Source organism: Eleutherodactylus coqui, chromosome 1 (genome assembly GCF_035609145.1).
Source record: "Eleutherodactylus coqui strain aEleCoq1 chromosome 1, aEleCoq1.hap1, whole genome shotgun sequence".
Taxonomy (NCBI): Eukaryota; Metazoa; Chordata; class Amphibia; order Anura; family Eleutherodactylidae; genus Eleutherodactylus; species Eleutherodactylus coqui.
The window spans coordinates 227,881,489-228,329,124 of record NC_089837.1 but is presented as its reverse complement, the minus strand read 5'-3'; the positions used below and the strand labels follow the sequence as shown (position 1 = coordinate 228,329,124).

At 42.8% G+C, this 447,636-nt stretch overlaps 2 protein-coding genes across 2 annotated transcripts; both read right to left on the bottom strand.

Moving 5' to 3' along the window:
• Positions 1–22,029: 22,029 nt before the first annotated feature.
• On the bottom strand, positions 22,030–59,828 carry LOC136579055 (uncharacterized). The gene is made up of 8 exons (XM_066579376.1): positions 59,616–59,828; positions 49,875–50,148; positions 47,645–47,773; positions 44,220–44,477; positions 25,354–25,445; positions 24,995–25,176; positions 23,639–23,808; positions 22,030–22,205 (listed from the first exon to the last, which is right to left on the bottom strand). Exons 1-8 carry the CDS (start codon positions 59,826–59,828, stop codon positions 22,030–22,032), a joined length of 1,494 nt encoding a protein of 497 aa, XP_066435473.1.
• A 21,363-nt stretch (positions 59,829–81,191) lies between these two features.
• On the bottom strand, positions 81,192–438,692 carry SLC35F1 (solute carrier family 35 member F1). The gene is made up of 8 exons (XM_066591135.1): positions 438,334–438,692; positions 246,156–246,331; positions 150,821–150,948; positions 132,288–132,447; positions 131,670–131,838; positions 119,714–119,766; positions 100,073–100,227; positions 81,192–82,370 (listed from the first exon to the last, which is right to left on the bottom strand). Exons 1-8 carry the CDS (start codon positions 438,441–438,443, stop codon positions 82,146–82,148), a joined length of 1,176 nt encoding a protein of 391 aa, XP_066447232.1. The 5' UTR covers positions 438,444–438,692; the 3' UTR covers positions 81,192–82,145.
• Positions 438,693–447,636: the final 8,944 nt, after the last annotated feature.

Genomic DNA, 447,636 nt, shown 5'->3' with positions numbered 1-447,636 from the left:
CTTTTCCAAGCTTTGCAGCTGATTAGTCTACTTAAGCTTTTATAAACATTTTATGTTAATTACCAGACTTAGCAAATCAGAGAGCAGGTCTCTCCAGAGCACAGCATTCCCTTATCTGGCCTCAACACTGCTTCTATTAAGAGAGCGTGATGTATTGCCAGCTGGACAAAAAAACATCAAGGCTCAAAGAAAGCAAATGTAGAACATTAATGTTGTTTGCTCTGTCTGTGTGCTATTTCCAAAGTTGTAGAAAGTTGCCTTGGCCATTCTGGTCCATGTTCCCACCCGTGTAGCTGTCTCTTAACAAAACATTTGTGTCCAATTTAAAACAAGCTATCAGTGAAACATACTTATAGAGTATATAGAAAGTGGATTATTATAGTGAAACAACCTTTCTTAGAGGTGATTCCAGTGGGGGTGTCCATTTACCCTATGTACAAAAATAGAGAGCTGCAGTATTATTGTACGTTGACGCTACCAGAACTGGTTGGTGTCCATCAGGGTAAGGCTGTTTGGCAGCCAGGTGATGTCCCCTGCTTGTGATTGGCTGCAGGGCGTGCTCCACCTGCAGGTCCTGGCAGTGAAAAGTGTAAGGTCCAGCCACTGAGTAGTGGGGTTCAGTGCCTCCAGGAGCTGGTAAGGGGAGATGGGAGGCCACCGTCGCCCATAGTCACAGCGCAGCTGGCAGAGTGGCGACTACACTGACAGCAGGGGCAGGGGCGCTGCAGCACGCCACATCGAACCTGGAGCGGGGGCAATGTCCAGCACCAGCTACAATGAGAGCAGGGCAGGAGCATGGCTGGCGCAGCACATGGAAGCTGTAGCCGGCTACAGTGACAGCGGGGGCAGCAGCACGGGCACCTCAGCTGAAGAATGCATGTTGACGTGGTATTGTCGTCTGATAATTGGACAAGAATAGTGTGATGTGATGATACCGGTAGATCGTCGCACATCTTTCTTTGTAAATCATTTATCATGTTCTGGACACAAGGTTTATAGCAGTATTACATTCAGGGAGCACATTGTGTAGTTTTTACATTCAGGATCTTAATGTTTGAAGTTATTATATTCAGGGGGCATAATGTATGGCACTTTGCTTTTGTAGCATATTTTAATACTCTATACTAATACAAGTTACAAAGACCAAAAACATCAATAGTAAACTCTGAAGAAAAGTTATGTCCAGAAAATGTCTAGTGGTCTGGGCTAGATGAAAGAGAAAAGGAAGGATACCAATCAGGGAAGAGGTCACCTGTGAGGCAGTGAATGTGATGAAAAGGTTATAGTCTTTGGTGCAGTAGCATATTTTGGGGCCATATGCTGTCCATGTAATGCCACAGAGCACACAACCTCATTATGGCCTACGAGGCTATACACATGGATGTTTCTTCTTGCAGACCAAACTCCTGTCATTCACTATTGTTGTCCGTTTCATGAATAAGAAGTGGGACATGCTAATGTGCTATGTCCTTGTATGTTGGAGAGCACACGTGCCAGAGTCTCTCAGATGCAACTTGCAGTCACAGGTAATGTGCACTTAGCATCTCTGCAGACCATACAGTGAATCCAGTAATGGTGCGACATAGGCTATGTGGTGTTAGTTTGTTTCATCGTACCTTACTATTGTTCAGACTATATGGAAAGCTGTAGTTACACTTGATAAAAACTTAAATAGAAGAGTTAACCTGACTTTATAATCAATCTTTGTATTGTGCTTGACTATGCTACTAGATACACAAGTAATGAGCTTAGTTCTGGTGCTTTATTTATGTAAAAACCCTGGCTCTGGCACTGAATATATGTACTGACCTTTGTTCTGACACTGTGCTTATGCAGTAATCATGGTTATATATATATATATATATATATATATAATAAGCTTAGTTCTGGTACTGTGTTTATGTGCTGAGCTTGGTTCTGGTGCTGTATATATGTATTGATCTTGGTTCTGGCATTGTGCCTATCCGTTACACTTTAATCTGATACTCTGTTTGCACACTTATTAAACTGTTGGGAGGTGTGCTGTGTGCACTCGTTCCTCTTTTCTGGCAGTCTAACTGTATGGGCTGTGCACATATAAGTAAAAGTATCAGTATAATGTAGTGAAGGTTGATAGATAGGTAGTTTTGTACATGTTGGTATGGTGTGTGTTACCCTGTAAATTACAACTGGTATACCACGAGGCAGTGAATGAGTCTTACTAAATGTCTCACAGTATGTGATGGAAGAAAGGCGGGGGAGCTTTCAGTAGTTGAGGGAGCCTCCAAAAAATGGACTGCTTCATAGAGTAGGAACCTTTTAATGCGGGCCTGGATGTAAAACACTTACTAGAAGCTGCAGCCACATCTGTGTTTCTGTGCCTCTGTCTCCAGCCAGCATATCCTTCTTCCTCCCTGCTTCCCCTTAGTTTCTATAGACTAAGTGTCACCTGATCTCTCCCTTTATAGACATCTTGTGTAGATTTCAGCAGTACATTCAGAATGAGTGATCAGTACATTAAGTGTGGGTGGGAGAGGAGAATGACAACACCTTGGGAACAGGTTGTTACTGTTGAATTCTGCACTGCACCCATCTTGCTAACTGCTGATTGAACTGCATTTTATCTGTCATGAACTCCATTTCAATAATTAGATTTATACACTAGCTGGCATCCTGTCTAATTTAAGATACCAATTATTTTTCTTTTCTAAGGAAACTGGATAATTAAACATCAGGTCGGTATAGGTCATATCTTCAGCTTGTGATCAAAAGAGAGTGTGCTCTGTAGCACATATATAGTGCCGCATTGGAAATACAAAGGTTCAAAAGTACTAAGTAATTGATTCCAGCTGCCAGAGGATAAAAAAAAGATAAAATGGGTCTCATCATCTTTTTAATCCTCCATTGAATGGATATCATGTTTGATGGACCAACACACTGTAGTGTCATCTGATAAGGCAAAGAATTATATTCATTGTTTAACCTTGAGGTGAATAAAACAAATAACAAAAGAGATTGGTGACAGAAAGTCATCTTCTGATGGAGGCTGTGAAGAATGGAAGCACAGGCAGGTTGTTACAACGTAACATGATGAAGGGGGAGAAAACCACGTAGTTAAGAGAGGTTTGTGAAACTGAAAAAAAGAGCAAAAATCAATTCACAAAAGGTAGAGAGAAAGTAAGATAGAATAACAGTGATATGGCGCAAGATGGTGAATAGGTAACATAATACAACTCTGCCTTGCCATTGCAGCACAAAATATGCTTAAGGATCATTGAATGTCTGATTCATCAAATCACAGTGCAAATAAAGGTTGATGAATATTTGTGCCTAATCTTCCATAATATTACTACTGCTGCCAGCTGCCAGAGTGAATACCAACCACAAGTGTGTCGCTAAAAAAATACAAGGCTCAGTGGTTAGTAATAATGGAAGTAAGTGTGGTCTGCACTGCTGCCATGTAGCATCAGGGTTCGGGAACCCGTATCTGCATGACGTTTGTACTTCTGGCTGTACATGCTTATGTTTTCCTTCTTGAGAGGACTATGGCATTGGCTTATATTCCCAGTTATTATTACAAGGCTTGTTAAAAAGATCAGACGGCGTTGTAGAGGCGCTGTTCCATCCTTCATTTGCATATTTCCCAGAAGAGTATGGATGGCTTATAAGTCTTCTCTCACATACTACATAGGTGCTCTCCCTAAGGAGAAAACTTTACCCGTTTCAACCCACATCATAGGCCTATCTCCCAGCAACCTACTGCACACTGATGGGGTGCAAAGTCCCCAAAACAGTCTGTATGCGGCGATTCTTTCACTCTGGAAGCAATGCTGACTGTCTTAGATTCCCAGTCGTAAGGCCTGTTAAAAGGTCTGACATTAACTTGCAGGAATGCTGCCTTCTAATCCTTCCACTATACATTGTTCTAACTTGGCATTTGCATAAATCTTTCCATAGTTCTGAAGCATACAAGGTCGATACTCTTGACAATTCTCCCAACCCCCTCCCCTCTCTCCCCTCCCATTCCTTCATCCAGGATTTATGTACATTGGTTGGAATTCTAAGTGGGTGGTAGGCGTCAGACTAGGTTTTGCTACGGGGCCCTATGAGTTGTGTTTGCCTATAACCATATTGGTTATATGAGAAAGGGGAAATTAACCCCCTAATGTCACAGCCCCTTTTTTCCCTCCCATTTTCATCTCCCCCCCCCCTTTACAAAATACCTAAAGGCTCGCTGCAAGTGTTGCCCAGTAATAACGCAGGGCAAGAAAGATATATTTTTAAATCGGGAGAAAAACCGGTTAGCATTTGACCAATTTTTGAACTGTGGTTCATCTTTTCTTTTGGAATGCCCGTGCGGCCTACAATATATTGGACGCACTACCAAAACACTCAGAACTAGAATAAATCAACACAGGTATAATATTGTAAAGGGTTTCCAAAAACATAGCGTCTCACGACACTTTTTAGAGAAGCATCAAAAAAATGCTTCACTATTAAGAGTCACTCCTGTAGAATGCATTACTTCTAGGTCATTTTCACACCTCAAAACGAGAGAAATGTTCTGGATATTCCGTATGGACACCCTCTATCCAAGAGGTCTGAATGAATCTTTGGAAAAGATTTTTTGATAACTAGATAAATCGGTATCTTCTGTGAAGGATAGAGTCACTTTTTTGTCATTTTTCTTAAAAGTAATAGTTCTAGACGAGTATTTATTGGTAATTATGAATTCATATTTTGGTACATACTTGGTCAGTAATGAATTTTATATTCATATGTATTTATATTTTTATAGTGCTATATTTGTTTATGAGAATAATCTTAAAAGAACTCCTTTTTTTTTTCTCTTCCCCTCCCCCATTTAATTTTCTTCCCCTTCCCTCCCCATTATCCCTATTATCATGCCCAATATAGCCGTAATTATTGCACTAAGTAAAATATTTATTCAAATCAATTTATTAATACAACGGTAGAATTAATAGCTATTTACATGTAAAACATCTGTTATAGCGTTCCTTTTTATATATCTTTAATAGTTCTGCAACACATTGGTTTATTTAAAGTAGCCGTTTGTTACATATTGAGGTTAGCACCCTAATCGGTAGATAAAGGAAGTCTTCTTTCACACAGTAGGCTTCCGTATATGAGTCACGTGACACGGCTTTAATTTAATAGAGAGCGGTCACGTGGTACGGCTCTTGGATGCCGCCCCCGGCCAATCACCTCTATATGGAACGCAGCGCTGCGTGTCACCTATACAGCGCAGCTTCGTATGAGGAGTCATGTGACGTGGTACGACTCCTAGATGCCGCCCCCGGCAAATCATCTGTGTATGGAACGCAGCGCTGCGTGTCATCCATACAGCGTAGCTCCACATTAGGAGTCATGTGACGAAACCCCGTACGTCGGCTCCCAGAGAGGAGCCCCATAGATTAGTAGGAGATAACGTCATCATTCATGGCCCAAGATGGCGCCGCACACCGGAACGATGCACAACGCCGGTGACCTTTCAGGGAAAGGTATGTAATTAATCATTGTGCTATATATACCCGGCTTGATTGGTATTCATGTATGCTTGAGAAACACGTCTAGCACGTCAAAACGCGTCGCATATTTCGCATTGCAAGTATCTATATACTTTTTATATAAGGCTGTGACCTTAAATTGTTATGTTTAATAAATGTTTTTATTATTAATCATTACTGACCGCTGCAATTCTTTTTAAAAAAAAGAATCGGTCCCTGTTCCATATAAAGTAGCGCAGGAGCCCTATTTTTTCCTTTTCTTTATCTCTGTGTGATCCGACCTCTTAGGAGGTTCGGATTTTTCTGGGTGACACCTGCAGCTCTCCATTGTAATACAACTCGGTGGATTTTTTGTGAAAGAAAAATGCTATATGCCTGCCTGGATACTAGGTGCTGACATGCTCACCCTAGGGTGTCATGTCTGGCACCAGGTGAGTTGATATAAGTTACCAACTAACATCTGGAAAAGTGTTTGGCGCTCTCCTTGACCTCCTTTCTTTACAAAATACCGTAACTCTTATTTATCCATAGATGTCGCTGTAAGAAGGCTTGTTTTTTGTTGGAAGAGTTGTATTTTTCGATATAACTATTTAATGTACCATATCATGTACTGAAAAAGTTTTAAAAAAAATTCTATGTGAAGTAAAATGAAAAAAAAACAAAAAAAACAAAAACCACATTCCACCATCTTCTGCGCTCAATGACTATTTTTGCGTCGACGTGGCTGTATGAGGAATCGTTTTTTGCAGGATGTCCTGTAGTTTACGTTCGTATCAATTTGGAATACATACGACTTTTTGATCGCTTTTTATTGCGTTTTTTCTGGGAAACAGGGTAACTGAAAAAAGGCATTTCTGGCATTCTTTATTATTATTTTTTCTGTCTTTGGACGACGTTCATGCGCGGGGTAAATATTGTGCTACTTTGATAGATCGGACTTTTACAGACACGATACCAAATATGTATTTTTCATTTAGGATTTAGATTTTTTATAGATATGGCAAGGGGGGTGGGGTGATTTAAACTTTAAACTTTATTAAGCGTGTAAAAAAAACCAAACCTTTATTGCTCTTTTCACTTTTTTCCTTAAGCCCCTCTGTGGCACTACAACTAGCGATGCTTTGATCGCTCCTGCAGTATGACGTAATTCTATAGCATTAGATCATAGTTGACAGTGGCATCTAAAGTGGTTAAACAATGAGGCCCAAACTGCTGCAGGAATGCAACTGTCCTTCCATAAATGGTACCCACCCCATCATTTTACAACATAGTGAATTAAATTGCTGGTGTTTGAGATATATGACATAGTGCAGGAACATGATAGGGGTAGTTAATTGCAGTGGTTCTCAACCTTTTTTAGCCCAGCATCCCCCTTAGGTATTGGGATGGTGGCCAGCCCCCCCCCCCCCATCCCTTACTAATAAGCTTTATTTGTATAGCGCAAACTTATTCCGCAGCACTTACTAGTTTAAACCCAGTCAAAGCTTACCTCGTTTACAAAAATGGATTCAGTACCCACGTTGGTATTTCAAGGGTACATAGATCATGAAAGATATGGATTACTTACCGGTAGTCCCTTTTCCGGGAGTCATCATGACGGCCCCATTATAATGGAGGTTGCCCTCTGACCTCGGTAGGGACAGGAAGAGTCCTTAAAAGCACCTCCCTTTCCACCATGCTTCAGTGACTTTCAAATTACTACAGTGGACAATGTTTACTGAACCAAAATTTACCTTTATTCGGTCATATGTACATTGAAAAGAACCTAATTATTCTAAAGGGGAGGGAACTATGGGCCGTCGTGATGACTCCTGGAAGGGACTACCAGTAAGTAATCCATATCTTTCCAGGTCGTCATCCCGACGGCCCCATTACAATGGAGAGATACCAAATTATAGGTGAGTTTTAGGGTGGGACTACTGCCTGGAGGACTTTTCGGCCAAATCCCAAGTCTTTGTCTGACTGGACGTTAACCCTGTAGTGTTTGATAAAGGTGTGTAGACTAGACCAGGTGGCTGCTTTGCAAATTTGTTCGGCAGACGCCTGGCCCTTCTCTGCCCATGAGGAGGAGAGAGAGCGCATGTGGAGTGGGCTCCGATTTCCCCCGGGGGATCGAGACCCCTGGCTTTGTACGCCTCCTGGATGGCACTCTTGATCCACCTTGCAATAGTGCTTTTAGATGCCATCTTTCCTTTGCCCGGCCCCTGAAATTGGACAAAGAGGTTGTTATTTTTCCAGAAAGAGTGGGTAGCCTCTAAATACGTTAGGACAGCCCTTCTGACATCGAAGCTATGAAACTCTCGTTCTCTGTCATTATGGGGGTTTTGGCAAAAAGAGGGCAGAGGGTAATTGTCTGCTCTCTATGAAATTTGGACACCACCTTTGGTAGAAAGGCTGGGTCTAATTTAAACGTAATTCTGTCATTCTATACTAGCATATGTGGTTCGACACAGCATAAGGCTTGTAGTTCTCCTAGTCTCCTGGCCGAAGTTATGGCAACTAAAAGAGCAACTTTTAGCGTAAGTAGTCTTAGGAGGAGTTGGGAGAGGAGTTCAAAGGGGGGTTGACAAAAACTATTTAGGACTAGGTTTAGGTCCCAAGTAGGGAACGTTTCCCTAATAAAGGGCCGAAGCCTGTCTGCCCCTTTGAGGAACCTGCAAACCCCGTGGTGTTCCGCCAAGGAGAAATCTAGGTATGAGCCTAATGCCGCTGTCTGAACCCTAAGAGTTCTTGGACTAAGGCCTTTTTTCTAGGCCTGCCAGCAGGAATTCCAGGATTTTGGTATGTCACTCTCTGGAATTTTGCCTGGATCTAATTTACAGAAATCTGAGAACTTTCTCCATATCCTGTCATACATGGCTGTAGTTACAGGTTTACAACTTAGGAAGTCGGCAATGACGTTTGTGGACCCTTTTAGATGAATTGCTGAAAGGGACAGCACGGTGGATTCCACCCAGCAAAGTATCTTTGCCATCAGTTGTTGGAGGTGTGGGTGTCGCGTTCCCCATGGTGACGAACAAACGACAGGGCTGTCATGTTATCGGTTAAGATTTTTACATGCCTTCCTCTTAAGTGGGGGTCTGCCGCACGAAGGGTCTCCCATATTGCTCTTAATACTCTATAATTAGACGAGCATGTTGCTACTTGGGAGTCCCAAATTCCCTGTAGGGTTAGGTCGGCTACTTGCGCTCCCCATCCTGTTTTGCTGGCATCTGTTGTGACAGATATGGCGGGTTCCCGTGACCAGGAGGTGCCCTTACTCAGGTTCCTCTGCAAGGTCCACCAGCGTAGGGATTCTTTGACTTGGACGGACAGGCTCACCTTCTTGTCTAGGGAGGTCTGCAATTTGTCCCACCTGGCACGGAAAAACCTTTGTAGTTGTCGAGTATGGGCTTGTGCTCATGGAATTATCTGTATGCAGACTGTCAGAAGACCAAGCACTTTCATTGCTTCTCTGATGGATACCGTAGTAGCCCGGCACAGAGAGGTTATGGCTTGAATAAGGTCTTCCCTCCTGGATAGTGGAAGCAAAGATTTCTGGATGTGGGAGTCTAGTAGTATGCCCAGGTATACCTTCCATGTACCTGGGGTCAAATCAGACTCCTGTTCATTAATTATCCACCCTAAATCATTCAGGGTAGACAGGACTACGGACAGGTCTGCGCATATAGCCTCTGTTGTTCTTGACACCAACAAAAAGTCATCCAAATATGGAAAAATAAGAATCTGGTTTCGCCTGAAATAAGCTACCATCTCTATCACGATCTTTGTGAAGACTTGAGGGGCAGTCGAGATCCCGAAGGGTAGAGCCGTAAACTGATCGGGATGGTGACAAAATCCATCACTCAGGGGCGAACCTCAGGTATTTGTGGTGAACTGCGGCTATTGGGACATGATAGTATGCGTCTTTGAGATCTATAGTACACATGATGCTATCGGGGTCTATTAGTGATATGATGCACTTCACGGTTTCCATCTTGAATTTCTTGTAGGAAATGAATTTATTTAGGGCTTTGAGATTGAAGATGGTTCTGATAGAGCCGTTCGGTTTTTTAAATCAGAAAAAGGGGGGATTAAAATCCCTCACCCCTCTCGTGATCGGGAACCTACGTAATGACCCCTAGGTCCTTGAGTTCTTGGATGCCCTTAGCAGGTTCCCCTGTTCTTGCGGGGACCCATGGGAGGTTAGGAGGAATCTCCTAGGAGGTAGAGAGTGAAATTCAATTCGGCACCCTGCTTCAATGATCTAAAAGGGCCCAGGGGTTAGGTGTTATCCCCTGCCACTGGCTCAGGTAACGTGCTAGTCTACCCCCTGTTGAATCAGAAGTGGGTTGAGCTTCCTTACCCCGACCTCCCTTGTGGTACGACCATCTTCCAGTCTTCCCTTTTCCTTTAATTTCAGGAGGTGGCTGCCGTGTCCTTCTTGGAAAGCATGGTTTCCTGTAGAGCTTTCTGTCTGGTAGGGTCTTGCTCGTCTCCGACCTTTTCAAGTATTTTGTCCAAGACAGGCCCGAACATGTATTCCCCTTGGAACGGAATGGCGCAGAGTTTGTTCTTGGATCTTTCATCAGCTGCCCATGTTTTTAGCCATAACGCCCTTCTTGCGGTGTTTCTGAGGACTCCGGTCTTTGCGCCATATCTAATTGTCTCTGCCAATGCGTCAGCTAGAAAGGCGGTGGTCATTTTTAGAAGGGGGAGACAGCTGGGTAAGTCTTCCCTAGGAGCCCGGTCTTTGATAGATGTTTCCAGCCTGTTCAGCCATAAGACCATGGACCTGGCTACGGCTGTTGCCGCCACGTTGGCTTTGACGGTAAAAGACGTCGCTTCCCAGGCCTTCCTCATCAGACCGTCAATTTTCTTATCCATTGGGTCCGAGAGTTGCGATGCGTCCCCAAAGGGTAGGAGGGTTTTTTGGCCACCTTCACAATCTGTATATCGACCGTTGGGGTCTCTCTATATAGGCGGACGTCTTCGGGAGCAAACGCGAGCCGGTTCCCGATTTCTCTTGAGACCGATAGCCTCTTCTCAGGTTCCTGCCACTCGTCTGCAATAACTTGTTGCAGTGTCTGATTGACCGGAAACACGGTCTTCCGTCTTGACCGGAGGCCCTCAAACATCTCGTCCTGGACTGTCCTAGGTGGGTGATCCTCCTCAATTTGCATGGTTTCCCTCACCGCCTTGATGAGGTGCCCAATGTTGTCCGAGGAAAAATAATATTTTTTCTCGGCCTCAACCAATAATGGCGGATCTTCTAGTTCTCCCTCTGACAGGAGCTCCAGGGATTACCAAAAATTAAGCTCGCCGACTCTATTTGTCTTGGCCTTTTAGGGACCCATGAAGGACCTGGCTGAGGATGGGAGAGGGATGCCATGGAGGCCTGCAATTCCTCTCTAATCATACAGCGGATGTCGGTTTTAAATGCCGCTCTTTCCTCCGCTAGTATCTTCCCCGTGCACTCCTCACATAGGGTTTTTTTTATAAATTTTCCTAAAGCCTCTTACTACAGAGGACACATTTTTTTGGATTTAGCCTTCAGACCTCCTTCATCCATCTAACCCATACAAAAAAATGGGGGAGAGGGGAGAGAAAAAGGGAAGATAGATGCATCCAATACGGCATAAATGGGAATTTTGCATGTTCCATTTTTGGCATATAGCCTACTCAGGTTTTGTAGGGTCTCTGTTTCTCCCTCTCGTGCTGAGCTGTCACGTGTAGACATGCTTTTGGTACTTCTGGCAGTCAGCAGAACAACTTCTGTGGAGTAGAGCCTGCTTTTATGGGAAAAAAAAGGTTCAAATTTGGCGCCATTTCTGGGTTTTTGCTGGTAAACACGCCCCCTACGTCGAGCGCGCAACGTCACCACGCCGGATGACGTCACCGTATGCGTGCTGAGGAACCTGGAAGCACAGGGAGGCCGCCGCTGCCGTTCCCCTGCCAGGAGGAACTATCCCATTGCGGCAGGGGCAGCCTAAGGTGAGAACCCGCACAAGACCAGCGCTACTGCAGCAGCTTACAGCTTCTAGGCAGCGCAGGTCGGGGATGCAGGGACTGCTAGGGTACCCTCCAGGGGATCTTCGCACAGCGTGCCGGTGAGTACTTCTGCTGTTCTTCCCTGGAGCTTGCTTCATCTGGCCACCGTAGGGACAGGAAGACACTGAAGCATGGTGGAAAGGGAGGTGCTTTTAAGGACTCTTCCTGTCCCTACCGAGGCCAGAGGGCATTGTAATGGGTCCATTGGGATGATGATCTGGAAACTTAGTTTTCAGTCTTTGCATGCAATTTCTTGAAGACTCTGAAACTTACAAAGCTCGCGTCAACTCAGGTTATTGGTACGAAAAAGGTAAGTTTGCCAATGAAGGAAGAGATTATATCAGTGCTTCCCAACCCTTTCAGCCTTAGGGCACCCCTGGGAAAAAAATTTACGGCGCTGCACCCCTACCAAAAGCGGATGTGACTTATTACAACATATGATTTTTATCTCCATCGTTCTAAAAAGGACAGGGCTGTTTATAAAAAAAAAAACAAAAACAAAAACACACAAAAGGAAGAGCATTGGCTGGGCTATTGATATACAGTACATTATATTTAAAATTAACATCCCACACCACGTGTCAATATTCACATGGGTTTTGTGCAGATTGTGAAAATCATCCACACGGTGTGGAAACAATCTCATCCACTTTGCTGCTATAGCTACTATAGATTCCATAACTAATCTGCCCAGTTTAGTAATAGTGTCCCCCCCCCCCCCCATGGTAGTGGCCCGTGTAGTAATAGCAATCCCCCATATTGGTGGGCCAGGTATATCATATTTTAAATGGGCTATAAATCCGCAATATCAACCAGTCAAGGATGCAGCTCCATCGGTTGCACAAGCAAGTACATTTGTTAAAGAGGTGTTTTTCTTCCACTCTTGTATATAGTGGAGCCTTTTGTGTTGGTAAAATTTCTGGTAAACCGTTCCTTACGCTACCTCCTAATTCCGATTAATGAAACAAACAAACTAGCAGCAATGCTTCATTGATTCGTCAATTTGCATCAAATTCTGTGTCCTTTAACACGTTCAAAAGCATTTCTTCCACAGCAGCCATCTCATCAATTCTTCCTAAAACAGTGTTTTTACTCAAAGGAATAGATTTCTCAATGGCACACAGGTTAGGCCCTAGCATAGTACTGATAAAAGCAAATAAGCAGCACCTCTGATATGGCAACAGAGACTTCTCATTTATAAATGTAAATGAAAGGGACTTGCCTGGTCCCAAGCGGGAGCCACTATGGTAAGGGCAGCACGCTGACACCTTATTCTAGTTTGCCTTATATAAAATGTTGGCCAATCCAGTCATAATCCAGGGGGTCTGAAGAGTCATCCAAGAAAAAGCCCACTATGGATGGTGGGCCTTTTTGTGCAAATCCAAACAGGTTTAAAGAGTAAAGAAAAATCTCTGCACATAGTAGATCGGAAGAGATCAGGACGCTAAATTGTAGGCTCCAATAGCCGTAGTTTACTAAAAAATGAAAATTGCAACGTTTCTCGGTGCTGTAATGCGCATTTCTCGAGCATATATTGATATATGCTTGAAAAAGGCGTATTACAGCGCTGAAACGCATCATAGTTTTCCTTTTTTATTAAACTACGGCTATTGGAGCCTGCAATTCAGGGTCCTGATCTCTTCCCGATCTACTGAGCGCAGAGCTTTTTCTTTTAACCCAGCATAGTACTGAAATCTCTAACTGCAGGTAACACAAGTGTTTTCCCAATAGTATGTAATTTGCCATTAAGAAAAAGACTTTATAGGAAGCAAAGAGGCATTTGTCAGCATTGACAGAAGATTTTCCAAATAGCTTGCCAACAGTGAAGCAGTTCTCAAACTTTGACTTTAACCCCTTAGTGAAGGCCCCATCGGGAAACTACATCCTCAGTAAGTGGGCTTTAATCCTAGAGGACGTAGTTTTATGCATTTTCTTTGGATTAATGCCCACTTGCCTGAGGACGTGACAGCTCCATGCTGTAGGTGCCCACAGGTACCCGACAGCATGGAGCTGTCATCCCAGGCTGCGGGCAGTCCCCCCCTGCATTGCGATCGGCGCTATCCAATGGATAGCGGCGATTGCAATAAAGTTTAAAAAAAGTCAATAAAAGTTAAAGATTCAGCTGCCCTGATGGATCGGATCCATCAGGGCAGCTGAAAATACTCACCTGGCTTGTTCGTGGTGTCCCCCGGAGATCTGGTCCTCCCAGACCCGCCGCCGGTCTTCTGCGCATGCGCGCCAGACGATGACGTCACGCGCATGCGCAGAAGCCTGGGAGCCCCGGCAAATTTAAAAGCTCCTGGCTCCTGAAGGTAGCCGGGAACCAGGAGATGTTACCGGGGACCGCAGTGAGTGGTCCCCGGGCCCGCGATCGCCGCTATCCACTGGATAGCGGCGATCGCGAAAAAGTTTTTAAAAAGTTTTTTAAAAAGTTCCAGTTTCACCTCCCCTCATGGATCCGATCCATGAGAGGAGGTAAAAATACTCACCTCAGGTCCGCCAATGTCCCAGGACCCGAAGTCCCCGTCTGCGCATGTGCGCCCGATGTCAATCATTGGGCGTGCGCACAGAGGGGCTCGAGCCCCGGGAAATTTAAAATCCCTCTGCTCCTGGCTGCCATCTGTAGCCAGGAGCAGAGAGATTTCACCGGGGACATGATTACTGCTATCCAATGGATAGCAGTGATCATTTCAAGTAAAAAAAAGTGTAAAAAGTAAAAAAAAAGTTAAAAAAAGCTTACGTTTCACCCCCCCCCCCCCAGATCATATCCGAGAGGGAGGATGAAATGACGTACATAAGGCCCACGGATTTATCTGCTGACCTTACCCCGGCTTCTGCGCACGCGCCCGTCGTCAAAATGGCAGGCGCAGCACAAAAGCCGTGGATTGCCAGGGTAATTTTAAATCTCCCTGCTCCTGGCTACAAAATGTAGCTGAGAGCCTGGAGATTTCATGGTGGGCCGCGGTGAGCGGTTTCTGATCACGTGTTCATCGTTATCCAATGGATAATGGCGATCACGTAAAATTAAAAAAAAAAAAGTGAAGGTTCATCTCCCCTCACCGATGCGATCGGTGAGAGGAGATGAAACTTTTTACCGGAGGCCTCCGTATTTGCACCCCGACGCGATCTTCCTCCGTGAATTTTCCTGGATTCTGCACATGCGACTGCCAGCAAAACACCGGACACATGCGCAGGAGTAGGGGAGCCCAGGAAACTTAAAATCTCCTTATTCCCAGTGACCAATGGTCGCCAAGAGCCTGGAGCAGTGACCTTGTTGAGCGGCCGCCAGTCACGTGATAAAAAAAAGGTAGTGATCTACCTGTGGCCGATCTCACATGACCGGATAGGAATTACAGATTCCACATGCGTCTGATTAGTGGATCGGATTTGCGTAATCCACTCGCAGAAAAGAGAACGCAGCAGGTTCTATTTTACCGCGGATATCCGCAACATAGGGCCTATTGTGCTCCATGGTCGTGGATATACCCGCAGCCCATACGCAACTACATTGTATACGGGCTGCGGGTACCAGCGTCATCGCTAAGTGATGGTGCGGGAAATACAAACAAAAAAAAGGTACTGCGCATGACCGCCTGTGTGAGTAAGCAGTTATGCGCAGTACATTATGCGGCTGTACGCAGGGTCACGGCAGGCTCACAGCTGGGATCCGCTGCGGGCAGATTCCACCTACGGCTGCGTGAGCCCAGCCTTATTCAGACCGCTACCTGTAATACGCCATTTACAAGAAGCCCTGGGAACGCTTGCCTTCCTGCAGTTCCAGGAGCAGCTTGTTGAGAGTCTGTGTGAGACCACCGCACCTCATTAAGCTTACGGAGACTCACAGAGCGCCACTTTTTACATCCCATACCCGCTAATGAGGTCACGAAATACCCCCAAAAAGCATGAGGGGGGGGGGGGGGAATACACGGTTTTATTGCCCCATGTACCCATCCCAATCAGCCTCCGTAAATAGCCCTGTCTTTGGAAATACCACACAGTTCACCTTATTACTTTTATCTAAGACTTGGGGAACGCCGAAAAGGGCGCGGAGTGGTGGTGTTCCCTCCATTACAGGCCTTGCCATGTGTCCTTTAAGTAGATTAGGGCCACAAGCGGTATGTTTTTGAACATGGGACAAACGGGGGTATCCATTTTGGGGTGAACGTCTTCATTCCTATGTACACTGTACAAAAAAAGCCCCCCGTTTTTAAATTGACAAAATTGCCAAAAAAATGAAAATTGTAATTTTTCCTTCTGCTTTGCTTAGATTCATTCAAATACTGTGGGGTCAAAATACGCAATACACCCCTAGATGAATTCGTTAAGGGGTCTAGTTTTTAAAATGGGGTCAATTGTGGGGGTTCTTTATTGTTTTGGATGCTCAATGGCTATACAAGTGGGCAATGGGGCCAGGAATTTGTTCCATTGCACCCTGAAATCCAACGGGTGCTCCTTCCATTATAGGCCTAGCCATGTGTCCTTTAAGTAGATTAGGGCCACAAGGGGTATGGTTCTGAAGACGGGACAAACAGGGGTATCCATTTTGGTGTGAGTCTTTATTCCTATGTGTGCTGTATCAAACTTTTTAATTGATACAACTGCCAAAAAAAATGAAAATTGTAATTTTTTCCTACTGTTTTGCTTAGATTTATTCAAAAATTGTAGGGTCAAAATACACAGTACACCCCTAGATAAATTTGTTAAGGGGACTAGTTTTTAAAATGGGGTCATTTGTGGGGGTTCTCTGTCGATTTGGCCGCTCAAGGGCTCTACAAGTGGGCAATGGGGCCTAAAACACCTTCATGCTAAATTTCCGTTCTGAAAGCCACCGACTACTCCTTTCATTTTGGGCCCTGTTTTGCATCCAGACAAAAGATTAGGGCCACAATGGGTATGTCTCTACACGGGACAAACAGGGGTATCCATTTTGGGGTGCAAGGCTTCATTCATGTGTGTGCTGTACAAAAAAAAAAAAAAAGCAGTTCTTAAAATGACAGAGTTGCCAAAAAACGAAAATCACATTTATTTCCTTTTGCTTTGCTTGAATTCATTCAAAAACTGTGGGGTCAAGATGGGCAGTACACCCCTAGATAAATTCGTTAAGGGGTCTTGTTTTCAAAATGAGGTCACTTGTGGGGGTTCTCTATGGTTTTGGCCGCTCAAGAGCTCTACAAATGTGCTATGGGGCCTAAAACGCCTTCAAGCTCAATTTCTGTTCTGAAAGACACTGACTACTCCTTTCATTTTGGGCCCCGTTGTGCATCCAGACATAAGATTAGGGCCACAATGGTTATATTTCAGAACACGGGAGAAACAGGGGTATACATTTTGGGGTGTAAATTCTCATTTTCATGGGCACTATAGGAAAAACATATGTCTTTAAAATGACATTTGCAAAAATATGAAATTTAATTTCTCCTCTAAATTGAATTATTCCTGAAAAAAAAAAAACCCAAAACGGTGGGGTCAAAATACTCCTGACACCCCTCAGTGAATAAATTAAGGGTGTGTAGGTTTTAAAATGGGGTCATTGGGGGGGGGGGGGAATCTATTATTCTGACACTCATGAGCCTTTGCAAACTTGGCTTGGTGCAAGAAAATAACGTGTTCCTCAAAATGCTGAAAAGTAATGTTAAATTTGTACGTCATCTAAATGGTTAAAAAAAAAAGTTTTCAAATGTGCATTCAGAATAAAGTAAACAGATGTATATATCTCATCAAAAATTTGTACAGCATGTTTGGACATATGAGATATTACAGTTGAAAATGTGAGACAATTTTCTCAATTTTTCCAAAATTGGTACTTTTAATAAATACACAAATTATATCGGCCTCTTTTTACAACCAAAATGAAGTACAACATGTGGCGAAAAAAAATAATGTCAGAATCATTTGAATATGCAAAACCTTTACGGAGTTATGCTATGTTGAACGACGCATGTCAGATTTCCAAAATTTGGCTCCGTCACTAAGGTGCAAACAGGCTTCGTCACTAAGGGGTTAAACCTTGAAAAAAATGAAATAAGCTTACCCACTTTGAATGCATTTTTTGCAAGGTGATCTCTGTCTCGAAGGCTTCATAGCTTCATTTGAAAAGGTCTTTTCACAAACGAGGCACAAGGGAAGCTGTCTGTCTGTAGAAGGGATGAATCGGTATTTCAAGTATTTCAAGTATTCAAGTATTTATGAAGTATGCACTGCTAATGTCGCTCTATCATATAATGACGTATGATTTTTAGAACTCCATGACTATGCTACAGATCAATCACACTGGATAACTAAACAACCACCTAACCGGCTGTATTCCATATTGCCAGTGATTGGCTGGAACTTTAAATTGTGTGGGTCTCTGGGAGTTGTATTTAGATTAGTGTTCTGAAAAGACACCTTGCGCCCACTAAAGACTATAACTCCCAGCGACCCACACAAGTACAAAGTTTGAAGCAGTTCCAGCTAATCAGTGGCATTATGGCATACAGGAAAATATGGATTGATCTGTAGCAGAGTCATGGAATTATAAAAGTCATACATTATATGATAGAGGCATGCAGGCTGCACACAACTCCCATTACAAGTAAGTGATTCATATGGAAATAATTCCCTTGGTTTTCGTCAGTTTCGGATTTCACCGATTGTTTTCATTGATAATCCATCCGAAAACAGAGGTATTACTACTAATTTTTAGAAAAATGTAACGAGACAAAAAAACAAAAAAACAAAGCAAACACAGAACACCCCCTGCCGTCAGTTTTCATTCTACCGCCCCCTTGAGAAGTAAAAATGCCCCTTAAGGGGCAATAACACCCACTGCTTCATTGTATTAGACGTATGCCATTTTTTTTTCCTGTAGGAAAAGTTACCAATTTAGCAAATATTTAGTATAAATATGTGCCTTCTTTTCTCTGTACTGGCCCTTTTTAAAAAAAGTGTGTTTTTGCAGGAGGCATATGGACAATAGTTTAACAAGTGTATTAAAGTTTAACACAAGAAAATGCTGCAAAACCAACTTGTTTTTCTGGCTTCAAGAGAGACCAAAACATATCAAATCAAAGAGGCACGTGCCTTTTAATAAAACTAAATTGACACGATGTTCACTATGCGAACACAAGAGGTTTGGTAAAATGGCTCGACAGTTTTTAAGACATTTAAAACAGAGAATTGGGCCTGAACTGTTCGCAGTCCACGGATTGGTCTTCCATGTTTTGAGGACATGGCAACACTCAGTGTATATTACAGGCTGGTATATTACACCACTTAGTATAGTATATGTTACTGTGAAGCTCCCAATATATTTGGTGTATACTGCGGCAATATCTTCTATCTCTGGTATGCTCTCCAGTTTGTATTCTCTCTCTGTAGTAGATCCAGTCACTGAGCTGTAGACTACTGCGTGCAGCAGAGCCAAGTCTATACACCTGCATGTAGCAGAGCTGTAGACCACTTTACACTTGCGTGCAGCCACTAAGCTGTACACCACTATATACACCTCTTCTAGAGGCCTTTGTCCTGCAACCATGGGAACCCATTGGTACTCTGCAATCACATTGCAGGCTTCCAATGGATGAAAAAGGTCCCTACTGCCTGCACCATGAAAGCAGATATTGATTGTGGCATGTTCGGAATGGAGAAGCCTCCGGTTCTGACTGTTTAACCACTGGCAGTTATAGCAGATGTCTGGCTGTAAAGTAGTCAGCCAGGCCACCACAATAAAGAAAAAAAAATTTGCAGCGTTATAGCCAATTAGTAACTGTTGTAAAAAGGCAAATTGGTGGGCACCACTGTAAAGAGGCAAATGGGCAGGCACCAAGGTCTTAAGCTGAAAGACGCATGTTCCATATTTCTTTTAATAGCATCAAAATTTATTGGACACTTGGAAAATTTACACAAAAAATTGTTAAACACCTCACAAAAACCTATTCCTTACAGTCCCATATTTTATCTGAAACCTAATTATGGTTTGTGCATAAATACAATAAGGTAAAGTCCCCTTGTGCAAGCACTGAGTCACGACTGACTCCTTGACTTTCTAGGCAGACTTTTGTGGGGTGGTTTGCCATTGCCTTCCCCAGTCATATTTTTCCAGTCTAAATAGGAAAGGACTGGCTAGTGGAAGCCCCTGGCCAATTACACTTCTGAGGCTTTTCCTGCAACATAGGACACCTGCTGCTGTCTCTTATGAAGGTCTGTCATCTAACATGTCACAAGGCTGGAATGGGAAGGGTATGACTTATAAGCCAAGTCTCTCCAATCACCTTCTAGGTGCTCTCCTTGAGAAACAATACCCTTCCTAACCCAAGTCATAGGCCTCTCACTAAGCAAGCCAGAAACCTACTGCATAAAAGGCAATCACCCCAAAACAGCTCTGTTTATAGTATTCTGGCTTGGTTTTAAATTCCCAGTCATTGTTATGAGGCTTGTATAAAGAGTCTGACATTGAGATCTTTCACACGTGTAATAGGGATATCGCCGCAAGAAAGTTATAGCAATATCGCTGTGTTTTCTCATGGTGATTGTGGCACTGAAAAGTTGCATGATTTGTAGTCTTCAGCCAGCGCTTCCTGGTCAGGGGGGGTGGGGTGCTTAAAAATCTTTCCTCCAGGAAGCGCTGGCTCTACCAATCAGACAGCTGGCATCGGAGGCAGGATTTTTGAACCCCCTGACCAGGAAGCACTGGCTGAAGACTGCAGACAAGTGCTGCAGAACTGCTGGAGGTGAAGTACGGTGGAGCGAACAGCACCCATTAGGTAATGCATTTGTTTACTTTTGATAATGTAGCTAGGGCTTATTTTAGAGACAAACAGTAGGACTTCCTACTGTAAAAGTTATAGCAACACAATCTCGTACGATGTGACACACAGGAAGGCTCCATAGCGAAACATGGGCTACAAAACACGGCAAACCACCGCTAATTTTTTTTCTCACAATGTAGCAGCCTACAAAACATTGCTAATGTGAAGGAACCAATACATGTGATTTATAGCGCAGTCGCATTGTGAGAAAGTAGTGTGATTTTCTCACGCATGTGAAAGCGGCCTGACTTGCAGGAATGCTACCTTGCAATAGGTGGTGTTGCAGAGGTTTTGCTCCACAAAGCTGGAAGGGACATTTAAAACAAACAAAAAAAACAAAACAAGGAAGTGTGCCTTGTTTCTACCCAGGATATAGAAGGGACATTCCATATGGCTAAACAGGTTGCAGGAAGCCCTTTCCCTCCCATAAGAAATTCAGTAGAAGTGTAAGTTATGTAAATTAGAGAAACAAAAACCAAGGCTCACAATGTAGTTTAGTTTTGTATGACTTCTCTTGGCAAGAGAGAATAGTGCTCATATTTTTTCCAAGCAAAAAAAAAAAAAATTCCTCTGCAATCCATGATACCAATCACTTTATGGCTCATTTTCACATGACTTATGGCCTCCTGTCATTTCATAAGCCTCATTGTAGAGATTGCTTTGATATCACCTAGTATGTGAAGACCTTATGATCATAACACAATAGAGAAACAAAATTGAGATCTCCTGAAGAAAGTGAACACTTAAAAATAGAAGAGGCAAAGAATCAAAGGATTTACAGCATGAGCCCCAGTAGTGTTAAATGGACTAAGGTTCTTTTGCCATTTCAGAAGCTCAGAGTGTATGGAGACTTAAAAAAATTTAGAGTCAAAAGTAATAATCAAGTAACACAAAAAGGGAGACTATAAGTGTCTAAGAAAAGTTAGATTTGAATACAGGAGAGCATTTCTGAAGTCTGAGTTATAGGATTCATAAAGAAATAACACAATTTATAACTAGGCGTTTATTGCCACAAAATTTACAGTTGGTATCTTGATATTTTCTAATAAAAAAAGTTTTTCTAACAGCAGGAATTCTACGAATATAAATAAGTAATACTCACCTGTTAAATCCCTCTCTAATCCTCGATTGTTGCAATGCTTTTGGGGTTTGCAGACAGTCTTGCTGCAGCACAGTAAGCAAGGACTAAATAGGAATTTTACAGGAGTGTCACTTTAAAATTTTAATCAAAGTATTCTTACACAACCATTAAAAAAACTGCATATCTATTACAGTAAGTGTGAAGAGGACTAAAGTTTTAGGCCACCTACAGCAAGCAGTATATCAGTAGGTGCAGTGTCAAAAGGTTATGTAGGAAAAGTAGGCAGACACTGCATGCAGATAGCAGCCCCAGATACGCACCATAGTCAGGTGATCAATGAATTAAAACCTTTTAAAAATGGTCATCTGAATGCAAATTGCTTGGGGAGAGGGACAGAAACTGCTATCGAACCCCAACATTTCCATCTTAACCAGGTTTAAAAAAAAAAAAAAAAAAAGTAGTATTTAGTACATTTAGGATTTAAAATCCAGATAAAATCTAAAATTGATAATATCAGAAGTGTACAATATTTATATTCGTTTTTTCCTTAAGTATCCAAGTGTGTTTTTTCTTTACGTCTTAACAGTAAAATTGTATTAAAAAAAATTGTAAAAATAAAGTCTCAAATGCCCACATAGGGCAAGGGGATCCCTTCATAGATGTGAAATACATAGCTTGCATTAGCGCATTCATAAACAAGACCCTTCATGGCATCCATGTAGAACTGATGACCAGTGTGAAGATAGAGCCAGATTAATCTGCTTAAGTGGGCTGGCACCGTATCTCCATGTAGGCTCTCTGAAAAGACAAAGCACTTTATTAATGGACAGAACTTTAGTGTTCTACACATGGTCCTTAACATCTTAGAAATGGTACTAAAGAACAAGCATATATTTATGTTCTATAGTCATAAATCTAGCAAGTGTAGTTAAAAAAGGTACTGTTTTGCAGGGCCATAGCTAAAGTCTCATGGGCCCATAAGACCTCTCCTCTCCATATAAGGATCCTACTACTATGACTAAAGCATTATAGTTGGGGGCCCAGTTACAGGTTATGCATAGGGAACCAGGAGCTTCAAGTTACGCCTCAGATCGATCTATTACACAAAAGTAAGTAGTGGGTACTCATTGACACAGATATCCAACACAAGTGAGCAACTGTACACTGAAGGCTTTGATAGCAGTGCATTCATTGATCCTGCCATCAAAGCCTTCCGATGTATAGATGGATACCTAATGTCCATAAATTTGTGGTACTGGAGAGAAGAGAAAAGAAAAAAAAGGGTAATTCTAAGGCAGTGTTCACATCTCATTTTTGGACTACACTGCTGGGTTCTGCCTGAAATCGCCAAAAATTGTATCCAGATGGAAGGATGGAGCCATAGGTCGATATTGCTCAGACACTAATATGGTCTCCAATTGAACAGATTTTTTGCATTTCTAGAATTTGTGCCGAAGAGAATAAAGTGAGGTTCACACCTGCATTGAAGTTTGTTTGAAGCCTCAGGCACTGATCTGGCATAAAATATCAGAAGAACTAGCACACAAGGTCCTCCATGTTGCTGTCCAGCAAAAACCTGCCTTCTCTGCTCCCAGTGTCTCTATCACAGATGTAATATTTATTACAGCCATATGGACAGGACAGCAAGTTTAAACCTTACCCTGCCCCCCTTCTACTACAAGAGGCAGGGTGAGGGTTGAACCTGCAGTTTTGTCTGTATGGTTGTAATAAACACAAGTGCCTCGTATGGGAAGACAGAGCTTGATAAGTCAAAGTTTAAAGTGGTCCAACACTGTTACTCACATGGGGTCTACAACAGTCTTGCAGTACAGGAAGGATACAAAGGAAAAGTCTAAGTCAATATAAGCACTTCATCCAGTGAGAGCGCCTCCTCAGACTCCTTATCCTGTAAAGGTCCTGTGCTCACTCTCCCCAAGGTGGTTTGCAAGTACTGACAAGCCCAGCTGTAGAGGCGAAGTCCTTCAACTGCTACTGTAGGGATTTCTGGGCCCGCCTGACTTGGGGCAAGGTCACAATTGCGACCTCCTATAGCTACACCACTGTTTTGAACTACAGTTGGCCCATTAACAATTTCAAGAGTACACCGACGAATACATTTGAAATACTTTGATTCAAAATGTATATGCGTAGTACAAGTGAGTTATGAACAGACATCTAGGCCACCCAATTACAACTGGTACTTGGTCTGGAAGACAGCTATGTAACATTACCTTCAGAGATCTTTGTGTCATATTCCAGTAGCCGGAAAAGGCTCCTTGGGAGAAGACTTCTCACCCAGTAGTTCTCTTCCTGAAGGATCCAGTAGTTTATCGCTTGTTTTCTACCAAGAAAGTTTCTGATTTGTTCTAGATAGAGAGGATTTCCAGTGGCCATGAACATCCTAGAGAAAGAATTGAAGTGCAGTTAGAGCAGCCAGTAGTACTTCATGTGTATTGGTGGGGTCATCTTCATATTGACAGATACCCCTGCCATTCAGCAGTATGTACTACATGATCCCACACCTCAGTTTTAGAACACCGTTTTAGGACATTTAATCTTTATCCAGCATATGAATGCTTACTTACAACCAAATGACATGCATAAAGTCTAGTGGCCCAGAGTTAGTGGGGCCCCTCCATAGTGTTTAGGGTCTCATGTCAGCATCTTATGTGTAGTATGCATTGCACTTCTGCAGTACTGAATTGGTTAATGTCTCGTTTACGTCTGGAAACTGTATTGTTGTGTATGTATGTATGTATGTATGTATGTATCTGCTGCTCTGTACTTCCTCTCATCCTTGCATGAGTCTGGAAGGAGAAGTCTTATATCCAGACACTGGTCTGTGTGTGGTGCATGGAGGAGGCCGAGCGATGGTCTGATGCTCAGCCTGGGCCCAGCCTGGCCAGGAAACCTCAGTACCACTGTTGAGTACTGAGTGAGACAAGTCGCTTCAAAATGAGGAGAGCACAACTAAAGTGAGTGATTCGGTAGAGCGTGAAAGTCGCTGGGAGTGGGATTGCACAGATAACTTGGACTATGGATGATCGCTCCGAGTTGTTGCATCTGTGCCAAGACTGTTAATGTGGTTTGGACTTTGAACAAATCTGGGAACGGTCTGAAATGCCAGTTTACTGTAACTTGACAGAGGTTCCCTGTGAGTAGACTACATTATTTCGACAAGTCTCACCACAGAGGACAGAACGATGGCGTCACATGTGACAAATTGACTCAAGGTAACCCCTGGTTAGTTTTCCCCTGTGATTTCCCCCCCAGCAGTAACTTGGGTCAGGTCCCGAGCTACCCCCAAGGAAGGAGATGGTAGAGCCCTGTGACAAGGTCTCTTTACTCCACTATCTCCTTGGCTGTGGGCCGGCTCCTTGGACACTGCAAAAGTAGCAAGCTTCAAAGATATGAGCAATCATCCTATAGGGATTACATGCAGACAGCAATATTAATCTGATAAAGACACTTTATGCTGGAAGACAAAGCCCTTTAATGCAGACAAGATACATACAACCAGTTCATGATACCTCAGACTGCTAATCACCAGTAGTGTAGAGGCTAGAAGATTAGAGGAGTTCTTGTACCTGTAACATGGCAACACATCAATTATCTTCCAGTTCACATAGTTGCCAGCAATCATCTCAAGGCTGCAGATTCTGGACATCTGGAGCTTAGCTGCCATCCAAAACTGATCACGATTAACCAAGGAAACTTTTAGCTCATGTTTCAGCACACGGTATACTCCATCTAGTGCATCTTTGTAGACCTTGAAGAGTTTAGAATATAGTTTACAGTTATGGGTTAAGTTATAAGAGTTTCATCCTTTTAGAGGTTATCGTGGAGGGGGTGGGAGTCCCGGACATTCAGTTTAAAGACTAGGAGAAAAATCCCCAGAGCATTAATGTACAAGTTAAACAAAATCCATTCAAGAAATAAGATGTACCTTCCTTTGTTTAAATCTTCCCCATTGACAGCCAAGAATCCAAGCCAAAAGAGACCTGCACATTGAGAAGTAGTTCTCCACCGACTGAATACCTAAACAAATAGAGCACAGCAGTAATTCCCATTTTTTTTATCTGAAAGGTCTGACCAACAATTTGTAGGATGCATTACTACCCCCAACATCTTGTCATAATGTCCATCTAAACTTTATAAGCAATAATTTAGCATTTAGAATTGTTGCAGAAATATGTGCAACTGTGCAATTCATGTGGCTGGGATGTGTAGAAATCAATGCATACAGTATGCATGCTGCAAAAACCACCCAATTCACTTGTATTGTATGAAGTGGATTTTCAGCTACATAAGATTCTGTAACATTCTGAGTGTTAATATGAGGGATTAAATGCCTATCTGTATGTATGATTATGTTGTACCTGGTTTTATGACCCTACCAGGACCTTGAGAGGTCACATGACTATTCTGATTTTAGTTGCTGTGGACTGACAGGACCTGAGCTGCACTCCGGGTATAAAAGACATGGCTTGTCCCTGGGCTCTGGTGTGACAGCAGTTTTATAGAGTACAGAGAGACCTGCAGCTGGACTGTGTATATGAGTCAGGGAGCCTCTGGTGATTGAAGCTGCAGCTTCTGACTAAGCAAGAGGGAGCAGTACTGAGTTGGCAGCACACTGCAGGCGCACTGCGCATGGTCAAGCTGATTCTGCTGGCCAAACAGTGAAGAAAGACCTCGAGTAGTATTCTGGATCGGAGCCAGCATAAAGACCAAAGTGACAGGCAATAAGCCAAGCCATAGAAACATCTGCATACTTCGTTTCAGCTGTGCCTGGTCATGAGACTGTGCGGCAATACCCCAACCTCTTTGGTAGAGGGCAACCCATGGAGGACAGTGTACAGTTAGAGCCAGTGTGTTTGCATGTTAGGATCTTCTTTGCATAGTCTCCATCTACACTATATACAACTACTGAGATAGGAAGCTCCTGTACAGACAGCAGCTACCAGAAATGGCTTAAGGCCTTTTTCACATGGGTGACAGCAATATCGACATGAGTAAAGGAAAAAAAAAAAAAAAAAGCTGTGGCGCTCGAGTACCCATCAGAACCAACACTTCTTAGGAGGCAGGTTTTTTGAACCTCCAATCCAGGAAGAAATAACAGAATACGTCAAACAAGTGCTGAGGGGCTGCGAGGAGAAGCGCAGCGGAGCTGACAGCAGCCGTTAGGCGATGCATTGTTTTTTTTTTTTTAATACAGCTAAGGCTTAGTTTAGGGACAACCCATAGGACTTCCTACCAAAAAAGTTGCATCGCACAAAATGGTTTTCGTGCGATGCAACAGAAAGGAAGGCTCCATAGGGAAACATGGGCTACAAAACAGAGCAAATCACAGGAATATTCAGCAACCTGTGATTTTTTTCTCCCGCAATGTAGCAACCTACAAAGTGTCGCTAATGTGAAGGAACCCATTGGAAAGCATGAGCTTCACATACATGCGATTTGTAGCACTGTCACATCGTGAAAAAAAATTGTGTGATTTTGTTGCCCGTGTGAAACTGGGCTAAAAAGTTAGGCCACTCATAGGTGTTCATTCTAAAAACACTGTCAGCCACATTTAAAAACCCCATTCTAAAAAAAACATGGCGTTTAGTGTTTAAGTGTGGCTGACAGCATTAATGCATCCAATCATTGCAATGGGTGATGTGGGGTTTATAAAGCACTGCAATGCCGAAAAGCGGAATTATTCTTACCGATCGTTCTTTTTCCATGAGTATCATGACAGCACACAGAGGTTGCCCTTTGACCTTGTTGGGACAGGATGAGGAGATCTTAAAAGGCCGCCTGCCACCACTATTCTCCAGTGACTTTCCAATCACCACAACGGTTATGCAGCCAAATCCTTTATTACTGCAAAGTAGGTGTATGGAAACGTTGCATTTACAGTCATCGGGTGGGAAAGTATGTGCTGTCATGATGGACTCATGGAAAAGAAACTATCGGTAAGAATAATTCCCCTTTCCCCCCCCCACTACTTCCATCCTGAGAGCATACATGGAGGCAATACCAGATTATGATGGAGCAGCTCCTTCTCATCCAACAGCGAATGCTTAGTAAAAGTGTGGATGCTAGACCAAGTAGCACCCTTACATATCTGCTTGGTCGAGGCCTGCGCTTGGCCCAAGAAGCGAGGGCCCTTGTCCCTTCTGTAACCGCCACATTTTTAGATTTATAAGCTTCCTGTATGGCTAATCTTAGCCATCTAGCACTAGTATTTTCGTAGCTGCCTTTCCTTTGTTTCCACCCCGAAACTGGAGAAATATTTTTTCTGAATTTCTGAAGGTTTGTGAAACTTGGAGAAGTCAATACTGCTCACCTGACATGTAGGCTATGCATGTGTTCTCTAGCATTTTTGAAGTTTTGACAAGAGGGCAGGACAATATCCTGCTCCACGTGAACACTAGTCACTACTTTTAGAAAAAAACCTGAGTCGTTTTAAAACTATCCTGTCACCTAAGGCTCTTAGATAAAGTTCTCTACACGTTCTCTTCTAGCAGTTATGGCCATCAAAAAGGCCACTTTAATTGACAGATTTCTAAGAGAAATAGACTCAATTGGTTCGAATGGATGTTGGCATAAACTATCCAGAACTAAATTAAGGTCCAAGGCCGTAATGGAGTTCCTGATGAAAGGTTTAAGTCTGTCGGCCCCCTGCAAAAACCTACGTATCTATTTTTACTGAACTGGCGATCAAACATCGAGCTAAGAGCCGCGACCTGAACTCTAAGAGTTTTGGGACTAAGACACATGTTCTGATCGTCCTGCAAAAATTCTAAAATTCAAGTCAAGTCAGGTTTATCCGTGTCAGGAATATGAGGTCTAAACCACCTGGAAATTTTTTTCCAGACTTTAGAATATATTTTTTAAGTGGATACTTTTAAGAAGCATTTTGATTACCTTGTCTGGCAATCCCTGCTTCCTCAGCCTACAGTGCTCAGGAGCCAAGCAGTCAACTTGAACTGGTGAATCTCCAATTAAAAGACTGGACCTTGGGACAGAGGTCCTGCCTCAGGGGAAGTGCAATTAGAGCATCAACGAGCAGGGATTTTAACAGCAGTTATGAGGGTCTTTTTGGCTATGCTAGTGCTGTCAGAATAACTTTGGTTTGACTGTTGCAGATTTTTTCAGGACTCGAGCTATCAGAGGAAGGTGGTGGTGGTGGTGGTGGGGGGGTGAGCCTAAACCAGTTCCATCTCCTAATTCTGGACAGAGCGTCTAGTGCCAATGGTCTGTCCCTGGTGTTTAGGGAATAGAATTTTTTGGCACTTTGCATGGTTTTTGTCTGCAAGCAAGTCCACTTGCGGGGAGCCCCACCGGGCTGTTAGAGATCAGAATACATCCATATTCAGGGACCAATTTCCCGGATTTATTTCCTCCCGGCTTAGATAATCCACGACCACATTCAGAGAGCCTTCTAAATGCACCGCTGACAGGGATTTTACATTCTCTTCTTCCCAAGCAAATATACTTTTCAACAGGTGTTGCAGGGTGGGTGCCTGGTTCTGCCCTGGTGGCAAATGAAGAGACTGCTGGTATGTTATTGGATAGAATTTTGACATGCTGTCCCTGCATTGCACCTCCTGCCAAATAGTTCCAAGTTCTCTATAATTTGAAGATAGTATCTCACAAGGTTCCTGGTCACCCTATCAGTGACTGTTGCCCCCCATCCTGATCTAGTGTTGGTAGTTACCCCCATTAGTGGAGAAAAATTCCACGAAACTCCTTTCCTAAGATTCTGCGGTGATAGCCACCAATTTAAGGAGGTTTTGACCGCTACTAATAATCTAAGTCTATGTCTAGGAAAGACTGACTTCTATACCATACTGACATTTCTTGTTGTAAAGTTCTGCAATGAATCCTGGCCCTGCAGACCATGGAAAAACAGGCTGACATTTGGCACAGAATCCCCAGGGTCTCTCTAATAGAGACCCAATTTTTCCTCCATTTCTTGATGGAATGAATTAAAGGGGTTGTCCTGCGGCAGCAAGTGGGTCTATACACTTCTGTATGGCCATATTAATGCACTTTGTAATGTACATTGTGCATTAATTATGAGCCATACAGAAGTTATCAAAAGTTTTATACTTACCTGCTCCGTTGCTGGCGTCCTCGTCTCCATGGTGCCGACTAATTTTCGGCCTCCGATGGCCAAATTAGCCGCGCTTGCGCAGTCCGGGTCTTCTCCTGTCTTCAATGGGGCCGCTCGTGCAGAATGCCGGCTCCGTGTAGCTCCGCCCCGTCACGTGCTGATTCCAGCCAATCAGGAGGCTGGAATCGGCAATGGACCGCACAGAAGAGCTGCGGTCCACGGAGGAAGAGGATCCCGGCGGCCATCTTCACCGGTAAGTATAGAAGTCACCGGAGCGCGGGGATTAAGGTAAGCGCTGAGCGGGTTTTTTTTTACGTCCCTGCATCGGGGTTGTCTCGCGCCGAACGGGGGGGGGGGGTTGAAAAAAAACAAAAAAAACCCCGTTTCGGCGCGGGACAACCCCTTTAAGTCTGTCCGCTTGCTAAAGAGAACACACGCACACGCCGGGGCTCAGCCGCAACTTCTGCCGCTGTCCCCGGCTGTGTAGTTCTAAGCTATCAGCAGCCGGGGATTTAAAATCCCTGCCTGCTGGTAGCTCTGATTGCGATTGGCTGGCTCTGTAGTTCTGAGTCATCTCTGAATTTGGCGCCTCCAGGCGTGTTCAACATCTGGAAAGGCTCCACACACACTTCGACATCTGACACCACAGAATGTGGCCAGGTCACTCTGTTAGCGGCTGCATTATTACCAGCTGACCACACCACCCTGGCCAGCACAGCCACATCAGCCCGTAAATCAGTGCAGCCGCGGCGCCCAGCACAGCCTGGTCCCTATGGAGCGCAACACGCGCACGCACACACACACGCGCACACGCACGCACGCCATCACCTGGAAACACGCCCAGCTTATGAAGAGCTGTCTGCCTCCTCCACAGGGACGTACCAAATCCCGGTAATCCTCGGCAGACACACAGAACTCTCCCTGTGTCCCATTGGGACAGGAAGAACACTGAAGAATAGCGGTGGGAGGTGGCCCTTTTAAACTCTCCTCATCCTGTCCCAACATGGTCAAAGGGCAGCCTCCATGTGTGCTGTCAGGGTGGACATAGTGGGAAAAAAAAATGGATTATACCTACCTGATAATTAGGTTTACAGTAGTCTCCACGCCAGCACCAATTGAGATTGCCTCCTCCTGGTAGGACAGGAACATACTGAGAGGTTAAAAGCTCCCCCTCTTCCCCACTTTCCTCAGTGGATTCTAACGAATTGCCGGGGCAGGAGCTCAACTTAAAATTCTCCCCTTAACCGGGGTTTTTTTTTTGGAAATTATATACTATACTACTTTCTTAGGGGGGGGGGGGGGTAAGGTACGGGTGCTGTCGTGGAGACTACTGGAAACCTGATCAGGTAGGTATAATCCATTTTTTCCCCAGTCGTCTCCACGCCAGCACCAATTGAGACGTACCAACTAAAGTTTTCTTAGGGTGGGATTGCTGCCGAGAGGACCTTGCGGCCGAAGGCCATGTCCTCGTCCTTCTGCACTTTTACCCTATAGTGTTTCACGAACATATGGGGTTTCTTCCAGACTGCGGCCTTGCATATCTGTTCGACCGAGGCTGAGCTGTGTTCGGCCCATGAGGATGCTACTGCTCTTGTGGAATGGGCTTTAAGAGCTAACGGGATTTCCTTCCCGAGGGCCTTATAGGATTCTATGATGGCCAGGCGGATCCACCTGGCTATGGAGTTTTTTGCTGCTTTGCTACCTTTATTTGGGCCACTGAACTGGATGAACAAGTTGTCGTCCCGTCTCCAGTGGCTTGTTGCATCTATGTAGCCTAGGACTGCTCTCCTAACGTCCAGGCAGCTTAGGGTTTTTTCTTCCTCGTTCTTTGGATTACTGAAAAATGAGGGGATTATTATATCCTGGGACCTATGAAAGTCTGATACTACCTTTAGCAAAAAAGCAGGGTCCGTTTTAAATACTAGTTTGGTGTCTGCGATTCTCATGAACGGGTGGCGGATGGACAAGGCCTGTAGCTCGCTAACCTGTCTTGCGGAGGTGATGGCTACTAAAAAGATGGTTTTGATTGTAAGCATTTTTATGGGTAGTGCCTCGATTGGTTTGAACGGTGCCGCTGTCATGGCCCTTAGAGCCCAATTAAGGTTCCAGTCTGGAAAAAGGTTTATGGGCCTAGGTCGCAATCTAGTTGCTGCTGCTAGGAACCTGTTGACCCATCTGTTGTCTGCGAACTTTGTGTCACATATGGCGCTAAGGGCTGAGACCTGGACCTTTAGGGTGCTTGGAGAGAGGCCCATCTCTAGGCCCTCCTGCAAGAACTCTAAGATTAGCGGAGTGTCAGGGATAGACTCCCCGCGATCCCTTCCCTGTCTCCATGAGGAAAACCTTCTCCCAACCTTCTGGTAGATCCGGTGGGTCGTCTTTTCTACTGGACATTAAGGTTTCTACTACTCTGAGAATCCCTTCTCTTAGTGAGGATTCCTCAAGAGCCATGCCGTTAAATGGAGTTTGTCTAGGCCTGGGTGGTTCAGTGGCCCCTGCGATAGGAGATCTGTCCAGGTAGGCAAGGTGACTGGGTCCTGGACGCTCAATGTTGCTAGAGGACTGAACCAGCTTCTTTTCGGCCAGAAGGGGGTCACCAGGACTAGTGTGCATACCTGGGTTCTGAAATGCTGTAGAACCCTGGGGATCAGTGGTATAGGAGGGAAGGCGTACACCAGCCCTTGTCCCCAGTCCTGGCCTAGGGCATCTACTGCTGTCGGACGATCCCCTGGCCGGAGGGAGAAGTTGCCTACTTTGGCGTTCTCCCTGGTTGCGAAGAGGTCCAACTGTGGGGTCCCCCACCGGTTGGTCAGGATTCTGAATGCCTCTAGGGAGAGGGACCAATTCTCCTGGGTCTATTTGCCTCCTGCTGAGGAAGTCCGCTTTTTGGTTTAACGTCCCCTTCAGGTGGGTTGCCGTGATCGAGAGGATCCGGCCTTCTGCCCAGTGAAAAATTTTCTGTGTGATGCTTTGCAGGGCGGGAGATCTTGTGCCCCCTTGGTGTCGTATATAGGTGACCGCGGTGATATTGTCTGACAGTATCTTTATATGTCGGTTCTGCAACGAGTTCCCCAACTGCTGTAGAACCTGCCATACTGCCTGTAGTTCTCTGTAATTTGAGGACTGTTCTTTTGTCCTGAGGCCAGGGGCCCTGAAAGAGCTGGTTCCCTACATGCGCTCCCCATCCCAAGGCGCTTGTGTCCGTTGTGATGTGGGTGGCTGGGTTTTGTAGCCAGTGAACCCCTTTCCGCAGGTTCTCTGGGGATGCCCACCAACGCAGGGATGTTTTCACCCAGCCTGGGATGTACATTCTTGCTCCTAGGGAGGACTGCCTTTTGTCCCACGAGGCTAGGACTAAGGCCTGCAGGGCTCTGGTGTGGGCCTGGGCCCATGCCACTCCTGGAATGCATGATGTCAAGCTTCCCAGGAGAGACATTGCTTCCCGAATTGTGCAAAATCGTCTTCGTAAGAAGGTTTTGACTATTCTTCGGATTTTTTGTATTTTCTCCCCGGGCAGGTAGGAGCATTGCGATTCTGAGTTGAGCGTTATTCCCAGAAACGTCTTTTGCTTGTCGGGATCTAGGCTGGATTTTTCCCAGTTTATGATCCATCCTAACGATTGGAGAAGCTCTAGCACTATCTCCAGGTGTTTTGTTAGGAGATCCCTGGACTCTGCTATTATCAAAATATCATCCAGGTAGGGTACTATTAGGACCGATTTTTTCCTCAGGTAGGCGGCTACCTCTGCCATAATTTTGGTAAAGATTCTGGGTGCTGAGGATATTCCGAAGGGCAGGCATCTGAATTGGTGGTGCTCTATTCCTTTGCCCATGTCCAATGCGAACCTTAGGTATTTCTGGGACCCCTTGTGGATCGGTACGTGGAAATAAGCGTCCTTTAAAGCGATGGATGCCATGTAGGCTCCTCTGGGAATCAACTTTATCATTGAGGAGATGGTTTCCATTTTGAATTTTCTGTATCGGACGCAGGTATTCAGGGGTTTCAGATTTACTATCAACCGATGTTTTCCGCAGGGTTTTCTTACTAGGAAGAGCCTGGAATAATGGCCCTGGGTTTCCTCGTTTTGTGGTACGGGGGATATTGCATTTAGTTGTTGCAAGTCGCGCACGCTTCGTCTTAGTAGGTGTAACTGTTTTTGAGCCTCCCGTGATAACAAATTTTCTTCTGGGGAGGGACACCAGCTCTATCTGGTATCCCTGCTGTAAGATCTTTGGGATCCATGGGCCCTCGCAGATTGCGGCCCATTGATCCACAAAGTTCCCCAGCCTTGCCCCTATGGGGATGGCGTCAGGGTCTCTGCTTCGGCTCTCCCTGGTGGGGGTTGAAGAGGATATTCCTTCCTCTGCCCCCCTTGGGGTAACTCCAGCGGCCTGTCTTGCCCTTGCCTCGGTAGGCCTCGGGCTGTTGCATTGGAGCCCGGAAGAAGGTCTTCCCTCTCTGTGGTTTTTCTTCGGGGAACCCCTTCTTCCTGTCGGCTGCTTTCTCTAAAATTTTGTCTAGGTCCGGTCCGAACAAGAACTGGCCGTAGAACGGGAGGGCGCATAGCTTATTTTTTGAGGCCAGGTCGCCTGACCATGATTTCAGCCATAACACCCTTCTGGCTGAGTTAGAGCGGACTGAGGCCTTCGCCGAAAGTTTAACAGTTTCGGCCGCGGCGTCCGCTAGGAAGTTAGTTGCCATGCGCAGGATCGGAAGGGAATCTAGGATCTGCTCCCTCGGCGTCTTATTGGTTAGGTGAAGCTCTAGCTGTTCTAACCATACCCCCAGGGTCCGCGCCACACAAGTGGCTGCGATCCCTGGCCTAAGTATGTTTGCCACTGCCTCCCATGATTTCTTTAGAAGGCCCTCCGCCTTGCGATCCATGGGGTCTTTTAACTGTGCGGCGTCTTCAAAGGGAAGAGTCGTCCTCTTGGCTACTTTGGCCACCGGGACGTCTACCTTAGGTACCTCTTCCCAGCTTGCGCAAACTTCCTCTTCGAGTGGGTATCTTCTTTTTACGCCTCTAGCGGAGAAGGAGCCTGTGTCTGGTTTCCTCCACTCTTTCTGAATTATTTTAGTGATATTCTTGTGGACAGGGAAGGTATGCTTGCGCCTCTCCCCTAGTCCACCGAATATCTCATCTTGCAGGGTGCGTGGTTCTCTGGGCTGTTCCATTTTTAGTGTAGCCCTGACCAACTTAATTCCGTTAAATCGTCCTGACGGAATAAAAGAGGATTTTTTACTCACCGTAAAATCTCTTTCTCGTCTCGTCATTGGGGGACACAGCAAAGACCGTGGGATATAGCTTCTGCCACTAGGAGGCGACACTAAGCACAAAAAGTTAGCCCCGCCCTCCGGCTATATCCCTCCTGCCGACAGCAGGCTAATTAGTTTGTCATGCCAGCAGTTGGAATAGCCATGCAGGAACAGAGAGACAACAATAGTTAGTCATATGACACATCAACAAAAAATTTAACTAATGAAAAACACGCAGCACCATGTGCGACTTACAGAATCCGGAGTCCGTCCAGGAACACCACTGTGTCATATAAAGAAAGAGGGGTGGGTGCTGTGTCCCCCAATGACGAGACGAGAAAGAGATTTTACGGTGAGTAAAAAATCCTCTTTTCTCGCTCGTGTCATTGGGGTAGACAGCAAAGACCGTGGGACGTCCCACAGCCGTCCCCGAGGGTGGGTACAAATAAATCATAAGCGCATGCGGTCAGTTTACAGCCGTCTGTAAAACCTTTCGACCCAGCGAAGCGTTGGCTGACGCAAACGTATGTAAATGATAAAACTTAGAAAAGGTGTGCAGGGATGCCCAGGTAGCTGCCTTACACACCTGTGATACTGAGGCACCGTGATTTTCCGCCCATGACGCCCCCACTGCTCTGGCGGAATGTGCCGTCACCTGGAATGGCGGTGCCTCACCCTTGGCCCGGTAGGCTTCCACCACTGCTGAACGGATCCAGCGAGCAATAGTCACCTTTGATGCCGCAAGGCCCCATCTCGGACCATTCGGTATCACGAACAGGGAATCCGAGCGCCGGAAGGACGCTGTCTGGTCCAAATATGTCCTTAGAGCGCGGACTAGGTCTAAGGTGTGCAGAGCCCGTTCCCTAGTGTGAACCGCCTTTGGACAAAATGATGGCAGTACAATGTCCTCATTAATGTGAATGGTAGACACCACCTTTGGGAGAAAAGATTGCACCGGTCGCAACACCACCTTATCCTGGTGAAAAACCGTAAAGGGTGGTTTTGCCGATAGTGCCGCAATCTCCGAAACCCTACGAAGGGAGGTAACTGCCACAAGGAAAGCGACCTTCCAGGATAGCAAGCGCCACGGTACCTCCGCTAATGGTTCAAATGGATGGGCCTGCAAGGCATCCAGAACCAGGTTAAGGTCCCAAGGTGGCACCGGAGACCGGAAAGGGGGTGCCGTATGAGCAACTCCCTGTAAAAAGGTGCGCACCGCCGACCTTGAAGCCAAAGGTCGCTGAAACAAAACTGAAAGCCGAAAACCTGTCCCTTAAGGGAGCTGAGGCTCAGGCCCAAGCCCAACCCGTCTTGGAGAAACGACAGGAGACGGGCCAACGAAAAAATGCATCGGGTGCGCCCCTTTCTGCTTGCACCAGCGAAAGAATGTTCTCCACACCCGGTGATATACCTTCAATGACGACGGCTTCCTAGCCCTAATCATAGTCTGGATAACTGGGTCTGAGAAGCCCCTTGCTCTCAGTACCGCGGTCTCAACTGCCACGCCGTCAAACGCAGTGTAGCTAAATTCTGGTGGTAGAGGGGACCCTAAGAGAGAAGATCCTTTCGCAGGGGTAATCGCCAGGGCGCGTCTGCTACCATGTCCATGAGCTCCGCGTACCACGTTCTTCGCGGCCAATCGGGGGCTATGAGAATCACAGGTAGCCCTTCCTTCCTGATTCTCCTGAGCAACCGTGGAATGAGAGGAATTGGTGGGAAGACATAGGGGTAATGAAACCCCGTCCATGGAGCAGTTAGCGCATCTGCTGCTAGAGCTCTGGGGTCCCTTGACCTGGCCAGATAGGCTGGAAGCTTCTGATTGAAGCGAGACGCCATCAGGTCCACATCTGGCTGACCCCATCTTAGGCATACTTCCTGAAATACCTCGGGATGTAGCCCCCATTCTCCTGGGTCGACCTCCTTCCTGCTGAGGAAGTCGGCCGCCCAATTTTCGACCCCGGGAATGAAGACTGCCGATATCGCTGGAAGATGTTTCTCGGCCCATGACAGAATTCCCTCTACTTCCTTCATGGCTCCCCTGCTGCGGGTCCCGCCTTGATGGTTTATGTAAGCCACCGCGGTCGCATTGTCTGACTGGATTCGCACTGGAGTTCCCTCCAGCCGGTGCATGAAATGCTGCAAGGCCCGGAGTATTGCTCGCAGCTCCAGGACGTTTATCTGGAGACAGGACTCCTGCGTGGACCAGGTTCCCTGTGCTACCAGATCCCCCAGCGTGCACCCCCAGCCTGTCATGCTGGCATCTGTAGCCAGCACCTGCCACTGCAGGGGCAGGAACGACCTGCCCTGCTGGATACGTGGCGAGTCCAACCACCACTGGAGCGACTGCTGAACACCTGGCGGAATCCTTATCTTCCGCTCGAGGGATCGCGCTAACCTGTCCCACCTTGACAGTATCGCCCACTGCAGGGGGCGGGAGTGGAACTGGGAAAATGGAATCGCCTCGAAAGACGATACCATCAGTCCCAAAACCCTCATCGCATGGCGGATCGCCACCGGTCGCTGCGATAGAAGGGACCGCACCTGCCTCTGAAGCAGCTGACATTTTGCTTCCGGGAGAATCACTTGACCTCGTGCCGTGTCGAAGCACATCCCCAGGTACTGCATGCGTTGAGCTGGCACAAGAGACGATTTCTTGAAATTGATCAGCCAACCGAACCTGGTAAGCATGTCCAGGGCAATCTGCAGGCTCTCCAGGTTGTCCCGCTGGGTCGGGGCTTTCACCAGAATGTCGTCTAGATACGGCATGGCAACAACCCCCCTGGAATGCAAGATTGCCATCACTGCCGCTAAGACTCTTGTAAACACCCTGGGAGCTGTCGCCAGCCCGAATGGCAATGCCGCAAATTGGAAGTGCTCTTCCTGTACTGCGAACCGGAGGAAGCGCTGGTGCGCCTGACAAATGGGGATATGTAAATATGCATCCTGGATGTCTATCGAAGACAGGAATTCCCCTGCCTCCAAGGATGCGATGACCGCTCGTACCGACTCCATGCGGAAATGACGGACCGCTACGAACCTGTTCAGCTTCTTTAGGTCCAGAACCGGACGGACGGAGCCGTCCTTTTTGGGGACCACAAAAAGATTTGAGTAGAACCCCGTGAAGTATTGTTCGGGGGGCACTCGCACCACCACCCCCTGTAAATAGAGAGAGCGGACCGCTCCGAGAAAAGCTGCTGCCTTCCCTGGGTCCCCCAGGGTTCTGGACCGAAAGAAGCGGTCGTGCTGTTGTGAAAGGAACTCTATCGCATAGCCCTTGGACACGACCTCCTGTACCCAAGTGTCGGAGATCTGAGATGACCAGACCTGGCTGAATTGGAGAAGCCGTCCCCCCACCTTGTCCGAAACAGGTGGGGGCAGTCCCTCATGCGGAGGGCTTGCTTTTGGTACCCTTTGCGGGCTGGGGCCCCCGCCAAGAGGACTTTGGTTTAAAGGAAGGAACCTTCCTTTGTTCCCGCTCCTGTGGACCCTTCCTCTCCACCCTACGAGGACTCGTTCGGCGATAGGAACGAAAACGTCTGTGCTGCGGAGATGACCGCTTTGGACAGTTCTGCGGCAAAAGCGAGCTCTTTCCCCCCGTAGCCTCTGAGATTAGCTCGTCTAGCTTGGCGCCGAACAGACGAGATCCTACAAAGGGCATACTGATTAACGACCCCTTGGAGGAAGCGTCCGCATCCCACGATTTTAACCATAGGGTCCGGCGAGTCGCCACCGATGCCGCGGAGGCTCGGGCCGCCAGCCTGGCTGTATCCATAGAGGCCTCACAGAGAAACATGCCCGCTTGTTCAATCTGGTGTGTAATGCCCACCAGATCCTCGGACGCTGCCCCTTCGAGGATTCCTTCTCGTAACCGCTTTGCCCAGTCAGTAACAGCCTTACTGACCCAGGACGAGGCAAACACAGGCCTAAGAGCTGACCCTGCCGCCTCAAAAACAGTCTTTGCTAAGGCCTCGACTCCTCGATCCTTGGGATCCCTGAGGGAGGAGGACTCTGCCGTGGGTAGCACCATGTGCTTAGCCAGGCGCGAAATGGGTGGATCCACTAGCGGTGGGACAGACCACTTCTCCACTAAGTCCTGCGGGAAGGGATATTTCCCGTCCAAGTAACCTATCTTGGAAAAACGCTTATTCGGTGCCTTCCACTCCTTAGATAGGACCTTGTCAAAGTCCTCATGAGGAGGAAAGCTTTTTGGAGAGCGTCTAGGCTGCCTGAAAGAAAACGATATTCCAGATGCCTGTGGTTCCTGTTCAGTAAGCTGAAAAGTGTCACGCACCGCAACCACTAAGCTCTCCACCATCGCAGAACATTTTGGGACCTGATCCTCCTCCACAACAGAGTCTGAGGAAGATTCAGACCATTCCTCGTCCGAAACATCCTCTTCTGCCGACGAGCGCCGCGATCTAGTGCCAGAAGAGCGCAAAAGCGACGAGGAGGATGGTGATCGGGAGGGCCGCCGTGAGTCCGAAGGCCTGACCCGTTTACGTCTACGGCCACACTCCTCACGTGAGGCGGTGGCGTCCTGCGCTAACCTTTCCAAAATTGCGCCAGATGCCCGAGTGAGGTCAGACACCGCCATTGACAAGGAGCGGGCCCATTCCGGCTCGGCCACAGCTGGGGGCTGAACTGCGGGGGGGGGGGATGCCCTGCCCAGCCGCCTGTTTCGCAGGGGAACAATCTCTACAAAAGGGCTCAGCCTGTCCGCATGCGAACTTTAGGTTACAGCGTGAGCAAGCAAAGTGCGTTACTCTTGCTCTCAGTGGTCCAGCTTCCAGGGCTCTGGGGTCAGACATGGTGCTGGGGTTTCACCGGGCAAAGAAAACTGCGAGCTATCCTCTGCTATGCCAACCGCCGGCAGAAGGGATACGCAGCGAAAGAGGGGAGCTAGCCGCCAGGCAGAGCTTACCCAGGTCCTTGCTGAGGTCCGAAGAGGTCCGGGGAGCCGCTGGGTTGGGAGACTGCAGGTGCTGAAGGGCTTTCTTTCCTGAACTTTGAGCTGTGCAGCGTATAAGCTGAGCAGAAAAGGCAGCAAGGAGTGGAGCAGCAGGGAGGTTTTTAAGTCCTGGCGCGCTGTCCCCAATAGGCTGCTTCTCTGATGTCATCCCCCTTCACCTGTGCTAAGGGAGGAAGGGGGAGGGGGCAGGGGGGCGTGCATTGCCAATAAGGCCACGCCCCCTATATGGAGTCAATGAAGGCAGCATTCTGCCGCACCCACGCCGCCACGCCCCCAGCATCACACGGGCGTGGCCACGCCCCACGGAGGAATCCCCGTGAAGCCACGCCCCACACGGCATGTGGGCGTGGCCACGCCCCATTCGCTCCCGGCATTGCCTCGCCCGGGGCTGCACTGCAGCCCCTACATTGTAGGAACTCCTGCCGGGAGCCCATGCAGGGAGCCGGAAGACCAGGGCATCCTGAAGTTGTTGCTGCCGCCGCCTGAGGTGCCATGCCTACGAGGCCACGCCCCCCCGCCGGCTTGTGCCTAAAACCAGTGCCCTGAATATCCGCAGCCATACATAGCGGATACAACCCCCGCGAAAAGGAGCCTGTCCGCCTGCGCCTATCCCTGCGCCTCGCTGCAGCCCACAAGGTACGCATGCAAAAGCGACATACTGGGAGAGCCAGGGAGGGGAGAGGAGAGGGGAGGGGAGGGGTCGCCAGCGCATTCTTACCTCCTGCGTTCTTGCTGGAAGATAAGGCGGCTCCCCAGTTCCAGCAGCCTACCCCTGTAACATCGCCTGCCCATGGGAAGGGGATGCGGACCTCTGCACCAAACATAGGGGGGCTCACGCTGGCGGGCCACATGCGGATATATACAACCCGGATGTGCCACCTTTCCTTCTGAGGCGGGCCGGGTAAGAAGCAACCTGGACAAACCTGAGGTTGTTCGCCCTCCTCTCCGTTCGGGTTTGATGGGGAGCGTCCTGCCTCTCCATCTAACCCTGGCCCTTAAAGCAGCCCTAACAGGCACGACCGTCCTCCTACGAGACACTAAGCTAAAAACTAATTAGCCTGCTGTTGGCAGGAGGGATATAGCCAGAGGGCGGGGCTAACTTTTTGTGCTTAGTGTCGCCTCCTAGTGGCAGAAGCTATATCCCACGGTCTTTGCTGTGTACCCCAATGACATAAGCGAGAAATATCTTTTTTGGCCCTCCTCGTCTGAGGACTCCTCGGCCGCCTGTTCCTCTTGCTCCGATCCGATAGAACTCTCGGAATCGGAAAGCTCGTCGGGAACATACGCCTTTTTCTGGCGTTTAGCTGGCGGCGCCGACTGACGTTAGGGCTGATCGAACCTCTTCTTTCACCAGCTTCCTAACGTCCTCCAGGAATCCCCCCCGATTCCTCTGACTAGCCTAGCCACGCATGCCTTGCATAGAGGCCTCTGGTAAGTGGCTGGCAGTCTCGTCCCGCATTCCACGCATTTTCGCAATTTTGTTCTGGGGGTGATGTCTTTTTTATCCCCCTGACAAAGCATTTTTGCGTGTAAATATGCAATTTTTCCATACACAACATACTGGATATTTGCATTGTGTTTTTGCCGCACTGGCTACTTACGGCCGCTGAGGTTGAAGTTTCAGCTATCTCTGGGGCTGGAGCACTCATTTCTGTACCGGTGCTGCAGACATCCTGCGACCTGTAATGCTGGTTTGTTCTGGCTTCTCTCAGGTTCCTTATTTTTTAAATTTTCGCGCTCCTGCGCTAAGCCCCGCCCCCTCCGCTCCTGATGCAGGCGCGATGACGTCATCGCGCTGGACGCGTGACGCAGCGCCTCGCCCCCTGCCGTCAAAGGGCTTCCTGGAGCGCCGTGCTGTAACTTCTGCCTGGAGGACGAGGGGGACTGAGGCTCCCGCTTTGTACCCCCCATGGGCCGCCGCGGGAGGAACCTGGCCCGGGGGTTACCACCCCATGTGGCGTCCCGGGAGTCGTCTGGCTTGGAAGGGAGGACAGGCTGAGCCACTGCCCTCCGATCCGCCGGTAAGTAGTTTGGGCTGGCTTCTCCACCAGCTCCTCTCAGCGATCCTGCCTCCTGGCAGGACAGGAAGACACTGAGGAAAGTGGGGAAGGGGAAGGGGAAGGGGGGGGGGGGGGGGGGGGGGGGAGCTTTTAACCTCTCAGTATGTTCCTGTCCTACCAGGAGGAGGCAATCTCAATTGGTGCTGGCATGGAGACGACTGGGGAAATAGGTGTTTTTACAGCATTCAGCAGGCATTTCTAATGCATGCTAAATCGAACACTATGTCCCAAGAGTGACCTTACCAGAGACTTTAGGGCATACGGACAATTTAAAGGAGACAACCTTTAGGGCTGCCTCGCACAGGCGTATTTCTGACAACAAAAATTGCAGAGAATAGGGCCCAGTTGATTTCAGTGGATTTGTTATTTTGTTTCTTTTGCTTATGCATTTCTCATGCGCGTACCCCCCCGCCCCCAAAAAAACCCAAAAACAAATATTGTGCACATTTGTGTGTAAACGTCTATAGGGAGGTGCACACAATATGCAATCGAAGGTGAGCTACAGCAGAAGACTGGGAAAAAGAACACATCTAAACCTTATTACGCTAAATAGCCTTCAAAAAATTGGGGCTGGGAAGTATCCTGCACCCATGTGAACATGCCCTGCATATGCAAAAAAAAAAAAAAAAAAAAAATTAAAAAAAAAGAAGGACATTAAAATGCAGATACGTGCACAAAAGCACCTCGTTCATGGCACCCGTAGGACAGAGCCGTTAGTGCGAGTTTGGATTCAGTACATGTTACTACTTGTAACCAGGATGGACTTTATATAGAACATCATCACTTGAGGGTGTGCACCTATTAACCCCTTAATGACACGGCCCCCCCCCCCCCCTTCCTTCAAAAACAAAATTGTAACTCCTTTATTTATCCACCGACATCACTGTATGAGGGCTTGTTTTTTGCGGGACGACTTGTTTTTTTAAATGAGGCGATTTAGTGTACTATATAATGTACTGAAAAACTTTAAAAATTCTAAGTGGAGTAAAATAAAAAAAACAATTCGTCATCTTTCAGTGCGTCTTGTTTCTACGGCACGCAAACTGCAACAAAAGCGACATAACTTTATTCTACGGATCAGTACGATTACTACAATACCAAAACTTGTATAGGTTTTTTTTTCCTTTTTCAAGAGGCATGTAACTTTCTACAATTATTTTCTGCGGTCATTTTGTGCACGCAATAACTATTTTTTTTGCCAACGTAGTTGAGCGAGGGGCAGTATGGGCCCCCCCCCCGAATACAGTTTAGGGGATTTAAATGCCGCTGTCAGAATAGACAGCTCACTTAAAGAGTTAATAGCCGCGAACGGACGATAACGGCTATTGCCCATGGGTGTCAGCTGTAATAAACAGCTGACGCCCACGCTGTATAAAGAGAGGTCGCCCTGCGACCTCTATACATACCCCGACACTCCATGACGTACCCTTATGTCCTGGAGTGGGAAGGAGTTAAAGGGAATGTTAGATATTCCATAGATACCTACATGGTAATTTCAGCTATAGAAAACTATTTACATTATGTATAACTAAGAAAACGTGACAGTTTAACTGCTGGGAACAAAGTAATCTTGTAGATATGATACCTTTTAATGTCTAACAAAAATACATGATCTCAATGCAAGGGTTCTTCAGGCTTAAATGGACTAGATCCGAAGAGGCATGCATATTTATACACTTACTTCTCACAAGACATGAGAATAATTTGCACTTAAAAGAATACTGCAACAGAAACAAACAACTTTAAAAAGGTCAGTGATAAAGGAGTGAATCTTTTATGGTCCCTAAATTAGTGTTGGGGGTGGGTTACCAGGCCAGCAGTGTTATCTGTGCTATAGATTTCTCATCTTTCTGTAACTTCAGTAGGTGAAAGTCAGAGGAAGGAAAACTCATTTCTAAACCATCTAGAATATTCTACAGCCCAAATATATGCATATTGTGCAACTCTAAATAGCTTACTCCATCCATTCAGTAAAACCTTTGTCAGGGGATTACTGGTGTGTGTACGGACCTTGTATGTTTGGTGCATTAGTCTCCAGTGTCCTGTAATACAATAATATGCTAAAGAAACCCTCATGTTGGGAAAAAAAATAATCCAAGCAGTTTTATTATGTGTAATGCTATGCAGGAAACAAAATCACAGCAGGCTCTACCTAGCTGTAAAATCTCAAGATCTCAGCCCCATTGTTTTCAATGGGGCTGGCAGCAGTGTCAGCCACATTGAAAGCAATGGGAGAACTCTGATACTCTGCTGTGGCAGCTGCAGCTAGGGTTTCCATTCATCCCTGCAGTGATACGAGTCTGTTTTCACATGAACACCTCGCATCCACGGGGATTTCACATGATGGGGAGTGAAATATAGGGCCGTGAATATTGCCCCCATATCACGCTAGCCAGTGTGGCTGCTTTCTAAATTGCACTCACCTATATTTTCATCTCCATTCGCTAGCTTTCCATTCCAGAAGTCAATGGTTATGTAATGAAGAGATGCAAGATACAGGATATCAGTTTTATTAGAACCCCAAGGAAATACTCTCCTCTTATCAAACTTTTGCCACCACAAGTAAATTCTTTGCAGCTGTTTGGCATCCGGCTTAGAAAGTCCAAAGAGCCAATAGGAGAATAGCCATTGGAAACGGTTTATTTTGTATTGGCAATAAAGCCACTCCAGATCTTCATGACCTGATCAAACAGACAAGAGTTCTGGTGAATAGAAGGAAAACGTTTCAATACACCTTTAAAAATATGTGTAGGTTAGTTCAAAAATTGCAAGGTGGTGATAAGACCAAGGAAGGACGAGGGGGGGGGGGGGTATTTTAATCTAAGGTCGCAACAGCTGTGCATAGTCTGTTAGTTTGAAAAGAGCTGTATGGATTTGTTGAAGAATAGTTTGTAAGTTTTGGAAAAAATTTGGGCAATTCAATTAATCTTGGTTGAGGCAGCACGAAGGGTAGAAGAGCTTTCATGGCCTTGTGAAGGCTTTAGGTCTAAAGCATGGCCTACAAACACTCCATGTTGTCTTTTTGCTTATGCTTGCCTGCATGCACATAATATATATTTGAGCATATGACATAAACCAGAATGCATGTGTGTGTGTCCTCCTGATCGGTCAGTCATGTCACTTTAATTCGGAGCCCGGCAGCGTACCAGGAATCTATTGAATTTCCCTAACAGCCTTTAATAGAACTACTTAGACTGTCACCATCTTTGTACATGTTTCTTCCACACAGACATAAGTCTGACAGGTGCTACCTTTTGGCGCTCAGTAAGTGCTGAAAAAAAAAGGATTCCTTTAAAGCCACCACACAAACATAGTTGGTGCTGTGTGTAGTCCACATTGATGCATGGTCTGCACACAGCCCTATGAGGAAATGCACATTGGTCTGTGTGGAGAAAAAAAAAAACCCAAAAAACACACAACTCATTGCATGACCTATTCCCATCCGGACTGGAGCTAGGATATGTCAATGTGCTGCCTCAGACAGCATGTGGACTGCTGTTAGTTGCAAGTTTCATCTGAGCTTCTCAGACACAGCTCGCATTCAAAGCTGTGTTAGACAAATGTACAGCCTCTACTGTGTGCATGGAATCCAATACAGAGCCTGCATTAGTTGCAATATGTATGGAGATCCTCATCCCTATATTTGACATACACAGATCATACAAACTTTCTCCCAGATTAGTGCAGAATCTGTCAGAAAAACCTCCATAAGAAATCAGCATAAGCAAATACAATGGGGGCCCACTGCTCTTGGATTGAAGCCCTACTTAAGCATTGCACTAAAAAACAAAAAAAAAAACAAAAAAAAAAAAACAGCTGTATTATGCCCGTGTACTTGGGGCCTTACATGAGTATGTTGTGGAATATTAGGTCAAGACGACAAGCTTGTTGTAATCATTTGGGAACCTGGAATTCTTGCCATTTCCTGGGCCCTGCCATTTTTCATTTTCCTTTCCAAGTAGAATGTCTGATCTGGGCGATTAGAGTAATCTAGGAGCTCAATGAAGTGCTCCATAGTAATAGTATAGAAGCTTGCCAGTTTAACAGCAGTCACTATGAAGATCAGCCACGTTAAAGCCTCTTTAACACTAGTGTTGCGATTTTCGGCTGCATGCATCATGGTTGAAAATTGCATGAGAGAAAGCTGCGAACAAATAGTGGCCAAATCTCACATTTTCTTGCCCATCCAGATGGCCAGGTGCAGTGTATATACTCCACAGCTCGTAATTCAATCGGCTGGGGGTAGAAAGTTTAGCAATGCTAAAAACTCTCCTCTCCTTGCTGGCTGATTGTGGAAATAGAAGCTCCCATAGAAGCCAGTGGGAGCTACCGGCAAAGGGAGGGAGGTGGGAGTTAGTTTAGCAGCCCGAGCTGCTGTTAAAGTCCCTCCCACTCCTTTTGCCAGCAGATGCCAAAGGTTTTGGCCGGCAGCTCTCATAGAATCCTATCTTTTCCGGCCGTGTGTAAAACGGCCTACCATAATCTGCAGTTTGTGTTATATTTTTTCCCCGACGACCAATTTTATGCGCAAAAGAACAAAAAAACCAAAACAACCCACCAATTTGAATGAATGCATTGGAATCCAATGCTTCAGGTGGTCACAATTTGTGGACAATGTTTTATTACAGCAAAGTAGCCTTAACTGAATGGTGTTCCCTGAATTGGATAGTTTGACTAGTAGGAAAGCACATTATTGCCTTAAGGCCCCAGTCAGACTGATCCAATGAGGCCACTCACACCGGGATTTTTTTTTTTTTTACTGTGATTAGCACAGCGCCCAGAGTGCTGTGCCAATTGAGCTATGACACACCCATTGATTTCAATGGGGCCTCACAGAACTGTACTTGAAAGCAGCGTTTCTAATGCTGTGATTTGTGATGCTGCCTGTTTTTTTCTTCTGCACTTTTCACGTTTAATGCACCTCGCCCCTCACAATATAGGGTGCATTAAAAAGTGTTATCAAACACTGACATGCGTTCAAGAACATCGCTTGAATTTCGAGTGGTGTTTATTTGAATGCATGCGAGTCATATTTTATCATCTTTATTATGGCCACAAACCATGACCCTACGGCAGGTCTAGTGACCCCAACGGCAGCATAGATCTAACATTTGCTTTAAATGGATGATTGATGCCAATTAGTTTGACCACAAGAAGGCTGTTACGTTTTGGGGATTGTGAATGCAAGCCTCAGGTGTGGGACAGGCTGCACGGAACCCTGAATAGGTTTATTATAATAACATTTTTCTAATATGGCAAGACATTGGCTTTTGGAAACTAGTGATGGGAGTAGCCGAAAGTTCGACCTGGATTTTCTTGACATCTGTCCTACAAACTGATTTCCACATGAGCTTTCAGCTAGTTGTGCTATAGAGCCACAGCCAACTACTCACTGATAGCAAGCAGATAATCTGCAAGCATGGTTTGCCAGGTACAAAAGCTCCTGGGCTCAGGTTCAAAGCCTTTAACAAGTAACCCCCCTCCCCAAACACATGGAATTGCTACAGAATTCCAATTGCAAGTTTCAGGTCAAAATTTGGCAGCAAAGTAAAAGTGGTTTTAAATCCAAGTCCACCGCACAATAGAATGACAGATTTTGAAACCTGCAGCATGTGCCATTTGTTGCAGATATGTCAGATTTTTACCAGTTAGGTTTTGACTGCAGAATTCACTTGCTGCATTTCAGTGAACTGAGTGCGGATTTTCATGGAGTTCTTCCTGTGAGGTGTGAACATAGCATAATAGTTCTGTACAGCACCCTTACTCTGCCAGACTCTAATTCAACTGTGCATCAGTCCTACTCCAAATAGTAACAGCCTGTTATTATCAGCTCTACTTTAACACTTACATTCAGAGTTCATCTTTTTAAGCACGTGAGCTTGTACATTCGAGTATCCCTTGTGCTGCAAAATCATCAATTCATGTAGTTCCTTCCAGTCATATTTGAACATGGAGTCAGGCACTTCTAAAGACTCAACTGTAATGAAAAACAAACCAAACAAGGGAGACTTTACAATATTTGTGAAACATGGTTCAACACATAAGTATCTTCAGTTTAAGGTTAACACATCGCTAAAGGTTCTTTTACACTGCACAGTTATAGTGCAAACACTACCAGGAATCAGATCCAGCAGTTTGAACGATAAACTGGGGCTGACACTGCATGCTTGCCCTGTGGTCTGTCACCGATGTGTGGACAGTGAGATCTGCAGCAGAGTCTGCAGTAAGTGTAGCCTGTGCTGAAGGGTTAGGGTGAGGGGTGGTTTATGCTGTTAGCCTTACATTATTACCTCTAAATGCTTCCATGGTACAGGTGTAACATGAAAACATGTAGAGCTAATGTAAGCCCCCCCCCCCCCCCTACACCCCGTTACCCACCCCCCCCGAGCCTGCTCGGACCAGTAAGCAGTTACTCGAGAAGAGAGATGCTCGCTCAAGTAACTGCTTTATCCGAGTGTGCTCGCTCATCTCTAGTAGTGAGTAGCTCATCTCGCTGTTGATCGGCTGCAGGCTGGCTCAGATACATGCTGGCTGCATATAAACTCAGAGTTTGTGATACCAATACCCTTTAACGTAATCAAATTAATGACAATTTAAGACAGTGCAGACATCAGAAGTTATGGTAAATCAAGGGTATAAAGTTTACTCAACTCTTGAATACAGCGCATTAACAGTTGCTATGATAAGCTTAAACATTGGTTACTCGCTAGACATTGGAATAAGGCAGATTTTGCTCAGTCCCTCTATACTTAAGTGACGCTGAGGTAACGTTATTTGTGGAGGAATCTTAACCTGGCATCCCGTGGTTCCTATCCTGTTGCTCTTCAGTGGTAACTCTACTCACGGTTGACAATGGCCGCTTCACTGTTTCCCCCAGGACTCGTGAGGTCTCGTCCGCACTGGGCATGATCCTTACAGTGGGACGGAAATACTCTGTTACTGAGGCTCTCCTCGGTCCACCATTTTTAGTCTAGGCTCAACACTTTGTTACTGCTCTTACTCTTATTCTGACTTCTCTTGACAGCTTCCTTTTTTTCTCCTCTACCCCTGTGCTGCTATTTATAAACTCCCCTCCCGCTAACCCTGGGGGAAGCCCTCTACCCAATCCCAGGACTGCTTTTAGGAAGGCAGGGGTGGGTGACACATCAGGGTAGGGTGTCTCGCATACAGACATCTACAAGTTACAGTAGATGAACACAACACCAGACATTTGGCTTGACAATGACTCTTTACAATACACAAAACAACCTCCTATTTCCTCCATTACACAAGACAGACACTCACAAATACAATTACACACACCACAGGAGGTAATTAAAGTGATGAGTGGCTCCAAAGTCTGGGCCACTACAGATTCAGCAAGCGGCCTTACTTTAAGTTTGCCCTTATGCCGTGTAGAAGGACAGAAGAGTTGATTCAAGGAAGAAAATGCAGCACAAGACTGCTGTGAAGGGTGACCATCTCTGGACAGCACAAACAGATTGTGTTGGTGCTACGCAAGCAAAGAAAAAAAAAAAGTTATGACCTTAAAGAGCTGCCACATTAAGATAATTTAAAGAGACACCACACCATCTTTTTGTAGCCCTCACTGAGAGCAGCATAAGGTAGTGCCTCTCACCCTGATATACCTGCTGTGTGCATCTGAGCAGTATTTTTGGAGAAACTTGTATTTAATTAGTAGCAGACAGACACAGAACTGATCCTCATTATTCATGAGCTGCAGGCTGGCCACACCCACCCTGCCCTCCAGCCAATAACCATCAGCTCTCTTTCTAAGCACAGTAATAAGCAGACAGCAGTCAATCATTGGCTGGAGAGCGGTGTGGTGTAACTAGTCTGCAGATAATGAATATCACACTGCCACTACTGATAAAAGCAGGTTTCTCAAAAACAGATCCACACAGTAGACCCTTATCAGTGTGACTCACTATGTTATGGTGCTCAAAGAGGGGTTTAAAAAGATGACAGCCTCTTTAAATAAGCTCTTTAGCGCATGAGCTCTTAACCAACTACAGAATGTATCTTCATTAAAAAAATAAAATAAAATTTGAAATATACCATAAGTTTATGAGACCAACCTTTATACTTTTTGTCAAGGACATCTTTAGTTATTCCCCAGATTTCTGCAATTTCGTAATCAGGGAGCTGGATAGGAGGAAGAGGAACCACTTCTTGTAGTGTGAGCCATTGTATCCAGTATTTTCGGAGTGGAAATCCAGAAAAAAGCAAGTCCTGTAGCTGTCTGTTATAAGGCAGAGTCCTATACAACTTCATCCACATGTACATAAGCTTAAAGGCTTGTTTAGGGGTGCAGTCAGCGCAACCAGTTCTAAAACCAGATCCAAAAGCAATCTAAAAAGAGTAAAAACAAATGTTGCAGCCACCAGCAACATTCTCACTATATGCATGCATAACATTTAAAAAGTACTAGTGTAGGTGTGTTTTATGGCTGCCTGGCAGATCCATTCTTGCAACATACTCTTAAGACCCATTTAGACAATTATCGCTCAAAAGATGTCGCTCAAGTGACTTAAGTGATAATCGGTCATGTACAGCGCAAGATGATCGCTCAAGATGAGCGATTGTCTTCTGCATCCAGCTGTTTCTAACTCCCAGCTGTTATACAGCTGAGCACTCTGAGCAGAGGATGCATTAGACAAGTGAGGTGTCCCGCTTGCCTTCTGCATCCAGATGTTTTCTGCACGGAGCACCCAGCTGTTATACAGCCGAGCGCTCCATGGCGGGTATGGAGAACAGAACTGGACTGCTCTGTTCTTCATACCCAGCCTGTCATCAGGGAGCGGGATACAGCTGAAACAATAGTATCAGCTGTATCCCGCTGTGAATCCCTGATAAGGCTCATTGTCGCCTTTCAGCATGCTGAAAGATTATGATGAGCGACAGCTTAACGAAAACGGCATGATGCAAGTACAGTTACACACAACGATTATTGGTCAAAAGACAGCTTTTGAGCGACAAACGTGTCTAAATGGGCCCTTAGGCAGGTTTCACATGCAAGGGATTTTTCTGTTGGTAATCTGCAGCAAAATTTGCAAGTGTAAGGACTCCTCACACTTGGCATATTCACTGCAGGCTTTCTGCAGCAAAAACCCGAAGCAAATATGCATCTAATGGGTGAGATTTGGCCACGTTTTTTCATTACAGATCTACAAAGGGATTTAAGTTTTGTATTTCAAGAATTGAATTCTGCAGCGCAAGTAAACATACTGCAGAGTTAGAATCCACAGTGTTTTTTAAAACGCGGCCAAATTTGTTGTGGAAAATTTCTATACCATATGAAGACTTCTGAAATCTTTCACATGGCTTGTACTGTAAATGCTAGAGTATTTCCACAGCAAAATCCGCGGCCAGCGTTTATGGCCTGTGTGAAGGTAGCCTTACGTGCAGATTTCATCATGCTACATTGAAGGAGGTAAAATCCATAGCAGAAGCGTATGAGTATATGGTGGGGTTTAAAGATTCCACACCACCAATTTCTATGCAGAACTATCCTACAGCTTGTGGAGAGTTAAACTCCGCCACATGCCTGGTACTGGAATCTGTTATGGAGTTTGATCACGGTAATAACACATTGAATCAACTTTTCCCTGTCCATTATACCAGTTTGCAGCCACTATTCTGTCTAGAAAAATGTAGATCCAGCAATACTATATTACAAGCATGATGTGGCAGTATTACTTGCTCATCATTACTCAACTATACCATTCATGTGCCGTCATGGGGTGTATAGTGCAAGCTACATACCAATATGGCATAGCAGGGAAGTATTAGACCAGTAAGGAAGTGTACCCGTTTTATTTACTCATCCTTTTCAACATCCTTATTTGTAGTCTAAATAGAAACATAGTATACAAATATGTACTTTTACTACATGCTTGCATAGTTTTCTTTTGAATAATTTTTATTGGGTTTTAGAATAAAGAAAAACAGAAAGTTGACATATTTGTTGCATTAGAATACAATTTTTTACTTGGACATAAATATTTTAAACATGCATTGCATTGTTAAGTAGTAATGAGACTAATGTTCCTTCTTACAGAAGAAAATAAAATAGTTGCCAGGTTAATGCCGTTTGTCACTTGAGTACTAGATATCAACTATGACCCAGAAACGTGTGGGTACCACTTGAAGGCTTTAACTTCAGAGCTTTTTGTGGTGCACATAATTGGCCATTTGTAGCCCTCCATTTTGTATCTTATTGTAATGCAAGCCTATATAAATGGCTATTTATGTTCCTTTATCCTCCATTTTGTATCTTAATGTGAAATGCTATGAACACTCATGTAGACTTTAAACCTGTTTGGTGTAGGCTTAGTTATCCAAAATGGTGTAAATTGAATTAAGTATAGTTACAATGTTAATTGAATGAACTACAATTACCAGAACAAGGTTAATTGTATTAACTACAATTCCATTTGTATAGGTTTGTTTAAACTCTGTCCATATGCATTGTAGCACTATGAATCTGTTGAGTGTTGTTAAAGGCCTTATTTAGATGACCGTATATTGGCCAGGGTTTGCACATTCGTCCGATATACGGCGCCCCTCTCTGCAGGGGAAGAAGGCTGGAAGAGCTGGGAGCAGTGCTCTGAGCTCCCACCCCCTCTCCACCCCTCAGCACTATTTGCAAGGGAGGGGGTAGGACAGGGGCGGGAGCTCAGTGCACTTCTCCCGGCTCTTCCAGCATCCTCCCCCTGCAGAGTGGGACACCGTATATCGTCCGGGCGTGAAAACTCGGCTGATGCAACGTCGTCTGAAGCCGCCCTAATTCTGTGATACCATCATCATTGTCTACAGAATTGAGTTTTGTTGATTCTGAACCTATGCATTAAGCTAGCTACTTCAGATTGTGGGGGTGGGGGATTGATAACATCTTTGTTGCAAAGCTTGGAGCATATGGCATATGACTAAGCAAGTTATAGTGCATAAAACAGGAGACAAATTGTAATGCATCAGAAGCTTTTTGGACCTGTGATGGGGAATGCCTTTTCAGTGTCATTCCCAAGAGGCCCCTGGTTCTGTACTTTTAGCCGTTGCGTCTCAGGCTGATGCTCAAAGCAGATAAGTATACTTAAGGCTCTTGGTGATGCAAGTAGTGATGTAACCATTGTTCAAGAATGGTTTACAAATGTTTGTGCAATATCACCTATTTTTATGCAAGTTTGTTTTATTTAATCGTTTATATTAAGTTTTGTTGTATCAACCCACTTGTCCTTTAAAGCAGTGTCTGAACTTTTTGTTTTACAGTTGGCAAGACACTTTTCCAGTTGCATACTATTGTAAGATGGGTGGGGGTGGTTCATGGTGGGATGCGCATGCTGTAGATTTTACTGCCCATTTTAGGGTGGTTTGCCATTCTTGTAGAGAGAATTGACTTGAGAGATCTGTTTCCCATTTTAGGAACTGTACAGTTTTCTTTAAAAATGTCAGAAAAAAAATGCATAGATTTGTTTAGTACGATTCTTGTATTGGTTTAAGGGTAATAGATAGTTGGTCTTTTAAGATCATTGGAATATTGATTTGTGTGTCTGGGTGCATGCTAAGAGGTTTTCTTATTTGGAGGACTATATAAAACTTAGAAGAGGCATTTTCTATTTTTCGAATTGAAGAGAATGGTAGCAGTTGTCCGTTATAGTAGAAGTCTGCTACTGATTTAAGCTCAGTGTTTGAACAAATCTCAAGGGAGATTTCAGGGATAAAAAAAATGTTAATGTTAACAGAGGGATTGGAGTGATCTGACCATCTTCGAAAAGGAAGTCTTTTTTGAAACATGTTCTCCACCACAGTATGGTTGCCTGTAGTGGGAGATTGTATGAGCACGACAAGTCAGTGAAGTGGCTAGAGAGGGCCAGAAAATATGATTTCCAGTCTGAGATTTGTGCAAAGTGAGATTCTAGTTATGGCCATGTTTTGTCAGGATGAGTAGCTCATAGGTTCAAAGAGGAGTTATGATAGTTTTGGAGGTTAGGTAGGCTTAGGCCGCTGTGTTTATGTTTGCATAGTTTTCAAGTTTATTAACACCAGGACAATCTTGCAGGTAAACAGTAGATGGTGCTACTATAGTGTGCAATCTACCCATTATCCGTAGTGTATGGCTCAATCACTATTGGAGCAGCTCAACGCAACTGCATTCAGTCCACAGATCCAAAGTCTAGAGTACATTGTGTCCTGGTTTGCTGAGTATGAAGACTATTGTATCAGGGAGATTGAGAACTATATAGCTAAATAACCCGATAACACCAGTAGACAATAGGCACTCCAGGATCCTATTCTGGTGCAATGACAGTTATAATTCAATACCCATCATAGCAACATGGTTATAATGCCAAAAGGGCCAAGTGTGCATCAGTGTAACAGATATGACCATCTATAAAGGCCCTTTTAGACAAGGATTTTCGCTTTAAAAAAAAATAAAATAAAATATATATTCTAATATCACTCAAAGCCGTCTTTTGAGAGATAATCGTTGTGTCTAACTGCACTGATATTGTGCAGTTTTTATTAAGCCGTTGCATGCCGAAAGATCAGTCATCAGGAATTCAGTGGGATACAGCTGATACTATTGTTTCAGCTGTATCCCACTCCCTGATGACAGGCTGGGTATGAAGAACAAAGCAGTCCAGTTGTGTTCTCCATACCACGTTCAGAGCGCTCAGCTATATAACAACTAGGCGCTGCAAGTAAGGAATAGCTGGATGCAGAAGACAACCAGGGACACCATGCTTCTCTTCTGCCTCCTCCGCTCGGAGCACCCGGCTGTATATAAAAGATTTTTTGAGCAATAATCGTTGTGTCTAAACCAGCCTTAATGCTGTTAAGAGATTTCTACAGAAATGTTATGAAAATAGAAGCAATCACATCTTTGATCGCAGTAGACTGCATACAATTATGGAAATTAGTGAGTTACAGATTCTTTGCTAAATGTACCAGTGTATGTAAAGAGTAGCTATACAAGACTGTCTGGAGTAAAGATGATCTACACCTCTTAGCAGGACCTAAGCCCCAATTACACGCAAAGATGATTGCTCAAAATTCACTCAAAAGATAGGGAGAATGACAGTTTGAGCGATTTTGCATAAGCTGCTAATGGGCACTAATGCCCATTAGTAGCTCATTAGCTTCATTTGTATGTAAATAAGCCTCCCTTCACTGTATGCAGATAACAGCAAGTGGTCTGTTATATGCATAGAGCCCCTTTGTTCTGCCAGGGGACTGCAGCTGAAAACAATGTTATCAGCGCTCCCATGGAGAATCACAGCATGCGGTCCCTACTATCAGCTGGCTGGACGAATGATGGATTTTAAACTCGACCTAAAATCATCGTTTGGCCCAAAAAGCAAAGGATGGTAGCATTTACAAGCAACGATTGTCACTCAAAAGACATTGTTTGAGGGGATTTTTGAGTGATACTAGTCCCATGTAAATTGATCGAGAACGATTGGTGTTCAATAGAGATGAGCGAACGTACTCGGCCACGCCCCTTTTCCGCTCAAATACCGCGGTTTCGAGTACTTCCGTACTCGGGCGAAAAAATTCGGGGGGCGCCGTGGGTGAGTGGGGGGTTGCAGCGGGGAGTGAGAGAGAGAGAGGGCTCCCCCCTGTTCCCCGCTGCTACCCCCGCACCGCCACACCTCCCCCGAATCTTTTCACCCGAGTACTGAAGTACTCGAAAATCGCGGTGCTCGATCGAGTAATTACTCGAAACGAGTACTTTCGCTCATCTCTAGTGTTCAACCCAAACGAGCCAATGATGATTTTTATGCCTGCATAACATGAAGTGAATTAAGTATTGTTCAATAGTTAGCCATGTTTACACTGAACGATTGATTAGCAATGACATTGGAAGAAATCCTGCATTTTTTATGATAATTGTTCTGTTTAAAAGCACCCCAAGTCTGTAATATGAAAGCTATTTCCATTCCCAACAGCAAGCAGACAAAAAAATAGAGATGAATTGAGATGCTAGAATAAGTGTATGAGAATAATATCTCACTATTAGTTGGCGACAGGGGAAGGGGGTCAGCTTCCTGCAGTGTCCCATTTGTCCCTATGTGACCTGACTGTATGGTGGCAATGACTTGCCACAAAGGCTCCCAGTCCTGCCCTAGTTTTCAGCCAGTCGTAAGTACAATATACTACAATACTGAAATGTTCCAGTATATTTTGCAAGCAATCAGCAAACACAAGTTCAATTCAAAGAATAAGACTAAAGAAGTTTAAAGACTACCTGCACTTTTATGCTGCAGTACTCAATTGACAGGTTTCGGCTTCTTCCAGCAGCTGAAGACAGCCCCATATAGCACTAGCTGGGGTCATCTTCAGCTGTCGAGAAGCAGAAAACAGCCAACAGTGTAAGCAATCCAGTGTAAAAGTGCAGTTAGTTATCTCGCTTGAACGACGAGGGTCCATAGCGCCGATCTAGAATGACCATGACTGAGCGCATTGTTCCATTAAGTGTTGATGTTGGAGGAAGTACCGTTGCCCATCTGTTGCACCCACAAGCCACAAGGGGGGTGCTTTCAGGAGGCAGGGATTTTTCAATCCCTGGCCACCAGAAAAACAGAAGACGAGAAGTACTTTTTAAAGTCTCCCGCTGTAAAGCAGTGGGAAAGCCTTTAGCAGCGCAGGAGTTTCCATTAACTCCCACTCCCATAGGAGTCAATGGAAACTCCTGCAAAACGCACAGCAAAGATACTGCATGTCCTATTTTTTTTTAGGTGCATGCTGTTTGGTGCTTCATATTTAACATATGAACGCTTCTATAGGAACTCATTAGTTCTTTTAGACGCATGCATTATGCACACACAAAACACATGCTCGTCTGACCGAGGCCTAAGGGTGCTTTCACATGGGACAAAGTATTCCACAACATATCAAGTGAAAGTCCTGAAACAATCTAGCATGTAACAGTCCCATTTATTCGACTGAGACATGCAGAAATCCATGTGCTTGCTGTGAAAGCCACCCCACTCCGGTAATTACCACCCCATGAAGAAATTCTTGAAATAAGTTGAAACTAAGATCAGGAATTAACCCTTTTCCCCCCATGCAGTCAGTTTTAGCCTTGCTGACCAGCCCCAGCCTGCCCCCTCCCCCGTTTTTCAAGTCCACAACACGCTTACCTACAGAAGAACGCCACTTTTTTGGAATCTGTTCTATCAAATTTTTTTGTACACTTATGTAGTACCTCACATTGTCAGTTCATCAAAACAGTAAAAGGCTGTACTGCCAATCACAGGCCATCATAAATTGCAGACCTGGAGGTCATGATCTGACTTCCAGGTGCCATGGCAACCATTGATCACTGCAGAAGTGACAGTGTGGAAAAGGAGGAAGCCTTTTCCTTCTTCAAACCCTCTAGATACCGCTGTCCATGCAGACCGTGGCATCTAAAGCATTAAGTCACCAGGATCAGAGTCAAGCTCCAACCTAGTGGCTGCAGCAGGACCATGGCTGCTACAGCTGCGATCCCACTTTGGTTACTGTGGCTCAGCTTCTTAGGCCCCTGGTAATCAATACTGTAGATGTACAGTGAGTGTTGGGAAGAGGTAAAGTCCTGAAGAAATTATTTTAACTCCAAAAACAACAACATGTCTCCTGTGCCCCCCACCCAAAAATAGCATGAACAGTTAGTATTGGGGCTACCATGTTCTACTTAGCCCTCCACAACCACCAGGATCTAGCATGCCAGCCCTGCTCTGGTGTTTGTTGTGACAGATAAGGTCATAGGAAACCGTGAGAACTGAACTCGGCACTCAGGATGTAAGCGCTGATGCCAGGAAGATAAGCAGTGACAATGCAGCCTCTCATTGGCTGCAGCGGTAGAGTTAGGGTCCCTCCATGACCTGTAACCCTCTTTGTCTTTATGTGAGTGATGGCAACCTTGGGTAAGCCTGTTTGTCTCCCTATCCTGCTGCTGTGATGTGATTGGTAGTTTAGGGGAGTTTTGAGAGGCGATGAGAGAGAAGTTGGTGGTCGGTGAAGTAGGTGCACATGACAGACGGGCTGATACTTCTGCTGAGGCTGAGAGACGTTCAGGTCTCTTCTGCTAGGAGGTTTGTCCCCTCCGGGAACTGGGGTGCAGGAGATACTCTCCCACACCATCTCCTAGGAAGTAACTGCACACTCTCCCGCTGAACCGTATTTAAAGAGCAAGCGCAAAAAACCTGCTACAGCCAGCATCAGATGTAAGAGCGATTGAAAGGCCGTGTAAACACAAGAGTGTATCCCGCTGCCTCCTCAGCTGAAGGCCTGGTTCTCGACCTGTGATGTCATGGGCACAGAAAATGCTAGGACCACGGCAGAGCTGGATACATATAGTGCAGTTTATTATTTTCATAGAGGCACCCCTATTGAATTGGAGTTGTCTGGTCACCAAACATACCCTTTAATTGATCCCTCTGAATACCATGAAAGTGCTGGTAGTATTGTACTGGATGACAAAGTTAAATTAGTGGTTGACCATGTAATATATAGCACTGGCCCCATTGAAAGCCATGCGAGACCTCTGCGACCCTGTGCTGTGGTTGTGACAGCCACAGTGGGGATTCCCTTTATCCCTGCAGGCCACCAACGTAGGGAAACGCTATTACTACGGGGGCCACCAATATAAAGTGGTCACTTACTTCTGGGGCCAATATAGGGAATGTTGTTGCTACTGGGGCCACCATTATTAAACGGGGTGGATTTGCTGCAAAATTCACAGTAGCTGTAGCAAAGTGGAAAGAAAAAAAAATCTGCACAAAGCTGTGTGGATATTGACGGTAGTGCAGGACTTAATTCCACAGCATGTGAATTTTAACTATACATTTATAGCAATAGCCCATCCAATGCTGCTGTGGACTGCCATCTATCTATCCTTTTTATAATGGCAGATGTAAAAATCATAAGTCGTGATAAGCCACACCTCTAGTTTGGAAACCACTGGTCTAAAAGGTTAGCAAACAGAATCATGAACAGTTGTGTGAAATTTTTCCATCTTCTGTAGCAATCTGTACATGCAACATAAAAACGTGTTTTGTAGCAATCTCAGTAACAATCAGAAAGTAACTTCTCAGCTGTAGGATTCAATTTTCAAATTTGTTTGGCTTCGTTCACACATGGCATTTTTATTGCATTTCTGAATTGCAGCAAAAAAAAAAAAAAATATATAAATTTTATATGAAGACACATGCACTTCTAAAAACACACTTTAAAAATTACATGAGTTTGTGAAGATTTAGGTTTTTTTTCTGCGGATCTCAAATGCAGCAAGAGACATGCATGAATAAAGTCTTGGGCAGGTAATGAGATATTGCCATTGCATTTACTGGCAACCTACAACACATGAACGAACATGCTTGGCTTAAAGGGAACTTATTCTCTCCCTACAGCACCATAAACTGGTGTTAGCAGAGGTGACAGGAAGATGGATGAGGTTTTTTCTTCATATATAAATATATACTCACCCACTGCCTTATTCCAGCACGGTCATAAGGTTCTATGGGAGAGCGCACACACACAGCAATCTGAGAAGAGCCAGATTTCCATGGGACATGCAATCACAGCACAGGAACCAGGGGAGTATTTTAAAAAAATATGCATCAACCACCTCCCCTAACACTAGACCTTAGTTTATTCTGCTGTAGGGAGGGGCAGGTTCCCTTTAAACAGTATTTACAAAGGCTAGTACATCTGCTCCATATAGGTTCCCTTTACCAAGATTAGTTTAGGAATAATGGGAATGCTCTTAATTTGCCACAAAAGCCAACAATATTTGCATCACTGTATTAAGTGGGTCTTGACACTACTGTACCCACCATGCAGTGTTTAGCCCACAGGCTGTCTGTGCCACCAACACGATACAACGTGGTGCAGACCGCACTGGCACGAAGCAGCCAGAAAGGGCCAAGATGATCCAAAATCAGCAGCAGGACTTCATCACTCAAGTCAAGCATCTGCCGGCAGGGGGTGCTCACCATCCCTTCTTCCCCATTGACCTCAGAGGACTGTTCACCAGGCTGCAGCGCCATGAGGTTGACTGGCCACATTTTACATCAACAGAATTTGATCTCCCCACTAATGAGCTGCTAGCTCGCTACTCAGCACTTATATATTCCAGGACTGCACCAACATTACCTGGGGGAGGGGTTACTGGTCAATTAGATCTGTGACCTGGACCCCCCACCTCAGGATGTGAAGGCACCCTAACTTATGTGTCTTTTAGAGGATGCATTGAAATGTAAGGGCTCATTCACACGACTGTGATTTCACTGCATATTATGCATGCAATGCAGGGCCCCATGACATGCGGTGCATAGAGTCAATGAAAGCACATGCATTTTATTTAATTCATTCACATTAGCTGTATACATTGCATCCAGATACGCACATGAGAAAGATCGCAGCATGCTCTATTTCATCGCCTATCATGCACTGACAGCCCTATTTTTTTCTATGAAAAGCGTATGCAATGCTGTCCATGCACTATACATTGCCCATGGGTGACGATACGCATGCAACGCCACTATGAGGGCTTATTCAGACGACCGTATATCGGCCGGGATCTCCTGCCCGACCGATCTACGTTGTCCCTTTCTGCAGGGGGAGGAGGCTGGAAGAGCTGGGAGCAGTGCACTGAGCTCCCACCCCCTCTCCGCCCCTCGCCACTAGTTTCTATTAAGGGGGCGGAGCTAAGTTTCAGAACTTAGCTCTGCCCCCATCCCACCCCCTCCCATTGCAAATACTGGCGAAGGGGCGGAGGGGGCAGGAGCTCAGTGCATTGCTCCCAGCTCTTCAAGCCTCCTCCCCCTGCAGAGAGGGACGCTGTATATCGGTTGGGCGTGAAAACCTGGCCGATATACGGTCATCTGAAGGTGACCTGAGATAGAGCGGGGAATTAAAAAAAACAAGAAAACAATTCACTGTGTGCATGACCGCATATGTTAGATATGCTGTCATGCGCATTGCACTATTGCAGCCATATGATAGTGATCGCCGGTTTCACAGGCCACGAAAATGTGATCCACACAGCATTTTACACATACGGCCGAGGGATGAGGTCTCAAGATTTACATTTCAGTATGTTTAATGTTTTCAAAACATGCAAAACACATGTATGTGAAGCCCGTGGTTTCCAATGGGTTCTTTCAGGCTACAAAACAAAAGACCCGATTGGAAACCATGAGCTTCACATACATGAGACATCGCTGCAAAGTCGTGCAATTTTGTAGCCCGTGTGAAGCAGGCCTTAGGTGATAATCAACTTTTTACTGGTCACTCAATATTCCCCTCCAATCACGTTGGCCCCAGTTGAGCAGGAAAGAGGAAGCACAGGCGAGCAGGAAAGAGGAAGCACAGGCGAGCAGGAAAGAGGAAGCACAGGCGAGCAGGAAAGAGGAAGCACAGGAAAGCATAAAGCTGTATGCCTTTCTGCTGCAGCATCAACTCCACACAGAAGAGGTTAGTGCATGTGTGTTTGCTTGTTTCCATGTTTTTGCATGTCAGTATTTGAGTGTTTGGCCGCCTGCACACGACCGAGTCGGATCCCGCAGCAAAATCCGACCCTGTGCCTTGATGGTTACCCCATGGTAACCAGTCTGGATTCTACTGTGGATGTGCCGTCCGTTGCATCGGCGCACATGTGCAGTATGGATTATGCCACTCCGTCGCTAGGCGATGTCGCGGATCCAATGGCCTTTCCGCAATGATGATTGAGGAAGGGCCACGGGTCAGATGGCTTCCATTGATTTCAATGACAGCTGTCTGCATGGATCCGCCTAGAAATAGAGCATGCTGCGATTCTTCTTTTCTTTTCTCCCAGCGGGCGGAAAATCGCAAATTGATTTCTGCCAGTGGGTAGGAAAAACCGCTTTTCCATAGCATGCTATGGAAGGTATGTGCTGCGGAATCCAGAGGCAGATGCAAATCTGACCGTGTGCAGGCCGCCTTTTTGTGTGTGATTTTGTGTCTGGCAGCGAATGTTTGTCCATCTGTGCATGTGTGAGTGATTGTATGTGATTCTGCACGCATCAATGATTGTGTGTTTGTGTTGGTGACTGTTCATGTTCTTCTGCATGCATCAGTAATTTAGCGTTTGTGTGTGATTTTACATATATCAGCGCCACTGTTTGTTTGTTACTGCTCCTGTCTGTTTTTTATAGTTAGCTTGTTTTTATACCTTGTATTCAGAAATGTTTATTTTTTTGATAGATGTCATCTACAGCTTCGCAGGAATCCAGGCAGAGCGGAGACATGTCTTTAAGCCATTTCCAAGGAATTGTAAGTACATGCCTGTATATATTTGTTATTTAAATGTACTAATTAAGCAGTAACTTTTATATTTCTGCATTGACAGATATATCTGGTTGACTACTCATCCTCAGAAGATAGCACTGCTGCAGAGAGTGTAAGCTAGATGCAAATCCTATCTAGGCATCAACAGCTGTGAAGAAACAGGAACTGGCATTGGACAAAGGCATAGTGGCTACTTCTATTGATCGGAAGCCAACGCTTCACTTAGTATATCCACATGATTGCTTATTCTTTGTGGTGTTGTTATCCAGTGCCGTGCCGTGCCGTTGCTCCTTTTTAATGTGCAACCTTGGACTTGCTAGACATTAATTATACAATAATTGCTTGTTAAAGCCCCACTAACTTAATCCTATGCAAGTTCCTCTTAAGGTTTTTCTCACTCAAAGATTTTAACTAATATCCCTAACATTATTATTGGTCAGATTGGTGGCATTGCATGCAGTTTAAACACAGCAAGATTGGCCAGTCCAATGGAGAGTACTAGAAGATGTTGATCATGCGAGAACAAGGCTCCATTCATTTGGGAGTCTTTGGTTGTGGTCCACCCCAATCAAGTAGGTATCCACAATCATGTGAATATTGAACTTCTCTCGCTGGGACACCAACCTAGGGCTGCATTCCCACGAACGCATATCGGCTCGGTTTTCACGCCGAGCCGATGTACGTCCTCCTCATCTGCAGGGGGGGAAGGGGTGGAAGAGCCAGGAGCAGGAACTGAGCTCCCGCCCCCTCTCTGCCTCCTCTCCGCCCCTCTGCACTATTTGCAATGGGGAGAGGCGGAACAGGGGCGTGGCTAATTCTTGAAACTTAGCCCCGCCCCCACCTCCTTTCATTGCAAATAGTGCAGAGGGGCGGAGAGGAGGCAAAGAGGGGGCAGGAGCTCAGTTCCTGCTCCTGGCTCTTCCATCCTCCCCCCCCCCCCCGCAGATGAGGACGACGTATATGGGCTCAGCGTGAAAACCGAGCCGATATACGTTCGTGGGAATGCAGCCCACGGGCTTATTTAGATGACCGTATATCGGCTCGGTTTTCACGCCGAGCCGCTATACAGTGTCCTTGTCTGCAGGGGGGGGAGGGAGGATGCAAGAGCCAGGAACTGAGCTCCCGCCCCCTCTCCACCCCTTGCCACTATTTGCAATGGGAGGGACCCCGACGCCGCAGACCAGGTGAGTATAAGTCCCCCCCTGAAAATAAGAAAATTAATATAAAACAGTATCTTATTTTCGGGTAAACACGGTATAGTGGTGGAACGTTTTTGTGGTCTGTTCTGAGGCCCACATATTGTAGTTATCAGCATGTGTCTAAAGTTGCAGACCCACCTTTGTCTGGTCTGTATGATCTGTCTCCGTGCTGGTAGTGATAAATGTACTGTAGTGATAAGGGCACTATATGACTGATAAGTGAACTAAATTATGTCCCATTTACACGGGTTGTTAGCACTCGTGCAGTGCATTTATACAGAAAGACTTCCTGCTGGATTGCAGGATTCTTGTCCGCTTCTCGCTCAGTGCTTCACTTCCTAGATGAAGCGCTGAGCAGGGAGCGTTTATGCAGAATGACAAGCCCGCGATCCAGCAATGCGTTTTTAGCTGACTGAAAAGTCAGCTTAACGAAAAGTGATTACTATTTTTTCTTATTCACACTGAACGATTATTGCTCAAATCCGTTTGTTTGAATGTGTAAATAGTCTATTAATCTCCTTGCATCCGTTTGTTCACAGGTCAACTGATAACATGAAGACTGTTGAGGAGGGGCAGGAATCAGCAGAAATACAGTCAGAGGGGGCTGACAAGGGCCCAACTACCAGCCAGATGCTTCTGTAGGGCCAGCCAGCAACATCTCCAGCACTTCCCTGTCCCCAGAAACTGGGCAGGCCAACAGCTTGAACCCAGGAACAACCAACAGACATGCAGTGGTGAGTCCTGGACCTGCTACAGCAGTAGAACCAGCCGCAGGACATGGCTGGAAGCTTTGCACAGCATGTAGCAAGGGTTCTCCAGCATTCTGTATTTGTCATTAGCACCAAATTCCCCTTATGAACTGCATTTTTGACTGACCTGTACAGGTGCCAACAGTCCCAGTGCCAATTTGGCACATCACTGCCACCCCTTCCCCACCCCCAACACCAAGGTAGTCATGGCTATTTGCCTTTCGGCCATAGCTACCCGGAATACCCAACTGCTGGGTACACTCATGTAACGGCCCAGCAGTTCCCTCGGCCCATAACTCGGATACCGAGCTCTACTGATCACAGCACTGACATTCCAGTACATGCACAAACACAAGCTGGCATGCAGTTTGGGCCTTTTGGCTCACCCAGCAGTGATCCTGGGACCCGGTATTGGGTTTTTAAGAAGCCGCACCTTACAAATGTATTATTTATTTACATTATGGTTATTTATTTTTTGCAAAATAGTTTTATTTTTATACATTTTGTGCTGTTAATAAAAATGTTTAATGTTCATGGATTGCATGTTTGGTGTAATTCTTATGTTTTTATCTTAGTACTTGTCATATGTTAAGTCATGCTAAGATAAGGTATTGAGTGCCAAATGTAACTTTGCTAGATTAGCCTTCTGGTGTACTTTTAACTACTCACTCAGCCTGAATCCACCACCGCTGGTGTATCACAGAGTCCTAATTCCACACTAACTTTTGCTGCCATGCGCTGGGATCTGCTGATACTGTCCCCAGCAAAAGGCACATGTGAATGCTGCTGCTAATCAAAAGGTTACCTTCAGCTGGTGAATAACAGCAGTGTTCTTGTGCGACCCCTTTGTTATGTCATCGATTGTCTCCAAGAGGTCAGCTGTTTCCACCCCCCCTTCCCTAAAACCCTATACAGTATCTGTGCTGCTACACACTACTTTGCATGCTTACTGACTAAAATTTGTTTCAGTGTTGTTCAGAAGACAATGCATATAGATTTTTTTAAAAATATGAAACATTACTAGAGATGAGCGAGCGTACTCGGAAAAGCACTACTCGCTCGAGTAATTTGCTTTATCCGAGTATCGCTGTGCTCGTCCCTGAAGATTCGGGTGCCGCTGCGGCTGACAGGTGAGTCGCAGCGGGGAGCAGGGGAGAGCGGGCGGGAGAGAGGGAGAGAAAGATGTCCCCTCCGTTCCTCCCCGCTCTCCCCTGCAGCTCCCCGCTCCGTGCCGGCACCCGAATCTTCAGGGACGAGCACAGCGATACTCGGATAAAGCAAATTACTCGAGCGAGTAGTGCTTTTCCGAGTACGCTCGCTCATCTCTAAACATTACATTTTTTTTATTTTTGGAGTGACCAAGCAAAGGGTAAAATGAGGTATTAGTTTATAATGTGGCCAAATTATGCAAATACAAAAATACTGTTAAAATAAAAGTTTGTGACATGCCTTTTTAAGAAAACCTCAAGCTAATTAGGCCATATTTTGTAGACTTGCAACCCATGTCAATGGTCTTCATTGTCTTGCGAGTCCCCACCTAAAAAAATACAAAAAGCGTTGCTGAAAAAGTAATTCGGAAGCCGGTATAAAAAACCAACAACACATTTTAGAGAGTCCAGATCCTCAGGCTTCATGGATAGAGTCTATCTGCCACAGAACTTCTCCCTGAGGAGCCAGGAAGCAGTCCACAATCCGTTTTCTAACATATAGTCCAGATAATGCTGGCCTGTGCTGTGGGTTCTAATCCATGTCAACAACTAGTGAGGTTTATGGAACTGGATCATCTGCCACAGTCCAACCCGCATCATTGATCTGACAAAAATTATGCAGAACCACGGTGGCTTTAATTACCGTGCATTGTTGCAGAACGTGGGTTGACAGGCCAAAGCCCTCATCTGCAACAAGGAAAGAAGGATCTCTAAACCACAAAACACACATGGAAACTTGTTTGCGCTTACCTCAGGGTTACCAGCAGATGCTCCTCAGAGGAGATATACCGCCGCTTGTTAGTGTCGACGTAGCTCAATCCGGACCGCACCTCCTCCAGCAGCTTGTCGAATGATGACACAGACATGCGACAGAAGGCTGAGAACTTTTCCTGATACATGCGCAAGTCTCAGTAAAAGCTGTTGGAAGTTGCCCTTACTGGGTCGTGGCAAAACCAGAGAGTAAACCTGCTTTTTTCTTCTGATTTTTCACAGAGGCAAAAGCAGTCTATAGTAATTTTTGAATCCTTCGCAGAATAGACGTAACTAAAAAATTAAACTTTTATTAAATAGAATATTAAAATTTTTTGCCACACCACAACAAAAATTGTGAGGCTAAAGGTGTGGAATATTGCCACAAATTACCCTAAAATAGAGTACAAAAAAATACCCTAAAAATTCATCCATAACAGTTGCTTAAAATATCCACAATTGTAGATAAAAATAGATATTTGGTTAGTGGAGATCAGCAATAAAGCATACCGCACAGGCCCCATATACCCCAAGGCCAGCCGTGGTTTGGGAGCAATAGGGCTCTAGACCTTGAGGAGCACAGAGTGGCTTTATTACTTTATAGCAGCACAGGGGGAGCTCTGCATTAATTTGTGGCAGCAGGGAGGCAGTTCTGTGTCGCTTTGTCAGAGTACTATTACTTTTTGGGGCACAGGATACCATACGGAATCTGCATGCCTGTATGCCTGCCCGTATTACATCTAGAGGTGGCCTGACAGGGTTCTAGAACCTCTATGCAAGTGTTCAGTTTTCTGCAATAAGTTTATCATTTTGCACTGATATTGTTATCCCTGACTGTTGTAGTGATAGGGAGTAGTTGTCTGCTTTGTAGTTGCTGCAGATGGGTCAGCATATAAAGATAGTGATTGGTATGGAGCACATAGTGGGCCTGTTTTCCTAACAAACTCCATCAGTTTTTCTTTTACATGAAAACAATGGATACCTGTTAAAACATCTCTTAGGTAAAATGAAAAAAAGTTTGGTAGCCAGTAGAGCAAAATGTGGTTGTTCTCAGCAGGAGAAACCAAGTAATCTTGTAGATATGATGTCTTTTTGTTAGCCATGATTACTTGGTTTCTCTTGCTAGAAACAACCACATTGAACATCTCTTAGTGCATGTTCCACGAAGTGCTTTGGGCGAGGAAGTCTATGCGCTCTATCTATTATAAATTCCTGGGAGAGCACACTGTTAGCAATGCTGCATCAGTACAGAACCAGACACAATTTCTAAAATTCCTCGAAATGTAATACTATAAGGCCGTAACCTATCTACTAAATCAGCTACTTTAACTTTAAGACGGTCTAGCGTTGATTCCGGGATACAATGTGCATCAATGGAATTATGTAAAGTAGCAAATTCTGCCATTTTGGTTTCTACATAGTTAATTCTATTTTCTGCCTCATTGATGGCCGAGTTTTTAGGCTAAATGAGTTGGGCAGAATTAGATTGTAAAGAGATCTGCAAAGCTTTTAGCATGGATTGCATAGAAGTGTCAGTAACACATGTATCAGTCACAGAAATGTCATCAAAAATATTTGTTTGTCATCCCTACAGGAGAGTCCAGCTTCTGCTTCTGTTTGGCTGGGCTGGTGGAGGGGAGAAGAGGCTGCAATTGCTGTGGGACTATATTGTTGATGATGATGATGGTGTTGTGGAGGTGCCCTCATATCATCCATGGAACTCTTCTCTTGTCCACAGGGCGTTGCTGTAGGCGATGGTGAACAAGGTGGAGAAGAGGCCTGCTATCCGGAGGAATAGAGCTGCACCTCCGCTACCGCGCTAAGAGAGCCATGTGTACAGGAGAACCTCCCGCCGATGCAGGAGGGCTCGTCTGTGAGTTTCCAGCAGCACCACTTTGGTCTTGCTCCAGGAATGGAGAAAAGTAGAAGTTGATTAGTTTTTCTGGCTTGGTGGCCGACCGATTCCTTCTCCGTAGTATCCTGAATGCAAGGACTGCAGGTAAGGACTGTGTAGTTGGGGACTATAGTAGTGGAGTCACTGTAGGGCCCTGGTGGTGTAGGAGCTCACCTTTCAGGTGGCCATCTGCCTCGGCAGCCAGACCATTTCCTCCCACAAGTTATATTTTTCAATGGTAATGTTTAATATACCATATAATGTACAGAAAAACAAGGAGTGAAATAGAAAGAAAAAAACGCAATTCCGACATCTTTGGGGGGAGGGGTCTTTTTTATGGCATACACTGCAGCAAAAAATGACTTGATAACTTAACTCTGTGGGTCCGTAAGATTATGAGAAAACTGAATTTTTATATAGTTTTATTTCTGTACTTCTTTTAAAAAATAACTTTTTTATTTTTCTGTCTACATAGATGTGTGAGGGCATGTTTTTTGCAGGACGTCCTGTAGAGTACGTACAGCTTTTTGACCACTGTTCCTTAAACTTTTTCTTGGAGACAGGGTGACAACGTTCACCGTACTGGATAAAAAATGCATTAGTTTGATAGATTGGACTTTTTTTTTACAAATGCAGCAATACCAAATATGTTTGTTTGCATTATAAATATTGGAAAAGGGGTGGTTTTAAACATTTTATTACCTCTTATTTATTTTAATAATTAATAAAACTTTTTTTTTATAAATTAAAATAATTTTTTTTTATAGTCTACAAAAGGGACTTGAACTTGCATTTCTTTGATTGCTCATGGAGTATAATGCAATACCATATTCTGACAGGCAGCTACGCAATAAACAATTTAAGGCAATCAACCATGGTAGCCCTGGGGGCCTTCAGAAGTCCCCAGGTTGCCATGTCAACTGAATGGCACCAGATAAACTCATCATGGGTAGAGGGCCGTTTAGGACTCCCAAATACTGATTGGGGCATTTAAAGGGTTAACAGCTGCGATCAGTGATCACGCTGATCGTGGCTGTTGCTGGTGGGTGTTAGCTGCCAAAGACACCTGGCACCCACTGTGTATGGAGTGGGATCAGCTCCAGATCCTGCTTCATATGAACCCCGCAATCCCATGATGTAAATGTACATTCTGGGGCACCAGGGAGTTAACCCCTTAGAACAGCCCCATAGTCTTTTTACGTCCTGCAATTGCGCCGCTATCTCCCTCCATACAATGCGGGCGTCAGCTGTTTATTACAGCTGACACCTACGGGCAATAGCTGCAATCGTTTGCACGGCCAATCGCGGCTATTAACCCTTTAAATGCCACTGTCAATTCTTACAGCGGCATTTAAATCCCCCGACCGATGTTCGGGGGTCCTGTACGGCCTCCCCGCGGTGAGATCGGGGGAGCCGTGTGGGTGTCATGGCATCCGGGGGCCTTCTGAAAGGCCCCATGGCTGTCTTGGCAGACTGTCCATCAAGCCGTCCCCGTGGGGTTGATTGGTAGGCTGCCTGTCAGAATGCAGTATGATGTAATGCACTATACCCCTTAATGCATTCAATGAGGGGGGGGGGGGGGGTAAAAAAAATTTCTTTTTGTAAATTAGAAAATTTTAAAGGTAGGTTTTTTTTCTATAGTGTACATGAAAATGTGAATTTATACCCCAAAATGGATACCCCTGTTTGTCCTGTATTCAGAAACATACCCATTTTGGCCCTAATCTAACCACAGGACACATGGTTAGGCCTATAATTGAGGGAACACCCATTGGATTTCAGGGCACAACTGAATAAATTCCAGGCCCCCATTGCTGACTTGTGCAAAAAAAATTGACTTCCTAAATATAACCCCTCCCCCCCACACACACACACTCCGCACCCTTTTTGGCATTTCCCAATCTGGTCGTGTGAGACTGGGCTAAGGTAGATTGCTACCTTTTTATCACGTAACCAGGGACTGCTAAACGAGGCTACCGGTCAGTGCTCCAGGCTCTCGGCGACCGTTGGTAGCCGGGAGCAAGGAGATTTAAAATTTCCTGGGTTTCCCGGCTCCTGCGTAGGTGTCAGGCATTTTGCCGGCCAGCGCATGCGCAGGAGCCGGTTAAGGTCCACGGAGGATCGTGTCGAGGTTCAAATAAGAAGGCTTCTGGTAAGAAGTTACATCTCCTCTCATTGATCGCATCGGTGAGGGGAGATGAAACCTCAACTTTTTAAAAAGAACTTTTACGTGATCACCATTATCCATTGGATAACGGCAACCACGTGACCAGCAACCACATACTGCGACACCCCGTGACATCTCTAGGCTCTCGGAGCCGGGAGATTTCAAATTTCTCGGGCAATCCTTGACTCTTGCACATGCGTCCGCCATTATGCTGATGGGCCGAAGGTCCGCGGATAAAGATCCCATCGGGAGACAAATCCGGGGACCTTAGTTGTGTAATTCCATCTCCCCTCACGGATACCGTCCATAAGGGTAGATGGAACTTTAACTTTTTAAACTTTTTTTTACACTTTTTTTTAACTTAACATGATCACTGTAATCTGACGGATAACAGTGATCATGTGACCTGAAACTGCATACAGCAGTCTCTGGTGACATCTCCCTGCACTCGGCTATCTTTGACTGCCGAGTGCAGGGGAATTTTAAATTTGCCGGGCTCTCCTGCCTTCTGTGCATGTGCGCCACATCAGCGCTTACGCAGAAGCCCGCGGCAGGTGCAGATTGCCGTGGCACATCTGACCGGAGTGAGTATTTTCACCTCCCCTCAGAGATCTGATCCATGAGGGGAGGTGAAACTTTAACTTTTTTTCACTTTTCCGTGATCGCTGTTATTCATTGGCTAACGCCGATCACAGGCCCGGAGACCGGTCACTGTGGTCCCCGATGACATCTCCTGCCATCCAGCTATCTTAAGGAGTTGTGAGCCCCAGAGATTTCAAATTTGCTGGGGCTCCCGGTCTTCTGAGCATGTGACTGACGAAATGCCACCTGGCACGCATGCGCAGAAGACCAGCATCAGGTCCTTAAGGACCAATATCACCCTTGTAGTGCTTCTGAAAAGCCCTGGAAGGGCAAGAGATAGCGATCTTCTCCCATTGAAAACATGTGGAAACCTCTGAATGCAAGGTGTTTTCATTTGAAAACAACCTTGCATCCATGTGGGGGTTCCCCTCATCCCCGCCACAGCTGTCACAGCGGCAGCAGGGGATTGTGATGTTCTCCCATTGGTTTCAATGGGGCAGGCGCTAATGCTGCTGGCCTCATTTAAATCAATGGGTGATATCGCCAAAAGAAAGAACATGCTGCAATTTGTTTTCTGCATCGCATTCTAACGCTGTGCTATGTAGGAAAACATTGCAATTGTGAAGGAACCCATTCAAAAGAATGGGTTTCAGATTTGTGCGTCTCGCAACACACAAATCTCACACGATTTTATCGCCAGTGTGAAAGAGCTCTGATCAAGTCTCCTGCTGTCCTCCAGCACTTGCTTGCTCCTTCCTTTACATCACTGCTCCTCTCTGTCTTCCTGTGCTCTCCTTCTGCTGACTCATTCCATTTCCCCCCACCAGCTCACTTTCCCGGGTTGCACTTGACTCCTCCCACTCCACCAATCAATGTAGCTCTCTCCTGAGTCCCATGGCCAGTTCCCCCTAAGAATATAAATTCTCTCAGGAGAGGAGGCAGACCAACTAGAAAATTCCACTGTTGCTAGGCAGATCACATTTAATCTATTATGCAGGAAAAAAGTGTGTTTTTCTTCTAAAGGGTGCCTCCTATATTCCCCTAAGGCCGTGATGGCAAACCTATGACACGCGTAGCCATAGTTGCTGACAAGCGGCCGCTGTCGGCCGTTCACCCCGTTAGTTAATACTGGCAGGGGCCGCGGTCCCCTTGCTGGCATTCACTAACCAGCGCTACTAGCAGCGCTGATCCCCCGACGTCTCCTACCACTTGGCTGAATAAGGTCGAAGTGCTGATGAAGATGTTAATATGCTTCCGCTAGAGCGTCCGGGGAAGGAGGCGTCACAGTGTGTGCCAGAGATCATCGCTGCTAGCGGCGCGGAGGGCAGAGGAGGAGTGGAGCTTCCAGGAGGTGGAGGGTGTAAGTATATGGATCTCGGGGGGCCAATGTCACTGCTGGGGGCTGCTGTGGGGGGCACTGTTGCTGCTGGGGGGCTGCTGTGGGGGGCGCTGTTGCTGCTTGGGGCTGCTGTGGGGGGTGCTGTTGCTGCTGAGGGCCGCTGTGGGGGGTGCTGTCGCTGCTTGGGGCTGCTGTAAGGGGCCAATGTCACTGCTGGGGGCTGCTGTGGGGGGCCAATGTCACTGTTGGGGGCCACTGTGGGGTTGTGCTGTCACTGCTGGAAGCCGCTGTGGGGGGCACTGTCGCTGCTGTGGGGCTGCTGTGGGGGGCGCTGTTGCTGCTGGGGGCCGCTGTGGGGGGCGCTGTCACTGCTGGGGTCAGCTGTGGGGGCACTGTCACTGCTGGGGGCTTATCATACTGACATAAGTGAGGGGGAGGCAAGGTCCTGTGCTATGGGTGTTTTGGGTTTATTAAATACAGTTATATATTACAATTATACATTTTTGTTATTTAAACTATAAATATTGTGAATTTATGTTTTTTTTCTCGAGGTGACACACCACCTGAGTTATTCTCGGTTTTTTGGTGAATTTTGACACACCAAGCTCAAAAGGTTGCCCATCACTGCCCTAAGGCCTCATGTCCACTAGCAAAATTGAATTGCAGATTCCACGGGTGAAATTTTGCCCATTGGAATATCATTGGCCATCTGCAGTCAATTAAATAGAATTTTGCACCAGCAAATGGCATTTTAATCGACTTGCGTTTATCACGCGCGGAAAAAAACGCAGCATGCTTCATTTAAGTGTGGATTCTGCGCAAATCGGCAACATTGCTATCTATAGGTGGGGATATCCGCATGCAAGAAAAAAATACTATTTAAAGCAAATCCGCGCGGAATCTGCTGCAGAAATCTGCGAGGATTGTATTTTTCTAGTGGACATGAGGCCTAAGGGCTCATAGCGAGGTCCCTGAGACTTATTAATCTGAAGCCTGCTCTGTAGGACCCTCCGGGTCACTACATATGGCATATTGGATTTTCATTTTTTGGCAGTGCCACCATACCTCCCAACTTTTGAAAAGAGGAAAACCTTTTGTGCCACACACTGCACAGTAATTTTTTTAGGCCATGCACCTTTTCTGCTAAGCCACATCCTTCTTGTGCCCTCAGTTACCCTCTTACTGCACTAATATATCTCTAAATAAGGCACCCTGAACACGAGCGTAAATTCCACGGCGGGATTTCCCGCGGAATTTCTGCCCGTGCCCGCCTGCATAGGATTGCATTAGATAACACAATCCTAGGCAGATGGCCATGATTTGTCTGCGTGAAAACACACGCGGAAAAGAAATCGCGGCATGTTCTATTTCTATGCGCGTCTCGCAGAGGCCCGCCCAGAAATGTCAGTAGTGATGGGCCGGCTCCTCTCTTCGCACGCGCCGGCTGGGCAACAGCCGGCACACAGCGCAGAGAGGAGACGCCGGGAGCAGGTAAGTCGCAGGGCTGTGCAGGGTTCCGCATCCCGCTGCGAGAATTCCGTCTGCAGGCGGCCTAATATAGATACCAGTTTTTCACAGTTATAGTAATTACAGTGAATTTGCCTCCAGTGATCACAGGTGATATTGTCCCTGATCGAAGGCATTCATTTTTGTTTCTTCTGCTTAGGTTCAAATCACTATGAAGATTGCTTTCAGCCATGACTTGTCTCTGCACTCTCCCTAATCTGCCGATACATTCAGTGCCCCTCTTAGTAACCTCCACAGTAATGGTGCCTTATTTACAAGTGACCCTGTGGTGCCTTATTTACAAGTGTCTTCCTTTGTGACCCCTTTTTGTTATAATGACCCCCTCTGTGATCACTCCTTGATTTTGTAATGAGTGCACTCTGTCTGACTCTCTACTCCGACATTAGCTAATAGTGTAAATGGAGCATTGGCTGTGTTAGGCCACGTTCACATAGGAAGATTTTCAAGAAACTCTTCTGCAGAAATCTATAGCTGAAACTTGGATTGCTGCTCCAAATCTGTATGCATATTTACACTCAAATTGATGGTTATCCTTTCGGTCGCATCAGACCCTCGGTCACTCCATGGATCATTGTTCTCCACGCATTTCTGTCTTCCACGGCTTCTTTCAATTCTGCTATTGACAGGTTCGTGTTGGCTTTGATTGTATCTAGCCATCTTATTCTTTGTCGTCTTGATCTTTCCACTGACCTTGCCAAGAATCAGTACTGTTCCCAATGAGTTAGCGCAGATCACGTGTCTACACTCAGATTAGCTCTTTTGAAGCTCCTTATAGTGTAACATTATAGATGAAAGAATGCAGCGTTCACTGCATGTACTCTACCTTCTTCCAGATCTTTGAAAACTGGGTGGTATGGTGATAAATATGTGGTTACTATGATTTTATATTGTGAGAGTTATTTTCCTGTAATTGGGCTGTTAACTGTGTTCTTTTGCCTACTAAACATATTCTCTTTGCATCTGTTTACATGAAGAAATTTATACCCGCTGCTGACCGCAGTAAAAATTAAAAGACTATTTATAAGACTGTTTTACGTGGTCATTAGTCCAGCAGCAACACTTATAAAGATTTGCAATAACTTCTTCACTCAAATATAAAGTGCATTTCCCTGGGCTTTCACTAATGAACAAAAACGATCCAATCTTCATAAAGTGTTTATTATACTTTTATAACAATTTACAGGCGTTACATTGCCACAGTCAGTCCATTTAGGTGCATGCAAATATCAAAAACAGAGAAGGGTTTGTTTTATTAATGCAGGACCTGCATGGTTGTCACTTTTGGTTTAGATTTCCACATTACAACAAAAGGCGTGTGCTTTTTTGTCTCAAGGCTGTCCTAGTGGCGAAAATTGGGTAGTTTTATATAGCTGAAGACTTTGCAAAAATTATTTTTCATAGGAATAAAAAAAGAGAAAACAACATTGAACAGCACTTCAAACATTCCATGACGTGGGAACATGTCCCAAAATTCCATTTGCAATTGTAATAAATTGTATTATTGACTTAAAAAGCAGGTTCTCTCGTGTTTCACCAAAATGTTATTGCCTGGTTCAAACAGTGTTGATGATAATGTTGATGATGTTCATAACATTCTTTGAATGTTTGTGATTTTAAATAGTAGTGTTGAGTGAATTGAACCAATAGAACCGTGTTTCAGGTCAACTAAAAGTTTGGCTTAGCATGAACCTGAACCAAGCTTTAATTAAAGTTCTACCCAAAACAGGGTTCTACTGGTTCAGGTCGCTCAACACTAGTCCTGAACTCCAGTGTATAACACTGTCTAAGAGCAATAAAAGCCTATCAGAGTATTATACAGTACTTTTATGGCTCTTTAGACAGTGTTATACACCAGTTGTAGGGTTTTTTGTGAACTTCTGGTTTGATTAGAACTAATTTGGACCAAATCAAACTTTTTGCAAAGTTCTGGCAAACTGGACAGACTGAACTTTTCAAAAGTTTGCTTATCTCTATTGAATAGCTGAGGCTAAACTCACACAGCATTTAATGCTTACATACAGCGGATCCATTTGAAATGATCCCGCCAAAAGTATTAGACTGTATGCCTATTGTAACTTGTCTGCCACTGACTAAAGAGATCATTTTTATGTACAGTTGTACCAAAAAGGGAATTCAACAGCCTTTTTAATACAGCTGGGGCTGCAGGATCCCAACATATTCCAGGCAAACATACAACATGCCAAAGGGACACCCTTTTGACAATCATCTGCCAACAGTATTCCCCAAACCAGGTATGAATCATGCCACTATACTATCACTGAAGGAAAAAGACTTAAAACATATCTTTTAATGTAAACTTATAGTAAAAAAGATAGAAACGCATTTTGGTCCAAACTACCCTACCAGATGAATACACAATCCGAAGAGTAATGCAAATAGGAGGGAACAATACAAAGGGAACTAGATTACACTCTCCCTTAATGAGGTTTTTGAAGGCCCTGAAGGACCACAAGCACCTGACCTAATAAGGGCAACCCCTGCCTGGATGCCTTATCCTAGTGCACTTTCACAAATCCTTTGTCTGATAGTCCCATACAAATCATGTAACACTTTCCCCTTCAAACCAGTGTTTTTCTGCAGATTTTTGTGTGAATTTTCTGCTGTAGAAAAAAAGCACAGTTTCTACTACATATGAATGTTCCCTAATGAAGGTTCATCACATTCTCCAAATAGACAAGACTGACAAAGTATAAGTAATCCCCAAATCACTTTGAATGTGACATAATCAACCATGGGGGTTAAATCCCAATCAAGATCCAATGAGTCCAGTTAGAACATATACTTAGGGAAAAATTACCCACACCAACTTTGGCTGCATCTATCTACATGATTCGCATGAACATGTGGTCACAGGGAGCTGCCCTATATTGGGCATAGGTAATGTTTCTATATTTCTTTACTATATATTTACATTAAAAGTTATGTTTTAAGTTTTTCCGCTTCACTGATAGTATGGTTATTTGCATTTGACCAATAGATATTATATCATATTAAGAGCAGTGGTATGTGCTATGAATAATGGTATGAGTCATGAGAAACCTAAACAATAAAATTCATAGCAGGGGTATGAACCGAGAAGGCAAAACTAAAAGAACAAAATTATTGTGTCATATTGAACTAAAACTGTATTTTCCATTGTGAAAACAATCTAATAGAATAGTAATCATGTATTAATTCATCAACAAGGGGATCATAACTTTTAAATTAATCTTTAAAACATAGTGTGCTCTAATACATGTACCATATACATAAACCTAGTGGGTAATAAAAAAGAAAAGTTACAGTACTTTAGTATTCCTTTCTCTCTGACCCGGGGTTGTACATTTACAGGCATGTCACACTAACTGCTAATATCTTTACATCAAATGGAATGTGTCATCAGAAAATTGCCTGTTATATATGTATCCCATTTTTGTGTTAAACATTTTTAAAATAATTTTTGGTGATTTTTAAATTCTGCACAGGCCGTAGAGCATGCCTAAAACAGTCTCCCATACAAATCAATATGTCCCCACTGGTCCGTTTTGTGAAGCTGCCTATGAAGCTGCTCTAATAAGCATCTCTGTAAATACTGCTAGGCCTCCCTCACACAGGGCGTTTGCAAAATGCTGTGTTTTCAGCTGCATTTTCAGCTGTGTTTTCAGTTGCGTTTTCAGCTATGTTTTCAGCTGCCTTTTCAGCCCAGCTGAAGAGGCTGCCCATTCATTTCAATGGGAGACTCAGCTGAAAATGCCCAAAGATAGAACATGCAGCGCTTTCAAAACGCAGCGTTTTTGAGAGCAGCGTTTTCGGCTTGTGTGAGCAGCCCCATTGAAATGAATGGGAGCCTTGTACAGCGTTTAGAACAAGGGTGAAAACGCTGCTGAAAACGCCCTGTGAGAGGGAGGCCTTAAAGTAGCTCAGGAAGGCTGGAGACCCCTGTAGTCATGTGTAGATAATAGAATAACAAAAATCTACAATCAGAAAAATGTTTCTCTGTCTGGTTTTAATTATTAAAAACAAATTAATGATATAGTCCCTTTAAAGGCACATTATTTCCTATATCATCAATGTCCAGCATCATTAACCAATGGCTAAATGTACTGCCATTCTGCATTTTCCTCTCTGATTACTAATATTGAAGTCTCAGGGTGTATTCACACAACAGAATTGTTGCAGACGTTTCTGAAACTCTCAAATTCATCTGGATGAAACTAGTAGAAATCCAAGTGCTTGCAGCCAAAATACCCCCATTCAGATGAGTGGAACAGATTTTCATTTACAGGCAGCTCTGAAAAAAATCTGCTGCACCATGAATACACCCTACATTTTCGGCAGCCATTAAGTGAGTGTTACATTGTTTTGAAGACTGTATTTTTTCTTCTTCTTGCAGCTCCTCTTAAAAGGGTTTTCTGGGACTTAAGGCCCATTTAGACACAACGACTATCACTCAAAATTCGCTCAAAAACCGTCTTTTGAGCTATAATCGTTGTGTGTAACGGCACTGACATTGTGCAGTTTTCATTATCCCGTCTCTCGACGGGATAAGTGAAAGTGCTGAAAGACTACAATGAGCCTTATCAGGGATTCACAGCGGGATGCAGCTGATACTATTGTTTCAGCTGTATCCCGCTCCCTGCTTACAGGCTGGGTATGAAGAACACAGCAGTCCAGCTCTGTTCTTCATACCCAGCACAGAGCGCTGGGCTGTATAACAGCTGGGAGCTCTGTGCAGAAAACAGCTGGATGCAGAAGGCAAGCGTGGGCACCCCGCTTGTCTTCTGCATCCTCTACTCTGAGCACTTGGCTGTATAACAGCCGGGCGCTGGTGTGGGGGAACAGCTGTATGCCGAAGACAAGCAGGGACACCCTGCTTGTCTTTTGCATCCTCCGCTCCGAGCGCTCAGCTGTATAACAGCCGGGTGCTCGGAGCGGGAAACAGCTGTATGCAGAAGAAAAGCGGGGACACCCTGCTTGTCTTTTGCATCCTCCGCTCCGAGCTCTCAGCTGTATAACAGCCGGGCGCTCGAAGCGGGAAACAGCTGGATGCAGAAGACAAGCGGGGACACCCCGCTTGTCTTCAACATCCTCCGCTGGCAGCACAAGGTGATTGCTCATCTTGAGCGATCATCTTGCGCTGCAAATGACACAATATTTATCGCTCAAAAGTTGCTTGAGCGACATCTTTTGAGCGATAATCGTTGTGTCTAAATGGGCCTTTAACTATCCTAAGGATAGGTCATCAATAGTTCATTGGTGGAGCTCTGCTGGTCAGGATCACCTGTTATCAGACCATTGGCATTGTGCACAGATGCAGTAGTTGACAGCTCTGTCCACATTGCAGCAACTCTCATTGAATTCAATGGGTCCTATCCTAAGGTCACCAGTAGCTAAGTCCTGGAAAACACCTGTAATGTATTCTGCAAGCAATGATAACCATCTCTCCACGTTGGTGGATGTCCTGCTGTTTATTCTAGCTGATTTGTATGGGGCAGTAGTGTGAATGCTCAACTGGTATTGTATATAAATTTCACCTCATCAGGGTGGAATGGGGGACTTTGGTCCCCTGTTCTAGCAATCGGCACGTAGTTGGATTCCCACTGATCTCACTTATATTAATGATCTGGTGGATAGATGACAAATGTTACATGCTGATATGTTTCTTCCACTCAGGCAACAGAAGGCACAAAGATGACTACAGAAAGGGCATGTTACTTTAGGATAAGGAACGTCAGTCTCAAAAGGTTTCCAGAACAGATGCAACTAGTGATATATGTATAATTATGTAGTCAATGAAGAAAGGTGCATACCGTATACACTCGCTTGATTGTTTAGCTCTTTGTTTACCTTTCATGGTTTCTTAGTGAAATGTTAAATTAGATTTTGCAATAAATTTTAATATGATGGAACAGAACAGAAAATATCATTTTAGTTCAAATCATAAACTGATTATGTATCTGACACCTATTTATGATTATACTGTATTGTTCACCTATTTCCACACCACTCTATATTTTTCATTACAAATAGCTGTTAAATGATTGTAATATATAAAGATGAATACAAATTCTGATGCAGTTTTGCCATATGCACGCTATACAGTAAGGGTTGGGGATCTTTAATTATTCATGCATCGTCAGGTGTACAGGAGCCTGGAAGGCAATTTTCAACATATATGGGCCAATATATTGCTAGCATAAATTTTTCAATTTTAGTCTCTAGATTTCCATAAGAACTGTAACAACATCCATTCACATTGATTGGCACATATCATGTACTTTATTGTGGTATATTTGCATGGTCATATCATTTACTATGGTCAATTTGAAACATCTGGAGATATGCCAACTTCATATTACTACTGAGTTTTGATTGAATTTATCAGGTTGCAAACTCCTGGCACAGGGCCTATAGCCAAAGGGCATACATTGTTGTACAGAACAACATTAATATTATACTCAGTACAGAATGTTTGAGAAATCTGGTGATGGGCACTGCTCTGTGCCCTGAAAAGAGCTAGTAAACACAACTTCAAGCATATGCACTACATATTGATACAAGTAGACTTTAAAATAGAAATAAAAAAGAAACACAACTTACATGAGTTGTTGCAACTGAATAGCTACTTCTACGTATAATAAGCAATTTGGCATAACAAAAATAAATAGCGATACTGTAGTAGATAGAAAGAGTTCTCTCCTATATGAAAGGATATAACAGTCTTGGTGTGATCTCTGGTATGAAAGGATCCTTGGTAAAACACTGCAGCCTTGGCGACATGTGAAGTGGTTTATATTTCGAGGTGCATGGGCTAGAATGAGAACTAGGAGTCATGCAATCAATGAGAGCCTGGTATCCATAAATTTGTGAAATCTATTGTACTAGCAAGCAGAGAACTCTAATCAAATCTCATATCTTCTGCTCTACAATATTGCAGACTGATCAGGTATTCTATTTGTCCCCTCTACCATCAGGTACATTTTGAGCACAATGTAATGCAATGGGAAGTCTAGTGGAATAGCACTGCCAGAGGTTGAAACTTAATAAACCCATTTGTATCCCTGAGTGTGGCCTGCTACACTTCAGTATTGCTCATTGCTTCTTAAATAAGTTGATAACTGAGCTGCAGTGCAAGAGTAAGCACAGTGTCCCCAATCTTAACATATGGGGACTGTCTGGATTGACTTTAATCTTATTCATTTCAGTCATATGCTACAAAATCTCCTCTATGCTGTGGTGGCTATTCCTAGACACTATGTTGAGAAGTGATGAGCAGAGTTTCAGATGCCAGTTTTTGTTTCCTACAGTTGCTATTATCCCCTTTTTTAATATCATTTTTTTATCCTGTGTTTTATGTCAATCAATAGCATCTTCAAACTTGATTTATTGCTAATACAAGATAAAAGAACATTCTGTGGCTTCTGGGGCAAGTATCCACTAAGCTGTACAGCCGGATTGGTGGCCAGTAATGGTTAAAGGCTATAGACACTTGACAACCAATTTTTATTGTCCCACTGTATTCAAAATGAAGCCACTTTACACTATATATATAAAAAATTACAATTGCTCACATTTTGTACCTACAGCTGCCTATGCATTTCAATGGTAACGAAGCATGTAGCCTGATCCTGTAGTCAATACTCTCTTTTGCCTGTCCCCTCCCACCCCACCCCACTTACTTCTTGCTAACCTACTAAATGTATGTAGGGGACAGATGCATGGGGATATTTAATAAAGGGTATTAATGCAAATATTGCGATGAGAAGGGTATGCTACATATTGATCCTTGTATTATGTTTAATTCTCACATGTCCATAGCCATCTGTACTGTTTAACTAAAATCATGTGCTTGAAATACAATTGTTTGCAAGTTTGGCACACAGAGATTTGATCTATTTTATAGTCACACTATAATGTCACGATATGAGAATATTAGAATGTGCTGGTTTAGGTTATTTATGATTATTTATGGCACTAACGGAGTTGTAACACAGTTATACATATCTGTAACACTTAAGTTCTGCTGGACAAAGCCATTAGCTGCTTTAGGACAATAAGTTAAAGCATGAAAAATTAGATTATTATTTACCTGGCAAATGGACGGTACAAAAAGACGTACAAACCTAATGTATTATAAAAGTTGTGTCGGGAATTTATTTTGCTACCAACAGTCTGGGTGATTGCCTGGGCTAAAGAGCGAAGGCAGCTGGCAGTGCACCAGTAGGAATGTCATTTGTTATACTCAAGTCGCTTTTAATTAAGCAACCACTTGGTTGTGTAAGAAAAGGGAACTTTCTGTGAAAACTACATAATGTAAATCTTACTAAAATAAAAATCTTGGCAATATATCACATGATGACATGTGCAAAAGTAAACATTGAGGTAATATCACCTTTCACAACATTTTTCTACCCCCTAAGAGATTACACACTCATGAATAAATAGTGCTGTCATATCTATGACTCCAGGTGTTCCTGCGCCTGTTGGTGTTGGACATTTCTTGCTTTCTTTCATAACCTTTTTTCATGCTCCTGCTTTCAAGTCCCTTCATCTGGCAAATGCCTTTTCTCTATGCACAATACAGAGATAATGGACAAACAGACGTCACTGAGACCTCAGCTGGTAAAAAAATGCTTGATTTAGGCAACTCTAACGTGTGGTTCCTCTTCTGTCTCTTGGCCTAAGCTTGTGTATGTTACTGAAGGCTCCAACTGTGCACTAGAAGGCAGTTCTACTACAGGTCCTGATGGGTTGCGGAATTGCTTGTACACTCTAGGATCCTGGGCTACATAAGTTGTCGTGGAGAAATATAGCACCAGTCCAACCAGAATCGTGCCGAAGGACAGCAGGTAAAGTCCTGAAAACTGAGCAGGAGAAGAAGAAGAGACCGTTATTCAAGGGACATGCTAGGAAGTTCAAAAAATGACATTTATAGTAACTAACTGAAATTTTATTGAAAGAAATATAGATGTCAAGAGCGGCAAATTACTTCTTTAAAGAGCTTTTTCCATCCTTAATATATGCCATTACTTTATGATTGTGGATATGCAACCTCTGGGACCCCTGAGAATGAAGGTGCCACAGCCTTGATGTAGTGTTATGTTTCCTTTTCCTTCTAATGTTTTTCGGCACGCTCCCAACCGCTCAACTGTGCGAAGAACTGCAGCTCCATTAACTTGTAGGGGAAGAACAGTGAAGGGGACACAGCGCTACATCAGCACTGCAACCTCTTCGTTATCTGGATTCGTAGGTGGCTCAGAGGTCAGACCCCACTGATCATAAGGGGAATGGTATATCCTAGCGACGTGTCATCACTTTGGGACAAGGGAAAACCCCTTTAGTTTTCTATTTTCTTACATTACAAAATCGGATATTTTGCTTTGCCAACTCTCTACCACTACATTGAAATCTCATCAAGATGCATTAGTATTAAATCCCTATAATTTTTGTTGCAATACAGCTATAGAAACCTTAGGCGTATGTTCACGTGGCGGAATTCACAGTGGTCATTTCACTTCTTGATGCGTAAATGCACAGAAACGAGATCTTTCATATTAAAATTCACATGCGGATTTTGCCCGTTGACACGGAACTTCTGCACATGGACCCACGCAAAGAAATGCATCAAAAAGATTTTGATGTGGTTTTTAGAGGTGGAATCACATGTGAACATATCTTTGTATGTAGTAGTTTACCACGTGGCAAAATCACTGCCATGTGGCCTGTGCTAATGATACAGATTTGTTTCAGCTGTGTTGCACCCGTATAAGCCATGCAGTTACATGCATGGCTTATGGCAAAACTGTGGCAAAAAAATAAACCAAAATCACAGTAAAACCACTAATACAATTAATCAAAATAGCAAATTGCTTGGAGCCATCCCAAATTATGGTATTTTCACACTTGGCAGATTTGTTACTGATAATTGTGCAAGTCACATGCATTTAAATTGAGCTTTCAGAAAACCATGTGTCAAAACAACCCCATACAGATGAATGCAACTGGTTTTTAGTCTCCGTTGCAAGTCCAGGTGCAGTATGCCAATTAGCAGTAAAACGCCAGCATTACTTTTCATTCCCATGAGCTTGATTTTCATTGAGCCATTCACATTTGCATATATATATTGCGTGTAATACGCGCATGTAAAAGATCGCAGCATGCTCTATTTCGCAGCGTATTACATGCATACGGCTCAATTGTTCTTTATGGGTGGCGTATTCAATGCTGTCCATACACAATACATTGCGTATGGGTGGTGTTACATATGCAATGCCACTATGAGACAGAGCAGGTATATAAAAAAACTGCGCATGACAGTATGCATGAGATATATGGTCATACACAGTGCATGATAGCTGTCATATGCACCGATAGCCGTCTCACACCGTGGTAAGGTGCTGCGTGATCTACCCAGCGTTTTAGGCATATGCCTATGGGAAAGAACCCTAACTCATGTTTGCTAACACTCATGAACTTACACCTTGGAAAGTGTTGTAGCCGATGATATTAAAATGAATGCAACTGTCTTTGAGATGTAAGATATTGGTAACTATCCATTCATGGTACTGGACTCCCTATATGGAGAAGAGAGGCCTTATAGGCCCCCTAAGGGACCTGGGCTGGGTGCAACCGCATCCCCTATAGTTACACCCCTGGATGTGATCATGGCACAACTACAGCTTTGCTAGAACAGGTTCTTCAAATTGATTGTACTTAAAGAAAACATATGTTGTACGGAGGAAATGAAAAGGTCTTTGAAAGTGACACCCAAAGGAAATGATGCTTAGTGGAAGTATATCTGGGCACATAACAAATCCGTTCTTAATGTTGACTTGAAGGCAGGGGCGTAACTATAGGGGATGCAGTAGATGTGGTTGCACCTGGGCCTAGGAGCCCCATAAGGACTCTCCTCTCCATATAGGGAGCCCGGTATTATGTGTAAAGCATTATAGTTGGGGGCCCTGTTACAGAGTTTGCATTGGGGCCCAGAAGCTTCAAATTACACCTCTGCTTGAAAGTATTATTTAAGCAACTGCATATGTAAAACACTTATTAAGTTTGCCAGAAAGCTACATGGGATACTTATAAACTGGGCACATACACTTGTTAATGCTGGTCATACACTTAGATAGCTGTTCACTCATTTGGGTGTCAGCTACCTTGCCCGATACCTATAGACACTCGGCTCGGCCAAGCATATGTGTCCTGGATGTAGAGAGAGGAGAAAGCCGCTGCCAGAAACCTATGGTAGTGGCTTATGTCCCAGAGAACAACAGAATGGGGCAGCTGAGATCCAACTGACTAATCCTTTTCTGCTCCATCATTGGCAACTGGAAGAAAGTCCAAAGACGCCTATACAGATTAGATGACCAGCGGGTTCCGACTATATACATTTAATGTGTGTGGCCACCTTAAAACCATCCAAAGACTTGGACTGGTGAAGAGACTATGTCACTAAATGTCTGATATTACATTATCAAACACAAATAATCCACTGATAAGAAAATGTTCTGCTCATGGCCTGCGATGCTTGCATAGGATGTAAAGGATGTGATACTTAGATCTTTGGGTCTGACCACCCAGCAATGCATAAAGTTGCAATTCCTACTAGAGGTTGAGAAAAAAAATAAAAGAAATGGAAAATAATGAAGTACGTCTAAAATGTTAACAATGGCAGGGCAAAAGAGCATCCTCATGGGGAAAATAAAATATGATTTGATCCTAAGAAATATCTTTCTACATCATAAAGCGGCCTTTTTCTAAAGAATCTAGCTCCCAGAAACTAGTGCACTAAACATTCCTCCAAGCTATTATAGCATGAGAATTAATTTGTTACAAAGGAGCTCTGTTAATCAAAAGCTTTTTAAACTTAATTTTAGCTGACCAGATTTGTGACTCCTACTGAGCATTTTTCTATCTTTTCTTCGTGAAATTAGGGTACAATAAAGAGTGCTTTTATTCGACAGTGTTGTGTGTTTGAATGGTTTTTCTCCTTGCTTTGTGTTTGGCAGCAGACAGTGCTGTGAGAGAACATGCTTGAGTTGTGTTTTTATACCTCAGCTTCCCCCCATGTTACTAGCAGACTAATGTAACTTTCCATGTGGGAATGTAGTATGGGATTAGCAATCAGGCATATTGTACTGCAACACAGCTTCACAGGGAAGCCATGGACATTATCTTACTTTGTTAAAAAAATAAATTGCAAGTAGGAACTAAATGACGTTGAAGTTTAATACCCTCAAACATTCCTTAACACAGTTTATAGGAAGCTAAACTACAACAATCAATGCCAAGCAGCAGCTGCAAAAGGAGGTCAAATCTCTGTCTGTATAAAAAGATAAAAGCCCCAAAATCAAATATAATATTGTCCCTCTGTAGATCACTCCTAAAGGCCTTTTTTACAAAGAACGGTTAGTGTTCAAAAAAATGTATGCTAACTTTCAGTGTAAACACAGCCAACGATCGAGCGATGAACGATAATTTGTTTGCTTACCGTTCATTGTTCATTTCATGCAAGCATGAAAATCATCGTTGGCTCGTTCGCTAATCATCTGGTTTAAATACGGATCGCTCAGGCGTTCTCATTTGCTTGAATGATTGAACGATTTAGTGAGTGAATGAGCAAACGATTTATCTGCTTGTATAAACAGGTTGCCAAGCGAACTCTGACATCATTGGTTTTATTCGAACAATAAAAGCACCTTTAACCCTTTCCAATCCAATTTGTATCCTGGTTTTCCTAGGGGGCTTACTCTTTTCTGCTATTATACAATGGCGCTATATGCTGGCTAAAGCCAGTACTGCATGAGGTGACACGTTGGACAGGCACCGACAGCAGAGAGGCCGGCAATATACAGTACGAGAACCCCGACGGATGTCTTCCAACATCGGAGCTGTACAGCCTTGAATCATAATGTCTTCAGAGGTCAGACAGTGGATTGGAAAGGTTTAATCCACATCTTGAACGTGGGGTACAGTTTTGAGCAGCACAAAATTGGAAGTAAAAAAAAGTGTCTGTGCTCAAAGGATTGTACCTATACTGATAAAACAATACATTCTATTATAACTAAAGATGGGAACATTTAGCTTTTCACATTAAAAATGTGCTTTAGAGGGCAAATATAAAGAAAGCATCTTTATTCTATAAAATGTGGAATAGATTATAGATGATGTTCATTTGAAGGAAAGCCTTCGTTTGATCCACAGTATGATAAGGAAGTCTTTATAGTAAGGCCCAACGCACAAGGGTGTAATCGCATTGCGAAATTCGGAGCGGGTGCCCGCCTACGAATTCTGCAGCAAATACTGCCCATAAACATGCTATGGAAAATCACTTTTCCATGTCCAAGAGCAAAAATCACGGAGGGAAAATCACAGCATTTTCTATTTCAGTAAGGATTCCGCATTGAAGTCAATGAAAGCTGTCCGATCCGTGGTCCTTCCTCAATCATCATCGCAAAGGGTCGCAGAATTTGCGCCATCGCCAACGTGGCATAATCAGTACTGCACATGTACCGCTTTACAGATTATAGAAGAATCCAGAGAGGTACGCAGGCCGGGCCCAGAGTCGGATTCCACTGCGGGATCCGACCCGACCGTGTGCATTCAGCCTTGAAGTGTCATCCAAAACATCAAATCATGGGAAAATCTGTTGCAGAACTTAAACATGTATTGACTATCTCTATTGACTGATGTAATTGATGTAAGGCTAGCTTAACAACATGTTTTGTGTTGGACATTTTCTGTAGGTTAGGAAATTGGCCACTATTGCCCTTTTTTGCCTTCTCCCTCTGAACCAATGGCTATGCCTAAGAAAGGTTGAACTGGGTAATGATTGTAACCTATCAATGCACATATATATATAGTTGTTAATTGCCATCCAAACAAATATAGGTCTATTAGTCAGGTACAGATTCCATTTACAGCCCACATTAGATAAGTGACAGATGTATTATGACTAGATGCCATCGGCATCACATCTGCCTTCTTCTACAATCCGTTTCGGAAAAAGGGTGAATACATCTAGGAGAAGATAAAAAAGGTAACACAAATCTATACTGTAGATTTACAGGGGCTACATCTGAAGATTACAGACCATTTCCATTGCTGTCTGGGTATTTTTTAGAATTTTTGGTATAGTATATAACTTTTCTTAAAGCACATCTGTCAGCTGATTATACTGCCCTAGTTAAGGTCAGCACATTCAGATAACAAGTCAGCTTTAGAAGGTAACGCCGCCTAAACTGCATAGTATCCAAATTGTATCATTCCTTCTCACAGCAATTACATAAGATCCATGAATTGCAGTTACTGATGTATTTGCCTCTATGCACAATGCTCATTATAACTGAGTCTGCAGTATTTTTTGTCAGCTAGAAAAAATTGTTTTTTTTGTGCCATTTAGTATAATAACTAGAGATGAGCGAACGCGTTCGTCCGAGCTTGATATTCGTGCGAATATTAGGGTGTTCGGGATGTTCGTTATTCGTGACGAACACCATGCGGTGTTCTGGTTACTTTCACTTCCTTCCCTGAGACGTTAGCGCGCTTTTCTGGCCAATTGAAAGACAGGGAAGGCATTACAACTTCCCCCTGCAACGTTTAAGCCCTATACCACCCCCCTGCTGTGAGTGGCTGGCGAGATCAGGTGTTCGCCTAATATAAAAGTCGGCCCCTCCCGCGGCTCGCCTCAGATGCGGTGTGAGTTAGATGAGGGACAGTGCTGTTTATACCGGAGCTGCTGTAGGGAAAGAATTGGTAGTTAGTGTAGGCTTCAAGACCCCCCAAAGGTCCTTATTAGGGCCACTGATAGCTGTGTGTTGGCTGCTGTTAGCAGTGGGATTTTTTTTTTTCTCAAAGTCGCCTCTGCAGACCGTTGCACCTGGCATTAGGGACAGAAGTGCTGCATAGGCAGGGAGAGTGTTAGGAGTGAGTGTAGCCTTCAAGAACCTCAACGGTCCTTTCTAGGGCCATATTTATCCGTGTGCAGTACTGTCCAGGCTGCTGTTGGCTGTGCTGCATTTTTTTTGGGCTTCTCAAAATCGCCTCTGCAGAGCATTCCACCCTCCATTGATACTGCAGGGAAAGAATTGTATAGGCAGGGCCACAACACAGTTATTATTCATAGAATATACGCAGTGCTGCCTGTTGGTGGGAAAAAACTGAAAACAAATCTATTTGTCCAGCCTCTGTCCGTCCTAACGCCTGTGGACACGTGTGAGCTGCGTGAAAAACATTGCTAAATCATACGCACCCAGCTACGCTTTACTGCTGGCTTCGCCATTTGCTTTCCTTAATTGGGAAAAAAAATACCTGCTCTGCCACAGTTAATAACTCTGCTACCCTCACGTTCTGTGACACATAAGCAGGGACACAGCGCAGTTATTAAACTTCTCAGGTTCATTGAATATACGCAGTGCTGCCTGTTGGTGGGAAAAAACTGAAAAGAAATCTATTTGTCCAGCCTGTGTCCGTCCTTACGCCTGTGGAGACGTGTGAGCTGCGTGAAAAACATTGCTAAATCATACGCAGCCAGCTACGGTTTACTGCTGGGTTCGCCATTTGCTTTCCTTAATTGGGAAAAAAAATACCTGCTCTCCAAGAGTTATAATAACTCTGCTACCCTCACGTTCTGTGACACATAAGCAGGGACACAGCGCAGTTATTAAACTTCGCAGGTTCATTGAATATACGCAGTGCTGCCTGTTGGTGGGAAAAAACTGAAAAGAAATCTATTTGTCCAGCCTGTGTCCGTCCTTACGCCTGTGGAGACGTGTGAGCTGCGTGAAAAACATTGCTAAATCATACGCAGCCAGCTACGGTTTACTGCTGGGTTCGCCATTTGCTTTCCTTAATTGGGAAAAAAAATACCTGCTCTCCAAGAGTTATAATAACTCTGCTACCCTCACGTTCTGTGACACATAAGCAGGGACACAGCGCAGTTATTAAACTTCGCAGGTTCATTGAATATACGCAGTGCTGCCTGTTGGTGGGAAAAAACTGAAAAGAAATCTATTTGTCCAGCCTGTGTCCGTCCTTACGCCTGTGGAGACGTGTGAGCTGCGTGAAAAACATTGCTAAATCATACGCAGCCAGCTACGCTTTACTGCTGGCTTCGCCATTTGCTTTCCTTAATTGGGAAAAAAAATACCTGCTCTGCCACAGTTAATAACTCTGCTACCCTCACGTTCTGTGACACATAAGCAGGGACACAGCGCAGTTATTAAACTTCGCAGGTTCATTGAATATACGCAGTGCTGCCTGTTGGTGGGAAAAAACTGAAAAGAAATCTATTTGTCCAGCCTGTGTCCGTCCTTACGCCTGTGGAGACGTGTGAGCTGCGTGAAAACCATTGCTAAATCATACGCAGCCAGCTACGGTTTACTGCTGGGTTCGCCATTTGCTTTCCTTAATTGGGAAAAAAAATACCTGCTCTCCAAGAGTTATAATAACTCTGCTACCCTCACGTTCTGTGACACATAAGCAGGGACACAGCGCAGTTATTAAACTTCGCAGGTTCATTGAATATACGCAGTGCTGCCTGTTGGTGGGAAAAAACTGAAAAGAAATCTATTTGTCCAGCCTGTGTCCGTCCTTACGCCTGTGGAGACGTGTGAGCTGCGTGAAAAACATTGCTAAATCATACGCAGCCAGCTACGCTTTACTGCTGGCTTCGCCATTTGCTTTCCTTAATTGGGAAAAAAAATACCTGCTCTCCAAGAGTTATAATAACTCTGCTACCCTCACGTTCTGTGACACATAAGCAGGGACACAGCGCAGTTATTAAACTTCGCAGGTTCATTGAATATACGCAGTGCTGCCTGTTGGTGGGAAAAAACTGAAAAGAAATCTATTTGTCCAGCCTGTGTCCGTCCTTACGCCTGTGGAGACGTGTGAGCTGCGTGAAAAACATTGCTAAATCATACGCAGCCAGCTACGCTTTACTGCTGGCTTCGCCATTTGCTTTCCTTAATTGGGAAAAAAAATACCTGCTCTGCCACAGTTAATAACTCTGCTACCCTCACGTTCTGTGACACATAAGCAGGGACACAGCGCAGTTATTAAACTTCGCAGGTTCATTGAATATACGCAGTGCTGCCTGTTGGTGGGAAAAAACTGAAAAGAAATCTATTTGTCCAGCCTGTGTCCGTCCTTACGCCTGTGGAGACGTGTGAGCTGCGTGAAAAACATTGCTAAATCATACGCAGCCAGCTACGCTTTACTGCTGGCTTCGCCATTTGCTTTCCTTAATTGGGAAAAAAAATACCTGCTCTGCCACAGTTAATAACTCTGCTACCCTCACGTTCTGTGACACATAAGCAGGGACACAGCGCAGTTATTAAACTTCGCAGGTTCATTGAATATACGCAGTGCTGCCTGTTGGTGGGAAAAAACTGAAAAGAAATCTATTTGTCCAGCCTGTGTCCGTCCTTACGCCTGTGGAGACGTGTGAGCTGCGTGAAAAACATTGCTAAATCATACGCAGCCAGCTACGCTTTACTGCTGGCTTCGCCATTTGCTTTCCTTAATTGGGAAAAAAAATACCTGCTCTGCCACAGTTAATAACTCTGCTACCCTCACGTTCTGTGACACATAAGCAGGGACACAGCGCAGTTATTAAACTTAGATAATTCATTCACTAGAGGCAGTGGGGCCTTTCGTTTTCCAAAAAGGGCAAAAATTATATTTGGCCTGCAGTCTTGCGCCAATTTATTTCCTGCCTGGGAAATCTAATCACTGGTAATACAGCATGCTGAGGGGTAGGGGTAAGCCTAGAGGACGTGGACGTGGACGTGGCCGAGGACGCGGAGGGCCAAGTGAGGGTGTGGGCACAGGCCAAGCTCCTGATCCAGGTGTGTCGCAGCTGTCTGCTGCGCGATTAGGAGAGAGGCACGTTTCTGGCGTCCCCACATTCATCGCCCAATTAATGGGTCCACGCGGGAGACGGTTATTAGAAAATGAGCAGTGTGAGCAGGTCCTGTCCTGGATGGCAGAAAGTGCTTCGAGCAACCTATCGTCTACCCGCAGTTCTGCGCCGTCCACTGCTGCCAATCCGAATCCTCTGTCTGCTGCTCCTCCTTCCTCCCAGCCTCCTCACTCCACTACAATGACACCTGCTCAGGAGCGGGAACACTCCCAGGAACTGTTCTCGGGCCCCTGCTTAGATTGGGCAGCAGCGGTTCCTCTCCCACCAGAGGAGTTTATCGTCACTGATGCCCAACCATTCGAAAGTTCCCGGGGTCCGGGGGAAGAGGCTGGGGACTTCCGCCAACTGTCTCAACAACTTTCTGTGGGTGAGGAGGACGATGACGATCAGACACAGTTGTCTTGCAGTGAGGTAGTAGTAAGGGCAGTAAGTCCCAGGGAGCAGCGCACAGAGGATTCGGAGGAAGAGCAGCAGGACGATGAGGTGACTGACCCCACCTGGTGTGCAACGCTTACTCAGGAGGACAGGTCTTCAGAGGGGGAGTCAAGGGCATCAGCAGGGCAGGTTGCAAGAGGCAGTGCGGTGGCCAGGGCCAGGGGTAGAGGCAGGGCCAGACCGAATAATCCACCAAGTGTTTCCCAAAGCGCCCCCCCGTGCCATGCCACCCTGCAGAGGCCGAGGTGCTCTAAGGTCTGGCAGTTTTTCACAGAGACGCCTGACGACCGACGAACAGTGGTGTGCAACCTTTGTTGCGCAAAGCTCAGCCGGGGAGCCAACACCAACAGCCTCACCACCACCACCATGCGCAGACATATGATGGCCAAGCACCCCACAAGGTGGGACGAAGGCCGTTCACCGCCTCCGGTTTGCACCCCTGCCTCTCCCCCTGTGCCCCAACCTGCCACTGAGATGCAACCCCCCTCTCAGGACACAGGCACTACCGCCTCATGGCCTGCACCCACACCCTCATCTCCGCTGTCCTCGGCCCCATCCAGCAGTGTAGTTCAGCGCACCGTTCAGCCGTCGCTTGCGCAAGTGTTCGAGCGCAAGCGCAAGTAGGCCGCCACGCACCCGCACGCTCAAACGTTAACCGTCCGCATCGCAAAATTCATCAGCCTTGAGATGCTGCCGTATAGGGTTGTGGAAACGGAGTCCTTCAAAAGTATCATGGAGGCGGCGGCCCCGCGCTACTCAGTTCCCAGTCGCCACTACTTTTCCCGATGTGCCGTCCCAGCCCTGCACGACCACGTCTCCCGCAACATTGTGCGCGCCCTCACCAACGCGGTTACTGCCACGGTCCACTTAACTACGGACACGTGGACAAGCACAGGCGGGCAGGGCCACTACATCTCCCTGACGGCACATTGGGTGAATTTAGTGGAGGCTGGGACAGAGTCAGAGCCTGGGACCGCTCACGTCCTACCCACCCCCAGAATTGCGGGCCCCAGCTCGGTGGTGGTATCTGCGGAGGTGTATGCTTCCTCCACTAAAGCACCCTCCTCCTCCTCCTCCTCCTCTGTCTCACAATCAAGATGTGTTAGCAGCAGCATGTCGCCAGCAGTCGGTGTCGCGCGGTGTGGCAGCACAGCGGTGGGCAAGCGTCAGCAGGCCGTGCTGAAACTACTCAGCTTAGGCGATAAGAGGCACACGGCCCACGAACTGCTGCAGGGTCTGACACAGCAGACCGACCGCTGGCTTGCGCCGCTGAGCCTCCAACCGGGCATGGTCGTGTGTGACAACGGCCGTAACCTGGTGGCGGCTCTGCAGCTCGGCAGCCTCACGCACGTGCCATGCCTGGCCCACGTCTTTAATTTGGTGGTTCAGCGGTTTCTGAAAAGCTACCCACGCTTGTCAGACCTGCTCGTAAAGGCGCGCCGGCTCTGCGCACATTTCCGCAAGTCCCACACGGACGCTGCCACCCTGCGCACCCTGCAACATCACTTTAAGCTGCCAGTGCACCGACTGCTGTGCGACGTGCCCACACGGTGGAACTCTACGCTCCACATGTTGGCCAGGCTCTATGAACAGCGTAGAGCTATAGTCGAATACCAACTCCAACATGGGCGGCGCAGTGGGAGTCAGCCTCCTCAATTCCTTTCAGAAGAGTGGGCCTGGTTGGCAGACATCTGCCATGTCCTTGGTAATTTTGAGGAGTCTACCCAGGTGGTGAGCGGCGATGCTACAATCATTAGCGTCACCATTCCTCTGCTATGCATCTTGAGAAATTCCCTGCAAACCATAAAGGCAGCTGCTTTGCGCTCGGAAACGGGGGCGGGGGAAGACAGTATGCCGCTGGATAGTCAGGGCACCCTCCTGTCTATTTCACAGCGTGTACAGGAGGAGGAGGAGGATGAGGAGGAGGGGGAAGAGACAGCTTGGCCCGCTGCTGACGGTACACCGGCTGATTGCCTGTCATCCTTTCAGCGTGTATGGCCTGAGGAGGAGGAGGAGGAGGAGGATCCTGAAAGTGATCTTCCTAGTGAAGACAGCCATGTGTTGCGTACAGGTACCCTGGCACACATGGCTGACTTCATGTTAGGATGCCTTTCTCGTGACCCTCGCGTTGCACGCATTCTGGCCACTACGGATTACTGGGTGTACACACTGCTCGATCCACGGTATAAGGAGAACCTGCCCACTCTGATTCCCGAAGAGGAAAGGGGTTCGAGAGTGTTGCTATACCACAGGACCCTTGCGGACAAGCTGATGGTAAAATTCCCAGCCGACAGCGCTAGTGGCAGAAGGCGCAGTTCCGAGGGCCATGTTGCAGGGGATGTGCGTAGATCGAGCAGCATGTACATCCCAGGCAGTGCAACAGTCTTTAAGGGCCTGGCCAGCTTTATGGCTCCCCACCAAGACTGTGTCACCGCTCCCCAGTCACGGCTGAGTCGGCGGGAGCACTGCAAAAGGATGGTGAGGGAGTACGTAGCGGATCGCACGACCATCCTTGGTGACGCCTCTGCCCCCTACAACTACTGGGTGTCGAAGCTGGACACGTGGCCTGAACTAGCCCTGTATGCCCTTGAGGTGCTTGCTTGTCCTGCGGCTAGCGTGTTGTCGGAGAGGGTGTTTAGTGCGGCTGGGGGAATCATCACCGATAAGCGTAGCCGCTTGTCAACCGACAGTGCCGACAGGCTAACACTCATCAAGATGAACAAAGGCTGGATTTCGCCAGACTTCTGTTCTCCACCAGCGGACAGCAGCGATACGTAAGCAATACGTAGGCTGCACCCGCGGATGGAAGCTACGTTCTCTCTCACCATCCAAAACGGGGACATTTGTGCTTCATCAATCTGTGTCTAATATTCCTCCTCCTCCTCCTCCTGCTCCTCCTCCTGAAACCTCACGTAATCACGCTGAACGGGCAATTTTTCTTAGGGCCACAAGGCTCACTCAAATAATTTTTCAGAACAATTTTTATAAGTTTCAATTAGCTTAAAAGCGTTGGAACTTTAACTTGAACCAATTTTTCGTTACACTGGGCTGCCTCCAGGCCTAGTTACCACTTAAGCCACATTAACCAAAGCGATTAATGGGTTTCACCTGCCCTCTTGGCTGGCCATGGCCAATTTTTGGGATGTACATTAGTACTGTTGATACAGCAATTTTTGTGGGCCCTCGCCTACAGTGTAATCAAATTAATTTTTAGCCCACCTGCATTACAGCTGACGTTACCTCAGCTGTGTTGGGCAATGCAATGGGATATTTCTATGTACCGCCGGTGGCTTCCTGGCACCCACCCAGGCAGTGGGTCCACAGGGAGTTAAACCTACATGTGTCCACTTGTAAAGAACCCCAGTCTGACTGGGGCATGCAGTGTGGGCCGAAGCCCACCTGTATTACGCACGACATTACTACCTCAGCTGTGTTGGGCAATGCAATGGGATATTTTTGTGTACCGCCGGTGGGTTCCAGGGAGCCACCCATGCTGTAGGTGCACACTGAGTTTTTAATACATCTGTACACTTCTAAAGAACCCGTCTGACTGGGGCATGCAGTGTGGGCCGAAGCCCACCTGTATTACGCACGACATTACTACCTCAGCTGTGTTGGGCAATGCAATGGGATATTTTTGTGTACCGCCGGTGGGTTCCAGGGAGCCACCCATGCTGTAGGTGCACACTGAGTTTTTAATACATCTGTACACTTCTAAAGAACCCGTCTGACTGGGGCATGCAGTGTGGGCCGAAGCCCACCTGTATTACGCACGACATTACTACCTCAGCTGTGTTGGGCAATGCAATGGGATATTTCTATGTACCGCCGGTGGCTTCCTGGCACCCACCCAGGCAGTGGGTCCACAGGGAGTTAAACCTACATGTGTCCACTTGTAAAGAACCCCAGTCTGACTGGGGCATGCAGTGTGGGCCGAAGCCCACCTGCATTAAGCACGACATTACTACCTCAGCTGTGTTGGGCAATGCAATGGGATATTTCTGTGTACCGCCGGTGGGTTCCAGGGAGCCACCCATGCTGTGGGTCGACAGGGACTTCACAATAGGGAGTTGTACCTGCCTGTGTCTATGAATTAAAAAGCCCGGTCTGACTGGGGCATGCAGACACCTTGACAGAATGAATAGTGTGTGGCACATAGGTTCCCCATTGCTATGCCCACGTGTGCAGCTCCTGATGGCGGTGGCACAGGATTCTATTTCTCATTGCTTCTGTACAGCATTGTGGGCTATCGCTCCGCCACTTTTAAAGAGGGTCGCTGCCTAGCCGTGCCAACCTCTGCAGTGTATGCCTGAGGTCCCTCGTCATGGCAGACGCAATTCTAAATAGACATGAGCGTGGTGTGGCATGAGGGCAGCTGAAGGCTGCGCAGGGACACTTTGGTGTGCGCTGTGGGGGGGAGGGGGTGCGGTTGGGCAGCATGTAACTCAGGAGAAGTGGCAGTGGAGTGTCATGCAGGCAGTGATTGTGCTTTGTTGGAGGTAGTGTGGTGCTTAGCAAAGGTATGCCATGCTAATGAGGGCTTTTCAGAAGTAAAAGTTGTTGGGAGGGGGGGGGGCCCACTCTTGCCGCTATTGTGGCTTAATAGTGGGACCTGTGAACTTAGGATGCAGCCCAACATGTTGCCCCTCGCCTGCCCTATCCGTCACTGTGTCATTCCCATCACTTTCCTGAATTGCCCAGATTTTCACACATGAAAACCTTAGCGAGCATCGGCGAAATACAAAAATGTTCTGGTCGCCCATTGACTTCAATGGGGTTCGTTGTTCGAAACGAACCCTCGAGCATCACGGGAAGTTCGTTACGAATAACGAACACCCGAACATTTTGGTGTTCGCTCATCTCTAATAATAACCCATCAGACATGACATGCATCTATTATGGGGCCCTTGAATAGGGCAGAATATACTCATGACGTACCCACTTTGAAGGTTTGCTCTATCCTATTCTCAATGAGCAGTTATTGCCATTAGATATACTATTAGCAGAAAGGCAAGAACCAGGCACAGTGCATTTCCTTGTACGGTAGAGGGTGACCTCATGTTAAGGCCTCATTTACACGGGTAATGCATTTTTATGCTGGCCACGCATGAACGGGTAAAAGCCGCAATCATGTCTCGGCTAAAATAAGTGCTTTCTCATCCACTCAGACAGCTGGATGCGGTATATATGCCGCGACCTGGAACTCCTTTGGTTGGCATAAATACTCAGAATTACTTCCAATGGCTCAATAGAGCCGGCTGTAAGCTTTTCATTTCATTGGACGCTGCTAAACTCTCCTTCCCTTTTTAGCAGCTTCCACAGGAGTCTATGGGAGCTGCCAGCGCATACCAGTCAAAAGATAGGGCAAGACCTATCTTTTCCAGCCGCGTAGAAAATTGGCCGCTGTATTCGGTCACGAATGTTCTATCTTTTTGACTGCAACGTTTATACACAGCTACAAATTGGTCATCTGAATGAATACATTGGAGTCCAATGCTTCAGATGGTCAATGTTTTTTATCGTGGCTAAAATGGCTGCATAAAAACGCTCCGCCTTACATGTGCAATCTTACCATGTTGGCCCCATTTGCTTTATGTGCACCCTGTTATATACATAGTGTGAATGGTGCCAACGAGACTACATTTATTCCTTGATTTGAAATAACACAAGTAGACCGTACCGTTCAACCCTTTTTTATTACTCAAATGCATATAAAGTGAAAGCATGAAACAACTTTGCAAATAATCTTTATTACAAAGTTTCTGTTTCAGGACTACAGCCCCTATGTAGACTTAAGTCTCATTCACACGACCGTGTACGTAAAACGCTGCGTGGGTCATGCTGCGTTTTACTGATCACTGTAAGCCGGCATGTATGACAATGAGTGCACTGCACATGACAGCATATCTCACGCACGTGGTCTTACACAGTGTGACGTTATCTGTTTTAAAGAATTCCCTGCACTGTTTTATAGCGGGGCTACATATGTATTGCCGCCCATACGCAATGTATGGGCGGCAATACCTCATACAAAATGTTGCCCATAGAAAAATAAAGTGTCTCACGCTGCATGGTTGCACTTTCATTGACTCCATTCACTACGTATCATGTGGCTATGCATTGCGGGTAATATGCGCCAAAGTCATGATCGTGTGAATTAGCCCTTATGGGTCTCCATGGTAACAGACTACAGACAGTCCCTGTGTAGTCTGGTCCTGCAGTCGCAATGTCCTCTATCTGTTCCCTGTTTCTAGCTTACCTGTTGCATGTAAGTTAGCAGAAAGAAGGGGAGAGATGGAGGGAAGTATGGCTGCAAGATTAGACTAACAATTTTTGTTTCTAGTCTTTTACCATGCAGACACATAAAGCTGTGTAGGAGCCACATTCACAAAATAGTAGTGCATTTTAATGAAGTTATTTTGTAAAGTAACATTTTTAATTTTACCTGCAGTGTGACAATATAAAAAAGGTTACCAAGGTAGACATAGCCTTAAAGAGGTTATTCGGTTGTAAACTATTGATGGCCTATACTCAGGTTAAGTAATCAATAGTGGATTGGTGGGGTTCCCCTGCCAATCAGCTTTTCCTCCGATCGGTGCACTTGTGTACTGAATTGAAATGAATGGGAACTTTGCCTGCAATACCAAGCCTGACCCCCCCCCCCCCCAATAAGAATGGAGCTGTCTGCTTCCTGCAGAAATCAAGCTCAGTGCACAAGTACACCAGCCTGGCAAACATCTGATCAGCAAGGGTCTCAGGCAATGGACCCCCACCAACCTACTATTGATGTCTTATCCTGATGATAGGACATCAATAGTTTATAGTTGGACATGATCTTTAAAAATTTCAAAAAGCTGCAGCCAGTTCAAATATTAGTAAATGGGAACAAAAAATGTAGTATCACACTACCAAAAAATTCAATGACCCTTTATTAGACAAATAAAACCATCTATTTAAAGACATGAATACAAAAGATAGAAGGATCCAGATAAAGTAAGCATACACTCACTCTGGGTATCAGGGAACACCAGTAGAAGCTAATAGTAAACATCTCAAAAATATTGCACAATGCTAATACAAATACATAGAATGTATATAAAAGTTCACAACCCACTAATACAAATATGTAAGATATATACCAAAGGTCACAAACTAGCCATATCAGTGATGCATGTAACTCCAATGCACGTTTCCTGAATCTTTCTTAAGAGGGGTGTGCCTTCCTGAGGAAGATTGGCAAAATGCGCATCACTGCTATTGGTAGGTTGTGACCCCTTGGTATACATTCTATAAATTTGTATTAGCATGGGAATTGTGCAATATTTTTTAGATATTTACCATTAGTTTCTATTGGTGTTCCCAATACCCAAAGTGAGTGTATCTGGATCCTTCTCTCTTCTGTATTCATGTCTTTACATTGGTGGTTTTATATGCCTAGTAAAGGCTTATTGAATTCTTTGATAGTGTGATACTCCTTTTCTTTGTTCGCATATTGATATTATGGAGTAACTATCGATTTATTATTATGTATTATGGGGGTGACTATGGACCATGCTGGAAGCACTGCTTTATCTTTTGGTCTCAGATATCCGTACATGTAGACTCATCATTATTGAGAAAAAACCAGAACAAATAAAATGAATATTGTGTGCCATATGAGTATGGCTGTTATAGTGCAGCATGAGAAGGAAGGTAGAAGCATTGCCTCAAAGAAATGTGTTTGCCAGCCGATTTAGTGGTTTGTAAATGACCTTTTGCATTGTCATTGTGAGCCTTACAAAGCGAAAATACAGCTGCAGGGAAACTATACATTGGTGTATCAGAATAACCTTATATCTCGCCTCCAGTAGGATAGGTATTAAATGAAATTCACCTACAAGAAATTGTTACTGTAAAATGCATGATGTCGGGAATATTTTAACAATACGAAAGGACAAGAATATACTTTGTATTCTTCCAGGAATGTGAGGGGCATACAGAATCATTTGTCATGACGCTAAGGTTTCAAAGACAAGCGTTACTAGCATATTGCACTGGATATGGTGCTATTTTCTGTATTTTCATAGGTTCTAACTTATCATTTATGCTCTAAGAATATATTCCATTTCCAGAAACGTGTAATCCTGTTACAATTTATTTATAATCTGTTTCTATTGTAAGTACATGTTGAACATTGCATGAAACAGAGACTCCACTTTAACTCACCTTGTAGTGAAATAAGAAGAGACCGCAGAAAAAGGTGTACAGTTCTGCTGTTAATGTAGAGAGGTTGATCGCAGTGGCACTTGTTTTTTTTATAACCACAGGGAGGAAGCTATAGAGGCCAAACATGCAGGCGGTGAATCCCACATACAATAGACCTGTGGAAATAAGACATTACAATTAGCAAAGATTCAAAAGTGGATAGGTATTTTCGCTTTTTCTTAGTATCTGAGAAACAGTGTCACTCTCATCTATGGGCTGTGCTTGGTATTGCAGCTCGTGCCCATTTACTTGATTTTTTTTATTCCTTTGGGGAATTCTAAATGCCAGTTGGATTGAACCAGATGTATAAGATTCAGATAAAATGAGAATCCCACTCAAGAATAAGTATTCTGCTTGTAATGAGATACTCATATTGACAGTAGTTCAAGTGCATTACCCCAGGAAGTACTGAATTTTTGTTTTGATCTTTCCATTTTCAACCAACCAATGTTTTCACTTTAACATTACAAATTCAATGATAGTGATGAGCGATTAGTGGAATAATCGATTTGTGTTGGTATCAGGCTGATTTCACAAAAATCATTGTGAACTGGGATGGCCAATTTGTTTTAAAAGCAGTGTCATCAATTTTACGAGAACAAATTCTGTAAGATGAACACAGCACTCAAGAATGGACCTACTGCATGAACAGCTATAGAGCTTCAAAAAAATGTTGTTATACAAGAAAGCAGGTGTGGTGCTTGTTTTAAAGGCAATATCAGAAAGTATGCAAAGTACAAAATCTACCAGGTGAACAGAACAGCCAAGCATGAGCCTTCTCCAAGGAACAGTTATAGAGCTACAGCTGTTTGTTGTGCTTTACAAAATTTTCGTTTTGGGAGAAGAAAACATGGCAGGCTGCAATAGACTGAAAAAACATTTCCACACCACTCCTCCTTGGTGCTGCTGCGGCTGCTCCCTGCTCATCCACCATGAGCTGCAGACCTGCGATCAATTGCGGATGCATCCCCATGGTCATAGGGAAATGCTATGTTCAAGCTGTTTAACAGTCTGTCCTAATAGTGCTGCATTTTGTGGTCTCTGCCCACTGCCGTAATTAAATTTGTCATTTTGGCCTTGTAGTGGGGATCAAGGAGGAAGGCCACCCAGTAATTATCTGATGTTTTAATGTGGGCTATGTGGCAGTCCTTCTGCAAGCAATGCAGCATAAAAGCACTTATATGCCTCAAAGTATCTGAGGCTGATGGCCCATATTCCTCAGGGTTAGGCCTTAGAGTATCCTCTGGTTGGTCCCACCATCCATGTAGAATAGCTGGGGTTAGTGATGGATGGAAGGAACATTGTGTAGCGCCTTTCCCTGCCACTGGACCTGTGTTGTCTCCTTCCTCTTCTTCCTCTATACTTCCCAATGGGCAGAGAAACGTGTTGAAGAAGACACCCCTCTATCTTGCCCAAAGACACCCCATTTTCTTGCCTGAAGCCACCCTTCCTGCGATATTAAGTAATGCCAGATTGGCCAGACACATGGGATTATTGGTATCTCTTCCTTCTCCTCTTGTGGCATCAACACATCATTGTATCTGAGGCCATGAAGCATCTGTTCCAGCAGGCAGACAGCAGGGCTGGTCATACTGCTCAATGCATAATCACAACTGACTATTTTGGTTGCTTCATCAAAGCAGGCTAAAATGGCACACACGTCTTTTATCTGCAGCCACTCCATGGGCATAGAGTGACCAACCTCCATACAGTGTCTGCTAATAGTATATACCCCCTGGTACTCTGTAATTGCTGCTGCCTTAGCCTCTGCAACATATACAATGCGTAATACCACCATGTAGGCAAGTCAAAAATTAGCCTGTTGGGTAGTAGCCTGAACTGTAGCTGCACCTCTCCCAGATGAGAGGTAGCTGGGTGTGAACGCTGAGTGTGACTACACTTTCCTAGCCTCTCCAGCAATGGATATAAAACCTTGGTAATTGTTTAAGAAGCACTGCACTACCAGGTTCATCACATGGGCCAGGCAAAATATATGTGTAAGATTGCTAAGGCGGAAGGCAGCCAGCAGGTTGTCCCCCTTGTCACACTTGATCTTGTTTGGCTTCAGATTGTGCAAGGTCAGCCATGTGTCAGCCTGGACCCACAGAGCCGTCAACAGCTCTTTGGCCATGTGGCTGCAATTCCCCAGACATACTATGTTATATGAGTTTTAGGACAGGATTTTGGCATTTACCCCATGCACCGCTGTATGGAGGTTGGGTTTTGTCACATAAGTATATCTGTGCCATTGTGGATGGTGTTGAAAGGTGGTACGAAGAGGTAAAGTAAGAAAAAGAAGGAGGGGGTGAGGAGGGGACAGGCATGGATGAATGTCCCACAACTCTTGGGGCTATCATGAAATGTGGACCACTGCTTTTGGCTAAATGCCCCACCTGCAGGACAATGACCCAGTGTGCTGTTAAGGATATGTAACACCCCCATGTTTTCTGGACCACGTGACCACCCTGCCACTGATAATGTTCTTCTATGCCAAGGACACGTTATTGATGACATAGCAGTGCAGCGCAGGGAAAGATTTTTGGGCAAAGAAATGGTAGCTGGGTGTGGGAGATGGCTGAAAGGTTTGCCATTTTGTCTGTATATTCTGTACTTTTATCAAGTGTGAAGATGCTATATTGTGTCTCTAATCTAATCCTCTGGGGGAAGGGAACATCGCCCCCCACCTCCACAAGAATTGAAGGAGCAGTGCTTTGTGTCCATAAACTGGTCAAACTGGTTCTAACCAGTAGAGAACTTATCCAGGAATGTCTTTGTGTAAAGGGACAGGAAATGGCTGGAGAGAAACACATGAAGTATTCTCTTTGGACAACACTTCAAGAATGAATAGAGCATGCTCAAGGGAAGTTCCTCCCGGGTGAATGATCTCATAGCTACCTCACAAATACCTCCCTATGAGAATGACCTATCAGCACACAAAATAATGTAACTGTATCCTAAATTACCTAACTTCCTGTGTTTAAACCTTATTTAAACTTTTACCCGCCTAAATAAAGACGGACTCTTTTGGGACACATGATGTAGACGTGTGGTCTTTAAAAGGCTCTCCAGGCCTGTACATTATTCTTATCAAATATGGCACCCACAGTATATCGAAAAGCGAAAATTGTGCTAACATGGGCATCTGTTGCGGAAGGCATCTGTATCCACTAGCCTGAAGGAAAACATTTCCATTGCATGCAGCTGTGCAATACTTGCATTCAGACTCTGTGCTCGTAGACGGTTGGGGTAGTATTTATTTTTGCGAATCCATTATGAAATTGCCCTAGGAATACTCCGGATTATATAAACACAATTTTAATTGCCAAAGGCAAAAAATACCCATAGGTAATATCTAGAGATGAACGAGCACCAAAATGCTCGGGTGCTCGTTACTCGGGACGAAATTATCGCGATGCTCGAGGGTTTGTTTCGAATAACGAACCCCATTGAAGTCAATGGGCGACCCGAGCATTTTTGTATTTCGCCGATGCTCGCTAAGGTTTTCATGTGTGAAAATCTGGGCAATTCAAGAAAGTGATGGGAACGACACAGCAACGGATAGGGCAGGCGAGGGGCTACATGTTGGGCTGCATCTCAAGTTCACAGGTCCCACTATTAAGCCACAATACCGGCAAGAGTGGGCCCCCCCCCAACAACTTTTACTTCTGAAAAGCCCTCATTAGCAATGCATACCTTAGCTAAGCACCACACTACCTCCAACAAAGCACAATCACTGCCTGCATGACACTCCGCTGCTTCTCCTGGGTTACATGCTGCCCAACCCCCCCGCATGACCCAGTGTCCACAGGGCACACCAAAGTGTCCCTGCACAGCCTTCAGCTGCCCTCATGCCACGCCACCCTCATGTCTATTTATAAGTGCGTCTGCCATGAGGAGGAACCGCAGGCACACACTGCAGAGGGTTGGCACGGCTAGGCAGTGACCCTCTTTAAAAGGGGCGGGGCGATAGCCCACAATGCTGTACAGAAGCAATGAGAAATATAATCCTGTGCCACCGCCATCAGGAGCTGCACACGTGGGCATAGCAATGGGGAACCTATGTGCCACACACTATTCATTCTGTCAAGGTGTCTGCATGCCCCAGTCAGACCGCGGTTTTTAATTCATAGACACAGGCAGGTACAACTCCCTATTGTGAAGTCCCTGTGGACCGACAGCATGGGTGGCTCCCTGGAACCCACCGGCGGTACATAAAAATATCCCATTGCATTGCCCAACACAGCTGAGGTAGTAATGTCGTGCTTAATGCAGGTGGGCTTCGGCCCACACTGCATGCCCCAGTCTGACTGGGGTTCTTTAGAAGTGGAAACAGATGCATTTATAATTCCCTGTGGACCCACAGCATGGGTGGGTGCCAGGAAGCCACCGGCGGTACATAAAAATATCCCATTGCATTGCCCAACACAGCTGAGGTAGTAATGTCGTGCTTAATGCAGGTGGGCTTCGGCCCACACTGCATGCCCCAGTCTGACTGGGGTTCTTTAGAAGTGGAAACAGATGCATTTATAATTCCCTGTGGACCCACAGCATGGGTGGCTCCCTGGAACCCACCGGCGGTACATAAAAATATCCCATTGCAGTGCCCATCACAGCTGAGGTAGTAATGTCATGCTTAATGCAGGTGGGCTTCGGCCCACACTGCATGCCCCAGTCAGACTGGGGTTCTTTACAAGTGGAAACAGATGCATTTATAATTCCCTGTGGACCCACAGCATGGGTGGGTGCCAGAAAGCCACCGGCGGTACATAAAAATATCCCATTGCATTGCCCAACACAGCTGAGGTAGTAATGTTGTGCTTAATACAGGTGGGCTTCAGCCCACACTGCATGCCCCAGTCTGACTGGTAATATGTACCTTAACAGTAACCTCGTTGGTGGTAATGTGGTGGTGACTGCGGACCTGGTAGCGCGGTTTAATGTAGTTGGTTCTCGGAATGTGGCCAGGATTAAGTGGGCCGTGGCGGGGGGATGGTGGTGGTGCTCTCTTGTTGTGTCGTTAAAGGTGAAATTCTTGGACTGCCACCAGACGGACCAATGCAAAGGTATTTGCCAAGAATGTTTTCATTGTTGGAGGAGGAGGGGGATGTTTTGGAGGCACTATGTGTCCTCTACACGTGTCCGTTGTTATATGCACCTTAACAGTAACAGCGTTGGTGGGAAATGGCCTCGCCGCCATCATGTCTTTGTGAAGCCTCTGTTTCCACACCCCAGTGACATACCATTAGCAGCGGTATAGGCAGAGCCCAGAATTATTAACATTTCAGCGGTAGCATTAGGGACAGGCCCCACTAACATATCACTAGCAGCAGTATAGGGGGAGCGCAGTCTTAGTTCCATTGCAGTAATAGTAGCACTCAAGACAGGCCCCAGTAACATTCCCATTGCAGCAGTTTAGGGAGATAACAGTCTCTTTCACATTTCAGTAGTTGCAGTATAGACAAGGCCCCAGTTACATTTATGTAGCTAAAGTGTAGGCCAACCACACACACCTTTCTGTACGATGAGTGCAGGCGAAGAACATAGAAATTACTATGATTACACTGTAGGTGAGGGCCCAAAAAAATTGGTGTACCAACAGTACTAATGTACCTCAGAAAAAATTGTCCATGCCCAACCAAGATGGCAGGTGAAACCCATTAATCGCTTTGGTTAATGTGGCTTAAGTGGTAACTAGGCCTGGAGGCAGCCCAGTTTAACGAAAAATTGGTTCAAGTTAAAGTTTCAACGCTTTTAAGAGCATTGAAACGTATAAAAATTTTTAAGAAAAATTATATGAGTGAGCCTTGTGGCCCTAAGAAAAATTGCCCGTTCGGCATGATTACGTGAGGTTTCAGGAGGAGGAGCAGGAGGAGGAGGAGGAGGAATATTATACACAGATTGATGAAGCAGAAATGTCCCCGTTTTGGATGGTGAGAGAGAACGATGCTTCCATCCGCGGGTGCAGCCTACATATTGTTTAGGTATCGCTGCTGTCTGCTGGTGGAGAAGAAAAGTCTGGGGAAATCCAGGCTTTGTTCATCTTTATGAGTGTAAGCCTATCGGCACTGTCGGTTGACAGGCGGGTACGCTTATCTGTGATGATTCCCCCAGCTGCACTAAACACCCTCTCTGACAAGACGCTAGCCGCAGGACAAGCAAGCACCTCCAGGGCATACAGCGCGAGTTCAGGCCACGTGTCCAGCTTCGACACCCAGTAGTTGTAGGTGGCAGAGGCGTCAGGGAGGACGGTCGTGCGATCGGCTACGTACTCCCTCACCATCCTTTTACAGTGCTCCCGCCGACTCAGCCTTGACTGGGGAGCGGTGACACAGTCTTGCTGGGGAGCCATAAAGCTGTCCAGGGCCTTAAAGACTGTTGTACTGCCTGTGCTGTACATGCTGCTCGATCTCCGCACCTCCCCTGCTACCTGACCCTCGGAACTGCGCCTTCTGCCACTAGCGCTGTCGGATGGGAATTTTACCATCAGCTTGTCCGCCAGGGTCCTGTGGTATAGCAACACTCTCGAACCCCTTTCCTCTTCGGAAATGAGAGTGGAAAGGTTCTCCTTATACCGTGGGTCGAGCAGTGTGTACACCCAGTAATCCGTAGTGGCCAGAATGCGTGTAACGCGAGGGTCACGAGAAAGGCATCCTAACATGAAGTCAGCCATGTGTGCCAGGGTACCTGTACGCAACACATGGCTGTCTTCACTAGGAAGATGACTTTCAGGATCCTCCTCCTCCTCAGGCCATACACGCTGAAAGGATGACAGGCAAGCAGCATGGGTACCGTCAGCAGTGGGCCAAGCTGTCTCTTCCCCCTCCTCCTCATCCTGCTCATGCTCCTCCTCCTCAACGCGCTGAGATATAGACAGGAGGGTGCTCTGACTATCCAGCGACATACTGTCTTCCCAAGCCTCTGTTTCCGAGCGCAAAGCGTCTGCGTTTATGCTTTGCAGGGAACTTCTGAAGATGCATAGCAGAGGAATGGTGACGCTAATGATTGCAGCATCACCGCTCACCACCTGGGTAGACTGCTCAAAGTTTCGAAGGACCTGGCAGATGTCTGCCAACCAGGCCCACTCTTCTGAAAAGAATTGAGGAGGCTGACTCCCACTGCGCCGCCCATGTTGGAGTTGGTATTCCACTATAGCTCTACGCTGCTCATAGAGCCTGGCCAACATGTGGAGCGTAGAGTTCCACCGTGTGGGCACGTCGCACAGCAGTCGGTGCACTGGCAGAGTAAACCGATGTTGCAGGGTCCGCAGGGTGGCAGCGTGCGTGTGGGACTTGCGGAAATGTGCGCAGAGCCGGCGCACCTTTACGAGCAGGTCTGACAAGCGTGGGTAGCTTTTCAGAAAGCGCTGAACCACCAAATTAAAGACGTGGGCCAGGCATGGCACGTGCGTGAGGCTGCCGAGCTGCAGAGCCGCCACCAGGTTACGGCCGTTGTCACACACGACCAGGCCCGGTTGGAGGCTCAGCGGCGCAAGCCAGCGGTCGGTCTGCTCTGTCAGACCCTGCAGCAGTTCGTGGGCCGTGTGCCTCTTATCTCCTAAGCTGAGTAGTTTCAGCACGGCCTGCTGACACTTGCCCACCGCTGTGCTGCCACGACGCACGACACCGACTGCTGGCGACGCGCTGCTGCTGCTGACACATCTTGATTGCGAGACAGAGGTTGCGTTGGAGGAGGAGGAGGGTGCTTTAGTGGAGGAAGCATACACCGCCGCAGATACCACCACCGAGCTGGGGCCCGCAATTCTGGGGGTGGGTAGGACGTGAGCGGTCCCAGGCTCTGACTCTGCCCCAGCCTCCACTAAATTCACCCAATGTGCCGTCAGGGAGATGTAGTGGCCCTGCCCGCCTGTGCTTGTCCACGTGTCCGTTGTTAAGTGGACCTTGCAGGAACCACGTTGGTGAGGGCGCGTACAATGTTGCGGGAGACGTGGTCGTGCAGGGCTGGGACGGCACATCGGGAAAAGTAGTGGCGACTGGGAACTGAGTAGCGCGGGGCCGCCGCCGCCATCATACTTTTGAAGGACTCCGTTTCCACAACCCTATATGGCAGCATCTCAAGGCTGATAAATTTGGCTATGTGGACGGTTAACGCTTGAGCGTGCGGGTGCGTGGCGGCGTACTTGCGCTTGCGCTCAAACACTTGCGCTAGCGACGGCTAGACGGTGCGGTGCGAGACATTGCTGGATTGGGCCGAGGACAGCGGAGGTGAGGGTGTGGGTGCAGGCCAGGAGACGGTAGTGCCTGTGTCCTCAGAGCGGGGTTGGATCTCAGTGGCAGGTTGGGGCACAGGGGGAGAGGCAGCGGTGCAAAACGGAGGCGGTGAACGGCCTTCGTCCCACCTTGTGGGGTGCTTGGCCATCATATGTCTGCGCATGCTGGTGGTGGTGAGGCTGTTGGTGGTGGCTCCCCGGCTGATCTTGGCGCGACAAAGGTTGCACACCACTGTTCGTCGGTCGTCAGGCGTCTCTGTGAAAAACTGCCAGACCTTTGAGCACCTTGGCCTCTGCAGGGTGGCATGGCGCGAGGGTGCGCTTTGGGAAACAGTTGGTGGATTATTCGGTCTGGCCCTGCCTCTACCCCTGGCCACCGCACTGCCTCTTGCAACCTGCCCTGCTGCTGCCCTTGCCTCCCCCTCTGAAGACCTGTCCTGAGTAGGCGTTGCAAACCAGGTGGGGTCAGTCACCTCATTGTCCTGCTGCTCTTCCTCAGAATCCTCTGTGCGCTCCTCCCTCGGACTTACTGCCCTTACTACTACCTCACCGATAGACAACTGTGTCTCATCGTCATCGTCCTCCTCACCCACTGAAAGGTCTTGAGACAGTTGCCAGAAGTCCCCAGCCTCATCCCCCGGACCCCGGGAACTTTCCAATGGTTGGGCATCAGTGACGATAAACTCCTCTGGTGGGAGAGGAACCACTGCTGCCCAATCTGAGCAGGGGCCCGAGAACAGTTCCTGGGAGTGTTCCCGCTCCTGAGCATGTGTCATTGTAGTGGAGTGAGGAGGCTGGGAGGAAGGAGGAGCAGCAGACAGAGGATTCGGATTTGGAGCAGTGGACGGTGCAGAACTGTGGGTGGACGATAGGTTGCTCGAAGCACTTTCTGCCATCCACGACAGGACCTGCTCACACTGCTCATTTTCTAATAAAGGTCTCCCGCGTGGACCCATTAATTGTGCGATGAATGTGGGGACGCCAGAAACGTGCCTCTCTCGTAATCGCGCAGCAGTCGGCTGCGATACACCTGGATCAGGAGTTCGGCCTGTGCCCACACCCTCACTTGGCCCTCCGCGTCCTCGGCCGCGTCCACGTCCTCTAGGCCTACCCCTACCCCTCAGCATGCTGTATTACCAGTGATTTGATTTCCCAGGCAGGAAATAAATTGGCGCAAGCCTGCTGTTAAACATAGCTGGCTGCATATGATTTATTTACGTTCTGCACCCACCACACACGTACCCAGAACGCTGAGGACTGTCCGAGGCAGGCCAAATAGAATGTTTCCCTTTTTTTTTTTAAAGGGAAGGCCCACTGACTATATTCAATCAGATAAGAAATGTGTTCCACAGAACTGCAGTGTTATATGAAGTGCAGCAGAGCGGTGATTTTTCCCAGGCAGGAAATAAATTGGCGCAAGCCTGCTGTTAAACGTAGCTGGCTGCGTATGATTTATTTACGTTCTGCACCCACCACACACGTACCCCGAACGCTGAGGACTGTCAGAGGCAGGCCAAATAGAATGTTTCCCTTTTTTTTTTAAAGGGAAGGCCCACTGACTATATTCAATCAGATAAGAAATGTGTTCCACAGAACTGCAGTGTTATATGAAGTGCAGCAGAACGGTGATTTTTCCCAGGCAGGAAATAAATTGGCACAAGCCTGCTGTTAAACGTAGCTGGCTGCGTATGATTTATTTACGTTCTGCACCCACCACACACGTACCCAGAACGCTGAGGACTGTCAGAGGCAGGCCAAATAGAATGTTTCCCTTTTTTTTTAAAGGGAAGGCCCACTGACTATATTCAATCAGATAAGAAATGTGTTCCACAGAACTGCAGTGTTATATGAATTGCAGCAGAGCGGTGATTTTTCCCAGGCAGGAAATAAATTGGCGCAAGCCTGCTGTTAAACGTAGCTGGCTGCGTATGATTTATTTACGTTCTGCACCCACCACACACGTACCCAGAACGCTGAGGACTGTCAGAGGCAGGCCAAATAGAATGTTTCCCTTTTTTTTTTAAAGGGAAGGCCCACTGACTATATTCAATCAGATAAGAAATGTGTTCCACAGAACTACAGTGTTATATGAAGTGCAGCAGAGCGGTGATTTTTCCCAGGCAGGAAATAAATTGGCGCAAGCCTGCTGTTAAACGTAGCTGGCTGCGTATGATTTATTTACGTTCTGCACCCACCACACACGTACCCAGAACGCTGAGGACTGTCAGAGGCAGGCCAAATAGAATGTTTCCCTTTTTTTTTTAAAGGGAAGGCCCACTGACTATATTCAATCAGATAAGAAATGTGTTCCACAGAACTGCAGTGTTATATGAAGTGCAGCAGAGCGGTGATTTTTCCCAGGCAGGAAATAAATTGGCGCAAGCCTGCTGTTAAACGTAGCTGGCTGCGTATGATTTATTTACGTTCTGCACCCACCACACACGTACCCAGAACGCTGAGGACTGTCAGAGGCAGGCCAAATAGAATGTTTCCCTTTTTTTTTTAAAGAAAAGGCCCACTGACTATATTCAATCAATAATATATGTCTTCTGGCCCTGCCTACACAATTCTGTCCCTGTAGTATTACTGCAGGGCGCAATGCTCTGCACAGCCGATTTTGAAAAAAAAAAAAAAATGCAACACTGCTAACAGCAGCCTGCACAGTACTGCACATGGTTAAATGTGGCCCTAAGAAGGACCGTTGGGGTTCTTGAAGCCTACACTCACTCCTAACACTCTCCCTGCCTAACCACCACTTCTGTCCCTGTAGTATTACTGCAGGGCGCAATGCTCTGCACAGCCGATTTTGAAAAAAAAAGGTGCAACACTCCTAACAGAAGCCTCCACACTACTGCACACGGATAGATGTGGCCCTAAGAAGGACCGTTGGGGTTCTTGAAGCCTACACTCACTTCTAACACTCTCCCTACAGCAGCTCCAACACAACAGCACTTTCCCTCAGCTATCTCACAAGGCATCTGAGGCGAGCCGTGGGAGGGGCCGACTTTTATACTCCGGTGACATCTGATCTCCCCAGCCACTCACAGCAGGGGGGTGGTATAGGGCTGGAACATCACAGGGGGAAGTTGTAATGCCTTCCCTGTCTTTCAATTGGCCAGAAAAGCGCGCTAACGTCTCAGACAGGAAACTGAAAGTAACCCGAACATCGTGTGGTACTCGTTACGAGTAACGAGCATCCTGAACACGCTAATATTCGCCCGAGCATCAAGCTCGGACGAGTACGTTCGCTCATCTCTAGTAATATCCCCTAGAATATAATCTAAATATTTTATTATTCAAAAGACAAATACAACATTGAATGATCTTAAAACTAAAGGGGCAAATGGTGGTAGCAATGAGATGTGACCAGCAGTCATCAATGAATATCATGTGTGTAGTTGTGCATATACGTACTAAAACATAGGCCTGAATGGCCAATTTACAAAAGCCTATGTGGAAATTAATAAGTCAGCACCACTAAAAACCCGATTAAAATCTAATCTATAGCCATCCCGCTATATGTTTTGCCTTGCGAGAAGAACAAGGGAGTAAAACAACCAGAGCTATAGTAAATTGGGGTGGTATTTATTTTTTACATTTCCACAACCTGGGAGATGGAGGTCTGGCTGCTGACCTAGGACATGCTTTAATATGGGGTAGATGCCAATGTTTGTGAAGGTGGCGTTGATGGTGGCAGCTCAACGTCTGCTCTCCGTTTCCCACTACTGGCTCTGTATCCTGCAGCCCCATCATCAAATGCAGAGGAGAGGCCTGAAGTAGGTGTGCTACTACCCCTACACAAAGCTGGCTTTCTGTGCTCAGAGGCTACTGCATGAACATGGAAGGAGATGCAGGAAAAAAGCAGTGGAAGAGGGAGCAAGATGAGGCTGACTCTTTGCCCTCTGGTCAAGTAGTCACTCCAAGACAGCGGGTATTAGGAAATCATGTGACTGTTCATTTCATACAAGTTGTGTTGAGGTTGTTTACGTAGTTGTCATGTTTTAAACGTTTACCACAGATCTTATTCATGACCTCTCTTCTGTGATCACATGTGCTTTCAAAGAATTCCCAGGCTGCATAAGTCCTGCACCTAGCTGTGGGCCTGATGTTGTTGTTGCTGCAACTAGTATTGCCTGCGGGTGGTGACACTACGCTTTTGTTTTTCTGCGACATCGTACGCACAGTCTTGGCAGAGTTCTTCCCCGCACCATCGGCCTCTTCCTCCACCCCGTGAGCACCTCTCATGACTCTTCCTGTCTGTCCATGTTGAGTCAAGAACCTCATCATCTTTTATCTCCTCTTCATTGTCCTTCTCCTCCTGAGTGGACTCTGTCACACTGAGCACTGGGAGCTGGCACTTCCATGCATGCTATGACCTGTTTTGTGTGCTGCAGATATAACACATAGGCAGAACCACATCTAAGGAATGGCAGTGGGCTTGCATCTTGCACAACATGGTGCTGTTGTTTCAGTGGGAGCTGCTTGAAGTGTCAACTTGGCCCGTCCTTTACAACATTTACCACCACCATTTGCATAAACCACTGTTAGCTGTGTAAGGCCTGCAAATAATTCATAGTGGCTGGGAAGGCGACTTTGAAAGATGTTTTGAGGCCACTGACATGCACTGTTTATATTTGCTGTTTCCCTGTTTTTTGTTTTTTTTCTGTATTAACAAAAAAGCACCACCAACTAAATAAGCCACAATCCCTGGGAGGCACGATATGTGAGAACAGAAGGTCACAGAGTATAGCTTGCATCTTTGTGAGCTGTCCCTGTTAGGTGCTTCATAATTGAATTCCCCAAACCTCACTGCTAGCTGCATAAGGTCTGCAAATAATTCGGAGTGATCAGGCTGATGACTTTGAACGACATATGAGGCTGTTGACAAGCACTGTGTGTATTTGCTGTTTTCCTGTTTGGTTTTCTCTTTATTTTATATTAACAAAAAAGCACTACTAAGTAAATAAGCTGCAATCCCTGGGTAGCACGATATGTGAGAACAGAAGGCCACACAGTATAGCTTGTATCTTCGTGAGCTGTCCCTGTTTGGGACAGTATAATTAAAAATCCTCAAACCTCATTGCTAGCTGCGTAAGGTGTGCAAATAATCTGAAGTGGCTGGATTGGCGACTTTGAATGATGTCTGGGGTCTCAAACAGGGGACTGCAATATTTTCCACTCCAAAGCATATTTGGCCTGTCTGCTTTGCTGCTATATACATTAACAGCAGCAGAAATATACCTTCTTTCAATGTATAGACACCGTTTTGTTTAGGCACATATAAACGTGATGCAGCTTCTTTCTTTACTCTCTTCAATTGAACCCCATTTAAGTTCTCTGTTAGTATACAAGCTTTCATATCAGCTGCAATGTATCCTTTGTAAAATATCTATCCTTATTAACAACAGACGACATCTTATATAGGCAAATAAATGTGATGCAGCTTCTCTGTTCTTGTGCTCACGTGTAAAATAGCCATTGGTTACACTGTGCCTATGTTATGTTTGTTTTGCTAGATCATGTAATGCAGGTGTCCAATGAAAATGCTGCCCCCATGCAAGATGAAGGACACATTTGATTACCTCAGCAAGGCACCCTGACTGCTTTTTGCCTGCATGCTGACCTCTGCAGCAGGCATTATGGGAAATTCAATTTTTCCATGATTTGCACTATAAATTGATTCAGACTAACCTGATTTGATTTTGCGAAAATAAGGACAATGTTATCACCTCGGCTGATCAAGATGAGCAACACTATTCAATAATCTATAATTATAAGGGGCAAGGAATTTCTGCTGTACTGGCAGATAAGCTTAAAGGGAAGGTGTCATCAGAAAATTATCTATTACATAAATTACATTTTGGTGATGATTTTTATTTTTAATTTTTTTTAAAATTTTTTTTAATTTTTAGTCACAAATTATTCAAAAAAAATCCTAAAATCTTGCATTTTACCTGCTGACCACAGAGCCTAGTAATAGGCATATGCTTCCTGATCTGTAAGGAAAGCTTTACAGCAATCATCTCACTAAGGCCTTAGTCAGACGGGCGTTTTTTGCCGCGATTTGCGCATGCGCATGCGTCCGGCGATTTTATAAAACCATTGCTTTGCAATGGTATCGGACACATGAGCGCTTTTTATGCGCTCGTCCGATAAATTATAGAACAGAAATTGCAGATCGCACCTATCTGCGATCTGCGATTCCTGTTCTCTTCTCTATATGCGCTCAATGGGGCCGGCGGCAGCAGCGCCGACCCCATTGAGAACATATAGAAGACAAATCATTCTTCTCTGCCACAGCTGTAACAGCTGTGACAGAGAAGAACGATGTTTGCCCATTGAATTCAATGGAGCCGGCAATACAGCCGCTCCATTGAAAGCAATGGGCTGCCGATGTGCGCGGGGTGAATTGTCAGGAAGGGCTTAAATATATAAGCCCTTCCCTGCAATTCATCCAGAAATGTGTTAAAATAAAAAAAAATTGTATACTCACCTTTCCGCTGTAGCCGGAGTCCAGCCGCGGCCGCTGTCAGTTCTCCTGAACTGCTTCTCGGCACTATTCAGCCGGCGGGGCTTTAAAATCCCTGTCTGCTGAATGATCTGCCTCTGATTGGTCACAGCCCTGACCAATCAGAGGCAGGTTTCACTCAAACACCCATTCATGAATTCATGAATGGGTGAGTGACTGCTGCCTCTCAGCGCTGAGCCAATCAGGGGCAGGTCTGACTCACATCCATTCATGAATTCATGAATGGGTGTGAGTGAGACATGCCTCTGATTGGCTCAGCGCTGAGCCAATCAGGGGGCAGGTCTGACTCACACCCCCTTCACACCCACTGCAGGACGGCCGCGCGGAGCTCCGGCTGCCGGGAGAAGGTGAGTACATATATATTTTTTATTTTTACACATTTTAGGATGAATTGCAGGGAAGGGCTTATATATTTAAGCCCTTCCCGACAATTCATCCCGGGCTCGCCCGCAGCGCATTGCTTTAAATGGAGCCGGCTCTATTGCCGTCTCCATTGAATGCAATGCGCTGGACAGCTCCGGCCCGTTTCTAATGAAACGCGGCTAGGAGCAGATTTTCGGGCGATTTGCGGGCGACTTGCGCGCACCGGTCACGCGATTTGCGGATGCGCATCCGTCATGCGATCCGCAAATCGCGTGAAAAAACGCCCGTGTGACTAAGGCCTAAGGCCTGTTTCACACGAGCGCTAATTTCATGTGAGTTTTGTGCGTTGCGAGATTCACAAAAGTACAACGAATATGAACTCCATTCTTTTGTATGGAATCATAGACAATGTTTCCCTCACAGCGACGCTGCAAGGAAAAAAATCATGGCGTGTCCTATTTATTCGTGTTCCTCGAAAAGCATTGCCCATTAATTTTAATAAGACCTTAAATACAACGCATGACTCTCACATGCCGTGAGATGTGCATGTGAGTGCGATGTGAGGTTTTCCATTGAAATCAATGGCAAACACTTCCGAAGTGCTTTTACACAGGATGCTTGTCAAGTACAGATACCCAACAGGTCGTCCCAGCAATGATCATTCCTGCACTTTTACACATGAACGATCATTACTCGTTCTGGCCCACCTCCATTCACACTAACCCCTTCATGACGCGTCTTCTACGGCGCACAAACTGCAACAAAAACGACATGATAACTTTATTCAATGGGTCAGTACAATTGCTATGATACCAAACTTGTATACCGTATTTTCCGGACTATAAGGCGCACATAAAATGCTGAGAATTTCTCAGAAATAGAAAGTGCGCCTTATAATCCGGTGCGCCTTATATATGAACCCGACAGTAAAGAAAGGGGTTCATACAGGATCCTTTACCTCTATCGTGGGCGGCATACCACAGCACACACCATGCTCCTCCCCCCCCCCCCCCCCCCGTGCGCCTATGAATTTATTCTTCACTTGGGTTTTTACAGTACAGGTGCTCCCCGACTTGCGAACAGGTTCCGTTCCGGGAGCCCGTTCGCAAGTCCGTTTTGTTCGCAAGTCAAACAAGTAGTAGTATGGAGCGGGATCGCGGGTGGATCCTGCTCCATACAACGTCGGGTGCCGGCTGTTCTTACAGCGGGCACCCGGCGGCAGCAGTTCCGACGAGCCGCGCCGCTTGTCAGAACTGTTAACACTTTAAATATCGCTCTGACAGCGGTATTTAAAGTGTTAACAGTTCTAACGAGCGGCGCAGCTCATCAGAACTGCTGCCGCCGGGTGCCCGCTGTAAGAACAGCCTGCAACCGATGTTCAGGGGGCCCGTACAGCGTCCCACGATGAGATCGCGGGACGCTGTGCGGTTGCTAGGCAGCAGGGGACCTCCTGAAAGGCCCCAGGGCTGTCTATGCAGAGTGCCCATCTAGCGCACGACTTGCTAGGCGCTCTGCATAGACAGCCCTAGGGCCTTTCAGAAGGCCCCTGGCTGCCTAGCAACCGCGATCTGACCGGACAGGCTTCTCTCAGGCTTGATAGAAGCCTCTCCGGCCCCTGCACAGCACTAATGTGCTGCGCCTTATAATCCAGTGTGCCTTATATATGAAACAAGATTGCTTATAATGCGCTCATAGAAAGTGCGCCTTATAATCCGGTGCGCCTTATAGTCCGGAAAATACGGTAGTTTTTTTTTTACTATACTACTCTTTTTTTTCAAAGACATTTAATTTTTTTCAATTATTTTCTGCCGTCATCTTGTGCGCGCAATAACTTTTTATATTTTCCGACGACGTAGTTGAGCGAGGGCTCATTTTTTGTGGGATGTCCTGTAGTTTCCGTTAATACTAATTTGGAATACATACGACTCTTTGATCGCTTTTTATTGCGTTTTTTCTGGGAGACAGGTAACTGAAAAAGTTCATTTCTGGCGTTCTTTATTTTTTTTTCGGACGACGTTCACCGTGCGGGGTAAATAATGTGCTATTTTGATAGAGCTGAGTTTTACGGATGCGGCGATACCAGATATGTATTTTTATTTTATTATTTAGATTTTTTAATTATAGATATGGCAAAGGGGGGGTGATTTAAACTTTTATTATTCTTTTTTTTACAACTAAAAAAACTTTACTGATTTTTTTTTTTTTTTACTGTACATTCAAGTCCCCATGGGGGACTACAATATGTGATGCTTTGATCGCTCCTGCAGTATGACGTAATGCTACAGCATTACGTCATACTGCAATTTCACAGGCAGCCTAGCAAGCCACCCCACGGGAATGGCTTGATAGTCAGTCTCTCAAGGCAGCCCTGGGGCCTTTCAGAAGGCCCCCGGCCGCCATGACACCTGCACAGCTCCCCTGATCTTACCGTGGGGGGGGGGGACCCTGGGGGATTTAAATGCCGCTGTCAGAACTGACAGTGGCATTTAAAGGGTTAATATTGCCCACGGGTGTCAGCTGTAATAGACGCCCCGCGACCTCTCTTCATACCTACCCCAACGCTCCAGGACCTAAATGTATGTCCAGGAGCGGGAGGGGGTTAAACAAGCAGTCGCTCATAGATGAGCAACTGCCTGCATAGACGGGCTGATCCGTCATTCAGTTTTTACGTGTGCAGAAACTGAATGGCAAATGATTTTATCGTTCATCATTCAGTCATACATGCATTTAGGCTGATAGATAATTGTTCAAAATCTCATTGATTGTGGAAATCTTGACAATTCCTCAACCCATGTAATACAGGCTAGTAGCTCAGATTAGGCTGACACCCAACACACTCTGCCAGTGACTCAGTGCTTGGGGTGTGTGTCTCAGTATTACACCTAATGCACTAAGACAGGGTGCGTTGGGGCTCACTGGGGAGCAGACACGATTTTAGGAGGAGATGCCGTATACAGTACAGAATAGCTTCTGCCCATTCAATGTGTGCGGCCAGGCAGCAGTATTGGAAGATCACCTGTTGGGATAAATAGATTATCTAGACAAATATCAGCAGCAGTTATTACTATAATATATACAGTGCTGTAATACAGATGAGAGTGCCGGCACAGTAGAACAGAAGTCCCCGTGTTTACTTGCCCTATTCAGCTATGCAGCTAGCTGAAGATGGATTTTGCTTAGCAATGCTTCTCAGGTGCATAGCTGAATATGAATAGAAGCAGCTCTTCAAGATTTTTTTCTACAAAAATGTATAGAACAGGCTGATTAACTCCTTCACGACAACCAAACGTATATTAAAAGTTTAAAAAACCCTTTCCCCATTTTTATTCTATGTGCACTATACGCATCACTAGTCTAAGACCCTACACCGCCTTTGATTGACCAGTGCCCTTCACATGAGCAGCATTGACCAGTCAGAGCAGCATGTATTGTCTTGGACTACGGATGCATGCTATGCACAGTGTACATCAGGTAGTCAGAGAAGTAGTTTAACCATCAATGTTTTTCTACACCCAGAGGGTCGCTTTAAAAGGAAAAAATGTTTTTTTGACTTTTTTAAAAAGCAGTAAAACATAAAAAACTCTATACATTTGGTATTTCTGTAATTGTACTGACCAACAAATAAAGTGAACACGTCATTTTACCACTCTAAAAGCCGTGAAGACAAAACTCCCCAAAAATGTCACAGTTGCATTTATTTTCATTTTACCCGGCTTGATCTTTTGAAAGCTTTTAGTACGTGCCATGGTACATTAAATTGTACAATTAAACAACTCGTTCCACAAAAAACTAAATCTCATACAGCTATGTCGATAAAATAAAACTATAGAGAGTATGGGGGCTAAGAACACAAAAATCAAAAAACCTCTGATCTTGAATGAGTTAAACATATTGCAAAAATGCTTCGAATTGCCAATTATGTACATTACAAAAATGTAAATGACTCTTACACTTTAATGTATTCACCGAAGACTCAACTACCTTGCTGAATTTCCAGTACTTTATTTCAGTGCTTTCCTGAGACTTGTTTAATAAAACAAATAGAAGTTCCTGTACTATTAACTAGCAGATCAGGCGGGCATAGATATACGACGTTCCTCCACATTACGAATGTAGGCCTAATTTACTGCAATCTCATTTCTAGGTTTTATGCACAGTTTGCTTCGAGCAATTTTATTTTATGAGAATTCTGCATTTGAATTTTCTTAAGTATTTGTTTTTTATGGTCATTACTGTTAACAGTCTTCATATTCTTATAGTTCACATAGAGTAGAAGTGTCATCCTCCGTGATTTTATTTCCACATTGATCTCCTGTTGGTACTGTTCCTCACCCAAGATAATGGCGCAGTAAATGTTCTTTAAGTCAGTAGGTGGAGAGCTCATTTAGGAAATGTTATGAAGCAGCTCGGGTTTTGATAGATTGTAAGGCCGTTATTCATTGTTTAGTGAAGCATTATTTATGAGCCGATTTAAATGGCTTACCTATTTGCCAGTCCCAGGGTACTTTTAGCAACTCTTTATGTTCCATTATTGCTCTGAAAGACAATACAGATTTCAATTCAGACACAGTCTAATATGTCAATCTAAAAAATAGTACATTATACAAATAACGAATGAAAAGAAATCAATTTACTAGCATAGCGGAACTTCTTAGGTTTAATCAAAAAATATTTCTCAATATACATGAAACATGAATCCTGTTTTATCTTTGTTAGATTGAAGGGCATTTATGAAAGTTAGGGATTGTAACAATGCAGTTGGGTAACCTAAGAGCAACTCATTTCTCTTTTAGAATGTAATGTAAAAGAGTAACTGCACTATCATTTTTTTAAATCTAAAGACGAAGCAATTTTAAGCATTTTTTCCCCATTTTAATTAACCAATTCTGGGATTTTAATAGAAAATTGTTCAAGAATGGCTGTCCCCTATCCAGCTATAGGTGAATCCATCTTCAGCTGCATAGCTGAATCTAGCTAATGATGTTGGGGATCGCTGCTCCTCAGCATGCCTGCACTGTGCTACATTATGTTTGGCATGATTGTGTAAGGTTTGTATTAATGCTGGTTTATCAACCTATAATTATTTTATTTGCTCCTGTAGTCTTATTTTGTGTCCTGGCTGTCACAAACACTGTCCTTCCTTGGAAGAAACTGCCTTCAGCTTCTCATCACATCTCACTGTCTCCACTCCCCAAGTAGTCGGTGCACTGTTTCTCAGTGTCAGTGTATTGGGTTTAATACTGACACATACAGTATTCTACCAAAAGCAATTGGACACCTGAGCAAGAATCAAAAGTAGTATTTATTTACTTATGTTGATACGTAGTTGCCTCCTTTGGCCCTAATGACATCGGATACTCTCCGTGGTATAGTTTCTACTAACATCTGACACACTTCAGCTGGCATTTCCCTCCATCCATCCATTTGAGTTCTCAGCCAATCTTCAATGTTGCAAGGAACGTTGTCATTAGACGGCGAGCAATGGAAGAACATTCTACCGAGTGATGAATCACGCTACGCCATCCTCAAATCAGATGAACGTACCTGGGTGTGGAGAAGGTGTGGAGAATACCTTTTGCCTGAGTGTTTTGTGCCAACAGTTAAAGTACAACAGAGGTTTTGTTATGATCTGGGAATGTTTTACATGGAATGGTCTTGGTCCATTGGTTGTAATAGCAAGAACCATGATCAAAAAGGTGTACAGTTAGTCCCCGACTTGCGAACAGGTTCCGTTCCGGGAGCCCGTTCGCAAGTCCGTTTTGTTCGCAAGTCGAACAAATGGTTGTATGGAGGGGATCACGGGTGGATCCCGCTCCATACAACGTCGGGTGCAGGCTGTTCTTACAGCGGGCACCCGGCGGCAGCAGTTCCGACGAGCCGTGGCGCTTGTCGGAACTGTTAACACTTTAAATACCGCTCTGACAGCGGTATTTAAAGTGTTAACAGTTCTGACGAGCGGCGCGGCTCGTCGGAACTGCTGCCGCCGGTTGCCCGCTGTAAGAAACAGCCTGCACCCGACGTTCAGAGGGCCCGTACAGCGTCCCACGATGAGATCGTGGGACGCTGTACGGTTGCTAGGCAGCCGGGGACCTCCTGAAAGGTCCCAGGGCTGCCTATGCAGAGTGCCTATCAAGCGCACGGCTTGTTAGGCGCTCTGCATAGACAGCCCTAGGGCCTTTCAGAAGGCCCCCGGCTGCCCAGCAACCGCGATGTGACCGGACAGGCTTCTATCAGGCTTGATAGAAGCCTGTCCGGTCCCTGCACAGCATGATGTAATGCCATAGCATTACATCATACTGTGCTGTACAGATAGTTCGTATCTAGCAAAATTCGTAAGTCGAATGTTCGCAAGTAGGGGACTATCTGTACATAGAAATTCTAGATAATAATGTGCTGCCGACAATGTGGAAATACTCTAAAGAATTGTTGCCCATTTCCAAACAAGACAACGCGCCTTGTCACAAATCCTTTTTTTATATTGGTCTGCAGATATGGATGTTTCACGCTTGGACTGGTCTGTACAGAATCCCAACCTGAACCTTACCGAACAGCTTTGCATTGAACTAGAACATCAGATCAGGAAATATGAACAGCATCCATTTTCTTTGATACAACTAGCCAGACATTTGCAGGATGAATGGAGGGAAATACCACCTGATGTGTATCAGATGTTAGAAAGTATGCCACAGAGACTATTCAATGTCATTAGGGCCAAAGGAAGCCCCATTATGTATTAACATATTATATAAATGCTACTTTTGCTTTTTGCTCAGTTGTCATATTACTTTTGATAGGATAGCATCTGATACACTGAGAAACTGAGAAAATGCATCAGGTACTCAAGAAGTAGAGATGACACACACTGAAGAAAAGCTCAGAAGCATCTCCTGTCAACAGTAGCTATATTCAGCTACGCAGGGGCAGCCATTATAGAGGAATTTTCTATTAAAAATAGGTTAATTGAAGATAGAGAAAAAAATGCCTAAATCGCCTTTTCGTTCCATTCTTTAAATTGAAAGTGCAGTTACTCTTGAAGAATGAAGTCTAGAAGTGTTGACTTGTATAGAAAACCCATTTTTAAAGACTGTATTTCAGAATTTTAAAACAATGGCGGGGAGAGGACATTCAGGATTCTTATCAATTAGCGAGATTGGAGAGTAGAATCTCTTGACTTTTGTTTCAATGGCAAAAGTGTAAGATTGGATTCCCATGAGACATAATTTTATACCTCAGACAAATCAGCTCTGAAATCCACATGTTCTGATGCCAATTTGGAAATGGGGAAATCTGTAAAATTACGCCATGTGTGAATCACCCCTAATACTTTATCTCTCCTTCAGTGGCAATACAGGGGGATTAGGCACTTGCTGAATGGATTCCTATGCAGATTACAATTGGGTGTTAGGAGTTCTAGGAGTGAAAGGGACACCACAAGAAGGGATTGGCCAAAACTGAAAGCCCTATAAGGCTAGGGCTACTTAGTTACTATGGCTGTGACACATGTTGCAAGCTGCCGTGACCCAACACCTGCAAGAAATCTAAACCTGCTGTATTTCTGCAGTTGTTGGGTCATGCTCATGTTAACTTGCCAGTTGCAATCTGACTGCTTTCACTTACATTAGTTTATAATCAAGCATGGCAATATGGCAATCCCTGGCCATGCAATGTGTTTCGTGTTAAAGTTGCCATGCAGCAGTAGCCTAACAGGTAGAAAATAGTTACATGAAAAAGAGAATAAATGCAATAAAATCTACTAGACTAGAAACGAAACCAACAGATAGAAGTGCCTGTTATCTGTTAAAAAGCAAGTGTTTATACATGGATACAATTGAAAAAAGTATATTACCCCTCAATTGAATTAGGGGCCATGATGCTTTGTGGTAAAATTATGTATTCCAATAGTTACTAGACTAGGTAAGTCATCTGCCTTTTGGTAGGAGAACTATGTCCCCTTTCATAGGTAGAGAGATTACAAGTGCTTCTACAGTAAAGGGTACACTGCTTGACACTTTCTATAGAATAGGGGTTCCAAGCCCATTTAGCAGATGAGTTTCAATGGAGTGTTGGTCATTCCATCCAAAGTCTATGGAGATAGGTTCTTTTGAAAAATACACAGAAGTAAAGGGTAAGGGCTTTCAATTTGTAAAGATACAGTAAATGTAAAGGCTCATGTACATGGCAAAGCTCTGTGCATTGAACCTGGCAGGCAAGCTGTGAGCTGGTACACAGCATCCATGTGTTGCTGTGTGTAATCTCCACGAGAAGCAATGGAGCATGCAACATTTCATTTTTCTGCCAGATTCCATATCAATTCAATAAAAAGAAACTGGAGGCATATGGATATACGATAAGAGCATTTTCATAGCATATGACATGAAAAATTGATAGATGTGGGTCTCACCTCTGTAACCCATACCTATTTCTAGTTCTGGTCCGTACTGCACTGAATCTGAACATGGTGGCTGGGGGGTTGTTGTGACTTATGGAAACAACCAAGTGAGTTCCGCTATACTGTCACCAAATAAGTCAATGGGAGTTACGGAAACAGCACAGCGAGCTACGCTTTTCCCATAAATCACAAGCTGCAGAAGGAACATACAGATGTAGCATCACTATCGTTGAAGGATAGCGTGCTACCTTTGTATTCAGACTGCCAGGTGCTGCTAAGCTATTTGCATAGCATGGCCACTGCTATTCAGTTTGAGCGGTAGCTGCGCCTCATTAATTCAGTAGGGCGCGAACACGAAAGTTATTAGCGCTGCTACATCTGTAGCTCACTGAACTGCACTGTTTGAGTCACTCCCATTTACTGTTATGGGAGTTATGGAATGCAGCGTAGTGAAGCCTGTTCAACTATTTCCATAAGTTCCTACCACTCATGAGCTTATATTAGACTCTTTAGTTTCTGAGATTTGCAATCACCTTTTAATACCAACATTTTCATGTGTGATGTTGTGGTCAGGTCTACAAAAATGCTTTGTCACGGGTGGGTCTGGTCTTTCCTTGTTTATTGTGTCACGATTGTAAATTATTCTAAGTTTCTGCCCTGCCTCATCTACATAGAGATCCCCAGTAGAACATTTGGTGTATGCAATGTAGTAGCCCACATTTGGTGCGGGTGAAGATACTTGGGATCTCGTAGTCCTTTTATGTATTGGGAATCTTTACCCAGTCCATGGTTGTTATGTATCAACACATCTTTTTTACATCTTTTTCTGGTCACTCACTTTATCTTTATTATTTACAGGCTAGCACGGTACACATATATATTTTTTACTTTGGTAAGGGCTAATGCACTTGTAGTAGTGCTGCATTATGGCTGCATACAACTCAGAGGTCGCACTGAACTGTAACATTATCTAAAATCTTCTCATAGTTTATACAATGTGTACCAGAGCTAATGCCATTAGATTCCATTGTGTTGATCTAGGAACTCTTAAGCCCTATTTACACGGGATGACTGTCAGGCAAATGATGCCCAACACTCATCCCCGCATGTACTCACACCCTTGCTATTGGACAATAGCGAGTATCGCTGGCTCACAGTGAGGTGGCTGGAGAAGATTTCACTCCTCACTCTCCACCGCCCCTCTCCATTCACTTAACATAGTGGCAGTTCAGTATTGAACAGTTGCTATTTACACTCATCGTTCAGGATCATCGTTCATTGTTAAAGCTGCATAAAATCCTGAACGATGATCTTCAGTGTAAACAGCAGCCGTTCAGTACTGAACAGCCGCTGTGTTAAGTGAATGGAGAGGGGTGGGGGAAGCAAAGAGTGAAATCTCCTCCTGCCGTCCCAGCCCCTTCTGGCCGCTCTGTCAGAGAGCCAGTGATACTCGCTCCGGTGTAACAGCACGGGAGCGAGTACATGCAGGGAGGAGTGTCGGGCATCGTTTGCATGACATTCGTCCCGTGTAAATGGGGCTTTAACACATTGTCTTACAAACCACATTACTTTATCTAGGTTGTCTGGCTAGCTATGAAATTTCTTACATAATCATTTGCCTATTTCTTCTTTATAGTGATGAGAAGTCTATACTCCCTATGGTATAGTGCTGGTCATCCCAAGATAAGTGCTCGATTTTCCAAATAGCAAACATTTAAAACAATTTAATAAAGTGATTAAAAAAAGCTTTTGCAAAACTGGGAACCACATAATTTAAACAGTAAACTCAAAATTAATGCAAGAAATGAAGTGTTTTCATTGGAGTCATGTTATTTTGTCTTATATATCACCCACCAATGCATCGTAATTGTGTGCTAATGCTAAAATGTGACAGAGTTAAATGGATGAGACCTTACATACGACCAAAATCTATCCATCAAAGCCAAACCCAATGTCAGAAAAATACCTGTTACTATTGTAAATGGCTGTCACTTTGACAGTATAATCAATACAACTTTTCAGTGCTGTAGAATGGCCAATTAAGAAGCATAAAATTACTAGAATAACCAGAGTAGATCTCAACTGCGTCAGAATTAAATGTCCACTATGATACACAAAGCAACTAGGACAAATCTACAATACAATACATGCAAGTCATTATTATGGCTCTGTTCCCATGTATACTATGCAGAAACTAATTCTAGTTTGAAAAAGTCACAGAAGATTACATTTCACATTGGAAATGGTCTGTCTCCAGGTGAATGTGATAATAAATGTATTGTGTTGCAATGATATTTTGTTTATCTATTTTAGTACCATTTCTATGTTTCCATCACAGGATCCAATATTCTAGACAGTCATTTAAAAATGGATCTGGCATGGAACCAATGAAGGCTATATTAATAATGTGATCAGAACCTTATTCATGTGCCAAGCAGATAATTTGTCAAAGGTGCAAAGCCTTTTCTAGTCCAAGGGCCACAATGTCAGATTGCAGCACTTCTAAGGGCCAGAATAAAATTTAAAATGCCCATCTGAGACACTTACAGTATCAGCCACAGTGCCTGTATGCCTGTATCATAATGGTTGAGGGAATGGAAAAATGAGCCACAGGTTCTGCATTCCTGGTGTACTGTAGCCCATTACACCACTGGAGGACACCGATGAGACAGCCACTCGTGTAATTGGCTCCCTTATTTGACAGTATGGCTGCCTGCATGTTGAGGTGGTGCACATTTGCCCTCCTGTGTCAGTAAGTATGTGTCCGTTTTCAGTGATTCACTTTTTAAGGTACAGGGCAGCCCGCCGAAATATTATGGTGTCACTAATAGGTTGCTTGTTTGCATGATGCACTACATGTATCAGGATGTTCTGACACTTTGTATCTACTACGTGTAGGAGTATACACTAAGCAGCCATGCCCCTCTGTATCAGGAGATTGTGTGAGTGGCTGTCTCATCAGTGTCCTCCACAGGAGTAATTGGCTCCCTCATTTGGCATTTGGCTGCCTGCATGTTGAGGTGGTGCACGTTTGCCTTCCTGTGTCAGTAAGTATATGGCCGTTTTTAGTGATTCACTTTTTGAGGTGCAGGGCAACCCGCCGAACTGATATGGCATCACTAATAGGTTGCTAGCCTGCATGGTGCACTACATGTATCAGAAGGTCTAGAAACCTGTATCTACTCCATGTAGGAGCATACACTAAGCAGCCACCCCCCTCTATATTAGTAGGTTGTGCGAGTGGCTGGCTGGAGCCAGCACTGCAGTATGGGATATGCTGGAGAGACCCCCGACAACAGAGCGGCCAGTAATACACAGTAAGAATACCCTACCGGACGTCTTCCGACATCAGAGCTGTACAGTCTTCAATCAGAATGTCTTCAGACGTCAGGCAATGGATTGGAAAGGGTAAAAGAGTTTGCTGACTGTCACAGTTCCCAGTTAAATGAATGCAACTCTGAGACCAAATTCACACGGACGTATTTGCGCACACAAAATTTGCGTGCGGTATACATAGTGACAAGAATCCATTGATTTCAATGGGTTCGTATACATGTGTGTATTTTTTTTCCTGTGCATTTCGGTTGCGCAAAAAAATAAACCACAGCATGCTCTATTTGTCTGCACATTTGCACACCCAAATTCCCCATAGGAGTCGGTCACCAAATCTTCTATGATGTACTGCGTAATGAATGTAGAATATGCAAATGCAGTGAATTAGTTCCAAGACAAACTGCATATTAACCTATGGTCTTATTTGAAAGTCTTCTTCCTACATAATTTTGTACTTGCCTCATGAGATATTTTGAAGCCAATGCTGAATGTGCGTTTTTCTTCAGAGCACATAATTGAGAGATTCAGCAATTAATTACTAAATGAAAACATATCTACATGTATTACTTTACCAGACTGAAAAATGACACTTTTTAAAACATACTTTCTAAAAAGGAAACTATCACAACCTGTTTACTTCTGAAGTGATTGCGGTCAAAACATTTACATTACTACAGTTTAAAGACAACACCTTCCCCTATAAATACTAAATAATATACTATTCTCTTCCTCCGCTCTTATATTTGATTCCTCCTAGATCGTGTACCAAGGAACCTTGAAATGTAACAATAGTAGAAATATTTTATGAGAATACATGTACAGTACAACATATGCAAGAGATTACTAAGGATTATTAGAAACACGGAGAGTGTTCATCCATTTTTATTAAAAAATATAGTTTGTCAATATTTAAAATTAAATATAAATTATATGGAAGAACAGGAAAAGTAGGGATAAATCAACAAAGTAATATGTGGAATATGTTGGAAGTGTGCATGCAACGGAAAAAAAAATGAGTAAGGGCTCATGTCCACGGGCAAAATATGATTTAGGATCCGCAGCGGATCTCCCGCACGCGGATCCGCATCCCATAGGGATGCATTGACCACCCGCGGGTAGATAAATACCCGCGGATCGTCAATAAAAGGGATTTAAAAAAAAATGGAGCATGAAAAAATCTGGACCATGCTCCATTTTCGTGCGGGTCTCCCGCGGGGTCGGCTCCCGCGGGCTTCTATTGAAGCCTATGGAAGCCGTCCGGATCCGCGGGAGACCTAAAATAGGAATTTCAAGGATTTACTCACCCGCAGCGGGCCGGGAAGCTCTTCTCTTCCTCACGGCCGCATCTCCCTTGCTTCGGCTCGGCAGATGTGCCCGGCGCATGCTCGCGGCACGTCGACGACGTGCCGGCGACGTGCCGCCGGCGTGTGGAATTCATCCGCCGGCCGTGAGGAAGAGCAGAGCTTCGCCGCCCGCTACGGATAGGTAAATTCTTATTTATTTGTATTTTCAGCGCTCATGTCCGCGGGGCAGGAGGGACCCGCTGCAGATTCTACATGTAGAATCCGTAGCGGGCCCGATTTTCCCCGTGGACATGAGGCCTAAGAGTAATGTCATCTATATTAGATAGAATTACTATTGATGCTTTGAATCTTCTATCCTAGAAGATATAAGACTCCAGGAATAGGAACAATGAACTGTAGTAACAATGATAAACAGGGAGAAAGATGAAGGATGTAGTATCACTGTGGAAAATCCACATGCGCATGTAACCTAGATGTACACATGGTGATTTTCCACAGTGAAATTGGCTGGAGAAAATCGGCAGTTACAGTTGCCGCAAAGTGAATGGGATTTTGAAAAAATTTCATTTATATGTTGCTGAAAAAATTCAAGCCAATGATTGTGAGGTCTTATCAGAACGCATGCTGAGTTCTCCGTGGGTAGTGCTGATAGCATTGTTTCAGCTATTTAACCCGTCAGAGAACAGAGGGGCTGAAAGCAGATAAGAGACCTCCAGCTAACAACTGCATTCAGATAAAGGCTTCATTTGCACACTAATAAGCTATTAAGTAGCTGAGTAGCTATTTATTAATAGTTTATATAAAATGATCCCTCAAAGCTGTCACTCAAACTGTCGTTTGAGTAATTTTTCAGCGATCATCGCTCCATGTAAATGGGCCTTCAGATGGATTCACAACTGGTTGAGTGATTGTACGCAAAGAGTGATCATAAATAGCTGCACATCCAAGTGGAAGATTGTATCAAGTTGGGTACCACAAGGCTCTGTCCTGGGACCAATGTTCAACATTTATATAAATGATCTAGATGAGGGAATTGAGGGTAAACTGAGAGGATTCAAAAAGATCTAGACAAGCTTAAACAGTGGATGGCGACTAACAGAATGGTATTTACATGGAGAAATGCAAAGTCCTACATCTGGGGAAGAAAAATGAAAAAAGCACATACAGAATGGAACGAATGGAGCTAAGCAGAAGCGCATGTGAAAAAGACTTGGGTATACTAATAGATCAAAGACTGAACATGAGCCAAGATTGTGGTGCAGCAGCAAAAAAAGCAAACACAATCTTTGTATGTATTAAAAGAAGCATAGAGTCTAGATCTTATGAGGTAATTAATCCCCTTTACTCTTCCTTAGACAGACCTCATCTGGAATACTAAAGAATATTGTATGGAGCAGCATTCAGATGTTTTCAGTAAAACATATTCAGCATCCAATGACGCCTTTATTGCATCTCCATAAAAAGTTACGACGTTTTAGCCATGTCCCGGCCTTTGTTAAGCTCGTCTGGAATACTGTGGCCAGTTCTGGGGACCCCAAATTAAAAAAAAAGACATAGACAAAGTGGAACAAGTTCAGAGAAGAGTTACCAGGATGGTGAGCGATCTGCAAACCATATCCTATGAGGAACGGTTAAAGGATCTGGGAATGCATAGCTAGCAAAAAAAGGCAGAGAGAAGACAGTAGCTGTCTACAAATATCTGAAGGGCTGTCACAGTGCAGAGGGATCAGCCCTATTCTCATTTGCACAAGGAAAGACTAGAAGCAATGGGATTAAACTGAAAGGGAGGAAACACGAATTAGATATTAGAAAAAGCTTTTTCATAGTGAGGGTAATCAATGAGTGCAACGGGTTGCCACGGGAGGTGGTGAGTTCTCCTTCAATGGAAGTTTTCAGACAGAGGCTGGACAAATATCTGTCTGGGATGATTTAGTGAATCCAGCATTGAGCAGAGGTTGGACAGGATGACCTTAGAAGTCTCTTCCAACGCTACGGTTCTATGATATACCAATCATTCAGTTATTCTCATTCACATATACAGTGAATGAGAATGATTGAACAATTTGAATGAGCCAATTATATATCTGCCTGTATAAACAGGCTGCCCGAGTTCAAACGAGAAATCAGCAGGTCTATTTGAAATGCCCTTATGAAATCTTCACAGATCAAGATGCAGAACACTTGGGACAAACTTGCAAATTATCTTGTTCTGAAGAGTGACATCTTTTATATACAAAAGGCAAGATATACCAAATGACTCACCATTTAAAAATGTACGTGCCTCCCCATGAAAAGTATGTGTCCCCAAAAAGCACATCGCTCCGAAAAGTGTGTGCCCTGGCCAAAAAGTATGTGTCCCCTACAGAAAAGTATGTACGTCTAAAAAATATGTGCTCTTTTTCCCTGAAAAGATGTGAAAGTTCATTTTGTCCATGGAATATAGCATGGCAAATTACTTTCCGATTCTGAAAAATGTTTGCAAAGAAACAGATTTGCTTAAAATTCTGGTTTTGAGTCAAAGTGAAGTGATGATCTGTTTGTTTACCTGAACCACTGCATTAACAATTTTGTAATTGAAAGAGGTTGTCCACTCGTAAACTGCTGATGGCCTGTCCAAGGTCATCCCTAGTAGATTGGTGGGAGTTCCAGAAGGTAGACCCTAGCCAAACATTTGTTCGTCAGGCCGATGTTGATTTTTGCAGGAAGCAAACAGTTCCATTCTCACTGCAGTAGCAAGGCTTGTTGTTACAAAGTTCCCACTAATGTGAATGGGCCACTCAAATGGGATCAAAGCCGTCTGCTCCCTGCAGAAGCCAGCTCAGTGTACAAACACAATGGTCTGCCAAACAGCTGATCAGAAGCCAATCTACTATTCACGACCTATCCTGAGGATTCCTTTATTCTTCATACTTGGATCATCCACATTACTGTCCTCTAATTGATGCTCTCTTGCTTGATTATGCGGAATTACAGACTACTGGTTGCTGGATTACAGTGAATTTCCAAAGTATGGAACCAGTCAAAAGAATGTAGGAACCAACTGTACAATATACACAACATTTTTATAATATAATGTTACTGAAGTAATCCTGGAATGTTCAGCAATATTCACGGTTGTATGGAATTTCAAGTTGCCCATCAACAAGCCTATACTATAACTAATTCCTATGGTAACATGTTAGCTTTGGAGATAAGCAGAACAAGTGTTCATCGATCACTTTGGAAAAGCTTGAATTTAAGTCTTTGTTTAAGGAATACAGTACATGTAATTATAAAGACATGCATTTTTATTTATTGTAACTTCTTCTGTCCACTATAAATAATAATATCTAGGAAGTTGAAGCCATATACGGTATGTGTCTGTCCAACCATCAAGAGAGTAGAGGTTAAATCTTATCATGTCAAATACTTACAGCTGTATTCCACTGAAGAAGGATCCAAAAAGTCCAATCATTCCTAGTAACTCAATTCGGCTAAGATTTCGAACAATGTACTCTTGGCACACACTAGAAATCCCATACAATGTGGCACCACCAAGAACCAAGACATCCCCAATTAGTTTGCTATCTCCTGGAAAGAAATCTGTGGACAAAATAGAAAACGGAATACTTAAAATATTTATACTCAACATGTGACATATATTTGCCTTTATGTAGCGGCTGTATACTTTTATAAGACTATACCACTTGTGGAACACTGCTATATATCTCCAAGCAGTAATAACAGCAACAATAGATTCTGCTAACAGATTGATTCATGAGAGGTATTAAAATGAAATTAGGTTTACAACGGCCTGACAACTGCCTTTCACATCAGTGCTGAAAATATTATGTTCATAAGCTTTGACATTCATATGTCCTGGAATTGTGCAAAACTAACAAAGCGTATTGAGGTGCCTCTAATAGAATGGCTATTTCTTATGGTTTTGTGATGATTGTATCAAGTAAGTCAGACATTGCCATTTTGTTGACTTGTAATTCTGTCTTGTGCTGTTATGTTACAGCATTAATAAGTGTAAGAACATGATTTACCTTCCCTTTGTTGTCTTCCCATAAGTACATCGGCTCCAGCCATGCAGCCTATTCCTAAGATACAGGCAACTGCTCCAATGAAGTGTAAAACCTTATATCGCACCAGCAAGAAAAACCAGGACAGTAGTATGACCACAGGAATCACAAAACAATTAAGTAACTGCAAAAACAGAAAGCAAAAATAGCAATTAAATTATGTGCAACAAATAATCTAAATGCTTAGTTTAGTAAAGCTATAGGGCAACTGATGAGAAGAGTAACACCATACCTGCATACTTCACCTAAGCACTATTTCTTCATGTGAAGTTTATAGGATATACATTATATCGTATAAGAAATTAATACAGAATAAAATGGAATTTATTCATTAGCATAGTGGGATATCACTGTGTAGAATGAATACATCATTGTACAGACAGCACAAAAAGTCACCCAAATTGCTGTAAATCAAGGACATTGTGAAGTTAAGACCTCTTAAGTTGGAAATAGATTTTTACCATAACCCAAAAAATTAAACATATAGTAGCATAGACTATGCATTATACAGGCTGTACTGCTCTGGAAACAGGGAACCTATGTATATCAAATTCTATTAATTAAAAAAACTATTTACTGGAACCATCTTTCCCAACTTTTGATTTATGAGGAAACAACCAGAGGAAGCCTTACTAATGTGCACACATCGAACATTATTGCAAGGATGACATAGACACTTCTCATATTCTCCTACTGTGTAAAATAACATTAGGCAAAATTGACTGCAGCGTGCATTGCATTTATCAGAGCGCTGTCAGAGACAGCCCATGTAAGAGAATGCCCCTTCCACCGTCTGACAGAAAAGTGATATATATATATGTGTGTGTGTGTAAAAAGGATAACAGGTTCATGGGACGGGTCAGTGGGAGTGGAGTTAGAGGTTTTACTCACATCCAACCTTGGCTGAGCTAGTGAGCTTACATAAGAGAATCAGATTCTGCATGTGGATATCCACAGCAGAAGACGTGTAAATGATCGTGGAAACGAATTGCACATGTATGCATGTTTCTGCGCGAATGTACGCATATGGACAGCGTATCATCCGCATGGAACAAAGATCGCAAGCAGGGAATGACATCAGAAAGTTGCCCAACCCCCTGGAAACACCCTTCTATCACTCAGATGGCCACCCAAGTGCTGTTGTGGTGAGAGCTGTTCTGAGAGCCTTCAGAATGGGATGCTGCTCTCTGGGCTTTACTGGTTTTATCCAACTTTTTTTTGGAAGTAGTATAAACCATTAAAAAAAACATTTATTCTTGTGGATGAAAAGCCCAGAAGAGTAAGCAGAGGGTGCAGACAGCAGTCTAGATGGGGGTGTTGCTCCCCAGACTCTGTCCTGCGTTGTCTGCCCACAAATTCCTGCTTTTTGTTTATACCATTTTTATCTGGTCTCTTAGCAATGTATGTACGAATCTGTGCCTATATACAATGTTAATTGTCTATGCACTGCGGATTAAATGCATTCATAGAGATCAATGGAGATCATACGCCTGAAATCCATGGTAAAATAGAGCATGCTGCGATTATTCTTCCGCAATTCCTAGCCAGAAGTGTGAGCGAAACTTCAAAAGTCAATGCCTTTCAATGCCAGCGTATTACTGCGTATCATCTGCTTGGATGGCAATCGTGGAATCCACAATTCAAATACGGTCCTCTGAGACCGGCCTTATCCAGGTCTTCTGTGAGGGTTGCATACTGTGCAAAAACATGTCAATTGCAGTGGTTGACTGAGGCGGTATGGCTTACAAGACCTTCAAAGCCACATGAGTATTTGAACTTTACTTTACTTTGGCAATAATAATAACAGCAGGCAATGATAGTCCTCGATAACAGTACAGCGCACTGACAGTCTGGCTGGCGACAGCGTATGGTAAGCGGTTTCTCTGACTCAACGTTCCAATTGTGAACTCTCTGATAGATGTCTTGACACTTTGCAGTGATGATGACTGCAATGTCGGCTGCACTTTCTTTCTGCTACCAGACTTTATATGGGAGCGTTTATACACCGTTATTTAATACACGGTGTGATTACATCTGCGAGAATAGTAACAGCTGCCAAAAACAGCATTGTGACGGAACCCCGAAAGGAAAAACGGAATCATTCACTTGCATTAATCAAATGAACACCACTTTGATGTCCGTTTTACAAGGGCTCTGTTGATTTCTGTTAAATTTGGAGTATAGAATGGCGTAGCTATTCTATACTCCGAATATAACAGAAACTACAAAATGCTGGTGCATCATCTGCAGAAGCAAAACAAAAAAGTTATCTCTCAAATAACTCAGTGATTTATCAGACTTCTGTTCACTCTGTGGGGAAAACTCACTATTTAGGAGTGTCTATTAACATAGTGACACACCTACTCACATGCTCAGCTTATCATACCACATGCTACTGCATGGCATTGCAGTTAATTTAGGGTTCATTTACATTAAGCCCCATTTACATGCAAAGATGATCACTCATAATTTGTTCAAAAGATAAGGTGATTCACAATTTGAGAGATCATTTTCCATAAGCTGCTAACGAGCACTAATGCCCATTGGTAGCTTATTAGCTTCATTTGCACTTAAATGACCCTCCCTTTGTTGTATACAGATAACAGCAGGTAGTCTGTTATCTGCATACAGCCCCTTTATTCTCCCAAGGGACTGCAGCTGAATACAATGTTATCAGTGCTCCCGTGGAGAATCGCAGTGTGCGGGCCCTTCTTATCAGCTGTCTGGCAAACAATGGATTTTATACTCAACTAAAAATCATTGTTCGGCCGAAAAGCAAATGATGATAGCATTTACACACAAGGATTTTTGCTCAAAGTACATCGCTTGAGCGAATTTTGACTGATAATCGATGCGTGTAAATGGGATGTTAGTGTCTGAGGTTCCATTTGGAAACCTTTGTCACAGATTTCCATTAAACACATGACAAAATAGTTTAGTATACAGGCTTGTAATAGGCTTAACATGAAATAAAACAGAATACTCACCTATCATGGCCGCTCCCTGTCGAATTATGAAGCCTGGAACCCCGGATAAAGCAGCGGTTCATTATGTGCCATTCATTGTGCCTATGACCATTCATCTACCCAAAGGCTTTGGCAGCCATGGATGAATCATTAGTGAAGCTTGTGAGTGGCTGAGTGTCCATGTGTACAATGAAGGGCATGTGACCGCCTGCCACGTCCGTGTGGCAGGCACTAGGGCTACAGCGCTAGACAGAGGGCGTCTGGGATAGGTGAGTATACAATTTTTCTTTATTAAAAGCCCATTTAACCTCTTTTTTATGTCCCAGAAAACACCTTTAAGATATTTTATTCGGATATTTAGTATTAAGCATTTAATTAGTGAAAAGTTACATAAGCTCAGCCTGTTGGTAAAGCTTTTCATGGAATGTTTTTGATAAGTTGACTGCATAATTAATTCATCATGACACTGTTTCCATGGCGACAAGTAGAAAGAATAAGGGGAAAAGGCATAATTTCTACCTGTTTTGTTTGAAACTTCGGAGTCTAGCTAATAGATGTAACAAAGTAGATCCATTGTCAGGAAGCATCAAATAAAAATCCAAAGCTACTGCTCTGACATCAAAAGCTTCTTAATAAGTCCAGAGCTGTTCTCTAGTGACAGGTGCTAAAAGTGGAGAACACGCCACAGGTAATTGGAGTGATGATATACTGCACATCCAGAGCTCCTGCTGTGTTGAGGCTGGCATAATATCATACAGCCAGCTTTATTAGTCTGTCTGCTATTATATATTTTTCACCCTTTCCTCTTTAGATCTGCTAGCCAAGCAATCAGCAGGTACAGAAACTTTACTGATTTGTGGATCATATACCCATTCAGATGAAGTTATATAAAAATGTTACCCAGCCTCAGTTAGAATAATCTACCAAGAGTGTCTACCCACTCGTTATAAATTGGGCTTCCCAAAACATGAGTGACAGAGAAATAGTGTAAAGGGTACTTACAGTCGTAATAAAGTGAAATATTTGGAATTATCTGGAATTCTGCATTGATTACTAATAAAATAAGGTCTGATTACTCTCTAGGTCACAATTATAAACAAACACAATCTAACTAAACTAATAACATAAATGTAAGGGAATAATCCTGCAGCATTCCCCCTTACAGAGTAGTGACATTCAACATCCTGGTTTGGGATGTGTTTGGAAGAGGAGGATCGGGAGCAGAGAGCTGCGGTGCCCCTCCACGGGCTCACTGCTACGGCCAGGAGGGTAATAGAGGCACCTGTTCAAACCCCGCTCCAGAGACCTGGCCATACAGAAGGCTGTGACGTGGCTAGCCATAAGATCTGGCTCCTATTAGGAAAGTAAATGCAGCTAGGTCCCATCTGCCACCCCCTCTCCAATCCTCAATGTTCAGGACTTTTTTGGTGCCCTGCAGGGGTATATAAAAGGAATTATAGTTGTGTCACTGGTTAGACGAGGGGTACAGGAGCAGCAGAGAGGGACTATGAGACCCAACTTCAGAGAGGGAGTGAGGCTAGAGGCCTGAGACTGATGTGATAGTTGCTGTGAAGACAGAGAATGGTGTTAGCACTGTCCCCATAATGGGGTAGCAGTGCTAAGGAAACAAACCACTGAAGGCCATGATGACCTGGCCAAATATGGACAATAAAGTGCCCTAATGTCCCGGAGGCCAAAGATTGAAGCCGTGTGGAAGGAGAGGGTGTCTCCCTTGCCACAAGAGACTCGGTCCGTGAAAAAGACGCTCACAGTGCCATGGATCTGGAACAACAACAACTGCAGGATATGTAAGACTGGACAAACAATGTTAGTGTGAGCACACTATTAGGCAATATGATGGATGAGTACAGCCTGAGGGAATATCTCCCCATGAGGGACTGTGATGGAAATCTAGGAAATGTGACAACACAGTTTTAGGTTTAGCAGTAGTACAAATAGATATGTTATATGATGGCATGTATCTAAGTGATGTGTAAGTTATTAGGCACTTTGACTACCAGCACTATGTCCCAGAATCAGATGATGTGATGCAAAAGTATACGTGAGGTGTTGCTTCGCACCTACGAGTTTTCAGTGATACAAACCTCCTAAATTTATGATGTATTCTGGCACTTATGGTGTGTGAGGCCACGATGTTAGTCATGCCGCAGACCTTCGAGGAAATAGTTTAGGGTACGATGATGAATATGCAGTACTACGCGGAGAGAGTTTAGTAATGTGAGTTTGAAGTGTCTTGTCCAACTAAAGCGATCCCTGGATATAGACATGTAGTGTTACATCTTATGTGTAACTTTTGGTTAAATTCACGTAACGTTCAAGTACGAAAAACTCTCTTATGGAGCATAACTAGTTGATCTTTTTAATCATTCAATAAGGTTGTTTCTTATAAGGAAGAAATGCTGTCTCTGTGTTTGTCTATCAGCTGCTGTGCCATCCTGAACCTTCATCGCATCACCACCTGCGCCATAAACCATTGCACGGTTCGCATCTTTTATAGAGCACATTGAGTAAACATCCACAGTGCATGGAGATAAAGTAAGTGAACCTCTGTACTAATGATTTCTCCAAGGGCTACTTTGTAAAACGTGTTTTAATTAAGGACCTGAGACTGGAAGTATCCCAGGCAAAGCTGAAAGAAGGTACAAAAGCTAAAGACCTTGATATACATCAATCCATTGTTAGAGAAATTAGCTACTAATAAAGAAAACTCAGGACTGTTTTTACTCTCCCTTTAATTGGGCGTCATGTTAAAATCCTTACAGAGATATAAAAACAATCCTGAAAGAGCTAAGAAAGAACCCAAGGATAAGAACAAAAGATCTACAAAAGACTCCACAAGCTGCAAATACCTATCTTCATATGTCTAAGAAAAACACTGAACAAGAATAGTGATCATGGCAGGACACAACGAAGGAGGCTTCTGTTGGCCAAAAAAGATCGTGGTTCACCTCAAGTTTGCCTGAGACCACCTGGATGTTCCAAAACGCTGTTGGGAAAATGTTCTATGAACGGATGAAGCAAGAATGGAACTTTTTAGCTCGAATGCATAGCACTATGTGTGACAGAAAGAGAACACTACACATCCACACCAAAAAGTCATCCCAACTGTGAAGTGTGGTGGAGGGAGCACTATGTCTGGGGCTACTTTGCTGCCTCTGGGTCTGGACACCCTGTGATCACTGAGGGAATAATGAATTCTAAAATGGGCATATTGAACTGCGGATCATCCGCGCGGGTGACCCACGCGGATTCCGCAATTCAATTATGCCCGTGGACATGAGAACTGAGAGTGTTCAATAAAGCTGTGAATGGTACAAGTGTTTGTGTGTTGTTGGATTGTGTTTGCATCAACATCTGAAAGGCGGTTCAGAGTCCATTGGCTGAAACTATCTAGATGGATGTTGTTAATGAAGCCATGTAACAGTCCAGATTCAATACACAGATAGATAGCAACAATTTGTAGAATAAGGCAGGGAAGTAGTTAGAAACAATTGGAGTTTAGCACACCGATGGGCAACAAAATTAGCAACAATGTAGAGAGGAAGCACAGTAATCTGGCTAGGAGGAAGTGCCAGGGTTATATAGGAAGTTCAGAGGTGAGGGCGAATTCAACATGAGAGAGGTCCAACATCACCAGTAGCTCAATGAGAAAAGCTACTGCATGGACTATGGACTATAGGAGTCTCTGGGTTCGAATCCTGAGAGCTGTTCTATAATTATGATGTAGATAATTAGAATCAGTGCGTTTTGACTATAATCATGTTTAAATTAGAATCAATGCAGAAATCCAGCTAATTCCAAAGGGTTCACTTACTTTTTTTTGTATTTCTAGCTCTCTCTTCAATCCAGTGTCATCAGAGACGAACACAGACGTGTCCTTCCTAACTTTTGTCGCCTGTTTTCAATTATTCTGAGATACTAGTACAAGATGACCGGCTTTGAAAAATAAAGAATTGTGGAACTCAGTGAGATGTTGTGAGCCATGCAGGATTTTTTTTCTCAAAGCTGGTTTATGACCAATTCAAAGTTCAACTACAGTTTGATCATAAATCAGCTTTGAAGTTCGTTCCAGAGAGGAGACTGAGGGTCTGGAGTCCTCAGATGAACTCACTGACGGATTTGCTTGTGGACAGCATTCTGCTGCTTGTTTTATACTGTGATGACTAGAAGCTGCAGAAGCCAAACAGCGCAACATTTTTAATAAAACTCTATTGCCAGTTCCAAGTACATGTATTTAAAGGGACTATATCACTATTTTTTTCTTTTATTAACTAAAACCAGATAGTCAGGCATTACTCATTTTTCTTCTCTGTTTTTATTTTCTAATTGTAGATTTTGTTATTCTGTTGTCTGCATAAGACTATGGAGATGGCCATCTATCCTGAGCTGCATTTAACAGCAGTAAGAGAATTTAGTGAGATGCTTTATGGCTGCTTCATGGGCCATTCATACAATGGGCAAGAGCAGCCATGGATTTGCATGGGAGACTGTTCTACACATGATGGGTCATTGTGCAGGAAAAAGAGTAGAAAGTCACCAATGATACCTTTTGTGAAAGGTGGATCCTGAGTTATCTACATATGGGTGTTACTCTTCAGTGTAATGCTGCCTGTGATGTTAGTGAGATGACTGCTTTCTCTACATATCAGGAAGTGATAGACTAGTACTAGGTTCTATGGTCAGTGTGAAAAAGGATTTAATTTTTTTTTGAATTTTAAGATTGTGTTTTAAATACAGATTGTGACTGAAGATTAATTAGAAAATCACCAAAAATTCTTAAAAAATATTTTTAACACAAAAATTTATATAATAGATCTTATTCTGATGACAATTCCCTGTAAGTAAAAAAATGGCCCCAAAGGTGTCCACAGCCAGAAGTGCGTTTGAAAGGTAAATAAATGCATTAATGTATAAATACTAGGAAATAACTTGCCTAGGTGAGCATATAAAGAAAGAGACAAACTGCTTCAGTGCGAATATACATTTTAACATAAAAATGTTCAAAAATGAAAGCATATGAAACTTTGAGACTTCATATACTATTAATATGTCATTGTTATGTAATTTGTGATCTACCTTTTCACATTGAAGAGTGAGCATTGCAGAGATGTTTTATCTTTCTACCATTTCACATTTCACCCTATAAATTCTATTATAAAGCACTGACATATTGAGCAAGCAGATCTTATAAATAGAACAGCATATGGAAGGCAATAAATATACAGCAGAAGAATCCTTGCTTAGTGGAGCCTACTACCTAAGTGCAGCCATTCTTCCATGTATTTGGAAACGACTGATTTATTGTCTTGGGTGAAGCATCTGAAAGGTTTCACCCAGGAATGCTTGGCCTAAGCTGACATTCAACTATTTCTGCCTTGTTTAAACCAATCAATACAAGCTAGTTCTAATCATTTAGCTGAAATAAATCCCTAAAAAGATACCAAATCATAGTTACATTGAAAAATAATAATGAATTAGAAAGTAATGTTTTAATCCACACTTGTCAAACACAAGGCCTGCCCGCCAGCCATGCAACAACCTAAGGGCTCTTTCACATGGGCGCACCGATTTTCGGTTGGCAGTAATAGTGTCCCCCATAGTAGCCCCAGTAGTATGTCACCCCAGTAAAAACATCATTGTTATTACTGGGGCCATTATGGGGGTCACTCTTATTACTGGAGTCTGTTACTACTGGTGTCACTATTATTACTGCTGTCACTATGGTGGTCACTGTTATTACAGGGGTCACTTACTACTGGGGCTACTATGGGGGACACTATTACTTCTGGGACCACTATGGGGGGCCCTTTTACTACTGGGGCCACTATGGGGACCATTCTTATTATTGAAGCCACTCTGATTACTGGAGTCGCTTACTACTGGGATCACTATTATTACAGGGGTCACTATGAGGATCACTGTTACCACTAGGGCCCCTATGGAGGTCACTATCACTACTGGTTCCACTATTGGGGTCATTGTTATTACTGGGGCCACTATGGGGGTGACTCTTATTACTGGAGTCACTACTGGGGCTACTATTATGACTAGCGTAACTATGGGGGTCACTGTTACTACTGTGGCCACTATGGGATCACTATTACTACTGCGGCCACTATGGGGGTCACTATTACTATACTGTTTACAATTACAATCGGCCCTTTGAAGGCACCTATAAGGCTGATGTGGCCCTCAGTGAAAATGAGTTTGATGCCCCTGTTTTAACCCTTTTTGTCTTTGGATCATTCGCCTGTTGACATTTATTTTATAGGTAAGCTGTTATCACATTATAGTGCTCATTTCTGGGGGCTGTGTTTGATACTCATTGGGTGCCCTATTCCTGCGCAGTGCACACTCAGCATGACTCTTTTCAGCCAGCTGTGTGTGCATGCTGTCCCATAAAGATGAATGGTAGAGCGCATGCACACAGCTAGCTGAAAAGTGACATTATGTAGGCACGACAGTACAGCGAAGGAATGGGAACCCAGTGAGTATCAAACACAGCTCTCTGGGATCCCTGTTTCAATACATTTGAGCCTCATAACACAGTTTATGGATATCAAATGTGATGGCAGGTTCCCTTTAACATTGTATAGGCTAGTCTCATCCATGTCAATGATCCAGAGCAGCGCATGATTTTTTTCACATTGATCATAGGTAGATAACACGTGTGAGTAGCCTAATTGAATATTATGGGTCCATGTGCTGTTAGTGGGGAGTCCATTGGACACACGGACAAGCACATGGATGTGATTCACGCGCAGTTGAATAAGCCCTGAGACAAACTTCTCTGTTTCTACATCCAAATATATTTTGCATCTAATCTTCCTAAATTTCATTATGATATAAGCCGAATATACAAAACAATTTGGAGGGATTATAGATTGTCCTATTATGCTACTTTGTAATTAAACAAATAATGTATGTAGTATATTTTTTATAGTGCAAGATCATAGGAAAAGCAGGAGATTAAAAAATATCTGTACTGCGCATGTCTGTAGGTGAGTCATGCGAACCATCCACAGTACAGAAAATGTGCGGTATGCGTGGACGCCACTGCCGGCAGGGTTGGATTCTGCTGCGGGCTCCTGCATGCGGAATCCGACCCGCCTGTGGACATGAGGTCTTATTCTTACACTTAAGATGCTTTTATACGGAACGATTATGGTTAATAAAAAAAATTTGCTGGATCAGTTGAATGATAATTGTTCAGTGTAAACACGGCCCATGCAAGCATAAAAATCAGTGTTCCGTTTAAACGCTGATTGTTCAGTGATTGTCATTGTCATTCACTGGCGCAGTGAACTGAACGACTGAACGATCCTGTAGAAAGAAAAAGGATTTATATGAGTGTTTAAACTGAATGCCAGAGCGAACAGAAGGAGCAAACTGTGTCATTGGTTGCTTGTTCGCTCAGGCGAGTGATTTCTTGTTCGGTGTAACAGTACCTCATTTAACACTGGGATGCTGTCACTCACAATCACTCAACCAGTTTTCAAAAGGATTCTACTGGAATGTTTGTCTATGCAGAAGAAATACTTGGCTGTGTCCAAAATTGAAAAGCATCATGCGAATTCATCCCCTTGAACACATAAGTGTTTTGGTCTTAAATGAGCAGACACCTTCTAGCAATTTTCAGCGCATGTGGTGGTGAATGGTATAGCTATATGTGGGTTATTAAGTTACATCAGACCCCATTTTATTGGTAATCAATGCAGAAATACAGGTAGTTCAAGATCGTTCACTTAGTTTTTCTTGCAACTGTATACATACAGGCAAGAAGGACACATTTGTGTGTATAGATAGATATGATATTCTTACACAATATGCTCCACAAGAGGTCATTAAAGATCTCTCATGGATGGTCAAACCTTATGTATTTGTTTTTACTCTGTACTTTTCCACTAAAGCTGAAGCATCCATAGTGTTGGGAGGGGTAAAGTTGGAACAATGCCTCTACAGCGCTACCTATTGGAAGGCAATATCCCTGCAAGTCAATGTCAGACCTTTTAACAAGCCTTGTAACAATGACTGGGCATATAAGCTAAAGCCAGAATCTTCTCCTGAAGGAAAAGATCACCATGTACTAACAGACCGTTTTGGTTTTTTTGCCCCCCCATCAGTGCACAGTAGGTTGTTGCCTGGCTAAATGAGAGGCTAATGAAATTTTACCTCTTTCGACGCACATAATAGGCCCCTCACCAAGCCAGCAACCTACTGTACACTGATGAGGAACAAACACCAAGAAACAATCTGTCTGTTCATGGCAATCTTTTCCTTCAGGAGACGATTTTGGCTTTGGCTTATATTCTCATTCATTGTTACAAGGCTTGTTAAAAGTTCTGACTGAGACTTCCAATAGGTGGCACTGTAGAAGCATTGTTCCATCCTTCATTTGCATAAAACAGCACTCTGTAACACTTGTCACAGGCAAAACTGATTCTGACATCTCCCCAGGTCCCCAGCTGTCTTTAGCAACCTACAATTACAGTACATGGTCCGTATCAGGTTAATCGCTGAATGTACTGTAAATAAAAATGAAAAAAAACTAAGTCAATCAACACCTTCTTGTTAGGAGGCGGTGACTAACTTTCTCTTTTGCATTGTGCTTTTAGGAATAGTGACTGCCTCCATGGTTGTCATACACTGTTACGCCAGGTAACGGGCACCAGAAGCAGGAGCGGAGGAGCTAACCGGGAGCAGGGGACACCGGAGCGGCGCAGGAGCCGGTGCCCTCAGGAGTGCGAGGAAGCGGCCGATCAGCGTGTAGAAGCGGAGGAGTGGGTCTCGGAGTGACAGGAGGACAGATAGCGAGGCCGTCGGGAGAGAGGTCCTGCCGGTGAGACTGCAGGAGCTGCGGAGGAGCTGCCGACAGGGCCGATAAGTATAATCTGTGTGTCTTAGTGTGTGTCTTAGTGTGTGTGTACCTGTGGGTCTAAGTGTGTGTCTGTGACTAATGGAGGGGGTATTAGAGTAGGCATGTGTAAGTGTCTGTGTGCAAGGTGTAAGTGCAGCAAGATTAGAGGATTGAGTAAGAGTGTGAACGTTTAATAAAAAAGAAAAAAAAAGCGCGTGAGCGGTTGCGCATAGGCGGAAGTGCGTGAGCGGTTGCGCAGAGGCGGAAGCATGTGAGCAGTTGCGCATAGGCGGAAGCGTGTGAGCGGTTGCGCATAGGCGGCAGCGTGTGAGCGGTTGCGCATAGACGGCAGTGTGTGAGCTGAGTGTGAGCAAGTCTATCTTCACTACTTCTGTAATTCAATTGTAGATCCCCATTAGGATGAGCTCCATGCCTGGCAATGCTATCCAGTGTGCTACTTGTGCAATGTATGCGGTCCTTGATCAGCCGATCGAGAGTGCATACTGTTGCGCAAGATGCGTGCACGTCGCGCATTTAGAAGCCCAATCCTGGATCTAAATGGGTAACTGGCAACACTGAGAACCATTGACATCATGGAAAGGAGTTTGGTGCTCACTGAGCAGGCACTCGCTGGGGTAGAGGCGGGGGCGGATGGTAGTACGGAAGAGCAGGGGGAGCAGGCAGCAAGCTGGGTGACAGATAGAAGGAGGGGTAGAGGGAAGAGAACAAGGGAGGCTAGTCCTGAACTGGCACAACCCAACAAGTTTGCAAAGTTGGCAGATGAGGGAGATGCCATTACAGAGCCAGCACCGCTGCAGCACGACACGCCCTCTGAAGGCCAGGGAGATGACTGCTCCAGTGAGAAGGGGACGGGGAGCGCAGGGCAGGCTAGACAGGTCCTAATGGTGGGGGGCTCAATTATAAGAAGGACAGATAGAACAATCTGCCATAAAGACCGGGATCGTCGAACAGTGTGTTGTCTTCCTGACGCTCGAGTTCGACACATCGCAGATCGGATTGACAGGTTACTGGGAGGGGCTGGTGAGGATCCAGCTGTCATGGTGCACGTTATCACCAATGAACAAATTAGAGGTCAATGGAGGGCCCTCAAAAATGATTCTAGGGACCTGGGATCCAAGCTTTGGGCGAGGACCTCCAGGGTAGTTTTCTCGGAAATACTACCTGCACCTAAAGCTACACTAGAAAGGCAGCAGGATCTTCGGGAGGTAAACAAATGGATCTGGAGTTGGTGTAAGAAGGGGGGATTTGGGTTCTTGGAGAACTGGGCTGACTTTGCTGTCGGCTACAGGCTCTACTGTAGGGACGAGCTGCATCTTAATGGGGAGGGTGCAGCTGTGCTGGGGGAGAAGATGGCTAGAAGGCTGGAGGAGTGTTTAAACTAGGGACTGGGGGGAGGGCAAAAAGAGAAATAAGGGGGTAGTCAGCGTAGCTAGCGACCTGGGTCTAAGCAATGATAATGGGGGTCGAGCAGGAAGAGGGGTTAGTACAGTTAGAACTGTCAGATCAGCTAATAGTACCATTAGTAGCACAATGAATTTAAAGAACAAAAAAAACTGTATAAATTGTATGACCATGAATGCAAGAAGTCTTATTGGTAAAGTGGGTGAGCTTGAAGTGAGAATGACTGATGAAAACTATAGTTGGAATAACGGAAACATGGCTTGATGATAAGTGCGATTGGGCGGTGAATTTACAAGGTTACAACCTCTTCAGAAGAGACCTTGGAAACCAGAAAGGGGGAGGGGTATGTCTGTATGTCAAATCGTACTTATTGCCGAGGCTACGGGAAGATATAGGTGCAGGAGATGAACACGTGGAATCTTTGTGGGTGAAATACAGGGAGAAAAAAATAACTAAATCCTGATAAGGGTTTTCTATAGACCACCAAAAGCAACAGAAGAAACTGAAATCTTACTATTAAGGCAGATAGAAGAGGTGTCAAAGTGCAACGAGGTAATTATCATGGGGGACTTTAATTATCTGGATATAACATGGGAGAACGAAACCTGCAAATCTCATAGGGGTGATAAATTCTTAAGAACAATTAAAGATAACTACCTTATTCACCTTGTGCAGGAACCAACTAGAGCGAGGGCCACTCTGGACTTAGTACTAACTAACAAACCAGACCGAATAAAGGGGGTACTGGTAGAGGGGCACTTGGGGAACAGTGACCACAATATAATCAACTTCCAGCTGTCATTCAATAAGAAGCCTTGTCAGGGAGCGACAAATAAACTAAACTTTAGTAAAGCAAAATTTGATCAGCTTAGAACTACTATCGGTAACATTAATTGGGACAATACCCTCAAAAATATCAGGATTAGAGATGAGCGAGCGTACTCGGAAAAGCACTACTCGCTCGAGTAATTTGCTTTATCCGAGTATCGCTGTGCTCGTCCCTGAAGATTTGGGTGCCGCTGCGGCTGACAGGTGAGTCGCAGCAGGGAGCAGGGGAGAGCGGGCGGGAGAGAGGGAGAGAAAGATCTCCCCTCTGTTCCTCCCCGCTCTCCCCTGCAGCTCCCCGCTCCATGCCGGCACCCGAATCTTCAGGGACGAGCACAGCGATACTCGGATAAAGCAAATTACTCGAGCGAGTAGTGCTTTTCCGAGTACGCTCGCTCATCTCTAATCAGGATCCTAATCACCTCATGTGAGCAGTTTATTCCCTTTAAAAATAAAAGAACTTCAAGTAAAAAGAAACCAATGTGGCTCGACAAGACTGTAAGGGGGGCAATAAACAAAGAAAAAAAGCGTTCAAACTACTAAAGCAAGAAGGTAGCGAAGAAGCGCTAAAATTGTACAGGAAAAAAAACAAAATATGCAAAGAAAAGATCAAAATTGCCAAGGAGGAGGCAGAAAGACTGATTGCCAAATAGAGCAAAAACAACCTGAAACTATTTTTTAACTATATTAACAGCAAAAGGATTTGCACTGAGAGCACTGTCCCTTTAACATATAATGCAGTAGAAATCATTGAAGGTGATGGAGGGAAGGCAAACCTATTAAATAGTTTCTTTTCAAGCGTATTCACAAATGAAAAGGAAATGCCATATGAGATGCAGGGGACAAAAATTAACCCCTCATAAAATATCTCATACCTAACGCAGGAAGAAGTACGGAACCGGTTAAAGAAAATTAAAATCGATAAATCGCCAGGCCCAAATGGAATACACCCAAGGGTACTAAGGGAACTAAGTGATGAGATAGCTAGGCCGCTATATCTCATATTTATGGATACTATCAGAACTGGGGTTCTACCACTGGATTGGCGCATTGTCAATGTGGTTCCACTTTACAAAAAGGGGTCCAAAAGTGAGCCTGGTAACTACAGGCTGGTAAGTCTCACTTCAGTAACTGGAAAAATATTCTAGGGGTTTCTGAGAGACGCCATCGAAGAATACCTCAAGGAGAACAACGGAATAACTCCTCACCAGCATGGATTCATGAAGGGTCGATCATGTCAGACCAATCTGATCAGCTTCTACGATGAAGTAAGCTCTAGGCTCGACCTGGGAGAGTCTATTGATCTCGTATATCTGGACTTCTCTAAAGCATTTGACACCGTGCCGCATAATAGGCTGATATATAAAATGAGGCAGCTTGGACTGGGTGAAAACGTGTGTATCTGGGTAAAGAACTGGCTCAGAGATAGAAAGCAGAGGGTGGTAATAAATGGTTTATACTCTGATTGGGCCACCGTCGCTAGTGGGGTTCAGTATTGGGCCCCATTCTGTTCAATATATTTATCAACCACCTGATAGAGGGGCTGCACAGTAAAATATCAATATTTGCAGATGACACAATATAATCAATGCAACGGTGGACAATGTACGGCTACAAATGGACCTAGATAAGCTGGGGGTTTGGGCAGGAAAATGGCAAATGAAGTTCAATATTGATAAATGTAAGGTTATGCACATGGGCAGGAGAAACGGATGTCACCAATACACACTAAATGGGGTACTGCTACGGAAAAGTGATATGGAAAAATACCTGGGGCTACTAGTGGATTGTAGGTTAAACTGGAGTAACCAATGCCAGTCAGCTGCTGCAAAAGCTAATAAAGTCTTGGGATGCATTAAAAGAGGTATAGGGGCGAGGGACGAGAACATTATTTGACTGCTATATAAGGCAATTGTTAGGTCCCACATGGAATACTGCGTACAGTTCTGGTTACCGGTGCTCAGGAAAGATGTTACAGTGCTTCAGGGGGTTCAAAAAAGGGCAACTAAACTAATAAATGGAATGAAGGGACTGGAATACCCAGAGAGGCTATCCAAATTGGGATTATTTACCCTGGAAAAAAGACGGCTAAGGAGTGATCAAATAACTATGTATAAATACATGAGGGGACAATACAAGGATCTCTCCCATGATCTGTTTATACCCAGGACTGCGACGGTAACAAGAGAGCATCTGCTACATCTAGAAGAAAGCAGGTTTCAGCGCCAACACAGAAAAGGGTTTTTTACTGTAAGAGCAGTTAGACTGTGGAGCTCTCTGCCTGAGGATGTGGTGATGGCAAAATCCATAGAGGAGTTTAAAGGGAACTTGATGTCTTTCTAGAGAGGAGAGATATTACAGGATATAAATCTTAGGTCAATTGTAAATCCGGGTATACAGGCAGGTAGGAACTATTAGAAGTTGATCTAGGGATTAGCCTGACTGCCATTAGGGAGTCGGGAAGGAATTTTCCACCACATGGGCTAATTGGCTCCTGCCTCTTGGGGTTTTTGCCTTCCTCTGGATCAAAAACATAGGAGGATAAACAGGCTGAACTAGATGGACATTGTCTTCATTGGCCTTACATACTATGTTACTATGTTACTGTTCTCAATTATGGCTGTTTTAGGAACCATATAATTGAGGTTACCTCGTTGCAGAGCACTTTGTGTTTGCTGGCATTCACTGCAAATTGCCCACCTGGGTTGAGAAGGATTCTTATTGAAATTGAAGTGAAGGGATGCAGGCCACTGATATATGCAAAGAGATAGAAAGGCGGTGGAGAACACCCGGTGTAAATGAGGGTCTGGGCCCCGGTAGGATGTTCAGGGTCCAGAGGCCTCAAGGAGCTGAAGAGAAAAAAGAGTGGATGTGTGTGAAACTAATTTCACTAGGAGGTGCTGCTGACCAGATAGAGCCACCAAATGTTTTTTTTTTTTTTTTAACTCGTTTTATTGAAAATTGAGTAGCATAAAGAACATACAGTCATAGACAGGTGCAGCACATAAATAATACACATCACTGTATAATTCGATTGGTAGGGAGGTTCAGTCACCCTGATGCAGAAATAACACATTTATTCTTTAACATCTAAACAGATAAGCAAGCCAAGTCCTATAGACCTCAGGTCCTGTTCCAGAACGTGTATCCACTAGGGAGTACGCCTAAGCTCCAGAATATGTGAAAACATTAATTGTGGTGAATATAACGGGGGTGGGGGGGGGGTGGAGGGGAATCACACCACAGTCCCCACACTTTATCAAATTTTCCAGGACACTTACGTCTCTTGTAGACTATATGATTATATGGCACCACCGAATTGACCAGCTTTCTCCACATTGAGAGTGAGGGGTTCTTACGACACTAAATGGTTTTTATTTGAACTGACTGATTGAAATCACCCAAATGATGCACCAGCTATTATGCGTAGATAAAAGCAAATTGGAAAAAAAAACTAAAACTTTAAATGAGATACAGTATATAACAGAGATGCACAATTTTACAATTTATGGATACATTGCTTTATTTTAAGATTAAAGAGCATACCTGAGGCCAAGTACAAGCTGTGTTCCTGTTGACTACTCAGTAGTTGTCTGATATTGGGGTTGTGACCTCCGGCTTATATTCTGGTAACTACCTCTTCCACACATAATGTAGCATACTGTAATTTTCTAGGAAAATTACCTCCCATCTTCTTGTATTTACTTTCATAACACTGTGGTATCTTTAGTAAGCTAGTTGACTAATTAATCCCACAATTATCTGTACCCATTCCCTCCGCAGTCATCAGCGATACCTATTCTTGATGCAAATTACAAACAAGTAAATTAAAGGCCCATTTAGACCAGACAATTCTGCCTCAAAAATGGCTCAAAGCCGTCTTTTGAACGAGAATCATTGGGTCTAAGTGCACTGACATCGTGCAGTTTTTGTCAATGAATCATTGATCGTTCTTTTTCAGCATGCTGAAAGAGAACGATCAGCCTTATCAGGAGTTCACAGCAGGATACAGCTGATACTATTGTTTCAGCTGTATCCCACTTCATACTCCGCAGGAAGTGCACAGCTGTATTCCAGCTGAGTGCTCCATGAACAGCCGGGGTATGAAGAACACAGTGGTCCAGCTGTGTTCTGCATACCCCGCCCAGAGCGCTCGGCTGTTATACAGCCGAGCGCTTCGAGAAGAGAACAGCTTGATGCAGAAGACAAGCAGCCCCACTTGTCTTCTGCATACCCTGCTCGGAGCGCAAAGTGATCGCTCAGAACTTGAGCGATCACCTTGCTAAATGCACACAACGATTATCACTCAAAGGTCGTTTAAAAGACATATTTTGAGCGATAATCGTTGTGTCTAAACCAGGCATAACACATATTAAATCCAGCAATGAAAGTAACAAATGACTTACCTGTATGCTAATGAAAGTTGTATACTGATGTGCTTTCACCACTAAATATGTTGCTTCTATGTCTATAATGCCCAAGAACATATACTTCCACCATCTCCTTTTCAAAATTGCCAGTAAATTTTCTTCCCCTAGGATTAAGCAGAAAAATACATATAAAACAACAATCTTTAGAAATAACCTAAATCAAATCTGTGGATTTATAACTTAAATACATTATAATAAAGCCATAATCTTAATGGACTACTATTTTTAATGAGGACATCTGATTTCGACAATCATCTTTGCTGGAAGAGTCCTCTGAAAATAAGCTGATCACAAAGTATATTCCTTCTAGGACTCACAGGATCAGTTGTCCTCTGTGGGGCAACCTGGCACCAAGTACTGGTATTCAATTCACCAGGAGCACCACTACAAGGGAAATGATGCATTACATGGTGCCCATTATAATCAATGGGCTGTCCATATAATCAAAGTATGTGCTGCGTCCTCCAGATTCAGAAAGCTCTTTGTAGCCAGGTTCCACTTCATGAATTGATTAAACATACAAATGAGGGACTTCCTTCTATTAACTCAGAATAAGTCCGTAAGGGATTTGAAAATAATTTTCTAGACCAGACAAGTTATTTAAGAATAGACTCTAGCACTACAGTTAAAGGAATTGAACATCTTGATATACTTACCTTTAGAATTCTTCACCACCTCTTCACTGACACTGTTCAGGACCCCGGTCACATCTCTGTTTACTCTCCCGCATGATGACATATTAGTCATAAGGATGACACAGATTGGCTGACTCACTCAAGTGACCTGTCAGCTTGCAAGAATGTAAGCAGATGTGTTGCAGGTCTACAATAGCACTAGTGGAGGAATTCTAATTATATTAACAAATTTGTTATTTTTACATCTGGGACAATTTTTTATATTACTCTTCCGTTAGAAACCCCCTTTAGAGTAGTCTCATATACGGCATTTATATGGAAAACTGCAGGGTTTTTTTGTCAAAACCAGAAGTGAATCCAGTAGGAGAAGTAGAAATCTTACCTTTATATTCCCCATTGCTTCTGAATCCACTTCTGACTTTGGCTCAAAAAGTTGCATCAAAAACTAGCACACAAATGGCATTTCTTTCCAAAAAAAAGCCTTGTGTGAAATCACCCTTAATGTAATGTGGAATATTCATATGGCCAGAACATATTTTAGCAGATAAAACAATGTATATGCTTCTAAAAAACCTGTTTCCATGGCTGAAACCTCACCTTCTAAGTCAACTACAGGATAGTTTGAGATACCAAAATTTACTTTTAACCGCTTAAGGACCAAGCATAGTAAATATACAGCACTTGCTCCTGGGCTTTAATCCCGGTGGATAGTAGAAGTATGGCATGGGATTTCAGCCTCTGCTCTTGCAATCAAGCAGGAGCAAGCCAGGTTCTCAGCTGTCAGACACAACTAAGGACCCAGAGGAGAAGGCGGCTTCTGCCTTCTACTTTCCAGACTACACAGCGCTGAGCGCTATGTGCTGAAGAATGAACGCGAAAATGTTTGTTCCAATATGCGACCTGGCGATCACATGACTGCAGGGTGCCCTCTGTCACAGCAGAGCTGCAGGGTAACTATTGTCACTGCAAGGGGATGTTTTTCCCTGTATCTTGAGCTCCTATGGATGCTCCAGCTATAATGGAAAAGTGTAAAATGAAAAAAAAGAAATACAATGTGAATGCCCCCTAGAAGTCTTATATGATCTCATGGGGGACATAGATGTTAAAAAAATTGTTACAAGTATAAAAAAAAAATAACAGAATAAAAAAAAAAACATACATAAAAAGGTAAATGACCGACCCTGTAATCCAAAACTATACAACTTATATATCAAAACATCTGAAACAAAAATAAAAAACATTCCTGTACTTCAATTTAGCGTAAATATACTAATTCTAAAAATAAACAACTATTAATGAAAATAAATTTTTTTTTAAAGCTTTTTATCTAGAGATGAGCGAACGTACTCGGATAGGCACTACTCGTCCGAGTAATGTGCTTTATCCGAGTACCGCTGTACTCGTCTTGAAAGATTCGGGGCGCTCCGCTGCTGACAGGTGAGTCGCAGCGGGGAGCGGGGCAGAGCGGGCGGGAGAGAAGGTGAGAAAGATCTCCCCTCCGTTCCTCCCCGCTCTCCCCTGCAGCTCCCCGCTCCGCGGCGCTCCCCGAATCTTTCAGGACGAGTACAGCGGTACTCGGATAAAGCACATTACTCGGACGAGTAGTGCTTATCCGAGTACGTTCGCTCATCTCTATTTTTATCCCTAAGAGCTCAGTCAGAAGGGTGTTTTTATGTGCGTATGTTACCTGCGCTTGTGATCCGCATGTATTAAGAACCAATGCTTTTCAATGACAACGATCATATGCCCGATATTTACCTGTGCACAAAAATGCACAGTGGTAAATATAGGGCAGCAGATTTTAAAACTCAGGTAACTGCGGCATCCGTCGTTTTTGGATGTGAAACCCCTGAATGCTGTCCCATTCAGGGGTTTCAGCTTGTGCTCAATGGGGCCGGCAGCAGCAGTGCCGACCCCATTGAGAACATACCATTAAGATTGCGATCCTCTGGCACAGTTGTGACAGCTGTGGCAGAGGAGCACGATGTTCCCCCATTGAATTCAATGGAGCCGGTGCTACAGCCGGCTCCATTGAAAGCAATGGGCTTCTGGCAAGCTCTGCAGTGATTTTCGGGAAAGGGCTTTAAATATAAGCCCTTCCCTGAAAATCATCTCTAAAATGTGTTAAAAAAAATAAAATAAATATATATATATATATATACTCACCTCTCTGCAGCTGCCGGGGCTCAGGCGCATCCAGCCGGGTCTTCTCCCTGCACTACTCTGAAGTGCTTTTAGCAAGTGGGCATTTAAAATCCCCGCCTGCTGAAAGGGCTGTCTCTGATTGGCTGTAACCAATCAGAGGCAGCCCTCAGCTATTGAATGACAGCTGAGATGACAGATGTCCCCCCACAACTAATAGAAGGAGTTTAAAGCGGATGAGCAGATAAGTGTGGAATTTGTGAGACCCATGTTTGTGGTGGACAGTAGAATTAGATGGTTTGAGGACAGTAAAGGTGGTGAATAGTGCATGTGAGCTATACATGGGTGAGGGAAGAAGTTAGGTACTGATATGGATAGGCACACAGAAGGTGGAGATTAGTTGTTAGATTTGCAGCAGAAGAGTTAGAAATAAAACACAGGCAATGGAGATAAAAATGGTGATAAAATTAGGCTTACTTAGGCACTTGCTGCTGTCACAGTGTTCAGTGACAAGGGGACTCCCCGCAGAGATGAAGACTGTGACAGCTGTGGCAGAGAAGCGTGATGTTCTCTGTATGTCCATAGGGCCACCGCTGCTGCCGACGGCCCCATGGCTAAAGATGAATGCCCTGGATGTGACAGCATCCATGGGTATCACATCCAAGGAATCCCCTGCTGCAGCTGTCGCAGCCGCAGCAGGGGATAGCTGGCAGCCTAGCTTATGTGCGCAAAAACACGGTCAAGCACTTTTTTTTTTTTGTGTGACGCCTGCTTCGGTCACACAATTTTTTTTAGGCATGTGTTTTTGCGCACATATATTCGCACATAAAAACGCCCTTCTGACTGAGCCCTAATAAAACTGAAAACGGAAGTCAGTGAAAAGAAGATATAAAAAATAGCCCTATAAGTCGCAAAAATAATTTTGGTAGCTGAAGAAAAAGAATAGGGCAGTTAAACCAACACATGGGTAAAATCCCTAAAAAGTGTCTGGTCCTTTAGGACCGAAACACCCTGGTCCTTAAGGGGTTAAATCCAATCACAGATCATGTCCAGGATTCACATTTTCTCCCTTCACCCTGCAAAATTCAGAATTGCTGGGTGATAGGGAGCTATTTCTAGTGAATACTGAAGCACCAGGAAATGAGATGAGACATTTTACTGTAAACTGATAGAAGTTGTTCCTGCATGTTTGCTTTCGATGTGTGAAGAATACTGGTGTCCTGAAGAATGGGGACTCTTAATGACGACTCATTTGTACAATGGAATATCTGTTATTCCAGCAAATCTGCATTTCAAAGGAAATCTGAAGTGAAAAAAGTTACTGTATAATAAAGAGGGTGAATTTACTTCTATAATAGTAGATACAAAACACATGCGGTGCTTCATTATACGCTGTTTCTCAATATAGTAAAACATTAATGAAACCCTGAAATGGCCCAATTTTCATGTTATAGGTCTCCTAACTCTTTACACTCTGTGTTCAAGAACGACACATGCTAAACCTTATGAAAAAGGGCTAAAAGCTGCAAAAAAAGATGACATCAGTTTGATGCAGACAGAAACAGTTTAACACATTATATGGCATTGCTTCTGTTCCATTTACATAACATTATTGCTATATTTTGGATGCTAACAGCCTGAACAATGCTGTTTTACAATTATATACATTGCAGGCTAGCCATCTAAAATTTATTACACTAATATTTTTAGACAGACATGGTAAAAATAGTCAAATTTATGTGTTTTATACATATTTCGTAATAGGACGTTCAAAATTTGCACATCATACAGCAAACACTTTATATCTGAAATTAACTTTAGGAAATGTGTGAGTGATAAGGAAATTAGATTGTGAGCCCCACTGAGTGATGACAATTACTGTACAAAATTGCAGAATATGTGAATGCTAAATGAACTAAGGGAAATAATAGAATTGTAGTCAACATAAAAGAAACCTTCCTGACAAGACCTCTTCTCTACCTTTTACCCAAACACAGCATTAACTCTTTAGTGACCAAACATCTTAAATACATGGCACTTGGTCCTGGGCTTTAAATTTATTGTATAGGTTTAAAACTGAAGATCTGGTGGAAGGGGGCTCCCCATGTCACCCATCAGCACTCTGCAATGTAATCACGAGGTGCCAATGAGTTGCCATGGCAGTAGGATGCCTAACGAAGGCCTTCATTAGTATCAAATCACAGCTCTGGTAGAGTCTAATAGGCTGACGGCATATGCATATGTATCACATCTTTACATCTTCGACTAAAAAATGGCGTCCATAAAAGTTCAATGAGGTTTAGTAAAAAAAAATTCACTGTAAAAGTTTTTAAAAATTCCCCACAAAATAATTTTAAAATAAAAAAAACATGTAAGTATTGCCACAATGATAATGACCTAAACAATGAAAATATTTAGTTACTCATCCAATATATTCCAGAACTACTGTGTTTTGTTACTTCTACCTCCCGAAAAACAGAATAAATAGTGATCAAAAATCATCTGTAGCCCAAAATGGTACCAATTTAAATTACAGGTTGTCTTACAAATAAAAAAAAGTTCCTGTATGGTTCTGCCGATAAAAAAAGAAAAATGTTCTGGGTCTTCAAATGAGGCGAATGCTACACTTTACTGCTGAAAAAGTACAATAGAAAAGTCCGGTTTTCTGAGGTGTTTCCCATTTAGGGTGCGTTCACACGAGCGCATAAACGGCACGTTTTTGCGCCCAATCGTATAAATGTGACCATCTGAGGCACTGTTTTCCAATGTATTCGTTCGCACGGGCGATTTTATGGTGCGTAAAAACGGCAACCCGAAAAAAAACGGAACATACGCGACCGAAATACGCGCCAACGCATATTCAATGGCCGAAAAGATAGTTTGCAAAGTAGGAACAAACGATAATACGCTTTCTAGCTCTGGTCATGATTGCCGAAAAACGTTCTTTCCGGCGATTATACGCTGCGCACGTGCGAACGTAAATACGCCTAAGCTCGTGTGACCGCACTCTTACTGTAATGTTTACTGCGTTAACACCAATAGAAATAAAACTGATCTATTTCAATTATGTAGCATAACAGTTGTTACTACCGTATATTTAATTATAAATACGGTAAATGTAATATTTGATTATAAAGTAGCGTATAAACATGACTACAACTTGTGGATTTACGCAGTCTTGCCCCATCTTTATAACTGTAATCTCAGTGACATAAATGTGTCCAACACCTTTTATTGAGGCGCTTATTGATTATTATATGCTGGTATGCCAGGTTTTATCGTAATAACTGACTGTTCGGCTGATGCATCATTTAAAAAGCATCTCCTAAGTGTTCAGCAGAATTAAAACCAGAATTGAACCAGAAGCGACCAGAAGAAATTATCTTCATTTCCAACACAACTTCTACAACTTCCCTCTGGCAGTTTATTATGGCAGTCCGATAGGTCATGAAACAGTTATACTACAAGAAGTACCTAAGTAAGCCTAATTTTATCTCCATTGCCTGTGTTTTATTTCTAGCTCTTCTGCTGCAAATCCAACTAATATCCACCTTCTGTGTGCACTATCCATATCGGTACCTAATTTCTTTCCTCACCCATGTATAGCTCACATGCACTATTCACCACCTTTACTGTCCTCAAACCATCTGATTCTACTGTCCACTCGCTGTCCACACGCTCTCACAAATTGCACTCTTATCTGCTCATTCTCTTTAATCTCTTTCTATTAGCTGTGGGGGACATCTGTTCTAACCCTGGACAACCGTCTATTTCTACCAACTTCAAATTCTAATTGGCTACACAAAGAAACCCCTCTAAACTAGTTAATATGCACTATTTACCTACTCTTGTCTCTTTAAGTATGTGCTCAGGAACTGTCAATCAGCATGCAACAAACTTGCTATCATTGACACCTTCCTCACTACAAAATCTCTCAATCAGCTGGCCCTTACAGAAACCCGAATTCAACAGTATGAACCCTAAAACCCCTCAAACCCCTAAAATCAATGTCCAAGACAGGACTGCAGGAATTATGCTTAAAAAATTGTTTATTTTAAATTACATATATAATAAAAACATTTAAAAAACAGAACATGAAGGAAATGCAGCACCAATACATAGGGAAATACATCACCAAGGTCACACATTTTAGAAGTTCCTAAAGAAAATCATGCTCATATCAACCTACAATAGGCACAACCAAGCTCAATGTCATGCACATAATAAAGTGTTACCACATCATTGAGGGGCGGGAAATCCCTGCGCCCTGATGCACGCATTTCGCCAATAACTTCGTCCTGGTGGAAGATGTCTTCGGGCTCCTCTCTTTTTCTCGCCCTACTACTTGGATAAGTGACCCTATTCTCTCATCCAGTCTCTCTTCCCCGGCTGTCATCGGTTATCTCATTACAATATTTAACCTCTCTCTTTACTTTGCTGTCTTTCCCTCGACCTTCAAAGATGTAGTTATTTCCCCATTACTAAAAAAAAGCCAACCCTTGACCTGTCCTGTGCTGCTACTACTGACCTGTCTCCAATCCCCTCATCTCCAAACTCCTGAAATATCTGGACTACTCTTGTCTAATCACCTACCCGTTTGTAAATTCTCTTCTTGACCCCTTACAATCTGTTTTTCACACCCTACATTTGCAGACCGAGCAGAGGGGCAGCAAAAATGATGGTAGTCACGGTGTCACAGCTACTCCTCTCTAATGGAAAAACACAGTCTGGCTCGGCACTGCACAGTGGTAAATTGGCAGTTCTTATTGTGTGCTGCCCGCAGAGTCAGCCAGGGTAAGGTGGTGATACCCCAATGAGACGCTACCTGCAGAGTCGGGTAGGTAAGGTGTTGTTTTGTCATGATGCCAATCAATGTACAGGTAGGGACCTGTTCTGAACAAAATAATTCAAAAAGTGGAGAAATAAATATAATTGGGATAGAACCTCTATTCCCATGGAGCATGTAGTGTGGAAAGGTTGATGGAAAGGGACTCCAGGAGTCAGGTTGTAAAGTAAACCAAAAAACAGATTTCACAAGAGCAGATGAGAGTTCAGATTAACGTACTTCATACAGTTTACATGGAGACTTTGAATAGAACAGTTAAATTTGCAGGCATTAATCATTCCTGCAATTTCCTCAGGGGATTGGTACAAGAAACTACATTTGTACAATTTGCTTTTCCTTCCAGCTTTTCTCCCTGGCTGTGCCTATGACTGGCTGACTCAGTTTTCTTACTCCTGTTAGCTTCTCCTTCTTGCTATTTAGATCTCCTTCTTTCCATTGCCCTCTGATGCTCTCAACTGACCAGTTCTTGCTCTTCAGTGCTCACACTTTAAAGGTATCTCCTTCCCACCACACTGGCTGCTCTGCGATGACTTCTCCCCGGTCTCTATCTCAGGCTTCTCTGGACTAGACTCCTGGACTAGACTGACTTGGCTTCTCCCACTCCTCCTTTTATACTGTCACACTAGCTCCACTCATAAAGGGATTCTATTCTACCAACCACAGGCCCTACTTTCTTGCTACGCCTGGCTAACCACTTCTCCGGCTGTTGCTAGGTGACCTGAACTCACTATGGGCTAGAGAACATTGACAGAAAACAATCATACAGTGAGACATGAAACAATACCATAAAAGCATGAAACTCCACATTTATAATGCATGACAAGAAACCTAATTTAACCTTTTGCTCACTACAGAAGTGTGGTAGTACCCAACTCTGGGGTACTACACATTCTACATCAACCACCCTTACATCACCAACTCCTCCTCAGTATGATCTGCTCAATAGGACTTAGAGATACCGCTCTCTCTTGGTTTTCCTCCTGCCTCTCTGACCTCATTCAGTGTTTCATTCTATGGCTCTACCTCCTCTCCTCTTCCTCTTGCTGTTGGGGTTCCTCCTCCTTTTTTCCATTTACATGGCCCCTATTAGACAAACTATCAGTAGATTTGGCTTTCAGTCACATCTCTATGCTGATGACACCTAATTATATACCTCTTCCCGGGGACATCACCCCTTTACTACTACAAAACACCAGTGAGTGTCTGTTTGCTGTCTCTAACACCATGTCCTCTTTATCTAACTAAAACTGAATCTTTCTAAGACTGAACTTCTTGTGCTTCTGCCTTCTAACTTACTTAATGCTGATATCTCCATCTCTGTGTGTGACCCCACAATTACTCCTTGGCAGCATGCCTGTTGTCTGGGGGTCATATTCAACTCTAACCTTTCCTTTGAACCCTATATTCAATCACGTACATGCTAATGTCACCGGCACCTCAAAAACATCTCCAGCATCCGTCCCCATCTCACATTAGAAACAGCTAAAACTCTTATTGTTACCCTGATCCATTCTCAGTTTGATTAATACAACTCGCTAATAATTAGCATTCCCCTCACTAAACTCTTACTTCTCCAATCCATCCTGAACACAGCAGTCAGGTTCATTCTTTTGTCCAACTGCTTTACTGTTGCCTCTACACAGTGCCAATCATTGCACTGGTTGCTCATGTTTTATAGAATTTAATTTAAACTTATCACACACTTCCATAAAACTCTCCACAGTGCTGCAGTACCCTATACCTCCTCCATCATCTTGGTCTACTGCCCTACCCATATTCTCCGTTCATCCAATGACTTTCAACTACATTCTGCTGTAGCCCAAACTTCAAACTCTCGTCTCCAATACTTTTCCTAAGCTGCTCTAGTTCTCTGGAATGCACTACCACAGAGTATCAGATTAATCCCCAACAGCCACAATTTTAAGCATGTTCAAAAAACACATCTCTTTAGGGAGGCCCCATCACATCCCCTATTCTCTATGCCACCCATCCTGTTTCTACGCACTCCATCTCAATCTGATCACAGGATCCCACTCTCCCCATACAGATGAATGCATTTATGTACACATGTAGATATTGCCTGGTGACCGGCTCACATAGTATAATGTATATAAGGTGACCAGACCATTGTACAGAACAAGTACTTGTTCCCCATGTGTCACCCACTTTCCTCATAGACTGCAAGCTCTTGTGGGTGGGCTCTCACCTCTACTGATCTGTTAATTAATTTTATAGTGTATATAAAGTCTGACATCATCATTATGTAAATCCTCTGACATGTAAAGTGCTGCAGAAAATGTTGGCACTATAGACATTAAAAATATTATTATTATGTCTTAAAACATCCATCCATAAGTTTAGTTCTGGAAACCACACACTGCTTTCACCCATTTAAGAAATTGGTAAGTAGGTAAGTACAAAAAATCTTCCTGCACTCGGCAATTGAGCCTTAACATCAGCCCTCATGGTACTGATAACTAAGTAGCAGTAAGGAGAAAATGCAGCATTGAGTAATCAATTAGGTGTACTTAAATTCTAAATGATGTTGAGCTATTTCACAGGTACACTGTATGGATATTGTTTTATTTCTTTAATGTTTACTTTCGTGAGGCTATGTTTTTTTTGAGAGATGCAGTTTAAAGTATAAGTTCAGCACACAAAATGATATTAAGGTTTCTGTATAAATATATAAAGTTGAGTAATTTAGAAATTAAATTGCCTTATATGTATAATATTGAATATTACATTTCATTATATGGACAAAAGTATTTGGACACTGCCTGTTTTTCAGAAAAAGTGCTTTATTCTATTTAGTAACGTGTCGACCCTCCTTTTGCTTGTATTACAGCGACAACACGTCAAGGCATACTTTCCTGTAAGTCTGGGCAGGAATAGCTTGCCATTGCTCCTGCAAGGCTGCGAGAAGAGACTGTTGTGAAGATGGGCGTGGGTGGCGGTGTCGTACCCGGCACTCCAGTTCATCTCACAAGTGCTCAATCGTATGAGTGAATAGTTATTACAAAATGAGCAGCTTTTTATTTTACCCATGCCCTTCCCAGCATACCATTCGGCAAACTCAGTATTTGCATATTTGCTGATTTTCTGCAGTGTCCAATATAGTGTATATTTACCTGAATTCAAGTCAGTTTTATAACTCATTCTTATCTAATACTGGATTTACAATTCTGCATGCACCTCAGGTCAAATACCTCAGCATAACCTGTTGTTCAGTTTCTCTAGGCTCTGATGTTTTCTATTCTACAAAGAATATACAAGGCACCGTACAATAAACTAAGTTTAATTGCTGAAAACTAAAAGCATTTAGTTATAGGAACTTACACTGCATACCTCCCAAATTTTCAACAATGAAATTCCCTCTCAGTATTAGTAATGCATGTTAGGGACCATCTCAAAGTAATAGTGCCCCTCAGAGAAACTTCATAGCACTAGTATTACTCTAAATAATGGTCAGATGCCAGTTTCACAAAGTGATAGTGATTGCAGTACAGTTACCCCCAGTATTTACAGGTGAAATGAGTTGAGTCATCTGTCTTTCTCTTCTATCTAGGTCCAAAACACTATCAGGATTTCTTCCAACCACAACTTGTCTCTGCACACTCTGCCTATCCTTCCACTACCCCAGTGAATCTCTCAGTAACCACAGTAGTACTAGTGCTCCCTTGTAGTCCAACAAGTAGTAATATCCCCTCTATTGCTGCATTTATAAGTAGTGTGCCTTCTGTAGCCCCACTAAGTTATAATGCTCTCTCTGTAGCTTCACTTAGTTATAATGACCATTATGTGTCCCTGCTTAGGTACAGTGCCCACTCAGTAGGTCCACTAAGTTACAGTGCCTCCTTTATGACCCCATTAAGTTACTGTACCCCCTAATAAGAGCCATAGAAGGGGCATTGTAACTTAGTGGAGCCACAGAAGAGGCACTATTACTTAGTGGTGCCACAAAATTATAGTGCCTCCTCTGTGGCCCCACTCAGTGCCCTCCTCCATATTGCTGCTGCTAGCAGTAAGTTTTAGCTTACTAGCAGTAGGTAGCCGCAGTAACCAGTGTGCTTTTTGCACAGCATCACCTGACTTCTCCTTACAGCTCTTGACACACGGTGCTCATAGCTGGATGTAAAGAAGGAGTCAGGTGATGCTGTGCATGGACCATGCTTTGTGGCAGCTGAGTTGTGCATGAGGGATGAAGAGAGAAGATTCCAAGTTTAAAGCGCTGCGTAATAGGTTGGCACTATACAAATAAAGATTACTATTGTTCATTATTATTATTAGTAGTAGTAGAAGATGGTTACTGCTACTAAAGGAAAGAGGTAGGTACCCGGTGGTGATTTGGGGGGAATCCCCAGGGTCAAAGTTCGATCAGCTCAAAGGAACCTTCAACCTTATCAGCTGGGACAATGTCCCCCGAAATAAGAGTAAAGACAATAAATGGAAAATGTTTTAAAAACATCTTAAATACTTACAGTGAGTAGTTCGTACCTTACAGGCATAAAAGGGTTAGGGGTAGGAGAAAACTAATGTGGCTTAATAAAGATGTAATGGGAGCAATAAACAACAACAAAAAATCATTTAAACTACTAAAACAAGAAGGCAACAAAGAAGCACTAGAAACTTATTAGGAAACAAAATATGTAAAAAGCAGATAAAATCAGCAAAGGTGGAGACAGAAAGACCTATTGCCAAAAAGAGTAAAACTAACCATAAACTGTTCTTCAATTGTATAAATAGTCACAAGATTAATACTGAAAGTGTTGGCCCTTTAAAAAATATTGTTGAAAAAATTGTAGAGGGTGATGAGGAGACAGCAAAACTATAAAATAACTTTTTCTCTAGTGTATTCACAAAGGAAAATGAAATGTCAGATTAGATGCAGTGATGAAATAAACTCTGCAATAAATGTCACCAGTTTAATCCAGGAAGAAGCACAGACCTGCCTTAAAAAGAATAGAATAGACAAATCACCATGTCTCGATGGCATACACCCCTGGGTTCTAAGGAAATTAAGTAACCTGATAGACAGACTAATGTTTCTTAGAATTAATGATCCTATAGTGACGGGATCTGTTCCACTGGACTCGAGCATTGCAAATGTGGTGCCAGTATTCAAAGGGGTCAAAAAGTGAACCTGGAAACTACAGGCCGGTAAGTGTTACTTCTATTGTGGGTAAAACATTTGAAGGGTTTCTAAGAGATGCTATCCTGGAGTACCTCAAAGAAAATAGCTGTATAACTCCATATCAGCATAGGTTTGTGAGAGGGGAAAAGGAGTTAGAGGGGGGGGGGGGGGGATCTGTCAAACCAATCTGATCAGCTTCTTTGAGGAGGTAAATTCAAAACTGGATCAGGAGGAGTCATCAGATTTTCCGTTTGATACTGGCATATAAAATGAGAATACTTGGTTTGGGTGAGAATGTATGTAAGTGTGTAAGTAACTAGTCAGTGAGAAAATGCAGAGGGGGGGGGGTTATTAATGGTACATATTATTTATATATTTATTAATGACCTGGTAAAAGGATTGCACTGTGAAATATCAATATTTGCAGATGATACAAAACTATGTAAAGAAATTAACACGAGAGGACAGAATGTGGTTGCAAGAGGATCTGGATAAGTTGGGATCTTGGGACGAGAAGTGGCAAATGAGATTTAACACTGATAAATGTAAGGCTATGCACATGAATAGGGAAATATATGCTACTGTTATACAATAAATGGGAAACCACTGGGTTGGCACTCCAATGACATGGAAAAGGATTTTAGTTAACTGTAAGCTTAACTGGAGCAACCAGTGTCAGGTGCAATAAAAGAGGTCTAGGGGCACATGGCAAGAACATTGTTCTCTCTCTTTACAAGTCACTGATCAGACCACACATGGAATAATGTGTATAGTTTTGGGCACCGGTACTCAAGAAAGACATATCAGAACCTGAGTGGGTGCAAAGGCGGGCAACTAAATTAATTAATGGAATGGGGGGACTAGAATACCCAGAGAAGTTATCAAAATTAGGATTATTTAGTTTTTTTTAAAAAGGCTGAGGGGCGACATAATAACTATCTATAAATATATCAGAGAGACAATACAGAGATCTCTCCCATCATGTATTTATACCCAGGACTGTGACTGTAACAAGGGGGTATTCTCTACATCTAGAGGAAAGAAGGTTTCTACACCAACATAGAAGGGGGTTCTTTACTGTAAGAGCAGTGAGACTATGGGACTCTGTGCCTGAGGACGTGGTGATGATGAATTTGATAAAAAAGTTTTAAAACAGCATGGATACCTTTTTTTGAATGCTACAATATCACATGTTATGGTTACTAATTACTTCAGAAGGGTTGATGATCCGCAGATTATTCCGACAGCCAGATTGAAGTCGGGAAGGAATTTTTTTCCCTTAAATGAGGAAAGTTGTCTTCTACTTCATTGGGGATTTTTACCTTCCTCTGGATCAACATTGGGGTGTGGGGTGCGGCAATAGACTGAACTCGATACACATATGTGTTTTTTAGGCCTAACATACTATGTTACTATGGTCTTCAAAGGTCTTTAGGTTGCCCTTATTGCTCAGTCAATGATGAGAAATGTGACCCCTCACTAGGCCACAGGTGCATCCTGCAGCTTTCCTAATGCAGTATATCTATGTTTTGTTGTATTACAGATCATCCTTTGAAAATAGACTTGCAAATTAGCTTTTTATCACTACACATATCAAACAAATCTATGAGTTTATATTGGTTTATATAAGTCGTTAAAATGAGAAATAACTATTGACTTATAACATTGACAACTCTGGCTAATATGCTGCATTTATGACTGTTTGTAAAGGCTGCGTACACATCTGCGGCAGGGGTTCTGTTTTCCTGCCTCTTTTGGGGAGCAGGAAAAAGGATCCATTGGCCGAACAGATCCATCTTATGAAGGAACCGAGCAGTGCCAAATGTACCCCATTGAATATAATGGGGCCTGTTCGACTACATAATATTTCAACGGAAGATAAAGTGTTGCATGCATGTATTCTGCGCCAGACCTGCAACAGAACCTCTGACTGGAGGGTCCAACGCAGATGTGAAGGCGGCCTTACCTGGACAACCCTCACTGACTCCATAAAGCTGTCTTTGATGCATCTTGGAGCATTATATACCACTTCTCACTGGTTTAATAAAAAGCAAGCCCAGGTTCACTGCACAGACAAGAGCTACATCCTTGAACAAATTGTTACTAAAAAGGTATAAATAATGCCGCTAATATGAAGGGAAATCAAAGCAGATTTATGACAATGAATATTGCTCTCCAAATTCCTGTTTTTTTACAGTCTTTCTCATTATTCCATTTTCTCATTATTCCACATATTTGCTTTGCTGGAAAGTTCAGCCATTGTCAGATGCCAGAAATACCATGAGACAATATATGCTGGCACCTTCTGTTGTGCCTTTCTACTGCAGTCATGTAGAAGTGCCACAAGTCCTCAGGCATACCCACTCTCCACAATCCTTTCTTCCATCTCATTGACCATTGGACTATTCTCAATTTAAAACTTAACTAGACTGACAGCATCATCTGCAGAAGCCACAATGCATAACATGCCAACTTTCTTGTATCAAACAGGTTGAACTTGGTCATGACACAATAAGAAGTCCTGGCATGTTGTAAATTAGACTGAATGAGACATAATAACTTATTTGTGTTGAATTTAAGAAAAGTTTACTTCTGCAGGTATTTTAAAATGATTAAGCTTCAGTGCTAAAATAAAATGATTCCACAATAGCTTGCACTCGTTTCTCTCACTTTAATAGGAAACTGCTTCTAATTGACTGTCGCTACTCATCTATTTGCTACATCCTTCAGCAGTTTGGATTGTCATAGAGTACCTGCCTGAAACAAGTCCCATGTGGATTACTTGAGTCAAAAAATGTGTAGCAGAATATTTAACGTAGAGAAAGATTTTGAAGAAATACCCAAGTAACTGGCACTGAACTGCAATACCAAGCACAGCCACTGCAAAGTGTATGGTGCTGTACCTGATAAAAAAAAGGAAAGGGATTAGAAACATCACTTGCAGAATAAGATATTGCTGGTCTATCCTAATGACTTGTCAATAATACTAAAGATTAACGATATAAGTACTCAATAATATAGAACCAGTCTGTGTTTCTGGTGAAATATGCTATAATTTTATTTCTCACGGGTTTACACAGAATCCAAGTAAACTTGGAGGCACCTGGAGTTACATTATGAGCACACGGCAGGCTAAATAACTGTTCAGTTTGGATCATATGCAAATTAGCTCTTCTCCAGAAAGGAGGAAACCAGCCAAACCAGAGACTGCCCAAAAAGGAAGAGAAACCCATCTATAGATGGCAGTTTCGGGGTTCTTACTCGTCATAAGTATAGGGTAGGTACTGGTTGTTTGGATGAAAGACTAAAATGCTGCACGGGTCTACAAAGTAAAACAACATATTTAAGTGTGCTCCAAAAGCTAAAAGAGTTCAATACAACCCAAAGATAGCAAAGATATCTCCACCTACAGCGGTTATTGTCCCAGCGTGCCAGCGCAATACTAGAAATCAAATAAAATGTACTTTGGCAGCACAGACCTAAACATGTTTAATACAAGACAGGCTAGAATGCTTAATGACTATGGGACATTTCCACTAGACTATCTAACATCAGAATTGCCAGATGGCCATTTTAGACCTGAATTTCATGTAATACCATTTTTACAATATTAAATCTGAATCCAGTTCTGTGAACATTAGCAATGAACTGTATGGATACCGTAACACCTGACAGACAACTGAATATGATTGTATGCATTCATGCTTAAAAAATGTTTAACTAATGATTAGGGGTTACTGCACTGAGGATTTTTTTTAAATGGAAAAAGAAAACTAAAACTGTCTTGTCGATGCACGCAAGCTTGAAGTGGGCCACAGATGACCACAAAAGCTTGCATGAAATTCCAGACAAAGTCACATAACAGTGAAACTAGTATTTCAGTCATGTGAACCCCACAATACTAAAGAATAGCCCTTCAGGTTTTTAAGGGCCAAGATTTTTTTAAATCCTACATTCTTTGCTCTCCAAGTAACCGTGCTTCTAAATAAGCTTTTTCTTTTCACTTTAGCCATTGTTCTTTTGACCAAACATGTCAATTGTGGAAGGTCATTATTAAAAATTTCTTGACTGCCTTGGCTATGTTGACCAGTATCTTCTGAGTTGTAGTCTGCCTCAGTGAGATCTGTAGATGTGTGCTAGTATTGTCCATTCATGTCATATATGGACTTGAATTTTCTGTTTTTTGATCTGATGTATTGCATGGCCACAGTCATGTTCATTGGTATATCAACCTATGTTTGCCCTAACGTATGATATGTTAGCACTTTTACTGTGGATCCAATTATAAATGGACCTAAATCAGTGCAATTAACAGGAAAAATCACAGATGTGTGATTAAAATAAATTATGGGTTTCTGAGTAACAGTGAAAATCTTAATTGAACAACTCACTCTTAATGGGGTTGTCTTTGTGAGACAAACTTTTAAAAACATTTTCCATCTAAATATTTTTGAAAAAATCTGATTAATAACATAGCCTGAGAAGTGCAAACAGCATTCTATAACTGCTACCAAGCTACACTTCCACTTCTGAGTTGAGGACACTGTGCAAACCCGCTTGGAACAGAATAACTGAGTAATAGCTGATACTCTGGTTCCTAGTGATGCATTGCCTGGTGGCCAGTCTTTTCAATTGGGTTGTCAAGAAGTAGCATTTCTCAGATTACTCAGATTCTCAACCCAAGACCAAATCGTCACTTAACTGAGGACAGAAAAGTGACAAAGAGGTTTGGCACGACTGAAAGACTTCTCTAGATCTCTTTCTGCTATATTAACCAAAGTAAAAAACTGAAATAGTTGCCAATTTTTAACTTATGGTACGTTTCAACTATATAGAACGAACCATGAAGGGAGCAGTACAAAATATTTCATGTTTTAGCTATGTATTTGCTGATTGGGCTAATCAGGATAATATAGTAATGGTATTAGGCAATGCGGCATATCTGTGTGCATATAATTGGCAGCCATTTACACTGCTCCAGTTGACTGAACGTTTAAAAGGTTAGACAACAGTCAGCACATATAGTATTGTTTCAACTTCCAGTGGAACGCACAGCAATGATTTGCATAAATGCATATTTATCCCACTTAACATTTTCTTAAATGTTCTAATGTTTTATTAGACTTTCAATTTTCTAATGTTTTATTAGACTTTCAAAATGAAAGTGGGAAGGATAGGAAGATTTAAGTATTGAAGATTTCAGAGGAGGCTGTTGACGTCAGGGGTATTCTCATCGGTATTAGGCTCATATTACCATGATCATTGCCAATTGTCCAGGATCATAGCCAATGACCAAGGTATTCAGACTTTACTCCAGTTATTGTAAACCTGTGAAGAGCATCTGGGACTGGGACTGGGACTTTGGTGGATGAAACATGTAGATTGAGTTGACATACTTTCAAATAATTTCGTAGCCACTACTGTGAAATAGACTGTGACGGACTGAGGTACCAGAGAAAATGATTCTGAGGTTTCCCCTCCAGCTATACAGAACTAGCTCATGTTCAGTCTGGTGCTGCCCCTGGGACCTCATGGTGGAACTAGAAACCTGTTGGTTGGTGTGTGTGCAGAATGCACAACCCACTGGACAATTCTGTATTATGTTTTCCTGTGTGTGTATCCCTTTAATTCTGAGCTGACTGTTTCATGTATCTTTAACCCCTTGAGTGGCACGCCCGGAAATTTTCCGGGACGAGCTCCACTGCTCATAGCAACATAGCCCGAAAGATTTCCGGGCTATGTATCACTATGGGAGCTGCAGAGCACAATGCCACAAGCTGTGACAGTGTGCTCTGCCTGCACTGCCCCACAGAGAACAAAGCAAGGGCTTTGAAAAACCAGCAGAAGATATTGCCGATATGCCGGCAATCTCATGCACTGGTTTGTTTACAGGTTGCCATAGAGACCATCGGCTTGTCAGAAGCAAGCGGATGGTCTCTGTGGCAGGGAGAGCTGGTTGTTAGCTGTCAGAGGACAGCTAGGTACTAGCTCTTACAGCAGAGATCAGAGAAAATCTCCGATCTCTGCTGTGTTAACCCTTTACATGCTGCAGTCTATGTGACTGCAGCATGTAAAGGGCTGTCACTGCAGCATGTAAAGGGCTGTCACCATCGGACCCCCGGAATGTGATCAGGGGGTCCTGATGGGTCCCTGTGGAAGTCCCCTAAAGGAACAAAAGTAAAAAAATTATAAAAAAAATAATAAAAACACTTGTCTCCCTTTACTTTGTAAAAAATCAAAAATATAATCACACATGTGGTATCCATGCGTCGTAATGACCCAGAGAAGGAAGTTAATACATTATTTAACCCCTTAATGACATGGCCCCTTTTTTTCTTTTTTCCCCATTTCTTTTTTTCCTCCCCCCTGTTTAAAAAATCACAACTTGTCCCGCAAAAAACAAGCCCTCATATGGCCATGTCAATGGAAAAATGAAAAAGTTATGGCTCTTGAGACGCAACTGCAAAATTAGTTGAAATTCAATAATTAGACCATTTTAAAAAACCTGCCCTGGTGGGCACGACAGGGTGGTAGGAAACCCGCCACTCAAGGGGTTAAAGGAGTTTTCCCACTATTTAAAGTCGCCTTACAGTCACTCCATCCTTCCTGACCTACTATATCCAGCGATTGGCTGTAGCAGTCACAAGTCCTGGTCAGCAGCAACCAGGAAGGACAGAGTGTTGTGAAGCAATTTTTAGTTGTGGGAAAAGCCCTTTAACTGTTAATCAGTCTGTCCCAGCAAACTAGTGTGTCTACCTTTCCACTAGCCAACGTATGGGCTTGGTGTTTTATTTTAACTTATGCTTACCACTCAGCCCAGGCCAGGTATTGTGAAGTGTTCTGGTATGTACATGTTCCACATTCTTGTATGATTATTCTAACCCTGTTCTGACACTGATTTTTGATCCTATACTTGATCTAATTTCCTTGCTGTTTTTTTCTATGCCCCTGACCTGTTCTAATACCTGGTTTGGACTCTTCTTTGTTCTTGATCCTGATTTTGTATTACCCTTGGCTTTGACATTCTAAATGACTTCCCAATACTGACCACTGGTTTGTTTGACTTTCTTAGCTGTGTGATCCACCAATTAGCAGCTGCTCTAGTGACACATCTTCAGCAGCAAAGGCCAGATCCCTTAACATGGGGTTAAAGGGTTGTTAGCACAATGGAACACTATAGGTATATACTTATGTCCCAAATCAAAGTTACTATGAGCTGCTCGAAGAATCACAGTTCACATAGTGTTTGTGTAAATTATTCTGTTCATTTGTAAATCTGCCCAAGGAATTTAGAGTCCTTTAACACAAATACATTTAAAGGGGTTGTCTCGCGGCAGCAAGTGGGGTTAAGCACTTCTGTATGGCCATATTAATGCACTTTGTAATGTACATCGTGCATTAAATATGAGCCATACAGAAGTTATTCACTTACCTGCTCCGTTGCTAGCGTCCCCGTCGCCATGGATCCGTCTAATTTAGCTTTCTTCTGGCGTTTTTAGACGCGCTTGCGCTGTGCGGTCTTCTGCCTGGTGAATGGGGCCACTCGTGCCGGAGAGCTGGTCATCGTAGCTCCGCCCCGTCACGTGTGCCGATTCCAGCCAATTAGGAGGCTGGAATCGGCAATGGACCGCACAGAGCCCACAGTGCACCATGGAAGAAGACCCGCGGTGCATCGTGGGTGAAGATCCCGGCGGCCATCTTGGTGAAGGAAGAAGTAGGAAGAAGGAAGACGTCGCAGAGCGGGGATTCGGGTAAGTAATATATATATATATTTTTTTAACACATCCCTTGGGGTTGTCCTGCGCCGAACGGGGGGCCTATGGAAAAAAAAAACCCGTTTCGGCGCGAGACAACCCCTTTAAAGGTCACCTGACTTAGCATATTTATAACTTGTTTTGCCTCTTTATTATTGATTAGTAAACTTAGCATGTGTAGTGACGTAGGTCTCTGGGCAAACCTCTTCTCTCTAGTCATGCGCTATCTGAGATCATTAACTGGTAATCTATAAGTATTCCTACACTTAGTCAAGGTTTATATATGTATAGAACATCAAATAAAGTAAAACATAATAAAGAGTACTATTTACTAATGCATTTCTAAGATAAAGTCCATATTAGCTGTCTGGCTACTTATTTGTGTGAGTAAAGGTCAATTGAAGCTTTTCTTCTTCTTTAAGGCCTTGCAATCTTCTTTACAAGAATATCTGAATATGTGTCAAGTAAGGTAGTCAAAATGGAAGGGAAACAAGATGGTATTCAACAGACACTATGGTTTCTCTCACAGGGTGAAGGCCTGCAGTTCTTGGGAACTGTTAACCAGAGTAGCTAGTACTAAGCCTAACTGCAGAAGCACTGTTGCTGGACAAGTGATTTCCCGTATATAGCAATGTCACACTGAACTCATTGGTTCCACTATGGCTGTATTAGAAGCAAGACTCAGTAAATGATCCTCTGTTCGTCTAGTGGGCCATTCTGACCATGGAAATATATATTTTTAGTCCTTTGGCTCTGGATATAATCAAGGCTTTATTTTTAGTAAAATGTTATCCTTTTTTACCTATCATATATACTCAAGTATTAGCCAACCCGAGTATAAGCCAAGTCAATAAGTTTCACCACAAACAACTGGTAAAAATTATTGACTCAAGTATAAGCCGAGCTATACTTGAGTATATACTAGATGAAAGAAATCTCCATACTCACCTCCCAGCTGGCGTCTGTGTCCTCGGTGGCGGTGCGGAAAGCTGCTTCAATTTCTGTGTTCCTGGTGGCGGTGGGGCGAGCTGCTTGAATTCTCTCCGCTGTCATTCCCCACTGTCCTCTCTGCATGGCTCTGTCATCCCTCGCAGTAAACGCTGTGATTGAATCGAGCGCCGGCTGTGATTGGACAGTGCTCGATCCGATTACAGCGATTACTTACACAGCGCTGACAGCGGGGGATTTGAAAGCCGAGCAGGGAGATGACAGCAGGGAGAATTCTAAAACAGCTTGCGCATGCAAGTTGATTTAGAATTCTCTCCACTGTCATCTCCCTGCTCGGCTTTTAAATCCCCCACCGTCAGCGCTGTGTAAGTAATCGCTGTGATCGGATCGAGCACTGTCCAATCACAGCCGGCGCTCGATCATTCACAGCCAATCACAGCCTGACAGCAGGGGATGACAGCGCCGAGCAGAGAGGATGGTGGGGGATGACAGCAGGGAGAATTGAAGCAGCTTGCCGCACCGCTACCGGGAACACAGAAATTGAAGCAGCTTTCCACACCGCAGCCAGGGACACAGACGCCGTCTGGGAGGTGAGTTTGAAGGTTTTTTTTTAACCCTTCTCTGACTCAAGTATAAGCCGAGGGGGGCTTCATCAGCACAAAAAAATGTGCTGAAAAACTCGGCTTATACTCAAGTATATACAGTAATTTACATTTAGATTGAATAACTTTTAAAAACTGACAGTATTTTATACATTAGGCTAACAAACTAAAGACTTATTCACATTAGCTTTATGCCTATGTTAGGGATTAAAATGGAAATAAACCTTTTCAATGGGTTTAAAAAACAAAAACTGAAAAGTTTCCGTTTGTTTCCTCTCCGTTTGATTCCTGTTTTTTAAACAGAACAGATAGCGCAGTCTGCAGTCCTTTTTGTTTTGTTTAAAAAAACAAACCAAACACTACAGAATAGAGATGAGCGAGCACTAGAGATGAGCGAGCACCAAAATGCTCGGGTGCTCGTTACTCGGGACGAAATTTTCGCAATGTTCGAGGGTTCGTTTCGAGTAACGAACCCCATTGAAGTCAATGGGCGACCCGAGCATTTTTGTATATCGCCGATGCTCGCTAAGGTTTTCGTTTGTGAAAATCTGGGCAATTCTACAAAGTGATGGGAACGACACAGCAACGGATAGGGCAGGCGAGGGGCTACATGGTGGGCTGCATCTCAAGTTCCCAGGTCCCACTATTAAGCCACAATAGCGGCAAGAGTGCCCCCCCCCCCGCACTGTCAGCGTAAAGATCGTTCTCCTCTGCCATAGCTGTAACAGCTGTGGCAGAGAAGAACGATGTTTGCCCATTGAATTCAATGGAGCCAGCAATACAGCAGGTTCCACTGAAAGCAATGGGCTGCCGGCGATCGCAGGATGAATTGTCGGGAAGGGGTTAAATATATAACCCCTTCCCTGCAATTCATCCAGAAATGTGTTACAATAAAAATATATACCGGCGTATAAGACAACCCCCCAACTGTCACCTTATACGCTGGCAATACAGTGGAGCAAAGAATAAAAATCATTACTTACTTCTTCAGACGTTCTGCGGCGCTCCTGCAGGCTGTTGCTCCCTCCTGGTCCACGGCAGAGTATTGCTTTCTGGACGCAGGGCTTGAAATCCCCGCCTCCAGAAACACAGCCAATCACAGCCATTCAATGACATCATTGTCATTGGCTGTGATTGGCTGAAGGCACGTGTGTTTCTGGAGGCGGGGATTTAAAGCCCTCCGTAGAGAAATCAATGCTCTGCCGGGAACCAGGAGGGAGCAACAGCCTGCAGGAGCACCGCAGAACACCAGGAGGGAGCGACAGCCTGCAGCAGCACCGCAGAACGTCAGAAGAAGTAAGTAATGATTTTTATTCTTTGCTCCACTGTATTGCCGGCGTATAAGGTGACAGTTGGGGGGTCGTCTTATACGCCCCGTCGCCTTATACGCCGGTATATATTTTTATTGTAACACATTTCTGGATGAATTGCAGGGAAGGGGTTATATATTTAATCCCTTCCCGACAATTCATCCTGCAATCGCCGGCAGCCCATTGCTTTCAGTGGAACCTGCTGTATTGCTGGCTCCATTGAATTCAATGGGCAAACATCGTTCTTCTCTGCCACAGCTGTTACAGCTGTGGCAGAGAAGAAGGATTTGTCTTCTATATGTTCTCAATGGGGTCGGCGCTGCTGCCGCCAGCCCCATTGAGCGCATATAGAGAAGATTTATGGCCTTAAGAAGGACCGTTGGGGTTCTTGAAACCTAAAATACTCCTAACACTCTCCCTATAGCAGCTCCAACACGATAGCACTTTCCCTGAACTAATGTCAGAATGCATCTGAGGCGAGCCGCGGGAGGGGCAGATTTCAATACTCGGGTGACACCTAATCTCGCCAGCCAGTCACTGCAGGGGGGTGGTATAGGGCTTGAATGTTGCAGGGGGAAGTTGTAATGCCTTCCCTGTCTTTCTATTGGCCAGAAAAGCGCGCAAATTTCTCAGGGAAGAAAGTGAAAGTAACTCGAACATCACGTGGTACTCATTACGAATAACGAGCATCTCGAACACCCTAATACTCGAACGAGTATCAAGCTCGGACGAGTATGCTCGCTCATCTCTAGCGAGCACCCAAATGCTCGGGTCCGCGTTATTCGAGTCGAGCTTTTCGTAAAATTCAAGAGCTCTACTCGAGTAACGAACCCCATTGACTACAATGGGAGACTCAAGCATTTTTGTATGTGGAATGCCGGGTGCCGAGCTTTTTTTTTCTTGGTTCGTGTTCTCTTTCTCTCTCTCTCCCCCTGCCTGCCTGCCAAAAATTTTGCCATTGACGTGCGCGCTGTGTCATGACGGGGCCAAAAACTGGTGTGGGGTCGAACACGGCATGATGCTTGTTCAAGTAACAAGCACCATCGAGTACGCTAATACTCGAACGAGCATCAAGCTCGGCAGAGTACATTCGCTCAACTCTACTACAGAAGCATAGGGAAACTTTTTAGTTATTTTGAAAATCCATTGAAATCAACAGGAAAAAAAAGCTAAATGTTTCATTCCATTTTAAATCCGCTTCTCAGCTCCAAAAATGGAGCACAGAAATGGAAATCCCTAATGGAGGTGTAACGCTGGGGGAAAGAGCCCTACGATTATTGTTAAATACTTTAATTGCTGTTGTACTGGATGAATAATCTATAGTTCTAAACCAAACTTTAGAGTTTTACACTGTTGGAAAAGTAGACTAGTATTGACATATTGTGGAAATATAACCCACTGTATACACAGATTGTTTAGTCGAGAAATTAGATGTCAGCATTAAAATGCAAAACAAGGAAAACAAACATGGCTTATTATTGAAGTGAGTGCCCCAGGACAAAGCTTTTATTCCCAATTAGCACTTGGTGATCGCTGCTCTAATTTATAGTGGTAATGTGCAGGCAATATCCTGATGTATGGGGATTACGGCATAAACGTTTCAGCAGTATTGACTTTCCATTCACTCCTGAAGGATGAGACAGGTTCCAAACGTTCAATCAGTCAGCGCTCTCCTGTGGCTTTATACACAACCCCCTCGTAAATGACCATACTATATGCATGTAACGTGTTAGACTGCAGATGGCCATCTTCCTATTCTGGCAGGAGTGAGAGCTGTTTAGCCTAGTGGTGCAGAGTTAAATCTAATGAGATTCAGCTGTAGAAATAACAAGCACCTGCTCGGAGTCTGACATAATGGATGCCGTCCAAGACAATGTTTACTGCAGCACTTGGTGCATGTTAAAACAACAGCAGACTGTTACTGTCCAGTGCTAGTGCAATATTAGCAGCTCTCACCGTTCATCTATAAGAAGGCTTTTAAAGGTCGCAGCCTTACAGGAGGTATTTAAAATGGCATGACAGATGCAATGCTGCAGCGCAGATCAATGGATGCAGGAACCATTCGAGAAGGCTCCTATACTGCAGCTCACAATCATAAATGCAGCGATTTTTACTGCTTATCTGTTAAAAATGTGAACATTATACTATAACAGTTCAATATTCTCCATGTCTTCCTATAATACCTGCACAACTCTACATGGGAGTCATTTGTCCTTAGGGAACAAGCACACATGATGCAGCCAAAACTGCAATGGCATGCGGCCGCTGGCTGTTAAATGGCCTCACAACTTTTGTAACTCAAAAAACTTTCACACAAGTGTCGTTTTGATGCCGAGTAGGTGCGTAAAAAAAAAAAATCGCACTTGAAAGAACCCATGGTTTCCAATGGCTCTTTCAGATGAACGTTTTTTGACGCGCCAAAATGTATCTCCATCAAAAGACAGGACATGTCCTATCTTTTGACAGCACAGGGGTAGGGAGGGAGGCTGCTTGCGGCTGCTATTCCTTCACCCGATTTAACCTCAGATAGCCGCTCTGTTTTAGTGCAACTTTAGCACGGCTATCTGATCATTAAAACGACGCTCATGTGAAAGAGCCCTTACCCTTAAGGGCGCCCACCCACTGGCGTTTTTTTTCCCTGCGAAATTCGCAGCATTTTTTTCTCTGCAGGGGTCTATGGGACTTGTAATGTTAAAATCGCGATCGCGCAAAATCGCGATTTCGCGGTAAATTGCGATTTTGCGCGATCGCGATTTTAACATTACAAGTCCCATAGACCCCTGCAGAGAAAAAAATGCTGCGAATTTCGCAGGGAAAAAAAACGCCAGTGGGTGGGCGCCCTAAAACTGCATCACTATTAACACTGATTGCTAATGGCTGAGCAGTTTTGTGGGTAATGTTCATATTTCGGCCTCATTCAACTCGACCGTATCAGTTTTTTCATTCGCCCATACGCACTGTGTTATCACATGAATGAATAATTACCGAAATCGAGTCCCGAACTTTAGCTGTATATTTTCTGCCATTCATATGGGCCAACGCTGCGTATTGGCAAAAAAAATACGCAGAAGTGCAATGGTCACTGAAAAATGCTGGAAATGACCAATAATGCTTAAATCAGGCCACCTGTCTTGTACAACGGGTAACTCCCTCCCTCTCCTTTTTTTCCCCTTCCACTGAAGTCTATTGCATATCTCGGCAAAAGAGAGGGCAAGACCTATCTTTTGATGCAGCCTATAAAATTGGCAACTGAAAACGGTCGCGTATTTGCTATTTTTCTCATTGTGATTTTATTACACGCCCAAAAATCATTCATTTGAATGAATACATTCCAATTCTTCAGATGGTCGCGATTTTTGGGTGATTTTTTAACGCGGCTAAATACCCGCTTAAATACAGTTGTGTGAATATGGCCTTAACTGCCTTAAAATTGGGCAGCCATTCAGCAATGGGATTAACAACTGTAGCAGCCGCATGCCTTTCGGCCATGCCAATGCTGCCCTGTGAGGCCCTACCCTAAAATTACTGGATTGGGTGGAACTAATCCCGTCTTCAGTGGAAAATGAGAACTCTATATGATCTATGCATGTCCTAGTAGATAATGAACAAGGAGAGTAATAACAGATGTATATACCATAGAGGGTGTATTGACAGTCTAGTGACAGCCACTATGGGCACCACTGCAACTAGTAATTAGCTGCCACCTTTTTGGGATCCCCTAGTAGTCATAAAAGAAAACTATTTCCTATTAGTTTTGTTTAAGAGAAAATGTTTTAGGACAGGGATTGGAGTATTAGTATGCTGATAAAAGTGCTGAAGAATAATAAGTTTGGGGATGTATGTACTCACACACATACATGCCTATAGGATGACATTTATAGCTTCCACATTTTGAGCTCCCCCATCCCTTGATTTCCTTTCTTAGCCCTTCCTCCCCAAAAAAATACCTTTTATCTCCAGTTCATTGTCCATTTATTCTTTGATTTTCAGTAAACAAGCCTGTTCTCTGGGTGATATTTCGGGTGACCCAGGAAAAAGGACTCAGGGAGCTGAAGGCAAAGCTTTGGGCTTTCTTCACTTAATGAAGAGTATGACGTGAAACAGCTCCAGGCTTAACCAACCAGACATATGAATTGACAGGAACACATATATAATCTAAGACTATAACTCCCTAATTCCCTATGCAGTCACTGTTCTTGCATGGTAACTAAGTTTGAAAGTCTCTCAAGCGAATTAAACATAACAGAATACTTCTTTAGCAATTTAAAGGTGAGAGATAAAAAGTGCTAAAATAAAATGAGACTGTATTTGCAGATCAAGCATATTATATGCAGAACCACAGCAGACCAATAGAAGGCTGCACCGTTAGTATGAAGTTCTTAAACCTGGTCTATCTATAGGGATGTGTGGAATCAGCATGTTTGTACCTGACATATGAGGTTTAGGGAGTTGGAGTGTTGCAGTGTTTCTGAAATTGATTCCTTTCTAATAAACTGGTACAGGTTTCATATGTGTTTCTCCATCGTCTGGCTCTGGTGGGAGTGGTATTAGGCGAGACGGGCTTAGCCTCACCTGTGGGTAATTTGTCAGGTCTATTTAGCCTAGCCTGGTGCTTAGCTCAAAGCTGTTTAATCTCAACCTCTCTCTGGCTTTGGGTGAAGTCAGAGCTTGGAGCTGGATGTCTGGTTTGCCAGAGTCATTGGTTATTATGTTTTCACCTAGTTTGCTGTGGTTTTTCTCCTATCCCTTGTAGGGTCAACTAATGGCCTAAGTACGTGGTCAGGTTCGCCCTTCTAAAGGCGGGTTACTGTATATAGGCAGGTCCCTTCTCTGGTAAGTGACAGTGTTTTCCTTGTTGCAGTAGTCTGTATTGTTTACCACTGTTTGGTGTGAGCATTTCAGGTTACGTATCCAACACGTCCTGGTTGGACATAATATGGAAAAAGCACAATCCTTGGTAATAGCTCCATAACATTGATGTCAAACAAAATCACAAAAGTCCAAAAGAGGACAGCACCCCCAGAATAAAATTCTCAAATCTGATTTATTGGTAAGGACATTTGCTGACTTGAGTACTTGAGTATCACTTTTCTAGCCCCATGAAAGTTACCCCAGTCTTAGGTAACCTTCACATGTGGCGTATTCAAATATGCATTCCCTGATACTTTGCAGGACAGGCTCAATCATCATGCTACTTGTGTCATATGAATATTGGACTCCTTTTCTGTGAGTTTTGTCTTTGTACATTTTTTCTCTCACCTCTGTGATTTTAATCTAGTTAATAGTGAAATACTGTAGGTTCTGACATACGCGTGGTGGCCTTGCCACATCAGTTTATGTGTCTTGGCCAAAATGCTAACACCCGCATTTATCAGTATTTTTTTGCGTGCAGTCTGCTATAGACTGCTACAATTGCTGCCTCTTATTGCAATCTGGCTCTCTGCATGCTATCAAGGAACATGGTGATTGAGCCTGTTCTGCAAAATATCAGGGGATGCATATTTGGCCTCCTTTTCTGTGAGTTATGTCTTTGTACACTTTTTCTTTCACCCCTACGATTTAGATCTGCTGTGAGATTTACATTTCGTACTTTAAGGCCTCCCTCACACAGGTGTTGCTGAAAGTGCCGCGATTTAAATAGCAGCGCTTTGTTGCGTTTTACCTTTGTTTTTGACCACAGCGATGTTGCAGCCGACGCCGGCATTTAGCACTCTTCATCAGTGATAAGGAGCATTAAATGGCCAAAAATAGAACATGCACTGCTCGATAATTTGCAGCACTGAAAAGCGTTGCAATCGAGCGGCTGTGTAAGCGGTGCAATTGAAAACAAATGGAGCGTTGTACTGCGATTAGTGTGGTGCTGAAAGCGCCATGCTAATTGCGGTAAAAGTGCTTGCGTGGGAGGGCCTTAGGCTGGGTTCTCACACGCCAGATTCCCGGCGGAAATCTCGCGGTTTGGCCACAGCGAAAAACTGCAAGATTTCCGCTGGGAGAAGCACTGCTTCAAAACCCACAGCACTTAGCCGCGGGTTTTGAAGCGGCCTGGCCGCTCGCTCGTCCGCTGTGGCCGGCGCTCCCATAGAGGAGAGCGCGGCCGCAGCCGAAGAAAAAAAAAATGCTTTGCGGTGGATTTGCTGTCCTGTGTCGACGAGATTTCTGAGAAATCTCGTCCACATGGCTGGCTAATCCCGGGATTAGCGACTGCAGGTGGATTTGCCGCAGCGAAATTCCGGATGGAATTTCCACGGCAAATCTGCCCCATGTGAACCCAGCCTTAGGGTTGAATTCTGCAGCAATTTAGAATTCTTTTTAAAAAAAACACTGCAGATTTGTTGCAGAAATTTGTTACACTATGTAAAAAGAGATTTTTTAAACATGCTCCCCATGGCTTATACTGTACATGCTGCAGAATTTCAGCAGCAAGTTAGGCCGATTCCACATCTGCGTCAGAAACTTCGTCTGTAGGTTCTGTCGCAGATACGGCTGAAAATACCGGAAGAAAAAGCACTTTTATTTTTGTCCAAAACCCGGCCAGCTGGCTGTAATCATTGACTATAATCAGGTCCACCTGGCGCTGTCCAATTCAGACCAGAGATGAATGGATCAGGAAAGCGTCATCCTCAGCGCAGATGTGTAACCATCCTTATATACTTATGTGCATGTTGATATTCTTGTGGTTTGTGTTTTTATTTTAGTTTACTTGGAGAATTTATGTTGTTTCATACTGATGCAATCATTCAAATGCACAGTGCTGTATTTCTTGGTAGTGGGGTTTGTAATGGACACTCTTCTATACTACATTGCATATTATGAATCAGTCCAGAAGAAGGCATTATTAGTGCTTCTCAGCCGTGTATATTTACATTAGAAAATGTACATGTTGTACAAAGAGTCAGATATATATTGAAAACTAGTAACCATACAGTATTTATAGGTCAGGTGTCTGAGAATTTATATGGTTAATTGGAAGAATTTACCCATTGTCACATATAGTATGCAATGCAAATGATACAATAAACAGTATTCTATATGAACAACTTAAGGGGTTTTGTCATAGAAAAAAATATTCTAAACTCACCTATTACTTCCCCGTCAAAATCCTTACCACATCTTCTCATGACTGAGCTTCTCCAGTGTCCTGGGTCACCTCACTGAACGTTAGCCATCTTGTTATGAAGCTGGCATTCCTCACATTCCTTCCTGCCGGGTCAGTGAAGGTCACATTCCTGTGCTGTAGCGTTCACTGCCTAGGAAAGCTGATCTATTTCAGAGACAGTTCGCAGGAGCAATCTCTGAAGAAGATTGTCAATCCTTGTGCTGACCTGTGAGCTGTGATGTAACGCACATTGGCTTGCAGGCAGAAGACTGGCAACCAATGTATGTAATCTCACAGGAAGGAGAAAAATCAGACAGCTGGAGGTGAGGTGACCTCCCCGGACTGCAGGAGACAGGAGAAGATAGGGTAGGTGAAGATCATGTAAGTAGACTGACAGGGGAGGAATATGTAAGTATAGATTATTTTTTTATGAAAGAACACCTTTAAGGGCTTCTTCACATAACCGTGTTTATTCAGGTATTTGCAAGTGCAAAATCTGTGCATGCTAAACACAGATTTCAATGCGTTCGTTCTCATGACAGCGCAGAAAAAAGTAGGACCTGCTCTATTGTCCTGTACAGAAAAGGCCCCATAGGAGTTTATGGGAGGTGCACAAATACACAGGGAGAAGAGTGAAACTTTGCACAAAACGCAGGGGAAAGAACACATCTAGACCTCATTAGGCTAATTAGCCTTTTATTCCACGGAAAGGGTGTGCTGCACGTGCGTGTGATGTACAAAAAGTACAGCACTATGCGCAGAGACGCACGCACTTATACCTCACTAAAGCTTGATCATGCGCAAATACACTGCGGTGAGCCATTTTTGTGCATACGCTCGTGTGAAGCCGCCCTAATATTGTAATGAGCACTTTTCATAGCTAGATAACATCTAAATATGAATGTTGAGCTTTATCTTTAAATATGTGCCCTAATGGCAGCATTTATATTATTACATAAACCTAGCACTAGACCTGTTATGTTTGAAACACACTAAATAAAGTGTAAATAGGCATGGAGTTGATCATGGGTGCAGTGAGTATGGCTGACCCTGGTGGTTAAGGAGTACTTGCCATGGCTGATACTACAAAACTTGAAACAAACTACAGGCTTTGAGATGTTAACCTCAAAAGTGACCGGACAGCCGCCAGCTGTCTCTTCAGCAATGTGACCACCTTTCAATGCCAGTGTTTTATTTTCAGAAGTGTCACAGATGTTCAGGAGATATGTCAGATCTATCAACAGGATCAGTTTGTCCTAAAGCTGCTACTTGGTGGGAAAAAGATTTATTAGGTAGAAATATTTCCAGGCAATATTCGCTTTTATATATAGAATTCTCAGCAGTAACACATTTAAAGTGGTGCTACTGCTTAGTTCACAGTGAGTTTATACAAGGTCAGGCTTACTGAAAAGTATAGGCACACTTACTTTATATTGTTAACTACATGCTGCTCTCAACATTCATATTTAGATGTTATCTAGCTATGGAAAGTGCTCATTACAATATTATGGCGGCTTCACACGAGCGTATACACAAAAATGGCTCACCGCAGTGTATTTGCGCATGATCAAGCTTTAGGCCTCATGTCCACGGCTAAAATAAAATCCGCAGCGTTTCACCTGACACGCGTGATGCGCACCCCATAGGGATGCATTGGACACCCGCAGGTAGTTAAATACCTGCGGATGTCATTTTCCCCTGAGATGCGGATTGCGTGTGCGGGAAAACACCCGCAGCATGCTCCATTGTAGTGCGGGTCTTCCGCGCGGATGGCTCCTGCAGGCTTCTATTGAAGCCTATGGAAGCCGTCCGGATCCGCGGCACACCCGCAGCTGAATTTCTGCTCTCCGGCGCGGGAGCGTGGAAGAGCAGGAGTTAAAAAAAAAATAGAGTGCACGGCGCATGTGCGCGGCACGCTGCTGGCGTGCCGAGCACATCCGCCGGGCCGAAGAAAGAAGATCCGGCTGTGACGGAAGGAAGATCCACAGCGTCCGGACAGGTAAGTAATTCTTTTTAGGTCTCCTGTCCGCGGGAAAGGAGGGGCCCGCTGCGGGATTCTGCATGAAGAATCCGCGGCGGGCCTGATTTTCCCCGTGGACATGAGGGCTTAGTGAGGTATAATTGCATGCGTGTCTGCGCATAGTGCTGTACTTTTTACACATCACACGTTGGCTGGATGCATTCAAGGCGGATACAAACATGCACATGGACGAACTGAAAGAAGTGGTCAAGAATAGGAGAGCATGCAGGACAATGATGCATAAAGTGACCATAAGTTGGCCTCGACCGAATGGATAATAATCATCATAAACATACTGGATAAATTCAGATACTCAATTGATACTTCAACAGACAGTTCTAATGCCTGGCAAAAAGGGAACATGCACCAGAATACTTTTCCTGACCAGGGTTATTGAGCTTGGAATGAGAAAGAGGAGGATAAGTTAGAATCAGAGACTGATCTGAGGCTGTCGGATTATACAAATAAACTATACAGTAATGTCCCAAAATGTCCCAACACTCCCACCAGGTATGCAGAGGGATGTTAAGGAGGAAAATGGTCTATAAGAAGTGCAGACATCTGTATAACAGGTATAGTTTGATATACAGTATATCTGACTCTAAGTAAGCAAAGCATACATTATTTAAAGACAGTCACCAACAAGGCTGTACCTACACTACTGAGTACCTTGCAGTGGGGACGCTGTCACAGCCATACTTTTGCATGTACAAGCAGCAATTGATGACTAACTTTTACCATTATTGTACTGTATATGGGATATGGATCATGGACCACTACTTTCTTCCAAAGTGAATGATTTCCAGTACAATATTTTTTTCCTTACAATGTGTAAAAAATGTACTATTATATTGACAGTTGTGTAACAATATATTTGGCGCCTCCTTTTTAAGTTGACAAAGCACAAAATTACACTCGAAATGGGGCCAATATATGTAAAATATAAAGGAAATGTAAAATTTGTCACAAACAAATCTGGTCTAGGCCAGGGGTGGTCTTCAATTAAAGGTGGACTTTTGGAGAGGTCCTGCTGCATATATGTGATTTAGATCACTACTGTATGTAAACAGGCATCTGTAAAGCTGAGAGAGAAGCAAGCTGTCTTAAGACCTATGCACCGTACCATGCATTCATTTTTGTTATTTTTCAGCTAGTGCCTTCTCCTCGGTAGCTTAATGTCTTTATACTGTTCTAATGTGTTGGTAGTTTCATAATAACTAGCACCCAAGTACATATAATCAGCAACATCTATGGTCTGAGCCAAGATCCTGCAGGCAGTAGAAATATATACCACAGCAGCATCCACAGTCTGTAGCAGGCTATACCCAGCATGCACTAATTGTATTCTCAGTGCCAAAGACTGACCTCCTACATTGTTTGTAAAGTAATCAGTCAGCAGGCACTGAAACTAGATTTGCAGATATTCATAGCAGCTTTTCTACATCATTTTTTTGACACATTTGGATGAATTATTATCCACTGCCTGTTGTATGTTATTCATTTTGATAATTGCAAACATTTAATTCAAACCTATATTTATTTTCTGTTTATTAAATTTAACCCCTTAATGACGCAGCCCTTTTTTTTTCCATTTTCGTTTTTTCCTCCCCCCCCTTAAAAAATCGTAACTCCTTTATTTATCCATCTACGTCGCTGTATGAGGGTTTGTTCTTTGCGGAATGAGTTGTATTTTTCAATGGTGCCATTTACCGGTAATGTACCATATAATGTACTTAAAATTTTTTTACAACTTTCTAAGTGGAGTAAAATGAAATAAAAACAACATTCTGCCATCTTTCAGTACGTCCTGTTTCTACGGCGCACAAACTGCAACAAAAATGGCATGATAGCTTTATTCTATGGGTCAGTACGATTGCTATGATATCAAATTTGTATTTTTTTTTTGCTGTACTACTTTTATTTATTTTCAAAGGCATTTAATTTTCTAAAATTATTTTCTGCCGCCATCTTCTGCACACAATAACTTTTTAATTTTTCCATCAACAAAATTGTACGAGGGCTTATTTTTTGCGAGATGTCCTGTAGTTTACGTTGGTACTATAATGATATAGCATTACATCATACTACGATTTGACAGGCAGTCTGTCAAGCCACCCCAAGAGGATGGCTTGATAGGCAGTTTGCTAAGACTGCCCTGGGGCCTTTCAGAAAGCCCCCGGTCGCCAAGATAACCACATGTTTCCCTGCTATGTCAACACGAGGGGGGAGCATACGGGATGTTCGGGGGTTTAAATGCCGATCTCAGAATTGACAGCTGCATTTAAAGGGTTAATAGCCACAATTGGCCATGCAGCCACGATTAATAGCCACAATCAGCCACGATTTCAGCTATTGCCTGTGGGTGTGAGCTGTAATAAACAGCTGATGCCTCCGCTGTATGAAGAGAGGTCGCCCCATGATCTCTCTTCATACATAACCCGCATTTGCATGACGTAAATGTGCATCACAGACTTTTTTGAGCTCCTATCCTTATAATAGCCTTCTAGGTTGACATATTTTATTTTGTCTTTTTATAGAATTTCAAGCTACAACATCATTTTTGTAGCAAGCGTCCCGCATGAAATGATGGCTGTCAGGATGACCTCTTGTATTAATAACTTATTTAAAACATAAATGAGTCTTCAAAGAGCAGAATTTAAGAAGAAAAATGGAACCGTTGTAAGGCGTGTGTCATTATTGATAACAAACAGGACTTTGAAATGACTATTTTTTACTGTTTCTGACAAGCACACTCCCATTTGGGACCATCATTTTGCAAGTGGCTGTGGAGAGCCTTTTCAACAAGTTGTAAAAAAGGAAAGAATGTGCCCAGTCAAATCAGAAGCATCAGGCTGCAGTCACACTTGCTGTTTTTGTGGTCACTTTTTTGAGCCAAAGCCAGCATTGGATTCAAAAACATTATGTGCCAGCAGTTTTCCTGGGGTTGTTGGAATTCTGTATAGAAAATATAAAAGCATGCTGTGATTTGAAAAATAAAAACACCAAAGACCCCAGAAACACTATAAAAATAGCACAAACCAAAGTAAACCTTTCATAGGCTTCTGCTATAATTTACCCAGTTTGTGGGACTTACACAAAAATTCTAGTGTAAAGTGTTCTATCAATTCCACACTGTATATGCAGGCTTGTTAACATTTGCTATAGATTCTAAAGGAAACCTAAAAGATGCAGTCCAGTCCATGGGCAGCATATTATGGAGCAGGAGAACAATGGGAGAAGCTCTGCACCCCTCAGCCGCGGCAGAGGTTCCCTGCATCCCCAAAGTGATGCAAAGCTGTTTTCACTTGAAAATACTTTGCATCCTCTGGGATTTCACATGGATGGCGAGGGCGATATCGGGCCGAGATTCACAGTCCGATATATCCCTCACCCGTGTGAAGTTAGCTTATGACTGTATTCCTAAATCAAGAATTTAAATGTAAAAAATACAAGTTTTTGTATTGGTGTTTTTGTAAATGGCTAACATGAAATGTATATCCTTTAACATTCAAAGAAAAACAAAATCTCAGCGCCTCACGTATAAACGAAGGAGTCAAGTATAGTAAATGGCGAGTGTCCACTCACCTGGTGCGCAGTGGACCCCTCTGTATAAAGGAGCCACCTGCACCTAAATTCCACGATCACTCTCAAAAAGAAGCCTGGTCCACAATCCTAGATCCTAGGAGAGACGTCCCGGGGTGGAAAGCCCTCACATGGGCTTCAGACAATCCAAATAGCAAATAAGAAAAAGATACCCCTGCGCTCCGGAACCAAGAAAAAGACGGTTATGTTCCATCGAAACGCGTCGCATAATAAAGTGGATTATTAATATAGACTGTTGTCCTGGTTCCGGAGCGCGGGGGTATCTTTTTCTTATTTGCTATTTGGATTATCCTTTAACATTCGAGGATTAAACAGCCCTCAAAAAAGAAACCAAGTGTTTACCTTATTAAAAAAAATCTCAGATATAGTGTTTCTTCAAGGAATTCACTTCAGTCATGACCACATACCAAAATCCCCTCACTCTCCATGTCAGACATGGAAGGTCAATATTTATTTCTAAAAGGATCCATTGCTCACACAAAAATTTATTTTGCGAACCTCTATGCCCCGAACTAAAAAAAGGTGTCTTGGCTGCGCAAAACGATCCTAAAATTCATGGTACTAGCCGAGGGCTTAATTGTAACAGGAGGTGACTGGAATCTGGCACCTGTGTCCACAGTTCCCAGAGGCAGCTCAATAAAATAGAAAAACAGAATACCATCTTAAAGATACACAGAGGGTACTCAATCCTGAAACCAAAGATTATACCTACTTCTCACATATTCACTCCTCACTTCACAGCATTGACTACCTGTTCATCCCTGAAAGATTTATACATGCAGTCACTGGTGCAGATGTGGGCTCAATTACAATATCAGACCATGCTCCAATTTCACTGAAAATTTCAATTCGAAACCTTCCTGCTAGGGATCACTCATTGAAGATGAAAAACACTATACCCTTCTCTCAAAAAAACTAGAGGAATTATTTAAATTAAAAGACAGACCAGAAAGCTCCACTCCAATAATCTGGGAAATGCATACAGCATACATTAGGGGTGAGTTAATTGCTTTATCGAGAATTAAAAAACAAAGAAAACTAGAAATTAATCCCATTTTATCTCAGATCTCTAGTGCAGAGAACCTATACAAAAGATCCATGAATTCTGATTTACCACCCAACCTTAAGAAACTTAGAAACAAACTAAGGGACCTATTAAATGTAAAGGCAGCTAAAACATTTCAAATCTCCAAATTCAAAATATATGTGTATGGAGACAAAGGCGCTAAAGTTATGATCAGACTGATCAAAAAGCAAAGAGAAAAGACTTTCATCCGCAAAATACAGTCCCCCATAATACAGTTATAAAAACGACAGAGATTGACAAAGAATTCTAAACCTACTACGAGGCTTTGTATAATTTAACAAATAACTCTGTCCCCAACTTCCTACTGCGCACTTCCCCTAACAACCACTTCTTAGATTCAGTTACCATTCCTGAACTTACAGAAGAGAACAAATCACAATTACTTTAACCATTTACAGCTCCAGAGATCCTAAAGGTCCGCTCTTCAATTCCAAATGGAAAAAGCCCAGGACCAGATGGATTCCCCCTAAGTTATAAAAAATTCTCTAAAATCCTTCTCCCACCATTTATCAAACTTTGTAACTCCCTAATAACTGGCGCATCCCTTCCCAAACCATCCCGAAGAAGGCAAAAACCCTAAATTATGTAGTAACTATAGACCAATCTCCCTACTAAACACTGACCTTTAACTGTGGGCAAAGCATATCTCACATAGAATTTCACCCTTTCTCTATAAACTCATACACTCCGACCAAGTGGGGTTTGTCCCAAATGGAGAGTTTAAAACTTTTCACATTATACACGCAATATACTATGCAAGGATCAACAAGACCCCTCTTGTTCTACTTGGTACAGATGCTGAAAAAAAGCCTTCGATAGAGTCAATTGGAATTACATGAGGAAAGCCTTGTATAAGTTTGGATTTCCAATGCAACTAATTTTTGCCATCTTTTCCCTATATTCACAACCCACAGCCAGACTACGGGTCAATGACAGTTTGTCGAAACCCTTCACAATCAAAAACGGTGCTCGACAGGGAAGCCAGCTTTCCCCCACCCTTTTTGTGCTGGTGATGAAAACACCACTTTAAAAAATAAGACAGTGCGACACATAATTGGCTTTAAAGTCGGAGGGATTATCCACACTACAGCAGCCTTTGCAGATGATCTCCTAATACTGCTGACAAACCCAAAAACGGCACTCCCAGCAATCCTTGAAATTTTAGAATTTTTTCGGGAAATAATCATACTTCAAAATAAACTATGATAAATCCAAAGCCTTAAATATTTCTGTCCCTAATGATTCGATTAAATTTATAAAACGACAGTCTCCTTTCACATGGCCCACTTCAGGTATTAAGTATCTGGGTATCACACTTATACCGGACCCATCCATACTATATAAACTTAATTATGCTCCACTTTTAACCAAAATACAAAACTAACTGCAGAATTTAAATGTACCTTTACTATCATGAATGGGTCCGAAAAACCTGATATCCACATATATCTATCCTTTACATAATTTATACAGTACCAATCGCAGTCCCCAAACACTTTTTCAATAAGCTTAAAACCTTCATTAACCAATACATCTAGAATCACCACAAACCGAGAATAGCCCACTCCTACCTAATTCAAAAGAAACCACAAGGAGGATTTGGCCTTCCAAGCATTCACCACTACTACCAAGCAAATCACCTTGCTAGATAGTTCTCGCTAATAGACACCTCAATATATTACCCCACATTAAATCTAGAAAAGTCGCTTCTGAAACCAGGGCCAGTATTTACTCTGGTTTAATTCCTTGGTTAAAATTTATAAATGCTTCCTTAGCCCTATTACCTGTGGCACAATAATGACTCTACAGGGAATTCGCAAGGCAATACCAAACCCACACAAGCTTTTTCCTATGACCCTGGCCTCCCTGGTACCCTCAATCTTAGCTAAAAAAAACCCCTTGAAACTACTTACAATTTGGAATAATTTAAAATCCTTGACAGTTTATAATATGCTTAAAGATATGAAACTATACGCCCCTAACCAAGTTGACACTCATACAAAAATGCCCGCTCACTTTTCTGGAGAAGCTGGATATTTTTCAATCCACAAAACAATTTCCAGCACAGTATAGTGACAAACTTAGAGACCCACTCTGGTTTGAAACATACTTTTCCCTCCCATCCCACTCACATAAACTGACATCGAGACTTTATAAAGGCTTGTCACTAAATTCCGCTCCCAATAAACCATGGTACATTAGGGAATGGGAGAGAGCCTTGAAGACTACCTTCTCCAGAGAGGACAACGTCAAAATACCTACCAGCTCCCACGGATTTAGTAGATGTGTTCGAATCCAGGAAAATTCCTATAAACCTTTTACGAGATGGTTTAAGATGCCCGCTAGCCTAGCTAAATTAAAACCTACGATCTCAGACTGCTGTTGGCATTGTGGCCTTAATAGCTGGTGGGAATGTCCTATGATTACACCTTATTGGTCACAAATAGGAGAACATATCAGCAAAATATGCTCAACTCACATCAAATTATCCCCAGTAAATATCCTCCGGTGGAAACTCTCCACCTATTTTCAACCCTCTAACAAAAACCTACCAACTTTCCAGATTTCTATGGCTAAACTCCTAATCCCGCTTATGTGTCGCAGATCTGAGGCACCTTCTTTGTCCCAATGGGCCGAAAGGGTATTTATAACTGTGCCACTTTGAAGAAATTGCAAACTGGGAAAATGGTACAAGACACTAATTTTTAAGCATTTGGAAACCTTGGTACGAAGACAGCACTTCAAACAATTTCAGTTTAAGTCCATGAACTGCACCCCATGAGCTCTACTACGTCATAAATTCCCCACATACTCTACTCCCCAATGCTTCCAAAAAAATCCGTCCTCAGGTGAAACCTCGAACCTGTTTGAAAAACTCAGATAATTTTCTAATTTACCACATCACAGAATCTTTTAGACATGACTGCCTTAATTGGTTACCTTATTACCTTATTTGTTTTCTGTTTTAGTTTTCTTTGTTTTAAATCCAAAATATTATTATGGCAGCAAAGTAATGACCTTCTGTTTACTTAAATAATACAAATCGAAATACAACTTTATGTTAACACAAGTAATTAAACTTAGAATTTCTGTTAGGGACCTGCGTGTTCCTGCCTCTTCCAGGTCTTTCAACCCGAATTAATGTAACCTGCATTTTAATTCTGTGATATACTCAATAAAATAAGATTTTCTTTTTATTTTGTATATCATTCAGCTCAGCTCCTCTTGCCCTGTAAGGCCAGGGATACACGGCAACTTTGGCTGCATCAAGACTGTGGTGTAGCCCTGCGCTTGTGAACTCTCATTGAAGTCAATAGAATCACAGTGCAACTCACAATTTGCCATGACTGCAACCCATAGATCACAAAAAATCCAATGTTAGTGTATTTTCTTCAGGTAGTTCTTCATGTCATGGCCATGGGAACTTGCAAGTCATACCACAACTCCATTGGCTTTGATTACAGTGTGAGTTCACAGGGCTACACAGTGAACTATGGTTGCGTGACCCATTCTGCAGCCCTTTCATCTTGTAACCCTATCCTTACCTGCTGCTCACGGATTATATCTATAGAATCCGAGAAAATCAATACAGCATAGCAATCGCAACACGTCCTATCTTTGGGTGTGCCCTCACATCACATAATGTTTTAAATGAGCGGGCAGTAGCATCGCACCACATGCTAGGTGCCTGTAAGTGCAGTGCGAGGCCTCTTCATTGAAAAAAATTGAAGACACTCCAAGCTGGAGAATTGCCACTTCCTCAAACACCTTACATCTGCGGTGAAATCGCATGTTGGCGAATGAGACATTGGGCCGTGATTCTCCTGTGTGAAATTAGCCTAAAGGGACAATACACGACACCAAAATGCAACCAATAAAAACTACAGCTCATCATGCCAAAAACAAGCGCTCACACAGCTCTGTGCTTGGAAAAATAGTTATAGGTCTTTGAACGCAGCGATGCAAGAAAAATAAATATTTTCTAAGAAAGGGTTTTTATTGTAACCGTAGTGACCTGCGGAAAAAAGTTATCATGTCATTTTTACCACATAGAGAACACTGTAGAAAAACAATAGCAGAATTTATGTGTTTTTTCACCTGCTTTTTTTATCCCCCCCAAATTTAAAGCTATACAGTACATTTTATGTACCACAAAATGCTACGGTACCAATAAAAACTACATTTTTCTATTCAGTGAACCAGCACTTGTATGTCAAATGAAAAATAAAAAAGTTACAGCTTTTGAAAAGTAGAGATGAAAATTCCTCAAAATCATTGCAGCCTAAGGCCTCCTTCCCACTGGTGGGAAATCAGTGATTTTCTCGCAATGCAGTGAGTAAAGACGTGTGACTATGAAACCAATGATTTTCAATGGTTTTATGTTCATTTGCGATGTTTTCATTCCTGCGATGTTGTGTGGAAAAAAAATCGCAGCATATCAATTTTTATTTGTAATATCACCCATTGTTTACAATGGGGCCGGTGGCAGCAGCAGCGCCAGCCCCATTGAAAGTAATGGGAGAAAATCGCGATCTTCTGCCTCTGCTGTGACAGCAGCGGAAGCGGATTTCTTCATTCCCGCAGGTAGTCCCCTTATCTCTGAGCACTGTGAGAGTAGTGGTAGGGGATTTCTTCATCTCCACGGGGAGTCCCCTCATCACTGAACACTGTGACAGCAGCGGCAAGGTGTTCAGTGATGACGGGACTCCCAGCGGGAATGAAGGAATCCTCTGCTGCAGGTGTCACAGCAGCAGCAGGAAATCGCAATGTGCTCCCATTGCTTTCAATAGGGCTGGCGCTGCTGCCACCACATTGAAGGCAATGGGATGAAGGGAAATCCCGCAGTGATGCAAGGCTGTTGTCACATGAAAACACCTAGCATCCAGGGGTTTTTAGGTTTGCAAGAGTGTTATTGGGCTGTGAATCACAACCCGATATTGCTCTCGCCAGTGTGCAGATTCAAAATAAGCCATGTCCTTAAGGGGTCCCTAGGCCACCTCTACACTGGTCGTATCTGCTGGAAGATTTCCACAGCAGAAATCACACAGGAAAATGCAGAGATAAAATCCGCACCTAAATATTGGCAGATTTGGCTGCGATTTTTTAGTGGATTTGCTGTGGAGTTTAACCCTGAAGAATTAAATTCCACAACAGAAATCAGCAAAATAAATAGACATATCCTGAATTTAGAATTTACAGCGCTTTTTAAAAACACTACAGTTTTGTTGTGGAAAACATCATAATAATATAATGGGTATGGATGAATTAACATGGATGTCGGAAAATCAACAAATATAAAACACATGGAGGAGGATTCTTTGCATATATGCAGAGAATCCTTCTTCATACATATATATCTATATATCTATATATATATCTATATATATATACATATATATATATATATATATATAGATATATATATATATATATATATATATCTATATATATATATATATATATATATGTATCCATACCCATCATATTAATATTTTTCTGTATAAAAGTTCTTATGGCCACTCCTATCCATGTATAACCCACAGCTTTTATAGGCTGTGATCACTATTTTTCATTAGTGCAATCACTGGAAGCAACAATTTGCATCTCAACATACATTCCGAATCATTATTTTGTATGCCCTTATCATTATGCTTAGGCCTCCCTCACACAGGCTCCTTTTACAGCGATGATTGTGGCATTTTCAGCACCGCGCTAATCGCGATATAACACTCACATTATTTCCAATGAAGCCTCTCAGACAGCCGCTCAATTGTAGCGCTTTCCAGCTACGTTATTTTCGATTGGAGTCTGTTCTATTTTGGACCTTTAGAACACCTCATCAATGCTGAGGTATGCTAAACTCCAGTGTCAGCTGCAGGGAGCTGCAGCCAAAAGTGAAAGTTAATCCTTTGCAATCCAATTTTGGATTCAGGGTTTCCTAGGGGGCTTTCTCTTTCTGCCATTATACAATGGCACCATCTGCTGGCTAGAGCCAGTACTGCGGTATGGAACATGCTGGAGAGGCCCCCGACAACCGAGTGGCCAGTAATATACAGTAAGAATACCCTGCCTGACGTCTTCTGACATCGGAGCTGTACAGCCTTCAATCAGAATGTCTTCAAACATCAGACAGTGAATTGGAAAGGGTTAAATCATGGCAGAGTGTTGCGGTTGAACTCGCGGTGCTTTGCTCAACACCTGTGTGAGGGAGGCCTTAGCAATGTACTTGTATTTATTTTGTTTATATAGTGATTACCGATATCATAATTATCATTACTTTGTCTTTTTATTATGTCTTTTTTATAAATATTTCACTAGTATTTTATATCATAATGTTGTCGTTTATCATATAGCCACTTATTAACCCTTTCCAATCCACTGTCTGATGTCTAAAGACATTATGATTGAAGGCTGTACAGCTCCGATATCAGAAGACATCCGGCAGGGTATTCTTACTGTAGATTACTGGCCGCTCTGTTTCCAGGAGGCCTCTCCAGAGTGTCACATACAGTAGTACTTGCTCTAGCCAGCAGATGGCGCCATTGTATAATGGTAGAAAGAGAAAGCCCCCTAGGAAACCCTGAATCCAAAATTGGATTGCAAAGGGTTAATATTATTACTGGTATTACTCTACCATAATCTACTCCATAATCTACCTTAGTTTCATCTATATCCCCCCCACTATGTACGCTTTTATATCATATCTCCCCACACTTTTATGTTTAATATATATTGTATACGGTGTGCTCCTAGCAATACTCAAGAAGCATTGCGTTGCTTTGAAACGCGTTCTGTAATTTCAGCTGGTTTTACCAAATAAAAACTGAGATTTTTTATGACAAACACCTGTATGTGCATGTCAACTTAAGGATTGCGCCTTATTCATAGTTTTTTTTTATTTTTATTACTTCATTTGCTACACATCAACCCACAGGTTGTACGAATTCTGGGTTGGCTGTACCCAACATTCCATGCATACACCTCTCTTGGTACTTCACCATCAGGATACCTAATTAGGACAAGGAGTCCCTTTTCACCACTACCGCACTGGATCTTCACTGGAGTAGCTCCATTCCTCTTTTCTACACTATAACTTCCAGTAAAAATTGAAACTTTTTTTCCAGTGTCTGTGAAAAAAAATAGATGGAATTGTGATATTTTGTGAGTCCAGTGGAACTTCAGCAGGTTATTATGGCTGTAATTATTGGCATTTTACAGCTCACAATAAAAAATCATCATTCAGCCGAAGAGTGAAAGATGGGAGCATTTACACACAATGAATATTGCTCAAACGATGGCTTTTAAGTGAATTTAGAGCAATAATCGTTGCGTGTAAATGGGCCTTTAGACAGTCTTGATAATTGAAGAGCAGTAGTATATTTACTGGTGATTCTCTGACTTTATGAGGTGATGTTCTCATTATCATTGCATTGCATTTCTATAAGATAAATGTGAAAATGAAAATGAACTCCAGATGCTTAGGTCCATTATGTGCATGCTATCATTTTTAATAGGCCTGAGCTCTTGGAATCCCTATGTTATAAGGTTTCCATAATTTAGAATAATAAGTGACCTTTGCTGAACTGCTGCCATATGTTCTTACTAATTACCTGCCATGATATGAATCTGTTTAACCTAAAACCGAACCATTAATTATATCGTTTTCAATACAGCCATATACTGTATTTGCCTCTAACAAAATTGCTCCCTTACAAAGGCACTTCTCTAGAAGAAGCATGGGACAATTTATCTAATTTCGCAGAGGTTGCCTGCTTCAGTCTTTTATGACCTCATTACAGAGGTTCTTCCTGTCAAATCTTTGAAAGCGAGGGCAACCTGTAAGAGATACCAGAATGTAATGGATGTGAATTTTAAAATATATGGCCCAACAATGCTGAATCTGCAATTACTAATAAAGCATCCAGCTTTATGAAGGTTTCTTGTTAGGAAGCCATCTCAAAATAAACTATATAGACTGAAGTCCAAAGTTGTGTGGCAGGGGCCTTGCCAACATTTGACTCTGGGAAGGGGAAGAGGAGTGTGATGAATGGTGCTATGGTCAGAGATATATTTCATATTAAGTATACAACATGATGTCCTTTTATTGACAAATTCAGAGAGAGCAACTTACCTAATATTTACTTAACATTACTTACTATATAGTTACTGTATTTAAGTGCTCATGGCCATATGATGAGAGATATACTGACTACGCTGACTTCTGTTCGCTGTCAAAAGTACCTACAATTGACACTTAAAGGGGTTGTCCCGCGCCGAAACGTTTTTTTTTTTTTCAATAGCCCCCACGTTCGGCGCGAGACAAACCCGATGCAGGGGTAAAAAAAAAAAAATGTCCAGTACTTACCCGAATCCCCGCGCTCCCGCGACTTCTTACTTACCTTAGTAAGATGGCCGCCGGGATCTTCACCCACGATGCACCGCGGGTCTTCTCCCATGGTGCACCGTGGGCTCTGTGCGCTCCATTGCCGATTCCAGCCTCCTGATTGGCTGGAATCGGCACACGTGACGGGGCGGAGCTACAAGGAGCAGCTCTCCGGCACGAGCGGCCCCATTCACCAGGGAGAAGACCGGACTGCGCAAGCGCGTCTAATCGGGCAATTAGACGCTGAAATTAGACGGCACCATGGAGACAAGGACGCTAGCAACGGAGCAGGTAAGTGAATAACTTCTGTATGGCTTATAATTAATGCACAATGTACATTACAAAGTGCATTAATATGGCCATACAGAAGTGTATAACCCCACTTGCTTTCGCGGGACAACCCCTTTAAGCATAAGAACTGAACCAAGGAACAATTGAAGAAGATAACCTGTTCTGAGGAATCCATATCAAGTGGACAACTCGATGTGTATGTGTTGCCTACATAGGAAAGAAACGGCACTAGTAAGCACTATATGAGAAAGCCAAACAAGGGAAGTAGTCTGATGCTCTTTCATAGGGGTTCCAAGAACTAATATATCGCTGAAGGCCAAAATGACCAGGCACACGTATTTTGGCCATGTAATGCGAGCAGAATTGCTAGAAAAATCTGTTTGGACAGATCAGTGCCAAAAGTCCTGGTTGCCAAAGAACATGATGGCTGATACTGTCAAAGTTGATACTGGCATGGATATCACACAACTGAAAGAAGCAGTGCAAAACTGAAAAACATGGAGGGAGCTCGCCTTTAGGGTCACAGAGGGTTGTGAACGATTAAACGGCTAACAACAGTGTGTTGTGCTGATTAATGTTTTCTTGAAAAACCTTGATTTCTGGCATTCATGTGAATATTATTTTGACAGGTACCACATCTCTAAACATTGTTACAGTCCAAGTACACATCTTGGCAGTGGCCACTTTCAATAGGAAAATGCACTCTGCCACACTGCAGGGAACATAACAAAATTCATATTGTTTATCTGGCCTCCAAATTCCCCAGATCTCAATCTGATCAAGCGTCAGTGGAATGTGCTAGAAAAGCAAGTCTAATACATGGAGATTCCACTTCTCAACTTACCGGACTTAAAGGATCTGCTGCTATAAGCCATTACATCCATGTCATGGGACCTATATTTTCCTCTCTTGCTCTTCACATTGCTCCAGTTGTTACTTGACTGCTATTAATTGCCAACAAAAACAGTCATTGATTTTTATGGACTACTGGAAGCTCGTCCTGCCTTTCATCTCAAAAAGTCCAGTGTCATCTTTTTTATGAGTTTTAACGTAAAACTAATTTGAAGGATATAGCTCAATCTGGATTTTTAGCTGTGAAGAAAACTTGTATCAACTGACATGTTGAAAATAAGTAACTACTTCGAATAGCTAGTCTATACAGATATTTCGTGAAAGACTATTTCTCAGGTTTCAGTATAAGTACACAGACAGTTAAAAAACATACCCAATATGTTCATTCATACTCTATAACAGAAGATAAAAGCAACCAGAACAATTCCTTAATTAATGAGGACTTGCTCATTTCTAAATCATTCACCAGCAGGACTCTAACTAAGGCACTAGACTCAGTCATCTAAGATCTACCAGATATTAAACAAGAGGTCAAAGAGATTGGCAAGTGGAGAACCTAGCTGATAATAACTAATACCGAGCTGTCTTCTACACTTTTTCTGTCAAAATCACATCAAACCTAGTAAAAATTGTTTAAAGGACCAAGACAACAGGGGAAGAGAAATAACTTATATTTTAAAGACATCCTTGAAGGCACTCATAGTGGTGAGTGATGTCAACTTAGCCTTTAATTCTCTTAGAAACATATCTAGGCAAAATCTTTTATCTCTCTGCTTTGAGTAGCAGATCCCATGCCCACACTGCTTACACTCCATCTATCTAAACCTAGGCCTAGCTTCAGAACAAGTCGTTACCAGACCACCCTCACCACCTAAAAACACTTCAGACTTCATTCACAGTATTTTTTAACAAGAATGGCAACCCTGACATCCCCTCTCCAAAAATTTGGGAAACACACAAGGTATTCATTAGCGGGATCACCAAAAGCTACTCTGTAGTGCTAAATTTGCTTCTGACACAAAACTCCACATCAGGAAACATAGAAATACATTTCTTGGTGGTTAACGTCCAAACTGACCTTGCGGTCCTCACAAAAAGGGTGAAATATCTGCTAATTATTAGGTATGCAATTTTATATCAAGCCAATGTATTCAAGTTTTATGCCCACAAGGGTAGAGAATTCAACATTAATTTAACAAATTTCAACTTTTATTCATAAAATCATGGTTCATTCTGGGACTACAGTCTCCAATATTAATGATGTAAGAAAATAATTTTAGCATTCTATTATTTGCTCTTCAGTTTAGCTATAAAACCCAATTGCTCAAGAATTCATGTCAAATGCTCTATAGTCAAAAGAGATACAAATACAGCTCTTACACAACTCAAGAATTAGAGAACTTTCTCTCTTCTATTCCTAATAGTAAGAGCCCAAATTGCCTCCATTTCTCTTACTACAAGAAAGGTAAGCATCTCTTACTCTCTAAATTCATAGAAATATGTAATGATCTGCTAGGGGTCTTCTGCTTCCAGCTGAAACCCCAGAAGCTGTCATGAACTTGACAGGATATAGTGGATTCATTCTTGCCAGTCTAGGATGAGCACTGGCAGTGTCAAGGGGCAAAGTCTCTCCAGTATTCTCTAGGGTCTATAGCAAGGCAATATGAACTTAGCTGATGGAGACTTGCAGGTTGTAGCCCTCTATCTTCCCTTATAACATAGCTAGTTAGTGATTTAGGGAACAAGCATTTCCAAATTACGATCCAAGAATGTAGTCCGACAGGACAACAACCTCAATCTAGGTTAGTGCCACAATCTCAAATCTAAAGTCAGTAAACAACACACTGGCCAAGATCAAAGACATATATCCAGAAACAAAGTCACAAGTCAAAGTGAAGTTTATGAATAGACAATCACAGCAAAGACTACAAACAGGCTGGAGTCAGGATGAGACCTAATACTATGGTGCCTGTAGGTGCTCAGAACAAGATTCATATAGGAAGTACTATTGGATTTAAGTGTTGTGATGTCAAAGTGAAGTCTTTCAAATTAGAGGTACTACCATACGCCAGCAAATAGATGGAAGTATCATACAGGGGCCACCAGGGGGAGCTGCTGGTCATCAATAGTTTAGAACTATACAACCCCTTTAAGTTTATGGGCTTGTGGCGGCAATAGCCACTAGAGGGAAAGCTAGGTGTAACCAGCGAATGATGTCATATGACGGAGGAATAAAATAACAGAGCCCACACAGATACAGCTTCAGTAGAATATTCCTACCTGACCAGAATCGGACAGCTTTATTTATATTTATTGGGGTGTCACAATATCATTGGACGGCTTTCAATCCAACATATGATTTGCTACTTAAGGCATTAAATTGGCATTCATTGGATACATTCTGATTTTCTTGACAGAGTACCAAGTGATGCAGTAAATGTTCTGAAAGTTCTTTTATATATATATATACAGTATATATATATATATATATATATATATATATAGACAAAAGCCCTCACTGACTCACTCACTGACTCACTGACTCACTCACTGACTGACTCGCCACTAATTCTCCAACTTCCCAATGTTGTAGAAACATGAAATTTGGCACGAGCATTGATTATGTCCAAAATAGGAAAAGTAAAGGGGTCCCAACTTGATTATTCAATTCTAGCGCAAAAGAATTAGCGTCCAAATTTTACGTACGTAATCTAATTCTATCACTTCCCGATGTCATAGAAACTTGAAATTTGGCAGAAGCATTGATTATGTCATAAATAGGAAAACCTAATGGGTCCCAACTCGATTATTCAATTCTAAGCGCAAAAGAATTAGCGTCCAAATTTTACATACAGAATCTAATTCTCTCACTTCCCAATGCCATAGAAACTTGAAATTTTTTTCACGAGCATTGATTAGGTCATAAATAGGAAAACCTAATGGGTCCCAACTCGATTATTCAATTCTAAGCACAAAAGAATTAGCATCCAAATTTTACGTACGTCATCTAATTCTCTCACTTCCCGATGTCATAGAAACTTGAAATTTTGCAGGAGCATTGATTATGTCAAAAATAGGAAAAGGTAATGGGTCCCAACTCGATTATTCAATTCTAAGCGCAATAGAATTAGCGTCCAAATTTTACATATGTAATCTAATTCTCTCACTTCCTGATGTCATTTTACATAAAGGAAACATCGCACGGTTACCTCCATGTGGTGTTTCCTGGGTAACGCAAAGAACCATGCAAAATGGTGAACATAGTTTTTTCCTCGGTATCTCTAAAGTAACCACGACTTCATAAGATTTTCCGTGTGAACACCAGATAAACAGTAGTACCATATCAGCTAGTCTTAACATACATGTCTCTGTGCCTAGTGAAAACTGCACAGTCATGTTGTTTATCTAGTATATTTGATGGCTTCAGTTGTCTACTGAAAAACTTCTACGATCTTTCACCTAGATTCTTACTCTGTGGCGTAGTTTAAATTCAAACATCACTTAAATATACATATTACTCAGTTCATGATTGTCCATAGTTCTCCATATGGCTTCAAATGGCATCCTTTACAGGCTCATAGGACAGGACACGTGGAGTCTTGGAGTGACATTTTCATACTCACCGGCCTCACTGTTCCCTTACTATTTAACCTGGAAATTGGCACCCAATTTGTACATCAGACTCTTTTGTGCAGTCAGTGTGCACACATAGAGAACAGTCTGGCTTATTTAATAATACTGTCTAAATGTTATACACTGCAAACTTAGACTAGACAGTCTTAAAATGCACCAGCTTTATCAGTGAATAATGAATCTCTTGAATTTTAAGACTGTTTACTTCAAGTTTAGACCATCTATTAGTTGGCTCAGTTTCTGGCAAAAATTGTGCCGAAATTTTGGTGCACATGTCAATTTGTCACAATTTTTGGTGCAAATTAGGCCACGCATTCTATCCAGACTAATCGGAAAAACTGTCCATAGGTAACTAAAAACATAGTGAAGTAAAACAGTTTTATGACATAATTTGCACCAAAAAAACTTGTATTTTGAATAGATTTTATCATTGAGGAAAGAGTGAGTGATCAGTGTAGGAGGCGAGGTGGGGAGGAAAAGAGACTTTTTTCTGTAATAAGATATGTTACAAAGTATCTCTTCTTTATCTGTACTATTGATTTAAAATTGTAAAAAAATTGAAGGACATTTTTATAGCACTGTAAACTATTTCAGGAGGCCTCTTAACTTCATGTTAGCTCAGTGAAACCCTTTTTTAATGTACTCTTACTTCAACTGAAGTGCATCCATATGGGCTTCATGTTCTATAAGATGCTCCATTTCCTTCTTGAGAGCATCACTGGTGTCATCCATTTTGCTCTCCAAATGTGCAGCTCACTGCCCTTGCTCCTGAAGCTGTTTTGCAAAGGTAGAAACAGCTCAATAATAGCTGAATGAGGATCTGAGAAAGAACCAAGGATCCAGGCATGGAGAGAAAAAGGGAGGAAGAAGGCACCTAAAATGGTACCATATTAGATTCCCACTGAGTCTGAGCCTGGGAGAAAAGCAACAGCAACATGTGTAGTCGCAGGAGTGTGAAGGCTTGAAATCAATTGTAGGACATTTTCCCCACTATTTATAAGCTACAAGCTGATTACCCGGTGTTGCCCGTGTATTTTTTTTTTTAACTCACCGACTTCCCCTGTAATTTTTGTTGCCAATTTGCTATTTCTTATACTGCTGAGGTAAAATGAAAACTGCGCTGTGATTGGTTGCTATGGGCAATACAGATTTCCTTTTGGACAGCTTTCATAAGAGTGGGTGCTGGGCTCATTTCTGTGTTGTCCATAGTGGCTTAGTGCTGGTGGGAAGCTGTGTGATAGTTGGAGCAGAGGAGGAGGTTGTTTGTGTAAGATATTATTATCTGAGGAGCAGGAGGTCTGTGTAATATATTAGTATTTGAGGAGGAGGAGGAGGAGGCCGTCTGTGTAATAGATTAGTGTATAATGAGGAGGAGGTCCTCTGCGTAATATAAGACTGTGAAATAAAAACCACCTGGTCAAGTGCAATTCCGGCATTCCCCCCTTCCCCCCAGGGGTAGTGGGGCTGTGTTATCCCCCTCAAATTTGTCCCCATGGGATGTGTTATATGTCTACCAGGTTTGGTTGAAATTGCTCCAGGCGTTCATGAGTTATGGTGGCACATACAGACATACATACATCCAAGGGGTAGTGGGCTGTGTTATTCCCACCAAATTTGTCCCCCTGGGATGAGTTATATATGTGCCAATTTTGGTTGAAATTGCTCTGACAAGGCCTGATTTAAAATTGCAGCCGTGCTCTGGTAGTAGTGGTTCTGAGCTGCTTGATGTCATAATAGAATCGTGCTGGTGGGAAACTGTGTGGTAGATGACGGCTCAGTGCTGGTGGGAGCAAACACACATATTCCCCCGCTAACCCCCAGGGGTAGTGGGGCTGTATTACCCCCACCAAATTTGTCCCCATGGGATGAGTTGTCTATGTACCAATTTTCGTTGAAATTCGTTGAAATACACACATACATACATACATCCTATTTTATATATATATATAGGTGCAGCACTGGTTGCAGCTTATGAGAGCATGTTGGAGGCTCAGGATGTTATATGAGTGGAATGTAACAGCACATGTTTGCTTAACCAGCCCAATACATGTGCCCTCCGATCAAGATATCATAAGTTTCTAAAATTCCAGATTGAGGCCTTGCAATACCTAAAAGTGGCACAGGGTCCCCACAATATGGTAATTATTCACAGCTATGCAAAGGGGAGTGGATGCTAGGCTGTGGCCCAGTTAGTAGTTGATGTGTTGTTTGTTTTCTATGTGCACAGAGAGGAGAGTGGGGTGGTTTCACTTAAGAGTGTTCATGTCAGAAGCTATACACCATCAGGAGCACTGGCACAGTCAGCGGGTATGCTTGAACCACTGCTAATGAAGTCCAGGGTTGGTAAAACTCAAGGCCACAGCTGCGGAGGGCTGTTAGGCCATGGTATTGGCACAGCTGAAATTAGTTTTTGGGCTCCAATATAAGTTTGGGCCGCATATGGAAAGCGATCAGGATCCACTGGGCTAAAGTCTGAGGCTGTCAACAGAATGGACTGGAACTGTGGGAAAGCTAAATCAAGGTATGGGGAATACTGTGAATGGGATCCTGTTGTGGCTTACAAGAGAGAAAACAGCAAATAGTTGTGGAATCTAAACACTCTGTCAAGGCCCATACAAAACACACTCAGCATGTTCAGCAGTCAGGACCCGCCCCTAAGGTTATCTTTTTAAAATGCAGGTTCAGCCTTACATTGTAAGAAGTAATGTCCTCTGGAATGCTAAAAATTAAAATGGCCACTATTGTGCCGCACATCCATCTGCCAGACAAGAGTACAAATCCATCTTCTGCCGATATCGTAGCTAATGAGGTGCAGACACTTCATATTATCTGGGTGATATGCAAATTCTATTTGTTGCAATGTACTCATTCTTCTATAATTTGCGGGACAATCAAACTACTAATGACCACTTGTCCGTTCAGTTACATGCAGAGCCTGACAGCACCTGTGATGTCAGTTATTACTGGCTTAGCTTCACCCCCTGATCACATTACAGTGACGTCATCAAAGGTCCTTTAGCCTCCTTCTGCAGTGAATGAGGAATTCTGCAAAGACTACATCCTCCACAAATCCCTGCAGCCTCAGTTTCAATGGATACAGCAGTACTCAGTCTGCCACTTTGTACCTGGTTGTCAGACTGCTGCACACCTCCAATAAATGACACCTCACAAATTTACACATACCGGCTCTAAGCTCTGCCACCTCATCACATGACGGTGATGTCATCACAGCTCCTCTACACATACATACCTGGCAGTGCATATTGACCAACAACATTGACGCATACTCCTTCACCACTATCTTCACATCTCCTGAATGTGATATCATGTCATCTCAAGTGCTAATGCCTCCAACACCAGTCCAGCCTTCATCTAATTGTCAACAACGGTTCAATGTTGAAACAAACCGACACTATCATGCAAATATGTCACCACAGAGGGTTCAAAGCAACCATGAAGCTAATGCAGCTTACCTGACACAGCGACAAGCCACGATTTCATCTCAGCAAACAGCTGATGTTTGTAAATCACATACAGCTCATATACAAAAGCAAGGTAGCAGAGCCATGTGTGTGTGACGTGCATGTAGCAGAGCTGTGTGTGTGAGATGTGCATGTAGCAGAGTTGTGTGGTGCATGGCGCCACCAGGAACACTGGTACTATAATTTCCTAATAAGTACTAGTATATACTGAATGGCCACTTTATTAATGACACCTCCTCTCTCACAATTGGAGCTTCACTGTATGGGAATTAGATGTGTGACCCCCAAAGTGCAGCATAAAATCAAATGAGCAGGTTTTCCTTAGATCAGGTTCAGTGCAAATCCTCATTAGAATGGAAAAATTGAGCAATCTGATTAATTTTTAATGAGGCATGATCATTGGTGCTAGACTAGATTGTGCCAACATTTCGAAAACTGCCAACCTTGTGGAGTTTTTTCATCCAACATTGTTGAGAATATACCAAGAACGGCTTAATTGAGGAAAAACATCCGACAAAAGGGGATCCTGAGGACGTAAACAACTCATAAAAGAAAGCGATCAGAAGATGTCAAGAATCGATCTGAGGAGCAGGTGGTGCACAGTCAAGCAAATACTATGTTGATTCTTCAGTGACATGTACGAATACACAACTTGTCCTTTGTCAGCAGGGATAGGCTACAACTGCAGACAATCAATGCCGTCTAATAGCAACATAGAAGACGAGACTCCCGTAGGCAAAGGAGCGCAAACATTGGAGCTGTTGAATAACAGTGCCTACACCAAGCAGATGAGGGGTCAGAATTTGGCTCAAGCAGCATGAATCAATGAACTCTTTCTGTCAGCTGTTCACAGCATGCGAGTACCATCTACCGTATATACCGGCGTATAAGACGACTTTTGAACCCCGAAAAATCTGCTCTGCAGTCGGGGGTCGTCTTATGCGCCGGTAATACAAAAAAAAAAAAAGTGTAAAAAAAAAAAATTCATTACTCACCTGCCCCGGTGTTCTGTCGCGCTCCGGCAGGATGTCGCTCGCTCCAGCAGGCTGTCGCTCGCTCCTCGTCCCCGGCGCAGCATAGCTTTCTGAATGCGGGGCTTGAAATCCCCGCTTCCAGAAAGCTAATACACACGCCGGCAGCCATGACAGCATTGAATGGCTGTGATTGGCTGAAGGCGCACGTGTTAGCAATCACACCCATTCAATGATGTCATTGAATAGTGTGATTGGCTGAAGCCACGTGCGCTTTAGCCAATCACAGCCATTCAATGATGTCATGGCTGCCGGCGTGTGTATTAGCTTTCTGGAAGCGGGGATTTCAAGCCCCGCATTCAGAAAGCTATGCTGCGCCGGGGACGAGGAGCGAGCGACAGCCTGCCGGAGCGAGCGACATCCTGCCGGAGCGCGACAGAACACCGGGGCAGGTGAGTAATGAATTTTTTTTTTTTCTCCACTGTATACCGGCGTATAAGGTGACAGTTGGGGGGTCGTCTTATACGCCCCGTCGCCTTATACGCCGGTATATACGGTAACTTGCAGCAACTACAAGTAGCGATCCTGTCCGCATGGGCCAATAATCCTGAAGATCAATTTCAACACCGAATCTATACCAAAACGAATTGCTGCAGTTGTGAAGGACAAAAGAGGACCAATGGGCTACTAGATTGGGTCCTCTTACTAATGTCACCATTCAGTGTATAGTATAAGCATTATCCGTAGTCATAAAATGTAGATCTACTAGCTATTCTCTTACAGTGGAGCTGAGTATTCCAGCACAGTAATTTGAACATACAATGCAATTTTAATGTGTCTTTCTTCCAAAGACAAATTCGCCGTCTCCTGTGTGCACTGAGGTACAGTATTTGATTAATATCATTTCGGCTTTTCAGCAGTGAAAGACATTCTTATTCTTTTCATTTTCTATATTCTTATTTTTCACTTTAGTCTTCAGAGGACTTGCTTCATGTAAAAAAAGATTTTCAATCTTGATATTTTACAAATATTTCCTCTATTCTATGGCTGGAGTCTGGCATTCATTTGTGAGTTGCCTGGGAAATAGGACAACCGTGCAATGGCTGGAAGATTTTATAATGTCTTATACATTTTGATTGAATCAGATATGGTACAACTGACATTAATGCAGTGAACATGATTTTTTGTGCCTCAGTGTAAGCAGAAGATAATATAAAAATATGAAGGCCATTCAATGTAAAAATAGATGGTGCTGAGAGCTAGGCATTATGCACAAGGCAGTAGTCGGGAGGAATAGGGAGGCTTTTCTTATAGTTTCTATATGAATCTTCAAGAAAATGAATGATAAAATATATTTTTCCGTAGCAGTATTGCTTCTAGGAGAGACTACGTTGCTTCATAAAGTCACCATACTTTGGCAAACGAAGGGATTCTGTGTGGTTCTACAGGGTCATTGAACTTAGCATTGCCACATGTATGAGCCCTAGCATCGTTTTCAGTCTACAACACTACATATTCATTTATAATATGAGTCCTTCTTTCTCCATAGGTTATACTTCCTTCATACCCATATATTACTAAATACTATAGCTACATAGTAGTAGGTTTAGTATAGTAAGCTACATAGTGTAGTGTAATACTTCATATTGTCCTTCTGCAGAAAGATAAAAACATTGAGTTGATCCATTTGGCTTACTTGGTATCATAGTTGGAGAGTCAATGGAGGTTGTATAATCTGCTCTTGCAACAGTAACTTTTTGAGTAGACTTAAGCCTCCTGTCCACGGCGATATGTCACTGCATTATCCGCGACGATAATACCTGGCCGTGGGTAACACAGTGAACGCTTCCCATAGACTTAGCTATGGAAAACGCAGCCCAACGTCCATGAGCGGAGAATCAGCGATTCTCCGCTCGCAGGATTCAAATCGCAGCATGCGATTCTCCGCTGTGAGCCTATCTATCAGATAGGCTCATCACAGAGACCTGTCAGTTCTCCCCCCTGCTCCCCCGCAGTGGAATATCGCTAGCAATATTCTGTCATGGCCGTAGACAGGCAGCCTTAACCTAGTAGAAACATAAACTTCATACAGAAAATGCCCTGACTTGGGTCACCTGCCCCTTTCTTACTGTGGAAACAGCAAAGAATTCTTATTGTTACCCATAATTCATCCTCATCTTGACTACTGCAACTCAATACTATATCAGTCATTCCCCTTATTAAACTCTCCCATCTCCAATCAATGCTGAAAAACGAGCAAGGCTCAGCTTTCTTTACAATCACTACATTGATGCCCTAACCCTGGGCCAGTCACTGCATTGGTTTCTACAATTTAATGTGGTACCCCCAACAATCAGGTTAATCACCACAGTTTTAAGCATGCCCTAAAAAATACAACTCTTACGCATGCCTATCACATTCCCTACTTAAACTCTTCACCATTTACCCTTCTACATTCTTCTGCACTCAAAGGCATTTCATAAAGCATTTCATATCTGTGCATGCACAGATACTGTCTGGTGACTGTTTCAGGCTGCGTTATGTGTAATAATAACTTATTAAGTAAAAGATGGCTGCACCAATGTGCAGAACAAGCACTTTAACTTATTATGTCACCCCAATTTCCTCATAGACCATTAGCTTTTATGAGCAGAGCCCTCAAACCTATTGTCTGAATTGTTTTTTTATGTACTACTGTATATAATGTCTTTTTTTCCCGTCCATGTAGCCTCTGATGCATAGAGTGCTATGGAATATGTTGGTGCTCAATAAAGATTATTATTTTTATTATTAGCCAAAGTAGAGAACTGCTGAGTAAAAGTTTCTCTCACAGGCTCTGCTGGGTTTTAGAATTGCTGAATTAAACTGTATCTATAAAATTTATGATACAAGTGTCTAAAGTGTAGGTAAGAAATATTGGTAAACATAAGACAATATATTACATAAGATCAGCAACGGGATTCAAGTTTTTAACAACAGTTTCCCTAGTTGAATACCTAAAACATGCATGTGAGGTGTCCACAGAAAGTTATCCTTGAACTAATAGACATATAAAACAATCAGAATACTCCAAATATATATTAATGTAATTATTAATGCCAGAAACAAGCTTGGTACATAAATACAGCACTAGAACCAAGCTCCTAAAATAAATAGAGCAAGAAAACAAAGCTTAGAAAATAGACACAGCACCAGAACCAAGCTCATAACATAAATCCAGTACCAGAACTAAGTTCAGTACATATATACAGCATAGAACCAAACTCATAGCATAAATACAGCATCACAACCATGCTCATAATATAAATATGACATCAGGACCAAGTTCAATACATATATACAGCACAGAACCAACCTCAGTGCATACATACAGCAGCAAAACCAAGTTTATAATATAAATACAGCCCCACAACCGAGCACATAACATAAATTACAGCACCAAAACCAATCTCTGTACATAAATGCAGCAACAAAACCAAGCTTATAATATAAATACAGCACCAGAACTAACCTCAGAACTAAGAGCAATAAAGTAATAAATTGCAAAGTTAGGTTAACTTATTCTATATATGTTTGTACCAGATAACACCTGTCGTGATGAACTGAACAATGGTAAATAAATATAGGGAGTTGTTAGTTCACAAACAAGAATCCTATCACCCACCATCAATCTGCAGACCATGCAGTATCCACGGGACTGATCAAATGAGGTCAGTGGCAGAATAAACAATGACATTCAGTCACTCACTGTTGATGTCATCTCTGTTTGGAGTTATTCTTCCTTTATCTCCATCTAGCCCAGACCATCATGACATCTTCTTCCAGATGCAACTCATGTTTTGAGAGGTTGCCACACAGATATCTTTGGCTCTTTGCATTTTCATATCATTAACCCGTATACCAAAGCAAAATCTTAATGCTGTCGCACACTGTGGTCCCTGAATATATTAGTGCTACACACTGTGCAGTTGAATGTTTAATAAACCACACTGTGTCTCCTGAATATTTAACAAGCCACACTGTCCCTCAAATAATCAATAAGTCACATTATGATTTGAATAATCAATAATCCACTGAATAATTATTAAGGCACACTCCTTAAAATAATTATGCTGACCCCCATGTAATTCATAAACTGTGCGGTCCCTCGGAGTAATTAAAAAATCACACTGTGCCCCGGTAATAAAATACTAAACCACACTGTGGCTCGGTAATAATTTAATAAAGCACACTGTGCCCCAGTAATAATATAATAAAGCACACTGTGCCCCGGTAATAATATAATAAAGCACACTGTGTGTGAAAATAATGTCACTAACAAGCTTTTCACGGCATCTTCCATTTACTACCAGGCCTCTTCTGGGCGGGATTCTGTGATATGACGAAGGCGATATGAAGATATCATCACACTGCCTGCATCACAAAAAGTGAGGTAAAGAAGAGGAACTGGGCAGACAGCACTCTTAGGGAATAGAACTCAAGGCAGGTGTGGTGTACAATTATGCTGTAACTGAAGGTGGCAAAGAATAAGGTGCTATTGGCCTAGTACGCTGATTGACCAAAGGTCATCTTAGCATTGTGAATAGTCTTAAGATGGGGTAAAAAAAAAGACTAAGATTCCGATGCAACCTGTTGGTGGGTAGCTGCTCAAAGATTAGAGACATTGGAATTGACGTCTCTAAAAAAGATCCTAGTCTTTTTTACCTTATCTTACCCCTATGTGCATTACGAAGAAGGCAGCAGAGCAGGAAGCTAAGCATGGCTTATTCCAGTGTCATTGCAATAGTCAATTATATCTCTGTCTCAGAGGTGTAACATGAAGCTCCCGGGCCCCGATGCAAAACTTGTAACAGGGCCCCCAACTATAATGCGTTACTCATAGTACTGGGTTCCCTATATGGAGAAGAGAGGCCTTATGGGCCCCCTAAGGCTCCTGGGCCCGGGTGCAACCGCATCCCCTGCATCCTCTATAGTTACGCCCCTGCTCTGTCTTAAAGACAGACTGGATGTCAACTCTTCACTGTTCTGGAAACCAGCTGTCATTTTAACAACTAGTTCAAGAAAACTGGGGAGAACCATCTGAATCCTCCCTCTGTATAAGACAATGCCACTGTAGCCCCCCCCCCCCATCAAAAATAAGGATTGCCTTGGTCCTGTACTGATGATGATAATTTGAAGAGTCGTAAATATAGCAACTCATCGCATCACTTTACCCATATTCAGAGTAAAAAGTGAGCATCTAATCAAAATCACCTACAATGTGTTGTACTAACTAAACCGGACGGTGAATATTGTGAATCTCGGCATACTTTGGTATTTCTATACAATGACCTCATTGTTTCAAATCTGCATAATCTGTGGAATATCAAATGTAATGCAAAGATTTATCTGTAGTCCATCATTTTACAGATCTTTAATAACAATGTTCTCAAAAATACTAGCATAATGCAAAAGTTGCTGAAGTTGTCCCCCGCCGAAACGGGTTTTTTTTTAATATTCAATAGGCCCCCCGTTCGGCGCGAGACAAACCCAAGCGATGGGTTAAAAAAAAAAAAGGTTTAGTACTTACCCGAATCCCCGCGCTGCGGCGACTTCTTACTTACCTTACCAAGATGGCCGCCGGGATCTTCACCCACGATGCACCGCGGGTCTTCTCCCATGGTGCACCGTGGGCTCTGTGCGGTCCATTGCCGATTCCAGCCTCCTGATTGGCTGGAATCGGCACACGTGACGGGGCGGAGCTACGAGGACCAGCTCTCCGGCACGAGCGGCCCCATTCACCAGGGAGAAGACCGGACTGCGCAAGCGCGTCTAATCGGGCGATTAGACGCTGAAATTAGACGGCACCATGGCGACGGGGACGCTAGCAACGGAGCAGGTAAGTGAATAACTTCTGTATGGCTCATATTTAATGCACGATGCATATTACAAAGTGCATTAATATGGCCATACAGAAGTGTATAACCCCACTTGCTATCGCGGGACAACCCCTTTAAGTTTTATTGAGTGTTACATTTCACATTAGAGCATTTACATTAGCAAACAAGTAGAACTCTAGTCAACTTTTTCTAAAATATATAATTTTGTATAGTAACAGGGATTTAAAAATGATGGGTAGAATAGTCAAAAAATTGTTGTTTATCCTACAGTAGAATACTGTACTTCAGTATTGTTCATAGTGAAAGTGAAGATCGGAGATGTAAAAACTACTTAGGATATACATCATTATATTCATAAGTATAGAAAGGCTATTATTACTAGAACTAATAGTAGAAAAGGAGGTGTCTCAGTCCCATATTCAACAAACTAATAAAGAACCGCACAAATTGCACACAACTAAGAAATGGTGAGGAATTTCATAGTCTTCAACATTAAATAATTCTTTAAAGTGCTTTTCTGGGCAAAAAGCTCATCAATAGAGATGAGCGAGCACCAAAATGCTCAGGTGCTCGTTACTCGAGACAAACTTTTCGCGATGCTCGAGGGTTCGTTTCGAGTAACGAACCCCATTGAAGTCAATGGGCGACCCGAGCATTTTTGTATATCGCCGATGCTCGCTAAGGTTTTCATTTGTGAAAATCTGGGCAATTCAAGAAAGTGATGGGAACGACACAGAAACGGATAGGGCAGGCGAGGGGCTACATGTTGGGTTGCATCTCAAGTTCCCAGGTCCCACTATTAAGCCACAATAGCGGCAAGAGTGGCCCCCCCTCCCAACAATTTTTACTTCTAAAAAACCCTCATTAGCAAGGCATACCTTAGCTAAGCACCACACTACCTCCAAAAACGCACAATCACTGCCTGCATGACACTCCGCTGCCACTTCTCCTGGGTAACATGCTGCCCAACCCCCCCGCACGACCCAGTGTCCACAGCGCACACCAAAGTGTCCCTGCGCAGCCTTCAGCTGCACTCATGCCACACACTGGCCTCATAGCCACACCACCCTCATGTCTATTTATAAGTGCGTCTGCCATGAGGAGGAACCGCAGGCACACACTGCAGAGGGTTGGCACAGCCTGACAGCGACCCTCTTTAAAAGGGGCGGGGCAATAGCCCACAATGCTGTACCGAAGCAATGAGAACTCCAACCCTGTGCCACCTCCATCAGGAGCTGCACATGTGGGCATAGTAATGGGGAACCCATGTGCCACACACTATTCATTCTGTCAAGGTGTCTGCATGCCCCAGTCAGACCGGGGTTTTTTATAAATAGTCAGAGGCAGGTACAACTCCGCAATGGGAATTCCGTGTGCACCCACAGCATGGGTGGCTCCCTGGAACCCACCGGCGGTACATAAATATATCCCATTGCATTGCCCATCACAGCTGAGGTAAAGTCAGGTTTAATGCAGGTGGGCTAGGCCCACACTGCATGTCCCAGTCAGATTGGGGTTCTTTAGAAGTGGACACATGCAGTTACAACTCCGTGTGGACCGACAGCATGGGTGGGTCCCAGGAAGCCACCGGCGGTACATAAATATATCCCATTGCAGTGCCATCACAACTGAGGTAACGTCCGATTAAATGCAGGTGGTCTTCGGCCCACACTGCATGCCCCAGTCTGACCGGGGTTTTTAATACATAGACACTGGCAGGTACAACTCCCTAATGTGAAGTCCCTGTGGACCCACGGCATGGGTGGCTCCCTGGAACCCACCGGCGGTACATAAATATATCCCATTGCATTGCCCATCAGAGCTGAGGTAACGTCAGGCTTAATGCAGGTGGGCTTCGGCCCACACTGCATGCCCCAGTCAGACTGGGGTTCTTTATAAGTAGACACATGCAATTACAACTCCGTGTGGACCGACAGCATGGGTGAGTCCCAGGAAGCCACCGGCGGTACATAAATATATCCCATTGCATTGCCCATCAGAGCTGAGGTAACGTCCGATTAAATGCAGGTGGTCTTCGGCCCACACTGCATGCCCTAGTCTGACCGGGGTTTTTAATACATAGACACTGGCAGGTACAAATCCATAATGTGAAGTCCCTGTGGACCCACAGCATGGGTGGCTCCCTGGAACCCACCGGCGGTACATAAATAAATCCCATTGCAGTGCCCAGCACAGCTGAGGTAACATCAGGTTTAATGCAGGTGGGCTTCGGCCCACACTGCATGCCCCAGTCAGACTGGGGTTTTTTATAAGTAGACACAGGCAGGTACAACTCCCTATTGTGAAGTCCGTGTGGACCGACAGCATGGGTGGGTCCCAGGAAGCCACCGGCGGTACATAAATATATCCCATTGCAGTGCCCTGGACAGCAAAGCTAACGTCAGATTAAATGCAGGTGGGCTTCGGCGGTACATTAATGTATCCCATTGCAGTGCCCTGCTCAGCAGAGCTAACGTCACATACAATGCAGGTGTGCTTCGGCTCACAGTGCATGCCCCAGTCAGAGTGGTAATATGTACCTTAACAGTAACCGTGTTGGTGGGAATGTGGTGGCGACTGCGGACCTAGTAGCGCGGTTTTATTTAGTTGGTTTTCGGAATGTGGCCAGGATTAAGTGGGCCGTGGCGGGGGGATGGTGGGGGGGCTCTCTTGTTGTGTCTGTAAAGGTGAAATTCTTGGACTGCCACCAGACAGACCTATGCAAAGGTATTTGCCAAGAATGTTTTCATTGTTGGAGGAGGAGGGGGATGCTTTTGAGGCACTACGTGTCCTCTCCACGTGTCCGTGGTTATATGCACCTTAACAGTAACCGCGTTGGTGGGAAATGGCCTCGCCACCATCATGTCTTTGGGAAGCCTCCGTTTCCACACCCCAGTGACATAGCATTAGCAGCAGTATAGGTAGAGCCCAAAATTAGTAACATTTCAGCGGTAGCATTAGGGACAGGCCCCAGTAACATATCACTAGCAGCAGTATAGGGGGAGCACAGTATTAGTTCCATTTCAGTAGTAGTAGCAGTCAAGACAGGCCACAGTAACATTCCCGTTGCAGCAGTTTAGGGAGATAACAGTCTCTTTCACATTTCAGTAGTTGCAGTATAGACAAGGCCCCAGTTACATTTATGTAGCAAAAGTGTAGGCCAACCCCACACACCTTGCTGTACCATGAGTGCAGGCGAAGCCCATAAAAATTACTAGGATTACACTGTAGGCGAGGGCCCAAAAAAATTGGTGTACCAACAGTACTAATGTACCTCAGAAAAATTGCCCATGCCCAACCAAGAGGGCAGGTGAAACCCATTAATCGCTTTGGTTAATGTGGCTTAATTTGTACCTAGGCCTGGAGGCAGCCCAGTTAAAATAAAAATTGGTTCAGGTGCAAGTTTCAACGCTTTAATGAGCATTGAAACGTATAAACATTGTTTACAAAAGTAATATGACTGAGCCTTGTGGGCCTAAGAAAAATTGCCCGTTCGGCGTGATTACGTGAGGTTTCAGGAGGAGGAGCAGGAGGAGGATGAATATAATACACAAATTGATGAAGCTAAAAGGTCCCCGTTTTGGATGGTGAGAGAGAACGATGCTTCCATCCGCGGGTGCAGCCTACGCATTGTTTAGGTACCGCTGCTGTCCGCTGGTGAAGAAGAGAAGTCTGGGGAAATCCAGTCTTTGTTCATCTTTATGAGTGTAAGCCTGTCGGCACTGTCGGTTGACAGGCGGGTACGCTTATCCGTGATGATTCCCCCAACCGCACTAAACACCCTCTCTGACAAGACGCTAGCCGCAGGACAAGCAAGCACCTCCAGGGCATAAAGCGTGAGTTCAGGCCACGTGTCCAGCTTCGACACCCAGTAGTTGTAGGGGGCAGAGGCGTCACGGAGGACGGTCGTGCGATCGGCTACGTACTCCCTCACCATCCCTTTACAGTGCTCCCGCCGACTCAGCCTTGACTGGGGAGCGGTGACACAGTCTTGCTGGGGAGCCATAAAGCTGTCAAAGACGTTGGAGAGTGTTCCCCTGCCTGCGCTGTACATGCTGCCTGATCTCTGCGCCTCCCCTGCTACCTGGCCCTCGGAACTGCGCCTTCTGCCACTAGCACTGTCGGATGCGAATTTTACCATCAGCTTGTCCGCCAGGGTCCTGTGGTATAGCATCACTCTCGGACCCCTTTCCTCTTCGGGTATGAGAGTGGAAAGGTTCTCCTTATACCGTGGGTCGAGCAGTGTGTACACCCAGTAATCCGTAGTGGCCAGAATGCGTGTAACGCGAGGGTCACGAGAAAGGCATCCTAACATAAAGTCCGCCATGTGTGCCAGGGTACCTGTATGCAACACATGGCTGTCCTCACTAGGAAGATCACTTTCAGGATCCTCTTCCTCCTCCTCCTCCTCAGGCCATACACGCTGAAAGGATGACAGGCAAGCAGCATGGGTACCCTCAGCAGTGGGCCAAGCTGTCTCTTCCCCCTCCTCCTCATGCTCCTCCTCCTCCTCAATGCGCTGAGATATAGACATGAGGGTGCTCTGACTATCCAGCGACATACTGTCTTCCCCCGCCTCCGTTTCTGAGGGCAAAGCTTCTGCCTTTATGCTTTGCAGGAAACTTCTCAAGAGGCATAGCAGAGGAATGGTGACGCTAATGATTGCAGCATCCCCACTCACCATCTGGGTAGACTCCTCAAAGTTTCCAAGGACCTGGCAGATGTCTGCCAACCAGGCCCACTCTTCTGTAAAAAATTGAGGAGGCAGACTCCCACTACGCCGTCCATGTTGGAGTTGGTATTCCACTATAGCTCTACGCTGCTCATAGAGCTTGGCCAACATGTGGAGCGTAGAGTTCCACCATGTGGGCACGTCGCACAGCAGTCGGTGCACTGGCAGATTAAACCGATGTTGCAGGGTCCGCAGGGTGGCAGCGTCCGTCTTGGACTTGCGGAAATGTGCGCTCAGCCGGCGCACCTTTCCGAGCAGGTCTAACAAGCGTGAGTAGCTTTTCAGAAACCGCTGAACCACCAAATTAAAGACGTGGGCCAGGCATGGCACGTGCGTGAGGCTGCCGAGCTGCAGAGCCGCCACCAGGTTACGGCCGTTGTCACACACGACCATGCCCGGTTGGAGGCTCAGCGGCGAAAGCCAGCGGTCGGTCTGCTCTGTCAGACCCTGCAGCAGTTCGTGGGCCGTGTGCCTCTTCTCTCCTAAGCTGAGTAGTTTCAGCACGGCCTGCTGGCGCTTGCCCACCGCTGTGCTGCCACCCCGCGCGACAACGACTGGTGGCGACGTGCTGCTGCTGACACATCTTGATTGCAAGACAGAGGTTGCGTAGGAGGAGGAGGAGGGTGGTTTAGTGGAGGAAGCATACACCGCCGCAGATACCAGCACCGAGCTGGGGCCCGCAATTCTGGGGGTGGGTAGGACGTGAGCAGTCCCAGGCTCTGACTCGGTCCCAGCCTCCACTAAATTCACCCAATGTGCCGTCAGGGAGATATAGTGGCCCTGCCCGCCTGTGCTTGTCTACGTGTCCGTTGTTAAGTGGACCTTGGCAGTAACCGCGTTGGTGAGGGCGCGTACAATGTTGCGGGAGACGTGGTCGTGCAGGGCTGGGACGGCACATCGGGAAAAGTAGTGGCGACTGGGAACCGAGTAGCGCGGGGCCGCCGCCGCATCATGTTTTTGAAAGCCTCCGTTTCCACAAGCCTATACGGCAGCATCTCCAGGCTGATCAATTTGGCTATGTGCACGTTTAACGCTTGAGCATGCGGGTGCGTGGCGGCGTACTTGCGCTTGCGCTCAAACAGTTGCGCTAGCGACGGCTGGACGCTGCGCTGAGAGACATTGCTGGATGGGGCCGAGGACAGCGGAGGAGAGGGTGTGGGTGCAGGCCGGGAGACGGTAGTGCCTGTGTCCTGAGAGGGGGGTTGGATCTCAGTGGCAGGTTGGGGCACAGGGGGAGAGGCAGTGGTGCAAACCGGAGGCGGTGAACAGCCTTCGTCCCACCTTGTGGGGTGCTTGGTCATCATATGTCTGCGCATGCTGGTGGTGGTGGCTCCACGGCTGATCTTGGTGCGACAAACCTTGCACACCACAGTTCGTCGGTCATCTGCACTCTCAGTGAAAAACTGCCACACCTTTGAGCACCATGGCGCGAGGGGGCGCTTTGGGAAACAGTTGGTGGATTATTCGGTCTGGCCCTGCCTCTACCCCTGGCCACCGCACTGCCTCTTCCAACCTGCCCTGTTGCTGCACTTGCCTCCCCCTCTGAAGACCTGTCCTCAGTAGGCTTAGCAAACCATGTGGGGTCAGTCACCTCATCGTCCAGCTGCTCTTCCTCCGAATCCTCTGTGTGCTCCTCCCTCGGACTTACTGCCCTTACTAGTACCTCACTGATAGACAACTGTGTCTCATCGTCTTCGTCCTCCTCACCCACTGAAAGCTCTTGAGACAGTTGCCGGAAGTCCCCAGCCTCATCCCCCGGACCCCGGGAACTTTCCAAAGGTTGGGCATCGGTCACAACAAACTCCTCCGGTGGGAGAGGAACCATTGCTGCCCATTCTGGGCAGGGGCCCGAGAACAGTTCCTGGGAGTCTGCCTGCTCCTCAGAATGTGTCATTGTAATGGAGTGACGAGGCTGGGAGGAAGGAGGAGCAGCAGCCAGAGGATTCAGAGTTGCAGTAGTGGACAGCGTAGAAGTCTGTGTGGTCGATAGATTGCGGGATGCACTTTCTGCCATCCACGACAGGACCTGCTCACACTGCTCATTTTCCCCTGAAATTTGCCTCTCTCCTAATCCCGCAGCAGTCGGCTGCGATACACCTGGATCAGGAGCTCGGCCTGTGCCCACACCCTGACTTGGGCCTCCGTGTCCTCGCCCGCGTCCACATCCTCTAGGCCTACCCCTACCCCTCAGCATGGTGTATTACGAGTAGAGCAGAAACAGAACGCTGTAATTAAATGTGCCGCTTATTGGCCTGTGGTTGGAGGCTGACTTCACTTACGGAACGCACAGCAGAGCCAGGAAACAATTTTGCGCACGCCTGCACTGAGACGTAGGTGCGTATGACTGAGCTAGTGGAATTCACAGCACAGAAGCAGTCAAGTGGCCAAAGGCCACTAGTAGGCCTTAAGTATTTTGCTTCTATTTTTTTAAATGCTGAGCTGATACAGCAGACAGATACTGTAGGCAGCGTATATTATGTATACTGTTTCCCTCTGGCGGGATGACGGCGGTGATGTAACGGAGACAGCAGAGCCAGGAAACAATTTTGCGCAAGCCTGCTGTAACGCTTAGCTGCGTATTAATTAGGACTACTACCCCCAGCAGACACGTAGTACACTGAAGACGGTCACAGGCAGCCCAAATATAGTATTTTTCCCCAATTTTTTTGAAAAAGCCCACTGCCTATATAGCCTGTATATCTCTTTCCCTGTACCACTGTCACCAGTACTGGCCCTATACTCTGTACAATGACTGCAGACTGAGGACGCAATGCTCTGCACGCCCGATATACAAAAAAAAAAAAAAAGTGCAACACTGCTAAAAGCAGCCTCAATAGTACTGCACACGGTCAGATGTGGCCCTAAGAAGGACCGTTGGGGTTCTTGAAGCCTAATATAACTCCTAACGCTCTCCCTATAGCAGCAGCAGCATCAGCAGCACTTTCCCTGATCTCTGTCAGAATGCATCTGTGGCGAGCCGCGGGCAGGGCAGATTTTAATACTCGGGTGTCACCTGATCTCCCCAGCCACTCACTGCAGGGGGGTGGTATAGGGCTGGAACATCACAGGAGGAAGTTGTAATGCCTTCCCTGTCTTTCTATTGGCCAGAAAAGCTCGCAAATGTCTCAGAGATGAAAGTGAAAGTAACTCGAACATCGCGTGGTGCTTGTCTCGAGTAACGAGCATCTCGAACACCCTAATACTCGAACGAGTATCAAGCTCGGACGAGTACGCTCGCTCATCTCTACTCATCAATAGTTAATTCCCCAGATCTGCCCTTGGGGATCCCTGACAATCAGCTGATTGTACAGCTCAGTGCATCGGGGCTGAACACTTACATTGGAGTCAGAAGCGGATGTGTCATAGGTGCCTTCACTCACATTGAAATCAGTGGGAGTTGAGGCGTTCTATTGCACTTGCAGCACTCCTGGTTCCAACACCAGGATTGGACATGGAAATGTAATAAGAGGCAGCGTTCCCATTGAGTTTAATAGGAATTAAGCCCTCTATGAAACTTCCACTTTCAACCCTGATGACAACGTCTGGCCTCCTGACAGCAGGTCGGGTAATCAGCTGATTGCTGGGGATCCTGAGCAGCAGATTCTGAACATAGATCATCAATAGCATTTGCCTGAAAATCCCCTCATGAAAGCATGTGGGGTTATATACTTCTGTATGGCCATATTAATGCACTTTGTAATATACATTGAGCATTAATTATGAGCCATACAGAAGTTATTCACTTACCTGCTCCGTTGCTGGCGTCCTCGTCTCCATGGATCCGTCTAAAATCGCCTCTTCTGGCGATTTTAGACGCGCTTGCGCTGTGCGGTCTTCTGTCTTCTGAATGGGGCCGCTCGTGCCGGAGAGCGGCTCCTTGTAGCTCCGCCCCATCACGTGTGCCGATTCCAGCCAATCAGGAGGCTGGAATCGGCAATGGACTGCACAGTGAAGATCCCGGCGGCCATCTTACTAAGGTAGGTAAGAAGAAGGAAGAAGTCGCCGCAGCGCGGGGATTCGGGTAAGTACTACCCGTTTTTTTTTTTTAACACATGCATCGGGTTTGTCTCGCGCCGAACGGGGGGCCTATTGAATAAAAAAAAAACCCGTTTCGGCGTGAGACAACCCCTTTAAGCATTTCTGTAGAAGTGAGTAAAAAACTGAAATTTAAGACACCTACTTGTTATAACTCAATGTTTGAGCCAGGCTTAGACAGTAGTAGTCTTATGCAAAGGAAGAGGAAAGATTATAGGAGTTAAATAATTTTTAAAGAATGGTAAATTAGGTGGTGCATGTAGACAACTGCAAAAAATGGACAGATTCACATCAAAATTGACAAAGAAGTCATAGAATGCGTGTGAGACTTCATCTTCCTTGGCTCAAAAATTGACCAGGTTGGAGAATCTGTGCCAGAGATAAAACGTAGGATAGCAAAGCGCAGTGCTAAACATGGCTAAAATCCGCAAAAGTAGGGATATCGGTATAGCAACTAAACGCAGGATAGTGCAAATCACCGTTTTCCCCATAGCCATGTATGGATGTGAAAGCAGGACTGCGAAAAGAGCTGATAGAAGGAGGACTGATGCGTTTGAGCTATGGTGCTGGCGAAAGCTTCTGCATTACCCTGGATGGCGAGAGCAACAAACAGAGGAGTCCGGAATCATGTAGGACCGGATATATCACTGGAGGGCAATATGGCCCGGCTCAGGCTCACTAATTTGGGCCATGTAATGTGAGCAGAGTCACTAGAAAAATCTATAATGCTTGAACAGATCAGTGACAAAAGAAGACCCGGTCGCCAAAGAGCACGATGGCTGATACTGTCAAAGCTGATACTGGCATGGATATCACACAACTGAAAGAAGCAGTGCAAAACCGAAAAACATGGCGGGAGCTCGCCTTTAGGGTCAGCGAGGGTTGTGAACAACTAAACGTCTAACCATAATAATAATAAATGTGGTTATATTGAAAATTGGGAAAATACCTAAAAAAAACCTTTAGATTTACACAAATCTAAGAACTATACACAAAGAACTATATTAAACTGTATATTAACTGTATATTTCTTACACAAAGAACTATATTAAAAATGAGACTTGCAAACAATCATGGTTTGAAAGGATATATTTGAATGACCCTTTAAAAAAAAAAAGGTATGATATATTATTAATAGACCCCCATTGGTAAAATATTTTGATATCAGATGGGGAAGAGATTTACAACTCGACTTCCTAATAAAATAGTATAAATTGAGTGAAGAACCTAATAAGGGGAGTAGACAAGTGTAGTTTGTTGTGGCAGCTAAAAAAATATTCCATACAGCATATTTAGCTCCTAGTAGATTAAATAAAAGGAAACCAGAAAGTAATCCAGCATGCTTTATGGAGTGCGGAGAAAGGGCTCTATGAAGCATATCTGGGGGAGGGTAGGATTGTCAAGAAGCTATAGCAGTAATTAGCTGAACTATTGGCAAAGATATTTCCGTTGGGTGACAAATATGATGAGATGCCTATTAAAAAACAAATATTGGTAAACCATATCTTGTCAGGTGGAAAGGTTTATCTGGCTCAAACTGGAAAAATGGTCATTTAGGCACTGAGCAAGAGGTTAATAACTAGAGATGAGCGAACGTACTCGGATAGGCACTACTCGTCCGAGTAATGTGCCTTATCCGAGTACCTCCCCACTCGTGCTGAAAGGTTCGGGTGCCGGCACGGAGCGGGGAGCTGCAGGGGAGAGCGGGGAGGAACGGAGGGGAGATCTTTCTCTCCTTCTCTCCCGCCCGCTCTGCCCTGCTCCACGCTGCGACTCACCTGTCAGCAGCGGCAGCTCCCGAACCTTGCTGCACGAGCGGGGAGGTACTCGGATAAGGCACATTACTCGGACAAGTAGTGCCTATCCGAGTACGTTCACTCATCTCTATTAATAACATAAATTAGATTATGTATAGTAAAAAGTTAGGTGGAATAAGGTTTGTTAATAGAGTGAAATATGAAAAGTATGGAACCCTTGGATTAATCTTTAGAAGCGGTGCGATTATAAATAATGATGATACAGAGAGAAGAGCACTATAGGGTCTGCATGTTTTTTTTCAGTAAAATGTTTTTTCAAAATAAAGTATTTCATATTTAAAACATTTTCAAAGAGCTGATTCTTGTCTCTCCCTGTTCATTCCCCCCATTGCCGGCTCTGGGTCTTCAAACAGATGTACGTAGGCTGACTTCAGCCTAAGCCATGTCTGCTGCAGCCAATGACAGAGCTCAGTGATCATCATTGAGCTCTGTCATTGGCTGCAGTGTCAGGTTACGGGAGGTAACTGGCTGACTACAGCTTGTAAACAAGACAGCAACAGCAGAGACTTAGAGCGGCAGCAGACAACCTATTTAATTTATTTTCTTTCAGGGTACCATCTAACCTAATGCTGGCACTGCCCCCTCTCTCACAATATGAAGTCAGACATAGGATAAAAGGAACTTCTAGAGCCTCCCCTTCATCCCTGTCTAACATTTACTGGTACCATTTTATGCTAAATGGATTTATTGGTGACTAAGGGTGGCTTCACACGAGCGTGTTTTGGTGCATGCATATGCACGCACAAAAACACGCGTCTATTAGCCCCAATGCATTCCCTATGGCGTGTGCACATGTCCGTGCATTACAGGCATGTGCCTGCAAATATAGGACATGCATGCACCATAGGGAATGCACGCATTGTTTTCAACGGAGCCACAGTTGCTGCCGGCGGCTCCATTGAAAACAATGCTCTGCCGGCACCCCTGCATTCTTTTTCAGGGAAGGCAGATGTATCCTTCACCCCCGCTAGTTAAAAGAATTCCCTGCTGCTACATCTGCTACATCATACATGACAGCTGCGGTAGAGAATCCTGCTGCCGGCATCAGCCACTCACAATCAGCTCTTTCAGCGGGCGGGGATTTTAAATCCGTGCCTGCTGATAGATCAGGACTGCAGATCCGGGGACAGCGCAGAGAAGACGCGGGTGAGCCCCGGCAGCTGAAGGGAGGTGAGGTTTTTTTTTTAAACTTTTTTTCATGGTTTTTCAGGGAAGGGCTTATATTAAAGCCCTTCCCTGAAATCCATTTACGGGTGCCAGCAGCAGGATCCTGTACCACAGCTGTCATGTGTGACAGCTGTGGTAGGTAATAGAAGAATTCCTCTGCTGCATCTGTCACAGATGTGGCAGATGTAGCAGCAGGGAATTCTTTTTACTATCGGGGATGAAGGAAACATCTGCCGCATGTGGCAGATGTGTTCTTCCTCCCTGCGGGGGGCACAGCAGCGGCGGAGGGTAATTTATTTTTTTTTACACTAAAATGATTATTTTTCAGGGAAGGGCTTCTATGTAAAGCCCTTCCCTGAAAAGGAATGCAGGGAGCCAGCAGAGCATTGTTGAAAACAATGGACGCAGCTGCATACATGCGTGTTTTTGCTCGTACCTATGTACGCACCTATGTACGCGCAAAAACACGCTCGTGTGAAGCCACCCTAAGAAGGTTTCTTAACACTTACAAAGATCCTACAAACTGCCTGTTGGAAGATGAAAAATATAACACTTTCCCATATAACATATATTACAGGGTTCATTTATTGACATATATGCAAAGCAGCTATAAAGCATGGTATGTTTTAGGCTTTATTTACATAAAACTGGAAAATGCCATTTAACAGCTGCACCCTAAATAACATTACAATTACTAATTCCTTCAAACAACACTCAGCCTGTTCACCGCCATAAGGTTAGAATCCATTAGGTATAATTATACAACTAGTTTGATATCTCACATCTGGCTCAAACCCATTGTAAAAGCTTAAAACATAACGTACTGGCTGCCTGCAGTCACCACTAGGGGGAGCTTAGAATTTATAGCGCACTGTTTTATTATTGACTTCAACGTATAACAGAATAATGGCGGCAACAGGCAGCCTTTTTTATGCTTTTGCTTTGTATCATAAAAATGGAAAGCAAAGAGTGCTATGAAAATTTAATAAGAGACTATGAAGTACATCATTTTCAACCTTTTAGTTAAAAAAATGGTACATCCTAAAGGCTGGATACTCACTTTAAGGATTGTTATTTCATGAGGCTGATGTCAAGGGTGACTTTACATATGTTCCAAGGTAACTCTTACATGCTACAATATCTTTGCTGGTAAACACATTTGTGCTAAACAAACGATACAAGTATTCTAGGAGTGATACTTTATTGGCAAGCGTCAGTCTGATGGAGGTGGGGAGTGTGTAAATCAGATTGATTGCAGATCTCTGAACTCCTAAGTCATTACTTCTCTTGCCCTTCCATCTGTAACAAAAGCCTCTGTTTTATTGCTCTGGCTTATCTATGATGTATCACCCCATGTACAAATGTCTTGATGTAACATCTCTTAAATGTTGTGCTTTTTTCTTTCACTCCTTCATTTGTTAACTTGACTGATGAAGGAGCTTCTGTGCTCGACAGCTTGCAAATATATAATTTTTCTGGTCAGCCAATAAAGGTATCACTCTGATAGCACTTTTGTCACTTTTTACCCAAAAGTATTTACCAACACATATATGTCACCAAATGTATATAAACTTTGATTTGGAAGCAAAAATGAAATAAACCGTCATTAGTAAATGTAACTATGCATATACTAAACTCTTCATCTACACATCTCTCCATACCTGTGGAGAAAGCTTACGCTTTGATTGAAGATATGTATGTACTGTCTATCTACATTTTTAATTATCACAAAGTAAAATAATTTTAATGATTTAATGCAAAATATTGTTCCCACATATTTCAATTTGCAACGCAAGACCTACCGACCAAGGTAAGCTATATCCATCTGAATTGCACACTAATTATATCTAAAATGCAATTATTTTTGAAATGGGAATTATCTTCCTCCGGCAATACAGTTATCATCTTGCAAGCACCTTTCAAATCACGAGCATAAGCTCAGACAATACGTGCAAAGAATGTATGGATACCCTTGGGTGTCAGGAGTTTAGATGATATGTATTTCAAAGCATTCAATAGAAGAGACAGAGGCTTCAAAACATGGTGGATGAAAATTCCTTACATCCTTCAGAATAACCTTCAAGGAAAAAATAAATAAATATATACATTCACATATACCTACATACAAGATGTATATACCGGTCATAGCATTAAAACCACTGAGGTGAAATCTTCTGTCTGTTACGATGGCAGCTGTCAAGGGGTAATATATATTAAGCGGCAAGCAGGCAAGTAGCAGTGGCGGATTATAATAGGAACAGTATGCTCCCAAACTCCCATATTATAATTCGCTATTGGCTGCTGTCCCACCATCCTACAGAGCAGCTCTCAATTAGATTCAGGCCCCTGTCATCCTGAAGCATCATCCTTTGAGCTACAGGTGATAGGAAGCCCATCTTTCTATAGGCCCCTCCTCTTTGACGATATGGTACTGCCCTCCGGAAAACTTACTAGGCTTCTGACAAAGAGGCAGTGCAACCCCTCTCTCCTTCCACGATCACACAATGCAACTGACAGGGAGATAGGCCAACCCCTGTTCTGAGAATGCACAACTGACAAGGAGGCCCTGCAGAACGTCTGTTATCTTCAAGATGCTGCATATGCCATACACAGTGTGTGAGAAAATGTGTGACAGTATGCCTATATACCTGCCTGGAATGTATGTATGCATGCATGTAAAAGTAAGCCTGTGTGCGTGCATGTATATGTGAAAATGTGCCTATGTATTGGTAAAGCTAGATTCACACTGCATTTCAGTGTGCGCTCAGTTTTTCCAACCTGGGGCTTTGTCTGAATCACCAAAAGCTGCATTCAGACAGCACCATAGATAAAACCATATGCTGTCATTAGTGAAGCGGAGACCATGTTGGTTTCTGTTTTAGCAGGATTCCACTTCTTTCTTGCATTTTTGCATTACTGTAGTTGACTATGCTATTCTGTTCAGCAAAAATAATGTTTTCTGTTCATTTGCACCATTCTGTGCTGGCATGAAAAGCGTGGTGGACTGTGCTTTTCATTCCAGCATAGAATGGCATAAATTAAAGGAAATATTGCTTTAATACTGTGGCCTATTGGAGGCTAATCAGAGGTGGTTCTGGCATCTGCGCTCATATCCTGGCTGCCACGATGCCAGGAGTTTGGGGACATGATGCTGCGGCCAATCAGAGGTCACATGCTCTCACCCAGCCTGTCTACCTGGAAGTGCCAGCTGTCAGCTGCGAACTAGGGCCCTAGGAGAGTAAGCTCTTGTTTGTTACTTTAAAAAGGGTCCAGGTTGGGGACAGGGTTTTGTTTTAATGACAAAACTCCTTTAACCCCTTAATGACGCTTCCCTTTTTTTTTTCATTTTCGTTTTTTCCTCCACCCTTTAAAAAAAATCATAACCCCTTTATTTATCCATCAACGTCGCTGTATGAGGGCTTGTTTTTTGCGGGACGAGTTGTAGTTTTTAATGGTGCTATTTAATGTACCATACAATGTACTGAAAAACTTTAAAAAGTGGAGTAAAATGAAAAAAAAAAGACATTACGCCATCTTTCAATGCATCTTGTTTCTACAGCGCACAAACTGCAACAAAAAGAACATAACTTTATTCTATGGGTCGGTACGATTGCTGCGATACCAAACTTGTATAGGTTTTTTTTTTACTATGCTACTTTTTTTTTCCAAAGACATTTAATTTTTTTCAATTATTTTCTGCCATCATCTTTTTTATTTTTTTGTCAATGTAGTTGAGCGAGGGCTCATTTTTTGCGGGATGTCCTGTAGTTTCCGATAGTACCAATTTGGAATACGTACCACTTTTTGATCACTTTTTTTCTGGGAGACAGGGTAACTGAAAAAGTCCATTTTTGGACGCGGTGATATATGTATTTTTATTTTATGATTTAGATTTTTTTATAATAGATATGGCAAAAGGGGGATGATTTAAAGTTTTATAACTTTTTTTTTTTACAATTAATAAAACTTTACTGATTTTTTAACTTTACTTTAAAGTCCCTCTGGGGTATTACAGTGTGACGTAATGCTATAGCATTACGTCATTCTGCCATTTGACAGGCAGTCTATCAAGCCACCCCACGGGTATGGCTTGATAGGCAGTCTGCTAAGGCAGCCCTGGGGCCTTTCAAAAGGCCCCCGGCTGCCGTGACACCTGCACGGCTCCCCCGATCTCACCGGATTTAAATGCCGCTGTCAGAATTGACAGCGACACCTAAAGGGTTAATAGCCGCGATCGGCCGTTCGGCCGATCGCAGCTATTGCCCGTGGGTGTCAGCTGTAGGAAACAGCTGACGCCCGCGCTGTATGCAGAGAGGCCGCCCCACGACCTCTTTGCATACATAACCCCGTCCTGGAGCAGGAAGGGGTTAAACATTGCTGCAGACCAAGTACCACCTTCATGGCAACAGTATTCCCAAATGTCAGAGCCTTTCATCAGCAGGATAATGCACCCTGCCACACAAATTGTTCAGGAATGGTTTGAGGAACACAACATTTTCAAGGTGTTGACTTGATCTCCAAATTCTATTGGTCCTGACTCCTAATCTGATTAATCATCTGTGGGATATCCTAGGAAAGCAAATCCTCTAATGCAGGCCCCACTTTACAAATTACAGGACTTGCTGTTTATAATCTGGTTCCACAGACCTACTTAAGAGGCTTTGTGAGGTCTACACATTGATATTACAGAACTGTTTTGAAGGCAGGAGGGGATCTATTAGTCAGGTAGCTTTCATGCTGTGGCCGATGAATGCATTATATGTGTGCTGTGACAACTTGGGGGTTAGTTAACTCATGCATACCCATGTTTGGGACAAGATAGTTGGCACGCACCTTTAGGCCTTAGTCACATGGGCGTTTTTTGCCGCGATTTGCGGATCGCATGACGGATGCGCATCCGCAAATCGCGTGACCGGGGCCGAAAAATTGCCCAAAAAAACTGCTCCTAGCCGCGTTTCAATAGAAACGGGCCGGAGCTGTCCAGCGCATTGAATTCAATGGAGCCGGCAATACAGCCGGCTTCATTGAAAGCAATGCGCTGCGGTCGATCTCACGATGAATTGTCGGGAAGGGCTTAAATATATAAGCCCTTCCCTGCAATTCATCCAGAAATGTGTAAAAATTAAAAAAAATATATACTCACCTTGTCCCGGCAGCCGGAGTTCAGCACGGCCGTCCGGCAGTTCTCTGAACTGCTCTCTGTAGTATTCAGCAGCCGGGGAATTAAAATCCCCGCCTGCTGAATGAGCTGCCTCTGATTGGTCACAGCCTGACCAATCAGAGGCAGCTCTCACTCACACCCATTCATGAATTCATGAATGGGTGTGAGTGAGAGCTGCCCCTGATTGGTCCCTGCGCTGAGCCAATCAGAGGCAGCTCTCACTCCCTGCAGACGATTGGGAGCAACTCCCTGCAGCTATTGAATGCCAGCTGAGAGCTGCCGCTGATTGGTCCCTGCGCTCAGCCAATCAGAGGCAGCACTCACTCACCCATTCATGAATTCATGAATGGGTGAGTGAGAGCTGCCTCTAATTGGTGAGGGCTGTGACCATTCAGAGGCAGCCCATTCAGCAGGTGGGGATTTTAAATCCCCGCCTGCTGAATACTACACAGAGCAGTTCAGGAGAACTGCCGGCTGGCCGCGGCTGAACTCCGGCTGCAGGGACAAGGTGAGTATATATATTTTTTTTATTTTTACACATTTTAGGATGGTTTTCTGGGAAGGGCTTATATGTTTAAGCCCTTCCTGAAAATTCATCCTGCACTCGCCGGCATCCCATTGCTTTCAATGGAGCCGGCTGTATTGCCGGCTCCATTGAATTTCAATAGGCAGACAGCGCTCCTTTGATCGGGCCCGTTTCGACGAAAACACTGCTAGCTGCAGATTTTTCGGCGAATCGTCGGCCTCGGTCACGCAATTTGCGGATGCGCATCCGTCATGCCATTCGCAAATCGTGGCAAAAAACGGTCGTCTGACCGAGGCCTCAGTATGAATAGCAGCCATTCAGTACTAAAGGGCTGCTATGTTAAATAAATGGAGAGGGGCGGGGGAGAGCGAGAAGTAAAATCTTCTCCAGCCTCCCTGCTGTGAGCCAGCGATACTAGCTCCTATGCAGCAGCATGAGAACAAGTATATGCGGGGACAAGTGTCGGGCATCGTTTACCCGACATTTGTCCAGTCTAAATGGGCATTAACAGATGATATCTTTCTTCTCTGATTGAAGTAGTTCATTTTTCCTTTTCTTCTTTAACTACCCAGAACATCTATGACAACATCTCCTGATTATCACCTATCTCCGCAGTTTGCTTCCTAAACATCTTTGAATTCTCCATTTTTTGTGCCTTATCTACCTATACTCCACCTTCTATACAAAGTTGTCCTCCTACTAATACATAGTAAGACAGTAACTAAGGCTGAAAAAAGACACATATCCATCCAGTTCAGCCTATTACCTTCCCCCCAATGTTGATCCAGAGGAAGGCAAAAAAAAGCAGCAATGCAGTAGGAAACAATTTTTCCCATTTAAGGGAAACAATTCCTTCCTGACTCCAATCTGGTAATCGGAATGATCCCTGGATCACTGACTTTTCTGAAGTTATTAATGATTATAACATATAATATTGTATCACTCAAGAAATACATCCAAGCATCTCTTGAACTCTCTTATCGAATTCACCATCACCACTTCCTCAGGCAGAGAGTTCCATAGTCTCACTGCTCTTACAGTACAGAAGTAATAATAGGCAATAATAATACTAGGAACAGTAATAATCATAAATAATAGTGCCACATTGTTCCACACAGTAAAATTACTCTGAAAATGTGCCTCTCGCCCTCCTTTTAGGAACTATTCGCATGATGGTGATCCACTACGGCACATAAGCGCTGGGCTCAGAATGAGCCCCTGTTGACGCTGTGCTCCTCCCTCAGCCCTAGCTGCCAGCAAACATAGGTACCTGGTAACTAGGGATGCCCTGATGCAGGAGACCAAAGTGCATCTCAATAGCAGGAGCCCTGAGGCTGCTAAGGCTACCTACATACAGGCGAGAGTTCAAGAGACGCGTGGACATCTTTCTTGAGTGATACAACATTACATGTTATAATCATTAATAATAGCGGGGCTGCTCTGCTTGTCATGGAGATCAGGACACTAGTCATATGGTAGGGAGGTTATGTTTTCCTGCTCTGCCATTGTATTCAACTGTGTATGCATGTCTGAGGATGAAAATTCAGTTGAATGGGGTGGAAGGAGGTTCGTTTTATCAGTGTAATCCTCCCTTATGTACACCCTTGTTCCTTAGGGGAAGAAGAGCATCGCTCTTCTCCATATAATTGGCTAATTTTAATGTCAGGATAATGGAATTCAATTAAAAGAATATAATTTCCATACATATATGGTAAAAGCCCATTTACTGTTTCCCTGTGCTGCTGGTTGGGAAATCACTGCACATAACCATCGGCCTTTTGAAGCATCATTTTTAGAAATACTCTCATAAAGGTCTTTAGAATAAATCTTGCTACTATGGCCTAAACTAAAGATGCTCATAAACTATTTTCCAATCTGTACCTGACAAAATAGTTGTATTTCTAGTGCAAACAGTAAGTAATTACATCATGGATAAAATGCTCTATAAAGATCTATTAAAAGGCATTGGGCTCGTTTGTGATGAGTATAGATTTTCTATTACACTCTGGTCCCTGCAAATTGATAGGATGGACGTCTTTATCACCATGCCACAGCGTAATCTTTTGCTGATGTTTGTTTTGTCATTTTCTGCAGGTGGAGGTCAGTAAACAAAAAGAAATGAAGAATTGTTATGCATCCGACGACTACAGGAATATGTGATTTATCAGGAGACAGGTGAGAATTAATTCTGTATCCATCCCTTATGAAATGTACTGTGCAATTGAATACGTTAGCTGAATTAGTCAAAACCGTTGTACAAAACAGAAAGAACAGAACCAAAACTGATAGTTGACAGATGCATCTGTAACAAGGATGCAAGCTGCACCCACGTGTTAAACACAGTCGAGGGATCTACTTACATCAGAGTCAAATTTTATCAGACTTCTAGATTATAGCTGGGCTGCATTTACTTTCTTGATGTTATAATATCTGGATAATAAAACTTATGCTTCAGACTTAGAGAGGGGTGGATGAAGGAAAATAGCTCAGGGCTATTCAAAAAATAGGCAAGAGATCTCTAAGATCCATAATTACCCGAAGGAATAATTAGGATGGTGAGAAACACATTTTAAACTAATCCATGGGGCAATATACGAGTTCGATAAGCCTCAGAACCCCAACGGTCTAGATAGGCTACAAGCTTATTCTAGATGCTCCAGATCGAATTCTGACTAGGGCTATGCCCTAAGATAAAAAAATACTGGGTCGGAGTCCAAAAATTGATACACAACATGGGGGGACAAGTCTTACAGTTGACACCACTAATTTTTATACTTGACCAACTACCAGATCTAACGAAAATTGCCAAAATGATCCACACTATTTTATTGATTAGCAAGAGGTGCTTTTTGAATAGCTGGTTGTTAGCTAAACCCCTGGGGATAAATGAAATTGCTCAACAATTAAAACATTTTTTGAAAATGGAGAGAGTAAAGATGGAGAGATGCGCCCCAAAATTTTTCAAAAAGTGGAGGGAATTTATAGAAACATGTCTTGGTCCTAATGAAATAAAAGAGTGTATGAATCAATTTGTTGGCACAACGTGGTATTATAGACAAAATCACTTGAACCAGTTGCGAATTTTAAAGATTACATGACAAAGCATGGAGGGAAGATGATCGCGGGAGGACGAACTGCGGGGTTAGTTGATTTAGTTAGTAGTTAGGTGTTTTATTCTTATTTCTGTTTCCATAACAGGGTATTAACCCTTTCCAATCCACTGTCTGATGTCTGAAGACATTATGATTTAAGGCTGTACAGCATGTTGGAAGATGTCCGTCGGGGTTCTCTTACTGTATATTGCCAGCCTCTCTGCTGTCGGAGCCTATCCAATGTGTCACCTCATGCAGTACTGGCGTTAGCCTGCAGATAGCACCGTTTGATAACGGCAGAAAAAGAGTAAGCCCCCTAGGAAAACCAGGATACAAATTGTATTGGAAAGGGTTAAAGTTTTTGGAAGTTTTGGGGAAGGGGGATGAAGGAAAATAAAGAATGGGAAATGCATATTTTATATGAGTTTGACATTGATTTGTATACAGAAAATATTAAAATAGATAACTTATGATGGCAACTAAAGACGAAGATACTTCTGTAACAGAAACGTATGTTATATGCTGGAAATTTCGTGCTGAAATCACAGTCTACTCATATATATTTTCCTTGAAATGCCAATAAAAATTAGATTAAAAAAACAAAAACGTATGCTTCAGTTCTGTACAGAAATTGAAACTATTCAAACCAATCCTAGTTCATTGAATGGACGCCTTATTAGAAAGACTTATCTAGTTGCGTTGGACTTCCTTTGAACTTTAAGGGCTTATGTCCACAGATGGGTTTGAATTCTGGGATCAGTGTGGGGTACCAGCGCGGATGATCCGAAATTCAAGCCGCCCATAGACAATCATGGGTGCCTGCAGCCTAATTAAAGCATGTGGATTTGTTTTCCGGACCTTCCGGTCTGGAAAAACAGATCGCAGCATGCTCCTTTTTGCCACGGATCCTAGAGGGACGGCTTCCATTGAAGTCAATGGAAGCTGTCGGATCTGCAGCACACCGGGTGTGCTGCGGGTCCCATAGGAAAGCAAGACACAGGGCTTTATTTTTTATATCTTTTTAACTGATGTTTTTTTGTTTTATTGTGGGTAAAAAGCTAAAAAAAAGAGATTTTTTTAACATATAAAGTTGTTTTTTTTAATTAGTATATTTATGCCAAAATAAAGTATTGGAACAGGTCCTCATTTTGTTTCGGACATTTTGATATATAATATGTATGGTTTTGGATTACAGGGCGCATACGGCGACGGTTTTGGTTGGTGTTGGCTTTGGGTTATTTTCCTTATTAGGTATATATTTTTATTTTATTCTGTAATTTTTTTAAACTTATTTATGTAATTATGTTTTTTACCATCTATGTCCCCCATGATGTCATATAAAACCTCTGGGGATCATTCACATGTTTTTTGCTTTTTTTTATTTATTTGACACTTTTCCACTGTAGCTGGGGCATCCATAGATGAAGATGGGCTCAGTAGAAAGTTTATAGGCCTGTCTTCAGCTAGCAAGCAGATGAGCATTTCAGATATTTAAAACTAGCATCAAGACTTTTGACATATCTCCAAAACATGTCAAAGGTTTTTGAAAACCAATGCTACACTGTAAGCACTGTGCAGTATACTATTGACGTTTAAGGCACTGTAATGTTGTTTTTCTAACTCTATGGTAGTGTTATGTGACCAATTTATGGCACTGTTATTTGGGACTATTTGGGATTATTTTACGAAAAGCTCGACTTGAATAACGCGGACTCGAGCATTTGGGTGCTCGCTCATCTCTAAACAGGATCTTTCTTTGGACTCGACTTCCCCTTTAAGTATTATTTACAAAATTACTGCAGTCATTTAAAAAAATGAGCAATCCGATAGATATGTTATCAAGATTTAGAATATTTTATGATGAACAGATGTGACCTTGGGCCTCAATATTGATGTGCACTTTGCATCAAAAAAACTCTGCATTCAGTGGAAGAATCTATCCCAGCTGCCTGGAGCAGTATGAGAAGTGGTGATGAGAGAGATTCTACATTTCACAATAAGGTTAATAACAGCCTGTATGCGCATCTGTTAGAAAACTCCATAGTGGCAGCTAATGAATCTGGCACCATGTTATTCAGCTTCACACAAAACATGTTGAGTCAAGATATCAAATATAAATACTTGTCTAGAGTTAGCTGCCATTAAAGTTATTGCCTCCAGGTCTTATTCGATTGCCATTTTATAATAGCTTATTTCTAGCTCTTTGTGTTCCTCCTGTTCTTCATATGCTTTTCGATATGTATTTAAATCACTAAAGGTATGCTTACATGGCAGAATCCGATGCAGATTTTTTGGTGCCAATTAAGCCTCTAAAATCGCTGCAGAAATCTGCGGATGAAGTGCATATTTCTGCTGTGTATTTTGCCATGGATTCGCACAAAGATTTAGTCCTGTCAATGGTCGAATTTGTGATTGTTCTCTGTAAGAGAAACCAAGTAATCTTGTAGATATGATACCATTTAATGGCTAACAAAAATACATGATGTTATAGCAGGTTTTTGAATCTTCTATAGGCCTTTCCTCAGGCTAAATGCATCTGATTTGGATGGGGTGTATATATATATATACTAGCTGATATACCCGGCTTCGCCCGAGTTAATTTGGTACTGGTATTTATCTGGTGTTCACACGGAAAATCTTATGAAGTCGTGGTTACTTTAGCGATACCGGGAAAAACATATGTTCACCATTTTGCATAGTTCTCTGCGTTACGCAGGAAACACCACGGGAGGTAACCATGCGACGTTTCCTTTATATAAAATGACATCAGGAAGTGAGAGAATAAGATTCCATACGTAAAATTTGGACACTAATTCTTTTGCACTTAGAATTGAATAATTGAGTTGGGACCCATTAACTTTTCCTATTTATGACATAATCAATGCCTGTGCCAAATTTCACGTTTCTATGACACCGTAAAGTGAGAAAATTACATTCCATACGTAAAATTTGGACGCTAATTCTTTTGCACATAGAATTGAATAATCGAGTTGGGACCCATTAGCTTTTCCTATGTATGACATAATCAATGCTCCTGCCAAATTTCGAGTTTCTATCACACCGGGAAGTGAGAGAATTAGATTCCGTACGTAAAATTTGGTCGCCAATTCTTTTGAATAATCAAGTTGGGACCCATTAGCTTTTCCTATTTATGACACAATCAATGCCCGTGCCAAATTTTAAGTTTCTATGACATTGGGAAGTGAGAGATTTAGATTATGTACGTTAAATTTCGACGCTAATTCTTTTGTGCTATAATTGAATAATCGAGTTGGGACCCAATTACTTTTCCTATTTTGGAGATAATCTATGCTTGTGCCAAAATTCATGTTTCTACGACATCGGGAAGTTGGAGAACTTTTGGCCAGTCAGTCAGTGAGTCAGTGAGGGCTTTCGTCTTTATATATATCAGGGGGCAGGTCTGACTCACACCCCCTTCACACCCACTGCAGGCCAGCCGCGCGGAATTCCGGCTGCCGGGAGCAGGTAAGTATATATATATTCTTTATTTTAACACTTTTCTGGATGAATTGCAGGGAAGGGCTTATATATTTAAGCCCTTCCCGACAATTCATCCCACACTTGCCCGCAGCGCATTGCTTTCAATGGAGCGGGCTGTATTGCCACTCCATTGAATGCAATGCGCTGGACAGCTCCGGCCCGTTTCTAATGAAATGTGGCTAGGAGCAGATTTTCGGGCGATTTTCGGGCACCGGTCACGCGATTTGCGGATGCGCATCCATCATGCGATCCGCAAATCGCACGAAAAAACGCCCGTCTGACTAAGGCCTAACAGTGAATTGTAGGTCACTACTAGAGGTACACGTCCATTTTTTTCTTTTTTTGTGTTTTGGAGTAGTTGATTTCTGGGTATCCTGGTGTCTCTGGGGATTTGGTCATCAATTGAGGTGGGATGGTAGCCCTGATTTAAAAAGTCTGTTTGAGAATGTTCAAATTTCACATGCAGAATTTCTGACACAGAGCTCAGTGAAGTGACATGCTACTTCTTCACATAGATTGGCATGGAATTGCGCTGGAAGTTCTGCATACGTATTCTGCCCATTTGACAGGCCGTTTTCTTATTGTGGTTGATTGATGAGGAGGAACGGGGACCCTCCTTCTAGCGATCATCAGGGAACCAGCAGTGGGGCCACTTGCTCTCACACATTTATCATTTATCCTGTGGATAGGTGATAAATATCCTCTGTGAGTCAACAACTCACTGTTAAGTTTTGGTGAAAATTAATTTTTAAGTTCAGCCCCCAAAGATATAACTAGGATTCTGGAGATTCTCATCTAGTATTTGCTAGATTTTCGAAACAAAAGAAAGGAATTTCAAGGATCTTATGTTTGTAAGGCAATTTAGCAGTAATGTTTAGGTAAAACCATCTTCATAAGTGAAAGGGCTCATAAAATTCCAATATACAATATTAGAAAGAAAGCAAATCTGTGCATCTTGCTGATGTTAAAACATTGCGAATGTATATAAAAGTAATTCTACAAAGTTGTATCTACATTTATGTACATTGTGCCTCTACAATCTATGATATAATTCCTTCATAACTAGTTGTCATTACAATTTATAGTCACTAACAGATTTCTGAACTATTGTTGATCCAGGGTATTATTCTGATACTAGATTTGGAAAAGAATTTTTTCCTTCAAAATGAGGAAAATTGGCTACCACTGAAAATATTTTCTTCCACTGCAAGATAATAGGCTGAATTGCATGGACGTATGTTTTGTTTAGCCTTAGAAACCACAGGGTGTCTCAAAAGTGCAGAAACATCCATATAGAATGAAAAAGATTTGACAGATAGTGATCCAGTATTGTATACGAACTGCAGGGGAACACTAGTTAAGCCATGTGACCAACATGCTGGCAATTTTGAATGGCGCCATCTTGGTTTTAATTCTATTTTTTCCAATGGGAAGGTAGGTGTGTGAAGTTTGAAGCTGGCAGAGAATTTCACCAGAAAAAACAATGGTGAGCTATAATTTGACATAATTTTATTTATGTCTCCTGCTTTAAACTGTTGGTTATATATTCCAAGTACTATAGTACCCTAATCTCTGGTTTAGATTACTGGTCATGTTTGATGTGGCATTCATCCACAATTTATTAGGGCAGCTACCACTGATCTCCATAATGGGAACAAAATGAAAAAAAGGTCTCTCTTAGATTCTGCACCCCAGTTTAACCACCTTCAATCAGATTATGGTTACTGAGGTTCCACTACCTGTAACAATTGTAACACTTATTTTTATATAGCTGCTTCTGAGAATAGGTAACTTTTAAAAAGAGGCTACAGCAATGACATAATATAATAGATATCTGCAGTATATATGCAGTACATTTTGTGTTTATTAACAAAAACTATTTACTGCCCTTTTAGTTCCGTTTAGTTCACACTCCATTGCTAAAGTTTAATGAAAAAAAAATCTGTTGCTAAGGAGAGTTCAAATTTGTAGTATGTGCATTCTCAGACAGTACAAGAGCTCTTGTTAGCTTGTACTAGTACATTTCTATCTATTCTTGTTCTCTTCTGACTGCAAACAAAAGTGCGAGATGAAAAGGGGAATACAAAAGTCAGATATTGAGCAATATTTTAGTAAAGTAAGCTTATAGGTGACAACTCCATAGAGAACTTCCTGTCATTATAACCAGGAGATATTTATCCACAATACAGGTCACAGTTTATAAGTCACAAAAAGACACAGGTCCTTAATTAAGAAACTTTTTAACCACTACTTCTTACGTACAGTATACATCTAGCTTTCCGTGTATCTGCTCCATTTTTGGAGGAGAACAACTGTAATAAAATGGAAAAAAAATTGATCTGTTTTTTCTCTGTTGAATTCAAGGGGCTTCAAAAAAATGGAAAGTCTTCAGTTTGCTTAAATTCCCTGAATCCAAAGTCACTAATCCCAAGTCACACACTTAAGACACAATAAACTGAGAATACAGACACTCATGCCCACTTAGGTTTGTTTTATTTAGCACTTATCTGTAATACATCCGCTCCTCATGTGTTTGGAAATTAATTCTGAACATGGTTTTCTACCAACTTATGAGTAAACCAGAGAAAAATCCAAATTTGTTTATTATTGACATGTCATGCGGAAGAATGTGGCACGGGCTAGAGAGAAATAAAATCATGTTATCAGTTTATAAGCGGATGCGGTCCTCCATAGATCAGAATAGGAATGGCACTGCCTGATTGTCAATTATATTATGTAGCATGTCAAATATGACACATAAAACATTGGGTATCAGGCGGACTTTTACCAAACACTGAACACCACCTAATGTACTACTACTCTTCGATTTCTTGTAGACGGTTTTGGAAAACCACAGCAAATATTCAAAATATTTATTACCAATTCATAAATTAGCCATCTGAATATGGGATCTGCGAAGCAAGTGACAGGGTATAGGTATTTCCCTTCTGAGATTCCTTTGTGGGATAATAGAGGACTCTCACATCTTTATAGGTTTTCGGATTCTAGATGTTGGATAGAGCATGGAATAATATCATAATAACATCTATCTATCTATCTATCTATCTATTTATCTATCTATCTCATATCTATCTATATATTTATCTATCTCATATCTATCTATCTATATATCTATCTCATATCTATCTATCTATCTATCTATCTTGGTAGTTTTCGAGCAACTACAACAGGCATATAATATACCCCAATCAAGCTTCTAATGGTTTCTTCAGCTATGTCACACACTATATGCCCAGTATCCTGACCTTTGTCCAACCCCATCAACCTATCCTTTGATTGTGATACTATGTATTCAAGGGCCTAAAGGATGAATTTCCTCTGTATATACTCATCATATTCAGTCTAAATTTTCAGCTATACACCTAAAAGCAGAGGATAAATGGAGATCCCTTGTTCTATCACTGACTAACGAGGATTGGTTTAATGCTATGAAATCTCATTTATCTCAATGTGGTTAGTGATATCATTCCCTATGAAAAATGTATCTTTAAAAATAGAAAATTGTGTCAAAATGTATTCAAACAGTTTCAGAATTAATATTTTGCTTCAAACATTAAATAAAATAAATATTTATAAAAAAAGAGAACTTATGTTGTCATTATTTACTGTTGACAATCAAAGAGTTTCTACCACACATGCTGATAAATCATAGGGGAGTAAGAATACACAGGAGGGTGATGAGAAAACATAAAGATCCGTATCGCTATAATAATCACAGTTTTTACCTAACATAACTGTGTGGTTGGTCTGTTAGGAATTGAAAAGCTTTTTGTGTAAAAATTGAACTACAAGAATTACACCATATTTCCCAAACCTTAAACCCCATCAGCTCTTTGTCAGGGGTTAGGAACAAGGCAAGTTGCCACAGGACCTTCAAGATGTAGTCATCACCTTATATAAGAATAATGGTAAAAAGTCAGACTACTCAAACTATTCGGGGATAATTTTGCTTTCCATCATGGGAATAATCCTTGCAAGGGTTCTCTTGAAGAGATTTGCCCTGACCATTGCTGAAAATATCATCCCAGACAGCTAGTGTGGCTTCAGAGCTAACAGGAGTATTACTAACATGATATTTGTTCTCTTATAGCTTCAAGAGAAATGTTGGGAACAAAACAAGGGACTGTAGGTGGCTTTTGTCAACACCGTGAGTAGGAAAGGCCTCTGCCAAATTTTGGCACAGCTGGAATGCCTTTCAAAATTTCTCAAGATGATCATCCAACTGCATGAAGACCAGCGAGGTTGTGTTCCACTCAGGGGCAGCGCTGCAATGTGCAACTGTTTGCTTTGCAGAAGCTGCCAGACAATTTAAGTCAGAGGTTAAAGAAAACAAAAGTTCTCTATCAGCCTGCAGTAAAACTACTGTCCTCCCTGTATCAGCATTAGGGAGTCAGAACTGAAGGCTGTCCAACAGTTCAGTTACCTAGGATGTATTATCTCCTCAGATGCCAAGATTTATAAAGAGATTGACAACAGACTAGCAAAAGCAAGAACAGCATTTGGCAGACTATATAAAAGATTATGGTTCAAGAAACACCTGAAGAAAGCACAAAGATCAATGTGTATAGAGCTCTCGAATCAACAGCCTTTTTTTATGGCTCTGAGTCATGGGTCATCTATCGTCATCATCTACAACTCCTCGAACTTCCATCAGCATTGTCTCCATACCATTCTTAAAATTCATTAGTACAACTTCACAACCAACATAAAGGCCTAAAACATGCGGAAATCGCCGATATTCAAGCTATGCTGTTGAAGAAACAATTACACTGTGTAGGACATATTTCCGGGATGGAGAATCCTTGTCTGCCCAAGAAAATACTGTATGGGGAGCTCAGAACTGGTCACCGAAACTGAGGGGCACTGCAGAAGAGGTATAAGGAAGAAATCTCTTGAAACCTGTAATATTGATCACAAGTGGTCTATTATAGCATCTGATAGCAGAGTTTAAAGGCACACCATGTACCAAGCTGCCTTCTCTTTTAAAAAAACCTTCGCCAGGTTGCTCTTGAGGACAAGAGAAAACGGGGAGAGAGCCAAGACATTTCAGCACCAAATTCAGGGCAAACTTTCATCTGCAATTGTTGTGGCCAGATTTCCTATCCCACATTGGATTAATCAGCCACTAGCAAGCCTGTAGTAGACATGGACACCCCTTACTTAAATCTTTATTTGCGAAGCCAAGCCATATTACTATACTACTACTTAGTGTACTTTCTTAATTTGTAACGTTAAATAATGTCATGCATTATTATTGATTCATTTACCTTCTTACATTTTATGTGTTGCACATAGCTTGAGAAAATGGCTTAGATAGATAGATAGATACATAGATAATGGATAGATGGATAGATAGATAGATAGATAATGGATAGATGGATAGATAGATAGATAGATAATGGATAGATGGATAGATAATGGATAGATAGATAGATAGATAGATAGGAGATAGATAGATATGAGATAGATAGATAGATAGATAGATAATGGATAGATGGATAGATAGATAGATAGATAGATAGAGAGATAGATAATGGATAGTTGGATAGATAGATGGATGGATGGATAGATAGATAGATAGATAATGGATAGATGGATAGATAGATGGATGGATGGATAGCAATTTAACGCAAGTCTAGTGAATGTAATAAAACAACAAATTAACTTTTTGGTATCACTCCCAAATAGTCTGACAACAAAAAAATGATTATGTTTAGTAGAAACATCCTGGAGTATAAAATCCAAAAGAAGAAAGTTTTCTTTAAAACCAAGGCCAGCAAAGAACTGAAAGTATACGATGACACAATTCATTTGCTTTTGTGTTCTGGAGTGGAAGTGAAGCCCATCTGCATGAAACAGGGGGACATTTCCTCATTGTGAAAAGCTCACGCTGAGTTAATTGAGGAACAGTGTTCTATCAACTAGTATTGCTTAGAACAGATGCCCGGCCTCACATTACTATGGAGTTGGCATTTCATTCTCGCGTTTTATGAGGTTTGATTAGTGAAATTCTCAATTGCTGCATCCCATTATCCCAGCTTAATCTTCAGTGTGAGACCATAATGCGGAAATGCATTGGCCGTTGGGTCTGCAAGTATACCAGAAAGATGTGGGGGATCATGAATATCACATTACTTTATTTACTAATGAAATTGCTCAGAAGAACAAATAGTGCACCGGTCTTATGGATTTTTCCCACTGTGAGGATAAAGCGCTATAAAGTCACAAAAACACCTAGGCGTTTTATAGCTAGAGGACAATAGGGACTATAAATCTGAAATACTGCGCTCTGGTTGTCTGCTTAACTTTTCTTTGTTATTATAAATCAACTTCACAGTGAAATTCAGCTGACAGCAGCCGTCACATAGTAATTTCATTTATATATTGATCTATAAGTCTGTACAATAAGGTTGATGTAATTATGATCTATAACTAGGGACTTCTTCATGAATTAGTGCAGATAGCATTATTGAAATCACTACATAGAAATAGCCATTAATTACACTTGATTTATTGAATAACCTGTTCCAATCTCTGGTAATAACACAATTTGCTTCTACTGACTGAATATACTGACAAAATTACAATTTGTTATCAGTTGCCAAACGCTAATTCAAGGTTGACAACCAATATGACTACTGTTCCTATAGTCACTCGAAAAAATGAGCTGTCCCAACTAAAAAGGAAAAAACCAACATTTTCATAAGAAAAGACATTATCAAAGTTTATCTACTCGGCAGCTTCTAATTTTCTAATGCCCATTTAAATGCTTTAAGTATATTGTAAACTGAGATGGGGATAATATTTAGGACAGATGTTTCTTTGCCCCACGGCGGCCATTGTGAAATATGTGCTGATGGTAAAGGGCTGGTTTCTGCTCCCTCGTATGGAGGCACAGTACATTGCAAACTCCAATAAAAGAAAGAGTTCAGAGAATCAGGTTGTGGAAAACAGTTACATACAGTTAGTCCCCTACTTGCGAACAGGTTCCGTTCCAGGAACCTGTTCGCACGTCCATTTGTTCGCAAGTCCGAACAAATGGTTGTATGGAGGGGATCGCGCGTGGATCCCGCTCCATACAATGTCGGGTACAGGCTGTTCTTACAGCGGACACCCGGCGGCAGCAGTTCGGACGAGCCGCGCCGCTTGTCGGAACTGTTACCACTTTAAATACCGCTGTCAGAGCGGTATTTAAAGTGTTAACATTTCTGCCGAGCGGCGCGGCTCGTCGGAACTGCTGCCGCCGGGTGCCCACTGTAAGAAACAGCCGGCACCTGGCGTTCAGGGGGCCTGTATAGTGTCCCGCGATGAGATCGCGGGACGCTGTGCGGTTGCTAGGCAGCTGGGGGCCTCCTGAAAGGCCTCAGGGCTGCCTATGCAGAGTGCCCATCAAGCACACAGTGCCCCGCGATCTGACCAGACAGGCTTCTATCAGGCTTGATAGAAGCCTGTCCTGTCCCTGCACAGTATGATGTAATGCCATAGCATTACATCATACAGTGCAGAACAGATTGTTTGCATCTTGCGAAGTTCGTAAATCGAACGTTCGCAAGTCGGGGACTATCTGTAGTATGTTAAGCCAAAAAAGACATGTTCATCCAGTTCAGCCTATTACCTACTATCCCTCTTGATGCAGCCCATTATCCTATTTGCCTGGGCAGCAGCTGCCTGACGCTGGTTGCTCCAGTTAAGTTTACAGTTAACTAAAAAAGCCCAAGTTATTTTCCATGTCAGTTTTGCCCAGTGGTTTCCCACTTAGTGTGTAATGGTGACATGTATTTCGCCTGACCATGTACATAACCCCAACTCATCCAGATCCATGTCAACTGCATTCTGTTCTTTCTTGTGTTAATTACTTTAGTTTTGTATCATCTGAAAGTATTTTGATATTTTACTATGCAATCCTTCTACCACATCATTAACAAATATATTAAAAAGAATAGGCCCCAATAATGACCCCCTGTAGTACCCCACTAGTAATGGTGACCCAATCAGAGTATGTACCATTATTATCCACCCTCTGCTTTCTATCCTTGAGCCAGTTGCTTATTAACTTACACACATTCTCACCCAGACCAAGCATTCTCACTTTATATACCAACCTTTTATGCAGCACAGTATCAAACGCTTTGGAAATTTCCAGACATACAAGATCCAGTGACTATCCCTGTTCAGTCTGGAAGTTACCCCCTCGTAGAAGCTATTGGTTTGACAGGAGTGACCACTCATAAACCCAGAAAGTCAATGAGGGCACAGCAGCACTCCTAAACAGACGCCACTGCTTAGTGGGGGTGCGAAAAGTAAATCACAGTGCACGCTTCAGCTGAGTCCAGACTTCAATGGGCTCAAACAATGCAGTCCATAGATGAGTGTGAAGCAGCACAGAAAAATAAGTAGAGGAAGTAAAAAGTTGTTCACCGCATTCTTCTTAGAGTATAAAACATACTTAGCTTTATTGAAACATCCAGGTAAAAAGGTGGCAGAACAGCAACGTTTCGACTGATATAACAGCCTTTTTCAAGCTTAATGCCAAAGACAACAAACTCCATATTCATAAAACATACAAACCAATCAAAGACCCACATAGAAACACCCCCTCAATTACATACATGTGATAGGGTCGCTGGAGAGAGCGTCACGTGAGTGAACAGCTGAGGACAACAAGTGCAGGAGCCTTGTAACTATAGAAGTCATACCGGAGGCGTCCCCGACGCGTCATCAATGGGAGTCCGGCCATACTCCACTGCGGCACATATTGCGAGATCCACCGGTCTCGCGCATGCACAGAGCGCTGCCGCCGGGGAGAGCCCAGACTGGATGTGTCATGGGTGGGAGGAGCCTTCATACCGGCATATGGATTGTATGCAATAAAGAATAATGCGCGGAATGGGACATCCCCGCTATTCACAAAGACTATCTAATCTAAATGGCCATAGAAATATTAATATAATACAAACAGAGACCAGGCATAATGTCTGTAAGGAAAGAAAATATAGAGAGAAATATATGAAAAAACTGTGGGAAAGAAAATGATGCATAACAGGATACGAAATAAGGGAATAATTGATAAATAACCAGAGAGAAGGGGGGAATTAGTGGGGCAATATAAAGTGCACCAAAACCTTGTGCACTATAGCCCTACATATAAACCCCATAATGTCCATATCAATATATATATATATATATATGACTATAATTGATGGAGAGGACTTGTTGTGTCGCAGACATAAGTCACGACAACCCTTAGCAAACAGTTTAAACAAAGGAAAATCATTATTCCATGAAGCATCCTTATTAACAAAAATATGGAAAATAATCATAAAACAAACTTGCAAACATAATGAATAATGCACTAGTCAAACGTGTGGCCAAAAGAATATATAGAGTCTCCGCACTGTATGGTTCTCAGCTTTACCGCTGTGAGCATCTCATAAACCCATGCTGATATGGAGTTATACGGCTATTTTCCTTGATGTACTACAGGATAGCATACAGTATCTTAGAAACCTTTCAAATATTTACCCACAATAGAAGTAAGACTTACCAGCCTGTAATTTACAGATTCACATTTTGCCCCTTTTTGAATATTGGCTCCCCTTTGAAGGCACCCATAATGGTGATGTGGCCCGATGTGAAAATGAGTTTGACAACCTGTATTAGGTCTACAGGCATGAATGAACTACCCATACTCTGGATACGCCATAAAGTATTTGGACCCAGAACCTTCTCATTATGCAGCTTCCCCATATTACCTGGGCCAATCAGAGAAATGTTGTCCTTGGAACACATTTAAGACAAGACGCAAAGCACACCTGTTCAGCTTAGAGTTTGAGGGCAAATAATACACTTACCCTCTACACGGGACATTAGAACAAATTGATCAGTTTACTCTTGGACTGTGCTTTGAGTCCTTTGTCACAAGAGCACATTACAAATTATTGTAGAAGCTGTTTAGGGTACTTGGATAGCTAGCACTAAGATGTGACCTCAGCGCCTAGTCAACATGTTCTGATTGTTCCCTAGCCAATCACTAAAAGTGGCAGCAGGAAAATGTCTACAACCTGAGAGTTTGTGCCTAGAACCATTGTTTGTGGTCAGTTAGACCACACATAGGTCTGGAACAGTAGATCAGCTGGGGAGCCCGAGCAATCAGCTGATCTGTCACCCACTGTCAGCACTGGGATACACAGGGGTCAGAATGGAAGCTGCTGCTCTGCCCACTGTGTAGTAATTAACACAGGCAGCCACTTCCGCTCAGACCCCTACATATCCTGGCGCTGACAGTGGGCTCCTGATCAACTGATTGGCTATGATCTGGAGTGGTGGACCCCAGCCAATCAACTATTGATGACCTATGCAGTATTTTGCATGGAAAACCCCTTTATTCATTTCACATCAACAGTGATCCCTCACTCTGTATATGGATAATTCATGAAGTCATCTCTGTGCTGCAATTTTCAACTGTAATTCTTTATCTTTTTAAGATTTTTTGCTCTGGTGAAAGCATTACATTATGACTGTAATAAAGTGAAAATAGCACATTTCTGTTGGCATTTGAAAAATTCATTGAGAATGTATAGCTAGCACTTACCTTGTCTTACAGCCAAAGTGGTTGTATAAACCAAGAATAGTAGGATGTAGTTAAGAAAACTCTGAAAGAGTGGTGTGTTGGCATGGAAATCCTCTGATAGGTATTTACTTGTAAGTCTGATGCCACATAGAAGCAGAGCTAACACCTGGCCCAGGGCTATAGACAACAGCATTTCCCTGTGAAAACATATACAAAATCATTTAGAAATGCTTACTGCTAGAGCAGTTTAGGTAGATGTATACTTTTATCAATACTGACAAAACAAAACAGGGCAAGATTGCAAAACATTCTAAATTAAAATTTTGAAATGTGAATAGCTTCGACAATTATAACTGGTATTATAACATAAGCCAAGAGATGAGTCCATCTTATAGAGAGTTGGTTGCTACATGGTTTCTAATACAATCTGATATTGCCATGTGCTGCTTTGGTGGATGCAGGGGAAATGCCTTTTTATATGCCTGCACTGAAATGAATGGGAGATCATGTAATAGACGTTCAAGCCGAGTCCGACACAACTTTGACCAACAGAGTAAATTCCTCAGCATATTATTTTACTGCACAGTATACGCCTGAACACAAAACCCTCAAAGCAATGCTGGAATTGTGTTTTTCTCATTGCATCCCAAGTCAACATTTCTGGTACGACGGTATTAACCCCTTTAGTGGTATGCCCGGAAAATCTCCGGGGTTTGCTGCACTGACCATGCAGTTAAAATTGTTATAATGTATTCTTTCATTACAAAAAAATGTTGCAATGTGATTGTTGCATTCCTTAATAAATACTTGTGAGATTAAATTGCATTGTTGACTTATTTGAAAAACCTGCCCTGTGAGACATGACATGGTAATAATATACCTGCCACTGAAGGGGTCAATAGTAAGAGTGGCCCCTTAGTGGCACCCACAGTAATATTTACTCTTTGTGGCCTCATAGTAGTAGAACTCCCTACAATAATAGTGCTACCTTTTGTAGTCAGCGCAGTAATAATTCTCTGTTTATGGCCCCCACTATAATAGTGCTCACTTTATGGCCCCCACAGTAACGTTTCCCCCTTTGGCAACCCACAGTAATAGTACTCCCTTTGCGGACCTCACAGTAATGGTGCTCCGTGGTAATAATGCTCCCTTTGTAGTACCCAAAATAATAGTGCTCCCTTAGCAGCACTCATAGTAATAGTGCTTTTTTCTTGCCCCCACAGTAATAGTGCTCCCTTTGGTCTCCAGAATAGAATTGCCACTCTCCTTGTGACCCCACCGTAATAGTACTCCCCTTGTGGTGCCACAGTGATAGTGTTCTCTTTGTGCTCCTGCCTTCCCTGTTATTCTCTGCCCCCACTGTGAATAATTAATGATGCTTTTTCACACAGCTCCTGGTAACATAGTATGCAAGGCTGAAAAAAGATACATGTCCATCCAGTTCGGCCTATTAGCCTCTCAATGTTGATCCAGCGGAAGGCATACAAAACTCTGAGGTAGAAGCCAATTTTTCTAATTTTAGGGGGAAAATCTTCCTTCCCGGCTCCAAATATGTCAATCAGAATAATTCCTGGATCACCTACCCTTCTGTAGTAATTAGTGACTATAACACGTAATACTGTAATGCTCAAGAAAGGCGTCCAGTCCCATAGTCTCACTGCTCTTACAGTAAAGAACCCCTTTCTATGTTGGTGTAGAAACCTTTTTTTTCTCGAGACGTAGAGAATGCCCCCTTGTTACAGTCACAGTCCAGGGTATAAACAAATCATGGGAGAGATCTTTGTATTGTCCCCTGATATACATAGCTATGCGGTCACCCATTAGCAGTCTTATTTTTGAAACTAAATAACCCCAATTTTGATAAACTCTGGGTATTTTAGTCCCGCCATTCCACTTATTAATTTAGTTTCCTGCCTTTGAACCTGCTCAAGCTCTCATATATCTTTCTTGAGTACCGTTGCCCAAAGCTGTTTAGAATTTTCCCATATGTGATCTGACCAGAGATTTGTGAAGAAGAAAAACAATGTTTTCGTCATGTGCCCACAGACCTCTTTTGATGTACCCCATGATCCTATTTGCCTTGACAGTAGCCGCCTGACTCTGGTTGCTTAAGTTTAAGTCAGTTAAGTTTACAGTAAAAAAAATTCACAAGTCCTTTTCCATGTTAGTGTTACCCAGTGGTTTCTCATTTAACATGTAATGGTGACATGTATTTCCTTTGCCCATGTGCATAACCTTACGTCTATCAGTACCAAACCTCATTTGCTACTTTGCTGTCCAAATTATCTATATCAATTTTCAACCTTATACTGTCCTCTGTTGTGTTAATTACTTTACATAGTTTTGTATCAAATGCTTTATTGATATTTTACTGTGCAATCCCTCCACTACATTGTTAATAAATATATATAAAAAAAGAATAGAGCCCAGTACTGCCCCCTGTGGTACCCCACTAGTAATGGTGACCCGATAAAAGTATGCACCATTTATAACCACTCTCTGCTTTCTATCACTGACCAGTTACTTACCCACTTACACACATTCTCGCTCAGACCAAGCATTCTCATTTTATATACCAACCTTTTATGTGGCACAATATCAAACGCTTTGGAAAAAACAAGATCCTATGACTCTTCATAATCCAGTCTAGAACTTACCTACTCCAAGCTGATCAGATTAGTTTGACAGGAGCAACCCCTCATAAATCCATGTTGATACTGAATTATACAGCTATGAGGGTACTCCAGGATAGAATCTCTTCGAAACCCACAATAGACTTAAGACTTACCAGCCCAGGTTCGCTTTTTGACTCGTATTTGAACACCTGCAACATATTTGCTATGCGCCAAACAAGTCAATCAAATCCCACTGCTATAGAGGCTGTTAATATAAGAAACAAAAGTCCATCTATCACATTAATTAATTTCCTTAGAACCCAGGGGTGTATGTCATTGAGACCCTGCGCCTTGCCTATTTTACTCTTTTTAAGATGGCTCTGCACTTCTTTCTTTAATGGAGGATTTAATTTTTCATTCTGCAGTTTACCTGACATTTCCTGAGTGAATATACTGGCGAAAAAAACTAACAGATTTGCTTTCTCTTTTTCACTCCTACATTCTTCCCTCATTACTTTTTAAAGGGCCAACACCTTCAGTTTTAATCTTTTTACTATTCATAGTTGAAGAACAGTTTAGGGTTAGTTTTACTCTCTTTGGCAATATGATTTTCTTTTTCCACCTTTGCTGCTTTTATTTGCTTTTTACATTATTTTTTTGCCTTATAGCTTCTTAGTGCCTCTTCGCTGCCTTCTTGTTTTAGTGGCCTAAATGCTTTATTTTTGTTGTTTACTGCCCCCTTTACATCTATATTGACCACATTGTTTTTCTCCTATTCCTAACTTTTTTATTTTCTGTAAGGTATGAACCGCTCACAGACAGTTTTTAAGATGGTCTTAAAAACCTCTTGTTTGTACTTATTTTTGAGGACATTGTCCCAGTCAACAAGGTTATGAACATCTCTAAACTGGCCGATCTTTACCTTCCTAAAGTTTAGTATTTTTGTAGCCCCCTGATAAAAATTTTTATTGAAAGTGGCAAGTGGAAATTGATAATATTATGGTCTATTTTTTCCAGGTGCCCCCCAACTTGCACCTCTGTTATTCTGCCAGATCTGTTTGTTAATATTAAGTCCAAAATGGCCCTCCCTCTAGTTGGGTCCTGTACAAGTTGGGTAAGGTAATTATTTTTAGTTATCAACAGAATTTTGTTTTCCTTTATGAGATCCACAGGTTTCGATTTCCTAGCGTATATCCGAATAGTTTAAGTCGCACATAATAATTACTTGATTGTGATTTGCTGCTTTATCTATAGGACTTATTAATAGATTTTCAATAGCTTCTGTTATATTTGGTGGTCTATAGAGAACCCCTTTGAAGATTTAGGTTTTTTTTCCCTCCATGTATTTCTACTCATAGAGACTCCACGTGTTCATTTCTCTTACATATATCATCCCGCCTTTGTCCAACCATGTCTCCATTATTCCTGTCATCATAGTTTTTCTCGGTCATTATTATAAGTTAATATACTTCTATCATTAATCAATATACAATTTTAAAGGTTTTTAGTTACCTTTTATTTAAGGATATTGCTATTAACTGCTCTGCCAGTTCCAGCTGTACTAACCCCCCCCCCCCCCCCCGCCCCACTGCTACACACCCATTTTTAATATTTAGTCTGAGATCACTGTTTATAGCACACATGTCAAACACAAGATCCATGGTCACCTCATTTTATGCAGCCTGCCAGGCTGTGCAGCAGCCTAATAGGCATTCTACGCACCCAGCTAGCAGCTCCAGCCCATAGGGCTGATGAGGCCCTCAGTGAAAAGGAGTTTCACACCTCTGGTCTATACTATCCTCCCCTCTATCTCTCTGGCTGCCCTCACATTCTCCTACCCTATCTCTGCTGCCTGAGAGCAGGAAATACTAGGGAACAGAAGAAAAAAAACAGAAACCTGATGGAATGGAAGCAAATGGAAGTTTTTCTATTTGCTTTCTGTTTTTTGAAACCCAATTGAAATCAATGGGGTAAAAATTGGATCTTTTTTTTTTTAGTTTTATTTCAGTTTTTCTCCTCCAAAAATGAAGCAGAGAGATGTATACCCTAAACTGAGCCCTAAAGCAGGTGTTAGATCATCTTAATTATTTTCATTTTACGGTGGTTGTGGATGGGGTGGAGGGTGCCAAAAAATCCTGCATAGGGTGCCAACTAACGAAAGGCCAGTCTTGCATGAGGCATTGTAAAATGCAATAAAACCGTGGGCAATTTAAAAGTTTGAATGGTTACTTGGTAGCTTTATATGCCATAAGGAAACCATGAAAGCACAGTACATTTACAATAAAACTGTGATTTTATCACAACTCACTGGGAAAGCCAATAGCTTAGCTGTCATTCCTTTCTCCACTTTGGCAGTTCATACATTCAGGAGATTTTACAATGAAGAAAGCACTTTCTATGATAAAAAGAATTAGAAATCTGTGGTCCATGAAAGGAATGGCATTTAGAGAAAAAAAGATATTCAACAAAGCCTATACTATTTAATGTCCAAGATAACAAGTTATCCCCATCCACAGTAGGGGATAACTTGGTGAAACTTCCACCGATCAGCTAGGAGATAACTAGCTGTTCGGTGGAAGTTTCACCACTGAGACCCCCACTGATCTTGAGAACAGAGGTCTTGGGTTCCCCCTGCAGTGACGTGAGAATGAATGTAGCACTGGACAAGTTTGGCTCCATTAATTTCAATTTTGTTGACTGTAACGACTGCCTGCTTGCTGCTCAGCTATCTCTTGCAGTCCTACTGAATGTGAATGGCGTGTCACCATGTTTGTACGACCAGTAAGCTTGCAGTGAGGAGGATGGGGGACATGGAGTATGGGATAACTTGTGATCCTGGTCCAGCCCCTTTAATTTACTTACAGTACCTGATGTTACGAATACTAGTTAAGCCCCTTTCACATCTTTGCTGGGGTTTCAAGTGATTTCCATTGTTTCGCTCTGTCCTTGGAGCTGAACTACGATAATTCCAGAACCGCTGGATCTGGTAGATGTCAGTGCTCCCAAACGGACCCAATTGATTATGATAGGGTTCATCCAGTTTATGGCATTCTGATTGGCAATTTGCTAGATGAATTAGTGCAGCATGCTACGCTGGTTTATCTGGGATTTGCTCTGCCTGAGACTCCAAACGGAACCTCCGATGCAGATGTGAATGGGCCCTTACTGTAACAAACCTATTATAATTCACAATCCCAATTTACTGAGACATATAACAGAGTGGTATGTGGAATAACAATGTTTGGCAGCGTTTCACTGTCAGATGAATACAAATGATATTTTATGCCCATATTCACAATCTGTAATTTTCTCATAAGTGTTTTGCTTTCTTGTCAGACTGCTATTTTCTGTTATTGAAACAAACACGTTTTGCTACAATTAAAACGTCTGTATCATTAGAGAAATAAAAATGTAACAACTTCTGTGCTAACAAGCTGGATATGTCTCATGTTGTGTGCACCCCTGTATGATGTGCAGTGAGCTTCAGTGAAGTATTCCGGGCAACAGAGTTCTTTTTACTGGATGAACCATATCTAAAAGTGCACCTGAAAGATGATCTGCAAAACTTTACTAAATTAAAGTCACAGAACAACATCAAAGTGAGTTTTTAGTTTTAAAGATATTTTAGAGCATTCTACATTATGCCACAAGCAACAAATTACATGCAGCATTAAATCTAAGTTAAGTCTAAAACAACTGAAACTTCATATACACTGTGGTTTTGTGTGTGTATGTATATGCCATTGGTACATAACTTACAGTCCAGAACTCCTACTAATTTCAATAACTGGTGATAACAAATTCGCAGGCCGTTCTCCACTAGGATCCAGGACTTTAGCCATTTTTTAGGATTTAATTGGTATCAATGGCAGTTTCCCCACATATCGAGGTTTTATGACTTATCTTAGTGACATGTCATGAGACACTTGTAGGCTTTCTTGTTATACAGGGTGATTCTCTTGCTAAGAAACTCAAACATTCCTGAATAACTTTTTAATTTTGTATAGAACGCTATGAAAATTGACATAGCGGAAGATAGGAGCAGATTTCTGATAACTGTCTAAAAGAGAAACTGCTTTTGTTTCTTATAGCAACCAATCACAGATCAGCTTTCATTTTTCAAGAGCGCAGATTTTGTTGTAAACAGTCTCATAAATCTGTCCCTATATCTATCGAACCATCAGACTACTCAACTAAGTAGACTATACCCATGACATTGTAACGTAACCATCAGCCTGGGTTCACACAGGGCGGATTTGCCGCGGTTTTTCTGTTGCGGTTTTGCCGCAGAAGAACTGCTTCTGCGGCAAAACCGCTTCAAAGGTTAATTTGGGCTTGCGGATTTTGCTGCGAATTTTCGCAAGCGTTTTTTTCCGCAGCGCTTTTCTCCTTTTGTCATGTATTTGGTGCGGTTTTGGCTGCGTCCATAGAGGTCTATGGACAAAAAAGCGCTGCGGAAAAGACCAAAGAATGAACATGCTGCATCTTTTAAAACCGCGACGCAGCTGCATTTCCGCACTGCGGCTGTGCGGAAAAAATCCGTCCTGTGAGAACAGCTTTTTGGCAAATCTCATTTGTGCTGCATTGCACTGCAAACGCAGTGGTTTTGCTGCAGTGCGGATATGCAACGGCAATCCGCGGCAAAACCGCGGCAAATCCTCCCCTGTGTGAACCCAGCCTCAAACAGCTGGTTTGGAAAAATTTGTGGCTGCCCAGATCACCAAACCTGACGCCACCTAGTTTCTTCTTTTGTGGTTTTCTGAAGGGTAGCGTATACAGCAATAAGACGTGAAGAACTAACACCTTCAATGACACAATATGGTGGTAGGTCACTGCCATTATCAATGTAACTTTATCAGATGTCTTCACTAATATGGAGGCTCACATACAAAAATGCTTGGATGTTGGATGGGCCATTTTCAGCATATACTCTGGACAGACCTTGTGTTGCAACATACTAGGCAAATACGTGCCAGTTTTCATAGGGAACCAGGCAAGAATTAAAATGGTATTGAAAAATGTTTGCGTTTCCTAAAGAGAAAATCACCCTGTATAATTATTGGCCAAACCACTGTCAGCCTCACAGCTGTCAATAGTAGGTATGTTTGGGAACTCTGTGGCACATATAATTTTAATGCACTAGAGATGATCATCTTCTAGATACTCTTGACAGCACTTATCTTCTGTGAAAATAAAGGGATCTCACATAAGATTCAACCTATCTGATGTCACGTTACAGCCAGCACATGGTCAAGTCTTTGCCAGCACACCTTTGTTTCTATGTATTCTATTCTGACTAGTTAGAGTTAACATCTCCTGTGTTCAGGTAATTAGTCTTGCAGCTGTCAGCAAGGTGTGGCTGGTGATTGACAATTCTGTCAACCAGTCAGCTTCTCCCTCTTCCCTATATAATCCAGCTTTGCCTGGCTGGAGCTGCTGATGATCTTCAGTGTTCCCTGTGCAGTCAGCCTGCTCAGAGCTCCTGTGTGTCTGGCTCTTATTTTCTGGTTTGTTCTCTGTTTGTCTGGTATTCTTTTGTTCTTGTCTTTTAGTTTTTGTTAGTCTTTGTTTGTGCCTTGGTTATCAGTACTCTGGTTCCCCTTGGACCATCGTCCAGTCCTCGTGGAAAAAAGTGGGGTCATCCCTTGCGGGACGCTAGCTCCGCTGCAAAATCTGTTCAGTCTGGGGGGTTCAGAGTGCCCCACTCTGTTCATTTCCCCACTTTTCTGTTCATTCTGCATCTAGCCACCCATATAGCAAGGTTGTAGTCCATCCTAATTGCTCCTGTACCACATTTTTCCAGGGTCCTGTTGGCAGTCCAGGACGAACGTAACATCTGATCTTTTGTTTCTTAATATCAGACTTTGGGACAAGTGTGATCAGGCTAATAAACATCTGCTTGGATATGGAATATATTGTGCTCCAAAGGAATGTTTTAATTTTTGTTATGGAACTTAAATATGAAATATGTTTTATTATAGTAGAAATGCATAATTTAATTAAAATAGAATACCAGATAGCTTATAATGTAACTCCTAAAACGGACTATGATGGCCTTAAATTTTATGTAAAAAAAACAGCTTATTAAGTATTGCAACTATCCTAATGCTTTGCTTCACTTTCTCACCATTTTCAACTTATCATTTGTTACTGAATACGAACCTTCATTATTTACTTCTAGGAGATGAAAATGTATACATGTATAAGAGCTCACTGGTCACCACAGGACCAGGACAAATGTGCATCCCCTGGAAATAATCATATGTTTCTTAGAAAGTTGCAGAACATTTCATTATGCAGTGGATAAGCTTTATTTACATACAACAAAAACATCTTCAAGCATTTGGACCAAATTTGCATTGTTTTGAGATATGTGGCAGCTCTTCACAGTATGGTGTCTGCGTAAATGTAGATTCCGAGAAACTGCGCTTGAAACTATGCTGTGCTAGGCTAAAGAGTAAGCAGAAAAGAATGAACAACAACTACAAAGATCCAGTATATCAGGTCACATCTATACATAGATATTCACCGGGGACACAAAGCACTGAAGTTAGCTTTACAATAAATTATAAATGAGAGGTTCCTAGGAACACAGACTTTTAGCAAAGTGAGGGGAGAGCACTTTTACAGTGAATCTGTCATATTGTGACAGCAGTATTGCAGCTTCAAACAATCCTGGATTTTTTTATATCCTGCCAGCTCCTGTGTATTTCATAGAAGAGACAATGAGAGATGTTCTCACTGCAATATGGAGAGAGCAGCACTAGGAAAGAAGAATTTATAATCGCACTTCCAGAAGGAGAAAAACGGATCTCTTCACTTCTTATTGTAGTCCGCTACAATTACCAATGCTCTAATTTACAATACCCATGTATTCAGCTATGATATCAAATTCACTTTTTTGCTGCAATCAATAAATCGCTATCTCATCGCAAAAGAAGCAATTTGGTGAACACTCTCATATGCTGTTTGGGTTCCCTGTACATGGCTCTGGAAACTATTCTGCACTAGCAGCACCAGAGATGCGATATATTTAAAGTAAAGGCCCATTTACATGGGACGAATGTCAGGCAAGCGATGCCCGACACTAGTCCCTGCATATACTTGCTCCCGTGCTCTTACACAGGAGTAAATATTGCTGGATCGCTCACAGCACGGCCAGCAGGAAGGCGGGGTGGCTAAAGGAGAGGTCCTTTCCTCACGCCCCCCACCCTGCCCCTCTCTATTCACTTTAAGCAGCAGCCATTCAGTACTGAACAGCGGCTATTTACACTGAACAGTCATCATTCAGGATTTTAAGCAGCTTAAATAGCACAGGAGCAAGTATAAGCGGGGACGACTGTCCGGCATCGTTTGTATCACTAGTTGTATACTTTTAAAAGGATTCTTCACTTTCACTATTCAGTGTGGCTCACACCATTTATCATATTTGAAAGTTGCTTGCAAGCTACAGTCTTCCTGTTGTTGAGTGCTCGTTATCCTAACAATATGTCTCTTTATGATGTGATACTCGCTAAGGCTAACTATCTGCCCGCTCATGTCTAAAGATTCGGGTGCCGGCGGCAGACGAGGAGCGGCGGGGAGGAATGGAGGGGAGATCTCTCTCTCACTCTCTTCCCCCTGCTCACCGCCGCAACTCACTGCTCACCCGCACCGGCAGCCGAATCTTTAGACACGAGCGGGCAGATACTCAACTAAGGCACTACTCACTCAAGTAGTTAGCCTTAGCGAGTATACTCGCTCATCTCTAGTTACAGTCATGTTTTAATGTAAAAATGTATAATTTAAAAAAAACTACATTTTATGATATCTACACTGTTGCTTCAAATCAATGAAAGAAAATGTAGTAGTGTTATATTTGTATGACATTAAAGATTGATTGTGCAGAACATCCGACATGCAAACAAAATTATTAACACATTGTGAGAAATAAATCTGGTGAATTTGCAAGCAAAATGCCTTGCAGCATGTCCTACCTCCTATAATGTAGTCCTGCTAATACCATTCTAAGAAACGAATTAGGCATTTGATAACTTCACAGTAACTCATAGTAGAGTTGTGATGAAAGCACATCATTGCCTGGCTTCCACAAAGTGATCTATGTAAAATTCAATAGATGCACCCTAGACATATGACTGCTCAAACATTCACTAAGTCACTAAGTTGGTGCTGCCAGGCAATGTGTAACTAACTAAGGCCTTCTTGGCAAATATTACCAGGATTACTGTATATAATAGATGAAGGTGAATTCAAAAAGTACAATTATAGTAGGAATCATATCCTTGTGTATTTTTGGCAAATTGGCAGGAAAAAGCAATTAACCTTTGAAAGGCAACCTGGCAGTGTTCGCATAATGCAATGCTCATTCCGCGATTAGTTCTAAAATAAAGAATTTGCAGTACAGTGAATAGTCAGACGGAATATAGTTCTCTTGAACTTGTAAAATATTATTTTGCATGAGGCTTTTGACACCAAATGTAGAGCGATCTCTACAAATATTGTAAAATTATACCATTCCCAAGCAAAAAAATAAGTCCAAAAGATGTCATATTAGGGACTGCAATGATCATTCAGATTGCACCTGCATAATGCAAGCTCATGAAATATATATATATACCACTCGCTCCAATTTTATTTTATGTATTTTCATTTTTCTCTTATGACAATAGATGTTAGCTTGCACAATACCGCATTGTAGTTTTTCAGATTTTAAGAGCTCTAGTAGTTATATTTGTGAAAGAACATATTCATACCCACACACTAGAGCAATGTCCCCACCAGTGCTCCGGAGCTCTATGTGGATCATGGATTCCCTTCTTGTGGCTTCCAAGTTCTAAATGCTATTGTGCACTAGCAGCAGAGATTTGTCAGTGTCGATTAAACTTAGCACTAGGTACAAAGTCACTTAAAGGGGTTGTCCCGCGCCGAAACGGTTTTTTTTTTTTTTCAATACCCCCCCCGTTTGGCGCGAGACAAACCCGATGCAGGGGTTTAAAAAAAACAAACCGGATAGTACTTACCCGAATCCCCGCGCTCCGGTGACGACTTACTTACCTTGCGAAGATGGCCGCCGGGATCTTCACCCACGGTGGACCGCAGGTCTTCTCCCATGGTGCACCGTGGGCTCTGTGCGTTCCATTGCCGATTCCAGCCTCCTGATTGGCTGGAATCGGCACACGTGACGGGGCGGAGCTACGAGGAGCAGCTCTCCGGCACGAGCGGCCCCATTCAGAAGGGAGAAGACCGGATTGCGCAAGCGCGTCTAATCGGGAGATTAGACGCTGAAATTAGACGGCACCATGGAAACGAAGACGCTAGCAACAGAGCAGGTAAGTGAATAACTTCTGTTTGGCTCATATTTAATGCACGATGTATATTACAAAGTGCATTAATATGGCCATACAGAAGTGTATACCCCCACTTGCTTTCGCGGGACAACCCCTTTAAAGGGAGCTTGTCACTATTGTTGCTCCTCGTGATAAGCCAGGCAATAAAATAAGTCAGATGTTTGCTAAATTGGATCGGATCATCCCAATCCCAATGTTAGCAAAAATCACAAAGATACTGCCTGTCTCCATTTTTAATAGAAAGGACTGGTGGGTTGGCTTAGAACTGCTGCCTTGCAGTGCTGGAGTTCTAGGTTTGAATTTGACTTTGATGGGAGTTTGAACCTTGGACCCCACCACTGCAAGGCAGCAGTGTTAACCACCACCACTTATGTGTGCTATGTACACAATTTTGTAGCGTCAATGGGAAAAATGTAGCATTGTGTTGCTGCTACCCGCGATTTTCTCACAAGAGAGTTGGGGGACTTATTAATGTTAAAATCGCATTGCACAATAATTGCATGTTTGTGCTATGTGATGCGATAAACAAGAAGGCTGCATAGGGAAACATGGGCTACAAAACAACGTCTGGCCTCGTTCACACAGTCTACAAAATAGAGTATGCCGTGAGTCTCGCAATGTAGCAGGCTACAAAATATCGCTCATGTGAAAGAACCAATTGGAAGCCATGAGCTTCACATACATGCGCTTTGTGGCAATGATTTTTGCAGCGAGATTTTGTACCCCGAGTGAAAGAGGCTAGGGCTACCACACACTTGCGTTTTTTTTTAACGCTGCCTTATGGCTGCATTTTTTTACGCGAATGTCAATGGGACTTTCTAATGTTAAAAACGCATCAGAAGTTTGTGTTTTGCGATTTTTGTGCGATGCATTTTTAACATTAGAAAGTCCCGTTGACATTTGCATTAAAAAAAAAGGTGTGTGGGAGCCCTTACAGACATCTATATAATGATAATATGACCTAAAGCCTCTTTCACACATACTGGAATTTAAAGCAGAATTGCAAGTAGAATTAAGCCATTTTCAATTCTATATCAAAATCCACATATTAGATATAGAGATTTTGGTGCGGAGTTTTCTGCTTGGCACTAAAATTATGTCACGTGTAAAAGAACCCTTATAGGGCACTTGGAAGGTGGTTGTCACTTTGAGATAAAAACTGCATGTGAGAGCAAGTGATAGATGGAGCTTTCCATGAAATATTGATCCCTTTGTGCTTCAAACGTTCCAAATGCTTACCTGATATGTGACAAATACTAGATTGTGCGTGCCCTACCTCTGGGACCCTTATGGATGTCAAGAATGTGGAACCTTAGGAAAAGTCAAATTTTGAGGAAACTCTTAAAGACCACATTGAGTTGCTGAAAAAGATAACTTGTGCGTAGTTGGTGCACACATATCAAACTCACACAAAATGTACAAGTTTGTCTTTAGAAATCTTCCCGAACTGTTCTTTATACATCAGCGAGAGTTTGATAAATATCCACAGCATCTATACTGCTCACATTATGAAAACAGGAATTAGAGGATAGAAATCCTATTTATCTACTAATGGCTTGTAGCATTTGTTTAGTAGCTGGAAGTTGCTTTGAAATTAGTTACAGGAAAGACCTTGATGAGGATTATGGTGTTAGAATGCTGATTCTTTTTTATCACTGTAATTAATAAAGAATTCTGTGTACCGTAGTTGTGATTTTCTTTGATCTGCTTTGGCTTAAATGCTCATTTTTAAACTTCATTTCACTTTACATTCTAGAAGAGTCTACGGAAATTATGAAATGAATAAATGTATTTAACAATTTATTTTAGTTGGTTCTTCATTCTGCTGTGTGGCTATTTTAGGATAACATACTGGTTTAAGGAACTTGTCAACAGGCAGCATGTTATAGAGCAGAAGGAGCTGAGCAGACTGATGCATAGTTGTAGGAAAAGATTCAGTATAACTATGATTAAAGGGATATTTTCTATGAGACTTTGAATGCCTATCCACAAGATATGCCACGAAAGTCTGATAGATGCAGGTCCCATGTGTGGAACCCTAACCCATCTTTTGTTCTGGGCTAGAGCACCAGTGCCGCCCCTAAATGTAGTGGCTGGATGTGGTCAGGACTTAGACAAACAGCCAAGCAGACTTAATTTTTACCCAAAAATTCAGCATGAGTTACAGAAACAGTATAGCACAATGAGCTATGTTGTTTCCACAGTACCTACGTTATGGAAGCATCATACCTTGTGACATGCCGTTTTCATAATTTACTTTGACCTGTATAGAAGTTACAGAAAACAATGTGTGTTGAAACCTTCTCAGCTGTTTCTGTAAGTTCTCATCACTGCATTCAGCCAGGTCAGGTGAGCTAGGGGCCACAACTAGAGATAAATGCAATCTATTTCCACAAAATATATATCAACCTACTCAACTTCTGCTCTATACTATGCCACCCATGGATAGGACTGCATGTACAACATGACAGATTCCTTTTAATATTTTAATTATTGTAGTAAATGGGAAGATGGCACAATGCCTCTACAGAGCCACTTATTGGAAGGCAGCATTCTGTTCTCTAACATCATAAATGAGAGTTTATGTTAGGTCCAGCAGACCAAGGCGTCGTCCTGTCTCCTGAGTCTGTTTCTGTTTCTTTCAGCGCTCACAGGTTCGCTGTGTTTAACTTCTCCTAGCCTGTGGGGCTTTGCAATCAGATTCCTATTTAAACCCACCCAGACCTTACCCACAATGCTTGGTGTTGTTGTTCTTTTCCTGTATGACTGCGTACAAGCTGCTGGTGCAGCTATCCTGTCTGTACTCTGTTCTCTGTGTATCCTTTACTAGTTTATTCTTTGTTCTGGTGTGTTCCCAGCTCCTGTGTGTTTCACTGCTGGGTTCTTGTTTGTCTTCCTATTCCCTGTGTCTATAGTCCCTGCACTGGACTGTCTTCACTTTCCACCTTACGTCTACTCCAGCATATCTGCATGCCCTGGTGCATCTGACTCTGTTTTTTTCCCTTCACCAGGTAGGTAGGGAAGTCTATGAGTCAGGGTTTGTAAGGTGGCCTGGACCTCTCCACCTTCAGGAGTATCTCCAGGAGAGGGATATCTAGCCCATCTCATTTCAGGGTAAGACCCATTCTCATCATTTGCACCAGATCCCCGCATTTACTCAGCCCTCGCCTCGGTGTCAGCTGTTATACAGAGAAGATTGCGATCCTCTGCCACAGTGGTCCTCTGTGGTGGAGGATTTCTTCATCTCCGCAGGGAGTCTCCTCATCACTGAACACTGTGACAGCGCTGTCACAGTGTACAGTGACAAGGGGACTCCACACAGGGCTGAAGAATTTCCCTGCCACAGCTGTGGCACAGGAGCGTGATCTTCTCTGTATGTTTTCGATGGGGCCCGCGTTGCTGCCGCCGGCCCCATTGACCACAAGGTGAAACCACTGGATGTTACAGCATCCAGGGGTTTCACATCCAAGGAATCCCCTTGAATGTAGCTGTCACAGCTGCAGCAGCGGATAGTGATCCGCTCCCATTGCTTTCAATGAGGCCGCACTATATGTGCGAATTTTAGGTGCATTTCCGAATCAATGTCCTATTTTTTACAGGTGCTAATTTTTTTTGCATGTAAAAAAAACGCACATGTGACCGCTTTCATTGACAAACCTTGGTTCTAATAGATGCGAATTGCAAAAGCGACTAACGTGTTTAAAAGAACGCTCGGGTGACTGAGCCTTTAGCGTGCCTTCACACTGATGATAAAATCACGCAATTTTCGCCTGATGCGAGACTGCGTGAAAACGCAGAGTTATGAAACCAATGATATTCAATGGTTTCCTTCACATTTGCGATGTTTTCACTCATGCAATGTTGCATGAAAAAAAATCGTTGCATGGTCTATCTTTCTGCATTTTGCTTTTTTTTACTCTCCCATATTTCCCTATGGTGCCTCCTTTTTATCATATTGCAAAGCACAAACTTGCAACTTGTGCACGATGCGATGCGTTTTTAATAGAGATGAGCGAGTATACTCACTAAGGGCAATTGCTCGAGCGAGCATTGCCTTTAGCGAGTACCTGCCTGCTCGAGACAAAAGGTTCGGATACCGTCGCGGGGGAGCGGTGATTTGCGGCAGTCAGCAGGGGGAAACGGGGGGGAGAGAGAGATCTCTCCTCCGTTCCTCCCCGCTCCCCCGCGCCGGCACCCGAACCTTTTGTCTCGAGCAGGCAGGTACTCGCTAAAGGCAATGCTCGCTGGAGCAATTGCCCTTAGCCAGTATGCTCGCTCATCACTAGTTTTTAACATTAGAAAGTCTTATTGAATTTCGTGCTAAAAACGTGTGCAAGAAAATCACAAACAGCAGCGATGGTTTTGTGCGGAAAGACGCTCAAATCATGGGAAAAAAATGCGATTTTGACACTATTTTCTCTTAGCAAAAACGTGATCGCCAGTGTGAAGGAGCCCTTATTAGTATAAAATAACACTACCTATTGTATAAGTTTACAAGTACCTGACAAGTACACTTCAAGTAGAAATATATAATAAATAGTATTAGAAAAAATGTATGTCACCGCGCTGCAAGGTACTTAGTATTATACAAAGAACACTTTTCCTTTAGTATTGCACATAAAGGCTAGTGATGGTATAAGAAAGACACTTACTGGGGAGGAGGGGGGTGTGTATGGAAACAGAAGCCCCCTCCTTGAAGTGTAGACTCCAATCACAGATGATGGTACACACCGGTGTACTGGATAAATCCAAAGTTTTTATTAATAGTTAATCCACCGATTGTGGATAACGTATTATACAGGTATACAGGCAACGCGTTTCGGTGTCCCAATGACACCTTTCTCAAGCCATATAATATATAAATTACATAAAACATGTACTCACATTTATAGTAGAATCAAAAATGAAAGTGCTTGTTGCATCTGTGGGTAGCGCCATTTTGTGGGCGGGGTCAAGGAGGGGGCTTCTGTTTCCATACACACCCCCCTCCTCCCCAGTAAGTGTCTTTCTTATACCATCACTAGCCTTTATGTGCAATACTAAAGGAAAAGTGTTCTTTGTATAATACTAAGTACCTTGCAGCGCGGTGACATACATTTTTTCTAATACTATTTATTATATATTTCTATATGAGGGTACCCTATACCAGGGAACCCTTATTAATGTCCTGCAGCTCTCCAACTAATACGTGGATTGGGTACTTTTGGATCCCCAGTGAAGTGGAGTGGTTTGAAACCTTGTGGCGCAGTCCTATCTTATACACTTCAAGTAGGAAAACACTCTGGTGAACAACAAGATGGGTGTAAGCTCTAGGCACACTTGCTTAAAAACAAAATCTTAATTATTCCGGCTCAGATTATAAGATATGCACAAGGTGTTTTGCCATGGAGCTCTCGCTCATGTCTATCAATCATTTCCACGTACTCTATATTTTACAGAAGTCTAATATAAATCATCTTCTTGCCAATCTCTCTGTATCAGAAATAATACAACAGAACTAAATCATCTGAGTTACTGGCATCAGAAAATCAATCTTACTGGGTGAAAAAATGCTGTTTGTTGAATAACATCTTATCTGACCACAATGTTATGTCTAGATCAGAGTTTGATTTATTCTTTTCCTGTTCTGATTATATTGTTATAACTCAAAAGTCTCAATTTTGATTTATTTTTAGACCCTTTGAAAATTGTATTGCTACTAGCTTACAATACACACTAAATTCTAGAGGCTAAGGCCTCATGTCCCCGGGATATTTTTTATTTAAAATCCGCAGGGTTTTTCCCGCCCGCGTGATCCGAACCCCATAGGGATGCATTGGACACCCGCAGGTACTTAAATACCTGCGGATGTCATTTTTCCCTTCAGCCGCGGATCCGCGTGCGGGAAAAAAACTGCAACATGCTCCATTTTCGTGCGGGTGTCCCACGGGGACGGCTCCCACAGGCTTCTATTGAAGCCTGTGGAAGCCGTCCGGATCCGCGGAACACTCGTACCAGAATTAAAACTCACCTGTCCTGGACGCTGCGGGTCTCCCCTCCGTCATGGCCGGATCTTCTTTCTTCGGCTAGGCAGATGTGCCCGGCGCATGCGTGCGGCACGCTGCCGGCGTGCCGAACACATCTGCTGGGCCGAAGAAAGAAGATCCAGCCGCGACGGAGGGGAGACACGCTCCCATAGGAGCCTATAGAAATTGTGCAGCAAAGATAGGACATTTCCTATCTTTGCCCGCACCTCGGAGTGCAAGTTTGTCGGAGCTGACACTCGTATGTCTTATCTTTTGTTATCTGCACAGAGTTTCGCAGACCTAACAACCTCCATGTGAATGCTTCGATGGGAGCCTATTGGTTCCTATTAGAAACGTGTTCTCTACGCTGCTACCAATGCAGAAAACTACGTTCATGTGAACGAGCCCTTAATTTTGAGAAATTATGGGCTAATTTAACCCCTTAGTGACCAAGCCTGTTTGCGCCTTAATGACCAGGCCAAGGTTTGGAAATCTGACATGTGTCCCTTTACCATAGAATAACTCCGTAAAGGTTTTGCATATCCAAGTAATTCTAACGTTGTTTTGTCGCCACATGTTGTACTTCATTTACGTGGTAAAAATAGACCAATAGAATTCGTGTATATTTATTAAAAGTGCCAAAATCGGTCGCACTTTTAAAAAATTTGCATTTTTTCACATTTTGAACTGCAATGTCAAATATGTGCAAACATACAGTACAAATGTTTGATAAGATATATACTTCCATCTGTTCACCTTATTTTTATCTTTTTTTTAACCATTCAGGAGACGTACACATTTAACACTAATTATTAACATTTTGAGGAACATTTGGTTTTCCTACACCAAGGCAAGATTGCAAAGGCTCATAGCTGTCAGAAAGATAAATACCCCAACAAATGACCCAATATTAAGAAATATACATATTAATGTATTCACTGAGGGGGGTCATGAGTATTTTGACCCCAACACATTTTCTTTTTTAGGAGTTAATGCAATTTAGAGGAGAAAAAATAAAATGTCATATTTTTGCAAATATGTCATTTTAAAGACAATTTTCTTTCTATAGTGGACATGAAAGTGAGGATTTGCACCCCAAAATGGATACCCCTGTTTGTCCTGTATTCAGAGACATACCCATTGTGGCCCTAATCTTATGTCTGTATGCACAACGGGGCCCAAAATGAAAGGAGCAGACAGTGGCTTTCAGAACAGAAACTTTGCATGAAGGTGATTTAGGCCCCATTGCCCACTTGTAGAGCTCTTGGCCTGTCAAAACTATAGAGAACCCCCACAAATGACCCCATTTTGAAAACTAGACCCCTTAAGGAATTCATCTAGCGGTGTACTGCATATTTTGACCCCACAGTTCTTGAATTAATCGAAGCAAAGCAGAAGGAAAAATTATTTTCATTTTTTTCGCAACTGTGTCATTTTAAAAACAGTTTTTGTACAGCACTTATATGAATGAAGACTTGCACCCCAAAATGGATCCCCCTGTTTGTCCTGTGCTCAGAGACATGCCCATTGTGGCCTCAATCTATTTCAAAAACATAGTGTCTAGAGATGAGCGAGCGTACTCGGAAAAGCACTACTCGCTCGAGTAATTTGCTTTATCCGAGTATCGCTGTGCTCGTCCCTGAAGATTCGGGTGCCGCTGCGGCTGACAGGTGAGTCGCAGCGGGGAGCGGGGGAGAGCGGGCGGGAGAGAGGGAGAGAAAGATCTCCCCTCCGTTCCTCCCCGCTCTCCCCTGCAGCTCCCCGCTCCGTGCCGGCACCCGAATCTTCAGGGACGAGCACAGCGATACTCGGATAAAGCAAATTACTCGAGCGAGTAGTGCTTTTCCAAGTACGCTCGCTCATCTCTAATAGTGTCATAAAATCAGTACGTTTTTGAAATAACGCAGCACACAATATCCCTTGAGTCTATCAAAATAATTTATTTTTTTCCTTGGACTGCTTTGCTGTTGACCGCCAGGAGTGGGCGGGTTGATTAGACTCGGGAGGTGTTGCTGCGGCGGTGGTGAAGTGCAGTTTCCCTGACAGGCGAGCATCTCTTTATATATTTTTCTATGTGATTTCAGGGCACAACTGAAAAAATTCCAGGCCCCATTGCTCACTTGTGCAGAAAAAAAAATTGACTCCCTAAAAATAATCCTCCCAGCCCCTGAACCTCGATGAGTAATTATGGAGACCTGGTTGGAATGGGCACATGGGGCAATAAAACCGGCTATCCCGCTTCCTCCTATGCTTGCGGCAAATGCAACACTTTTTGGGGGGATATTTCTTGACCTCAGCGGCAAGGTTTGGGGTGTAAAAAGTGGCGCTCTGCGAGGCTTTGTAAGCTTGCTGAGGTGCGGCGTTCTGAAATGGAAGGCGATCAACAAGCTACTCCTGGAACTGCAGGAAGGCGAACATTCCAAGTGACTTCTTATAAACTACGCAATACAGGTAGCGGTCTGAATAATGCCAGGCTCACACAGATGTGTGTGGAATCGCTTGCGGAGGCCTACAGAGGATGCCTGATGTTCGCCCATCCGTAGTGCTGCGTAGGCCGTGTAATGTACTGCACATAACTGCATACTCGCACTGGTGGTCATGCGCAGAACACTTTTTTTTTTGTTTAGATTTCCTGCACCATCACTTAACAATCACGTGGGTAATCGCAGCCTGTTCACAATGGAGTTGCGGGTATATCCACAACCATGGAGCACAATGGGCTCTATGTTGCGGATATCTGCGGTAAAATAGAACTTGCTGCGTTCTGTTTTTTGCGAGCGATTTACGTAATTCAGACTTTAATTGATCAGCGTATTACCGTGGATCAAACGCATGCAGAATCCGCAGCTTCTATCCAGTCGTGTGAGACTGGCCTAAGATAGATCGCTTCCCTTTTTATCATGAGATTGCAGTCATTTTGCCGGCAATTGCATGCGCAGAATATGGGGGAAGGTTCGTGGAGAAGGATCGCGTTGGGGTTTAAATGTGGAGGCCTCTGGTAGGAAGTTATATCTCCTCTCACCGATTACATCGGAGAGGTTAAACTTCAACTTTTTAAAAACTTTTAAGTGATAATGGCGATCACGTGAACGGGCCCACGTACTGTGGCCCTCGGTCACCGCTCCAGGTTCTCAGCTACCTTTAGTAGCCAGGAGCAAGAAGATTTTAAATTTTTCAGGCCCTCCCCAGCTTCTGCGCTTGCGTCTCCCATTCTGCTGAGGGGCACATGTGCCAAAGCTGGGGAAAGGTCCGTGGATAAAGATCCCGTCGGGAGACATTGCCGGAGGTCCTAGGTAAATAATTTCACCTCTCCTCACGGATCGGATCTGTGAAGGGAGGTGAAACTTTAACGTTTTTTTTACTTTTACATCATTGCCAATAGGAAACGGAGATCACATGACTATGGACTGTGTACTGCAGCCCCATGTGAAATCTCCAGGCTCTAGGTATGTTTCGTATCTAGGAGCAAAGAAATTTTAAATTACCCCGGCAATCCTCGGCTTTTGCGCATACGTCCATCATTTTGGCAACAGGCACATGTGTAGAAGCTGGGGTAAGGTCTGTAAATAAATCTGGGGGTCTTAGGTACGTAATCTCATCTCCGTGAGGGAAAATGAAACTTAAACTTTTGAAACTTTTTTTTTACTTTACATGATCGCCGTTATCCAATGCTTAACCGGTTCCCAGTGACATCCCAGTGACATCCCCTTGCTCTTGGCTACTCATACTAGCCAGCAGCAGGGTGATTTTAAATTTTCCAGGCCTCCAGACCCTCTGCGCACGCGTTTCACATGCGCAGAAGGCGGCCTCAGGTCCTGGAAGGGCCAGAATGCCACAGGACAGCATGGAGGACAGGGATGAGTACTCTCAGCTCACCCCAAGTGTCTTCTCTCTGCCCTCCTCTGCCTTTGGTAGCCAAAAGCAGAGAAATTTCAAATTTCCTGGGTCTCTACCTGCTACTGTGCCATTTTGGTCGATAGGTGTGGGCGCAGCTCAGAGAGACCAGACCCCGGGAAATCAGAAGGCGGTGGGGGACTGCGAGCAGATATGTGCTTTGGTAGGTGAGAGCCTGGAGCTGTGACAACCCTGGGCCCATGGTCTTATTCCACAGTGAATCCGTTTTTTGACGTCCATGTGGAATAAGGCCCAGCTTGGGAGGCCGTCAAAAGGCGTATAGACAGTCACAAAGGGGTTAATATTATAAATAATTTTATAGCTTTGGGGTTAGCATTACAACAACGAGGGTGGTCTTTTAAATTTTTTTAATTTGTTTTTTCTTATTCCATTTATTAATTTTTTTCATTTTTAATCTCATGGTTTATACCTCCAAAGTCAGAGATAAGCTGTACTATAATTTACAGGGGAAATCATCACTGGTTTAGTGCCTGTTGTGAACTAATTTTGACTATTGCAGATAAAACTGCTGTTTACCAGCAAAACCATACAACTATTAACAATCACTTTGAAAACCACGCTAAAACATAGCCGCTGCTATGTGTGTCTGCATCTTAGACTTCACATATGGAAACTACAAATTAGAAATCAGGACAATGGTAAAAAATTGGCAAATATTTTGATCAAATCTAGCCCAGTTTACCCAGATTACTCATGTTTCTGGATTCTTTGCCCTTACTATGAGATAAAGATCTGTAGTTGGAGGATGGGGTTTCTTTTTCATATTAGCTGGGAAAATTGCAGTTTTCTTCTTCTTCTTCTAAAAATACCCAACAATATAAAAAGATCTAAGCCACATATAAAAAACACATTGTTACGTTTGTATGCCTCTGGCCTGCACAAATGAACTAAGAAAGGGGTCACACCAAGGCAAAATGGTCAAAAAAGGAGCACAGAAGATGGGTGGTGGTCATAAAATAGTAGTATCAGATTAAATTCTAAAATTTAAAAGGGAGGTCACATCTGTACAAGCTATTCTTAGATTCAAGCCACCCCTGAAAGATGATTGCTGTGGGTATATCTTTGATAGCCACAGTTCTGAGTTCTCTTTGGAAAAGCTGTTTGCTTTCCTTGCAGATATACAGTAGTATGCAAATGTCAAAGTGCTAACAACCACTTGTCTGTCCATCCGTGTGTGCTGTGTGACTTACATGCAGAGCCTGACAGCACCTGTGATGTCAGTTACTGGCTCTTAGCTCGCCCCCTGATCACATGACGGTGACATCATCACAGGTCCTTTATCCTCCTTGTGCACTGAATGAGGGATTATGGGCGGACTACATCCCCCACAAACCCATGTAGACTCAGTTACTATGGATACAGCAGTACTCAGTCTGGAAGTTTGTACCTAGTTGTTGCACACCTGTGTGGAGACTCCAATAAATGACACCTCAGAAATGTACACATATATAGCTGGCCGTGCATATTGACCAACAACATTAAAGCATAGTCCTTCCCCACTATCTTCACATCTCCTGAACATGATAGCATGTCATCTTAAGAGCTAGTGCTGCCAACACCAGTCCAGCCTTCATCTAATCCACCGTTTTCCAATGTTATAACAAGCCGTCGCTGCAAACATGTCACCGCAGAGGGTTCAACGCCACCATGAAGCTAATGCAGCTTACATGACACAGAAACAAGCCACGATTTCACCTTAGTGAGCAGCTGAAGTTTGTAAATCTCGTTCAGCAGATATGTGAAAGCTACGAGAGAACATGTCTCCTCATAAAGCTGCTGAAGTTCGTAAATCATGTGTAGCTCATATGCGAAAGCAATGTAGTAGAGCTGTGTGTGCATGACGTGCATATAGCAGAGCTGTGAGGCGTATTGCGCCACCAGAAACACTGGTACTATAATTTCCTAATAATTACTAGTAGTATCATATGCTGTACATTTGAATGAGCAACTAATTCATTGTCCTGTTGAGTCTGCCAGAGCACAGCTGAATGCATGCTCTTTGCCTTTGCCTTTTGTTTGCTTTGACTTTTTGTATTCTACACTGTACATCCATATACATTTGCAATTATGTTCATTATCTTGAGTTTTTGATGATGATGATTATTTGTTGAGTTGAGGCCGACTTTCGGTCAAATTATGGATCATCGTTCTCCATGCTTTTGTTATCCTTGACTGCTTCTTTCAGTTGTTCCATGTGCATGGAAGAACATTATGTTATTAGGACACTGTAAATTTGAGTTTGCTTAATATGTGCCTATTCTAGGTTGATATTTGGCACTGTAGCTTCATTTGGCTTGTCCTATAGTGGTTACGCACCCTGGGGCTGTATGTGTGGACTTTTGTTTGTATTTGTCTCTTTTCTGTGTCAGGTCTTGTTCAGACAAGCATTTTTTTCGCGCTGCTTGCAGCACATAGAACGCGCTTCTAATGGCAACCAATAGGTTCACATGGAAGCATTCACCTGAGAAACTGTTAGGCACGCGAAATAGCGCACACCATACAATGATAGGACATGCGAGTGCAGATCGCATATAGCTCCATGGTGTGCAGAAAAGATAGGACATGTCCTATGTTTGCTGCGAGCTGCACAGGAGTTTCCATTGACTCCTATGGGAGAAGGAGTTTATGGAAACTCCTGTGCAGGAAAAGAAGATCCCCTGCTTTTTACAACAGGACATTTAAAATGTCCCTCTGTGAATTCCTGTAAGTCCCCGCGGGGATGATGGGACTCCCCGAAGGTTCTGTTAATCCCGGCAGGGACTAACAGGAAATTACAGCAAGACATTTAAAATGTGCTTCTGGGCAGCATGTTTTAAATGCCCTGCTGTAAGCTGTGGGGTATTTCTGCTGCCCCCCTGCTGGGTAATTCCCTCCACCTCTCTCCCCAAGGGATTTTCCTAGAGTGGGAGAGAGAGGGGGTGGGTTTACAGAGCTTCCCTGAGAGCGTGGGAGGAGGGTGCTGGACTAGAGGGATCCGCCCTCTGGCAAAGCCCCTCTAGCTCCGCCCCCTTTATATTGCCCTGGGGAATATCTGTGAGAAATCCTATAGCTCCACCCCCTCTATCTAGCCACACTCCCGTTCTCTGCACTATGGGGATATTCCCAGAGTAGGGAGAGAGAGAACGGGCTATTAACCCATAGCCCACTCTGTCTCCCCCCCTTTTAAAGCGCAGCTGCTCCAGTGAATGGTCGATTTTCATGCAGATGAGGTTTGGGTCTTCTGTGCATGAAACATTGGCCGGTCACGGGTTTTTTTTTCCACACGCGAGTGGCCATCTTTTTGCGTGGCTATTTGTGCACCGAAAAGACGCTTGTCTGAACAAGGCCTCAGAGAGATTTTTAGTCTGGTTTGATGTTTGAGGTTTTATTTGTATTATGCGGTTAAAACGGCTTTATTCACAGAAGTAACAGTAATCTATTCTAAAGCTAGCTTCGCACAGGCGTAAGCACATTTGCGCATGCCTGAGTGCTGCATTTTTGCAGAGTGAATAATACTTTTTTTGTGCACACATTGACATATTTTACTGTATTTTGTGGCCCTAAAAGGTACGTTCATTTGTTTGCAAATAAACGCACTGATTGAAATGGCTAATTAGTTCCAGATGTTTTATTTTTCTAGTGGAATCACACAGTATTTCACACATCTCCTTGCATATTAGGCGCACATTTCTGCACCTCCCTTGAATTCTATGAAGGCATTTGGTATGCAAATATGCAGAAAGATGGAGCACGTTCTATTTTTTTTTCTTACAACCAAAATGCGTGTGAAAAATACAGAAAGGTGTATGAACCCATTGAATGAATAGATTCTATTCTCTTGGTGGTAGCTTACATAAAATATTAGAGAAAATAAGAATATTATCTTGAAATATCAATATGAACTCTTTGCCATTGGCCTGGATGAGGAAAGCTGTTTTGAAGAACCATTTTATTATGAGCAAACTATTGCATTTACAAATGCCTCTTAGGTAAATCTCCAATTTAAAGAAATCAAGCATTCTGGCTAAAAAGCAGCTAGCCAGGGATGCCCCTCGTGATGCAATTGTGGAGTGCCTATGGGTTGCCATGGCAGTCAGAAAACTACTAAAGGCTCCCGGGACTGCCATTATGTATGTCTATTAAGCCAGGCTTAATAACTATCAATTAAAAGGCAGCTTTTATAAGAGCGTGGTGCCAGGCTACTTTTTCATGATCCACCATATACTGCAATACAGAACTATTGCAGTACATGGAGCAAGTGATCAGATTTTTGAAAAATCAAATCCCATTGTGGGACTAAAATAAATGTTAAAAAAGTTTCAATAAATTTCCTAAATATAGTTAAAAAAAAACAAAAAAAACACTAAATGTTCCGAAAAAGCCCCTTTTCCAATTTTTCACATAAAAAGATCCAAACTATTAAAATAACACACTATTTATTTCTCCTGATGAACATTATAAAAGAAAAAAGTGCTTCTTAAAATAAATTGAATAAAAAGTGATCAAAAAGTCTTATGTCCCTAAAATTGTACTAATAAATACTACAGCTCACCCCACAAGAAACAAGCCCCCAAACAGCCAAATCAATGGAAAAATAAAAAGTTATGGGTCTCAGAATATGGTGACAAAAAGTAATTTTTTAAAGAAATGCTTTTTTTTTTAAAAGTAAAACAAAAAAACTCAATTTTGTTCACCGTAATCGTACTGATTCACAGGATAAAGTGAACAGGTAATTTTTGCCACACAGTGAATGCTGTGAAAAGTACTTCCAGAACCCCCCAGAAAAAGGGGGCAGTTGCTTTTTTTTATCATCTCACCCAGCCTAAAGTTTTCCAGAACATTAAATAGTATATTAAATGGCGCCCTTAAAAAAATCCAGAAAAAACAAGCTATGTTAATGGAAAAATTTGTTAAAAGTTGTGGCGGTGACAAAAAAAACCCAAAGATCAAAAACAAAAAAATCTCTGGTCTTGAAAGAGTGTAGTAAAAAGACTAGAATGCTTCTGGTCGGCACAAACCATTTGCTGGCACTTTGAAAGTAAAATCTCTGAGTGGTTCTTTAAATGTTTTATCTAGTATTTATGTAACAAATTCTAGTTCTCTTTCTGTAATAGGGATTCAAAAGAACAAAATAGAAAAAGCTGAAAACTATTAAAAAATGTAATCCATCTGTTAAATCCAATAATATAATGCTCTGCATATCACAGATAAGCAAATGCTACTTTGGATGGTATATTCGAGGCACGATATAGGCAGGAGAAGCAACATTATGGTGCATAATGATGAACCCTTGTCTGTGTGATTGACAGGAAATCACTGAGTGCTTTTGCCAATCACAGGAAGCAGTGCCTGTCAAATGCTAACGTTGCTCCATTGATTTAAAGTAGACATCCATGCAGTAGTTGACCGGAGATCTTTTCACAGTAACCAAATTAGTAAGCATACTATACTGGCCATTTATAATGTTCCTCCAGAATAGCCACACAATCATGGTCCTGTTACACCTTCCTATGTGCTTTCAGGAGGTGTTTCCCCCTTCTTCCTAAGCTTAGAGCTTGGCAACAGCTGGCTGCTTATTGGCTATATGTCATGCCCCCACTGATTGGTCAAGGGGAGTGGTTGGAGTTCAGAGCGGTAAACAAGACAGTTAGCCTCTATGCTGAGGGAGAGAAGAGAAAGTGCGGGAACAAGACAGGAAGTGAAGGAGGAGTTAGGGGAGAGTCGAAGGAGGAGGTCGTGCAGGCAGGAGGTCTACAGAGTGAGCAGCTAACACACATGTTTTCTTCAGGGAAGCCAGAATTCACCAGCTCCCTAGTCTTAACGGAAGTGAGGAGGAGTAAAGCCGAAGCCGTTTCACTAAAACAGTGAGTTACACAAAACCTGGTGAAGTCAAAGCCAGGGATAGTAAAGCGGCCATCTTAACTCTTACTCCAACATCTGCATAGTCTACTTCCAGTAAGTCCAAAAGATAACTAAGCCTGTGGGAATTTATACTGGGTAACCATTAAAGTCGAAATAGAGAAAGAGAGAGCATTGAAGAGAAAACTGTGTTTACAAGTAAATCAACTGTACTGCATAACCATTTGCTCTGTTATTATTCCGCAAGACTGCCACTGTTAATTGTACCATGTGTCAACTACGTTAAAAGCTAAAGTAAACTGTGCACTTCTGGTTTGCTAACCAAAACAGCTACCAGGACTCGTGTCAAATTATTTCCGCCATTGACTACCATAGTCCCGGATGAAGTGCTGGCATCACGTGACAAACCACCATTCATCTTAAATTTATGTGTATTTTGTGCCACTGTGCTGCAACCGAGTAGGACACATTTGCCGTCATTGTCAGGAGAGATTGCAAAGCCACCCGTGACATCCATCTTGCCATCCCCGTTGTCTCCCCCACTTTGGTGCTTCTCCCTCGGATGCTGCATATTTAGAATTCTAATAATCATGTTAACTAAGGTTGTTGTTGTATTCTCTATATGTAGTTTTTCCATTCAGTATACATATGCCTTTGTTGTATGGTGATTACTCTTTAGTGGTTGTCACACTTTAATCACCCTGTAATACTTCCTTGGTATTTATATGCTATTCTAGTAATCCCATGGTTGCTGCAGATTCACAGCTGTAATAATTCTAAAGCTGCTTGTATTTATAGCACTGCCATCCCCATATGAGATACACATGCTTCAGCCAGTTGGTCTTTACAAGTGGAATTCTCATTTACATCTTTATTTCACTGATAAATGCTTCTTGGAAGTGGTGTAGGATCTCAGACTGGGGATTATTGGACTATAAGTGACTCCCATGGAAAGAAAAAATTGAGGTGGACACATAATGTATACAGAATAAAAAATTCTATGCACATGGCCATGATTTATCAGTAGTGTCATAAATTCCAAGCATTCAAGTGTCAGTCAGCAAAGAAATAATGCAAACGGCGCCAAATTGGTGCAGGTGGCATAATAAATTTGACAAAGCTTGCAAGCCAAGCTATATATATTTCTTTTCTTTATGCATTCTCCTGGCTGACTTACATGTACAGTAATAATTTGAGGCATAACATGATGTCTTTAATAAGATGAGTATAAAGTGTTAGAAAAAATCCCTTTATAATTGTGGTGCTCAACATATTCTATCTTCATCTTTTGCACAAATTGCAATATAAGTCTCGCACATTTTGCATTGTAAATCTCCATTATATTATCTTATGTTTCCTTTATTTGGTTTTGAGGAATGATGATGCGCTTTGTTATTTTGATAGGACATAAAAATAACAAAACAGATCAATGCATAGTTACAGTGATAATACCACATTTACTATGCAGATTCCGAAGCAGATCAGGGATTACAGCATAGACATAGTAAAAAAAAGCAAAGTTTACTAAATCAATATGGTAAAACACTAGAGCCTAAATTACTAACATGGTTGCAATAACAAAAACAAGCTTACTGCATAGATAGGGTAACAGAACCAATCTTACTACATGGATACAGTAACAGCATCCAGATAATTGCACACATATCAAAAGGTCTGTTTAATGTATAACCTATCACTGAGATGCAAACTTCATTAAAATATAACTTTTAGTATAGCCTCTTAAAGTAAATCATCAAACTGGTCCAATAGGAAAAAAAAGCAAAAAGTAAAAAAACAAAGAGAAATGAAAGATAACAAAATTGGCTTTGCCTTTTTATGCACTGGCAAGAAAGGCAAACACAATTCTGGGATGTATTAAGAGTGACCCAAATCAATTAAGGATTACGCAAATCAAATCCGCCCGTGGACATTGGGCCTAAGAGAAGCAAAGAGTCTAGATCCCTCTACTCTTCCTTAGTCAGACCTCATCTGGAATACTGTATCCAGTTCTGGGCACCCCACTTTAAAGAAGACATAGACAAACTGGAGCAAGTTCAGAGAAGAGTTACCAAGATGGTGAGCGGTCTGCAAATCATGTCCTATGAGGAACGGTTAAAGGATCGGGGAATGTTTAGCTTGCAAAAAAGAAGGCTGAGAGGAGATTTAATACTGTCTACAAATATCTGAAGGGCTGTCACAGTGCAGAGGGATCAGCCCTATTCTCATTTGCATAAGGATAAACTAGAAGCAAAGGCATGAAACTGAAATTGAGGAGACACATTAAATATTAGAAAAAACTTTCTGACAGTGAGGGTGATCAATGAGTGGAACAGGTTACCATGGGAGGTGGTGAGTTCTCCTTCAATGAAAGTCCTCAAACAGAGGCTGGACAGACATCTGTCTAGGATGGTTTAGAGAATCCTGCATTGAGAGGGGGGCAGGGCCAGCTGACCTTGTCTTTATAAAAGAGACAAATTAGGACTGCTCACCATAAAGTCGTCCGGTGTCTGAAACCTTTACAATTTCAGAGTAGTTGCCCCACAATAAAGCATCTCTACACTGGAAATCTTTCCTGCAGTACCCTGCAATGCCTCCAGATGTAAACAATTAATGGAGCATCAATTTTTCAGACAATGCATACTCATGTAATAGCCTGTGTTAATCTCATCAATCTTGTAATATACTTCTATTAAAAATGTTGTTACTTTACCACTGTAAATCAAGTTTGAAATGACTACCAGTCCCTCTGTAATAAAAGAGGCATACAGTACTCAAGGACAATCCTCCATAGAATAGAATGATCAAAGGGTGAAAATACTAAAAGAGGGGTTACTTACATCACCAGAGAGGTGCATAAGTCCCTGGGAACCTTCGTCAACCCCCTTTGTCCTGAACTGCAGTGATCTAAGTAAGGTCGTTGGAAGAAACAGGAACCAACACTTCAACTGGTGAAGTACTAACAGCACGTTTATTGGAGGTTAGGACCAAAAAAACACAATAAAATAACATACTGACAAAAAAATTACATGTGATAAAAACTAATAAATAATAAAATAAATCCTAAATTATAAATAATTGAAAAAAGAGTAAATTAAAATCAAGGTGAATTGTGCAACGCATTTCGGAGATAAAAGCTAAGCCATCACCCGTTTTTCAAGCAGCAACTGTGGATTTCCAAACAACAGGTTTATAGCAAAAGCAATTTGGCCTTTATTGGAACTTTTGGCGGGAGAAAAGAGGCGCTAAAATGTCCGGAAGTGATGTGTACTGTGTCTGTGCGGTAGGGGGTGAGCGTGCAAAATCAGAACTCCTTTTCTGTGATCACAGTTCACTGTGCAATCCACAAATGCAAGCTAAAGCTGTATCATGCAAAGAAGAAGCAATATGTCAACACAATCCATAAACGCTGGCGTCTTCTCTGGGCCAAAGCTCATTTAAAATAGACCAGGGCAAAATGGAAAGTGTTCTGTGGTCAGATGAATCTAAATTTGAAATTATTTTCAGAAACCACAGTAACCGTGCCCTGTGGACTCAGAAGGGGAGGCCTTACATATTTAAGCAAGACAATGCTAAACCACATATTGCAGCCATCACAACAACATGGCTACACAGAAGAAGAGTCCAGGTACTGAACTGGCCGCCTGCAGTCCTGATCTTCCACCGATATTTGGAGCATTATGAAACTAAAAATCCGGCTAAGAAGGCCCAACATTCTTCTGCCAAAACTCCAGCAATTGTTCTCCTCACTTCCCAGACTTTACAGACTGTTGTAAAAAGAAGAGGGGATTCTACACAATGGTAGACATGGCCCTGGCCCAACTTTTGTGAGATGTGTTGCAGCCATCAATTTCTAAGGGCTCCCACCCACTGGCGTTTTTTTCTCCACTGCGATGCGATTCTAAAGTTAAAGTCTCGCATCGCAGTGCGATAAAAACGCAGGCAGATATCCCAAAATCGCTGGGATATCGCTGCGACATCGCCAGTCTTTTCAATGGGGCCAGCGGCAGCAGCGCTAGCCCCATTGAAAAGATATGGAGAATGCTGCGGACTTCTGCCACAGCTGTGACAGCTGTCACAGCTGTGGCAGGAGTTTCCTTCATCCCCGCGGGGACCGCGGGGATGAAGGAATCCTCTGTGACAGCCGTCACAGCTGTGGCAGAAGTCCGCGGCATGCTATCCCATTGCTTTCAATGGGATCGGCACTGCTGCCGATCCTATTGAAAGCAGTGGTTTCTGACAAGCCCTGCAGAATGATTATCGGAGAAGGGCTTGAAATATAAGCTCTTCCCCGATAATCATAAAAAAGTGGTTAAAAAAAATAATAAAAAAGTTACTCACCTCACTGCTGTCCAGCACTTTCAGCAGACGGGGATTTAAAAATCCCCGCCTACTGAAAGGGCTGTGCAGATTGGCTGAGGGCTCAGCCAATAGCAGCTACTGCCAATGACAGATGGCTCTTAGCTATTCATTCATGAATAGCTAAGATATTGCTATTCATGAATGAATAGCTAAGAACTATCTGCCATTGGCTGAGCGCTCAGCCAATAGCTAAGCAGTAGCTGCTTTTGGCTGAGCCCTCAGCCAATCCGCACAGCCCTTTTAGGAGGCGGGGATTTTTAAATCCCCGTCCACTGAAAGAGCTCAGTAGCAGTGCCGGGGAGCCAACCGGAGGACGCGGCTGACAGCAGGAGAGGTGAGTAACTATTTTATTATTTTTTTAACCACTTTTTTATGATTATCGGGGAAGGGCTTATATTTCAAGTCCTTCTCCGATAATCATTCTGCGGGGCTTGTCAGAAACCACTGCTTTCAATGGGATCGGCAGCAGTGCCGATCCCATTGAAAGCAATGGGATAGCATGCCGCTGACTTCTGCCACAGCTGTGACAGAGGCTTCCTTCATCCCCGCGGGGATGAAGGAAACTCCTACCAGCTGTCACAGCTGTGGCAGAAGTCCGTGGCATTCTCCATATCTTTTCAATGGGGCTAGCGCTGCTGCCGCTGGCCCCATTGAAAAGACTGTCGCGGAGATATTGCAGCGATTTTCTCGCACTGCTCTGCGAGAGTTTTCACTTACTCTCGCAGCGCAGTGGAGAAAAAAACGCTAGTGGGTGGGAGCCCTTAATCAGTTAATTTTTAAAAATGAAATAGAATGCCTCACTTTCACCTTCTGCTATGTGTTCTGTGTTCTATTGTGAATGAAACATAGTTATATGAGATCTCCAAAACTTTGCTTTCTTTTTTTCTTAACATTTATTTACATTTTACACAACATCCCAAATTTTGCAATGAGAACTATTTGTATAGAGGGTGATCAATGCAATATGATATCAAGCCTTCAATACAAGGTTGGTTTCAGAAAAATCAGGTTCCTGTCTATAAAATGATGTGGGGCATATGGAAGAATCATTGGACCACTTGTAGTAAAACCATTGCTCCCTTACAGATGAGGCACCCAGTAACATGTTTCGTACTAGAGGCCCTGTATAAGTTTTTCTGCATATTACATGTCCCCCGTAAATTAGCACAGTAAATACAGCGCTGGTATTGTTAGTATGCAGGTACAAAAACTTTAAATTGCCATTCATCTTCCACATTTATTTTCTTCTTATTTTCCTGTATTCACTCATATAAGAGCCATGACTTCTTTACTTATTTGTACTCTATTTGTCTTGTGCTCAATATAAATCAACAATGATGCATTAGCAAAATCCAGGTAAATGGGAATTCACTTCTACAAAGGTTATAATGGTTCTATAGGTTACAATGGCTTTAGCTATTAGTGCTCCTTGTCCTGAACTGAATATATGACTATAAACCCTAATCCACTGCATATAATGCATCAATTATCTACAGAGTACTTCCAGTTTTTTCATTGTAAAGTCTTCTAAGGGAATCGTCATCTAAATGTTGGTCATGAGCCGAGCTTACAGCAAATAAAGTGTGTACATAAGTGTGGTAATGTGGGCTGTCATGTCCCCAATTCATAACCAACATCACTTTCAGTAATGACAGTCGTGAGAGAGGTTATTCACAGCCAAATTAGCTCTATAGATGAATAGGAGTTTTAGTGATGTTAAAGCGAACCTCCAGCTTCGGGACAAAATCCTGTCTCAAAATCACAGGGAGTATATTTCCTGCAGTTGTGCCTTTCCACTGTCCCTCCAATCTGCCAGTTCCAGGTCCCAGTTTTTGCTATCCTAGATGGGCGCCATAATTTTTAACTACCTAGTACACTGAACTGTTCTCTGATTGTCCAGCACTTGTCATGGGAGCAGCCCTGGCCAATCAAAGAGCAGGTATTATGCATTGGTAGTCTAACAATACCAATGCACTGTGGGGATGAGGTATTCTGAAGATTATATTGGCCATCTTGGATGGCCAAAAACAGGACCCAGAACTGGTAGATTGGAGGGCTGGCAGAGAACAAATGCAGGCAATATACCCCCTCCCTCCTCAGTTCTGGGACAGAATTTTGTCCCGAAGCCAGAAGTTAATGTAACTTTTGTAAGGGTTCAACTGATATAGAGGATTCCGAGAATAGCATGCACAACCGTGCTCAAAAGTGGACCGTGGAAAATCACAAGATTATGAAAACTGTCCCCATGTGAGGTGTTTCCCATTACATTTCTCTAGAATGCATTCATAGAGGAATGACTGCATGTTTACACAGGTCAATCATGATTTGATTTTTTTTGCACAAGTTATCATTTGTTGTTCAATTGTTGGCAGTATTTACAGTGAACAATTACCATTCAGATTCTCATAATCCAGCGAGAATCTGAACAATAATCGTGGTTCAGTATTAAACAGGCCTTACCAGCAATTAGCAAGCTGAGACCAATCACCTCCATAAGGTGACTATAGTCTGACACTTAAAGGGCTATCAAACAAAAACATTTGACAGGTCAATAACAAATGTCATAAAAGTTAGGTCTTTGGCGTCTGACAGCTAGGCCCTCAACAATCTCAAGCAAAAAGGAGGTCTCTTATTGAATTTTTTTGGAGGTGCCCATTGATCAGATCAGAGGACGTTCCACTTGCTAAAACTCAACAGTTCTAACTTTTGCAGTGCATTATATAAAAGTCTTTTGTTGCAAAATGTCTTTGATTTTAAAGTAATTGTTCTAAATGAGTTTGCCCACTTTGGTCAATCGCTTCTTATTAGAAGGATCTTCAATGAAAATAGTCTTATGCTGATGCAATCAGCTGTAAATTGTGTGGAAAATTGGCAATAAATGTTCAACTCCACTACTACGCCATCCTAAGGGAACAGAAGCATTACATAGTTTCCATTAAAATGAATGGACTTTCTATGTAATGCAAAGATATGCTAGGTCCTCTAGAATGAGTGACACCTCATGTAGACAGTTTCTAATGAGGCTTATATATATAAAGTTCCAGAACTTGGAATTACCTCCATTCATTCAAAACCTTTTAACATTGCATCTGAAAATGGGTTTTTAAACTGGACAAACCCAGCAGTTATTCAGCTAGAAATCATATGAAATGATACTGACTATGTACACATTCCAACATGTCTGTGCCCTCTTACCCGTTGTCTCTGGTATTTATCTAGTGCAAATTAAGTTTACCATGTTCATGCCCTCCCATGTGATTAAGTGTATTTATTAAATAAGTGAAGATCTGTTTCACTATGCCTGAGGAAGGACCGTGAAGAGGTTAGAAAGCTTGCAATAACATCATGTATTTTTGTTAGCCATTAAAAGGTATCATATCTACAAGATTACTTGGTTTCCCTTACTGAGAACAATCACATTTTTCATTAATCTACATGAACACTGTGCACTTTGAATCAAAAATTCACAAAGTAAGCTAGAAAAGGCAACAAGAAATGATTAAACTAGACTATAATATAGATGAAAAAAAGCAGATAATAATGTCAGTTGTGACTGTCTGAGCCTGCATAAAAATTGAATACTTTATGTACTTCTCATTTTCCTTTACAGGTACAAAATACCAATAGGCAACGTGCATGCTGTACAACTAGCATTAATCCATCATGTCAATGTGTGCTAAGAATGAATGCTAAGCAAACAAAGCACTTGAAACACCACTAGTTTAATTGATTTCCATTATGTTAGACGTCTATAACGGATGTAAATGATGTTGTAGCGGCAATATTTTTAAATGCAATTTGCGGCTATAAAGAAATGTAGATTACATTAATCTGCTGCTTGTTGAATTTATTCTCTGCAACCAACTCTAGTCTTCGGCTTACATTTTCAGCTCACAAATTTTAGAAGAGAGATCAGTAAAACACATCTGGATTACCAAGTGGTAAATAACTGATAGTTCAGAAAAGTCTCAGGAAATAAATTAAAGTTGCCTAAAATTGAGAAATTTATTTTGAAGTTTGAAATGAATTTGTATAAAATGATATTCCAACAGTCCACTGACTCTTGGAATATCTTAGTTCTTTCTGTGTAGCCTTCACAGAACAGCTGCTCTAGTGATGCCTTTTCCTTCTGAGCAGATTGAATTACAGGTTCCAAAAAGAGCCCTGCTTGATGCACGAGGGGTAGTGCTTAAATATTAGCGCACAATTATATAAAGGCTATTTTCTATTAAGTAAATGACCTTCTCTTCCATGATAGAGAATTTATAACCTACATTCATTTTTTAAATAGAAGTAGTAGAAAAATTCTTCTTATTTTAGCTGAATTGTTAAAGGAGACGTGCATGGCTGAGGTTTCATTATAGAGCATTTGCACTCAAAACAGTTGTTGCCCATATTTGTAAAATAGAGTTTAACTGAGTGCTGTTTCTACTAAGGCTAATTGTATTATGTATTTATATAATTTGTTATTATGAGTTGGAAGTGATCATATTTATAATGGTATAGTTTATGCTCTAGTTTAGAGCACCTTGCCATGTGAACTGTGATCATGTGAGTGGCGCCTGGTCTGGGACAAGATGCCCATCGCTGTTTTCCATATTGGCCTTGTGTATCACTCTCTGACGCTGCCCAAGTCATCTTGTGAATCTGGTCATGTGTGCCAGGTCTTAGGCTGAGACACAGTGCTGGGTTGTCCAGCTGGCTACGTTCCACCCCGGAATGCAGTACACATCAATTCCTCTTCTTGGACTGTTACAGCCCCTACCCTTAACATGACATGTACACTGCAGAGTGTTGAAAGTTTATCGGTTATGTAAGTTTATAAATATTGTGACATTTGTAGCGTATGTTGTATCATTCCTTGAGAAACAGAGCTGGTGGACAGATGCTCACAAAACATATTAGATCATATTAAACCATCTGACTAAGGCTGCTTGCAAACGCGCGGGTCGGATTCCATATGCGGAATCCGGCAGCAGAATCCGGCCTTGGCGTCCGCGTATACCTGCTTTTCTTTTTCTTCATCTGCACTACAGATGGTCTGCATGGCTCGCCATCAGACATGCGCTGTACAGATTTTTTTTTCATAAAACTCCTGGCTTTTCTGCATCATCGCCTAGCGCTGCCGCGGAATCCAGACCTTCCCGCATTGTCAATTGCGGGAGGACTGCGGATCGGCTTTAATTGACTTAAAAAATGGAACATGCTGTGATTTTTTTCCTAACATGCTATGGAAAGTATTTGCTGCAAAACCCAGAGGAGGACGCCTGCTCTGGATTCCGCAATGCAAATCCGTCCTTGTGCAGGCGGCCTAATGGTTCTTTGGTAGTCCTTTTTTGGCAATTAGGGGGTAGAGGGGTTCCCTCATTCCATGTATGTAAATAAACATTTTTTTTACTTACTAAATCCTAACACTGCCATTGCTAACTGAGCCCCTGATCCTTTTGCTGTCTGTTTTTATGTATTAAGTTTTCTATTGCAACTTTTTTATGTATTGATGTTGTTTGCTGTTACATTTTTGTTCCCTCTCAAGTGCATTTACTGTTGGAGCATGAGTAATCTCACTCTGTTGCAACCATTAATGTAAAGGGGTGAAATCACAGATCCTTTACACACTTCATAAGCAAAAAGCACAGAAATCCCACTTACATGACACCTACTTTAAAGCCTCATGTCCACAGGCGGGTCGTATTCCGCATGATGACGCCCACAACGGAATCTAACCCTGACGCGCGTACCTGTTCGGGTCTTCTTTTTTCTTTACTGTGAATGTGTGCAGAAGTGCCAGCTGGGGCGCCGCTGCACATCAGCGTTGTTTGTTTTTTTTCAAACTCCTGCTTTCCCGCGGAATAAGCGGCCCGTCTGCAATGCAGATGGGCCGTGGATCAGCCGATTTCCATTGACAATTCGCCTGTGAACATTGGGCCTAAGATAGGGCACATCCCAAATTTCAAAAAATGCTATTTCCCTGCCTGTTGCCATTGCAGCGATCTCCTTAACAAAAATAAGGGAAAGTCTATTTTCTTTACAAGTCCTTCCCTGACAATCCCTTAAACATGTACTGATGGCAACGCTCACTATCTTTTCATCAAATGCAATATTCAGGGTCAAAGTGCCTCTAAAGCAAATATTTACACACCTACAGATTCAGCAAATCTTATCCTAATTGTGACAGCATAGCACAGAAAGTGATCTTATCTTAACCTTCTAAAAAGCCATTGTAAGAGAGAGAGAGAGAATTGAAAAATGCTCGAGTCTCCCATTGACTTCAATGGGGTCCGTTACTCGAACAGAGCTCTCGAGCATTACAAAAAGCTCAGCTCGAGTAACGAGCACCCGAGAATTTGGATGCTCGCTCATCTCTAGTAACAATGCATTAGGGTCAAGCTAAAGAAAAGTGCATCTGTAACCAAAATCAGTCTCCCTTTCTCCACAGGGTACTGAATAAGCTCTCTCAGTTTATATGGGGCTGTCTAATTCTCAGTGGAGACTTTACTTAATCAATTTAATAACTTCAGGACACCTCAACCGGGTGCACATTGATGGCTTATAACAATCTAAATAACCTAGGGAAATGACTTCCCAACATGCGACTGTGTGGTGCTTAGCGATTATCCCACCCAAATGACCAGGATTTTAATTTTTCCCCCATGTTCATAACACATACAATATAGTAGAATCAACTACATTTACATACAGCATAATCTTCATACTAGCTCCTCTCTGCCTCCATCAGGATTACCCTGCTCTTAGAACATGCCCCGCTTTCTTGTTCTCTTACACTTACCCTCTAATCTTGTCAAAACTGTACAAGGTGTCTTAATGAATCTGTTTGTTAGATTCGGAATGCCTGATCTACCTGAAGGACTCTATCTCTCGTGATCATGCAAATTATATATCCTCCTCCCCTATTCAATGTGAGGCATTGAAATGTGTATTATGAGGTGTTCTGAATAAACTTGTCTCTCACCAAAAACAGGAAGCCGGTTTAAATTTTAAAACTTCCTTAGCACTTTGAAATCTCTAGAAAAATGTCCTAAGTACACATTGCATGCAGTCCCCCTAACAGAGCTTCTGCAGCTCCACTACAGAATACGCAGGCTCCTAACAGCACAAAACAAAAAATACTTTTAAATTTGCACCCAATCTTTTTATGAATGGGACAATAAATAACAACGTTTGCACTGCGTGATAAGAGAGCTGCACCTTTCATTCCCTCCATTAAAATACCTTTGGGACGTTTAACTTATCTGACCATTGAAATTCTATAGGCATTTTATGAATATTATACTTTTCTTTATAATTCCCTCCCCCCAGCACCTCCAATAAACCCCATATCCTCTCCCATATCTCATTTGCCAGAGTTTGTATTACCTACCCTGTAGTTACCATTTACTAAAGAAGAAGCAGCATTTGCCATCCTGTCTCTTCCTACACTGAAAAGCCCTGGTGCAGATGGGTATCCAGATAAGTTCTATAAAACTCGTCAAGAGAACCTATTGCCCTCCCTTTTCTCCACATTCAACACCTTTTCCAACACCACTTCCTTCCCTTCTTCATTCCTCCAGGCCCACATCACCGTTATATGAAAAGATGGCAAAGATCCCCAGTTGTATTCTAGTTATAGGCCCATCTCACTGATAAATATAGACACAAGTATTATGCCAAGCACATATACCATCTAAACTACCTCCCTATGCTGAGTATTATCATATCAGACCTCACTAAGTAAGAATGTAAAGCGGATAACCATATTAAAAATTAAACATTTTTCTCTCCTTGTTATATCTTTTTCAAACTATCCCGGATTCCAGCTGTGAGCCCAGCTGTGACGCTGTGTATGGCCGAGTAATACTGCAAACACTGCACATAACTGTGTACTCACAGTTTGTTTATATTTTCCACGCATTGCAATTGCATATGGGCTGCAGGTATATCCGCAACCATGGAGCACAATGGGCTCTATGTAGCAGATATACATGGTAAAATGCTGCGTTCTATTTTCTGCACGTGGATTACGCAATTCTGACCCGCTGATGTGAGTGGAATTGTGTAATTCAATGCATTTGATCGATCCATGCATTACCACAGATCAAATGGTTGCAGAATCCACATTTCCTATCTAGTCATGTCAGACCGGCCTAATGGTATATTGCTACCTTTTTATACCACTGGATATAACATGGCGATCACACGACAGCAGACTGCTCAACAGGGCTTCTGGTCACTGCTCCAGGCTCTCAGCTACCTTTGGCTTTCCCGGGTACTTTGTGGGTTCTGTGCATGCTTCTGCCATTTTGCTGATGGGTGCATGCACAGAAGCTGGGGAAGGTTGAAGGATGATCACATTGCAGGACAAATGCAGAGGCCTCCAGTAGGAAGTTTCATCTCCCTTTACCGACCGCATTGTAATTGTGGCCCCCAGTGACATATCCAGGCTCTTGGTTACCTTTGGTAGCCAGGAGCAGGGAAAGTAAAATTTTGTGGGCAATCCCTGGCTTTTGCGCATGTGTCCGCTATTTTGCCAACAAGCACATTTGTAGAATCTAGGGAACAGTCCGTGGATAAAGATCCCATCAGGACTGTTAATAAGTAATTTCATCTCCTCTTATAGATCCGATCTGTGACAGGAGATGAAACTTTAACTTTTTTAACTTTAATGGCGATCACTTGACTGAAGACCACACCCCATAAAATCTACAGGCTCTCCAGAAGCCAGAGTTGGGAGATTTTAAATTTGCCAGGCAAGTCCCGGCTTCTGCGCATGTGTCCGACATTTTGCTGGCTGGCGATTTGTCACAAATCCGCTGTCTTCTGTAAAGTTCAGGAAACTAATTACAGAATTTAAACTTGATGGTATAGGATCCCCAGTGTTTTACATGAACACCTGCCTAGAGTCTTACATTGTTGTTGGCTTTGTGGATGGGCATTGGGCACAATGGCTCATGCATGGTGGGAATATCCTCGCCTTCACATTTCCTGGGTCAAACTAATAGATTTGATTGTTAAAATTATAGGGACACTTATTTCAAGCAAACCATCTATTGCTTTCCTAGTCCAGGATCCTAGAAAGGTTCCTTCTGATAGCCGTTCGAACAATAATCTCTCATCTCTGGAAAATATTAACACCTCCCTATCTATATTGGAAGGGTTCCAGGAGCTACTTCCTTTTTTGAAGATGGAGAAACTCGTAGCTCACTCTAAAGCAATATTTGACACATATCTAGACATTTGAAGACCCAGTATTAATTTAGTCTCCACCTCAGCCTATAGAATGTCATGGAAGATAGTGCTCGGTATTATGAGCGTGACTCCTTTCTTCACTGCTTTAGCGTGTCGGATAATGCGTATGCGCAATGTCTTGCCATGAATGTTCATATACTATTCATATACAATAAAAACACTAGCGTCGAGACCCCATGCCTGCGTGCTAAAGGAAGCAGATTTCCGAGAAGGTACGCTACATCACAGGAAAAAGAAGATCTGTCCGGCTTGAGGTTTATGTGACACTGGAGACTGGATGAGCCAAAAGAAGATGCCGTAAGAAGACTGCTGAATAGGTAAGCATAGAAATTTTTTTTTGTAATGGCAAAACCCTTTTAAGAGGGGCCTGTAAGCCTTTCTTGAGCATTGCAATATTAAATGTTATAATCACTAATTACTTCAGAAGGGTTGTTCTGATTGTCAGATTGCAGTCTGGGGAAAATAGGTTTCTACCTCAGTGTTTTTTTCCCATCTGATCAACACTGGAGGGAAATAGGCTCAACTGGATGGGTATATGTCTTTTTTTAGTCTTACATACTATGTTCTCATTTTTTCTTGTAGTTACTAAAAATAAAATAAATCTTGTTATTCGTATAGCAAAAGGATGAGTCAACCTGAACCACATGGGGATTGAACTTGCAACCTTCAGATTGTGAGCAGGATCTTGGGACTACATTTCTGCTGATTTAACACTATGTGCCACACAAGGCTCTAATATCAACAGAGTATTTTTAGAAAGAGGCAAGATAACTCTAACTAGCTAACCCTACTAAGCTGGTTTCGCTAGTTGTTACTTTCCTTTATTTTCATCTTTCAATTTGCTATTTTACAAAAGGCCTTATTACAGGGCCCTAATTTCAGCTGCTCCGAATTGATTGCCACAAGTTATGTACTGGCAATATCTCCTCCCTTAACCCTTTACCCATTTTATTTTTGTATCCTGCCTAGCTTCGGCCCATTTTTCTTTTTCATTATATTGGAGGTCATCTTCTGTGTATATCCTGAAAATGTTAATAAAAAAGTGAATATTAAATATACACTCACAGACATGTTTAATATATACTTTTTTTTACTGGACTCCATGGGATGGAACAGCACAGCCTTCTACAATATGTGGTGGCCCAAAGAACATTCTTTTGGCCTCTACTGACAAATAGAGCCTAAGGCCACCTGCAGACGGCTGGGTCAGATCCCGCTGCGAGAATTCTCACAGCGGGATGCGGACCCGTGCCCCTGCACAGTCCTGCAGCTCACACGCTCCTGCCTCTCCCAGCTCTTCTATGTGCTGGCTGCCGCCTAGCTGGCACATGTGCTGAGCAGACCCGCCACGTTACTAGTGACGTTTCTGACGGGCCTCTGCAAGACTCGCACAGAAAAAGAACGTGCCGCAATTTGCTTATCGCGCGTTTTCACGCAGACAGATCGTGGCTGTGTGCATAGGATTGCATTATCTAAAAGTCTACGGGAATTCCCTCCGCAGAATTTCTGCCCGTGTTCAGGGGGCCTTATGTAACATAAATATTGGAAGCTTTCCTGGAGTACTGCTACAAGTAAACAAAAAATGTGATGTGAATTGAGCCTAAAGTTTACAATTCATTTCAAACTATAATTCATGTGTGGCTTTTTAATGCATTACAAATAAGGTTTACTTATTCTCTATTCCCCGACCATGTTATTTTCAAATCTGAGCCTCCTTACCTAGGTGCTGAAGCAGTAATTTGAGTTTTATTTTTAATTATGTTTGGTCTGAATAACAAAATTAGAATCTAAATTTTTTAATAAAACAAATGTGATTTGTTGTCACATTTCAGCAGTCGAATGTGTTCTAGATTTCTTTTAGGTATCTAAATTAATTTAAATTACAAATCTCATTTAGGGAATTATTCGGTTGGAATAAGAAGCTAATAGCAGCAAAAGTGTGTAATTCTTCACAGCAATTAGAATAATACAGCTAATCCATAAGTAAATAATCACAACATAGCAAGGCATTGACAGTCCAAAGCATGCCTAGCATTATCTCATTGCACAGAATTTACTAGCATTACATGAACTTACACTAAATGGTCAAAAGTATGTAAAAAAAACCTGACCATCAGTTATAATCTGCAGAAGAAAGTCTGCTGCATCATTATCTCCTGATTTCTACCTTGTTGTTGGGCAAGCTGCTATGTAACTGCTCTGATAGCTGATCTGCTGGAGGAGATTGGCTGACCACACTGCTCAGCCTAGCCTTGTTACAAAGAGGACTGTCTGATTGGTTAGCCTCTCTTTAAATATTTCTACTTTCTGCAAAGTAGTGCAGTTTATAGTTGAGAGGATACACTTCATCCAGTATTCCTTGTTCTGTTTTCGAGTACCTAATATGGTGATGACCAGGGATGGGGCCGACTGTGAGGAGCTAGTGGAGCTAGACAATGTCATGGTGTGTCGCTCCCCAATGTGGTCAGTTACACAGTGTAAAGTTATGGTGATGTTATGGTGCACTGGACTGATTACTGCTCCCTGTGTAGAGGGCATGTGATGCAATGCGTGACCCCAAATCAAGTCCAAAGAGTCACTGAGCCAAGTTAACTCAAGTTCACTTATCCAAAAAGCGTAATGGTCAACATCCATAACGATGAAGGTACATTTCTTGATAAACAGCATGAACACGTATTTTGGTACTGATAGTAGCTGTATTCTCTCTTGATCTGTACTCGATCTCCATACTGAACTAATTGAGATAGTCTCACGAAGTCTCCAGCCTCTTCTAGAGAGCTATAATCATCTGTATTGCATGTGTAGTAATAACAGGTATCTGCATTTAGAAAGCCTTATCTTCTACTCAAAAGCCTCCATGTCTGCCTCTCCCAGGCTCAGAGAATAGCAGGATGTTACTTGAAGTGAGCTAAACAAACCTCTAACCAGTAAAGACCCATGGGAGCTAGTATCGCTGGCTTACAGTGGGGCGGCGGGAGGAGATTTCTCTCATCGCATTCCCCCGCCTCTCTCCATTGACTTAACATAGCGGATGTTCAATACTGAACAGCTGCTATTTACACTGAACGATCATCATTCAGCTCATCGTCCATTGTTTATGCTGCATAAATGATAGATGATGAGCTGAACGATGATCGTTCAGTGTAAAAAGCAGTCATTTAGCATTGAACGGCCGCTATGTTAAGTCAATGGAGAGGGGCGGAGGAAAGCGAGGATTGAAATCTCCTGCAGCCTCCCTGCCCCCTGCTGGCTACTCTGTGAGCGATCCAGTGATACTAGCTCCCGTGCAAAAGCACGGGAGCAAGTGTATGCGGGGACGAGTGTCTGGCATCATTTGCCCGGCATTCGTCCCATCTAAATGGGCCTTATCTCCTACATCTAGATGTGCATCTGATGCTATATAAACTAAGCTACTCTCACTAGTCTAGCTGTGATTGGCTATATGTATGTAACTATAGCTGAGCTGATTAACTAGATACAAGATGGATCAATGCAAGCCACAACCTGTAAATACATTATACAGTGGGTAATACATATTACAATACAAAAATATTATAAAACATTGATCATAAAGGCGGAATCTTTTGTAGTACCCTAGTCTGGCTCCTAGGTAACACTAATTCTAAATCAGTCATTGTGGTCTTGTTCCTTGTTTTTTAGTCAAGTTTGAGTTATCCTAGTTTATCTACTCTTACCTTGATTGTTACTATCTGCCTTGAGTCACTCAAGAATTTACTTCTTTAGCCTCCTGTCGAGACCCTAGTACCTTCTTGTTCTCAAGGATAATGTTTTAGACAAGATCCAAGCATTTTCATTTCATTTACCAACATTTTATATGATGTAGCATCAGACACTTAAGAAAAATCAAACATCTTGATTTTTCCAAAGCATTTGACATAGAGTTGCATAAAAGGTTGGTATATAAAATAAGAATGCTTGGTCTTGGTGAGAATATGGGTTAGTGGGTAAGTAACCGGCTCAATTATAAAAAGCAGAGGGTGGTTATAACATTCTCTGATTGGGTCATCATTGCTAGTGAATACTACAGGGGTCAGTATTGGAGCCCTATTCTTTTTAATATATGTATTAAGGACTTTGTAGAAGGATTGTACAGGGAAATATTAATATTTGCAGATTAAGCAAAACTGTGTAAAGTACAGTATTTAGCACTAGAGAGGACAGTTTCCTGCCACAAATGGATGTGGATAAGCTGGAAGTGTCAATTGAGGTTTAATACTGATAAATGTAAGGTTATGCACAAGGGCAGGGAAAATACATGTCACCATTACATGCTAAATTGGAAATCATTGGGGCACACTGACGTGGAAAAGGACTTAGGGATTTTAGTTAATTGTAAACTTAACTGGAGCAACCAGTGTCAGGCAGCTGCTGCCAAGGCAAATAAGATAATGAGGTGCATCAAAAGAGGTCCAGGGGCACATGACAAGAACATTCTCCTTCCTCTTTACAAGTCCCTGGTCAAACCACACTTGGAATATTGTGTACAGTGTTGGGCACCGATGCTCAAAGGCATATAAGAGATTTAAAGATGAGCAACTGAATTAATAAATGGAATGGGTGGACTACAATACCCAGGCAAGTTATCAAAATTGGGGTTATTTAGCTTAGAAAACAGATGGCTTACGGGTCACCTAATAAATATCAGAGGTCAATAACGAGATGCCTCTAAATGTAACAAGGGGGCACCTGCTACACATAGAAGAAAAAAGTATCTACATTAAAGGGGTTGTCCCGCGAAAGCAAGTGGGGTTAAACACTTCTGTATGGCCATATTAATGCACTTTGTAATATACATCGTGCATTAAATATTGGCCATACAGAAGTTATTTACTTACCTACAGGGGGTCCCCCCCCTGTGCTGGCGTCCCCGTTTCCATGACGCCGACCAAACTTCTCCTCTGGTCGCAGGAACAGTCGCGCTTGCGCAGAGACGATTCCTCTTCTGGATGGTCCGGGCTCACGAGCTGCGTCCTGGCTCCTCCCTCTTCTCCACATCATCGAGTAGCTCCGCATCCGTCATGTGGTGCCGATCAGCCAATGGGGTGTCTGTAATCGGCAGTGGAACGCAGACTGCAGAAGAACATCCACGGTGCACGACGGGAGAAGACCCGCGGTGCACCGTGGGAGAAGACCAGCGGCGCCATCTTGGACAGAAGACTTTTTAAAGATGCTGAACGGGGATTCAGGTAAGAGAATTTTTTTTTTTTTTAACTAACACATGTAAGCGGTATTCCTTTGGAGTACCTGGGGGACTGGGCAAAAATTTTTTTTTACTGTTTAGGCGCGGGACAACCCCTTTAATATAGAGGGGGTTCTTTACTGTAAGAGCAGTTAGACTATGTAACTCTCTGCCTGAGAAAGTGCTGATTGTGAAATCACTAAAAGAGTTCAAGAGGGGCCTGGACGCTATTCTTGAGTGTTTTTCTGGCTATTTTTTTGCAGGATGAGTTGTATTTTTCAGTGGTTCAATTTAATAGACTATTTAATGTATTGGGGAAACATTTTAAGATTTCTAAGTGGGGTGAAATGTAAAACAATGCAATTTCGCCTCTTTTTTTCGCGGGGATGGTTTACAGTGTTCAAGGTGCAGTAAAAAAAACATGTTATCTTTGTTCTCTGGCTCAGTTCAATTACGGCAATACCAAATGTATATAGTTTTTATGGTGTACTACTTGAATAAAATAAATCACCCTTTTAAAAAAAATAGCTTTCTGTCTCCATCTTTGGACCCCCTTAACTTTTTTAGTTTTCCCACAATTGCAGTGTTTGAGGATTTTTTTTTTTGCAGGTCGACTTGTAGTTTTCGTTCCTACCATTTTGGGGTATGTAAGACTATTTGATCATCTTTTATTTAATTCTTCTTTAAGGGTCCAGTCACGCGACCGATTATTAATCCGCGTGTATATGCGCAATTTAAAATCGCAACTACATAGAACCAATGCTTTCCAAGGGAAGTGGACACATGTGCGATTTTTACATGCGCAAAAAATTTGCACATGCAAAAGATAGAACATATGGGTTGCAATGGACCCGGTCACGCGAGTTTTCTACACGCGCCTATACACGTGCTTAAAAATTGTTTGTGTGACTGCACCTTTAGAAAGTGTATCAAAAAAAGTGCAGTTCTGCAACAGCATATTTTTTTCTGACAGCATATCATATTTAAAGAATGTTATATTTTAATAAATTGCACTTTTATGAATGCAACATTACTAGAGATGAGCGAGCACCAAAATGCTCGGGTGCTCGTTACTCGGGACGAAATTATCGCGATGCTCGAACCCCATTGAAGTCAATGGGCGACCCGAGCATTTTTGTATATCGCCGATGCTCGCTAAGGTTTTCATTTGTGAAAATCTGGGCAATTCAAGAAAGTGATGGGAACGACACAGCAACGGATAGGGCAGGCGAGGGGCTACATGTTGGGCTGCATCTCAAGTTCCCAGGTCCCACTATTAAGCCACAATACTGGCAAGAGTGGGCCCCCCCCCCTCCCAACAACTTTTACTTCTGAAAAGCCCTCATTAGCAATGCATACCTTAGCTAAGCACCACACTACCTCCAACAAAGCACAATCACTGCCTGCATGACACTCCGCTGCCACTTCTCCTGGGTTACATGCTGCCCAACCCCCCCCCCCCCCCCCCCCGCACGACCCAGTGTCCACAGCGCACACCAAACTGTCCCTGCGCAGCCTTCAGCTGCACTCATAGCCACACCACCCTCATGTCTATTTATAAGTGCGTCTGCCATGAGGAGGAACCGCAGGCACACACTGCAGAGGGTTGGCACGGCTAGGCAGCGATCCTCTTTAAAAGGGGCGAGCGATAGCCCACAATGCTGTACAGGAGCAATGAGAAATATATGCATCAGGAGCTGCACACGTTGGCATAGCAATGGGGAACCTATTTGCCACACACTATTCATTCTGTCAAGGTGTCTGCATGCCCCAGTCAGACTGCGTTTTTTTAAAAATAGTCACCGGCAGGTACAACTCCGCAATGGGAATTCCGTGTGCACCCACAGCATGGGTGGCTCCCTGGAACCCACCGGCTGCACATTAATGTATCCCATTGCAGTGCCCATCACAGCTGAGGTAATGTCATGTTTAATGCAAGTGGGCTTTGGCCCACACTGCATGCCCCAGTCAGACTGGGGTTCTTTAGAAGTTGACACATGCAGTAACAACTCCGTGTGGACCCACGGCATGGGTGGCTCCCTGGAACCCACCGGCGGTACATAAATATATCCCATTGCAGTGCCCAGCACAGCTGATGTAACGTCAGCTGTAATGCAGGTGGGCTAAAAATTAATTGGATTACACTGTAGGCGAGGGCCCCCAAAAATTGGTGTACCAACAGTACTAATGTACCTGAGAAAAATTGCCCATGCCCAACCAAGAGGGCAGGTGAAACCCATTAATCGCTTTGGTTAATGTGGCTTAATTGGTAACTAGGCCTGGAGGCAGCCCAGTTAAAATAAAAATTGGTTCAGGTGAAAGTTTCAACGCTTTAATGAGCATTGAAACGTATAAAAATTGTTTACAAAAATTATATGACTGAGCCTTGTGGGCCTAAGAAAAATTGCCCGTTCGGCGTGATTATGTGAGGTTTCAGGAGGAGGAGCAGGAGGAGGAGGAGGAATATTATACACAGATTGATGAAGCAAAAATGTCCCCGTTTTTGATGGTGATAGAGAACGATGCTTCCATCCGCGAGTACAGCCTACGTATTGCTTAGGTATCGCTGCTGTCCGCTGATGAAGAAGAGAAGTCTGGGGAAATCCAGGCTTTGTTCATCTTGATGAGTGTAAGCCTGTCGGCACTGTCGGTTGACAGGTGGGTACGCTTATCCGTGATGATTCCCCCAGCCGCACTAAACACCCTCTCTGACAAGACGCTAGCCGCAGGACAAGCAAGCACCTCCAGGGCATACAGCGCGAGTTCAGGCCAAGTGTCCAGCTTCGACACCCAGTAGTTGTAGGGGGCAGAGGCGTCACCGAGGACGGTCGTGCGATCGCCTACGTACTCCCTCACCATCCTTTTACAGTGCTCCCGCCAACTCAGCCTTGACTGGGGAGCGGTGACACAGTCTTGCTGGGGAGCCATAAAGCTGGCAAAGGCCTTGGAGAATGTTCCCCTGCCTGCGCTGTACATGCTGCCTGATCTCTGCGCCTCCCCTGCTACCTGGCCCTCGGAACTGCGCCTTCTGCCACTAGCACTGTCGGATGGGAAGTTTACCATCAGTTTGTCCACCAGTGCCCTGTGGTATAGCATCATTCTCGAACCCCTTTCCTCTTCAGGAATGAGAGTGGAAAGGTTCTCCTTATACCGTGGGTCGAGCAGTGTGTACACCCAGTAATTCGTAGTGGCCAGAATGCGTGTAACGCGAGGGTCACGAGAAAGGCATCCTAACATGAAGTCAGCCATGTGTGCCAGGGTACCTGTATGCAACACATGACTGTCCTCACTAGGAAGATCACTTTCAGGATCCTCCTCCTCCTCCTCCTCCTCCTCTGGCCATACACGCTGAAAGGATGACAGGCAAGCAGCATGTGTACCCTCAGCAGTGGGCCAAGCTGTCTCTTCCCCCTCCTCCTCATGCTCCTCTCCCTCCTCCTCCTCCTCAATGCGCTGAGATATAGACATGAGGGTGCTCTGACTATCCAGCGACATACTGTCTTCCCACGCCTCCGTTTCCGAGTGCAAAGCGTCTGCCTTTATGCTTTGCAGGGAACTTTTCAAGAGGCATAGCAGAGGAATGGTGATGCTAATGATTGCAGCATCCCCGCTCACCATCTGGGTAGACTCCTTAAAGTTTCCAAGGACCTGGCAGATGTCTGCCAACCAGGCCCACTCTTCTGTAAAGAATTGAGGAGGCTGACTCCCACTACGCCGCCCATGTTGGAGTTAGTATTCCACAATAGCTCTACGCTGCTCATAGAGCCTGGCCAACATGTGGAGCGTAGAGTTCCACCGTGTGGGCACGTCGCACAGCAATCGGTGAACTGGCAGATTAAACCGATGTTGCAGGGTCCGCAGGGTGGCAGCGTCCGTCTTCGAGTTGCGGAAATGTGCGCTGACCCGGCGCACCTTTCCGAGCAGGTATGACAAGTGTGGGTAGCTTTTCAGAAAGAGCTGAACCACCAAATTAAAGACATGGGCCAGGCATGGCACGTGCGTGAGGCTGCCGAGCTGCAGAGCCTCCACCAGGTTACGGCCGTTGTCACACACGACCATTCCCGGTTGGAGGCTCAGCGGCGCAAGCCAGCGGTCGGTCTGCTCTGTCAGACCCTGCAGCAGTTCGTGGGCCGTGTGCCTCTTCTCTCCTAAGCTGAGTAGTTTCAGCACGGCCTGCTGACGCTTGCCCACCGCTGTGCTGCCGTGCCGCGCGACACCGACTGCTGGCGACGTGCTGCTGCTGACACATCTTGATTGCGAGACAGAGGTTGCATAGGAGGAGGAGGAGGGTGGTTTAGTGGAGGAAGCATACACCGCCGCAGATACCAGCACCGAGCTGGGGCCCGCAATTCTGGGGGTGGGTAGGACGTGAGCGGTCCCAGGCTCTGACTCTGTCCCAGCCTCCACTAAATTCACCCAATGTGCCGTCAGGGAGATATAGTGGCCCTGCCCGCCTGTGCTTGTCCATGTGTCTGTTGTTAAGTGGACCTTGGCAGTAACCGCTTTGGTGAGGGCGCGTACAATGTTGCGGGAGATGTGGTCATGCAGGGCTGGGACGGCACATCGGGAAAAGTAGTGGCAACTGGGAACCGAGTAGCGCGGGGCCGCCGCCGCCATCATGCTTTTGAAAGCCTCCGTTTCCACAAGCCTATACGGCAGCATCTCCAGGCTGATCAATTTGGCAATGTGCACGTTTAACGCTTGAGTGTGCGGGTGCGTGGCGGCGTACCTGCGCTTGCGCTCAAACAGTGGCGCTAGCGATGTCTGGACACTGCGCTGAGAGACATTGCTGGATGGGGCCGAGGACAGCTGAGGTGAGGGTGTGGGTGCAGGCCAGGAGACAGTAGAGCCTGTGTCCTCAGAGGGGGGGTGGATCTCAGTGGCAGGTTGGGGCACAGGCGGAGAGGCAGTGGTGCAAACCGGAGGCGGTGAACGGCCTTCGTCCCACCTTGTGGGGTGCTTGGCCATCATATGCCTGTGCATGCTGGTGGTGGCGGCTCCCCAGCTGATCTTGGCGCGACAAAGGTTGCACACCACTGTTCGTCGGTCGTCAGGCGTCTCTGTGAAAAACTGCCACACCGTAGAGCACCTTGGCCTCTGCCGGGTGGCATGGCGCGAGGGGGCGCTTTGGGAAACAGTTGGTGGATTATTCGGTCTGGCCCTGCCTCTACCCCTGGCCACCGCACTGGCTCAGCCTGTGCTCACACCCCGACTTGGGCCTCCGCGTCCTCGCCCGCGTCCACGTCCTCTAGGCCTACCCCTCAGCATGCTGTATTACCAGTAGTGCAGAAACAGAACACTGTAATTAAATGTGCCGCTTATTGGCCTGTGGTTGGAGGCTGACTTCGCTTACGGAACGCCAGGAAATAATTTTGCGTAAGCCTGCTGTAACACTTAGCTGGCTGCGTATGAATTAGGAGGACAACTACCCCCAGCAGAGACCCAGTACACTGAGGACAGTCACAGGCAGCCCAAATAGATTTTTTTCCACAAATGTTTTTGGAAAGGCCTACTGCCTATATGCACTGTATATGTCTTCTGTCCCTGCGTCACCACTACTGGCCCTGGAGTATGTAAAATAACTGCACACTGTTGCACTGTGGACTGGAATACAGCGGTGATTTAACAGCCAACACAGAGCCAGGAAATAATTTTGCGCAAGCCTGCTGTAACACTTAGCTGGCTGCGTATGAATTAGGAGGACAACTACCCCCAGCAGAGACCCAGTACACTGAGGACAGTCACAGGCAGCCCAAATAGATTTTTTTCCACAAATGTTTTTGGAAAGGCCCACTGCCTATATTCAATAAATATGTCTTCTGTCCCTGCCTCACAATATATGTCTTCTGTCCCTGCCTCACAATATATGTCTTCTGTCCCTGCCTCACCACCACTACTGGCCCTGGAGTATGTATAATTACTGCAGGGCGCAATGCTCTGCACGGCCGATATAAAAATAAAAAAAAATGTGCAACACTGCAAAAAGCAGCCTCCACAGTACTGCACACGGTTAGATGTGGCCCTAAGAAGGACCGTTGGGGTTCTTGAAGCCAAAAATACTCCTAACACTCTCCCTATAGTAGCTCCGGCACCAACAGCACTCCTCTATGTCAGAACAAATCTGTGGCGAGCCGCGGGAGGGGCCGATTTTTATACTCGGGTGACACCTGATCTCGCCAGCCACTCACTGCAGGGGGGTGGTATAGGGCTTGAACGTCGCAGGGGGAAGTTGTAATGCCTTCCCTGTCTTTCTATTGGCCAGAAAAGCGCGCTAACGTCTCAGAGATGAAAGTGAAAGTAACTCGAACATCGCGTGGTACTCGTCACGAGTAACGAGCATCTCGAACACGCTAATACTCAAACGAGTATCAAGCTCGGACGAGTACGTTCGCTCATCTCTAAACATTACCTTTTTTTTATTTTTTGAATGCAGGATTTAAATTCTTATTATTTTTTAAATTTAGTACTAATTTAAAAAAAAAGTCCTAAAAGAAAAGTTAGCTTGTGCTAATTCTGTGCTGCTCTTCAGAACCAGAAGGTTGCATAATGTACCTGTTTTTCTCAGCCTATCCTATAGTTCATAGTAACTAAATGGCAGCCCACAATTTTGGTATGGGTGGGCCGGTCAGGTGACAGAATGAGCCTGCTCCCATTGTCTGGCCTTTTAAAAGCTGCTATGAAAGCTGACAACAGCATCTAAAAGATCAATTGCGACAAATGGAGTTATGTCCAATCCTGGGAACTGCGCCTGTCAAAGACGGCCAACATACACCAATTATTAGTAGGCTTGGCTAATATATGATTTGTATATAAAATAATAGCATAATTAATACAAGATGATTTAGGATTAATTAAAAATGGACGAGCATGTCCTGTAGAGATATACGGTATGACCTCACAACTATCTCCCTTGAATGGCCCAATTAATCCAGTCCAACGCTAGTAAAAACTGTGGTGCTGTGGAAAGTACTTTTCACCCCAGTCCTTTTGCAGAACTTATATCTGTACTGGAAGGCATTTTTCAACTGGATTAATGCACATCTATTTTTAGATAAAACAATGAAGTGAATGCAGTAGGGACTTGGATACAACTATTCTCTTCCATTAAAAAAACAATTTAGTGGTTATATATTTATACCCTGCCTTAATTTTTAAAAAGGTGTCAGTGCACATCAAGTAACGTAGCTGTAAAATGCATTTTCACATTATACTCACTATCTTCACACTGATAAAATTATCAGTGTCTTGCTTGATATAAAACATAGTCTCTCAAAGGACTATTAAATATGGAACATATCACCAGGGATTAGCAACCACAGAAACAATTTGAAAGACATCTGAGCACCCCATAGTGTGTTTGAGTAGGGACTAGGTACTGGTAAAATATGACTTTAAAAGAGGTCTCTAATATCAATATATTACAGGCACTTTTATTGGTCGATTCCCAGATCTGGGACCAGGTCTCATCAGAGAAAGTAGATCTTAGGCCCGCCTCCCATCTAGAAACGTAGGGGAAATGAATATAATAGAATGAGTGAACCAATCTGGAATATATTTAAGATATAAGGCCCCTAGTGTGTAGGTATTTAAGGCAAAATATCTCAAATGAAGTAAGAGTGAGGAGAGAGTTACAATGCTTAAAGAGTGATTGTTCTCAGTAAGAGAAACCAAGTAATCTTGTAGATATGATAAATTGTAATGGCTAACAAAAATGCATGATGTTACAGCAAGGTTTCGGGTTCTTCTATTGACCCTTCATCGGGCGTAGGAAACTAGTTTGGATAGGGCACAAATATATTGGGAAGAGGACACCTCTTTCTTGATCTTTTTTATATTCTCCACTTATGCAAGTATCCCGGGCTGAGGTTCATTCCATTCTTGAGGGTATCAAACATGGCCATAAATTTACACTCCCAAATTCTTTTATGATGCTGTGACTTGAAGTTGCCCTTCAGTATGATAACTCTCATCTGCTCTATGCTATGTCCATGATCACAAAAATATTTTGCCAAAGGTAATTCTGTCTTTTTCTCTCCAATTGAGTGGCAATGAGATCTCATCCTGGCTCTCAGTTTTTGTCCTGCTTTTCCTGATATAAAGTCCCCCAACAGGACATTTACTGCACTGGATTAGGTACACAACATTGGACATGGAGCATGTGAATGTCCCACGGATCTTATAGTCCTGCTGTGTATTGGGGATCTGTATCCTACCCTCAGTCAGTACATGTGAGCAGATCTTGCAGCTCCTTACATTACAAGGATAAATTCCCTTTTGTGTGTCCGAGGGCAATGCACTCCTGATTATAAAATACCTCAAATTAGAAGGTTGCTTGTAACATAGGAGGGGAGGGTCTAAGAATCTGATTTTCAGACAGTCCATAGGGTATGGTAGAGTTTCTTCGCAGTCTTCCTTGGTACCTCTAGCTGTGCATTGTAGGTCACTACTAGAGGCACATGGCAATTTTTTCTTTCTCCTTGTATTGGAGTAGTTGATTTCTGGGTATCCTGGTGATTTGGTTATCAATTGGGGTGGGATGGTAGCCCTGATTTAAAAATGTCTTTTTGAGACTGTATAAATGTTCCACTCCGTCTTTTGAGTTGGAGCAGATCCAGTTGTATCTGATAACCTGGCTATAGACAATAGACTTTTTGATGTGTTCAGGATGGTAAATGTCCCATCTGAGGTATGTGGGTCAATCAATTGGTTTGTGGTACAGGGATGTCTGTATTGAGTTGTTTGAAATTTTTATGGGGGTGTCTAAAAAGTTGATTTCTGTATACGAGTAGCTTAATGTCAGGTTTATGCTGGGGTGAAATGCATTGAATCGCTCATGAAATTTTATTAGTTCTTGTTCAGCATTGATCCAAATGATATTATGTCATCAATATAGCGGAAGTAGGCCAATGGTTTGTTGGGGCAGGAGGCCAGAAAGTAACTATCCAGTTTTGCCATGAAAAGGTTGGCATATTGCGGTGCCATTTTACTGCCCATGGTGGATACGGTGAGTTGCAGGAATATTTTTTTGCCAAAGGAGAAATGTGAGGATGAATCTTGTGAGTTGTAATATGGATTCAGAGGCAACTCCACTGGCCTCAAGGTGCGCCTGGCAGGCGGTCAGTCCATCCTCGTGTGGGATGTTGGAGTATAAGGACTCCACATCCATGGTGGTCAGGATTGCATCATTTGGGAGGGGACCTATGGTTGATAGTTTGTTCAGTAGGTCCGTGTTGTCCTGAAAGTAGCTAGTTGTGTTCTTCACCAGTGGTTTGAGGACACCTTTCACCCATCCTGAGATTGTTTCAGTGAGGGTTCCCACATCTGGGATAATTGGCCTCCCTGGGTTGCCAGCTTTGTGTAGTTTGGAAGCTATTGGCCTACTTCCACTACATTGATGACATCATAATCATTTGCCTTCAGAAATTGATTTGTAAGAATGTAGCCATCCAATAGGTGGTACTGCAGAGGTAGTGTTTCCATGTCCTTCTATGTGCAGTTTTTAAAGGAGAGATAACAGACATAAAACTGTCGCACTCCTCAGCTCAGTGGACTGATTACGTATTTATCTCTTTGCTCAGATTGTCTGGTGTTAAGTCTCAAATTTCTGTGTGTGAACATTTATTTAGATCAAGAGGGGTCTGCATTTGTAAGTTATATTTGTGCCCCATCCAAACCAGTTTAATTAGCTTGATGAAGGGTCGATTAAAGCGCCTCCTAAGGGTGCACTTTAACCGCCACCTCCAACTGCAAAACCTTCTGTTTGAATTCCAACTGCTGTGCTAAGCATTCTCATTTTCACCGAGCAGCTAACTGGATAAAAATGCCCTGAAGCACCACCTTATGTGCCCCCTACAATGAGATGAGGAGGGAAATAGAAAAGCTGTTCACTGCAAAGTAATCATCTAGTTGGAATCTCAGAAAGGATAGAACATTTGGAATGGCCAGGAGATAATCATAAAGGAACCAAGATGTGGTAGTAGGTTTAGACATGAGAAAAGAACAGGTGATTGAAACTGGGCTATGATCAGACCAGGGGACAGAAAGAATTTTCTGCATGTCATTTGCATTAGAATGGAGGCAGGCACTAAAATATGATCAATTCTCAAGAGAATGAGGCACTGAGAAGTGTGTAAAATCTTCAGTAGTCAGGTTTAATTCATGCTTGGTGTCGATCAGGTGACACTGAAAAAGTGCTAGACATAGTGTTGGGGTAGTGGAAGGAGAGTAGAAAGGAACACTGCATTCCTGTCCATGTTTGAGTTCAAGCAACAATTGTATTAGTAGGCTCATAAGTAGAGTAGAGAGTGGGAAAGTAAGGAGAGAGATAACATGTAGAAGAGTTATGGGTAATATGGGTCTCCTGTAGATAAAGATTATGCCTTAGCGTGTTTATGGGGAGAGTTGAAGCTTTGTACATTGTGAGACACAAGTTATAAAGCAATGGTGACCATTGAAGGACACTACACAGCACCTTATATTGCCATTTGACTGCTGGGTGGGAGCCTTGAATATGCTTCCCTGTTTTTTGTTGGGAGGGACTCATAGTTAGTATGTCATTAAGTGTTGGAAAGTAGAATCAGAAAGATAGTAGGAGAAAAAAAAGTCTCTTCAAGGAAATGTCCTCTACAATGCACTTGAAACAGTCATGACCTCACAGGGAAACCATAGTCCCATTTAAATCATCAAGTCGCCATCACTAAGCCACCAAAGGCACATGTTATGCCAATAGGTGCTATGTTAAGTCAGTGCATCCACATCATATGAGGGAGGGGAAGGAATATAAAAGAGCCATAAACCCAGATGCTTTCGGGCTGAAATTTCAATAGGTTTTTGACTTACTGTTCTTGGGAAGGCCACTAGATCGTAACAAGAGACAACTGTATCTAAGCCAACAATGCCGGTATAGCCACACACGGAGAGAACAAAATGAAAAATAAAAAGGAGGTGGAGTAGATCTCTGATTCAAAGTTCCAGAGAAATTGCAGGTAAGCCTTGTAGCAGTTGAAAAAGTTGTGTCTTATAAGGGCAGCACAGATGTGCACAAAAATATAGGAATTAAGGAGAGGCAGATCACGAGGATGGAGATCCTGAAAAATTTAGAGTTAAACTCTTGAGGCTGTGACTGAACTGTGACTGCAGGATAACTCCACATTGCGCTCCATGGGACCTCATGTGAAACGCAACGCCTTCAAACGAAATGAAGTCATGACACACCAATCTGGCGTCTGGTGCGGACTGCTTTAATGTAAGAGTATCTACTTGTATATATATATTTGCTGTATGTAAAGAATTTTAAGCATGAGAAAAGAGCCCTTATACGCCGAAACATGTGGCTGGCATCCCTAATAAAGTATGGTTATCATACCATCATATTGTTGGGATAACTTTGTTCCTCCCCAACCCGATGAGTGCCAAGTTTTGTTTTTTCTATACCGATTGCCTTACGAGAAGCTCCCTTAACTGGTAAAGCTGCCCTTTCTCCAAGACGTCTCTCCAGGACCTCTGGATTCGGGAGGGGACTCATTCGATAGGTGGACCTGCACTCTGGGTGCTTGTGGGTACCCCTAATCAATAGGGTGAACCCACCCTGCAGCGGGTGAGTACTTACATATCTTAAACTAGATAAAATTTTTACCTTATACATACAAGGCACTGTTCAGACATTTGTGTTATCTACTGAAGTATAGCGCTGCCTTTCTCCCCTCCTCAGCTAGCAACAGGAGACAGAATTTATACCTCAGCTGCTACTCGAATCACAAACTGGAGAGGCTGCGACCAGCACAAGAGTGGAGCGGGTCCTGTGATCTCTCAACCGATGACTGGAGCTATCTAAATGTACATACACTACATGGCCATATGGCTGTAAGCATACACAGACTGTTTATAGGATGAACAGCTGATGCTGTATGATGTTCACATTCATATACCATGTATTCTGTTATTAACTTGCCAAGTATGTTTGTCCCTTTCATGAGGTTGTGAAATTGCTTACCTCTTTTTTGAGTTATTTATGTGACAGTGGTTCTTTCATGAGTTACTCTGCTGTCAATATGTTAATATAATTGATACAGAATGTTTACCAAAGTACCTTTACACAGGTAGATTTTCACTGGAAGCAGCGAATTTGGCTGATAGTCGTCCCATGTACACGTGGCTACGTACAGGACACTGTGTGAGAAATCGCTAACTTGTTGAAGGCGCTCTGTTTTTAGTTCACCTAAAACACAAGCATCTATTGGCCCATGTAAGCATGGGTTCATCTATAACACCTATGACCCTCTCTTCCTCCATTCTCCTGTGAAAGTGCAAGAGCAATAGTCTGTAGGACAGTTGTCGGGTGCTTATTAACACAGCAGTCATCCTGTGTAAAGGTAATCTTAACTGTTATCATCTCCCTAACAAAGTGGGGCAAGACTCTTCCTTCTGGGTTTGCCCAAATTAGCTGTGGGGGAGAGGGGGAAGAGTTGTCCAGTTCCCCTTTCATAGTTAGCTGTAATGCAGCTGCGGTCCTTTCACTTGAATTGGTTAAGAGGTCCAATATCACACATAATCCATGAGCAAGATAGCACTGTTTTTGTAAACAGATAGCATACTGTTTTTTTTAAAACTCATACAACCTCTTTAAGACTAAACTATCAGCTTAGGTATTCCATTACTTTTCATCTTGAAACTTGATAGAGTGGCACATAAATTCCAGTTTTTGTCCTGTCTAGGCTACATTTTTCAATCAGCACTCCTCTATGCATTGGAAACAGTGGTCATTACAACCAAGTCAAAAAAGTAACTTAGAACAATGAAAAATGAAAATTAACATATTAATGGCAAATGTGTCTATATAGTGAATATTGTGCTGCATCTTGCTTTACAACTTGACTTAACATAAGAGTTGTGTACAAACTGTGATTGTATAGAATATCTATAACCAATATAACTAGTAAATGTCACCGATGATGGATGTTAGATAAATGATCCATGCACAGCTATTAGTCAATGGTTTCCCAGCAGAAGTTTTGTAATTTCTATTTAGTCATAACTAGAAATGCAATATTAGAATTAATGCTGTTATTGCTGTGATGTTTCTTGGCTATTCTTAGCAGCCTGGTGATGCTGAGCAAGTGAGAATGCAGCAATAAAAATCTATTTATACAGTAGTTTTCTTGCAGACTTTAAGATGAACTGGGAGCACTGCTGTGTAAGGAAAAACTCTGAAGAAGATGCAGCAATAAACCAGTGCCGTGCCGCAGAAATGGGATCCCGCCAGTTCTCCACAGTTCAGATGAATTGTTGTTGAAATCACAGCTGGTTCTTCTAACACCAAGGAAAGCAGCTTCTTCCTGTCCAGTCTCGTCCTGCAGCTCCTGTGAGTGGGATGTCTCCTACTTATGGAAGCTGACAGAAACCTGAGCTGGTCATTTGTACTATACACCTCTTTAAAGTGTTGTGTTCTGTTTCTGCTTGTATCATGTCGACGCATGCAGGCCCCCTACCAGGGATAGTGCAGTTGCCATAGGTTCCTCCATGGGAGCTGGAAACTCCAGTAAAGTACCCAGAGAGTATATACACCCCTTCTCCAAGTGTTAGATAAGACAACCTGCCCCTGTAGGTTTTGGAGGAGAATGGGAGACCTGCGTAGGATAATGAGACAGAGCAGAAGCAGTCCCAAAATGGGGGAATGTTAGAGAATATATTTATGTAACATTGACAAATTAATTCTTTATATACCTTTATATGATTAATACTTGTTGAGATAAAAAAAAAGGATGTGTAACTTTAAGAAAATGTATGTTGGGATATTAAGAGAGTTTCTAGGTACAGGGCGTAGTTTTTGGCAGTCTTCGATAACTGCTTCGGTGAGCTTATCAAATGGCATGGCAGGAAGAAACACTGTGAAAAGAAGCCATTGATGTCATAGCATGAGTTAGCCAAATGACAGAACATAACTAATGCCCTAAAAACCTTCTAGAAAGTTCTTCAAGTTTTCACACTTGGTTATTGATTAGGAAGATAAGCACACTTTGTTTCCAAATGCTTTAAAAGTGTTGTATATTGGAATAAAGCTAAGATCATTGCATTGCACTAAGCTAAGTGTCACGTGTCAGGATTCCCTAGCAGATGCAATTTTTTAAAATAACAAATTCTACACAATCAAGATCTACCTGGGTTTCGCAGGTTTTTGCGATAACACCAAGGTCACCATGCTGCCCACTGACTGAGAAGAGGAGATAATGCATAATACATAACTAGGACTCCACAGCACCTGTTAGTGCTGCCACTGTTAGTAGCGCCCCTTTCATAAGGTATTCTAATCACAACATACAGGCCCAACTCTGGTCCATGCTGCCTCTCTCTTCTTTTCACACAGCAGATAGTTGAGCCAAAATAGAGGGATAGTTCACTGCTATGTTATAAATGAGAAGAGACAAGGATGCCAACGCCAGCACCTAGAGGATGACCCATTAGAATGAATGTATCATCTATATTTTTTGTTAATTAAAACCAGATACTTATAGCTACTCTTTTTTTCTACATAAGCTGACTGACGTGAAGTGAAGACTGGGAGAGAAATTGTGGAACTTCTCTATTTGGAGTGAGGATAACAGGAAGTGAATGATTCTAACTAACTGGCTGAAGTGCTGCTGGCCCAAATGACGCTGCATAAAAAGAAGGGGCATAGAAGCAATTTAGAGAATGTGCAAAGAACTGGGGCTATGTGTGAACTTCTTGCAACAAAACAAAAACCAGAATTGTGAATTGAAACTGATTCGTCAGTTTCTAGAAACAAGCAGCATATACAATGCGTTTCAAAGCTACATGCCTCTTCTTCAGATAGAGCTTATGTATGTACAGCTATGGTGGAAAGTACTGGATTGCTCAGCTATACATGGGGAGAGGATGAGAAACTACTTTACACAGTCTCCAAGTTGATGTGAGTAATGTGACATTGCAACTATATAGGCAATGAGGAGAAATAAGAAATACTAGGCTGACATTACTGAGTTATACAAAACTTTTTGGGTATTCCGGGATTTTTACTATTGATAACTTATCCTCTAGACAAGTCATCAGTAGTTGATCGGGCTGCCAATCAGCTGCTCACGATCCCTGACAATCAGCTGATCCTCCACCCGCTGCCAGTGCAACCCAAACTAGATGTTGTCATCTGTGGTCAGGGCCAGAAGTGTAGAAAATCGCTTTGCTCCGCTGATCAAGTATTGATGATCTATCAATAGTAAGAGCCTAGAATACCCCTGTGAGAATCGTAAGGGCAATAATCACCCTAACAAATCTTCATAAGAATGTTCACTGTAAAACTGCCCAGTAATTGAACAACAAATGATAAAACACTCGCATGTCATTTGATGCATCTTTTATGTGGCCTTGTGTAAATAGAGGATGTGCCACTAATAATAATGGAAAGTGTATGGGTGGGGACACCAATGAATGATCATACAAATAATCATTCATATGAACATCTTCTTCCCAATGATCAGCTTGCTGTATAGTCGCTCAGTATGGGCAATTTAAAAGGACCCTTACTGGAATATGGAATATACTGAAATACTTTTTATGTCAGGTTGCGTTCTATTCACATTCTGAGCCTGCTGGTTACTGATAATTAGCAGCACTTTCCTGTCTGTTTTTTAGTGATCTAAACTGCAAATGATATCACAGGAATACAAGTCTTAGTGCGTATCTATTAACTGCTGTACTGTTTATTTCAGTGCGTTATTGTAACCTTGACACGTATGTAAATGTTAACTCAAGATAAGAAAGATAATTATGAGACTATTAATCATCATATTTTTACACTAATGAAAGTAAATAACACTAATTTCATTGATGTCCAAAATCCAACAACAAGACCAATCATGAAGATATAAAGGAATCTATTGGCAGGCCCTGGGAGGATTTTTTTAGTGCTAAATGGCTCTTAATACTGAGCTGCCTGTTGACTGCAAGAGACATTTCAAGTATGTCACAGAAAGAAAAGTTCTGTATTATATTTACTTTATATAGCTTGTATATCAGGAGAATGTAAAATATGAATTTGCAAACCACAGTCTCCCCAACATAATACAGAGAAGTGGATTGTTAATATTTCATAAAAGGTGTAATTTTACAAAGCAATTTTCACACACCTTTGCAAAACCCCTACTGCAGACAGACGTAATTTTAGGCGTATTATTCAATGTAAAAAAGAACCGTACAATTATATAGAGCTCCGTGTGGCTGTGTTGACTTTGAAAAAGTATGTAAAGGCTAAAATCAGTTGCCCAAAAGCATCACTGTTTATGAAAAAACACAAACTGTGCCTTGTGCCGACTTGAAAAGACGATGCAGACCGGCTGTCACAGGCAGCTAAAATAACCAGCTTCTCTTCATTCTACTCAGTTTTCATGGCGAGCAATGGCAATTCAAAAAATAACACATTTGGAAAGTAGAGTACATGAGAAGGTTATATGTTGGGAGTTATTGAGAGATCAGGTCAGAGATGTATGTTTGTGGACAGGTTGGGTGTCATTGATAACAAATTGAACTAGGTTCTCTGGGTAATAGGCATTTAGAAATGACAATATTGCTTCCTGGTTGGGTTTTCAATGGCCATTATAACTAGATTATGAATAGATTATTGGCATATGCATCTGAAAATTGTGCCTCCCAGCTAGCAAGTTTAGTCATTTTAATTTTTGTGGAAATGGTAATGCATATCTAAAAAAGTGCAATTTGCCTGTAATAGAGAGAACACAAAGGCTTTCAGATGACAGGTGCTTCAACCTTTGTGATCTGATAAAAATGTACAGTATAACGTTGAGGTCTGACAACTTTCCAGTCAGCTCAACTTAGCCCCATCAGATGATATCAGGGGAAAATAGAATCACAGATGTTGAATTTCAATGCACAATCCTTTTGTTCCCTGGGGGAAAGGGAAGTAACAGAGCTGCCTGCTTGCAGCTTACCTCCCTAAATAGATAAACACTCAGCTGAGCCAAATGTTTCTGGGTATGCGGAAAATAGGGAAAATAGGTGTCATACAAACTTTTGTTCATCCAACAGTTGTTGAAGGTTTATGGGACGCCTTAAAGAGGTATGGTGAAGAGACTGTGCGAAATTTTCAGAATCTCCCTAACGTTCCCATTTATTGCCATTATCCCAAATATCCATCTAAATCATCAAACTGAACTCCAGTACTTTTTTGCCAACTTGCTCTACCGCTGCTTTTTAGCCAGTTTCAGGTTTCTACATTGTTATTTTAAATGTGCAGGGGAGTGCAAAAACTACATCTCCCACTTCCGAGTGTGCACTGAAGACTGTACAAACTGTGTCATCATTACAGAATTTGATGGCACAGAGCAGCCTGAACAGTAAAACTGTGGAGCATATAGGATGTAATCACTGGATACCAATGGAGAAATGGCAGTACATCAGAGACACCAGGGTTTCTTTACCCACTTGCCATCTAAGCCAGTTTTGGCCTATGACCAAGCCTAATTTTTCAAGCCTAACATGTTTCACTTAACATGGCAATAACGTAGGAATACTATTATTTGTTCAACTTTTTGAGACACATTTTCTTTATATCCATGGTAAATTTTGGTTGTTTTGTTTTGCATTTAATTAGAAGAAGATCCAGAATTTTGAGAAAATTGGGAAAAATTAGCATTTTTCAAAATATGACAATTTCTGCCAGTAATACATATAGTCATACCATTCCAAACCATGTTATGTTGGTATAATTATTTAACTTTTCTTTTTTTTTTCCTGGATGCTACATGGCTTATAAATAAAGCAGCAGTTTTTTTTTCAAATTTGGAAGAATATTCCCAAACTCATTTTTTTCACAGATGCCTGGAGACAGGAGCGGATTGGGAAATCAAAATTTCCCTGGAAAAAAATTATAAAGTTGCCCCACATTGTAGGTGGGCCTAAACCGGCAGCAAGTGGGGTGAATACAAATAGGCAATGGTCAGCAAATCGCCTGCCACAGCCGCTATGGTTGTAGGAGGATAGAGGCCTTTCTGGTGTGCATATCTAACCACAGCAAATATTTTACAAAGCACAGAACATGCTAGGACTGGAGGTATACATTAAGGTGCCACCTATTTCCAACTCAATGAGCCTCCATGATGTAAATGAACATCACACTTAGGTGTGTCTCTGGCACCTGTAATGGCAAGGATCAGAAAGACTCTGATCCCTGTCATTTAACTCCCTAGATGCCATAGTCAATAGAGACCATGGTATTGAGTTAATTAGACAGACGGAGGAAGCTCCCTCTGACTTCTTTGGCCCCCTACAACTGCAACTGCAGGATACTGATGAGCAACCATGGTAGCCAGAGGCCTAGGAGAGGCCCCATATAGGCCCCTACTTGTAATAATATACAATATGGGTCTCCACTGAGTAATAATGTCCATAACGGTCTCTATTCAATGATAATGCCCAACATAGCACTTACTCAGTAATAATGCTCCATATAGGCCCCCATTCAGTAATAATGCCCCTCACAAGCTTCCATTCAAAAATAATGCCCCATTATAGGCCCTCATTCAGTAATAATGCACCAGATATATATCCACTCAGAATTAATGCCCCATATAAGCCCCACTCAGTAATAATCCCCTTCACAGGCCCCTATCCAATAATAATGCCCCATATAGACCCACGCTCAGTAGTAATACTCCATATAGGCTCCCACTCAGTAATAATGCCCCTCGCAAGCCCCCACTCAGTAATAATGCCCCTCACAAGCCCCCACTCAGACGTAATGCCCCACATAGGTCTCCAATCAGTAATAGTGCCCATATAGGCTTCCACTTAGTAGTAATGCCCTATATAGGTCCCACTCAGTAATAATGCTATTCATAGGCCCTAGCCTCTTCACTCAGTAGTGGTATGCTTTACATATAGTATAATAAAATTTATACTCACCTGTGCCGTAGTATCACTCCTCCAGCTCCTGGCCTCTGTAGTCGCTCCTGCCCAGCTCACTTGCTGACTTCCGGGTAGAGCAATCATGTGATCATGTGTGCATATCACATGATTGCTCTACTTGGAACTCATCTGGTGAGCTGTGCAGTCTGCAGACGCCGTGAGCAGGAGGAGCAACATACTGGCACAGGTGAGTATAACTATTTTTTTGACAACTCACCAATAAATCCCCCCCCCCCCTCCACTGGCCCCAGGACCCAATGGCCCCACCAGAAAGTTTCCAGGTCAGTTGAATAGGCAGTCTGTTCCTGCCTGGAGTCCATACTGATTTTTGTCAAGGCAAAGTCCTGTGATCTCAGCTGTCATCAGACACTAGAATCACAGAGCTCCTGCACTGTAGAGGGGCTTTAGGGGAATACTTGAATGTTTTAAAACATCCTTGCACAGATAGATAAGGACTACCTTGACGTTTATAGTCTATGGGCAGTCCTGAAGTGGTTAAAGAGATTCTGTCATAATATTCATTCTGCCTGAACCATGGGCAGCATGAAACCTTATTCTGAAGCACTGTTGCATTTTAGAATAAATCACCATTGCAGTCACCGGGTGGGCTGTCCCGGCTTCTCCCCACCCGCTGTATGAGGACTGACAGCTCATTTCCCTGTTTGCGTATAGGGAGATGAGCTGTCAGTTTTCATGTAGTGTGTGCGGAGAAGCCAGGACAGCCCACCGGCGTGACTCAGAGCTCAGCTCTACTCTGAGTAAGGGCTAATGTCCACGAACAGATTATCGCTGCAGAAATCGCGGCCAGACACCCGACACGAATTCCGCAGTAATGTCCGTCCATAGACATGCTGTGTTAATTGATTCTCCCCTGCCTGGGGAGAATCACAGTATGTTCTATTCTGTGCGGAAAAACGCACAGACAGCTTCCATTGTAGTCAATGGAAACCGTCCGTCCCGAGATACTTCCGCTGTGAGCACAGGACAAGACACTCGTGGTGGAACGGGGGTGTGAGTATAGGGTCTCTGGGGGGCGCAAGTCTGATTACGCTGCGATATTTCGCAGTTGGAATCCAACCCGACCGTGGGCATGAGACCCTAAACTTCAAAGTGTATTTATTCTGAAACACTACAGAATTTCATAATAAGGCACTCACAGTGGCAATAGGCTTCTCTGTTTCTTTGGGGCCCAGGTAGCCCCTTTAAAGGGGTAGTCTAGCAGTCAATATGTATTATTTACGCATGTGTATTCTATTTCCATATCACCCATAGATTTGCATGGAACAATAATGAGCAACTGTTTGGCTACTGGTATGTAAATCTTCTCCCCACTGCAGCCATCCTCGTAGGGAAGGACTAGATTAGGATATTTCATACGCACTCAAGGGGTTAATAGTTAGAAATGAATTGTAGTACTAACTAGAAGAGGGGAAGATTCCCCTATAACTTGAAGTAGGGAAGACCTCCTCCCTTAGGACCCAAAGTGGATGTTAAAGAACCTCAGCAACTTGTAGAAATCTTCTCTTTATTGGTAGTGAAGGGTTACCAGCAACGTGTTTTGGCGTAGATAGCAAGCCTTTCCAAAGCTTGAGAAAAGCGTGCTATTTACGCCGAAATGTGCTATTTACGCGGGATGTCACAACCAATAACAGAGCTTAGCGATCAATCAACAATGTATGTCTAGGTCTGAATGCCCTCGGCTAACTGGCTGTTTTATAAAGCAGTGCCCAGATACTCTTATATTTCTACACAACTCCTTCATGCACAGATTCAAAATGTTCTTGATTTAGATCACTGTTTCGCAGAGCCTCGAATGCTGGCCATACACAACCAAAATGTAGCGTCACAAGTCCTAGACACATTGGTTTAAAGAACGATAAGTCTACGCTCTGCCCTGTACGTACCGCAGCAGGTTTTTCAGTTGCTACAGTGGACTTAAAACATTTCCAGCAAATGTCTACACCGTACCCGCCATAGGGCCTCCATGCCAGAGCCATTTTTCATCAATGTATTCAGGATACAAACATTGCTGATTTATGTGTAATTATGAAATGTAAATGATGAAATCTCCTACTTTTTTTAACCACAAACAAGATTATTGAAAGTATATATATGTGAACTAGGACTCACTGATATGAGCTATGGGCTGCACCAACTGCTCCTCAGCCACTGCATGAAGAGTGACAGCTCTCCCTCTATACACCTTCAGCGGGTGAGGATCAGCTGGCGCAGCCTGCACCTTCGACTCGAAGACTCCAAGAGCTCAGCCCCGAGTCAAACTTCAATGAGCATGTAATCTAAAACACTGCAGCGTTTCAGAATAAAACACCCACCGGGACAACAGGCATCCCTGTCCCAGGTTCATTTTTTCTTTCTGGGAAGCCCTTTCTGACTCTTGTCTCATAATTTCTCTATATGCCCCTGCTAAAACCCAATATAGTACAGTGTATGCATATATTTATAGCATGCTATTAAATTCTTGAATATACAATGTAAGAACAATTGTTTTCTATTTCCATTTACATTGAAGGGCAGTGTTAGATTTTGCTGACCTTGGGTAAGTGACTCTGCATAACAATTAATAGTAATAGACCTGGTACTGCATACGGAAATGGATTTAGGAAATCTTGCGGTTGCCTGGAAACACCTTCCCTTATGAGCATTAGGAAGCAGCAATAGTAACATTCACTGCACAGAATGAGAGTGTTAGGTGGCAACTGAGAAAACACACATCTCCAACTTCATGATGTGGGGGTTAAATCATGCAGTATTTGTGTCTGACCGTGTATGTACACATATACTACGTGTTACAACTACATGTATTGAGAAAGCACTTAAAGAGCCCGCTCTGCTTCAATTCTAGGAGCACGATAAAGGAATAAAAGCAATTACATGCTGAAATGCTGCATCCAGCACCCTATGCCTTTAGAGATGAAATACCAGACACATTTCCATAAGGTTACAAAAGATAAATGGGGTACAGTATGTCTGTACATTTCTTCAAACCTGCGTAGCTTCCACGATTGCTTTCCTGCGGCAGTGCCTCTTTAAATAAATGTTCCAGTGCTAACTTTTAACACAGAACTCCTCATATATCATAAATGACCATAGCACGTAGTCGGAGCCAATGGTTCATTTACAGAGAAGTTTAGAAAATAGAAGTTGAACTTTGGTTGCTATGGAAACAATTTAAGCACTGGATTATGAGAAAATCCATAACTCCATTAACTATATATTTTTTATTCACATTACCGGTATTGTTGTATAGAGCTGGATCATTTGGAATAAATATAATGCAGAGTTTGCTAGCTCACAGCTATACTCTATGTGACATTGTTTATATTCATGTAATCACGCCCTGTCTTATCACACTTGCTAGAAGTCTACTGATCAATGATTCTTGCAATGGTAATTAAAGGTCAAATGCAACTTCTGTTTAAAGATTATATGCTAAGAGAGACTGAGGTGACACTTAAAGAACAAAAGACTTAGCTGCTAGTGTACCTGTAAAGAACTATGTGGTTCCATGTCCTGTTTGCTCTTGAGAAATCCTCATTTATACATCACAATTATATTACTTTGTGAGACATCTTGTTATGACCAGCGGGTGTGGACCCACTGCGTCAACTAACCGATTTAACTTTGGGCTAAACCTAGGGTCGTTATCCCAAAGGCTCCCCAGTATTCACCCTTTACCCCTGTATAGGGATCTGGCGTTCGCAGTGGGGGACCAAACAGGCTGTTACCTCCTGGAATAGTCCCGGTATCGGCGACACTGGTGCAATGCACCACGAAACAGGCCAAAGCACACAGGATACAGTCCACTGGTGGTGTACAAACGAGGTCCGGGTCACAAGTCTAAGAGTCGAGACAGGCAGAGTTCAAGCAAAATCCAAATAACAGGTCCAAGGGTTGATGCACAGGAATCAGAATCAGAGTGCTTTCGCTGGGAGCAGGAACAAACACACACCAACACTCAGGCAAAGGAAGGAGGATCCCTAACTCAGCTAAATAGAGAGTCAATAGCTGGTTACTCTGCAGCTGAGCTGAGAGAACTAGAGAGGATTAACTCCTGCAGTGTTGATGGAAAGTGGAAGTTAGAGTCCATTCATACTGAAGGAGTTGAGCGACGCCTGCATCTGCAGAGGGCATCAGTAAAAAGGTAGCTGGCTTAACATTTCTTAATCAATATTACATGCAAGCAACACATTTGTTAGGCAGCCCCTGAATGATCTTGTATTACTTAATTAAAACCCCTTTATCGAAGGTGACCACAATAGATCTTCATGTTCTTGTGATACATGTGGTCACCTATGTTTGAAAAGTACTACTATACACAGAGGCAGCATAGTGTATATTGAAGTTCCTAGGACCCAATGCAAAATTTGTTGCAGTACCCTCTAACTTCATAAGTCATTTCTTCTAGTATCCTCTTATGTATCAAAACAACAATTGGGTTATTTTCTGCTCCAGTTCCTAGGTGCAACTGCAATATTTGCACTTCTCATACTCTACATAGGAATAATTCTTACAGTTATGTCACAGAAAATGGATAATATACACAATGCATAGATATATTACTATTTAGTGCATGTTAGTGAAAAATAATGAATTAATAGACTTAACAATAAAACAGGCTGTGCTAAGAAGTGAGGAGAGGGAAGTTATCCCCCTGAAGACCAAGTAGCATAGGGAAGCCCTACCCCCGAGGACGAGTAAGCATAGGAAAGCCAAGCTGGAGATTGACAAAAGGAAGGAAAATAAGAAGGAGAGTGGAGTCTTGCACTGGAGTCAGAAAGAAGAGTAAAGCCATGTTGGGAACTAAGGTCGGGTTCCCATATATCCGGCAGCCCGGCATTCTTCCCTCCATCATTTTAGTGATACACTGAAAAGAAACTGATGTCAGAACACTTCAATTTTGATGTGGGATGCCACCCCGCGCTGGACAGAGAAAAAGGTGCATGCAGTATTATGTCCTCTAGATGCTGGACCAGAGCAAAAAGAATGCCAAACTGTCATCAGGTGTGTCTCGCTCAGCATAAAACCACTGACCAGGTATAAGTAATGTATAAGAATCCAGCTTTAGAAGGAGAGTGGAGCCATGCTGGGACTAAAAAAGAGAGTGGAGCTTTGCTGGGGAATGATAAAAGGATAGCCTTACTGGGAACTGGTAAGAGAAGGAATAGACAGGTGCTTGGTTGGTGTATGGTGATGAATGTGTGTATTAAAAAAAAACTAGTAGATAGATTAATTTATATCTACGGTGGTAGAGGGAAGGCCCAATTGCTCTCATCCCTAATTGTAGAAGATAGTCTTGTATAGACACACTAGATGTCAAAGCTTGAATGATCCAAAAATGTATTCAACAGAAACTTTAAAATATACTCAACAGATCTCTAAAAGTGTAAACCCTCCTACAGGTTTGTTGTTTTTTTAATGTAATAGCTAGCTTAGGCCAGTGATGGGAAAGACCCTTATTAATGGTACCGTGATGAACATTAAAATGGTTTAAAAACTTCACATTCTTACTTTCATCTATACCAGATTTTTTTGGTGTGCTTTTAGACCGGAGATGGCTTACCAGGGCACTGTGGCATACTGGTGTGCTGTGAGAAGTTACCAAGGGTGCATGAAATGATTAGAGAAAAGGATTGTGAGCCGAAAAAGATTGGGCAACTGTTTTGAACAGCCCATTTGTGTTTCAACTATATCCTATCTATTGAACTATTCACCAATTTTGCAAGGTATCCTTTTCTAACAAAACTTGACCTCATTATCTCTGATTATATAAGAAGCAGTTAGAGGAGTAATTCCTCCTAACCCTCTTTATAATTCACCTGAATTGCAGCTTCCTACCAGTAGTGTTATGATATGGACATGATATGGAGCATCTGGTCATTTTTCATGTAAGTGCATGTGAATGCCTTATTTAATATTTACTCCTGATGAAGGGGATTTGTTGCTGGTATCCCCAAAACACGTTAAGAGTATTATGCAGTTTCTGTAAAATAAACTTTTGGACCATTCAAGCTTTAGCAGCTAGTTGTGTCAATACTATCTTCTACAAAAGACATGATGGCTGATACTGTCAAAGCTGATACTGGCATGGATATCACACAAGTGAAAGAAGCAGTGCAAAACCGAAAAACATGGAGGAAGGGAGCCTTTAGGGTCACCGAGGGTCGTGAATGACTAAATGGCTAACCACAACAATTGGGGGTATGAGAAATTGGGCTTTCCTCATCCCTTGCAAGTATAAATTAATCTATCTATGCCTCATCTTTTTTGCCAGTTTTCTCTATATGCAAATGGAGCAGTGCATTCTATAGATAATGGTGTGCTACCATTCATTGCCATTCACCCAGTGGGTAATATTATCCCTTTTTACTATATTCTTGTGCTGCTTAAACATAATATTTTCTCTGATCTGTTTGTTTTTTATGCTGGGAACTGAAGAATACAGTATAGTACTGTGTTATACTACAGTGTTCTTTAATCTGTCACCGAAGCTAGTACTCCCATCATTACTTCAACATTCTAGTAGGGTGAACTGAGTAGCAACAGGTAGACTACTGCAGAATATGGTTTGAATTTGATAAGTTACAAGACTATGTGCAGGGCAGGACAATACTGTACTTCTCAGATGTAGGGAATTCATTGAGATTTATAAAACTTTACTGCCTTCTATATGCAAACTGCCATTAACGGCATCCTTTTTGCAGCATTGCATTGTTTTGTGCATTTATTCATGTATATGGATGTTTCTGATTACATTAAAAAGATTGTACAGGTGTAGAAAAACAGGACTCATTTTTTTCAGAAAACAGCACCTTTGTGAATGGGGCTGAGCTGCAATACCACATACAATCTATGGGCAGGGGTGGCATTGTTTTTGGAAGAAACTAACCATATTTTTCTAACCCTGTATAATCCCTTTCAGTACTTTACTAGTATTCTGTATACTTTTTCGTGCATAGGACCACAAATAATTTGGGATGATCTTTTGAAAAAAGTTTCATTGTGTGTTGATATTTATGTCATTTTCAGCAACATATATCCACGTCACTGTTAAAAGCTGAGATGTTCTAGTAATTCACACAAGCTAATACTATAAAACATAATTCAGGATCTGCTGGCAGCAGCTAAACTACTTATTGATAGTTCTCAGGCAGCCACTGATAGTAAAAAAGAGAACTAACAGGTGCATGAAAATGTAATCAAGATAGCTTAAAATCAATGTATCTAAATTTTACATTTGCCGACTAAATGGTTGTTGTTAATCACAAGTTGAGCTTCACTTCAGGCATTCTTTGCGTCTTCATATGGTATGCCTTTTCACTATGGCACTGCCTGTAAATAATGCTCTGGGAAAGGGCTCACTATTGTTAAAAAAGGAAAACAGTTTGTCTTAGAAACTGCAGAATTAATGAACCTTGCAATATTACTTGCTAATACAAAAGGAGTTTCCTGTAGCAACATTCACTTAGCAGGAGTATATTCTTTTCTGTGTAATGCATGAGCAAACAAATTGATTAGAAAAGAACACTTTGTAAGACACATGAATGCAATAAGCTCTGTTGGACACACTTTAAATGTTACTTAATAGATAAGCTGAAAACAAAATGGAGCTAACAGCCATTTGGATATCGATCTCAATTCGCTAAAAAACTACATTTATACAGCCGAGTAAAAAAAACAGTCTGAAACTGCTTTTTTCTCAGAAAGAATGTCTGCATTAAGAGTGTGTGTGTATACATATACTGTGTTTTCCCCAAAATAAGACCTACCCAGATAATAAGCCCTATCCTGATTTTCAGGGATGGCTTGAAATCTAACCCCCCCTGAAAATAAGCCCTAGCTACGCTAGGAGAAAAAAAAACTGCAATTCTCACCTTGCAGACGTCGTCTGTGTCCCTCACGAGGATCTCCCAGGGCTGTGGCAGGCGGCTGTGTAATCCTTCCTGCCGTTAGAGGATTCTCTCTCTGGTAAATTGGACTTTGAATTCCCACGGCTTCAGCAAGTGAGTGCTGTGATTGAATCGAGTGCCAGCCAATCAGAGATGGCACTTGCTTATTGACAGGCATTTAGTGAATGACTTCACTGACTAGCTGTGATTGGTTCATCGTACGCTGGCTGTGATTGCCTAGCACTTGATCCAATCACAGTGCTCACTTGCTGAAGTCGGGTAAATTCAAAGCCCTGTTTATCAGAGAGAAAACCCTCTGACAGTGGGAAGGATTACACAGCAGCCTGCCGCAGCCCCTGGGAGATTGTCGCAGGGGACACAGATGCTGGCTGCGAGGTGAATATACGCCCCCCCGCCCTAAAAAAAAAAAGACACTGAGCCTCTCTTGGGGCAAAATTTAATATAAGACAGTGTCCTATTTTCGGGAAAACAGAATACTATATGAACAAAAGTACTGTATTCTTCTATTTAGTAATGTGTCGACTCTCCTTTTGCTTGGTTTACAGCGATAACATGTCGAGACATACTTTCCAGAAGTTCCTGTAAGTCTGAGCAGGAATAGCTCACCGTTCCTCATGCAAGGCTGTGAGAAAAGATGGTTGTGAGGATGGGCGTGGGTGGCGGTGTCATACCTGTCGCTCCAGTTCGTCCCACAAGGGTTTGATCGGATGAATGACTAGCTATTACAAAATGAGCAGCTTTTTATTTTACCCATGCCCTTCCCAGCATACCGTACGGCAAACTCAGTATTTGCATATTTACTGATTTTCTGCAGCATCCAAATACTTTTGCTCATATAGTGTATGTATATATATTGTTTTGTTGCAAAACTCAGCATACAGTTACATCTCAGTCAGATATGCAAGTGATTCAAGTTATAGCATGGTTAGTTCGTTTTTCAATGGTATTAAATAAATCTGAAAAAATTATTTGTCAGATTTTTTTTTTAGATGACAAAACCATGGTATTTTAACAGGGGAGTGTAGACTATTTTTATCAACTGCATATATATATATATATATATATACACATATATATATGTTAAAATACCATGGTTTTGTCATGTCGCCATGTTTAAAAAAATCGGACAAAGAATCTTTTATATATATATATATATATATATATATATATATAAAACACAAAAGAAAGAGTGATTTGTTAAGCTCAGTAAAACAGGCTGTAAAGAAAATAGAACCATGACAGCGAAGCCCAACACCAAGATAGATGGGAAAGGAAGACAGATACATCATAGGAATAATATAATGTAGCCTATAAATCCAGCCTTTCCATGTATAAACACAGTTATATTATACAGTATTTATTGATTTATACTATGTTTTATCAACTACTTTCTATGCATTGATGTGTATGCCTTGTGAAAAAAAAATATATAATTCATGAAATAAAAGTTAAAGGGTCATGCCAACAAAAACAAATTTTTCCATCCTTGGCCCCTCACCTAATTGCCTGTCACACTACGGAGGTTTCCTCTGTGTATTCCAGTCATTTCCCTGCAGTACAGCCTCTTGTCTGATGCCTATCAGCCACCATCTTGAGAGTCAAATTTTTTACTGTTGTACATCAACCCCATGATGCATCAATCCCTCACAGCCTAAGCTAAGGCTATACTATTCTGCATACTGGGTGAGGGACATTTTAATTAGCTTTACCTTCTATATTCTCCTAAATACGCTACAGACTATAAGTATACAGTTAGGAGGAGGAGCTGTCATCTCCTCTATTATAACTGAATGACAGGAGCTGTGTGGTGATGAGCCGTAACTGTGATACTAATAACTGTATCCACCTGTAAGCTGTTTAATTAGTAGTTCAATGTAACAGCATCACAGAGACTCTGATTAGAAAAAGAATCCATAGCCACCAAATAAATCTGAGTTGCTCAAAATTGAGATTACACATTAGCAGTGGGGATTTTGGTGCTGAAGAGGGCATATTCCTCAGCATTGTTGCAGAATATTCCGCCCCGTGTGCAGGTCCCTAAGGAATCAGTCAAATAAATTGTCACCATTTTAACATAGCTTCATTTTTATAATCTGTGCTGATTCATTTTATAGCATATCTCTATAGGGCTAGGAGGTACTTTTGCTATACAGAGTTTCTTATCTCATCCTTAGCTTTACACAGTCTTAAAATTAAAAACAAATAAAATATTGGCCATCAGCCATCAACAGCGGGAGTTCGGGGCTTAGTTCAGACAATTTTCTTATTGAGTTCAATATCAGCTGTATAAATACTCTTATAATAAGTACTTCATAGTGTTGGCTGCATGCAGACAGAATTTTATTTTTTAAAGGGGCTGTATGAGATTTAAAGAAAGGATCAGATTTGTGGGCATCTTGTGGGGGGTGGCGGATGGGATCAGAAGATTTGCTATGCCTTCCTGAAGAGGTGCGTCTTTAAGGCGCATCTGAAGTTCCGTGCATCGAGGATTGTCCTGATGTTTTGCGCATATCTACATAGTGTGTGTGTGTGTGTATATATATATATATATATATATATATATATATATATATATATATATATATATATACTATTTGTTAAAAAAAATCAAGCACCTACAAGCATTTGCTGTTTTGCTACAAAACTCAGCATGCAGATATGCAAATGATTACAGTTGTGGTGTGAGCAGATGATGGTTTTTCTACCTGAGGCACTAAAAGGTTCCACCCTTGACCTATAAAAGGCTCTCAGAGGCTACTTGTGTGTAGTGACCTCTTTTTGCCACTTGTGTAGAGCTTCTTGACCACTAGACATGCCTCTATGATGCAATTGAAGAGATTTTGCCTAGTTAATAGAGTTTGAGATCGGACAAATTACTGGAATGAAAGAAGCTCAAAGGTTGTATTGACAAATTGCCTGCCGCTTGGACGAGACTGTTGGGAAGTGTTGAAGTGTTGGGGCCAGTAAATGCATGAGGGCATGCACACAAGTTGACTGGGCTCAGGACGCCCTTAACAAATCGCCAGTAGAGACAATCGTCTGATTGTCCAACAAGCACGAGCAGCTCCAACTGTTATATTATCCACCTTCCAGAGATAGGGGATACCATTGTTATAGGCCCTCAAAACCATTTCCAGGTGCTTGGTTGAAGGACATTTGGTTTCACAGAGCCCATTATGTGTACTGACCTTGACACCTACCATCGCCTCAGTTTGCAGTGGCATCATAAATCACTAAACTGGGCTGCTACGGAGTGGAACCAAATTTGCTTTAGCAATTAATCCAAGTTTAGTTTGGGATCTGACAACAGCTTTGTTTGTGTCTTGAAAGCTAGGGGTGAATCTTTAAATCCTGCCTTTGCTGTGGAGCAGCACATTGCCTCCACTGCTGGTGCAAAAGTAGTGGTCTGGGGGGAAAGTTTAGGTTTGGTCAGTCAATCATCTTTAGTAGTGTTATGAGGGACATTGAGAGCTCAGCGATATGTTCAGGACGTCTTGCACCCACATGTATTGCCTCTCTTGGCAGGGCTTCCAAGAAGCATTTTCCAGCAGGTTAAGGCTTTTTTTTTTACATCCGTGCCAGAATATATTGGACAGCTAAGCAGAAAGTGGGTGGACCCATTATAGTCTATGGGGTCCATCTGGCACTGTTTGGTTCCACCTCTGAACAGAACCATTCAGCCACAGGGATTTCCTTTTTCCGCTCCCCGATTATAACAGCAAAACGGAAACTACAGCGCAGATGTGAAACCACCCTTATGCTTGGCCGCACACAGCAAGGGGGTCACAGGAATGCCTCCACAACATTGCCACACTTCCGTGTCCTGCCCGCTCGCCAGATTTATCACCAATAGAACATGTGTTAGACTATCTGGAATGCTAGCTTTGACAGCCTATGAGTTTTGCACAATCTAGAGGTAGGTTCAGTTATAGCAAATGTGGAGTGATTTGAGGCAGGATACCATACAGAACCTGTATGCCTCCATGACTATCACATCCTGCATCTAAATTATAGGCAGCCCAACAGGTACTAGACCCTGACTTCAAGTGTTCAGTTTTGTGCAATAAATTATGCTTTTGCTTTGATATTGTAATCACTTACTTATATCAATGTAACAATCACACAGAGAAAGTTTCATTCCATTTCGACAACTACTTCTAGGTGCTTGGTTTATTTTGACAAACATATATACATATTAGCTAGCACAGAATATTTTTTTCCTATTTTGACTTTTTAAAAATGGTGCTAAAGTTGGAAATTCACTTTAACTATAGTAAGCCTCAAGCAAGTATCATGACCAGGCACAACTCCCTTTATAGACTGTCAAAGAGGGAAACTTGTAGTTTACTGTCATAGATGCATGTTTCCATCCATTTCTATACACTTGAATACTTTTAATTTTAACAGCATAAAAATCATCAAAATATAGAAATATTTATGACCCAAATTGCACTACTTAAAGGGGTTGTCCCGCGAAAGCAAGTGGGTTTATACACTTCTGTATGGCCATATTAATGCACTTTGTAATATACATCGTGCATTAATTATGAGCCATACAGAAGTTATTCACTTTCCCACTCCGTTGCTGGCGTCCCCGTCTCCATGGAGCCGTCTAATTTCGGTTTCTTCTTGCTTCTTTAGACGCGCTTGTGCAGTCCGGTCTTCTGCTGTGTGCTCGCGCCGGAGAGCTGGTCTGCGCGTCGTCATCATAGCTCCGCCCCGTCACGTGGTGCCGATCAGCCAATTAGGTGGCTGTAATCGGCAGTGGAACGCAAGACATCCATGGTCACCATGGGTGAAGACCCGCGGTGCACCATGAGAGAAAACCGCGGTGCATCATTGGGAAAGGACCGGCGGCCATCTTTAAAGAAGAAATTTTAAAAGTTCACGAAACGAGGTACTGGTAAGTAGAAACGCTCTTGTATAACGCTTTCCAAGGGTAGTGTACTATGTTTGCTTTAGCAGGGGGACTGGGAGGAGAAAAAAAATTGATTTCTGCCGCGGGACAACCCCTTTAATAGAATAATATGCAAATCGGGGTCTCAGATATAATTAGGAACAATACAGATGGTTTGTGGTGCAATATAGTAAGTTTATTAATGCTAATCTATTTCCAAGCTCAAAAAGAGGGATGTTTAGGGCGAAACAAGGAAAGAGGACTTGGATTAAAAATAGGGACTGTCTCTCCAAATGAGGGATACTTGAGAGGTATGATTGATCGCCTATTACAGTTACGTACAATTCTCTGGATTTTGTTTCAGATTGCACTGTTTCTCATACCGGTCACGGACTGCAGACAGCCAACTAAATGGAATAAGTAGAATAAGACTTATAACCTATGTTTGGAGGTCCTATTCTATTTGTGATTTTTAAGACATTAGTAAATAAAATGGATGTTCTCGAACTGAGCCACATACACAAGATGTTGGGTATTCAGGCATCTTTGACAGTACACCAAATTACCAGTGAAGAAACTGCTACACTGTTGAATTATCTGAACCCTAGTGATATACAAAGCATAGGCTAATCAGATACTTTTGTATATATTGTATCTTACTACTCAGAGGAATGAAAAAATAAAGGTATTTGACAAATAACACTAATCAAAAGTGAAAATTTTTCCACCTTGAATATAGGTATTTTTTTAAGCATTTCAGCATGGAAGAATCAAAAATGACATTGAGAACTTTCAGTTAGCTCTTGGCTCTGAGAGGTAGCCCATTTAAATTAAATATATGTACCTTTAATGGGATGCATAAGGTTACATGAGAGAAATCATTGAATAAACAAAGGTATATATAGTAAAATAGTTGAATAACTAAAATGTAAATGGGATACCGTAATGGTTAAATAAATTGCTTAATGCAATTAAGTGTTCTCCAACTAGCTTTTTTGCGTAATTTCAGGTTAAAATTCAGGACGCCACATAATTGTAATAACTCTTCATAAAATTTCTGTTATGTGTGTGGTGAGGTGACATTTTCTGCCCACAAACGTCAAATTACTCCAATCATATATCCTGCATATGGCCGATATTTCGGTATGCAGTTAGGAGATCAGGACAAGCACTTTATTTGAAGGTAGTGTATCTATAAAACCAGAGTTAGGCCAAAAATTAGGGTAGTTTAGTTATTTTGAGGAAAGAAAGAACTTCAACATGTATTTTTAGTATTTTGATTTAAGATTAGTTTATTTTAAAAAGCAGGCCTAATAAACAAGATCTAATGTCATATCTGTGTTTCTTGGCCCAAAGTTAGGGTAGTTTTAACTATTTTAAAAAAGGAAAAAGTTTCAAAGTGCATTTTTGTTGTCCAGTGTAATTAGTAAAAGCATTAATCCTGTTCATCACACTATTATCCCGTGTACATATAGGAAACTTGGCCATTCCACAACAGTAACTAGTTTGCATGTACCTTGCTAAACTGCTAAGAACAGGCTTGCAGAGTAGAATCTTTGAGCTATTAGAAAAAGTCTTGCGGTCCATACTACTGACTGCCCACAATTTTAGTGCTTTAGTCAGAGAAAAAAACGATATAAATGACACCATTATAATGAAGTGACTATATTTCCAATAAGGTATATGTGCCAACCTACAAATGGAGTTGTCACTTTCAGTCTGCCTTAGGATATAGAGCAGGATATGTGCAATGAAAGACCATGGCGATGGTAAAACGACTCTGTCCTTTTCCTAAATGTATAAAGTCAGACAAAATGAAGCTCCCAATAAAATCCAGAACAGACTGAATATTCTTCTTGATCTGGCAATTTCTTGCTAACACAGTTATATGTTTGAAAACCAAATGAAAACGACCAATCATGGTGCCATCTATTTCTAATATTAAAGACATTTACTGAAGCACATTACATACTTAATGTTTAAAGGGGTTGCTCATCTTTCAAATATTTGTAGCCGCTATCTATTCAGGCTAATACGGTAGATGAGGATCCTAAAAAAAGACCTCTGTATTAACTCTATGAACTAAGAGGATATTTGGAAACAGATTTTCTAATCCTCTTTAGGCTTGAACTCTACGGTGACTTGCGACCATGTGGCAATGTCAATGCAGTGCTGCTAAAATCACAAGTAATAATAGTGAATGTGGTCATGATGAAATACAGCAAATTTGGAGATCTCCCAACTGCTGCATAAAGATCACTTGCAGGTCGCAACATGAACATATTCACTATCATTAGTTGAGGTTTGCGACCTTATGTTATGCAGCCACAAGTCACGATGCAGGTGCAGCCTTAATTGCTTTGGATATTAAACTTAGTAACTATTACTGGTGACGCGGATGAAGAAATAATCTATATTGTGTTGGCCTAGTATAATTATTCCAGTGGCCAGAGTGAAGCGGGAATATTTTAGAGTTTCTCATTTAGGGTAATTTTCTGATGATAAAGTCATCATGATGAAGTGTAAATAGTAATGGCTTACACAATGCTGTATAAATGAGGACTTTAAAAAAGATTGCAAGTAAGTTAATAAAACCAGCAACAAAAGTATACAGGGCTCATTCACATCAGGAAAGCATCACATCTGAAAATCTATCACAGTAGGACCATATTCACATCATAAAACATATTTACCAGTTTCCCCCTCTGCAGGCTTGATATCTAATTTTCAGTTAGCTGGTGCACAAGCGTTTCTGTGAGGCTCGTACGGGCAGACCGGATTCCACCGGATTCCAGCGGACAGTGGATTCTGGCTGTGAGCCCGGTCGGTGACTCTGCGTACCTGAATTTTTCTGTATTGTGAATGACTGTGGTGACTCGCTGTCGGTCATGCACAGTACAGATCTTTTTTTAAATGCTTGTATTTCCCACATCGCTGCTTAGCAATGACGCAGGTACCTGCGGCCCATACGCAATGTTAATTGGCAATTGCATATGGGTTGCGGATCGGAAAGGTCTTCATTGACATCAATGGATGCTGTCCACGTGGAATACGTGGCAAAATAGAAGATGCTTCGATTTTTCCTCCACTCACGGAATACACAATTCGTATTCGCGAGTGTGAGCGGAAAAATGATTTTACGTGCGTTTCAATGTCCGGGCTCTGCTGCGGATCTTCTACGCGGATTCCGCAATTGGAATCTGGACATGTGAGCCCAAACTGAGTCTCTCTCACTCATCCTCCTGGTCTCAGTGTCTTTGTTAGTAGAGGTGGCTTTGACATGACAACAGGCAGTGGACTACAAATTAAAAGGAAGGGAGACCCCTAGTGGCAATTTTTAAAAGCACATAAAGGTCATTGCAAATAAAGTGATTTGCACTTTTGCTAGTTATCACATTGTCTATCATAATAACACAAGTTGTTTCAAGATGCACTGACAATTTAACATTGATAGACTTGTAACAAGCTTTTACTCTTTTGCATGAAAATAGTATCATATTTATGTTAATTCACAAGTCATAGTGCATCTTGAAAATGTGTAGCATAGTAGACCCAGAAATATCACATCAACACACTAAGAGTATCATATCCTCTAAATATTTTTTTTAAATATGCCATAAAGTAGCTATGCAAGCAATCACACAAAAAAGTATACGGGGGTAAAGCAAGCATGCCCAAACAGTAAAAATTCATGCTTATATAGCGATTATACATATCCAGAATACCAATACATAAATGGCTCATAGGGAAACATTCCCGCTCTTTATGTGTGCACCTGGAGCATGACTTTAGATTGCTGTGTTCCAGGTGCACACATAAAGAGTGGGAAGGTTTCCTTCTGAGCCATTTATGTACTGGTATAATGGATATAATGGATGTGTAGAATTATTGGTATATAAGCATGGATTTCGTTTACTGTCCTGATATGCTTCCTTGGTCCCTGTATACTTTTTCGTGTGATTCCTTGCATAGTCGCTTTATGGCATATTGTAAAGGATTATTTAATAAAGTTTTTCGTTTTATGAGGATATGGTGCTCTTAGTGTTTTGGTTGATATGTTATTTGAGCATCCTTCCTCAGTGTAGAGAGGTATGTATTCAGACTTATATTGGGGATATCCAGAAATATACCCAATGAAGAGCAATAAGAATCATATCAAAGTTCATTACAATATACAGACTTTATCATTTCCCGTCCCCAGCATGTTTTATGACCGGCTTCTATAATGTATTTAAATTCTAATTGGTCACATTAATCAAGAATAGTGCATGCAACCTATACACAGTGATATATTTAGCTATGCTATATACTACTCAGAAACTTTAAAAGATGTGGCCCCTGTAGGCTCATACCAATAAATGCCTTCAGAGCACTTTACATGCTCCATTCACTTTAACTGGGTTGTAAAGCTTCTCCCATAGAGGAAAGCATCTTAGGGAAAAATTCCATTTGATTGCTTCCCATTACCTCCGTAGGAGTAGACTGTCAGAAATTTAAAGTTGCAGGTAAATAAATGCCATATGATGAGGATGTATCTGACAGTAATCTACAACATATAAGAATCATAATTAGGCCATATAATGTAGAGAATAAAGCCGTCAAGACTACATTCCACCAAACTATAATCTGCTTTTCTAGAAAAGGGCTTTATTAATGATATTTTATATGTTTCAGATATATTTTAGAGAATATGCCATCCTCCATTATGGTTATTTATACCCTGAGTCTTTTCTGACTCCCAAGTAAATCATTTTTGGCCATGCTAAACAGCATTGTGTTTGGCCTGTTATTTGATTATTTCTTAGAGTAGTAAGATTAGAAAAATTCCCGTTATTTATATCATTCCCTCAATTCACTTCAAAAATTCACTTTCCATATTTTTACTTTTAAAAAATGCTACTTCCAAAGAGTTACAACTGTATATATGGACCATATGACAGAATAATGTCACGGCTTGCCTAATGGGAGATGAAGGTTATCATCAACTGCATTTAGTATAGACATGCTAGTAGTCCAAAGATGGAAATATGTGGAATGGTACTAATTAGAGATGAGCGAGCGTACTTGCTAAGGGCAAATACTCGAGCGAGTAGTGCCTTTTGCGAGTACCTGCCCACTCGTCTCAAAAGATTTGGGTGCCGGCGGGGGCAGGGAGAGGCAGGGGAGAGCGGGGAGGAATGGGGGGGGGAGATCTCTCTTCCCCCCGCTCCCCCCTGCTCACTCCCGCAACTCACCACTGTCCCCCGCCGGCACCTGAATATTTTGAGATGAGCGGGCAGGTACTTGCAAAAGGCAATACTCGCTCAAATATTTGCCCTTAGCGAGTACGCTCGCTCATCTCTAGTACTAATTAATATTTTCTGTGCAACGCTCATCCAGTGACACAAAATACTTTTAAAATTGCATGAAGTGTAAAAATGTGACCATTAGATTATCCTGTTATGATTTGTCTTCTGCTACATTTGCTTCTTGCTGGTGAACCTTTACTAGCGCTGTCTTCAGAGAGATGCTCTTTATGGCCTCCCTTAGTTTCATGGTCATAGAAATTATACATAAAAATATTATTTATTACTTAGAATCTAATACATTGCATTACATTACTAATGGGAGAAATTAAGACATGGTAAATTAAGACCATTAAATTAAAATGGAGACTTAAATTTCCTTGCATATTGAAAATGATGTGCAAACATAAAATCAGCTGTGCATTAATATAAATATAGACAGGCTAACATTGCTACTGGGTAGTGACAATGTATGCTGGAGCCCCCTCCATAGAAGAACTGCATTGTTAGCAAACAAGAAGGTGAAGAATTGGCCCACGGGTCATTTAAAGGGTTTGGAATGAGAAATAAACACCGGGCTCTCCTGTCCTGCATTGTAAAATGGGCATCATAATAGGTCACAATGGGTTCTCTTTTACGTTTTGGCTATAAGGCCCCATTTCTTCTATGTTCGCCAAAGGTCCGTCATGTCTAGCAAGATGCATCGTAGCAGTGTTTTAGAGTGAATGAACAGCAAGAAGGGAGGGGGTCGAAGGAAAGGAGCCTTCATTTATTTTACTACTGATTCTCATGGCATATTCTTGGCCTCCAATTGCTGTTGAGTGTAATGTATTGCATGAAGAGGCCTCTTAGACACAAGATGTCTAAGAGTTCATATTGTTAATCTAAAAAATGAAAGCACAAAGACACAGTGGGAAAATAATAGATATTATTGTGCTTTCTTCTGAAGTCCTCCTGTTTTTATTATGCTCTATGCTGCCATTGTACCATTATATGTATGGAATTTATGATCCGTAACAAAAGGAAGAATACAATTCTGAATTACTGTTTTCTTTATTCTTACTGGGGTCTTAGTTTGGGAATATATTACATAAAAAAGCAGAGAATCAGAAGAATTACATAGTGATGTGATCATTATAATCATTTATGTTTTTTTGGCATTTCGGCGCTTGCAGTATTTTGCTGCAGCAGCCGGGAATTACTTTAAGACAATATTACTTTTAAAAAATGTCACTTAATTGATATTCAGGCAATCTACCCAGCATCAGCTGCAGGAATAATCCAGATTGCACTATTTTGTTTGGCACAAATGCCACGGAAACCTTGTCAGATATAGGCCGTATTTGTTGTAATTTGACGTCAGCCCAATAGAAGCGATTGGAGAGGGTATGGCTCGTCATGTAGCTCACCATCGTCTCTTTATTTACTCAATTTCATAAAATAAACCTAGAAAAGAGGAATGCACATAACATTGTATATTGATACTAGTTAAAATCTTGAGCTGGCAAAGACAAACTCACACAAAACACATCAAAAAACTTCCAACTCAACACCATGTTATAGGCAGTAGGCGGCACTAACTGTCACCATAGCCGATTGAGGGTGATAGTATTAGATTTGTCGCAGTTGTCCAATCATGCGAATTGGCAAGCACAGAATAATTGATGGACTGCAACCTCAAATCAATCAAGTAACTTGTTGAGTGGACAATATGAACAAAAATGGATCCCTGTTTTTCGTTTTGGTAGTAAATAATAATTATATTCCCAAACGTGGATGTTTCAAGGTGCGATCATCAAGGTTAAATTTATGATGACTTGAAAGAAGGATCTTATTTGTATCAATATATATTTATGGTTCCAATGTCAGAGAATTCTGATTGAAAATGATGTGGGTTCGGTTCGACGCGTTTCTGTATCATGTGCAGACACTTCATCAGGAACCAGTATGTTATATATTCACACCAACTATCCGATATATTAGTAACGCTTATAATGTTTTATGTGCATTTTACAACATACCTATCCCCAGAACTTTCCAACCTACAGTCTGCAACAGAAGAAAACGGTGCGATTGTACTTAGATGCAGCTGTGCACGATCTGGTATAACAGGCTAATGGTGGGGTTGGCAGCACATCCTCAGTGGTATTCCCACTGACAATGGGCAGACAGTCGCAAGATTTGGTACTGTAGACAAGAGGGAGAAGCATTGCCATTGTCCATTTTACTCTTTGAACCAAGGCTCCAGGAACCCTGAAGCTGCAAAGAAGATAGGTGAAACCCCCACATGCCCAATAAGAGCGAGAGGCCTAGAGACTCAAGAAGGATACAGAGCTGCCTGCTGCTACTCTATACTAATGTAAGTCACTGTGTGCTGCTCCAGGCAAAAACACTGCAGACAGAAGGGAAAGCAGCCCAATGGCGACACCAGCCCATCTATCACCAAATGTCAAAGTGCCTAGATGGGCAGTTCAGCCCTGACTTAAACCCAAATTTAAATCTACATTTAAAAAAAATATCAGGATACTTAAAATGCATCATTACACTAAATTATTCCAAATCCTAATCATTCATTAAATGATGGGCTTACAGTACATAACGTTTCCTAACTACATGCATGCTTAAAAAAAAAGTCTATAAAATTGGAATCAATCTAAGAAAGAAGAAGAGCGACGTTTAATAATCTTTTTGTAGATGGCAATCATTATTTCTTGTCCCGCTGTTTTACCGTGCTAAAAGTATCTTTATGAGGTGCTTGATCTAAGGTAGGCAGTAGTGGGCATACTGCTTAGGCCTAAGAAAAGACATCAAATAGGAAGCGCATGTCACTTCAAAGTGAAGCTGAAATATCAAAAATACTTAAGACTCTATGTGATGTACTATTTATAAATGTGAGAAATGCCTATTTTATAGATAGAGTAGCTTGAAGGTTTACAGCCCCACATGTAGATTCTATACCTGGAATTAGGAAACTGCCCACCCATGGATAAGTTTGGCTTCTCCCAAATGTGATGAATGATATTCCACTGTATGGGATCTATAAACATACCTCCCAGTATTTTAGAAGATGAAAGAGCAAAACGTTTCATGAAGATCTAGGTTCTTCAACAGCTTATCATAAAAACATCATCTATAAATCTCTACACACTTAATAGCATTAGATGGAGATATAATGTGCAGAAAGGAAAAAATAATGTACACAATGGAAACACTGGCATACACATTAGTTAGCAGAGAAACATTATTTTGTTCCATTGCTGCAGTACTGCAACATAATAGATTGAACAGGATAAATAGGTAAATAAATGTTTGTCCAGACAGTTATTTTTATGGGTCTTTAGCTAATTTAGGTGAGTAGTGATAATCACACTGCCCCCCCTGCAGGCAGAGATGGTACTGTTCTAGCTGGTCAGGTGATTCTGTACTCATGCATCATGGGAAACCTAGCATAGCATACAGGAAATAAAATAGGGAGAAATGACAGCATGAAGATAGTGCCTGATAAGCATCAAACAGGAGTCTGCACTGCATGGAAGTCACTGTAATATAAATGTGAGACATCCATGGTTTGACAGACAATCAGGTGAAGGGTGTATGAATGTAAAAATGTGTTTTTGTCAGACTTGCCCTTCAATACAATTGTTAAAAATATAAAAAAATAAAAATATACTTAAGCCTCAAAAATTCCCTTTCTCCATTTTTCCGATAAAAAAAAAAATCGAAAACAAAAAATAAACATTATTAGTATTATCACATCCATTAGTACAGACTCCTAAAATACTGCACTATTTATTCTGCATGTTGAACACTATAAAAAAAAATACATACCACCAGAATGATGGGGTTTTTTGGTCATCACATCTTCTCTCCCAGAAAAATGTAATAAAAAGTGATCTAAAAATTACATGTATCCCTAAACAGTACCAATAAAAAGTGTAGCTCACCCTAAGAAAAACAAGCCCTCACACAGCCCCATCAATGGAATAACAAAAAATTAGTATTGTCATAATATGGCAACAGAAAGGTATTTTTAAAAGTTGTAAAACATAAATAAATTTGTATCAATTTGGTATCTCTGTAATCATACTGACCAGAAGGAGAACACGTAATTTTTAGCCCAACATGAATGCTGTAAAAATAGAAGTCATGAAATCAGCGAAAGATTATTTCTCTGCTTCACAAATAAGCCATGTGAACATGCCCATCAGCGTTAACTTTCATTATAATTCTGCTGTAATGATAATGAGATGACTGCTGAAACGTTTTCTGAAAAGTGTGTTAGGCTACTAGATTTAGTGGTCAGTGTGAAAACTGCAGGATTTTAGGACTTTCTTTTTAACTAGAGATAGTGACCGCAAAGCTATGAAAAATTCATAGAAAATATTGTTTAACATAAAAACTGGAAAATATATAGTAGGTCATCATTTTCCGTTGACACATTCAATTTAATCCATTCCCACTGCAGCCCTTTTTTGTTTTTATTTTTTCTTCCCCACTTTCAAAAAAAATCATAGCTCTTTTATTTTTCTGACAACACAGCTCTATGAATGCTTCTTTTTGGTGGAGTGAGTTGTATTTTTCAATAGTAGCATTTAACTTACCATAAAATGTATTGGAACATTTTTACATTTGGAAAAAAATGGAAAAAAAAACACAACTGCATCATTCTGTTACTTTTTAACTACCTACAGGTGTGTAAAAATTACATTTTTCCTTCTGTGGATCACTACGATTATGGTGCTACCAAATTTATATACTTTTTTAATGTAAGGTAAAGTCCCCTGGTGCAAGCACCGAGTCATGACTGACTCCTAGGACTTCTTTTCATTTTTGTCATTTAAACTTTTTATTTTAGTCCCCCATATGGACTTGAACTTGTGATCATCTGATTGCTTATACAGTTCTGATGGATGCTCACTCAATAGGAGCTCACTCATGGCATTGACATGAATGCAGCAGACAATGATAGTTGTCTATTCCTGTCTGCCCCATTGAAATAAATGGAACGGCACTGCTCAATTCATTCCAATGGGGCAGACAGAGAGCTGAGCCGAGCACAGCAGTCGGCTATCTGCCTGCACATCTGCCACCAGCAGCTCTATTCCCCACTACACTATAGAAATTAGACAATGTATCTTGAACTGTGAAATAGGGAGACATGGGTCCTCCAATCTCAGGATCGATGGAGGTCCTAGTAGTTGGACTCCTCCTGATTTATCACTTTTTGGATGGGTTAAGACTAAAAAAACTATCACTGCCGGAATATCCTTGTAAATCTGAGACCACAGAAATCAGCATGACTGTTACTGCTTTAAGCTGCCCTCAGTGAGAACACCTGACCAATACTTCAATGCTCTTTGAATTCCTTGTGTGCTACACTATCCTTTATCATAACAGTGTGCATCACTTTTTACCCAGAGTGCTCCTTTAATGGATTCTTCTAAAAACTCAATAAATATCTGATTGGATGAGGGTTGGAAGTTACATATCTGGCACCAAAACTATTGTGGCCTATGGGAATGTTGCAGCCTGTTAATTTGGCCTCTGGACCAAATACGTTTACTGTTAGGCTTCACATCTGAAAAGAAAAATAAATGGCAGGTTGGTGGTAGGTTAATGGTAGTATACGGTAGGTTTGTTGGTTATGACATATATAGAGCACAAAGTTCTGTTCATCTGAATTTGTATATACAAACCAAGAAAGTCACTGGCATAACTATAGAGGATGCAGGGGATGCGGTTGCTCCCAGGCCCAGGACCCTTAGGTGGCCCATAAGACCTCTCTTCTCCCCATAGGGAGCCCAGTACTATGAATAAAGCATTATAGTTGGGGGCCCTGTTACAGATTTTGCATTGGGGCCCGGGAGCTTCATGTTACACGTCTGAGGAAAGTTATTACCTTTACAGGCTGAGTAGGGTTTAAATAAGTTATGGGAAAGGATAGCAACTTCAGCAACTGTGCCATAAAATCTAACTTTTGTTCTCAATACCAAACCAATAGTCTAAGGGAATGTACTAACACTCACTATAACAGTGCAGATCCAAAAAATACTTTAGGAGTCACTTCAGAAATGGTTTCTTTGTCATCATTTTTAAACAACCATTAAAGTTTCCTTAGAGATGAACTATTCTGTGTGCTTATAATCAACCATGACCTTAAGGATCCATAACAAAGATGTTACCATTCTGAAGAGCCCGCACCAACAATTCCCATGTTAATCAGAATTGCTCCAGGAACTTTTCTATAATTCCTTTTACAAAAAGTAATGGAATAAAGGGAAACCTTTCACTTGTCTAGTCTAGTTTAAACTTCAAAGATTTGAAACCTTTTTTTTTTGTAAGCATGAATTATTCATTGTGTTGTGTGTTCTAACAATATACTGTCCTCCTGGGAACCTCGCAGATAATATACATTTTTCCTCTAACTTCCTTTTTTTATGTGCACTTTGCTAGTTTCTGTGCTACTGTTGAATAATGAGAAATATAATTGCTAGGCAACATTCTGTAGGTATTAGTGATGATTATCCCCTCAAATCTCTATGAGATTTATGGTGGTTTCACACACCTTGGCCCAGATTAATTACGACTGACTGCCACAATGTTCGGTCACCGACTCGCCTCTCTTAGCGGCCATGGGGTGCGTTCAGCCCCTGACTGGTACCCAAGCATCTGTACTCTTTTGTGACAGCTTCCTGAGCTGCGGCTGCACTATTAATGGGCCTTCACTAAAATATCCCCAGCCAATAGCCTGTCACCTCTGGAAATTTAAACCATCCAGCCCTATGGCCTGATTATCAAGATCCTTCTGGTCCACTTCAGGTGTTTTTTAAAGTTGTACTAACTTCCTGGTTTCCGGACATTTGGCTATTCCCTTATTTCGTTCCTGTCTCCACTGCTGACGCTGGCTTGTTAAACTGACTACACTTCCGCTACCTGCCATGATCTTTGGCCTGCATTACCGTTCTGAACCTGATCCCCTGATCTGACCACCAGCTTCGTTCCTTGTGCTGAAGCGTGCCACTTACTCTGACCTGGACTGTCTGACTATACTCAGGTTCACACTTTCAGGTACTGTGCCTAGGCCACAGCTTTAGCAACCACAGTACTGGGAACACTTCCTGAGTACCAGCCGGCAGCAAAGCTCACATTGTAACTGGTGGGGTTAAAGGGTGAAGACCGAGGTACCTCAGGATTTGTCTCAAAGCCAAACCAGTCTGTGGTTCTTTGTCAGCTGATCCCAACACAGGCGTATCTTACACCAGTCTTTATATAAACTGAGCTGGAGTAAGAGGCACACATCTCTTAATGCATTTGGTGCATCTTTAGGCATTATATGCAACAGAAAATCAAACTTACATCAGGCATGAGCTGGCATAGATTTGCACCATAATTTATGCCTGTTCTGATGTAAAGTATAGTAAATATTTCAAATCATAGGATGCCACATCACTATTGCTGGATATAAGTCGCCCACTTTTGAAAGAGTTGCAAGAATGCCTTCTTATGCAATGAAACTTGCCCTAATAAATATGTCCATAGTATTTTGGGTAAAATCCTGCATATTCTTTTTTTTTTTCATGGCGTCTTTTAGTGAGTTTTTTGTTTTTGTTTTTTAGAGGACTTTCCACCTTTGCCGAATTAGTAAATAATTGTATTCCCCCTTAAAATAACAATTCTGGAACATTTTTACTTAGAACTCTACGTTATACCATTCCTCTGGTATTTAATTTATAAATACACTGACAACTGGGTGTTACTATTCTCCTTGACAAGGGGGTATGTCCCTACACAGTCTGATATTGTCAACACTGATAGGATAATGTGAGCGTGTGCTGGGACACGACCCACACTGGTAACACACAGCTTTCAATTTGCTCATTAATTTCTAAGAGGAAAGACAGAGGAATGGCACAATGCAGAGTAAGGGTGCTTTCACACTTGTGATCGCGATATCGCTGCGTTTTTTGTTAACGCAAATGTCAATAGGACTTTCTAATGTTAAAAAGGCATTGCACAAAAATCACAAGTTTTTGCTTTGCGATTCTTGTTCAATGCGTTTTTAAAATTAGAAAGTCCTACTGATATTTGCGTTAAAAAACACAGCGATATTGCGATCGCAACTGTGAAGGCACCCTAAGGGCTCCTTCACATGAGACAGAATATTCCGCAAGATACAGATTACTCACCTGGTCCCTGTTGTTCCAGCATTGCTGCTCCAGTACTCCTAACTGGTCTTTGTTTTCTGGCACTGCATTGATGCCTGAGGGCTCAGTCACAAGGTCGCATCCGGGCACCAATGCGCCCATCTTCCTGCAGAATAAGACGGCCGCACTGCAGGTACAGACGACTCTCCGTCGGCAGAAAGAACACATGACCGGCTCCATTGCCGGTCATGTGTTCTTTCTTCTGGCGCTGCGGAGAGTCATCCGCACCTGCAGTGTGGCCGTCTTCTTCGTGCAGGAAGATGGGCGCATCGGCGCCCGAATGCGCCCGTGTGACTGAGCCCTTACTCCCCACTGACCGCTGAGACCAGTGATTAGCTGCAGCAATCACTTGGGGTGTCAAACAATCATCGCTGCAGCAAGAATAGCACAGGAATGATGACTTGCCCAAGTACTTCATGGTACCACTGAGGCCAGTGATTGGCTGTAGCAGTAATGTGGGAATCTGACACATCTTCTCTGCAGCATCGGGAATGAAGACCAGTGGGGAGCACCAGAATGATGAGAAATTGAACTAGTGAGTAATGTCAAAAGATCTACAGAAAGTTTAAAAAAAATGTTAAAGCGGGGTGAAATTAAAGAAAAATTCAATTGTACCCTTTTTGGCAGGTTTAGTTTTTATGCCATTCATGGTGCAGTCCGTAAGATTACGATGATACCAAATTTATAAAGCTTATATTTGTGTTTTCCAGCTTTTTTATTTTTGTTGGTGATTGGGCTGTATGACGACTCGATTTTTGTGGGGAAGCTGTAGTATTTTTTAGTATTATTTTGGGGCACATACTTCTTTTTCATCACTTTCACCACATTTTATTTTTTTCATGAGCCATGGTATCCAAAAAAAAGTGCAATTGTTCCGCCCCGTACTTTTTTATGGTGTCCATCATACATGATAAATAGTGCAATATTTTAATAGTTTGAAATTTTATGAAGACTGCAAAATATGCGGTTTAGCCAATTACATTAGCAGTAGAGATGAGCGAGCACCAAAATGCTCGGGTGCTCGTTACTCGGAACGAAATTCCCGCGATGCTCGAGGGTTCGTTTCGAGTAACGAACCCCATTGAAGTCAATGGGCGACCCGAGCATTTTTGTATTTCGCCGATGCTCGCTAAGGTTTTCATGTGTGAAAATCTGGGCAATTCTACAAAGTGATGGGAACGACACAGTGACGGATAGGGCAGGCGAGGGGCTACATGGTGGGCTGCATCTCAAGTTCCCAGGTCCCACTATTAAGCCACAATAGCGGCAAGAGTGCCCCCCCCCCCCCGCACTGTCAGCGTAAAGATCATTCTCCTCTGCCATAGCTGTAACAGCTGTAGCAGAGAAGAACGATGTTTGCCCATTGAATTCAATGGAGCGGCAATACAGCCGCTCCATTGAAAGTAATGGGCTGCCGGCGTGCGCGGGGTGAATTGTCGGGAAGGGGTTAAATATATAACCTCTTCCCTGCAATTCATCCAGAAATGTGTAAAAATAAAAATATATACCGGCGTATAAGGCGACGGGGCGTATAAGACAACCCCCCAACTGTCACCTTATACGCCGGCAATACAGTGGAGCAAAGAATAAAAAGCATTACTTACTTCTTCAGACGATCTGCGGCGCTCCTGCAGGCTGTCACTCCCTCCTGGTGTTTGCAGGCTCTTGCTCCCTCCTGGTTCCCGGCAGACTATTGCTTTCTCTACGAAAGGCTTGAAATCCCCGCCTCCAGAACCACAGCCAATCACAGCCATTCAATGACATCATTGTCATTGGCTGTGATTGGCTGAAGGCACATGTGTTTCTGGAGGCGGGGATTTAAAGCCCTCCGTAGAGAAAGCAATAGTCTGCTGGGAACCAGGAGGGAGCAAGAGCCTGCAAACACCAGGAGGGAGTGACAGCCTGCAGGAGCGCCGCAGATCATCTGAAGAAGTAAGTAATGCTTTTTATTCTTTTCTCCACTGTATTGCCGGCGTATAAGGTGACAGTTGGGGGGTCGTCTTATACGCCCCGTCGCCTTATACGCCGGTATATATTTTTATTTTTACACATTTCTGGATGAATTGCAGGGAAGGGGTTATATATTTAACCCCTTCCCGACAATTCACCCCGCGCACGCCGGCAGCCCATTGCTTTCAATGGAGCGGCTGTATTGCCGCTCCATTGAATTCAATGGGCAAACATCGTTCTTCTCTGTCACAGCTGTTACAGCTGTGGCAGAAAAGAAGGATTTGTCTTCTATATGTTCTCAATGGGGTCGGCGCTGCTGCCGCCGGCCCCATTGAGCGCATATACAGAAGATTTATGGCCTTTAGAAGGACCGTTGGGGTTCTTGAAGCCTATAATAACTCCTAACACTCTCCCTATAGCAGCTCCAACACGATAGCACTTTCCCTGAACTAATGTCAGAATGCATCCATGGCGAGCCGCGGGAGGGGCAGATTTCAATACTCGGGTGACACCTAATCTCGCCAGCCACTCACTGCAGGGGGGTGGTATAGGGCTTGAACGTTGCAGGGGGAAGTTGTAATGCCTTCCCTGTCTTTCTATTGGCCAGAAAAGCGTGCTGTCTCAGAGATGAAAGTGAAAGTAATCCGAACACCGCGTGGTACTCGTTAAGAGTAACGAGCATCCCGAACACCCTAATATTCGCCCGAGCATCAAGCTCGGACGAGTACGTTCGCTCATCTCTAATTAGCAGTCAATAGCTATCAGCTGTTAAAAATAGTAGATAGCAGACTTGGCTCCCAAGCCATGTCCATACACCCTCGCTACTGCATGACGTATATTTACATGATGTGGTCAGGAAGAGGTTAAGGGGTAAGTGATGGTAGTCATATAATAATATCCCTGTCATTATGTGTAACTCAGCCGTTAAAACTTAGGTCTAGAGGATGGAGGGGTTAATATTAATATGCATTAAATATGGTGGCAGATTATGCACTAACATCTAAGATCCCTGCGAGCGCAGAGTTGTTTATTTGTTAGCATTTCAATGTATTTTCCTCAATGCCCAATGCACACAGGCGTATTTGCATTGTGGAATCCGGAGTCGGCGTCCGCCCCCGGATTCCACAACAAATACTACCCATAGACATGCTATAGAAAATTGCTTTTCCCTGTCCACTCGTGGAAATCAATAGCGATTCTCCACTCCCAGAGGAAAAATGTCCTATTTTGGCACGGATTCCGCAAGGACTGCTTCCATTGAGTTCAATGGCAGCCGTCCGATTCACGGCCCATCCGCAGCTGTCACTGCAGACGATCTGCGGAATCTGCGTCATTGCCTAGTGACAGCACAGCGTCATCTGTACTGCGCATGTGTGCTGGGGCGTCGTCCGGCACATCCGCATTGCAGATAAAGAACACTGCGGACAGATACGCAGGGGTCACTGGGTGGCGTTCGGCCTAACTGCTTAGAAGGTGGTTTCCAAGTACCAGTATTTGAGGTGGAAAATAAAGGGTGCAATCAATAACTGATAAATTATTAAACTTACGGAAAAAAGTCAGATGGTACGGAAAAATATTAATTTTGTCTTCGATGTTTTTACAAATAGTTTTTTTTTTTTTTAAAGTGATAACTTTTATAAAATAGAATAACTGTTCAATGGAGTACAGTACATAGTAATATACTATGTTAGGCTGAACAAAGACATGTCCATCACCATGTTCTCAGAGAGTTCGAAAGTCTCACTGCTCTTACCTTAAAGAACCCATTTCCATGTTACAGTCGCAGTCCTGGGTAGATTCTGGGAGAGATACTGACACCTGATAAATTTATACATAGTTATTAGCTCACCCCTCAGCCGTCTTTTTTCTTAACTAAGTAACCCCAATGTTGATATTCTGTCTTGATATTGTAGTCCGCCCATTCCGTTTAGTAATTTATTTGTCTGTTTCTGAACCCACGCAAGCTCTGATATGTCCTTCTAGAGTACCAGTGCCGAAAACTGTACACAATATTCCATGTGTGATCTGACCAGTGATTTTTAAAGAGGAAGTACAATGTTCTCATCATGTGCCACTACACCTCTTTTGATGCACCCCATGATCCTATTTGCCTTGGCAGCAGCTGCCTGAAACTGGTTGCTCCAGTTAAGCTGACAGTTAACTAAAACCCCCAAGTCCTTTTCCATGTCAGTGTTACCCAGTGGTTTCCCATTTAGTGTGTAATGGTGACATGTATTTCCTCTGCCCATGTACATAACCTAATATTTAACAGCGTTACTTACCCACTTACATTCTCACCGATACCAAAGATTCTCATTTTCTATACTAATCTGCAGCACAGTATCAAACACTTTAGAAAGGTTCAAGTTAAAAAAGAACCTATGACTCTACCCAATCCATTATAGAATTTACCCCCTCGTAGAAGCTGATCAGATTAGTTTGACATGAGATACCCCACATAAACCCATGCTTATATAGAGTTATATAGCTATTTTTCTTGAAGTACTCTAGAAGAGCATCTCTGAGAAACCCTTCAAACATTTTACTCATAATAAAGGTAAGGCTTATACCAGCCTGTAGCTTCTGGGTTCCCTTTTCAACCCCTTTTTGAATACTGGCACTTAGATGGCTATGTGCCAGTCCAATGGAAACAGACCCCATCACTATAGAGTCCCAAAATATAAGAAACAATGGTCTGTCTATCATATGACTTAATTCCCTTAGAACCCTGGAGGTGTATCAGGATCCAGCGATTTGTCTATTTTAATTTTTTGAAGGAGGCTCTGCATTTCTTCCTGGGTTAGACAGGTTTTAATGGGATTAATGGAGAGTTTACTTTATAAGGCCGCCTGCAGACGGGCGGAAATCCCGCGGCGGTATTTTCCGCGGTATTTCCGTCGCTGAAAGTCTGCATAGGAGTGCATTACAATACGCACTCCTATGCAGACGGTCGCGGTTTGGCCGCGCGAAATCTCACGCGGCAAACAAACCGCGTCATGTCCTATTTTTGTGCGGGGCTCGCACTCACCCGGCCGCCGGCTCCGGTCTGCACATGCACCGGCTGCGCGGCAGCCGGCACATGAAAGAGCTGGGGCCGCCAGGCGCGGGTGAGTACGCGCTCGTCACTGCAGGCTCTCGGGTCGGGTCCCGCGGCGAGAATTCTCGCTGCCGGATCCGACCCGCTCGTCTGCAGGCGGCCTTACTCTGAATCTCATCTGACATTTCCTTTTCCTCTGTGAATACACTGGAGAAAAATGTAACAGATTTGCTTTCTCGTCATCAACCTCTAGTATTTATGTTTTTACTATTTATATAATTGAAGAACAGTTTAGGGTTAGTTTTACTCTCCTTGGCAATGAGTCTCTCTGTCTCCATCTTTCCTGTTTTTATCTGCTTTTTACATAATATATTTTCTTCCTTTTAGGTTTTTAGTGCTTCTTCGCTGTCTTTTGGTTTTAGTAGTTGAAACGCTTTCTTTTTGTTGTTTATTTCCTCTTTACATCTTTATTGAGCCACTTAGTGTTTTTTTTCTATTCCTAACTAGAGATGAGCGAGCACCAAAATGCTCGGGTGCTCGTTACTCGAGTCGAACTTTCAGTGCTGCTCGAGAGTTCGTTTCGAGTAACGAACCCCATTGAAGTCAATGGGCGACTCGAGCATTTTTGTATATCGCCGATGCTCGCTAAGGTTTTCATTTGTGAAAACCTGGGAAATTCAAGAAAGTGATGGGAACGACACAGAAACGGATAGGGCAGGCGAGGGGCTACATGTTGGGCTGCATCTCAAGTTCCCAGGTCCCACTATTAAGCCACAATAGTGGCAAGAGTGAGACACCCCTCCCCCCACTGTCAGCATAAAGATCGTTCTCCTCTGCCACAGCTGTAACAGCTGTGGCAGAGAAGAACGATGTTAGCCCATTGAATTCAATGGAGCCGGCAATACAGCTGGCTCCATTGAAAGCAATGGGCTGCCGGCGATCGTGGGATGAATTGTCGGGAAGTGCTTAAATATATAAGCCCTTCCCTGCAATTCATCCAGAAATGTGTAAAAATAAAAAATATATATATACTCACCTGGTCCCGGGAGCCGGAGTTCAGTGCGGCCAGCGGCAGTCCTCCTGAACTGCTCTGAACAGCTGTGAGTAGTATTCAGCAGCCGGGGATTTAAAATCCCCGCCTGCTGAATGAGCTGCCTTTAATTGGTCACAGCCTGACCAATCAGAGGCAGATTCCACTCACACACCCATTCATGAATTTATGAATGGGTGAGTGACTGCTGCCTCTCATCTGATTGGTCCTGCTGAGCCAATCAGAGGCAGCAGTCACACACCCATTCATAAATTCATGAATGGGTGTGTGAGTGGAATCTGCCTCTGATTGGTCAGGCTGTGACCAATTAGAGGCAGCTCATTCAGCAGGCGGGGATTTTAAATCCCCGGCTGCTGAATACTACTCACAGCTGTTCAGAGCAGTTCAGGAGGACTGCCGCTGGCCGCGCTGAACTCCGTCTGCCGGGACCAGGTGAGTATATATATATATATTTTTTTTACACATTCCTGGATGAATTGCAAGGAAGGGCTTATATATTTAACCCCTTCCCGACAATTCATCCCGCGATCGCCGGCAGCCCATTGCTTTTAATGGAGCCGGCTGTATTGCCGGCTCCATTGAATTCAATGGGCTAACATCGTTCTGCCAGGACAAGGTGAGTATATATATATATATATTTTATTTTTTTTACACATTTCTGGATGAATTGCAGGGAAGGGCTTATATATTTAAGCCCTTCCCGACAATTCATCCCACGCTCGCCGGCAGGCCATTGCTTTCAATGGAGCCGGCTGTATTGCCGGCTCCATTGAATTCAATGGTCAGTGCTCGTTTAATCGAGACGAGTACCGCGTGGTGCTCGTCTCGAGTAATGAGCATCTCGAGCACCCTAATACTCGAACGAGCATCAAGCTCGGACGAGTATGCTCGCTCATCTCTATTCCTAACCCATTTATTCCTGTAAGGTATGAACCACACTATTGCTTGTTCTTTATGAGCAAATGTAACTGAAAATGCAATAGAGCAAAGAATTAAATCACACAGAATATGAAGTTGATGTATTGATCCCGTGAAGTCAGGAGGTTTTGGTCATCTTTACATACCTACAGTCTCAAATAACTTTTCAGAATAAGCTGTCATGCGTGTGCATATGAGAAATAACACAATTTCTAGCTGTTATGTAATATCCATCCTACATTTTTAGCATCTTTTTCCTCTGCAGGTTCTATATCTAATCTTCAATTGACCTGAGCAGGTGGGTGTGGGTGGAAACTAACTCCTATGATGTCCCCCATACACTGCACATGTAGCTGTGAGGCAGTGAGACACTCGCCGTTAGCTGCAGCAGCATGGCTGTGTGTGTAGCTGTGCTTCTCTATCACTTATCTCCTTTTCCCTCTTTCCCCCTCTATAAACATCTATGGGCAACATGTAATCTGACCTATCAGTGAGATATTAGTCTGACTCAAGGGAATACATACTGTAAGGAGGCCATCCAACTGCTATAGGGACCACAGCTCTGATTGCAGAATTCCTTTTGCTACTGGATATTGAGAACATATGCAGGAACCCCTTCACAGAATAACTGCATTTTTAGCAAACAAGAAGGTGAAGAACTGGCCCAAGGGCAATTTTAAAGGGTGCGGAATGGGAAATAATTACCAGGCACTGCTGCACTGGATGGCAAAACCAGGTATCAAAATTGGGGACTCATTTAGGTTTTTGCCATGAGAAACCATTACTTCTTTGTATGCCAAAGGTCCATCTTTTCTACCAAGATGGATTTTAGAAGTGTTTTAGAATAAATTAACAGCTAGCAGAGAGGGAGTAGAAGGAAAAAGGAAAGGATCCTAATAAGTGTAGAAAGAAGTATCTTTCTCTGATAAGATATACTACAATTTTCTTACATTCACCTACATTACTATAGATTTATAAAAAGCTTGTTGAAAGTGCAGTAACTATTTAAACACTAAACTTTTGATTTTATGTTTCATTATTGGACTTAGAAACACATACAGTCAAACGCCTAGTTTCGATGTCTTCTCCTTTCGCCAGTTTCCAGTTTCGCTGATTTTACTAGCCAGGATTTCACCTCCAGTTTTGCTGGCTGCTTCTAGTTTCTCCGGTGTCCGTCTCTCCGGGCGCTATGGCAGGCTTCCGTGTCGGCTTCAACCTTGAAACACCATTCTCTTCCTGGTAACGTGGGTTGAATACCCCTCCTTCAGCAAGAGAATGCTGTGATTGGCTCAGGAGCACCGTGATGTCATTCATTGAATGGCTGTAAGTGGCTCATCAAGCGCCGACTGTGATTAGCTCAGGTTGCGGTGTTGAGCCAATCACAGAATTCTCTTACTGGAGGCAGGGTATTCAACCAATGTCAGGAAGAGAATTGTGTTGCAGCGCTGAAGCCGACACGGAAGCCTGCTGGAGTGCCTGGAGAGCAGTGAGAGGGACTGGGATGGAGCCTGCAAGGTGACAAATGTAGTGCAGCTCGGGCTTATTTTCAGGGAAGGTTTTATATTTCAACGCTCCCCCCCACCCACCCCCACACACACACAAAAAAAAAATTGGAATGTCTAGAACGAATTTATTGGATTTCCTATGAAAAAAATGCCTCTAGTTTCATTGGTTTCAAGTTTGGCTTTCAGACGGATTACCAACAAAAATAGAGGTTTGACTGAATTTTATAATATCAAAAGAAGATTTTATAGGTAATGCTATTTGCTTTTTAGTAACATAAATTCTAAAATGGATGGGTTGGTGGATGGATATAAAAGTGGAATGTGTTCTCCTGAGTGATCCTCCCACTAGTGTTTATTCTTTGAAGAAAACTAAAAGCTGCCAAAAGGCATTCTTGAATCTCTACTGATAAAGCGTTTGCTTCTATTTCTTGGTGTGCTATAGGGAAAATAGGCAAAAATAATATTGCTTAGAAACTGCAAATAAGTAATTTTGGGGCAAACAGAATAACCGGAGAAGGAAATTAATAGCATAAGGAGGTGCAGCTGAGCACATTTCTCAATAGTATCAAAGAAAACACATTTAAGAGTCAGCAAAAATAGCAAAAAAAAGTTACACAGCACTTAGTAAATGTTTCTGATAAAATGATATTAATTTATGTCAATATGGTGCACAGGAAAAATATCACAGCTTTGTAAATCTGTGGCATCATTTGAAAGGATGTACACTGATTTTGACTTTTATGAAAGGGTTGCTGATGTCACAACTCCTACCCACAGGATAGGGGATAACTTTTTGATCAATGGAGTCCGGCAACTAGGCCACCCATCAAAACCCAAAAACAGGGTCCTGAAGGAATGCTAAGGAACCATTACTGAGAGAGCGTCACTGAGGGAACATTGTTACTGAGTGGGGGTATTCAGAGAGCACCATTACTGAAAGGAGGCACTTAGGGGCATTAATACTCACTGGGGTACTAAGGAGGCCCCATGACTAACTGGCAACACTAAGGGCACTATTATTGAGTGGTAACACAAAGGAGGCACCATTACTGCGTGGATGGCTCCAAGATGCCTAGTTTTTATAGTTGCCTAGCCAATTCAGCACTTATATAAGTATTTCAGGAATGGAAAAGTTTTTCAGCAGTATAGTGTATTTTAAAAATATAAGGAAAAAATTAAAAACTACTACCAACTTGCAGATGCATCTAAAGTTGCAATACATGTTCAAAAAAATCTGTAATAGCACAAAGATACTACACAAGTCTAACAAATGTAGGTTTATTGACATGTAACAATGAAAATTCAAAATAGGGAAATTCAATACTTGCATGTTTTGAGGTAAACTAAAAGCCAACTAGTCGCGTATGTAACACCAATTAACAGTTAGAAAATGTTAATCTGAAGGAATGAGGAGAAGAGTCAGTAAGGATAAAATACAAATCTTCACTTAAAAGACCACCGCATCTCCATTTTTGGGATACAGTAGACAATTTTGTAATCTGCTATATTGATAGCTCATGCTATGGGTACATTTTCTCAAAAAGTCATAGCTACATTTGAGAATTTGTTATTCTAAACACATAGAATATAGAAACCTATAACATTGACAGCAAAAAAAGAGCACGTGGTACATTTATGGTCCATTTACATGAGATGAGAAGTCTGGCAAATGATGCCCAACAGCTCATCCCAGTGATGCTATTACACAGGAGTATCTCTGGCATCACTCACAGCGCTGCCGGCATAGAGGAGGAGTGGGCCGTCTCCATTCACAGTAAAAGCGAACGACTGCTGTTTACACTGAATGCCCTATTATTGAGTTTTCTGCATGCAGAAACTGAATGACTGAACTAGTCTCATTCAGTTGCTGCATGCATTTACAAGGAACGGTTAGTATTGAGATTCCCGCGCTCCTGCAATTCTGAACGGTAATCATCCTGTGTAAAAGGGCCATTAGTCTGCCTATTTCTTAGGATAGATATATGCTTATCCCATGCTTGAAATCATTGACTGTTGATTTCCCATACATGTCTTCAGGAAGTTTATTTAAAGTATCTAGTAGTTGTGTTGTATTCTTAAGGCCTAATGCACACGGGTGGATTTTTGCTGCGGAACAGAACAGGTTCGGCAGCAAAAACCCTCCACAGCATGCTATGTAAAAATGAATTCAGAACATGATGGCAATGCAGCTGTAATATGCTTGGGGGAAACTAGCCTAAATGTGCAAAACATAGTGTGACTCAAAATAAAGAGGTTTCATATTATACAACAGCATGCTATTTTAGACGCTCAATATTGTGCCCTGAACCATTGTCATCATGGAGTTATACTAGGCTTCTAAAACCAAAATCAGCAAGAGGAATTGAGAAATGGTTTCGAATTAGTTTACAGGTACTTTGTCATGAATCAGAACTAAAATACTTCAGACCTCCTAACATATACAAGAAAATTAGTGTTAGATGAGTAAATGTTTAGACAGCAAATTACCTGAACATTTGAAGTGAACATTATTGCTTACAAAAATAAAAGAAAGTATTAAGATGTCAGACAGTTAAGATACCTATTGAATTTCAATGAGCACCCAAGCAGTAGCCTAATTCCGAGGATGCTTTTTTGGAGAATTAAACTTGACAGTGATTTCTCAGTCTGTGATTATAATAGACACCAATATTTCCTTCTAAAAAAAGAGAGAGCCGAGGAGCAAGAGAAGGTATAACTTCCCATAGCTGAAACTGTCCATGTAACAACAGTACCTCACCTTTATAGAAGAGTGGCAAAGAAATAGCAAGGTCTTGACTACAAATTCTTAAAGGTCTGTGGAAGACTCCAAGGTCAAGTCGTAAAAAAGGTTCTGTGCTTTGAGAACAGACTGAACCTTTGGCCATAAACAGTGTTACGCTTCTTAAAAGTCAAACACCAGATACTACTAAAAACACACTGGGGTATATTTACTTAGACAGCCGTAAGTGTGACAAATGTATTAAGGAGGAGAAAGCCTCTTAATACATTTGTTGTATCTGGGGGGACCTCTGTGTCCCGGACTGAAACGTATGCCAGCTAACAGTTGGCATAGGTCTCAAATATAATTTATGCCAGTTACTGGTGTAAATAATAGTAAATCGGATGGGCCATGTATTGCCAGACTCCTTTTAGCCCTGCCCACTTTTTAAAAAGTGTCGGAGGTGGATACAGAAATTCCCAAATTATAGAATGCATCATTATTTACGACTTTTATATGCCAGAAATCTGTTGTATAAATTTGAATACACATGTCCCAGAACATGCAGCTCAAAAGACTTCTGAAGGTTGAGAATAGAAACAACTCAGCAAAATATAGGATAATGTAGGAACAAAACCTGCTGCAGCCTGCATGAGAAATGCAACTTCAGAGAAGTTTTATTGTCCAGCATCTACTCCAAAAATATCCCCCAAACTACAGATGCATGGTTTCAAATGCAACAATGTAAATTTCCTGGAGTAGCCAGATGACGATCTATACCTCTATCCAAATGACAACCTTTGGCTGGACTTGAAAATAGCTATTCCCTATTCATGAACAATTATGCAAATTAGAAAGGAAATAAACTAATCTACACACTCTCAAAGCTGTCATTTCTTGGGCAGTGGCTTTAATGAGAAAAATACTTATGCATTCAATTATTTTATGTTTTTTTATTTAGAAAATGTACTTTAAAATGCGCCTCACTTGCAGTTTAAAAATGCTTTTGCAGCTAAATGAAAGGTGGACTTACCCGGTGCCAGAAGGGTTAATCCGGTGGTGAAGGAGTTAACCCCTCTGCACCTGTTGTCCACGTTAGCCTTCAGCAGGTTTCTTGCTTCTCCATGTTTCTTTTTTGGAGTGGCGTCCAGGGATATCCTTTCACCGTGTTTGCAAGCACGGTCGGGCTGGATAATTTAGTATAAAAGTAAAAAATAAAAACTATCCCGCGCCTTGGCAGAAAACCAATCTTTTTTTATTCTTTAAAACAACGCGTTTCAACACAATATGTGTCTTTTTCAAGTTTGAAAAAGACACATATTGTGTTGAAACGCGTTGTTTTAAAGAATAAAAAAAGATTGGTTTTCTGCCAAGGCGCGGGATAGTTTTTATTTTTTACTTTTATACTAAATGTTTTTTTATTTAGAATATTATTATTATTTTGAACACTTCAGAGAATATTTTTCCATTGATTCAGTCAAGTAAATACTTTTCCATAGGCAGTATAGAAAAAACAGTATCTAGTTTATCACTTTCTTTAGGGCTCCTTCACATGAATGTGTGCTGACAGAGTATTGAGTGTGCGGGCTTTGCGTGTGTAATATGATCTACCAATCTGCCATAGGCTACCATACTGACGCTGACACTTACTGAGCATGTTCTATCTTGGCGCGTATTACGTGTGCGTACACACCAAGATATTACATGGCGATTGGTGGCTCGCAGCAAGTACGCCATGTGCACACGGCAAATTATACTCATGTGAAGCCACCCTTACACAAAGTCAATTCAAAGGGGCAAAATGAAATATAATTAGAGATGAGCGAGTATACTCGTTTCGAGTAATTACTCGATCGAGCACCGCGATTTTCGAGTACTTCAGTAGTCGGGTGAAAAGATTCGGGGGGCGCCGGGGGGAGGCGTGGCGGCGCGGGGGGTAGCAGCAGGGAACAGGAGGGAGTCCTCTCTTTCTCCCTCTCCCCCTCACTCCCCGCTGCAACCCCGCACTCACCCACGGCGCCCCCCGAATCTTTTTGCCCGAGTACGGAAGTACTCGAAAATCGCGGTGCTCGGGCGAAAAAGGGGTGTGGCCGAGTACGCTCGCTCATCTCTAAATATAATCTAAGCCAAATAACAATTAATGTAGAAACAAGCACACGGCTGTCTTGTTTTGGCATATTACATTGATTGTATTCGATAAACTCTGAAGCAGCAAGGCCCCTTTCACACTCTCCATTTTTATGATAACCTTTACAATAATGCTGAAAGGTCAAGAGGTTCTAGTCTCCAATCTTTCTTTTTGTTCATTGGGCATCCTTATATCAACTTTTCAGCAGCTAACAAATGCACTTTAACCCCTTAAGGACACAGCTCTTTTTTATTTTTTTGATTTTTGGTTACTCCTACCAATTGTCAAAAAATCATAACTTCTATTTTTCTGTCGATGTACCTGTCTGAAAAGGAAAAGTAACTTGATTTTTCAATGCTAACTGCAAAAGTATTGGCACCCCTATGCAATGTACCTAATCTAATTCTGTGATTGTTCTCAGTGAGAGAAACCAAGTTATCTTGTAGATATACCTTTTCATGGCTAACAAAAATACATGATGTTACAGCAAGCTTTCGGATCCTCTATTGATTCTTCCTCAGGCTAAAATGAGCTGGTTTGGAATGTTAATCTAATTCTCTAACTTCCCAATGTCGTATAAGCATCAAATTTGGCATGGCCATTCTTTAGGTCCTAAACAGGAAAAGTAAAGAGGTCACAACTTGATTATTCAATGCTAGTGGCAAAAGTAAGTGCACCCCTATGTAATGTAACTTCCTGGTGTCTTACAAGCGTTAAATTTGGCATGACTATTTTGTAAGTCCTAAATAGGAAAAGTAAAGGGTTTGCAACTTGATTATTCAACTCTAATTGCAAAAGTAAGCAACCCGCTAATTCTCTAACTTCCCAGTGTCATACAAATGTGAAATTTGGCACAACCATTGCTTAGGTCCTTAATAGAAAAAGTAAAATGGTTGCAACATGATTATTCATTCTAAGTGCAAAAGTAAGTGACCCCCTATGTGATGTAACTAATAACACACATTTGAACCGCACAAACATGAAATTTGCCATTACCATTCTTTACATCCTAATAGAAAAAGTAAAGGGGTTGTAATTTCAATATTCAATTCTAAGTGTGAAACACGGTGAAAAATTGCAATACATAACAATTCTTTTCTCAGAAACCATAAAGCCTAGGGAAATTATTTGTATACTGAGGAGAATCTACCTCACCTCTATATGTATATACTGAGGATAATCTAACGCTTCTCTAAGTGTATATACTGAGGAGAATCTACCTCACCTCTATGTGTATATACTGAGAACAATCTAAGTGCATATACTGAAAGGCTGTAAACTACATAAGGAAGTGGCCATGGACTGCAGGGATAGAGCATGCCTTTAAGGCTAAGAAAAGGATGCAATCTCCAGTCTGGATTTAAATTTGAATAAAAAGGGGTATTACCTTTAGGGGGAAAAAAGTGAGAATGGGCGAGTGGCACAATCTGCAGAGGGACATCGGTACATGCAGTCTGAGGAGAATCTAATGCTCCTCTATCTGTATACATATTTTATTCCTCGATTCCTCCAAAGTAACCTTGACTTCATGAAAATTTTTTGTGCGAACAACAGGTAAACACCTGTAACAAATTAACTTGGGCGAAGCCAGGTATATCAGCTGGTATATCATATAATGTACTGAAAACCAAAAAAAAATTCCAAATGGAGTGCCATCTTTGAGGGGCACATTTTTTTATGTTGTACACACTGTGGCAAAAATGACCATCTTATCATCTTCTAACTGCCATAACTCTTATTTTACCATCCATGGTGCTGTGTGAGAGCATCACACCTTCATAGGCATTCATTCATGGCAAGCCTGGGGGCCTTCAGAAGGCCCTTGGCTGTCATGACAACTGAACGGCACTTCACGATAAGATCGTGAGGGGCCAGTCCGGGACCCCTGAACGCCGATTAGGGGATGCAAATTGAGAGCAGCATTTAAAGGGTTAACAGACACAATCAGTGCTCACACTGATTGCTGTTGTTGTAGGCACGTATCAGCTGTCAAAGTTAGCCGAAACCCTCCTAGTATGGAGCCGGATTGGCTCATGATGCCCTCCAAACAAACCTTGCACGTGGAGGACATAACTGTATGCCCTTTAGGGTGAAATGGCTTAATGTTTTCACCAGTACAGTGAAACCAATTGTCTAGTTATAAAGATGGTATTTAATCACTATTATAGTGCTTAAAAGTGAAAATATTTAATCTTCTGTTGATTCCCTACCTTCTTTGCACAGCTTGGTTTTCAGCCCTTATACTGTATGTGTCCAGATGGTAAATTGGTAAAGGAAATAAGGTATTAAATGTTTTTCTGATGCTATGTTGCTTTAACGATAGGGCAAATGGTGCATCTGCACCCTGTTCCCTGGCAGTGGCTTCATTATTGAAAACTGTATCCTGAGGATGCGGATACAGTTTTTATTCCGGAGCTCCAAAAATAATTTACAACAAATACTCATCTTTTTACTATCCAGCTGCTCCAATCCTGCTGTCTCTGTTCACATCTGGGTCCAGCAGTCACATGCCTGTCTAACCCGTTACTGGCCACAGAGGTCACATGCTTAGATGGACGTGTGACTGCTGGACTTGGATGGGAGCAGAGACTGCTGGGAAGCTAGATATGACAGTACAGCAAGATAAATGTCCTTCTAGATGTCACAAAGTGGTGGAGCCTCAAAAACACCACTGCTGTTCTGCATCACTATAACCTTCCATCTCAAGGGAGAAAGGTGAAGCCGTTGTTTGCCTTCTCTTACCTTCACCATATTTCCTACTAAAATGGACAGCATATTTCATGAGCCAGTTGTTTCCTACCTACAGTAGAGAGGAGGAACACAATGGCTGTCAGAAATACTACTATAGAACCCACGACTAATTGTATTATTCAATACATGTTTTTAGTGTAGATTACGTTTTTTGCAGATGGTGATATAAATAATTTGCTAACATTGTTTTATGTTCCTTTATGGTAACACCAAAAATATTTTTTGCTTCATTATTTTAACTAAGTTAGGCCGCTGTCATGCCTGCTTTAGGGCTTTGTTCAGAGTTTCTGCCTCTCTACTCCATTTTTTGGGGAGAGAAACAAAAATAAAACAGATCCGATTTTTTGACAGTTGGATTGACCTTAATTTTGAAAGTTGAAGTAAATGGACAGGACAGAACGTTCCTTGATCTCGTTCAGAAAATACCCTGTGTGTGGACTACTTTATTCTATCGGAATGATCGGCTGCAGAGGACGGAACGTTGGCGTCACGAGTGACAAAACAGGACTTAAGGTAACTCAGGTTACTAATTGTTTATCTCCCCCTGTGGTACGGGGTTGGGTTCCTAGCCACCCTTAGTGAGGAGACGGTAGAGCTCCATGACAAGGTTATTTCTCTACCTCACTGTCTTCTTGGCTGAGGACCTGCTCCTCAGATGCTGCACTATCATACATTTTCATACTATTTTCTTGTACTAATATGAACTTTATTTAGTGTGGATGCACATAACCTTTCAAGAGCATACAGCTCCATGCCTCACAAGTGCCATTACTTTAGACGAATGCTTTCAGTGATTTCAGCACAACATCACTAAACCTATCTGTTTTGCTATAAATAATTTTCATGATTGCCCTATAAAAGGTGACAGGCACTTAAATGCTGCAGTGATTAGAGATCATTAATTAATATTCACTACCACATTGAAGGAAATAGCCCCATTAGTTTCATTGCTAAACATTTATCATTGTTTGTGATGCATTCACATCAAATTTGAATTAAAAGAAAATTATACAATACATATGGAAATATTTATGAAAGCTTTTACTCCACTTTGTGGCATAAAGCCACCATGTACCAGGGAAAATCATAATAAACCCAGTGTCGCAAATGCAGGGCTTACTAAATTACTCCCATAATGTATAATTATTTATGATATAATAAATGGTGTTATAGGTTCTTTATTCTTACTGGACCTTGTTTATTTATACTATACAATTGTTGAATGCACCTTTTATGCTACAGTTAAATATAAGAGAGGTTTTTAAAATATTATTTTGTCTTTTATTACCACAGTACAATCTAAAGAAGTAATGAGGCTTTAAAGGGGTCATCCCATGACAATCATTTATCAACTATCCACAAGAAAGGTGATGGATGATAGATCGCTAGAGCCCAACTGCTGGAATACCATGCAATCATGAGAATGGTGCACCCCAAGTCTGCTAGGTGAATGGAGCAATGGTGTGCATACATGACCTCTGTTCAATGGAGATAGTTGAGAACAATCTTTGGATATTTCTGTCCGTGACATAGAAGTGCATGGAATGGTGATTACACATGCACACCACTACTTGGAGTGTGCAGTTCTCGTGATTGGGGGGAGGGATTAGCAGGTGAACTCCCAGTGAGAAATCATTAATACCTATCCTAATAAATAACTGCACAGGTATGGCTAGGACTACAGCTATGCAGGAAAAACAGGATTCTCATGTGGAGGTTCCAGGGTTCGGAACTCCACTAATCATAAAATGATGGTGTATCATAGGGATATGTCATCAGTTAATAAATTGGTGATACCCCTTTCAAAGCCTTACTCTCTGGGGCTACTTGTGTGTGCAATGTGCCATAGGATAAAGAAGAGTTGTGGTGGGGGGGGGGGGGGGGGGGCTGGTATAAGTGAAGGAGAAATGGGTTTTGGGGCTGCTGATACTGTTCAGGACAGTTGTAAGTTTTGACATATTATTTACCGCAGCACCCTTACCCACATACTACAGGGACTGGGTGGGGAGAGAGAGACCACAGAGATAGAGGGGAAGACAGTACAGACAATGACCTGGGATTAACTAATGAAAACCGGGGTGCAGTGGTGGGAAGGGTTAGAAATGGCAGATCAGTTAATTCGGAAACAATATAAAAACATAACCAAAGCCTTCTAAACTATATGGTGACTAATGCTAGAAGTCTGACCAATAATGTTGATGAACTGGAAGAATCGCAAAAAGGAAAGAGGGAGGAGTTTATCTTTATGTAAAATCCTGTTACAATCCACACTACAGGAAGATATATGGGAGGGAGATGAACATGTGGATTCTCTAGGAGTAGAAATACATGGAGGGAGAAACAATCATAAAATCCTCATAGGGTTTTTTTTATAAGCCACCAAATATAACAGAAGACACTGAAAATCTATTAATGAGGCAAAGAGATGAAGCAGCAAATCAAAAACAGGTAATTATTATGGGGGACTTTAACTCACCAGATATAACCTGGGAAGCTAAAACCTGCAGATATCATAAAGGCAACAAGTTTCTGTCAATAACTAAAGATATTTACATTACCCAACTTGCAGAAGACCTAACAAGAGGGGCGGCCATTTTGGACTTAATATTTACCAATAGACCTGACAGGATAACAGGGGTGCAGCTTGGGGGGGCCATAATATAATGGTCACCATAATATAAATTTTAACTTGTTTTTAAATGGAGAGCTTTATCAGGGAGCTAGAAAATACTAAACTTTAGGAAGGCAACATTTAATCAGCTTGGAGATGCCCTTAATCTTATTGACAGGGACAATCCCCTGAGAAATAAGAGTGTCGGCAATAAATGGGAAATGTTTAAAAACATCTTAAATACTTACTATTAGCAGTTGATACCTTACAGGCATAAAGGTTAGGAATAGGAGAAAACGAATGTGACTCAATACAGATGTAAAGGGGGCAATAAACAACAAAAAGAAAGCGTTTAAGATACAAAGTAGAAGGGTTATTGGAGGGGAAGCGACTCAGGTCTCACGAACTTTGGAGGCCATAGATTGCCATGAGAGCCTCAGCGGCCTTTGAGAACTGGTTGAAAACAGGCAGTTTGGACTCCTAGGGGTCCATTGAATCAAGAGAGCAAGGTCTCTCCTCTCTCCCCTTTCATACCTTTCCTCCCCCTTACCCCTCAGTTTGGTTTTCTATTGAGATTTAGTATATTCTCAGCCACAATAATATTCTGCAGCGATGACTGAAAATTACTGGCAGATTAAGTTTGTACAATGATGCTGTGTACTAATCGAAAATATTTAATAAAAATTGATTGACTAAAAAAAAAATAAAAGCATTTAAACTACTTAAAGAAGACAATAGCAAAGAAGCACTAAAAAACTATAAAGAAAAAATGAATTATGTAAAAAGCAGATAAAATCAGCAAAGGTGGAGACAGAGACTTAGGGTGCGTTCACACGAGCGCGTTTTTGTGCGTACTTAGGTGCATACATACGTCCGCACCTAGGTACAAGCAAAAACATGCATGAACACAGCTGCGTGCTTGTTGTCAACGGAGTTGTGGCTGCCACCGGCGGCTCCATTGAAAACAATGCTCTGCTGGCCCCCTGCATTCTTTTTTCAGGGAAGCGCTTTACATATAAGCCCTTCCCTGAAAAAGAAACATTTTAGTTCCAGAAAAAAAAACTTACCTCTCCGCCGCTGTCGTGACCCCAGCGGGCATGAAGAACTTCACCCCCGCTAGTTAAAAGAATTCCCTGCTGCTACATCTTCCACATCTGTGGCAGATGCAGCAGAGGAATTCTTTAATTCTCAACCGCAGCTGTCACACATGAAGTCCTTCATAAGCCCTTCCCTGAAAAGCCATTTAAAAAAGTGTATAAAAAATCAAAATCACCTCCCTTCGGCTGCTGGGGCTCAGCTGTGACTTCTGGTGCTGTCCCGGCTCTATAGTTCTGAGCTATTAGCAGCCGGGGATTTAAACTCCCCTCCTGCTGGTAGCTCTAATTGTGATTGGCTGAAGGGCTTCACTTCAAATGGTTCTTTTTCAGGGAAGGGCTTATATGTAAAGCCCTTCCCTGAAAAAGAATGCAGGGAGCCTCCAGAGCATTGTTTTCAATGGAGCTGCCAGCAGCAGCCGCGGCTCCATTGAAAGCAATGCGTGTATTCCCTGTGGTGCACGCATGTCCTATCTTTGCAGGCACGCACCTGCAAAGTACGGACATGTGAACACACCATAGGGAATGCATTGTTGTAAATACAAAAACACGCTCGTGTGAACACACCCTTATTGCCAAATAGAGTAAAACTAACCTTAAACTGTTCTTCAACTACATAAATAGTAAAAATATTATTACTGAAAGTGTTGGCGCTTTAATAAATAATGTAGGAAAAATTGTAGAGGGTGATGAGTAGAAAGCAAATTTATTAAATAACTTTTTCTCCAGTGTTTTCACAGAGGAAAGGAAATGTTGGATGAGATGCAGAGTAAAGGCCCATATACACCAGCCGATGATCGCTAAAAAAATCGCTAATCGGCTATCGGTTTAGCGATAATCAGTGCGTGTAAATGTGCGCCAATGTACAGTCAATTATCTTTGCTGCTAGCCACCATTGACTCCTGCTGCTGGCAGAAGCCAAATGTCTGTGCTGCTGCTTATTGACTCAGGTATTGGATAATAGAGTATTGACACAATGCTGACATCATGAGTGCTTTTCCATTTGAAAGCAGGAAGGAAGTGTCTCAGACTACAGAAGTACACTATGCATAGGGTAGTCTGAAAATCTGCTGGTCATCTTAAATGCATGAAGTGGGGACTGGCAATAGAACATACCATGGCAGCAGGAACAGTGAGTAGGGGGTACCAACTATTTTAACAATAAATTCTATATGTATAGTGAAATTTTTACTGTGAACCGGGTCAGAGGGAGACTTTAAGTTTTTGGGGGATTTCACACAAAGTATTTAAAGCTAGAGTTTATGATGTGAGAAAATGGAGAAAAAAAATATGCATTTACAGCATTTACAGAAACCAAGACCCCAAATATGCAACTTACAGCAAACACTTTGACTGCATTACATCTAATATATATATGAAGTTTTTTCTTATTGGGGGGCAACAATAGGTACACATTAGTACTTCACTTTCCTCCACTCCCAATGAAATGAAGACTCATTTGGTAGAATTAACCACATTCATTTGGGAACTTTTTTCCCACAGTAAGGCCGGCTTCACACGAGCGTGACGGGCTCCGCTGCAGAATATTCCGCAGTGAAGCCCGTCACGGCGCCCCATAGAGACTCCATACTTACCAGCGGAAGATAGCGTGAAGACGCTTCCCCGCCCACCGCCGTCGCGTCATGTGACACGCCCTACGCGCGGCGGTAGGCGGGGAAGCGTTTTTTCACGCTATCTTCCGCTGTGTTACAGCGGGAGATAGCGTGAACGGATGGCTTCCATTGACTGCAATGGAAGCTGTCAGCGCGTACACCCGCGGCAAATAGAGCATGCCGCGGGTGAGGACGGGAGATTTCACGGTGCGAAATTCCGCGGTGGAATTACGCATCGTGAGCATTGTGCTATTAGGTTCAACAGAACCTAATAGCAGGGGGCAATGCAGCGGATTTTTGCCGTGAATTTACGCGGCGTAAATCCGTTCGTGGGAAGGAGGCCTAACTCCTAGTCATCATTTCAAAATAGCAAAGCTAAATATGTATTCTAGACCACAGGGTACTAAATCAAAGTATCAACCTATATAAACAAACCCTCATGATTAACAGAAATAAGTCTACTTTGAATCAGTAAAGAAAAGCTCCATTTGTTTCCCATAAGAATATAAGGCTGAGAACAAGCAGGTTTTTATTAAATCTAGTTTCATCTATTTTATGAGAAAGAATGAATGCTATAAACTGTGTGAAGGTCACTCTTCACCTTGTAACTGTCATTAAACGGATAAGGAAAGATGGCTATGCCCTTAAACGTTAGAAAATCACTGATATTTTATAAATGTTTAAACATATTTTCTTTGTTGCAAAACCTTATTTAAGCACTTTATGAAGAAAAGAAAATAACACTGGAAAGTTGAAACCTGGGAGATTACTGGACTAAGACAAAGTAGTGAGATATTGCTGAAAGGTTACATCTAGGAGAGCAATCAAGCTGACCCAAAAGTCCTATTTAACTGGAATACCTTAATACTTGCTATCTTTGCAGAAGATGAAGCTTGAGCTAGTGTTTGTAAAAGAAGTGATAGAGTGAAGGTCACCATTGTGTGACTGCTCCAGCCAATCCATGATCTATCATCTCCACTCTCTTAGAATCACAAGACAAGATAGACTGTCCCTAGCTCTGACCTACATTTTACTTACTCATTCGTCCTCCAGCTGTCACTCAATTTATAGGCTAGGAAAAATTCAATAAGTAAAAGGAGCCTGGAACAACAAAGTGTTTGGGGGAAAATATGCTAGATAAAAATAAAAGTGATGTGACATCCGCAAAGTTTTCCACATGAAATCATGTCAGGAGGTAAAAGTAGCAATAATACATTTTCACCTTAGGAAAAACTCCTAGGTGCACATTTTCCATTGCTGAATAATATCTTTTTTTCAGGCAGCATTTTCCATGCAGGTCGGATTTGTCTTTTTTCAGATTTTGCTTAGAAGAAGTAGAATTGGCATAAAGCTTTGTATGTATTATGGGTTAAAAAAGAAAAAAGCCAAACTTAGATCACTATAGGGTTCTATGGTGATCCAATTCAGCCCAGTGAAACCACAGGCGTCTTCCATAAATGTTGCATCCATAAAGAAGGCCTTAATATTATATTGTGAGCAAAACACTGCCTTTGAATTCTAGAATCTTACATATTAGGACACAATAAAAAATCAGCGTTCAGCCAATCATAGGCAGCGCTCGGCCATTCATTGAATTCAGCAGCAATCGGCCACAGTCAGCGCTCAGCCAATCACTGGCAGCAGCAGCGGAACCAATAAAGGCAATGGGGACGGACTTGTGTTCACGCGTGTTTTTGCACGTACGTGGGCGGCGGTTTTGTGTGCACCTATGTACGCACATAAACATGCTCGTGTGAACAAGGCCTAAATGACGCAGCACTTTTTTCCCCATTTTTGTTATTTCCTTACACCTTTTAAAAAATCATAACTCCTTTATTTATCCATTGATGTCGCTGTAGGGCTTGTTTTTTGCGGGACGAGTTGTATTTTTCAATGGTACTACTTAATGTACCATATAATGTACTGAAAAACTTTTTAAAAATTGGAAAAATTTAAAGTGGAGTAAAATTTAAAAAAAAGAACGTCATTCGACCATCTTTCACTGCGTTTTGTTTCTATGGCGCACAAACTGCAACAAAAAATGACATGATAACTTTATTCTATGGATCAGTACAATTACTACGATACAAAACTTGTAATGCCACAGCAATACATCATACTAGGCAGTCTATCAAGCCACCAGGCCCCCAGCTGCCAAGACACCTACATAGCTCCCTGCGATCTCATCGCAGAGTGCCATACAGGACCTCCAAACATTGTTGGGGGATTTAAATGCCGTTGTCAGAAATGACAGTGGCATTTAAATGGTTAATAGTTCTGATCAGCCGCGCGGCTGATCTGAGCTGTGGCTGCCAGGTGTTGGCTGTAAGAAACAGCCGGCGCCCGCGCTGTATGAACAGAGATCAACCTCACGATCTCTCTTCATACATAACCCGATGCTGCAGGATGTAACTGTATGCCCTGCAGCACTAAGGGGTTAACAGAAACAGCTGAGTAAGAGGCTTAAAACCGGGTGAGGAACAGCCAAGCTCTGCTACAAAGGTGAGGTTGTGGAAGACAGTTTCATATCACAGGTCATACACCATGATAAGACTGAGCACAGCAACAAGACACAAGGTAGTTATAGTGCATTAGCAAGGTCTCACCCAGGCAAAGATTTCAAAGCAGACTGTGGTTTCAAGATGTGCTGTTCAAGCTCTTTTCAAAAAGCACGAAGAAACAGGCAATGTTGAGGACGATAGATGCACTGGTCAGCCAAGGAAACTTAGTGCAACAGATGAAGGAAACATTACACTTACTTCCCTTCAAAATCGCTGTCATAAGCACTATATTAACACTTATTTTTGAAAGTATTCTTACTTTGCAGCATTTTTTCTATACCCGCCTAAAACCATTGCACGTACTGTATATAAGGCCTCATGTCCACTAGAAAAATACAATATGCGCAGAATCTGCTGCAGAGTTCTGCAGCAGATATTACGCGGATTTGCTTTAAATGGTATTTTTTTTTGCATGCGGATATCCCCACCTATAGATAGCAATGTGGCCGATCCGCGCGGAATCCGAACTAAAATGGAGCATACTGCGGTTTTTTTTCCGCACGTGAGAAACGCAAATCAATTAAAATGCCATGCGCGGGTGCAAAATTCAATTTAATTGACTGCGGATGGCCAATGATTCCCTATAAGCAAAATTGAATGCGCGGAAGCACTTTTATTGGTGGTAGACTAGCTAACTTGTATTTCAAAAACTGTAAGATTTGTGGAATTTCTCATACAAAGGTGTTGAGAATAGTGTGATAAAGGTAAAACATCCAGCAAAAGCAAATCCTAAGGCATAAACAACTCATCAATGTAAGGGGAAAGTGGAAGATGTCAAGAATTGTTCTGACAAACATATAGTGCACAGTCAAGCACAGTGCATCCAAATATAATTCTGGTGCTCAAACTAACATATCCAAACACACAACTCATAGTTCCTTAGCACAGATGATTAGTTTGAGTTCTATTGCTAAGACTTCAGTGGACAAAAGAACACAAAAATGGGCTTACTGAGTAATGGAAAAACACCACCTAGTCAGATGAATCCAAATTCCTGTTAAACTGTGCTGATAGGCGAGTCAGAAATGGAGTAAGCAGAATGAAACGAAGAACCCTCCCTGTCGGTTGTTCATGGCATGTCAGTACCTCCATCTAATTTTTTTGCTGTCTGCTTCACTGCATCAGTTAATATTTCTGCATCTAGTGAAATCTATGCCATGACAAAAAATAAATAAATATATACTTGTATATATATTGTAGGAGTGCAGTATACAGGATGGACTACAGAGGAATACAGACAGACATTCTGTTAACGTAAAAGGTGAGAGAAAGCACCTGGGTGTGGCAGGAACTAAAGATAAAGAGGATCAGTTCCTGCCACACTCAGGGGGAAGTGACAGCCCAATGGGGACCTGTAAAAGCCTCAAGTCGGACAGGGACAACAACCCTTGACTCTTACTCTAGTGGGGTCCTGTGTAAAAAACGTAAAGGCCCGAGTCTGACAGGGAGGAAGACCCTAGACTCTTACCCTGGCAAGAAACAAATAGACTGTGTATGCTGTACATGATTGCTGTGTTGTAGAATAAAAATGCAGATTTAAACAAAGACAAGTCTCCTGTGTGTTTCTACATGTGTGGTGCCCAGCATTTCCTGATGGAGAGGTCAGCGATTCAAGAGGCGAATAGCCCCGGCTTGCCACTATATATATATATATATATATATATATATATATATATATATATATATATATATATATACATACATACACACACACATATATATTATATATATATATATATATATATATATATGAAATGTCAATATGTGTGTCAAAATATGCATACCAATATGTGTTAAGCTGTACTAAGCTCATGATCAGTCAGGAATCAAGCTCAATTTTGTCAAATAAAGCCAATTGATCCTATAGCTAATCGCTTATTGGGAAACACTTTGTGTGAACAGGTCTTTATTTCCAAATATAATGTCCAGACATAGATAACATCATGAAATGACAGGATGCAGTGCTCAGTGTTTGGAATAATCTCTACGTACAACTCTTCATTCAAGCAATAAGTGACCCTTTAATTCATTCTATCATATCACTCAATGTGTATTTTTCTGTTAAATGGTTAGAGATTAATGTGTAGAACATGTACTGAACGATGGAGCAGTTCACATCTTAGTATAAAAATAGGGTTATCTTCCCATTGGTTCTATGTTTTTCATGTGAGACCTTATTGTCCCATTAAATAGAGAATAAGGAAAAAGAATGCTCTATTTTCTGTTTCCTTTCCCATCACTGGCTTCTCATGAGGCTTTTGTCAGTAACAGTAGCTCTTGTATTTTGTGTTGCTCTCTAGTATTTCTGTTTTCTCTGATTTCCTCGGAGATGTTACAATCCAGTGTTTGTACTCTGGCATATTTCATTCAGTCTATACAGCTGATGTTCTGAATAACTTCCTCCTTCCTAAGAGAACAGCTTGTATATTCATCCTAGAATCATGGAATATTTTGGACAATGATTAAGGGAATCAGTTTTTCCCCATCTATCCTGAACTATAAATGTCGCAGCACCTGAAACATGGCTTTAAGGTTCTTGTAGACATGCAATCTTTAAATTCCTAGCACGGTACATGTCTTCCTACCTCTGAAAAGATTTGCTTGTGAGTCCCATCTGCCAAGGAGACAAATGGTGCACACATATCTACTAGATACAACAAGCTAAAAAGATGCTACTCCTAGCAAAAATTATCAGAATGGGATTGTGACAGTACAGTCAACTGGATTTTAGTCGTGAGTAAAAGGGTTTTCTAGAAATGAAAAAGCTTTTGATGGGAATAGATGAGCAAGTAATAAGAAAAGAATCAACATTACCAATATTAAGTCTGTACCAATTTTGCCCCTGGTAAGCACTGCACCAAACTCAATATCATATGCCACTACGTTTTCTGTGCATGAGCTGAAGGCTTCCCCAGCAACCTACAGAGGTGCAAATGTATGAACAGAACAAGAGGCTTGAGGAGATGTCTTCACTTGCTTAAATGGGTTTTACCACCTTATGAAGTGATGGCAAATTGTTAGGATATGCCATTAGTTTCTCATCCGTGAGGTTCTGTCTACCAGGCAGCCCATCTCTATTCATTCGTGTGGAATTGTATTGTGGTTTCTTGCAAAGAATGTGTAGGAGAAATGTACCTCAGTCACTTGATTCTCAAGTTTGGGTGATGTAGTCACACAGGTCAGACCCCAACTATATTGTTATAGTATATCCTAGCGATATATCATAATATCCCAAGACAGGAATACACTTCTAGTCCATGTTACTTCAAATGTGCCTTCACATGGATAATCTCTACACATAGTAGTATCATTCACATACTTCACATAACAAGGGCATGTGAATGGAAATGAATGCAATGCAATAGGGTTCCATAGTTCATTGAGAACAAAAAATAATATTTTAATTCTCCTCTACAGGACTTTTTTTTATGTTTAATGTGTTGCTCAACAGGGTAAAAATGGATTAAATGGAAAGTATTTTTGTATGATTATGGGACAGCCATCTTGCTTTAACATTTGCTCTGAGAGATGTTCCTGAGATTTGCTTTGGAGTTTGCACTAGGACATAAGAAGATCACTAATAGAGATGAGCGAGCATACTCGTTTAAGGCTGATACTTAATCGAGCATCGGTCTTGTAGAGTAACTGATTACTCGACCGAGCACCATGTGAGGGGGGGCAGCGGGGTGGCGGCAGGGGAGAGAGAGATCTCTCTCTCTCCCCTCCCACCCGCCACCCCTCTGTATCGAACCCACTGTCACTCTCCTCTGTTTGCTGCTGGCTGCCTCTCATGTTCACTCCCGACCCCGCTGTCACTCTCCCTGGTGACGGCAGGAGGGACTACCATCTGGAGGGGCCAGGGCTGAAGACGGGACAGCCCCACAAAACAGCCAATTGCCAGCCGGCAGGTAACTGGCCGGCCAGGAGGACTAGAGCACCATCTGTGGCACACTGCCGGACGGAGGGAGCGGTGAGGGTCCAAGGGGTGAAGATGGCACAATAGCTGCACAAAGCAGGAGCCTGTCACATGGCGCAAGTAACAGTGGGGACGGGACAGGACACAGCAGAGACCAGGAGAGTCAATCGGCAGTTAGGGTTTTGACCGGGGCATTACCTCCAGCTCTGCCCGATCAACCCCTAGCTTCCGGTGTCGACATATGACACCAGTACTCTCCTGACATCCAAGAGGGTATTAAACTGAAAAGTCTGCTGAAAAGGAATCCATTTTTATGACTTATGCTTCTTATATATTTGATTGCGACAAGCACATTTTCGGTGAACAGCCATTTTGTTTATTATAACAACGGTTATAGAACATTAGGCACAGAGCAGATGTCTATGTAGCAAATCACAACAGTGTTGTTCAGTAAGCCGTCTAGAGGCTAGCAACTAATTACAGCATTAGAAAGATATGTATGAATACAATGAACAAAACTTGCTCTTCTTCCAAAAACTCATTGGAGCAATAGAGAATAAGGGATATTTGTCAAAGCTTCCTAAATAAAGTCAGAAGATCCAGAACAGAATTATTTTTGCTCAGTGTTACAATTAAAATTAGTATGACACAATCATTCATATAGAGCTGACCACACAAATAGTTTTCTGTTGTACCCGGTCAGTGACAGACTGGCACATTGCATAGTTGGGGTTAATAGGGCAGGCCAAAGGGACAGATTTCTGAGTTCTTACATTCTCTGCCCTGGCTAAAGAATTCCAGTCCCATTAACTAGCTGCATGATGTCGACAACTTTCCCAATAGTTAATCTTTGAGAATATTTTATTACATGAATACATTTCTACAATCCATTCCCTACCCCCCCCCCCCCCCCAAAACTGAGACGATAGCTGGAACTGGACAACTACCTTATGAAAAACCCAGTGTTAATTAGAAAGGTTATGAAAACTTTCTAAGGGCTCTTCCACACTGGCGATAGATTTTCCTGCGCTGTGAGAGTGAATGAAAACACATGATTTTAAAACCAATGACTTTCAATGGTTTCATTCTTATTTGTGATGTTTTCACTCACTCCAAGTTGCGATAAAAAAAATCTGCGACATCGCCCATTGTTTTCAAATGTTGGCCCACTGAAATCAATGGGAGAAGATCGCGAAAGAGCTTTGGAATCCCCCATAGTGAGGAGAGAGAAAAGGCGGAGCTACAGAGGATCCCTTACATATCTCCCCATATTTTGAGAGAGGGGGTAGGGCTAGAGGGCTTTCCCAGGGCTTCCTCGAGAGCAGGGATAAGGGGCTGGGCAAGAGCGGGGGCGGTGCCAGATGATGGATCGCCCTAGCCCCACCCCCCTGTCTTGGTTAATGAAGAATCACTATGAGAAGCCCTCTAGCGCCGCCCCCTCCCTACCTTAAGACACTACAGGCTGCTCCTGGAACAGACCACTGCTGCTCATGTGGAGAGCACTGGTTAATCACAGCAAGTGTAGGGTCTTAGAGTACTGATACATATTAATGCACAGTGTGCAGCAGGTAATCAGAGAAGTGGTGTGACCATTTTTGTTTGTCCAGGCTGGAGTGTCACTTCAAGATTTGAAAGGTTGAATGTCAGTGTTTTCCTTCAACAAAAGAATGCTCAAGGGTAGCAAGTATGAAATAGTTATAATATATCTTAATCCGAACACACATAAATGCTCTATTTCATGTTTAGCTTACCTGTGCAGACATTATATATTTGACCAATGATCGATCAAATATGACTATTTTTTTCCACAAATCTTGACTATTATAACAGGTAAATTCTTTCCAACTGACTCCTATGGGAGATTGCTTCAGGTATGCTCTGTTGAGTGCACAGATCACTGCCCAGAGAAGGGGAATTAAGCTGCCCCTCTGACTATTGTCAATGGCATGGTCCTGTTTTATCTGCCTCCAGCTTGATCATAGTGGAGGATCCATTTTTGGCTGTGTATGGAGATAATCATAGATTGATATTCTTATACTTAAAGAGGACCTGTCGGCTTTCCTGAGGTATGTATGTATTTGCATGCATTTCTCATGGAATAACTCTAGAGCATCTTTACTAAGAACTTTATTTTGTGCTGTTCCTATGTTATTCCTCCTGGAAATGTATGAATACATTGACAACTAGATATTACCATTCCCCTTTGATCAGAACTGAGATCACATGCCTGTCTGAGGAAAAAGAGGCTTGGAGATTCAGACTTCCGGCAGAAAGAAATAACCAAGCAGTACATATACAGTAAGTGAGCACTAGCTCACTTACTCTATATGTACTGGCGGCATAGCTGCGTAATAAATGATTTTTTTATTTTTTTTTAAAGGCCCTTTAACCTCTTAGCACCCCCAGGTCTATCTATCTACCTATCTATCTCATATCTATCTATCTATCTATCTATCTATCTATCTATCTATCTATCTATCTATCTATCTATCTATCTATCATCTATCTATCCTGGGTGTAGGGGAAGGGGGAGAATGGCTGTTTATAGCAGAGCCTGCTGTGATCAGCATTCACGTGGATCAAGCTGTTAACCCTTTTAATGTTGCTATCAATTCTGACAGTGGCATTTAAATGTCTCGATCAGCATTTAGGGGTCCTGAACAGCCTCTCCACAATGAGAATGTGAGGCTGTCATACATTTCTGCCCACTAAAATAGGACTGTGGCCTGGTTTAATAGAAAGGCACCGTATGTAATAGTATGTACACCGTAGAAAGAAGACGCACCCAAAATGGTGCATTTTCACTCCACTTACAATTTCTTTTACATTTTTCAGTACATTATGTGGTACATTAAATAGCACAATTGACAAATACAACTCGTCCCGCAAAAAGCAAGCCCTCAGACATCTACATCGATGGATAGATAAAGGAGTTTTGATTTTTTTAAAGGAGGGGAGGAAAAAATGAAAATAGAGGGAAATAAAGGGCCATGTCCTTAAGGGGTTAAACAAACCAGCCTACAAAAGATTCAGGAAGAAAACATGGACATTTAATGGATCCAGTCTACCTTCCTTCTACACGTTATAGTTTACATGCACACAGTGACACATGCTCAGTGTGTACAATATACACTGCTTGTGAAGCTGCATATGTGTTGATGGTTATACGGTATATGAAGCTGCTCACAAGCTACAAGCACATTGTTTCCTGAGTGCTGTGTGTAACAAGGGATGAACTGATATGCACACTTGAATCCGTGTACATGCAGGTCGGCAGGGAATTTCAGTCAATGGGCAGTGACAGACATTCACCATGAATGTCTCATTCAACGGAGCCACATTATGTGAACTGGAGAAAGTACAAAGCCGCCACTGTATCCCCGAGTGCCTCTACTTCTCCTAAGAGGGATGCAGTTACAGAATATGTTTCACACTGGTTCATGATGTGATAGCTTATATATTACAAATATTTCTGCGTTATGATTAGTCCAGCACTAATGTCATTAGGTAGAAATGCGTTAGCTGTATAATTCTTTTAAAAAAATTTGAGCCCAATTATGTCATTCTGGAACATATTTATTTCAGCACCAGAATCTAATGGGTCTGGTGCTTTCTAAACTAATACCCTCTCTCCCACAAGTGTTTATACTGCTGGGATAGAGGTGGAAAGTTTGTATCTTTGTTTGTTTGTCCCTATTTGTGATACATTACTGAATCTGGGGATTCTTTATATTTTAATATATACAAATAAAGTTTGTCGTTGGGATCATATAGCGGCCTCGGCACTGCATTGTGGCTTCCGTTATAAATGAAAGACAGATGTGAACAGAGCATTATTCACACCCTTGTAATATGTCTCCATATGGAGACCTAATATTTCATTGCAGAAAATGGAAATGACCCAGTCGCGTAATCAGGAATGCCTCTCAAAGGCTTTCTGGGACCAGTTCTTTTTTTCCGCTTGAGGGGATCCAGTTTTTAGGACTACTGCAGGGAGATATATCACAGAGGTGTGAGAAGGTCCTTACAGTCTTGATGATGAAGTACAGGGATAGGGATTAAAATAATATGTAATTCCAGTTTAACCCCTTCAGTGGCGGGTTTCCTACCACCCAGTCAGACCCACCAGGGCAGGTTTTTTAAATGGGCCAATCATTTAATTTCAACTAATTTTGCAATTGCGTTCCAAGAGCCATAACTTTTTTATTTTTCCATTGACACAGTCATATGAGGGCTTGTTTTTTGCGGGACAAGTTGTATTTTTAATGGCATTATTTTGGGGTATATATAATGTATTGCATAACTTTTGTAAAAACATTGTAGGGAGATTGGGGAAAAAAAGGGAAATTCTGCCATTAGTTTTTTGGATTTCATTTTTACGGCGTTCAGTGTGCAGGATAAATAATGTGATAACGTTATTCTCATGATTCTGGCGATACCAAGTTTATACAGTTTTTATGTTTCGCTATTTTTGTACATTTAAACCTTTTTTTTTCTTTTCCTAAAGGTTGCTTTTGTGTCGCCACATTCCAAGAGCCGTATTAATTTGTCAGGGCTCTAGAAGTCTTCATTTATCTAATTTTTTGGAACATGTAAAATTTTGATCGCTTTATATTCCATTTTTTCTAGGGACAAGATTAAGAAAATCTGTAATTCTGGCATGTTTTTTATTTTTATTTTTCACTGCATTCTCTGAGCAGTATAAATAATGTATTAAAGTAATTCTACAGGCCGGTACGATTAGGCCAATACCAAATTGTAATAGTTTTTTTCTTTTTCGCTACTTTTTTCACACTTTAAAAAAAAAAAATATATATATATATATATTATTTTTTTTATCACTGCATTCAAAGACCCCCTAGCATTTTAATTTTTTTTATCAATGGAGCTGTGTAAGAGTTTTTATTTTGCAGGATGTGTTGCAAATTTTTATTAGTACCATTTATTGATCTGTACAGAATTTTGATCACTTTATATTTCGTTTTTTGTATGGTGAAATAGAGATACCACATGTGTAATTTTGTTTTTATTTTTTACAAAGTAAAGAGAGAAAGGTGGTGTTTTGGCATTTTTATTTTTTTCCTTTTTTTAAAAGTTTTTGGCCCTTTAGGGGACTTGCATAATACTTTTTTAAATTCTTCTAATACTCTGTTAAGTTAGCCACACAAAAAGAACATGTGTATTAGAACCAATGGTTTCCTATGGAAATATTCAGATGAAGGAATTTTAGGCACACAAAAAAAATTGAACCTAAAAAAATAGGACATCGGTACCTGAAATTCCCTGCTGCATGGAAATATAGGTCTTGTGCAGGAGTGTCCATAGACTCCTATGGAAGACTATGCAAGCTGGCTGGCAAAGGGGAAATGAAAGGATTCCCCAGCAGCGGGATGGAGGGGCTCCTACTGCTGGGGAATCCCTCCATATACCCTGTCAGGGAATCCTTTCATCTCTCTCCAGCATCGTATATTTTCAGTCCCTCTCATTCGGCATGGAAAGATCTCAGCTGAAGCTCGGGACTTCAGTGCGGAAAAATTGTCCATTCACGCAATTGTGTGTGCAGTTAGCCAGTTTTTTTTGTACGCAGAATTTTTGAGCAATTAGGTCCCTCGAGTGACTGAGCCCTATGAATTGGAACAACATGCAATTTTTTCATACGCATGAAAAACATGAGAAAATCGTAAGTGATGTGCTTTTCTCGCAAAACACATTGCAATTACAAAAAAAAGCTCAGGTAAACAAGTGCAATATCAGTCCGATTTTCTTGGACCAATGTTACATTTACCTGTGCAAACACAGACTTTGTTCTAGCTAAAGGCCCATTTACACAGAATGAATGTCAGGCAAACGATGCCCAACACTAGTTCCTGTGTGTCCTCGCTCCCATGCTGTTGCACGGGAGCTAGTATCGCTGGCTCACTCACCAAGCAGCCAGCAAGGGGGCGGGGAGGCTGCAGGAGATTTCTTTCCTTGCACTCACCCGCTTCTCTCCATTGACTTAACATAGCGGCCATTCAGTACAGAACAGATGCTATTTACACTGAGCGATCAGTGATTAGCTCATCGACCATCGTTTATGCTGCATAAACGATGGACGATGAGCTGAACTATGAGAGCTGAACTATGTTCAGTGTAAATAGCAGCCGTTCAGTACTGCACAGCTGCTACGTTAATTGAATGGAGAGGGGCGGGTGAGTGAGAGGAGCAAAATCTCCTGCAGCTGCCCCACTGTGAGGCAGCGATGCTAGCTCTTGTGCAGCAGCACATAAGCTAGTATGTGTGGGGCAAGTGTCAGGCATCGTTTGCCCAATATTCGTTTCGTCTAAATGGGCCCTAACAAAAGGGGACTCCTGAGAGGGGGATACCTTTTTACTTATTCCGCATAACCTAACAGGCCAGATGTAAAACCCTTTTAAGGCGGTATATTTGGTCTTTAACCACCAAGTACTTTTACACACACACGTAATAGCAGAGTCTGGAATTCAGTAAGATATAGCATACGAATTAACAACACTAAATATACAGTAGTCTTGCATATATACAAATCTATACAATAGATTGTATAAAACCCTAAGAAATTATTTATACTTTATCATTGGCATTTCCAGCTCACAGACATCTCCATGTCGATGATATGTCAGCGCTTCTTTAAATTTTGACATCTAAAGGATATTTGCACAGATATCTTGGAACAGAACGCTTATTAACTCACACATGTACATATAGTATCTCATGTACCCTCAGGGATATTCAGCAAGTATTGTTCCTATATAGGCTGCTATTTATGGGTGTGTAAGTACAATCTATGGCTCCCATGTTCTGCGGTCATTCATCTGGATTCCCAAAAACAGCACATTGCAATATCAGAATTTTTTTTTAACTGTACCAAATCTTTTAATATGTAACAATTGATTTATAATAGGATCATGGGTAAAAGGGATGTATACTTTTAGCAAGTAGCACTCTGTCACTTACTAGTTCAGTTCCTTTGTTATATATAAACTGCAACATACAGTGTCTTGCAAAAGTATTCACTAGAGATGAGCGAGCACCAAAATGCTCGAGTGCTCGTTACTCGAGTCGAACTTTCAGTGATGCTCGAGAGTTCGTTTCGAGTAACAAACCCCATTGAAGTCAATGGGCGACTCGAGCATTTTTGTATATGACTGGTGCTCCGCTAAGGTTTTTATTTGTGAAAATCTTAGCAAATCACCAAAGTCATGTAAAAAACACAGAAATGGATAGGGCAGGCGAGGAGCAACATGCAGGGCCGCATTTCGGGCTCCGAGGTCTCACTATTAAGCCACAATAGTGGCAAGAGTGAGACACCCCCCCCCCCCCCCCGCACTGTCAGCATAATGATCGTTCTCCTCTGCCACAGCTGTAACAGCTGTGGCAGAGAAGAACGATGTTAGCCCATTGAATTCAATGGAGCCGGCAATACAGCCGGCTCCATTGAAAGCAATGGGCTGCCGGCGAGCGCGGGATGAATTTTCGGGAAGGGCTTAAAAATATAAGCCCTTACCTGAAAAAGAAAGATTTTAGTGTAAAAAAGAATAAAAATGCAGGCATTCTCTTCAATGGAGCCGCTGCTGCTGCCGGCGACTCCATTGAAGACAATGGTCCGCTGGCACACCTGAATTCTTTTTCAGGGAAGGACTTTACATATAAGCCATTCCCTGGAAATGAATTAAAAGTGATTTAAAAACCAAAAAAAATAGATACTCACCTCCCTTCAGCTGCCGGGGCACAGCCGCGTGTTCTCCTGCTGTCCCCTGCACTGTCCCCATTCAGCTGAGAGCTGCGCTGAGCCAATCAGAGGCAGCATTCACTCACCCATTCATGAATTCATGAATGGGTGTGAGTGAGATCTGTCTCTGATTGGTCAGGCTGTGACCAATCAGGGGCATGTTTGACTCACACCCCCTTCACACCCACTGCAGGCCAGCCGCGCTGAACTCCATCTGCTGGGACAAGGTGAGTATATATATATTTTTTATTTTTACACATTTCTGGATGAATTGCAGGGAAAGGCTTATATATTTAACCCCTTCCCGACAATTCATCCCGCGATCGCCGGCAGCCCATTGCTTTCAATGGAGCCGGCTGTATTGCCGGCTTCATTGAATTCAATGGTCAGTGCTCGTTTAATCGAGACGAGTACCGTGTGGTGCTCGTCTCGAGTAACGAGCATCTCGAGCACCCTAATACTCGAACGAGCATCAAGCTCGGACGAGTATGCTCGCTCATCTCTAGTATTCACCCATAAGGCCTGTCCACACGTGTTCAGAAAATACAGCTCCAAATCGCAGCATTTCAAGCAGCATTCTTGAATACATTGCACAGTGTTTTGACAAAGCTTATTGTGATTAGTGAAGGGGTACGTTAAAAAACGAGAAAACACGATGAACATGAAAATGATGAAAAAAAATAGGACAGACAGCGCTCGAAAATCGTGGTGTTACAAACGCCACATTTGAGCACATGTCTGAGAAACCCCGGGCTAATCCTGGTAAAAAGCGATATGTGCGAGACTGGCCTAAGGCGGCTCTCGCACAGACGTCTGTTTTTCAGGGTTTTTGAACAGTATTTTTTCAAATATGTTCAGCATTGTTTTCTAACGCACCTCATCATTGCAATGGGCGATGAAGTGTAATAAAAATCACTGATACGCACTAAAATAGAGCTCGAAGCCTCATCTGTGTAGCCCCATTGAAATCAATGGAGGCGTTTTATAGCATTGAGGGCTCGATCACACGAGCGTTTTTTGGTCCGATCTGCAGACGCGCTTGCGATCTGCAGATCTATAGATCCAATGCATCCCAATGGGAGCAGGCACATGTCCGTTTTTTATGCGGATGCGCAATAAATTATAGGACACAACGATTCGCAGAACGCGCCTATCTGCCTTCTGCGAATCGTTGTGTTCTATATATGCGTTCAATGGGGCCGAAGGCAGCAGCGTCGACCCCATTGAGAACAAATACTAAAGATCGTTCTTCTCTGCCACAGGTGTAACAGCTGTGGCAGAGAAGAACGATGTTTGACCATTGAAATCAATGGAGCCGGCATTACAGAAGGCTCCATTGAAAGCAATGGGCTGCCGGCAAGCGCTGGATGAATTTTTGGGGAAGGGCTTAAAATATAAGCCCTTCCCTGAAAACCATCCTGAAAATGTGTAAAAAAAAAAAAAAAAAGAGTATACTCACCTTTTTCCTGCAGCCGGAGTTCAGCCGCGTCCGGCCGGCAGTTCTCCTCAACTGCTCTGTGTAGTTATCAGCAGGCGGGGATTTAAAATCTCCACCTGCTGAATGGGCTGCCTCTGATTGGTCACAGCCCTCACCAATCAGAGGCAGCTCTCACTCCCATCCGTTATGCGATCCGCAAATCGCGGGAAAAAACGCCCATGTGACTTAGGCCTTAGAGTGGCATTTGAAACAGCTCATTAAATGCTGTAAAAAAAAACGCCTGTATGAGAGACACCGGAGGCTAATTCGCATGTACCAGTGCAAATAATGGCCCAATATCGCACTTGCCGACACGCAATATCGCCTCGGAATGTAAAGCGTCTTTATATCACTTTAGGGAGGATCGCGAAGTTTCTCCCATTGTTTTCAATAAAGAAACCCCCCATTGCATCATATCACACCTAGCATGTGGTGCAACATTGCCTCTGGCCCCATTGAAAACAATTGGTGATGCGATGTGAGGGCACGCCCTAAGATAGGACGCGCCGCGATCTGTTTCTCACATTGCAGTGCAATGTACTGTGGGAAAGATCGCTCATGTGTATGACCCCATTCAACAAAATGGGGGTTTATATTTGTGCGAGATTTGTGCATCTCGCAACGCACAAATGTCACTCGATTTTCTCACTCGTGTGAAGCTAGCCTAAGGCCTCATGCCCAGGGGCGGGTCAGATTGCGACTGCGAAATATTGTAGTAGAATCAGACCCGGCACCCCCCAGAGACCGCATAGTTACCTGTCCGTATCCGCGGCAAGTGTTTGGCCCAGCGAGTCGGGGCGCGCATGCACAGTGCAGGGCATGATGCGCTGGCGCTGGGCTGTGAAGCAGTTTCCCATAATACTTCTGCTGTGCCCACAGCTCCTATGGGAGCTGGATAATGAGGGGTAGGGGGGAGGTTGATTAGAAAACATTCCAATTGTTTAGTTTAAACTTGTAAACAAACGGAATGAGAGATGAAAGGAGATAAGGGGGAGGGAGTGCTGCCACGCCGCTAAACACAGAAGCACATTTTAAATGTCCCATTGTAAGCTCCTGTTAGTTCTCGTGGGGATGAGGGGACTAAGAGGAGTTTACAGGGAGACATTTAAAATGTGCTGTTCAGCTGTCCCCGAATAAGGAATTCCACATAGGGGAACCTCTCTCTTCCTGCAGCGGAGAGAGATAGAGGTGAAGGAAAGCCCTGGGAGAACCACCTTTTCTACGGGGCTTTTCTTCATCTCAGCCGGGCTGAGATATATCCCCGCTGTGGCAAGACCAGGGTTCACCTGCAGGAGAGAATAAGAAAATCCCTGTAGTGTGGAGAGAGATGGCTAGAGAGTACCCCTCCAGCTTTCTTCTCCCCTTCCTGCTATCACCTTGCTATGAGAGAATCCCCACGGGCAAATTTGCGTGGCTAAAAGCATAGCAGCACAAAAGGCAGGAAACAGGCACTGCTGCTCCAAGAGGGTAGTAGGAGAGAGATGAAGGAAAGCCCAGAGGGTACCCCCTTCTCTGCGGGACTTTCATTCATCTCAGCCAAGCTGGAGGGATATTTCCTCTGTGGTGATGTCAGGGTTCGCCTGCAGGGGAGACTAAGGAAATCCAAAGCAGCGCGATGTCGGCATTCGCCTGCAGGGAAGAATAAGGAAATCCACTGCTGCTGGGGATTTCCTTATTCTCCCCTGCAGGCGAACCCTGACATCACCACAGAGGGAATATCCCTCCAGCTTGGCTGAGATGAACGAAAGTCCCGCAGAGAAGGGGGTACCCTCTGGGCTTTCCTTCATCTCTCTCCTACTACCCTCTTGGAGCAGCAGTGCCTGTTTCCTGCCTTTTGTGCTGCTATGCTTTTAGCCACGCAAATTTGCCCGTGTGAATGGACGATTTTTACGCAAATGAAGCTCGTGGAAAATCGTCTATTCATGCTATTTTTTTGCGCTGCTAGCCGTGATTTTTTTGGCTGGGTAAGTTCTGCGTGAATTTCATGCTTGCGTGAAGGAGCCCCAAGGACTAGTCCAACCAGTCAGAGGAAGTCGGATACCTACAATTAGCATCCTAAAGCAATCCTACACAAAGATGTGTAATACATAGACAACTTTAAAAGCACAGCATTGACGCTTCACAGTGCCCCGAAATTGCTGATTTCACACGGCACACGTCGTAAGCTATTTAATTGTAAATGGTCTGGAAGGCTGTTTTCCGGCTAGACTGGTGTGGGCTGTTTCCCCATCCACCAGCACAAATCACACCCCTTAGGTTCTGACTGATGCCTCCTGCTCACCTGACCTGGAGAAGCACTTCTTGAATTGTCATGTGCACAGTGACGTCACTGAGGCCGATACCCACAGTAGGGTGCATCACAGCTCGTGTGTCAATTCTGGAAGTGCAGCATCTCCAGCTAATCGGATTGTTTAAAACCAATTAGCATACCGTGTGCATTGCATGAAAATGTCGATTTCAGAGCAGTGGAGTCATTGTGAAGAAAATCAATGATATGTTCAGACTTGTCTATTTATCACATATCTTTCGTTAGGATTGATTTAGAATGCTACGGGTAAGTGACAGACTTCCTTTAACTTCAATAGTCACATAATTAGTTGAATAAAATCCCCCTGTGTGTAATCAAAGTGTCACATAATCTGTCATGTAATGTCAGTATAAATACACCTGTTTGTAAAGGCCTCCGAGTCTACGACACCAGTAAGCAAGCAACATGATGACCAAGGAGCTCTCCAAACAATTCAAAGACAAAGTTGTGGGAAAGTATAGATCAGGGTTGGGTTATATAAAAGTATCCTAAACTTTGAACATTCGACAAAGCTTCATTAAATCCATCATAATACAGTGAAAGAATATTGCGCAACTACAAACCTGACAAGATCGGGCAATGAGGACATTAACCAGAGGTCAGCAAAGGCATCAATGATAACTCTGAAGGAGCCTATAGTCTGATGTGAGCAGTGGAGACAGACCAGAAGAGCTCCTACCTACTTTTCTGCCTGAGGTGGTATTTCTAACTCTGCTGTGCTCGCTGCCTTGTCGGTCCCGGGACTTAGGTTGTACTACACCACAGTTCCTGTTGTGGAGGAGCACTGGATTAGTGATAGCAGAGGTGGTCTATTGTGAGGCCTGTCTGTTGTTTAACCAAGTTGCAGTGATGAGGAGGAGAGAAGCCGGAGGTGCACGTGCGCTTGATGGTGCTCAGGCGCAGGCATCTGTGAGCTGTTTAACCAAGTTGCAGTGATGAGGAGGAGAGAAGCCGGAGGTGCACGTGCGCTTGATGGCGCTCAGGCGCAGGCATCTGTGAGCGCTACTGCGAATACTTTGCACCAAGAAGCTGGCCGTGCAACATCAGAGGCAATATCAAAATTGAGAGCGGTGATTGTGCAGAATGCATGGAATGTTTTGACCATTCTGATCGTTTTACTGAGAAATGCCACCATTCAGCAAACAGGTTGGCGGAATTTATTCACTCAGCTCCTCCTGCAACCCTGATAAGAAATGCCCATGAAACATCTACAGTTATATTTGCCTCCTCTGATGGGGCTTTTAATATGTTATCTCACTCTGTAATTGAGAAAGGTTTGCATGGCCCTCTTTTATATACTTCATCTGCTTCATCTACCCCATTATGTAGGCCATTTCAACGCAAGCTAGGAGTGGTGAAATGCAAAATCATATACAAAACTAATCTACTCTATATGATGTTTTTCTAAATGTGACTAAAAGCATTGCTGTTTTGCCTTCCTTCTGTGCTTAGGTTGGTAGCCTGAAAGAGGATGTTGGATTTATAAGACATGATTTGCAGAAAGTTACTGAGAGATTGTTTAAAGCAGAGACACATATTAATGAAATAGAAGAAAAAATAGTTCTTATGCAGGATACAATTAGTAAATGCAAGCAGTCTATCCATACTTCGCGATATAAGGCAACTTCAAATCACAACACCATAGATGAATTTGGGAGTACCAATTTATAACCATCTTTGAATCTCTCAAGACCGGAATCAAGATCTCAAGTGGTTTCATGCAACATTAGAGAATATGAGAAATCTATAGCATGTAAAACACCCAGGGTTGATGACCCTATGGAAAGGAATCATAGAGTTCCTGCTAAACTAGCTTCACCTGGTGCCACAGTGAGAACAGATTTGGTAAAACTACTCCATTATAGAGATCAGGACATTATCTTAAAGAAAACAAGAGAAGTGAAAGCGATAACTATGGGCAGTCATCATATAGCTGTCTTTCCAGGTTATTCAGTGGATATTAAAAAAAAGGATGCAATTTATTGATGTTATGAGGAGGTTATGGGATTTACAGCTGCCTTATGCTATTTTGTACGCGGCCCGGCAGAGAGTTATGATGCAGAGGGATACTTTTTTCTAGGGATGCGGCCTATCCTGGATTCATAAACATGAACAATATACAATATAACAGTAATTCGTAGTCCATTTTATTAGTGGATTGGTTGGGTATTTGACCACCTGAAATGAAATTATTTGTTGGATAGGTGGGACGTTCCTGGGAACGGCTCCTTAGGCCTCATGCACAAGGTGCAAATTGGATTGCGAATCCCACGCTTGTCACTGGCGCAGGCCATCTGCTGCTCAATTTGCCCATAGATGTGTGTGGAGATTCCTTTTTCCACACACACAAGCAGATTTTATTTGCACACACAAGGTGCTGAAAATAAAATCACAGCATGCTCTATTTTAAAGCGCAATACGCAGGGACGGCTTCCATTGAAGTCAATGGAAACCGTCCGTCCCGTGGCACTTCCGCGATTGAACAAGTGTTGGAGGATCTACGTCATCGCTCAGCGATGGCGCAGGGAAATCTGTACTGCGCATGTGCACCGGCAGCACATCCGCAGTACAGAAGAAATGACAGGTAAGCAGGATCGCCGGCAGCGGGCACGGGCGGATTTCTCACATGGAATCTATGTGTGCCGTGTGCATGAGGCCTTAGTAGTAGTGAGCTTACTGAGATATTGGGATTTTTTGACCATTATCAAAATGCTTAGGTGATTAGAGCACCAGGGGATGTGGTAGGGAATATGGGTATATGTGCATGAGGTTGGATGTGGCAGGGTGTTTTTCTTTTTACCTCCACTCCACTTTACCTCTCTCTCTCTTTCTCCTTCTCTACCAGGCAATGCAGCCAGCATTTTAAATTACATGTGTAAAACCTAAAATAATGAATATTATTTACAATGGTTCAATAGGTTAATATAATTTTGTAGAATGTGCCAGGTATGGGGATCAAAACTAAATGATATGCTGTTTTTTCCATCTATTCAACAATTTCAACCAGTTATTGTTTATTAGAAACACATTTAACAAAAGATGCTGTACACTTGCTTCACCATTCTGTATAGGCACATTCTTTTCATTCTGTGTACTCCAGTTATTCGCATGGAGTAAGAGTACTGATTCATAAAAATATCTCTATTAAGTGTGAGTCATCTTTTATAGATTCTATGGGGAGATTTGTTTATCTTAAATTTATTATTACGCAACATAAATATTTTTTTGTATATTCCCCTTCTGTTTTCAAGCGAATGTATTAAGAATATGATGGAATTTGTGGCTATGTCCCCTGCTATTCCTTCATTCATTGTGAGGGATTTTAACCCCTTGCTTGACTCTGTCGTCAGGCATGTGTTTGGGGGAAAAAAATGTAAATTTGTTTCCGACGTATAACATGAAGTCAATCGGCGATGATAGTGATCCACTTGCACTGCTATAACAGGGAGTGGGAGTGGACTCCCTGCGGCGATGATTTTCAGAGGAGGCCTGAAATATAAGCCCTTCCCCGAAAATTATCCCAAATGTGTGTAAAAAATAAGAAAAATGTATATACTCACCTCTCCGTCCCTGAATTCATGAATGGCTGAGCACTGCCTGTGATTGGTTGAGTGCGCTGACCAATCACAGGCAACGTTCAGCTGTCATTCAATAAATGGCCGAGCGCTGCCTCTGATTGGCTGAACACTCAGCCAATCAGACGCAGCACTTTTATTTTAGGATTTTAAATCCCCGCCAGCTAAATGATTTTCAGTACAGAGCCGGGGAGCTAAGCGGGAGGTCGTGCTGAGCCTCAGTAGCAGCGGAGAGGTGAGTATATATATATATACAGTTAGGGCCAGAAATATTTGGACAGTGACACAAGTTTTGTTATTTTAGCTGTTTACAAAAACATGTTCAGAAATACAATTATATATATAATATGGGCTGAAAGTGCACACTCCCAGCTGCAATATGAGAGTTTCCACATCCAAATCGGAGAAAGGGTTTAGGAATCATAGCTCTGTAATGCATAGCCTCCTCTTTTTCAAGGGACCAAAAGGACTCTAAGGGCTGCAATTAACTCAGAAGGCGTCTCCCTCGTTAACCTGTAATCAATTAAGTAGTTAAAAGGTCTGGGGTTGATTCCAGGTGTGTGGTTTTGGATTTGGAAGCTGTTGCTGTGACCAGACAACATGCGGTCAAAGGAACTCTCAATTGAGGTGAAGCAGAACATCCTGAGGCTGAAAAAAAAGAAAAAATCCATCAGAGAGATAGCAGACATGCTTGGAGTAGCAAAATCAACAGTCGGGTACATTCTGAGAAAAAAGGAATTCACTGGTGAGCTTGGGAACTCAAAAAGGCCTGGGCATCCACGGAAGACAACGGTGGTGGATGATCACCGCATACTTTCTTTGGTGAAGAAGAACCCGTTCACAACATCAACTGAAGTCCAGAACACTCTCAGGGAAGTAGGTGTATCTGTCTCTAAGTCAACAGTAAAGAGAAGACTCCATGAAAGTAAATACAAAGGGTTCACATCTAGATGCAAACCATTCATCAATTCCAAAAATAGACAGGACAGAGTTAAATTTGCTGAAAAACACCTCAAGAAGCCAGCCCAGTTCTGGAAAAGTATTCTATGGACAGATGAGACAAAGATCAACCTGTACCAGAATGATGGGAAGAAAAAAGTTTGGAGAAGAAAGGGAACGGCACATGATCCAAGGCACACCACATCCTCTGTAAAACATGGTGGAGGCAACGTGATGGCATGGGCATGCATGGCTTTCAATAGCACTGGGTCACTTGTGTTTATTGATGACATAACAGCAGACAAGAGTAGCCGGATGAATTCTGAAGTGTACCGGGATATACTTTCAGCCCAGATTCAGCCAAATGCTGCAAAGTTGATCGGACGGCGCTTCACAGTACAGATGGACAATGACCCCAAGCATACAGCCAAAGCTACCCAGGAGTTCATGAGTGCAAAAAAGTGGAACATTCTGCAATGGCCAAGTCAATCACCAGATCTTAACCCAATTGAGCATGCATTTCACTTGCTCAAATCCAGACTTCAGACGGAAAGACCCACAAACAAGCAAGACCTGAAGGCTGCGGCTGTAAAGGCCTGGCAAAGCATTAAGAAGGCGGAAACCCAGCGTTTGGTGATGTCCATGGGTTCCAGACTTAAGGCAGTGATTGCCTCCAAAGGATTCGCAACAAAATATTGAAAAAAAAATATTTTGTTTGGGTTATGTTTATTTGTCCAATTACTTTTGAGCTCCTAAAATGTGGAGTGTTTGTAAAGAAATGTGTACAATTCCTACATTTTCTATCAGATATTTTTGTTCAACCCTTTAAATTAAACGTTACAATCTGCACTTGAATTCTGTTGTAGAGGCTTCATTTCAAATCCAATGCGGTGGCATGCAGAGCCCAACTCGCGAAAATTGTGTTACTGTCCAAATATTTCTGGCCCTAACTGTATATATATATATATATATTTTATTTTTTTTTTAACACAAGCTAGGGAGAATTTTCAGGGTACTATTTGGAGAGGTAAGTATATATATATATATATATATATATATATATATATATATATATATATATTATTTATTTTACACAAGCTAGCTGGGAGCCAAGCAGCAAGGCCCACCAGACCCCGACAGCAGCAGAGAGGTGACTATGTATATATTTTTTATTTTTTATACAAACTAGGGATGATTTTCAGGGAAGGGCTTATATTTCAAGACCTTTCCCAAAAATCACTTCTGGGGTTGCCTGCATCCCATCGCTTTCAATGGGGCCGGAGGCTGTAGCATCATATCTCCTAAATTATACTAATATTTTTTAAAACATTACACTTTCAAAAAGAATCAAATTATTTGAATAACTAAACAAATTGTCATTTAAGTGGTTAATAATTGTCTGGACCCTTGTTTGGATAGAATTAATAAAGGACCTATAGTGGCTTTTCCTTTCTCAACTACTTTTGCATGTTTATTAATGAAATTTGGTTTATGTGATCTGTGGAGTTTGAGAAATCCATAAATTTGACAATATGCTTATTATTCCAGTTCACATAATACACTTTCTAGAATAGATCAACCAATAGGTACTTTCTGCCACAAACTGTGTCTGATCAATCTACATTCTATTTGTCATTGATTATGAATGGTGTGGAATTTAGTTTCGGTAGAGTTAAATCCCTTTTGGTAGAACCTGTTTGATGCTAGAACAGAGGAGGCCTTATTGGAATTTTTTTCAGATTAATATTGTCTCTTCCTCAGTGTCTGTAGTGTTGGATGCTATGAAGCCATTTATATGCGGTTATGTTATACAGAAGATAAGCCTACGTAAGCATAAATTTTGGGATGTCATTAGGGCCCTTCAGTGACAAGCTTTAGATGCAGAGCGAGTGTGTGTATATATATATTTATATATATTCCCACTAATCAGGTGGAAATTAATTAATTAAGCAGAAAATCTTGAGGAAGCAGGAGATCATTTATTGGCTGCTAAGGCACAGAGATGATCATCTTAAGTTGCACCATTGAGAAGGCCTGATTTATTTGGTTATAAAGGAGGATGAAATTTTGGAGACATTTTTCCTCTATTTCAAAAACCTATGTGCTTCTAAGTTAAGTGTGACTTGTGAAGATCCTTATGAATGTTTGGCTCGGGTGCAATTACCAACTTTGTCTGATATCAGAGAGCAATCTTAGAGGCTCCTTTGACACTGTATGTGTTAAGGGATGCAGTGGCCTCACTTCCTAATGAAAAGTTGCCTGGGTTGGATGGACCTCCAAATTCATTTTTCAAGCACTACCAGGATATGCTTCTGCCACACTTATTGATGGTTTTTAATGAATCATTGCATGAAAGTATAATTCCATCATCAATGAGAGATGCTGGGATTGTTTTAGTTCCTAAACTGGGAAAGGATTTGTTTCTTCCTGATTCTCCAATGTCCAATATCACTATTGACCACTCATGTTAAAATATTGGCAAAGGTACTTGCAAATAGATTACAATCACCCAATATAGTTGGATTGAGGTATGGAGAAACTGAGAAACATATCTCACTATATGCATATGACCTGCTGTTGTATATGGGGGGGATGTGAGGAGATCAATATGTCCTATTATGCCCATTGTTTTATAGATTTGGTAAGATTTTGGGTTTCACCATTAACTGGAGGAAATCTGTAATTTTTACCTTAGATTCCTTGCCGATGGACAATTCATTAGAACATATGCAATTACAAATAGTGAATGAATTCAGATATTTTGGTAGTTATAGTATCTTCTAAGCCTCAAGACTATATTTCTGTCAATTTAATTCCATTGGTACGAAAGTTTGAGGATAAGGTCAAGGGCTGAAATCATCTCCCATTTTCGATAATTAGCAGGGGAAATCTTATCAGAATGGTCCTGATGCCTCAACTCCTTTATATACTTCAAAATTCTCCCATTTTGATTCCATCCTGATATTCTTTTAGACTCCATCGGATATTTAAGAATTTATTTTGCAATAACAAATCTGCTAGAATTAAATTGGAGACCCTTCAAAGGGATGAACGGTCTGGGGGGTTGGCAACTCCAAATGCCTGGATATATTTTCTGGCATCTGAATTGCAACAGTTAGAGGGGTGGGGGAAGGAAATGGGGTGGGGTTGAATGGCAGATTGGTTTCTGAAATTACACGTTGTGGCCCTCTTATAACGGTACGTGAGAGAGGGATGAAAGGAGCAAAAAGGGATTATTTCTGATTACTACATCAATAATTAAATGATGAAATGAATTTAAGCAGATATTGCAAATAGATAATTTACTGTATACACTTTCCTCCGGAGGAACCCTAAATTTCCAGTTTTTTTAAGTTAGAGGGATTTTCACAATGAGAGAAGAGAGGGGTAATCTTTTTGGAACAGGAGCATTCTGGGGGTCTTTTATTATAGTTTTACGATGCTTTCCCATAGTTATTTTTTCCTGTTTCTTCAGTTACAGCACACATTTGCTGCTCCGGCCTGGTCAGCATCTTATCTATGCTTATGGCTCAACACCCTATGGTGAATCTTCTTGGCTGTTCTGAAGCTATGAAGGGTTTAAAATAATATGCTTTCTCACTATTTATAGCAACTCACAATAAAGGTAAAAGAAAAATAAAAAAAAGATTTAGGTCATATCAGTGAAGATAAATGAGCTGAAGTGTTGTGTATAATTCCAATTACATCTTTATAGTAAAGTCAAAGTGTACTGCAATTATATTTAGTGCATAACGTTTATCGTATGTTAAGGTTGTTTAACATGGGTATTAGATTAAAATCAGACTGTCTGATATGTTACATGGATGCTGCAGATTTAATGCATATGGTCTGGGATTATGTAAAATTTCTTGAATTTCGTAATAGGGTATTAGAGATAATTAAATATATATATCTTGTTGATATTGGTCTTAATACCAGAACTTGTATTTTGGGTATTGTTGATGGCCATATGTTTTTTGTAATTCAGAGACCATTGCATCAGGCACGGAAGTTGATTACTGCCTCTCTACCCCTTACATTAGGAACGTTTGTCTGAAAAATAAGAGGCTATCACTTTTGAAAGAAGGATATATAAAAAAGAGGATGTTTGACAGTTTAAGGAAATTTGGAGAAGGTGGTCTGATCTATCTATATATATATATATATATATATATATATATATATATATAATGGATAGTTCACAGTGAACGCTGGTTGCATTGAGGTATTTTAGAAAAGATGATGGGATTTGGATTGGGTGAAGGAAAGAGGTGATATGGTGGAGAAAAGGTAGTTTTTTTTTGTTTTGTATTTTGCATGTGCCTACATTTTTTTTTGTTGGCAATGGGGGTGATTATGATTTGCTTAAATATAGTTGTCATTGGTTGTACTGAGTGGGTAATGTTCTATGTATATTGTACTTACGCCTGTAAAATGTCTTGAAATTAAAGGGGTATTGTATTCAAGAATAAAATTCAATAAAAATGATCAGATATAAAAAAGTCGACAGCAGAGATGGAAGTATCTGTTCATAGGACCACTATAAGCCAGGGTGGGACTTTAAACAATATCGTCTTTCTAGCTACTCTTACATAAAGAAGGACATAAGAAAACACCTTTGCATTCCCCCAAAGAGGTTAGGTAAGACTCACCAAACGTATGGAAGAAGGTTCTTGGTTTGGATAAGACTAAACTTGATCTTTTGGCCATCATAGGAAAAACTATGTGAGGTACAAAGCCAGCACTATCTATCACCCCAAGAATACCATTTGCACAGTGAAGTATGATGTTGGCAGCATCATGCTGTGAGGATGCTGTTCATCAGCAGGGACTGAAATACTGGTCAGAATTGAGGGAACGATGGGTGGCAGCAAATATAGGGCAATCATTGAAAAAAATGAAGTTTTAGTGTGCCAGAGATTTGGGACTGAGACGATGATTTGCTTTCCAACAGGACAATAACTTATTGTGAGGCAATAAAAAATATTTTGCATCTTCAAAGTGGCTGGCCTGTTGTTTAAATCAAATGCCCCTCCCCTAAACCCAAGTCCATGAATTTAATAGTTCACACTTACTGGTAAATACTTATAGGGACATAAGGAAGGAAGGGTGTTTTTAGTTTTTTAGACCAGTTTCATAGACTTTTCTTGCATGGAAATGCTCTATACGAATGAGCAGTAGCAAAAGCACACAGCCCCTAACACAGGTATATACTTCTCCCAGGGCTGAAAGAGTATTTCTGATGTTTAACAAGACAGCTATACCAGGAAATGGTCTGCTTGCATTTGGGCAAGTACCTATTAGCTATGTTTTAAGTTTTGTCCTTAAAGAGGTTTACCATTGCTTAAAATTGCTCCACAGCCACTCTGTACTTCCTGGTTGCTGCTGACCAGGACATGTGACTGCTGCAGCCAATCACTGGCCATAGCAGTGACTTTCTATATCTAGTGATTGGATGCAAAAGTCACATGTCCTGGTCAGCAGCAAGCTGGAAGTACAAAGGGACTGTTTTAAGTAGTTAATTTTAAGTAGTGGTTAAACCCCTCTAAAGGCGATGCATATTCCTGCCTGGAGCACAGCTACATGCATCTTATGCAGGACAACCTTTCCAGTGTACAAGCCAAATCAAATAATGCTGGTAAGTAATAACAATATGAGGGTGCGTTTATGTGAGCTTCATCTGTAATCTAAACAGAATAATCCTTGATACAGGGGATTACAAGCACTTCATGTACTCCAGGAGATTATAGATTGTTTTACTTTATGATGGATACATTCAGGAGGATGAAATAGCAAATATATAAAAGGAGTGGTCTGAATTATTTTTGGATATAGTTTTGGGCCCTATGTGCTCAAAACTTGTTGTGGGGCCAGACCACCACTTTGGCACTCTAGAGCTACGACATCTGACAGGTAACATCACTGTCATTAATGTAGAAGCCACAAGGTAGGCTTACAGGACATCACTGATAAAGCCCCTGTCCAGCCTGCTATTGGTTGCCGCGGTCACATGAGTAAAGAACCCATGTGATGGCTACAGAGCAAGTAAAGAGAAGACGAGAGCACAGCAGGGGAGCAGCGAGGTAGCTTTCGTCTTATGCATAGTATGGGAAGAGACTAGGAAATCTACAACAGAATCCAAACTAGATGAAACACACTTTCAGTGTGCAAACTTTCCATGTTAAAAAAGTTTATTTTATAAAAATCTCCTTTTGTCAATGTGTTTCAAGGGACTTCAGGGTGCAAACTTTCAGTAGAGACATGAAATGTGCACCCTGAAGGTATGTTTGTTCTCTTTACAGATTCCTTCAAAGATTTCCCAGTCTCTTCTTAAGGCTTATCCCAAGTGAGGTTGGAACGTGTACACTTGGGAAACTCATACTGGCTTCATCCTCCATATATGTGTATGACAACAGTGTTGTACACAACAATGCAAGGTGAGCAATTTTAACCTACAGCTACCCAGATACACCTATTTTATAAAATGTTCGCTCTGCCGAGCCCTTTCTCTTCCTTTTCAAGCCATTGTGATTATACACAGTATACAGATTGTGCAGCACTTTTGCTTGCTGCATAAGGGTGACTACCCACTAGCGTTTGCGAATTTGCTGCGGTTTTTTTCCAGGTGTCTATGGGGCTTTCTAATGTTAAAAACGCATTGCGGCAAAATCGCTATTTACTGCAAAATTGCGATTTTGCACGATGCGATTTTAACATTAACAAGTCCCATAGACGCCTGGAGAAAAAAAAACCTGCGAATTTCGCAGTGAAAAAGAACTGTAGAGGGTAGTCACCCTTAGTGTGAAACTCTGTTAGTTCACTATGAACGGCAGCAGACACACTATACTGCGGCTGGAAGGCGCTCAGCGGTCAACGCTACAGATGTAGTGCATCAAACATACCTGTTGGTGCTGCTACAACTGTACATCAGCAGTATTTCATTCACGGACAGAAAGCCACCGCTCATGAACATCAAGAGCTACATACTGTGCTCGCATGCACCACACTTTTCTAGTCACGGACACAACATAGAACACATGAAAGTCACCATATTAAAAGGCGATTTTAAATCACAAAGCCACAGAAGAATTTGAGAGTACAAATTTATAACAACTTTTGACACTTTCAACTGAGGCCTAAATTCTTCAAGAGAATTCATGTGTGAATGACAAGTATTAGAAATCTATAGCACAGATAACACTGCTGGCCTGGCGACCCCCGTAACACAAATTAAGGGATCATAAAACTGTCACATCTTTATCAATGGACTATTTAAGTATGCATTTATTTTTCTACTTATTCTATTCTGTCTTTTTTTAAGTGCAAATTAATCACATCCATGTCTGTGCCTTGTCATATGTATTTGTGTATACATATGCATGCCTCTTCGGATCTATTTCATTATGCCTGAGGAAGAACCCTGAGAGATTGAAAATCTTGCTATAACATTATGTATTTTTGTTAGCTAATAAAAGGAATCATATCTACAAGATTACTTGGTTTCTCTTGCTGAGAACTTTCACATTTCACATGAAACACGGAGACAGGGATTTTTTTTTAAAGCACAACATCTAACAAATTAAGTGACCCCATGCTAAGATTAGGGTCTCAGTCACTAATTTTAGATCCCCTGTATAAAGAGAATTTTTGGACACAAAATCATCGTCTCCACTAAAGTCAATGGCAATCTATGCCAAAGTTCAGAAGGCGCAGATTTTTTCACACATTTAGGCCTCATGTCCACGGGCAAAATCAGATCCGCTGCAGATTCTACATGTAGAATCTGCAGCGGGTCCCTCCTGCCCCGCGGACATGAGCGCCGAAAATAGCAATTTAAAAGTATTTACCTATCCGGCGCGGGCGGAGAATGTCAGCTGTTCCTCACGGCCGGATCTTCATTTTCGGCCGGCGGATGAATTCCTGACGCCGGCGGCACGTCGCCGGCACGTCGTCGACGTGCCGCGCGCATGCGCCGGGCACATCCGCCGAGCCGAAGCAAGGAAGATCCGTCCGTGAGGAACAGCTGACATTCCGCGCCCGCGCCGGATAGGTAAATACTTTAAATTCCTATTTTAGGTCTCCCGCGGATCCGGACGGCTTCCATAGGCTTCAATAGAAGCCCGCGGGAGCCGTCCCCGCGGGAGACCCGCATGAAAATGGAGCATGGTCCAGATTTTTTCATGCTCCATTTTTTTTAAAATCACTTTTATTGACGATCCGCGGGTATTTATGTACCCGCGGGTGGTCAATGCATCCCTATGGGGTGCGGATCCGCGCGCGGGAGATCCGCTGCGGATTTTAAATGTCATTTTGCCCGTGGACATGAGCCCTTAGGCCGCCTGCACACGAGCGTTCCGGATTCCGCTAGCGGATTTTCACGCGCGTATGGTACCTAAATGTGCTTGCGGATAGGTGCGGATGCGTGAAAAATCACGCGCGGATGTACGCGGATGTGTTGCGGAAAAAAACGCGCCGAAAAACCAGCAGACACCCCTTTATCGTAAACCCAACCCCTAGATAACTGCCCATTCCTTGGAAAACAGCTTTAAAACCAACACCCAGACTCCGTTTTGTCCCTCTTGCTTGTGCGAGCACCGTTAAATTATTCTGGCAACATGCTTTCACCCGGTGAGCAGATGTCTTTGTGGGCATGGTTGATCCATGTAACTTTTTTCGGGCGCTTCTCCAGCGTGACTTTATTTCAGTCACTGCAAAAAAATTCACAAGAGGAATTCATTACTACAGATTTTGCATTCTTACATCCTGCATTGGCAAGAAATACTACCTATCTCCCTCTACAAATTTGCCTGTGAAGCTCTGTGCTGTGTGTTGGGACGCCTCCTACCATGCCTACTTCCTGTAGTCATAGCAACCAGTGACTCCATCCGCAGCTCCACTGCGGATGTACTGCGTGAAAAAACGCACCCATTCACTTGTATTGGAGGCTTCACGCGCAGAATCCGACCCAAATTAGAACAGGTCGCAGATTTTTTCACGCGCGTGAAAAAACGCGATACAAATCCGTCTGTCTGGGGACAACTGCGGATCCTCATAGGAGTATATTGGCTGCGGTCTGGGGCAGATAATGTGCCTAAAATAACGCGCTGGAAATTCCGTTCGTGTGCAGGCACCCGAACTTTGTAATCTATGCTACAGAAAAAAATAAATTGTCATTAATTCTTGATTCATTTTCTGCATGGAAACCACGTTGAGTAGCCACATGCAAATTTCCCTCATTGAATGGGACTACATCTGCATTTAAAATAAAAAAACTGCTTAGCATTGGAATTCTACTGTGGATAATGGGGCAAATCCACATCAGATTTTTCTAACAATGATTTTGCCCCTGTGAAAAAACTGTTATAGATTCCCTTTAAACAAGTGGGTTTGGCTTGAACCTGAAAACTTTTTACCTATACTTTAACATATAATTGCTATGGTAATTTTGATGACTATTTTCCTTAAAGGGGTTTTCTGCGTTATTTCTTTAATATAGTCTTGTTCTCCCCATGTCCATAAGCACACAAAAGAAAATATACTCACCACAGCTCTGTATGAGCAGTCCAATGCTGCGGCATCTGACAGGTGACATCACTTGGTGAGCAGGCCTGGTGACATCCAATAAATCTGTCACGTCGGCTGCTAATGTAGAAGCCCCAAAACAAACTTACGTGACATCACTGATGATGTTCCTGACGGCCTCCCATTGGCTGCAGTGGTCACTTGCGTAAATAACCACCAATCGAAATAGAAGACCGGAGCAGCACAGTTGGAGGTGAGTATGTGTGGCTTTTATTTTACCACATACCTCATCCCCTCAATGCCACGAATGATTGATAGGTCAGAAAAACCCTTTAATTTGTTTTCTTTTGTCTGGTAAATGATACATCAATCTCCTACCTAACTAATCTCCTCACCACTGTCATTTGTCTAATACTTTGTGGCCCCCAGGCAACATGGAGATTGTATTTCTACAAGAATGCAAATGATTCATCTAACAAGATGAGATATTGAAATCTTTACGGAATTGGAAACCCATCGCCTTCATTTGTAAAGTCAATGATATGTGAAATATGTTCTCTTATAAATTAATTCTCTTTGCATTTTATCTTTTTTTTTGCATGCAGGTACTTTCAGTAAAAGATAAAAGAATTTGAAAAAGTAATTAATTCCACCAACATTTATCTCTTGTCTTTTAGAAATTTACCATGTGTGAGGAAACAGGAGCTCACATCCCTAGCAATTCCTATAGGAAAAGACCCCGGCACTTTGTGGAGCACCTGACCTCAATTGATGCTGCTCTTCATTTTAAATGGGATAAGGAAGCACATTAATGCTACCATCTCATGAGTGTTAATGACGTCATTAGAAGAGGTGACTTGCTGTTACATGCAAAACACACCAGCAAAACACACAGGGTATGGAGTGGAAGCAGATCACTCCAACCCTTGTGTAGTGGCTGGCACTGGCAATTGCAGGTGTGGCTCCCTTTAAAATCAATGAGAGCTGTGCCTGCAGTTACCAATGTCAACCACTACACATCAGAGCTATCTGCTTCCACTTAGTGACTGTGGACGCTGGGAAATCTGATTGGTCGGAGTCTCGAGCTGTGGACCTCAGCCAATCAACTATTGAGGACCTATCCTGAGGACAGGGTCATCAATACAAATTGCCCAGAAAACCCCTTTAACAATTTGTGGAACTGCACTGACCAGACCATTATAGAATATTGGTTTCATCAATGTTCCCTTTAAAAAGAAAACAGCAGAGACACATATGTTTCTGCAACTGCATTATTGCATTATTCCTAAAACCATCCTAAGGGCGCCCACCCACTGGCGTTTGCGATTTTCGTTTTCGCGGCGTTTTTCCCGCGTTTTTCGCGGCGTTTTTTGCCGCGCTTTCGCGGCTTTTCCATTGACTTTCATGGGTGCATTAGGAGAAAAATAAGGACACATATGCAACTGACAGTTCCTATGTTAAAAAACGCAACGCAACGCAAAACGCCAGTGGACAGGAGTACATTCAATTCTAATTGCTCTGCAGAAAAAACGCAAAACGCAGAGAAACGCAAATCGCCAGTGGGTGGGCGCCCTTAAGGTGACCACAGAAATTACATGATCACAATTATTCTCAATATCAACAATAGGCAGATACTGTAAAAGTAATGTAAAGACCATGTGCAATGCTTTTTACTTAATTGTTCTCACTTGGGCCTGATGGATAGTGACAATCATGTATTTTTAAAAATTACACTTCAGTGTCCAATGGTAGTATGCTTTATGACCATTCAGAGGTGTAGCTAAAAGCTGGGTGGCCTGGTTGCAAAAGTTCAGCATAGGGACCCTCCCACAACTTCCCTCTGCATCATTGGGTCTCTTATGAAGCCCACTAATGCAACACTAGAAAGTGTGGGCATTGCTAGAATCTTAAAAGATTAGACAGAGGCTACATGTAGGGGGTTCCAAAGCAAAATTTGAAACATGGCCACCCAACCATCCATGCGTCATTTATACTCCTGACGTTTTCTTACATGATGAAGAGGCCTTTGGGCTCCCTAAGCCTCCAGGGCCCGGTAGTGACTGCTTCCTTTACACCCCCTATAGCTACGTCCCTGTACCTATTATAATCCATACTAGGTATTAAGAATAGAGATGAGCGAGCACCAAAATGCTCGGGTGCTCGTTACTCAAGTCGAACTTTCAGTGATGCTCGAGAGTTCGTTTCGAGTAACGAACCCCATTGAAGTCAATGGGTGACTCGAGCATTTTTGTATATCGCCGATGCTCGCTAAGGTTTTCATTTGTGAAAATCTGCAAAACACAAGAAAGTGATGAAAACGACACAGAAACGAATAGGGCAGGCGAGGAGCTACATTTTGGGCTGTATCTCAAGTTCCCAGGTCCCACTATTAAGCCACAATAGCGGCAAGAGTAAGACCCCCCCCCCCCCCCGCACTGTCAGCATAACGATCGTTCTCCTCTGCCACAGCTGTAACAGCTGTGGCAGAGAAGAACGATGTTAGCCCATTGAATTCAATGGAGCCGTCAATACAGCCGACTCCATTGAAAGCAATGGGCTGCCGGCGATCGCGGGATGAATTGTCGGAAAGGGGTTAAATATATAAGCCCTTCCCTGCAATTCATCCAGAAATGTGTAAAAATAAAAAATATATATATATACTTACCTGGTCCCGGCAGAGCGATGTTAGCCCATTGAATTCAATGGAGCCGTCAATACAGCCGACTCCATTGAAAGCAATGGGCTGCCGGCGATCGCGGGATGAATTGTCGGGAAAGGGTTAAATATATAAGCCCTTCCCTGCAATTCATCCAGAAATGTGTAAAAATAAAAAATATATATATACTCACCTGGTGCCGGCAGACGGAGTTCAGCGCGGCAGGCTGCAGTTCTCCTGAACTGCTCTGAACAGCTGTGAGTAGTATTCAGCAGCCGGGGATTTAAAATCCCCGCCTGCTGAATAAGATGCCTCTGATTGGTCACAGCCTGACCAATCAGAGGCCAGCCCTCACTCACACCCATTCATGAATGGGTGAGTGAGGGCTGCCTCTGATTGGCTCAGGGGCAGGAGAGCTGAACAGCTGTGAGTAGTATTCAGCAGCCGGGGATTTAAAATCCCCGCCTGCTGAATAAGATGCCTCTGATTGGTCACAGCCTGACCAATCAGAGGCCAGCCCTCACTCACACCCATTCATGAATTCATGAATGGGTGAGTGAGGGCTGCCTCTGATTGGCTCAGGGGCAGGAGAGCTGAACAGCTGTGAGTAGTATTCAGCAGCCGGGGATTTAAAATCCCCGCCTGCTGAATAAGATGCCTCTGATTGGTCACAGCCTGACCAATCAGAGGCCAGCCCTCACTCACACCCATTCATGAATTCATGAATGGGTGAGTGAGGGCTGCCTCTGATTGGCTCAGGGGCAGGAGAGCTGAACAGCTGTGAGTAGTATTCAGCAGCCGGGGATTTAAAATCCCCGCCTGCTGAATAAGATGCCTCTGATTGGTCACAGCCTGACCAATCAGAGGCCAGCCCTCACTCACACCCATTCATGAATTCATGAATGGGTGAGTGAGGGCTGCCTCTGATTGGCTCAGGGGCAGGAGAGCTGAACAGCTGTGAGTAGTATTCAGCAGCCGGGGATTTAAAATCCCCGCCTGCTGAATAAGATGCCTCTGATTGGTCACAGCCTGACCAATCAGAGGCCAGCCCTCACTCACACCCATTCATGAATTCATGAATGGGTGAGTGAGGGCTGCCTCTGATTGGCTCAGGGGCAGGAGAGCTGAACAGCTGTGAGTAGTATTCAGCAGCCGGGGATTTAAAATCCCCGCCTGCTGAATAAGATGCCTCTGATTGGTCACAGCCTGACCAATCAGAGGCCAGCCCTCACTCACACCCATTCATGAATTCATGAATGGGTGAGTGAGGGCTGCCTCTGATTGGCTCAGGGGCAGGAGAGCTGAACAGCTGTGAGTAGTATTCAGCAGCCGGGGATTTAAAATCCCCGCCTGCTGAATAAGATGCCTCTGATTGGTCACAGCCTGACCAATCAGAGGCCAGCCCTCACTCACACCCATTCATGAATTCATGAATGGGTGAGTGAGGGCTGCCTCTGATTGGCTCAGGGGCAGGAGAGCTGAACAGCTGTGAGTAGTATTCAGCAGCCGGGGATTTAAAATCCCCGCCTGCTGAATAAGATGCCTCTGATTGGTCACAGCCTGACCAATCAGAGGCCAGCCCTCACTCACACCCATTCATGAATTCATGAATGGGTGAGTGAGGGCTGCCTCTGATTGGCTCAGGGGCAGGAGAGCTGAACAGCTGTGAGTAGTATTCAGCAGCCGGGGATTTAAAATCCCCGCCTGCTGAATAAGATGCCTCTGATTGGTCACAGCCTGACCAATCAGAGGCCAGCCCTCACTCACACCCATTCATGAATTCATGAATGGGTGAGTGAGGGCTGCCTCTGATTGGCTCAGGGGCAGGAGAGCTGAACAGCTGTGAGTAGTATTCAGCAGCCGGGGATTTAAAATCCCCGCCTGCTGAATAAGATGCCTCTGATTGGTCACAGCCTGACCAATCAGAGGCCAGCCCTCACTCACACCCATTCATGAATTCATGAATGGGTGAGTGAGGGCTGCCTCTGATTGGCTCAGGGGCAGGAGAGCTGAACAGCTGTGAGTAGTATTCAGCAGCCGGGGATTTAAAATCCCCGCCTGCTGAATAAGATGCCTCTGATTGGTCACAGCCTGACCAATCAGAGGCCAGCCCTCACTCACACCCATTCATGAATTCATGAATGGGTGAGTGAGGGCTGCCTCTGATTGGCTCAGGGGCAGGAGAGCTGAACAGCTGTGAGTAGTATTCAGCAGCCGGGGATTTAAAATCCCCGCCTGCTGAATAAGATGCCTCTGATTGGTCACAGCCTGACCAATCAGAGGCCAGCCCTCACTCACACCCATTCATGAATTCATGAATGGGTGAGTGAGGGCTGCCTCTGATTGGCTCAGGGGCAGGAGAGCTGAACAGCTGTGAGTAGTATTCAGCAGCCGGGGATTTAAAATCCCCGCCTGCTGAATAAGATGCCTCTGATTGGTCACAGCCTGACCAACCAGAGGCCAGCCCTCACTCACACCCATTCATGAATTCATGAATGGGTGAGTGAGGGCTGCCTCTGATTGGCTCAGGGGCAGGAGAGCTGAACAGCTGTGAGTAGTATTCAGCAGCCGGGGATTTAAAATCCCCGCCTGCTGAATAAGATGCCTCTGATTGGTCACAGCCTGACCAATCAGAGGCCAGCCCTCACTCACACCCATTCATGAATTCATGAATGGGTGAGTGAGGGCTGCCTCTGATTGGCTCAGGGGCAGGAGAGCTGAACAGCTGTGAGTAGTATTCAGCAGCCGGGGATTTAAAATCCCCGCCTGCTGAATAAGATGCCTCTGATTGGTCACAGCCTGACCAATCAGAGGCCAGCCCTCACTCACACCCATTCATGAATTCATGAATGGGTGAGTGAGGGCTGCCTCTGATTGGCTCAGGGGCAGGAGAGCTGAACAGCTGTGAGTAGTATTCAGCAGCCGGGGATTTAAAATCCCCGCCTGCTGAATAAGATGCCTCTGATTGGTCACAGCCTGACCAATCAGAGGCCAGCCCTCACTCACACCCATTCATGAATTCATGAATGGGTGAGTGAGGGCTGCCTCTGATTGGCTCAGGGGCAGGAGAGCTGAACAGCTGTGAGTAGTATTCAGCAGCCGGGGATTTAAAATCCCCGCCTGCTGAATAAGATGCCTCTGATTGGTCACAGCCTGACCAATCAGAGGCCAGCCCTCACTCACACCCATTCATGAATTCATGAATGGGTGAGTGAGGGCTGCCTCTGATTGGCTCAGGGGCAGGAGAGCTGAACAGCTGTGAGTAGTATTCAGCAGCCGGGGATTTAAAATCCCCGCCTGCTGAATAAGATGCCTCTGATTGGTCACAGCCTGACCAATCAGAGGCCAGCCCTCACTCACACCCATTCATGAATTCATGAATGGGTGAGTGAGGGCTGCCTCTGATTGGCTCAGGGGCAGGAGAGCTGAACAGCTGTGAGTAGTATTCAGCAGCCGGGGATTTAAAATCCCCGCCTGCTGAATAAGCTGCCTCTGATTGGTCACAGCCTGACCAATCAGAGGCCAGCCCTCACTCACACCCATTCATGAATTCATGAATGGGTGAGTGAGGGCTGCCTCTGATTGGCTCAGGGGCAGGAGAGCTGAACAGCTGTGAGTAGTATTCAGCAGCCGGGGATTTAAAATCCCCGCCTGCTGAATAAGATGCCTCTGATTGGTCACAGCCTGACCAATCAGAGGCCAGCCCTCACTCACACCCATTCATGAATTCATGAATGGGTGAGTGAGGGCTGCCTCTGATTGGTCAGGCTGTGACCAATCAGAGGCAGCTTATTCAGCAGGCGGGGATTTTAAATCCCCGGCTGCTGAATACTACTCACAGCTGTTCAGAGCAGTTCAGGAGAACTGCAGCCTGCCGCGCTGAACTCCGTCTGCCGGCACCAGGTGAGTATATATATATTTTTTATTTTTACACATTTCTGGATGAATTGCAGGGAAGGGCTTATATATTTAACCCTTTCCCGACAATTCATCCCGCGATCGCCGGCAGCCCATTGCTTTCAATGGAGTCGGCTGTATTGCGGCTCCATTGAATTCAATGGGCTAACATCGTTCTGCCGGGACAAGGTAAGTATATATATATTTTTTATTTTTACACATTTCTAGATGAATTGCAGGGAAGGGCTTATATATTTAAGCCCTTCCCGACAATTCATCCCGCGTACGCCGGCAGCCCATTGCTTTCAATGGAGTCGGCTGTATTGCCGGCTCCATTGAATTCAATGGTCAGTGCTCGTTTAATCGAGACGAGTATCGCGTGGTGCTCGTCTCGAGTAACGAGCATCTCGAGCACCCTAATACTCGAACGAGCATCAAGCTCGGACGAGTATGCTCGCTCATCTCTAATTAAGAACCATGATTTCAGGCTTGTGTGTGGTTGCTCAGCCATAGAAACTCAAGAAATTTCCAATAAACAGTTATGATGCCAACCAACAATTTTGGAATTAACAGGACAGCTTTTACTGGTCTTGTATGAGATTGGGCATCCTACTGCTTGGTGGCAGAGCCATTGTTTTTTTGTGTTTAGCAATAGACACTTGGCTAAAGCTGCTCTAGCACAATATATGAGACTTCAGAGGTCTCCAACTACCATACACCCACCTACCTGACATTTATAATTTATGCCATACAAGTCTGTAGTTTACATTCCCTTCCAAATATTAAAGTTTCTGTATCCAGTTGATAATAAAGAGCAACAAACCATTTACTTTCACATAATATAAATGCCACTCGCCATTGGTGGACTTCTAAATGAAATCAGCACAATTTAATTGGCAATAATGACAATTACTTTACAGATAATATCACAATGGCACATGCTGATAGGCAATTAATTAAGTGCAATTAATTTTGCTGGAAACATCATTCATTATATAGTATCCCTGTGGGCATCATAGCAGCACAAAATCACTCTTTGGGATCATACGTAGATCTGAACAGAGGACCTCAGTTTTTCAGCAGACAGATATTTTTAGTTCTTTCTGCAGTGTCTGCTATTTTATGCTTTTCTTAGAAGCAGGCTATGAATATTCAGTGCGCAATGACTGATTAGCAAGCACAACTACACATTTTACAACCTCAATCTACTTAGGCATTGTAGACAGAACATAAATGAATATTTGTTACATATTTATTCAATTTATTTAGAATTACCTTGTGGCTGTACAGAGTCGACATCCTCCTTTAGGGAGGGTTAATAGTGAATTTTCCTGATGTCTTTGCTGCTTTATTTTACAACAGTGGACAGATGTGTGCTAGTGGATGGGGATTTCTACAATAAGAGACTGCAGCATGTACTGAGTGTGGTTCCTCTTCCTCCCATCACCTCCAATGGCAAAAAAATTCCATGCATTGTGCATGTAAACACAGACTGTAAGTGTAGCTATTTCTAAAAATACAGTTTCTTTGTTTTGAACTGTACCTCTTAAATGAAGATATACTTCTTTCTTTAATTAAATGTGTTTTCTAGGCAAAAGCTATGAGTTTTTTTTATTATCATTCAACAATTGGTAAATACATTTTTTTCCTGCACAATGGTCCTACAAACACCAGCTGCAGCAACATCATAAGTGATAGGCACTGTCACAATCAAATGTACAGTACTGTGCTGGGCAAACTATGGCAGGATATCATAGAATGGTAGAGTTGGAAGGGACCCCCAGGGTCATCGGGTCCAACGCCCTGGTTAGTGCAGGATTCACTAAATCATCCCAGACAGATATTTGTCCAGCCTCTGTTTGAACACTTCCATTGAAGGAGAACTCACCACCTCCTGTGGTAACCTGTTCCACTCATTGATCACCCTCATTGTCAGAATGTTTTTTCTAATATCTAATTTATGTCTCCCTTTCAGTTTCATCCCATTGCTTCTGGTCTTTCCTTGTACAAATGAGAATAGGGCTGGTCCCTCTGCACTGTGACAGCCCTTCAGATATTTGTAGACAGCTATTAAGTCTCCTCTCAGCCTTCTTTTTTGCAAGCTAAATATTCCAGATCCTTTAACCGTTCCTCATAGGACATGATTTGCAGACCTCTCACCATCTTGGTAACTCTTCACTGAACTTACTCTAGTTTGTAAATATCTTTTTAAAATTTTGGTACCCAGAAGTGGACACAATATTCCAGATGAGGTCTGACTTAGGGTGCGTTCACACGAGCGCATAAACGGCGCGTTTTTGCGACCAAACGTATATACGTGACCATCTGAGGCATTGGTTTCGAATGTATTCGTTCACATGGGCGATTTTACGGCGCGTAAAAACGGCAACCCGAAAAAAAAACGGAACATATGCGACCGAAATACGCGCCAACGCATATTCGATGGCTGAAAAGATAGTTTGCAAAGTAGGAACAAACGAAAATACGCTTTCTAGCTCTGGTCGTGATCGGCGAAAAACATTCTCTCCGGCGATTATACGTTGCGCTCGTGCGAACGTAAATACGCCTATGCTCGTGTGAACGCACCCTAAGGAAGAGTAGAGCTGGAAAATTAATATGATGATCACTGGAATGATGTGGCCTCTTCAGTCAACTACACCAATAGTCAGGGGCCAATAGTCAGACTCTCATTGATTAAATAATGATAGCCAGAACCCGCCGCTCAGGAATCTCCAGTAATGAACTGATCATGCATCATAGGGGACAGGAGCAGAAGTGCCCTAACTGGCTTCAGTCGTATTAAAATAAATGGGTGCTGAAGCTGCTATTACACTTTTGGCATTTCCACCTCCGACACAATGAATGTTTCCAAAAGTATAATAGCTGCTTCAGCTCCCATTGATTTCTATGATGCACATCCGGCCACACTGCAATGACAGAGGGCCAGGTGATTAGCTCATCGCCAGGGATCCTAAAAAACAGGTCCCCGGCGATTAACTATTGATGGCCTATCCTGAGGATAGCTCATCAATACTTTTTGCCTAAAAAACACCTTTAAGTGATCATCTGAGTTTAATAGGCTTTCCAAATCTTTAATAATGCTAGTCAATCCTTAAGTTAGGCCATCAGTGAGTCTCCTGCCAATCAACTAATTAAAGGGGCCACAGTGATACAGTGATCATCACATCCCTTTACGGCTTACCAGGCACAGTGCCATACATTCAGTTGTGGCAATGCCTAGCACCTATGGTGTTGCTGTGGCTGGTATTCGTAAGGGAACTATTTCTATTTACTAAATGTTGGAAACCCTCATGTGTGATTATTAAATGCTATAGGTTCAGATTCTACAAAGTCAGGTCTATGAAATATTAGAAACATTACTATAAGCATGAAGTATTGGAAATATGTAACCTATTGTAAATGAGCTACTAGGCACTGTATACAGGACTTTAGTAGTTACTAATTATGTTAGTTACCTCTGGGCACCCAATAGCTGGATTTACAGTTTTGGAATGTAAGCTTCTGGTATATATACCACTAGATGCTAGTACTAGGCAGGTAAACCGGACTACTGGACCTCATTGAGAAACCAATTTAAAAAAAATTGAAACCTGTGTCTTTATTTGACAGATTAATAAAACATATGAATTCTTAAATTTCCCTAAATTTCTCCAAAGTATTTCTGTTCCTCTTATCAGGTGACCTACTTTTTTCTTATAATATGGTCTCATTAGAGTTCAAGCGTGAATATACAAAGGTAATGAGTCAATGTTAGCACTCCTTAACAACTGCCTCCAGTAGTAAGCTAGCAATTTATATAACCTTTCTCATACCTTGAAACCTTTGATGATTAAAAAATGCCAATTTCTAAAGAATAAGATTCTATTTAACATCTTGCCTAAACAACCACGTCTAGAGTAAGAATCCACAGGTCTAATTAATGGGAGGAATTCTAATTCTCTTTTTCTATCATATAACTGTGTATTACATGACATACCAATACAATTTGACTTTTGTAAAATATCTTATTAGTTTATTTTCCATTCCCATAGTAGTTATATTTGTTAAACATTTATTTCCACCTGTGTGAAGCTGGTATGTACAACTATTAGGGCACTGCATGGTGGTAATATTTATCTTTGCACAGGGCTTTTTGTATAGTAACAGTATAGAAGTAATAGTCACTCTGTAGTGGGGTTATTCAGTCACAGTATGGTAATATTAATCAGTCACTAGGGAGTAGTAGTGGCAATGGTGTGGAGGTATTATTTTGGACTTATATATTGGTAACATGGGTCTTTGTATACTGCATTTTGTCAGTTACACAAGGTAGATAATATTTAATTACTGTATGGAAATAATATTTGCTTCTTGTATAGTGGCAACAACATTATATGGTAATGATAAACACATTTTTGGGGGGAGGGTGCAACATATGCATCGGGGCTTGAGCCCCTGATCTTTTAAGACCCTAGCAACAGGGCCAGCTTTTAGTATTATTCGACATATATATGGTATATTTGCACTTTATGACTGTTTGATAACTTGTGATATTAGGTACTGTCTGGCATATTGTACTTTCTGAAGATTTCTTATTAGGAAGCAGAAGAATTTGGTATTTACATCCCATATTTAGACTTATGACCAGGGTTATATCAGTTTACACTATTCTCAGTTTTGTACATCTTATTTATTTTGTATCTTTCTAAAGACTTAGTAGGGTGTGTTAGGAGGTTCCAGAACAAACCTGCCTTCTTCAGGAAAATGATTCAATTTATCAGGGTTCCTATATAGGGCCTATAAGAATGAGACTGTTCTATTTTTAATGGTCCCCTTTTTCCCGGTCATTGAAGCAATTCTGGTATTGGTATATTTGGTGCTTCACGCAGACTGAACGATTTTATGGATATTTGCTCACACCTTTTAAATTGTAATGAATAAAGATTATATTTTAGGAACTGTATTTCATTGCCAGGGGTTTTCACTCAGTGCCAGTTACTTTTTGTTTTGCGGATCAATAATACATTACTTCCAGTGATAGGGTTTTCATAGAAAAAGGCATAGAAAGCTCACAATAGCCAGATATAAGTGTGAACCAGCCCTTGGCTGCTCAGCTCTCTTGTGGCAAAACTGTATTAAAAACTCAGTATGCCCTTTAGTAAGCAACCAGGCTAAAAGAGCCTAAATCAATACAAGTGGAGCATTTAATTCACATAAGGAAATAAAAATTTTTTTTACATGTCCCTATATAAATCTTATGTTGAGGTGTAATTACATTGCACTGGTCAGTTGCTTAGAGTATCTTGTGAATGATTCAGTGCATTAGTATTGAGATGGCTTGTCAAAATTGATGCACCCTGTAATCTACCCCTGGATTCAAGAAGGAAAACATTAATTACACTGCATTACAGTTTCCTAATTTTCAGCTCAACAGTTCAGAATTCATCAAGGCATCTAGACATGCAGTTATGGTAAAAACTGTTGTACAAATTATGGACTTTTTCCCATGTAGTTCGTTTTTTGGTTTTTTTTGCTGAACCCCTTAAAGGGCTTTTCCTCGGGAAAAGCCCTTTAAGAGGTTCAGTGAACAATATCAGATGGTGCGGGTCTGTTTCTTGGGACATCCATCGATCACCTATCTGGGGGACTGAGGTGCCCCTTCTTTTCTTCTCACTGCATCCTCTACAGTGAAGAGGACTTTGAATGGAGCAGCAGTCAATCATGCGCACTGCTATTTTATTCAACTCTATTGGATTGCCTTGGAAAAGCCATGTACAGCACTGGGCTATTTCCAGCAATCTCATAGAACTGAATGAAGCAACAGTGCATAAGTTTAGTTGCCACTCCAGTCAAGCTCCTCATTACTAGGAACGATGCAGTGAGGAGGGAAGGGAGGCATGGGACCCCTGCTTTGGTTATCAGTGAGAGACCCATCACTGGGACTTCCAGAGATCAGAAATGTTGCACCTACCATGTAGACAAATTCTAGACAGTCCAGCTCCATAAAGTAATCTTTTTTATTGACAAAACCACATGGAAATGCGCACACAAAACACATTCACGAAAACAAACCCATTGACATCAATGGGTTCTATTCTCTGCGCATTGCGTGCATCTTTGGAACTTCCACTGCTCTCTGTTTAAATACAAGTCCAAGTGAATGTAACATTTGCCTTTGTTGTTTATCTTATAGGTAATTAATACATTTAATTGCGAGAATGCCCCCTAAAACTTTATTTACATAAAACCAGAAAACCTTTTGATTCACATCAAAAAGAATAACATATTTTACATAAACCACTTAAGAATGATTATTTGATGTTTCTTTGTTCATTCAGAATGCTAAATAAAAGGAATTTCACCGTACCCATGGCATATTGTATACAATCCTGCCGTTACCCCTAGAGCTGCATCTGACTTTGAATTAGGATCCATAGAATAATGCTACAATTATTTCTGAGGCTTATTTTCTGCAGTTGCTTTACATGCCTGAAGCTGGAAACTGATTTTCCCAATTTATCTGAAAAGTCCTGACAATCTGAGCAAAGCAGAAAACTTGAATCCCTTGGATTTAACTGGTTTTACATGGTGGCTACATTCACATAAACAATACAATACAATCTGTAAACTAGTTTCCAGCAAAACCAGGGGATTCATAGAATGACATTTCTTCCATGGTTAGTGCAAAACACATGGGCTTATGCGCAACTACACTCATTGCTATGGAGCCTAGTAGTTTATGTACAGGTATTTTTTTCCTTGGACTTTTCAAGCAACGCACCATAGCGCAGGGGTTTAAAAAAGACAACGGGAAGATAGTTCCTGCCCTATCTTTCACACACATAGTATTAACTACGTGCGAGAAAAATAGGGCCAGTCCCATCTTTTCTTGGGCATAGTAATCCCTCCCAAGAAAAGAGTTAGTGAAAATGAAACCATTGAAATGATTTGTTTAGTTTCATCCCGTTATGCAGCCATGATTTTCAGTCGGGACAAAGCACGCTTGTCTGTTTAAGCCCTTAGGCCGGCTTCACATGGTCAAGAAAATAGTGCGAGATTTGTGTGTTGCGAGATGCACAAATATGAACCCCATTCTTTTGAATGGGGTCATACACATGAGTGATGTTTTCCTGCATCGCATCGTGGTGCAATGAGCGAAACTAATTGCGGCATGTTCTATCTGTCTGGCCAAAAATTTCGACCATGTGAGGCATTGGATTCCAATGCATTTGTTCACGTGGGCGATTATGTAGAATGTAAAAATGTTGCGCCAGAAAAAATAGCACATACACGATAGAAATCGGGGAGCGAAATTATATGCTGCCAGAAAGATAGGCCTTGCTCTATCTTTTGACCGATATATGCTGCCAGCTCCTATGGGAGCTAGAAAAAAAGGGAGGGGAGGCCTTTAGCAGCGTCCAACATAGGAAAAAGCTTACAGGTGACTCTATTTAGGCATTTGAAGTCATTGCGAGGATTTATGCTGGGATTTCCAGGCTGCAATGAATTTTTTCTCTAATACATCGCACCCGGCCGCGTGAATGGACAAGAAAACGCAAATTAAGTTCAAGACTTGATCACGTCTTTTCTTCATTTATGCGATTTAACAGCGCATGCAGGCAACCGCCAAAAAGCATATGCTTGTGTGAAGGAGCCCTAAGGCTGGATTTACACAAGCGTATGCGTATTTACATGCGCTTTTGCACTGTATTTTTGTTGAATGCGCATTGCGGATCTGCACACAGAGAAACCCTAGTTGTAGCCATACCCTCCTCCACTGTTTACAAACACCTAATTTCTTGCTACATTATAACACAATTGTTTTTGTATCATGTTAAAAAATGAAGTTCTGCTTTTAAAAAATGTCTAGTTTTGCAGAAATCCTTATATATTTTTTGCACTTAAAGCTTGTTTCTCGGGAAAGGAACATGGCTAATAATATGTTGGTCATGAACCGTCTATCCTTCAGCGCAATTCATCAAAACAGCTTTTTTTTTTCATCAGTGGCACTTGAATTTCTTCCTATGCCTTAGTTTTGCCTGTATTTTCACATATCAGTGTTGAAGAAGCAAAGCAAAAACAAAATGAATGTCATTCCACACTGGTACATTTAGAGAAGGAAGCGAGGGACCAGAGGTGTCCATAGTCTGGGACAATAGAGTTCATAATGTAAAAGGCTCATGAAAAGCAATGCATTGGAGGAACATACTTGTCTGTCTGAAGAAACGACACATTGCTGACCTGCGGAGGGAAGATACATTGTGTAAAGTAGAAAATGAAATTCCACAGAAATACATAAATCTGTATTATCCACAGGATACAATTAGTTTGGTTTTCTGCTGTTACATAGAATTCTGAATACAGGTTGGCAAGAGGTCGGTTGATGTATCTCTTAGCTGCTTCATATCCATGAAGACACAGTTTAGCAAGTACAACATTTTCGTTTGTTTTTTATTTTCTTATCGCATAGTTTTTGTGTTTATAGACTTATTAGGCTGCCTGTCCACAGGCGGATTTTCATTGCGTTCCCCGCGGCGATAATCCGTCCACAGGGAACGCAGTGAAAGCTTTCTATAGCGTTGCTATAGAGAGTGAATCCCCCCTGTTCACGAACGGAGAATCATAGCGATTCTCCGCTTGCAGGCGGCAATTCGCAGCATGCGAACAGCGGCGGCAGATAAGTATATATATTTTTTTTTCTTACACTAAAATTTTTCTTTTTCAGGGAAGGGCTAATATGTAAAGCCCTTCCCTGAAAAATAATGCAGAGAGCAGGCAGACCATTGTTTTCAATGGAGCCGCCGGCAGAAGCCGTGGCTCTATTGAAAACAATGCGTGCATTCCCTATGGTGCACGCATGTCCTATCTTTGCAGGCACACGCCTGTAAAGTACGGACATATGAACACACAATAGGGAATGCATTGTTGTAAATAGAAGCGTGTTTTTGTGTGTGTGCATGCACTCACAAAAACATGTTCGTGTGAAGCCACCCTTAAACAGATGAATGTGTTACGTCGCAAATTTGCGCATGGGAACTCCTGCGCATAACATGGAGAATAGAACCGATTGATTTCAATAGCTTCATTCTCACTTTTTTTTTTTGCGCCCGTTGACCCCAAAATACCCCAAAAAGTTCTAACATCTCAGTTACCATTATAACTTTGAACTGATGTACACATTCTGAGTGTAGCATTCTTATGAGAAACGTGTTAGTACTAGGCAACCTAACATCAGAGGATCCAATAATTATCTCAGGGCAAAATATCACCAGGGTATGAGAACCAGTCATCGAATGTGAATGCAGCAAGACATTAAAGGGAACCTGTCACCTGCTTGAAGCACCATAAACTAACATAGGGCAGGTGACAGGGAGGTGGATGCTGTATTTTTCATTCTCACACTCTCCCTGGTTTTTGCGGTGTCCACTTCTAAAGTTCGCACGTAGGATGAAAATCTGATGCTTTTCAAGTCTATTGGGGAGCTTACGCATACGACTCTGAAAAGAGTCTAATTTTCAGCTGGAGTGCAAATTTCAGCACCAGGAAGTGGGTGGGTATAAAAATACAGCACCCGGCTCCCTGTCACCTGCCCCAACAGCACCATAAGTTACTATAATGTGCTTTAGGCACGTGACAGGTTCCCTTTAACATTCACACACACTATCCTACCAAAAGTAATGATACCTTAATAAGAATCAAAAGTAGTTTTTCTTTGAGAGAACTCACTAAATGTTTGCAGGGTGAATTAAGGGAAATACCATGTGAATGGTATCAGACATTAGTAGAAGGTATACCACGGAGAGTTCCAATGTCATCAGGGCCAAAGGAGCCCCCTCCAGATATTAGCATATGGAAATAAATACTACTTTTAATTCTTGCTCAGGTGCAATTGATTACTTTTGGTAGAATAGGGTATAATTTAGATCTAGACCAAAAGTAATTAAAAATAAAAGTGCCTCCAAAATAGGATATGATATTCAGGGGTTTCCATTTAACTGAACACAGGAACAATGAAGCAAGATAAATAATTGTTAACATTGGTGGGTCACAAGTGTAAAATATATCGAGGGGACACTCAAATGTTCTCCAACAGGAGAAAAAAAACATATAGCTGAAAGGTTACAAAGGTTACGTCATATCGCCAAGTGCACGCCGTAGTAAGAAAGGTCTATGACACAAGAGCTTAACTGCACTATGAGTGAAAAAGTGAGGAGTGAGGCATCAATTGAAATAAGTGTCCTCTTGGACCAATCCAAACCCTTGTATATACAAAAGAACTACCATGCTTTATGCCTCTAGTTTTTCTCAATGAGCTTATCAGATTCCAGCAATTGTTTGCCTGTTGCCTGGTAAAGCAGACTCCTTGAGGATTTAACCATAGTTTATAGCCTACAAAGGAACGAGAGGCATAATAGTGTTCTTCTTATAGAAGTTGAGCTGCACATACACAGCACACAAACTGGACCTCCAGTCAAATCATGCTGCCTTTACTATGTAAATAACAAGCCCAACTACGTACCAGCTATGTGGCACTGGTTGGAGCATTATTAAACTGCATTTTATCTCATCCCCATGAAATATGACCTTCTACAGTATACATTAAAATTCTTCTCTTATTGGAGCTTCCTTCCTTCACCAAGCACTTGGTGGCTTCTAGTGAGTGCAATGTCACTAGTCAGGTGATGCAGAAGTGACCAGTGGCATGGCGCTGCCTGGTGAGGAGAGTGTCGAGAACACTGGCGTAACTACAGGGGATGCGGTTGCGCCCGAGCCCAGGAGCCTTAGGTGACCCATAAGGCCTCTCTTCTCCATATAGGGAGCCTAGTACTATGAATAAAGCATTATAGTTGGGTGCCCTGTTACAGGTTTTGCATTGGGGCTCAGGAGCTTCAAGTTACGCCTTTGCACTAAGGGGTTAAGAGAAGTTGGGGGGCCCTAAGATAAATTTTTGCACCCAGGCCCATGAGCCTTTAGCTACGCCCCTGGTCGACAGCGTAAAGTCTTTGAAGGTGAGAGGGAATGCAGAATATTCTTGTTAGGTTGTGCTGGGTGGAATCTGTTGTTCTACTGGGTTCCAGAAGCACACCTTCAGAGGCTGGGGTTAATTGAGCTGGCTGGGTGTGGTATTCTCCAGCAGCCAATCCCCTTTAGTCTGCAGAACATAAAAACCTGCATCTCTCAGTAGTTGATGCTGGTCTTTGTACTGTTTGGATGTATCTGTTTTGTGCCTGCTCAGAGCTGCGTTTTCCATGCAGGTCTGTTGTGTCTCTCTGCTTCCCTAAAGACGGTTTGGACACCTGTACTCATTGTCTGTATCATATGCAGAAACCCTCTTCCCTTCCCCTGACAGTTGCGGCCTCCAAACATCTTATGTCTTGTCAGTGTGTCAGTTGGTGAATCCCTGACACAGTTTCCCTATGTCAGCACGGTGGCTGACTGTCTATCCCCCCTGGTATGAGGACAATTTTAGACTTGCTGTGGTGTTTCATCTGTGTGCATGTAAGCTCTGGGTGGAGTCCGTGTTGTATGCACTACTTGTTGTAGTCTGTGTGAGGAGTCCTGTTCTGTGCTCATTCTGTCTGTTTGTGGTGTGAACAGGTTCTTTGTGTGGTGGCTGCAAGAAAGGTTGTGTTGCAGCTTACTGTGTCCGGTGCCTCTGGACTCCTGGTTAGTGTAGGGACTAGCGGTATAGCCAGGAGCCATGAAGTGGCCCGCTAGCTTCCAAGTTTTAATCAAAATGTCAACTAATACCTAATATTTATATTCTGCTTTACTATCTGCTATTAGTGGTTGCATTTTGGCTGCTGTGTGCTGTGTTTTCTGGCTCTGTGTGTCCTATTGTTCTGCCCCTGTCATGTAGCATGTTTGTGTGTCCTGTTCCTAGGAGCAGCTAGGCCCCAGATTGCTGGGCCACCCTTTATTGGGATGATTTCCCTGCTTAGGTAGGGCCATGTCATCCTCCCTGCAGCTTAGGGTCAGTTACTTGAAACCCTGTGTGTATCTCTCTTGGTCACGATCGTGTGGGCCCCGTGCTTAGTTGCCCACACGATCGTAACACTTCTGAAATCAGTTACTGATGCGCAGCTGATTTTGATTCAAAATCCTCACAAAAATGCAGTGGGTTTTGCCATGGAATCCACAGCCTTTCCGCTACGCATAAACATACCCTTAATGGCTAACATTTTCCCGAAGTATTCCTCCATGTCACTACAGAGTTCTGTTTTTTTTATCTAGAGCTTTGTTAATACAGAATGGAAGTCCTCAGAAGGGGACACCGAGATTAACACTACTGATTCTACCATAGTGTTGTATAGTATTGTTACGCTTTCTCTTTCATGACCTCTGTAAGTATGCTCTTTACAGTCTGTATCCTCATTAGGGACCTTGCACACAGGATGGAATAGGCCACATAATGCACCAGAAGCCGCAGTAAATTCCTCACCCAAATCTGCAGGCTACCTGCAGATTTCGATGCAGAGTTGAAAATGGCTTAAAACCAATTCTGCATCAAACTCCACCGTTAGACCTGTGGATTCTGGCATGGAATTCTGAAGCTGCGGTAATGGTTGTGCCCTGCAGCGTAATTCCGCCCTGTGTGTAAGGTCCCTCAGGATCTTTTTCTTGGTTTTGCAGAAAACGTGGATTATGTGGTTCCGCGGTATCTCAGGTGTCCTGTAGCACAAACATTGCACATAATGGGTATTAAAGGTGTATGGAATTAGATGTCTTTGTTAGCCCTCAAAGTATCATATCTAAAAGGCTGTTTTGTTTGTCATACTGAGAACAATAATATTTTGATCTGCTGGCGAACACTACCAGCATTTTTCCTTTTTTATTCTTTTCCAATAATGTGAAACATGAAACATTTTCAACCACAACATAATTTGTTGCTGTTCTAGAAAAATAATTGAACTTTTTTTCTTAGTTTTAAGGCCAAATGGGACAGATTTGTTGCAGAATGTCCACAGCAGATCTATAGTGGAAATTCTCCAATAAAACACCTAACCATTTGATAAGGAATTTGCTGCAGAATTCAGCCCCTCGTTACAAAGAGGTGGATTCTGCAGGGTATCCAGTGCTATAATTAATGTGCTGCGGATTTAAAATCACATTCATTTCCTCTTGGGTTTTTGTACAGATTTTTTCAACAGCATGTGGATGGGATATTGAAAATCTCATCCACTTTGCTGCTGCTGTAAATGCTACGAGTTTTTTGTGCATCCTGTGTGAAGCATCCTTACAAACCTTTTAAAACCCTTTTAAACCCTCTCTAGACTAGGCAGAGTGTTGAAGAAGTAGTATACTTTGTATAGTTCCCACAATGGTCAATTGTGGTAAAGGAAAAATGCTTTTCATTACAGATCACCTTAGTTTAGCCACCTTTCAGTATAATATTAGCCATACTAATTGCTAGAAAAGGTCAAAAATACTGTTAAGTAATTAAGTGTAAGAAACTCATTCACAGCATGTTACAATTTACCATCAGTAATAAGAATGAAGAAATTAACCAGGAACTTTGACAGTGAAAAATCTTGAGTGGTAGTGATACTAAGCCGGTGCAAAAACCCAGTTCTACAAAGGTTGCCCTACCTAGGCTCTCTTCTGATGGCCAGAGCCATTGGGAAGATTTACAAAACTGTCTAAAATGAAAACTATCTCTGGTGCCCACAGCAACCAATCACAGAGCGGCTTTCATTTTTCGAAGGCAGAATATCAAAAGAAAGCTGAGCTGTGATTGGTATCTATGGGCAACAAAGATGGTTTTCATTTTAGACAGTTTTATATATGTCAACCCATATGTAGGGAATACTAAATGTTTTAGTGTTCTGACTGCCGGAATACACTGGAACGTCAAAACACTATATATTAGTAAGTTGTCTAAAGTGGTTGTGCCAACTCGTAGAACCCCTTTCAAAATGTAGGGCCTGGGAGTGAACAGCTGATTGCCCTGGGTCCTGCTCTCGCATACCTGGTAAATAGCAGATACTGACTGGGAAAGCGACAGCCAGCCAGACAGCTGTTGCAAGGGAAATATAGTATTATAAGTTGGCCATTCACAGGATGCCACACAGTCAGTCCAGAAGGGAGCTACTCTTACAGAGCGGCTCTCGAGTCTGACCGTATAGAGGGTTCTGAGCAGGGCAGTTCTTCTGACATACATCTGCCTTAGGGCTCCTTCACACTGACGAGAAAATCACACGATTCTCTTGCAATACAAGAGTGAGTGAAAACACATGATTATGAAACCAATGATTTTCAATGGTTTCATTCTCATTTGCAATGTTTTCACTCCTGTGATGCATGAAAATAAAAGCAGCATCTCCTTTCTTTTTGCGATATCGCCCATAGTCTTCAATGAGGCCAGCAGCAGCGCCGGCCCCATTGAAATCAATGAGGGGGAAGATTGTGATCTCCTGCCACGACTCTGACAGCTGCAGCAGGGGATTCCTTCATCACAGGGATGCAAAGCCATTGCATCCAAGGGTTTCCACATGTTTTCAACAGCGCCAGCCCCATTGAAAACAGTGGGAGAACATTGGGATCTAATGCTGTGGCTGTGACAGCCGTGGCGGAGATGAAGGGAACCCCGCAGGGATGCGAGGCTATTTCCTTGCGAAAACGCCTTGCATTCAGGGGTTTTCAGAGGGTCTACGAGGGCCCTTAACAGGCTATGAACGGAGGATGCCATCTAGGCACAACACATGTGCTGTTTTAAACACAACTGGAAATATTACAGCCAAAGTGGGCTTCAAATAATAAAAGATAATAATTAAAAAGAACAATTTACAAAATATTTTGTGGAGCATTTGGTGCACTTTCTCAGTAGATATGGGGCTCCACTGTCACCTTAAAGGGGACCAATCACCAGTCCTGGTGTGTATTGTAGTAAGTACTTGTATTCCCCATTAAATAACTATTCTGAAGGATTGCACCTTAAAACATGGAGTCTGTTTTTCATGCCACAAATATATGAATAAACTGACAACTGGGTGTTATCATCCTCCTTGCAGAAGGGATGTGTGCTTACAGTCTGACACAGCCTGTATACTGTTCATGGTAGGAGACTCTCTGCACTTTCTGGGCACCCTGCAATGGAGTGTACGTTCTCTCAGGTAAGCAAGAAAAACAGTATGCTTCAGTGGCAGGATTGTCATTAGCAGGTTATCTATTTAGGACTTGTTTTCCCCTACACAAGTTATTGCCAAAAGCATTATCTGGAAATAGACCCAGAACTGATTAATTAAATGCTCATCATAATCATCTGCAAGCAAGACTGGTTTGAAGATCTCATCAGTGCTTAATCCTAAAATGCCTCGCTACAAAATGTAAAATTAATGAATTACCCTAAGGGACCTTTCACACAGGACAAAATATTCTGCAACATCGTTGCAGCATATGCCCTCCTGCGGAATATTCAGCACCAAAATCTACACTGCTAATGTGTGGATTTTGGCGCGAAGCTGAAAATAGCAGAATCCTGCCGGCAATTCCACATCAAAATCCACACATTTTTGTGTGAAATTCAGGAGCGTCCGGTGTGCAAAGTCCCTAAAACAAAACAGAAACAAGTATTGACAGTGAGCACAAGTGCAACACCTCTGATCTCCTATCATGTAGCTGGTGTCCTACTGATTACAGTAGAGTAAGGTGTTACATACAGTTAATTAAAAAAACAAATGGAATGTGCGCCACAAGGTCCTGTTGTTCCCTTTTGAAGTCACCGATCTCAAATCACCTAAACATAGGGAGAGCTGCAGGGTGAAAGGGGGTTCTCAGTAGAGAGCCCCCAAAAAGACAAGAAAACAATACACTGTTAAAAAAAACTCTGCGCTGCCAGAGATGGTGAGAATAAAAAGATTTTTTTGTCTCTATTTCATAAGTAAGATGGTAAACAAACACTTACTCTATAGGAGGGGGGTATGTGATGCAGAATCCCCCTCCTTGTAGTGAAGACTCCGAATGATCAAACCAATCTTCTTACGACCAATGTATAAGAAAGATTCTTCACAGGTTTATTATCCTTCTCCAAACACAAATGCCGTATGTGTACAACACACACGTGTAGAACGGACAACGCGTTTCAGTACCTCCTTGGTTATTGGACTTGAGAAAGGTACCAAGGAGGTACTGAAACGCGTTGTCCGCTCTACACGTGTGTGTTGCACACATACGGCATTTGTTTTTGTCCGCTCTACACGTGTGTGTTGTACACATACGGCATTTGTGTTTGGAGAAGGATAATAAACCTGTGAAGAATCTTTCTTATACATTGGTCGTAAGAAGATTGGTTTGATAATTCGGAGTCTTCACTACAAGGAGGGGGATTCTGCATCACATACCCCCCTCCTATAGAGTAAGTGTTTGTTTACCATCTTACTTATGAAATAGAGACAAAAAAATCTTTTTATTCTCACCATCTCTGGCAGCGCAGAGTTTTTTTTAACAGTGTATTGTTTACATACAGTTAATGACATCAAAGAAGATCTGTAATGCCAAACCACAGCCTTCAAAAATAACTATTTATTGCTATTTATAATACCTGAGATTCATCATTTAAAGTCTTGTGGAAATAAATCTAAAGAGGACATCTACTAGACTAGGTGTTTTATACACTGATGTAAATCCAAAATGTGTTGGAGTGAGAGGTGCCAAAGATGCACATGCCTCTGCATAAGTTTAGAAAGCAGCAAACCCAATGATGTCAAGGGCCTGAGTCCCAGACAAATATTCAGGGCTCAGAAGCCTCAAAAAAGGTTGCGAACAAAAAAATATATACATGCAAGTGAATAATGGCGGTGCTGCCAACCAGAAGGACCCATCAATGGTGGGCAAATTAAATATGTGAAAGGCTAAAAAAATTGGTAACTTGGCGCTGCTCTCCAATGAAGATCACAGGACAGTGGGATGAAATATCCAACTTCTCTTTTATTACATGAATTAAAAAACAGCAGATAAACACATTTCAGGGTGAACCCCTTCATCAGTCAAGGCTAGTTAAGATGATTGAAACAAATACATAGTTAAGATGATTGAAACACATATTCTGTATTGCATATGTTTCAATCATCTTAAAGGGGTTGTCCCGCGGCAGCAAGTGGGTCTATACACTTCTGTATGGCCATATTAATGCACTTTGTAATGTACATTGTGCATTAATTATGAGCCATACAGAAGTTATAAGAAGTTTTTCACTTACCTGCTCCGTTGCTAGCGTCCTCGTTCCCATGGAGCCGACTAATTTTCGGCATCTAATGGCCAAATTAGCCGCGCTTGCGCAGTCCGGGTCTTCTTCTTTTCTCAATGGGGCTTTGTGTAGCTCCGTGTAGCTCCGCCCCGTCACGTGCCGATTCCAGCCAATCAGGAGGCTGGAATCGGCAATGGACCGCACAGAAGCCCTGCGGTCCACCGAGGGAGAAGAATCCGGCGGCCATCTTCAACCGGTAAGTAAGAAGTCACCGGAGCGCGGGGATTCAGGTAAGCGCTGTGCGGTCTTTTTTTTAAGTCCCTGCATCGGGGTTGTTTTCGCGCCGAACGGGGAGGGGGGGGGGGTTGAAAAAAAAAAACGTTTCGGCGCGGGACAACCCCTTTAACTATCTTTTGTATACCAGTTTCACCCAGCTTGACTGATGAAGGGGTTTACCCCGAAACCGGCATCTGCTGGCTTTTAATTTATGTAATTAATCATTGAAGTCAATGGCGCGAGCCTGCAGTACTCAGAACGGCCACTATAATAAAAACAGCATTCTGAGCACTGACATGATCCTGCTCTGATGCAAACATTGAGGAGGTAGCAGTGCTTGCAGGAGTGCTGTGGTGTGGCCCCTTCAATCAGCTGATTTGTGGGGATACCAAGCTGCAGACCCCACCAATCAGCTATTGATGGCCTATACGTAGGCCTTTCAAAGGTTGGATAACCCCTTTAATGTTGCAAGTACCAGAAACTGAACTCAGAAAATCTTAACTATGACAGATTCTAACGAGAGCACCAGTACGGTAGATCTAATTATGATGATTAGAAAGATGATTCTTTAAAAACTGCAACCCACGCTCAGTACCTGCTGCTTCCCCTGCGATCAATAAAAAGTTCATTGCGGGCAGCAGGTAAGTCAGAAATTCACACAACCACTGAATGCAGAAAATGATATCCAATGTGCTGTGCCATTCATGATTTAAAAGGGTGAACCGGACAAAGAACACATCCAGCATTTTTTCGTCAGACCTTTCATTTATTGTTACACAGAAAGTATTAAGCACTACAAGAGCACAAGGACAGACCAGGGCCGGGTGGTATATTTCACAGGCAAGAGGAAATCCATTCTGTATTGAACAAAAACATAATGTGTTGAGCAGCAGAACCATTATCTGCCATCTATGAGCAATGGGCCCACTTTTCTTAGCTGATTTATTGTCCATAACATCTCACAAATGTGAACTAATACACACTTTCCACTGGATTTTCCGTAAGCGTCCCTTGCCATCTTTTACGCTTATGAAAGCAGAAGAGCAAAGATTTTCTTAGTTCACACGGGCTTTTAAAAAAATCATTTAAAAGATGAATACCCCTAAAATCCCCAGCAATAACGTGTCTGTATAAAGCTAGTAAATGTGGGAACTGATTGTAGTCTGGTGGTAAAACCTTAATGTTGCAAACCTTGAAGCTCAATTTTAGCCTCAAGGTTTGTTATAAGAAAGCCCAAACCTCCCTTGAGTCATACAAGGCTTGAAGATAGTGAGATCTATGGTGCTATTTGTCATGTTCCTCAGACTGACAAATAGTAGAGATGCGCCAATGTTAGTAGAACTGACATGGAAGGTATAAAGACATCACCAGTGGATTCCCTTCTGTGAGTAATAAAATGATGCAACAGTTAAGGGGGATTTCTTTATTTGCTGATCTATCTGCTGGAACGCTGGCAAGACTCAGAGAATTCTCCTCCGCCACCAAGATACTCTGTGCAAATAATATTTCATACAAGTAGGGATTTTCTGTTAAATTGGTGGCAAGAAAATCCCTGCTGACTCTCCCTCAAAACTACTTTGCCTCATGCATGATTGAGGGTTTGCCTTTGCGCTGTTACCTTCATATGAAAATCGCTCGCCACAGCTGGCAGAGGACTGAGTTACTATAGCCAATTAATGAAATTCAAGCTTGTTGCTCAATTTATACATTTGAGTGTTTAATACTTTATGTATATCATTAATATATGCATATCAGCATACTCATTGCTTTTATTTAACTTGTGATGGACTTTATTAGGTTACTAATACTCAGGGACACTATAAAGTCCCCCCTGCATTGAGTCCGGGGACGGCCGTCATGTAACTTTCAGCTAAATATCTTTTTTCTAACCCGTCCCCAACATAACTATGAAATTCCTAAGATTACCTCTCATTAAACTCTTTACAATAAAGTTGACTTACAAAGCAGAGCCTGGTGACTATGGATGTTCCTTGTTATTATACATTGGCCACCTAGTGGTCTTATATCATGCTTATAAATCTATGTTACCCTATTGAGGATTTACTGCTTATAAGTACATTTATAAAGCATATTGAATTGCAATTATAGCTGCCAACCAGCGGATTCTGAATGTAAACCTGGCCTGTGACCCTGCGTACCTCCCTTACCTGTACTGTGGATAACCACGGAGGCTCGCAGGTGGCCATGCTCAGCAGTTTTTTTTGGAATGCACAATATAAAATGGTTCATGTGAGCCTGACCGAACAGTCAAAATCTGAGCACAAATTTGGAACCAGTAACCAAAAACTTGTAAGAAACACAAAAATGTTGTCAAGAAAAATAGAAAACACTTTTTTGTAACACTGTAACTTCAGACAAATTGTGCCTTAAATGATCTGAGCGGATAGGCTGCTAATTTTGGGTTTACACGGCGGGTTGCAGACAGTGTCCTGTGGTCTCTACCCCATGCTATACAGAGAGCCAGGTTTAAGGGGGTGACAAACTGGCAGAAATCTAGGGCCTCTGTTTCTCAGACGGAGAGCAAAAACTACCCAGTATCATTTAGAATTGTATGGTGGCATTATGTGGTATTAATCCTTTAATGTCTTGCTATTTTTAGAATTTTCGTTTTCATTCTTCCATCCTCGCTCTTTTATTTTTCCATCCATATATCTGCGAGGGCTTGTTTTTTGTGAAACAAGTTGTATTGTTTAATGGACTATTTTAGTGTATTATTTAAAGTATTACATAATGTATTGAAAATCTTTAAATAATTTTTAAGAGAGGTGATAAATACGCAATTGTGACATTGTTTTTTGGGGTTCTACAGTGTTCATGGTGCACTAAAAAAACATGTAAGTTTTATTCTGCAGATTAATACTGATGCGGCAATACCCGAGTTATACAGTTTTTTAATGTTTTAATACTTTTAAGAAATAAAAGTCTTTAAAAAATTGGTTTGTATCACTATATTTTGAGACCTGTAACTTTTTTACTTTTCCATCGATGACGTAGTGTGAGGGCTTGTTTTCACTGGGGCAATCTGTGGTTTTTACTGTTATCATTATGGAGTACTTAAAGGGGTTGTCCCGAGAAAGCAAGTGGGGGTAAGCACTTCTGTATGGCCATATTAATGCACTTTGTAATATACATCATGCATTAAATATGAGCCATACAGAAGTTATTCACTTACCTGCTCCGTTGCTGGCGTCCCAGTCTCCATGGTGCCGTCTAATTTCAGCGTCTAATCTTCCGATTAGACGCGCTTGCGCAGAAGGGTCTTCTCCCTTCTCTTGGGTCTCGGCACTAGCGGCGTTCTGGCTCCGCCCCTTCTACGCGTCATCGCGTAGCTCCGCCCCGTCACGTGTGCCAATTCCAGCCAATCAGGAGGCTGGAACGGCATTGGACCGCACAGAGCCCATGGTGCACCATGGGAGAAGACCCACGGTGCATCATGGGTGAAGATCCCGGTGGCCATCTTGGTAAGGTAAGTAAGAAGTCGCCGCAGAGCGGGGATTCGGGTAAGTACTAAACTTTTTTATTTTTTTTTAACCCATCCCTTGTGTTTGTCTCGCGCCTATTGAAAAAAAAAAAAAGCCGTTTCGGCGCGGTACAACCCCTTTAAGATTTTTTAATCACTTTTGATTCCAATTTTAGGGAGACAGGGGCCCTAAAAAAGCAATTGTGTAGAGATGAGCGAACGTACTCGGTAAGGCCGATTTCGCAATCGAGCACTGCGATTTTCGAGTACTTCACTACTTGGGTGAAAAGTACTCGGGGGCGCTGTGGGTGAGCGGGGGGTTGCAGAGGGGAGTGGGGTGGAGAGGGAGAGAGAGAGAGCTCCCCCCTGTTCCCCGCTGCTACCCCCCCACTCCCCTCTGCAACCCCCCGCCCCACAGCGCCACCGAGTACTTTTCACCCGAGTAGTGAAGTACTCGAAAATCGCGGTGCTCGATTGCGAAATCGGCCTTACCAAGTACGTTCGCTCATCTCTACAATTGTGGCATTGTTTAGTTTTTTTTTTACGATGCTCACCATGCAGGATAAATACAATATTTTAATAGTTTGGACTTTCACGAACTCAATCATACCAATTATGTTTATTTTCATTATTTTTCTATATTAAAAAAGGGAATAGTGGAGGTTTTGAACTTTTACTATTCTTTAATCTTTTTAAAACATTTATCAAATGTATTTTTACCTTTTTTTTCAGTTCCACTAGGGGACTTGAACTTGCAATCATTTGATCACTGGTATAATATACTACAATGTTTCTGTATTAATACTTCTATTAAGACTTGCCACAGACAGGACTGAAAGAAGTTGTCTCATGACAGGTTTTACTTTATGTAGACACTCCAACTGCAATGGGTGTAGGTGGTTGTGCATGCGCACCACCGCTCCATTCACATTAGTTGGACTGCTGGAAATAGCCGCTGGGGTGTTTGCATGACAGGTAAAATCTACCATGAGACAACCTGTCACTGCGTGTTGCCACTGTTCATCTGCTCATGGGCCTGCCATTGGATGCTGCCATTGGCCACATGGTGCACAGCAGTCCTATGCCTCTGCTTGCATCCAGGTCTCTGCTCGTAGGGCTTGCATGTGCTTCCTGCCCTCTATTTTAAAGGGCCAGCACATGCTCCCTAATTCTATCCCCCACCAATCACGAGTCATCATTGGCTATATTAGGCCTCCATCCCCAGTCGAGGATGCCTAAGCAACTGGCCTCATAGCTGTTGTGATAAAGTCCCAGTTCTGTGTCTTCCTGGTTTTGACCCGTGCCTCTTTTGACCATTCTGACTTTTGGACTCGATTACTGTCTGCTGCCTGCACTGACTTTTGGCTTGGACTATATCCCACATGGAGGGGTTAAACATGACAATTGGTGTTCTTAAGTTGCTGCCACCTCAGATAACCCACAGTCAACCAGTGTGCAGCCAGGCAGATCGACATTCACCTGCCTGACAAAACCCATTTAACAACCATGGGAGCCTTTAGTGGCAACACATCAGCATACTGCATCCTTGGGGTGGCAATGTAGAGCTGGGGGCCCAATACTGACTAGTTGTTAAGATGTCGCATTCAGCAAAGGCCACAGCACTTTAGTAGTTAAATAGTTGTAAATGAAGATAGCTCCAATTACAACCATTACGGCTGGGTATCATCTGCCCCATACACCACCCGCGACTTCTTTCCATACAATTATGGTAGGCAGTAGAAAACTGTAATACTATGTAGGAACTATATGGCAATATTATGTGGGACAAAGTTACAACGAAAAAATTCTCTAAATGCAGCAAGCAGAGCCCTACTTTGCTTGCTGCTCAGAGCCCCATTTTCTATAAAACTTCCCCCAGCTATGTAATGTATTTCCAATGTAAGGAGCTGCAAGGCCTGCTCACATGTACTGACCGCAGACAGGATACAAATCCCTAACACATAGCAGGACTACAAGATCCCGAGGACATTCACATGTTCCACATCCGATATTCTGTACCTGATCCTGTGCAGTAAATGTCCTGTTGGGGCCCTTTATGTTGGAGAAACAAGAAAAAACTAAATGCAAGGATGAGATCGTGTCGCCACACAATTAAAGAGAAAAAAACAGAATTACCTGTGGCGGAACATTTTTCTAGTCACGGACACAACATACAACATATGAAAGTTATTATACTTGAAGGCAATTTTAAGTCCCAACATCACAGAAGTATTTGGAAATATTCATTTATAACCACCTTTGATACTATCAGAAACTGAATGAATCTCAGAGTTTTTACATCAGTGGAGATTATGAGTACTATGGGTTTGAAAGCTTATTGTAACATCATGTATTTTTGTTAGCCATTAAAAAGTATATCTTGGTTTCTTTTGCTGAGAACAATCACATTTAGAGATTATAAGATATGAGAAACCTAAAGCAGAAGTAATACGTTGGTGGTGACCCTCTAACATCAATTTAGAGACTATAAAACTTTCACATTCCTTGTCAGTGGACTAATTAAGTATTTACTGTTATGCTCATCCCTTTCTGGTATTTATCTAAGTGCTATTAATCACAACATCTGTGCCGTCTTATCCTGGACTAGGCCTTAAAAAATTCTGTCACATTGAAAATGCAGTCCATTCTGCAGGCCTCATGTTATATAGCAGGGGGAGCTGAGCAGATTGGTATATATGTAGTTGCAATCAAAATAATTTAACCACCAGTGCAAATTAAGTTTAAGATTATTTGTCAAATTTACGATTCAGCTGATTGCAAAAAAAACAATCAAACTAGTACAATTTTAAAAGCTCAACAACTTGTGTAACAAGCGGTTTCTCCAATTTTAATAGAAAATGCCACATACAATGACTCAGAATTATCCAACCCCAGAATAGACTCACTCATAAGAGCACACATTAGAAAATCATGTGTTGTCTGAAGCACACCTAATGCAACAAGGGCTTCATTAGTTGCATCATGCGTACTTGAGATAAAATGCATCAAATACCTGGTTTGGCTAGGGCTTTGTTGACTGTGACATTTGATTACATGTTAGAAATATCACCGAGTCAGGAGAGCCTTCCAGAAATCTGTATCTTAGGGCTCATACACGTAGGCGTGAAAATTGCGCAGAATATGGCAGAGCAAAAAAATCACGGCAAAAGCGCGTGAATGGATGGTTTTCCGTGATCAAGTCCCAAGCCACATTCTATGACTAATTTGAAGAGGCCTTGCGCCTTAAAACACAATTTATTGCTGGCAAATAGCACAATGAAAGAGTAGTCGGGTTAATTTGTTAATCTTTGTGCTTTATTCCTGTGCCCTTTACCTTTGTTTTCTTAGTCCATACATGTTGTTTTATGCCCACTTCCAGTGAGGTGTCCACCTGCTCAGGCTGCCCCTCCATACTGTATCATCATGTTCCATCCTTTTGCCCACATGGTCCTATCTAAGCTGGAAGCCTTTGGGAATCACAATTGGGTTGCTCCACCCTTCCTTTCCCTCCTTGAATCACAAATTAGAACATAACTGCCCTAACAGTTCGTAGCCAAACTAACCCACTTTCTTAAGTGAAGATCCACTTTTCTTTCGCTTACACAATCATTTGTGTTCTCTGTAAAATTGGACACGTGTTCTTAACCCTTTCCAATCCAATTTGTATCCTAGTTTTCCTAGGGGGGTTACTCTTTTTTCTGACATTATACAACCGCGCTATATGCTGGCTAAAGCCAGTACTGCATGAGGTGACGCATTGGATAGGCTCTGACAGCAGAGAGGCTGGCAATATACAGTAAGAGAACCCCAACAGACGTCTTATAATATCGGAGCTGTACAGCCTTAAATCATAATGTCTTCAGAGGTCAGACAGTGGATTGGAAAGGGTTAAAATCTTATTAATTTCATTGTGGCTGATATGGCCACGATTTCATTCAAAGCATTGCACTTCATATTTCTCTTTTTGTACTCTGAATATGTAATGTCCCAAAGTATTTTCCTGGACTGAAACTCCTCAGTAAGTTTAAGCGTATTTTCCTGTGTCCACATACTAAAACTGGATAGCTAAAAATCTGTGGATCGGATGTTGACACTGTGCAGCCCGTGTATATATTTCAGAAATGTGTCCAAACATGGACTTTGTTTCTCGTTATCCGTTTGAAGTGGGTAACATTGTTTCCTTCCCCAAAGACATACAAATTTGTAAAATGTTTCTTAACAGCTGGTAAATTGTTTGCAAACAGCCTACAGACATTTTCCAAACAAGATTGAAAAATCTATAGAAACAAAAGAAACATGTTTGCAATTTGTTTGTAAGCAATGTTTCCAGAAACATGTATGGACTAGGCTTTAAAACAGTGGTTCCTAAGTTTTTTCAGCCAGAAAGCCCTTTTTGAAGCAAAAGTTTCTTGTGGAGGCCCACGGAGGTTGCGGTCAGGGGAGGGGTTAGAGGCGTGGCTTATCACAACATATAACTTTACCTCCGTTATTATAAAAAGGACAGGGCCATTAAAAAAAACAGGGAGTAATGCTGGAGCACTGGATGGGCTATTCATATACATTATAAGTAAAATTAACATGCTGCAAAATTAAATCCCGCACCACATGTCAATATCCGCACGGGTCTTCTGCAGATTTTTTCCACAGCGTGTGGATGAGATTTTCAAAATCTCATTAACTTTGCTGCTACAGCTAGTGTAAATTCCGCAGCAAATCTACCCCCTATAGTAATACTGACCCCCTATATTGATGGCTCTAGTAGTAATAGCATCCCTTATACTGGTAGTAAGTGTCCCCTATATTGGCCTCAGTAGTAATAGTGTCCCCTATATTGGCCTCAGTAGTAATAGTGTCCCGTATATTCGCCACAGTAGTAATAGTGTCTCCTATATTGGACTCAGTAGTAATAGTGTCCTCTATATTCGCCCCAGTAGTAATAGTGTCCCCCTATATTGGTGGCCGTAGTAGTAATAGTGTCCCCTATATTGGCCCCAGTAGTAATAGTGACTCCTATTGCGGCCTCAGTAGTAATAGCATTCCCTATATTGGCCCCAGTAGTAACAGTGTCCACTATATTGGCCTCAGTAGTAATAGGGACCTCTAGATTGGCCCAGTAGTAATAGTGACCCCTATTGTGGCCCTAGTAGTACTAGTGCCCCTATATGGGCCCAAGCAGTACTAGTGACCCCTATATTGGCCCCAGTAGTAATAATGTGCCCTATATTGGCCCCAGTAGTAAGTGACCCCTATAGCAGCCCCACTAGTAATAGTGACCCCTATTGTGGCCTTAGTAGTATTAAAGACCATTTTATGGACCCAGTAGTAATAGTGAACCCTATTGCAGCCCCAGTAGTAATAGGCTACCCTCATTGCGGCCCCAGTAGTAATAGGCTCCTTCATATTGGCCTCAGTAGTAATAGTGACCCCTATATTGGCCAAAGTAGTGACAGCCCCCCCCCCTGCCACCCCAGCAGTAATAGGGTCCTCCATTGTGGCCCCAATAGTAATAGGGTCCCTCATTGCCACCCCAGTAGTATTAGGGTCCATATTGCCGCTATACTCTTCATATGTAGGGAGAGGTTTAGTAGTATAGGAGGAATTGGGACGACTATGGGCCCCCTTGGAGTCTCGGGCTTGGGGAAGTACCCCAATTATAATCTGCCATTGGTCCCCACTCTACTGACCCCTGTAGAAGTGTCCAAAAAGCCTGTACTGAGGAAATAAGCGTGCAGGACCTGTGGTCGGCAAAGTAACGTGGATCACATGACTAGAGCCGGCTCATGTGATTTATATTGCTATGCCGACCACAGGTCCTGCATGCTCATTCCCTCATTACAGATTTTCCGGACACTGCGTGAGTAGAGCAGGAACCTAGACCCTCTGTCGGAGCCCCGGCAATCACTCATGGAGCACACTTTGGGAAACCCTGCTTTAGAAAGATGAATGAAACATTTGTATAAATACTTCAGTGCAGCAATAAGTATGATCACTCATATATGTCATTTTTTTTTTATGTAGGGCAACCTGCCTTTTAGGCTTAATGATTCTTCATATAATAGGTTAAATAACAAAAACCATCTAGGAGAAAACCCTATAATCTTCCTCAAGTCTGCAGGTATTTGTTGAGTTGGTTTCATTAACAATAGGAGTGCCTACTGTTTTCTTATTTGCAGGTAATGGGTTTGGAGAGTGTTATGAAATGATTTTGAGAGATAATTGAAAAGCAAATTGCAAAATACTGAATATTTATAAGCATTTTCCAGAAGAAGAATAATCATACTATTTCCACATTTCTCTTTTACATTCTAGTAAATGAATTTTTATCTCCCCAGACAGCAACAACAGTGACGTAGAAGTTGCTGATAAAAGTACATTGCTCGTCTTCTGCTACAACAGCATTATTCTCTAATATTCACTCTGCTTTGTTAATGATCTGGCACATATCATACAGATGTAGCAGAGTGCAATGAGTCATTTAAAGCCTTGGGATTGTGCTTTACAATAAAGCTGTGGACTTTCACCCAGCTCTGTTGCATGCAGGGAAGACAGGCTGGTCTGATCCTGGTTAGTGATATTAAACATATGTGATAAATGTTGCATTTTAATATATTTAATGAAAATCTTAAGCATTTATGGCCTATACATAGCATATGCTATAAATACCTGACAGGTGCAACTCCCACCTCTGGGATCTATACCTGTTAGGAGAAAGAGGGTCCAGACGTCCTGAGTCATTGATTGCAGGTTGTTCCAGTGTCCACAAAGTTCAATTTAGAGGTGGCTGCATTTTCCAGACTTACAGAAGAGCCTATCGCTCAATCACCTTTGCAATGAACTCTATTTAGACTCCAAAATACAATACCTGAAGGTCTGCAAAGCATATTAGCCTGCCAGGAACAAGCTGCTCTTCCACGTTATTGTCTGGCTAACTGCATATCTTCAGGGCTTATGGCCATTGCGCCTGCCCTACGGCGATTGTGCCTGCCTTATGGCGATTGTGCCTATGGCGACCGTGTCTGCTTTGCAGACCTTCAGGTATTGTATTTTTGGCTTTTTCTGTGAATAATGTCTTTGGTTTTTTTTCCCCTCACCTCTGTGATTTTATGTAATTTATCATGAGTTAGCATAGGTACTGACGGAAGCGGTGTGGCCTCGGCGCGGCCCATCAGCCTATGCGTTTTGGCCAAAATGCAGTACCAACACCCGCATTTTATTAGTATGCATTAGTATCTTTGTATGTAGTTTGCTAGTTGGTGGGGGAGCCCAAGATGTCAGCCAGTGTGGCCCACCTTGGAGATACAGGGCAACCCGCTGTCATATCAGCCAGGGTTGATATCCTGTATGGTGGGTCACCACCCATCTATGGCTGACATCTTTGGTATCGTTCACATGTGCAGGCTATTAGTATATGCAGTCACTCCTCCCCAAACTGGGCTGGGTTGAGTGGGTGACTGCATATTAGCCTGCCAGGAACAAGCTGCTCCTCCACACATTATTGTCTGGCTGACTACATATTTTCAGGGCTTAAGGCCATTGCGCCTGCCCTACGGCGATTGTGCCGGTGGCGATTGTGCCTGCCTTATGGCGATCGTGCCTATGGCGACCGTGTCTGCTTTGCAGACCTTCAGGTATTGTATTTTTGGCTTTTTCAGTGAATATGTGTTTTTTTTTTCTTTTTCCTCACCTCTGTGATTTTATGTAATTTATAGTGAGTTAGCATAGGTACTGACGGAAGCGGTGTGGCCTCGGCGCGGCCCATCAGCCTATGCGTTTTGGCCAAAATGCAGTACCAACACCCGCATTTTATTAGTATGCATTAGTACTTTTGTATGTAGTTTGCTAGTTGGTGGGGGAGCCCAAGATGTCAGCCAGTGTGGCCCACTTTAGAGATACAGGGCAACCCGCTATTATATCAGCCAGGGTTGATATCCTGTATGGTGGGTCACCATCCATCTATGGCTGGCATCTTTGGTATCGTTCACATGTGCAGGCTATTAGTATATGCAGTCACTCCTCCCCAATCTGGGCTGGGTTGAGTGGGTGACTGCATATTAGCCTGCCAGGAACACGCTGCTCCTCCACATTATTGTCTGGCTAACTGCATATCTTCAGGGCTTATGGCCATTGCGCCTGCCCTACGGCGATTGTGCCGGTGGCGATTGTGCCTGCCTTATGGCGATTGTGCCTATGGCGACCGTGTCTGCTTTGCAGACCTTCAGGTATTGTATTTTTGGCTTTTTCTGTGAATAATGTGTTTGTTTTGTTTTTTTTCCCTCACCTCTGTGATTCTATTTAGACTCCAGCGGGAATGAATAGGCAAAGAGGGCAAAAACCAATTTCTCAATAGGTGAGGGTCCTACAGATGTGATTCATAGATCCAAGGTATTTATAGAAGAATATTGCATCACTAGGTACCTGAATATGCATGAGACAAGAGTGGAAATGACAGCTCTGCTCTGGAATTACAGCTGCTCTTATGTTGGGAGTTAGTTGCACATACCATCAAAACTACCAAACAACATTTCATAGATACACATATACAAATGGAAGTTAACAGTGATCTACCAATCATAGGCACAAATACACACAGCAGTCAGATGTGAGGAAACGTATAATAAAATGATTCTGTCTTCGGACATGTATGGACATAATTCTTCGATACCAGACGACAACATCACTTGTGTTCTCTCCCGCAGCTGGCCCATGGCACAGAAACAGATTTTTTAGAATTGCGGTTTTTATTTAGTACAATGAACAACCCCATTCAATGTTCGGCTGGAGAATGGAATGACAATGTATGCTGAATATTGTCTAATGCTTCATTTCATGTATGAAAAATTCTCAACTATCACACATCTACTGAATGGCTGACCGAGCATCCTAAGATGTAAACATCTTCTGTGTCATTGCCAATGCTTATCTCTTCTCACAAGACTGCATTTTAAAGTGCCTAAAGTATTCCATCAGCTGAGGTTGTTTCATAATCATTGCCCAGAGGCACCGCAGGTTCTAGCATCAATGGTGCCAACCACAAGTGAACCTGCCAAAATTAACCTCATCCCTAAAGGCAGGAACTGCTGAGTAACAGCATGATGTCTTGTGAACTTCCAAACGCAACTGCAACAACAGAGGGTGAGCTACTGCTCCGGCAACCAGAGGTAAAAGCATCAAATCATTATTACTCCAATAGAAGTTACGATGAGATAGATTCTGAGCTCTAAAATGTTTCCTTAGGATAATGGATTCTAGCCTCAGGCCCAATGTCCACTTGCACGCATGGATTCCACTGCTGAATCCTGCAGGGAAATCTAGCCATGTCCGAAAGACATGGAGAGAGAAAAAATATTTTCTTACCTGTCAAGCTCCAACGCGGGTCTCCTCCATGCTGGCTGGATCTTTTTTCTTCAGCACGGCGGATGCGTCCGGACGCATGCACAATGCAATTTTTAATTTTTATTTATTTATTTTTTTAAATCTCCTGCTTTCCCAGGAATTCGTGGCCCATCCACAATGACAGCTGTGGCTGTGCCGCGGATTGGACAGCTTCCATTGACTTCAATGGAAGCTATCCCGCAGGATCCACACAAAAATGGAGCATGCTGCGATTCCTTCCCACGCGTGCAATCCACACGCCGGGAAAAAAAATCACATCCGCATGCTCTAAACTGTCTTGCAGCTGCTATGGCCGGCTAGAGCAGCGGATCTCCCACGTGGGAGATATGCGCAGATTTTATAATTAAAATCTGCCCATGGACATTGGGCCTTTACGCTTGTGCCAAAAGATAGTTAGGGTTGAGGGCAACTCTTACCTTGCCTATCATAGATATATCAGACACTATCTGTTTCATTGTAAATCAGATTCTAGGTTTAGTAACTCAACAGGCTACTGGTGCATCTTGTCTCCACTAGAATGGGTGGAGACATGGGTTAGCCTGCTTGACATACAGGGAACGGGCTGCTGACGCCCACAGGTGGTGATTGGCTGATGCAGCCAGTAACTCTCCCCGCTGGCCTGTTAACGATGGAAGAATGGCTTGGAGGGGGGTCCGACACAAAGCCTGCGCACTTTCTTTCATCTCTCCCAACCTGTGGACATGCAGCTGGTGACTCTTCCCTCTCGGCCTCGAAAGTGTGCTGGGCGCTGCACTGTCACTGTGTGTGGCTCCGCAGTGTCTGCCCTGCTCTGCAGTCACTCTGTTCATGGTCGGACAGACCAAAAGCACCACAGGCCACTTCCATATCAGCTGCCTGTGGCAGACAGTTGACAGGTAGGCGCTTAGTCTCCCCGTCACTCTCCACAGCCAGCTGGCCACTGTCACTGTGTTAGGGGCCAGCCAGCAATGCAGAAGCGTGCTGACTGCAGCAGCCAATCGGCAGCTAGGGGCCTGACAGGGGCGTTCTTACCTGCTAAGGGCTGTCAAGATGCACCAGTACCACTCAACAGGTACATACACTGTTTGTCAAAATAAAAAAAAAAAACAGCTCCTAGAAAAAGTCATTTTGCTGCAAAACTCAGCATACAGTTACATCTTAGGCAAATATGCAAATGATTAGAGTTGTGGTGTAATTAAATGAACGATCTTGCCAGCTAAGGTCCTAAAAGTGGTTCCCACCTTGGCCTACAAAGAGGACCCTAGAGGCTACTTGTATGCACTGGACCTTTTTTTCCTGCTTGTATAGTGCTTGTTAACCACTAGACGTCTCTACGATGCAATCAAAGAAATTTCACCCAGTTAACAGAGCTTGAGAGGGGGCGCATTATTGGAATGCAAGAAGCTGGATGGTTGTATTGATGAATTGCTCGCCATGTTGGCCATTCTGACCAGACTGTTAGGTGGAGTTGGGACCAGCGGATGCGTAAGAGCACGCACACAAGGTTATCAAGCACTGGGCGCCCTCGACAGACCACTATTAGAGAGGATTGTCTGACAAGCATAAGTAGCTCAAACTATTTCGTTGTCCACCATCCAGAGACAGGTGGTACTATTGCTAAAGTACCCTGTGTCTGTTGGAGCCATTTACAGGCATTTTGTTGAAAGACATTTGGTCTCACAGCACCTGTTACATACATTGCCTTTGACATTCACCCACTATTGCCTCTATTTGCAGTGGTGTACTAAATGATGAAAATGGACTGCATGGATTAGAACTTGTTGTCTTCAGAGACAAATCCCGATTTAGTTTGGGCACTGATGACGACTGTGTTTATGTCTGGAGTCCTAGGGGTGAATGCCTCATCTAGGTTTGGCTGTGGAGTGGCACTGCCATCACTGCTGGTGTGATGGTCTGGCAGGCCATTGCACACAACACTTGGTCACTCCTAGTAATGGTGTGAGGGAAAATGACAGCTCAGCGATATGTTCAGGACATCCTGCAGCCACATGTGTGGTCTCTTATGGCCGAGCTTCCGAGAAGCATTTTCCAGCAGGATAATGCTCAGCCGCACACAAGGATGTAATATGAATGCCCCCACTACATTGCCACACTTCTGTGGCCTGCCCGCTCAACAGATTTATCCCCAATATGACATGCATGGGAGCATCTGGGATGCCAACTTAAACAGCTTATGAGTATGTACAATCTAGAGGCTTAGTTACAGCAAATTTGGTCTGATATGCTGCAGGATACCATGGAGAACTTGTATGCATCCATGTCTACCCATATCATATCTTGTATCAAAGCTAGAGGGGGTACAACAGGGTACTAGAGCCTCCATGCCTACCCGTCTCACATCTTGTATCCAAGCTAGAGGGGCTACAACAGGGCACTAGAGCCTCCATGCCTGCCCATATCACATCTTATATTCAAGCTAGAGGCGGTACAACAGGGTACTAGAGCCTTCATGCCCACCTGTATCACATCTTGAATCCAAGCTAGAGGTGGTACAACAGGGTACTAGAGCCTCCATGCCTGCCCATATCACATCTTGTATTCAAGCTAGAGGCGGTACAACAGGGTACTAGAGCCTTCATGCCCACCTGTATCACATCTTGAATCCAAGCTAGAGGTGGTACAACAGGGTACTAGAGCCTCCATGCCCACCCATATCACATCTTGTATCCAAGCTAGAGGTGGTACAAAAGGGTACTAGAGCCTTCCTTCAAGGGGTCAGTTTCCTGCAATAAATCATCCTTTTGCTCTAATATTGTTATCACTCACTTATATCAAAGTTACAATCACACAGAGAAAGTTTCATTTGATTCTGACAACTTCTTCTAGGTGCCTGACCTTTTTTGTCAATGTGAGTATTTAGAAAATTGTGGGAGCAAAAACAGTAATTACTGGCTACTATTACCAGTAGTACTTTGATGATAATGTATTCCCTAAAATACAATCTAAGGATATTCCATGCTGCCATCAATGTTATGATAGTAGTCTCAGAGTTCAAAGACGAGGCTATGTTTACACTATTGTTATCACTTTCTTTATAATGCCTGGTTTAGACACAACGATTCTCACTCAAAAGTCGCTCAAAAGACATCTTTTGAGCGATAATCATTGTGTGCATTAACACAGCAAGATGATCACTCAAAATTCGCTCAAATGGCAGTTTGAGTGACAGTTTTGAGCGTTCATCTTGCATAAGTGTGTAAATGAAGGCTCCTGCTGTTGTGCAGAAGACAAGCAGGACCGCTATCTTCTGCATACAGCTGTTGTCTTCTCGGAGCGCACAGGTGGTACACAGCTGAGTGCTCCGAGCGGGTATGCAGAACACTGCTGGAGCGCTGTTTTCTTCATACTCCGGCTGTGTTTTCCGAGCAGGACACCAGCTGAAACAAAAGTATCAGCGGTATCCCGCTGAGAACTCAGCACACGGCACTGATAAGGCTCATGTTACCGACTTGTTAACGAAAACTGCACAATGCGTGCGCAGTTAGACCCAACGATTCTCGCTCAAAAGACGGCTTTGAGTGATTTTTGAGTGAGAATCATTGGTTCTTAATGGGCATTAAGTCACACCCTATAAATCACTAGATAAGATTGGTGACTTAAATTTAGGTCCTTTACAGTTGATCATGTGCCTATCATTTTGACTGGAAGAAAAGCATTGCATGTAGTGCCATTCATCACACCTGAAGGGATATGTGAGGAAGTTTCCAAACAAAGCCTCCACTGCAAATGTGAAGTGAGCCTCACATACTTGTTATTGTACAGTAAAAAGGTTCATTAATTCATAGATTAGCTAATTCAAGATTCAATGAAAAATAACATCACTGATCGCCAAATCTACCACAATGGAATTTCCCGCTGTGGAAAATCTACAGCATTTCCGCTATGTGTGAACATATCCTAAAGAACATTTGGTCTTAAAAACAGTATATAGAGATGAAAACTAAAGAAGACAGGTACACATAGGCACCAGCTACGGTCAGGGCCGGATTCCACTGCGGGTCCCGCAAGCGCAATCCAACCTGGTTGTGTGCAGGAGGCCTCACTCAGAGTGTTTCTTTAAAAAAAGATAAAATAGGAGCTTGTGTTGTTAATGTTTGTTAACCCTTTCCAATCCACTGTCTGACATCTAAAGACATTATGATTTAAGGCTGTACAGCTCCAATGTTGGAAGACATCCGTCGGGGTTCTCTTACTGTATATTGCCAGCCTCTCTGCTCTCGGAGCCTATCCAACGTGTCACCTCATGCAGTACTGGCTTTAGCCAGCAGATAGCGTCGTTGTATAACAGAAAAAGAGTAAGCCCCCTAGGAAAACCAGGATACAAATTGGATTGGAAAAGGTTAAGGGTGGGGGGATAATGCTCCCCTTCTAAACAATATTTATAAGACGTACATGTTTCATTCTGACCCCTAAACCCCATATACTGATATATTTTAAAGGTATGTGTGAGTTGTCTAATAAAGTGAATTAACCCTTAGTGACTGGCCTATTTTACACTTATTGTCCAGTCAATTTTTTTATTCATTTGTACATCGTTACATTTCCAGAGCCATAACATTTCTATCTTTCTGTCGTCAGAGCCATATGAAGCCTTGTCTTTTTGTGGAACAAGTTGTATCTTTCAAAGCTACAACTAGCAGTATATATAATGTATTGTTTAACTTTATTTTATTTTTTTTGGGGGGGGGGGATGGAAAAAAACTGAAATTCCGCCACAATTCTTTTAGGTTTTCTATTACGAGGTTCACCATACAGTATAAGTAAAATGTTACTTTTATTTTGGGGGTCAGTATGATTACAGTGATACCAAATTTATATAGTTTTTTGTATTACTATTTTTACACTTTTTAAAAAGAAATTGTATTTGCATCGCTGCATTGCAGGATCCATAACATTTTCACATTTATGCGAAGCATTGATTTTTGTGGGATGAGTTGTAGTTTCCATGCATATCATTTGGGAGTAATTGCATCCTTTTGATATTTTTTTTATTACTTTGGCACAATAAATGTCCTTTTTATATAAAAAAGGAATGCATTGGCATTGGCGCCTGACATGACTGATAACTTTTTTATTTTTTCACCAAATTAGCTGTAGGGGTGTTTGGTTTTTGTGAGACATGCTATAGTTTCCATTCATGCCATTTTGGGGTACACTCGACTTTTTGATAAGTTTGTATTGTATTTTTTTGGGAAATGAAAGAATGATAAATTTAAATTCTTGCATTCTTTATTTTATTTAATTTTTCACTGTTTGCCTTGTGGGATAATGGACAGAATTTCTTTATAGCAGGGTCATTACGAAGGCGGAGATACGTAATCTGATAAAGAGGGTTTTGTAAGGAAAAAGTGTTTTTCTTCTGTCCTCTTTAAAATAATATTTATTTAGCTGTATACAAGTTGCTTACCAGAATTTTTGTCTTTCAAAGGCACTTGAACATACGAGTGTTGGATTGCTGGTATACTACACTACACTACTTACATAATCCAGTGTAGTGTACTTTTGACCAAACAGGAATCAGAGGCTGAACCCGACAGGATGGCATGCATGGCAGATCCATAGTCTTAATTGGGCCTCCAGCTGCCATGAGAACACATCAACATCCTGCGATCATATTGTTACCTCTCCTTGTTATCCACTTATATGTCGTGATTGCTATTGATTGCAGCATGTAAGTGGTTAAACAGCTGGGAACAGAGATTCATATGTTCCTGGCCATTAGTGCAGGTTTCTGGCTTTCATCTGACTTAACTCTTTCCAACACGGGATTCTCGTGCGGGTCTTAGGTTAGGCCGCTGTAAAAACACGGCAGCCTAGCCTAAGGTCCTTTAATGACCACCATAAAAACCCGTATAGCTGGTCACTAAGGGGTTAACAGTAGAGGACTTATCTCACATTGGCTATCAAGTACCCATATTCTAATATTGTCTAGACATGTAACGCCATCTAAATTATTTGAGTGATTCCATTCAAGCGTCCGGGAGAGGCACCAGGAAACTCTGAGGACACATGTCACCATGTCAGCATACAGCTGAAGTCCATTTGTTAGGACTCTCTAAGTCCTATACTGGATGTGTTTCCTGTTCCAGTGCTACAAAGAAAAGCACATTCAGTCAGAACAGTTCATTAATCACTAGTGGCCCATGTTTCTTTTATGGGATAAATGGGTATCTCTCAGAAGCTTCAACAAATGCTCTATTATTGCCCAGGAGAAATGTATATTAAGTTGAGCAATGATGGCTGTATACATGCTCAACTCACAAGGGCTCTGGTTCTGTGTCACACTGCACTCTGGAGTGGATTCTCTCCCTTACAGGAGCCGTGCATCCTTCATACTAGTCCCATTGATATTACACTATTCATAAATAATCATAAGGAATTCTACATAACTGATTTCACATTTAGAAGGTACTAAAAAAACTATGTAAATCTGTTACTTGCACTTCATCTAATCTGAAGTTGATGGGATTTATAATAGTACAGGAGCAGATTAAGTGTTTTAAAGCACATGGTAGGATGTGAACAGCTATGTCAGAATTAATGACATTACTAATTATCATTTAAACATAGTCTCTGCTCCTAATAATAAAACTTTACATCCACTCATAATTTTCCTTTCCTCTGTAAATCTGCCCGGTATATAATTTGTTGGAGAGCTCCTGGCTGCTCTCCCTCCATAACCGAGGACAGGAAGCCGTAACAATTACCATTTGAACTTGACTATACAGAACAGCTTTTTGTCACTTGATAATGCTAAAGCCATACAGTGTGGACAGACGCTCCTCTATTCCCTGCAATCATTTCTTTTCATGTCTGTCAATCTTGTGTTAGTCACCCCCACAATCATGTCGCTCCATCTTCTTGGATTAATACAATAAGGGCAGGCATTCCTAAAAATGTACCCTAGTGGTTTTATAAAACCTCATCCTTTGGCTCCATGCATACATCCATAGTGACACAATCTCAAATACGAATATCATACATCTACATGCATAGAATATTACATTAAAGCACACTGAGGTTTTTCTCATTAATTTCATAAGAATTTGTGATAGAAAATACTCCATCGGCTGACATATTAGGGAAGATCCCTAAGAGACACCATGCAGAGGCAAAAGGGATGCCTATGGGTTCTGGATTACATACCTATACTGCAATTAGTGCACCACCATATGGTCCCTACACATAGCATGTGTGCAAGGTCTAAGGTTGGGTCCACATGCTGCGGTCACGGAAGGTATTACACACCATCTTCAAGAACCGTCCATCAAACCCACACATCGTTTACAGTGAATTGCCATGTTTTCATGGCAAGTACAGTGGAAGCACATGGGTTTTACGTACTTTACCTGTACTTACTGCAAAACCATGCCAATTTGCAGGAAACTGCATGTAGTTTTGCCTCACGTTTATGACTACAGTATCAGTACTGTATATTATTTTGGGATTTAGATGCTGTATAGTAGGTGTCTGTTTTAGACATATTGCATACTATGCTAACTGGAAGGCCACCCTTCTTACTAATCCATAATGCCACAAACTATCATCCTGAGAATGCTCCATATACTCTACTTCCTCCTATTTGTAGGAGAGAAGAACATTGACTCTTAGTCCTTTTTTGTTGTTTAAAAGGGTGAAGAGTTACATAATAAATGCTGGGTGGTGCGTCATATCCTATAGATACTTCCGAATGGTGTGTAGGTAGAGGCTACTGTTTATTCAGTGTTCTGCCCAAGATTAGTGTATAAGTGAGCATAGGCTGAGAAGTATGTCATTACAACATACAAGAATCTCAACGACAGGTTTCTTGCCTACAGCTTTTGTTTCATAGCTGCTCAGCTGCTCATTTTTGGCTATGCGCAGGACAACGAATACTGAGAGGGGACCTCATTATAAAAGATCAAAGACTCAATCCAAGCAGCAGGTACCAAAGGGAGACGGAGGAAGGGTAGAGAAGATTAACTAATGTACAAGGACAATACAGAGAGCAGTAGATCAGCATAAACTCCATCAACCAAATATTCCATTGCCAAATGCTGAGCTGAAATAAATCAGATTGCAAGTAGAAGCGTTGTTAATTATCCTTCACATTATAGTGTTATAGACCATAAGGCTCAGACCTTTTGTACCTTCTGAATGAATAATTGGGAGACACATCCATAGAGAAAATGAGGAAAAACACTTTAAATATAGAGATAAAAGAAATCATGGATTTACAAATACATACAGAGACATATTTCAGCATCAGGCTTGGACTACAGCATCCAAATTGGTGTTAGGATATGTATATAGCATTGTCAATGGGGTTGTTGTATTATAGCCAGTGCTCAGGGTCATAACCCAGGGCTCCTATGGCACATCACTAAGCTAGTCACAACCACGTGTGGCTGTGGAGCCACTGGTTGAGAAACACTGCTATAGACTAACAATCAACATCCTAATGGATATATACAATTATTCCCTAAAATTTAAAGAAGTTGTCCAAGTAAATTTTTTTTAACCAAATCTATCTTTCCCATGCACAAACATAATAAACAACTAATACATAATAAAACAATAATAATCACCTCTCCCAGCTGCCTACATGTTCACCGCCAGCAGCTCTGGGTCTTCCCTGTGATGTACTGTTTACAGGCTGCAGCAGCCTGTTTATGCGATGTCACAGGCTGCTCAGCCAATCACAGACCTCAGTGATCAATTACTGGCTGCAGCAGCTTATAATGTCCTGTACACAGGCAGACTGCAGCCTGTAAACAGTAAATCGCAGAGGAGACCCGAAGCTACCAGCAAGGGACATATGGGGAGCCAGGAGAGGTCAGTATTAGCTTGGACAACCCCTTTAATATAGAATATGACCCCTAATCTTATAGGTGTGGGTGAATCCTCCTACAAGAAGCCTTCAGAGGCTACAATTTTTACAATAACAATAGTTATTATGATATAATGGTATAAAATTGCACCATCTGGGCTGTAATATAAGGTAAGAGGATAGGATGAAAATGAACAGTTCATTAATAATTGATTGGCAAGGTAAGCCACTGGAGAACTGTTTCTCCAGCCCACTGTCAGAGTATCTGAGATGAACATCTGTATCGGGGTCAGAGCCAGAAGTGTAATAGATGGCTTTGCTCCCACTTAAATCAATGGGAGAGATGCCTTACATCACACTTCTGGCTCCTCATTGTGGTCAAAATCAGAAGGGTAATAGAAGGCATTGCTCCCATTCATATCAATGGGAGCAATGCCTCTTATTACACTTCCGGCTCGGACCTCGATGCAGAGGTCTAGCTTGGCTTCACTGATAGCCATCCAGAGAATCAGCTGGTTGTCAGGGATCCCGAGCGGCGGACTCCAGAGGATGGGTCATCAATATTAAATGCCCGTAAAACCCTTTAAGAACCTCGACTGTCTACTTGAAGTCACTCTGTGTAGCCTTCTAAAAGTCTTTGAAACTCACAAAGAAAAAAATCTTTCACAACGTAAAGAAGACACAAACCATAAGACATCATATAATATGTTTCTGTGAAGAGATGAGGACTAGATTTTACTAGATACCTATACATACGTATATACCTTTAACAAGGAGAGGACAATGCAGCCATAAATCACTACCGAAATAGAACCACGACTTGTATTTGATGTAGCATTTTACGAGTTGCTATAACTAATGTCCTGTTGTTCTACTAAATAAAGTGCTTCAAAGCTAAAGTGATTGTAAATCATTACTTGCAACAAGAAAAGCAGCAACAGCCAACCTGAGCTATATGTGACTAGTACAAGGGGAACTCCAGGAAGTCTATTCTTCATCACAGCTTGTCACTCCTAGCAGCAGGGTCTGTGGTAACCTGAGCACTGATTGATCTGCTACAATGACTAGTGGAGAACCTGGGAAAGTCCTCACCTAGCACAGGTAGCAGGAAATCATATTCCATATCTCACAGGGCAACATATATGTATGAGGTCATCATCACTATAAGGATATACAGCCACTGATCTGATATATGTTGGATGTGTGATCTCCGGAAACTTGCATTGCAACCCCCCATATAGTGTATGAGATGCTGTGTGGTGGGTAGACTGCTAACTGTCACTTTGTCACTAGTTGTCAGCTCCTCACCTGTTAAACACTTTCCTCATCCTCTGCACAGGGCCGGGGCTGGCGGCCAGGCTCTCAGCGGGGAGGTTCTCGATGGTGGACACAACATGGTTTGCCTGCTCGGGAGTCATTGCTGTTCAGTCTCAGAGGGCAGGGCGCATCTTCTGGGAGCCAGGACACTGCTGGGGGAGGCGGGCACCGGGGGTCGCAGCCACAGGTTCAGTGATGGCAGCAGGACAAGTCACACAGTTGGTTGGAGCCCAGAGAGCTCCGGGGTGGTGAGTGGAGGTGAGCGCTGCAGCCCCGCAGCTCTCTCCAGTGCTGATGAGTGCGGTGCGCTCCGTGCAGCCCGGGTGGCCGGAGTGTATGAGCGGCGGAGGATGAGGGAGGTGTGCGAGGATCTGCAGGGCTGGTGGGCTGTGCTCCCCTCGGCACACGTTCTACACTGCAGCCCTACGTAGAGCAGCAGAGGGCGCCAGACAGGGGGCTCTGGCTTCACCGGCAAGCGGTAATGGCCAATAGCATGCCGGGACTTGTAGTCTCCACCTGGCTGGGCAGCGCGGACACCTGAGCGGCATTCAGCACCTGTCACTGCTGGACAGCGGCGCCGCCCCCATAGCCGGCTGCTGGGGGATAAGGGGGGGGGGGGGCGCAACGGCGCCGGATCTGTTCTGCTGCTGCTACATCTATTGTTCCCTGGAAGCAGCACATTGTACCACTCGCACATACTATTGTTCTGAAAATCCCCCACCACATTGTCATCCTGATTCTCCCTTTTTTATGGCCATTTTTTTTTATCCAAAAATCAGGGACAGACAATATTCTTTATGAGCACATTGGAAAAGTATAAAGACTAAGGCCAGGTTCACACGGGCGATCGCTATGTCGCCTCAAGAAAATCGCAGCAATATGCCAATTCTGCTCATGAGATGTCGGAGCATCAGCACTGCTTTTTCTTGCGAGAAAGAAAATAGGACTTTCTAATGTTAAAAACGCATCACACGAAAACCGTTTATGATGCTTGCGATGTGATAGAACGAAGGCTCCATGGGCAATAAAAAAGAGCAAAATGCAGAAAGATAGGACAGGCTGCATTTTTTTTTTCACGCAACATTGCATGAGTGAAAACATTGCAAATGTGAAAGAAATCATTGAAAAGTGTGGGTTTCATAAATCTGCATTTTTATGTGCGCGATTTTATTGCCCGTATGAAACTGGCCTAAGTCTGGCTTCCTGCTGGCGTGAAAATTGTGTAAGATGTGTGCGTTGCGAGACGCACAGATATGAAACCCATGATGTTTTCCTGCATTGGAAAAAAATTTCAGCAAGTTCTATCTTTTTGCGATACCGCCAAATTCCCTCTAGGGGGCCCGCGGCCTCATTGAAAATAATGGGAGGACTCCGCGATCCTCTTGCGCGGCTGTGACAGCTGTGTCGGAGGATTCCTTCATCACCACAGTGATGCGAGGCTGTTTCCACGTGAAAACGCCTGGCATCCACAGCTTCTACATGGATGGTGAGGGCGATATCTGGCCATGATTCCTGACCCTATATCGTCGCTCTCTCCAGTGTGAAGGAGCCCTAAGGCCAAATGCACACGGCCGGGTTAGATTCCGCATGCAGGATCTCACAGCAAAATGCGACCCGGCGCCTAGCGGATTAGCCTTGCGTACCTATATGGATGCTTTTTCTTCTGTACTGTGGATGTGCTGGCCGGGACACATGCGCAGTGAAGATGTGACTGCGCCATTGCTCGGCTATGACGCGGATCCCACGGCCTTTTCGCAATGATGATTGCAGAAGGACGACATGATGGACAGCTTCCATATACTTCAATGGAAGCCGCCTGCATAGAATCCGGCTCAAAATAGAGCATGCTGCAATTTTCTCCCTGCGAGTGGAAAATCGCAATTGATTTCCGATCATTGATATGGAAACCCACTTTTACATGCATGCTATGGCAGGTATTCGCGTCTGAATCCGGGGGGGACGCCCACTCCGCATTCCACAATGCTAATCCGGCCTTTGGCCTAAGGCTACCTTCACACTGGCGATAAAATCGCGTGATGTGAGAGCAAATGAAAACGCAGAATTATGAAACCTATGCTTTTCAATTGTTTCATTCACATCTGCGATGTTTTCACTCATGCAATGTTGCGAGATTTGAAAATTACTGTCTGCCCTATCTTTCTGTATTTTGCTTCTTTTCATCCTTCATGTTTCCCTAAGGAGCCTCCGTTTTATTGCATCGCAACACAAGAACTTGCGATTTTTGTGTGGTGCGTTTTTAACATTAGAATCTTTTATGGTCTTTTGCACAATTCTATCATGCTCCAAAATTGCGGGCAGCAGTGATGCGATGCGCAATTTTTCTCAGGAAGAAGCAACGCTGATGCTCCAAAATCGCCTGAACAAAAATATAACTTTGCCGCGATCGCCAGTGTGAAGGAACCTCAAGGGCAGGCACAAACGAGCATAATTTAATCGCATAATACGCGGTGAATGGAGTCAAAGACAGTACATAGATTTTCATAGACCTGCTCACACTAGCATTCTTTATTGCATATAATATGCGCGTAAAAAAAAGAACGCAGCATATTCTGTATCACACGCGATAGAGCCCTATTGTTCTCTATGGGTGCCTAATAAACGGTGTAGATACGCAATTAGATTGCATATGTGCAGCGTTTACATGCAACGTTGGTAAGCGACAGAACACGAAATAAAAAAGAAACAAGTAATGACAGCGTGAGCGTGCATGAGTTACGTTGTCATGCGCAAAAAAAAAATTGCTGCCCTACACAGCAATATGCATGCTCACTGCCGACCTAAAAAAAATAATGGACACCACAAATTTTTTTTACGGTCAGAGGAAAAACATGTCATATTTTTATGTACTGTGCAGAAATTTACAGTACAAATAGTTGACAACCTTGCTCCCACCATGATCTCTATCTGCCCCAATCTATTCAAGCACCAGAGGTCAATTACCGCTCAGGCTAGGGCTACTCTGAAACCTTTCATATCTCAATACAAAAAATTGCTTTGTTATCAATGTCCATAGGAATGCATGGAGTAGCTTCAAAATCACTTTTTTATCACTACATGCTGGAATTTCTGAGTTATTTTCAAAAGAACCTGTCATGAACTACAAGTAATATAAACTAAGTTATGGTGCTGAGGCGAGTTGGGGTCTGCTTGCAACAGGATCCCCCACTTTGTGATACCGGAATGGCCACCTCACACGAAATATGCTCCAGCCACAGAAGTTTTTTCTTTAAATCTGGCTCCTGCGAGCCTTTATTTACAGCATACAATAACGTGAATTATATGCAGTCCACAAAAGCATGGGGTTCACAACCCACAGGGCTCTGTCACTAACCCCTTCTGGGGCGTCTGGAGGGCATCTCTTCCTCTTTCAGACTGGGTGACAGACCCAACTGGTCCACACTGGACCCCGTTTGCAGCCTGCACTGCTAAGCTGTAACTTCCCCCTTGCTTCTTGCAGGAACTGGCTTTTATGCAACCAAATCCTGCCACACCCATCAGTGTTAACCATTTACTTCTTCAGCAGGTGTCAGAATACTCATCTAGCACCCTCTGCAGGCTAGTCTGACACCGCCCTGCTACAGTGCTTATAGTTTAGATGATAGGGTGTCCGGGCAGCTGTGCCTGAGGGGTAATTCAGACAAAAGTATTTTACATCAGTATTTTGAGGGCCAAACCCAGGAGCAGGTCCAAAATATGCAAGATGTGCAAATCATTCCATTATACTTCCTCTCCACTCCTGGTTTTGGCTCTCAATATAATGATGTAAAATCCATTTGTCTGAATAAGCTCTTATACTGATCCGGCCATCATTTGAATGAATTTTGAGTGATATTTGTTGCATGTAAATGGGCCTTAACTCTGGTTAAATCAGTGTGTGCACACCAGCTTGACTGTTTACAGAAAGCTGTGCACACACACCTCCCATTCATCTCTATGGCAGAGCGCGTGCGCAGCCTTCTGAAAACAGTTATACGCTGTTGTGTACATGCTGACTTTTCCAGGCAGAGCGGGACTGCAGGAGTGGGACAACAGTTTGAGTGACAGTTTTGAGCAATCATCTTTGCATAAACTCTTAAATAGCTAATTAGCTACCTAAGAGGTAAATGAAGGCAGAGTGGGACACCGCTGAGAGCTCCAAGAACAGCAGCTTCTTTTTATATGCAAACAGCTGCTTTGTTCTTGGCGCTTTCAGCTGGTACCCCGCAGAGAAGTCAGAGCGGGATAATAGCTGAAAGAATGCTATCAGCAGTGTCCCGCTGAGAACTAGGATACTAAAGGAAGCAGCGGAAGTAATTGTTGAACCACTTGTCATAATCTTAGAAAATTTCTGGAGAACAGGAATAGTCCCAAAAGATTTGAAAAAGGCAAATGTTTTCCCTATCTTCAAAAAAGAGAAGAAGGTGCATCCAAGAAACTACAGGCCTGTGAGCCTGACTTCTATACCGGGAAAGATCTTCATGGGTTTGTAACAAACAAGTCATGCCAGACGAATCTAATTTCCTTCTATGACTGTATCACAGACTGGATTGATCAGGGAAATGTGGTGGATATAGTATATCTTGATCTTAGTAAAGCATTTGTCAAAGTATCTCATACTATACTTATTGAAAAAATGACCAAATATAGGATTGACAAGGCAAATGTTAGGTGGATTCACAACTGGCTGAGTGATCATACTCAAAGACTGGTCATAAATGGCTGCACATCCAAGTGGAAGAATCTATCAAGTGGGGTACCACAAGGCTCTGTCCTAGGCCCAGTGTTATTCAACATTTTTATAAATGATCTGGAGGAGGGAATTAATGGGAAACTGACGATATTAGCTGATGACACAAAGCTAGGTGGGATAGCTAAAACTAGGGAAGAGAGAGCATTCAAAAAGATCTAGAAAAGCTTGCACAGTAGGCAGCGACTAATAGAATTGTATTTAACAAGGAGAAATGCAAATTCCTACATCTGTAAGAAAGCACATACAGAATGGGAGGAATTGGGCTAAACAGCAGCACATGTGAAAAGGACTTGGGTATACTAATAGATCATAGACTGAACATGAGTCAACAATGTTATGCAGCAGCCAAAAAGGCAAACACAATTGTGGGGTGTATTAAGAGAAGCATAGTGTATAGCTCATGTGAGGTAATTATCCCCCTCTACTCTTCCTTAGTCGGACCTCATCTGGAATACTGTGTCCAGTTCTGGACACCCCACTTTAAAAAAGACATAGACAAACTGGAGCAAGTTCAGAGAAGAGTTACCAAGATGGTGAGCGGTCTGCAAATCATGTCCTATGAAGAACGGTTATAGGAGCTGCAAATGTTTAGCTTGCAAAAACAAATGCTGAGAGAAGACTTAATAGCGGTCTACAAATATCTGAAGTGCTGTCACAGTGCAGAGGGATCAGCCCTATTCTCATTTGCACTAGGAAAGACTAGAAGCAATGGGATGAAACTGAAAGGGAGGAGACACAAATTAAATATTAGAAAAACCTTTCTGACAGTGAGGGTGATCAATGAGTGGAACAGGTTACCACAGGAGGTGGTGAGTTCTCCTTCAATGGAAGTGTTCAAACAAAGGCTGGACAAATATTTGTGATGGTTTAGTGATCCTGCACTGAGCAGGGGATTGGACCCGATGACCCTGGAGGTCCCTTCCAACTCTACTAATCTATTAGTCTGACATTTAACTTGCTAAAAATCAGCAATGAACGAATAGTGCACAAAAAATGCACGATAGTAGAGCGTTTAGATGCAATGGTTTTCGCTCAAAACATGGCCTTTGAGCAAATTTTAAGCGATAATTGTTGTGTCTAACTGGGCCTTAACAACATAATTACCCCAGAGATTCATTTAGACCAGTGGTGGTCAATCCGACATATTGATTGAGTTTAAAATGCAGACTGTGACTCCATGAAAGCATTGTACATCACAGCCACACACACTTATGAGTCAGTGCAGGAAGAAGACATTTCAAATCAGATCTCCCAGGATTTGTTGTTTTTATAAAAGTAAATATCAAGGAAAAATAAGCTACAAACATATCAGTAAGTTGATACATAGATAGGGGACATAAACATACAAACATCACTACCATTGTAGATGGGAAAACTACCAGTGCCCCAATAACAGATGTGAAAAAGCAGGACTGCATATGCAGCTCACCGTGCCTTATGCAGAAATTACTCCACCACCATGTAAAGGCCCATTTCTATTCACCAACTATCACCATGATTCAGTAGTGTCAGAAAAAATCTAATGATTACTGGTCAGTATTATTAAAGGAGAGATCAATGATAACATTATGGCTTAATATTGATCATCCATTTTGATGCCTTTAAAATAATAGTTATCAATGACATAATTGACAAATATAAAAGCCGTTCATTTACACTCGGCGTTGTTACTCAGTACGTAACCAAGTCCTAGTGTTCAGTGGTGTGGACTGTGCTCAACAAGACTCATGTCCTATTGGGACATACAGGGTGGATTACACTGCACCAAAATCTGTATACATAGATTAGCTGTACATATTAGCACCGTACCGTGGCTAAATAGCACCACCATAGCATGGCTGGATAACACTGCCATACAGTGACCAGATATCACCACCATGCAATGGCTGAATAATACTACCATACAGTTAAGAAATCCAGTGAGTTTTGATTTTTTGTGATCATCAGGTTACACCTCAGGAGCCACAACACGACCGCATTCACATCCACTAGTTTGCAATGTTACAGGGCTACACTGCAATCTTTGGCTATACAACCTGTGCCCATGCCAAAGCCATAACCTAAAAGAGGACCTGTCACCAGTCTTGACATGTTTGTTTTAGTAAATATTTGTATTCCTCGTGAAAGAACAACTCTGAAGCATCTTTTTCATAACTCTGCCTTCTATCACTCCTCTGTTATGCCTCCTGGAAATTTATGAATAAATTAACAACTGTGATTCTCCTTATTAAGAGGGCATGTCTCTACACATTCCGTTCTGCTCGGACACTGTTAGGCCTCATGTCCACGGGGAAAATAAGAATTAAAATCCGCAGCGGATTTTAACTCTTCTCCCGCTTGCGGATCCGCACCCCATAGGGATGCATTGACCACCCGCGGGTAGATAAATACCCGCGGATCGTCAATAAAAGTGATTTTAAAAAAAATGGAGCATGAAAAAATCTGGACCATGCTCCATTTTCATGCGGGTCTCCCGCGTGGACGGCTCCTGCGGGCTTCTATTGAAGCCTATGGAAGCCGTCCGGATCCGCGGGACACAAAAATCATATTTTACTTACACGCTTCGGTTCTTCTCTTCGGCGCCGCGCCATCTTCTCTCCGACGCGGCCGGATCATTTTGCTTCGGCCCGGCGCATGCGCGGGGCACGTCACCGACGTCATCATGCACATCCGCCGAGCCGAAGAATGAAGATCCGGCCGCGACGAGAGAAGATGACGCCGCCGCGAAGAGAAGAAACGGAGCGGATGGGAGGTGAGTTTATTCTCATTTATTTGTATTTTCAGCGCTCATGTCCGCGGGGCAGGAGGGACCCGCTGCAGATTCTACATGTAGAATCCGTAGCGGGCCCGATTTTCCCCGTGGACATGAGGCCTTAGACTGTGTAGAAGAAGCATTCCCCCAACTAGTAACAGACAGATGCCAATTTATTCCTACATTTCTAGGAGGAATAATAGAGGAAGAGTACAAAACCGAATTGTAAGAAAAGACGATACAGAATTGTTATATTATGAACAATGCAAGTATTTTCTAATGATACATGTAAGGAGAGCTGCTAGTGAACTATTGGAAGATGTACAGTACATGTATGCACAGACTTTGTGCTTTCCATACATTGAGATAATTAATGTCATTGAATAAAGCAGTTGGTCGCTGTTAGATAATGTTCTGTGTAGCTTGATCCAATACACTTCTTTCTAAAGAGATCAGGATAATTAATTTACAAAGACTTAATGAAGCAGGTAATGCATTGTCTAGAGATGGCTGATGTTATTTTCACATTGATTCTCTGTGACCATCTGCATTATGCTGAACCCTTCTACCAGAGCAATGCACAATTTTTATTCAGCCATTTTTTAATATTATCATTTGTAAAAAGGTTAGCTTATAAAATTGCGGTGTTCTGGGATAGACGGCACTTTAGCTACATTAAGAATACAGTCCACTGCAGTAAAATGCTTGACTCCATTGGCCTAAAGGACATTGCTCTCTCCTGGTTCTCCTCCTACCTATCTGACCACTCTTTCAGTGTCTCCTTTGCTGGCTCTACCTCCCCTCCTCTTCCCCTTGCTGTTGGGGTCCCCCAGGGCTCGGTCCTCGGCCCCCTTCTTTTCTCTATGTACACAGCCCCTATTGGACAAACCATAAGGAGATTTGGCCTCCAATACCACCTGTATGCTGACGATACCCAGCTACACACCTCTTCCTGTGACATCTCTGCACCTTTCCTCCAAAACATCACCAACTATCTGTGCGCTGTCTCTAACACTATGTCCTCCCTCTACTTAAAACTAAACCTCTCTAAAAGTGAGTTATTGGTATTTCCACCCTCCACTAAGCGCCCTCATCCTGACATCTCTATCTCAGTGTGTGGCACCACCATAACTCCTAGACAACATGCCCGCTGCCTGGGGGTCATATTCGATTCTGATCTATCATTTACCCCCTACATCCAATCTCTGACCAGAACATGTCAGCTGCACCTCAAGAACATCGCAAGAATCCGCTCTTTTCTCACTGTGGACACGTTAAAACCCTTACTGTTGCCCTCATCTACTCCCGGCTCGATTATTGCAACTCATTGCTGATCGGCCTCTCCTGCACCAGACTCTACCCTCTCCAATCCATCCTGAATGCGGCAGCCAGGCTCATCTTCCTGTCCAGCCGCTACTCGGACGCCTCTGCCCTGTGCCGGTCACTGCACTGGCTGCCCGTTAAATACAGAACTCAATTTAAACTCGCTACCTTCATCCACAAAGCCCTCCACAGTGCAGCGCCCCCTATATTGCCTCCCTCATCTCAATCCATCACCCAGCCCGGGCTCTCCGCTCTGCTAACGAAACCAGACTGAGCGCCCCTTTAATTCGAACTTCTCATTCCCGCCTCCAAGACTTCTTCAGAGCAGCACCCGTCCTCTGGAACGCATTACCAAAGACTACCCGAGCAATCCAGGACTCGCAGAACTTCAGGCGTGCTCTAAAAATGCACCTCTTCAGGGAGGCATACCACATTCCTTAAACAAACCCCTCTGTACTCCGCCTGATAA

Bases quoted from the DNA above. Each gene is read 5' to 3' on its own strand.
- LOC136579055 (XM_066579376.1), bottom strand. From the start codon at position 59,828: ATGGCGCTGCAGCCTGGTGAACAGTCCTCTGAGGTCAATGGGGAAGAA. The intron at 50,149-59,615 runs GTGGGTACAGTA...TACTCTTTTTAG, and splicing joins TGTGGGCTAAACACTGCATG to ATTGCTTTTGGATCTGGTTT. The intron at 22,206-23,638 runs GTAATGTTACAT...TTGTCTTTTCAG, and splicing joins TGACACAAAGATCTCTGAAG to AGAGCCTACATGGAGATACG.
- SLC35F1 (XM_066591135.1), bottom strand. From the start codon at position 438,443: ATGACTCCCGAGCAGGCAAACCATGTTGTGTCCACCATCGAGAACCTC. The intron at 131,839-132,287 runs GTAAATCATGTT...TTTTGTCCACAG, and splicing joins GGGAAGACAACAAAGGGAAG to ATTTCTTTCCAGGAGATAGC. The intron at 100,228-119,713 runs GTAAGCCATTTA...TTATTTCCACAG, and splicing joins ACCCTGGGACTGGCAAATAG to GTCTATTGTATGTGGGATTC.